Here is a 551,621-nt window from a genome sequence, read left to right as displayed (position 1 = left end):
TTTCTGCTTTATAACAGAGTGAATCAGTTATACATATACATATATCCCCATATCTCTTCCCTCCTGCGTCTCCCTCCCTCCCCCCCCATCCCACCCCTCTAGGTGGACACAAAGCCCCGAGCTGATCTCCTTGTGCTATGCAGCTGCTTCCCACTAAGCTATCTGTTTTACATTTGGTAGTGTATATATGTCCATGCCACTCTCTCACTTTGTCCCAGCTTACCCTTCCGCCTCCCCATATGCTCAAGTCCATGCTCTAGTAGGTCTGCATCTTTATTCCCATCTTGCCCCTAGGTTCCTCAGAACCTTTTTTTTTTTTTAGATTCCATATATATGTGTTAGCATACAGTATTTGTTTTTCTCTTTCTGACTTACTTCACTCTGTATGACACTCTCTAGGTCCATCCACCTCATTACAAATAACTCAATTTCGTTTATTTTTATGGGTGAGTAATATTCCATTGTATATATGTGCCAAATCTTCTTTATCCATTCATCTGTTGTTGGACAGTTAGGTTGCTTCCATGTCCTGGCTATTGTAAATAGAGCTGCAATGAACATTGTGGTACATGACTCTTTTTGAATTATGGTTTTCTCAGGGTATATGCCCAGTAGTGTTGCCCCCTGCTTTTGAAGTCCTGACAAGGTAGAAAACTGGATGAGTTTTTTTTTTTTTTTTTTTTTGCAGTATGCGGGCTCTCACTGTTGTGGCCTCTCCCGTTGCAGAGCACAGGCTCCAGACGCGCAGGCTCAGCGGCCATGGCTCACGGGCCCAGCCGCTCCGCGGCATGTGGGATCTTCCCGGACCGGGGCATGAACCCGTGTCCCCCGCATTGGCAGGCGGACTCTCAACCACTGCACCACCAGGGAAGCCCGTTGGATGAGTTTTTTAAAAGCTTTATTGAGGTGTAATTGACACCATAATGCATACATATAAAGTGTATAATTTACAGTATATAATTTAAGGTGTACAATTTGTGAAATTATCACCACAATCAAGTTGTCTTGTGCCATTTTGTACTCCCTCCACACTGTCCCCTGCCCCCTCCCCCAGGCTGCCACTGACCTGCTTCTGTCCATATAGATTAGTTTGAATTTTCTAGATTTAAAAAAAAAATGGTGTTTCTAAAAATTTATGGATTTGGGCTTATCTGGTGGTGCAGTGGTTAAGAATCCACCTGCCAATGCAAGGAACACGGGTTCGAGCCCTGGTCCGGGAAGATCCCACATGCCACGGAGTAACTAAGCCCGTGCGCCACAACTGCTGAGCCTGCACTCTAGAGTCCGTGCTCCGCAACAAGCCACCGCAATGAGAAGCCCGCACACCGCAACGAAGAGTGGCCCCCGCTCCCTGCAACTACAGAAAGCCCGCGCGCAGCAATGAAGACCCAACGCAGCCAAAAATAAATTAATTTAAAAATATATATTTTAAAAATTTATGGATTGGAAAATGAAGCCGTCTCTTTACTTTTTGCACAATTCCTCATCTACCTTTTCCCGCCAAGATCAATTTGTAGGATAATATGGAGTAGCCTTCAGGGAATTAATGAAATTGATGTATGGAAATATGTGAGTTATTAAAGTATTTTTCTCTGGACCCCGAACCCATTTTTCTGTGCTCTTGTATTGTAATGCTGAGCTGGGACTCAGCAAGTCACATTTCCGCTTTGTCACCTAGCTCCAGAGTAGGTTCCCTGTTCGTAAGAAGCTGGAGGGAGACAGCTAGGCTGGAGGAAAGAGAAAGCACTTGCTTCTTCCTGGCTGCTTCCTGAGGATTTCCTGTTGGTTCCCACAAAGCAGCATTTTTCTCTCTAGAGGTGTAGTGAGCCTTTTCAAAGCAACAGCTGAACCCAATCTGCTGTTTTTCCTAACATATAGCTTCATGTTGTCCCCCTGGAAACACCACATCAGCTCACCTTCTCCTCAAAGATCTGGGCCCGAGCCGCACAGCCCCTGTGAGCTCAGAGAAATAGCGGCAGCTCAGTGCTGCCCCTGCCTCTCCAGTCTGGGTTCAGCTCAGCAACACCTGTTCTTTACACTTCAAAGTTTAATAATCCAGTCTCTTGCTTCTGTTTCCCCAGCTGCCCTTGCAGTTGCTATCTCTGTGATATCTTAGATTTCTCTTTTTACTCTTTCAGTTACATAATTGATAGCTTTCTACCTAGTTTCCAATTCTATATTTTAATTTCTGCTCAAATAACTGGTGTGGCTTCTGTCACCTGCCTGGATTCTGAATATTATAGGAACAGACAGATGTGTTTATTTGATGTTCCTTTTAAAGAAAATACACAGAAGAAATTGTATACATAAAGATATGACATAGTGTTTGTAGGGGGTTGAATGGTCGCCTCCCAAAAGCTACGTCCTTGTCTTAATCCCCAGAACCTATGAAATTAACCTTATTTGGGAAAAGTCTTTGCAAATATAATTAAATTAAGGATCTTGAGATGAGGAGATTGTCCTGGACTCTCCAGGTGGGTCTCAAACCCGATGACTAGTGCCCTTTTAGGAGTGAGGCAGTGAGAGGTTTTGACACAGAGGTGGAAGCAATGGACCATGGTGGCAGAAATTGGAGTAGTGCAGCCACAAGTCAAGGGATGCTGACAGCCACCAGAAGCTGCAGGAGACAAAGAAAGATTTCTCCCCTAGAGCTTTCAGAGGGAGTAATTACTGCTGACACCTTGATTTCAGACTCTTAGCCTCCAGAACTAAGACAGAATAAATTTCTTTTGTTTTAAGTGACCCAGTTAGTGGTAATTTGTTACAGCAGGTGCAGGGAACTAATATAAGCTATAAACTGCCAGGGAGAATTTAAAGTGGTGGAAGCTCAACTTTATGGCTTAGTGGATCTAATAAACCTATGCATAGTCACTTGGTGCCCAGTATTGGATATATTGAGTCATAAGGCCTAAGTGGCAAGTTGGCTATTTCTGCTGCCTTGTCCTCCTTTGGCCATGATCCCTCTCTTCCTCTGGGCCCCATTCAGCACTCAGAGCCTTCTGAGTCACTGACTAAATGGGTTGGAGTACTATTGTCAAGAGTGTCCTATGCTGTCTTCAAAATTGAAAGAGGCCACAAGTGCTGTGCAGCAGAAAAAGCCAACATTTATTTATCTATAATGATTTTGAGCCTCTCTTCACACACTCTTTAGCCAATTTGTATTATATTATTATTTTTTTTAATATTTATTTATTTATTTTGGCTGCGCCAGGTCTCAGTTGCGGCACGCAGGATCTTCATTGCAGCATATGGACTTCTTAGTTGCAGCATGCGGGCTCTTAGTTGCAGGCGTGCATGCGGGATCTAGTTCCCTGACCAGGGATCGAACCTGGGCCCCCAGCACTGGGAGCGGAGCCTTACCTACTGGACCACCAGGGAAGTCCTTGTATTATACTATTCTTTTGTGAATTGCCTATTCATATCTTCTGAACATTTTCCTTTGGGTTTCCTGCCTTATCATTTAATTTACCGAGGTTATATGTATATAGATGTAATAACTTGTGAATTTTAGACTTTGAAAATTTCTTTTCCTAGTTGTCATCAATCAGTTTTACCCATGTGTCCTTCATGGTATAGAAATACTTCTTTCTATATACTATGTTTGTCATCCCATTTTGGAGAGTGTGCTGTGTCATTATTTCCAGGGCATACAACAATGACATACCTTTAGCAACTGTTGTCCCATTGTTTAATTTTTCTACATAATTCATAAAAGGAAGCTTATACTGAAGCATGATTCTTACCTAGAAGCTTCTCTAGTAATTTCTATATTTTCTTACCCTGGAGTTCTTCTATGCTCAAAGCAATCTGTAACTTTAAACTTGAAGGTAAGAATAAATTCCTGATTTTTTCCCTAAAAAATTGTGCTTTCTAGATTTATCTACTTGAAAGTACTAGGTGCAATTATCAACAAAATAGTATTGAGCACATCAATTTAAAAATTGTGGTTTTCACATACCAGTTACCAATGAAAGGAACCTAGTTTCCTTGGAGAAAAGACTGATTGCAGGGCTGGGGCAAGGAAAGTAAAAGCTGCACCTGGGACAATTCATTGCACCAGAAAACAAGGAAACTGTAAAAGACTATGAGATCATATGCCAGCAAAGAAAAAAGAGTGAGATTACAGGGCTGTCATTGACCAAAGATAACAACACTTGAATATCAAATAAAATAATGAGTAGAATTTATTTAAACACTCTCTCTGGTCAGGTTCTAGAGGATGCAGGGACGGAGTTAGGCATGCAAATGTTTATTGAAGAGTAATACCTATGAAAGGAAAAAAGAATGAAGGAAAGCTGTCAGACCGCTATGCAGATCAGACAGTTTCTGCCAGGCAAAGGGGTAGACTAATTCTGATATGAATGTGCTGGTCTTCTTATGCATCAGGATTCTGTCTGAACTTCAGAGCTTTAGATAAACCAAAGGGAGATGTTGCACACTCAACTATGGGGGCCCAAATACCTCTTTGTTCCTGCCCTGCTATTATAGTCATATATTGTGCAGCTTGTCGGTGACTGATGCCAAGCATCTGCAGACGGATCCCACTCTGGATCTCACCGAAGCGACTTCTTCCTTGTGGACCCACATCACTTGCTTGCGGTGCCTCCCCTCCTCCTTGAATTTCAGCTGTGACTGGGTTCAAACAATTCTGAGCTGGCCTCGACCTCCATCCTCTCAGGCAGAGCTCTTCTATTCTGGGTATCTTTGTGGGAATCTTCACCTCAGCTGTGAGTGTCCTAAATTGCCCCCGTAAACCTTGCAACTAGTTGAGCTTTCAATCACCTGCCATCTTTACTGTCCTGTTGTTTGATTTTTCTGTTTTGTTATTTATCATTTATTATTTTACCATGCTCTTCCCTCCTCCCTGCAGTTAAGCAAACAATAAAAATCTGGTTTTGAAGGGAGGCATCACATTTAGAACGTTTCTTTCTGGTCAGCAAATCAGCTACGGCAACGCTCATGGACTTGGCTGTATTCTGAATGGTCTCTTGACTGCTGCTTCGCTCTCTCACTAAGATGTAAGGACTGAAAGCTGTAGCCAGATTTTCATCTTTTTGTGTGTGGCTCCAATCACAGCACCTGGAACACGGAAGGACATCAGAATGTGCTTCCTAAGTGTTGGGAATGACTGTACTTTATCACAGTAAAATAAATGTCTAGTCAAGGACATCAATAATGTAGCCACTGATGCTCTTGTCAACAGGTTGACACAGATGAAGAAGGATATATTACAATGCAATACACCATGGATATGTTATGTTAAGGAAAAAAATCCATTTAGAGGGAAAAAACCTCCCCTCAAAAGGCAGTGTTTAACATTTGTTCTCATTAAATTATCATTCTATCCATGATGATATTGATAATAATACTTGAGCACGTTAATTTCTGCCAGGTAATCCTAAATATTCATTTTTATTATTGAATGCATTCATGAAAGCTGCCTTGTTTATTTGCTTTCCATTTCAGAGGTGACAAAAGGAGGCCTAGAGGGAGGAGATAATCTGCTGAGGGTCGCTCATCCAGAGACGGGTGGAACTGCCCCTGCACCCAAGCAGTTCAGTTTCTGGAGCTTCTTGTCGTGACTCTGGTCCAAACACAATTTGAAGTTCTTTGAATTGACCAGTTCACTAGGAGAGGACAAAACTGGGAAAGTCAGAAAGTCCAATTTGAGAATTAGGTCACCATCCTTGGCCTTCTTTTACATCACAAACCTTCCTTTGGCATCCCCCCACCCCTGCAAGAATTCCTTTGCTTGGAGATCTGGGTTTCCAAGTCTGTTCCAACACTAGCAGTATGATTTGGGGCCTTCTACACCCCATTGTCCCCCCAAACAGTTTTTTCCCCTTCGGGTGTACTAGTACTTTTCCTTTTCAACCCTAATCCCATCTATCATGAAGAGATTTGACCATGAATCATTTTATCCAAGATGATTGGTTTTTGTATTAATATTATCAGGTCTTCTGATGCAATTATCTTGTAGGATTAATGTTACCACCCAAACTCCCCCTGTCTGGCCAGGAGGCCAGAAGAGCATTAAAACTCGCGGGCTGGGGGCTTCCGAATCCCAGACACTCGGTATCGCCCGGTGCGAGACCCATGCGATGGCGCAGCCCTTTCCCGACTGTGAGCGCCGGGGCCCCAGACGCCGCCAGCCCCGAGCTCAGCCGACTCTGCGCCCTGGACGCTCCCTTTCTACCCCGCCCCGTGCGAGCTCTCCTGGGAAGGCCCAGACTTCGACTGGGAGATGCTTTCCAGTCCCTGCGGCGGACTTCTGCGCTGGGACCGTTCGCGAAACGGACAGTTTGCTGGAGGCCGAAGCCCTCGCGACGGGACGCAGAACCACCTGCCCCGGACCGGACGCGCGCGACGCACCCGGACCCAGAGGCGCCCCAGGAGAGGCGGCCGCCGCCCCCGCAGCCTCCCTCGGCAGGTGGCACCGCTTCCCGGACGGACGAGCGGAGCCCGAGAACGCTGACGGCGGGGACCCTATGGAGCGTCGCCCGGCTCCTGCCCCCGGGACCCGCCGCACGTCCCAAGGCTGGTGGTAGCGGATCCGACGCGCAGTGGCCCGGAAGACCCAGGGCTGCCAGGAGCCCCGAGATTTGCGCTGAGTCCCTCACTAAGTACAGTCCCATTGGCAGTTTATGAAATGCGTATTACCCTGCAATGTGAAGATCATTGATAAAATCAATGTACAATGTCTTCTGAATTTGTATAACAAGATGAAAGATACATGCTATTGTTTTAATTTCTGTATTTTTTCATTTGTAGGAATGTGAACCTCGTTAAATAAACTTTAAAGAAAAGAAATTTATGCAAGATGATTGGTGTTTTGCTTTCAACAAAACTGTACAACTGAATTTTACCTGTTTGGGATGAGATTCCTTGCTGACACAGCTTAGGAGCTGCCCATAGTTCCTTGTCAAGTGGGCCTCTACAGGGGGCAGGGAGCCACAAGTTATCCTGCTTCGGTAAAGCAAGCAGGAGAGAAGAGCCAGACAGGGAGTGCCAGCAGGGCACAGTCATAGCGTTTAAAATCTCCTCTTGAAAGTGACACTCCATGACATTTGCTATCCTAAGTGACATCTTCTTTTCCTCTGTGAGCTCTATCGCATATGCCCTGCTGTTTAATGGTTTGTTTCAAGTAACTGGGCTGGAGAATGGTAAGGAGAAACTCTCATCCTTAGTGACCCTTAGGTGAGACTAGCATGGACTTAGAGAAAAACTTTCCCTCCCTATGGCGGGCAGTGGGCAGGGTGAGGTGTTTCCAGAAGGCTAATGGCAAAGGAACTCTATTACTTGGTCTCAAGCAAAGTCAGCCTTTAAGTCTTGGGAGTGTGATTAGGGTGAGGAAGGAGCCAGATTAAGCATGAAGTCTTTCTCGCAGATAATTTTCCCTCTTGGTCTAGCTAAGGAGCTGCTCTTTGCTCTTTAGTTTCAGGGTTCTTTCAACCCTCCACACTCACTCTACCACTAGGCTCAGCCCCTCACCACGAGACTCCAGATGCCCCAGTCTCTGGGCTACTTCAGTCTCTGGGCTACTTCAATGCCCAGCAGGGATTAGAGAAGCTCCTTGCTCCTGTCCCAGGAGCCCTGTGTTAAAAAGGTTAACACATACAAAAGACATTCAAATGTCTTTCTTAGAATGGTTTATTTAATTCGTGATGGAAGGACGTGTAAGAAAGGAAAGATGTAAAACTTCAAGATAAAATATTGAGGGAGAATTTTCATCTTTTAACCGTATGGTCTCATCTAAAAACCATGATGAATATAAAACAACCATTCTCAAAACATCCTGAAGAGCAAAAGAAAAATGTGAACATTTACATATGTTATTGAGGACATCTAGATTCATTCTTCTAAGATTTCTAAAAGAAAAAGATTGTAATCAGTAAATATAATGTTGACTGTGATGTCCCTGTTGTATTTCTTTTTGTGGTTTTTAGGAACAGAAATGGAATAACTCAAACAGTTTAAGCATAAAATAATTTATTGGGGGATAAAAAAATAACTTGTGGGGCCTCCACCGGGCCCCGCACAGCGGCCGCAGTGGCCTTCGGCATGCGGGTGGCGCCTGTGATAGCGGCGCCGCTCTGCTCACGACCCCGGCCCCGCGCCGGTGCCGACCTCCTTGGCGCGGCGGCGTCGCCCGGTAGGATGGACGGCGAGGCGGGGTCCGCGGCGGGGGTGGGCTGCGAGGGCCGCTGTGCGAGGACAGGCGCAAGGGCTGCGACTCGAGCGGCGAGGCTGTGGTTGGGCACGTGCTGCTGGAGGCTGCCGAGCCGGTGACCCTGCGCGCGCAGCGCCTGGAGGCCCAGGGCCGCGCCACCGTCGCCTGGGGCCGGAGCGCCGGCGCCGCGGACCCCGCCGCCGCCTCGGGGATGGAGAACCTGACAGTGCGCCTGAGCCTGCGCGAGCCCCCGGCAGGCGACGGCATCGTCTTACTACAGCCTGGAAAACATGAATTCCCATTCAGCTTTCAACGTCCATCGGAACTTTTGGTAACCTCATTCACCTGGAGATATGGAAGTGTTCAGTACTGTGTGAGAACGGTTTGGGAACGACCTGATCAGAAGGTTAAGCGGGAACTCCAGGTCGCCGGTCACATCGATGTCAACCCACCAGCATTACTAATCCCTGTATTGAAAACTCAACAGAAGATGGTTGGCTGTTGATTTTTCACTTCTGGTCCAGTCTCGCTGAGTGCCAAAACTGAAAGAAAGGGATACTGTAATGGAGAAGCTACTCCAATCTATGCAGAAATAGGGAGTTGTTCCACTCGTCTGATTGTTCCCAAAGCTGCCATTTTCCAGACGCAGACGTATGTGGCCAACGTGCGCGGGAACCACATCGCCTCCGGGAGCACCGGCACCTGGAACGGGAAGACCCTCAAGATCTTCAGCACGGGACGCCGTGCTGCATCATCCGAGTGGATTACTCCTTAACTGTGTATATTCACATTCCTGCTGCTAAAAAATTGATGCTTGAGCTGCCCTTAGCTTTGTGTCCTGGCAAGAATCTATCATCTCAGAGTCTCAACTCTGAAACCAGGCAATCCTCTCTAATATGCTAAATTACTAGACATTTGTCAGCCTTGCCTGACGAGTAGAGAGTTTTTTTCCCAGTGAATGGAAAAGGCAAGGACTGGACCTCTCTCCCCAGGGACCTGCCTCTCCTCCCATCCCCCTCCCTAAACACCATCACCAAACCCCTCCCAGCAAGATGCAGTTTTCTCCTTAATCTGCGAGGCTCCGAGGCAATTTGCAAGGCAAATGAGTGTCTATCTCCACTTATCTGGGCTTGGGTTTCCGATCTCCCGTACTAGACAGACCCTATAAAAGGCACACTCAGCATGGGGCTGAATCATTCGCCCCTTTGCTTAGACCCGCTACGCGTCTGGCCTGGGAGGAGGCTGAAGCCATGGAACCGCACGCGTACTACACCTGGGAAGAGCTGTCCTGGAGGAGGGCGCATCCAGAGCCCCACATGCCACCGGGCCTCAACCGAGAACAGGCCTGGGCCTGGGCTCTGGATAACTTCCCTGCGCTGAGCCGCCCCTCCTGCCAAAGCCCCCAGTTCTGCGAGGACGCGCACTACTGTGCATGTGGGCTCCCGCGGCGCGCTTGCCCCGGACACGCAGACGGTCGCCAGGCGGAGAGCGGCCACAAACGCTGGCGAGACCCACAAGCCCAGGAGCCAACGGCTAACCCGGGGTGGAGCGACAGTCCCGTCAAGAAGAGGCCGAAGCCACACACCGCAGGGCACAATCGGGCCTGAAGAGCCAGGAGATGCCCGCAGCAGCGGAGGCCGACAGACACGCGGCCACATGGCCTCCAGGAGCCCAGGACGATCTCCATCCCCTACCCCGAAGCTGCGGAAGCCCTGTGGAGGCTTGAAACCCTGTGGAGCTCGGCAAGGAAAGCAGTCGCATTCTTCTGTCCGGCCCACGGCGCCCCTTCAACCCACGCCCTGGCCTGGACTTCTCCCCTGGGCCCCGCCTTGCTCTGGGATGAGCCTGGAGGACTCTGTGGGGCAGACCAGTCCTTATTTGTCCCTCCTTTCCTGGATTACTGACAGCTCTCTCAGTTAGAAATCTCTCTTCAGGGGATCCATACTGTCTTAAGGAGCTTTCTTGCAGTTGTACTCAGAATTGTCATGTTTCTTATGTTGATTCCAATTATGAGCAATGATTAAAACTTGCTTCCCTATTCTCTGCCTGTGGATTGATTTGGGTGGGTAGACTCAGGCCTGGAAGCGGTATAGGGGCTTCTGTGGCTGAAAGGGGAGCTGGGACCCGGGCCAGGGCTCCTTAAGATCAAAGAAATGTAAAGTGAAACCATGACATATAACTTTGACTACCACAGTGGTCTGTATTAATCTTTTCCATTTGTTCTAATATTGCTAAAGTAGTAACTCCCCAAAGCAGCTTTTGAGAAATGAATTTGAAAGGGTCTTTGGAAAGCCAACGTGACAATATGCATTAAGCATTTCAATATGAATACCCTTGGGGACTTCCCTGGTGGTCCAGTGGTTAAGACTCCAAGCTCCCAACTCAGGGGGCCCCCAGGTTTGATCTATGGTCAGGGAACTACATCCCGCATGCCATAACTAAGCCCACTCGCTGTGACTAGAGAAACCTGCACACACCAGTCAAGAGCCTGCACACCAAAATGAAGACCCAGCGCAGCCTAAATAAATAAATAAATAAATCTCAGATATATATAGATGAATACTCTTGACCCAGAATTCCAGTTCTACAAGCCAGAAATTGTGGTTTACAGGTGATTTTCCAATATAAGATTAAAAATAAATGATAGACATATTTGCACAGTTCCAAACTATGCTGCTCTTAGAGGTAGAATGGAACGCATGACTTTGAAAAGATACCCAGAGGCTGAATGTACCAGGCTGAGCCCTGGACAGGTTGTGACTGTAGCAACTAAGGGTGGTTCTAAGCAAGTTGGAAGGGAAAGCACTAAGGCACAGCCACCCATTAGGCTGAGAGAGGGCAGGGTTTCCAGAGCCTTGCCTTTGTAAACGCTCTGCTGCAGTTCCTTCCACAAGTGCCTACCTTGGGAATTTGCAACTGAGACTTAGAATTTGATCATAATATGTACGTCAAGCATCAAGATGCCTCCCAATTTCTTGTTACCTGTCTCAAGTCTATGTGTAAAGGGATTTTCTCATGTCTCTTCCTGGATTGACATACAGCCACACAGTCCCCACTGCAGTCCACCCGGATATTCCCAGCTCCTCTATAAGAAAACTTTGCATCACTGCTGGTCTCCCCCTGGATGCCAGGACATGGTCACCAATAGCACACTGTTGTCTGGGCGCTGGTTCCAGAAAAAGGGTGCTCTGTTTCAGGATGCATTTCTTCTAGTGCCCATTCTTTAATCCCACCAAGTATCATCACACAAAGTTGAACAGCTGTACCAGTTTTTATCGAAGGATTGGGATAACTGAAGGAAATTACACAGCAGAAGGGAAAAATTTAAACTAAATATTGAATTTTTTTAAAGTTATCATTACTGAGAATACCTTATGACCTACTATAGAAAATGAACGTCTTTAGAATTCGTTTCCTTACAGGGCACGATAATGGTTCCAAGGAGAATCAGAATGTTTACTGACCCTGTGCACTAAACAGTGCCAACCAGGTTTCTCAGACTCTCCAGACCACGGTTCTCCCTTAAAAATTGTGGACCCGTGGCTGTCACCTAATTGTGCTGCTAGGGCTGAGAGATAGCACTGTGGTTTTCCTCTTAGGAGCCTGCGTTTTGTTTCACTTCTTTCTCAAAAGCAAAAAGATTAGCAATAAGAAGACAATGCAGGGCTTCCCTGGTGGTGCAGTGGTTAAGAATCCTCCTGCCAATGCAGGGAACATGGGTTCGAGCCCTAGTCCGGGAAGATCCCACATGCCGCAGAGCACCTAAGCCCGTGCGCCACAACTACTGAGCCTGCGCTCTAGAGCCCAGAGCCACAACTACTGAGCCAGCGTGCTGCAACTATTGACGCCCACACGCCTAGAGCCCATGCTCCGCAACCAGAGAAGCCACCGCAATGAGAAGCCCGCACACCACAACAAAGAGCAGCCCCCACTCGCCACAACTAGAGAAAGCCCGCGCGCAGCAATGAAGACCCAACACAGCTAAAAATAAATAAAATAAAATAAATTTATTTAAAAAAAATAAGAAGACAATCCATAGGCAAGACCTCCTCACCCCAAAACTGGAATCACAACCTGCAGGAAAAGGAACCCATTTTTTGAACCATATAGTTAGGATCCCTGAGAATATTTTCCCCACACTAAGACTGTCCCTGACTCTCTCACCAGAAGGCAATCCCTGCCTATACATGTCCTTGTTAACTCTTCTCACAGATCTATCTATATTCTTTCATGACACCCTTTTCCCTAACAATAGACCAAAACTTATTTTTGGTATAGGTGGAAAAAGAAATGGACTTATTTTATTCTAAAATCCATCTACTTTATTTCACATCCATTTCAATGATTATTTGTGGAATCTATAAAATACTCTTTCTGCCTTCCCTTCTTGAAATCACCTCATTCCTGTCTTGAGAAAATAGCTACCTGGTAGATATCTTGCTATTTCACATGCCCAATATTGAAGGATGAGTTTACTCCGTGCTGGTCTATACGGTCAGTGGAACTTTCCTATTTTTGATGCTCAGAAAGGTTGTTTATGAGTGAAACTTTAAAAAAATAGGTGAGACATTGTACTTGACATACGCTTTTCTTCAAAAAAAGGAAAAAAAATAGAAGAGTTGGGGAAATCCTACAGATTAAAAGAAGTATTAAGACCTCCCAACTACATGTAATGGGTAGACTTTATCTGAAATCAGTTGCTCCCCCCTTTGTTGGTGACTGGTATTGGTCATCTGCAGTCTGACCGCATTGCTGGTTCTCACTGTAGTGGCTTCTTTCTGCTGCGTGTATAACACAGGCTAGCTGCTCCTAACCTCTGTGGGGAAAACCAAATGCCACTGGTGTTCAAACAACTTTCTGAGAAGGTTCTACACCACCAGGGCCTATTAGCACCATGTTGAGCCTTCAAAGGTAACAGTGTTGTTGTCCTTGCCTTAAACCCGGCCAAGCAGAGCTTTGTGTCTTGAATATCTTTATTAGATTCCCCCAAGTCAGTTACAGTCACTGCATGCTGGTCTAATGAACCCCTTCAACTCACCACTATTGGCTGCCTTGCCCAGAACTTCCAACTCTCTGCCTCTTGCATTGTCTATACTTTCATCTTCTTTAGTTCCTTATTTCTCATTTTTGGTTTTGATTCTCTTTTCTCTGTTTCCTTATTTCTCTTTTTTTTTTTTACAGTTACTGCTTTAAAAAATTAATTAATTAATTAATTTTGGCTGCATTTGGTCTTCGTTGCTGTGTACGGGCTTTCTCTAGTTACGGCAAGCAGGGCCTACTCTTCGTTGTGATGCGTGGACTTCTCATTGTAATGGCTTCTCTTGTTGCTGAGCACGGGCTCTAGGCGCACGGGCTTCAGTAGTTGTGGCACGTAGGCTCAGTAGCTGTGGCTCGTGGGCTCTAGAGTGTGGGCTCTGTAGTTGTGGTGCACCGGCTTAGTTGCTCCACGGCATGTGGGACCTTCCTGGACCAGGGCTCGAACACATGTCCCCTGCATCGGCAGGTGGATTCTTAACCACTGTATCACCATGGAAGTCCCCTTATTTCTCATTTTTATTGATACCATTTCTTTTTACCTCAGCTCATGGAAAACACAGGCTTTGCTGGGAGTCATCTTAAACGTTAGAGTTTTCCTTCCTGTCAGAGAATCAACTTCCATAAGGAAAAAGTTTTAGCTGTGTCCTCATGGTCTCTTAACTGTGACTTTGCTCTCCCCTTAAAATTCAGCTCTGCCAAAGCAGGACCCAGTTCTACAGCTCTGTGCAGCACCATCACAGCAGCTTGCCCATGGCAGGTTGTCAAAACATGCTTGTTAAAAACTCTGAATTTAACTGACTTTGTTACATTGAAGATGAAATACTGATCAAGGAAGTCTAGGCTTAGAGGCACTGACATGTTTGCAAACAGAACGTCTGAAACAGCTCAGGAAGGACGTAAGGGAATACGATTTCACTATAGATCTGACACAAGAAGGAAAAAACAATCCATTCAGATTAAACACACACAAAAAGACAACATTTTGAGTTTGTTATTCATTGATGTTATGTTTAATATCCATGATCATGTCACTAAGAATGACAATGAAAATAATAATAATTGTAATTCAACAACTTATTTTCTGCCTGGGAATATCTAATTACATGACCTTTGTTATTGAATTTAATCATAAAAGTTACCTTGTAAAATGTTAAATTTTAGCTACCATCCAGGCAAAAACATGAGGATAAGAGAGGTTAGGTAACTAGCTGAGTCATATAGAAATAATAGACAGAACTTGTACCCAAACAGTCTGCATCTAGATCTCTAGACTTTGAGCCCTCCCCTCCTACATGTTGGCTGGAAGTCTGAAGCAATTTTAACTTAGAATTGAAGATCAGAGTGTCAGTCTGACCAGCAGTGTGATTTCATGCAAAGATGGCCAACTTCTCATTCTGATCATCTGGGTAAAATCTGATGGTACTTTCCAAGCAGAAGGGCTCTGAGAATCAATGGACATACAGTTAACTAAAAGTGTCAGGCACATAGGATACTTTTCATAAAGGAGTAACCTTCCAAAGAGCTCGTCTTGGCAGAGTCGCTGTACCTGTAATTCTTTAAAAAAAAAAAAAAAAACCAAACAACAACAAAAATTTAATTCTATCAAATCAACAAAATCGATTCAACTTCGAATAACTCCATCCAAGATGATTGGATTTTCCCCTAATCTCAGGGCCCGCCTTCTAAAGCAATTTGAAACCTGAGAAAAACGACACCACCCATCCTAATATCCTCTGGTTGGACAGCTAAAAAGTTGGACGGGAAGGTATAAATTCGCAGGGAAGGGATCCCTGAAAACTTCTCCTCCTCTCAGGGGCTGAAGCGATGGAGCCCAACTTCCCCCGCTGCATGCGCGAGGCCTGGGATTCCGCAGAGGAGTCCCAGGAACCAGAGATGCTGCAAATCTTGAGCTTAGCGGACCCTGAGGAATGGCAGCTCCCTTTCTATCCTACGCTGGGCCAGCTCTCTGGGGACGACGAGGACTTCAATGGGGAACAACTTTCTACCGCCTGCGGGCGTCTGCACCCACACTGCCCGAAACACCGACCCCGAGCGCAGAGCACCTGCAGGCTGAGCGCTGGGCCGCCCGCCCCGGACAAGACGCCCACGACCCGCCAGGAGCCACAATCGTCCTCAGGAGGTGGGGCCGCCGCCCACCCGCAAAGCTTCCCTGGACGGGTCTTGCGGCATCGGGAACCCAACATCTGGAACCCGCGACCTCTGACCGCGGGGACCCTTCCGGAGCATCGCCCTCCTCCTGGCCTGGAGAGACACCACCGGACGTCCCAAGGCTGGTGGCCGCGGACCTACACGCAGTGGCCGGGAAGACCCTAGGCTGCCTCTCCCGCCGCCTTTGGACCCAGGAGCCCTCATCTCCGCTGAGACCCTTCATTGGATGATCCCTTGCGACAGATGTTATTACAATAACACCTCTCCGTTCAGCAATCATGGAAGAATTCGTCTTCAGAGACGTTTGTGAAGTTTTCTTTCGCTTACTTAATAAATTATACCAAATTCCAACGCCTTTCTCTCTCTTACTTTGGCTTTTGGGGAAGGACCCGACGCAGGGGCGGGGTGGCCGGTGCCACTTCTCACCAGGGACCCTCAGTCCCCTGATTTGCTGGGCGGGGGGAGGCCGGTGGGGTCTCTTGGGCACACCGGGCGGCCAGGGGTCCAGCATAGGCGTTGCCAAACTGGGTCACACGTGCTGGGCTCCGAGACATCCAGCAAAGAGCGGCCAGCAGCCCTGAGAACTCCACTTTGCCCGACGAACGCTCCTGCGCCCTCGCCCTGGCCCTGGCCCTTCCAGTCCATCTGTGGGGCCGTCCAGTCACCTTCACGCTGCTCCACGGCCCCCAGCGCCTGTCGCCGCTCCAAACGCATCTAGAAGCATTGGCCTCGGGTAGCGCAGAGCCTCCGTCTCCCTCAGGCACTCTCCTGGGCGTGTCCCTTCTTCCTGCTCGCCCCAAAGCCGACTTCCAGCCCCCTCCTCAGAGTTGACCTGCAGCCAGAGCGCTGGGGCCCCGGACAGGAGAAAACTAGGGGTTGTCTTTTGCGGCGGGGCGTTTCTGCGGCCAGATTCTCGAGCGGTTAGGCTCGTGTCACTTCCTAACTCCAACTTGGCGACTTCCCAAGGCGCCTGACTTCTCATTACCATTCGGAGTTGAACTAGAGTGTCCACCACCCAATCCGGGGTTTGAAACGGGGCCTGAGAGAGCAATGGCAGGCGAAGTGTAAGTGCTTAATAAATGTCAATACAATTATACTGAGAATTTCTCAACTGCTGTGATTTCTCTGGGGGCAAAATCCTTCACTGGGATTAATCTCACAGGAGTCTGAATGTGGGGACTCCCTGCCGCGGGAGCAGTTTCCTGGAAACCCTTCACCTCATCGCTCTGGTTTCTGGCATCCCACCCAATCTCACCCTTTCTCTCCTTTCCCTGCCAGGATTCCATGGGCCACCTGTGCAGCCTGGATGCTGTGGCTCAACCAGTATGTAACCCTGGCCGGTCCCCAGGGAATGCAAAAAATTATCCTTTTCACCCATCTGTTAGACCACAGGGTGATAGTTTACTTTTTTAGACTCAAACGGAACTTTTCCATTGAGGCCTGAGCATGGGAAATATACAGCTCATAACAAGAGGATGCGATGACATGGGTGTGTGTTGTAGACACTGCTATGTCTTTATTAATGTACTTTAATTTCCTACTTTGTCTTTTATTTCTTAAAGAGTGTATATGAGAAATGAAATCAGTGAGAACTGGAAATAAAGAAATCACTTTTAAGTTTCATCCTCCCTTCTTCAGTAGTCATTTCAAATACTTAATCTCTTAAGCAAATAAATGAAATAGCCCTTGAATTCATGGAAAGACACAATTGTCTATAAGCCCACTTGTCAGGAATCACTAGCAGTATTTGGAGTACAGTTCTACAGTTCCTTTAGCGATTCTGAAATCCAAAATTTTATGCAACCTACAATTTGGTGTGTAAATTTTGGTACAAAACTCATTTGACAGCAAAATATGGCATAGACTGATGTGAGGCCGTAGTGTACTCTATCCAAAGTAGCATGAGTATTCATAGGAATGATTGATTACTGGGACTGTCCTAGACCATGCAGACAGGTACACTCTATCACGCAAGCTCTTATTGTCACTTTATAATTCCTTACATTTTAAATTATAACACACATCTAGACCCCAGTATTTTAATAAATATATTAGAGTATCTTTAATATTAAATAATGTATTAGCAATATCTAAAAATACAATATAGGTTGTTTTTGGTTGTAAAGTTGACTAGTAATGCTGAATACTGTAGAAGTGCCCTTTGCTGGTAGAAAGCTGGAGTCATTGCAGTATTTGATCATCCGTAACATTGTCAAAGAAAATTCTGTTCTGGAATAGATTGCTTCTGCCATTGCCTGTAACTATTTCTAGTAATGGGGTTTGCATGCTCCATTTTTTTTTTCTTTTTACTTAAAAATTTTTTTTAAATTGACTTGTATTAGTCACCTCTACCCCTGCCCTTTGTACTTCCCAACAGCTAAAACAATGACTCACAGTATAAAGAGAATTTTTTTAAGCTGTTAGGTTTTATTATCAAAAAAAGATTGTTTTTTCTTAAAGAAATGTTTTTGTGTAATTTTTAAGTAAGGGAAAGGAATTTTCACAAATGTACACAATGTCAAAATTTCTTACATGATTGCTAATTCATGCAATTCAATATGGGGCATGTGGAGAGCAAGGTACCTATATGTAGCTATTTCCTCAAGTCTAGAAATGGATAATTTCAAGAAGGGAAGGCAGGCAGGGGACACAAAAGCATGAATAAACTAATGGGACTACATCAAACTAAAAGGTTTCTGCACAGCAAAAGAAACTATCATCAAATTGAGAAGGCAACCTACTGAATGAGGGAAGATATATCTAATCACATATTTGACAAGGGGTTAATACCCAAAATATACAGAGAACTCTTACATCCTCTTAAGGTTTTAACTCAAGTTATACAACTCAATTTATATGATTTAAACTCCAAAGAAAGCAAACAACCTCCTTGAATAATGGGCAGAGGACCTCAACAGACATTTTTCCAAAGAAGACACACAGATGGCCAACAGACCCATGAAAGATGCTCAGCATCACTAATTATCAGGGACATGCACATCAAAACCACAATGAGATATCATCTCCCACCTGTCAGAATGGCTATTCTCCAGAAGACAGTAAATGACAAGTGTTGGAGAGAATGTGGAGAAAAGGGAACACTCATATACTGTTGGTGGGAATCTAAGTTGGTGCAACTACTATGGAAAACAGTAAGGAGATTCCTCAAAATCTAAAAATAGAAATACCATAGGATCCAGCTTTCCACTCCTGGGTATACGTCCAGAAAAAACGAAAGCATGAGTTCAAAAAGATACATGCACCTATTTACAATATCCAAGACATGGAAGCAACCCAAGTGCCTAAAAAAGGATGACTGAATTAAGATGTGGTAAGTATATACAGTGGAATATTGCTCAACCATAAAAAGAATGAAATTTTGCCATTTGCAGCAACATGGATGGACCTAGAGAATATTATGCTTAGTGAAATAAGCCAGACAGAGAAAGACAAATAGTGCATGATATCACTTATATGTGGCATCTAAAAATAATACAAATGAATGTGTATGCAAAACAGAAACAGACTCACAGATATAGAAAACAAACTTGTGGTTACCAGAGGGGAGAGGGAAGAGTGAGGGACAAATTAGGGGTATGGGATTAACATATACAAACTACTATGTATAAAGTAGATAAGCAACAAGGATATACTGTATAGCACAACAAGAATTACAGCCATTATCTTATAATAACCTATAATGGAATATAATCTGCAAATATACTGAATCACTATGTTGTATACCTGAAACTAACATAATATTGTAAATCAACTGTACTTCAATTTAAAAGAAGATGTGGTATATATACACAATGGAATACTACTCAGTCATAAAAAGAATGAAATCCTGCCATCTGCAACAACATGTGGGGGTATTACCTTAAGTGAAATAAATCAAAAGATAAAAGACAAAAACTATATGATTTCACTTATATGTGGAATCTAAAGAAACCCCAAACCAACCCCCCCCAAAAAAAACCTGAACAAACAAAACAAGAGAACAGACTGGTATTTACCATAGGGATGGGGGTTGGGGGCTGGTTGGAATGGGTGATGGGGGTCAAGTGTATGGTAATGGACGGTAACTAGATTTTGAGGATGATCACTTTGTAATGAACACATGTGTTCATAATGCTGTACACCTGAAACTTCTATACCAATTTTACCTCAATAAAAAAGGAAAGGCAAAAAGAGTATTTTATAGATTTCATAAGTGATCACTGATATTGATGTGAAATAAATGCAGATGGATTTTAGAATAAAATAAGCTTCCTTTCTTTATCCACTATTCCTACCTACAGGATATATCCAAAGTCATATACCTAATGAATGCCTACACAATCTATTCAATTTACTTTTCTTCAGGAAGGAAAGATAAAAATAATATACATTTCCTGGAAGATTTGGGGGAAATAATGTGGCTTCAAAAGAGTCCCTGTCCAGCAACAAATCCAGAGAAATGAGCCTGCACCCTGCACTGCAATATCCAATCTAGAGAAAGAACAGATAAATACTATTTATTCTAGTAAATAGAGAGCCTTATTTAGAAGCTAGAATGGAAACTCCTGAAACCAGAAATTTCAAGCGTCTCTGTAAGTGGACTCTAGGTGTCTAGATGGTGGATCCTGAGAGCAGGAGCAGCTTCGAATGGCAAGTGATTATTGGGGGAACTTCAGAAGTGGTCCCAGGAAGCTGACTGCAGCTTTGCTGTGCTAAGTAGCAGAGATATGTCTGTTCAGGTGTGAACAGTGAATGGATGTTTGCATCGTAGAGGAAGGAAGGTGCCTGGATGGCTGTAACACACAGAGGAGTGAGGTTTCCCAATGGGGAGCCCGATTCCCTAGACAAACACCTACTGAGCAGCCCTCCAGCTGACATCTCTCTCCCTCCAAACTGTGCAAATCATGGCATTAGTTCCTTTCAACTTCCCTAGACAGAAGCTGCTCACTAAGAGGGGAGATGATGTATTAGGGGAACTTCAATTTACACACTGCAGATTACACTGTTATACTATTTAAATCAAATTTTACTGTTCTCTAGTGTCTTGGAAAAGCTTCTTGAATAATCACAATATTTTTCTCTTCCACTTTATTTATTTTGTATCTACCCTGGAAAATACAGTGTCATAACACAGAAACTAAATAAACTAAATATGGGGTCATATAATCTGACAGAGTGAAGAAGAAATTGTGAACACACCTTCAAATACCATCAGTTAGGTCTCCCCTATCAATTCCTTGGCTACATCTATGGTCAATCTGATAACTGATTAGGTCAATATCATATATTTGAGCAGTCAAAGTCAGCAATTAAACTATTCAATCAAATCTAACACAAAATTTAAATCTTTCATCATAATTACCTATTAAGTATGATTGGATGCTAGCAGAGACAGAAGACTCTGAGATTGCTATGGTACAGATATATCTCACTAGGGCCACAGAAAGCCAGTATCTGCCTTCCCTCCATCAATGACCTTATTAATCTTTTTCTAGGCTGAGCCTGTGAATTGGATGTTCTCTCTCGATGATGAGATTTTCCTTCCTCTAGATTTTCCATCACACTACTGAGATCTAAGTTGAAAGGACATGCTCACATCTCTAATAATGCTATTTTGACTCTTCAAGGTAAGTATACTTTCTTTCAATTAACTTAGAAAACATTCTTTATAGCACTTATACTAAAAGAGTTCTGTTTGCTTATTTATTGGCATGTTTACTGTCTGTCCCTCCCATGAAACTCAGACACTTTAGGACTTCCCTGGTGGCGCAGTGGTTAAGAATCCACCTGCCATTGCAGGGGACATGGGTTCGAGCCCTGGTCCGGGAAGATCCCACATGCCGCGGAGCAACCAAGCCTGTGTGCCACAACTACTGAGCCTGCGTGCCTAGAGCCCGTGCTCTGCAACAAGAGAAGCCACCGTGATGAGAAGCCCATGCAACGCAATGAAGAGTAGCCCCTGCTCACCGCAACTAGAGAAAGCCCACGCGCAGCAACGAAGACCCAATGCAGCCAGAAATAAATAAAAAATAAATTAAAAAAAAAAGAAAGTCAGACACTTTATGGCAGGTCCCATGTCTGCTAGTTGATGGCTTTAGCTCCAGGATCATGTATACATGTAGTATAATATCGGTGCTTAGTAAGGCTTTGGGAATGAAAAAGGAATGAATATAGAAAAAAATATTCTCCAGCCACAGGCTGAACAGAGGAAGATCAGATATCACTGAAAAGGAGAAAAATAACTCTTGGGAAGATTTATTTGTTTGTTTTTCCTTGCTGCTTCTCAGAAATGCTGGTAAACATGCTGTGAGCATCAAATGCTGGGATGACCCAACCAATCAGATCTGACCAAAGCCACATTCAGCTCGGTTTTATTGGATGTCATTCAGAAGAGTATATTAATTTGCTTCTTCTCGGGGGTCTGGTATCCTGAAGCAATGTGCACTGAAGGTTAACACCAACGTCTGTGTTTCAGCATCTTAATTCTGATGTCTTAGAGGTCCTAGGCTAGAGGACTTCTGCTTCCTGCTTCTCTCTCTTGGCCCAGTCATGCTGTTTCACGGTGTAAGAGAGTGAAAGTTTGGAACTTCATCTGTCTTGCTGTGAGGGTTCGGTTGTCTACAAGCAAGGGGCGGGAACCTGGCTACTGCCTTCCCTGCACTGGGTAGAAGCCTGGGTCTGGACAACCTCCAGGGACTGAGCAGAGGCTCAGGGGAATGCTCCACTTCTGGTAGGATAGGACCTACAGTGTGGGAGAGAAATAATGAGGACTCAGAGACTTTCTCTGTGCCATGAGTAGTTTGGAAGCTCCCAAAAAGGCCTGCCTGGGAGTTGACACTTGGGTTCCTGCCTGGTCCAACTTCAGCCCCAGAGAAGCCGAATATGGCAGATCAGGTTGCTGCCTGGATCCGGAAAAGCTACAAAACCCCGGTGCAGGTAGTCACAGGGTGCCCACAGGGCAAGGACCTGGAATTCTGCCCTCTCTAAGCCTACCTGGTTGGCTATCTCAGCGCTTTCCCCTCTAACTTGGTTAGAACCATCACCTTGAATTCAAGTCCCATTGCTACAGTCACCTCCTGCCCAGTGTTCTAGTTCCCCTACTGTACATTTGTTCTCTGGGATATCTTTTCAAAATCATGCCTTCCATTTTATTTCTAGGGCTGCATAGTTAGGGATTGTGCAAATATGCCTATTGTTTATATATTTTTTTATCCTGTATTGGAAAACACGTCCATTTTTTAACCACAATTTCAGGCTTATAGAACTGGAATTCTGGGTCAAGAGTATTCTTTTTTTTGAGAATAATTTATTTATTTAGGCTGCATTGGGTCTTCGTTTGGTGCACAGGTTCCTGATTGGTGTGTGCAGGTTTCTCTAGTTGCAGCGAACGGGCTTAGTTGTGGTATGTGGGATCTTAGTTCCCTGGCCAGGGATCGAACCTGGGGGCCCCCTGCATTGGGAGCTCGGAGTCTTAACCACTGGACCACCAGGGAAGTCCCCAAGGGTATTCATATTGAAATGCTTAATGCATATTGTCACGTTGGCTTTCCAAAGACTCTTTCAAATTCATTTCTCAAAAGCTGCTTTGGGGAGTTACTACTTTAGCAATATTAGAACAAATGGAAAAGATTAATACAGACCACTGTGGTAGTCAAAGTTATATGTCATGGTTTCACTTTACATTTCTTTGATCTTAAGGAGCCATGGCCCTGGTCCCAGCTCCCCTTTCAGCCACAGAAGCCCCTATACCGCTTCCAGGCCTGAGTCTACCCACCCAAATCAATCCACAGGCAGAGAATAGGGAAGCAAGTTTTAATCATTGCTCATAATTGGAATCAACATAAGAAACATGACAATTCTGAGTACAACTGCAAGAAAGCTCCTTAAGACAGTATGGATTCCCTGAAGAGAGATTTCTAATTGAGAGAGCTGTCAGTAATCCAGGAAAGGAGGGACAAATAAGAACTGGTCTGCCCTACAGAGTCCTCCAGGCTCATCCCAGAGCAAGGGAGGGCCCAGGGGAGAAGTCCAGCCAGGCAGAAGGAGGCCTCCACTGGGGTGACTCAGGCTCCAGGCCTTGGGTTGAAGGGGCGCCGTGGGCCGGACAGAAGGCTGCGACTCCTTTCCTTGCCGAGTTCCACAGGGTTTCAAGCCTCCACGGGGTTTCCGCAGCTTCGGGGTAGGGGATGGGGATCGTCCTGGGCTCCTGGAGGCCATGTGGCCGCGTGTCTGTCGGCCTCCGCTGCTGCGGGCATCTCCTGGCTCTTCAGGCCCGATTGTGCCCTGCGGTGTGTGGCTTCGGCCTCTTCTTGACGGGACTGTCGCTCCACCCCGGGTTAGCCGTTGGCTCCTGGGCTTGTGGGTCTCGCCAGCGTTTGTGGCCGCTCTCCGCCTGGCGACCGTCTGCGTGTCCGGGGCAAGCGCGCCGCGGGAGCCCACATGCACAGTAGTGCGCGTCCTCGCAGAACTGGGGGCTTTGGCAGGAGGGGCGGCTCAGCGCAGGGAAGTTATCCAGAGCCCAGGCCCAGGCCTGTTCTCGGTTGAGGCCCGGTGGCATGTGGGGCTCTGGATGCGCCCTCCTCCAGGACAGCTCTTCCCAGGTGTAGTACGCGTGCGGTTCCATGGCTTCAGCCTCCTCCCAGGCCAGACGCGTAGCAGGTCCAAGCAAAGGGGCGAATGATTCAGCCCCATGCTGAGTGTGCCTTTTATAGGGTCTGTCTAGTACGGGAGATCGGAAACCCAAGCCCAGATAAGTGGAGATAGACACTCATTTGCCTTGCAAATTGCCTCGGAGCCTCGCGAGATTAAGGAGAAAACTGCATCTTGCTGGGAGGGGTTTGGAAATTCCGAGTGGTTTTGGTGATGGAGTTAAAGGAGGGGGATGGGAGGGGACGAGGGTCCCTGGCAGCTGCCATTCACTGGAAGAAGCCTCACTACTTGGAAGGAACAGCTATGCATATCACACCTCAGTTTCTCTTCTTTTAGCACAACAGAGTGGATGGACCAGTGTTAAGAGGTGAAACAGCCAGGTTCCATCTTTGCCAGAACACAAAGGTAGTTCATGCTGCAGCTGGACTGAGATTCCAGGTTCTCCTACTCCCTCGTCAGGTGGGGAGATGAGGAACGGAGTGATTAGGTAGGGGCGGGAAAAGGAGAGTCCCATGCCTACTTAGAATTCTAATACTTCTATTTTGGTCTACACTAGCTCAGCCGAATCAAAGGGACACCTCAAGTTTGCCCTGATTTTCAAAGCTACAGGGCACATTGAATTGAGTGAACACCATGTTTTTAATCGTGTTTGTTGGTAGGGCCCCTATCCTGTTTTATGTAATTATGGACATTCTATCATTAGTGATTCTCATTTCTCTGCTCCCCTTAGGTGTAATTTTTCCTATTAATAGCTATTGTATTTTTAATGTGTATTTGGTATTTTTCAGTGTTGTACTATATATAATACTGTTTTGCGTGCCCACGTATTCAATTCATGTGGAGGAAATGTGTTCTATTCTGATTTTATTCATTACTTTCCATCCGTTTGCTAATTTACAAGATCTTTATATGCAAATTTCATCTGCTGCTTCCAACTCATGCCTGTTCCCCTCTGATGAGCTTCTGCCACACTTTACCCCTCCACTGTACCCCAGGGGACCTTCAGATTGCTACTGAGTTACCATTACCGTATGGAATCATCTCTTATGGATCAGTGAGACACTTTCTCTAGGATAGGTACCCATAAGCACAATTGTGGCACAGAAAATGTATAAGCCCAATTTAAGAGAGTACTACCAGATCATTCTTTGGGATGACTGTGTTACAGCAGGCAGGTAGATAGAGGAGCAGAGGAATGGGGGCAGGTGCCGGGTGGCAGGAAATTACGCAGCTTGTAAACAGCAGGGGTCCATGGGCAGACAAAGAAAAGCGGGAACCTCCAGACTGACAGGAAACCACAAGTTTGGCGTGATATGTGTCCTGGAAGCAAAGAAAGGTGAGGAAAGGTGGGAATGTCCTGCACCTGAATGTAACCTGTTGCTCATTATGCTCTCATTATAATAAAATTATCCTTGCAGATAAGAAGTACCCATCATCTTTTCAATTATGTTCGCAGCCACCTGTGCGATGCCGTTCGCTCTCCAACTCTAGCGCCTTCTCTAGCTCCCCAAGCTCCAGCTGAAGGTGAAGGGGGGTGAGTAAGAAGGTCTCTATACCATGGCTCTTACAAAGCAGACTGCCACAAATCGACCGGTGGAAAAGCACCAAGGAAGCAACTGGCTACCAAAGCCACTGGCAAGAGTGCGCTCTCTATTGGAGGGGTGTAGAAACCTCATCGTTATAGGCCTGGTACAGGGCATGCCCTGAAATTAGATGTTATCAGAAGTCCACTGAACTTCTGATTCGCAAACATCCCTTCCAGCATCTGGTGCAGGAAATTGCTCAGGACTTCAAACCAGATCTGCGCTTCCGGAGTGCAGCTATTGGTGCTTTGCAGGAGGCAAATGAGGCCTATCTGGTTGGCCTTTTTTTAAAACAATAAATTTTATTTATTTATTTATTTTGCTGTGTTCGGTCTTCGTTTCTGTGCGAGGGCTTTCTCTAGTTGCATCGAGCGGAGGCCACTCTTCATCGCGGTGCGTGGGCCTCTCACTGTCGCGGCCTATCTTGTGGCGGAGCACAGGCTCCAGATGCGCAGGCTCAGTAGTTGTGGCTCACGGGCTTAGTTGCTCAGTAGTTGTGGTTCACGGGCCCAGTTGCTCCGCGGCATGTGGGATCTTTCCAGACCAGGGCTCGAACCCGTGTCCCCTGCATTGGCAGGCAGATTCTCAACCACTGGGCCACCAGGGAGTCCTGGTTGGCCTTTTTGACGATACCAACCTGTGTGCTATCCATGCCAAACGTGTAACAGTCATGCCAAAAAGACATCTAGCTAGCGAGCCACGTATGTGGAGAACATGCTTAAGAATCCACTAAGATGGGAAACATTTCATTCTGAAAAAAAAAATTCTCTTCTTCCTGTTATTGGTAGTTCTGAACGTTAGATATTTTTTCCCCCACGGGGCCAACAGGTACCTAAGTATACGATTGCAAGTGGAAAGATAGGGGACAGAAATAAAATATTGGCAGTTTTTCCATTTTCATTTGTGTGTGAATTCTTAACATAAATGTGGGGTCGTAAAGCATTAATGCAAGTCAAAATGTTTCAGTGGGGCTTCCCTGGTGGCGCAGTTGTTGAGAGTCCGCCTGCCGATGCAGGGGACACGGGTTTGTGCCCCGGTCCGGGAAGATCCCACATGCCGCAGAACGGCTAGGCCAGTGAGCCATGGCCACTGAGCCTGCGCATCCGGAGCCTGTGCTCCGCAACGGGAGAGGCCACAACAGTGAGAGGCTCGCATACCATAAAAAAAAAAAAAAAAAAAGTTTCAGTGAAGAAGTTCCAGCAGTTCAACTTTATAACAATTATAAATAAACCTGTTAAATTTTTCTGGACAATGCCAGCATTTGGATTTTTTTAAAACAAGTAAATTTCTTACTGACTGAAACTAAACGGTGTTTGTAGCATTTTTATCATACAGTAGATTCCATCCATTCACTGTACTTTTCTGAGTTGTCCTACATGCAAGTACATGTTTTTATTGTTGTCTGTCTTCTGTGCTGCTCCTGTAAGTTTGCTATTAAAATACATTAAATATATTTTTAAAAAAATGTACCCATCATGCACCGACGCCATGACACTTCTGATCTAAGCTAAATAAAGACAAAAGGCCTCATCCCCTCGGGAAGATGGAGCTGGGATGAAAATCAGGGAATATGACCCCCAAACTCCTCCTTCCCTAGTGAATATTCCGCCCCTTCATTTGTATGCCCCTCATAACTGGCTTGCCAAAGAAGCCCAGGGCAGCAACTCCTCACCTGTCTGCCTGCTCTCCTTCTGAGAGTGTATTCTTGCTTAAATAAAATCTCACTTTACTTTCTTAACCTCCCTGCTTCATCTCCGAATTCTTTTGCGACGAGACAAGAACCTTAAATTCACCGGGACCAAATGCAGCCTTGACAGACAATAGTGCAGGAGGATGACAGATTATGCATACATTCCCCACAAATTTGGCATGACCCAGCTTTCTACCTCATGCCATGAGCTGCATGGTTCCAAAGAGAGCAGCTATGGTGGGTGTTCTGATTCAACATTTTTCTTTTTTGATTTCTGACAGTGTCTCTCTTGAGGGGCCATTTTACAGTTTGGTTCTCAGAGTCTTTTCCCAAGGAATGTTCAGTCTGATGTCTGCGTCTTCCTTTTCCATCAAATTTCAGTTATCTTCTTCCTCTAATAAATCGCATGTGTAAACAATTCCAGGGTTCTGTTTGTTTCCTAAAAAGCATAAAATAAATAAAACAGTGACAACACACTCATCTTCATCCTTACTAACTTATTACAATCTTCTTTCTTTAATTAACCTGTTAGAAACGAATCTATGGGCTTCCCTGGTGGCGCAGTGGTTGAAGGTCCGCCTGCCAATGCAGGGGACACTGGTTCGTGCCCCGGTCCGGGAGGATCCCACATGCCGCGGAGCGGCTGGGCCCGTGAGCCATGGCCGCTGAGCCAGCGCGTCCGGAGCCTGTGCTCCGCAGCGGGAGAGGCCACAGCAGTGAGAGGCCCGCGTACCGCAAAAAAAAAAAAAAAAAAAAATCTAGGTGCCCTAAATGAAATATATATTTTTGAAGTTTACTTTCTGCGTTCAGGGTATTTTTGAGGATGTTTGTTTTGTTATGATCATGATTTTTCAATGAGAAAAAAGGAAAAAGAAGAAAAATCCCTCACAATATTTCATCTTGAACTTCTACAGTTTTCCCTTTGTACGTGTATTTCCATCAAGAAATAAATAAAATATTTAAATAATGACGTTTTGTTTTTTTTCTATGTGTTACTTTAATTAATGTAGGATCCCAGGACAAAGCCAGGAGCTCTTCTGATCTTTGCTGGTCACTAAACTAGCCCAGGGATTGGGGCATCAGGAGTCTGAATATGGGGAGGGGCCAGGAGTGCTGGTAGATGAGGGGCGCAGGGAATGGAGAGGAATTGAAACTGAAGATGGAAGAGCAGCTCCTTAGCTAGACCCAGAAGGAAAATTATCCAATAGGAAGGCTTCTAGCTGAACCAGAATCCAGAGCCACATTCGTCTTGGTCCCAGATTTGAAGGCTGACTTTGAGACCAACAATTGGAACTCCTTTGCCACTGGCCACTCTGGACACCCATCTCATACACACACCAAGCCTAGGGCTAGGAAGGGCACCTGCCCACACACCAAGAGGAGGAAAGAGCTTCTGGAAGTCCATGCTAGCATGACGCTCGCAAAAGTCAGGATCAGAGATCTGTCCCCTACCCCTTTTCATTTGCAGACTACTAATTGGATGCAAATCATTAAGAAGCCAGAGGAATGAGGTAGAGATGCCAGAGCACCTGGAAGATCTCAGAAAGGCCCCTGAGGAGGGCTAGGACCCTAGGAGGTACAGGAAGACTTAGTTGGGGTAGATCCCAGCCCCAGTGACGTTCTCAGAGATCCTGTCTGCCGGATCTCCTAGACGACCAGTGCACGTCTGCAAATTTGACAAGCAGCCACCCGGCCACCTCCGTGTGCACAGGGGACTCCACCACCCTCCTCACGCCCAGGAAAGTGAGAGCACCAGCCATCTCCACCCCTGCACCTCTTCCATCGCCAACAGTCAAAGTAGGAATAGACCTGAGAAAGAAGAATTTCGCATTTATGGACAATTTTATTAAAAGAGCAGAAAAAAATGGGTACACATTGTTTGAAGACACAATGTCGCTCATCGTGTGAGCAAACGGAGGGATGTTGCTGCAACTTCCATAGCCGAGGACCACCCAATGAAGGGTTTCAGCGGAAATCTCACGTTCCTAAGCGCCGAAGGTGGAGGCAGCCCGTATTCTTACAGGTCTCAGCTCGTCGGATCCGCTGCTACCAGCACTGGGACGTGCGGTGGTGGCTCCCGGGGCAGGAGCCAGGCGATGCTCCGAGGGGTCCCCGCCGTCAGGGTGCTAGGGCTCCACTCGTTCATCCTAGGAAGCAGCGTCACCTGCTGAGGGAGGCTGCCTGGCTGTGGCTGCGGAGCTCCTCGTCATCGGCGGCCACCTCTCCCGGGGGCTCCTCTGGCTCCTGGTGGGTCGCGGGCATCCCGTCCTGGGCTGGCGGTTCTGCGCCCCGCCTGGAGATGGTCTGGTTTCTGAACCCTAACGCAGAGGCTCGCAGAGACTGGAAAGCAGTTTGCAGTTTAAATCCAGGTGATCCCAAGAGAGGTGGCTCGGGCGGGGTCCAGAATCTGTCGATCTTTAGGCTGGGGGCGTCTTTGGCGCTGGCGACTCTTTTGCGCAACCCCAGGCCCGCTACTCACCACCGGGAAGTTCTATTCCAGCACGTAGCTCTCAGACCAGCTGACACAGAGCACCATGCTAGCAGTGCTGGAGTAGAGACTGAAGCGCAGGTCCCTCTGCCCAGGGGAATGGCCGTGATGGGGACGCCTAAAGGATGGTCTGGGATGTGGGAACCAGGAGGATTGGGGTTTCGGCTTCTGATCCTATCCCACGGTGAGCCAGCTCTCTTGGGACCTCCAGTGAGAATTGCTTTCCAGTCTCTCGGCTTGTGCATTGCAACTGTCGGCGACACAGACCCAGATCGCAGCGCATCCAGTGGCGGGGCGCAGAGACGGCCTGGGGCCGACCCCTGCGACCCGTAAGGATCCATAAGAGGCGACCCCAGGAGAGGCGGACGCCGCGGAGACCCGTTGATGACGGATCTCAGAACCTTTCCAGGCGGGGTTGCCCGGCTCCGGGGGCTGAGCACTGGAGCCTGAGATCTCTCCTGGTGTGGACCCTTCCAAGCCTCATAGCTCAGCTCCTGCCCGCAAAGAGCCACCATCACCCGGCCCAGTGCTGCTGGAAGCGGAGCCTGTGCCTCCGCCGTCTGCGCTCCTAGGAGCCCTGAGACTTCCGCTGAGACCATTCATTGGACAATGCCTCTGGTTTTACTCACACGGGATGGGAGGGCTCAACAGAATAGGCTTGTGGAATAGATAGAAACAGCGGACAAAGAGAAACCAGAAGGCTGCTAAACTTTGGAATCCTAGGAACAAGAACAAGCTAGCACAAAGAAAAGAAAATTCCAGGAAAAAAATTTAAATTTAAGATCAGAGTATAGGTTTGAAAATATGAAAGAGAAGGGTTGAGAGTAAATAGTGTAGAACAGGGAGAGGGCAAGAAAAAAAATAGCATGTAAATGGAGCTTCTAGACCGAAAAAAATGCACAACATAAAAGTTGAGAATTATGTTTTATTCAGTGGACTTTCTGAGGACTTCAAGCTGGAGAGGCAGCCTCTCAAATAGCTCTGAGGGACCGCTCCAGAGAAGTAAGGAAAGAGCCGGGATATATGATTTTTGCAACGAAAACCAGGTAGTCGGAACATCACAAGATTACTGTTAATTTTTAGAAAACCGATTTCTCAAGTTAGTGAATTTAGCACTTTTCTATGTATGGAAGATGCAAGAGTCGGGGATCATTGGAAACATTTCTTTGATGTGCACCTTAGCTATCTAAGGCCAGTATCCTGTTCTTTCCCATCTTGAGTTCCCTCAGGACTCACCGTCTGGGGTGGCTGTAGTGCCTGATGGCTTGACGGCCCCAGCATCCTTTGTTTGCTCTTAGGGTAGGCAACATTTTTCATCCACAGGCTGTGATGAAAGAAATTGAACAATAGGAACCGAATATCATGTGTCTCTGATGTGGTAACTGTTGAAAATTAGACTGTGTCAATTCATAATTTTTTTTGAGTGGTAGATTTGTCAGCTTAATGCATTATTGTAAACAAGTAATAAATGTAAGTGTATGCACCATTTGGGAAAATGTGTCTTTAACAAAAGATTAGGATTACTCTGTTGCTCAATATCATGTTTCTAATGGGGGAAAAAAAGGAAAACCTCTAAGTATTCTGTAACATTTTTAAAATTTTATTTATTTTTGGCTGCTTTGGGTCTTCATTGCTGTGCGCGGGCTTTCTCTAGTTGCGGCAAGCGGGGGCTACTCTTTGTTGCGGTGCTCGGGCTTCTCATTGTGGTGGCTTCTCTTGTTGCGGAGCACGGGCTCTAGGCCTATGGGCTTCAGTAGTTGTGGCACATGGGCTCAGTAGTTGTGGCACAGGGGCTTAGTTGCTCCGTGGCATGTGGGATCTTCCCAGACCAGGGATCGAACCCGTGTCCCCTGCATTGGCAGGCATATTCGTAACCACTGCGCCACCAGGGAAGTCCCTTTTGTAATACTTTTACTCTGAAAACATTATGGGTCAAGGAAAAAAAATGTGAATGGAGGGGGAATTTGGCAACTGTGTGTTTGGCAGGTGACACTGTAGTCATTTAAGGATGTTTTATTCTATTTTCTCACATCTTACTTTCTTGCAACTTTGTAAAGATAGATGAGGCAACTCTCTGAGCCATAGTTTCCCACTGAGGATGTGAAGTACTTTGCACAGCTCCTACCTCAGGAGTTCAAAGTTAATGATATGGTTTTCTTATTCTTTAGCATTTTACCACTTGTTGTCCTTGCCCTGGGCTTCTGTTCCCAGTTGTCCAAACAAAACTGAATGTAAATTCAGAGCGTAAAGAGAAAAAGATGAACACAAATGTTAATCTTTGCTCTCTCTCCCCTTAAAAAAAAAAACCCTAATAAAAGTTAAAAGATCAAGAAGAAGTGGGGGAATAATTTAAATTTTTTACAAAAGGTTAAATTCCATAAATAGAAAAAGTTCTTTCAAACAAATAAGAGAGATGAGACTGGGCTCATTAAATTTTTAAAAAATGCAAATTAAAACAATGAGATATAATTTAGACTAATATATGCTAATATGTGAAACTTTTCATTATAACCAACGTTGGTGAACTAGTAACTCCCAACCACTACTGGTAGGAATGAATTTGATAGGATCTTTAGAATCGTAATATGGCAACATGCATTAAACATTTCAACATCAATACTCTTTTGACTGGAAATTTCGTTTCTTGTATAAGCAAGAAATTATATTTAAAAACAAACGTGTTTTTCAGTAAAGGACTGAGAAAAATAAATCATGATGCATCCGCACAGTCTAAACGTATGCAGTCCTTAGAAATAGAATGGATGCATTATTTTGAAAATACATCCCAGAGGTTATCATTATAGTATGGGGTCCTCAGCTCTGGACAGGCTGGTGGCCGTAGCACCAGGGTTTGGAAGGCATGGTCTGAGTGGGAGGGGAAAGCACTGGGGTTCCCATACCCAGCTACGAATAGAGAAGAACAGAATTCCAGGACCCCTGCCTCCGTGAGCACTGTCTCTCGGTTCTGAGTCCAAATGGGAAATTCTGGCATTTCTCCATCACATGCAGCTACTTTGTATGCAGCACTCTCCTGTGCTGGAGCTGAATTAGGCTCAGACGGGAGCGCCAAGACAAGACTCGGTCCCAGAGCCCCGAGCACCTTGGAACCAAGCCCAGCCCAGCTGACCCCCGCAGGAGAGAGGGAGCCGGCCGAGGAACTCGACGGCCCCGTGCTCCAGCAGCTTCCCTTGGCCAGGCCTGCCAGACCCGGCGGCGACAGACAGCAGGACATCGAGACTCCTGACAGCGGGCCCCCTTCTGAGAGCCGCCCTCCTCCGGTCCCCGCTTGGTGGAGCCACGAGCGTCTCCTCTCGGGCTGCTTGGAGCGGTTTGGTCGCACCCTGCGCACCTTGAGCTGCGGCTGCTGCAGGTCCATCTTCGGCGCCTAGAAACCCTGAGATTGCAGCCGGAGTTTTGGGCACTTGCCCCGTGAAAAGATTCTGGGTTACAAAACCTGCCCTCTTGCATGGAATAAAAATGCAGTAAGACCTAACTTCCGAGTTCGTTATCAATGTTTGCTTCTCTTTCCCCTTGAGTTTCTCGTTGCAGTTCTGGTCGCTCAGCACTTGCAACTTGCTTGTTGGAGAGCGAGCGTAGGGGAAAAAAATACTGATATATCCGCTATTTCGCCCAGCTGGTCGTTTGCCCGTGGCAGTACTGCCCGTGTTGCGGAGCCAGAGATTGCTCGCCGGCTGGCAACAGCGGTAGTCGCCTCCTGCGGGCGCTCGCTCCTTCCCGGTACTTTTAAGCGTCCGGGGACTGTTTTCTGGGTCGAGCCTCTGATTGGTGCACCGGGAGGGCGGTTTCCCCGTCCATCCGGAAGTGTTTCCGAAGGAGCGCGCCAAACCCGGTCGTGTTTCTGGGCCGCAGGCGGGTTGACTCTTTCTCGCCGGCAGCACAGCTACTTGAGCAGCCCCGGGTGTTTTCCTTGGCAAAAGCGGTAAGCTGCACCGAAACCGCTGGTTTCTCGCCCTCTAGTTCCATCGGAGTGCGGGGCGTGGCGAAGCTCTCCGCTGCAGAACCCCTAAATTCGGCCAGGAGCTAACTGGGTCCTAGCATCGCCGCAGCCCCGCCTACCCACGCCTATCTCATAGTCGTATCCCTTGGGGGTGGCACGGAGCCCCTGTTCCCGTTGGCACTTTCCGCGGTTGTTCTGAGCCCGAGGGTTTTCTCTCACAGAACGCGTTTGCCTAGATGTGATTACGGTGAAAATAAGGACCTTTTTTTAACCTTTGAAATTTTGGTAATTACTTTGGGGGTGTCCAGACTGCACGGTTTGATTATAAGTGATTACCTTGTTCCATTTCCAAAGAATGACATTCTTTAATTCCTATCAGAGGCATTTTCAAGAAATAACATAAATTTAAGTGTTGCTTATGTTTATGAGATAACGTAGATTTAATTTTGCTTAGGCGGCCTAAACGGTTTGGTTGGCTCTAGTTATTTTGAAGCATGGTGGATTGTACATTCATTTACCGTTCTTCATTAAAGGTACTGAAGTTTTAAAATTTTGTATTGTTTTATGTACACCTTTAAGTAATTAATTTTCAGTATATTAGCTTATTTGGAAATGATTTAGATATTCAAGGAACATCCATCATTTAACTTTGTATAAACATTTATGTTACTTATAGCTACTTACATTGCTGTGAATTATGTATATGTTTGGATTTGATATTAGACATTTAACTGTCATCTTAGGTTATTTTTCTTGCTGACAAATTTTGTTAGAGATAGCATGAGCTTATTTGACCAGTAAGCTCATGTAGATAAAGTTTTATGTTTGCTTTATAGTAATCTTTACAATTCTGAAGACATGGGCATTTTACTGAAACCTAAAAACTTAAAGTAGCCTATATTTACCAAAGATTATTCCAGGACATATGAGCTTGAAAAACCTTTTGGGTTAGTTTCTATAATTCTGAGAGTTCATGACATAATTTATATAATTACTTATTTTTCTTTTGCCAATTAGAGATCTTTAAACATATCACACATACATAACATACATACTTACATATACATAAACCTTTAGATACACAGTAACAGATTTACACAAATATACACAGATTGTAGATTTGTAGATATTGTAGATTTTATTTTAAATTTTTAACTATGTGTCAGGTGCAATAATACAAAACTCAAAAGATTAGCTGATTCAAAACTGTGATGCTGGGAGATGCATTAAGTTAATGTTACCCGTTTAGATGGCTAAAGCTTTCTACTAATTTTTTTTCCATTATAAAGATTCTTTTAGTGAAGCTATTTATGGAATCATTTTGTCTTTTAGTAGCTTCTGCATACAAATGAAAGAATGAATTCTATTGCCTCCAGAGTTTTTGGGATTCTCTCTTTTTCTGGGAACCCTGAAAGTGGTCTCATGTAAAAGTTCCCCGAAGTGGCCACAGTAATTACAATTGTTGATGAAAATTCAGTTAACAATTAAGTTAAGAAGAAAAAAGGCAATTTTATTTGAGTCAAACTGAGGATCATAACGTGGGAGAAAGGCTGTCTGAAGCTCTGACCTACTGTTAGCAAAGACACAGTCATTTACATTTTTGAAACCAAGGATCCTTCATCAAAATGACATACTGACGTTTTACATAAAGTCTACCAAAGATACACAGTCTAGGTAAACACAAACGAATTGAGCAGTAAGTCTCAATGACCACCTACAGAGTTGGAAAGAATGCTAATCTTTAAGAAGTCACATTGCTAGCATCGGAAGAAAGGAACAAATTGATCTTTGCTGTGGAGCAGCAGGCATTCCCATCTTTGAGGAGGTCTGGTTAATATGTGATGCAGATGCATTAGGGAGGGAGGAGGCTCAAGTGAAGAGAGAAGAGAGAATTTTATGCTTAACTTTTCTTTACCTATCTTAAAATATAATTTCCTTTTTCACTTTCCCCTTTTGATCATTAATCTTTAGATAGCATTAGGTGATCAAATATTTGTTCCCCCAATAACAGGGTCTTTGCTTATTTGCTCTGGATCCATCATGTCCCTCAGCCTTATTACCCCAGTTCTTTCTTTCCTTTTTAGGAGTTATGCTAGTAGAACGCCTGGCAAAGGCTGATAGACAATCGTGCTCCAACAGACGCTTACAGCTTTTTTTAAAAAAAAAATTAGGTCCAAACCATATTTGTGTGGTGGGGTCAAAATTCCCCGTTTTTGTTACCGTATCTGTCTGTCTTCTTTAGTAGCAATTTCTTGAGCTTATAGATGACATCTTTTACTGGATTAGCACGGTTTACAGAGAGCAGTGGACAGAAAATTTCAAGGCTTTATGGCGTGAGTATTTAAAGCTGCGTGTTTGGCTGCAGCATCAGCAAGCTGATTTCCTTTAGCTTCCATAGTGTCAGTTTGGAATGTCCTGGTGTCAGTAATTGCTAACTGGTTTTTTGGCAGTTGTATAGCAGTTAATAATTGCAATCTGTTTTTCATTTTTTAAGTTGTCCTGAAGAAGTTAAAAACCTCATTGTTCCCATAGCATTCCAAAGTTGTGTGCCACTTCAGAAGGCATTGCAACTGTCAGTATAAATATTTGCTAGCTGGTCTTTAGCAAGTTGAAAAGCTAAGGTTAGGGCAATTAATTCAGCTTGTTGTGCTGACTTTTTCTGGTAAATAAGAGCTTTCACTTATGTTCACTGTGAATGTTACTGCATATCCAACTCTATAATGCCCCTGCTTATCCTTTAAGTAGAACCCATCTGTAAATCAAATTAGGTTAGCCTTATCAATAGGAGCTTCTTGTCATTCCTGGGAACAAGAAGATAATCTGTTAATAAATGCAGTCGTGATTGTCTTCTTCCTGTAGTTCTGGAAGCAAAGTTGCAGGCTTAAGGTTATTACAGAAAGCAACAATACTTCATAAGAAACTAGTCGGTTTACAGAAGTGCTGAGTGTGGTGAGAGTTTAGAAGGACTCAACTGAGTGTGGAGCATAAATAAAGAATACCCCCATTGCTATTTCTTCAATAGTCTTATGTAGGAGTGAAATAGCCCCCATACAAGGTGGAAGTCCTTTTGCTACGGAATCAAATTTAGTTTCAGAGCATAAAAGCAAGTCATCTACAAACATTTTTGTAAAAGCATCAGAGTAAGACAACTCTATAAGTGACAAAACACTTAAAAAACATGGTTAAAGACCTGATTACAATGCAGTTGTTAAGGAAATTTGGCTATTTCTGTGACATACAACACTTTAAAATAATAACTAGAAATATGACTGAGAACATACCACAACATTTCAAATTTTAGGGAGTTCATATAATTTCTAGAACATTAGAACCTTCTAAGAAGGTTTATCATTACTTATTTGACAATATTTCCCATGTAATTTAACATACCAAAAAAGGCTAATTAGTTTAATATCTCTCTTTGAGGTGTTCAGGGACCCTCTGACACATTCCGAAGTTAACTAGAGGTCAAAAGAACATTTAGAATTTGATTTGAGGAGGTTTGTCAAAGACACCAAAAGGTTTTTGGTTTTTTTTTTTACATCTTTATTGGAGTATAATTGCTTTACAATGGTGTGTTAGTTTCTGCTGTATAGCAAAGTGAATCAGTTATACATATACATATGTTGCTATATATCTTTCCTCTTTCATCTCCCTCCCTCCCACCCTCCCTATCCCACCCCTCTGGGTGGTCACAGAGCACGGAGCTGATCTCCCTGTGCTATGCGGCTGCTTCCCACTAGCTATCTATTTTACGTTTGGTAGTGTATATATGTCCATGCCACTCTCTCACTTTGTCACAGCTTACCCTTCCCCCTCCTCATATCCTCAAGTCCATTCTCTAGTAGGTCTGTGTCTATTCCTGTCTTACCCCTAGGTTCTTCATGACATTTTTTTTTCTTAAATTCCATATATATGGTTTAGCATACGATATTTGTCTTTCTCTTTCTGACTTACTTCACTCTGTATGACAGACTCTAGGTCCATACACCTCATTACAATTAGCTCAATTTCGTTTCTTTTTATGGGTGAGTAATATTCCATTGTATATATGTGCCACATCTTCTTTATCCATTCATCCGATGATGGACACTTAGGTTGTTTCCATCTCCTGGCTATTGTAAATAGAGCTGCAATGAACATTGTGGTACATGACTCTTTTTGAATTATGGTTTTCTCAGGGTATACGCCCAGTAGTGGGATTGCTGGGTCATATGGTAGTTCTATTTGTAGTTTTCACAGCAAGATCCTTTTTGACCCACCTCCTAGAGAAATGGAAATAAAAACAAAAATGAACAAATGGGACCTAATGAAACTTCAAAGCTTTTGCACAGCAAAGGAAACCATAAACAAGACCAAAAGACAACCCTCAGAATGGGAGAAAATATTTGCAAAATGAAGCAACTGACAAAGGATTAATCTCCAAAATATACAAGCAGCTCATGGGACTCAGTATCAAAAATACAAACAACCGAATCCAAAAATGGGCAGAAGACCTAAACAGACATTTCTCCAAAGAAGATATACAGACTGCCAACAAACACATGAAAGAATGCTCAACATCATTAATCATTAGAGAAATGCAAATCAAAACTACAATGAGATATCATCTCACACCAGTCAGAATGGCCATCATCAAAAAATCTAGAAACAATAAATGCTGGAGAGGGTGTGGAGAAAAGGGAACACTCTTGCACTGCTGGTGGGAATGTGAATTGGTACAGCCACTATGGAGAACAGTATGGAGGTTCCTTAAAAAACCAAAAGGTAAAAAACAAACAAACAAACAAAAAAACCAAAAGGTTTTAAATGTTTGGCTAAGTAGGATCATAGTCGCTGTGAAACAATAGTCATTTAACCAAAGTGACAATAAAAAATTTCAAAGGCAAATACGGAAAGTTACAACAGATTGCTTAAGAGTTAGTAAAGAAACTTTACAAGCTATTTATCAAAAGAGATTGATATTTCAAGAAAACTTTTTTCTCTTAACAGAGTAAGGAAACAATTTCTAGTTTTGTACAACTTTACTATCAAAATTCATTCACTTGATTAAATTCAGTCTATTCTTAGTCTTTCCTGACCATGCATAAAACTCTTTTTACAGGGTTCCTTTTTAAAAATTTCTTTTATTAATTTTTTTTTTCTGATCCATGCATCCTTCATTCCATCACCAACGGCTGTGCTGCATCCAAGCAACAGTACACAAACTGGCAACCAACCGCAATTCACCTGTACAACGATCGGAGGCTTACAGTACATTTAATGCTTTTAAATTTGGAAACAAATTTTTTAAATAAAACCAAAGAACCCTCAAACCCAAACCCCCAACCAATCAAGTAGTGTAGCAGTTTTAAGCATCTTACACTTCTGATGCTTACTGGAGCAACTCCAGTGTGAAAACCCAAATAACTCCTAAACTAGAAAGATTAGTGAAATTTTAATTACATAAATTTTTCAAAGCATAAACTTGTAATTTTTGTCTTCCAAGTGTTATTAAATTTTTAATAGAAAACATAGGAATAAAAATGTATTAACAGGGACTTCCCTGGTGGCGCAGTGGTTAAGAATCTGCCTGCCAGTGCAGCAGACGCAGGTTCGAGCCCTGGTCCAGGAAGCCCCCACATGCCGTGGAGCAGCTAAGCCCGTGTGCCACAACTGCTGCGCCTGTGCTCTAGAGCCTGTGAGCCACCACTACTGAGCCCACATGCCACAACTACTGAAGCCTGTGCACTTAGAGCCCATGCTCTGCAACAAGAGAAGCCATCACTATGAGAAGCCCATGCACCGCAACAAAGAATAGCCCCCGATGTCTGCAACTAGAGAAAGCCCACACGCAGCAACGAAGACCCAATGCAGCCAAAAGATAAAAATATAAAAATGAAAACATATTAACAAAATGTAGGCAATCATTTACATTACAAACAAGGAATTTGCAGTTTGTTGTTGTAGACTGACAAAAGAAAACTACCCATTAAGAATCTGCACAATGTAATTGCAAATATGTACAGTACTTTAAAAAAGCCTACAAGGAGGACTTTACAGAAGGACAGTAGGCTAGGTTCTTTGTTAGACCAACCAGACGAACGAAATATTAAAACTCTGTGGACTAGTAATAAGTTTACTCTTAAAAAAAAAAAACCCAGGGCTTCCCTGGAAGCACAGTGGTTAAGAATCTTCCTGCCAATGCAGGGGACACGGGTTCGAGCCCTGGTCTGGGAAGATCCCACATGCTGCGGAGCAACTAAGCCTGTGTGCCACTATTGAGCTTGCGTTCTAACTAAGCCCGTGTGCTCCAACTACTGAGCTTGCGCTTTACAGCCCACGAGCCACAACTACTGAGCCTGTGTGCCGCAACTACTGAAGCCTGCACGCCTAGAGCCTGTGCTCCGCAACAAGAGAAGCCACCACAATGAGAAGCCCACGCACCGCAACAAAGAGTACCCCCGAGGGGCTTCCCTGGTGGCACAGTGGTTGGGAGTCCCCCTGCCGATGCAGGGGACACAGGTTTGTGCCCCGGTCCGGGAGGATCCCACATGCCGCGGAGCGGCTGGGCCCGTGAGCCATGGCCTCTGAGCCTGGGCGTCCGGAGCCTGTGCTCCGCAACGGGAGAGGCCACAACAGTGAGAGGCCCGTGTACCGCAAAAAAAAAAAAAAAAAAAAAGAAGAGTACCTCCGCTCGCCACAACTAGAGAAAGCCTGTGTGCAGCAACAAAGACCCAACGCAGCCAAGAATAAATAAATAATTTTAAAAAAACCTAACCAGTTTCCTTTTGTTAAAGAATATTCCAAAACAAAGAATATTCCAGAATATTCTTAAGAATATAATTTATAATAATTATAAATATTATGTTTATATGGTTCCAGTTGATGAAGCTGTTCACAACAGTTCCAGTAAATTACCCTTTAATTGATTGGGGGAAAGATCGGCATGTTAACAAAAATTAACGAAGGAATTTTCATCACAATGGTTTCCAGTTACACTATCACAGTTTCACAAGTGGATTGGGCCCCTGAATCCAGGGGCTGAAAGAGAGCTGCAGGTCAAATACTGAGAATGAGGATGGAGAGAGGTTGAGTCCTGCATAAATGGATCCTACTGTGATGGGTTAGGTAGAGAAAGGGATGTGAGCATCCTTTTTACAGCATGAGAAAACGGTCCCCCCACTCAGCTCTCATTCCCATTCTGCAAAGCAATGAAGCTGGAAATCACAATCAGTTTAACATGTGTGAGTTTGCAGAACCTCTAGATACAAAAGACCAAGATGTCCTCAGCTCTTTGACTGATTAGGACGCCTGAAAAGCTGGGCACTTCCTCGTGATTACCACGCCATGACAGCTATCCAGTTAAAGGATGTGCAAAACAGAGGACTCTTGTAGATGAGATAAAATCAAGTCATCCTGAGGAATTAGAAGTTCGTGAGATATGAACTGTTTTAGTCTTTCTAGGTATTGTGCATAAAGCTCTTTGTCATTATGTCTTTGACCCAGAGGGGCTCCACGGCCCGCGCACAGCGTTCATACATGGCCAGGCCATGGGAGAAATCGATGACCTCGTCCTTTGTACCGTGAATGACCAACACAGGAGAGGTGACTTTAGATATCTTGTCAATGCTGGGGAAAGGATCAAAGCACTATGTTTTCCTGGTATTGGGAAAAGCCACACGCAATCCAGGCATCAGAGGCGAACGGAGAATTACGGCTGCACACTCATACCCGGAGGCCAGGTGTACAGTGGGGATGGTCCCAATGCTCTGACCATACAGGATGATGTTCTCAGCACTTACGCCATACCAGGTGCGCAGCGCCTGCCACGTGGCGTCGATATCAGCGTAGAGGTTCTTTTCAGAGGGCTTGCCCGAGCTGACGCGCCGTAGCCGGAGTAGTCGTAGGAGAAGATGTTGCAGTTGATGCGCGAGCGGAGGCCGATGTATCACAAGGAGCTACACGTCTGGCCCAGGTCCACGGCACTGCCGTGGGAGAAGAGCTGCGTGTAGCCGCTGGAGGGCGCGCAGCGCACGAACATGCAGCCGAACCGGTTGTCCCGGGCCGTGCGTGAGAAGACCTCGACGGCGTCCAGCTTGCGCCGCGAGTACTGCCAGTCGGCGCGCTAGCTCAGGTGCAGGCTGCAAGCGCCGGGCCCCGTGCCCTCCTCGGGCCGCTGCTGCGCGGGCTAGGCTGCTGCGCCGGCTGGGGGCCGCGCTGCTCGGGCGCCAGCACCGTGTAGGTGGGCTCGGGCCGCAGGAAGGCCAGCTTGGCGGCGATGAGGCTCGGGCAGGGCGGGCAGCAGAAGAGCCAGCACAGCTCTCCCGGCGAGAAGCCGTTCATCCTGACGCCTGGTTCGGGCATCGGGGCGGCCTCGAGCGGCCAAGCAAGGCGGCTGCAGTCCGTCGGCCCTGCGGCAGGAGGAGGAGGAGGAGCGGAAGGAGAGGCGCAGGAAGGGCGAGGCGGGGCTGGCCTGGCCGGCGTGGCGCTTCGAGCCGCGGCGGGTCAGCTGCGGCCCGGGTGGCCGGACGAGGCGCAGGCGGCCGGGGCCCGCGCGCAGCACAGAAAGCCGCGGGCCACGGCTGCTGCTGACACGCCGGCTCCAGCGCGCCGCCCCCAACCCCCCTCACGCCCGCCGCCTCCACTTTTGGGTTATCCAGGGTTCCTGTTTTTAGATTTAAATTAATTTCTACAAACACACCACTTCATAACACAATCTTACAATAAAGCAGAAAAGATATTTATTAATAGTCTGGAACATATTCTGTGTCTCGGTAATAAGAGGTCAAAAGTAGGTAAACATAAATTCCTTTAGCAATTAATGTTCAGTATTTTATCTTATTAAAAAATGATCTAGAGGGAATTCCCTGGCGGTCCAGTGGTTAAGACTCCGGCTTTCACTGCCATGGACCCAGGTTGGCTCCCTGGTGGGGAAACCAAGATCCCACAAGCAGGGAAGCGAGGCCAAAAAAAAAAAGATCTAGACATTCAATGAATTTCCATCATTTAATTTAGCAGAACTCTAAAGCTTCAAGTTACCAAATACCTGGAGAAACTGTTTTTAGGCAGATATAAAACATAATTATTTCTAAAGAGCTCACCCAAAAACTTTTATCTTATTTATCTCTATTTCATTACTTATGAAAATATCATACCAAGTTAATTTTATTGTTGACCAATTTTATAACAGAGATAACATGAGCTTACTGATTTTCAGTAAACCTAGGTTTAGTATAGTATATTGTATAGTACATTAAAAGTACTATACTTAATGTTGATGACTCTAAGTACATGTCTATATCAATTAAACCATCAACTTAATCTTATTTTTATTCATTAAAAATCCTAGATCATGTGATTCTTTAAAAATTTTGGGCTAGTTTATGTTATATTTAGAAATATTTGATTTGTAAGTGCTTATTTTTAAGTCAGCTCTTTAACAAATTAATTTCGATAACACCATCCGAAGGTAGACACATATATATAACATACACACAGACATATGAATATCCAGAAAGACACAGAAATCTCATAGTTTTCCTGCTTGAGTTTAAAAAGGTTTCTTTTCCCTTTTATTCTCTCAGTTTTAAGTTCTAATTTAGCCAGAGCTGTAGTCTCAGGCGATGAGCACTGTGTTTAAATTTCAAGGGCATGATAAGTATTATAAATCCAAGCTTTCCCCTAGAAATACTTTTATTCTGTGAGTCAGAATTTTGGAAACATGTTTTATCAAGCTGGCTTTCTCTGCTTATGAAAAAAACAGTTTTGGAATGTCAGAAGAGCTCTATCCTGGCCATTTAAGAGTTAAGATAATGCTTACAAGTGTTGGCTTCGTTCCAATTGTACATGAAGCCAGCTGGAGTTCCAGTGCCTGGCTGTCCATCAGGGAGCTGTAGAGCCTTTGAAGCACGTTTTCCCATTACTAATTTGGTAGTCTAATTTAGATATGATCTGAACAAATTTCTCAGGGCAGTGTGATGAATGCCATGTGTGCTGCTTCTGAGCCTAGCTCCCCAAGGAGTTACCCTGGGGTCGGTTCCACTCTTCTGTGTGTCTTGGTTTCTCCCTCTGACAGTCTAAAACTGCCGTGAGTGCTTAGAGCACTGGGTGATCAGCCATGATTATTGGCTGAATTTACTTAATGGTTGTAGTGGGATCCCCATGTGGGGCCACTGCTAGTCATGAGGACTGACCCTCAGACACTTCTGCTGGGTTCCCAGTTGCCTGAGAATGCCTTGTGGCCGCAGGAGCAAGGGTCCCTTTTCTTTTGAGCTGCAGGCTAAGTCTCTCATTTCACTAGCAAACATATATACAACATATACACCATATACACATATACACCACATATACACAATATTTCCAACTTAAGCCAAAAACTTAAAAAGCCAGCCAAGCCAGTTCACTCTAAAATTCCCCCTAGGTCCTTGCCTAGGAAATGTCAGTACATCCCTGGGACTCCAAGTCCCAAGAAAAATAGCTTGAGTAAAATTTAGGATGTCATTTAAAGCAGTGATGTCCGGACATCAGGAGAACTCACCAAAGCACCTGAGGAATACCTACACGCCTGTGGGGCTCAAAGGGCCGGGGCTGGTACCAAGCACCGGTTCGGGGTAGACTCCAGGTTTCCACTGGTGGGTGTCTCTGATATCCTGCCAACTATGCCAAGCAAATGTTTACAGAAATTCAATTAACAATGAAGATAAGAAGCAAAAGAGAATTTTAATACAAGTCAAACTGGGGATTATAACGCAGGAGACAGACGCTGAGAAGCTCTGAGAACTGTTCCTCCTGTTAGTAGAAGGCACAGTCATATACATTTTTGAGACAAACGATCCTACAACCAAATGACACGCTGACATTTTACATAAAGTTCACCAAAAATACATTGCCCAGGTAAACACATACAAAGCAAGCAGTATGTCACTATGACCCCCTATAGAGTTGTGAAAGAATGATAATCTTTAAGAAGTTGCATTGCTAGTGTCAGGAAAAGAAAAAAAACTTTGCTGTGGAGCAGGCATTACTGTCTTTGAGGAGGTCTGGTTGATGTGTGATACAGATGCACATTAGCGAGGGAAGAAGGATGCCGAAAGGGGTGCAGGAAGGGAGAGAGCGAGAGAGTTTTATGTTTAAATTTAATCATCCGATAGTTCACCCATTTTCCCAAAAGGCACAAGATTGTATTTCCCGTTTTGGACCAAGTAGAACCCATCTTTGCCTTTAGATTCCCTAAGGCAACTTAACTCTGCCCGTTTTTCAACAGCGGTTCAAAAAACATGGAATCACGAGTTTTCCCCCTTTTGAACAGAGCAGGGTGACTTACCAAGAAGCTTCCACAAAGGTCCCTCAACAGAATTGGAGGACACAACACAAAGGGAGTAGAGCTGGGTTCCCAGATCAGTCACAAATCAGTGAGCACAATGGGTTCCAGCATCAGTTACTCACCAGCCTCCGGATTCTTCATGGGTCGTCTTTCCATCCTACTTTTAAGGACAATAATTTAAAAGAAAACTCAGAGTTTTACTGGATATTGAGGAAGAAACAAACTGTTCGCAAAAATGAAGATTTCAAACTGAAAACTCGTATGAAGCTCTAAGGCTTGACATCTCCGGGAAGCTTATAAAATAAACAAGAGGAAGTTGTTTGACCTTTACAATGATTGGCTATTAAATACAATGGAGGTTTCCAGAGGTCAGGGGATTGGTTAAAGTGATTATCTTATTCCGTTACAGGAAGACAAGGGTTTTTTGTTTTTGTTTTTAAATGATTTTCAAAGGTATTTACAAGAAATAGTTTGAGTTAAATTACCCATATGTTTTGAAATAAACTCGATTTAGTTTTGTTTACGTGGCTTATTCGGTTTTGTTTGCTGGGGGGAGGTTTCAAACCTGGTTTCTATTTTATTTCATTTCACCCCACTTCATTCACCTCATCTTATCACGTGCAACTCCCATCTTTCTCGGTGTGAGCACGGCTCAGTTCTCAGTGTCCGCAGTTTCTAGGTGGCAGCACCCTCGAAAGCGCCAAAACGGACATTTGACTTTGGCCACAACGCCGCTATCTGCACTGTGCCTCCCTTGCTGGGCCCCGGCACCCTTAGGTGCTCTGTGTCAGTGTTTGGTCGGTCGCGGTCCTGGCAAGTGCACTAGGCCGATGTTTTCTCAGAAGTAGTTTCCACTAGAGTGCAGCCGGAGCTTTCTCAGGGTCGCAGCCCCGCGGCTTTCCCCATCCCTCGCAGCGGGTGGCTGGCAGCAACGCAATTGCTTTGAGCCATTTTCAAATAGCGAGTTCCGCATTAGCTATGCTGCACATTTCACTCATGCTAGTCGGAGTGTGCCCGGGAATGCGCTTTGGAGCGTGGCAAACACCGATTTAGCGAGAGTGACAGCGATCATCTATCTAATCCTAGGACTGACCCTTTCAACGGTGTTTTGCTGTTTGTTTCTCGTAGGGCTAGTTTCTCTGAACGATTGGCTTCTAAAAATTCTTTTCCGGTGTGTTTTGCTCTGTTGTTTTGTTTTCACATGTATCTTCATTTTAGGATTTCTTATGCATTTGTAGTATTTTAATTTACATGTAGTTTTCTACCGAGTTCCTGAGTGTGTCTGCGCTCAGCGGCAGATCCCTGGGCCGCCTGCGCCCGGGAGCGGAGGAGCGCCGCTGGGTCTCGGCCGCGCTAGCGTCCAGTTCCGCTCGCCGCGGGTGCTGCGCGGCGCCCGGCTCCTGCCGCCCAGTCCGCGTTTTCTCAGCCGCACTTTCGCCAGCAGCGCCGAGCGGGCGCTTTCACTTTGGCCGCCACCCTCAAGGCACCAAAGGGAACTCTTCTCCCTCGCGTGGGCCTGGGTCCTATGTGCCGTCGCCTTCTCGGTCCTCGCACCGCTCCGTTCGTGGCCAGCCGGTTCAGCGTCGCGGCACCGTGATTCGCGCCCGTCTGGCGCTCCGTTGGCGTTTTCGCTAGGAGCGAAACGGGCCGCCGTTTTCCTGACACAACGCGAATTTGCACCCTGTGGGTGTCCAGTAGGCTGCAGCACCGTTCCTTCCTCCAACCCCGAAGTTTCTCGGCCGCTGACCGCTAGTTTCTCAGACTTTCTTGGGGACATTCCAAGGCGCCAGGCGCCTTACCTCGCTGAAGAAAAGGGGAATTCAACTAGAGTATACGCCGCGTGCGGGGCTGACATGGGGGCACTGTTGCGGTCCCGCACACACACACCTGCGAACTCCCCCGGAGAGGAACCGGCACCAAGGAAGAACACCAAGAGCCAGTGTAGATCAAAAGTATATTAGTAATAGGCGTTTATTAAGCACAGAAACACAAACCGATCGATCGGGGCCTCTCCCAAAAGAAGGGTGAGACCCCGAGCCTTCACACAGGTGCTGTTTTATACCCAGGGTAAACAGGATGTTCGTGCTAATCTTAACATCTCGGGTCGGCCACCTGGAACTCAGAACTTTCCTGTTCACAATATGCTTGGCAAGCACAGCTCAGTTTTCCCAGAGGCTAAGTCACGCGGTTAGCAATAAAAGCAGTTTCAGTACAAACAGTTTCAAACCAAAGCATTCCACCATTGATTCCAGGCATCACAATCTAAACTATAAGTTCTGGGACAATGTGTCTCGCCACATTCCCCCCTTTTCTTGTAAATCAGTCAAATCCTGGATTCTGTTTCATCGGTATCTAAATGAGCATATGTCCTTCTTAAAGCTAAGATTTTAATTTCACTAATTTTTTGCTTAACAAACTTAACTAAAGCATTAAGTATACAGGGCCCAACTAAGAGTCCCAGGAATAAAAGGATTACTGGTCCTGCTAAAGCTGAGAGAAGAGTAGTCATCCAGGGAGACCAGGTATACATTCTTTGGTACCAAGGCTCAGAGGCCTGTCGATTCTTTTCTCTTTCTTCGATATTCTTCCGCGCAAGAGCAAGGGAGTCTCGCACTACTCCCGACTTGTTAGCATAGAAGCAGCATGTTTCTCCTAGAGCTGCACATAACCCACGCTCTTTTAAAAACAGTAAATCTAGTCCCCTTCTATTTTGTAATACCATCTCGGCTAAGGAGTCCACCTGATCCTGTAGGGTTGTAATAGATGCAGTAAGATGTCGTAAGTCAGCATCTATCAAAACCTCTAAATTCCTCAAATTTTGGTGGCTAGTGATGAGTCCCGCGGTTCCTATAGCCGCGGATCCGGCAAAACCTAGTCCTACCAACAGGGGAATCAGAATAGGTACCGCACGATGAGATCTTCGGGTCCCTAGCAGGTGGGCTCTTCCTTCAGTCCCTTGGAATAGATAAATCTGGGGTAAAATATGAACTAAAATACAGATGCTGCTAAATTTAGTAGAGCTTACACAAGGGGTGATGTCTTTCATACAAGCAAACGAAGTTCCCCGGGGGGAGCGCAATATATATTCAAAACCCGGCGCACTGGGAATGCTTATAGTATGATTACAAATATCATGGTAGGGTGTTAGGGTCACGTTAAACCCTTCACGAATTACACATGTTCCATTTCCCTTTACATCTCCCAAAGTTACATGGGGGTCTTCCCAAGAGCACCCTCTTGCATCTGTTGTGTTGCGGATGTGAGTTTCATTTTGTCCTATTGAAGCCCGAATTGCTAGCCCCACATAATAGGGGGGCTGTGGTTTGTAACAAAGCCAGCAGTCCTCAGCCAGTAAAGGATAAGTTTTGTTTATGAGGACATGTACTTCTTCTACTTGTTTAAGGAGGGTGTCCTGAGGTGATTCCTGCAGAAGGGTACTTTGGGTAGGAGGAGGCAGTTTAGCCTCCTCGTTGGGGGAACTCAGGGCTGTGACTGGATTGAAAACGGGTGCCTGAGGTCGGTATTGATTTCTGTTTGGTCCTATGGGATTTAGTGTTCGAGGCTTTTGTACTCGTTGGAGTGTGAATAAAGCCCCAGGGTCTGGACCATATATATATAATCTTATTCCCCAAGTTTGCCCCGTTGTCCATACCTCAGAGCTTGCTTCCTTAATACACAACTCCAAAGGGTTACATTCCCTTGGGTTTTTGCAGGTGGTACTTTGAACCCGCCATAAGGTGATCAACGGGTCCTTATTAGTTACCCAGGGGGCCAAAGTTTCACAGCCCCATGCTCCACAATAGTATTCTTCCTCCAGGGCACATTCTGGGCTTCCCTCCCTGGGGCAAGCGTACCATTGGGTATTTCTAAGGGCTTTGGTTACCTCAGCACTGTCACAGCCATGGGGTTGACTCCCAAATCTTCCGTAGCCTTTGTGGCCATAACCTCTAAGACTGTTCCCGGCAATATCACAAAGATTGAACCTCAAACAGGGCCGAGTTGAAGAGGTTTCATTTTTAGTTATAGTGAGGCCCGTAATTCCATCTCTCAATTCCCAGACATAAGGGTACCCTTCTGCTAACAATATGATTCCTCCTCCATTTGGTCCTCCCCCCAAAATTTTCAATAGTTTCCATATTAACAAGACTTGCGAATAATGCGCAGCTTCAATGGATCCTGCGGATGAGCCTGGGCTTTCCATGTTGAAGGTTCTCCTTCTGGCTCTCCCGCTGTGTGGTCCTTCTTTATCCTGCTGTAATGGATCCAAGTCCGCACGCCGTCAACCTTGACTGCGGTCGGGGTGGTCAGCACAATGAGGTGAGGTCCTGTTCACTTGGTCTCCAATGTCTGGGGGTTATGTTTTTTTCACCCAGACCAAGCCTCCAGGCTGTAAGGCATGGGGTACAGCAGGGGGTGATGTAAAAGCGTCTTTTAACAAAGGTTTAATAAAGTCTTGAAACCGTTGCAAAGCTAGAAGTGATTAAATTTTCCCTCTCTGGGCTTCCCTGGTGGCGCAGTGGCTGAGAATCTGCCTGCCGATGCAGGGGACACGGGTTTGAGCCCTGGTCTGGGAAGATCCCACATGCAACGGAGCAACTAGGCCCGTGAGCCATGACTACTGAGCCTGCGCGTCTGGAGCCTATGCTCCGCAACAAGAGAGGCCGCGATAGTGAGAGGCCCGCGCACCGCGATGAAGAGTGGCCCCCACTTGCCGCAACTGGAGAAAGCCCTCGCACAGAAACGAAGACCCAGCACAGCCAGAAATAAATAAAAAAAAAAAAAAAAAAAAAATTTTCCCTCTCTGCCAGCAGATGGAGCTCTTCCCTAATCCTAGGCAGAAGAGGAGGAGGAACACCAAACAATTTCAAAAGGGGAGAATCCCTTCATATAAGGAGTGCATCGGACCCTCAGGAGGGCCAGTGGGAGGACATCTACCCAATTTTGGCCAGTCTCTGTAATTAATTTTGTCAATGTCTCCTTCAAAGTCCTATTCATTCTTTCTATCTGTCCTGAGCTCTGGGGCCTATAAGCGCAGTGTAATTTCCATCTTATCCCCAGGGCCTTACTAACTCCCTGTGTGACCTGCGCTGTAAACGCTGGTCCATTATCTGTCCCTACCTGAAGCGGCAGTCCAAACCTTGGTAAAATTTCCTGCAACAATTTCCTTACTACTATTGAGGCTGTCTCTTGTTTTACCGGCCAGGCTTCCACCCATCCAGAAAAAGTGTCTATGGCAGTAAGTAAATATTTATATCCATATTTTCCCGGCTTAATTTCTGTAAAGTCCATCTCCCAAAATCGGGCAACCTCATTTCCCCGGTACCTCTTCAAATCCTGGTGTGAGATGTTGGCTCCTTGGTTCACTTGAGCACAAGTCACGCATCATCTTGTAATCTGTTGTATCTTCTCCTTTAGTCCTGCTATTCGAAAATGTTGTTTTATTAATTCATATAATTTGGTGGAACCCCGGTGGGTCCCTTCATGTAGACGATGAATCAATGTTTTTCCCAAAGTTTCCGGTATGAATACTCGCTGCTATTCATCTTGGATCCAATTCTTCCCCTCTGCCTCCGTTAATCCCCCCCCTTTTTTTGTAATCCAGTCCAAATCTTTGGGGGAATATTTAGGAAACCGAGGCAGCGATGGATCTGGAAGTAAATTGGTAAGCTTGGGCTTTTGAGTTAAGACCTTAGTAGGAGTTCCCATGGCTGCCTGTCGGGCTGCCTGGTCAGCGAGTCTATTTCCTTTGGCTATTGGGGTTTCATCTCTTTGATGTCCGGGACAATGTACTATAGCAAGTCTTTTTGTTTCCCATATTGCTGCCAAAAGATTCAGTATTTCTTGTTTATTTTTAATGGTCTTACCTTCTGCAGTCAGGAGGCCCCTCTCTGGTATATCTGTCCATGTACATGGGTTGTGGCAAAAGCATATCGGCTGTCTGTGTATATGTTAGCGGTTTTGTCTTTTGCCAGTTGTAAGACTTTTGTAAGTGCAATCAGTTCCGCCCGTTGGGCTGCAGTTCCGACGGGAAGGGACTGTTGCCAAAGAATTTCTGAAATTGTGGTGACAGCTGCTCCAGCTTTGCGCGTCCCTGCATCTATTAAGCTGCTACCGGCAGTGAAAAGAGTCAATTGAGGATTTTGGAGTGGAATGTCAGTCAGATCAGATCGCAGGGTAGTGTAGGTCTGGAGGGCTGATAAGCATTCGTGGGGCTGGAAATCTTTTTCTTCTGATGATTGAACCGTGGTCGGCAAGAGAGTTGCTGGATTCAATGTTGATGTAATTTCCAGAGTTATCCTGGGTTGGTCCAGGAGTAATGCCTGATATTGTACTATTCGAGCATTAGAGAGCCAGCGCTCAGGTGGGATACGCAGCAAAGTTTCAACTGCGTGAGGAGTAAAGACGTTTAAGTTCTGTCCCATAGTCAGTTTATTAGTATCTCGCACCAGCAAGGCAGTGGCGGCTATCTGCCTTACACAGGGTGGCCAGCCGGAGGCCACAGGATCCAGCTGTTTAGAGAGATATGCTATGGGTCTGCGCCAGGGGCCTAGTCTTTGGGTTAGCACCCCTCTAGCTACTCCCGACCGCTCGTCGATGAAAAGTTCAAATGGTTTATTTGGATTTAGGAGTGCTAGGGCTGGGGGTGAGGTCAAAGCCTCCTTGATGTTCCTAAAGGCAGCGGCCCGCTTTTCTGTCCAATCTCCATAGTGGTTCCTTTTAATGCTTCATATAAGGGCTTGGCCAATTCGGCAAAGCGTAGTATCCATAGACGGCAGCATCCGGCTGTGCCCAGGAATTCCCCGAGTTCTCTCCTGGTCTTAGGCTCAGGGGGTGCCAATATGGCCTGTGTCCGTGATTTCCCCAGCCATCTCTGTCCGTCCTTCAAAATATACCCCAAATAAGTCACCCGATTTCGGCACATCTGAGCTTTTCTCGTAGAGATTTTATAACCAAGTTCCTGTAGCAATTTTATTAGTCCTTTTGTCCCCTTTCAGCATTTCTTAAATGTCTCCCCTGCTAAGAGTAAATCATCCACGTATTGCCAAAGAGTCACCTCAGGGAATTGGTTGTGGAAAGGCTGTAAGTCACATTGTAAAGCCGTACTAAAAGGGGTAGGGGAGTTTTTAAATCCTTGGGGTAGTCGAGTCCAAGTCAGTTGGGTTGGTTGTCCCTTTTCCTTTGTCCATTCAAATGCAAATAGCGGTTGGCTTACAGGTGCCAAAGGAGTGGAAAAGAAGGCATCTTTCAAATCAAGCACAGAGTACACTTTGCGTTGTGGAAGAAGTAGGCTTAAAAGCGTATATGGATTTGGAACCGTAGGGTGTATGTCAGCCACCCCGTCATTTACTGCCTGCAAATCTTGAACAGGTCTATAGTCATTACTATTAGGTTTCTTCACAGGGAGAAGGGGGGTATTCCATGGGGAATGGCAGGGGTCTAGGATTCCTTCCTTCAAGAGCCGTTCGATGTGAGGCGTAATTCCCCTCCTGGCTCGGTCGTTCATAGGATACTGCCGTAACTGAATGGGGCAGGCTCCCGCCTTCAGTTCGATGACCACAGGCACTCTATGTGCCGTTCCCCCAAAGGGATGGTTTTCAGCCCATACTGTGGGGAATTCCTGTTTTAATTCAGCAATAAGGGGGTCAGTTTCAGGGCAGTCTGGCCCCAATAGCCGTCCTTCTTCTTGCAAAGGGACCATAATTAAAATTGTGGGTATCCTGTCTGGTCCGAAAGCAAATTTGAAGCCGCCTTTGTCAAACTTGATACTGGCTTTTAACAGCTGCAATAAGTCTCGTCCCAAGAGGCCTTCATATGGGCAGTCAGGCATGACCAGGAAGGAGTGGGTGACTGTTTGTCTGCCTAAGTCCACCTTGCGGTTAGTAGTCCAGGAGCATTGCTAGGTTCCAGTAGCCCCCTGTACAAGGGTGGTACCGGGCAATTTTGGTCCAGAGTCAGTTTGTAAAACCGAAAAGGTGGCTCCTGTGTCTATGAGGAAGGTCTTGGATTTTCCCCCCACTTTAAGGTTTATCAAGGGCTCGGGGTTGGGGGCGGTTAGAGCCCTGACCCCTTCAGTCTGAATCTATTTCCAAAATCTTAGGGGCAGCTGGTGACTGTTCTTTCTTGGTCACCAAGTCTGGGCATTTATTTTTCCGGTGGCCTTCTTTCTTGCAATAAGCACATTGATCTTTCTTTAAAGGCACACGAGGGCCGGGGGTCCTTTTCTCTCTTTTGGGTTGGAAGCCTGACCGTTTCCTATCGTTAGTTCTATCATTTAGGACTGCCGCCATTACCTTAGATACCTGCCTCAATTGTCTTACTTCGGTGTTATCTCGATTGTTATAAATTTTTAAAGCTATTTCCACCAATTCTGACAAATTTTTCCCTTCAAATCCATCTAGTTTTTGTAATTTCTTCCTAATATCTGGGGCGGATTGGGCCACGAAGGCCAAGTTAACAGCCCGTCTATTCTCAGGGGCCTCGGGATCGATAGGAGTCCATAATCGGTAGGTTTCCATGAGCCTCTCTAAAAAGGCTGATGGGGACTCCATTTGTCCCTGAGTAACTTCAGTGACCTTAGACATGTTAGTTGGCCTCTGTGCCGCCGCCCGAAGTCCTGTCAACAGAGCCTGGCAAAAACGGGCAAGGGCCTGTCCCCCACCCCCGCTCTGTATTGGGGTGCCAGTCTGGCCTGGTTGTCGGGAGGACAGTCTCAATGAGGTTTAGATTCTCAGTTGGTCGCCCATCTGGTCCCAAAACCTGTTTTCGGGCTTCCCTCCGAATCTTTTCCCTCTCCTCGGTAGTACCTAAAACTTGTAACAGCTGTTGACAATCATCCCAAGTGGGTTGTAACAAAAACTGTCTCCAGGAGAGAAATCAAGCCCTGTGGTTTCTCTGAAAAGGGAGGATTTTGCAATTTCCAATGATAAAGATCAGTAGTAGAAAATGGCCTGTATGTAAGAAAGGGTCGAGCTTCCCCCGGTCGGGAAGGCTGCTGACGCAAGGGGAGGATGGTTTGGGCTGATTCCTTGATTTGTCTCCTAGAGCGAGTATGATGTCTCTTTGTTTGGTTCCGCGGAGTGGACTCCGTGGAACTAGAATCTGCATTTGGGAAAACATAAGGAGGGGGAGGTGCGGAAACTTCAGGAGGAAAGGTTTCCTCTTCTTCGGCCTCCATGAGTGGGGCTGAAAGTCCTTTTGGATCGTTTGAATCACCCTTTTTATCTCTAGTAAGTTTTGCAGAACAAATCTTATTTTTGTTTTTGGTGCAGTTTTGGGGGGCGGGAGCCAGGGTTTTAGCCATGTTGGTGGCTCCTCCACCAAAACTCGCCAACTTTCGATATAAGGAATCTGATCATCATGAACCTTAAACCCAATTGCCTCAGTGGCTACAACAGTAGGAAGGGAAAAACGTACCTTCGGATGGCCATCCCACACCAAATGTAGGCCATTCGAGTTCACAGAAAGTACGTAATTTCCCCGGACTTACTTGACTTCCATAGCCCTTGGCGACCTGCCGAAAGTCTCCGAAGTGACTAAGGACGAGTCCCAAGGGTGCTGGGGTCTTACTCTTACCTTGACCCATGCTTACTGTTGGATGAAAAGTTAGAACAGAGAACCACAAAATCCAAACAAAGATAAAAGCGAACACAGTAGTAGCGGAAAGCAAATAGAAAGACCAGTGACCTGACAAAAGAAGGTCCCAGTTCAAGGTCGGGAAGTTAGAATAACGAACCCGACGTTGAAACCCCAGCGGGGGATCACGGCATCCCGTGATCTCCCCTGACTCCGGACTTATAGCCGCGTCCGGCAAGTCCCTATGAGTCTTAGAAATGTTGCCGTCAGCCCAAGTCTGATAACTCACCCGTTGGAGATGCAGGCGTGGTCGTCGAAGGGAGGGACCCTGTTTCAGATCTTTAACCTGCGCTTCGGAGCTTCCAAAGACAGGGAGGGACCCTGTTTCAGATCTTTAACCTCCACTGTCCGATCCCGGACGAGCCCCCAAATGTTGCGGTCCCACACACACCTGCAAACTCCCCCGGAGAGGAACCAGCACCAAGGAAGAACACCAAGAACCAGTGTAGATCAAAAGTATATTAGTAATAGGCGTTTATTAAGCACAGAAACACAAACCGATCGATCGGGGCCTCTCCCAAAAGAAGGGTGAGACCCCGAGCCTTCACACAGGTGCTGTTTTATACCCCAGGGTAAACAGGATGTTCGTGCTAATCTTAACATCTCGGGTCGGCCACCTGGAACTCAGAACTTCCCTGTTCACAATATGCTTGGCAAGCAAAGCTCAGTTTTCCCAGAGGCCAAGTCACGTGGTTAGCAATAAAAGCAGTTTCAGTACAAACAGTTTCAAACCAAAGCATTCCACCATTGATTCCAGGCATCACAATCTAAACTATAAGTTATGGGACAATGTGTCTCGCCACAGCACTGAATTAGAACCATGTCCAGCACGGTATAAACGCTCGGTTAAGGTTAACTACAGTTCTACTTATAATCGTTCTCCTACTGCGATTTCTCAGGGGCAGCAAAGTTCAAGAGGATTGAACTCGGCGGTGTCTGAAAATATGTACTATCTTCCCTGGGAGCTATCCCCTATAATCTTCTCACCTCGCTTTTCTAGTTTCCGGCACCGCAACCCAACCGCAGCCTCCCCCTCGTTTCCCTGCCAGGATTCCATGTGCCGCCGCTGTAGACGTGGGTGCTGTGACTCAGCTGTTACAGAAACCCTGGCCTGTTAACTGGGAATTGCAAACATATTATTTTTATAATCTGTTGGACCACGGGGTGATAGTTTACTTTTTCAGACTCTTAAAAGAATTTTTCCAGTAAGGGCTAGCTTGTGGAACATACGGCTTTAACAGGAGGGCTGCTGATGTGTGTTGTAGACACTGATAGGCCTTTATTAGAATACTTCGGGTTTCTACCTGTCCTTTGTATACATGAGGAAGGAAATCAGAAAGCACAGGAATAAATGACATTCTTGAATTTAATAAAGTTTTCATTTAATCCTCAACATTTCCAGTTAGTATTTCAAAATACTTAATTTGGGGAGAATAAATGAACTATCCCTTGAATCATGGTGAGAGTGATTTGTCTGTATTAACTTGTTTGCCATTATTACTGGTAGTATTTGCAGTACAATTCTACAGTTATTTTGAGCAATTCTAAAATCCAAAATTTTCTGCAGACATACCCCTTTGAGTTTAATCTAAGAGGTTAAAGTGTACTCTATATCCAGTTAACATGAATATTAATAGGAATGGGTGATTACTGGGTAATGTCCTGACCCCGCAGGCAGGGTTACTGTCTTGCAGGGCAAGCACATATCATCACTTCATGATTTACACATTCTGAATTCCAACCAAAATAATTTCTGAGATGATTTTGTGGACCTGTAATTTTTCTAGTTATATAGAAATGAAAAACAGAAATGGAATCATGATATACATACCATTATGTAACTGGCTCTTTTTTACTTAATATCTTGTATCTACATAATAACATTGCATTTTTCAAGTGCATATATTCCATTTTGGATTCAATTTTTAAAATTTCTAATATCTTATTGTTACAGATTTCCCAACATCCATGTTTTGGATTTGATCATCCTCAACTTGTGGGAATTTTGTTTGTGTGTGTACTACAGTGACCAAAAGTTAACATTATGTGTCAAGAATATGTTCGTTGTGAATTTAATTCATATCTTTATATTCCCCTTTAAATTACTGTACCAAATGTACTTTCACTGCATTACAGAAAATGTATATTGTCCTACAATGTCATGATCATTGGTGTAATAAAGTATGTTTTGAATTTATATGTTTGTTTAATATTTTGTTTTTAAATTTTGGTGAGTTTGAACATCATTTTACTCTATTTTTAAAGAAGTTCGTGCTATTTTATTGCATTATGCTTTCAACAGATATTTTATAGCTATTCTTTTGGATTATGTTTAAATAGACTTCATTTTACCCTATTCCCAAAAAACTGTAGGTGAAAGTGAGAAGAATGGCCAATTTAGTTATAAATAAAATGAACAAAATTTTTAACTACATTCAACTTCTAATTGATATAAATGTTGGGACAAAATCCACTAGTTACATTATGCAATTACTGTTTTATGAACCCTCCTCTCAAATATTCTTACATTCTCATCCACCACTATGTCTTTGCTTATGTATCTGGGTTTTATTCAAAGCCCTTCGTACTTGCTAGCTATGTGATCTTGAGTTTCAAATGAAAAATGCAATATTAATACGTGACATCTATGGAGTAAATATTTAAATCTTAATACTTTATGTCATAGAAGATGATTGGAATAAGTGAGGATACCTTTGTTCCTCTGGATAGAACCATGTAATTTAATTCTTTTGGAAGAATACTATAATTATGGACTTGATGACATATTTATGATCGTTTAGAAAATAAAAATGAAGTAACTATGGTTCAGGCCTCCAAAATGGAGCCAAGTGGGCATTGTGGATATGGTTTCAGGCACCTTACTGCATCACTGAGAACCTGAACTTTCTGAACTGTATCAAATTCAAGGACACCACCAGTCCTTTTCAAAACAATACCTGCTAGCAGCTGCTAGCCCAACCTTGTAGTTTCAAAGTTCCTCCCCTTCACAACTATGTAATGATTTCCAACACCAACCAAACCCTGCTTAGCAAGCATTCTTACTTCTTGCCAAGGCCAATCCTAATTATCGAAAAATAATTCATGTAACCTTGCTCTATTTTTAAGCTTCCCCCATTTTGTAGTTCATCAGAACACAATTCAAGTGCTTTCTTGAATCTATGCATCCCCTACTGCAGTCCTAACAAACCCCAAATACAAGTTTTTTTTAACATCTTTATTGGAGTATAATTGCTTTACAATGTTGTGTTAGTTTCTGCTTTATAACAAAGTGAATCAGCTATACGTATACATATATCCCCTGTGTTCTTGGAATTTTTGGTTAACAGACTTGTGCACTTGCACAAGCTCAAGCATATAAAAGTCTAGCACAAAGGGCTCACTGCTAGAGGTTGAATTGTAGGTGATGGCAACCTTGATCTATTCCAGAAAAGAATCTCCTGTAACAGTCAAATGGATGATCAAATATTGCAATGACTCCAGGATTACACTGAGCAAAGTGCACTTCTACAGTATCCAGCATTACTATTCAGCTTCATAATTGAAAGAGCCTATGATGGTGATTATGTATGCTCTAACACACTATCTAAATATTAAAGACACTCTAAAATATTTACTAGAATCCCAATTATATATCAAACAACGAATAGATTCAGCAGAAAGAAATTTACCTAAGTCCTCATCCTTAAATGTTTAAGAAGATTCCAGCACCTTGATTCTTACAGAAGTTAAGTCAAATGCACCCAGCATGGTTCATCATTGTGTCTTACATGATTTAAGGCTTTGGCTAGTTCTGTAGATGGTTTTTTCATCTGGTCCTTCAGTGGTTACCGGCTGCAATAGTCATGGTTTCCAGCAAAACAGAATCAATATAAAGGAGATTCTCAAGGTATCCTTGAGCTTGTGCAAGTGCACAATCCTTAAATATGGTTTTCTTCCAAAAGAAACAAAGGCCAAAGTAGAAAATGAAAGTATTTTAGAATAAAGGCATATCAGTGTCCACAACACACATCAGCAGCCCTCCTGTTAAAGCTTTCTTTCTGTTGGCAGTCTTAGAGTCTTCTGTTGTCTCATCATTGGGTCTTTCCCCCCTTTCAGAGAAGCTCTCCAGCAACGTTTGTTTTTTACTCATCTTGGCTAGGGCTAGCTTGTGGGCTTACCAAAACTGTGACTGCGAAAAGTGTGCAGTGTGGGAAAGAGGCATGGATGGAAGTGGCAAATAAAATAATGGGTGGGCCGTGTGCAGACTAAAATAAGTGTCGGATTCTGACTTAAAGCCTGCCACCAGATGCAGCTGTACAACTGAAGTACATCAACTCACTTGCCACTATAAAGCCTGCCACCAGATGCACCTTAATTGTCACTTGCCACTCACTGATAGGGTTTTGATGAGTCTGCAAGCGATTGATTTATTTATTATCTCTCTGCTAATGATGATTTGCTCCCCAGCACTAGCATCACTGCCTCAGCTCCACCTCAGATCATCAGGCATTAGATTCTCATAAGGGGTGCACAGCCTAGATCCCTTGCATGTGCAGTTCACAGTAGGGTTTCCGCTTCTATGAGAATCTAATGCCTCCGCTGATCTGACAGGAGGAGGAGCTCAGGCAGTAACGCGAGTGATGGGGAGTGGCTATAAATACAGATGAAGCTTCGCTTGCTCGCCTGCTGCTCACCTCCTGCTGTGCGGCCTAGTTCCTAATAGGCCACAGACCGGTTATCCGTGGCCCAGGGGCTGGAGACCCTTGTCCTAGAGTAATGAAAATAAAGGCAATAATAAACTAATGGGATCTAATTAAACTTAAAAGCTTTTGCACAGCAAAGGAAACCATAAACAAAACGAAAAGACAACTCACAGAATGGGAGAAAATATTTGCAAATGAAGCAACCAACAGGGGATTAATCTCCAAAACATACAAATAGCTCATGCAGTTCAATAAGAAAAAAACAAATAACCCAATCAAAAAATGGGCAGAAGATCTAAATAGACATTTCTCCAAAGAAGACATACAGATGGTCTGTTTTGTTATGTTTGTTCCTTTGTTTTTTTAGATTCCACATATAAGTGAAATCATACAATATTTGTCTTTCTCTGTCTCACTTATTTCACTTAGCACAATATCCTCTAGGTCCATTCATGTTGCCCCAAAGGGCAAGATTTCATTTTTTGTTTCTGAGTAATATTCCATTGCATAGTTATACCAAATCTTCTTTATCCATTCAACTATTGATAGGCACTCAGGTTGCTTCCATATCTTGGCTGTTGTGAATAATGCTGCAGTGAACATAGGAGTGCATATATCTTTTCTATTCAGTGTTTTTGTTTTCTTCAAATAAACCAAGAAAAAATGTAAAGATTTTAAATATTTAAAAAATAAAATAACACTATAAAATAAAAAATAAATTTAAATGAAATAAAATAGTAAAAATTAAAATTCCTAAAGTTGCATATAAAATTTAAAAAAATTTAAATAAAATATGATAAATTAAAATAAAATAGACCATGCTTGAAAATCCCCCAAGCGAAAGTATTTAAGCCCCCTAAGCAAAACTAAATCTATCCTATTTCAGGAACATAAGCGAGACTTAATTTAGCGCATTTCTTGTAAATGCCTCTGAAATCCATAAAACAAATGTCATCCTACAAAAATGGTACAAGGTAATCCCTTTTAATCAAACCCTGCAGTCTGGACACCCCCACCGTAGCTACCAACCTTTGCTAGGGTTAAGAAAAGTCCTCATTTTCAATTTAAAGCCATCGTGTAACATCATGCCTTTGAGCTTCCTACTAGACTTGGGGCAAATGTGTTGGGATTCTTAGTAGCATTAGAAAAAGCGCCATTTAAGCTCTGTTTACAATAGCCAGGACATGGAAGCAACCTAAGTGTCCATCGACATATGAATGGATAAAGAAGATGTGGCACATATATACAATGGAATATTACTCAGCCATAAAAAGAAATGAAACTGAGTTATTTGCAGTAATGTGGATGGACCTAGAGGCTGTCATACCGAGTGAAGTAAGTCAGAAAGAGATACGCAGACGTATGTCTACTACTTGGCAAAGCAATGCTGCAGTCAGCTTGTGGGGATCACTGCTGATGTTACCCAATAATAACCTGTCAGTTACCTGTTCCTGCTCTCAGCATGCATCATCTAGACACCAAGAGTCCACTTATGGAGGTGCTTTACATTTCTGGTCTCAAGAGTGTTCCCATTCTGGTTTCTAATGTAAATTTATTTACCTCTTGCTTCTGTTGATGAAAATTCAATTAATAATCAAGCTAAGAAGAAAAAAGAGAATTTTATTTGAGTCAAACTGAGGATTACAACCCAGGAGACAGACTGTCAAAAGTTCTGAGGACTGTTCCACCTGTCAGGAACTAGATGTGCAGTTTTATACATTTTTGAGACAAATAATTATGTCTCATATTGAGAGGTTAACATTATACATAAAGTTCATCAGGGATGTTTTGGTCAGTTGTGCACGTATACAGTGAGTTGTTAGGTCAATGTGTGTTTTGAGTACCACAAAAACAAAAAACAAAAACAAAAAAATTACAGTGCTGGTGTCAGAAAAAGGGACCATTTTTCTCAAAGGTTGATTGCATCCTCCTGCCTTGAGGAGGTCTGGTTAATGTATTATGCAGAGGCACATTGCAAACTGGGAAAACCCCATCCCAAATGGGGACATGTTATGTGGGTTTCAATTCTGACTTAGTTTGTCCTGCCATAGAGAAATTTATTTTTTTCCTCATCAGTTCTCTAGATTAGATACTGCAGTGCAGTGTGGAGGCTTATTTTTCTGCATTTGTCACTAGATGGGGACTCTTTTGAAGTCACATTATTTTCTCCATATCTTACAGGAAATGTACATCATTTTTATCTTTCTTTACTGAAAAAAACAAATGGAATAGATTATGTGGGCACTCATTAGCTATATAAATTTGGATATGTCTCTCTAGGTGGGAAGAGTGGATAAAGAAATGGAGCTTATTTTATTCAAAAATCCATCTACATTTATTTCACATCAATTTCAATGATCATTTGGGAAATCTACAAAATATCCTTTCTGCCTTTCCTTCTTTTTTTATGGAGGTAAAATTGGTATATAAGTTTCAGGTGTACAACATTATCATTCAACATCTATGTTCATTACAAAGTGATCATCCCCAAAAGTTTAGTTACAATCCATCACCATACACTTGACCCTCTTCATCCATTTCAACCACCCACAGCTCCCATCCCCTCTGGTAACCACCAATCTGTTCTCTGTGTCTATGAGTTCATTTCCATATCTCAACTGTTGTAAATAACACTGCTGAGAACATTGAGGTGCATCTATCCTTTCAAATTAGTGTTCTTGTATTCTTCAGATGAATACCCAGAAGTGGAATAGCTGAACTGTGTGGTAGTTCTATTCTTAACTTCTTGAGGAATCTCCATACTGTTTTCCAAAGTGACGGCACCAATTTACATTCCCACCAACAGTGTATGAGGGTACAATTTTCTTCATATCTTCACCAACACCTGTTATTTCTTGTCTTTTTGAGAATAGCCATTCTGATAGGTATGAAGTGATATCTCATTGTGGTTTTGCTTTGCATTTCCCTAATAGTTAATGATGTTGATCATCTTTCATGTGTCTATTGGGTCCTCTGCATATTTGAAAAATCACGTTGTTTGGGGGTTTTGTTGTTGTCAAGTTGTATGCGTTCTTTATATATTTTGAATATTAACCCCTTGATGGATATGTGATTTGCAAATACCTTCTCTCATTCAGTAGGTTGCCTTCTCATGTTTTTTAAAAATTATTTATTTATTTGGCTGCATCGGGTCTTAATTGTGGCACATGGGCTCTTCATTGTGGTGTGCGGCCTTCTCTCTAGTTGTGGCAGGCGGGCTCCAGAGCACGCGGGCTCAGTAGTTGCAGGGCAGGGGGCTTAGTTGCGCTGCAGCGTGTGGGATCTTAGTTCCCCGACCAGGGATCAAACTCGAGTCCCCTGCATTGGAAGCCAGATTCTTTTTTTTTCCGGGCCTCTCACTGTTGTGGCCTCTCCCGTTGCGGAGCACAGGCTCCAGATGCGCAGGCTCAGCAGCCATGGCTCACGGGCCCAGCCGCTCCATGGCATGTGGGATCTTCCCGGACTGGGGCACGAACCCGTGTCCCCTGCATCGGCAGGCGGACTCTCAACCACTGCACCACGAGGGAAGCCCAAAGGCAGATTCTTAACCACTGGACCACCAGGAAAATCCCAGTTGCCTTCTCATTTTGATGATAGTTTCTATGGCAGTGCAGAAGTTTTTAGTTTGATGTAGTCCCACTAGTTTATTTTTGCTTTTGTTTTCCCTGCCTACCTTCCCCTCTTGAAATCATTCCATTTCTAGACTTGAAAAAATAGCTACCTGGTAGATACCTTGCTGTTTCACATTCCCAATATTGAATTACATGAATTAGCAATCATGCAAGAAATATTGCCATCATAGACATTTGTGAAAATTCCTTTTGCTTGCTTAATAAATTCTACAAAAATTCCAACATCCTTCTTTATCCCATGGGTTCCTGCTTTGGCTGTTGTGGAAGGACAAGGAGCCCAGGCAGGGGTGGCTGGTGCCATTCAGGTTCAAGACAGTTAAAAATAAAAGAAAAGAAAAAGGAAAAAAAGAAAAGAAAAATAAAATGGAAAAAGAAAGGAACACATAAACCCCATTACTAGAAATATTTACAGGTAAAGGCAGCAGCCATCTATGCCAGAAAAGAATTTTCTCTAACAATGAAATAGATGATCATATACTGCAATAACTCCAGCTTTCCACCAGCAAAGGGCACTTCTATAGCATTCAGCATTGCTTGTCATTTTCATAACCAAAAACAACCTAAATTTATAATTTTACATATTGCAAATACACTAATATTAAAGATATTCTAATATATTTAATAAAATACTAGGGTCTAGATGTATGCTATAATTTAAAATGCAAGAAGTTATAAAGTGATAATAAGAGCTTGCCTGGTAGAGTGTACCTGTCCGCTTAGTCTAGGACAGTCCCAGTAATCAGTCATTCCTATGAATACTTGTGTTACTTTGGAGAGAGAACACTATGGCCTCACATCAATCTATGCCATAGTTTGCTGTCAAATGAGTTTTGCACAGAAATTTACACACAAAAGGGTAGATTCCATAAAATTTTGGATTTTAGAATCGCTAAAGGAACTGTAGAACTGTACTCCAAATACTGCTAGTGACTCCTGACAAGTGAATTTATAGAGAACTCTGTCTTTCCATGAATTCAAAGCCTATTTCATTTATTTGTCTAAGAGTTGAAGATTTGAAATGACTACTGAAAAAGTGAGGATGAAATTTTAAAATAATTTATTTCTTTATTTCCAGTTCTCACTGATTTCATTTCTCACATACACTCTTTAAGAATTAAAGGACAAAAAAAAAGAATTAAAGGACAAAGTAGGAAATTAAAGTACATTAATAAAGACATAGCAGTGTCTATAACACACACCCATGTCATCGCATCCTCTTGTTATGAGCTGTATGTTTCCCATGTTCAGGCTTCACTAGAAAAATTCCGTTTGAGTCTAAAAAAGTAAACTATCACCCTGTGGTCTAACAGATGGGTGAAAAGGATAATTTTTGCATTCCCTGGGGACCGGCCAGGGTTACATACTGGTTGAGCCACAGCATCCAGGCTGCACAGGTGGCCCATGGAATCCTGGCAGGGAAAGGAGAGAAAGGGTGAGGTTGGGTGGGATGCCAGAAACCAGAGCGATGAGGTGAAGGGTTTCCAGGAAACTGCTCCCGCGGCAGGGAGTCCCCACATTCAGACTCCTGTGAGATTAATCCCAGTGAAGGATTTTGCCCCCAGAGAAATCACAGCAGTTGAGAAATTCTCAGTACAATTGTATTAACATTTATTAAGCACTTACACTTCGCCTGCCATTGCTCTCTCAGGCCCCGTTTCAAACCCGGACTGGGTGGACACTCTAGTTCAACTCCGAATGGTAATGAGAAGTCAGGCGCCTTGGGAAGTCGCCAAGTTGGAGTTAGGAAGTGACGCGAGCCTAACCGCTCGAGAATCTGGCCGCAGAAACGCCCCGCCGCAAAAGACAACCCCTAGTTTTCTCCTGTCCGGGGCCCCAGCGCTCTGGCTGCAGGTCAGCTCTGAGGAGGGGGCTGGAAGTCGGCTTTGGGGCGAGCAGGAAGAAGGGACACACCCAGGAGAGTGCCTGAGGGAGACGGAGGCTCTGCGCTACCCGAGGCCAATGCTTCTAGATGCGTTTGGAGCGGCGACAGGCGCTGGGGGCCGTGGAGCAACGTGAAGGTGACTGGACGGCCCCACAGATGGACTGGAAGGGCCAGGGCCAGGGCGAGGGCGCAGGAGCGTTCGTCGGGCGAAGTGGAGTTCTCAGGGCTGCTGGCCGCTCTTTGCTGGATGTCTCGGAGCCCAGCACGTGTGACCCAGTTTGGCAACGCCTATGCTGGACCCCTGGCCGCCCGGTGTGCCCAAGAGACCCCACCGGCCTCCCCCCGCCCAGCAAATCAGGGGACTGAGGGTCCCTGGTGAGAAGTGGCACCGGCCACCCCGCCCCTGCGTCGGGTCCTTCCCCAAAAGCCAAAGTAAGAGAGAGAAAGGCGTTGGAATTTGGTATAATTTATTAAGTAAGCGAAAGAAAACTTCACAAACGTCTCTGAAGACGAATTCTTCCATGATTGCTGAACGGAGAGGTGTTATTGTAATAACATCTGTCGCAAGGGATCATCCAATGAAGGGTCTCAGCGGAGATGAGGGCTCCTGGGTCCAAAGGCGGCGGGAGAGGCAGCCTAGGGTCTTCCCGGCCACTGCGTGTAGGTCCGCGGCCACCAGCCTTGGGACGTCCGGTGGTGTCTCTCCAGGCCAGGAGGAGGGCGATGCTCCGGAAGGGTCCCCGCGGTCAGAGGTCGCGGGTTCCAGATGTTGGGTTCCCGATGCCGCAAGACCCGCCCAGGGAAGCTTTGCGGGTGGGCGGCGGCCCCACCTCCTGAGGACGATTGTGGCTCCTGGCGGGTCGTGGGCGTCTTGTCCGGGGCGGGCGGCCCAGCGCTCAGCCTGCAGGTGCTCTGCGCTCGGGGTCGGTGTTTCGGGCAGTGTGGGTGCAGACGCCCGCAGGCGGTAGAAAGTTGTTCCCCATTGAAGTCCTCGTCGTCCCCAGAGAGCTGGCCCAGCGTAGGATAGAAAGGGAGCTGCCATTCCTCAGGGTCCGCTAAGCTCAAGATTTGCAGCATCTCTGGTTCCTGGGACTCCTCTGCGGAATCCCAGGCCTCGCGCATGCAGCGGGGGAAGTTGGGCTCCATCGCTTCAGCCCCTGAGAGGAGGAGAAGTTTTCAGGGATCCCTTCCCTGCGAATTTATACCTTCCCGTCCAACTTTTTAGCTGTCCAACCAGAGGATATTAGGATGGGTGGTGTCGTTTTTCTCAGGTTTCAAATTGGTTCCGAAGGCAGGACCTGAGGAGATTAAGGGAAAATCCAATCATCTTTGATAAAGTTATTTAAGTTGATTTTGTAGATTGAGAGAATTAAAGTTTTTGTGTTGTTTGTTTTTAAAGGAACAACAGGTACAGGGCTCTGTCAAGACAAGCTATTTTGGAAGGTTACTCCTTTATGAAAAGTATCTTGTGTGGCTGACACTTTTAGGTAACTGTAAGTTCATTGATTCTCAGGGCCCCTCTGCTTGAAAAGTACCATCAGATTTTACCCAGATGATCAGAATGAAAAGTTGGTCATCTTTGCATGAAATCACGCTGCTGGTCAGTGACAGAAGTCAGACTCCCATCCTGGTCTTCTGTTTGTCAATTTATAAGTTAAAATAGTTTCAGAATTTCAGCCAACATGTAGGAGGGGAGGGGTCAGGTCTAGGGACCTAGATGCAGACTGTTTGGGTAGAAGTTCTATTATTTCTATATGACTCAGCTAGTTACCTAACCTTTCTTGTCCTCATATTTTTGCCTGGATGATAGCTAAACTTTAACATTTTACAAAGTATCTTTTATGATTAAATTGAATAACAAAGTCAAGTAATTAGATATCTCTGGCAGAAAACATGTTATTCATTTACAATTATTATTATTTTCATTCTTAGTGATATGATCATGAATATTAAACATAACATCAATGAATAGCAAACTAAAAATGTTGTCCTTTTGTGTGTGTTTAATCTGAGTGGATTGCTTTTTCCTTCTGTGTCAGATCTATAGTGAAATTTCATCCCTTTACATCCTTCCTCAGATGTTTCAGACTTTCTGTTGGCAAACATGTCAGTGCATCCAAGCACAGATTTCCTCTATCAGTCATTTATCTTCAATGTAACAAAGTTAGTTTAATTCAAAGTTTTTAACAAGCATGTTTTGACAACCTGCCGTTAGCAAGGTGCTGTGATGGTTTCTGCACATACAGAGCTGTAGAACTGGCTCCTGCTTTGGCAGAGCTGAATTTTAAGGGGAGAGCAAAGTCGCAGTCAAGAGACCATGAAGACACAGCCAAATCTTGTTCCCTATGGTAGCTGATTCTCTGCCTGGAAAGAAAACGCTAATGTTTGAGATTACTCCCACCAAAGCCAGTCTTTTTGCATGAGTTGAGGAAAAAAGAAAATGGTAGGATAAATATGAGGAAAGGAAACAGAGAAAAGCAGGAAGACAATCAAAGTGAAATAAAAATGAGAAGTAAGGAAATAAAGTGGATGAAAGTATGGACAACAGAAGAAGTAGAGGGTTGGAAGCTCTAGTCAGGCAGTGGTAAATCGAAGGGGTTTATTGGAGCAACATGGAATTTTTGCCGCTGACTTGGGAGAATCTAATAAAGACAGAAAGCTCTGCTGGCCAGGTTTAAGGAAGGGACAACAACACTATTCCTTTGAAGACATGGAGCTATTTAGCTCTGGTGGTGTAGAACCTCCCCAGAGAGTTGTTTGAACCCCGGTGTAATTTCCCCCAGAGAGGTTAGGGACAGCTAGCCTGTGTCATAGATGCATAGCAAGAAGCCACTACAGTGAGAACAAGCAATGTGGTCAGACTGTGGATGGTCTATATCAGTCACCAATGAAGTGGGGATCACCTGATTTCAGACAGTGTCTACCCATTGTTACGTGTAGTTGGGATGTCTTAATATCTCTTTTAATCTATAAGAGTTCCCATTCTCTTATTTTTTCCCTTTCAATTTTTGCAGAAAATGGTATGTCAAGTACTATGTCCTACCTGTTTTTTAAAGTTTCATTCATAGATGACTTTTCTGAGCATCAAGAATGGGAAAGTTCCACTGACCCTGTAAGCCAGCGTGAAGCAAACTAACCCTTCAATACTGGGCACGTGAAATAGCAAGATATCTACCAGGTAGCTATTTTCTCAAGACAGGAACGAGGTGATTTCAAGAAGGGAAGGCAGAAAGAGTATTTTATAGATTCCACAAATAATCATTGAAGTGGATGTGAAATAATGTATAGATGGACATTAGAATAATATAAGTCCATTTCTTTTCCCACCTATACCAAAAATAAGTTTTGGTCTATTGTTAGGGAAAAGGGTGTCATGAAAGAATATAGATAGATCTGTGAGAAGAGTTAACAAGGACATTCATAGGCAGGGATTGCCTTCTGGTGAGAGAGTCAGGGACAGTCTTAGTGTGAGGCAAATATTCCCAGGGATCCTAAGTATATGGTTCAAAAAGTGGGTTCCTTTTCTTGGGGGTTAGGATTCCCGTTTGGGGGTGAGGATGCCTTGCCTATTGACTACCTGTATATTGATTATCTTTATGCTTTTGAGAAAGAAGTAGAACAAAATGTAGGCTCCTGAAGGAGGAACCAGTTATGTCTTTCAGCCCTAGTAACACAAGTAGGTGATAGCTGTGGGCCCACGTGATGTAAGGGAGCAGTATGAGCTGGAGAGTCTGGGAAACCTGGTTGGCACTTTTTGGTGTGCGAGGTCAGTAAATATTCTGATTCTATTTTGAACCGTAATTGTGCCCTGTAAGTGGAATTCTAAAGAGGTTCATTTTCTATAGTGAGTCATAGGGTACTTTCAGTAATGATAACTTTAAAAAGGAAATCAATATTTAGTTTAATTTTCTCTCTCTTGATGTGTAATTTCTTTCAGTTACCTCCATCCTTCTGTAAAAATCGATACAGCTGTTCAACCTTGTGTGATGATACTTGGGCAGTGTGATGTGTGATGATTAAAGAATGGGCAGTAGAGGAAATACATCCTGAAACAGAGTAACCCTTTTTTGGTACCAGTGCACAGACAGCAAGCAGTGTGCTATTAGGGTGACCATGTCCTGGCATCCAGGGGGAGAGAAGCAGTGATGCAAAGTTTTCTTATACAGGAGCTGGGAATAGTGGAGTGGACCGCAGTGAGGACTGTGATGTAATGGCTGTGTGAATGATCCAGGAAGAGACATGAGAAAATCCCTTTACCCGTAGACTTGAGAAAGATAACAAGAAATTGGGAGGGAAATTGGCACCTGGAGTATGTGTTCAGATAAAATTCTAAGTCCCAGTTGCACATTCCTTGGTAGGGACTTCTGACTTGGCTTGGGTAAGATGCCAAGACCTAGACCATCAACCAATAGCCAGTTAGCAGAAAGGTTAAGCCTTAACTTGCCTACTCCTGCAGACATGGATGGGGAAGTGGGGAGTAGTTGTTAAAATGGGAGAGGGTTTCCTGCAGATATATAATAATTTATTTTTTTCCAATCCCTTACCGAAAAGCACATTTGTTTTTTAAAGTATAATTCCTTGCTTGTAAGAAGTGGAATTCTGGGCCAAAGAATACACAGTGAGATGCTTGATGTGTATCTGCATACAGTATTGCCTTTCCAAAGACCCTTTCAGATTCATTCCCGAAAGCTGGGTTGTGGAGTTACTACTTTACCAACATTGGATCAAATGAAAAAGTTTAATATAGGTCACTAAGGTAGTCAGAGTTATGTCATGGTTTCACTTTGCATTTCGTTGATGTTAATGAGCCCTGACCTGGGTCCCGGCTCTCCTTTCAGGCACAGGCCCACCTGTACCGCTTCCAGTCCTGACTCCACACACCCAAATCAATTCCACAGGCAGAAAGTAAGGAAGCAGGCTTTAATCACTGTGCACAATTGGAATACATAAGAAGCATGAGTACAAGACTCTGAGTACGAGAAAGCTCCTTAAGACAGTATGGATCCCCTGAAGAGAGATTTCTAATTGAGAGAGCTGTCAGTAATCCAGGAAAGGAGGGACAAATAAGGACTGGTCTGCCCCACAGAGTCCTCCAGGCTCATCCCAGAGCAAGGTGGGGCCCAGGGGAGACGTCCAGGCCAGGGCATGGGTTGAAGGGGCGCCGTGGGCCGGACAGAAGAATGCGACTCCTTTCCTTGCCGAGTTCCACAGGGTTTCAAGCCTCCACAGGGTTTCCGCAGCTTCGGGGTAGGGGATGGGGGTCGTCCTGGGCTCCTGGAGGCCATCTGGCCGCGTGTCTGTCGGCCTCCGCTGCTGCGGGCATCTCCTGGCTCTTCAGGCCCGATTGTGCCCTGCGGTGTGTGGCTTCGGCCTCTTCTTGACGGGACTGTCTATCCACCCCGGGTTAGCCGTTGGCTCCTGCGCTTGTGGGTCTCGCCAGCGTTTGTGGCCGCTCTCCGCCTGGCGACCGTCTGCGTGTCCGGGGCAAGCGCGCCGCGGGAGCCCACATGCACAGTAGTGCGCGTCCTCGCAGAACTGGGGGCTTTGGCAGGAGGGGCGGCTCAGCGCAGGGAAGTTATCCAGAGCCCAGGCCCAGGCCTGTTCTCGGTTGAGGCCCGGTGGCATGTGGGGCTCTGGATGCGCCCTCCTCCAGGACAGCTCTTCCCAGGTGTAGTACGCGTGCGGTTCCATGGCTTCAGCCTCCTCCCAGGCCAGACGCGTAGCGGGTCTAAGCAAAGGGGCGAATGATTCAGCCCCATGCTGAGTGTGCCTTTTATAGGGTCTGTCTAGTACAGAAGATCGGAAACCCAAGCCCAGATAAGTGAGGATAGACACTCATTTGCCTTGCAAATTGCCTCGGAGCCTCGCAGATTAAGGAGAAAACTGCATCTTGCTGGGAGGGGTTTGGAAATTCCGAGTGGTTTTGCTGATTGAGTTAAAGGAGAGAGATGGGAGGAGAGGAAGGTCCCTGTGGAGAGAGGCCCATTCCTGGTGGTTTCCATTCACTCTCTGCTTGGGAGGCACACCTAAGCAAAGTCACTGGGTTGGAGTGGGGAGTGCAGCGATCACGCCCCTCCCGAATCCGAGAGCGCTCAGTCCATCCTATCAGGGCAGGGTGGCTGGTCTCCCCGGCCGCTAGTCCACGGCCGTTATCCCCTTGGCTTCCACGCCAGCAATCTCACAGCAGGTCAGCTCGGCCAGTCGCTGGCAGGCACTGGGCAAGGGGGTTGCAGAGGGTCGGAGGGGTAAGGGACACTTGCTGGGATTTGGTTAGCGCCTGAGGAAGCCTGAACTTCTGGGCAAGTTCGGGGAGGGTGTGGGGGGAATGCGGTGGAGGCGGCGCCAGAGCCGCCTGCAGATGCCTGGAGGGCCCTGAGATGGACTCCGGGCCAAAAAGGGCCAGGGCCACGGAGGAGGGACGCTTCCCGGGCGAGTGAAGTCCTCGGGGCTGCGGGCAGCCCCTCTGCTGTTCTTGGAGGCCCACCCTGTATCCGGGAGTCACACGAGAGGCCACGCTCCACCATCCCAGGCTCCGTGTGCACAGGCGACTCCAGCATCCGCCGGCGCCCAGCAAAGCCGGTGACCCAGTATCCCGCCCGGGAACCGGCAGCGGCCACCGCTGACCGTGAGCCTTGTCTTCCCAAATAGACAAACCAGGGACTCACGGGACAAATAACAGACTGTGACATCGTTTTTCGTCATCTTTACTGACTAGCTAAAGGAAAATTAAAGGAAAGGGCTCTGAAGACAAAGAGCTTCCATCCTTGTGGAGCAAAGGCAGAGACGATGCTGTAACATATTTTGTCCGCGGAGATGAGGGACTCAGCGCAAATCTCGGGGCTCCTGGCAGCCCTGGGTCTTCCGCGCCACTGCGCGTCGGATCCGCTACCACCAGCCTTGGGACGTGCGGCGGGTCCCAGGGGCAGGAGCCGGGCGACGCTCCATAGGGTCCCCGCCGTCAGCGTTCTCGGGCTCCGCTCGTCCGTCCGGGAAGCGGTGCCACCCGCCGAGGGAGGCTGCGGGGGCGGCGGCCGCCTCTCCTGGGGCGCCTCTGGGTCCGGGTGCGTCGCGGGCGTCTGGTCCGGGGCAGGTGGCTCTGCGTCCCGTCGCGAGGGCTTCGGCCTCCAGCAAAGTGTCTGTTTCGCTAACGGTCCCAGCGCAGAAGCCCGCCGCAGGGACTGGAAAGCATCTCCCAGTCGAAGTCTGGGCCTTCCCAGGAGAGCTCGCACGGGGCGTGGTAGAAAGGGAGCGTCCAGGGTTCAGAGTCGGCTGAGCTCGGGGCTGGCGACGTCTGGGGCCCCGGCGCCCACAGCCGGGAAAGGGCTGCACCATCGCGTGGGTCTCACACCGGGCGATACCGAGTGTCTGGGATTCGGAAGCCCCCAGCCCGCGAGTTTTTAATGTTCTTTTGGCCTCCTGGCCAGATAGGGGGAGTTTGGGTGGTGACATTAATCCTACAAGATAATTGCATCAGAAGACCTGATAATATTAATACAAAAACCAATCATCTTGGATAAAATTATTCATGGTCAAATCTCTTCAAGATACAGATTCCGGTTGAAAAGGAAAAGTATTAGCACACTGGAGGAGGAAAATGTTTGGGCGGACACTGGGGTGTAGAAAGCTCCAAATTGCTTTCTTGGAACAGAAACCGAAACCCAGATCTCCAAGCAGAAGAATGCTTTCGGGGAGAGGGAGGTGTGTGGCGGTGAAGGGGGCAGAATGCCAAAGGCGGATTTTCCAAGTGAAAGAAGGGCAAGGGTGGTGACCCAATTCTAAACTTGAACTTTCACTCTCCTAATGCTGTCTTCTCCAGGTAAATTGCTCAATTCAAAGGAATTAAGACTGTGTTCAGACCAGTGTCATGACAAGAAGCCCCAGAAATGGACTGCTTGGGTGGAGGGGCAGTTCCACCCCTCTCTGAATGAGTGACTCTCAGCAGATTATCTCCTCTCTCTAGGCCTCTTTTTTCATCTCTGAAATGGAAGGCATTACAAAGCAGCTTTCATGAATGTATCCAATCAGAAAAGTAAATAGGATTACCTGGCAGAAATTTATTTGCCCAATTATTACCATTATCATATTAACGATATCATCATGGATACAATTCCAATCTTAATGAGAATAAATGTTAAACACTGCCTTTTGAGGGGAATTTTTTCCTTGTAAATGGATTTTTTCCTAGGCATATCATATCTATGGTGTATTGCACTGTAATGCATCCTTTTCAACCTGTTGAGAGAAGTATAAGTGGATACATTGTAGATTTCCTTGACTAGGAATTTATTTTACTGTGATAAATTATAGTCATTCCTAAGACTTAGGAAGCACATTTTGGTGTTCTTCCCTGTACCGGGTGCTGTGATTGGAGCCACACACAAAAAGATGAAAATCTGGGGGCTTCCCTGGTGGCGCAGTGGGTAAGAGTCCGCCTGCCAATGCGGGAGACACGGGTTCGAGCCCTGGTCCGGGAAGATCCCACATGCCATGGAGCAACTAAGCCCTTGTGCCACAACTACTGAGCCTGCGCTCTAGAGTCCGTGAGGCACAACTACTGAGCCCACGTGCCACAACTACTGAAGCCCGCATGCCTAGAGCCCGTGCTCCGCAACAAGAGAAGCCACTGCAATGAGAAGCCCACGCACTGCAATGAAGAGTAGCCCCTGCTCGCCGCAACCAGGGAAAGCCCGCGCAGCAATGAGGAACCAATGCAGCCAAAAATAAATAAATAAAATAAATAAATTTTAAAAAAATGATGAAAATCTGGCTACACTTTTCAGTCCTTACATCTTAATGAGAGAGCAAAATGGCAGTCAAGAGACCATTCAAGAATACAGCAAAGGGACTTCCCTGGCGGTGAAGTGGTTAAGAATCCACCTGCCGATGCAGGGGACACAGGTTTGAGTCCTGGTCCTGGAAGATCCTACATGCTGTGGAGCAACTAAGCCCTGTGACACTACTGAGCCTGCACTCTAGAGCCCGTGAGCCACAACTACTGAAGACTGCACACCTAGAGCCTGTGCTCTGCAATAAGAGAAGCCACTGCAATGAGAAGTCCAAGCACCACATGGGAGAGTAGCCCCCGCTCGCCACAACTAGAGAAAGCCCGCGCTAAGCAACGAATACCCAATGCAGCCAAAAATAAATAAATAAATAAATTAAAAAAAAAAAGAATACAGCCAAGTCCATGAGCATTGCCATAGCTGATTTGATGACCAGAGAGAAACATTCTAAATGTGATGCCTCCCTTCAAAGCCAGATTTTTTTGTTCCCTGTCCTATACAGTAGGTCCTTGTTGAATATCAATTTTATGTATAGTAGTGTGCATACGGTAATCCCAAACTCCTAATTTATCCCTCCCCTCCAGGCTTTCCCCTTTAGTAACCATAAGTTTGTTTTTGAAGTCTGTGACTCTGTTTCTGTTTTGTAAAGAAGTTCATTGGTATCATTTTTTTAGATTTCACATATAAGTGATATCATATGATATTTGTCTTTCTCTGACTTCACTTAGTATGATAATCTCTAGGTCCATCCATGTTGTTTCAAATAGCATTATTTCATTCGTCTTTATGGTTGAGTAGTATTCCATTGTGTATATATATATATATATACATATATACATATATATATGTATATATATATACATACATCTTCTTTATCCATTCGTCTGTTGATGGACATTTAGTTTGCTTCCGTGTCTTGGCTAGTGTAAACAGTGTTGCAGTGAACATAGGGGTGCATGTATATTTTCAAAGTATGGTTTTCTCTGTACCTATGCCCAGGAGTGGGATTGCTGGGTCATATGGTAGTTCTATTTTTAGTTTTTTAAGGAACCTCCATACTGTTCTCCATAGTGGCTGTACCAATTTACATTCCCACCAACAGTGTAGGAAGGTTCCCTTTTCTCCACACCCTCTCCAGCATTTATTGTTTGTAGACTTTTTTGATTATGGCCATTCTGACCAATGTGAGGTGATACCTCAATGCAGTTCGGATTTGCATTTCTCTAATAATTAGTGATATTGAGCATCTTTTCATGTGTTTTTTGGCCATCTGTATGTCTTCTTTGGAGAAATGTCTATTTAGATCTGTCCAGTTTTTGATTGGGTTGCTTGTTTGTTTTGTTTTGTTTTTGATATTGAACTGCATGAGCTGTTTGTATGTTTTGGAGATTAATCCCTTGTCTGCCGCTTCATTTGCAAATATATTCTCCCATTCTGTGGGTTGTCTTTTCGTTTTGTTTATGGTTCCCTTTGCTGTGCAAAAGGTTTTAAGTTTAATTAGGTCCCATTTATTTACTTTTGTTTTTATTTTCATTACTCTAAGAGGTGGATCCAAAAAGATATTGCTGCAATTTATGTCAAAGAGTGTTCTGCCTATATCTTCCTTTAAGAGTTTTATAGTATCTGGTCTTACACTTAGGTCTTTAGTCCATTTTGAGTTTATTTTTGTGTATGGTGTTAGAGAATGTTCTAATTTCATTCTTTTACATGTCGCTGTCCAGTTTTCCCAGCACAATTTATTGAAGAGACTGTCTTTTCTCCATTGTATATTTTTGCCTCCTTTGTCATAGATTGATTGACCATAGGTGCGTGGGTTTATCTCTGGGATTTCTATCTTGTTCCATTGATCTATATTTCTGTTTCTGAAAGCCAGATTTTTATTGTTAACTTCAGGAGGAAAAAGACCATAGTAGAAATAATAAATGCTAAGTAACAAAACAGAAAAATCAAACAACAGAACAGACAGTAAAGATGGCAGATGACTGAAAGCTCAACTAGTTGAAAGTTTTATGAGGGCAGTTTAGGACACTCGCAGCTGAGGTGAAGATTCAGACAAAGATACTCAGAATAGAAGAGCTCTGCCTTGGTGGATGGAGGATGAGGCCAACTCAGAATTGTTTGAACCTAGTCAAAGCTGAAATCCAAGGCAGAGGGGAGGCACAGCTAGTTTGTGGTGTGGGTACACCCAGAAGAAGTCAATGCAGTTGAGATCCAGCAATGGCGTTCGTCTGCAGATGCTCAGTATCAACAACCAACAAGGTGCAAAGTATACGACAATAATAGCAGGGCAGGAATGAAAAGGTATCTGGACACTCTAATATGTGATTGTTATATGTCCTGAAAATATTCACATAGTACGCTACCAAAAATGGTTGTTAGGAAGGATAGTACACGGAAACAAGAAAAATTTCTATTCATTAGATTACAGACTGGGAGACCGTAATATCAAAGTCTAAAATTCAGAAGTACTGAATATCTATGTACAAGCAATGTCAGCTCTGCAAATCAAAATGATAAAGCAGGCAACGCAGAGGAAAAGTGTGAAAGAAGGTAGCAACAGTCAATCCATATTTGATCAACACAGAATGTCTAAAACTTAAATGGAGTCTGAAAATCATTATATGTAACGTAAATATTAACTAAAACTGTGAAAGCATCGAAAGGGAAAAAATTAGAAATGTAGATTATGCAAAGAGCTGGTGAGGATTTACTGTGAACTGACCTCTCAAGAGGCCTGGTGTTACTATTAATTCTGAAAAGCAATATGGCAGTATTTGTGGAAGTTATGTAGGCTTTTGTTCATTGTCCCTCTAAACCCCCTCCAGCATCTATATCCCAGAAAACATCTCATACAGGTCCCTAAAGTACACACATAATGGTGTTTATCTCATTTTTGTTTGTGATAAAGGGGAGTTGGAGGCATCCATGATGTGTATGTAAAATGCTGTGTATTCATTTTATAAAATATTCTGCAGCAGTTAGATGAAATAAACAAGTTTTATATATATAGCTACATTGATTAATCTTAAAATTATAATCATTAGTGAAAAATTAAACAGAAAGAGACATGTGTCAGCGTACCATTAAATACATTAAAATGCATTCATACACTCAATATAAATTATATATGGAGATACATAATTACATTTAAAATCCACTAATTCAATTAGTTATCTCTTGCTCTGTAACAAACGACTCCAAAATTTAGCAGCTTACCAAAAATATTTATTATCTCACGGTTTCTGAGAATCAGGAGTCTGGAATAGCTTAGCTGGGTGGTCTTGCTCAGAGTTCCTCAGGAAGGTGCAGTCGGAAGCTTTGCCTTGGGCTGGAGGATCACCTTCTAAGCTCCTTGACAAGAGGTCTCAATTGCTTAACACAAGGGCCTCCCCACAGAGCTATTCATGATGTGGCAGCTGGCTGCCTCCAAAGGGGATGATCTAAGAGGGAGGAGATAGCACGGTAGAGTGATCAAAATGGAACCAGTAGCATCTTTTGTAACCCAATCTCAGGAGAGACATTATCATTTCTACCATATTCTATGGATCACACAGACCAACCCTGGAACAATGTGGGAGGGGACTGCCCAAGGCTGTGAATACTAGGAGGCAGGGATCATTGTTGGTCATCTTAGAGGCTGGCTATGAAGTCACTTTAAAGTTTAGTCCAAAGGAAGAAAATGTAGTTGCAACATAATTCTCAAGGGTGATAGATAATACCATTAACGCTGCAAAAGCACCTATGAAGAAATTAAAAAACTATGCTCACATTCCCCAAAATCAAAGAAGTGGAAAAAACTGGGATATACAGAGTTTGCCTACCATAGGTATTTTAAGTTGGTTATAACCACTGCTATCGAGAGTAGGGCAGTAGACATATAATTCAAGTAGAAAATTATGGCTGCTATATTTTGAAGAACATTAAATTATATAAGTTAAGTTTATTATGCACAGAACGTTACACAACATAAAAATTTCACTTCTAGCAATGTATTCCACCAAAAAAACCCTCCATAAAATGGAGATTATTTGAGCCAAAAAGTAAAAACAAGGAAATGTCTAATATAGGAAATTTGAAATAGAATATTTTTACACCCACCAAAAAGGGTACGTGTAGTTGTTGAAAGAGAGAATTTCATTACATAGTCATTTAAAAAATTGGCCAGGATATTAAGAGGGGAGAGTTAGTTACATAATAATGTGTATATCATGATTTCATATTAACATGTAACTAGGAAAAATACAAGTCCTCGATATCTTTTACGAAATACTAGGGTAGATGTACTTTAGGATTCAGAATGTAGAAGATTTTAGACAGATTAGAAGGTGCATATCTTGAGATAATATAACTGTGACCATCCCGGTTTGGGGTAGCATTCTGTAGCATGTCATTGATACTCATGGTGTGGAAAGAATGAGTATTCATGCTAACTGGAGTAAAGAAAGAGCATAATATACATTCACCTAAGATCAGATCTGTTTTGATATCACATAGTTTGGGGGCCAAACTGTGATCTACAAAGAGTAGATTATAAGATTATATTGTAGATTATATTGGACTTTAGAACTATTGCTAAGAAATTGTACTGCAATCTCTGTGTTATTGGCCGGGAGGATTGTAGAATACTGTCCTCTCTAAGTACATTGAGGGACTATGTATTCACTTTTCATCTCCTCTCTCCCAGTGATCAGCTATTAGCTTGGAAAAAAGAAACAAATGGTAGAGTTAAAAGTAAAGATAGAATGTCTGGCAATCTTTTATCTTCAACAATTTCTCTTTTTTATGTGCACTTCTTAGAAGTAAAGATCAAACAAAAAAAATTGAAGTATTTAAGTAAAGGCACAGCAGTGTCTGCAACATACCCCAATTTCTCAGGTGGTATAATTTATGTTTCACAGGCTAACCCCAACTGAAGGACTCAGAATTGATTGAAATAATAAGAATATCAGCCTGTGGTCCAACAAATGGACACAGACAATACTTTTTCAATGTTCCTTGGAAAGGCCTGAGTAAGTTACAGCCTCAGCTCCAGTGAAGGTGGCCCAGAAAATCTCTCAACAGGAAATGATGGAAAGGGTGGTGTGGTATCTTAGAAGGTGAAGAGGGGAGAGGCAAAGGGTTTAGGAAATAACTCACAGGGGAGAAAGTGTAAACTTTGAAGAGCCACAGAACTAATGCTGGTGAAAATCTTACTCCCCAAAATTTCTAGAAGGGAGCAGTTAGAATAAAATTCTAGTTAACATTTTTGAGTTTACATTGTGTTAGGTGTATGCCTAAGGGAGTGTGGCCATTAAACATTGATATGGTGGGTTCCATAATTATTCTCCATTTTCTTAGTGAGGAAAATAAAGCAGAAGGGATCGGCTCACTTCTGGAAGTCACTACTGAAATTCTGTGGGTTTTGGCAGGCAGAGGTAGAGCAGTGAGGTGAGAAGTGTCCAGTTATTGACAATTTCCATAGACTATAGAAAGCCGCTCCACGTTTCAGACAAGCCTAGACAAATTCCTCTCACTAATTTTCTTCCCATATCAGAAAGGCATTGCCTGATTGTAGAGAATAGATTCCATGAGGTTAGATCATAATTCAAGGTTACAAAGCTGCTAGTTCGTGCTGTCACTGGACTGAGAACCTAGGTCTTCAAGCATATGTATCAGGCAGGGGAATTAGCAAAGGAATCATTATGTTAGGTTGGGAAAAGGAAAGTCTCATGACTACTTAGAATTGTAATTTTTCTATTTTTCTCTACACTAGATTACCTCAATCAAAGGAATATTCAAAATTGTTATGAATTTCAGGGGCTTCCCTGGTGGCGCAGTGGTTGAGAGTCCGCCTGCCGATGCAGGGGACACGGGTTCGTGCCCCGGTCCGGGAAGATCCCACATGCCACGGAGTGGCTAGGCCCGTGAGCCATGGCCGCTGAGCCTGCGCGTCCGGAGCCTGCGCTCCGCAACGGGAGAGGCCACAGCGGTGGGAGGCCTGCGTACCGCAAAAAAAAAAGAAAAAAAAATTGTTATGAATTTCAAATCTAAGGGGCCACTGGGTTGGGATGTCACATTTTCAAGAATGTTTTTTGCTGATCCCTATCCTCTTTTATGTAATTGTGTGTATTCTATTCTTATTTATTCCCCTTATATGCTTTCCCTTCTTCTACTGAAATTCTTGCCATGAATATTTTATTTAAAAAGTCTCTTCTTGTGTCAGTCTTGTAATATGTTGTTTATTCTTTTGTGTGCTTATATTTTCAATCCATGTAAAAAGTATTAGGTTATACATGTGATTTTACTTAATATTTCCCACTCAGTTGCAATTTCCCAAGATCTTTACATGGACAGTTGATCTGCTGCTTCCAAGTCTGGCACGTTAGCCTCTGATGTGTCTCTGCCACTTTACCTATCTGCCGTCCCCAGTGGGTGCTCAGATAGCCACTTAGTCACCATCACCATGTGTAATAGTCCCTTATAGGACCTGTGAGAAAATTTCTCTAGGATATGTACCCATGAGCAGAATTGTGCCATGGAAAATGCATAGACCTAATTTTACTGACTTTTGCCAGGTTGTTCTTTAGAATGAATGAAGCATTTACCCTCTAACAATAGTGCATGAGGATTACTTGATGCGCACATTCCACACAAACACTTGGAATGACCCCAAATTCAAATTCTAACATTTGCCAGGGGCTGCATAGTTCCTGAGAGAGCAGCTGTGGGTTGGTGGCCACAGATGCAGTATTTTCTGATTTTTGGCAGAATCTCTCTTTGTGCATCAGCCTGCAGTGTGCTTCTGAGAGTTATTCTCCGATTTTCAGTCTAAAATCTCTGTTCACCTTTCTTCTAGATTTTAAGTTATCGTTATCTCCTAATAAATCCTTTTCTGCTTAAACTATTAAGTGCATTCTTTTTTTTTTGTTGCTAAACACCAGAAAAAGAAACAACAATGACAAAACATTCCACTTTACACTTTTTAAAGCTTGTTGCAGTCTCTTTACCTTTTAACGACCTTGATAGAATGAATCTAGATTTTCCTCAGAAAATATTCAAGTATTCAAGTTTTTTTCCCCGTTTTCAGGATATTTTGAGAATATTGGTTTGACATTGTTCATTTTTATTTATTTATTGATTGATTGATTGATTGATTTTTGAAGGCGAGTGGCCCCAAAATATGGAGTGGTTAGTTTTTTTTAATTTTATTTTAATTAATTTTATTTTTGGCTGTGCTGGGTCTTAGTTGCTGTTCGTGTGCTTTTCTCTAGTTGCCGTGAGCGGGGGGCTACCCCTGGTAGCAGTGCGCAAGCTTCTCATTGTGGTGGCTTCTCTTGTTGTGGAGCACTGCTCTAGGCACGCGCTCTGCAGTAGTTGTGGTGCGCAGGCTCAGTAGTTGTGGCTTGCAGGCTCTAGAGCGCAGGCTCAGTAGTTGTGGCGCATGCGCTTAGTTGCTCTGCTGCATGTAGGATCTTCCTGGACCAGGGCTCGAACCCGTGTCCCCTGTATTGGCAGGTGGATTCTTAACCACTCTGCCACCAGGGAAACCCCTGTTCATGATTTTTAGATGAGAAAAAGGGAAATGTAAAACAAAACCCCCAAATTCTTCTCAATATTTCATCTTAAAAATTTAGTTTTCCTTTCTTATAAGCCCTTCCATTAAGAATTAAATAAGTTATTTAGGGCTTCCCTGGTAGTGCAGTGGTTAAGACTCCACGCTTCCCACGCAGAGGGCGTGGGTTTCGGGAACTAAGATCCCACATGCTGCGCGGTTTGGCCAAACAATTTTAAAAAATACATAAAAAATAGCTTTGATGATTTCATAAAATTATATAGGTAAGGTGATAGCTTCTGACACAATATAATTAATAACCTTAGTAAAGGTATAATCATTATTATTTGATCAATACTATTATGATAGAAGGATAATCCCAATGAGGAACAAATGGCTTTAAAAAATATCCCTAGATAGATTTTTACATTCTTATATGGACCCACAGTAAAATTGTAACAAGTATAGCCACCTTCCACTTAGCACCTTCCATGACCAAAGTTTACTCTCCAGTGTTATAAACTTAGCATAATCATTAATTTAACAAGCCTTAATTGAGAGCCTGCCTTTTGCCAGGTTTTATGAAGAGAGCTACACATACAAAGACAACTAAGGCCCGTTTCCCCTCTCCTGCCTGAAGCAGGTGCAGAATTCTGCAGCCTCAGGGCTGCAGCCTGAACCGCATCAGGCGCTGCGGGATTTCTCCTCGGGGGAACGCTCGGAGCAGGCTGGAAGGCGGGTGCAGAGCTGAGCGAGGTCGTGAGCCTGGGATACACAGCGATCCGAGGGCTTAAGGGCCGGGGCCGTTTCCTTTCGGGGCCCTTCATTTTCTACGTATTTTTAAAGTTTTCCGAATTTAAATCACCCGCATTTGGTCAATAATAACGAACAAGATTTGTCCGTACAGCTTTTATAGACTGTGAGGGAATGTTTTTCAATGATAATTTACCCCCCAGCCCTAAAGCAAGTAATTTCGTTGATTTATTCGTTTAGATGTTAAGGAGGAGAACAAAAAACTCAGTTAGATGGGAAAGTGCAAATCCTTAGCGCTCATCTGTTTGCCTTTCATGTTAAGCCCTGACATGTATTTGCAACTATTAGCTTGCATTTCAAATTTAAGTTTGCTTAAAATAAGACTAGTGACCCAACTGTGCAACATTATTAGGTAATGATAAGAAACAAAAGACATTCACATTAAAAATGAGCAAGTGACTAGTAGCTATTAAAGGAAAAAAGCTTAAACCTAGCGGAAGAATGGGGAACATAAAGAGAGTAGATCTTAACTATTTTCAACACACACACACACACACACACACACACACACACACGACTTTGTGAGGTGAAGGATGTGTTAACTTGATTATGGTAATCATTTCACAAACATATACAGTATGTTAAGTCATTGTGTTGTACATCTTAAAAAATAAATTAAAAAAAAAGAATGGGAGCACAGAAAGAAGTTTGAACCAGAGAGAGACACTTCCTCCAGATGAAACAAATTTCCTCCCTGTTCTCTCCCCTCCTATCACCCAATCACTTCTGACCACACAAACACAATGCACACACAGCCTTGTCAATTATTCTAACAATTCCAACACCAATAATGTGATAACCCAAATCATTATAATTTGGGGGCAGTGTTTCAATTCTTAGGTCTATCCCACTAGAGAGAAATTGTAACATCACTGCCTTTTAAAGTCACTTGAAACAGTTCTGCTTTGTGTGGTTGTGATGCCAACTTGTTACACATTTAGGATCTTTTTTATCCACTTTGGTTTCAATTTTAAGAATTATTTTACATAATTATAAGCAATTTTTAAAGTATTCAAACTTTTCCCAAACCAAAATCTACAAATTATAGTCAGAGGTGTTTAGCTTCTATCTACATGATATATATAAGGAGAGAGAGAGCCTGGCTTCTTCTCCTTTGGCTACAATCCTTCCCCCATCTTTCGGGATTCCATAAGGGAGCTCTCACTACATCTTATTGGTAAAGGACATAATTTGTGATGGAAAACTGAAATTTCCTCCTCTTCCTTCCCACATTTCTTATTGATTTAGAGTGAGAAAACGAGGGGGGGGAAATAAAGGTAGAGGGTGGAACAGGAGAAAAGGCATTCCCTCTCAGGATTAAAGCTACTTAATTTTGATTCATAATTGACAGCATTTGAATAAATGGATTCTACTCTTCTGGTTTCCTACCAATGGATGTGAAAAGATAAAGACTCTTCTCATCTCCCATTGTTTATAGTTATTTTGAGGTTTGTGAAAAAATGTTTTAGAAAATAGAGAAAATACTTAAAACATGGCTGGGGTAGGAGATAGTGGTAATTCATAAAATCTATTATTAATCACTCTAGAGATCATTGAACCTAAAATGTAAAGGCATGAGATCTAAAAACGGTTTTCACTGCCTAAAATAAAACTCTTTGTTTTCCAGCATCATCAAAACCACAGAGTCATTCAGAAATTTGAAACTGCAGTCTGACTGCTGTCTCTGGACCACAGTCTGGGAGATGAGTGTTTGTGACCGATTCATAGCAGACACAGTGCAGAACTTTGTTAATACCTAGATATTATCCACCTCCCCATGCCCAACTGCCACACTCAAAACACGTCCATTCATACCTCCCGAAGCGGAGCTTTCCTTCTCTCCTTTGCACAGGTAAGTCAGTGCTGCTGCAACAGCCAGCAGGAGGGCCTGATTGGTTAATGGAAAACAGAAGAGGCTTTCCCTCCCCCCGACCCCCCGCCCCCGCTTCCCGCCTTGTCCTCCTATTGGGCCGGATGTAAGCTGGGATTTGTAGTCGGCCTTGCTTCTCAAAGTGCGGTCCGCAGAAGGAGCGTGGGCCTCCCCTGGGAGCTGTACTGAATCCGCAGCTCGTTTTAAAGTCCCTGGCAGGTGATTCGTGTTCACGTTACAGCTGAGAAGCACTCTACAAGACTGGGTGCTGAGAGTTTGGGAACCAGCTCCTTGTAAGAGGCCCCGGGGACGCAGAGGAGGATGCGGTCGTCCGATCCTCGGGCGCCGGCTGGAACGCGAATGGCGCCTCGTTGCTCAGCCCACAACCATGGCTCCTGAGAGCTGTCGTTTGCCTCCTGCTGAGCAGCGGCCGAACTGCCTGCGTGATTCCGAGCCAGCTGAAGCCAGAGTCGGCTCCTAGAGAAGGGGACACCTCAGGCAACAAGTACCACGGTATCTCTCTCCTCTTTCCCCTCCTCTTCCCCTGGCTCTAAACGTGAGGACAGTTACCTTTGTGTTTTTGAGAATTACTGTGGGACTGCTGGTCTGCGATAGTTTACATACAAATTAAAATCGTTTGATTTTTGTTGGACAGATTGACTTAGAGGTTGAATCCAGAGGCAGATGGAAAGATCCTTATGAGTGGATAAAAATAAATGAGCATGAATGGATATTGAATTTTTGTCAAATGAGTTTTCCATATCTGTTGAGATTTTTTCTTTTATTCTTTTAATACATGTTATATGGTCAACTTGAGTTATATTGGTCAATCTGTCCCTAAGATACACCCAATTTGGTCTTGATATTACATATATATATGTACGTATATATATGTCTGTGTGTATATATATACACACACGTATATATGGCTGGTTTTAATTTCCTGATATTTTGTTTAAAATATTTGCATTATTTTTCATAAATGAAATTGGCTAGTGGTTTTCCTTTTTTGCAATATTCTTTTCAGTTTTTTAATCAAAGTTATTCTGGCCTTACAAAACGAGTTGGGGGGCTTCCCTGGTGGTGCAGTGGTTGAGAGTCCGCCTGCCGATTCAGGGGACACAGGTTCATGCCCCGGTCCAGGAAGATCCCACATGCCGTGGAGTGGCTGGGCCCGTGAGCCATGGCCGCTGAGCCTGCGCGTCCGGAGCCTGTGCTCCGCAACGGGAGAGGCCACAACAGTGAGAGGCCCGCGTACCAAAAAGAACAACAACAAAAAAAACGAGTTGGGAAATGTTCCCTTTCTCCAGTCTTTGGAAGCTTGTGCAAGTGTAGACTTATTTGTTCTTTTAAAAAGTTAGCTTCCTGGAGGGATGATGTTGAGGGCAATCAATCATGGTAAATAACAAGGCTTGGTTGGACCCCAGCCCCCAGATCTTGCCGGGGTAGGGATGGATACATTCTGAACCATGAATGTCACCATGGCTAATTCTGTAATGTTATGAAACATCAAAACCATGGTCTTGTAATACACTTTGTGGCTTAAATAGAATTCTTGCACAGTGAATTCAGTTTTTTTTCAATGAAAAGTTTTTTTTCCTCTACCAACAAGAATGAGTTATAATATAACTTTACTGATACTAGATAACTGTCAAATCTGTCAAAACTTAGAAAGTGTCGTACTTGGAAATTTTATGCAAATTCAGTATTTACTCTTTTCCTGAATACATTGTGTTTTTATCATAATAATCATAACACCAAAAAGCAACGATGTTTAAAACCAAGCCCTATAAACCAGAGCTCGAACCCGTGTACCCTGCACTGGCAGGTGGATTCTGAAACACTGCACCACGAGGGAAGTCCGGTTCCGGCCTTTGGTAGCTTACTCTTTTGTCAACCACCATCCCTTGTAATTCATCTGGATTTACCGGAAAGGGACCCCGATGCTTTCTCAATGCTTTTTTCTGGTGGCTTCTTTGGGAGCAGAAGATGAAGTTCCCTAGATCCTTGGTATATACTACACCACTTTGTTGCTCATTCATTATCTCACTCTTTGAGCACCAAATCAAATCCTGGAAGGAACTTAGGAATTAGGTGAAGAACTGGAATAAGATCAGGTTATTAGGACTGGGGCTCAAGTGATTGGGAACTTACCTGTGGCACTTATTATCCTCCATCAAGGAGCAGATGGCAGAGGGACCTGAGATGCAAGAGCAAATTGGGAGCTGAGGTCGACGCTGGGCACCCATCCCTGGTAATCCTGACAGGTGGTGGGAGCTTAATTAAAACCATTGAGGGCTTCCCTGGTGGCGCAGTGGTTGAGAGTCTGCCTGCCAATGCAGGGGACACGGGTTCGTGCCCCGGTCCGGGAAGATCCCACATGCCGCGGAGCGGCTGGGCCCGTGAGCCATGGCCGCTGAGCCTGTGCGTCTGGAGCCTGTGCTCCTCAGCGGGAGAGGCCACAACGGTGAGAGGCCCGAGTACCGAGAAAAAACAAACAAACAAACACCACTGAAGTTGGGGAGGCCTGGGGTGGAGGAGGCAGTAAGGCACTGCAGCTGTCTTGGCTCCCAGCCCGTTTCCAACCTTGATGGCTTGAGGACAGAGGGAGAGAGATTAATCTTGGGGGGAGATGGAGGGGCTTCTGGGAGAACTAGCATAGATACAAATGGTAAAGGAAGAGAAAGGAGGTTGGTGAGCATTTCTACTGGAAGTACTGAGACTCAGGAATCACTCTATTTCCTTAGAGTGGTGTTTCTCAGCTCTAGCTGGGGCTAGAATCATCTGGGGAGCTTTTAAAACATTGATGCCCGGGCACCACACTCCAAGATTCAATCATTGTTAGTGTGAGGACTGAGCACTGGTGTTGTCTTTAAAACTGCACAGGTGGTTCTAATGTGCAACCAAAGTTGAGTACAAACAGCATTACCATCACCTGGAGGTCATTAGAAATGCAGACTCTTTGGTCCCAGATCTACTGGATCACAGTCTGCATTTAAACAAGATCCTAAATTGATTTGTATGGCCACTAAGTTTGAAAATCATTGCCTCAAAGGAAAATGGTCTTTAGGCAAATGGAAACTGGCTAGAGATGGGGCTAGGCATGGTTTCCCTTCCAGGCCTAGCCTGTCTTCCCTTCTTTATAAATGATCCCTTTTAGCTTCTTTCTTCATCATCTTCTCCTTCTCTTAATGCTCCTCTTCTGTAATCCTTGAACCATTTGATAGATGTGCCACCTTGTTCTGTTTATAGCCATCCCTTTCTGACCGCCCCCACCCCCCGCCGGTTCTTCCTGGCCTTGAATTCAGATGAGTGATATACCAGCATTCAGATACACCCAGTCCTTTGGTATCCACACCTACTCGGCAGAGAGGATCTCTATGGCTGGGTCATCAAGACTACATTTTGCTGTACATGGGTCTCTATGATCCCCTCCTGCCCCAGCAGAACTGTTTTATCACAAATATCTCATCCCCAGCCTCAGCTCAGCTGTGTGAATAGCCTGTTGTTCCCATTTCCTTTGTATCTACCATCTGCTGCTATTGCCTAAGCTTCTTTTTTTAATCCCCAATTCATTCTCTGTCTCTCTCTCTCTCTAAATATATATGTGTATATATATATTTTCTCTCTCTATATATAATATGTATTATATGTATATATTTAATTCAGGATCCAATCCGGGGTTACACATTGTATTTGGTTGTTTCAAATATTTTAATGGCTGCATAATATATTATTTTATGGATTATAAAATTATTTAATCACTTTCCGTAATGCTGGACTTATAGGTTGTTTCTTTTTTTAATTTAAAAGAATTTTTATTTTATATTGAAGTATAGTTAACAGTGTTGTGTTAGTTTCAGGTGTACAGAAAAGTGATTCAGTTATACATATACGTGTATCTATTCTTTTTCAAATTCTTTTCCCATTTAGGTTATTACCGAATATTGAGCGAGTTCCTTGTGCTATACAGTAGGTCCTTGTTGGTTATGTAATCTTTTTTTTTTTATTGGCCACACTGTGTGGCCTGTGGAACTTCCCCTCCCGGGGAATGAACCCGCATCCTCTGTAGTTGAAGCGAGGAGTCTTAACCACTGGACTACCAGGGAAGTCCTGGTTATCTATTTTAAGTATAGCAGTGTGTACATGTCAATCCCAAACTCCCAATCTATCCCTCCCTGCCACCCTTTCCACCTGGTAACTATAAATTTGTTCTCTAAGTCTGTGAGTCTGTTTCTGTTTTGTAAATAAGTTCATTTGTATCTTTTTTTTTAGATTCTGCATATAAGCAATATCATATGATATTTGTCTTTCTCTGTCTGACTTACTTCACTTAGTATAATCTCCAGGTCATTGTTTCTTAATCACAGCAAACTTTGAGAAATGTTTGTACAATGATTTTTCCACATTTCAAATTATTTCTTACAATTGATTGAAATTACTGGGTGTGAACATTTTTTAGAGCTCTTGATACCTATTTCTAAATTGTTCTCCAGAAAGGTTCTATTAAGTTATAACCTCAATAGTATGTAATAATGCTTACCTCAGCTCAGGTTTGGGCAGCACTGCATAGTAGTGTTTACAATTTTTTGCTAATTTAATTGGCAACAAATGGTTTCTCTGATTTCTTACATGTTTAAAGATACTTGTATTTTATTTTTATTGATATATAGTTGATGTATAATATTATGTTAGTTTCAGGTGTACTACATAGTGATTTGACATTTGCATATATTTTGAAATGATCATCACAATAAGTCTAGTAACCATCTGACCCCATACAAAGTTATTGCAACATTACTTACCATATTCCTTATGCTTATATCACATACCCATGGTTTATTTATTTTATAACTGGAGGTTTGTACCTCTTAATCTCCTTCACCTATTTTGCTCCCCCATCTCCCCTCTGGCAAATACCTGTTTGTTCTCTGTATCTATGCGGCTGAGTCTGGTTTTGTTTTGTTTATATGTTTTGTTTTTTAAAATTCCACATATAAGTGAGATCATGCAGTATTTGTTTCTCTCTCTCTCTGACTTAGCATAACCCTCTGGATCCATCCATGTTGTTGAAAATGGCAAGATTTCATTTTTTAATCACCGAGTAATAATCCATATGTATATATATATCACATCATGTTTATCTGTTTATCAGTGAACACTTAGGTTGCTTCCATATCTTGGCTATTTTAAATAATACTGCAATGAACATTGGTTTGCTTATATCTTTTGGGTTTTTTTGCTTATATCTTTTGTTTTCTTCAGGTAAATGCCCAGAAGTGAAATTGCTGGATCAGATGGTAACTATTTTTAATTTTTTTGAGGAACCTCCATACTGTTCTCTGCAGTGGTTGCACTAATATACAGTCTCACCAACAGTGCACAAGGGTTCCCGTTTTTCACATCCTTGTCAACACTTATTTCTTGTCTTTTTGATGATTGCCATTCTGACAGGTGTGAGTGGAATCTCACTGTGGTTTTGATTTGCATTTCCTTGGTGATTAGTGATGTTGAGCATTTTTTCCTGTGTCTGTTGGCCATTTATATATCTTTGGATAAAAGTCTATTCAGGCCCTCTGCCCATTTTTAAATTGGATTGTTGTTTGGATGTTGAGTGGTATTAGTTCTTTGTATATTTTTGGATATTAACCCCTTGTCAGATATATCATTTGCAAATAACTTCTCCCATTCATAGGTGGCCTTTTCATTTTGTTGACAGTTTCCTTCACTTTGCAGAAGCTTTTTGGTTTAATATAGTTCCATTTGTTTAATCTTGCTTTTATTTCCCTTGCCTGAGTAAATCCAAAAACATATTGCTAAGACTGATGTCAAAGAATATATTGCTAATAGGCTAGAGGGAGCATTCCAAATGGTGCTTGCTAGCACTGGTGGAGCTCCCCAAAATGGTTGCCACCAGCATCTCCAACCACAGGGGTAGTCCCTGTTGCCTCCTGGCTCTCCGGGGGGCTCTTCAAGATCAGCAAATGGGTCTGACCCAGGCACCTTTCAAATTACTGCCTCCGCATGGGGACTTGGAACATGTGAGATTTTGTGTGTGCCCTTTAAGAGCAGAGTCTGCTTCCTTAGCCATCTGGTTCTCCTGAATGTAAGCCCCACTGGTTTTCAAAGCTAGACCTTCTGGGGGACTTGTTAGTGCAGAACCCCTGGGCTGGGGAGCCTGATGTGGGGCTTGGTCCCCTCACTCCTTGGGGAAGAACTTTATGATTGTAATTATCCTCCCATTTGTGGGTTGCTGACCCAGGGGTGTGGGTCCTGACTATACCTTGTCTCTGTGCCTCCTATCCATCTCATTGTGGTTCCTTCTTTATATCTTTAGTTGGAAAAGTTTTTTCTATTAGCCTTCAGGTTGTTCTCATAGATAGCAGCTCTGTAAGTAGATATGTCGGTGTGTCCATGGGAGGAGGTGAGTTCAGGGTCTTCCTACTGCACCATCTTGGGCCACCTCCCTCTCCTGTTGCCTAAGCTTCTCATTGCTGCCACTTTGTGGGGGTCTAAACTGCCTTCTTGGATTCCTTCTTCTAAATTCTTAGGTTAAAAAACATCTTTTATTATTTCATCCTCAATACACATCATAAAATATGAGCCATTATAGAAGATTTCATGAGCATTCAGTATGGTCTTTTTGGTCTTTAAGTCAACCCTATGGGGTCCTGGTGTTTCTTGTCTGGCTCTCCAACTAGACTGGGAGTGTAAGGAGGATGGGAACCAGGCTGCACTCATTTTTTGGGTGCCCAGGATAAAGTAGATACTGTATGTCTGTTAATCTCTATGTCTGTTACTTGAATTTGACTATGTTTAATGGACAGAATTAGTCAATTAGAAAAAAGGCATGATCAATCTATACGCAAAATGGAGGAAAACTATTATTTTTTTCCATCAATGTTCCTGAAAGCAGAGGATTAGAAATTATCAACATAAGAATTATAAAGTAATTTCACAGTATATTTGATTTAAAAAGTCAAAGTTATCCTTTCACAGCAGGAAGACACTAAAACTCTTTAACAGCTACTCTTTTTGGGGGGGCATTTATTCTTCATTGATGCTAAGTTTCTACCTTAAAAAATAACAAGAGGGCTTCCCTGGTGGCGCAGTGGTTGAGAGTCCGCCTGCTGATGCAGGGGGACACGGGTTCATGCCCCGATCCGGGAAGATCCCACATGCCGCGGAGCGGCTGGGCCCGTGAGCCATGGCCGCTGAGCCTGCGCGCCCGTAGCCTGTGCTCCACAACGGGAGAGGCCACAACAGTGAGAGGCCGGTGTACAGCAAAAACAAACAAACAAACAAACAAACAAACAAAAAATAACAAGAGATACTTTATTGAGCACTTTCTTTGTAGCTGGCATTTTGGAAAGCAATTTACCTGTTAACTCTCTGAGGCAGGTTCAGACTTACGATGGTATGACACAATTTTTTGACTTTATAAAGGTGCAAAAGCGATACACATGCTTTAGAAACCACAATTCAGATTTCAAATTTTGATCTTTTCCTGGGACAGCAATAAGCCACACGATACCCTTATGATGCTGGGCAGTGGCAGCACAGCTCCGAGTCATGTGATCATGCGGGTGAACAACCAATGCACTTACAACCATCCTGTACCCTTACAACCATTCTGTTTTTCACTTTCAGTACAGCATTCAATAGATTGCACCAGCTGTTCAACACTTTATTATAAAATAGGCTTTGTGTTATATGATTTTGCTCAACTGTAGGTCAATGTAAGTGTTTTGAGCACATTTAAAGTAGGCTGGGCTAGGCTATGATGTTTGGTAGGTGACATGTATTAAGTGTATTTTTGACTCACAGTATTTTCAACTTGCAATGGGTTTCTCAGAATGGAATCCCATCATAAGTTGAGGAAGATCTGGGATCCATACTTGCACTCAGATAGTTTGAATCCCAGAGCTCAGGATCTTGTAATTTTGCTCACTTGCACTTAAAAAAAAAAACAAAACTGTGCCCTTTTATTGGGATGTTCAGAAGTAGAAAATGAAAATAGGTAGATGTAAGTCCATCTTAGAGAGAGAGGGGTTAGTGTTTTTCCACCTGCCTTTCTCTTACCTCTCCCCACTGCCCAACCTAAATACCAGGTTGCTCCCTCTTCCTAGAATAAGGCTGCTTGGAGACTTGAATTCCACTCTTGCCCCAGCATTAACTAGTACTGTGAATTGAACTTCGTGCAAAAAATCAGACAAGTGCTACCTGGAAGAGACGCCATGAGAAGTAGACACCATGAATAGTCTGGAGCAGACTTATAGCATGATTAGAAGCTGTGAATAACTGCGCCCAAATGACCTTTCTTTTTACCAGGCCCTGTCCAACTCTGCTTCTGTTCCAGCCCATACTACAGTCAATTCAACTTTGAAAAATATCATCTAGGATGGTCCAATTTCCCACCATTCTGCCCTTTTTTGATTTCTGACACTTTAAGAGGCCTGGAACAAACTTCATTTTATCTCTTAGCCCAGACACACTACTTCTTCAGGCCTGGAGACAAAGCTATGGTACAGCTGTGCTTTTCCTGTAGACACCAGGCTTGGAATTCTGCAGTTGAGGAGGCAGAGCCTCAGGCGTCATTAGCCCTATCCCAGGAATCTTCTGGGCCAGTGGGCACTGCATTATTACCCCAAGCTGGGTGACCTCCTTCAGCCACAGCCCTGAATTCTTCTTGGACTTACTCCACTGTTTTTGTGGGCTGTCATGGTGGGTGTTGACATTGCTCTCTGGTGACATTGATTTAAAAATGGCAGAATTGATGGAATTGAGGGGGTAATTGGGCCATTCCATTATGGAATCATTCTTACTAGTTGCAATTCCTGGAGTTGCTTTCATAGGGAAAACCAAAAGTAGAAAATTAAAAATCAAAATGTGGGTTACACTGTCCAAGATTTGTCTCCAGTACCCCTTTATATAGCTGAAAAACACTCATTTAAAAGTATGCATCTTCTACTTATTCTTTTCCTCTAGCTCAATTTGCATAATGAAAGGCAAATCATTAAATAATGAATCTGCTAAATAGCTTGCTGGAAGCCAATTTGCCATATTTACTTGCTTCTTTTAATCCTTTAGCTTACTGAGCAGTTTTCATTGACTATTCTTATCAACATTTTAAAGAATACCGAATTTGTGTCTGTCTCAACTGTTTTTGTTTTTTGTTTTTTTTTTGCGGTACGCGGGTCTCTCACTGCTGTGGTCTCTCCCGCTGCGGAGCACAGGCTCCGGACGCGCAGGCTCAGCGGCCATGGCTCACGGGCCCAGCCGCTCCGCGGCATGTGGGATCCTCCCGGACCGGGGCACGAACCCGCGCCCCCAGCATCAGCAGGAGGCCTCCCAACCACTGCGCCACCAGGGAAGCCCTCAACTGTTTTTAACTTTGAAATAAATTTAGTCAGTAGATTTGAAATAAAAGATTCCTAGAAGGGTGAGCTGTGACAGGGCGAGAGAGAGTCATGGGCATATACACACTAACAAACGCAGTAAGGTAGGTAGCTAGTGGGAAGCAGCCGCATGGCACAGGGATATTGACTCGGTGCTTTGTGACAGCCTGGAGGGGTGGGATGGGGAGGGTGGGAGGGAGGGAGATGCAACAGGGAAGACATATGGGAACATATGTTTATGTATGACTGATTCATTTTGTTATAAAGCAGAAACTAACACACCATTGTAAAGCAATTATACCCCAATAAAGATGTTAAAAAAAAAAGATTCCTAGAAAAATATCAAAACTGACCCTTTAATGTTAAGTGCTAATGGTACAAAATATAGAGAATGAGCTTAATTTTAAAATATGTATGTATTACATGCATTTCCACAAATATTCATATATATGAGACAAATATATGAAAATGTCAACCAACAGTGGTGTTAGTACCTGTTGAAATTATAGGTCATTTACTTTTTTCGTTAGTATGTTTTCATTTTCCATGTTTTTCACAATGAGTACATATTATTTTTGTAATACTAAAAAGGGTTACCACAGGGATTAATATGCATTAAATATAACAACTTCTGGAAATAGTCCTGCAAATTCCAACTCTGCCTCTCACCAGCTGTAGGACTTTGGGTAAATTAAAATAATCTAACCTCTCCTAGCAGGTTTTCTTACTTGATACACATGGATCATAAATTTCTTCCTAATGAGGATTAAATGATACCACCTGTAGGGACTCAGGCACATTCAATAATGATTCTTTCGTTAGCGAACCGACCTAGGAGTCCAACCCTTAATCTAAGGCTGTGTTGCTGTAACCGCGCCTTCCGCGCTGGAGAGGGGGCGGGCGTGGGGCCCAGGGGGCTGCTCCTGCGCCGGCCTGTGCCGCTGCCTCCTTTCGCTTCTGCACCTTGGTTGTTGCGGTGATGCTTTCTCCCCGCCGGCCTTGGAAGGATGAGGTGCAGTCTCTTACCCAGGCTCCGCGAGTTCTCGGTGGGTACAGGGGGGAGACCGGGATCCGCAGCGGGTAACTGGGAGGCGGATGGCGCCCTCCACGCTCCCGGGGTGGCGGGGAAGGCATGCAGGGCGGGGGCTGGGGCGCGGGGTGGGCTGCCCGGAACTGTAGCAGGAAGCCTCGGGGTCGGTGGCGGGGGGGGGGGGCGACGCTAAGAGGCCTATAAGGGCTGGAAAAGTTCCTCCTCTCAGAGGGCTTTAGCCACGAGCAGCTGGAACCGGGAGGTGGCCGGGCCGCGCTCGGGATTGGGCACGCCCAGGGCGCGCGGGTCGCGAAGCGGGCTGGGTCTCAGCCGCTCCGGCCCCTGCGCCCTCGACGCCCCAGCGCAGCGTGTCTCCTGGTTTCTCCCGCTCTTCGTCCGTCCCCGGTCCCTCGGCTTCCGTTTACCACCCACCCAGATGGCTGGAGCCGCTGGCCTCTCCTCCAGGGGCCCACTGAAGCATTAGCAGCGCCGCAGGAAGAGAGCGAGGGTTCTTGTCTATTTGGGGCCGCCCGGGGGCTGCGCTGGCTCAGGGTGCGGGGGGCGAGGGTGGGGACGGGGTGGGCTCCGCGCTATTCCCGAAAGTCGCCGGGGATTGGCGGCTACGAGGGGCCACCTAGTGGACAGCGAGCGTCGGAGCACCGGCGGGCCTGAGCTAGGGTGAGCGGGTGAAGCCGGAGGGCAGAAGCTTATCTAGAAAGGGGCAGCTCCTCGTAGGGGTGGCTTTCGGAAGAAATTGAGCTCTGCGAGAGGTTGGAATATTCACCTTCTTCCTTCCCCACCGTCTCCTTTATTCTTTTCCAGTGCATGTTCCTTTCTCGGGTCGCCCTCCTTGGCGTTTTCCATCCTCCCCCGAAAAGGATGCCGCGGGAAAGGAACATTCAGATCCTTTAACATTCATAGGTTGGAGTGTGAGGAAGGTTCGCCTTGAAGCTAATGAGACTATAGCTTTCAGGGAGTGTAAAATTTGCAAAATTGAGATTATTTCCCCCTGTCTTTCTTAAAGAACCTCCCCCCGCTCCCCCCCCCGCCACCGTTATATAAGCTTTCTGCTCCACAAAATCTTGATGCGCCTTTGGCTGGAGTCTTTGGAGCTAAGATTGTATGTGAAGGAGGATTTCAAAAGATGCGGCTGTAAAAGAGGTGCTGGGGAGAGAGAAAGAGAGAAGGAACTAGAATGCCCCGATGGGGAAGGGAGTGGTTTTAGAGTAAAACGCAAAGCTCAGGGTGACCCTGAGAAGCCCCCGTGTCTTCTGCTTTCCTTTCTCTCTCATCCCTGCTTCCGGTCCTCCCTGGTGCTTGTAGTTAGCAATACTGGTTTATACTTAAAATTTTGCTAAGCAAGATCTTACTTTGTGTCCTTGTCACATGCAAAAAATAAGGGAGTGAGAGGAAACTTTTGGAGGTGATATATTTGTGGCATAGATTGTGGTTTTAGCACTGTATACTTATCTCCAAACTGATCAAGTTGCATGTATTAAATATGTGTTGGTTTTTGTATGTCAATCATACCTCAATTAAATGGTTTTTTAAAAAGTTACATTCACTAGTCTAAAAACTTTCCATATCAAGAGTTTAAAATGTATATGATTGTACTGACAGAAATGAAATTTCAGAGACCATATTAATAAAACTTATTTCATTTAGAATTCTAGATCCAGGCAGCATCTTTTGGGAAGAGGGCAGGAGAGAGAATTATCTCCACAAGTACTGGTGTAGCAGTCTTACCTGTATTAATGTGTCATGAGCTGTGACACCCTGTGTGGTAGACAGAATAATGGCCTCCAAAGATGTCCATGTACTGATCCTCAGGGCCTGTGAATGTTACATGGCAAAAAGGGACTTTGTACATATGATTATATTAAGGAACTTGAGAACAGAACATCCTGGATTATCTGATAGGCTCAACGTAATCACAAGAGTCCTTATAAGAGGAAGTTGAAAGGATCAGAGAGATCTGAAGATGCTTGCTGTTGGCCTTGACAATGGGGGAAGTGGTCATGAGCTAAGGAATGCAGGTGACCTCTAGAAACTGGAAAAAACAAATAAACGGATTCTCCCCTAGAGCCTCCAGGAGAAATGCAGCTCTATTGACACCTGGATTTAAGACTTCTGATCTCTAGAACCGTAAGGTGATAAATTCGTGTTGTTTTAAGCCACGAAGTTTGTGGTATTTTTTTGTCACAGCAGCAACTGGAAACTAATCTACCTGGTCTGTTCCTTGACATCCTCTTCTCTCGTAATTGTGTATCAGTCATACCTTTGGCTGTTTCTAAGACTCTCGATAACTTCGCTTCCATACTCTTACTTTTAAACATCTCACCCTCTGGCCATCTCCTGTTTTTCCAGCTCGTTTGTCTCAAGTACCTGAACTCCTACAGTTTCGACCCCACCAGGGCCTTTAATTTCTTAATTCTACACCTTTTTAATTTCTCCCCTCATGTCTTCTCTTTACCCAACTTAAATTCCATGTTTATTATATCTGCACTCTTGCGTAAACCCTCAACATCTTTGCCCCTTTACCATCTTGTACTTGGTGAAACCACGACCCTGGTTAAGTTCATCTCTCTAATCATGCCTGTATCTTCACAGCCAAAAATGCCTGAAGAAAAACACACCACCATGCTCACTGACCTAACTTTAAATTCATGATTACCAGCTTCAAGTTCTCATCTTACTTGGCCTCTCTGTAGCATTTGACCCAGCTGTTTACTTTTTCCTCCTTGAAATGTTTTCAATTGGCTGAGCATTTGTATACCAGCTTTCCCTGACCTTTCTGATGGCTCTTCAATTCAATATCCCCCGCTGATTCCTCTTTATCTACCTGCCAATGGGTTGAAACATATCGAATATGTGAAAATTCATAATGATATTACAAAATAACTCATTGCACAAAATTGGAAGTTTTTAAACACACCAACTAATTATTAGGAAACTGGTAAATAAATGTTTGTCCTGATTTTTCTTCACAAGCCAAATTTCAGGGTAAACATACAGTGATAAGGAAGTGTTCCTTCTTTTATAAGAAGTCCAACTAGTAAAGGTGGAATGTTAAAATTACAATATTGCCATTTTGTAATTTTTCAGTAACGGATCGAGATAATATCAATCAACAGCTCCTAAAGCCATTAGGTGAAAGTCTAATGGGGAACTTTGGAATAAATGGGTTGGCCTGAAACCGCTAATCAATTTTAACTTTACCCAAAGGGGACAACCGGACAACACGTACCTCTTGAAGTAATACAATAGGTGTATGCAGCACGATTTATTAGGCAGTCTTGCCAAAAAACTCAAACTCAAACCTGAGTCGAATCCAACTTCAGATCTAACTACTGATTTAGAAAGTGGCACCCTGGGAATGCAATTAGCCAAATGAAGAATGTGGAGTATTTCACAGGAAATTATAATGGAATTTCTTTAGTAAATATCAACGTAAAAGAGAAAAAAGCTGTTACAGATTTAAAGAGAGGGATACAGAGTTAAGAAAACACTGACTGTCGTAACCTGGGTTCCCTAGAAAGTAGAGGCTGAAGCAAGAATTAAGATGCCAACAGTTCGTTTGGGTTGTGCAAGCTCTGGTGATTATGAGGGAAGAAAGAAAGAGAGGAAAGGGAAGACGGTAAGCAAGGTGATGGGATGTTATCATTGCTGCCTCTGCTTTCACCAGGAGTGGGGAAGACACACAGCAGATGACCCAGCAGGTTGGGGGACTTGGCTTAGGACTTCTCCGGCTGGACTGTGGGGAGAAACAACACCTTGGATGGTCTGCCGAAGAAAGAATGATGTCTCCATTTCTCATTGGTCAAATTTTCCCTTTCAGGAAGCTAACTCTCTTGCACTGGGGTTGTTTCGTCCCAGTCTTCCAGGCTTTTCAGGATGTTAGATTCCATACTTGGTGGGCTTGTGTTTCACCCAAGACCCAAAGTGGCATGCCAACTAAGGAGGAGAAAGGAGGGTAGTTGAGGGCATCTAAGAAAATGCTTAAGTTTGTGTCTTAAAATTTTTCCCACTTAAGATCCACTCACACCTTCCCAATATATCCAGCTCCCAAACCACAATATGGGGATTCCCTTTTCTTCCTTGGGAACAAAAATGTCCTCACTCTTTGCCTGTAAGGAGAGGTTCAGATCCAACTTGCCACAGATTCTTCTTCGAGGCAGCTGATCATGGTTTCCTAGAAGAGGAAGGCAGGGGTTAAATCAAGTAACATTCCCCAGTTCTGTGGCTGCTTTCAAGGCAGTCGAACAGTTCCTCGATGTTGCCACCAGGTGGAGCCATTGGACCAGGCCGGATTCCTAATGCCCTGAGTGAGGATGGTGGATACGTAGCAAGTGTACGTTATGAGATAACTGGTATAAGAAAACTTTGGAAAATGTTTCCAATTAAAAGTACACTAATTAGGGCTTCCCTGGTGGCGCAGTGGTTGAGAGTCCGCCTGCCGATGCAGGGGACAAAGTATACTAATTATAAAGTTATTAAGACAGTATCTACTTTCAAAATCTTTAGGTTTTGTGGTGGGGTGAGACGGGGACAAAACATTTTGAGTACAAATGATTTCTTTTCATGTCATGTCAACAACACTTATTAGAAGATTAAGTGTCCTTCCCTGTGCTGGGCCTTGGAGCTACAAAGACAAGACAGATATCAAGGCACTCATAAACCAGCAGGGAAGAAAACACAAAGGCGATTACAGTATATTCTGCTAAATATAAAGACAAAGATGTTAAATAGATGTTGGGGAAGATGGAGAAGGACCCAGCTTCAGGGAGAACACTCAAGGAAGATTCTCGGAGCAGATGACATCTGAACTGATTATCATTTAATTAAGGAGAACAGCGTGGGAAAGGCACAAAGTAACAGAGCAACGTGGATGGGTAGGTGACCTCCTATGATAAGCTCATCATTTTAGGGAGCATAAGGACCCAGGCTGGGAGTGGCAGAGGACAAAGATGGGGACTGAGGTGGAAGTCCAGTTGCTAAGAGCCTTGTGTGCTCTATTAAGGAGCCGTGCCCATAGGGGCAGGCAGACAATGTTTCCAAGGAGGAAAGCAGGCTGACAGTTTACACGTTACACCTGCAGGAAGGGGTCTTTTGAAGGAATAGGTTCACTTCCCTTTGTTCTCAAAACACACTGCCCTGTCTCTCTTTTTATCACTTTTATTAGGAACAGAAATCCAGAGCAATATTTCTCCCCTCATTCATAGGCCCTAAAAAACTGTATGAGGGTGATGCTAAAAAGCAACTGATACTTGGCTCTGGAGCTAGGCAGGAAATGGGGACTAACGGGGAAGAGCAAACTGGAAACCCCCTGCTCTAAAAGCACAATTCTTTGGGAAATTGTTGTCACAGAATAATTCAACACAAGTATTTTTGGACCCTTTTATTTTTTCCAGAAAGGCAGAATATTCAGGGAGTCTTCAATTTGTGATGTCTTCCTTTAGTTGATGGGAACCACGGAAACATTTTAAGCAGAAGGGGGACATGGTCACATTCACATCAGAAAAGTTATGGTGGTGTTTCTAAGGAGGATGTATTGGAAGAGGCCATAGGAGAAGCATGGACAGTTGTTAGGGGCTTATCGAAATCGTCTAGGTGACTGGTTATGCAGATTTGAACTTGGGCATTAGTGGTGGGAGTAGAGAAGAAGCCACAGGCGTATATAGCACATAAAATATTCAGGCCTTGGTGATGAACTGACATAATTTGATATAATTGGGTTTATATCTACCAGCTTACTGTTTGTTTTCTATTTGGCCCATAGGTTTTATGTTCCATTTCTCTTCATTTCTTATCTTCCTTTGGAATATCCAAATATTTTTCCATTATTTTCTTTATTGACTTATTGGCTATATATTATATTTTGGTTATTACAGATTATTGGTTATATATTATATTGTATATTGGTTATTACATATGGTATTTATATATTTTTAGTGATTACACTAGGGATGAAAACAAACTGGACTTATTTATTTAATATGATATATATTGATTTTACTGTTTTCCTTTTTTCTATTAACATCAGTATCTAGGTCATCTGTGGGTTTAGTTCTATTATCTGTTTTTTTCCACTTAATTATAGATATTTTCTTGCCTTGTTACATATCAGTTGATTGTGTACCAAATAGCACAGAAAAAAAAAAGGTAAGTAGAGCCTCCACCAGAGAGGGTTCCCCTTCTCCTCTCTTAGGCAGAGGGAATGAGGGCTTATCAGGGTTTGAGGAAAATTGAAGTTGGGTTGCAGTCTGTCTGTGCCCCATTTTCTCAGAGGAGGCCATTCTGTCCTTTACATTAAGAGCCATGCTCGTCTCCATTTGCAGCCCTAAAGACTGAGGGAGACCCAGGTCTGTTCTTCAGAAGTTCCCACCCCTGCTTCAGCGCCCCCTGCTCTGTGCAGCTCCTGTCAGATGTCCTGAGGGGGAGAGTAGCCATGGGCTTGAGAATGGGCTTCCCTGCTTATGAGTCTCGTTGCCTAAATGGCATAAGTCATTCTACTCTTTAGAAGCTTTCTGGCCAACTCCCCAACCTCTCGTTCAGCCCCAGAACTTGGCAACTGTCACCTTGAAAGAAAACCCTATGTATTTGAGGCACATCAAATTTTCCATTTGTCATTTTAGTCCCCCTATTTTCCCTGCAGAGGCCCTTGGACTGAGCCAAGATTGAGTCTGTTTGCTCCACCTGGAATTGATAAATTTCCCTGTGGGGTGTGAGTGTGTGTGTGTTTTGAGGGTTGTGGCTGACACTTGTAAGCGCATCTCAGAACACTTCTTTTTTCCCTGGAATTTTAGCTCATGTAGTTTTTTTCGATTCTACAGTTCTGTGAATCCCCTGCAAGTATTTTTATATTTCCAGCTTTTTCCAATTCTTACGGTGGAAACATTGGCCTGCAAGATTTACCATGCTCTGCTTAGAAGCAGAGTTCTCCCATTAACTTGTAACATACTTACATTCTTTCCCTAAAAAATTGCCCTGGACTGCATATCACCCTCTAACTTTCCCATTTCTCTTGTAATTCATAACCAGTTTTTAAAAATAGTTGTCTATATTTGCCCTCATCTTTTTTCTCCCTTTCCTAGTCACATTTCTGCCCATTGCAGTCTGGCTTACACCCACCCCCCCAAACTTCTCAGAAAGTTCTATTTCCAATGCCACCAAAATCCTTTCCTAGTCACTGTGTCCAGCGTCTACTTTTCAATCATTACCTTGCTTGACTTCTCAACAGCATGGGAACTATTGAGCACTCTCTCTCTTTCTGGAAATGTCTTCTTTCCCTAGTGTCTGTGATATCACATTGTCATGCATTTCTTTCTGCCCCACTAGCTATCCTTTGTCATTCACTAATGTCGGGTTTCTGGTCTACTCCTTAAATTCTGGCATTCTTCAGGATAATGCCTTCAGTTCTTTTTAATCCCTCACTGTAGCAGAATAACATTTTTTAAATAACATTTTTTTTGTCCTTTTTACTCCATACATTTACTGCCATTTAATCCAGACCAGGGCTGTCTAATGGAATTTTCTGAGATGGTGGAGATATTCTGTGTCTGTGCAGGACAGTAGCCACCAGCCATACATGGAGAGTGAGGACTTGAAATGTGGGTAGTGTGACAGAGGAACTGTATATTTAAAAATTTTTTTAATATTATTTTTTGGCCGTGCCGCGCAGCTAGCGAGATCTTAGTTCCCCGACAAGGGATTGAACCTGGGCCACCTCAGTGAAAGCGCTGAGTCCTAACCCCTGGACTGCCAGGGAACTCCCCGACAGGAACTACGCTTTAAATTCTATTTAAGTCAGATTTAAATAGCCACGTGTGGCTAGTGGTTACTATATTGGGCAGCCCAGATCTAGACCAGGAGGTATTCATTACTTTATGGAAGAGACATCTTATTAGAAAAATCAGCAGACTTTTGTGCCTTTGTGTGGGGAATCATGGCATTGAAAAAGTCAGGGGAATTGGAAGGAAGATACGGGCTAGATATTACATCAGAAGGCAGAGGTTCCTGGCAGGGAGAGGCAGGGGACGTGGTGAGGAGGGGTCCCTGGAGCTGGAGGTGGGGCGTCCGATCCAGCATCGGCAGTCACGTCAGTGCCTCCTAACGGTCTGGTCTCCATTCGGGTTAGTTCACACCTTGGCTGTGCAGAGACACGCTGATGGCAGGCCTGTCTCTTGCATCCTCATTGACAGCAGCCAGCATGTCACCTGTGACTGTTCAGCAGCGGAGACGCCATTCGGTGCCCTCATATTTTGCTCAGTAACAATCTGACTTACCCCCCACGTGGATAACATACAACGGCATGTAACGGGGATGCCCAAAGTCGTCAGCCTTACTGCTTAAAATATTAATGTAAGTTTAAAAATTTAAAAAAGTTAGACTTGGGTTTGTTTTTATTTATTGCTCTCTGGGACAGTCCCTCCGTGTGAAGTGGGCTTTTGTTTTCCCTTTGTGATCTGTTGCTAGTTTCCGGTGCAGATTGCTTTGTTTTGTTAAGTCTGTGGATGAACTCAAATTGAAACATACCAGGTCCCCTTTCCTGCATGCCCTTTGCTACTGAGCTGGTCGCCTGACTGCTGCTTCTACTTCCTGTTTTTCTCTGAAAACGGTATGTGAAATCTTGGCTTTCGGCCGTTTTTCAGAGACTGGTTTAATGCACGTGTCCCTGGAAATCCCAAGTGAAATTTCAGTCAAAGGACTTAATATGTCTGAAAATCAGAGGAGGAGGTCAGTTCCTGAGATGCAGACTTGTCGCCTGGGAGTTCATTTCTCGTGGGACCTACCTTCCAAGTCCCCACCTTCACCTGCTGACTGTCTTCCAGTCAGTCACCTACCCTCCATACATTCATTCACCTCACACTTACTGAGCACATACTAGGTGCCAGGCCCAGTTCTAGGTGCTGGGCATATAGAATTTCATAATTCAATATCTCTGTGCCCTCATGGAGCTTGCATTCTAGTAATGGAGAAAGAGCAATAAATAAATACTTTTCCTGACATATTATATATGTAAGAAGGAATATAAAAACATTAAGTGGGATGGAGAGTAAGGAGACAAGAGTGGGTGGTGATTTAAGAGAGGAGTTAGGGACAGTCTCTTTGGGAAGGTGACATTTGAGCAGATTGGGACCGTGGGAGACTATGAAACCTGTGAATGTCTAGGGAGAAGGATGTTCCAGACAGAAAGGCCAACCAACACAAGAATCAGCTTGGCTCGTTCTTTTTTTGGCCATTTTTTTTTTTGTTTTTAATTTATTTATTTATTTTTGTGTGCTTTGGGTCTTCATTGCTGCGCACGGGCTTTTTCTAGTTGCAGTGAATGGGGGCTACTCTTTGTTGTGGTGCACAGGCTTCTCATTGCAGTGGCTTCTCTTGTTGCAGAGCATGGGCTGTAGGCACGTGGTCTTCAGTAGTTGTGGCATGTGGGCTTCAGTAGTTGTGGTTCGCAGGCTCTAGAGCGCAGGCTCAGTAGTTGTGGCACATGGGCTTAGTTGCTCCGCGGCATGTGGGATCTTCCTGGACCAGGGCTCGAACCTGTGTCCCCTGCATCGGCAGGTGGATTCTTAACCACTGCGCCACCAGGGAAGTCCCTTGGCTCGTTCTAGGAAAAGCAAGCAGGATAGTTTGGCCAAACTGAAGGGAATGAGGCGGAGAATGAAAGGAGTTGCAGCTGGAGAAATAGGCAAGAGCCAGATGTTTTAGACCTTATCGGATGTGATAAGGTGTTTGGGGTTTATTTAAAGTATTATGAGAGGCCATCGAAGCAGGGGTGAGACAGATCTGATTTATGTTTTAGGAAGAGCATTCTGGCTGCTCTCTGGAGACCTGACCATTGAAGAGTGAAAAAGGAATCAGGGAGTTCAGGTGTAGGACTATTGCAGTGATGTAGGTGGACAGTGGTGGTTGCTTTGGTCTAGATGGTGGCAGTGGAAGTGGTGAAAGGTGGTGGGTTTGGAAGTTTGAATCCAATTTGATGAATTGGATGTGGGCGGAAAGGGAAAAAGAGTCTCCTATATTTTGAGTCTGACAAAGCAGGGGAATGTTTATTGAAATGAGGAAGGCTGGAGGGAGGGCTGATGAGGGTGAGGCGCTCACCAAACATAGACAGCTAGAGATACGGCCTGGGAATTTAGGGGAGAGACCAGGGATAAAGGTGTGGATTTGAGATTCTTGAGTGTCTAGATGCATTTAAAGTCCTGGATGTGAGTGAGACCATCCAAGGGGAGAAAAGCATATACATAAGAGAGCTGAAGGCTGAGCCCTGAGATGTTGGAAGAAGGAGGAGGGGTCATATCTGAAGAGTTTTCAAGAGAAGGGGGGTGATTATCTGCTTCAGCATTGCTTCAATAGGTCAATTAAGACCGAGACCACTGGTTTGTGGACAAGATCAAGTTCAGGGAAGTGGTAGGGGTGAACACTTAATCAGTGTGGGTTGAAACCACAATGAGAAGTAAAGAAATGAAGATACAAGTATAGACAACTCTGTTGAGCTGAGAAATGAAGTAGCACTTGGAGGGGGATGAAGGGTCTAAAGAGGCATCTTCGCTTGCTAACGTTGAGAGATATTGCAGAATGGTTCTGCTTTCAGAATTCATTTTTAAGAGCAAAGATACAGGGCTTGGAGGACAGAGCTTGCTCCCTGCTCCCAGCAGGGGCACTCAGAAGGGACTGACTTTTGCCTGAGAACTTAGCTTGGATAGAAGCAATGGAGCCCATTGACTGGGTCCAGCATAACAACTCTGCTGGGCAGATTGGGCTGGTCTTCAGATCCCCATTTTGTCCTGAAGTTTCACTGGGAACTTCTAATTGGTTGGCCTGGTCATGCAGCCTTCAGGAGCTCCACATGTGTACCCCCCCTACCCTGCCCCAGTTATTGGTGTAACAATCTAAGCAGCTGATGTGTCGTTTTTGAGATCTATGGACTATTACAGGTAGTGGGGCCGTGTTCTGGGTGAGAGTTCAAGGGCAAAGGACACATCCACGTGCTTCCTTCTCAAGATGGGGTTAACAAGGGAGGATCTACTGGAGTTATGCTCTCTCTCTCTCTCTCTTTACCTTCTCTGCCCTGTTTGTGAAGGAGGAGAGTCTCAAGCACACCCTCTACATCTCCATTCCACAAGAAAAGTAAATTAACATGGACTGACCTCAGCTGAGGTACTAGCCATAAGAATCCCATTAGAGAGTGTGATTAAAGCATACAGATGAGAATAGAATATCCCAGTTATCTTATGTTTCAGTGGACATTGTACTAAACTAAAACCACGGTATGACCTTGATCAAGTGTGTTATCATCTTTGGGCTAAGTTTCTTCACCTACCAAATGAAATTTTGGGGAGGACAAGACAGTATCTAGAGTCTCGCTGGCTCATCAGGCTGGAGCTCTGTGATGTATACGTTTTGCGGTTGCGGTGTGAGTAGAGCTGTGGTTCTCAACCTTGGCTGCACGTTAGAATCATCCAGGGGAGCTTTAAAAATTCCTAAGCCTCCCCGGTGATCCCAGGATGCAGCAGGCGAGGGAGCAGGACCACGTTAGAGCCATGATCACCAACACAGGCATCGCCTGGCAGCTGGTTAGACACTTGGACCTACCGAATTAGAATTTGCATTTTATCAGGATTCCCACGTGATTTGCACGCACTGGAGGGTTGGAGAGGCTGCTTTAGGGCTTTGCTGACATCCACTGGAGACAGCAAATTTTAAGATTTCCCTGGAATGAATTGTTAAATCAAAACGCCAGATGTCACTTTAGTAAGTCAAATTTGTGAAGAACCAGCTTTGTGAACCCGGAGAACAATACCCAAGAAATGCATCATCATTCCCTTATGAGTAAATCGTGACTACAAGAAACATACTAAACTCATTCCTTTTACTAGAAAAGAATGAAAATTGCTGGTGAAAGAACCTGACTTCTGTAAATATATTCTAAGATTTAGCTTTCTGCATGCAGATTTGCTTTCCAGTTTAATTTCTGGTATTGAAAAATACCAAAATTAAAAATAACTCGAGTGTTCCCAATGGGGGAATGGTTAAATAAATTATTACTACATTCACTCAGTTGATTTTCAAGCAGGTACGATGAAGTTTTGGAAACATGAAACAAGACCCATGTCAATGTTTAGTTAAGAAAAATGAAGAGCAAGGTATATACTTGTATACACAGTCTGATGACAACTATACAACAAAAACAAAACGAAAACAAGCTCAAGACTATGCAAGGAGAAAAGATATGCATCTAAATGTTAACAACAGTTTTCCATGAGTAGTAGACACTTTTCTATTTTCAAAATGTTTCTAAAATAAATGTTCTTTTATAATTTAACCCATCCCCTTGAACAACCCAGAATTTGTAACTTAAAAGAAAAAACCTCCTGCCCTCTGGTCTTCATGAATTGTCCACAGCCCACTTACCTGAAACATTTTACTCTCCTGCCCCTTATCCCTAAATTTCACAGAAATCTGATAGAGGAAAACACAATCATATAACATGATGGCTACATGATAACAGTTACAGCTTGTTTATGTGGCTCTGTGAGACTCATGCCACCATTTGAATTCTCTCCAGATCTGCCTCAGCAGTTCATAGTAATGGCTATCTTGTGTTTTGTGATTTTCTGAGGGAGGCTAAGTAATTACTGCTCACGTGTACAGCCATAATTGCTGTTGAGGAAATGTAATTAAAAACAAAATCTTCTCTCAAGCTAGAAAACCTCTCCACAAAGGTAGAAGAGAAAGAAAACAGTTTTATTATTGAATAAGCATTAAACCAGAATTCAGTGAGCATCCCAGGCAATCCACTAAGAGATTGCCAAGACAGAAGGAAATCTTACCCTCTTATATAGTCAAGTGGATACAACCTGTTACATAAATGTTTTCTAGGTAAACAGTAACTAGTCCTGATTCATTTTGTTATACAGCAGAAACTAACCCAACATTGTAAAGCAATTATACTCCAATAAAGATGTTAAATTTAAAAAAAATAACACTAGTCCTCAGAAAGAGGAATTAACACCATTTGCCACACACAGTTCATCCTAAATTTACCTGGTAATTGGGATGACCATCTGTGTTAGCTAACTGGCTTTACCTAAAGGAAAAACAAATTTTATGACATGAAGTTTTACAATTTAAAGCAAGGCACCAGCTCAAGTTGGGCTCCTAGCCTCTCACAGGGACGGGGGCCCTATCTTTCTTGATGTTTCCATTTCCAAGAGGTCCTTGAGAAAGACATTCCTGGGTCGGAAAACTGACAAGAGGCTTATTTAGCTTTTAAAAATTTGTACACATTACAAAGAGACAGAGAAAGAACTTACAATGATAAGTTTTCTAAAGTTCATGTTCTAAGAGAAGGGAAGGAGAAGATGTCTCTTCCCTTCTTTTCAACTGGGAGAATTAAGCTTCTTGTTATTTTTTTAATTGAAGTATAGTTAATTTACAATGTCATGTTGGTTTCAAGTGTACAGCAAAGTGATTCAGTTTATATATATATATACATATATGTGTGTATATATATATATATACACACACATATATATTCTTTTCCATTATAGGTTATTACAAGATATTGAGTGTAGTTCCCTGTGCTATACAGTAGGTCCTTGTCATTTACCTATTTTTATATAGTAGTGTGTATATGTTAATCCCAATCTCCTAATTTATCTCCTCTCCACCCCCTTTGGTAACTGTAGGTTTGTTTTCTATATCTGTGAGTCTATTTCTGTTTTGTAAATAAGTCAATTTGTATCACTTTTTAAGATTTCAACTGTAAGTGATATCATATATTTGTCTTTGTCTGACTGACTTCACTTAGGTCCATCCATATTGCTGCAAATGGCATTTTCATTCTTTTTTATGGCTGAGTAATATTCCATTGTATATATATGTGCCACATCTTCTTTATCCATTCATCTGTTGATGGACACTTAGGTTGCTTCCATGTCCTGGCTATTGTAAATAGAGCTGCAATGAACATTGTGGTACATGACTCTTTTTGAATTATGGTTTTCTCAGGGTATATGCCCAGTAGTGGGATTGCTGGGTCATATGGTAGTTCTATTTTTAATTTTTTAAGGAACCTCCATACTGTTCTCCACAGTGGCTGTATCAATTTACATTCCCACCAACACTGTAAGAGGGTTCCCTTTTCTCCACACCCTCTCCAGCATTTACTGTTTGTAGATTTTTTGATGATGGCCATTCTGACCGGTGTGAGGAGATACCTCATTGTAAGCCTCTTATTTTTAATTTGCTTTTGTCTTTACACTGCCCACAGCCTTAACTGGCCTTTGTGAGAACAGTCTCTTGAAGGCTCTTACTGTATATTAATCGGAAGCCTGTGCTTCACCCCTCCACCTGACTGACCCCTCCAAGAAATGGATTAAACCAGTGAAAGCCCTTCTGATACTTGATTGTGGTTTCCCATCCCATTGGCTTTGAGTTTGATGAGTTTTACTTGCAAAGGTGAGTAGACCAGGGAAAAGTGAGGGGTAAATGGGTTTTACCTCTAAAACTAGGGGTGCTGCCTCTCTGCTCAGCCTCTCCCTAGGTTTCTTACCTCCATCTGAACCCAGTGATGCTTGGTACACTGCAGTCATTTACAAAAATTTTCCTTCCATAGAAGCCCAGTCACTGTGCAGTTAACAATAATGTTCTCCATTTGTGTCGCACTTTACGACTGAAGAAGCATGTTTACGTCTATAATTATTCTAAAGGTTACAACAACCCTACTATGTAAATGTTATAATCCGCATTTTCTATAAAATCTGCAGCATCCATTTATAGTTCAGATGTCGTATTTTAGAATTTTTTGTTTTATTTTCCATATATACCTTTAAACTTTACTTTCAAATTAAAATATTAAAGAAAATTTTAGAAAAAGGGAATGTTCTTCTAATACTTCACTAATCTGCCTAACAATGGAGCCATGAAGTAGCTTCCTCTGATTTGTGAATATAAGATACATATGCATAAAATCAGCAGTTATCACTCGGTATATGTGATCTAAAAATACTGAATGAGTAAACAGTGTTTAATGTTCACCACTCAGTATTACAGCCAAAGAAGATTAAACTTAGGCATCAAAATGAGAGGGAAATTCAACTCTAAGATGTGATAATCTCATCAGGACAAATTACACTTAAATGCTTCCTATCTAGAGTTCTAGAATTATTCCCAGATCAGTTCGTGGGGTTATAGTTTTCTTTCTAAAACAAAGTCAGTAGGACTTCATTTGGTTTTATCCAGAATGATTTAACTGAATAGAATGCCGAGTTAAGAATTATTAAAATCTGGACATGCTCATAGAAGCAGGGAGCAGTGGGTGGACTTTTGAAGACAGAGGTCTCTTTAAAACTTCATTTAGGAATGTAACCCCCTGCACCCTCCTTCCTCAGGGCTAGAGTCATCCCTTTTGTTTTAGACGATCCAGTGACCATAACAGATGAATCCGCAAAAACCTCTTGTTTATTACCTATTTATGTATTAACATTTTTTATTCAGGTATGATTAACATGTAAAACTCCAAACATATTTAATATATACAACTTGATGTGTTTGGGGATAAGGGTACATTTGTGGAACCATCACCATCAAGTCTATAAGCGTATGTATCACTTCCCAAAGTTTTCTCTCGCCCTCTTTATTATTATTATTATTATCATCATCATTATTTTGGGGGGTGAGAATAGTTTAAGATTTACCTTCTTAGCAAATTTTAAGCATACCATATAGTATTGTTAGCTGTAGGTACTATGCTGTTTAGTAGGTCTCAAGAACTTATTTATCTCATATAACTGGAACTCTGTACCCTTTGACCATCACCTCCTCATTTCCCCCCGCCCCCCACCCCCCCGCAACCACCATTTTACTCTCTGCTTCTGTGAATTTGACTATTTTGCATTCCACAAGTAAGTGAGATCATAGAGCATTTGTCTTTCTGTGTCTGGCTTGTTTCACTTAACATAATGTCCTCCACGTCCATCCATGTTGTCACAGATGGCAGGATTTCATTTTTCTTTTTTTTTTTAAGGCTGAGTAATGTTCCACATATGTAGAATATATACCACATTTTCTTTATTCATCTGTTGATGGACATTTAGGTTATATCCATATCTTGGTTATTTGGAATAATGCTGCAATGAACATGGGAGTGTATGTGTCTCTTCAATATCCTGATCTGAATTTCTTTACATAAATACCTAGAAGTGGGATTGCTGGATCATATAATAGTTCTATTTTTAATTTTTTGAGGAACATTCATTATGTTTTCCAATGCTATGAACGTGTCTTTTAGAAAACTGCTTTTGCTGCATTCCATGAGTTTTCATGTGTTGTGCTTCCATTTTTGTTTGTCTCGATATTTTTTTGCTTTTCTTTTGATGTCTTCTTTGATCCATATGTTGTGCAGGAGTATGTTGTTTAATTTTCACAAATTTGTGAATTTTCCAATTTTCCTCCTGTGATTGATTTCTAGTTTCTCAGCATGGTGGTGAGAGAAGATACTTGATAGGATTTCAATCTTAAGTTTGTTAAGACTTGTTTTGTGGCCTAACACATATGATCTAGCTTAGAGAATGTACTGTGTTGCACTTGACAAGAATGTGTATTCTGCTGCTGTTGGGTAAAATGTTCTTTATGTGTTTGTCAGGTCCATTTGGTCTGTAGTGTTGTTCAAGTCCACTGTTGCCTTATTGATTCTCTGTCCGGATGATCTATCCATTGTTGAAAGTGGGGTATTGAAGTTCCTTACTATTGTTGTATTGCTGTGTATTTCTCTCTTCATTTCTGTTAATATTTGCTTCATATGTTTAGGTGCTCCTATGTTGGGTACATATACAGTTACGATTGTTATGCCCTCTTGATGAATTGACCCCTTTATCATTATATAATGACCTTCTTTGTCTCCTGTGACAGTTTTTGACTTAAAGTCTATTTTGTCTGCTATAAGTATAGCCACCCCTCCTCTCTTCTGGTTACCATTTGTGTAGAATATCTTTATCCATTTCTTTGCTTTCAGCCTATGTGTGTCCTTAAAGCTAAAGTCAGTCCCTTATAGGCACATATAGTTGGGCCTTGTTTTTAAAATCCATTCAGCCATTCTATTCTTTTGGCTGGAGAATTTAATCCATTTGCATTTAGAGTAATTGTTGATAGGTTAAGACTTACTATTGTCATTTTATTAATTATTTTCTGACTATTTGATAGTTCTTTTCTTTCTTCCTCTCTTGCTGTCTTCCTTTGTGATTTGATTTGTTTTTCTGGTGGTATGCTTTTATTCCTTTCTCTATCTTTTGTTCAAATACTACAGGTTTTCCCTTTGTGATTTCCATGAAGCTTATCTAAAACATCTTATAGTTGTAACTGTCTTTTTAAAGCTGATAACGTTTATCTTTTAATAGAAGTAATTTATAAACTGTAGAGAAAATCCCAAATATCTTAAACTCCCCTCTTCCTTATTAAAGGAGTCAAAGAGGTCTGTGTGATGGCTGGTTGGTCATCCAAGCTGGAATTGGGAGGCCCCAGGCTCTCAGATAGACCAGGATAGCTGGAACTGTCTAATACCTCTTGAGTAGATATGTATGAGCCCAGATATTAGCTAATCGCTGGTCTTCATCTCCATCTTCATCTTAAAAAGGATGTCTCATCTTTGCTCCAAATCATGTGAGTTTTGCCCTTGATTAAAAGATGTGTCACTAGAGTCTACACAGTAGTTGCTCCATTTCTTGCCAACCTTAAAAGCTCTTCCTAAAGAAGGCAGATTCTTATTCAAGATGGCAAACTGAGGATATATGTTTGTCTCTTTTCATTGCTTCATTAAACTGGTAGCCGACAAATAATTTAAAAAATCAAATAAATAAAAGTAAAGGGGCTTCCCTGGTGGTGCAGTGGTTAAGAATCCACCTGCCAATGCAGGGGACACGGGTTCAAGCCCTGGTCCGGGAAGATCCCACATGCTGTGGAGCAACTAAGCCCGTGCACCACAACTACTGAGTCTGCACTCTAGAGCCTGTGAGTCACAACTACTGAGCCCACGTGCCACAACTAGTGAAGCCCACATGTCTAGAGCCCGTGCTCCGCAACAAGAGAAGCCACCGCAATGAGAAACCCGTGCACCACGACGAAGAGTAGCCCCCGCTCGCCGGGACTAGAGAAAGCCCGTGCCCAGCAATGAAGACCCAATGCAGCCATAAATAAATAAATAAGTAAATAAATTTTAAAAAATAGATAAGCAACAAGCATATGTAAAAAAAAAAGTAAAGATAATGGAATGGAGGTATCAATAGATGAGATATTTCAATTACTATTGCAAGTTGGGAAAGATTAGAGAGGAGGAATTTGCAACCCAAGGTGGGAAAATGCAGTGAAAGAGGGAGTTTTCTGCCATGGCAAACCCCCAAAAGTTGTGACCTTGTTAGCAGGTAGAGAAGGGGGTGCTGAAGCACAGTGTTTACTTAAAAGTCTGCCTATAAAAGCCTGTGCCCACTGGCTTCCCATTCCCTCTCTTATGTCTCCATTTGAGAGCAGGTAGCTGTAATTTACGTCCTGAATAAAAACTGAGAGTTTTTTTCCCTAAAGAATTTGAGCATGCAAGGAAAACTGGGGGCTACTAACATGTGTGTCAATGCTTTTCAGTTATGTTTTTCTTCTTTTGCTTTTTTTAAAATTTTTATTGGAGTATAGTTGCTTTACAATATTGTGTTAGTTTCTACTGTACAGCAAAGTGAATCAGCTATATGTATACATATATCCCCTCGTTTTTGGATTTCATTCTCATTTAGGTCACCACAGAGCATTGAGTAGATCCTTGTGCTATACCGTTAGGTTCTCATGAGTTATCTATTTTATACGTAGTATCAGTAGTGTATATATGTCTATCCCATCTTCCAATTCATCCCCCTGCCCCGCTTTCCCCCCTTGGTGTCCATACATTTGTTCTCTACCTCTGTGTCTTTATTTCTGCCTTGCAAACCGGTTCATCTGTACCATTTTTCTAGATTCCACATATATGCGTTAATATATGATATTTGTCTTTCTCTGACTTAACTTCACATTGCATGACAGTCTCTAGGTCCATCCACATCTCTACAAATGACCCAATTTCGTTCCTTTTTATGGCTGAGTAATCAGTTATGTTTTTCATCCTTCCTTCTAAAATCTTGTTAATGGATAAACTCTGCTATATATACACAGAGCTTTTACTCAGTCCTCCTATTCAAGAGAAAACTAGTGGTAAAATTATTTTGAAGTTATACTTTTATAGCCAGACAAAATATGAATCATTGTCAACAAAAACGAAGACTTTTCAGACATTCAGTGGCTCAGACATTTTTCTTATGCACTATTTCTGGAGAAGTTACTTGAGGATGTCCTAGAAGGAAATGGATACGAGAAGCATGTAGGCAGCATATGTGGGATATAAGGGAGACTGGAACTCTAGATCAATGAAGAGCATATTTAGAAACTCTGTGGGGGGAAAAAAATCTACATCCTAAAGCCAAGGTCCAAATTTGAAGCAAACAAACAGACAAAAATGCTGACGATTTTTGAGGAATGAATAGCCTGTAAGAAGGGAGAAGCCATTAGATCTAAACTTCAGGGTCATTTGGACGTGAGAGAAGGAATTGCAATCCCAGGACATGGCTTGGCCTTGTAGTGATCAATATTACATAGGCATAACAATATAAGTGTTCCTTATTTGTTTTCAATTTTTAAAATCAACATGTAGACAAAACACAGATTTAAACATCGTGGAGATGGGCGTTGGTTAGGTCTGCTGCCTTGGTCAGCCCTTAGCAAGAAGTCCCTTGGGCAGCAGCAGAACTCTTGTGGGTTCTTAAAAAGAAGAAATCTGACCAGGACGGATAGTAAGTCTGTGTGACAGTCATGGGGAAGTTTCTTTGTCTTGTAGGGAAGGGGCTGAAGTTAGGATATTAATGATGTGCTTCTGGCATTAGCAGGAAATAGAAGCCTGAGTGGGAGGAGATTCAAGACTCCCCTGATCTGGTGTGACCCTCATCCACGTTTTGAGAGATAAGAAAGGCCCTGGGGAGCTGGGTTCTCTCTCCCTTCTGCTGTATACTTTGCCCCAATAGCTGGACCGTACTCTTTATCAGAGACAAGAAAATGTTTACTATCACAATGAATACATGTCTGAGTATTTTATGTCTGCTGATCTACTAACCAATGGGGTATGTGATTCCTCACAATAAAAGTTTCAGGTCAAAAATTAAACATTATTAAGTTATAGTTGTCTTTTTAAGAAATGTACTCGTTACACAAATAATACTTGTTTGTTATAAAATTGGAAAATACGTGTAGAGGAAAAGAAATATTCACTATAATCTAGTCTTGTAGGCTCAGTTGTTTCCACTGCTGTTTGTTGATCATTATTATACGGAGAGCTTGTTAAGAATCCACACTTCTTGTCTCTAATCCAGAACTACTGAGTCGAAGTTCCCAAGTGTGAAGCCTGAGAATCTGTGTTTTAGAAATTCTGGTGCAGCAAGTTCATTGATTTTGTAGATTCTACCACTTTCTCTGTTTGCAAGTAATTTTATTTATTTTTATAACAATTTGGGCTAATATTGTATATTACAACAGAACCCCAATCCCAGTTAAGCAAAAAGAGTTTACTGGCTCCTGAAAGTTCTAAGGTTGGTTCTGACTTGGAGAACCACTCAATCCAGGGCATCTGCTACCTTTGCCATCTTTAATTTTTTTTGGACGTTAAGGCCCTTCTCTCCCTTAACGACTCTAGGAAGAAAAAGTCCAGGTGTCAAGGGAATGAGGAACTTAAATTTGGTCTGATTCACTTGTTAGGCCTATGCGGTTTGGAGTCAGCACCGCTTGAAACACGTGGAGTTGTTTTCCTATGAGAAAGGGAAATTCTGTTAGTGGAAGAAAGAGGAGATGGACATGGGCTAATCAGACAAAAACCACATTTATGCAGCACACCGCACACTACACTACACAGGTTCTGCTTCCTGCTGCTTCCGCCTAATATATACTCATCACTTTTTCATGTCATCAAGTATTCTTTGAAAATCGGATATCTGATTACCACTTAATATTCTACTTAATACTAACACTGTATTAGTTATCTTTTGCTGCAATACAAATTACCTCAGAATTTAGCAGCTTAAAACAACAAATTTATTATCTCACGCAGTGTCTGAATCTCAGGAACCTTTGAGTGGCTTAGCTGGGTAGTTCTGGCCCAGGGTCTGTCAAGAGGTTGCAGTCAGGCTGTCAGCTGGAGCTGCAGCTCTCGAAAACTTGCCTGGGATTGGAGACTGCTCTTCCAAGCTCACTCACATGGCCATCGGTTGTAGAGTGATCTAAAAGAGGAGGGAGAAAAGAGGGGAGGGGAGAGAGACAGAGAGACAGAGACAGGGAGACAGATAATGCACCCTCACCTGAACTCTCCCTCCTTCTCTGTCTCACTCTCCCAGATCACTGGTTCCTGCTTTCTGGCATCACCTCTCAGATAATAAACTCCTTGCACCAAGTGCTTAACTCAAGGTCTGATTTCAAGAGAATACTAAATAAATCAGCAGGGTTTTATAATTATATAGCAATCATCCTGTTGAATTAACTGTGAAGTCCCAGAAAAGACCAAGGATTCTTTGCTATTCTATGAAATATGTGGGACATTGTATACATTCTTTGTCTTATTATGCTTTTGGATTAAGAACCATCATTTCCTCATTTCCTTTACTTAACACATTACAACAGGCTACGTAATAGATGCTAATAGAAAACATTACTTCCCAGATAGGAGTTTTCTGAGCTATGTGTTTCAAAATTCACAAGGGTTTTCCTCCAAGAAAAAGAAAGCTTAGATCTGCCATATGTAGCATCTTCTCTCTTGAGAAATCAAGGCCTCTAGCTCCTTTGGCAGGCAAGGTCATTAGGGAATGAGATACTGCCATTTAAACAAGAAGGGTTTACCCTGGCTGCGGTCCTCATTGGCCCAGACCTAGAACATGCCAAAGCTACTACTCAGGACAATTTCCAGCTTGCTGATGTGTCAACAAAGTACAAAGAACAATCTGACGTCTCCTGGGCTGACCATGTATCAACCCTTACAAGTTTACGTAGAATCCAATTGCTTGAGGAGTGACTTTAGAACAAATCTCAATTACCCTGGGCATATGGGAGAAGGGGAGGGACGACATCTGTTCCATCAATGCCCTTCGTCCTCTTTGTACATGTCTTTAGAAATTATGGCTATACCTTACTTTATGCAATAGAAATCTACATGAAAAAATTCTGAGTTCGTCAACATGTTATCGCTGTTTAAAGTCACTATGCTTATCTCTAAACGCAAATGGTACACATTAATTATGCACAGATTTTTGTATGTAAAAACTTTTTTAAAATCACTGTAAAAATGGAGGAGAAGGAAGAGGATGTCCATTTACTCGTGCAGAGACGGGATAGTTTCAGATTTAGATTTTATCCTCATTAAAATTCTCAACATTCAGAAAGGATGCTAGCCAGTCACCCAGAACAGCTGTCAGTTAAAATATTTGTGTCAAAACTAAACTGAAAATACAGTTCCCAAGGGACTTGGTAGAACTGTAATTATAAATTTACTGTGACTCAATGTATATTGAAAGGTTAAGGTGAAATGCATATACAAACTCTAATTTTTAAGCGCTGAATATTTTGGTGAAGTGAAAAATCTATCATGTAAGGAACCCCTCTAATTTCTGCTTGGATTTTTAAAATATTGGATTACATGGTGAGTCACTGTTAGTACCTCTATTACTGAAATGAATTCACATAATTTTAGCTAAAAGCAAAAAAACCTTGGGAGTCTAGTAAGTGTAGCATTAGAGTAGACAAGGGAAGATACAGTTTTTAAAATATATATATATATTTATTTATTTGACTGTGCCGGGTCTTAGTTGCTGCATGAGGGATCTTCGTTGCCACATGCGGGATCTTTGTTGTGGTGTGCAGTATCTTTTAGTTGCAGCATGCGGGATCTAGATCCTTGACTAGGGGTCGAACCTGGGTCCCCTGCATTGGGAGTGTGGAGTCGTACCGCTGGACCACCAGGGAAGTCCCAAAGATACGTTTTTTTTTTTTTTTTTGCATGGCTGATCAAAATTTATTTGTGTGCGTGTGTGTTTTTTGTTTTTTTTTTCCGGTACGCGGGCCTCTCACTGTTGTGGCCTCTCCCGTTGCGGAGCACAGGCTCCGGATGCGCAGGCTCAGCGGCCATGGCTCACGGGCCCAGCTGCTCCGTGGCATGTGGGATCTTCCCGGACCAGGGCACGAACCCGTGTCCCCTGCATCGGCAGGCGGACTCTCAAACCACTGCGCCACCAGGGAAGCCCCTGTTTTTCTTCTTTAATCTTTATTGGAGTATAATTGCTTTATAATGTTGTGTCAGTTCCTGCTGTATAACAGAGTGAATCAGCTATACATATACACATATCCCCATATCCCCTCCCTCTTGCGTCTCCCTCCCACCCTCCCCATCCCACCCCTCTAGGTGGTCACAAAGCACTGAGCTTATCTCCCTGTGCTATGCGGCTGCTTCCCACTAGCTATAGGTTTTACATTTGGTAGTATATATATGTCCACGCCACTCTCTCACTTTGTCCCAGCTTCCCCTTTCCCCCTCCCCGTATCCTCAAGTCCATTCTCTATGTCTGCGTCTTTATTCCTGCCCTGCCCCTAGAGTCTGTCATACAGAGTAAAGTAAGTCTGAAAGAGAAAAGCAAATACTGTATGCTAACACATATATATGGAATCCAAAGATACATTTTTTTTGAACTACAGTCTTAAAGAAATTTCTCAGACTTTCTTTACTACTTTCAAGGAGTATCTGAAGACCCCAGATTAAAGCTAACTTGTTTAGATCACTTTTCTATTTCTTGGAAGTCTCTCTGGGTCATTTGGTGCCAAAAAAGGCTAGGGCCCTGGTAATTCAAAATTATCACCCTTTCAATGCCTATCTTGTAACCTAAGATCATAAAATAGTCTCAGAGAGAGGGCCCTGACCATTGGGAGATGAGTTCATAGTTGAGTCCATGCTGGAGGTAACTCTTTACCAGCAGATTCTGCAGAGAAAATGTTTGATTAGCATTTTTAGACTGAAGTTCCCGTTTGTGAGGTCAGAGTTGGCCTGTCTGCTGCTCCTGCCTATGCTGGGGCCTGATCATAAGCCGGCAGTAGGTCATAAGGAAGCTTTACTTCAAGCCTGAGACAGGTAAGTTTTAGTCTTTCTGCTTTTACACTCTCCCTTCCCCCATCTTCCCATGCTCCCACCCGCACCTCCAGCCCCACCATGTACACACCACACACATATTCGGGCCTCTCTCCAGTAGAGGGAAGTAAGACATCAGAAGAGCCCTGAATGCAGCCCTCAGCTTCTTTCTCTCTCAACACACACACACTCACACTGTTTGTCCTTAGGAGCAGGAATGGACCGAGGACATGGTTTGCTAAGCCCATGTCTACAAAGCGCTTTCTCATTTTTGACATCTAATGAGTCCACATGTGGGTTATACCTTGAGAAGAGCTAAATATTAGAACAGACGTGCTCCCTTCCTTTTCTGATCTTTTCTTTCTCATTGAAAGGGCTAAATGTTGAATTCACAATTTTAATTTTTTTTATTTTTTATTTTTTTAAAAATAGATCTTTATTGGAGTATAATTGCGTCACAATACTCTGTTAGTTTCTGTTGCACAACAAAGCGATTCAGCCATATGCATACACAAGTCCTCATATCCCCTCCCTCTTGAGCCTCCCTCCCAGCCTCCCTATCCCACCCCTCTAGGTCATCACAAAGCACAAACTCTGCAGGCCAGAAGGGAGTGGCAGGATATACTTAAAGTGATGAAAGAGAAAAACCTACAACCAAGTTTATTCTACCCAGCAAGGATCTCACTCAGATTCGATGGAGAAGTCAAAAGCTTTTCAGACAAGCAGAAGCTAAGAGAATTCAGCACCACCAAACCAGCTTTACTACAAACACTAAAGAAACTTCTCTAAGTGCGAAACACAGTTTTTAGAGTGAAGCCAAGGTTATCTTTCTCTAGAACAAACACTCAGATTTTTAAGTAGTTGGCCTTGGTCCTTAAAATTTGAGTTTTCTTTCCTTCCAATCCTCCCTTTAAAAAATATCCATAAGAAAGATTATTTTTGCATTTTGGGTAGTTAAATTTAGGACAATAATAATTCAAAAAACGTGTGACTGTATCTTGGTCAATAGGGCAGCAGCTGGAATTCCAGCATAAAACTCGTCAGTGGGGCAGACGCCATCTTGTTTCAGCAGCTTTTGTTTTGTTTTGTTAGCTCTATGGTTGTTGACAAAGAATCAGTTGCTGTAATTTGATACTGAATAACTTTCAGGGTTAATTTTCTTCATCTTGTCTCTCATTTTTTTTTTTTTTAAAGTTTGAAGTCATTGTAGGAGGATTATTAGATACGTCATCCCAGTGAGGACGCCGCCGTCCCAGGGATTCTGCTTCCATCCCAAGGACAGCTCTGCTGCACTGTGCCTGTCACTTTCAGTGCTCTTCCTACTGACCCTGAGTCCCCTATGTTCCAAGGTTAAATGCTTGAGAAAGAACGTGATAAAACAGCCTAGAGAAACTTAAAGTTTTGAGCTCTCTGTTCTCTGGCCTTGGACCCAGTTCCCCTGTAGGATCTTGAGTTTAGCGGGCCTCAGAATTGCCAGAGACGTGAAGCTAACCGGCCTTTGCTTTCTCCTTCTCAGAAGAGTCTTCTTTCCCCAGGTTCCTGACCCTCTAGCTTTCTCCAGGAATCTGAAGTTCAGTGACCGATCGCAGCTTAATTAATGATAGTAGTAAGCAGCGCTGAGTATCTCTGGTGTTGAGCGCACGCACTCACTATGTTAGATACTGTCTCATTTAATCCTCAAGGAAACCAGTGCAGATTATTACGTTAATTTGTGGATGATGAGGCTGAGGTTCAGTGGCTTGTCTAAGATCATTCAGCCATCAGAGCCTGGATTTGACTCCAGACTTTGAAGTGTGTTCCCTGCAGGACACCGTGAGAATGATCACATTTCTCGGGGGCTGCAAGACAAGTACCCGCATGCAGCATAATTAAGAGGTGACTGAGATACCGCCTTCGATCCAGGCTGTACCATCACTTAGGTGTGTGACTGGGCAAGTCTCCTAACTCTTAGAACACCAGCGTCCTCCTCTACAAGGTGAGGAGTTCAGCCACATCTCAGGCCCCTGCTGTGCCAAGGCTCTGGTGTCCCCCAAGTCTAGACACAGGAAGGAAGGAGGCATTGCATCAGTAAGCTCCTGGGCCAGGCGAGGATTAAGTAGTGGAGGGAAGGCTGACCAGGTTTTCCTGAATTCTTGAAGGCTTAGATGCAGGCTGGACTCGGATAACCTGCTCGTGTAGATGAATGATGTGTGCCTGACACAGGCTGAGACAAGTCTGAGCGAATCTCCAGGGATCGTTGTCCTTTGGGCTCTAGTTGGTGGAGTGAGAGCTGGAGGCCCTGTTCTGAGCCCTCAGGGCACTCCCTCCCTATGTCCTTCTCCTCCCCTTTAGTGCACCTGGCCTTGACCTGAGGTCCCCAGAGGCCTCTGTACCCCTCATGTGGGAGTCGACAATGTCAGGGGCAGGGTGTAGGTGGGGAAGGAAGGAACTGATTGGGATCTGGGCTCCACCCAAATGGAGTCCCCTACTTGCCATTGGGAACCAGAGCCTTCTGCTACCTGGAACCTCATGTTCCTGTGCTAATAAAGTCCTCTTCCCACTCTTCCCAGCGCTCCTGGCAGTGCAAGGGACTTACCTGTACCTAAGCTTTCTTTTTTTAAAATTAATTTATTTTTATTTTTGGCTGCGCTGGGTCTTTGTTGCTGGGCGTGGGCTTTCTCTAGTTGCAACGAGCGGGGGCTACTCTTTGTTGCAGTGCATGGGCTTCTCATTACGGTGGCTTCTCTTGTTGCGGAGCATGGGCTCTAGGTGCATGGGCTTCAGTAGTTGTGGCCCACGGGCTCAGTAGCTGTGGCTCATGGGATCTAGAGCGCAGGCTCAGTAGTTGTGGCGCACAGGCTTAGTTGCTCCGCGGCATGTGGGATCTTCCCGGCCCAGGGCTCGAACCCGTGTCCCCTGCATTGGCAGGGAGATTCTTAACCACTGCGCCACCAGGAAGTTCTGTACCTAAACTTTCTACATCCATCCATATAACTCACCAAGAAGAACTTTTTCCCAAAGCCTGTGTCCCATGCCTACAGGTTGCTCTCTGAACACCCAAGTAACAATAAAACTGTTACCAAACTAGTTTCATTTGCCCGATGTGCAACAAGCCAGACATTGAGATGCTGAGGTTTGCAGCAGAGAAAGGGTTTATTCATGAGACAGCCAAGTGGGAAAACGGGAAAACAAATCTCAAATCGGCCTCCCTGAAGGCAAGGAGCTTGGGATATTCATGGGATAAAGCTGAGGTGTGGGGAGTGTGAGGGAAGGTGATTGGAAATAAGAAAAGGTGAGGTAATCATTGTCCTGTGCAGGTGCAACTAAGCTACAGGCTTTTCTCATGGGCTACATGTTCAGAAAACGGTGGTGTTAGCACCTTCTGAGGGTGAGTTTGGGGCCCTCTGATGTCAAAAGGTCATGGAACGGAGGCTCGTGAATGCCCAGTTGGAGGGTTGGTGGTCTTAACCAGTCCTAACTGGCTCGAGCTCAAATTGGACACCGTTGATTCCAAGTTCCTGAAGAACAGCTTGGGCAAACAAACATCTTATTGTTTAGGCTATGTGACACTTGGAGTGTTCTGCAAGTTTTTTGTAGCGACAACTAAAGCGAGCTTGGTCAGTGAAGGCAGGTTACAGGTTTAATGGATTCTAACTGATAATTACCCTCCATTTCAAAGCTACCATTTGTTGAAGGTCTAAGTCCCAGGCATTTTAATAGCAGCCTTAGGTACGTTATCTAACTTGATTTATTCCTCACCACCCTGTGAGTCAACTAGCATTACCCCATTTGCTTATGAGAAAACTGTTGCTCAGTTACCCAGCTAGTAAAAGGCAAACCGGTTTTCCTGATTGAAAGAAAAACATTGCCTTCCCAAGGCTATTTATCATGACCTTGCTTTCTTAGCTAAAAGTTAAAACACACATTCTGATCAGATACAGTGTACACTGGGACCCTCTCATAGAATATCTGAGGTCATTATTGTCCCAAATGAACTGGGAGACGTGTTCATACTCATAATTCACACTGACCTCTTGTCCCATCTCCCACACGCCCCAGTTCGGTGGGTGGGTATCAACCAGTTATTAGGAAGGAAACAACATGATGAAATAAGTCATCCCAGTCAGGCTGCTGTGTTGGTTGTGTTTTGTTTTCCTCTGTGGGGTGAACAGGGGAGGGCCTCAAATCGTGGAGTAGCTCGAGAATTGTTTTGGTTTTCCTGTTACTGTTTTTAGGTGGAATGTCAGCATATGTGATTGCTAATTTGACAGACACTTTTTTCCTCTTTCTTCCTGAGCAAGGACCCAAAGACCCAATTTTCCAGCAGATTCAAAGCCTACCTCTGTCTGCACTCTTATTAGTACAGCACCATGTGGTTGCCTGTCCACTTCTTTCTCCTCTTTAATAATAGACTTTGTAAAGGAAGGTGATTAACCCGAAAGAAACCTCGAGTTGGTGGGGTTTCTGGCTGAGAGGGTTTTCTGATTCCTCTGAAATCACACACCAGGTGGGCATCCACCTGCTCCAGGAGTGAGTAAAGTGAGTCCTGGGCTTAAGGAGAGCTGGTGAGCTTCCCAGCTGGGGAGGAGATGATAGACCCAGGGATGCTGGGACCTCTCCACCCCCACTCAGTTATCTTTTGGTTTATACCTGAGGCAGGTGGCCCAGGCCCTGAGGCGCCTTAAAGTAATAGCTTGATGGTCTGCTCACCAAGACTGCCATCCCTGGACTGACTCCTGGTCTCTTACCGCTGCAGACTGAGACCTGTGCCCCTCTACTTCCTGTGTTCAGCTCTGACCCCTGGGCTCCTGCTTCTGCTCTGCGGCCTGAGGAAGAGGAAGCATGGGAAAAGGAAGGGTGATGCCCTGGAGGAAACAGAAGCTCTGCAGCGTCTAGGGGCTTAGGTGACTGGCTCAGCAGTTCTCACTGAGGTAGGGAGTGGCCATTCTGAGGGTAGATCCTGGATCTTAAATATTTAGGAATCTGAGGGTAGAAGAAAGGGTACAGGAGAAAAGAAATCCATCAGACTAAAAGGATCTGGTAAAAGAGATCCCAGCACTGCAATTAGGGGACCAGTGTCCCAGACCTAGTGAAGGGGGTGAGGAGGGTGACCATGAGGGTGCCCTCACATCAGATGAAAGACTTTTTATTTTATACCAAGTTATTAACTTTAGATTTGTTAATCTTCCACTGCACAAAATACTCGAATTTTCTGTCATCTTTGCTGTTTGTTCATTTCTGGGCACCTTTTAACATGGGTGGGAGAAAGGGTGTGAACACATCACAGCCCCCATGCACAGGCATATTTATTCTTAATAAACCACCGAGACCAAACTCATGGTGGGCACAGGAGACTTTGCCTTTGGTCAAGTCTCTGAAGCTGAGTTTCCTCCTAGGAAAGTGTGGGAGAAAATACCCGCCTCATCTTTCACACACAGCTGTTGTGAGGATTCAGTGGGTTAACAGATTGTTCATTTATGGTTTTTTCAACAGATATTTATCAAAAGCCTACTCTGTGTCCACCCTCCTCCAGAGTTTGGGGGTTCTCAGTGAACAAGATAGACGAGGACTCTGATGTCAAACCACTTACATTCCATAATGCATCTGTGGTTTTCAATATTTTTTTAAAAAAATTTAAAAGTTAGGTGCAATTATAACCATACCTGGAAGTCCACTATGTAAAATAAATAAAAAGGAATTAAGAGCAGGGACTTCTTGCAGCCCCAGTTTCCAGTGAACTTTGGGAGTACTGTTTGAGAACTACTTCTAGAAATCTCTTCACATGCACTTAGCGTGTGAGAACGCAGTGACTCCCGATTTGGCAAATACTGTGTGGGTAGGTCCACCCAGACCCCCTATGCTGGCTAAGACGAGAGCAGAGGGAGCCTTTACCCTGGGCCTGCAGGGCAAAGGGAGGGAGTCATCATCAGTGAGAGCTAGTGAGAGCCGCAGCCAAAGGAAAGGCTGCCCGTGGCCCCTGTGGCTTCGGCAGAGGGATGTACCTGCTGCCAGACTGAAGCCTGGTCGGAAGGGGCTCTATCGCTGCATCCTCCCTCCGTCCAGTCTCCTGCCAATGCGCTCCACGGGTGGAATCCATCCAGAAGCTGGAGGCAAGGAACCCCTCCTGATGCAGGCACAGAGCAGGGTGGGGCTAACGGAGGACACCTGTGACAGTGCCCTGTGGTGTGCCCTGCGTGTGCAAGGTGCTGCAGATACGAAACAGGCGAGCCGCAGCCCCGTTCTAGAATGCAAGTCAGTAACTCCAGGGGAGCGTGATGAAGACTAGTGCCGGCTTAGAATCACGGCCTAGATGAAGATCAAATGACAGCTCAAAAAGAGTCTGGAAGTGGGAATCCTTACACATAATAGGACTTCTACGCAACAGTAGCCTCTGAACCAAAAACCTGATATTGATATGCGATACCGTTCTTGTCTTTTTTTTTTTTTCTGACAGGGTCCTCTCAGGGAGATGCAGACAGTGATCCTTAGATACTCAGCAACCCGGTCTCCTGGTCAGTAAAAACTGTTGTACTAATAGCATTAAAAGGTGTCCTCAATAACGTAGTAGTAAGGAGGAGGGGCATCCCCCCACTGCACCCCCACCCACGTGCCACAGCAGCTCATGACGTCCTGTCGGCTCAGAGCAGCTGCAACTGTGCAACACGTGATAAACCACGAAGCAAGGTAGTACATGACATCTGCTACTTAAACTGTGGAACCTAAGCTGCAGCTCAGTGGGTTTGGCACACATGGGGTGGCCGTGTGTGTGGTGTGGTGTGGTATGAGATTTTGAACACTGAAAACGAAGATAAACTATGTGGTTGTATGGATTCCCTCCTGCATTAGATGATTCCCTTCTCATCTCAGTGCGTCTCCATCATGATGGGAGTAGATGTGGAGGTGGGTGAGGTAGGGCTCCTGTCACCCCACCCAAGCACTGGTTGCCCCTGTCCTGCAGTGACTGTCAGAAGGCAGATGCCAAGAAGCCAGGGGATCTGCCAGTTCCCTGACCCCCTGTGGGAGCACCTGCCCGGCAAGAGTGGACAAGAAGTTTCATCCTAAATATTGTTGCTCATTCTCAAATTGAAACTCCACTGGTTTCAATTGCTATATTTAAAAAGGATAACCAACAAGGACCTACTGTACAGCACAAGGAACTCTGCTCAATGTTATGTGGCAGCCTGGATGGGAGGGGAGTCTGGGGGAGAATGGATACATGGATATGCATGGCTGAGTCACTTTGCTGTGCACCTGAAACTATCACAACATTGTTAATCGGATATACTCCAATGGAAGATAAAAAGTTAAAAAAAAAAACTCCACTGGGATTGTTAGGAAAAATTGAAATAAATTCTCAAATAGAGGGATGAAAAGAATTGTTCTTCGTCAGAAAAGATGTGTTGATTTTTTTTAAATGCCAGCAAACTTGTGGCCAAAGCATCCAAAAAAGACTCCGAGAGTCCATGATTCTGATGTGATTTTTGTAAGAATTTGAAACTAAGTCATTTCGTTGCGATAGGAAGGTGGTTAACTGACCTTCTCTAAGAGTCAGCTCTTTAAGGAAAAGGGAGCTCACACCTATTTTGGCAACGTCCCTCCGTGCCTGAGACCCTGGGAAGGTGGGGAGGTTTCAATGAACTTTGTTGGCTCCCTTTGCAAAGCAAAACCGGACAGGGAAGGCGTTTGCAAGTTCCTTTCTGAACAGCAAGTAAGACAAAAAGATCAGAAAGTTCAGTTTGGAACATAGACTGTTCTAGTCTGACTTTGTTCTCAGAAGCTGCTGTGTTTCTGTTCACCTGACTGTGCTTTTTAAATGTGCACAAGAGAAAAGTGATCCGGCTGGGAGCGGGGAGGGGAAAGGAGCCCCAGGAGGTGGCAACAGTGTACACGCGGTTCAGCAGCTGAGCCAGCACGGCCAGGAGCATGAAGGGTGACAGCGTGGGTTCTCGGGGCAGATGAAGCCTCTGCTCAGCTTCCGTCCCGGCTGCTCCGTGTGAGGAGAGCTGTGGTTCCTCCTTGTCACCAGGGACGTGACAGGAACGAGGTGCTTTGTGTTTCCGAGGAAAGAGTTCAGTGAACCCATCTGCAGTTTGTCTTCTGCGGTTCCTTATCAAGTAGTCAGGGGCGGCGTGCTGAGAGTATGAGGCTTCCTGATTGTCTTTCCGTGACTGTGTAAATGGTACAAGTTTTCTGAAAACTGGAGGTTTAAAGGGCCGCTTTTATTAATGGAAAAACTGGCTGGAAGAATGCTTTTGGGGTTAAATGCCAAAACACAGCTTCCTTCTCTTTTCCCCTTTGAATGGAGTTGACCCATTTAGGTACTGAGAGTTGAAAAATGAGCCATTTGAAACTGCAGCTGGACCTGCCAGAGAGGGAGGATGGCTGGGAGCCCCTGGCTCTGGGTGCAGCAGCTGGGGGAGGGGGAGGGGGAGAAGCAGGGCACTAGCATCCTCCTGCCCAGATTTTCTTCACATGGTAGTCCCACCGTTAGTACAGAGGAGGGAATACCCTCCCCGCCTTCCTGTTTCTCTCCACACACATCCACACCATGATGCTCTTTCATGATCCACGATGCCTAGATGCTGCTCCGCCATTAGTGTGAGCCTTGGGCAAGTTACGGAACTTCCTGTGAAAGGGAAGTCATAATAGTCTTCAGGCATTCTGAGGATTCCTTGAGACAATGCACTGAAAGCTCTTAGAACTGTGTAGAAAACAGTAGGTTCTCAGCAAATGCCGATAGAAATCAGGGCTCCTTCTGCTGCTAAGCCCTTTTGATTTCCCTGAGGCCCTTTGATCACTGGCTTGAGGGTGAGGCGATCCTGGGTACAAACAGCTAACTGGGAAGTGGAGAAGAATTTGTCAACAGAATCCTCTCCTTTCTGGAAGCTGGTGAGAAGGTCAGTGACAACAGCTGATTAGGAGACCATAGTAAGCATTGAGGATGTAGTGATAAGGGACCCTTGTTTCAATGTATGCTGTTGATCGTGCCACACAGAGGTGGTACTTAGGCCCACAGATCTGTAGAGGATGATAGGTAAGAAAGAAGTTACCTAGATGCAGAGAGAAGTACATATAATGAATAGCAGTAGACAGTGAGGGAATAGCTATAGAAGGTTAGGATTAGCACCAAAAATCGTGACTTGAGAAGACTTCATTTTGGCTTGACCTGAGGCTGTAGAAATGACTTTACTTCCCCCAGGAGAACTGGGAACTGAACAGACTGAAACTGGGAAGAGTTGCAGGACTTTGTAGGGAGAGTTTTGAGATGGAAAGGGTTAAGGCCAGAGATCAGGCAGAGAAAATCATTGCTGTCACTTTCACCATCAATAGCAAATATTTGCTGACCCTCTAGACAATTTTTGTCTCATAAGCAACACACTCATGGACTTTGAAACCAAACTGTTTACATGGAACAACCCTACTTGTATAATGTGTTTAATTTTTCAGATCATAGTGAAAGCTTTTATATTCTAAGTGACTGACTGAGGGGATATGCATGATGAATCTGCACCGAAGAGAAAGGCATAGGAGAAATAGGGTAAAGGTTACAATGTTAGTGAGGTCCTGGCCCCCCAACATGAAATTCTCCTTTAGCCCCTATGGCAAAGATAGTGCAATGTGTTCACCAAACTGTATACATTCAATTCCTGAGCAAACAAGAAAATCACATTTCCCACCAGATGCTCTTGCATCTAGCTGGGACCACAAGACTAGTTCTGGACAATAGAATATTAGTAGAAGTGATACAGCCACTCACGTTTCCTAGATCTTCTACTCTTCTTTTTCCTTTCCAGGAGGCAGAGCCACAGATGGAAGGAGCCTGGATCCCTGAGTTAAAGCTTAGAAGAAATCCACCTGGGAGAGCCACCCAATGAACATCAGAATGTGAGTGGACTAGAAATAAAACAGCTGTGGCTTGATGAAGTTTTAGGGTTGGTTGTTGTAGAAGCTAGTGTGAATGATCCTCAGACAGCAAAAATAGCCAATATTGGAATCCTATTATTAGAGTAACCATGGTGTTTCGGAGCAATAATAATTTCTTCTGCCTTAAGATTTTGGGAGGTTCCTGTTAAAGTGCGAATATAGAAGTATAATATATTAAGTGATTGAAATTCATGATATTTGCTGCAGTCAGAGACACATGGAAAGGCACAGATTTGTTCATTTATTTATTCAGTATTGAACAGGTGCCTACTACGTCCTAGGCAATGGCTAGATGCTAGAGGTACTAACAGCTTTTCTGATTGGTCGTTTGTGAAGGGCTTGTTTATTGGGATAGAGATTTTTTAGATCTAAGTGAGAAACATCCACTCTCTGGGATGTCTCCTTCCTAGTTTTTGTTCCTCAGTCACACCCAGGAAGGGCAAGGGAAGAGTTCCAAACTATAAGCATCTGAGCTTACCCTTTGTGGCACAAGTGGAGACAACTCCCTGGTAGAGAGGCCCTGGCCTGGGAGCAGGGAGGACAGGAAATTCTTGTGCACCCAAGTCGGTAGGAAAGGACTCATTTATATTAAGACAGGCAAGATAGGAGCCGGGAGGACTTATAGGGAGCTTGGGATTCCTTGGAATTAGAATCTGTTAGAAGGTCTTGATGTCTAAAAACGATCATTGGTATTAAAATAAGCAAACAAAAGCAGTGTGATTCTTTTCCACCTATAGATATATGTCCTTTGGAATTCTTTCTGCTTTCTTTTTTTTTTATTTTTTAATTTTTTATTTTTTTAATTTTTTATTTATTTTTTTTGCTTTCTTAGTATGGTGGAGATTCTGAATAATGGGGTGAGGGGCTGAAGCAGAATTCTAAAATATCGTGTGAGCAAATTCCATATTTATAGAAAGAGATAAAAAAATCACCTAAGCATTGACATTTGTTTCACTTTTATGCATGAAGTCCTCCTTAAGAGAAGGATGAGTAGCCTTCTCTTAGTTATCAAAGATGAGACTCGAATGAGCTGATATCCTGAGAAAGGGGACAGAACGTTTTGTATCTGATGATACAAGCCCTTATCCAAGCCCTTCGCTTGGTAGGCAGAGTTCCGGAGAAGGGGAGATCAATTACATAAAGAGATCAGGCCTTCCAATGAGGAAGAAATGGGAATGCCCTGGACCTGCTAAAGGTAGATTAGAGAAACCTTTAGGCTGAACTGGAGTCTGCTGACGGGGAAGGACAGCATGGACCCTAAAGCAGACCTTACCAGGAGGACAAGGGATTCAAGACTCAGTGCAGGGGTCTAAGGATTTTGGGTAAAGGCTGGTTTCAGGGCAGAGTGTGTTGAAGGCAGGAACCCCTCCTAGATGACACATTCACTCTGGCATGATTTCAAGCCTTTGCAGAAAAAGTGGCTAAGCATCAAAGGGTGGAAGAGCTGAAACCTTGGAACTATAACCCAGAGCAGGGACAAGCAATCATTAGCTAGAGCAGGGCCAGGAGTGACAGTGGTGCTAGGCGGCTGATGACAGCGTCCAGTTCCCTCTCCCCCTCTTTCATCATTGGATTCTTGGACACTCCTTGTGCTCTTGGACAGTAAGTGGTGTGTATTGTGAAACTGTGAGAGGGGGAGCAAGCAGTGCTTGAGAGGACATTGCAGACATGAAGGGTATGTGAAACTTGGAACAATTTAGTAAGAAAAAATCATCATCATATTTTCACTCACAATAGTTTGCAGGAGGTCATATAGACCATGTCGGCCTTCAGTATATCTAAATGAAGAATGGGATGGAAATCGAGCCCCTAAGTACACACATGGAAGGAGTATAGGATTCGTAGCTGTGGTGAAACAGATAATTTCATGGGCGCAGAATTTGTGCCTGCCTTTTGAGTCTGGTCTGGCCTGAACATGTGACCAAGATGCATAATACATTAGCAGAACAATGAGATCTGTTCACATATCCAAGCTAGTTTTGAGTTCTGCAGAAACAGAAATCAAAGTATCATCATTGCAGTACTGACTTAAAGGAGAACAGCAATTCATTTAAAACAGGTTCTTCAAAACTGGTTAACATACAGACTTCTTTTTAAGGGAAAATATTTTACAGATTTCCACCACTGACAAATTATCTTTAGTATAATGATCTGGTCTTTCTCCCTTTCTTTCTTTCCTTTCTTTTCTTCTTTTATCTTGTGCTTGGGGCTCATTGAGATTCTTAAATCTTGAGTTTCTTTTTTTTTAAATCAAATTTGGAAAAATTTCAACCGTTATCTATTCCAATATTTTCTTCTATCACCACTCCACCCCAGTTAATCCAATAACATAAAATTATGTTGCTTGAAGTTGTTGCACAGGTCACTGACACTCTGTTTTATTTTTTTCAGTTTTTCCCCTTTCCCAGGGATTACTGTCCTGCACAACCTGGTGTCCAATGTCCGAAAATCATTGTTTTATATATTTTTACCCTGTGTTTTAGTAGTTTCCGGCAGGAGGGTACTGGTGCTGGCTACTCCATCTTGGCTGGAAGGTGAATGAACCATCAAGAGCCACTTTCAAAACCTCTCTCAAAAAAAGGAAACCTTTCTCTCCCAGAAGCCTTCAGAAACCTTTCTCTCCCAGAAACCTTTCTCTCCCAGAAGGCTTCTCCTTCAGGTTCATTAATCATTCACGGTCATGTGTTCACCCCCGTAACTCTGGCGGCACGTGACTAGTTCTGTGCATACTGCTCACACAGTCCACCTGCTTCCAACCCTCCCTGGCCGCCAAAGTCCTGCCTTAGAGAAGCACAGTCTCATCACAGACCCTGTGAGAATTTTGTGCACCGGGAAAAGCCTGGCTACTTGAAGGGTACCCGTGGGACCAGCAGTATGGGTACCACCTGGAAGTCTGCTAGAAATGTAGAATATCAGGCCCTACCCTAGCCCACTCAGTCAGAATCTGTATTTTCATAAGATACCTGCATGATTCATGTGCACATGAAAGTTTGAAAAGTGCTGTGGTTAGATCTCGGTGTCCTTTGTGACTTCTCAGAGTCCTCTCCAGGGTAGTGGTTCTTTAACCCAACAGCAGGTGACCTGGGCAGTTTTGATCATTCCAGTGAGGTGTGTCTAACCATGTTAGCAACATTATGGCTGTTGTTAAGGTTGTGTTGTCAGCAAATGTGTCTTCCTCAAACTCTTCACAACTTGGATTCGCAACTTGGGGTCATGCAGGAGGACGTACCTCTGAAGATCCCAGGAGCCTGGCTGCATTGGATAGGCACAGGCTAGACATGAATAGCCCGGGGGTGTGGCCTCGAATGCCAGAGGCACTGCACTTTGGTGTTCCACTGGGGTTAAATCAGGTGGCTATAAATCATGATGTCTTTGTGATCGATACTTTCAGGATCTTCACAGATAACATACTTCTTCCTGTAACAGCTTAGGAATGTAGGCATTATCTTAGAGAATGATGATAGTGATGGGTCCAAAATTTGATTTTCAGCTTTCTCATTTATTAGTTGTAAGATATTAGGCAAGAAGACTGATTTCTCTAGCCCTCACTTTCTTGTAAATTGAAGGGATTAGACTGCTATTAAAGGACTCATATCCCATTAAAACAAACCAACCAAGCAACTCTAGCCAGGCAGAGTTAGAGTGATACTCTCTTTACAACAGCTGTAAAGCTTGACTGTGCTCATGCAGAAGACACTTTGTATCAGTTTATGAAAACTGCCCAATTAGACCATGAAAATGATAAACACAGACTGACAGAGACTTGGAAAGGACTTTGAAAGACTACTAAGATTATCCTTCCAGAAGCATCTAAGTGATAATCACAAAGGTCACTGTGACCTGGTGAGACAGGCTGTAACTATGAGCCTGACTCACGTGCTCAAAGTCCAGATGCCTCACAGGGACACATTGCTTACAGAAACAGAAAGGAACATATCATGTACTTCTGCTTCTGCAGGTGGTGAGGCCCTAGCTAGACAAATATGAGCTTCGCTGGTTCAGCTTCTTCTTCGTTTAGTGAAGGTTCAGCGATTGTGGCTTGATATGTGATCAAGCAAAACCTGTCAATTAAAAGCACCAGAAGCTACTTCTTTTTTTGTAAAAAAAATTAATTGCAAAATATTTCAAAAATACAGAAAATGATAGATACTAACAAATACTAACATTTTGTCCTATTTCCTTTAGATCCTTTTCTCTATAGAAATTAATTACACCTACAGTTAGTCACACCCATTCCTATGTTCACTCTAAAACCATGATTTTGAAGTTCTCTCCCTTTAAAAGTAGAGATTGTAATTTGATAACGGTTACTGTTACAAAAAGAAACATACTCTAAAAAGTCAAAAATTGATATGTCTACACTATTTCTGAACAAAATAATGACTTTAGAATTCTTTAATTTAAATCACCTTCCCCTTCTTCTATTTTTTAAGTATCTTAGTTTTACTTCATTTAAATTCCTCTCTTCAGTAGTCATTATTATTGTTGTTATTTTAAATAGTGAATGAATATTTACCAAAGTATCAATATTTACCAAGTCCTTTGATACATACTGGTTTTTGCTCTCCACTCATTCCTTTTCTGTTCAATTTCCTCTTTCTAAAGTACATTCTTTAGTAGTTCTTTCAGGGACTGTTTGAAAACATACACGCTCAAACTTTATCTCTCTTCTTGAATGATACTAGCAGATATTTTTCCTCAGCAGTTTCTATTATTTTGTGGTCTTTGTTTTTTCCTGTTGAGAAGTCTGCTTTAGTCTAATTGTTACTTTGCAGGTAATCTGGTTTTTTTTGTTCTGAATACTAAAATTTTCTTATTTTCAATGGTGTTCTGCAGTCTTACCCGGGTGAATCTAAGTGTGGCTTAATTTTTACTTGTTTAGCTTAGTATTCATTGTGATTCTTAAACCTGAACATTTAAGTCTTTCATTGATTCTGGAAAATTCTTATTGACTATTGCCTCTCCCCAGTAATTCTTTTCCTTCTCTTGTGACTTCTAGACATTGTCTGAACTCCTCTATCTCAGTAGTTAATTTTGTATACTTCCTGGAGAATACGGATTCTATCCAGTACAGACTCCCACTAATTGCTATCCCCAAGCTACAGATGTTTTAGTATATGTAATATATGCACCTCTTCTCATTTCGTTACCTCAATTTAACTTAGGTATCAAGACACAGGTTTTGGTGTGAAAGTCAAGTTCATATCTGTGTTCCATTTTTACTAGGTGTTTTTTTTTTAAATTTTTTAAAATTTGTTCATTATTTATTTTTTTTTTTGCTGTATGCGGGCCTCTCACTGCTGTGGCCTCCCCTGATGCAGAGCACAGGCTCCGGACACACAGGCTCAGCGGCCATGGCTCACGGGCCCAGCCGCTCCGCGGCATGTGGGATCTTCCCCGACCGGGGCACGAACCCGCGTCCCCTGCATCGGCAGGTGGACTCTCAACCACTGCGCCACCAGGGAAGCCCTAGGTGTTATTTAACAATTTCCAAACCTCAGTTTTAGATTTGAACAGAGGTGCTCAATGGAGATAAAAAGTATGTACTTCTTAACGTTGTTGTGAGGCTAACATAAGATAACATGCGTAGTACTTAGGCTGGTGCCTGGCATAGTAAGCGTTTAATAAAATGGAATAATTTAAAAATTGTCATCATATCACCTGCTCAAGGCAAATCCCTACACCTGTGTTTGGTGTCCATCTCCTCTGCAATTTGCAGTATTCTCTTTTTCTCTAGTATTTTCAGCTTCTTCACCTCTACTAGATCCCACCTTGCAGACTCTAAAAATACCCAGGTTTCTTTACTTCCAAAATAACGAGTTCTATCTCCATCCTGAGATCTCCCTCCAGTTACCACCCTTTTATCTTCCTTTCTCCGAAAGGGCTTCTGCTACATTCTGCAAATTATCCTTCCCAAATCACTTTTTTTTTTTTTTTTTTTTTGGTGGTACGCGGGCCTCTCACTGTTGTGGCCTCTCCCGTTGCAGAGCACAGGCTCCGGACGCACAGCCTCAGCGGCCGTGGCTCACGTGCTCAGCCGCTCCGCGGCATGTGGGATCTTCCCAGACCGGGGCACGAACCCGCTTCCCCTGCATTGGCAGGCGGACTCTCAACCACTGCGTCACCAGGGAAGCCCCCAAATCACTTTTCAACCAACTTCTGGTCTTTTTTCACAAGCTTAGCTGTGGGTTGTAAAATTCTGTATTTTTTTTTTTAAGTCTCACTTTTGCACATAGTCAGCCACTTTAATTATGATGATAGAGATAATAACTGTTTTGAGACTTTGCTTTTTTCTAGGCATCAGGCTAAGTGCTTCATTACCATTGTCCCATTTAATCCTCATAGCAACGCTTTGAGGCAGGAACAATTATTATTCCTGTTCTACGGATGTTGAATTTGAGATTTAGAGAAACTGAACAAGTCGCCGGAGTCATGTTGCTAGTAAGTGACGAGCTGGGACTTGAAGCCAAGGTTCCTTGAAACCAACTAATCACTAGATGAAGCCAACTGTGATGCCTGCCCTACTTTTAGGATTCCAGCTACATCATCCAATCACAGTCCTTAGTGTTTAAGCCTGTCAGGTTTTCTGATATTTGTAGCCTGTAGTGTCCTGTAGTTGACCTAGGCTACCATGCTCTAAGTCCCTGAAGGGCTGGGTCTCTGGTTTGCTTCTTTAGTTTTAATTTGTAATACCTAGCACAATGACGGGAACACAGCAGGTATTTGAATTTATCTTGAATGAAAGAAGAAAGTTTTTATTCTTTACCATTTCAGCACATTTCATCAGAACTATTCCATTCGTTTGAACATTTAATCCAATGATTCTTACTTGAGCAAAGAGGTGGCAGAGCCCCTCTGAGAAGAGGGGCTCATGTCTGGATCACCTGGGAGAACTTTTCAAACCTATTTAGTTTTCCACTGCCATTTTGATTCTCCCCTCTGTGGGGCATGTTCTCCAAGTGTACTGACTGAGCCACTGAAAGAAATGTGTTATAAATCTCCTGTGTGTTAGGAGGGCAAAAAACTTTAGAACCCCTGAAAATCAGGTATTGTGTATGCCTGTTTCCACGCACACAAATTTTGTTGTTTCAAACAGATTGTAAGAGCTTCTCAGGAATTCCTTCTTCATCTTGGAGAGGTTAGACTCATAGAAAGTAAGAACTGGAAGGGACCTAATATTATAAGAGCTTATCAGGAATTCCTTCTTCATCTTGGAGATGTTAGACTCATAGAAAGTAAGAATTAGAAGGGACCTAATATTATCTGATACACTTTTCATATTTCAGAGGTAAGGAATCTGAGGCCTTGAGAATTTAAGCAATGCTCCCATAGTTGGATCCTTTGCAATGGCCAGCAAAGTGTTAAGCACATAAAAATGTGCTCAATAAATACTCATTATGTGGATGAAAAAATTAGAAATAAAAATCAGATTGACATCAAAGTTGTCCTGCTTTTCTACTCTGCCTCGGAGCAAAAATGCTCTATTTTAACCACGTCCAATCACAAATGCCCAGTCAGAAAACTATTAATTGGACCCATCCTGTCTCTGCTATTCTCTTGTCCTTGAGTTCTTGGGGTATTATTGTAAGATATACTGTATGATCTAGTGCTTATTGTTTTTAATATTTTTCTGCACATTTTTAATATCTTTCTGCATTTTGTCTTCTGCACATTAAATGCTCTGAGAGTATCTTACTTTGTGTTGCTTTGTCTCCCTTCACCACACCCAACCCTGGAACAGCTGGGATTCTAATAATGGTTAACTAAGTTATTTTTCATTGATCACTGATCGATTAACTGATGCCTAACGTCTGAGTAAAGTTGTTATACAGGTAACATTTACCTTTTTTGAATTGAATACTGTCATGTGACGTAGTTTTAAAAGTAAATGAGTGAGTGAAGGTTAAATTCTCTTTTAAGTGTAACTGTAGCAAAAAACACATCATGCTGACTTGTTCTTTGAGACTCAAAAGTACATATTTTGAGTGTAGCTTCCTGGTATTTACAAACACGTGATCTTGGTTTGCAAAGATTAGCACATTTGAGAACGATGTATTATTTACTTATTGCACAATCACAAATCCACAGCCTTGTGAATGTTAATATTTTCTGGGAATGATAATAGACTTTGGAAAGATAGCAGCTGCAAAAATAGTCAGAAGTTATCCACAGTTTTGGAGCCTGAATTCTCTCACACAGGAAAAGACCAACACGAAGAGCCCAGAGTGGCAATAAATTAGCCTGGGAGTCAGGAGATTAAGAGTTCTAGTTCTGCTCTGGTTCAAGCCAGCTGTGAGACCTTGGATAAGCTTATAAATCTTGCTGGGCCTATAGCTTCTCATCTCTGAAACCAGAGGCTTGAATTTCAGGTGATTGGTAATGTCTCTTCCAGTTCTAACATTCTCTGATTTATTTGAATCAACAAGCATTGTGATAGGAAGAACATGTAATGGTGATAGTGTTAGCACTGGAAAGATGGGTTGTAGAATGGAGAGGAATAAACTCGTGCTCTTTTGATAGAGGAGGGTCTTAATCCTTCAACCTAAAAGTTTGAATTTCACAGCATCTGAACGGAATATTTATGTGGTTATTTCACTGTTTAAAATGATTTTGAAGTCCATAGATACGTCCAGCTAAACATTAAATGAGTGAGACCAAGTTATAACTGGATGAGTTTCATAGAGCTGGGAACTTTTCCACAATTCTCCATTAGTTGTTTTGTATTCCGGGACCACAAAGACCACATCTTCATGGTCTCCATCACCGAAACTTTGTAATCATTTCTGCAAAGGTATCACCCAATTCAGCCAAAAGTCCACTTGATGTGGAGGGCAGTGTGTGGCTAAGAATAACTGTGGCTTTGTGAAGCCTAGTCTGGCTGACGACTCACACGCCTTTTTTCCTTTTTTTGAGGTTGTGGTTGGTTGCTCTTTCTCTGCCTACCTCTGAGGGTCCTGGGTCAGGATCGTGTGATGAGCGAGCTTGTGAGCTCTTTTAGTTAAAAGATATTGAGACGTACTCTGGCTGAGCGATGGAGGTTTGGAGCGAGGATAAGCTACATCTAGGGAGGACAGACTTCTAAAGTGGCTCCACAGAATATTCATGGAAACCCAGGAACGGCTGGGGTGACAGGTTTCAGGGAAAGAAGGACAACAGGATTTGGGAGGCAGAAGAGCCGACAGAGATCTGATAGCTGAGCTGCCTTGCTGGATCCTCAGCACTGGAGTTTGTGCCCTTTACTGGAGCATCGCCATCGTGTGACTGGGTCATGTTCTTATCTTTGCTTCTCTTTGTGTGTGGTCGCTTCTCCTCTCAAAACAACTTCCTCAGGCTGTTCTTATTTCCCAAGGCAAATTCCTGAGACAGAATCTACCCATCTAACTGATAATCAGCATCTCTGTTTTGGGCCGTGTGCAGAAAAGAGTTAACACAGCAGGCCTGAGACTGCTCTCTTTGGAAAGGCCTGCTTGCAAGATTGGCCTTTGGCTGGTATGTGGGTGTTTCTGCCGTTCTCAAAACTGAGAAGGGTGGTTCTCTGTGCCTAGACTGTGTGCAAACGAGGATATTTATGCTGAGCACCTGCTTTCCTTCTGGGAGTCTGGAATTTTGATGCATGCTAGGCAGAGAGTGCAGATGTGACCAGTCCCCAGTAAACATGTTGCATGCTCTGTCTCTACTGGGCTTTCCTGGAAGAAACATTGCACACATATTACTACATTTCTTCATTGCTGGAGAAAGTAATGTGTTCAAGTGTGTCCCTTCATAGAAAGAGAGCATAGGAAGCCTGTGCATGGATTTCTCTAGATTCTGCCTGTCTTTTTCCATTAGGATCTGGCTGTGTATCCTTACTCCATCACTGTAATAAATCTTAACCATGAGTCCAACTATGTGATGAGTCCCTGTAGCAGATCTCTGAATATGGGGATTGCCTTGGAGATCCCAACACAGGCCACCTCAGAGGACCCAGGCCAACTTAGGTCTTGGCTGTCCTTGGGTTAAGAGTTCGACATTGGTCCCATTAATTGCATATGGGGGAGGGGGGGTGGAGTCGTGCTTGATCTCTCCAGCTTATGGAATGGTCTGAAGCAGTGGTTCTCAACCCAGGCTGCAAAACAGAATCTTCTGTGATGACTTAGAAATTAGACCCCATCCAGGATTAATCGGAACCCTGAAATTAGAATCTGTGGGGTGAGCCTGGATAGTGGCATGTTTTAAAAGCTCTCCAGTGATTCTACTGTGCAGCCAGAGCTGGGACTGCTGGCCTGGAGCAGTTTTCCTCCACAGGGCTCCAAGTGGCGGTTTCCTTTGGAAGGTGACTGTAGGCCTGGGAGGCACTGGGATTCATCTGGCCAGCACAGTGCTCATTTTTCACATGAAGAAATGAAGACCCCATGTCTTCAGGCATCCCCCCAAAATGGGTGGAATTGCTTAGCTGTAATTGGGAATTGTGTCATTTTAGCGGTTCTACTGAGGCATCTTTATAGCATAAAGTTTATGTTGGTGACCTTCTGTGCTTCCAAACTCTGGTAGAAAAACCAGCAGAAAAAAAGACATTAAAATATACATAGCCAGCTGCAGCAATGTATTGCCATTGACACACAGTCCTGAATATGGACTTCCACAAAATCGCTCTCTTATGAAATAAACAGTCACATGTGTTTCTCAGCGTGATTCCAAGATCCGTGTTAAATTGTTTTTCTTGATTAGAGAGATTCTCACTTTGTCTTTAGAAAAGCTGGTTGTCAGGAAAGCCCCAGTGGGTGGTATTATAGTGACCCTTCCGTTCCAGTGCAGGGAGCCCAGCAGCTGACCTTGGAGCACGGCGGGGTGGGTTCCTCACAGCCTCCAGCGCCAAAGCTGCTGCACGAACAAGCTCCAGCTCCCTGGAGCAGCCTTCATTCGGTACATCCGCCTTAATGCAATGTCCTGCTCACGCTGGACGCCTGGCAAATATTTGTTGAGTTGACCTGAGGTGATAATGGAACTACGGGAAGAAAGAACTGCTGCTAACAGGTGGGAGCTCACCGCCCTCCCTCCCTGTTTTCCGTAGAGCCCAAGGCTCTTCCATAAAGTGCCACTTTATGGATAAAAGCAGTTCTTTTCTATATGGAAGCAGCCTTGGACTGCGTGTCCTTAGGAAACATCCTGATGCCAGGTTAGGTTGGAGTCTTTTCTTCGTGATAGCTGTAGAGTATTTGTAAGAGACCTTGAGTACCTATGGCGCCGTCCCATCCCCCTGCACGGCTTCCGATGACCCTTGCACAGTTGGAGATAAACAGGACTTAACTTCAGCCTCCAGCCTCCGCTTTGGAATTGATATCTTTCTTACCCACACATGCTGTGTATTCTCTCAAGTTGTTTACCTTTTCCCTGCTTTAGGAAGGGGCTTGAAACTCATTCATTCTAAGAACTTTGGGTTTAAATACTGTCCTGAGTTTTTGCACTTTAAGAACCTCAGTGAGCAAAGCTTCAGGTGGAGGAGGTCGCTTTTGGGGGTAGTGGTGGTACAGGGGCACTGAGGCAGTGACTTCCGGTACCCTTGGCAGTCTGGCTGGAGTCCCCTCCTGTAGGCTATAGGCTGACCGCATCATGGGGTGGCCTGGCTCTGACTCAAGACATGTGGGCCTGGGGCATCCTGACCCTTAGAACCACTGCTAAGAGCACCAGCAGAGGAAACCCCTGTTCTGCCACCACCATGTCAGTCTCCAAAGCATTTCGTTTCGCCATTCCATTTTGTTTCCCTTTCTGCAAGCTAACCAAGGCATCTGGCAGCTGCAGTGCAGAGTCAGCAGGAACAGTTCTGTTTTCTCTTTGCCACTGGCACCGTCTCAAACTTGAACGAGTTCTCAATCCCCAACTGTGCTTTTGGAAGTGTTCCTAAACGCAAGGAGGCTGCTAAAAGACCAAGAGTCTTAAAGCGGCATGAAATTCTACACCAAGAGGCCCGAAGAAAGGTATTCAAATGAAAACACCATGAAACCAGAAAACAATATTCTTTTTTTTTTTTTTTTGCGGTACGCGGGCCTCTCACTGCTGTGGCCTCTCCCATTGCGGAGCACAGGCTCTGGACGCGCAGGCTCAGCGGCCATGGCTCACGGGCCCAGCCGCTCCGTGGCATGTGGGATCTTCCCAGACCGGGGCACGAACCCGTGTCCCCTGCATCGGCAGGCGGACTCGCAATCACTGCGCCACCAGGGAAGCCCGAAAACAATATTCTTATATGTGGGGTGCTTAAATACCCAGAAACAGAACTTCATAAACAGCTAGTAATGAAACTATACCAAGCATGAAAAAAAAAGCAGACTGTAAAAATAGCATGTGCAGAATGACTTGTTATAGTAAAATACAAGCTATATAAAATATACAAATAAAATATATAAAATATACAAATATAAAAATATACAAATATATATATAAAATATACAGACCATTTATTGTTTGTTTACTATGTGCCAGGCACTTTGTTAAGTGCTTATATACTGTACTTTATTATATATTGTACAACTGACAAAAACCCAGGAAGGCAGTTCTTATTATCCCCGTTTTATAGATGAGAAAATGGAAGCTCATGAAGGTTCCAGCTTGCCCAAACTTGACCAAAGTCCTGTGGGAAAAGTCCATGCTCCATCAGAATATTTTGAACCATTACTATATATATCTGCAAGGATAAATCATTGGTGATAAATCATAATATTGGTTGATAAAGGATGAATGATTTTTATTTTCTTCATTTTGCTTATGTATATTTTCTAATTTATCTCCAATGAACATCTTTTCTTAACAGAAAGTTTTTTTTTTAAATGAATAACTTATATCAAATACCGAATAGTTTATAGATGAGTTAAATATATTTACTGTGAAAGCATGATTAAAAATTTTTGGGAGAATTCTCTTTATTCCTTTCATGAAACTATAAAGACTTCTAGTTATTAGTTTGCTAGGGCTTCCATAACAACGTACCACACAGGCTGGGTGCCTTAAACAATAGAAATTTATTTTCCCACAGTTCTGGAAGCTAGAAGTCTGAGATCAGCGTATTGGCAGGGTTGGTTTCTTCTGAGGGTCATTGTCTTTGGCTAACAGATGGCAGTCTTCTTCCTGTGTCTTCACGTGCTCTTTCCCCTGTGTGCGTGTGTCATAATCTCCTCTTCTTATAAGGACACCAGTCATACTGAATTAGTACCCGTCACCCACATCACCTCATTTTACTTTAACTATCCCTTTAAAGGCCCTGTCTTCCAACACAGCCACATTCTGTGGGACTGGAGGTTAGGACCTCAACATATGAATTTTGGGGTTACACAGTTCCGCTTGTAACAACTTCCATGATAGAAATGTTTGACCTAAATAACTCAAGAAATTAAATTAACACCAGTGATGAAAACAACATTAGCCGAAGTTTGAGGGTATCCTGTGTCTTTTACTCAAATACTTCATTTGTGAAATAATATTTTTAGAGTAAACCTTATAAGACTTTCCCAAAGACTCCAAAATGAGCCAAAGAAAGGTCTAATGATGATAATACAGATGTGCAATTGTCATACAATAGGAATTCAAACTCCTACAACAATCATCATTAAATCATCTTTATTAGTGGTCTGAACTTGTGACTCTGAAATTTCTCTCTTCCACATTTCATGAGACATATGCATCATTTTAGCTACATTTCTAACCTCCAAGTGATGAGACATAAATTCTCAGGCTGCTGTATCTGAAAATGCCTTTTGTGCATTTTGTTTTCCCCTAGTCGTTTGCAGTGATGAATGGTTCATTCAAGCTTAGGAACAATGGAACAGTATAGCAATGACCTCAGAGATGGTACAAACTGAAGGGAAGAAATTCCACTCCCTGCCCCCATCTTTGACAAGATCAACAAATTGTGTATACAGTATTAGGACCAGGCAGAGGATGGGCTCTTTCTCCAGAGTCCCTGATGCTGGTGGTGACTGGCCAGAAAGGAAACTCTGAATGAACCTTGTTCTTTTTCCCCTGTGGCTTTTCCTCATGCCTTTTCCACTAGCTTGTACACTCTCAGAGGTCTAGACCTGCTTCCTACCTGCCACCATCCACTTCACTCTCTGGCTTTTCCTATCGCCATCTCTGCCTGCCAGTTGAGTACTGTCTATCCAGCAAGGTCTGGTCAAGAACCTCTTTGGGAATTCATTTCTTTGGGAATGCCTTCCTGGACTGGACCTTCAATATTACTGCCTTTCTTAGATATTTGTAGACTTGTCTAGAACGTAGCTCCTTGAAGACAAGGAACTCTTCTTGTCCCTAATATGACTTTATCTTAGTAATGCTTAATAAATAAGTACTAAGAGAATGAATAAATGAGTGAGCCTCAGATAATGGGGCCTTTGCTTTTGGCAAAGTTTCTGTATTAGAAATATATTGCTATATAACAAATGACCCCAAAACTTGGTCACTTAACATAACAAACATTTATTTTTTCTCAGTTTCTGGCGTTAGGAATCTGGGAACAGTTTATGTGAATACCTCTCCCTCAAGGTCTCTCTCAAGGTTGCAGTCAAAGTGACAGCTGGGGCTGCAGCCTCATCTGAAAGTTCAACAGGGGGAGGATCTGGTCCCAAGCTGGCTCATGCACTTGTTGGCAGGATTCATTTCTTTGCTGGCCATTGCACTGAGGGTCTCCCCCAGTTTCTTGCTACATGGACTTTTCCATAGGAAAGCTCGCAGCATATCAGCTGGCTTCCCTCAGAGCTAGCGAGCCAGTGAGAGAGGGAAGAAAGATGGAAACCAGAGTCTTTTTGTAACCTAACATTGGAAGTAACATCCCATCACTTTTGCCATATTTTATCCCTGTCCCACCAGCACTGAAGGGAAGGTAAATTACACAAGGCCATGAGATCCAGGAGGAAGGGATCATTGGGGCCTGCTTAGCAGCTGCCTGTCCCAGTTCCACTCTCAACAGGCATTTTTATTTGCTGCACTTGGTACTTTTCCCTCTAGGCAGTGAGTTTTAACCCCATAAAACAGGCTTCTGGGGGACCCAGCTCCGGGCTAGGTTTATAAATGCGAAGTCTGAATGAATGACTGTTCCTTTAATTTAAAAAGGCCTCAGAAAGATCCAGACATTTGCTCCTGCTCCTCTTTCATTTTCGTGGCATTGACTGGGCTTTATCTTGAGTGATTGGCCTGGATTTTTCGCTTTCTTTACTCTTTACAGAATTATAGGCCAAAGTATAATTCTGGGTTTCTTGTTGATCCATTACCCTTGTAGGATTTCTCCCACCATGTCACTATGAAGGCCATTATGGTTTCAAACTGACCAAACTTTTAAAGTCCATCCAGAAACCAAAAGGAGAAAACTTTGATTTTGTAGAATGCCATTGCATGATCTTGATTTAGGTTGAGAGGATTTTTAGAGTCGGGGTAAGAAATACTTATGCTCCAAATATCAAATTCCGACCACCAGTTGTTAATTCAAAACTGAACAGGGTCTGCCATATTAAACATGTAATATTCCATTAATGTAGACAGTTAGCAGCTCTTACAAAAGGACCAAAAGTACTAGAACTGGACGTTGAAGACTTGGCTCTTAAACTTGCTGTGTGATGTTAGGAGAATCATTGAAACTTCTGCCTTGGAGTCCCTATATAAAGTGAAGCTAATAATAGTGAGCTTACAGTATTTTTTTTAAGATCAACTAAAATAATTTATATCCACCAACAGTTTAAAAAAACTGCTTTCCGTCATCACAATTGGATAATCTATTTTTAAAAGATGACAATCATGTTGACTTTTTTGATATATGAAACTAGTGGCATGAACTAATGTTTTTTATTTTTAAATTTTATTTTATTAAACTATAATTGATTTACGTGTTAATTTCTTCTGTACAGCAAAGTGATTCAGTTATACACACACACACACACACACACACACACACACACATATAGTTCTCTGTGCTATAGAGTAGGACCTTGCTGTTTATAATGTTAAGTTTTTGAAAAAGTTAATCAAAATATGGAGAGGCCCATGCTACTAATGGTTAAGAACAGAGTCTACAGAGCACAACTTTCAAGTTTGAGCCAACTTTCTAGTTGTATAACTTTGGGCAAATTACTCAAACCCTCTAGGCTTCAATTTTTCTCACCTGTAAAATGGGATAGTAATAATAACTTTCTCATATGATCAATAGAGGTTAAATAAGTCAGATATAAAGTGCTTAAAATGGTAACTGGTACATAGTAAGTTCTCAATAAAAATTAGTTTTCTTATGTGCATATGAATTACAACAATATGTGAGTGCAAGCCTTTAGGCAAACAATAGAAGTAAATTTGGAGGGGCTATAGTTAGGCTATATGTCATTTGTGCTTTTTAATTTTCTGTAATATTAATAGCTAACACATATTATACACATGTAAAGGTAAGACATTATCTAATTCTCATGTCAATCTTGTGAAGTAGTTACTATTCCCATTTTCAGGGTGTAGAAACAGACAGAGGTTAAATTGTCATTTTGCCAATAGCAATGTGGAAGGGATGGAACCCAAACATTGGTTTGGACTCAGAATATGTGTTTTTAATGTATTTGCTATGTTGCCTTGTATAATGATGCAATTTAGTAATATTAATGAACAAATTGTTATTGAGTGTTTGCTATGTGCCAGCCACTTTCCTAGGTACTGAGGCTGCAGAAGTAAATAAGACGGCCATGATCCCTGATTTTAGTGGGGAGACAGATAATAAACAAACACATAAATAAATACCTAGAAAAATCCAGAGTATGAGCTGTCCCATGGATTAAAATAAGATGGCGTGATGGGTAACTGGACAGTTATTTATTTATTTTTTGTATATATTTAAGTTTATTTTTTAAATTTATTGAAGTATAGTTGATTTACAATGTTGTGTTAATTTTCTGCTGTACAGCAAAGTGATTCACATATATATATATATATATACACACACACATATTCAGATATATATATGTGTGTATATATATCCACACACATATATTCAGATATATAGGTGTGTGTGTATATATATATCCTTTTTATATTTTTTCCATTATGGTTTATCACAGAATATTGAATATAGTTCCCTATGTGCTATACAGTAGGACCTTGTTGTTTATCCATTCTGTATATAAAATCTTACATCTGCTAACCCTAAACTCCCACTCCAACCCCCCTGCCTTTGGCAACCACAAGTCTGTTCTCTACGTCTGAGTGTGTTTCTGTTTCATAGATAAGTTCATTTGTGTCATATTTTAGGTTCCACATTTAAGTGATATCATAGGATATTTGTCCTTCTCTGTCTGACTTCCTTCACTTAGTATGATCATCTTTAGGTTCATCCATGTTGCTGCAGATGGCATTATTGTTCTTTTTTGTGGCTGAGTAATATTCCATTGTATATATGCACCACTTCTTTATCCACTCATCTGTCAGTGGATATTTAGGTTGTTCCCATGTCTTGGCTATTGTAAATAATGCTGCTGTGAATATAGGGGCGCATGTATCTTTTTGAGTTATAGTTTTGTCTGGATATAATATAAAATTTACCATTTTAACCACGTTTAAATGTACAGTTCAGTATTGTTAAGTATATTCACATTGTTGTGACCCACAACACATATTTTGCAGGAGTTTGCAGGATGGGAATTCTAACCTGATTGCTCACAACAAGGCCTTCACTCGTGGGGACTCAGATCTCAGAACTCATGAGACATTTGCCCTGGTGGCACCCTAGTGAAATCAGAGATGCTGGACATACCACTGCAAACCCCAATATGTAGCAGTGTGTGGCTACTTAATTGATGCTCAGCTATTTAGAAACATATAAGTAAATGAAGGCATACAGCCAGTTTTTTTGCTAAGCAACGTTTACCATTGTATATAGACTCAGCTCTTGTGGTATCAGTATTGGACTAAATGATATTTTGTGTGTAGGTACAAAATGGCCAATGTGCATCCTCCAAGGGCTTAGGAATGCCAGAGAAATTGATTGCAAGGCTGTTTGCTGGACTTTTCTTCAGAAAAAAAGGAATGTATTGTTTTCTTTCCCTATAGGCCTCTAACTGCTAGGCATAAATTTCTTCTCAGACTTTCTGGAAAACCTCGCCCTTGGACTAAGATGAAAAAAAAGAAAACTCCAGGCTTTTCTTGGAGTAAATGCAAGTAAGATTTTGACTGAACTCTTCAGCTCCAAGGAATACTCTGTTCACTTTTATCAAAACACATGATTACCTGGCCTCGGGCCTGAGGGGCTGTGTCTGGGCCTCTGCCAGTGGAAACCCAGAAAGATAGGAGCCTGCTGAGAACCTGCCAGAAAGTCAGTTATGTATCTGTTTTCCCCCAGGCTGTCACGCCAACTCACAAATTCCTTAATTTAAATATCTTTCCCTGACACAAACACAGAATCTTGCTAAGACTCTTGACTCCTTTTATCAGTCACTACTTTTCATAGTGACCCTAAATTGCATTACTTTAGGAAAAACAACTCTCCCTTTTCTCAAGACAACAAACTACACATAGTAAGTAATTATGGTCACCAAGACGGCAAGGCGTGAGTTTTTAAGTCTCCCTTGAAAGCTAGGAGGGTAGCTGTGAGTCTGGCAACAACCTTACAACATTTTCAGTTGAGTTTGACCCATCTTCCACTTCCAAACTTTTCTGGCCAAGTGGATCAGTGGCCTGTCCCAGGTCCTTGTTGAGCCCTTGGGCTCCTGCAAGAAGAGGGCTGATGGTTGAAAAGGCAGAGATTGGCCTTTGGAGAAGCTTTTCTGCACTGTCTAGGCTGCACACTGCCCCTCTTGCTGCCTTCCAATCACTGTGCACTAAAGTGATTTTTGAAAATCCAAATCCGATCATGTTACACACAAACTCCCACAGGTCTACACAGCCTGGCATGGCCTGGCCCCCGTGCACGTCTCCTGTTTCATCACTTACCCTCCGCTCCGGCTATCCAGACTCAGTTCCTTCCGTCAGCCGTGCTCCCTCCCATTGACGGTCTTTGCACTGCTCTTCTGTCTTCCTCCAGCTGTCTCTGCCCCACTCCTGTGCCTCATTTGGACTGCAGCTCAGTTGCTACCTCCTCAGGGAAGCCTTCGCCAACCCTACGGACCAGCTCCTTTCCCTGTTTTCTACTGTCTGCTACTGAGCACTTGACATTTGTTCTGCCATCCGACTATAAGCTCTATAAGGGTAGGAAGGGGTTTTCTTCTGCTTTTATCTTTTTTGCTTGCTTGTATATCCAGTACATAGGAACAATGTCAGCACTTGGATGCTCAATAACTGTTTGTTGAATGAACAAAAAACACATTGTAAGGACAGTGACCAAGATACTACAAACATGGTGTCTTCCCTTCTTGGGATTCCCTGGAATTTTTGACATACTTTACAAAAAAAAATGCCATTTCTGGATAGTAGAGGGAAACAAATCTTATTTGTTTTGTGAGCAGAGCTATAAAGAAAGCAAATTGCACCCAATCAACAAGTGACAGGAAACCAGGTGTCTGACTAATTATTTCTGGTCCTTTTTACTGGTCAGTTTCAAAGCAATTTAGCTTAATGAAACATAGTAGATACTTACTGAGGAACTTTTATGTGCCAGGTATTGGGATGGTGGCTGCAGAGGATACAAACTGAGTAAGACACACTTTTGGCCCTTAGGAGTTCATAATCTGGAAGGGTGACAAAAAAATAAACAAATAGCTGGAGTAGAGGCAGAATATGGTTTTAACACCAAGAGCGGAAGGTGTCAAAATAGTGCTGTGAAGGATCTAAGGAGGGAAGGATTTCCTGGTCTGCCAATTCCTGCATCAATCCCAGGATGGAGGGGGTCATGCGGGCCAGCCTAGGCACGTGAAGAAGAGGCAAGACATGAAGGTCACTGTGGACAGTGCATTTTCTCTCCCAGCCTTAGGGCATCCATAGTCCAGTTCCTGAGGTGAGGGTAGCTTGTTAAGATATTGTGTCATTTGATAAGACAGACAGAAGGCTATGTGTCATGAGTTCTTTTTACAAAGTTGTTAGGCAACAGAAAACTGGCCATAGTGGCATAATCAGGTGGAGACTTATTTTTCCTCACATATAAGAAGTCCAGGAGTAGGCAGTCTGGGCTGATGTGGGTGCTTGAGAAATCATCAGGTTTCCAGCTCCTTCTAGCTTCTTGCTCCAGGCTCTGGGTGTCGTTATCCCCAGGGTACAAAAGGGCCAATCCACTGCAGGCTGTTCATTGGCATCCCAGCAGAAAGATAAAGAAAACAATGAATGCTAATAAATGGAAAGAAAAACTTCCCTAGGGATCCCCAGCCGACTTCAGACTTCCCCTCCATCTCATTGGTTAGAACTGTGTCATACAGACACCCCAGTGGCAGGATTGGCTGAGAAATGGAGGCTTTCTTTGGTTTCTGTCTGTCAGTCTGAGCACAGAGCAGCCTAAGGACAGACCTGAAGGAGGAGGAAGGACCTGGATGTCGGATCAGCAGGTAGTGGTACCCCCATAGCTGGTGCTGCTACAATTCTCATTTTACACATGGAAAAACCCTAAGTATTGAGAGTTAAGTCACAGTTGCCCAAGGCCCCCTAGTTAATAAGTAGAGAAACTGGACCCAAACCCAGGCAGTCTGATTCCAGAGCCTGAATTTTTTTTTTTTTTTTTGGTACGTGGGCCTCACTGTTGTGGCCTCTCCCGTTGCGGAGCGCAGGCTTCGGATGCGCAGGCTCAGTGGCCATGGCTCACGGGCCCAGCCGCTCCGCGGCATGTGGGATCTTCCCGGACCGGGGCAGGAACCCGTGTCCCCTGCATCAGCAGGCAGACTCCCAACCACTTGCGCCACCAGGGAAGCCCCAGAGCCTGAATTTTTAACCCCGTGCTAGGATTTGAACTGGGGAGTAGAGGGAAAGGGCCTGTGGGGCAGGGGGACGGTGTTGACAAAGTGGGGAGGACCAGGTGAAGCTGTAGAGCTGGATAGGGGAGCCGCACCCAGGAGTGGTGGCAAATAAGGTGAGAGAAGTGGTTTGGCTTCATTCCGTCCGCCTGGTTAAGCCTTCAGGGTCATGAGCCTCGTCAGTCCTGAGATTGAAATAATGATGACATAAATAGGCAAGTGTTGGCAAGAAGTGAAAACCTTGTCCAGAAGGCAAAATCCAGGTCAGTGAATATGACCAGGGTCAGTACATTGGGAGATGCCAAATGTGAGCAGAGCCAGAACCCACGGTTTGTGGCAAATCCAAGGTTGAAGCTGGAACACGCTGAGAAGCGGCAGCCAAGGTTAGGTCCAGCCATGTTCTGAAGGTTCAGATGCCTCATGGTCTTAAAGATACAGGAGCTGGAGGCCAGGGTCTGGGTCTGATGGTTTGGGGTCAGAGGGTTGAAGAACTGGAACCCTGGTATATTACATACCTAAGGCCTGATTCATTTTATGGCAGTATTTGTCCATTCCTGCACCTTTGCAACATTGTTGGCACGTTACTCAGCACTAACTTTCAGCCCCTCTAGTTAAACACAACATTCAAGAGGCTGTGATGACCCCAGACTATTACAGCACCAGAGCACGGCAGAGGGAAGTGTTTTCCATTGAAACGTATTACTTTCAGATATTAGCTTCACCTGTGTTATCTCCCAGGGTAACTGGAGTGGGAACCCAAAGAGAAAGGTGGAATTCAGAAGGAGGGAGCTGGGCAAAATGGTAACCTCATCAGCTTTAGACTATGTACTTGTCTGTGCAGTTCCTGAGTGCAGAGCTTGTACCGCGAGAGTTCAGGTTCATGTGGGGAGACTTCACTTACAATGTGGGAGGCTCCATGAGAGAACATGGAGGGGCGAGCTCTCGGAGGGGTGAGCTCTTCATTCTAGAAATGTTTGCGAAGAGGCTAGAAGACTGCTGAGGAGAGAGGTTTCAGAAGTGTTCCTTGTATGGAGTGTGAGGATGGAGTTTGAGGGTTTCAAATCTGCATTTCTATCACTGTACAGCATATGCTCCTCTGAAACTAATCTGATTTTTAGACTCCATGTGGTAATCTGAGAGCGCTTCTGTCCTGAGTCAGGTGGCAACCAAATGGTAGGAGGGATTGCAGAGCCGCCTTCTGCCTGGTACCAGATTCTTCTTCCTCCAATTGAAAAACCTAGCAGTTAAAGTATTTTGGAAAATAGTTATGATGACTATTCTCCAGCAAACAAGAGCATGGAATTCAGCTACAGGTGCTATGCATTTGTTTAAATGTACCAAGCCTCAGCATGTATGTGCCTAGTAAAAACACGTATATGTATACACATATATACATCCATACACATCTATGAAGAAAAGTGAATTCATGTTTATTGTAGCAGTTAAGCTCTTGAACACTGGAACTGTTGAGTTTGAATCCCAGCTCCTCTGCTTTTCCAGATCTGAATCTGGGGAGAGTTACTTAACCTCCATTTGCTTCAGTTTTCTCAAATATAAAGCAAGGGTAATAGGCTGTTGAGAGGATTACATGAGCTATTACCTTGAAAAGACTTAGGACAGTGACAGGCACACAATAAATGATAGCCATTCTATTATTGTAGACTTCTTAACCATCATTACAGTAGACTTTTTAGCCACCACTACTATAGACTTCTTAGCCATCATTACTATAGACTTCTTAGAAAAAAGCACATAAGCACAAAGAAGAACTAAAACACCCTTATACTAAAGGAGAACCACTGTTAATTCTATGTTCCCAGTCTTCTTTCACGTGCTCGCCTTCTGTTTACTGTCACTCGAGTCACACTCCAGTGTCCAGGGTTCCAGGGCATGTGGGCCTGCACACACAGACGTGTGCACACACAGGCATATGCGCACACTCACACCTTTTTATGCTTCTTGCAAAGATTAGACTATGTGCTTTCATGGTTAAATAACCCTGCACAAGTATGCATTCAGGATTAAGCTATGCACTAAAAGATCAAAACTTACTTTAAAAGTTATTATGGAGTCATGTTTCAAAAAGAACAAATATTTTGCCATTTTTCCATTAATCCTCAAATCAAGGAAAGCGTGTGTCCTACTATTGGCTGCTTTGTTGAGTATATATTTGAGTTACATAAACATGAAAGACCTTAGAACTGAAACATGCCTCATTTAAACAACCCGTGTTTCACTTCAAAAGGGAAAGTGAGTGTATCACCAGCTGTAATTATGAATTCTCGGTGAATTGCCAATAGTTTTTCAAGGAGCTAACACGTCCCTTTTCCCACCTTGTTCTGCTTCTGTCTTCCTCACTTTCCTTCTCCGTGTAGAGAAGTCAGGTGGGCCTCTGCTTACTTGTTTATCTTTGAGAGGGGTGATCTCTCCCTTCTCTGACAGTTTGTGATTCTAGGCTCCTAGAATGCGGTAAAGAACCATAGATACTGTTATACAGATCAGAAAGCTGGAACAGAGGGTGATAAAGTCCCAGTTTCCAGGGAGAACTAGGAGTGGGTATGTCTCCTGTTTGCTCTCTGTCCTCCAGAAGGAACATTCTCTACCCAGTTTCTTCACTTCATCACATGATGATTCCCACAGGCCCAGAGACCATATGTCTCATCAGTGAAAAACGTCACCCCATAAGTACATGGTAGATGATGTGTGATGATGACAGCATGGCTATTTATATTCTCCACAGTTCTCAGTCCTGAGTTTCATCATCTGACCCTCCGGGCCTCATTTCCTTCGGCGCCGACCTCGCTGCAGCACTGAGTAACTGGGAATGGCCCCCTTCCCTCTCTGATAACCATTTGCTTTATCCCAGGTCTTTCTGGAGACAAGGAAGATTTTATTGGGAGGACTTAAGGCACAGAGGAAGTGATTTTTGTGCCCTTCAAACTAAACCATATAGAGGATTATTTACCTGTCTACAAAGACAGCTGGTTCCGAAAACAACTGCTTTATAAAATAATTTTTTTAGAATGACATGACTGCTTGTACCAGTACTAGAGGGTTAATAATGGGGCAGTAAAGGAGAATTTAGCGCTAAATATGAGTGTTGGCCTTTAACAGCTAGGATGGTCCCATGCTATCAGCATTACATTGAAAATAAGTTTTAGCGAAACCTAGTCTGAAAATGTCAAGGGAAACTGAGGTGTCATGCTTCTAGGTGGTGATTTAAGGATGTGAGAAAAGTAAAATCCCTTCTGCACTTAGGCTTATATTGCTAATAAACCAGAATTTAAAAGATGCATTCATGTATGTTGATACATAAAACAGCAAAGAAAAACATAGAGCAGGAATACGTTCCTTAATATACAAATAATGTTTGTAATAAATTTAAAAAGATTAATAGTAAAATAGACAAATGGCATGAACTGGCATTTCACAGATAAGAGAGTACAAATGGTGAACGCTAGGGGCTGAATTGTCTTCTCCCAAATTTGTATATTGACGTCCTAACCCCAGTACCTCAGAATGTGACTGTATTTGGACATGGGGCCTTGAAAGAGGTAGTTAAGGTCAAATGAGGTCATATGGATGGTTCTAGTGCGATATGACTGGTGTCCTCATGAGAAGTGGAGATTAGGAAAGAGGCACACATAGAGAAAGACCATATGAAGACACAGAGAGAAAATGGCCATCTACAAGCCAAGGAGAGAGGCTTCAAATGAAACCAGCCCTGCTGACACCTTGATCTTGGACTTCTAGCCTCCAGAACTGTGAGGAAATAAATTTCTGTTATTTAAGCTGCCCAATGTGTGGTACTTTGTGATGGCAGCCCTAGTGAAGTAACACAATCAATAAACTTACAAATAATGAAATAAACTCATTAAACAATAATTTGACAGTGGAAATAAGTACTGCCATGTACTTTTGGGTGGGAGTATGATTTGGTATACTTGGAAGGGCAATTTGGTAATAGCATTCAAAATTTGAAATATGCATTCCCTTTCACCAGCAATTTTACTTCAAGCAGAAATTATGTGTCATTCACAAAGATACATATAAAAATATGGTCAATTAAATTTTTTTTTTTTTTTTTTTTTGCGGTACGCGGGCCTCTCACTGTTGTGGCCTCTCCCATTGCGGAGCACAGGCTCCGGATTTGCAGGCTCAGCGGCCATGGCTCACGGGCCTAGCCGCTCCGCGGCATGTGGGATCTTCCCAGACCGGGGCAGGAACCCGTGTCCCCTGCATCGGCAGGTGGACTCTCAACCACTGCACCACCAGGGAAGCCCCAGTTGAATTATTTTTAATGAGCATTATACAAAACTACCTGGTCTGAAATTATTACACTTACTTGACTATTCTTTCAGAAAATTCAAAATGTTTGCTTTAAGATTCTCTGATAAAACTCTTAATATTTGAGAAATCATCAACACAAGTCCTGGAAGACTTTTTGGTATTACGTAAAGTGAAGTGGCAAATTAAGACCACCAGAAAATTAACGTAGATTGTCTTGAAATATCCATCTAACTGAGATATTTCAGTTTTTGTAGAGTTGAAATGTTTTATTTATTATCTTTTTGTATAGTTGAAATGTTTCAACTATACAAAACTGGCCTCTTTGCAAAATGGATAGCATGGTACACGCACAACAGAAAGCTCTCTAAGTTTTAAGGAAAATGGGCGTAAAAGGTTTTTAGCAGCTAGTCTAAGGCATTATTAGTGTTGAGAAGGAATTCATCAGACTGACCTATGTTTTCCATGTCTAGGATATGTGAAGAAATGAATAATCACTTGAGCTGCATTGGCAATAAGAATTACTTTGGGCTGTATTTTGGAGAAACTGTAGACACAGGAGAAGCTCTGAAAACTGAGAAGTTATTCTTTTGTAAGGGATATTTACATTTATAAGGGAAAACTTCTGTAAGGGTATCTCCCTCTCTGTAACAGGAGGGGGAGGATAACCGAATCTAGAAACTTATCAATGGAGAAGACAATGACCTAAATCTGTGTAATAACCTTACCCTCGTTTACTGTGCTTTCCCCAGTAGCCTCCCATAACTAGCTCCCAACACCTTCTTTTGCCTTTAGCTGGAGGTGGTATTTAAGGTGGTGACTTGAGCCGTTTCTGGGAGTTACTCAGTTTTTCTGAGTATCTCCCATGTATACAGGAGGTACATGTGTTATTAACCCTCTGTTTGTTTTTCTCTTGTTGCTCTGTCTTGTACTACAGGGGGTGTCCCAGCCAAGAACCTAGAAGGGCAGAGGAAAATTATTTTTACTCCCTTACATGTTGTCTGGAGGCTATGTGATGCCCCCTTGCTTCTTGTATGTTGGTGCCAATTCTCTGTCCTGTGAGGAGCTGCAGGTGCTGGCTCTGGTTTAGACAAGTTTTTTTAAAATTAAAAAAAAATTAATAACATCCTAATTCAAAGAAAAATTCTCCTGATGTCTGTTACTCTCTGAATGTGCTCAGTCTCGCATGAAATTTGGCACTCTATGTAGTTACTCCCTTAATTGCATTCATGTTTGATATATCAAACAGTTCTCCGATCTGTCAACTTGAGAGCTTGAAGAAGAGCTCCCCGCAAAGCATATTTCATATGAATCTCAAAGGCTCACATTACTCCTTACCTAATCCAAACTGCTGGTCCATGCCTTCCTCTGGCCATTGTTCTTAGTTTGCCTGCTTACTTTGAAAGCATCTCATTTTTTTCCTGGGTACCCCTTGCATAGTCAACGGCTTACCTTTAAACATGGATGCTCAAACAATCTTATACTGGGTACGATGTATAAGGTGAGGTCTAGGGCACCTTCTTGTACATGAAAGTGGAGGAAGAATAATTTAGATCAAAGGGTCCATTTCCCAAAATATTGGAAAAGTCTTCATTTCCCTTTGTATGTAAAACACCACCTAACAACCAAGTTAAGGGGGTTAATATTTTATATAGGCCCTTCATATGGTAATGACGCTTTTTAATAATTTGAGACATCAATGTTTTACAAATGTTAATGGATCAATGTCATATCATCACCTGCTGTAGCTAATAAACTGATTTCTAAAATCACAGTTCATAGTCTTTTTCTCTTTTAAGTATATAATGAACTCACAGGTTCTTAGGGCCCTATTCTCCATGGAAGTCACCAAGACCCCTAAGAACCTGAGAATGCTTATTAAAAACAGAGATTAAATAGATGCATAAACCTTCTGGGGAAAAATGATAAGGATGTGGAAGAATGAGACAGTACGAAGAAAGATTCTTTACTCCAGGGCTGGAAGCTGTGGGAGATGAGATCATTAGGATAAAGTTCAATTTGATAGGATACAGTCAGTAATCTTCTTTTTTTTTTTTTTTTTCTTTTTTTGCGGTATGCGGGCCTCTTACTTTGCGGCCTCTCCCGTTGCGGGGTACAGGCTCCGACGCGCAGGCCCAGCGGCCATGGCTCACGAGCCCAGCTGCTCCGGGGCATGTGGGATCTTCCCGGACCGGGGCACGAACCCGTGTCCCCTGCATCGGCAGGCGGACTCTCAACCACTGTGCCACCAGGGAAGGCCCCTACAGTCAGTAATCTTAAGGTTCATTGTATGGTGGTGCCTGGAACAACCTATCAGGAGATTTTAATCATTCATAAAAATTGAAACAAAATATTTTTCTAGACAGCGCTATGATCAGCTTTGCTGGGGGCTTTGGAGGTAAGAGTGTGAAACCTAAGGTAAAGTGCCTGTTGAACTTGTGCTAACCTATCCTGCTGGCCCTATCTCCAGGCTGGGTTAAAACGCTCCTCTTTTCATATCCAGGGTTCCTACAGAACCTTGTGCTTACAGCCATCCTAGACATTGTCTCACTTTGCAATGTGTTTTCACTGCTTACATGTCTGTCTCTTCTATTTGATTTTGAGGTCCTTAAGAACAGGGAACTCAGCATTGTGCCTAGCATAAGCACCTAATAAACGTTTGATCTTGTTCAATTTAATGTAATTTGATTTACTAGTCAATAAAGGTTTGTTTGAAAACTCCGCTTTCTTAAGTATGCTGACTAGACCCAGATGGCCCAGCACAGAAGAGGCTGTTAAGAATGGATTCCCTTCAAACCCTCCTCCACTGTTGGTGGGAATGTAGATTGGTGCAGCCACTATGGAAAACAGTATGGAGGTTTCTTAAAAAACTAAAAATAGAGTTACCATATGATCCAGCAATCCCACTCCTGGGCATATATCCAGAAAAGGCAAATTTGAAAATATTGAAAATACAACTAATTGGAAAATATACACGCACCCCAATGTTCATAGCAGCACTATTTATAATAGCCAAGACATGGAAGCAACCTAAGTGCCCATCAACAGATGATTGGTTTAAGAAGATGTGGTATATATTTACAATGGAATATTACTTGGCTATAAAAAAGAATGAAATACTGCCATTTGTCATACTAAGTGAAGTAAGTCAGACAGAGAAAGACAAATATTATAGGATATCACTTACATGTGGAATATAAAGAATAATACAAATGAATCTACATACAAAACAGAAACAGACTCACAGACATAGAAAACAAACATGTTTACCAAAGGGTAAAGAAGGGGAGGGATAAATTAGGAGTATGGGATTAACAGATACAAACAACTGTACATAAGTAGATAAACAACAAGGATTTACTGTGTAACACTGGGAACTGTAGGACTCCCTGGTGGCGCAGTGAAGAATCTACCTGCCAGTGCAGGAGACACCGGTTTGATCCCTTGTCCGGGAAGATCCCACATGCCGGGGAGCAACTAAGCCAATGCGCCACAACTACTGAGCCCACTCGCTGCAACTATTGAGCCCGCATGCTGCAACTACTGAAGGCCGTGCGCCTAGAGCCCGTGTACCGCAATGAAGAGTAGCCCCCGCTCGCCGCAGCTAGAGAAAGCTCGCGTGCAGCAACGAAGACCCAATGCAGACAAAAAATAAATAGGTAAATTTTTTTTAAAAATTGGGAACTGTATTCAATACCTTGTAATAACCTATAATGGAAAATAATCTAAAAAATATATATCTGAATCATTTTGCTGTATATCTGAAACTAACACAATGTTGTAAAATCCACTATACTTCAATTAAAAGAAACCCGTGGATTCCCTTCAAACATTGCAAGCTCCCCATCATCTCTTTTTGCCATCTGGGGGTTTTAGCCATAAACTGGCCTAGACACAAACACTCCCAGGCGCTTTGCTTTGGAGCTAGCTGCACATTTGCAGGGAATTCTCTGGCACAGGAGGCAGCTGCTAAGCCACATGTGAAGGAAGGTGGTGATGGTGAAATACTCAGTTTCCTGCTGCAGACAGACCCAACATGACTATTTACATTTGTGAAGACAATGAACTATAGGGGGATTATCTGCTTCATACAAAATATTTTCACACGGTTCTTTTAAAAAACAAGTATGTATATATGCATTTTTCTTTTCCTGCAGAAAAACTAAGCATTTCACTAGATTCTCAAAGAGATCTGGGACCCCAAAAGGTTAATACCTACTGCTTGGTGTGAGTAAATAGAATTTGGCTTTCAAATGTCAAGCTTTTCCTTTTTTTTTTTTTTTTAAAAGAAAGTTGCTGCTTTATTCAATAGTGCTTTAAGTGGCAGAGGAATTTAGAACCAACCCACTTTATGGAGCCAAGTGTGGAAGGATTCTTTTTTTTTTTTTGTCAGCGCCACGCGGCATGTAGAATCTTAGTTCCCCAACCAGGGATGAACCCGTGTCCCCTGCATTGGGAGCGTGGAATCTTAACCACTGGACCACCAGGGAAGTCCAAGTTTCTACTTGGATAATTTCTTTACAGGAAAGATAACATCAGAGCCTCTTTGTACTTTCTGCACCTTGTACAGCAGTACTCAGCCCACAGCAATCAATAGGGGTTTGTTTGGACAAAATGCATCGGTAGTGAAAGCGAGGCTTACTTGAAAACCATCACTATCCAGGGCTGCTGTCATTTGAAATTGCTGCTTGCCTTAGCTATCATGCGTGTGCTCATTTGTAGCAGTTAGTGGAGAGAATGTATCCCTTTCTGAAAGGGTAGGAATTTTCCATTTTATTTGTACCTTTTGAAATTTCCATATCCTTTTCCATGTTCAGCTACTATCACAGCTAACTTATTTGTATGGTACTTAAATTTGTAAAGAATTTACAATAGATCGTTAAAAGCTTCTGTGGGATACCTAGGTCTTCCTGGGAGTGGGACTTCTGTGATGAGAAAAATGAGGCCTGGCATCTCTCAGATAAGAGGTCTCTTTCCTTATTCCTTTCCTTAAATGAAAAAGAAAAGAGCAGAAGTCCTGTGAGATCCCACAGAGATTCAGGTTTTAACCACTGCAAAATAATCTAAGTAGGTCTGTAACAGCAGGAAAGATTTGAAACACCAGGTGACTTTTCTAACCAAGTTCACACAGTTTGGGTTAGGCTAGCACCTGACCGCTACAAAGTAAAAGAAAAAAAATTTTTTTTCTTTTTTTAAAAAGACAGCTTACCTCGCTGGCGCAGCAAATGTTTTTCCCTATTATAGTTTGGAAAAGAGCATAACTTGCAGGCCTTCTTACCCTTAGCCCTTCCTCCCGCCCCCGACTGTACCATTAAATCCTAGCTACTGGGGTGTCTAAAAAGGATAGGGCATAAATCAGTAATTGCAAAAACTCCCCCCCCCGCCCCCATTTTGTGCATGCCAGCACTTGCTACTTTTTAAAAGTCGGTTGTAATAATCAGTCAGAGGTTGTCTCTGCTAGCCAGGTCACAGCCTGAGTGGGCATTGAACTTTGGACTATAGCTGAGGGGCGAGGTAGACAACAGGGACTATAAATATGCGAGTTTCTGGCTGTGGCTTTGTGGAGCTGCCCCAGCTGAGCAAGAGAAAGGAAGCAGCAAGCTAGTCGGAAGGGGTTGTGTAAGTAGAAACTTCGTGTTTTTCCAAACTTGATTCCTTGACAGTTTGGTAAATGATTTGATTTTTGAGTCTTGATAAAATGTTTCTGTCCTTAGAATAGATTTGAAGAAAAGAGATGGGTAAAGAAAAGTAATACAAAAGAAAGAACAAAAGAGTCTAAACGCCGAGTGCAGTGGGGACACTAACAGTTCTTGCTGATTTTTGCCCTGCTTTCTGCACAGCTGAGGATGAAGATGCGGGCAGAGGAGGCTGGAGAAATTGAATTCTTTTCCTCTGCAAAAAGTTGTGATGTTACATAGGCAACATTATATGTTCAAGCTTAAATATTTCCTACCGAAATGCAGAGTGAGAGCTCTAGGGGCAAAACAGCCTGTGGGTTTGAAGAGCAGACTGAGATATGGCCTTTCTACAGTGCTGTAGAAATGGCCAGGGATATTGTGAGCAGTTTCAAGGTTAAAAAAAAAAAAAAAAAAAGAAGGGAGAGCAGGTTTGGTCCACTGTGCGGAAATGATCATCCTTGAAAGAGTTAAAACCCATGTCAGAATCGGGTGGTCTGCGATTAAACGCAATGCTTCGCAGTTGACGTGGTGATTTCAGGAGAATGAGGGGGGACCCTCAGATGCGGGTCTGAAGGTTAGGGGAAGAGGGTGGAAGGAGTTTCTGCGTGTTGTGCCTTTTGATGGGAAATTTTAAACAAATGTAGCTCTGTATGTGGCCAGTGAATCTAGGTTTTGTGATTGAAAGTGGTGAGATTAGTGAAATTCATAACTACATTTTAACGGTTATTGCATCAGCTTCCAGTAAATCTAGTTTTGTTATTTATCTACATTATTTTATATAGTTGTCTGACAGCTGTAATTAATCAAAAGTTTATTATGTAAAAAGTGATTTTAAGGAAACAAAGTTGAACAGCCTATTGATTATAGTAACAGAGGAAAATCTGAAAGTGTGAACTCTGTAATCCACTCTGCCAATGGCTTCTGTTGTTTTTTCATCAAAAAAGTAAATGAGAGCAATGGGTGAGATAACCTTTTCATTTGTATTCACTCTCCAGCCAATTGGAATGGTATGCAAAGTAAGGGCACCAGGCGCTGAGATTATGCTGGGGTCTATAACTACTGAATTTATATTCTAGAAAGTAGGGAAGATCTAGCCATTCTAGTAAGAAACAAAATAGCTTGAATAATTTTGATGTTTTCTTTGTCATCTTAGGACATTAAAAAAACCCAGATCCTGGCTACTATAGTTACTAAAGGTGACCCAGCTAAAAATGGTCAATATATTGCAGTAGCTAAGAGGTCATGTGTTGGAATTAGTAGAACCAGTTTGAACCCAGTTTCCCTGTGACTTAGTACCTGTGTGGACTTGGGCAAGATGCGTAAGCTGTCACTTAGCCATAGTTTTCTCAACTGCAGAAGGAGATAATGGTCACATAGTTGTAAGGATTAACTGACATGATATTAAAAAAGTGCTTTGTGCTACCTGCAAATAGTTGTATAAATGCTCGATAAATGGTAGCTATAAGAAGGATAATTGTATCATCAGTATAAGTACTATCCTAAAGAAATTCCCTAGATTTAGTCCAGATATATCCTCTCCTTTTTTTAAGTATTGGAATTTTAAAGATATTAGAATAGTTGGGATGGCCTTAATAAATTATTTAATTTATCCTCTCTTAACACCCCCCCCCTTTATTTCTCTTCCTTTAGTTAGGCTCTTATCAAGATATTCTATATAGCTAGGAATTTTGTGGTGTCAAATAATGTGAAAGATAAGCAGGTTTTTAAAAGTTCTCTCTATAGCTACCAGTGCATTAGAGCCCAAATCAATCTGATTTTAGCCTTTCTACTCCCCTCTTAACCCTGGGCTCACTCTAGGTAACTTATCGTTAGCTGCCCACCCTCCCCCCTGCCCAAGTACTTTTACTTTTTTAATCCCAGATCAGTGCCTGAAAATGTGCCAACTTCCTAGTTCTGGAATTTTGTCCTGATCTCTCTCCCTCAGACTTTTTTTTTTTTTTTTTTTGCGGTACGCGGGCCTTTCACTGTTGTGGCGTCTCCCGTTGCGGGGCACTGGCTCCGGACGCGCAGGGTCAGCGGCCATGGCTCACGGGCCCAGCCGCTCCGCGGCATGTGGGATCTTCCCGGACCGGGGCACGAACCCGCGTCCCATGCTTCGGCAGGCGGACTCTCAACCACTGCGCCACCAGGGAAGCCCCTCTGACTTTTATATCAAAATGAGCCTGATTACTTTATCTGATTCACTTAGTGTGTCTTAAATAAAAATTAAATCATGTTTGCATAAATGTATGGATTTTTCTTTCTCTGCTTATCTCTGCTGACTATGCTCTTTTTTCCACCACCTGTCTACAGATCACGTGTTTTATTTGTACCTCTCTGCAGAGAGCGCTAGCCCTTGTTTTGGGAATATTTCTTGTCATGTATTTAATACTTGTACATTTCTTGTCTGAGTATTTCCTACTCAGAGGGGTCATCTTTTTTACCCAAGAATGTGCTATCTAGTCACAGGAACTTCCTGAATGTAGTGGTAGCCAAGAAGTAGACTAATCGAGTGTAGATTCCAGTGAATCTTAAATGGTACAGGGGCCAGTGATTTGCAGTACTTCTTCCTGGTCAGGTGTTTTTTCATTGGTTGGTGTTTGTCTTGGACGTGATAGCAACATTTTGGTAGGCAGTAACATCTGAATCTCTTCACGTTGGTAGACTGCCCTCACTGCCACCTTCTTTCTTCCTGGGTTCTCTTTCCGTGTTGTCTTTTCATTTCTGTGGAGAATCCCCTACTTACCCTTTCTTTTCTTAGATTGGTGGAGGATAGAGAGAAGCAGGCAGAACTTGGTGTGTCTCAAATAGAAATCAAATCATGTTTGCAGAATGTTACTTGGTTGTAGAGGCCACATTCTCAAAATTTCCTTAGACATGTATTTTCTCCTAGACATATATCTTCTACTAGAGAAGTACTTGGCTGCCTGTTCAGGCAGATCTCCATTGCATGCTTACTAAAGTATCTTGCTAAGCCAGATAGTTAAGAGGTACTTTGACAGCTTCCCTGACTCTGGCTGATCTTTTCCCCTTTACAGGGAGATTTGGGGCTGAGAGGCCCAACGTAGTGAGTCCAACAACATGGAGACAGAATCCACTGGCTAGATATTTGTACAAAGTAGAATTGTACCTGCTGAGTTTATAGAAATTCCTTGTTATGACTGTGAAGATGACAGAAAGGTTTTCTCTTTTACAGGACAGCCCCAGCAATGTGGAGAGGCCTGGGGCTGGCCCTGGCTCTTTGTCTCCTCCCCACGGGAGGAACAGAGAGCCAGGGGCAGAGCTCCTTTTGTAAGCAACCTCCGGCCTGGAGCATAAAGGATCAAGACCCCATGCTGAACTCCTATGGTTCAGTGACGGTGGTTGCTCTTCTTCAAGCCAGCTGATACCTGTGCATACTGCAGGCATCTAGGTAAGGTAGTCTTTCTGTGGTCTAGCATTTCTTAAGGGGATAGCTATTAAATACATACATACATAAAATAAAATAAAAATAGAAAAGATATTTTTATTAAATTGCACTTTTGAAAAACTATACAAGTTTTCCTAGAACATGTTAGAGGAAAGAAGACTAGGAGGGTGTTTACAGTTGTTTTCCTGGGGCTATGGAAGCTTCTTCTTCTTTTTGTGTACCTGTATTTTATAGTACCCTACTAAATATGTACTACTTGTGTAATGAAAATGTTCTAAATTGTACTGTTGGAAATGGATTAGTTGTTTCAATATAGGAAGCAGAGACGAGAGCTTTGCTAGAGTAGAATGAACACTAGACTTGCCACCAAAGGTCTTGAGTCATTTAACAAATTTATAAATATATATTTGTTGGGTTATTTGCCAAATATTTATTGGGTACAATTCTCTGTAACTGCGAGATGGCTTAAAAATATACCCTTCACAGGATTAATTTGCGGACTAAATGAGCTGATGTTTGTGCAAGCGCTTAGCATATTGTTTTTTTTTTTTTTTTTTAGCATATTGTTTTAACTGAGCATAAGTGCTCAATAAATAATTAGAAAAACAAAAGTTTTAGTCTTTTAAAACAATGCAAAAAAGAGGTATGAGTTAAGTAAAAAATAACAAGAGTTTCATTTAGGAAAATAGAGTGAGGAAAAAGGGAGAAGTCACTAAAATAAAATTAAATGAAATTATTCCTTTTTTTGTATTTTTTCCAAATATTTTAGATTGGAAGACCTGCGAGTAAAACTGGAGAAAGAAGGATATTCGAACATCTCTTACGTTGTTGTTAATCATCAAGGAATCTCTTCTCGATTAAGCTATGTGCATCTTAAAAATAAGGTTTCAGAACATATTCCTGTTTACCAACAAGAAGAAAACCAAACAGATGTCTGGACTCTCTTAAATGGAAATAAAGATGACTTCCTCATATATGACAGGTGTGTACACACATGTATACATATATGCATACATACCCACCCCCCCAAATTAAAAGATACCTGCTTTGTATTTAATTTAATAAGTAATTTAAAATAACACATCTGCTTTTATTACCAAATACTCAGTTTCAAAGTGAGCCCGTTCAAATGTTTGGTTTTAGTATTTTTGAAATGACTTCTTTTCACACAAGGGAATTCACCACTCCAGTAGGGAAATAAAGAAAATTGACTATACTTTTTTCCCCTGTAAATTAGCATTCTGATTAAATTAAAAAAAGAATCAATTTGTACCTCACATACAATTCTAACTTAAAAATTTTGCAGATGAATAACCATACTTTGCAGGCCACTTGCTTATCTCTAATCTAATTACTAAATTTTAAGTTTACATGCCTGCATTTCTGAACTATAAAATATGTTAATTATTTAGGTATAATCGGCATGAATCTGCTTTTGATTCCATGAATGAGTGAAACGTTTGTATTTTCAAGGAACCTCAACGCATACATTATTTGATATCACTGGGACTTCCTTGGTGGTGCAGTGGTTAAGAATCTGCCTGCCAGTGCAGGGGACATGAGTTCGAGCCCTGGTCCGGGAAGATCCCACGTGCCGCGGAGCAACTAAGCCCGTGTGCCACAACTACTGAGCCTGCGCTCTAGAGCCCACGACCCACAACTACTGAGCCTGCGTGCCTAGAGCCCGTGCTCTGCAACAAGAGAAGCCACCGCAACGAGAAGCCTGAGCACCACAAGGAAGAGTAGCCCCCACTGGTCGCAACTAGAGAAAGCCCGCGCTCAGCAACAAAGACCCAATGCAGCCAAAAAATACATAAATAAATAAATAGATTTGACATCACCAACATTTCTAGTTGGTGCTGGTTTGTTTTTTTTTTTTGGCTCTTCAGGAATGGTAAGCCAGACTCTGCCAAGGCCTAAGACCTACTTGGTCTTACTCTAAATATTTTTAATATTACATGTCATTCTTTTAGGATTGCAAACTTCTTATTCTGTTGCAAAGTGTAACCCTTTGATAGTCATATAAAATTGTATATACAGGGTAAAATAGGGGTAAGAAGGACATTTCAACTCCACTATTTCTGAAAATGCCAGGCGTTGTATTTCCATTTCTTTCACTGTACTGAAATTTTTGTTGCATCAGATATTTTTTTAAATCAGTGGGCTACTGGCCAAGACTTGAGGGTTTTTTTTTTTTTTGTTATGCTGTGGTTTCTTATTGTGTGGAATTTGTGCTGCTTTAGCAGTTATGAAACGATCGTGTGATTTGCAGAGCCCAATTTATGATGTCAGTGGTTTGAGCATTGACAGAATTTACAAGTCAATTACAAAATTGTATTTGACCAAGTCACAATAACTAGATTGCATAGTTTTGACATTATTTGTTGTGACATATCTATTTCACATTTCAAAATCAGACTCACTATAGTCTTGTCATGACCTGACCTGGTATACAGTGCCAGGGAGGTTGTTTGAGACCCCATTCAAGGAAATTTACTGAAGTTATGAAAGAGTCTTAGTTATAAGACCATTGAACCTACAGTACCTATCCCCAGATGGTGCATGAGTAGGATCATGATACAGAAAATATTGTAATGACTTTGTTATTTTTTTCAGATGTGGCCGCCTTGTATATCATCTTGGTTTGCCTTATTCCTTCCTAACTTTCTCATATGTAGAAGACTCCATTAAGTCTGTTTACTGTGAAAGTAAATGTGGAAACTGCTCTCTCAAGGTATTTTTCTCAATTATTTTTACGTGGAGAAAAGAGGAAATCTTTTAAGAACTATTTAAGTAAGTTAGTGTTTCATGACTAATTAGCTAGTCAATGTTTCTGTTGGTGTACTAAAAATAAACTACAACAGTAATTTTTATTAATATAACTACATATGCTTCCTTTTATGTAACATATACTTTAAAACGTCTTTTCAAGATCCATATTGCTGCTTTTATCTAGAAGAAGTTTAGAAAACAAAAAAATCAACGTAGATTACGTATTTCAATTACCACCGAATGCTATTGCATGAATATAAGTACTTAAAGAATTCAGCCAACATAAAATACATTATTGCAATATTCTGAATGTGCTCATATAAGAGCATAGTGATAGCAAAGATTATGCATGGCATTACCTGAAGTGGAATTGGGGCCCAGATAACTACTTAATTTACCAAGAATGTAAAACTGTCAGCTTTAAAAAAAAAAAAAAAAAAAAAAAACTGTCAGCTTTTCTGTGAAGCCCTTACACAGTGCACTTGGAATTACTGCATTTATTTCACAATGGAATAACTTTTTTACTCATTACTGATATTTCTCTCTTAACAACCATGAGAATATTTATTCCTTGTCATGAGAGACACTATATTTACAAGTGGTTTATAAAAAAGATACTCAAGGAATTGATTTTAACTTGTATTAACTAAACTTCTTTTCCTCTCAAACTGAGAAGGAAAATAATTCCAAACAGTGTTTCCTTGACAGAGCAAGTGGGCAAAATTCGAACTCAGGTTTAAAAATAATCTTGAATTTTTATTTCTAAAATAAAGGAAGCTCTGCTTCCTTTATATTTTTCCCAACTCTAAAGAAAGCCATTCAGATTTTAATGAATCACTTAAGTTGTTAAGAAGCTCAACAGTTTAATTACTCTAGTTATGTCATTTTTCACATTTTAATCTTCATAATAATACCGTGAGGGTTATTTTACTGCTTTTACAGATGAGGAGACTGAAGTAATGCAAATAAAGTATTAACTCAATGTCTAACTTATACTAAGTGCTTAATGAATGTTAGCAATATTGATTCCTCATTTTTTGGGACTTTTTTTTCAGCATTCTGCATTTTCACAAATGCCTAATAGTTGTAAATATACCTAGGTATATTGAAACAAAGGTAGAAACAATTCTCATAACATGTGTAAAGTTTACAAACATCTGTAAATAGAAATAATATATCGTATTATCTGATATGTCAAATCAAATTGGAGTTTTTCTATTTCATTGCATCCTAGATGCCACCAATTATATGACACATTATTTATGTGTTATTAAAAACTGCTGTCAGTTAGAGTAGGATACAATACTATAAAACTATCACTAGTAGGATGCATTCTAATTTTAAAGATATTAAAATGTGAAAAAAATACATTGTAGAATCAATGAAATATAATAATTGGTTTTTTGGAACCAATACGTATATCAAATTGTTTGTTTTTAATAAAACACTATTAAGTTCTGAAAAGTAATTCAGAAACAACCAAAAAATGTACCATTTATTAGTTGTATGCTAAAATCCAGTGGAATTTATAACTTTTCAAAACCTTCAAAATACCAAATCATATCACTTAGTGAGTGTTTGAATTTCTTATATGTTACCTTTAAAAATCATTTTTTCACGCATTCCTGCTAAATCTATAAATTTGCTGGTAAGTGATTTATAAATTTATTCCAGACACTGGAATATGAAGACTTCTGTAAAAATGTATCTTTGGCTACTGTGGAAAAAACAACCGAGGCTCCACAGCCCCATCACCATCACCATCACCATCACCATCACCATCACCATCTTGAGAACGGTCATCTTTCAGAGTATCCAAAACCAGAAGCACCAGATAACCCTGAGCATCCCCCTCCTTCAGGTCTTCATCGCCACCATAGGCACAGGGGTCACCAAAGACAGGGTCACTCAGAGAACTGAGATGCATTACAACTTTCTTTTCCACAAAAGAAGCTCTGACGAAGTGGATGCATAAATCAGTTACTCTGAAAATTTCCCAAAGATTCAGAATCAGCTCTGAGTAGCTGATGATGACACTGCCGACATCTGATATTTGAAAAAACAGGGTCTGCAGTCACCTGACAGTGTAAAGACAACCTCCCCTCTTTATGTAGCTGACAGGGCCTTCTGGCGGAGGAGCACGTCACTGAATCTTGACAGTGACGTTTGCCTCCAGCTGCCTGCCACGCAAGTCAGCAGCTCAAGCCTACAGAAGCCAGCACCAAATGAAGCTGAGAGAAGAAGGCAGAAATGTGAAAATGACCTTCAGATTAAACATTTACAATCGGATGTACTGCCTAAGTCAGCCTAGACAATTATATCTCCAGCATTTTTATAAGCTACCTAATTAATAGTGATCCAAAAATAGGAATTGGATTTGTGTACACATGGAGAAATTGGCTTCCACATTTTAAAATTTAAGTCAAAAAATGTTTACCCCCAACCATATTTTTATTACAGGGCAGCTGAAAGGTGGTTGCAGCATTTGGTTCATATGTTTTTCTTTTTCTTTCTCCAGCATTCTACTTGCATTCATGAGAACAGAAACATAAACTATGACCTAGGGGTTTCTGTTGGATAGTTGGCAACTTAGAATGGAGGAAGAACAACAAAGACATGTTTTCCATTTTTTTCTTTACTTATTTCTCAAACAATATTATCTTTGTCTTTTTAATCTTACGTTTTTAACAAATTAAACCTTTAAAGAAAGAAGTGATTTCTGTCTTTTCAGATCCAGAAATACTCATACATGAATATTTTGCTATGATTACATTTTAGATATCCATTTATACTTTTTTTACATCCAAGACTCATATCTTGATTTTTACTATCACATATGAATGAAGTCTTTATATCTTGCTTTCTTTGTCTAGCATTGTATCGTACTCTTTAAAATTTAAGATTGCCAGTCTTGAAAGATAGATGGGAAATGATAAAAGAATGTTGTCCATCTCTTGATTGCTTAGAAAGTATTTCCATAGTCAATGATGGTTCAATAGGTAAACTAAGTCCTATAAACCTGAACTTTTTTATGGCTGATACTATTAAGCAAGAATGCAGAACACGATTGGCAAAAGTGTGCATTTGTTTAAATAAACTCAATGAAGTTTAAAGCTGTCTTTTTGTTTTCATTGTAATTACTTAGTATGTTATATTGACAATAGAAGTGAATTTTCAATTGCTTTTAAAGAAATTAAATAGCAACTAATGAATTTACTTCCATACTCAAAACCGTCTACGCTTAAAGTAAGAATCTTTGCCAGCAAGTTTAAATTGAGAATCTTTGCTAACAGAGAGGCGTTGCTCTAAATCGTGAATGGTATTACGAAGAACTGCAATCTCCTTGTTTTTTTCTTCTTGAAGATGCTGAAGCTTCTAAAGAGAGCAGAAAAATTCTGTTATTGCAGTTCATAAATAATAAGATTAAGGAACAACAGAACAACAGCAAAAACTATGCTTCTGGTTTAAGTAGAAGTAGGTATTAAAAAAGATACCATATTTTGAAAGGTCTATAATTTTGCTTTTGTGGGATTTAATGGGGTAAAACTGGTACAAGGATACAAAAACACACATTAGCACCATTTGTTTTAGTTTGTTCCATTCTCCCTATATAGCTTGAAATTATAAACCATAAATAAAGGAGTTGAACAAGAAGTAATCTGCTATCTGAGTACCTAAATAACTTCAGAATAGTAAATCAGCCTTAGTTCAAAGTACATTATGGAATTCCTTAGATGGTCCAAAGAGTCAGAGGACTTCTCTAATGTTTTAATTTACTACTAAGATTTACTAGTTTAAATTGAAAGAGACTTATAAAGATTATTAAAAATCTAATATCTTTATTGTGTGATATATTTTAAGGAAAACTGTTAAGTATGTTGTTAGTAAATATAACCTTTATGAAAACACACTGAGAGAATTAATTTTTTTAAGCAACAGCTGTGCAAGAAAAACTCACATACCCTTCTGTAGATACTGTGTGGCAAGACAGTAGAATCTGGATATGATTTTGATTTAGTTTGAACTCTTGCTAGTTTGGCATCAAACTGAATCAAGTTTAAAAAGAAAGTTGAGAACATTTTAAACAATTAGAAACAAATGTTTCTATAAATATAAGTATAATCCATTGTATCCTTAGACATATAATCTGTAATTCAAGTGTATTCACTGTATAACAGAAGATAGAAAAGTCTTTAAGAAAGAACAAGGAATACCCAAACAAGATTAACCCTGGCTGCATTTTAAAATTACCTGGGGAGATTTTTTAAAGAACCAAATACCTGGACACTACCTTAGAAATTCTGGGGTGGGGTCAGCATCATTTTTTTCTCAAGACATCAGTTGATTCTATCATGGAGGATTAAGAATCTAGTTAATTAGGGTTGAGAATCTAGTTAACTTAAAGATACATAAAAATATTTTCATGTTACTGTGAGTGTACTTTGTAAAGAATATGTAGTATAATCAACAGTCATGGGAGAAAAACATATACCCTTCTGCAGAAACTTTGAGGCTAAATAGTAGAATTTGGATATGATTTTATTGATTTAGTTTGAACTCTTGCTGGTTTGGCATTAAAGTGAATTGGGTTAAAAAAAATTCTCATGGGCCATTGTTACAGTCATATTTTTTGCAAAATCTTCCATTATAATTTTTCCTTCAGGTTGAATTTAATGTAGCCTCACTGTGAACTAAGAATAAACTCTGTGAGGTTGTGTTCTGGTTTGGGGAGAGAAATGGATTATAGTTATAATGAAGATAAATAGCAAAGAGTTCTGTATATCAAACAACAAACTTGGGCTAGACCAGTGACAGGGCCAGGATGGCAAACAAAATGCACATTCCCAATCAGTGGATTAGAAGTTGATGGCCAATCTTGAAACACAGTCTATTTTATATCAGATGGCCATCCATCCCTCACTGTGGTTTGTGGGTACACTTGACCAGAAGGCAGGAACAGCATCAAAGAGCCTCGAAAGTCAACATCAGTCCCCTTTTGCTCTATAATTATAGAATCTTCAACACTGTATCTCACCAAGCACCTCAGGATACCAAACTTTAAAGAACATGAAAACTAGGTTATCTTAACTAAGTAGGTGAATTCTAACAACGTAAGGTAAAGTGGGAGTCAAGCTGAGGGAAGAATGATGGAAAGGGAGATTAGAAGGATCTAGACAAAAATGTAAAGGGCAAATATATTGTCAAAATATCAATGTCTTTGAGATTCTGACATCTGATTAAACAACCAACTGAGAAGGCTTTTGACCCAAGAACCGGAACCTCAGCCTTTGAGATGCCCTATTTAAAGTCCCTTTAAAAAAATCTGGTTTGTCTGCCTCTATATTTCTACATATTTATTGGGAACAAATTAGTCTCTTTTTATTTTAAATAAAGAAAAAGAAATTTCCAGTTAGTTCACCAGGGTTCCACAATTTCTGCTGAGGAGAGAGTAATGTTAAGGATTAGAAACACTCTCCCCACAGCTGGAATGGTAGTCCTAGAAAGGCTGCATAGACTCAGCTGTAAAATGCAGGTAATATGAGTTATCTGTCTCTGCTGTCAGAGGAAAATACCCTCTCTGGAAACCAGGACCTTTTGAATGACTGAAGAGTCCCACCTTGAGGCCAAGTGCTGAAAGGCAGTGTAGCTAACAGTTGTACTGTACCAGGTTTAAGCATTGCATGTGATGGATGAAGAATGAGCATGTGTGAAGCCCTCTCACAGGGTTGTTTCTAATCCTGAAATTTATCTCACTCTGATGACAAATAACCAAAGTATGGCCTAGACTAAGGGATGCATCCTCAAATCTAGCAGAGCCTTAAACACTTACCTCTAGCTGTAGTTTGATTATTTCACTTTGTTTTTCCTTTTCTTGATTTCTTAACTTTGCATTTAACTCTGAGATTTCTACCTCCTTTTTCTCTATCAGTTCTTTATTCTTTTCTTCACTTAATTCAACTGCATAAAAACATAAATTCATCTTAACATTTCAAAAATCTTAAAAGATTTTTTTTGAATTTTAAACAATCTACAAGAAAGTGGAATTTATTAATAAAAACATGTATTTTAGAAACTGTTTACATGCAGGGTAGCTTTTATATATTTTTAACAAGCCCCTGAAAAATGCTTGCGATGCAAAGGTTGCCCATTGAATGCTTTTGAATGAATAATTTGTACTCTTAAATATCTAGAGAATAATATTCTCTAAATGCCTAGAGAATAAATAGGAGATTTAATGGTTAAAGAGGGACACATCCTGGGTTCCTAGTTATAGAAGGCCTCAAATTACAGGATGACTCTAGAACTACATCAGCTTTTTCTGGCTCCCTCACCATTTCCCTTCATAAGCATTTTGTCCAATAAATTTCTTTGACTGTTTACTCCCATCTTGTCGGCTCCTTGGAGGACCTGAGCTAGCACAAGAAAACAGGTATGATGGGGCACTTACTGCTTTGTAAGAAACGAGGAAGCCATCATTAGTGGTATATGGAGTACTGGTAGTTCCTAGTACACAACGGGGGTCTGATTGCTGAAGATTTTACCAGAAGTAATCTGGGGGAAATGTCCTGGTGGAGGTGAATGCCTTGCAGGTGTAATAGTTCAGGCATTTGAAAGATAGAGGGAAACGATGCCCACAAAGACAGTAGAGTTGGAGAGTTACTGCTAAATTAAATTGACATCCTACTGAGGGATAATGAGAAACAGTTGTTAACAAGAATTTAACGATTTAAAGAATAGGTGTGGCTAATTATTAGAGAAATGCAAATCATAACTACAATGAGCTATCACCTCACACTGGTTAGAATGAGCATCATCAGAAAATCTACAAACAATAAATGCTGGAGAGGGTGTGGAGAAAAGTGAACCCTCTTGCACTGTTGGTGGGAATGTAAATTGATACAGCCACTATGGAGAACAGTATAGAGGGTCCTAAAACACTAAAATAGAACTACCATATGACCCAGCAATCCCACTACTGGGCATATACCCAGAGAAAACCATAATTCAAAAAGACACATGCACCCCAGTGTTCATTGCAGCACTATTTACAATAGCCAGGTCATGGAAGCAACCTAAATGCCCACTGACAGACAAATGGATAGAGAAGATGTGGTACATATATACAATGGTATATTAGTCATAAAAAGGAATGAAATTGGGGCATTTGCAGAGATGTGGATGGACCTAGAGACTGTCTAGAGTAAAGAGTAAAGTAAGTCAGAAAGAGAAAAACAGGGCTTCTCTGGTGGCACAGTGGTTGAGAGTCCGCCTGCCGATGCAGGGGACACGGGTTCGTGCCCCGGTCCGGGAAGATCCCACATGCCGCAGAGCGGCTGGGCCCGTGAGCCATGGCCGGTGAGCCTGCACGTCCAGAGCCTGTGCTCCGCAACGGGAGAGGCCACAACAGTGAGAGGCCCGTGTAAAAAAAAAAAGAAAGAAAGAGAAAAACAAATATCGTATATTAATGCATATATGTGGAATCTAGAAAAATGGTACAGATGAATGGGTTTGCAAGGCAGAAATAGAGACACATGTAAAGAACAAACGTATGGACACCAAGGCGGGGGGATGGTGGTGGTGGGATGAATTGGGAGATTGGGATTGACATATATACACTAATATGTATAAAATAGGTAACTAATAAGAACCTGCTGTATAAAAAAAATAAAACTCAAAAAAAAAAAAAAAAGAATAGGTGTGAGAGCCAGAGGGACTCTTTGGTAGCTTACAGACAGACTCTCACCAACTCTAGTGGAAGAGCAGGTAGAGCTGAGCAACAGAAAATCTAATCATTAAAGTTGCAGAACTCCAGAGATGCTGAAATGTTCAGCCAAAACAGGTCTGCTATGCTAAATCAGGGTCCTAGTTGGGAACACCTAAGATCCTGAAAAATAGGACAGGAACATCTGGATAAACACCTGTGAGGATGCTGGCTGTGACAACTCCCCTAAATGCTCGGAAATTGCAGACCTACTTTTTCCTGTTAAGAACTAGCACTAACCTAGCTGATGAAAGATGCTGCAGAGGCTCCTCTCAGAAGATGCCCTTCCCTCCTCTTTTGGCTGCTAGGCCAATAACTAGGGTTAAAGCGCAGTATAACCTGGTTGGGGGAGTGCTGGGGCTGATAAGGGGGGAAAGTGATTATACCCCAGAGAGCCGCAAGAATTAGCTAGGTTGTATTGGAAAGAGCCATGTGAATACCCTTGAGAACAGACTTTGAGGGTGCTGGATAGAAGAAGACTGAAAGTAAGACTAGGTAAGCAAGAATTCATTGACTTGAAGATACATACTCTTTAGGGACAGGGGACATAATACCCTAGCAAGGACCTAGGATATGGGACAAACTCTGTTAGAGTAGCCTTAGACCTCTAGGGAAAGCCCTGGCCAAAGCTGAGTGAAGTGGGAATACCTGAGATGCCCTGGCAGATAGTAGAGAAAGGCATAAGGAGGCTCTCGAAAGTTGGCATGCTTGAGTGGATATGTTATGTGAGGCAAGATAACTCAGCAAAAGATCATGTTCCTTAGGAGGGCCCAGAAGACACACTATTAACCAAGACCACAAGGAATGTGCTGGTGAGAGAAAAACCAGCACCACCAAGAAGTTCAATGGTTGCTCTCATCTGCAAGCTTGGGCTGACAGAAGAGGTGGGTATAAAGTTGGGCTCATTAATATCTATGCGGATGGTGTCCCCCCTCCCCCACCAAGCTGTAGAAGCCAGATGATGGTGCTTAACTGCCAAAACCCAGGAGGCCACAATTATCATAATGAGCAGGAAGGTCAGAGAGCGGCCAAAGGGGCGTGATTTTCGACAGTTGTAGAGTTAGTTAATAGATGAGCAGCCAAGCTGCTTAACACCTAGTACAAAAGAATCCAAGTGGAGGAACAGGAGGCTGAGGGTACATGCCCCAGTTAAAAATTATTATCCTTTGCTCGGTTCCCCAGTCTGAACCACGTTTTTGGTCTAGAACCCGCTGGCTGAAAAGACAGGGTTAGGTCCCTAGGAGGAAGAACATTTCAACAATCCCTCTTGTAGGTTTCTCCTGAGGAAGAAACATCCACAAGAACCATGGAGAACCTGCTACCTGAACTCCTATGGAGAAGTAGGTATGTGTAGTATAAGGAGGGGACAGTTGTGGCCATGAAAATGCATCTTTCAGATCTCCAGCTTCAGGGAACATAATTGGCTCATTGTCTTCATGACCATGTTTATGCTGAGCTCATGATTCCCAAGAGCTGCTCCTAGCCAGTGACTGAACTTGGCAGGGACACTAAGGCAGACTTGTTCCTGAGAGTTGCTGAACTTGGTTGATGGGCAAATTTGGCCCAACTTTGCTGAAACTTTCTTATAAGTGTGTCACAGTCTAAGACTTCTGCCCAACACACCTTCCTTTCTTCTCTTCTTCACAGAGGTTAGACCTGTATCATAAACCCACGGCTAACCCCGTCTCCCCCAGTTCCCTCCCTATCTACCCTCACAAATGTTTGCCTTAACAAACCTCTTGAATGTCTAATTCTGTCTAGGCATCTGCTTCTCAGAGAACCCAAAGAAACTGCAAAACTCTTTTCTAAAATGACTATAATTTTGTAGTCCCACTAGTAATGTATGAGGGCTCCAATAGCTCCACATCCTCACCAACACTTGGTATTGATAGTTTTATAGAAGATTTTAGCAGTTCTAAAAGGTGCAATGTGGTATCTCATTGTGGTTTTAATTTGCATTTCCCTACTAACCAATTATGTTGAGTGTGTTTTCATGTGCTTACTTTTCATCCGTATTTCTCTGTTGAAGTGTCCAAATATTTTGCCCATTTCCTTACTGGGTTGTTTGACTTCTTATTGAATTATAAGAGTTCTTCATAGATTTTGGACATAAGTCCTTTATCAGCTATGCATTTGTAAGTATTATCTCCCTGTCTGTGGCCTGTCTTTTCATTTTCTTAACAGTGTTGAAGGACAGAAGTTAATAGTTTTGAAGAAGTTCAATTTAGAACTTTTTTCCTTTATTTTTTGTACTTTTTGTTTCTTTCTGAGAAATTGTGGCTAACTCAGGGTCACAAAGATTATCTTCTATGCTTTCTTCTACTTGTCTTATAGATGTAGGTTTACATTCAGACTTATCATACATTCCAAGTTAATTTTTGCATATGGTGTGCATCTAGGCTCATTAAGAAAGTTTTTAATACCTTTATGAAACCAGTTAACTCTCAACATAATTTCATGAGACTTTGCTGAAGGAAGAATATTTCATTAGTGAAATTATATTCAATATGCTGAGTATATAAATATCAAAGTTAACTGTACATTTTATATTAATTTTACAATGATATTAACTATTTCACATTAAATAATGTTAAGTGCAAACTCCATGAGTCCAATTTCTAAGTGTTATAATTTATATCACATAAATATATATAAAGGAACAAAAACTAAATTCAAATGTGTCAAGGCAATGTTTATTCAGAATACTGGCAATTACTGAAAAAAGTTTATCTGTGTAAATTGTTTAATGGTATCTTAGAATTCAGTAAATTTTAAAACTTACCTTTTTTCTGCATATCTTGATAAAGTTTTGTTATTTCTGTCTTATGTCCCTCCTCTTTGATTTTCATTTCACTCATAAGTTTGGCAATACTATTCTTATATTCCTAAAGATTAAAATATACATTCATCCTTCAATTTGAGTATGTGTAGACAACTTTTGATTAATTAGAAAGATGAAATTTTCAGTTTATATTAATTTTTGGTATATAATCATATCTAGAGGGGAAAGATATTGTTCATTGTTTGAATGCTCAGCTTTGAGAAGGACCAATTTCTGGTCCAAGTAGATAGAGACCATCTAGAGACAATGATTTTTTTTTTAATTTATTTATTTATGGCTGTGTTGGGTCTTCGTTTCTGTGCGAGGGCTTTCTCTAGTTGTGGCAAGCGGGGGCCACTCTTCATCGCGGTGCATGGGCCTCTCACTATCGCGGCCTCTCTTGTTGCGGTGCACAGGCTCCAGACATGCAGGCTCAGTAGTTGTGGCGCACGGACTTAGTTGCTCCGCGGCATGTGGGATCTTCCCAGATCAGGGCTCGAACCCGTGTGCCCTGCATCGGCAGGCAGACTCTCAACCACAGCGCCACCAGGGAAGACCCCCCCCCACCCGCCCCCTTTTTTTTTTTTTTTTTTTTTTTCCCCGGTACGCGGGCCTCTCACTGTTGTGGCCTCTCCCGTTGCGGAGCACAGGCTCCGGACGCACAGGCTCCGGACGCGCAGGCTCAGCGGCCATGGCTCACGGGCCCAGCCGCTCCGCGGCATGTGGGATCTTCCCAGATTGGGGCACGAACCCGTGTCCCCTGCATCGGCAGGCGGACTCTCAACCACTGCGCCACCAGGGAAGCCCTAGAGACAATGATTTTTTATCTTTGCCTCTGAATTCTCATCACTATATTCAGAGCATATCATAGATGCTCAAAATATTTTGTTTAATTGTATGAATAAATGCCATGACAGCATTAAAATATGTCAAAAAAGCGTCAAAGCTATATTTTAAAGCCAACTTTAAGCACTGTTTGATGGTCTGTGCGCTTACCCTAATGTAGGATGAATCCCTTTGAATGTGGGCTGAATTTCTGTTTCTGAAAATTATATAAACATTCCTAATTCCCAGAAGGAGGTTAAGCATTACCTATGGTAAGGGTTACTTTTATGGGGAGGCTAAAGAAGGATGAATTTGGGGTTTGAGAAGTGCTCAACAGCCTCCTGAGGTTAGTTTCTTAGGTTGTTGAAGCATAGAAGTGATTTATTATGCTAATACGGAGAGTGGCATTGAGAGAGGTGTTGAGAGAGAAATCCTCCAAAGATAAAATTTACAATTTTTCCAGAGGTATGTTTCTACATAGAGAAACCACTTACAGGCAGGAGAAAAGGAAAGCAGGAAGAATAAAAGTGAGGTGGGATAGTAAGAAAGAGACAACGATCAAGGCAAGAGGCCCAGAAAAATCTCTAAACACCATTAAAGCAGGGACTTTGTTTTTACTCACTGTTGTATTCCTAACTCCTAGTGTATATCCCTTGATATATATTTTTTGAATGAATGAGAGTGCAAATAAGAATTAAGTCAGAGGTTCTTAGCCTAGACCCAGTGAATAGCTCCTCTAGATTATCAAAAATTCAAGGGGATATAGTCAGGAGTCCTACTTGGGCTATGTTTTTTTGCCAGGCAACTTGGAGGAATGGCTGAACATATCCAACCATTGCCTTTGATTAAAGCTGGGCAGGTGACTAAAGGGGTGAATCTCATAAACTGCTATTTTTCCTATGTTTGTATCTAGATTTCTAGATGGGCAACTATAGAGTGCCTTTCATAAACTTCTCCTGACTCAGATGGTTGTATTAAGCAGTTGCTGCCCTGGGAAACCACAAGAGACAAATCTATGTATCTTTTCCCCATTGACTTTGCCACCTGAAATGTTTCCATTAATTTGGTAAGACCCAGGATTTTCACTGCAGCCTTGAGGCATAAGCCTATCCTAAATGTCTGGGCTGGGGCCAGGCTGTATCTAATTAGGTTCTTCTCCCCTAGTTTAGCCTGTGCCAGCCCCAAGGAGTCCAATCCTTTTTTCTTTTTAAGAGGACAAAGTTCCAACAAGTTATTCTTGGTTGCCTTCTTTTCATTTGCTTTCTGGGAAATTTAAATTCCAAGGGACAGCTTCTGGTTATATTTTTGTTCTTATAAAACTTAATAATTCTTAACATATTCCATAAATATGGCCGTTAAGTAACTCCTAAGTTTGTTTCTAGGGAGTGGTTCTCCGTATGTTTTGGATGTGCCTGGAGGTTTTGTACTAGAGAATTTTCATTGGATTGAGGTGATCTTTAGTTTGCTTTGGACAGCGATTAATAAGTTCAGAATCTTGGATCATGGCATTTTCTCTGTAATTCCCATCCCTCTGAAAATTCATAGTATTCTAGATAAAGCAGTATTCTATGACTTGACATTTTAGAAGAGAAAAGAGGCAAAAATTTTCCTCCTTTCACTCTGTCCCAGTTACACCCTGACTTCACATTTATTGTTGAACTCTAGAGGCAAGATATGAAAATGATGGAAAAATAAAGGAAACAGAGGAAAGGAAAAATAAAGGATGGGATATAATCCAGAGATATTTAAATTATTTCAAAATTGGTGATGAGAAGCTAAATTTTCCAAGAGCACAGTTGGATGCCATTCATTACTCCTGAGTATTACCCAGAAGCCCTGGAAGGGTTACAGAATTAGCCTGTATTTCTTCAAAGGCTCCTCAAGTGAAGAACCAGATTGAAATAGAGATGATCCTTCAAGCTGAAGTTCTAAGCTGGATACAGATCCAAGCTGAGTTCTGGAAATCTTAGGTCTGCCAGAGTTTGACATGTTGGCTCTTAGGAGATGAGAAAAAATTAGCATAATAAACTTCCCACAGGGCAGAGGGGTGGGAGCTTACATTTACTGAGGACTTTTTATGTTCTAGGTACTGTGTTTTATGTTCTATAATTGCCATCATGGCACTGCTCTTATAGGAGAGAAGAAAACATAGCAGAGGGTATGTTGGCCCTTGGGAGAAAATTAATTGGTGATCCACATAAAATGCTGTCTTCATTTAGATGGTACAACAAAATTGCAATAAATTACTCAAATCATAAATATTGAACACATTCACTTTATTATAAAAAAGTTTTGAAGTGCTAATTGAGTATATTCTATAGTAAAAAGTCTGGCACTCCCCTATATATTTACTCTAAAAATTTTGGCTGTCTTTTTTTTTTTTTTTTTGCGGTACGCGGGTCTCTCACTGTTGTGGCCTCTCCCGTTGCGAAGCACAGGCTCTGGACGCGCAGGCTCAGCGGCCACAGCCCACGGGCCCAGCTGCTCCGCGGCATGTGGGATCTTCCCAGACTGGGGCAAGAACCCAAGTCCCCTGCATCGGCAGGCAGACTCTCAACCACTGCGCCACCAGGGAAGCCCTTGGCTGTCTTTATTAATGAAAAAAACTACTTTATTTTTTCTAAGTTGGGAAGACAATGCTCCACAGGGATCTGATTGAATATGAAGACACACAAACTCACCTGTTCATGAGTTTTTAACTTTTCTTTCATAAGATCAGCATTTCTTTTTAGTTGTTCATTTTCACCTGTGTAAAAAACATCAGTGAATATCCTAATATATAGAACTTTTAAATTAATATGGGAATATGTTTAACATTTCAAGTTTCCATTCATGTATGTATTCAACACATGCATACAGCATCAACTACACACCAGGCTCTGTGCATGACATTGGGAATGTTGAAACAAAAAAATTATTTCTCTTCAAAGAACTTACAGCCTAGTGGTGAGACAGATGTGTAAACAGTTATGATATGCTATGATAATTGCTCTGTAATGGCAGTGTGTCTGAAATATGGCGGGGAGCTGTGGAAGAAAAGCTTAGGTCAGCTTGAAGTCAGGAAAGGATTTGTAGAAGAGGAACCACTTGAGCTGAGACTTAAATGATAAGTTGGAGGAATGTGTTCCAGATACAGAAAACTGCACAGAAGACTTTGGGCTTGAGTGAATATAGCACATTTGGGAAAATTACAATTCAAATACAGTATTGTTGGAATGTAAATTTTAAGGAGAATGTGTTAAATAGGTTGGAGATGTAGCCTAATAGGTAGACATATTCTATATGAATAACTTTGAATTTTATTTTATAGGTTACAGAATCATCAAAGAATTTTGAACAGTGAAGTGAAATGATTAGTTACATGTTAAAAAGATTATCCGGCAGTGCAGAGGATGAATGGGGGTGGGGGTTGACCCCAGAGGAATGGATATCAGTAACAAGTGATCAAGTAAGAAATAACAGGAGCCTAAATTAGGTCACTGGCAGTAGGAGACAAAAGGAAAATAAAGATAACTATTTAGATGATAGAATTAACAGGAGACTTAGTGACCGATTGGATAGCAGAGGCAAAAGAGAAAAGGGAATGTTTGCCTTCTAGTTTTCTGATTTGAGTGGTTGAAAACTGTTCATTGGTTTGGGAAAAATTAAAAGGGGAAGATTTTTAGGAGTGAAGTGATGAATCTAGATCTTTACCACACCAAATTTGAAATGCTTGAGGTATCCAGAAGAATATTTCTTGTAGGCTGAGAAACATTTAGAGGTGGCCAAAGGAAGACTATCCTATAAAGAAGACTAAGAAGAAGTGTCCAGAGACACAGGTGAGGGTGTTACTAAGAAAAGAGAGTTTAAGGGGGTTATAATCAATGGCAATAAATGCAGTAAAAAGATAAAAGGAAAGAACTTTGAATCTGAAAACTTTGGGAGATGTTCAATTGTTCTAAGTTGAAGACTAGGTGAAGGTAAGGAAATGGAGAGAGTGAGTGCAGACTATTCCCTTGAGATTCGATTGTAAAAGGAAAGAGTGAGGGTAATTGGAGGGAATAAACCCAAAGTCAAGAAAACTTTGTCTTGTTTGTTGAAAAGGTGGGAGAGATCTGAGTTGTTTAAGTGCTGAGAAGAATGGCTGAGAAGAGGGAAATGAAAGAGAGAAAAGAAGAGACAACTGAAGATGCAATATCCCAGAAGAGAGAGGTGAAGAGAGATGAAAGTTAAACCCATGCAGAGAAATAAACTTTGGATAAGAAGAAGGATTTTCTTTTTTCTAAGCTAATGAGGAAGGAAGGATATGCCTGTGTATGAATACATTGGAGGAAGTGCAGTGGGAAGCAGGGGTGGTAGATGACAGGAAATGAGGTAGTTTATACCTGACAGCTTTCATTTTTTTCTGTGATATAGAAAGTAAAGTAGGTTGAAAGAGAAAGAAACATTTAAAGTTAGGGGCTTAAAGGATGAAAATTTAAAAAGCCAAGATAAATTAAGGGTATAAGTGATACTGGGACTCAAAAATTAAAAGGAGTCTGCAGTGTATGATTTTTCACCAATAAATAGCCTTCAGTAGCTGTAGCAATGTAAGTAAAACAGTGTATGGTTGGATTGATCTGTATTTGAGGATTAGTATAGTTTGTGTTGCAGAATAGGTGAGGGAAACAAAACTACTGTCAAAAGAGAAGATGAGTGATATCCTAAGCTAGAAAGAAAGGGAGGTTTTAGCTTTCAGCAACATTATTAAGAACCACAGTTGTATTTATATAATGCCTTTCCGTGTAAAACTTAAATAAGAAAAAATGAAATTAATTAAAGTGTAGTTTTGCATCTTTAATTTGTCCTACTGTTTCACACCTATCATAATTGACATTTTCTGTATATAACCAAAATGTTTCTCTTGATGAAGGATGATGGAGAAGGAGTGGTGCTTCGCAGTTTTCTGTATTCACTCTTGTTAACCTCTAGGTGTTTTTAGGAAAATCAGATATACTTAGATCAGGAAAGAGCCAATCCTGGTATAGTGCGTGGTGAGAGTTCAAAATAGAGTCAGGATCTCTACCTGAGCCAGACATTAAAGGTGTTCAGAGCTAAAATTAGGCCAGAAGTAGGATTGGAGCCAGGACTGGAGCTGGGAATCAGTATGAGATAGAGGTCAGGACTTGAGTTCAGTGCCCAACTGGGATCAGTGACAGGACTGAATGAGACATTAGACCTGGATGACAATAATTCCAAGTTCTGTATTATCCATACTCTGTCATATTCACAAAGTAACTTGCTGGGATATTGATTGGGATCACTTTGAATCTATAGAACAAGTTGGAAAGAACTGACATCTCGACAATATTGAATCTTCCTTTCCATGAACATGGACTTTCTCTTTATTTATTTAGTTCTTCCTTGACTTACTGTATCAAAGTTTTGTAGTTTTTCTTATATATATCTTATACATATTTTGTTAGATTTATACCTAAGTATTTCATTTTGGGAGGTGCTAATGTAAATAGTATCGTGTTTTATTTTTAATTTAAAACAATTTATTTATTTATTTTTGGCTGTGTTGGGTCTTCGTTGCTGTGTGTGGGCTTTCTCTAGTTGCGGCGAGCGGGGGCTGCTCTTCGTTGTGGTGTGCGGGCTTCTCATTGCGGTGGCTTCTCTTGTTGCAGAGCATGGACTCTAGGTGCGCAGGTTTCAGTAGTTGTGGCTCAGAGCCTCTAGAGCACAGGCTCAGTAGTTGCAGTGCATGGGCTTAGTTGCTCCGTGGTATGTGGGATCTTTCCAGACCAGGGCTTGAACCCACGTCCCCTGCACTGGCAGGCGGATTCTTAACCACTGCACCACCAGGGAAGCCCCAAATACGGTGTTTTAAATTTCAAATTCCACTTGTTCATTGCTAGTATATAGGAAAACAATTGACCTTTGTATATTAATCTTGTATAGCTCAACCTTGCTGTAATCACTTAGTTCTAGAAGGTTTTTTTTGGTTGAATATTTTAGATTTTCCATGTAGATAATGATGTTATTTTTATTTTTTTGTGGTACGTGGGCCTCTCACTACTGTGGCCTCTCCCGTTGCGGAGCACAGGCTCCGGATGCGCAGGCTCAGCGGCCATGGCTCACGGGCCCAGCCGCTCTGTGGCATGTGGGATCTTCCTGGACTGGGGCACGAACCCATGTCCCCTGCATCGGCAGGCGGACTCCCAACCACTGCGCCATCAGGGAAGCCCCCCCATGACTCTTTTTGATTTATGGTTTTCTCAGGGTATATGCCCAGTGGTGGGATTGCTGGGTCGTATGGTAGTTCTGTTTTTAGTTTTTTAAGGAACCTCCATACTGTTCTCCATAGTGGCTGTATCAATTTACATTCCCACCAACAGTGCAAGAGTGTTCCCTTTTCTCCACACCCTCTCCAGCATTTATTGTTTGTAGATTTTTTTGATGATGGCCACTCTGATTATGTGTGAGGTGATACCTCGTAGTTTTGATTTGCATTTCTCTAATGATTAGTGATGTTGAGCATTCTTTCATGTGTTTGTTGGCAATCTGTATATCTTCTTTGGAGAAATGTCTTTTTAGGTCTTCTGCCCATTTTTGGATTGGGTTGTTTATTTTTTTGATATTGAGCTGCACGAGCTGCTTGTAAATTTTGGAGATTAATCCTTTGTCAGTTGCTTCATTTGCAAATATTTCCTCCCATTCTGAGGGTTGTCTTTTCGTTTTGTTTATGAAAACTCTCTATTCTTAAAGGTGCTTAAATATATCTTATTTTTTTCGATTTTACTTTTTTTTCTAACTTACCTTTCAAATTATGTTGATATTCAATGGTCTGTTGTAGCCCTTTTATTATATTATGAAGAGTAGCACATTCTAAAACATAAAAGATAAATTTATTTGAATATTATTTGCTTTCATTTTGGAATTATTATCTCAAAGTTGAGACACTTAAAATAATATTTAATTGACAATTATGAGACCTAATAAAGCAACCAGATATCTCAAAATAAATTATATAACAAATACCTTTTAATCACTCTTTAAGCACTCTTTAAGTCAAATGCACTCCAGGATTTAGTAATGAGTTTTCTAAGGCACGATAAACCCAGTATGTAGGGATTCCCCACCATGTGACTTAGCAACATCTGCCCTAGAAGTAAGGCACATTTGGACATGTCTGGAGAACTATGAGGTGTGCATCCAAGTGAATTTTCCATAAAAGAACATTCTAAGGAAAGAGAGTCAAGGAACATTAAGTTCTGTTCGAAAAATAGAGGTGATGAGAAGGTGTCATTTGGGAGAAAATAATGCTTTTCTTCCTCACTGTTCTCTAACCTGTCCTCTTTGCCTGAGTCCTAGAGCAAGGGAGTAGCAATAAAAGTAAAAACTCAATGTGCTGAGTTACAAGGCATCAGCAACTTTGGTGCCAATGTCTTCTTGCATAATGGGAGATGGAACCTCCTTTGCAAGCATTAGTGCCCTGACATGTGCATATAAGCTTTCAGTATACCCTTGGTTATCACCAGCAACAGCTGATGGTAGCAACAGTGGTGGAAACTTCTGTAACTTTAATCAGTCCACTTGGCTGTAAGCTCCAGGATAGCGGGGACTATTTTCTTTTTTACTATTTCTCCTTAGTACTTAGAACAGTTGTGGTCCATAATAGTCTTTCCATAAATATTTGTTAAGTGATTGACTGATTGACAGGCAATATCATAGTAAGAAAGGAATAAGTGGGGAAACTATGGTGTGAAAATAATATTGTATTGATATTCAAAGTGCTTTGCAAATATTAAATCATTTAACCCTCTTAACCCTATGACATTGGTCCTAGTATTTGCCTCATTTTACATATGAGGAAATTGATACGCAGAAGTTTAGCAAATTATCCGAAGTTATAAATAGTAGATGGTAGAGCTACAACATCAACTCCAGCAGTCCAGCACCAAAGTCAATGATTCTAACTACTTTACTACCACCAAGAAGACCAGCACAAGACCACTTCTTCAGAGTAATTTGAGTAGGTGGGAGGCCCTGGAAAGGGGGCAAGAACAGAGCCAGAGACAGACTCTGTGATAGTTATTGCTATCACGTTTTTACTATAAATTTGAGAAACCCAGGTTGTACTAGTTTAAGTTTATAATTATACTAGCTAAATATATAATGATGAAAACTTCATAAAGAATAACAATATTTTTAAAAAGAAAGATTAGGGCAATTTCATTCTTATGTGCTTGGCCTAACAGCTAATAAATATTGAACCTTATGCTCTTTCTTTTTGTTTTAGAGGCCCACGGCCGATATTCAGGCACTATGCATTAGTGTGACACACTGACTAGTTTCCATTTTAGTTGGGTATCTGTTTTGATGGTTAAATATTAAATACCACAGTTGTGTCTAACAATAAAAATTGTCTAGGTATAATAAAGTACTATTATTGAATGTTTACTCTGCCAGGCATTACACTAACTACATTATAAACATCATAATCAGTATTCCATCTGCTACTGAGAAGTTGGTATAATTATTGTGATTTTGCAAAGGGAGGAAGTCACCCATAGATGTCTGGTTACTTAACAAAGATTCCACAGTATATGGAAGGTCTAATTTTGAACATAGGTTTTTCGCATTTCAAATCCTGTGCTCTTAATTCAGTACTTCCTCAGGAATTGTAGGATATGCTGATGAAACTATGAAATTTGGAATCAGAGGAACCAGATTAGAGTTTTCTTTACTTTGTAGCTATGACACTCTGGGTAAGCTACTATTCTCATATATTAGACTGTTCTGACAAACAAATGAAAAAATATACTTTCTAAATTCACTCACAAATATCCAACATTGTTATTGTTGTTGTTACTATTTCTCTCCTCTGTGTCCCATAACAATTTGTATATATTGCTTTTCTCCATTGTTCACATTACATTTTAGTTATTTGTGGTTTCTCCCACTAGATAGTGAACTCTTTCAGGTAAAGATATTTATTTTGATATTCCTTGCTTCTAAAGTGGTAACTATTTCATAGGTGTTCAATAGTTTTTGTATTTATTAACTAACTGAAAGAACCAGTACTGTGAGGGGAGAATTCAAAACTTTACCTTTCAGTTAGAGGTCTTGCACTCAGTCTCCATGTACTTTTTTCAACTACACTAATAGAAATGAAAGTATTTTGTAGAAGTTAAAATCTTTATGAAAGTATAAGGTTCTACTCCTCCCCATTCCGCCTCTATCTTCCCCACCACCAGCTCAGACAAAGTTCCCACCATCACCCATTTTTTTTCCCTTGCTCTTTCTCAGTAATAGAATGATGGTTAAGTGACAACTGACATTACCTACTTCATGTATGGTACTGTATTAGCTGCTACAATTAAAAATGGAGGCATAGATCCTGCCATCACTTGTCTTTGTGCCTTTAAAAGCATGAATCCAGCATTTATGAAATATGGTACCTCAGTAATCAGCAAATTGAAAACAGAGCCCTGAAACTGAAAGTATACTGAATGTTCCCAAAGTGTGTATTTTCAAATTTAGAACACAAGGTGGCTCTCTCAACACACCTTTTTTTTTTAAAAAAAAAACAAAGGAAACTGGCTCAATAAGGAATTCTTCAAAAGGTATCAATAGAATACCATTCATTATTTTAGAATAATAGCTTTTAATTCTCTTTGCAAATCTTTACCTGCATTATCATTTCTGTTGGACTTTACAGTGTAATTTGAAGTATACTATCCTATCCAATTCTTAAAAACTAGAGCTCAGAATATTAAGCTACTGCTTATACTGTATAATTTAGTAAATCAGTGATTATTTTGAGGTCACATTTAGGCTCTATCATTAACAAGCAATTTGGGCATTAATATCTATTTCATAAAGCAGTTGTAAATATTAAATACAATTATGTATGAAAAGGTTTTTTTTTTAAATAGTATATGATCCTCAATATCAATATTACACCATCTTGAGCTGGCAAAGACATTGTTTATCTGGTATCAAGTGAAGAAAATAAAATATCAAGATATCATTCTTTATTGTTGAACAAGTCCAATCATTATATGTAGTTTGTTCTTCCTCTCTAAGTGAATTAGTACACATTTTGCTTTCTAAGATATCATTCTCACTTGTTCTTTCACTTCTACTGTGTATTATTCAGCAAAAAGGCCATTAAATTTAGAATAAGTGTAACTGGATTTTAAAGAAGTATTTGATTATGTTTTTCAAGTAATACATACACATGAAACACAAGTTTAGTGAAAAGTGACTATCTCGCCAATCTCTGCCCCAAAACTAACCAGTTTCCTTCCCATCAAAGAAAGCACTGTTACCGGGCCATTGTTTAGCTTTCCAGAGATATATAAACCTATAGGGTAGAGGGTATTTGTGTGTGCATTAAGATATATTTTTATAAAAATGATAATATACTGTTGTGTACATTGTTGTTTTCATTTACTATATGTGGGAGATTATGTTATATCATATAAAGGTAGTTCATTTTTTTATCAGTTACATAGTATTTCGTTAAATAAACATACCATAATTTATTTAACCAGATATCCACTGGTAGATGTCACTCTTGGAAAGGCTTTCTCAGTTCTTAAAAACATAAAAACAAAACCCCCTATATTCTCTTCTAGTTTTTTTTTTTTGTGGCTTCATTTTTTGACCTTTAATTAACTTTATTTTTTAGAACAGTTTTAGATGTACAGAAAAATTGGGAAGATATTACAGAGAGTTGCCAAATATTCTATACCTGGTTTCCCCTATTATTAACATCTTACTTTAGTACAGTATATTTGCTATAATTAATGAACCAATGTTGATACACTATTATTAACTAAAATCTATGCTTTATTCTGATTTTCTTAATTTTTACCTAATGTCCTTTTTCTGTTCTACGATTCCATCCACAATACCACATTACATTTATTTATTTATTTATTTATTTTGCCGTACACGGGCCGCTTACTGTTGTGGCCTCTCCCATTGCGGAGCACAGGCTCCGGACGCGCAGGCTCAGCAGCCATGGCTCATGGGCCCAGCCGCTCTGCGGCATGTGGGATCCTCCCGGACCAGGGCACGAACATGTGTTCCCCGGCATCGGCAGGCGGACTCTCAACCACTGCGCCACCAGGGAAGCCCCACATTACATTTAGATGTCATGTCTTCCTTGGGTCCTTTTTGCTGTGATAGATTCTCAGAGTTTTCTTGTTTTTGATGACCTTAACAGTTTTGCAGAGTACTGGCCAGGTATTTTGTAGCATGTCCCTCTATGTGAATCTGTCTGATGCTTATCTCATGATTCGATGAGGTTATGGGGGGGAAGAATATAGAGGTAGAGTGCCATCTTCATCACATCATAGCAAAGGTATATACTATCAACATTACACCACGTTGACCTTGATTACTTGCCTTAGGTCGGGTACGTCAGATTTTTCCACTATATAGTTACTCTCCACCACCTCCTTTTCCATTCTGTATGTTTCCCTATAGTGAAGAAAGTCACTATACACAGCCCACACCTGATGAGTGGGGTGTTATGATATACTTCCTTGAGGCCAGGTCACTTACATAAGTTATTTGGAATTCTGCAGAGATTTATCTCTTCATCCCCATTTATTTATTTATTTAATCATTTATTTTTATCAGTATGTACTCGTGGATATTTATTATATACTTTGAGTTATAATCCAATACTACTTTATCTAGTTTGTTGCTCAAATCATTCCAGCTTTGGTCATTGAGAACTTTTCACCTGGGTCCTTTATCCCTTTAACATACCCCTATCATTGTGGAGTTTTTATTTTCTTTTTGAGCACTTTCTTATTTTCTGGTACCACAAGATGCTTTAGACTAATCTTATATATTTCTTGCCCCAGTCTTAGAATCAACCATTTCTTCAAGGAGCCCTGGTTCCTTTTATTATAAGACGGTATTAGAAACCAAGATCTTGGTGCTAGGTTCGTTTGTTCCTACTGATTTTATGCCCTCTCAGTTGACGTAGTGAGGAATTATATGTATACAGCTTCTTCTTCTTTTTTCTTTTTCTGATGCCCAGCTCTTTATTAGTAAGGACCCTCGGTCTGGCAAAGGGAAGGCTGGGATGGACAGGACTAGCATCCGTCTAGGGGGATCTTCCTGGTTATCAGGTGGCTTCTGCACGCAGGTGTAGAGGAAATACCTTATGGACGAGACCCCCCCACAGGGCACCACTGTGACTGGCAAGCAGCAGAGGTAGGAGGGGAGCCCTAGGCACAGCTGGGCTCCTGGGACAGCAGGGCTTCCATGCTGGGCACAGACGCACCTTTGGGGAACTTCTCTAACTTCCAGGCAACAGCGTTGCAGCACACAGAGCCCAAGTGATGAACTTGGAATCTGTTGAAAACAGCGGTTGTCAGCGGGCTAGGGCAAGGCCTTCCACAGGAAGACGTAAAGCAGGTGCATCTGTGTGCCATTCATCACACACTTCTGGAAAAGCGTGACCATCTCTGATGAGTTTGAGGGAATTCAGGCTCTCTTGGTACTTGGTGTTCTCCTGATGCCTGGAACTGGCTGCATGGGAAGCCCAGCACTACCAGGCCTGAGGCAAAGTTGCCACTGCAGCTGGTTCATCTGAGTGCAGTCTCAGACCTTTGTGCCACAGAGAAATGCCGCTTTCTCAATGAGTAGCACCGTGCCAGGCTGGGTACCCAGGCTCCCAGGCTCCCTGAGGGCTGATGGGTGCACAGAGAAGGTGTAGAGCAAGGAGAGGCAGTGTGGATGGCGGCTGCTGGGAGCTCAGTTGAGCGCATGGCGTGGACGTCCAAGAAGTGAGGGGAGAGCTTCAGACTAGGACAGCCCATTTTTAACACTAAAATTTTTGACCCATCTCACATTTCTTCTGGTGTAATTGTGAGGCAGGAATTCAACTGTACTTTTTCCATGTGTTTGAAGACCTGGACTGAGCCTTGGATTTGCCATTTCTTTTTTCTTTTCTTTTTTTTTTTTAAGATTTTTTGATGTAGAGCATTTTTTAAAAAGTCTATTGAATTTGTTACAATATTGCTTCTGTTTTATGTTTTTGGTTTTTTGGCTGCGAGGCATGTGGGATCTTAGCTCCCCGACCAGGGATTGAACCTGCACCCCCTGCGTTGGAAGGCGAAGTCTTAACCACTGTACCGCCAAATCCAGGGAAGTCCCTGGATTAGCCATTTCTTAGCTGACTGGACTCAGACAGATTACCTTCTTTTTTTTTTTTTTTTTTTTTTTTGCGGTACGCGGGCCTCTCACTGTTGTGGCCTCTCCCATTGCGGAGCACAGGCTCTGGACGCGCAGGCTCAGCAGCCATGGCTCATGGGCCCAGCCACTCCGCAGCATATGGGATCCTCCCGGACTGGGGCACGAACCCGCATCCCCTGCATCGGCAGGCAGACTCTCAACCACTGCGCCACCAGGGAAGCCCCAGATTACCTTCTTTTGTTCATGTTTCTTCATAACCAAGGTGGAATAGTAATACCAGTCCTATCTGTCTTTCAGGTTTATATTAAGGATAAAATGAAATGATAGTCTGGAAAGTTCTATGTGAATTTAAAATATTTTACAAATGTAAAATCACTGTTACAGCAAAAAGCACACTCATTAGAATTACTATTTCTGTAGGCAGCAGAGAACTAACCTTCTTTAATTGCGACCTCCTTTGTTTGCATTACTTTCAATAAACAGTTAGCTTTTTCCAACTGCATATCCAGTATATTGTTCTTTCCACTGTTTTCTATCATCCTCTATAGAAGAAACAGAATACATATTACCACTAAATCAATGCTGCTCTTTTGATTTTTTACCTAAAGATATGAAGACTAATGAAAATACAAACCATTTAATACCTGAGAGTCTAATAATTAAGCCTGGCATATATTCTTAAATAAGCCAACTTTCTAATTTATCTTTAATTTAAAGAGTAAGATGATAAAAAGTTAAAACAGATGAACACTTATGAAAAGTTATAAAAAGTAAAAATATGATCTAATTTGAACCTCCTTCTTTCCAACTATTCAACCTCCAGTCCTTCGATTAACAATTCCTTATAAATATTTCCAAAATATTTTGTGACTATACAACTATAGGAAAGGGTCCTATTTACTCTGTTCTGTACCTTGGATGTTCCACTTAGTACTATTTTCTTGGAGATGATGTCACATAAGCACATAAAGTTCTGCCTCATTCTTTTTAACAGCTGCATTGTTTCATTCATGAATATAATTTATTTAAATAGTTCCCTACTGAGGAAGATTTGTGCTGTTCCCACTTTTTGCTATTATAGACAATGAATAAATATTCTTCAACATATCTCTTTGATATCTTTGTGAATAGTGAAATACCTGCCATGTATCCTTCAAGCACCTTCAAAAATCATCAATTCATGACCTGTCCTGTATCATCTATACCTTTACCCAATCCTAGTCTCACCACTTTTGAATTTATCTCAGAGCAACTCCTTGACATTACATTGTTCCATCCATAAATATTATCATTTATATGCATCTCTAAGAGATGACTCAAGAATAACAATCACAATACCATTATAACATCAAAAAATGAACAATATTTCTTATTTAAAATGTCTAAGAATATAAGAGCTAATTCCAAATTAATCTTCAAATACTTTGTACAAATTCTTCTCCCACCAAAGTGCTTATTTCCTTCTCTTTCTCTCTTACTTTGGTCAGAATCACTTGGTTAAGAAAACCCAGGTTCATCGTTGAAAAAAAAGCTCATGTTATCTCAAAATACCCACTGTCACGAAAATTCTTTCATTATGGCAATACTAAATTGTACAGAGGAAAAGAAGGAATAGAGAAGGATGATAAGAAAAGGAGAGAAAATAGAAGTAGGTATTATTCCCGCTCCTATTCCTGTTTCACAAATCCACCTCCCAAGTCTTTAATTTATCCATCTACATTTCTCAACAGCTATTCCTACTCCTCTCCCAGACACAAGAGGAGAGAAAAAGCCTAATATATACTTGTGGGTATGGTCTACCATGTAATTTGTCCAGAGTTGGGGAGGGGGACTTTAAACAAGTCTACTTTTAGGCAAAAGAGAAGAAAAAGGGAACAAATAAAATAGGAAAGACTAAAAAATTAAGAGTTAGTCATAATGGCAAGAGATTGAGGATTGAGTCTACTTCAATTCTTACTAAACCATTCTTGAATTTATGGACATCCTGGGTACTTACACATGTATTTCCCCTTTAACTTTAGCAAAAGTGTATCAATTATTAATTCCCTTGCCCCCCAAACATGTTGATGTATTAGTATAAACGAGCCAAAACCACGTTTTAAATACAGATTTTAAAAATGAGAGAGAGGGGCTTAGCAAAATGCATTTCCATTATTTTTACCTTGCTTATTTTTTTGTACATTTTTTTTCTTCCCAACTCCCTCCATTGGCAAAATCTGTTCCACTTTTCCTTATATTCTACAACTGTTTGATATCATTACATACCTTTTCTATCTGTGAGAAGTCATTTATAAGTTTGTCAATATTCACATTGCTAATCTTTTTCATACATCCTTCACTGCTTTGATTCATATCTAAACTAATGAAGAGTAGATAGTGTTAAAACAAACAAACAAACAATATACAAAGCATATAATAGTGGTAATAGCTCAAATACTAAAGTTTCTGTACTCCACTCATGGAGTACCTACTTGAGCTCCATTGCACTCGGAGAATTTTTATTATACCCCCAGTATTAATCATGGTCAAATGAATTAAGGCTTCTCCACTCCTTTCCACACCCACACCAGCCAAGTTTTCTCTAAACCAATCTAAAATTAGTGCAATGATATGTGCATATGTAGAAATTATTTGTCCCTATTACACAAAAAACAAATTATGCCACTGTTCAACACTCATCTCTTTGCCATCAGTATGGCTGTACTTAAAATCTGATGCATTACTAAATCTGATGCATGACTTTTAAATATAGGTGTTCTCAATTTAAGGTGTTTATAATATTTAATTATCATGCCACAAATATTTTTTGCTGCATTTCTTGGTAGTCTGCCTGTTGCTAGGAATTGAACTGTGTCACCTCCAAAATTCTTATGTTGACGCTCTAAACTCCAGTGTGACTGTATTTGGAGATAGAATCTTTAGGAGATAATTAAGGTTAATTAAGGATAATTAAGGAATGAAGTCATAAAGGTGGGGCCCTAATCTAATAGGACTGTGGCCTTATAAGAAGAGGAAGAGAGAGAGTGCTCTTGTTTTCTCTCCACATGTTCACACTGAGGATAGGCCTTGTGAGCACACAGTGAGATGGTGGTTGTCTGAAACCCAAGGAGAGAGCCCTCGTGAGGTATCAAGCCTGCTGGCACCTTAATTTTGGACTTCCCAGCTTCCAGAACTGTGAGAAAATAAATTTCTCTTGTTTAAGCCACTCAGCCTATAGTATTTTGTTATAGCAGCCTGAATAGACAATACAATTATTGAATATTTTTCATATTTTGTATGGTAACCTGTTTGGTAAATAAAGGACATAAGGAAATTAATATGCTCAAAGCAATTGCTAAGTATTTCTATTCTCTTATTTTGTATAAGAATACTTTGGGATATAGCCAACTAACTGTTGAAGTGAAGAATGAGTTTCAGTTTTAGTTCTATGGAACCAATCACAAGAAATTCTGCAGAATTCCAGAGGTAAACTCATTTAGTTAGGATGGAGAAATTGACTTTTGCAAAACAGTAAGCATTTACATTTGAGGGTGGGAGAGTGTCTAAAAGAATCAGGATTAATATAATCTAAAAGTACGAAATACTTGTCTTTAGACTTTTCTCTAGCAAAGAGGAAGGAGAAAATACAAATTTGAAATTTAGGTAATCTAGACTAAGGGGCATGTGCCAATGCCTGGTGTGTGAAAATGGCAGTAACAAGTAGTCCAAAGTAAAGGTAAGTAAAATTCCTAAAGTAATTACTCAAAGTAATTTTGGGGATATATTGTTTAAAATGAGGTACACCAAAACATAGATATTGCTTGACAATTTGTTACTTCATAAAGAAATCCAATTTCCTTCCTCTTTTTATATTGCATTAACAACTATTAGTGGTTTTCAATCTGAATTTTAGCCGTGTATTTTCAGTTTATTGAATTATTATCCTCTGTATCACATATACTACTAAAACTCTTCAATAGTTAAAACTTGATCCTTAAGACAGGAGACTAACTGTAATAGCAACCCATGATAAATGCAGTAAAATTCCTTTTGGGGTAAAGTTTAGAAATCATTATGATTTGATATACTGTTTTTGAACTGTATACTGTTTTGATCTATAGGATAATCTGAAGTAGTTAATGATGCAAAATCCTCCCTCTCAACTTTTTTTTTTAGTTCTTAACATTTTATTTATTTTACCCCCCCCCCACCGCCCTTGGCAACCACAAGTCTGTTCTCTATGTCTGTGAGTTTTTGTTTTCTAGATAGGTTCATTTATGCTATATTTTAGATTCCACATACAAGTGATATCATATGGTATTTATCTTTTTCTTTCTGACTTCCTTCACTTAGTATGATAATCTCTAGTTGCATCCATGTTGCTGCAAATGGCATTATTTGGTTCTTTTGTATGGCTGAGTAGTATTCCATTGCATATATGTTCCACATCTTCTTTATCCATTCATCTGTTGATGGACATTTAGGTTGTTTCCATGTTTTGGCTATTGTAAATAGTGCTGCAATGAACATAAGGGTGCACGTGTCTTTTTGAATTATAGTTTTGTCTGGGTATATGCCCAGGAGTGGGATTGCTAGATCATATGGTAATTCTGTTTTTAGTTTTCTGAGGAACCTCCACACTGTTTTCCATAGTGGCTGCACCAACTTACATTCCCTCCAACAATGTAGGAGGGTTCCCTTTTCTCCACACCCTCTTCAGCATTTGTTACTTGTAGACTTTTTTTTTTTTTTTTTTGCGGTATGCTGACCACTCACTGTTGTGGCCTCTCCCGTTGCGGAGCACAGGCTCCGGAGGCACAGGCTCAGTGGCCATGGCTCACGGGCCCAGCCGCTCCGCGGCATGTGGGATCTTCCTGGACCAGGGCACGAACCCGTGTCCCCTGCATCGGCAGGCGGACTCTCAACCATTGTGCCACCAGGGAAGCCCTACTTGTAGACGTTTTAAGGATGGCCGTTCTGACTGGTGTGAGGTGATACCTCATTTTGATTAGTGATGTTGAGCATCTTTTCATGTGCCTACTGGCCATGTGTATGTCTTCTTTGTAGTTCCTAACATTGTACTATTATTTTTTTTTAATTTATTTAAATTATTTATTTTTGGCTGTGTTGGGTCTTTGTTGCTGCACACTTGCGGCGAACGGGGGCTTCCCTTGCGCAGCTGGGGCTCTAGGAGCACAGGCTTCAGTAGTTGTGACACACAGGCTTAATTGCTCCGCTGCATGTGGGATCTTCCCGGACCAGGGCTTGAACCCGTGTCCCCTGCATTAGCAGGCGGATTCTTAACCACTGCACCACCAGGGAAGTCCTGTAGTTCCTAACATTTTAAATGAAAAAGGTTTCACTAGGGTTTTGTCTCACAACATGGCTCCTGAACTAAACTCATTTTAATTTGAGCTTGATTTTCTCCCAACTCCTCCCCGCTAATGAGACCCTTGAGGTGTTTTTAAACCATCACTAATATTATAGAACCATCCTTATAAAATCATCATTAACATTCCACTGGCTGTTATCACATGCTGTTCCTTTTGTCACACTGGCCAAGCCATCTGATTGTTTCTAAGTGTCTTCATTGCCCCTCCTCCGATGTACGAAGGACAAGGTCAAGATCTTTTCAGTCTGTATGGTCTTCTTGCCCAGTGAACTAGGTGACAAGCTGGTGATTCAGGGGTCGTCAAATTCTTGGTGAGAAGCAAGGGACTGACTTGTGACCTCCACAGCCCCAAATTCAACCATCCGCACAGTGGGTGGCAGCCCCATTTCCTTCCGTGCCCTTCTCCTGGGTCGCTGCCTTGCCCTCGCCCCTACCCTGCTCAGGCCGGCCGGCGGCAGCCCAACGACAGGCTTGTGTTATCTCCCCACCCTCCCTCCTTGCCACTCTGAATGAATTCACCCTCAGTCCTGAGGCCCGGGGATTCCAGTTTCCTTCACTCGCATCCTGCTGTCCTCAGGCGTGGGAGAAATGGCTGCTTCAGAACTCTGTTCTGACCCAGGAGGATGTGAGGAGGTGTTAAGTAAAGAATATTCACGGAAAAGAGAATTCCGAACCCGCCCACGAAAGGTCTGGAGCGTACCTGCTGTCTCCCACAGTCCCCTCAGGCTTCCCCCCGCAGCTTCCTCCTGGTGCTGGTGCGCCCCTGACTGCTGTCCCTTCCCCCGGAAGCGGCTCCCCCAACAATGGGCCCGCCCTTCTCCTGGTCCCACCTGTGCTCTGCCCTAGGGCCCCTCCTCCAGCCTTACCTCCTTCAGCCTTACCTCCTTCAGCCTTACCTCCTTGGGCTTCTTAGGTATTTTCATGTAGTTTCTGGAATATGATTCAACACTTAGTGACTGTCAGATCAATAATTATTTCCCGAGCAAAGAATAAATCACATTGGGTTAAGTTTTTTTTTTTTTTTTTATAAATTTATTTAATATTTGGCTGTGTTGTGTCTTCGTTGCTGCGCGCAGGCTTTCTCTAGTTGCTGCAGGCGGGGGCTGCCCTTCGTTGCGGTGCACTGGCTTCTCATTGCGGTGGCTTCTCTTGTTGCGGAGCACGGGCTCTAGGCTTGCGGGCTTAGTTGCTCCGCGGTATGTGGGATCTTCCCGGACCAGGGCTTAGAACCCGTGTCCCCTGCATTAGCAGGCGGATTCTTAACCACTGCGCCACCAGGGAAGCCCGGTTAAGTTTTGATTAATGAGTCAGCACTATTGAATAAATAATAATCCATATTTATTCTAGCAACATAAAGTAGGCTTATAAAGTACCAGACACTATGCTGGGTGATGGAGATGAAAACGTGGATACAATGCATTCTGTGCAGTCCAAAGTCAGTTAATGGATATGATCTCTCTTCTACAGAGTTTTGTCTTGGTAGCTTAGTGGTTAAGGGCATGGGTTCCGCATGGATCCAACCCGCAACTCTTTTATTTACCAACTGGGTGATCATGGGCAATTTGTAAATTATACCTGCTTCAGCTTCTTTGCCTGTAAAATAGACATTAATTTATTAATGTCTACTTCATAGGGCTGTTGCAATGTTTAAATGAAATGATGCATTTTAAAAGTGAATAATGTACCTCCTGGCATAAGGTAAGTGTTAAAAATATTAATTATTATAATTAAAATTTTTTTTCAAAGACTGTTTGAAAGAATATCCAGTGCCAACTTTGCCTTATCTACTTCTGTTTTTTTTTTTTGAGTAGGAGATGGGAGGTTTATTTTTCTTAATTTGATTTTTCTATGAAACCCGAAATTTGGCATGCAGAAAAATGTAAACTGTAATAGGATAATTCGTACTTTATTATTTGAAAGGTATTATAGCATGGTGGCAAGAGAACTAGATGAAAGTGGGAAATGTGGCAGCGGGGAGGGGGGAAATCCTCTATATGTTGCTAACCTGTTAGTAATTTGGGAAGGTTGGACTTCGCAAGTCTTTTTTTGTTTTTCATTTAAAAATAAGAGAGGTTGGGACTTCCCTCGTGGTCCAGTTGTTGAGACTTCGCCTTCCAATGCGGGGGGTGCGGGTTCGATCCCTGGTCGGGGAGCTAAGATCCCACATGCCTTGGGGCCAAAAAACCAAAACATAAAACAGAAGCAGTATTGTAACAAATTCAATAAAGCCTTTAAAAATTGTCACATCAAAAATAAATCTTTAAAAAAAAAATAAGAGAGGTAGACTAAATAACAGATAAAATTTTAAGATTTTTAAACTAGTCTTATGATAAGACATTGCTCATCAAAACATTTTGAAAATGTCATTTTCTCATATTTATTACCTCATTAATTTCACAAAATTCACACGTACACACACACATAATTTACTTTTTAAAGATCTTTCAAGAGATGAAACTTCTGGCTATCCAAGGAGGCTTTCCTTGACATTAGTAACAACACATAGGGATATTGAAAATGGCCTTTCAAATTGCTGGTTTTATCCAATTAGTGTATATATCTATATATCTATATCTATATATCATGTTCTATGTCACTTGTATCATAATAGGTTACTTAAACAAGCCCATTTTAAGATCCACCTAAAATGCTGCCTTCTCCATGATGCATTCACTGATCATATCAATCAACATGACCTACTTTTCCTTGTTCTATGCTTTTATTACACTTTGGACCATGCTGGACTTCTTTGGCATTTCTTAGGGCTGTTTGAATTGATATCTTATCTCTCCTCTCCTGTTGCATTATCTGCTCCTTGGAGAAAGAAATCTAGTGTGTGTGTGTGTGTGTGTGTGTGTGTGTGTGTGTGTGTGTATTTCTCCATAGTGCCAGCATAGTCAGAATAAATAAATGAATCAACATACCAGAAATAACTCATGAAAATTTAGCTTGATTTTTCTAGTTTGAAATGAGTCATAAGCGTCTCTTCCAATTTATAGGTGTTAGCATTTTTTGGAAAGAATCCTAGTGAATTCGAGATATATCTGTCAATGAGAAACTATATGAGCTTCCCATGATTTCATCTTTAAAAAGGGAATGTCTTCACAGTTGTATTCACAGTTTTATTCATCAAATACCATCTGAGAAACAGAATGGACTCATTGAACATTTGCTCAGAAACTGCCTGGAAAACCACAAGAGAGAAATAACTTACGTTACTATGCCGTACTAACAAAGGGAGTGTAAAGAAAGTAATGTTAGAATCCATTAAAAAGTACCTTGGGGGCTTCCCTGGTGGCGCAGAGGTTGAGAGTCCGCCTGCCGATGTAGGGGACACGGGTTCGTGCCCCGATCCAGGAAGATCCCACATGCCGCGGAGCGGCTGGGCCCGTGAGCCATGGCCGCTGGGCCTGCGTGTCCGGAGCCTGTGCTCCGCAACGGGAGAGGCCGCAGCGGTGAGAGGCCCGCGTACCGCAAAAAAAAAAAAAAAAAAAAAAGTACCTTGATTTGGAAAAATAGATGCATATGCACCCACATAATTGAAAAAAATTAGAAGCCAGTGATTTATGTATGTAAGTATCTTAAGATGAATGATACATTGATGTTTTTCCAGGTTACAAACAACAGCATTTTTTAATTCATTCCTAAATATTTAAGTACTTGCAAGGTACCAGCTACTGAGGGTCTAGGTGCTAAGGAGAGCAAGTCAAATAAGACATTCTCCTTCTGCTTTGGAGCTTATATTCTCACAGGACTGCTTTTTTAAGACCATCAGCACTTACCCATCTATTTATTCAAAAAATACATGTTGAGCACCAACCATGTTTGGGGATCTGTGAGAACACTAGAAATGAACAAAACAGACATGGTCCCTGACCCCAGAGGACCTACAGTGTAGAGATGGAGATAGATAATCAACAAATAAATAAAGGATAAATAAAAATTATAATAAGTGCAAGGAAAGAAACAAAAATCCATGATGTTGATTTAAAAAGTGAACAGGAGTTGCTTTAGGTATAGTGGTCAGGAAGTGTCTCAGAGCAGATAAGGTGAAAGCGAGACCTCAGTGGTACATCAAAATGTTAGCTGTGGGCAACAGATAAATACTAGGGTTGCTTTTTTTTTTTTTTGCTTTTTTTTTAAACCCCCTGCTTGCTCTCTTGGCACACTTCTCCCTGTTCTTATCTCTGTGTTTATCTGATTCCCTTATTTCAATATCTGCTATTGAACCACATTGTCCTGGCTTCAGTTGCAACTTCAGGTCCCAGTTCTGTGGCTCCCTGGTTCTCAGCATTGCCTGCAGTAATTGGGTAAAAGACACCCTGGGCACCAGGTCTATGACCCTATGAAACTATGTTGGTTGGACTCACCTCCATCCATCCTCATGTAGAGAGAGGAATTTGGACACAATCCCAGGATAAATCCTAAACCATGGACTACTTGGACTACTTTTCTTGAAACAATCAGCCTTATATATGTAAATATTCCATCTCTAAACAGGCTTCTGTTAAAAGTAGAATCATATAGCTAACTGAGCGGAATTTGTATTTTTGGTTGAGGACAGAAAGTACGAGTATGCTATTTAATTTATTAAGAAGAAATCAATATACTTTAGACAGTGAGCTTATGGTAAGGGTGACATATTTTTGTGAAAATTAAGGAATCTAGCCACCGCTTAGTGGCTTGGTCTTCCATAGTTACTTGGAGGTGACTATAGGGTACTCTCAGGAGAAGTCAGATTTTTTCTCAAAATACAGTTTTAAGTCTGTACAAGTACATAAACAAATGATCCATGATTACTTTGATGTCATAATGTAGCATGAGTTTAATGATTTGGGTCTAAAATATTCCTTTGCTCCCAGAGAAATCAACTTGTTCATAACATACCTTCTTAGCGATAACTCGGTTGGGGGTAGAGGGAATAAACAGACTTTTAGGCATACCTAGCTTCAATCCTGGCTCCACACCTATGAGCTGTGTGATTCTAAGCAACTCAGTTTATCTCTCTTCCTCTTAGTTTCATAATTTTCAAATGGGAACAAACTTCTGAAGATTGTGGAAGAGCTAAAATGAGATATTACGTCTTATCAGGGCAGGCTTAGAGTATGCCAGAAGTATTTGTTGAATGGATGAATGAACCAATGAACAGTGTTAGTTCCTGAATCAATAAGCTAGTGTACTGTAATAAACTACTCTAAAACTTAGTGGTTTGAAACAACCATTTATTTAGCTAATGCTATTTCTGGTCAGAAATTTAGACTGGGCTCAGTGAGTAATTTTTCTAGTCTTGCCTGGGTTCCCTTATGTACCTGTGTTCAACTGTGGATCAAGTAAGGGGTGTAAGTGGCTTTGCTCGTCTTGATTCAGCTCTCACATCTTGGGATGTGAGTTGGGATGGCTTTTCACTCTGTCACTTGTTCTCTCATCCTCAAGCAGGCTTGATCAGGCTTGTTCTCAGGGAGTGTCAGGATTTTAAGAGAGGAAGCAGAGGCATGCAAGGCTCTCTAGTGGGTGAGGCTCAACACTGCCCCCAACCACTTCCTCACCGTTTTGTTAGGAAAAGTGCATTACAAGACCACCCAGATTCAAGTGGTGAAGGGACAGACTCCACCTCTTGATGGCAGGAGTTGCAAACAGGGTGAATACAGGAAAGGCAATAATTGCAGCCATTTTGCAAAAAAAAATTAACCAATAACTATCTTTAGGTATACCTGTCAAAATAAAATAGTTGTAGAATGCATACTTAAGTAAAGGGGATACATGGCCTGATGCATATAATAGTTAAGTTTAAGTCCAAGTTTAAATCCAAACTTGGAAGACATCTGCCAAATGATTTTTGTGTAAGAAAAATTGAAATTTGGTCATTAGTTCTAATAGTGGTTAGATAGCAGAATGAAATGTCTTTTGAGGCAACTCCTAGTTTAAATCATCCATGTAAAGGGGCATAAGTATCCTCCTAGGCAGTTGTAAATAATTCAAGCGATATTAAAAAGAAATGGAGAAAATGAAGAGTCAGGTGATTCTTAAAACAGAGCTAGGGGGCTTCCCTGGTGGCACAGTGGTTGAGAGTCCACCTGCCAATGGAGGGGACACGGGTTCGTGCCCCGGTCCGGGAAGATCCCACATGCCGCGGAGCGGCTAAGCCCGTGAGCCATGGCCGCTGAGCCTGCGCGTCCGGAGCCTGTGCTCCACAACGGGAGAGGCCACAACAGTGAGAGGCCCGCATACCAGAAAATAAAACAAAAGAACAAAAAAAACAGAGCTAGGCTTCTGGTTCGAGGTGGCTGCTGTTGCACGGCAGACTATGGCAACTCAGGAAGCCAGTCAGAGGAGAGCAATGCTTTGGACTTGCCATCAGCTTATGATGTAAGGGATTAAGTGTTGCAGAGACCCAGCCAGGAGGCCAACAGTGAGGCTTTTAGCTCTGAGGAATCCCTTTCTATTCCTTGCTCTTCTGATGTGGATCCAGCCATGTGGCTGACAGGGTCATTGTGCTCCGACCTGGTGTCAGGCCTGAGCCTCAGGTGGGAGAGCCGAATTCAGGTCATTGGACCACCAGAGACCTCCCGGGCCCACATAATATCAATTGGTGAGAGCTTTCCCAGGAATCTCCCTCTCAGTGCTAAGACCCAGCTCCACCCAACAGCCAACAAATTCCAGTGCTGGATGCCCCATGCCAAACAACTAGCAAGACAGGAACACAACCACCCCCGTTAGCAGAGAGGCTGCCTAAAATCATACTAAGTCCACAGACACCCCAAAACACACCACCGGCTGCACCCCTACCCATCAGAAAGATAATTTCCAGCCCCACGCACCAGAACACAGGTACAAGTCCCCTCCACCAGGAAGCCTACACAGGCCACTGAACCAACCTCACCCACTAGGAGCAGACACCAAAAACAACGGGAACTATGAACCTGCTGGCTGTGAAGAGGAGACCCCAAACACAGTAAGTTAAACAAAATGAAAAGACAAAAATATGCAGCCGATAAAGGAGCAAGGTAAAAACCCATGAGACCAAACAAATGAGGAGGAAAAAGGGAGTATACCTGAAAAAGAATTCGGAGTAATGATAGTAAAGATGATCCAAAATCTTGGAAATAGAATGGAGAAAATACAAGAAACATTTAACAAGGACCTAGAAGAATTAAAGAGCAAAAAAAAATGATGAACAACACAATAAATGAAATTTAAAATTCTCTAGAAGGAATCAATAGCAGAATAACTGAGGCAGAATAAGGGATAAGTGACCTGGAAGATAAAATAGTGGAAATAACTACCACAGAGCAGAATAGAGAAAAAAGAATGAAAAGGATTGAGGACAGTCTCAGAGACATCTGGGACAACAATAAATGCACCAACATTCGAATTATACAGGTCCCAGAAGAGGAGAAAAAGAAAGGGTCCAAGAAAATATTCAAAGAAATTATAGTTGAAAACTTCCCTAACATGGGAAAGAAAATAGTCAATCAAGTCCAGGAAGGGCAGAGAGTCCCATACAGGATAAATCCAAGGAGAAACATGCCAAGACACATATTAATCAAGCTATCAAAAATTAAACACAAAGAAAAAATATTAAAAGCAGCAAGGGAAAAGCAACAAATAACATACAAGGGAATCCCCATAAAGTTAACAGCTGATTTTTCAGCAGAAACTCTTCAAGCCAGAAGGGAGTGGCAGGATATATTTAAAGTGATGAAAGGGAAAAGCTTACAACCAAGATTACTCTACCCAGCAAGGATCTCATTCAGATTTGATGGAGAAATTAAAACCTTTACAGATAAGCAAAAGTTAAGAGAATTCAGCACCACCAAACCAGTTTTACAATGAATGCTAAAGGAACTTCTTTAGGCAGGAAGTGCAAGAGAAGGAAAAGATCCACAAAAACAAACCCAAAACAATTAAGAAAATGGTAATAGGAACATACATATGGATAATTACCTTAAATGTAAATGGATTAAATGCTCCAACCAAAAGACGTAGACTGGCTGAGCGCATACAGAAACAAGACCCATATATATGCTGTCTACAAGAGACCCACTTCAGACCTAGGGACACATACAGACTGAAAGTGAGGGAATGGAAAAAGATACTCCATGCAAAGGAAATCCAAAGAAAGCTGGAGTAGCAATTCTCATATCAGACAAAATAGACTTTAAAATAAAGACTATTAGCAGAGACAAAGAAGGACATTACATAATGATCAAGGGATCAATCCAAGAAGAAGATATAACAACTGTAAATATTTATGCACCCAACCTAGGAGCACCTCAATACATAAGGCAAATGCTAACAGCCATAAAAGGGGAAATTGACAGTAACACAATCATAGTAGGGGACTTTAACACCCCACTTTCACCAATGGACAGATCATCCAAAATGAAAATAAATATGAAACACAAGTGTTAAATGACACATTAAACAAGGTAGACATAATTGATATTTATAGGACATTCCATCCAAAAACAACAGATATACTTTCATTTCAAGTGCTCATGGAACATAGAGCCATGCATAGATCATATCTTGGGTCATAAATCAAGCCTTGGTAAACTTAAGAAAATTGAAATTGTATCAAGTATCTTTTCCGACCACAACGCCATGAGACTAGATATAAATTACAGGAGAAAAACGGTTAAAAATACAAACACATGGAGGCTAAACAATATGCTACTAAATAACAAAGAGATCACTGAAGAAACCAAAGAGGAAATACCTAGAAACAAATGACAATGAAAACACGACCAAAAACCTATGGGATGCAGCAAAAGCAGTTCTAAGAGGGAAGTTTAGAGCAATACAATCCTACCACAAGAAACAAGAAAAATCTCAAGTAAACAACCCAAACTTACACCGAAAACAATTAGAGAAAGAAGAACAAAAACCCCCAAAAGTTAGCAGAAGGAAAGAAATCATAAAGATCAGAGCAGAAATAAATGAAAAATAAATGAAGGAAATAATAGCAAAGATCAATAAAACTAAAAGTTGGTTTTTGAGAAGATAAACAAAATTGATAAGCCATTAGCCAGACTCATCAAGAAAAAAGGCAGAAGACTCAAATCAACAGAATTAGAAATGAAAAAGGAGAAGTAACAACTGACACTGCAGAAATACAAAGGATCATGAGAGATTACTACAAGCAACTCTATGCCAATAAAATGGACAACCTGGAAGAAATGGACAAATTCTTAGAAAAGCACAACTTTCCAAGACTGAACCAGGAAGAAATAAAAAATAGAAACAGACCAATCACAAGCACTGAAATTGAAACTGTGATTAAAAATCTTCCAACAAACAAAAGCCGAGGACCAGATGGCTTCACAGATGAATTGTATCAAACATTTAGAGAAGAGCAAACATCGATCCTTCTCTAACTCTTCCAGTATGTAGCAGAGGGAGCAACACTCCCAAACTCATTCTACAAGGCCACCATCACCCTGATACCAAAGCCAGAAAAAGATGTTACAAAAAAAGAAAACTACAGGCCAATATCACTGATGAACATAGATGAAAAAATCCTCAAACAAAATCCAACAGCACATTAAAAGGATCATACACCATGATCAAGTGTGGTTTATCCCAGGAATGCAAGGATTCTTCAGTATATGCAAATCAATCAATGTGATACACCATATTAACAAACTGAAAGATTAAAAACCATATGATAATCTCGATAGATGCAGGAAAAGCTTTTGACAAAATTCAATACCCAGTTATGATAAAAACTCTCCACAAAGTAGGCATACAGGGAATCTACCTCAACATAATAAAGGCCATATACGACAAACCCACAGCCAACATCATTCTCAATGGTGAAAAACTGAAACCATTTCCTTTAAGATCAGGAACAAGACAAATGTGCCCACTCTCACTGCTATTATTCAACATAGTTTTGTAAGTTTTAGCCACAGCACAGAAGAAAAAGAAATGAAAGGAATCCAGATCATAAAAGAAGAAGTGATACTGTCACTGTTTGCAGATGACATGATACTATATATAGAGAATCCTAAATATGCTACCAGAAAACTACTAGTGCTAATCAGTGAATTTGGTAAAGTAGCAGGATAAAAATTAATACACAGAAATCTCTTTCATTCCTATACACTAATGATGAAAAATCTGAAAGCAAAATTAAGGAAACACTCCCATTTACCATTGCAGCAAAAAGAATAAAATACCTAGCAATAAATCTACCCAAGGAGACAAAGATCTGTATGCAGAAAACTATAAGACACTGATGAAAGAAATTAAAGATGAGACAAAGAGATGGAGAGATATACCATATTCTTGGATTGGAAGAATCAACATTGTGAAAATGACTCTACTACCCAAAGCAATCTACAGATTCAATGCAATCCCTATCAAACTACCACTGGCAGTTTTCACAGAACTAGAACAAAACATTTCACAATTTGTATGGAAACACAAACGACCCCAAATAGCCAAAACAATGTTGAAAAAGAAAAAATGAGCTGGAAGAATCAGGCTCCCTGACTTCAGAGTATACTACAAAGCTACAATAATCAAGACAGTATGGTACTGGCACAAAAACAGAAATATAGATCAATGGAACAGGATAGAAAGCCCAGAGATAAACCCATGCACATATGGTCACCTTATCTTTGATAAAGGAGGCAAGAATACACAATGGAGAAAAGACAGTCTCTTCAATAAGTGGTGCTGGGAAAACTGGACAGCTACATGTAAAAAAATGAAATGAGAACACTTTCTAACACCATACACAAAAATAAACTCAAAATGGATTAACCACCTAAATGTAAGGTCAGACACTATAAAACTCTTAGAGGAAAACTTAGGCAGAACATTCTATGACATAACTCACAGCAAGATCCTTTTTGACCCACCTCCTAGAGAAATGCAGATAAAACCAAAAATAAACAATTGGGACCTAATGAAACTTAAAAGCTTTTGCACAGCAAAGGAAACCATCATAAATAAGATCAAAAAACAACCCTAGAATGGGAGAAAATATTTGCAAATGAAGCAACTGACAAAGGATTAATCTCCAAAATACACAAGCAGCTCATGGGGCTCAGTATCAAAAAAACAAACAATCAAATCCAAAAATGGGCAGAAGACCTAAATAGACATTTCTCCAAAGAAGATATACAGATTGCCACCAAACACATGAAAAGATGCTCAATACCACTAATCATCAGAGAAATGCAAATCAAAATTACAATGAGATATTACCTCACACCACTCAGAATGGCCATCATCAAAAAAATCTACCAACAATAAATGCTGGAGAGGGTGTGGAGAAAAGGAAACTCTCTTGCACTGTTGGTGGGAATGTAAATTGATAGAGCCACTATGGAGAACAGTATGGAGGTTCCTTAAAAAACTAAAAATAGAACTACCATATGACCCAGCAATCCCACTACTGGGCATATACCCTGCGAAAACCATAATTCAAAGAGTCATGTACCACAATGTTAACTGAAGCACTATTTACAATAGCCAGGACATGGAAGCAACCTAAGTGTCCCTCAACAGATGAATGGATAAAGAAGACATGGCACATATATACAATGGAATATTACTCGACATAAAAAGAAACAAAGTTGAGTTATTTGTAGTGAGGTAGATGGACCCAGAGTCTGTCATACAGAGTGAAGTAAATCAGAAAGAGAAAATCAAATACCGTATGCTAACGCATATATATGGAATCCAAAAAAAAAAAAAACGGTTCTGAAGAACCTAGGGGCAGGAGAGGAATAAAGACACAGATGTAGATAATGGACTTGAGGACACTGGGAGGGGGAAGGGTAAGCTGGGACGAAATGAGAGAGTGGCATGGACATCTATATACTACCAAATGTAAAATAGATAGCTAGTGGGAAGCTGCCACATAGCACTGGGAGATCAGCTTGTTGCTTTGTGACCACCTAGAAGGGTGGGATAGGGAGGTTGGGAGGGAGATGCAAGAGCGAGGGGATATGCGGATATATGTATACGTATAGCTGATTTACTTTGTTATACAGCAGAATCTAACACACCGTTGTGAAGCAATTATACTCCAATAAAGATGTTAAAAAACAAAAACAGAGCTAATTTGGACTTCCTCCGTCCTCTGCCTTCTATAAAGGGAGTCATTAGCAGCCTTGCCATTAGGATCTTCAGAAAGGATTCGTGAGTAAAAAACAAAACAAAAAAGTGAAAAACTAACAAATTGAAACTAGATCTATAAATAGGCAATATAGGGCAAGCAGGGTAACTATAAACATTGGAGATATTACATTGTTCTGGAAAAAGAAGCCTAGTCAGATCAGAAAATAATCAAGATTTTACTCTATGTGTCTCAACCCTCAGTAAAAGTCCTCCTCTTTTCTTCACCATTTCATTTGTCATGGTTCAGTAAATCCTCAGATAATTGCCTTCTCACAGTCTCTTTAACAACTCCTTTCTACTATACTCAATTTGTGCCTAGTAACCTTAAGACATCTCTCTCTCTCTCTCTTTCTCTCTTAGGTTCATCGGATGTTACCAAAATGAACTTAGTCTTGGCTAATAAATGCAGTGTGACCCACATAAAAGAAAATATAAAGTTGAGAACAAGTACCACCAACTCTGAAGCCCTTGGAATTTTCTGGGAGTCCTCTTCATCCTTCTCACACAAGCCACCGTCTGCCTCCTCATCCTCTGCTAGGTAAATGTTCTTGTCAAACATGAGATGAAAGATACTTTTAAGATTGCTTCTTAACCAGGTAGTGCACAGAATCTACTACTTCACCTTGAATGTATAGCATTTCAGTTGCACTGAGGTTTAAACAGGCTTGTATAGGTATGCTATAGGTATGCTTATATAGCATAGGTATGCTTAATCATAGAATCTGACAGTGTTTCTACAGAAAAATGCATTCAGACTACTGAACGATTGAATTATAAATGAAATTCTGGAACACATTAATTGTACATATTATATAAAATAAGTAACCGGGTTAATTTTTTAAAGAGAAAACTTTCATATTGACTACATAAAGTTTAGAAACATTAAACAACATAGAATAACCTGAACAAAATAACAAAGATTAAAACGAAATTGCAAAATAAAATGCAAATGGTTGCAAAATGTCAACTCCTCTAAATTAATCTATAAATTTAGGCTAAACCATAAAAAGTTTAGCTCCAGTATTATGGTGGTTGTGCATATTGCTTTTAAAACCAATGAAACTTATTGAGGTAAATTAAATGACTTTTACGTATTTTAAATAACATCCTCATAACCTATAAAAATGGTCTTTTTTATTTAAAATGACTCCACCTGGTTACATAAAACTTCAATTTTGGATTATTCAATCAAAATGCCATAATTATAATTTTTTTAAAAAAATTATTTATTATTTATTTATTTTTGGCTGCATTGGGTCTTAGTTGTGGCATGCGGGATCTTCATTGAGGTATGCGGGATCTTTCGTTGTGGTGCGCGGGCTTCTCTCTAGTTGTGGTGTGGGGTTTTCTCTTCTCTAGTTGTGGCGCGCAGGCTCCAGGGCACGTGGGCTCTGTAGTTTGTGGCACGCGGGCTCTCGTTGAGGCGCCTGAGCTCAGTAGTTGTGGTGCGCAGGCTTAGTTGCCCCGCGGCATGTGGGGCATTCCCCGACCAGGGATCGAACCTGCGTCCCCTACATTGGAAGGCAGATTCTTTACCACTGGACCACCAGGGAAGTCCCTATACTTATAATTATATTTAACAAATTCTAGAGTGTTCAGGGTAGTTGAAATAAGATGTTCATAAGCATTAATTACTCACAAAACATTTTTTTGGGGAAAATAAAATTCTATCAAACCTCAATAAGAGCAAAACTAGCATCAGTTAAATAACCACAGTTAAACTAAAAAGAAATAAAATTATTTTTAAAAAGAGAAAACAGATGCCCTGTTGTGGCTGTGGATGTTCAGGGGTCCCTGCTGTGAAAGCTGAATCAAACCTGCATGTCTTATATACACTACCAAATGTCAAATAGATAGCTAGTGGGAAGCAGCCGCATAGCACAGGGAGATCAGCTCAGTGCTTTGTGTCCACCTCGAGGGGTGGGATAGGAAGGGTGGGAGGGAGGGAGACGCAAGAGGGAGGAGATATGGGGATATATGTATATGTATAGCTGATTCACTTTGTTATACAGAAGTAACTAACACACCATTGCAAAGCAGTTATACTCCAATAAAGATGATAAAAAGAAAAGAATAAAGACTAGGTGATAAACAAAACAAAACAAAACAAAAAGCCTGCATGTCTCCTGGCTCCTTGGGTCCTCACACTGTTACCCTTTTTCTCGAGGATTTGATCATCCAGCGGTTCCCCTGATCCTCTCGGGCCTCTGCCCAGGACTGTACGTGAACTGCAGGGGCAAAAGGGCCACTTGGAAAAAGCTGGAATTTAAACTCTGTTTCCACCAATTTTGTCTATTATGATCTCCCCCCACCCCACCCCTCCCCACCTTAGCTCTTTGAGCTTCCTCTCAGTTGACAGAGCTGCCAACCATCTTTCTTGAGGTTTTTCTCACTGGAGATAATCTGTCCTTGATAGAAGGAAGTCATTCTTTCTCATTCTTTTTCCAGGTCTTCAGCCATCCCCATGGATAAGTATTCAGCTGTTTTCATACAGTTTGGGAAGTTATTTTTTTCTTTATTTGCAAGTGGTAAATACCCTCCTCTACTAATTTTCTGCAAAGTTGCATTTCAGGTTCTTGGTGAAGTTCAGGAAGTATTTGCAATTTCAGCTGAAGCTTTTGAATCTCATTTTTAAGCTGAGAAAGTGAAAAGCCACTTCTTAGCTTAAAAGTTCACTGTCTTTCCTCCATGTCCTGAGCACTCCCAGCCTGGCCCCAAATATTCAGGCACTCTCTTAACCTGACCTCCTCTCCTTTGGGACCATCTTTTAGGAGTTCTCAATCCCCACCCCAAAAAAGCCTTAAAATAGTTAAACAAGGAAGCTCTTAGACTGATGTGGCGCTAATGTAGTGGGGGCTTATGTAAGCAAACCAAAATTTAAGCCTGTAAATGCCTCAAGGTTACAAAAGCAAAACGCTTAGGACAATCAATCACAAACAGCTGACTAGGCTTTAAGCTACAGGCAATCAAATAATTAATTTCTTTCTCCTGGCTCCTATCGGTGGAGCGCTCCTAATCACTGTGTTTTGGTGATGCTTGATTGGAATCTATTTCTGCGCAAATAAACCCTTAAACTTTTAAATATGCCTCAGTTTATCTTTTTTTTTTTTTCTTTCGGTACGCGGGCCTCTCACTGTTGTGGCCTCTCCCATTGCGGAGTACAGGCTCCGGACGCGCAGGCTCAGTGGCCATGGCTCACGGGCCCAGCCGCTCCGCGGCATGTGGGATCTTCCCGGACCGGGGCACGAACCCGTGTCCCCTGCATTGGCAGGTGGACTCTCAACCACTGCGCCACCAGGGAAGCCCTCAGTTTATCTTTTAACACAAGTTATCAAAACGTTTCTTCCAACCATACATGGTTGTCTGGAAGAGGAGTTCTGGGTGGTTTTCTTCATCTTGTTATATTTCCTGATAGATTGGCACTCAAACTCTGCCCCAGGTGGTGCCCCTTAACTTGGCTGTGCTGTGGTGGTCCAGGCAGACCCTGCCCTACCTTTGATGGGGCTCCTTGGAGATCTCACTCCCTTCCTTCCTTCTCTGCCCACTTTCTTCTTAATGCTCACTCTCCCTGATCCACTGTCGTGTTCTTACTTTTTTTTTTCACTAATCTCTCTTGGTGATCCCTGGATCTCCCATCAGAATGCCTCATGACACTCACCACTGAGAAGGGAGTTTGTTCTCATCTTCCTGGGTTTTAGGGCACTTTTCACTCTTTGAATTTCACGGCTAGGTTAAGAGAGAGGCTTTTGGCTCTATGGAGGTTGAAGAAATGTAATTTCTATTATATCTATTATTGTAAATTCAAATATAAATTTCATATTGTGCCTCAGATTAGTTCATTAATCTACCCTGCCTCTGAATTCTATTTGAAGACTGGGAATTGAGGTCTAGCCACCTTCCTGTATCTTGAATGTGAGAACAACTCAGATAAATCTGTTTGCAGCTGTTCCTGGAAAAATACTCTGCTATCTCCTCTGAGACTATGTTAAATCTTCACGAATGGAGTTTACCCCTTTAATAAGAGCTTCTTCTACTTCATGGTAGATATTTTTATGACATAGATTCTTTCTCAAACTTGGCCTGGAGCTCTGGGAACCTGTGTTCTACCAGAGAGTCAGTCCAGGTTTTCCCATTTCCTCCATCTACCCAGTAGCTTTACCTACTCCCCCACCCTTCCCTAGTCACAAGACAGTAACAATATTTAATTAGTCTATTTCTCTCCATAGTTAGAAGGTAGAAGCAGAAGTCTTAGGACTTTTCTGACTCAACAGTGATGCTTGCAGGAGGGGAGGGAGGGGAGAAGAGCCCTCACTAACCCTCCTCTGTTTCTTTTCTTGGTTGTCATCTTCTAAATGTATGACATAAGGTCATGGCTTTTCTCTTGTCTCGTTGTTGTTGTTGTGAACTTTTTGACTGCTTTCATCTATTCTTTTTTTGTTGTTGTTCATCTTACTAGCTTATAATATGGTGAACTTCTGTGATCTGTTCATTATCGCCCATCTTTACCAAGAAGCATCAATAACAATTTGATTGTAAAGCAATTGTGCATATAGTTTGAAATGATTTAAGGGGATATAGTATTTTAATATCATTATAACTCCTACAAAATAATTTATCCATTGGCTTCCTATGACACTGCATGATTCTCAGTTTGCTTCGTGTCACTGTCTCCTCAGCTACATGGCATGAATTAAGAACACTTCGTGTCCACTTCTTAATGACATTGCTGCAGAAGGGTGATTTCCAGTTCCATTTAAGCTGATATCGTAATCCCTACAGAGTTTATATTAGGATTTTAAAGAGAGAATCTAGGTCAAACAGGAAGAAGTGACAAGCTGTGCCTTGACCCCTTTATCGGCTGCTCTGGATCCCACGGTGTGATTTCACTTTGCAATCAGGTCTCCATCAGGAGCTGCGCTGTTTATTTGCCAAAATATGTTGAACTTTCTCAAAGCCTTGTGCTTTGAGAAAGTTGTCTTATTTGGGACAGATAAGATAACAGTGGGAAATAAAATACCACTGAGAACCAAAAAGACTCATTTCAGCTTTAGGAACCAGAAATACTCAGAAACCTAAGTTATAATGGGCTCATAGACTCAGCTGAAGGGTTAAGCACCTCTAAACTGCGGGGCTGAACCAACCTCTTCATCTGAATCTTTAGGCCAAAACACTCAAAACCAGCTCCCAACAATAAAGCCTATTCCATCATCACTGCTGAGAAATATTAAAAAATAATATTGCCAAAAAAAGAAAAGAATGGGAAAATAACCACATGGGAAACAAAAGGAGGTAAATTCCACCTGGATCCTTTTGTTCACTGAAGGAATCACAGAAAATCACAGAAAACCAGCTGCCCAGGGTTAGCAAGTGGTACAATAAAATGAACACTGGCAAAATAGCTGTATGGTCAGGCCATTCAAGATGACTCTTCTCTTACTCTCCGTGCATCCCCTGCTTGACCAGACCCTCCTTTACTCACAGGACTATCCAGTCTTCTTAATTATAGGGCTTAATTGGTAACTGCCTACGTGCTTGCCCCGGCTCCAGCTGCTGGTTTCCCTGGTAACTGATGAGCCAACCTGACGTCACTTGCCCTATAAATGGTAGCCTCCTCCTCCTCGCAGTAGTAGAGGTTCTTGCAGACGCCTGCCCTACACGGTGTAACTCCATGACCTTTTGCTTCAAACTGGTAAGATTCCCTGTCCAGTAAACTGTTGATGTTTCTGTTGCTATTTCCAGGCTCCTTCTGTCTCAACTCTGGCAACTACAAGGTTCTGTGAGGTGCAGCCCAACAATTGACGAGCCAGCCAGGAGGCCAAAGGGACCCCCACGAGCACCAAGACGTCAGGAAATAAGAGCGGGGAATGGAAAGTTGCAGGGGGAACCCCGGTTTGGCTGTCCACTAGTAAGTGGGGCCCTGTGGTGGCTGTCCTTGAGGAAGGGGTGTCGGCAAGGGAGTCCAGAGGGTCATGGCCCGTCCAAATTGGGCTCCCAAGGTGTGGGACCTACTGAGAGCACTGAAGAAGGGGAAGATTGGGATGAGGTCATAAAGGTCCTTATCCCACAGGATAGAGATGAAGAGCGGCTCCCTTCAGAGCAGAGGCAGCTGACTACCATGAGAGATGTCTTTCTCTTCCACCATATTGATGATATCCTGTTAACCTCAGAGTTTCTTTCTAGTATTAAAAGTAGCAGCCCTGCACTTGTGGCTTGTCTGATTGCACGGGGCTGGCTGGTGAATACAGACAAAATGCAAGGACCTACCTGGATTATCTATCAAATACTTGGGTGTTATCTGGTCGGGTAAGACAAGCATAACCTAAACCATTACAGACACAGGCATTAGGGATATTAACGCAGGGCCAGGCTTGTGAATTGGATGTGGTCAGTTAACCAGAAAGGTTTGGCTTGGGCCTGTGGCAATGGCAAAGTGATGAAAAAGTCCCCTTGGGCTTCTGCTCTGAGCTGTGGAAGGAGGAAGAGTAAGGATTGCGTGATCCAGCGGCAGCTGCATGTGGGCTACAGTGTTACAACAGGTGGAAGACATTACAAAAGGCCCACCCAAGTCATCCTGCAACTCAATAAAACCACTAGTTGGGGATCTATAACAGCTGTGCGTGATGTATGGGATCCCCATGTACTTCAATAGCTACCGAGGAACCCACTTTACCAGCCAGGAAGTTCAGGCATGGAATGATAAAAATGACACACTGACCTTTCCACCTGCCCTACAACCCCACTGCTGCCGGGCTAGCAGAAAGGGTGAGTGGGCTACTTAAACAACCATTGAGATGGAAACCTGCTCTCTCCACGTGTGGACGGGGAAGCTAATTCAAACCCTGTGAGCTATAACTGAAGAAGCCAGTGGCTACGCCATGTTAACCCAGAGGCAACTAGGCAATGGTCAACTGTCGGTCAGGACAATGATTCACTTTCACCCTTGCTGCAGGATATACACCACTCCCCATCCCTCCCACAGCCCCCCGCCGGGGGAACACACTATAAAATGGCCCTGGGATTGGCAGGTAAAGCCCCGGTGGTTTGGGTTTGCTGAATAGGGTTAGAAAGGGACTTACAGATCTCACCTGGCTTCTACCTGGCTACATCCAAAACTACTATAGTAATCTGGGCCCCTTACTGGAGAGAGGTACCGTCACATTAACACTGTGGTCTGTTTACATATGTGGTCTCCAGTCTTCGGCCCCGGCTGTGGAGACTGAGGGTGGACAGGCGGTGTGGCACTGCAGGCCAGGACAAAACCACAGGCAGGGGTGGTATTTTCTCAGAGTGCTGTTACTGCTTGTAATTGGCTTAATGGTCATGATCTCCCCTGTATTGTGCCTGTCCGGCAACTCACATTTCATCCCTAGTCTGTCTGAGGACAAGGTGACAACTGTGGTCTCACTGCAAAGTGAGTGATTGCTGGATGAGCAGTAAGATGCCATGAAAAATCGACCCAGCTAATGTGACTGCGTGGGGACGACTGAAGACCTCCTCTTTCCTGTCCCGCATGCCAGGCGCCTGGCTCCGGAATTTTCCCACCTCTTGGAGAATCACTTTTTAGCATACTAGGTATCTTACACTCGATACTCCGTAGCTGCTGTTGTTTGTATTGCATTTGTGGTATTTTGTTGCTGTGTACCTCTACATACCTGACCCCAGGGATATCGTGGAGGAGGGGCAGGCCAAATTGTAAGGGTTGTGCGGGGTGCGTAGGGGTGGAGTGTATCCTCAGGCCACTCAAGATGACTGTTCTCTTGCTCTCTATAAATCCCTCACAAGACTATCCAATCCTCTTAATGATAGGGCTTAATCAGTAACTGCCCAGGTGCTTGCCCACTGTCCCAGCCGCTGGTTTCCTTGGTAACTGATAAGCCAAACTGACTCCAATTTCACCTGTAAATGGTAGCCTCCTTCTCCCCGAGTAGCAAAGATTGCTTCTGTGTCCTTCCTGGTGTCTGCCATACACAGTGGGGTGTTACTCCAGGAGCTTCTGCTTCAGACTGGTAAGATTCTCTATCCAATCAACTGTTGATAGTCTCTGTTGCTGTTTCCAGGCTCTTTCCTTGGTCTCGAGGCTGGGCAACAAGGCTTGCAGGCCTGTGGGGTGCAGCCCAACAATACCGTATAACCAATTTTAGGGGGAAATGGGATTGAAAGATTTTTATGACTGGACCTGGGTTGTAAAAAGTTGAAGAAAATCCAACGTCATAATCCTTCCTTAGGGAAGGTTAGATATGGCTTGAAGCGCCAGCCTCCAAACCCTCAGACCAGAACTGCCTACATAAATTGTGGAGCCCTTGCACAAAAACTAAATTTCAAGGCAGAACAGAGCATATAACCAAGGACAGACCCTTCTGTATGTGGAGCCCTGTGCTTGTACACAGGTCACACACCCATGCAGCTGGCCTGCCTTCCACTCCTGCATTCCTGCCCCACGGATTTTTACCTTTTTCGAGCTCCTCTTTTTTTGTCTTGAAAGTTTAGAGTCTGTAGCTGTGTGCTGGGAATGCTTGAGATGCAGAGGTGGAGGAGGCGCAGCGCCTCCTGGTGACTTCTCCAAGCATTGCACAATCTCCTGAGAGGAACGCAAGCATCTTCCAGTTTCCATCTTGGGCTTTGTCACAATCAGTTTTATAGCCATAGACCAGTGTAAACAGTACTTTAAAACGAGCTCAGAAAATACTGTGTCTGTCAGCGAGCTATTCAGAAGGATACCAGTGAATTTAGTTATTCCAAATTTCTTTGTTTAGAGCCAAGCCTCCTCCCCTGATGCTTTCTGTTAGATTTGATGGAGTCAGGGAGAGTTGGCACACAAGGCAGGGTAAGACCACTAAGTCAATTCATTAAAAATAAAATCCACATGGGTTATCAATCTTCCAAAGTTAAAACTCAGCTTTGATTAAGGGTTGGCTCTAGATTGAGATAAGAATTAGAAATGCCTAACCTGAAACTCTGCAACAGTCAAGTTTGTGATGAGCTTTGAATATCGGGCTAAGGAACATAACGGTTATTTTGGTTAAGACATGTGGATGCCAAAGGATTGGCATGATCATACCTATGTTCTAGAAAGATAATTCTGGCAAGGCCAAAACTTATGGAAGAAGTTGAAGTTGGGAAATCAGACAATAAAAGTCTGAACTCTTCAAAAAATAAGGGATATGTAGAAGTTGAATTCTTTTTCATTTTTTACTTGAAGTATAGTTGATTTACAATATTATTATACAGTTATACAGCACAGTGACTCAAATTCTTAGGTTATATTCTACTTAAAGTTATTATAAAATGTTGGCTATATTCCCTGTGCTGCAGTGTATCTTTGTAGCCTATTTTATATATAGTAGTTTGTACCTCTTAATCCTCTACCCCTATCTTGCCTCTCCCTACTGGCAACCACTAGTTTGTTTGCTAGATTTGTGAGTCGGTTTGTTTCATTATATACACTCATTTTGAGTTCACATACAAGTGATAACATACAGTATTTTGTCTTTCTGACTTATTTCACTAAGCATAATATCCTCCATGACTAGCCATATTGTAAATGGTAAAACTTTATTCTTTATGGCTGAGTAATACTCCATTGTGTATATATATCACATCTTTATTCATCTGTTGATGGATACTTAGGTTGCTTCCATGTCTTGGCTATAGTAAATGCTGCTATTAACACTGGGGTGCGTGTATCTTTTTGAATTAGTGTTTTCATCTCCAGATATATACCCAGGAGTAGAATTGCTGGATCGTATGATATTCCTATTTTTAGATTTTTGAGGAATCTTCATACTGTTTTCAATAGTGGCTGTACCAATCTACATTTCCAACAACAGTGTAGGAGTGTTGCCTTTTGTAGAAGCTGAATTTTGGTGGTGGAATTTGGTGATGGAATGGGTATCTGGAAGTCATAGTGGACATTTGGGGCTTAGATATTTTGTAACTTAGATCATCATATTTGCTGATGCCATTATTTGATATAGGGAGCATCAGCAAATCAGCCATTAAAATTCCTGATGGGGGTGGATTCGGGGGTCCTCCATTCTGCATAGTAAGACAGTAATAAACCAAGATACTTACCTTTTTTTTTGCGGTATGCAGGCCTCTCACCGCTGTGGCCTCTCCCATCGCGGAGCACAGGCTCCGGACGCGCAGGCTCAGCGGCCATGGCTCACGGACCCAGCCGCTCCACGGCATGTGGGATCTTCCCGGACCGGGGCACGAACCCGTGTCCCCTGCATCAGCAGGCGGACTCCCAACCACTGTGCCACCAGGGAAGCCCAAGATACTTATCCTTTTGACTTCCACCATTTTCAGTCACATCTTTAGAGATCTAGTTCATTATAACTTTTGAAATTATCAAGCAAAATTAAAAGTTAATTAGGAAATATCTTTAAAGCTAAAATAACTAAAATATAGCTAGATATAGCTATATTTTATAGCTAGATAACTAGAATATAGCTGAGACAGATTATCTTCCAAAGAGTCCTGATAAAAGCTGTGATAATGTAAAGTATTATGCTATGCATAATACTATGTAGAGAACTCTATCAGAATGGGTGCCTTCCTCAATTTGGGGTAAAAAGTTTGAATTCTGTAATCCCATACTCATTGTGATGGCAATGAGATTTTCTTTACAGAACCTTCTGATGGCTCTGTAATCTCACAAGTTTAGAATACCAAGCTATGTAGTAACAATATTTTCCTAAGTTTGAGTTGAGAGGAAAATTACTAGCATTTGAGATCTCCAGAAACATAAAAAATCCTTAATGATGGTGGAGACTTTTTTTTTCCCCTCTCTCTTCATCTTCCAGAGGGAGCCCCCTGAGCCTGTAATTCTGAACCCATACACTGATTAAACCCAACTTCACTGGTACAAGTTTTAAATTCTAAGTTTTTAAAACAAAGTTTAAAAGTTTCAAAAACTAGAATAAAGCTTTTGATTGATGTGGCCTAAAAACTCTATCCTGTGATGCTCTTGTAATTTCTTTTTCAAATGTTTGTGGTTATAGAAGGAATGTACTTTAATTCGTGATGAGTCTGTGAGAAATCAGTCTTATATGTGCATTGTTCAAATGTGCAAGGATGTTTTTGGGTTTTCACAATGACTGAAGACCTTACTAGAATTAGTATCTGGAAACCAAAAGTACATCCTGTAATGCAGGGGACAGATGTATACCTGAAATCCTGGATAACTGTCGGATTCTTTGTTTTTAAAAATATTACCAGAATATATGCAGCTGTACTGTGTATGTATAACCCTGTTGTACTGTTCCCCTGGCGTATACATGCTATCTCAATATTCAGGGTTTCTTTATATCTCCTCCAGTTTCTAGATGGTCCAGTTGCTATTGCCGCAAAACAAACTACCCCCAAACTTAGTGATACACCAACCCGTTTAGTATAGTTCACATAATCAGTAGATCAGAAATTTGGACAGGGCTTGGCCGAGCAATTCTTTTGCTTCTTGTATCTTCGATTGAAGTCATTCCATGGTACCCAACTGTTGGATAGGCTGGTGTGCAGGGCAAAAGATGATGTCCCTGCTCTTCTGGCTTCCTGACAGTGGTGGCTGGGCTTAGCTGGTACTATTGTCTAGAGTGCCTACACGTGATGTCTCCTGCATGGTGGTCTTGGTGTTGTCAGAGTTCTTATGTGGTGGTGGGCTTTTCTGAAAGGAGTTGTTCCAGGAGAGCTGGGAGGAAGGTGTATCACCTTTTGTGACTTAGTGTTCAAAACCATACAGTGTCACTTCTAGCACATACTATTGGTTGAAGCAGTCACAAACCCACCAGATTCAAAGCATGGAAATAGATTTCTATCTTTTAAAGGGATAAGCATCAAAAAAATTTGTGGCCATTTTTATAAACTACAACTTGAATTTATTCATTTAATATTGAGTGTGTAATACATGCTAAATACCCTGCTGGGCTTAGGGACAGTGAACACAGGAAATAAAACACCCTCATATTAGGTGGGAGAAAGACATGAAAACAGAATGGCACAAATAACTACACAATAAAAGTAAGTGCTGTGAAGAGCTAACCTGGTCTGGGGCTCAAGGAAAGAACTTCCTGTAAAAAGCATGTTTCAGCTGAGATCTGAAGGATGAGCAGAATGTAGCCAAGCTGCAGAGGGGAGGAGCAGACATTCAGGGTGAAGGAAGGTGGCCCGGGAAGGCACAAGGTGTTCAAGCAACAGAGAAATGCTATATGGCTGGACATTGAGAGTAAGGTGGAAGTGACTCATGTCTTGTATCCTTTTTACAGGAGTATGTAAGTTATCACAGAAGAAATGACAAATGTTTTTATCAGGTAAGTCGAGAGCTGATCAGATCTGAAGTTTTACTGTAATGTTTTTGCTTGCTTTGGGCCCCAAGTGAAGGGAGTTGTCTTACTCATAATCAGTTTATAGTACAGCATCAGTGATGCGTGCCAGGCCCTTTTCCTCTTTTTATATCTTTTCCCCTTCATCTTCCTGCTTCTATTTCCCTTCTTCCATCAAAGGCTGCTACTCTAAAGTGATTAACATAAATCCTTGGCAAGGTATGTATCATTCAAAGATATGGTGTAATTTATATATTAGGTGTGCCTTACATTCACATAGAGTATTATGTGCTAGCTCTTGTTTTGTCTCTCTTTTTCACATTCAACATTTTATCCCCAAAGTGTATACTTGAGGTAGTGGTTAAAAGCATGACCTCTCAAAACTAGGATTTCTCCATTTAAATCCTGGTTCTGCCACTTTTTAGCTATGTGATCTTTTTTTTTTCTTTGCGGTACGCGGGCCTCTCACTGTTGCGGCCTCTCCCGTTGCGGAGCACAGGCTCTGGACGCGCAGGCTCAGCGGCCATGGCTCACGGGCCCAGCTGCTCCGCGGCATGTGGGATCTTCCCGGACCGGGGCACGAAACTGCGTCCCCTGCATCGGCAGGCGGACTCTCAACCACTGCGCCACTAGGAAAGCCCTCTCCATACCTCAGTGTCCACATTTAGGAATATGATAATGGAGCATTGGGTTGAATAAAGGTGGTGCAGATAAACAAAGGGCATGGCAAACAGTAAGTGATGTTAGCTAGTATTATCAGTCAATGTTAGCTAGTATTATCATTCCCTAGTAGTTAACTAAATATTTGCTATCATCATCTAGTTCATTGCTTCTGACCGCTGAATAGGATTGTCATATGCCTCCACCCCATTTGGTTTATGTAGTTCCTTGATGATGGACAACAGACTCCAATTCTGTTATACCATTTCTCCCTTATAAACCTATACAAGAGTTTCTCTGAAGAACACACAAGTAATACTGGCAAGTCGCAGGGTGTGTGCCTACCCAGTTCCACTAAATACTGCTGAATTGATCTCTAGGATGGCTATGGTAGTTTATACTCTCACCTAACTGATCAGGGGTACGAAAGCCTGGACATCTTAGGACAGTTCAGGACAATCTTGAATATTCTGTAACTCTCTGGGGGATGGGGGCAGGGGAGACGAGGCTTTCTCGGCCTGCATTGAATCTTCACTTCTTGTTCTGCCCACTCCTGCTTCCTCCTCTCTGCTACAGATGTTGGTCCCTAGGGCACTCCCTAAGAAATATTCTGCATGCTAAACTTTGCGTCTTGCAGAACCCAACCTGAGACTTCATGCTATTTTTCAACTGAATTTTAAAACCTGATTCTATGCAATTATGTTAAATTACTTGAATGCTCAATCTCAAAAAGCTACAACATGCCACTGAGAAGACCACCTAATTTTGTCACACCATTGAAACGATCGTTTTTAGGAAAATACATTCTATTCTTTTTGTTCCGCTTCCTCTATTTTTGAAAACCTAGTTTCTCCCTGCAGCTCTATTAAAGGAAGTAAAACATTGAAGGGTAGCAGAATATGCCACCCCAAATTATGCTTCTTTGGCATAAGATTATTTTGAGCTGATTATTTTGAGAAACTGCAGACACAGGAGAAGCTCTAAAACCAGTAGAAGTTACGCTTTTGTAAGAGTAATTTACATTAGAAAGGGGGCCTGTACTAGGAACAGAGTTATTACCAGAGATAAGTCACCTGAGGTGCTTACCTACAAGGCAAGGCAACGTTTGTTTTACATATATTTCATTTCCTCTTTTCACCTTCCCGTGAATTGCCTTCTCTCCCTTTTGAAACGCAGACCTCTATCACTTTCATTAGGTCAGGATGTTATTATAAGCCTCAATTGTCTGGCTGCCTTTTGAGTCTCACATCTTCGGAATGCTCCTGTGTGTTAAGTACATAATTAAAATAGTGTTTTTCTCCTGTTTATCTGTTATGCCAATTCAGTTCTTAAGTCAGACACAGAACCTAGAAGGGTAGAATGGAAAAGTTTTCCTTCCCAACAATATTAACAGGCTAAAAATGGATTTTCTGACTCTAGCAAGGGTACTATGTTTATCAAAACTGAAATTCCTTGTTTGTAAGGAGTTATCTACAAGTCAGTGAGTTATAGTTCTGATACTGATCTAAAAGAAAATACAGATCTTCCTTGACTTACGGTGGGGTTATATCCCAATGAACTCATTGTAAATCAAAAATTTCCCGAGTTGAAAATGCATCTCACACACCTACTAAACATCATAGCTTAGCCTAGTCTACCTTAAAGATGCTGACAGCTAAAAATTTTCACCTGCGCTCTGGTTCTATAAGAATCAAGTCACTAGCCACTGCAGTTGCTGACTTTCGGCACACCCTGAAAGGAGTTCAGGGAGAGGAGGAATGAGGTACTCTGTGCTCTGAGAAAAACTGGCAGAACAGGGCTTTTGACAGTTAAATACTTTGCGCAGGAGATTTTATGAGCCCAAATTCTTGCATCTTCTCATATCTAGAAGAACGCCAAAATCATTAACAGACATCTGCCCCTTGTGACTAGCAGCAAGCTTCTTGTGACTAGCAACATTCTACCAAAAACTGTGCTTGATCGCACGTATCCCCCTTCACTAAAATTATATACTGACCACGCTCCCACCTCTTCTGAGCAGTTCCTCAGAACTATCTGAGGGGCTGTCTCCTGGGCTTTAGTCCTCAGTTTGTCCAAATACAACTTAAACTCATGTTATGCTTTCTTTTTTATTTTTTCAGTCAACAGTTTGGCAACTAATGAAGGGACCCAGAGCAGTCTTCTCTCCTTTGCCTGAACTCTATGAGGAACCAGAGTTTGGTACCAGCAGAGGCCTCTTGTGCCCATTCACCTCCCTCAGAGAGTCTAGACGAATTTGGGTGAGTCTCTCTTCCCTGGCTCTCGGCTCTCCCATATTGGTTGATATCCTGAGTTTTATCTGGCAGTATGTAACAGTCCTTGGCCCCTCAGGTGAAAGACACTGTTGAGGGGTGTGCCCACCCAGCTGAAAGATACTAGGGAAGGCGTCCACCCGGTTGAAAGACACTGAGCTGTCTGGGCTGAGTGGTTAGGTAGAAGGCTGATCTGACACCTCTCCTGAATTTGGCTGCTTTACTGAGTTTGTTGGGATAAAAGTGAAAATATTACATGAGAGCTTTGCTCTGAAGAAGGAGGATAAGACTGCTTCCGGTTGGTTACGACTTTCTCAGGAAACTGAGAAATTTATGGGAGTGGTGGAGGCAGAATCCTCACACTGTGCAGTGGTCCCACAGGGCAACCTGTGTATTAATTAAAAGACGTGCTCATCCAGGGATCATGTATAAGAATTGGCCATTCAATGATCTGAGTACCAACGGTGGTCTTAGACGACCAAAGGGAGAAACTGAGACACGTAAGAGGGCTGCGATGACTCCAGAGTGGCGCCTAGAGGAGTTAAGCTCACAAGCAGCACACTGGCCCACATACAATCTCATTAGTAGATTTTATCCCCAACAAATTCAACTTTAAGATGGGAAATAGAGCTCTCAAACAGAAACAAGGGGTGTCAGAAAGCCAGCCTCTGACCAACACCCCAGCCAAGTTTATAAACAAAACTTACTCTTACAAGCACTTACCTAATTGGGCATTAAAGGAGAATCTTGCCCAGAAAATGGCCAAAGTGGACTCTATAGCAGACACAGTTGTTAGAGAAAGCTGGCATGATAAAACACCTTTCCAGAATTCTGACCCTGAGGGAACAAGTCTTTCTAGGAAAACTTGCTTTTCTCTCCCAGTGCCTTGAGATGTAAATGTTCTACCAGGGTTCTCAGGAATACTTACCTAGACTACTGTAATTCCTGAGACTGAGGGAAACAACGGGGTGGGGGAGACGAGGCCTTTTCAAATTTAACTTATTCCAAATGTTATTTATAAACGAATGAGTTTTATATTGTAATGCCTAATTCATGACTAAATTTTAAAGTGAAGTTGAGACCTCTGCTTGTGTCTTTCCATATGTCTATGTGTGCATTATAAATATGTCTTTACCTTTGGATGGTATTATCAAAATTAATTTGGAAATGAGTTTTACTTAATTGGCTTAAAGGAAATTAAGTGCTTATATGAATTCTCAGAAATATAAAAGGAAACTGCCAGAATGAATTTCAGGTTCACATGAACTGGGAAATATTCATTGTTAATACCTGGTATTAAAGTTTGTCAATTTAATTAGTATAGACATGTCTTTAGAATCATCAATATTAAGTATAATACTTTTACTGTATCTAGGTTTAATAGAAGTCAAATAAGATCTTATATGTGTTGCAGATTTGTCAGCAAGAAAAAACTTGGTATGATTTTTATTAAAAAAATGTAAATGAAGTAAGAGCTTTTGGGTAAATGTCCTAGGAGTAATTATGTTTTAGGAATGTCTACTTAAAAATAATCTCTCCAGATATTTGGTAACTTGAAATTTTAGAGTTGTGCTAATTTAAATGAGGAAAGTTTATTGACTAGCTAGGTCATTCCCAAATAAAATGAGGTACTGAAACACTAATTACTAAACATTGGCTTGTATTTACAGGGAAACTAAAGATATTTAAGACGATTGATAAATATATTTGGTGCCACATGAGATTTTCTATAAGAAAGCACATATTTTTAGAAATTATTATTGGTATTTATGTTTGCCAATCTATAGAATACTAACATAAAAGACAGTTCATATTTGCTTGATCCTTAGTTTTCACTAGAAATTAAGGTTTTGAAGAGTTGAGTATTCTAGTTTAAATATGTAATTAAAGCTACCAGAAATAATTAGAGAAATATTTCAGTATACAGTAGCAAAGTAGGATGTGGGTTTTCAGTAAAAGAAGGTATGAAGAATAGAATTGCATTTTGTTAAGGGAAAAGAAAGTAATTTTGTCCTAGAGATGGTTGTTTCTGCATGGGAAAAAATAAGAGACAAACTAATACTGATACAGAAAGTTATGGAAAGTTCGTGGAAAGGGACCCCGAGAAAAGAGTTTTGTGCAACGTCAGGATTGGCTAAGTTTAGAATAAATTTAATTAAGTAAATGAATTGTTATTAAAAGTAGGCTGATGCAAGACTGGAGTTCAGTTTTCTTTCTGTTAAGAAAACAAAGTTGTTTTTTGACCATTGAGCTGCTTTTATAACAGAACTTAAGTTTCTTTACCTTTTAGAGTTTATCTTTTAAGTGATCTGTTCTGTATTTTCCTTTGAAATCTTTTGTCACATTGCTTAAGTGAATATGTATTGTTTCACAGTGATCTATGGTCCTATTTGACCAAGTGTTTTAAAACTTTTCTGACATTTTTTGACAAACTTCCCAAATCAAATTCCAGTGAAGTTCCTTTGACCTCTAACTAACTTTTGGGATGCTCCAAAAGTCCCTGAAACCTCCCAAAGACAGATATTAAACTAATTAGGTTCATTTGGTACATTAATTACATGAGAAGCATTGTCAAATGAGTAATAAATCTTCTTAAGTTATATTGTATGGGTAAACGTTATTAATATAGATATTCTAGAAATTATATGGAATTCCTAAAAATCAGTAAGCTTTGGTAAAGTATTATCAGTCATAATTCTAGTTATCTTAAAATGTTTTATGTCATAGCAGTAACCAAGTTTCTTTGTCAATTGCATTGTAATTAGGTCTTTAACTGTGCCTTAAGTCTTGTCATTCACAGACAGTTACTGTTTTACTCTGATGTCCTTGCAAAAATGCTTCCTCTTCACGAATATTCATAGCAAGAATATGCACTTTTTGACAAGTGCAGGCTTCTGATAACTTTCAGATTATACTGCTGATGGGTAAGAAATTAAAGAATTCTAATGGAAAATCTCTTGGCTTCATAAACTTAACAAGGATTAGTTACATGAGATAGTGAACTGGTGAATATGGTTATAATTTTTTATGGCTTCTGTCTGAAATATTATTGGCTTTTAATCTTTATTTTTCCAGCTATAAGGAACCCTTCCCCTTAAGCTAATTATGACTTACATCAATTTAGTAAATTATACCTTTGTAAGCAGAATTGAAACATATATCCTTTCTCTCTACCTGATCCCTCCAGAGATTGGAAACTCGTGGATTACCAGCACGTTTATCAGGTAAATTAGGAACGCCACCTCCTAACAGGTGCAGGAATCTCAAGATATTTTAAGGACCTTGAAAAGGGAGAAATTCACTCAAAAATTTCCAAGGCAAAATCAGTGACAAGCCCTTGGCATAGCTTTCCTACCCTTGAAAGGCCTTTTAAAAATTTGAGATTGCTTAAAAAGTTCCAGCAAAGCCAACTTTAAAAGAACCTATATGATCAATTACACTTGTATAGATCATCAGGCCAAGTTTATTGAAACCAGACTTATTTTGCAAACAAATTAGTCTAATTTTGGCTATATTTTGTAGAAATGAGGGTAATTTTAGAAAAAGATCGTTTCAGTGGACATTAAATTATAGTTTTGTTAGTTGAGGTCTGTATTTACTAAGACTCACTTCCCTGTAGCTCCTTGCTGTTACATTATTGTAAAGTTTAATTGAATTATTTTAAGGACACTCTAAGTTTGCTTCTGAAGTTTACCTCAGTAATCTATCTTTGGATGAAGATAAGATGCCCCTGTCGCACACACGGCCCCGGCGGGGATGCGAAGCGGGTGGCGGCTGCGGAACTGGCAAAGGCTGCCTGTTTCATAACCATCACTCCTTGCTGACTCGCGGGCTGCGAGGCCTGTGTTGGGTCGGGCTGCGCCGCGGGGGCCGCTTGGAGTGGAGGCCGCTTGGGGGCTGGCGGGCTGGAGGACTGTTGAACACGGGTTGGAGGAACGTGCAGCAACCATGAGTTGAACAGAACAGAGGAGGGCAAAAAATAAAGTGCTTCGTTAGCATGCTTGGAGGGAACATAGTAAGGAAAATTGTCAGCAGAGGTGTCTAGATGGAGAGGATGGAAATGCATGTTTGAGGGGAAGGAGAATCTGTTCTTCCAACGCAGATGGGCAGTACCCTCGGGTTCAGGTACATGTGCTGATTTTTTGGCAGTTTAGTGTGGAAACCATTGATCACCTTGTCCTCATTTCTACTAGTTCTGTGTTGTCGAGGGAGCGTGCCCAAATGAGCAAGGTATCGCAGCAGAACAGTACCCCGGGCGTGAATGGAATAAGTGTCATTCATACTCAGGTTCATGCCAGCGGTTTACAGCAGGTTCCTCAGCTGGGGCCCGCTGGCCCTGGGGGCGGAGGCAGAGCTGTGCCTCCAAGCAAGCAGAGCAAAAAGAGTTTGCCCGTGGATCGCAACCGTGACGTCAGCGCGGAGAGAGGAACAGCATGGCGGTGAAAAAGAGCCTGGTGAAAAGCCAGCTGAAAGCGCAGGATACGCTGCAGAGAGTGAATCAGCTCAAGGAAGAGAATGAACGGTTGGAAGCAAAAAGTAAATTGCTAAGGAATTAAGTGTACTGAAAGATTTATTTCTTGAGCATGCACAAAACCTCGCAGATAACGTGCAACCCAGTAGCACTGAAAATATGACAAATTCTGATAATGCAGGACAGTAGACCTCACCCCTTCCAAACGTCACAGCTTGTGGCTTGAACGTTAAATGTGTGACCACCTAAACCACTCGTATCAGTGGCTGAATCTCCATTATTCAAAGATCCATTGAAGGCTGTTTTCTAGGATCAGTGCTGAAGAGTTGATTAGCTAAAAATGTTAGCCATGTAATTTGAATATCTGGTTTTAAATGATAAGGATTTTTGTGGGGATAAAAAAAACATTTTTAAAGGTATTTGGTAAAAAAAAAAAAAATGCCCTGGAGCTTGAAGCTTTTAATAAATCCTGACTTCCCAAGGGAAAAAAAAAAAAGATGCCCCCATGACTGCAATCAGGAGATTATGCATACTGGAAAAGACATCATTTAAAGGACTATCTCCAATCTAAATGGAAGGACCCTTATCAGGTACTTTTAACCAGCTCATGCACAGTAAAACTAAGGAAGTTGACCCCTTGCATTGGACTGGCCTATGGAGAGGACTGCTGACCTCAAAATCATCTTAAAAGCGATGCTTATACAGGGCAGAAACTACAAGACCAGGATGAGAAGAAGACTATATCTGAAGTAGACAGCTTACCTAAGATGATGGATCAGGCCTATATACCAATTACTTTGATAATTGCTCACAAACCAAATGTATTTCTTTCCTGGGACTCCCTCACTTGGCCAATCAATCAGATTTGCTCTAACTATCACCAAAAATATAAATTTTCTTTTAAAGGTACTCAAATTCAATCAGAGCAACGAGCAAATTTTCAGCCAAAGAATGTAACTTCCCTCAGTTGTGCACTGGATTTATATGGCTAACATCAGGCTATGATTTTTAAGACCCCCCCCCCCGCCTTATGTTGGGAACAATTAAACCATACTAAGGATTTCCAGCTTAATAACACTAGGAAATTGGGCTGGGTGCCTTATGAATAAGCCTATATATCACTTCCCTTAAAGATACGAACTGGTACAGAACAGACTAAGTCAAATGACCTGGGGATATACTGGGTCGCGCCTAATGCAAGTTCTTGGCTTAAATTCTTACTTATGACCTTACTAATACTACTAGCTAGATTATTTGTATTGCTTAGTTTACAAGATTGTTGTTTCTTACATTACCAAATGTGTGAATGAACCTCTGATAAAATGATGACTAAGTGACTTGAAGAAGTTGACCAGACATATAGTTCTGTATAAGATCAATGATTGTAATAGTAACTCTCAATATGGGAAGAAGCACCAAGAGGGAATCATTTCTAGGACCATAAGGGACTAGTAAGACAGGTGGTCCAGGGGCTTTTGGCTACAGTTAATAGGGCCTAGTCCAGTAATAGCACATTGAGTGGTATCAATGAAATCCTTGCCTAGGAATGAACATTCCATGCACTGTGGGACAAAATGGTCATGAAATGCCTCCCAAGCCATTGTCAAATGTATGACCATGAGGGGCACTGCCAACTGAAAATTGTTGCTCGCTATCTGGTTCTATAAGAATGAAGTCACTAGACACTGCAGTTGCTGACCTTCGGCACACCCTGAAAGGAGTTCAGGGTGGAGATCAGGAATGAGGCACTCTGCTCTGGGAAAAACTGGCAGAACAGGCCCTCAGATAGTTAGATATCTTCAGGAGAAGATTTTATGAGCCCAAGTTCTTGCATCTTCTCATATCTAGAAAAACACATTGTTAACAGACATCTGTTCCTCATGACTAGCAGCAAGCTTCTTGTGACTAGCAGCAAGATTCTGCCAAAACGTGTGCTAGATTGAACGTGTCTCTCTTCACTAAAATCACATGTATACTGACCTCCCCTGCTACCTCTCCTGAGCGGTCTGTCAGAGCTATCTGAGAGGCTATCTCCCAGGCTATAGTCCTCATTTTGTCCCATATAAAACTTAACTCACGACCCTCATGCTGTGCATTTCTTTTTCAGTTGACAGCACTCAGACACTTACATTAGCCTAAAGTTGGGCAAAATCATCTAACACAAAACCTATTTTATAATATGTTGACTATCTTGTGTAATTTACTGAGCACTGTATTGAAAGTGAAAAACTAAAATGTTGTAAGTCTGGAGTGGTTGTAAGAGTATTGGCTGTTGGTTCTTGTGATTGCATGGGTGACGGGGAGCTGTGGCTCCCTTCTTCTGCCCAGCATCATAAGAGGGTATCATACCACATATCACTAGCCAGGGAAAAGATCAAAATTTGAAAAATGGTTTTTACTGAATATGTATCAGTTTTACACCATCATAAAATCCAAAAATCTTAAGTTGAACCATCCTGAGTTGGGGGCTGTCTGTAGTCCATTATTTTAGACTCAGTAGGAATGCTAGTCAGAATAGTAGCATAATGAAACTAAAGACTAGTAAGTCATCTTTCAGTTGAGCCCATCTGAGAATCACTCAGAAATATCTTATTGGGATGTAAGCCTTTGTCCTTATATGTGACCTTAGGCAATCATTAACTTCTGAGGTTGCTTTGGTGTTGTTAAAAAGACAAACTGAGGCATATTAAAAATTTTAAGAGTTTGTGAGCAAAAATCAGTTCAAATTGGGCAGCTCCAAATGGTAGGTGGTTAGGAGTTCTCCATTAACAAGAGCTGGGGAGAGACTTTTACAGAGAAAAGGCAGAAGCAAAGCGAGGAAATTGACTAAAGCTTAAAGCCTACTTGGCTACTTGTGATTGGTTGTCCGTAGGTTACAATTTTATAACCCTGACACATTTACAGCCTTAGATTTTGAACTGCTTACATAGGCTGCTGTGGCATTAGAGCCACCTCATATAAAGACCTCCTTTTTTCTTTTTTCATTTTTATTACAGTGTTTCTCTTGCACGCCATGATTTTTTTTAACATCTTTATTGGAGGATAATTGTTTACAATGGTGTGTTAGTTTCTGCTTTATAACAAAGTTATACATATATCCCCATATCCTTCCCTCTTGCGTCTCCCTCCCTCCCACCCTCCCTATCCCACCCCTCTAGGTGGTCACAGTACAGAGCTGATCTCCCTGTGTTATGCGGCTGCTTCCCACTAGCCATCTATTTTACATTTGGTAGTGTATATATGTCCATGCCACTCTCTCACTTTGTCCCAGCTCACCCTTCCCCCTCCCCGTATCCTCAAGTCCATTCTCTAGTAGGTCTGTGTCTTTATTCCCGTCTTATCCCTAGGTTCTTCATGACATTTTTTTACCCCTTAGATTCCCTATATATGTGTTAGCATATGGTATTTGTTTTTCTCTTTCTGACTTACTTCACTCTGTATGACAGACTCTAGGTCCATCTACCTCATTACAAAGAGCTCAATTTCGTTTCTTTTTATGGCTGAGTAATATTCCATTGTATATATATGTGCCACATATTCTTTATCCATTCATCGGATGATGGACACTTAGATTGCTTCCATGTCCTGGCTATTGTAAATAAAGCTGCAATGAACATTGTGGTACATGACTCTTTTTGAATTATGGTTTTCTCAGGGTATATGCCCAGTAGTGAGATTGCTGGGTCGTATGGTAGTTCTATTTTTAATTTTTTAAGGAACCTCCATACTGTTTTCTATAGTGGCTGTATCAATTTACATTCCCACCAACAGTGTAAGAGTGTCCCCTTTTCTCCACACCCTCTCCAGCATTTATTGTTTCTAGATTTTTTGCTGATGGCCATTCTGACTGGTGTGAGATGATATCTCATTGTAGTTTTGATTTGCATTTCTCTAATGATTAATGATGTTGAACATTCTTTCATGTGTTTGTTGGCAATCTGTATATCTTCTTTGGAGAAATGTCTATTTAGGTCTTCTGCCCATTTTTGGATTGGGTTGTTTGTTTTTTTGATATTGAGCTGCATGAACTGCTTGTAAATTTTGGAGATTAATCCTTTGTCATTTGCTTCATTTGCAAGTATTTTCTCCCATTCTGAGGGCTGTCTTGTTTATGGTTTCCTTTGCTGTGCAAAAGCTTTGAAGTTTCATTAGGTCCCATTTTTTAATTTTTGTTTTTCTTTCCATTTCTCTAGGATGTGGGTCAAAAAGGATTTTGCTGTGATTTATGTCATAGAGTGTTCGCCTATGTCTTCCTCTAAGAGTTTCATAGTGTCTGGCCTTACATTTAGGTCTTTAATCCATCTCGAGTTTGTTTTTGTGTATGGTGATAGGGAGTGTTCTAATTTCATACTTTTACATGTACCTGTCCAGTTTTCTCAGCACCACTTACTGAAGAGGCTGTCTTTTCTCCACTGTATATTGTTGCCTCCTTTATCAAGGATAAGGTGACCATATGTGTGTTGGTTTACCTCTGGGCTTTCTATCCTGTTCCATTGATCTATATTTCTGTTTTTGTGCCAGTACCATACTGTCTTGTTTACTGTAGCTTTGTAGTATAGTGTGAAGTGAGGGAGCCTGATTCCTCCAGCTCTGTTTTTGTTTCTCAAGATTGCTTTGGCTATTCGGGGTCTTTTGTGTTGCAATACAAACTGTGAAATATTTTGTTCTAGTTCTGTGAAAAATGTCAGTGGTAGTTTGATAGGGATTGCATTGAATCCGTAGATTGTTTTGGGTGGTAGTCATTTTCACAGTGTTGATTCTTCCAATCCAGGTACATGGTATCTCTCTCCATCTATTTGTTTCATCCTTAATTTCTTTCATCAGTATCTTATGATTTTCTACATACAGGTCTTTTGTCTCCTTAGGTAGGTTTATTCCTAGATATTTTATTGTTTTTGTTGCAGTGGTAAATGGGAGTGTTTTCTTTATTTCACTTTCATGTTTTTTATCATTAGTGTATAGGAATGCTAGAGATTTCTGTGCATTAATTTTGTATCCTGCTACTTTACCAAATTGATTAATTAGCTCTAGTAGTTTTTTGGTAGCATCTTTAGTATTCTCTATGTAGAGTATCATGTCATTTGCAAACAGTGACAGCTTTACTTCTTCTTTTCTGATTGGGATTCTGATTCCTTTTATTTCTTTTTCTTCTCTGACTGCTGTGGCTAAAACTTCCAAAACTATGTTGAATAATAGTGGTGAGAGTGGGCAACCTTGTCTTGTTCCTGATCTTAGTGGAAATGCTTTCAGTTTTTCACCATTGAGGATGATGTTGGCTGTGAGTTTGTCATATATGGCCTTTATTATCTTGAGGAAAGTTCCCTCTGTGCCTACTTTCTGGAGAGTCTTTATCATAAATGGGTGTTGAATTTTGTTGAAAGCTTTCTCTGCATCTCTTGAGATGATCATATGGTTTTTCTCCTTCAGTTTGTTAATATGGTGTATTACGTTGATTGATTTGCATATATTGAAGAATCCTTGCATTCCTGGGATAAACCACACTTGATCATGGTGTATGATCCTTTTAATGTGCTGTTGGATTCTGTTTGCTAGTATTTTGTTGAGGATTTTTGCGTCTATGTTCATCAGTGATACTGGCCTGTAGTTTTCTTTCTTTCTGACATCTTTGTCTGGTTTTGGTATCAGGGTGATGGTAGCCACAGAATGAGTTTGGGAGTGTTTCTCTCTCTGTTATATTTTGGAATAGTTTGAGAAGGATGGGTGTTATCTCTCTAAATGTTTGATAGAATTCGCCTGTGAAGCTTTTTGGCTTTTGTTTGTTGGAAGATTTTGATCAGTTTCAATTTCAGTGTTTGTGATTGGTCTTCATATTTTCTATTTCTTCCTGGTTCAGTCTCAGCAGGTTGTGCATTTCTAAGAATTTCACCATTTCTTCCAGGTTGTCCATTTTATTGGCATAGGGTTGCTTGTAATCTCTCATGATCTTTTGTATTTCTGCAGTGTCAGTTGTTACTTCTTCTTTTTCATTTCTAATTCTCTTGATTTGAGTCTTCTCCCTTTTTTTGTTGATGAGTCTGGCTAATGGTTATCAATTTTGTTTATATTCTCAGAGAACCAGCTTTTAGTTTTATTGATCTTTGCTATTGTTTCCTTCATTTCTTTTTCATTTATTTCTGATCTAATCTTTATGGTTTCTTTCCTTCTGCTAACTTTGGGGTGTTTTTTTGTTCTTCTTTCTCTAATTGCTTTAGGTGTAAGGTTAGGTTGTTTATTTGAGATGTTTCCTGTTTCTTAAGGTAGGATTGTATTGCTATAAACTTCCCTGTTAGAACTGCTTTTGCTGCATCCCATAGGTTTTGGGTCATCGTGTCTTCACTGTCATTTGTTTCTAGGTATTTTTTGGTTTCCTCTTTGATTCCTTCAGAGATCTCTTGGTTATTAAATAGTGTATTATTTAGCCTCCATGTGTTTGTATTTTTTACAGATTTTTTCATGTATTTGATATCTAGTCTCATAGTGTCGTGGTTGGAAAAGATACTTGATACAATTTCAATTTTCTTAAATTTACCAAGACTTGATTTGTGACCCAAGATATGATCTATCCTAGAGAATGTTCCATGAGCACTTGAGAAGAAAGTGTATTCTGTTGTTTTTGGATGGAATGTCCTATAAATATCAATTAAGTCCATCTTGTTTAATGTATCGTTTAAAGCTTCTGTTTCTTTATTTATTTTCATTTTGGATGATCTGTCCATTGGTGAAAGTGGGGTGTTAAAGTCCCCTACTCTGATTGTGTTTCTGTCAGTTCCCCCTTTTATAGCTGTTAGTATTTTCCTAATGTACTGAGGTGCTCCTATGTTGGGTGCACAAATATTTACAATTGTTATATCTTCTTCTGGGATTGATCCCTTGATCATTATATAGTGTCCTTCTTTGTCTCTTGTAATAGTCTTTGTTTTAAAGTGTATTTTGTCTGATATGAGAATTGCTACTTCAGCTTTCTTTTGATTTCCATTTTCATGGAATATCTTTTTCCATTCCCTCACTTTCAGTCTGTGTGTGTCCCTAGGTCTGAAGTGGGTCTCTTGTAGACAGCATATATGGGGTTTTTTTTTTTTTGTATCCATTCAGCCAGTCTATGTCTTTTTGTTGGAGCATTTAATCCATTTACATTTAAGGTAATTATCAATATGTATGTTCGTATTACCATTTTCTTAATTGTTTTGGGTTTGTTATTGTAGGTCTTTTCTTTCTCTTGTGTTTCCTACCAAGAGAAGTTCCTTTAGCGTTTGTTGTAAAGGTGGTTTGGTGGTGCTGAATTCTCTTAGCTTTTGCTTGTCTGTATAGGTTTTAATTTCTCCATTAAATCTGAATGAGATCCTTGCTGGATAGAGTAATCTTGGTTGTAGTTTTTTCCCTTCATCACTTTAAATATGTCCTGCCTGTCCCTTCTGGCTTGCAGAGTTTCTGCTGAAAGACCAGCTGTAAACCTTATGGGGATTCCCTTGTGTGTTATTTGTTGTTTTTCCCTTGCTGCTTTTAATATTTTTTCTTTGTGTTTAATTTTTGATAGTTTGATTAATATGTGTCTTGGTTTGACTAATATGTGTTTCTCCTTGGATTTATCCTGTATGGGACTCTCTGTGCTTCCTGGAGTTGATTAAGTATTTCCTTTCCCATATTAGGGAAGTTTTCAACTATAATCTCTCCCAATATTTTCTCAGTCCCTTTCTTTTTGTCTTCTTCTTGTGGGACCCCTATTATTTGAATGTTGGTGTGTTTAATGTTGTCCCAGGTGTCTCTGAGACTGTCCTCAATTCTTTTCATTCTTTTTTCTTTATTCTGCTGTGCAGTTGTTTTTTCCACTATTTTATCTTCCAGGTCACTTATATGTTCTTCTGCCTCAGTTATCTTGCTATTGATCCCTTCTAGAGAATTTTTAATTTCATTTAATGTGTTGTTCATCACTGTTTGTTTTCTCTTTAGTTCTTCAAATGTTTCTTGTATTTTCTCCATTCTTTTTCCAAGATTTTGGATCATCTTTACTATCATTCTGAATTCTTTTTCAGGTACACTGCCTATTTCTTCTTCATTTGTTAGGTGTGGTGGGTTTTTACCTTGCTCCTTCATCTGCTGTGTGTTTCTCTGTCTTCTTATTTTGCTTAACGTACTGTGTTTGGGGTCTCCTTTTTGCAGTCTGCAGGTTCGTAGTTCCCGTTGTTTTTGGTGTCTGTCCCCAGTGGCTAAGGTTGGTTCAGTGGGTTGTGTAGGCTTCCTGGTGGAGGGGGCTAGTGCCTGTGTTCTGCTGGATGAGGCTGGATCTTGTCTTTCTGTTGGGCTGGTCCCAATCTGGTGGTGTGTTTTGGGGTGTTTGCGGCCTTATTATGATTTTAGGCAGCCTCTCTGCTAATGGATGGTGTTGTGTTCCTGTCTTGCTAGTTGTTTGACATAGGGTTTCCAGCACTGTAGCTTGCTGGTCATTGAGTGGAGCTGGGTCTTGGTGTTGAGACGGAGATCTCTGGGAGATTTTCTCCATTTGATATTATGTGGAGCTGGGAGGTCTGTTGTGGACCGATGTCCTGAACTTGGTTCTCCCACCTCTGAGGCACAGCCCTGGCACCTGGCTGGAGCACCAAGAGCCTGTGATCCACATGGCTCAGAATAAAAGGGAGAAAATGAAAGAAAGAAAGAAAGAAAGGAAGAAGATAAAATAAAGTTATTAAAAAATAATAATTATTAAAAATTTTATAAAGTAATAAAAAAGGAAAGAAGGAAGGAAACAAACCAAAGAACACATCTGCCAATTATAACAAGTGCTAAAAACTGTACTAAAACAAACAAACAAAAAACCGGACGGAACCCTAGGACAATGGTAAAAGCTAAGATATACAGACAAAATCACACAGAGAACGATACACATACACACTTACAAAAAGAGAAAAAGGGGAAAAAAAATATATCGTTGCTCCCCAAGTCCACCTCCTCAATTTGAGATGATTTGTTGTCTATTCAGGTATTCCACAGATGCAGGTTTCATCAAGTTGATTAATTAATTACAGTTTTGGCTCTCCAGAAATCGAATCTTAAACCAATCAGGAATTGCCTGATGAGCACTAGTTAGGTAATCTGCCTGATAAGACTCCTGTCATCCCCTAAAGGAAAGAAACCTTGTGACAACCCACCCTCTTTTATGTCTAGTATAACTTCCTTGTTCCTGCTGCTTTCTGCCTCTAAAAGTCTTTCATTTTGTACAGGTCCTCAGTGCTCCTTTCTCTATACTAGATTGGATACTGCCTATTTCATGAGTCATTGAATAAAGCCAATAAGCTCTTTAAAATTTACTCAGTTGAATTTTGTTTTTTTTTTGACAACACCATATGCCATGTGGGATCTTAGTTCCCTGACCAGCGATTGAACCCGCACCACCTGCAGTGGAAGTGTGAGGAGTTCTAACCCCTGGACTGCCAGGGAAATCCCCGAATTTTTTTTTTTAAATAGAGGTAAACACTGCATGAGGCAACCTTCCAGGAAACTTCAGTCTGAGCCCATTTTGCCTACTGGAAATGTTCCTATAACTGTGTCTATACTCCCCAGTGCTCTGTCCACTATTACTATAAAATGTAACTAGTCCAAAAATTGAGATAACGTAAGACCACAGAGGTGGGAGCCACCGATTCTGCCAGTGGATGCTGGGGAAGATTTTACAGTGGAGGTAATTCTTATAGGTTTGAGCCTATTGTAGAAGGATTGTAAGAGTTTTTCACACTGCATAATTAAAAAATGATGTCAACAGGTGATTCTGGCTTGCCCTTTTTGCAGGGAGTTCTTGCTGATTCTCTCCTCCTCTTTCCCTTAAGAATCAGAAAATTTTAAACAGGCCAGCACCTTCTGGAGGTGATCTAGCGTGAGAATGCTGCCAGATAGGGATGATCTACATGGATTGAGACTACCCAACCTAATCAGAACTTCTCTCTTGGGCTGTGCCAGGAAGTAAAAGGAGGAATATAGATAAGAGAGCCAGAGCTCCAGGAATAGGATGGGATTAGAGGGGAGGGATCACTAGATTAATGCCTCTGAGGAAAAAGAAGAGTTAATAAAAATTATTGGGTCATTGTTGGAGCCTGGCTTGGTAGCCAAGAATGTGACTTCTTTTGCTTCTTGCTTCCTTACTTTTTAATGTATGTACTAAGATCCATCACATAGTGTAGTAGATAAAAAATGGCCAAAAATCCACTGGAGCTCCTGCCTTTAAGAGGTAGGTCTGTTTCCCCATCCTTTTCATTTAGATTGGCCTTCATATACTGCGGATGAAGGAATGTGAGGTTTTCCAGACCTTAAGAAGTTTTGCACCTTTCACTCATCTTTTTCTACTTCCACCATGTGAACAAGCCTCAGCTACCCTGCTACAGAGGTCATGTGGAAGAGACTGAGGCTCTCCAGCCAATAGCCTACCAATTGCCCAACAGGTAAATGTGTCCATTTAGACCATCCAGCCCTAGCCAACCCATCAGCTGACAGTTGATGAGTAAGCCTAGCTGAGACAGGCAGAAAAACTGCCCAGCTAGGCCCAGCTAAAAAGCCCAACCTGCTGATTTGTGAACTAATAAATGATTATTATTTTAAGCTATTAAGTTTTGGAGGGATATTTTATGCAGCAAAGGCTGAGTATATTGCTATTATTTGAAAAATGAAAGAGCATAAAATATTTGCCATGGAAAGAAGTTTGACTTTTTTTCCATTTATTGCCATTTTTTCAGAAATGATCCTCTTTCAAATTAGGTAAAATGTAGCTTTCCTAATTGGATGTAAACAGTGGGACAGTTTAGGAGAGTGAAGTACTGAGATAACCAGATCCTGAACTAAGGTAGTGGAAGTGAGTATGCTAATAAAAGAATAGGTTAATGGGTATTTCAGACTTCTAGGTTTGATTCCTGAGCCAGGCTATTGATGACATTTTCATTTTACAAACATTTCCTGTATTGTGAATAATTAAAGATTTGTGTGCCAATGATTGTCCTGAGAATCCCAATAACTGAAGCTGCTGAAAAATCCCAAATTGTGCAATAATTTGGTTTTTACCCTTCAAAGCACTGGTCATATAAGTGAAGACAATAATTCAAATAATAATTCAAAGAAAGTTAAAAAAAATAATGGGAACAACAAAATATGAAACTGTTGATTGAGAAAAAGACCACAGGCTAGAACTCAAGTTCATTTCCCTGCATTTTGCCTTTCAGAGAAAGTTATGTGACAGACTAAATTTCAATAGAAAATTAAAAATGTTATGTATTATTTTATGATCCTAAAATAATAAAATTTGATTATAGACAATGTAGGAAATTACATCAAAGTAAAAATTAGGGAATTTGAACACCCATATTCCTACCTTCCAGAGATAACCATTATTAACATTTTGATGTATATACCATAAATCTTCTGTATCACACACATACCTACACAAAATTACATATGTACATATATGTGTATTTTATCTAATTTAGATCATAATGATTATATTGCTTTATATGTTCCCCTTTTCTCTTATTATGAGCATTTCCTATCCCTTAAAAATATGAATTTTAATATTTGCATGGCATTCTATTTTATGGGTATATCAAAATATATCTAATGTTGGAGGATAATGTTCTAATTTTCCAAAATATGTGTGACATTTAGGCACATAATTTTTTGATATATCTCTAATTAGTCCTATAATTAAATTCCTAGATGTGTGATTACTAGGTACAGTTTATGAATGTTGTCAAGGCTCGAGACACATATTGCCAAATATTCTTTTAAAAAGTGCCAGTTTTGGGGCTTCCCTAGTGGCGCAGTGGTTGAGAGTCCGCCTGCCGATGCAGGGGACGCGGGTTCGTGCTCCAGTCTGGGAGGATTCCACATGCCGCGAAGCAGCTGGGCCCGTGAGCCATGGCCGCTGAGTCTGCGTGTCTAGAGCCTGTGCTCCTCAATGGGAGAGGCCACAACAGTGAGAGGCCCGCGTACAGCAAAAAAAAAAGTGCCAATTTTGAACTTGCACTTTTAGTCACTAGGTATTGTCATAAATGACAATAATTTACAAGACTTCCAGGATACATATGATAAGTAGACCACTTGCATCTATGAGCATAGAGTCAAACCATTTAAGTTGAAAGCCAGAGTAATGACCTTGATGCTTTATGAGACTTCAGAGAAGTGGACTAAGATATTTAGTAATGTTCAACAAAAAGTATAATCAAGCATTGCATTCCTTGGGCATTCTAGTTAATCAAGAGTTTACCCTCTGTTACTTCTTTTACAGTAAAACTGAAATTATATAGAAACTAGTGTTCCAGTTACTACAAGAATTTTCAGTCACTCTAAATATAGACAGAAAAAACAAGTAAAACAAAATATCTGACGGTGAAGAAGAAACTTAGAGCAGTGAACAGTCGTGGAGACAGCCAAGAAGAGCCAGAGTTCTCTCTTGATAATTACATCCCCTACATTCTGAACAATTATTCCCTGGCAGAAGGAACTCTAGTGGTCTGGCTCTGTCTCTAAAGTCCAGATTTTCTGCATGAGATCCAAGTCTGCTGTAGAATCAACAAGATGTATAAGGAAAAAAAAATTCAGGAATAAATGTGAAAATAGAGGGAAGAAAAGTGGAAGACTCCATAGATGATGGTGGTTCAGGGATATAGTGGAGTAAAGAAGTAGCAATACAAATGTCACAGTAACAGTGGCAGCAAGCAGCCACTGATGGAGAGAAGGAGGGAAGAGAGAGAACATTAAATAGGCTTGTTCTTTATGGAGAAAGAGAAAAGTGGTGGGAATTTGGGTCAAAAAGGTCCTGGATGCAACTTTGGATTGAATAAAAGGATAGGAATTATTTGTAATTTTGAAGTAAAAATCACATTTTCAAAACCTTCAGTTCTTGTCACAAGTTCTTCTGTCTTTTCTCAAGAAATAGCTGATATTTGCATTCCTGGGGAACACATGTCTGACCAGGATTCCTTGAAATAATTTCCTTTAATTTTTTTTTAAACAACTTTGTTGAGATATCATTGACATATAAAATTGTATATATTTAAGATATACAGCTTGATGTCTTGATATACACACACATTATGAAATGATCACCACAATCAGGCTAATTATGGACAAAAAAATGTTGCCTCTCATTTCAGTAAACAACAAATGTTGCCTGCCTTCAGCCACTGCAGCTGCCTCTGACAGTGCACCCTGAGTGGAATTCACAATGGAGAAAAATAGGATACTGGTCCCAGATAAGATTCATATCTAAGGTATAATTTCCAAGAGCCCAGAATCTTGCATCTTTCCATACCAAAAAGAGTACTAAAATCCTTAACTTGAGATTTCTGTTTTTTTTTTTTTTGTAATTAGTAGTAATCTCTTGATGTTGGACTACATGTTTTTTTGTTTTTGTTTTTTTCCCCAATAAAAACTCCTATATATCCTGGCTCCTCCCTTACCTCTCCAGAACAGTTCCTTAGAGCTATCTGAGAGTCTGCCTCCCGAGCTATAGTCCTCAGTAAGGTCCCAGCATAAAACATAACTCACAACTTTTAGGTAGTGCATTTTCTTCAGTCGATACATATGTATTACATATACATATATATTACATATATATTACTTCTACATAGTTACCATTTTGTGTGTGTGTCTACATAGTTACCATTTTGTGTGTGGCAGTGGGAAGGGGATTTAATCCTCAATAAATTATAAGTATACAATATAGTATTAACTATTGTCACTATGCTGTACATCAGATCTCCAGAAATTATTCATCTTGCATAACTGGAACTTTGTACCCTTTCACCAACATAATCATATTTCTCCACCCCCAGCCCCTGGAAAACTACCACTGGACTCTCTGCTTCTGTGAGTTTGACTATTTTAGATTTTACATGTAAGTGAGTTCATGCAGTACTTCTCTTTATGTGTCTGCCTTTCTTTGCTTAGTGTAATGTCTTCCACCTCCATTCATGTTGGCAGTATTTTTTTTTTACTGAGGCTGTATTCCAATGTGTTATATATCAATATTTATCATGTATCTATCTACCTCATGGTTTTTTTTCTTTTAATTGGAGGTTAGCTGATTTTCAATATTGTGTTTCAGATGTATAGCAAAGTGAGTATAATGTGTATATTATATGTATTTTCAGACTATTTTCTATTACAGGTTATTGCAAGATATTGAATATAGTTCCCTGTGTTATACATTAAACCCTTGTTGATCATCTATTTTGTGTATAGTAGTTTGCATCTGTTTATCCCACACTCCTAATATGACCCTTCCCCTACTTTGGTAACCATAAGTTTGTTCGTTTGTTCTCTATGTTTCTGTTTTGTATATAGATTCATCTGTATTATTTAGATTCCATGTATAAGTGATATCATATAATATTTGTCTTCTTCTGTCTAACTTCACTAAGTATAATATTCTCTAGGTCCATCCATGTTGCTGCAAATGGCAGTATTTCTTTTTTTTATGGCTGAGTAATATGCCACTGTGTGGGGTGTGTGTGTGCGCGTGTGTGTCACATCTGAAGTCAGTTGTCAGTTGATGGGCAGTTGGGTTGTTTCCATGTCTTGGCGATTATAAATAGTGCTTCTGTGAACATTGGAGAACATGTATCTTTTCAAATTAGAGTTTTCATTTTTTCCAGACATATACCCAGGAGTGGGATTGCTGGATGATATGGTAGCTCTATTTTTAGTTTTTTAAGGAAACTCCATAGTGTTTTCCACAGTGGTCACACTAATTTACACTCCCACCAACAGTGTACCAGGGTTCCCATTTCTCCACATCCTCTCCAGCCTTGTTTTTATGGCTGAATAGTATTCCATTGTGTGTGTGTGTGTATATATATATATATATATATATATATGTATACACAGACATTTTTCTTATCCATTTATCAGTTGATGGACACATAGCTTGCTTCCATATCTTGGCAATTGTAAATAATGCTGCTGTGAACATTGGGGTGCATGTATCTTTTTGAATTAGTGTTATATATATATATATATTTTGGATATATACCCAGGAGTGGAATTATTGGCTCCTATGGTAGTTCTATTTTTAGTTTTTTGAGAAACTGTCATACTGTTTTCCACAGTGGCTGGACCAACCAACAGTGTACAAGGGTTCCCTTTTCTCTACCTTCTCACCAACATTTGTTATTTGTGTTCTTTTTGATGATAGCCATTCTACCAGGTGTGAGGTGATATCTTATTGTGGTTTTGACTTGCATTTCTTGTAATGATGTTGAGCATCTTTTCATTTTCATTTGGAAAAATGTCTATTCATGTCTTCTGCCCATTTTTTAATTGGGTTGGTTTTTTTTGATGTTGAGCTGTATGAGCTGTTTATATATTTTGGGTATAAAGCCCTTATCACTCATTTCATTAGCAAATATTTTCTCCCATTAAGTAGGTTACCTTTTTGTTTTGTCAATGGTTTCCTTTACTGTGCAAAAGCTTTTAAGTCTAATTAGGTAACATTTTTAAATTTTGCTTTTATTTCCTTTGCTTTAGGAGACAGATCCAAAAAAATATTGCTAAGATTTAGGTCAGAGTGTTCTGCCTATGGTTTCTTCTAGGATTTTTATGGTTTACAGTCTTAACATTTATGTGTTTAATCCATGTTGAGTTCATTTTTGTATATGGTGTTAAAGAATGTTTTAATTTAATTCTTTTACATACAGCTGGTCAGTTTTCCCAGCACCACTTGTTGAAGAGAATGTTTTTTCTCCATTGTATACTCTTGCCTCATTTATCATAGATTGACCATAAGTGTGTGGGTTTATTTCTGGGCTTTGTGTTGTGTTCCATTGATCTATGTGTCTGGTTTTTTTGCCAGTATCATACTAGTTTTTTTTGTGTGTGTGTGGTACGTGGGCCTCTCACGGCTCTGGCCTCTCCCGTTGCGGAGCACAGGCTCCAGACGCTCAGGCTCAGTGGCCATGGCTCACAGGCCCAGCCACTCTGCGGCATGTGGGATGCTCCGAGACTGGGGCACGAACCCGTGTCCCCTGCATCGGCAGGCGGACTCTCAACCACTGTGCCACCAGGGAAGCCCCATACTGTTTTTATTACTATAGCTTTGTAGTATAGTCTGAGGTCAGGGAGCATGATTCCTCCAGCTCTGTCCTTCTTTCTCGAGATTGGTTTGGCAATTCAGGGTCTTTTGTGTTCCATGCAAATTTTAAAATTGTTTGTTCTAGTTCTGTAGAAAATGCCATTGCTATTTTGATAGAGATTGCATTAAATCTGTAGATTGCCTTGGGTAGTATGGTCATTTTAAGAATATTAATTCTTCCAATCCCTGAACATGGTATATCTTTCTATCTGTGTCATTTTCAGTTTCTTTCATCAGTGTCTTATAGTTTGAGTACAGGTCTTTTACCTCCTTAGGTACGTTTATTCCTAGGTATTTTATGCTTTTTGATGCAATGGTAAATGGGATTATTTCCTTAATTTCTTTTTCTGATACTTTGTTGCTATTGTGTAGAAATGGAATGGATTTCTGTGTATCAATTTTGTATCCTGCAACATTACTGAATTCACTGATGAGCTCTAGTAGTTTTCTGGTGGCATCTTCAGGGTTTTCTATGTATAGTTTCATGTCATCTGCAAACAGTGACAGTTTTACTTCTTTCTTTCCAGTTTGAATTCCTTTTATTTTTTTCTTGTCTGATTGCTGTGGGTAGGACTTCAAATACTATGTTGAATAAAAGTGGTGAGAGTGGGCATCTTTGTCTTGTTCCTGATCTTAGAGGGAATGCTTTCAGCTTTTCATCACTGAGTATGATGTTAGCTGTGTGTTTGTCATATGTGGTCGTTATTATGTTGAGGTATGCTCCCTCTGTGCTCATTTTCTGGAGAGTTTTACCTTAAATGGATGTTGAATTTTGTCAAGAGCTTTTCTGCATCTATTGAGATGATTTATGGGTTTTATTCTTCAATTTGTTGATGTGGTATATCATATTGGTTTGCAGATATTGAAAAATCCTTGCTTCCTTTGGATGAATCCTGCTTATTCATGGTATATGATCCTTGTAATGTATTGTTGGATTTAGTTTGCTAGTATTTTGTTGAGGGTTTTTGCATCTACGTTCATGAGTGATATTGGCCTGTAATGTTCTTTATTTTGTGATATCTTTGTCTGGTTTTGTTATCAGGGTGATTGTGGCCTCATAGAGTGAGTTCAGAATTGTTCCTTCTGCATTTTTTTGGGAAGATTTTCAGAAGGATAGGTGTTAACTCTTCTCTAAATGTTTGGTAGAATTCAACTCTGAAGACATCTAGTCCTGGACTTTTGTTTGTTGGGAGTTTTTAAATTACTGATTCAATTTCAGGGCTGGTAATTGGTCTGTTCATATTTTTTATTTCTTCCTGGTTCAGTCTTGAGAGATAATCTGTTTCTAAAAATTTGTCCATTTCTTCTAGGTTGTCCATTTTATTGGTGTATTGTTGTTCTTAGTAGTCTCTTATGATCCTTTGTATTTCTGTGGTGTCCATTGTAACTTCTCCTTTTTCATTCTTGATTTTGATTTGGCCCCTCTCTTTTTTTCTTGATGAGTCTGGCTAAAGGTTTATCAACTTTGTTTATCGTTTCAAAGAACCAGCTTTTAGTTTCATTGACCTTTTCAGTTGTTTTTTTAGTCTCTATTTCATTAACTTCTGCTCTGAGCTTTATGATTTCTTTCCTTCTGCTAACTTTGGGTTTTGTTTGTTCTTCTTTCTTTAGTTCCTTTAGGAGTAAGGTTAGATTGTTTATTTGAGATTTTTCTTGTTTCCTGAAGTAAGCTTGTATCACTTATAATCTTTCCACTTAGAACCGCTTTTGCTGCATCTCATAGGTTTTGGATTGTGTTTTCATTTTCTTTTATCTCCAGGTATTTTTTGATTTCTTCTTTGATTTCTTCTGTGAGCCATTGGTTGTTTAGTAGCATATTGGTTAGCCTCCATGTGTTTGTGCTTTTTGCAGTTTTTTTCTTGTAGTTGATTTATAATCTCACAGAGTTATGGTCAGAAAAGATGCTTGATAAGATTTCAATTTTCATAAATTTACCAGTGCTTCTTTTGTGGCCTAACATGTGATCTGTTTTGGAGAATGTTCCAGGTACACTTGAAAGAAATGTGTATTCTGCTGCTTTCAGATGAAATTCTCTATATATGTCAGTTAAGTCCATTTGGTCTAAGGTGTCATTTAAAGCCAGTGTTTCTTTATTGATTTTTTTGTCTGAATGATTTGTCTATTGACGTAAGTGGGGTGTTAAAGTCCCCCACTATTATTGTATATTTCCCCTTTATGTCTGTTAATATTTGCTTTATGTTTTTAGGTGCTCCTATGTTGGGTGCATATATATTTACAATTATTATATCTTCTTCTTGGGTTGATCCCTTCATCATTATATAATATCCTCTTTTGTCTCTTGTAACAGTCTTTACTTTAAAGTCTATTTTGTCTGATATACGTATTGCTACCCCAGCTTTCTTTTGATTTCCATTTGCATGGAATACCTTTCCCCATCCTCTCGCTTTCAGTCTGTTTATCTTTAGATCTGAAGTAAGTCTCTTGTAGGCAGCATATATATGAGTCTTGTTTTTGTATCCATTCAGCCACTCTGTGCCTTTTGATTGGAGCATTAACTCCATTTATATTGAAGGTATTTATTGTATGTATGTTTTTATTGCCAGTTTATTAAGGGATTGTTTTTATAGGTCTTTTTCCCCTTTCTTCTTTTGTTCTCTTGTGATTTTGTTGGCTACCTTTAGTGTTATGTTTAGATTCCTTTTTCTTTTTGTGTCTATATATATTACAGATTTTTGGTTTGTGGTTACCATGGGGTTTTTATATAGCAATGTATATACGTGATTTTTTAAAGTTGCTGATCTCTTAATTTCCAATGCATTTTAAAAACCCTGCATTTGTATTGTCCTCCCCTCATGATTACTGTTTTTGATATCACATTTTACATCTAATTGTTTTGTGTATCCTTTAACTTCTTATTGTGGATATAGATGATTTTACTACTTTTGTCTTTTAACCTTCCACTAGTTTTGTGCATGGATAATTTCCTACCTGTTACTGTACGTTTACCTTTACCAGTGAGCCTTTTCATTTTGTAATTTTCTTGTTTTTGGTTGTGTCCTTTTCTTTTTTGCCTAGAGAAGTTCCTTTAACATTTGTTGTAAAGCTGGTTTGGTGGTGTGGAACTCTTTTAGCTTTTGCTTGTTTGTAAAACTTTTGATCTCATCATCAAATCTGGAGAGCCTAGCTGGGTAGAATATTCTTGGTAGTATGTTGTTCCCTTTCATCACTTTAAGTATATTGTGCCCCTCCCTTCTGTCTGCAGTGTTTCTGTTGAAAAGTAAGCTGATAGCCTTTTGGGAGTTCCCTTGTATGTTGTTTGTTGTTTTTCCTTTGCTGCTTTTAATATTCTCTGTGTGTAATTAAAATGACAAAATTAATTTGTCTTGGTCTGTTTCTCTCTGGGTTAATCCTGCATGGGGCTCTCTGCACTTCCTGGACTTGGGTGACTGTTTCCTTTCCCAGGTTAGGGAAGTTTTCAGCTATTATGTCTTCAAATAATTTATCAGCACCTTTTTCTCTTCTCCTCCTGGGACCCCTATAATGTGAATATTAGTGTGCTGGCTGTTGTCCCAGAGGTCTGTTAAACTGTCCTCATTTCTTTTCATTCATTTTTCTGTTCAGCATTAGTGATTTCCATTACTGTCCTCCAGCTGATCCACTCCTTTGTATCATTTAGTTTACTGTTCATTTCTTCTAGTGTATTTTTATTTCAATTATTGTATTCTTCATTTGGTTGTTCTTTATATTTTGTAACTCTTTGTTAAAAACTAACTTCTCACTCTGTGCATCCATTCTTCTCTGAGTCCTTTGATCATCTTTACGATCACTGTGCTGAACTCCTCCTAGGGTGGATTGCCTATCTCCACTTCACTTAGTTCTTCTGGGGTTTTATCTTGTTCCTTTGTTTGGAACATGTTCCTTTGTTTGGAACATGTTTCTTTGTTTGGAACATGTTTCTTTGTTTGGAACATGTTTCTCTGTCCTCTCATTTTGCCTAAGTTGCTGTTTTTATTTTTATATATCTGGTAGGTTGGTTATATTTCCCTACCTTGGAGAAGTGGTCTTTTGTAGGAGACATACTATGCATCCAGGTAGCATATTACCTGCTCATAACCCAAACTATAGGCTCTAGAGGCTTCATCTATGAGGGCTTCAGGGGTCTTTCTGTTGTGGTGGGCTGACTATATGGGATTCTGGTAGGGTTGGTTGGCCCCTGGTCAGGTTGATTGCCAGGCCCTACCTTGTCCAGAGGCTGCCAGCCACTGGTTGGTGGGACCAGGACATGAAGAAGCTGACTATGGAACCCCAGGGGGCTCCAGGTCTTATGCTGGCTCACTGCTGGGCTGAGTCAGAGTCTAGAAGACTCAGGGTGTTGCCTACCCACTGGTGTGTGAAGCCAAGTTCTGGGGTTAGAGCCAGGTCCTGGAGTCTGGTTGCAAAACCCAGGGACCCCAGAGTTGGTGTTGGATTGCTAGTGGGGCAGGGTAGTTTCTGACACAGTTGGGTCTGGGGTTCAGGGTTTCCTAAAGCTTGTTGGCCTGATAGTGGGCAGGGCCAGGGCCCAGCTAGTCTCAGGACAGAATCTGGCCTGCTGATGGGCAGGCTGGGTCCACAGGCTGTAGGATTCTGGGTTTCTTGAGTCTGGTGTCTGCCCCCTGGTGGGTGAGGTTGGTCCAGAGGCTAGAACAGGCTCCCTTAAGGGCAGGGCTTGGGCCCAGGGTATTCTTGGACTGGTGCCTGCTCACTGGTGGGTGGAGCTGTATCCTGGGCCCTCTGGGAGGTGGCAGGGTCATGTCTAGAGGTGGCAGGGTCATGTCTAGAGGTGGTTGCGGGCTCAGGGGATCTTAAGGCAGCCAGTCCCTGATGAGTGGGGCTGTGAACCCACTCATTAGTTGCTTGGCCTCAGACATCCCAGCACTGAACACCTACAGGCTGTTGGGTGGGACCATGTCTTTGTGCTAATGAGCTAGAGGAGTATTCCACAATGGTGCTTGCTAGTATCATTGTCCATGTGGTAGAAGGAGCTCCCAACAACTGCTGCCTACAGTGTCTATATTCTGAGGTTGAGCTGCAGTTGCCTCCTGCTTCTCCTGCAGACTCTCCAGATCATCAGGTAGGTCCAACCCAGTTCTAACCATTTTTTGACTTTTTTTTTTTTGATGTTTAGTTGTATGAGCTGTTTGTATAGTTTGGACATTAACCCTTGTTGGTTGCATCATTTGCAAATATTTTCTACCACTTTGTATGTTGTCTTTTCATTTTGTTGTTTGTTTCCTTCGCTGTGCAAATGCTCTTTCTTTTTTTTCTTTTTTTTTTTGTGGTACGTGGGCTCCCACTGCTGAGGCCTCTCCCATTGTGGAGCGCAGGCTCCTGATGTGCAGGCTCCGCGGCCATGGCCCACGGGGCCAGCTGCTCTGTGGCACGTGGGATCCTCCCGGACCGGGGCACGAACCTGTTTCCCCTGCACTGGCAGACAGACTCTCAACCACTGCGCCACCAGGGAAGCCCCCTGTGCAAATGCTTTTAAGTTTGATTAGTTCCCATTTGCTTATTTTTTCTTTTCTTTTGCTACATTTATGTCCAGGAATGTTTTACCTGTGTTCTCTTCTAGCAGTTTTACGGTGTTATGTCTTATATTTAGGACTTCAAACCATTTTGAATTTATTTTTGTATATGGTGTGAGGGAATGTTCAGATTTTGTTGATTTACATGTAGCTGTTCAGCTTTCCCAACACCACTTGTTGAAGAGACTGTCTTTTTTCCCTTGTATGTTTTTGTCTCCTTTGTCATAGATTAATTGACCGTAGGTGCATGAGTTTATTTCTGGGCTCTCTATTCTGTATCATTGATCTATATGTCTGTTTTTGTGTCAGTACCATGCTGTTTTGATTACTGTCACTTTGTAGTATAGTCTGAAGTCTGGAAGGGTTATGCCTCCAACTTTGTTCTTTTTTTTTTTTTTTTTTTTTTTGCGGTATGCGGGCCTTTCACTGTTGTGGCCTCTCCCATTGTGGAACACAGGCTCCGGATGCACAGGCTCAGCAGCCATGGCTCACGGGCCCAGCAGCTCCGCGACATGTGGGATCTTCCCGGACTGGGGCATGAACCCGTGTCCCCTGCATCGGCAGGCGGACTCTCAACCACTGCGCCACCAGGTAAGCCCGCCAACTTTGTTCTTTATCCTCAGGATTGCTTTGGCAATCCTGAGTCTTTTGTGGTTCCATATAAATTTTAGGATTGTTTGTTCTAATTTTTTTGGCAAATGTCATGGGTATTTTGATAGGGTTATCAAGTCTGTAGATTGCTTTGAGTAGTATGGCCATTTTAACAATATTCTTCCAATCCAAGAGCATGGGATATCTTTCATTTCTTTGAATCTTCTTCAATTTCCTTTATCAGTGTTTTATAGTTTTCAGTGTATAGATTTTTCACCTCCTTGGTTAAGTTTATTACCAGTTTTTTTTTTTTTGATGCAACTTTGGGATTTTTTTTTAACTTATATTTTGTTGGTGTAAAGAAGTGCAACAGGGGCTTCCCTGGTGGCGCAGTGGTTGAGAGTCCGCCTGCCGATGCAGGGGACACGGGTTCGTGCCTCAGTCCGGGAAGATCCCATATGCCGCGGAGTGGCTAGGCCTGTGAGCCATGGCTGCTGAGCCTGCACGTCTGGAGCCTGTGCTCCACAATGGGAGAGGCCACAACAGTGAGAGGCCCGCATACCGCAAAACAAAACAAAACAAAAACAAAAACGAAGTGCAACAGAGTTCTGTATATTAATCTTGTATCCTCCTATCTTGCTGAATTCATTTATTCTAACAGTTTTTGTGTGCAGACTTTACAGTTCTCTATATCAGGTATCATATTATCTGCAAATAGTGACAGTTTAACCTCTTCCAATTTGTATACCTTTTTTTTCTTGTCTGACTGCTGTGACTAGGAATTCCAATACTATGTTGAATAGAAGTGGTGAGAGTGAGTATCTTTGTCTCATTCTTGAATTTATCAGGGAGGCTTTCAACTTTTCATCACTGGGTATTATGTTGGCTGTGGGTTTGTTATAGATGGCTTTTGTTATGTTGAGATATGTTCCCTCTATGCCCACTTTTGTGAGCATTTTTATCATGAATGAATGTTGAATTTTATCAAATGCCTTTTCTATGTCTATTGAAATGATCATGTGGCTTTACTTTTTGTTAATGTTGTGCATCATATTGATTTGCATATATTGAACCTTCCTTGCAACCCTGTAATCAATCCAGCTTGATCGTGGTGTATGCTATTTTTTATGTATTGTCAGATTTGATTTGCTAAATTTTGTTAAGGATTTTTCTTCTATGTTCATCAAAGATAGTGGCCTGTAATTTTCTTTTATTGTAGTGTCTTTGTCTGGTTTTTGTATAAGTGTGATGGTGGCTTCATAGAATGCCTTTGGGAGTGTCCCCACCTCTTCAATTTTTTGGAACAGTTTGAGCAGGATTACCTATAAGTTCTTTACATGTTTGGTAGAGTTCAGCAGTGAAGCTGTCTGGTCCTGGACTTTTGTTTTGAGGAAGTTTTTTAAAATTACAGTTCTGTTTCACTTCTAGTGATCAGTCTGTTCAAATTATCTGTTTCTTCTTGACTCTGTTTTGGCAGGATCTGTTTCTAGAAACTTGTCCATTTCTTCTAAGTTGTCCAACTTGTTGGAACATAACTTCATAGTATTCTCTTATGATATTTTTGTATTTATGTAGAGTCAGTTATTGTTTCTCCTCTTTCATTTCTTATTTTGTTTGTTTGGGTCCTCTCGCTTTTCTTCTTGGTGAGCCTGGCTAGAGGTTTGTTAATTTTTGTTTCTTTTTCAAAAACCAGCTCTTAGTTTTATTGATCTCTTCTATTATTTTTTTTCATCTCTATCTCCTCTCTGATCTTTATTTCCTTTCTTCTGCTGACTTTGGGTTTTTTTTTTTTTTTCAAATTCTTTTTGGTGGTAGATTAGGTTGTTTGAGATCTTTCTTCTTTCTTGAGGAAGGCCCATATCATTGTGAACTTCCCTCTTAACAACTGCTTTTGCTGTATCCCATAGATTTGTAGGTTGTGATTTCATTTTTGTTTGCCTTGGTTTTTTCTGAATCCTTCTTTTGTTTCTTCATTGACCCATTGGGTTTTTTTTTTTTTTTTTGCAGTACGTGGGCCTCTCACTGTTGTGGCCTCTTCCGTTGTGGAGCACAGGCTCCAGACGCACAGGCTCAGTGGCCATGGCTCACGGGCCTAGCCGCTCTGTGGCATGTGGGATCCTCCCGGACCGGGGCACGAACCCGTGTCCCCTGCATCGGCAGGTGGACTCTCAGCCACTGTGCCACCAGGGAAGCCCGACCCATTGGTTTTTTAGTAGCATGTTGTTTCATCTCCATGTGTTCATTATTTTCCCATTTTCCTTTCTGTGATTGATTTCTAATTTCACACTGTTGTGGTGAGAAAAGTTGCTTTAAATAATTTCTGTCTTAAATTTGTTGTGGCTTGTTTTGTGACCTGGTATGTGGTCTCTTCTTGAGAAAGTTCCATGAATACTTGATAAGAATATGTATTCTGTTGTTTTGGTTGTACTGTAGTGTAGACATCAAGTCCAAATTGTCTGTTGTGTCATTTAGGATCTCTGTTGCTTTATTGATTTTCTGGATGATCTGTCCATTGATATCAGTGGGGTGTTAAAGTTTCCTACTATTATTATATTATTGTCCATTTTTCCCTTTATGTCTGTTAGCATTTGTTTTATGTATTTAGGTGCTCCTGTATTGGGTGCATATATGTTAGTGAGTGTAATATCTTCTTCTTGTATTGATCCCTTTATTATATAATGCACTTCTTTGTCCTTTTTTTTTTTTTTTTTTGCGGTACATGGGCCTCTCACTGTTGTGGCCTCTCCCTTTGTGGAGCACAGACTCCGGACGCACAGACTCAGTGGCCATGGCTCATGGGCCTAGCCACTGTGTGGCATGTGGGATCTTCCCGGACCGGGGCGCGAACCTGTGTCCCCTGCATCGGCAGGCAGACTCTCAACCACTGTGCCACCAGGGAAGCCCCTGTCCTTCTTTATAGTGTTTGTTTTAAAGTCTTTTTGTCTGATATGAGTATTGCTACCCCCACTTTCTTGTTGTTTCCATTTTCATGAAATATTTTCCATCTCCTCACTTTCAGTCTGTGTGTCTTTCACCCTGAAGTTGAGTCTCTTCTAGGCAGCATATTGTAGGTCCTTGTTTTTTTAATCCAATCTGCCACCCTATGTCTTTTGATTGGAGCATTTAGTCCATTGACATTTAAAATAATTATTGATAGGTATGTAGTTATTGCCATTTTAAACTTTGTTTTCCAGTTGTTTTTGTAGTTCTTCTTTGTTCATATCTTCTTTGTGTTTTTCCCTTTGTGGTTTGAAAATTTTCTTTTATAGTTTGATTTTCTTTTGTAGTATGCTTGAGTTCCTTTCTTTTTGGCTTTTCTGAATCTATTGTATGTTTTTGATTTGTGGGTACCACGGAGTTCAAGTGTGTTGACCCATAACTATGTCTACTTGCTTTAGACTGATAGTCATACAAGTTCAAATACAGTCTAAAAGATCTACATTTTTATAATCCTCTCTCCCACATCTTGTGATTTTGATGTCCTATTTTATATCTTCATGCTTATTTTACTGTTAATTGTAGTCATCATTTTTATAAAATGTTTTTGTTTTTTTATTCTATTGCTATATACTGGTTTATTTAAGTGATTTTCAATCCTTTTTTACATTCGTCTTTCCTATTGTGATTTTCCTTTTCCTATAGATTCTTCTTTTTTTATTTAGAGAAGATCCTTCAATATTTCTTTTAGGGTAGCTTTAATTTTGCTGAATTCTTTTGGTTTTTGCTTGTCTGAGAAATTCTTTATCTCTCCTTCTATTCTAAATGATAATCTTGCTGGGTAGACTCTCCTAGGCTGCAGATTTTTCCCTTTCAGGACTCCCTTCTCGCCTATAAAGGTTCTGCAGAGAAATCAGCTGATACCCTTATGGTAGTCCTCTTGTAACTGACTCTCTGTTTTTCTCTTGCTGCCTTTAGAATCCTCTTTAACTTTTGCCATTTTAACTATATGTCTTGATGTTGGTCTGTTTGGGTTCCTCTTGTTTGGGACCGTCTGTGCTTCAGGTACCTGGATATCTGTTTCTTTGTTTAGGTTTGGGAAGTTTTCATCCATAACTTCTTCGAATACATTTTAGATTCCCTTCTCTCTCTTCTCTCCTTTGGGAACCCCTATCATGCATAGGTTGGCATGCTTTATGTTACCCCATATATCTCATATGTTGCTTTCATTTTGTTTTTTCATTTGTATTTCTGTCTGCTGTTCTATTTAGGTGATTTCCATTATTCTGTCTTCCAGATCACTTGTTTATTCTTCTGTGTCATTTAGTCTGCTATTCATTGTTTCTAGATTGATTTTTATTTTGGCAATTGAATTATCTATATTTGATTGGTTCACCTTTATATTTTCTAGTACCTTGTTACAGTAATCTGCATTTCTGTTGATAATCTTTCTTAATTCCTTTAGCATTTCTATTACCTCCTTTTTTGAACTCAGGATGTAGTAGGGCGGTGAGGTCTGTTTCATTCTTTCAGGTGATTTCTCTTATTCTTTTAATTGGGAGTAGTTCCTCTGCCTTTTCAGGTTACTTAACTTTCTCTGATTCTATGGATTTAGGAGAAGCAGTTACCTCCTGTGGCCTTAAAGGGGTGTTTTTATGTGGTAGCATCCCTATGTAGATTGCATGCATTCAATGTTTTTGGTGTGAGGGCTGGTTTTGGTATGGATGCCAGCCACATCGTTCCTCAGAGTGTGCTGGCCGTTATCCCTTTGATTGGTGTTCGTGGATTTAAAGCCTGTGCAGGATGCGAGGCAAGGTTTTCTCTTTGCATTGTGTCTGTCCCTGCCCTGTCAGGGATGGGGTCTGCTCTCCAGCTGTTGGAACAGAAACCTTGAGGGTCAGGTTTGATCAGGCTCCACTGCCATTGAGTGCATGCCCAGCCCCAGTAGAGGTGGTTGCTGAAGGAAGTGTGGACTATGTGTTCACAGAGGACCTAGGCACTGCCTATGTAGGCATCCATGGTTCTGCTCAGCAACAGCCCAAGATGGTATTCCTTTCTCTGTTGTGTTTGTCCTAGATCTAGTGCAAGCCTGTGGTGTATCTCAGTTTCTTTATCCCACATTTTCTTTATCCATTCATCCATCAATGGGCACTTGGGTTGTTTTCATATCTTGGTTATAGTGAATACTGTTGCAAAGAACACGAGAGTGCACATATCTCTTTGTGATCCTGTTTTTAATTCCAGAAGTGGCACTACTGGATCCATGGCAGTTCTATTAATTTTTCTTGATCCTTTCTGGAGTTGGAGTTCTTGTGTTTGCATCCTGACTCTAATATTAATTTTGTGACTTTTGTCATGGTTAATAAACTATATTCCTCAGTTTCCACATCACTAAGCTGGGAATAATAGAATTTACATCATTGGATTGTGGTGAGGATAAAATAAGTTCATGTATGTAAAGTGTTTAGAAAAGTGTCCGGCATATAAGTGCTTAATAAATTCTAGAAATTCCTTTATGAAAAATGTCCATTAGATGGAATTATCAGGTTATGTAGACTCAGTGGTGTGCTGGAGCTGGTTTCAACTATCTCATGAGAGGTGATTATGCCATATTTCTGTGTTCAGTGATGAAGCATCACTGTGTTCAGTGATGAAGCACTGATGGCTTAAAATCAGTTACATTGGGAATCTTTACACCACAGAAATTTGCAAATACTACAAATCTGGATTCGCTCCTCCCCCCACCCCCGATCTCCCCGAACTGCTGGTTAAGCAGTGGTGTGCTAGTAAATGTTTATCAGAAAAAGAAACTTTTATTTCTAGCAGGTGATTCTTTGGATTCATGGACACTATAAAACATTTTTCCATTTCTTCACACTGAATAAGATCAGAAGCTTTTGCCCTATCAAGGAATGTTACATCCTACACTGTTTTTAGAATACTGAACTAGTCAGAAGGTCTATGCTTTTGTCCTGGCTCCAACACTTATTAATTAACTTTGGGAAAAACTCTTAGATTTTCTGAGTCGTGGTTTTCTTGCCTGTAAAATGTTAAAAATAATGTCTGAGTTGCTTACAGATTTAGGTTTAAATGAAATAATACATATGAAAGTACTTCATAAAATTAAAACACTATGCAAAGTATTTTTATCATATTGTATCATCTAAAGGAAAGCTAATAATAAAAATTTTCTACTTTGAACTTTTGCAAAATCTGTTGGGAAAGCCAAAGTGCATTACAATTTCCTGACAAAGTATTTCATCCTTACAGAAAATGCAGGTAACATCTCTTAATGTGAAAAATCTATTATTCTTGAAGTTCCGTCTGGGTGATTTTATTTTTATTTATTTTTATTTATTTATTTTATTTTTTTAACATCTTTATTGGGGTATAATTGCTTTACAATGGTGTGTTAGTTTCTGCTTTATAACAAAGTGAATACATTATACATATATATATATATGTTCCCATATCTCTTCCCTCTTGTGTCTCCCTCCCTCACATCCTCCCTATCCCAATCCTCCAGGTGGTCACAAAGCACAGAGCTGATCTCCCTGGGCTATGCGGCTGCTTCCCACTAGCTATCTACCTTACATTTGGTAGTGTATATATGTCCATTCCTCTCTCTCGCTTTGTCACAGCTCACCCTTCCCCCTCCCCATATCCTCAAGTCCATTCTCTAGTAGGTCTGTGCCTTTATTCCTGTCTTACACCTAGGTTCTTCATGACATTTTTTCCTTAAATTCCATATATATGTGTTAGCATACGGTATTTGTCTTTCTCTTTCTGACTTACTTCACTCTGTATGACAGACTCTAGGTCTATCCACCTCATTACAAACAGCTCAATGTCGTTTCTTTTTATGGCTGAGTAATATTCCATTGTATATATGTGCCACATCGTCTTTATCCATTCATCTGAAGATGGGCACTTAGGTTGTTTCCATCTCCAGGCTATTGTAAATAGAGCTGCAATGAACATTTTGGTACATGACTCTTTTTGAATTATGGTTTTCTCAGGGTATATGCCCAGTAGTGGGATTGCTGGGTCATATGGTAGTTCTATTTGTAGTTTTTTAAGGAACCTCCATACTGTTTTCCATAGTGGCTGTACCAATTCACATTCCCACTATCAGTGCAAGAGTGTTCCCTTTTCTCCACACCCTCTCCAGCATTTATTGTTTCTAGATTTTTTGCTGATGGCCATTCTGACTGGTGTGAGATGATATCTCATTGTAGTTTTGATTTGCATTTCTCTAATGATTAATGATGTTGAGCATTCTTTCATGTGTTTATTGGTAGTCTGTATATCTTCCTTGGAGAAATGTCTATTTAGGTCTTCTGCCCATTTTGGATTGGGTTGTTTGTTTTTTTGATATTGAGCTGCATGAACTGCTTGTAAATTTTGGAAATTAATCCTGTGTCAATTGCTTCATTTGCAAATATTTTCTCCCATTCTGAGGATTGTCTTTTGGTCTTGTTTATGGTTTCCTTTGCTGTGCAAAAGCTTTGAAGTTTCATTAGGTCCCATTTGTTTCTTTTTGTTTTTATTTCCATTTATCTTGGAGGTGGGTCAAAAAGGATCTTGCTGTGATTTATGTCCTAGAGTGTTCTGCCTATGTCTTTCTCTAAGAGTTTGATAGTGTCTGGCCTTACATTTAGGTCTTTAATCCATTTTGAGCTTATTTTTGTGTATGGTGTTAGGGAGTGATCTAATCTCATACTTTTACATGTAGCTGTCCAGTTTTCCCAGCACCACTTATTGAAGAGGCTGTCCTTTCTCCACTGTACATTCCTGCCTCCTTTATCAAAGATAAGGTGACAATATGTGTGTGGGTTTATCTCTGGGCTTTCTATCCTGTTCCATTGATCAATCTTTCTGTTTTTGTGCCAGTACCATACTGTCTTGATTACTGTAGCTTTGTAGTATAGTCTGAAGTCAGGGTGCCTGATTCCTCCAGCTCCGTTTTTCATTCTCAAGACTGCTTTGGCTATTCGGGGTCTTTTGTGTTTCCATACAAATTGTGAAATTTTTTGTTCTAGTTCTGTGAAAAATGCCAGTGGTAGTTTGATAGGGATTGCATTGAATCTATAGATTGCTTTGGGTAGTAGAGTCATTTTCACAATATTGATTCTTCCAATCCAAGAACATGGTATATCTCTCCATCTATTTGTATCATCTTTAATTTCTTTCATCAGTGTCTTATAATTTTCTGCATACAGGTCTTTTGTCTCCTTAGGTAGGTTTTTTTTCTAGATATTTTATTCTTTTTGTTGCAATGGTAAATGGGAGTGTTTTCTTGATTTCACTTTCAGATTTTTCATCATTAGTGTATAGGAATGCCAGAGATTTCTGTGCATTAATTTTGTATCCTGCTACTTTACCAAATTCATTGACTAGCTCTAGTAGTTTTCTGGTAGCATCTTTAGGATTCTCTATGTATAGTATCATGCCATCTGCAAACAGTGACAGCTTTATTTCTTCTTTTCCAATTTGGATTCTTTTTATTTCCTTTTCTCCTCTGATTGCTGTGGCTAAAACTTCCAAAACTATGCTGAAGAAGAGCAGTGAGAGTGGGCAACCTTGTCTTCTTCCTTATCTTAGTGGAAATGCTTTCAGTTTTTCACCATTGAGAACGATGTTGGCTGTGGGTTTGTCATATATGGCCTTTATTATGTTGAGGAAAGTTCCCTCTATGCCTACTTTCTGCAGGGTTTTTATCATAAATGGGTGTTGAATTTTGTCAAAAACTTTCTCTGCATCTCTTGAGATGATCATATGGTTTTTCTCCTTCAATTTGTTAATATGGTTTATCATGTTGGTTGATTTGCGTATATTGAATCCTTGCATTCCGGGAATAAACCTCACTTGATCATGGTGTACAATCCTTTTAATGTGCTGTTGGATTCTGTTTGCTAGTATTTTGTTGAGGATTTTTGCGTCTATGTTTATCAGTGATATTGGCCTGTAGTTTTCTTTCTTTGTGACATCTTTGTCTCGTTTTGGTATCGAGGTGATTGTGGCCTCGTAGAATGAATTTGGGAGTGTTCCTCCCTCTGCTATATTTTGGAAGAGTTTGAGAAGGACAGCTGTTAGCTCTTGTCTAAATGTTTGAAAGATTTCGCCTCTGAAGCCATCAGGTCCTGGGCTTTTATTTGTTGGAAGATTTTTAATCACAGTTTCAATGTCAGTGTTTGTGATTGGTCTGTTCATATTTTCTATTTCTTCCTGATTCAGTCTTGGCAGGTTGTGCATTTCTAAGAATTTGTCCATTTCTTCCAGGTTGTCCATTTTATTGGCATAGAGTTGCTTGTAGTAATCTCTCATGATCCTTTGTATTTCTGTAGTGTCAGTTGTTACTTCTCCTGTTTCATTTCTAATTCTATTGATTTGCGTCTTCTCCCTTTTCTTTTTTTTTTTTTGATGAGTCTGGCTAATGGTTTATCAATTTTATCTTCTCAAAGAACCAGCTTTTAGTTTTATTGATCTTTGCTATCGTTTGCTTCATTTCTTTTTCATTTATTTCTGATCTGATTTTTATGATTTCTTTCCTTCTGCTAACTTTGGGGTTTTTTTGTTTTTCTTTCTCTAATTGCTTTAGGTGCAAGGTTAGGTTGTTTATTTGAGATGTTTCCTGTTTCTTAAGGTGGGCTTGTATTGCTATAAACTTCCCTCTTAGAACTGCTTTTGCTGCATCCCATAGGTTTTGGGTCATTGTGTCTCCACTGTCATTTGTTTCTAGGTATGTTTTGATTTCCTCTTTGATTTCTTCAGTGATCACTTCGTTATTAAGTAGTGTATTGTTTAGCCTCCATGAGTTTGTATTTTTTACAGATCTTTTCCTGTAATTGATATCTAGTCTCATAGCATTGTGGTTGGAAAAGATACTTGATACAATTTCAGTTTTCTTAAATTTACCAACACTTGATTTGTGACCCAAGATATGATCTATCCTGGAGAATGTTCCATGAGCACTTGAGAAAAATGTGTATTCTGTTGTTTTTGGATGGAGTGTCCTATAAATATCAGTTAAGTCCATCTTGTTCAATATATCATTTAAAGCTTGTGTTTCCTTATTCATTTTGGATGATCTGTCCATTGGTGAAAGTGGAGTGTTAAAGTCCCCTACTATGAATATGTTACTATCGATTTCCCTTTTAATGGCTGTTAGTATTTGCCTTATGTATTGAGGTGCTCCTATGTTGGGTGCATAAATATTTACAATTGTTATATCTTCTTGGATCGATCCTTTGATCATTATGTAGTGTCCTTCTTTGTCTCTTGTAATAGTCTTTATTTTAAAGTCTATTTTGTCTGATATGAGAATTGCTACTCCAGCTTTCTTTTGGTTTCCATTTGCATGGAATATCTTTTTCCATCCCCTTACTTTCAGTCTGTATGTGTCTCTAGGTCTGAAGTGGGTCTCTTGTAGACAGCATATATATGGGTCTTGTTTTTGTATCCATTCAGCCAATCTGTGTCTTTTGGTGGGAGCAGTTAGTCCATTTACATTTAAGGTAATTATCGATATGTATGTTCCTATTCCCATTTTCTTAATTGTTTTGGGTTCGTTATTGTAGGTCTTTTCTTTCTCTTGTGTTTCTTGCCTAGAGAAGTTCCTTTAGCATTTGTTGTAAAGCTGGTTTGGTGGTGCTGAAGTCTCTCAACTTTTGCTTGTCTGTAAAGGTTTTAATTTCTCCATCAAATCTGAATGAAATCCTTGCTGGGTAGAGTAATCTTCCTTGCAGGTTTTTCTCCTTCATCACTTTCAATATGTCCTGCCACTCTCTTCTGGCTTGCAGAGTTTCTGCTCAAAGATCAGTTGTTAACGTTATGGGGATTCCCTTGTGTGTTATTTGTTGTTTTTCCCTTGCTGCTTTTAATATGCTTTCTTTGTATTTAATTTTTGACAGTTTGATTAATATGTGTCTTGGTGTATTTCTCCTTGGATTTATCCTGTATGGGACTCTCTGTGCTTCCTGGACTTGATTAACTATTTCCTTTCCCATATTAGGAAAGTTTTCAACTATAATCTCTTCAAATATTTTCTCAGTAGTCCCTTTCTTTTTCTCTTCTTCTTGTGGTACCCTTATAATTCTAATGTTGCTGCGTTTAATGTTGTCCCAGAGGTCTCTGAGACTGTCCTCAGTTCTTTTCATTCTTTTTTCTTTATTGTGCTCTGCAGTAGTTATTTGCATTATTTTATCTTCCAGGTCACTTATCCGTTCTTCTGCCTCAGTTATTCTGCTATTGATCCCATCTAGAGTATTTTTAATTTCATTTATTGTGTTGTTCATCATTGTTTGTTTCATCTTTAGTTCTTCTAGGTTCTTGTTAAATGTTTCTTGCATTTTGTCTATTCTATTTCCAAGATTTTGGATCATCTTTACTATCATTATTCTGAATTCTTTTTCAGGTAGACTGCATATTTCCTCTTCATTTGTTAGGTCTGGTGGGTTTTTATCTTGCTCCTTCATCTGCTGTGTGTTTTTCTGTCTTCTCATTTTGCTTATCTTACTGTGTTTGGGGTTTCCTTTTTGCAGGCTGCAGGTTCCTAGTTCCCGTTGTTTTTGGTGTCTGTCCCCAGTGGCTAAGGTTGGTTCAGTGGGTTGTGTAGGCTTCTTGGTGGAAGGGACTAGTGCCTGTGTTCTGGTGGATGAGGCTGGATCTTGTCTCTCTGGTTGGCAGGTCCATGTCTGGTGGTGTGTTTTGGGGCGTCTGTGGACTTATTATGATTTTAGACAGCCTCTCTTCTAACAGGTGGGGTTGTGTTCCTGTTTTGCTAGTTGTTTGGCGTAGGGTGTCCAGCACTGTAGCTTGCTTGTCATTGAGTGAAGCTGGGTGCTGGTGTTGAGATGGAGATCTCTGGGAGATTTTGATATTATGTGGAGCTAGGAGGTCTCTTGTGGGCCAGTGTCCTGAAGTTGGCTCTCCCACCTCAGAGGCACAGCACTGACTCCTGGCTTCAGCATCAAGAGGCTTTCCTCTACACGGCTCAGAATAAAAGGGAGAAAATGAAAGAAGGAAAGAAAGAAAGAAGGAAAGAAAGAAAGAAAGAAAGAAAGAAAGAAAGAAAGGGAGGGAGGGATGGTGGGCGGAAGGAAGGAAGGAGGGAAGGATGGAAAAAAGAAAGAAAGAAGGAAGATAAAGTAAAATAAAATACAGTAAAATATAATAAAGTTATTAAATTAAAAAATAATTATTAAGAAAAAAGTTTAAAAAAAACAAACAAAAAAACGGATGGCTAGAACCTTAGGACAAATGGTGGAAGTAAAGCTATACAGACAAAATCTCACACAGACGCATACACATACACACTCACAAAAAGAGGAAAAGGGGAAAAAATCATAAATCTTGCTCTCAAAGTCCACCTCCTCAATTTGGGATGATTCGTTGTCTAAAGGAGGGAAGGAAGGAAGGAAGGAAAGAAAGAAAGAAAGAAAGAAGGTAAAGTAAAATAAAAGTGTTATTAAAATTAATTATTAAGAAAGAAAAAAACTTAAAACAAACAACCAAACAAAACAGACGGATAGAACCCTAGGACAAATGGTGGAAGCAAAGCTATACAGACAAAATCTCACATAGAAGCATACACGTACACACTCACAAAAAGAGGAAAAGAGGAAAAAATCATAAATCTTGCTCTCAAAGTCCACCTCCTCAATTTGGGATGATTCGTTGTCTATTCAGGTATTCCACAGATGCAGGTACGTCAAGTTGATTGTGGAGCTTTAATCCGCTGCTTCTGAGGCTGCTGGGAGAGATTTCCCTTTCTATTCTTTGCTCTCCAAGCTCCCAGGGGCTCAGCTTTGGATTTGGCCCCGCCTCTGCGTGTAGGTTGCCAGAGGGCGTCTGTTCTTCGCTCAGACAGGACGGGGTTAAAGGAGCCGCTGATTCGGGGACTCTGGCTCACTCAGGCCGTGGGGGAGGGAGGGGCGCGGAGTGCGGGGCAGGCCTGCGGCGGCAGAGGCCAGCGTGACGTTGCATCAGCCTCAGGCGCGCCGTGCGTTCTCCTGGGGAAGTTGTCCTTGGATCCCAGGACCCTGGCAGTGGCGGGCTGCACAGGCTCCCCGGAAGCGGGGTGTGGATAGTTACCTGTGCTCGCACACAGGCTTCTTGGTGACGGTAGCAGCAGCCTTAGCGTCTTATGCCCGTGTCTGGGGTCCGCGCTGATAGCCGCGGCTCGCGCCCGTCTCTGGAGCTCCTTTAAGCAGCGCTCTTAATCCCCTCTCCTCGAGCACCAGGAAACAAAGAGGGAAGAAAAAGTCTCTTGCCTCTTCGCAAGCTCCAGACCTTTTCCCGGACTCCCTCCAGGCTATCCATGGTGCACCAACCCCCTGCAGGCTGTGTTCACGCTGCCAACCCCAGTCCTCTCCCTGCGCTCTGACCGAAGCCCGAGCCTCAGCTCGCAGCCCCGCCTGCCCCAGCAGGTGTGCAGACAAGCCTCTCGGGTTGGGCTGGTGAGTGCCGGTCGGCACCGATCCTTTGTGCGGGAATCTCCCCGCTTTGCTTTCTGCACCCCTGTTGCTGCGCTCTCCTCTGCGGCCCTGAAGCTCCCCCCTCCGCCACCCACAGTCTCCGCCCGCGAAGGGGCTTCTAGTGTGTGGAAACTTCTCCTCCTTCACAGCTCCCTCCCATTGGTGCAGGTCCCGTCCCTATCCTTTTGTCTCTGTTTATTCTTTTTTCTTTTGCCCTACCCAGGTACGTGGGGAGTTTCTTGCCTTTTGGGAGGTCTGAGGTCTTCTGCCAGCCTTCAGTAGGTGTTCTGTAGGAGTTGTTCCACGTGTAGATGTATTTCAGGTGTATCTGTGGGGAGGAAGGTGATCTCTGCGTCTTACTCTTCCGCCATCTTCCTTCTCTTCACCCGTCTGGGTGATTTTTAATTTATTTTTTAACTCAGAAGATAAAAGTAAGGAGTGAATTATTTTTGTTCAAGTAATAATATACACATTATTCTTTAGCTTCCCAGTAAAATATGCTCTTCATGAAGAGTGGTATAAGCATTACTCAGTGTTGTAACACACAGATTTCACAGTAAACTAAATGTACTGAGTGAGACTGAGAATTTGTTACTGTTGGTAAGTTCCATGTGTTAATCCTCCTCAGCTAGTCTTCCAGCTGAAGGGGGGAAATTCAGTCTTCTTTTTCAGCAAGGAGATAGAAAGTCAGTGCCACAGAGAAGACAATAAATGCTCTAAGACCCCCAAGACCTTAGAAAAATGTCATTTCATATGGGAAAAAAGGTAACGTACCTGAGTTGAGAAGGATCTGTGGTTATTTTAATCATGCAGCTGCAGCCTTTTATTTCTTAATAAGTTTTATGGCCTCAAAGATGTGTCGTTCAGATTCACATTTACCTGAAATTTATTATAACTTTATTTTGTGCTAGGCTTTCTAGTTACTCTTCTTAGAGCAGCTTTCCCCAAGTGTTAATAGACCCAATGATGGGTACTCCTTTACCATTATATTTTCCATTGTTGAATAAATTGGAAAATGTGTTAAATTTAAATAGATTTAACAGTAGAAGCTTTAAAATGTCAATTTGTACTCTGGCTTTCCCAGAGGGAAATGTAGTATGAAGTGTTTTCCAAATTGACTACAGAATCATTCATTTAAGAACATTTCAGGAAACAGGTATGCCCCAGAATACCTGTTGGCAAACCCATCCTAGGCAGGTTGTTAGGTGAGTTAAAAACTAGAGTGTGATAAACACCATTAGAAGTGGTTCAGAGGAGGGAATGATCACTCAGGCTTGGAGGAGATCAAGGGGGCTGCATGAAGGAAGTGTTTGAGCTGGGCCACGAAGGATGAGGGAAAGTTCGACAGGCAGAGTTGGTAGGTCGGAGCTTTCAGGTGGAGGAAGAGGCAGGAACAAAAACATAGAGATGGGAAAGCACAAACTCTATTCAAAGAGTGGCAAATGTCTCTTGATACCTCCACAAGGGGATCTTAAGTTCAAGTAAACATTCCCCAGATGACTACGGACCACACTTGGCCCCAGTCTACTGATGAGACTGTAAGACAGGGCAGTATCAGGCTTTCTGTTTTACAGTCATAGTTGTAGTAACAGTCCATGTAGCAGAATACACAACCATTGACATAGCTGTCCAGTGTTTTCTTTCCTCTCCTCTGCCAAGTGACAGCTCAAGTACAAGGGCAGGGGACTCATATTGGGCAGGTAAAGGAGTTTTCCCAGGCTCGGAAGCTCTTTGTTCCACTGGAGCCAATAGCTCTTATTACAACTCCACAGGCATAGCTTTTAGTGTCCCCATATGGGATGTACTCAGAGTCACCATGCTCAAGTCCAAAGCATGGTTTATCTTGGCATCTAGAGTTTCTCCTTACCCAGATGCAATTTACCAGTCAGGTCATTTTAACCATGAGCAATTTTACTTGTGTAACATAGTTGACATAATATTCTTTGACTTCCAAGGGAACAGAGCTTAACCAAAGGTCAAATTCTTATTCAGAAGCTGTGCCCTTTACACACAGCCCTTAAATATTAAGCTAGCAAGGAGATTGGGCAAATGATGTATTATATTGGATTCCAACTAGAGTTTGGATTCAAGTAACTTCTACCTTTTCCCATTTCTTACCCTAAACAGGGAACATGCAAAGACATTTAGTATTTTGTTATAAAACTCTGTAAATATGAAAATATTATAACACTAGATTTCAGCATTAGTATGTTTTGATAGAACCATTAAGAATTTAAAATACAGGAACACATGTGTAGCCATCTTGATTAATCTTTCAGAAGATTAACATGACATTAACCTTCTGAAATAGAAAGGAACATGCTCTTCCGATCCATGGAAATAAGAGTCCTGCCTTTCCCTTCACTCCTGATCCTTGAAGCATCTAAAAAATATCTGGTGCTTCAAATGTGACCTTTAGTTTTGTAAATGTTAAGGTAGTATATGTTCCAGTATCTTAGGGTCAAATGAGACATGATTTTCCAAACTATATTTCTAAACAAGGAAGTAGGAAAACCTCAGGCTTCACCCATGGTTCTTTTAGATAATGGCTGCTCAAAGAGCAGAAGGCAGCAGGTGGAGAAATTTTGTTTTTTAATTTTTATTTTATATTGGACTATAGTTGATTTACAATGTTGTGTTAGTTTCAGGTGTACAGCAAAGTGATTCAGTTGTACATATACATATATATTATTCTTCAAATTCTTTTCCCATTTAGGATATTACAGAATATTGAGCAGAGTTCCCTGTGCTATACAGTATGTTCTTGTTGGTTATCATTTTTAAATATAATAGTGTGTATATATCAATCCCAAACTCCCAATTTATCCCTCCCTCCCCACCTTTCCCCTTTGGTAACCATAAGTTTGTTTTCTATGTCTGTGAATCTGTTTCTGTTTTGTAAATAAGTTCATTTGTATCATTTTTTTAAGATTCTGCATATAAGTGATAGCATATGATATTTGTCTTTGTCTGACTTACTTCACTGAGTATGATAATCTCTAGGCCCATCCATGTTGCTGCAAATGGCATTATTTCATTCCTTTTTATGGCCAAGTAATATTCCATTGTATATATGTACCACATCTTCTTTACTCATCTGTCGATGGACATTTAGGTTGCTTCCATGTCTTGGCTATTGTAAATAGTGCTGCAATGGACACTGAGGTGCATGCATCCCTTTGAACCATGGTTTTCTCCAGATATATGCTCAGTAATGGGATTTCTGGATCATATGGTAGCTCTATTTTTAAATTTTTAAGGAACCTCCATACTGTTATCCATAGTGGCTGTACCAATTTACATTCCCACCAACAGTGTGGGAGGGTTCCCTTTTCTCCACACCCTCTCCAGCATTTATTGTTTGTAGATTTTTTGATGATGGCCATTCTCTCTGGTGTGAGGTGATACCTCATTGTAGTTTTGATTTGCATTTCTCTAATAATTAGTGATGTTGAGAATCTTTTCATATGCCTCTTGGCCATCTGTATGTCTTCTTTGGAGAAATGTCTATTTAGGTCTTCCGCCCATTTTTTGATTGGGCTATTTGTTTTTTGTTTTGATATTGAGCCACATGAGCTGTTTGTACATTTTGGAGAATAATCCCTTGTCAGTTGCATCATTTGCAAATAGTTTCTCCCATTCCATGGGTTGTCCTTTCATTTTGTTTATAGTTTCCTTTGCTGTGCAAAAGATTTTGAGTTTAATTAGGTCCCATTTGTTTATTTTTGTTTTTATTTACATAACTGTAGGAGACAAATCGAAAAAGATATTGTTGCGATTTATGTCAAAGAGTGTTCTGCCTGTGTTTTCCTCTAAGGGTTTTGTAGTATCCAGGCTTACATTTAGGTCTTTAATCAATTTTGAGTTTATTTTATGTGTACTGTGTTAGAGAATGTTCTAATTTCATTCTTTTACATGTAGCTGTCCGGTTTTCCCCACACCATTTATTGAAGAGACTGTCTTTTTTCCATTGTATAGTCTTGCCTCTTTGTTGTAGATTAATAGGCCATAGGTGTGTGGGTTTATTTCTGGTCTTTCTATCCTGTCCTATTGATCTATATTTCTGTTTTTGTGCCAGTACCATACTGTTTTGATGACTGTAGCTTTGTAATATAGCATGAACTCAGGAAGGTTGTTTCCTCCAGCTGCATTTTTCTTTCTCAAGATTGCTTTTGCTATTCAGGGTCTTTTGTGTCTCCATACAAATTTTATGATTTTTTTGTTCTAGTTCTGTGAAAATGCCATTGGTAATTTGCTAGGGATTGCATTGAATCTGTAGATTGCTTTGGGTAATGTAGTCATTTTCACAGTATTGATTCTTCCAATCCAAGAACATGGTATATCTTTCCATCTGTTCAGTTTCTTTCATCAGCATCTAATAGTTTTTGAAGTACAGGTCTTTTGCCTCCTTAGGTAGTTTTATTCATAGGTATTTTATTCTTTTTGATGCAGTGGTAAATGGGATTGTTTCTTTAATTTCTCTTTCTGATCTTTCATTGTTAGTGTATAGAAATGCAACAGATTTTTGTGTATTAATTTCATACCCTACAACTTCACTGAATTCACTGATGAGTTCTAGTAGTTTTCTGGTAGCATCTTTAGGATTTTCTATGTACAGTATCATGTCATCTACAAACAGTGACAGTTTTACTTCTTTTCCGATTTGGATTCGTTTTATTTCTTTTTCTTCTCTGACTGCTGTGTCTAGAACATCCAAAATTATGTTGAATAACAGTGATGAGGGTGGACATCCTTGGCTTGTTCCTGATCTTAGAGAAAATGCTTTTAGCTTTTTACAGTTGAGTATGATCTTAGCTGTAATTCTGTCATACATGGCCTTTATTATGTTGAGGTATGCCCACTTAATGGAGAGTTTTTATCATAAATGGGTGTTGAATCTTGTCAAAATCTTTCTCTGCATCTACTGAAATGATCATATGGTCATATTTGTCCACTTGTTAATGTGGTGTGTCACACTGATTTATTTGGGGATATTGAAAAATCCTTGCCTCCCTGGGATAAATTCCACTTGATCATGGTGTATGATCATTTTAATGTATTGTTAGATTTAGTTTGCTAGTATTTTGTGGAGGATTTTTGTGTCTATGTTCACCAGTGATATTGGCCTGTAATTCTCTTTTTCTGTGGTATCTTTGTCTGGTTTTGGTATCAGGGTGATGGTTGCCTCATAGAATGAGTTTGGGAGGGTTCTTTCCTCTGAAAATTTTTGGAAAGGTTTCAGAAGGATAGGTGTTTACTCTTCTCTAAATGTTCGGTAGAGTTCAACTGTGAAGCCATCTGGTCCTTAACTTTTGTTTGCTGGGAGTTTTGAAATCACTGATTCAATTTCAGTACTGGTAATTGTTCATATTTTCTATTTCTTCCTGGTTCACTATTGAAAGATTATAAGAATTTGTCCATTTCTTCTACATTGTACATTTTATTGGCATATATTTGCTTGTAGTAGTCTCTTATGATCCTTTGTATTTCAGTAGTGTCCATTGTAACTTCTCCTTTTTCATTTCTAATTTTATTGATTTGAGCCCTCTCCCTTTTTTTCCTTGATGAGTCTGGCTAAAGGTTCATCAATTTTGTTTACTTTTTCAAAGAACCTGCTTTTAGTCTCATTGATCTTTGCTGTTGTTTTCTTTGTCTCTATTTCATTTCATTTTTTTTTTTGATTAGGGGTATAGTTGTTTTACAATATTGTGTTAGTTTCTACTGTACAGAGAAGTGGAGTTCCCTGTGCTATACAGCAGGTTCTCATTAGTTAACTATTTTGTACATATTAGTGTATATATGTTAGTCCCAATCTCCCAATTTATCACCCCCACTTTCCTCCCTTAGTGTCCATACATTTTTTCTCTACATTTGTGTCTCTATTTCTGCCTTGCAAACCAGTTCATCTGTACAATTTTTCTAGATTCCACAAGTATGCGGTAATATACGATATTTGTTTTTCTCTTTCTGACTTACTTCACTCTGTATGACAGTCTCTAGGTCCATCCACATCTCTACAAATGACCCAATTTCGTTCCTTTTTATGGCTGAGTAATATTCCATTGTATATATGTATCACATCTTCTTTATGCATTCATTCCATGACCTGGCTATTGTAAATAGTGTTGCTATGACATTGGGGTGCATGTGTCACTTTTTTTTTTAGTATCTTTATTGGAGTATAATTGCTTTCCAATGTTGTGTTAGTTTCTGCTGTATAACAAAGTGAATCACCTATATGCATATGTATATCCCCATATCCCCTCCCTCTTGCGTCTCCCTCCTACCCTCCTTTTCCCACCCCTCTAGGTGGTCGCAAAGCACCGAGCTGATCTCCCTGTGCTATGCAGCTGCTTCCCACTGGCTATCTATTTTACATTTGGTAGTGTATATATGTCAGTGTTACTGTCTCACTTCGCCCCAGCTTACCCTTCTCCCTCCCCGTGTCCTCAAGTCCATTCTCTATGTCTTTATTCCTGTCCTGCCCATAGGTTCTTCAGAACCTTTTTTTTTTTTTAGATTCCATATATATGTGTTAGCATAAAGTATTTGTTTTTCTCTTTCTGACTTACTTCACCCTGTATGACACAATCTAGGTCCATCCACTTCACTACAAATAACTCATTTTCATTTCTCTTTATGGCTGAGTAATATTCCATTGTATATATGTGCCACATCTTCTTTATCCATTCATCTGTCGATGACACTTAGGCTGCTTCCATGTCCTGGCTATTGTAAATTGTGCTGCAATAAACATTGTGGAACATGACTCTTTTTGAATTATGGTTTTCTCAGGGTATATGCCCAGTAATGGGATTGCTGGGTCATATGGTAGTTTTATTTTTAGTTTTTTTAAGAACCTCCATACTGTTCTCCATAGTGGCTGTATCAATTTACATTCCCACCAGCAGTGTATGAGGGTTCCCTTTTCTCCACACCCTCTCCAGCATTTACTATTTGTAAATTTTTTGATGATGGCCGTTCTGACTGATGTGAGGTGATACCTCATTGTGGTTTTGATTTGCATTTCTCTAATGATTAGTGTTGTTGAGCATCTTTTCCTGTATTTGTTGGCAATCTGTATATCTTCTTTGGATTAATGTCTATTTAGGTCTTCCACCCATGTTTTGATTGGGTTTTTGTTTTTTAATATTGAGCTGCATGAGCTGTTTGTATATTTTGCAGATTAATCCTTTGTCCATTGCTTTGTTTGCAAATAGTTTCTCCCATTCTGAGGCCTGGCTTTTTGTCTTCTTTATGGTTTCCTTTGCTGTGCAAAAGCTATTAACTTTCATTAGGTCTTGTTTATTTTTTTTGTGGTACATGGGCCTCTCACTGTTGTGGCCTCTCCCTTTGTGGAGCACAGGCTCCAGATGCACAGGCTCAGTGGCCATGGCTCACGGGCCCAGCTGCTCCGTGGCACGTGGGACCTTCCCAGACTGGGGCATGAACCCACATCCCCTGCATCAGCAGGCGCACTCTCAACCACTGCGCCACCAGGGAAGCCCCTTGTTTATTTTTGTTTTGATTTCCATTACTCTAGGAGGTGGGTCAAATAAGATCTTGCTGTGATTTATGTCCAAGAGTGTTCTTCCTACGTTTTCCTCTAAGAGTTTTACAGTGTCTGGTGTTACATTTAGGTCATTAATCCATTTTGAGTTTATTTTTGTGTATGGGGTTAGGGAGTGTTCTAATTTCATTCTTTTACATGTAGCTGTCCAGTTTTCTGAGCACCACTTATTAAAGAGACTGTCTTTTCTCTGTTCTATGTTCTTGCCTCCTTTGACATAAATTAGGTGACCATATCTGCATGGGTTTATCTCTGAGCTTTCTATCCGGTTCCATTGATCTATATTTCTGTTTTTGTTCCCATTCTGTACTGTCTTGATTACTGTAGCTTTGCAGTATAATCTTAAGTCAGGGAGTCTGATTCCTCCAGCTCTGTTTTTTTACCCCCCTCAAGATTGCTTTGGCTATTTGGCGTCTTTTGTGTCTCCATATAGATTTTAAGATTTTTTTGTTCTAGTTCTGTGGAAAACACCATTGGAAATTTGATAGGGATTGCATTGAATCTGTAGGTTGCTTTGGGTAGTATAGTCATTTTCACAGTATTGATTCTTCCAATCCAAGAACATGGTATATCTTTCCATCTGTTTGTATCATCTTCAGTTTCTTTCATCAGCATCTTATAGTTTTCTGCATACAGGTCTTTTGCCTCCTTAGGTAGTTTAACCCTAGGTATTTTATTCTTTTTGTTGCAATGGTAAATGGGAGTGTTTCCTTAATTTCTCTTTCAGATTTTTCATCATTAGTGTATAGGAATGCAAGAGATTTCTGTGCCTTAATTTTGTATCCTGCAACTTTATCAAATTGATTGATTAGGTCTAGTAGTTTTCTGGTGGCATCTTTAGGATTTTCTATGTATAGTATCGTGTCATCTGCAAACAGTGATAGCTTTACTTCTTCTTTTCCAATTTGTATTCCTTTTATTTCTTCTCTGACTGCTGTGTCTATGACTTCCAAGACTATTTTGAATAATAGTGGTGAGCATGGACATCCTTGTCTTGTTCCTGATCTTAGCAGAAATGCTTTCAGGTTTTCATTATTGAGAATGATGTTTGCTATGTGTTTGTCATATATGGCCTTTATTATGTTGAGGTAGGTTCCCACTGTGCCCATTTCTGGAGAGTTTTTATCATAAATAGGTGTTGAATTTTGTCAAAAGCTTTTCCTGCATCTATTGAGATTATCATATGGTTTTTATTCAATTTGTTAATATGGAGTGTCACATTGATTGATTTGCATATATTGAAGAATCCTTGCATCTTGGGATAAATCCCACTTGATCATATTGTATGATCCTTTTTATGTGTTGTTGGATTCTGTTTGCTCGTATTTTGTTGAGGATTTTTGAATCTATATTCATCAGTGATATTGGTCTGTAATTCTATTTTTTGTGACATCTTTGTCTGGCTTTGGTATCAGGGTGATGGTGGCCTTGTAGAATGAGTTTGGGTGTGTTCCTCCCTCTGAAATTTTTTGGAGGAGTTTGAGGAGGATGGCTTTTAGCTCTTCTCTACATGTTTGATAGAATTCACCTGTGAAGCCATCTGGTCCTAGACTTTTGTTTGTTGGAAGATTTTTAATCACAGTTTCAATTTCATTACTTGCAATTGGTCTGTTCATATTTTCTATTTCTTCCTGGTTCAGTCTTGGAAGGTTACACCTTTCTAAGAGTTTGTCAGTTTCTTCCAGGTTGTCCAATTTATTGGCACAGAGTTGCTTGTAGTATTCTCTTATGATGCTTTGTATTACTGCAGTGTCTGTTGTAACTTCTCCTTTTTCATTTCTAATTTTATTGATTTTAGTCCTCTCCCTCTGAGTCTGGCTAATGGTTTATCAATTTTGTTTATCTTCTCAAAGAACCAGATTTTAGTTTTACTGATCTTTGCTATTGTATTCTTTGTCTGTTTTTCATGTATTTCTTCTGTGGTCTTTATGATTTCTTTCCTTCTACTAACTTTGGGTTTTGTTTGTTTTTCTTTCTCTAGTTCCTTTAGGTGTTAAATTAGATTGTTTATTTGGGATTTTTCTTGCTTCCTGAGGTAAGATTTTATTGCTGTAAATTCTCTTAGAACTGCTTTTTCTGTGTCCCATAGGTTTTAAATAATTGTGTTTTCATTTTCATTTGTCTCTAGGTATTTTTTGATTCCTCTTTGATTTCTTTAGTGAGCCATTGGTTGTTTAGTAGCATATTGTTTAACCTCCACATGTTTGTGTTTTTTTTAACATTTTTTTCTTGTAGTTCATTTCTAATCTCATAGTGTTGTTGTCAGAAAGATGGTTGATATGATTTCAATTTATTTAAATTTACAAAGCTTGTTTTGTGTCCTAGAATGTGATCAATCCTGGAGAATGTTCCATGTGTACTTGAAAAGAATGTGTATTCTGCTCCTTTTAGAGGGAATGCTCTATAAATATTGATTAAGTCCATCTGGTCTAATGTGTCCTTTAAGGCCTGTGTTTCCCTATTGATTTTCTGTCTGGATGATCTATTGATGAAAGTGGGGTTTCAAAGTCCCCCACTAGTATTGTGTTACTGTTGATTTCTCCTTTTATGGTTGTTAGTATTTGCCTTATATATTGAGGTGCTGCTCTGTTGGGTGCATGTATACTTACAATTTTTATATCTTCTTGTTGGATTGATCCCTTGATCATTATGTAGTGTCCTTTGTCTCTTGCAAGAGTTTTTAAAGTCTATTTTGTCTGAGATGAGTATAGCTACACCAGCTTTCTTTTGATTTCCATTTGCAATGAATACCTTTTTCCATCCCCTCTCATTGTCTGTATGTGTTCTTAGATCTGAAGTGTGTCTCTTGTAGACAGCATATATATGGGTCTTGTTTTTGTATCCATTCAGCTAGTCTGTGACTTTTGGTTGGAGCATTTAATCCATTTACATTTAACATAATTATTGATATGTACGTTCTTATTGCCATTTTGTTAATTATTTTGTATTTGTCGGTCTTTTCCCTTCCTTTCCTCTTCTCTTTTGTGATTTGATGGCTAAATTTACTGTTGTGTTTTTATTCCTTATTCTTTTTTTGTTTGTGTATCTATTGTAGATTTTTGGTTTGTGGTTACCATGAGGTTTTGATATAGCAGTCTCTATATAAAGAAGATTGTTTTATGTTGCCAGTCTTTTAATTTGAAATGCATTTCCAATGTCCTGCATTTGTACTCTCCTCTTCTCATGATTGCTGGTTTTGATATCATATTTTGTGTGGATAATTTCCTACCTTTATATTTGCCTTTTCCTTTTGTAATATTCTTGTTTTTAGTTGTGGCCTTTTCTTTTTCTTTTTCACCTAGAGAAATTCCTTTAGCGTTTGTTGCAAAGCTAGACTGGTCTGGTGGTGCTGAATTCTCTTAGCTTCTCATTTTTGTAAAGCTCTTGATTTCTCCATCAAATCTGAACAAGAGCCTTGCTGGCTAGTGTATTCTTGGTTGTAGGTTCTTCCCTTTCATCAGTTTAAATATATGGTGCCACTCCTTTCTGGCCTGTAATATTTCTGCTGAAAAATCAGCTGATAACCTTATGGAAGTTCCCTTGTATGTTATTTGTTTCTTTTCCCTTGTTTCTTTTAGTATTTTCACTTTGTCTTTAATTTTTGTCAGTTTGATTACTCTGTGTCCCAGTATGTTCCTCCTTGGGTTTATCCTGCCTGGGACTCTCTGGGCTTCCTGGACTTGGGTTACACTTTCCTTTCCCATGTTAGGGTATTTTTCAGCTATTGTCTATTCAAATATTTACTCAGGTCCTTTCTATCTTCTCCTTCTGAGACTCCTATAATGTGAATGTTGGTGCATTTAATGTTGTCTCAGAGGTCTCTTAGATTGTCCTCATTTCTTTTCATTCTTTCTTCTTTATTCTGTTCCACAGCAGTGATTTCTACCATTTTGTCTTCCAGTTCACTTATACATTCTTCTGCTTTATTTATTCTGCTATTGATTCCTTTTAGTGTATTTTTCATTTCAGTTGTTGTATTGTTCATCTATGTTTGTTCTTTAGTTCTTTTATGTCTTTATTAAATATTTCTTGTATCTTCCTGGTCTGTGCCTTTATCTTTTTCTGAGATCTTAGATCATCCTTACTATCATTACTCTGAATTCTTTTTTGGGTAGATTGCCTGTCTCCACTGAGTTGTTCTTCTGGGATTTTAACTTGTCCCTTTCTCTGGGATATAGTCCTCTGCTGTCTCATTTTGTCTTTCTGTGATTGTGGTTTCCATTCCACAGGTTGCAGGGTTGTAGTTCTTCTTGCTTCTGCTGTCTGCCCCCTTGTGGATGAGGCTGGTCTAAGGGGCTTGTGCTGGTTTCTTGGTGAGAGGGACTGGTTCCAGCCCACTGGTGGGCAGAGCTGGGTCTTGTCCCTCCTGTGGGCAGGGCTGTGTTAATGGGTGTGTTTAGTGGCCAGCTGTGGGCTTAGGAAGACTTTAGGCAGCCTGTTTGCTGATGGGTGGGGCTGTGTTCCCACCCTGTTGGTTGTTTGGTCTGAGGCATCCCAGCACTAGAACCTATTGGCGGTTGGGTGAGGCCAGGTCTTGGTGAGAAAATGGTGGCCTCCAGGAGGGCTTACGCCAATGAGTACTACCCAGAACTACCGCCACCAGTGTCTCTGTCCACACAGTGAGTCACAGCCACCCCCTCACACACCCCCAACCCCCTCCACAGGAGACCCTCCAATACCAGCAGGTAGGTCTGGCCTAGGGTCTTATGAGGTCACTCTTTTTCCCCTGTGTCCTGGTGCTCATGAGACCTTGTGTGTGCCCTCCAGGAGTGGAATTTCTGCCTCCCCCAGTTCTGTGGAAGTCTTGCAGTCAAACCCTGCTGGCCTTCAAAGCCAGGTGCTCTTGGGGCTCCTTTTCTCAATGCCAGACCCCCAGCCTGGGTAGACTGATGTGAGACTCACAACTTTCACTCCTGTGGGAGAACCTCTGTGATACAATTATTTTCCAGTTTGTGAACTGCCCACCTGGTGGGTATGGGATTTGACTTTATTGTGATTGCACCCTTCTTGGAGCTGGAGCCTCCAATGGGGGAATCTCTGCTTTGTGGCTTTACTGCTCTTAGGCTCCTACACAACCTACCTAAACAGCTTCCCTCCCAGACTTGACTTCTTATTGGCTTCCCATTATGACAAGGAGCTAGTCTGACAAACTGACTTGTTCTAATGTGTGAATGGTAGAGGGAGAACTGTTTACCCCTCCCCTCTTTCTAGGCAACATGCTCAAGCTCTCCCCATGTCACAAACACCCCCATGTACATCATGCATGCTTTGATGCATCCAAAATAAGGCTCTAAGAGTCCAGGCAAGCCAGCAGGATATTTTTGAGCTGGGCTTGTGTTTATTCAAAATAAAAAAAGGGTCGGAGCTGTCTTCTCTGCTCTATATTTCAGCACAGAAAAAAATCTTCACACACATTGCTACTGTGTTTAAACGAACTGTGCTATGCTCCCCTTACAAGGAGAAGAACTGAGTATGCAGTCTGATTTAGGGTGCTTTTCCTGTGGGTGTTTGACAATAGAAGCATACCATCACAAATCCAAGAAAATAAATTTATTAAACTTTGAAGGAAAAAAATCCACAGACATAAAGAAAGTTAAATATAAACTGCAGGACACAACTAGTCATACTAGTGAATAATGGCTTGTGTGGCCAGCAAAGTACCAAAATGACATTCGGAGACCGATTGAGGTATTTAGCTATTTTTGGCTATAGAAATGTTGTCAGCCTATTGTAAAATAGTAAGATAGTTTTCCCAAACACACAGTTTTAAGTTGAATTAGGTTCTACATTGATGAAACTGTCTATGAAACTAAATTATGTAGCTCTTAGAGAAAACCGTAGCAGCAAGGTAGCAGAAAATCTATTAAACATCTATTACAAAGTAACATGTTGAACTTTAAACACCCAATTCTAGCTTTTCACTGTCCTTCCTGCAAGAAAGAGGGAATTTAAAATCGCCAACCATTAAGCTTGTTTCCTAAAAAGGTATGGCAAATACTATTTAAGTTAAAGCTAACTTTAAAGTTTTATTAACCTTTAAAAAATACTTAAGTGAGAAGCATTCTTGAGTGAGATGAGTCTTCTTTTTTTGACAAACCTTTTGAGGAGCAATCCCAGTGCTCCTATGAATGATGTTTAGGTTATTAAGATATTGAACAATAACTTATAATTTACTCAGGCTGCTTCTTTTTCTTCTGACTACCCGCTTTAAGGCCAATCCACTCAGAGGGGAAGTAAAAAATGACGAAACTTCTTTTATTTAAGTAAATCCTATAAAAGATTTGGTAAGGAAGAAAGTTTCTGCTATGGGTTTAAATAAATTTTTTAGTTATCTTGCGGATTTAAAATCTTGTTTTTTCTCTTTTTTTTGCTACCATGAATAATGAGTATGTGTCTGGCTATAGGCTGTGAAAGAAAAAGCTTTTTCTTGAACTTTTATTCCATGATCTGGTTAACTTCACTTCGACCAGCTTCAACTTACAAAATGCTTCTTGGACCTATTCCTTCCTTAGGTAAATATGAACTAAGAGACACTGTGGCCGAGGTTCTAAGGCTTGACTCTCATGATCTGAGTGCACTAAGAAACTCCTTCCCCGTGCACTGCAGTGATTAAGCATTCTGGGTCAATAGGAACCAGCTATGATTTCTATTCTCTTAGTATGCAGTGCTCTGACATGAACCAAAACTTGGGTAAGAAAAGCCTTTTTGTTCATTTGTGTTGTGGGTTTTTTTTTTGTTTTTTTGGGTTTTTTTGGTTCATGATAAGTTGATCTGCGCAAACATTTTAAAGTTTTCTAAATTAACAAATATCTGTTTACAAATTCAGATAAGATGAACACATTCCAATAATGCAGCTAACTACAATCATTTTAGAATCATTTAAAGAGTTTTAGGAGGTATAAAAAGGGCCTTGTAAAAAACTAGTTTTTCTTCAGGTGCGTTGACCAAAGCATTAAACCAGCTTTAGACTGCAGTTACTACATTCTTTAGATGGGTCGGCATGAGCTACAGTACACCGTGTATAGTGTAATAGAAAATAGCCATGCTTAAAGTGTAAATTATTAAAAATACCTTTATCCATTTTATGTCAAAATAAATGTTTTACATATCCAAACTATTTCTTGTCTTCTTACCTAAAATTTTAGTTCCCAATTATTAAAAAAAACTTAGCCTGTGCTATGATTTGCATTCAATCGTCCTGAACTGCAAAAGCCACCTGATTTTTCGCTTTTTCAAAAAGCATGATTAACTATAGATTAAAAAACATAGCCATTCAATGCTTAGTAGCACAAAATTAACACCCACAATAACAAGACAATCACTGCCACTAAACAGTCTTTGAGACAATTCTTTAAAATATTTACAATTCACAAGAATATCTATCTGATGAAGGGTTCTTCTTCTTTTTCTTTAATATCATGTTTCAACACTTCAGGAAAAGCCATTTAGAATCCGTATCCCCCACCCTCAACTCCCACCCCCCTCCAAAAAATGTTTAAACATTGTTTTGGTTTCAGCATTCATTCCCTAGCCAACTCTTTGCTAGAGTAAATAGGTAACTCATTAAATATGTAGCTCATGGGAAATCGAAGAAAAGCTACGGCATGATTTTGTTCAGTTGGTCTGTGCTCACGTAGCCACATGATGAGAGAAACTCTTTGTCAGGCAAGGGCAGGGCAGTTGCATTGAGTACGAGGCCCTGTGGAGATTGTACTATATGAATGGAGGTATAGTCTGGGACAGGCAACTCAGAACTTGGAACACGTTCTGCTGTCCCAGACCTCCCAGCAGTAGTGGTAAGGCTTTCCGTGGTGATGTAAATGTCTTCCTGGTTAAAGCTTGGCTCTACATGTGATTCAACCTCGACATGAGGGGCCAGGGCGATGCACTTTTTAGCATCTGCCTCACAGAAGTAGGCGTTGTCCATGATGAAGTTTGCTTGGCAGGGTGAGACGACTTCTGGATGCATGTCACACTGGGAGATCCCAGCCTTATTCTTTTGGCCCGGGGAAAGGACCACACTCCCTGCTGGTGTAATGTCACTTACCTGGGCATAAAAGTCGATGTTTGCCAATGAACTTGGATTGCTGAGCTGTTGCTGTGTATGGCCAGCTTGATGAGTTGACTCAGTTTTGCCAATAAGAAGTGATCTTGGTTTGTTTTCCTCTCCTAGGATAACACTGGGCTGCTGGCTAGCAGGGGTAGCATCATTCGAAGGTGAGTTATTTAGATTCTTCTGGTCAAGGCACAAGCGATCTGCTTCCCCTTTCAACCTTTGTGGCTGAGCAACCTCTGAGGTACCATCACACATGTCATTGGCATTGAAATCAGTCTCCAGAATGTCAGGTTCGTAACAGCTGGTACGTCCAGAGTCGTCATCCTTTGCCCCAAGGATATTAAGTGATTTTTCATGGTCATTGCTTAGAAGTCTGTCTGTGTCTGATCCTTCAGTCTTTTCATCAGGGTCATCAATATCTAGCTCAATAAATTCAACCCAAGAGTCATCATTGTAGAATTCGTGTTTATAGTTGTCATGAATGGCTAAGATTGTGTTCACCTCTTCTAATTTTCCTTCCTAGGAAATAGAAAATGAAGATCTATGAAAAACTCACAACAATTAAGTGATATAATAAATAACATTCAGAGACTAATTAGTAACAAAACCACATTAGTGAAGAACTTTTCTTTCTTTCTTTTTAAAAATTCTTTTCTATTATGGTTCATCACAGAATACCAAACATAGTTCTCCATGCTATACAGCAGGATGTTGTTTATCCATTCCATATACAATAGCTTGTATCTGCTAACCTCAACCTCCCATTCCATCCCTCCCCCAACCCCCTCCCCCTCGGCAACTACAAGTCTGTTCTCTATGCCTGTGAGTCTGTTTTTGTTTCATACGTAGATAGGTTCATTTGTGTCATATTTTAGATTCCACATATAAGTGATATCGTATGGTATTTGTCTTTCTCTTTGACTTACTTCACTTAGTATGACAATCTCTAGTTGCATCCATGTTGCTGCAAGTGGCATTATTTCATTCTTTTTTATGGCTGAGTAGCATTCCATTGTATATATGTACCACATCTTCTTTATCCATTCATCTTTCGATGGGCATTTAGGTTGTTTCTATGTCTTGGCTATTGTGAATAGTGCTGCTGTGAACATAGGGGTGCATGTATCTTTTTGGATTAGAGTTTTGTCTGGATATATGCCTAGGAGTGGGATTGCTGGATCATATGGTAATTCTATTTTTAGTTTTCTGAGGAACCTCGATATTGTTTTCCATAGAGGCTGTACCAACTTACATTCCAACAGTGTAGGAGTGTTCCCTTTTCTCCACACCCTCTCCATCATCTGTTATTTGTAGAGTTTTTAATGATGGCCATTCTGACTGGTGTGACGTGGTACCTCATTGTAGTTTTGATTTGCATTTCTCTAGTAATTAGCAATGTTGAGCATCTTTTCATGTGCCTATTGGACATTTGTATTTCTTCTTTGGAGAAATGCCTATTTAGGTCTTCTGCCCATTTTTCAATTGGGTTGTTTATTTGTATATTTTGGAAATAAAGCCCTTATTGGTCTCATTGTTTGAAAATACTTTCTCCCATTCTGTAGGTTGTCTCTTTGTTTATGGTTTCTTTTGCTGTGCAAAAGCTGGTAAGTTTGATTAGGTCCCATTTGTTTCTTTTTGTTTTTATTTCTATTGCTTTGGGAGACTGACTTAAGAAAACATTGGTATGGTTTATGTCAGAGAATGTTTTGCCTATGATCTGTCCTAGGAGTTTTGTGGTGTCATGTCTTAAGTCTTTAAGCCACTGTGAGTTTATTTTTATGTATGGTGAGAGGGTATGTTCTAACTTCATTGATTTCCATATGGCTGTCCAAGTTTCCCAGCACCACTTGTTGAAGAGACTGTCTTTTTCCTATTGTACATTCTTTCCTCCTTTGTTGAAGATTGACTATAGGTGTGTGGGTTTATTTCTGGGCTCTCTGTTCTGTTTCATTGACCTATATGTCTGTTTTTTGTGCCAATGCCCCTGTAGCTTTGTAGTATTGTCTGAAGTCTGGGAGGGTTATGCCTCCTGCTTTGTTCTTTTTCTTCAGGATTGCTTTAGCAATTCTGGGTCTTTAATAGTTCCATATAAATTTTAGGATTATTCTAGTTCTGTGAAAAATGTCATGGGTAATTTGATAGGGACTGCATTAAATCTGTAGTTTGCTTTGGGCTGTATGACCATTTTAACAATGTTAATTCTTCCAATCCATGAGCATGGGATATCTTTCCATTTCTTTGACTCACCTTCAGTTTCCTTTATTAATGTTTTATAGTTCTCAGCATATAAGTCTTTTACCTCCACAGTCAGGTTTATTCTCAAGCATATTTTATATTTTTGGGTGAGATTTTAAATAATATTGTTTGTTTACATTCCCTTTCTGATATTCTGTTGTTAGTGTAAAGAAATGCAACCGGTTTCTATATGTTAATCTTGTATCCTGCTACTTTGCTGAATTTGCTTATTATTTCTAGTAGTTTTTTTGTGGATTCTTTAGGGTTTTCTATATAGTATGTCATCTGCATAAAACGACAATTTTGCCTCTTCCCTTCCAATTTGGATACTTTTTATTTCTTTTTCTTGTCTGATTGCTATGGCTAGGACTTCCAATACTATGTTAAATAGAAGAGGTAAGAGTGGGCATCCTTGTCTTGTTCCAGATTTTAGTGGGAAGTCTTTCAGTTTTTCACCATTGAGTATTATATTGGCTGTGGGTTTGTCATAGCTTTTACTATGTTGAGATATGTTCCCTGTGTACCCACTTTGGTAAGAGTTTTTATCACGAATGGATGTGGAATTTTGTCAAATGTTCTTTCTGCATCTTTTGAGATGATCATGTGGTTTTTGTCTTTTCTTTTGTTTACGTGATGTATCACATTGATTTGTGTATGCTGAACCATGCTTGTGAACTTGGGATGACTCTTGGTCATGGTGTATGATCTTTTTTTATGTGTTGTTGGATTTTGTTGAGAATTTTTGCGTCTATATTCATCAAAGATATTGGCCTGTAATTTTCTTTTTTGGTGGTGTCTTTGTCTGGTTTGGGTATCAGGGTGATGGTGGCTTCACAGAATGTCTTTGGGAGTGTTCCCTCCTCTTCAATTCTTTGGAAGAGTTTGAGAAGGACTGGTGTGAGTTCTTCTTTGTATGTTTGGTAGAATTTGCCTTTGAAGCCATCTGGTCCTGGATTTTTGTTTGTAGGGAGTTAATTACATATTCTATTTCACCTCTAATGATCAGTCTGTTCAAATTATCTACTTATTGTTGATTCAATTTTGGTGGGCTGTATGTTTCTAGAAACTTGTCCTTTTCTTCTAGGTTGCTGAATTTGTTGAGATATAATTGGTCATAGCATTCCCTTATGGTTTCTGTATTACTGTGGTATCAGTTGTTATGTCTCCTTTTTCATTTCTTATTTTGTTTATTTGGGTTCTCTCTCTTTTCTTCTTGGTGAGCCTGGCCAGAGGTTTGTCAGTCTTGTTTACCCTTTCAAAGAACAAGCTCTGGGTTTTATTGATTTTTTTCTATTTTTTAATCACTATTTTATTTATTTCCTCTCTGATCTTGATTATTTCCATCCTTCTGCTGATTTTAGGTTCTGTTTGTTCTTTTTCTACTTCTTTTAAGTGGTAGATTAGGTTGTTTATCTGAGACTTTTCTTGTTTTTTTGAGGAAGGCCTGTATCACTATGAACTTCCCTCTAGGAATTGCTTTTGCTGCATCCCATAGATTTTGTACAGTGGTGTTTTCATGGTAATTTTTCTCAAGGTATTTTTAAATTTACTCTTTGATTTCATTGTTGACTGATCGGTTTTTTAGTAGCATATTGTTTGGTAATCGTTTTTTTAGTAGCATATTGTTTAGTCGTCATTTTCTTTTTCTGTGGTTGATTCCTAGTTTCATGCTGCTGTGGTCAGAAAAGATGCTTGAGATAATTTCTATACTCAAGTTTGTTGAGGTCTGTTTTGTACCCTAGTATGTGGTCAATCCTAGAGAATGTTCCATGTGCACTCGAAAAGAATGTATATTCTGTTTTTTTGGATGTAATGTCCTAAAAATATCAATTAGGTCTATCTGTTCTATTGTATCATTTAGGATCTCTGTTGCCTTATTTTCTTTCTAGAAGATCTGTGCACTGATGTGAGTGGGGTGTTAAAGTCTCCTACTATTATTGTATTCCTGTCAATTTCTCCCTTTATGTCTGTTAGTATTTGTTTTATGTATTTGGGTGCTCCTATATTAGGTGCATATATGTTGATGAGTGTAAAAGTGTCCTTCTTTATTTTTCTTTATGGCCTTTGTTTTAAAGTCTATTCTGTCTGATACGTGTATTGTGATCCCCACCTTGTCATTTCCATTTGCATGAAATATCTTTTTCCATCTCCTCACTTTCAATCTGTGTCCTTTGCTCTAAAGTGGGTCTCTTGTAGGCAGCATATTGTAGGCTCTTGTTTTTTTTATCCAATCTTCCTCTCTGTGTCTTTTGATTGGAGCATTTAGTCCATTGACATTAAGGTAATTATTGATAGATATGTATTTATTGCCATTTTAAGCCTTGCTTTCCTGTTGATTTTTTATTTCTTCTTTGTCCCTTTTTTCTTTTTGTTTTTCCCTTTTGTGGTTTGATGATTTTCTTTTGTATTGTACTTCTTTTTGGTTTTTGTGAGTCTATTGTATGTTTTTGATTTGTGGTTACCTTGTTTCTCAAGTATGTAAACCCCATCCTATAGCTATTGATACTTGCCTTAGACTGGTAATCATATAGGCTCAAACACATTCTAGGAAATGATAAAAAAAAATTTACACTTTCTTACTCTTCTCCCCCACATTATATGATTTTGATGTCCTCTTTTACATCTTCATGTTCATCCTTTTGCTGTTCACTGTGGTTATCATAAATTTCACAGAAATTTATTTTGATTTTTTTAAAATCCGTGTACTGGCTTATTTAGGTGATTTTCTTTCCAATTGTGATTTTCTCTTTCCTATATATTCTTCTTTTCTATTTACAGAAGACCTTTCAATATTTCCTTTAGGATAGGTTTAGTATTGCTGTATTCTTTTTGTTTTTGCTTGTCTAAGAAATTCTTTCTCGCTCCTTCTATTGTAAATAATAATCTTGCTGGGTAGAGTATCCTAGGTTGCAGTTTTTTCCGCTTCAGGACTTTGAATGTATCTTGCCACTTCCTTCTGGCCTGCAAAGTTTCTGTGCAGAAATCAGCTGATAGCCTTATGGGGGTTCCCTTGTAATTAACTTTTCTCTTGCTGCCTTTAGAATCCTCTCTTTAACTTTTGCCATTTTAATTATAATTTTGGTGTAGGTCTGTTTGGTTTTACCTTGTTTGTTTGGGACCCTCTGCTTCCTGTACCTGGATATGTTTCTTTCTTTACGTTTGGGAAGTTTTCAGCTTCCCAAATACATTTTCAATACCCTTTTCTCTTTCTTCCCATTCTGGGGTCTCTATTATGCATAGATTGGCATGCTTTATATTATCCCATAGGTCTCTTATATTGCTTTCATTTTTTTTTCATTTGGCTTTCTGTCTGCTGTCTTGATTGGGTGATTTCCATTATTCTATCTTCCAGGTCATTTACTCAGTTTTATGTATTATTCATTCTGCTATTCATTGCCTTTAGTTCAGTTTTCATCTTGGCAAATGAGTTTTAAAATTTTCTGGTTCCTTTTTATAGTTTCTAGTTCCTTTTTATAGTACTCTGCATTTCTGTCAATAGCATTTCTTAATTCCTTCAGTATTTTCATTATCTCCTTTTTGAATTCGGTGTCTATTAGACTGAAGAGGTCTGTTTCATTGTTCTTTCAGGGGAATTCTCTTGGTCTTTTAACTGGGAGTGGTTCCTCTGCTTCTTCATTTTACCTTATATTTCTCTTATTCTGTGAGTTTAGGAGAAACAATAATCTACTGTGGTCTTGGAGGGCTATTTATATGTGAGAGTGTCCCGGTGTAGTTTGTGTGGATTTAATATTTTGGTGCAAGGGCTGTTTTTAGTATTGATGCCTGTCACCTCTTTCCTCAGCATGTGCTGGCCATTATTCTCTTGATAGGGCGTGTGCAGATGCGGTGGCTGGTGCCTGGTCCTGGCATTCTCTGTGGTGGTAGCAGCTCATGCGCAGCCCTGGAGCACACAATGGGAGGTGGCTCACAACTACTCCTGGAATCTGCGAGGGTGGTGGTGGTAGCTCATGACAGCTCTTAAAGCATGGGGGTTGGGGGTGGTGGTGGCTTGTGATCGCTCCTGTAGCTTGTGTAGGCAGTGTCCTGCAACCTGAGAGCACATGCAGGGAGAAAGGCTGCAATGGCAGGTCTTGCCTCTCCTCTCGCACACCACCCAAACAATGGTACCTGGCCTCTAAGGTAGCCCAGGCTTCCTCTGCGTACATCCTCTGGTGCAGTTGCACCAAACTCCAGCCCCTTCAGGCTCTTTCTGCACAGCCCAGCACCTGAGTCCTCTCCCTGGATCTAATCTCTGAAGCCTGAGCTTCAGCACCCGGTCCCTGCCTGCACTGATGGATGTGTGTCTCCGGCCGGGGAGTGCTGAGCGGTGGCACTGACTGTCTGCCAGTCTCTCTCCATTCTAGCTGCTGCAAAACCGGTTCCTGCATTCTCCTCCAAGGCTCTAAAACTCCCACTCTGTCCCGGCTGATCTCCATGATGGTGAGGGGACTTCCCAGGGTGCAGGCATCTTTCCTCTTTCACAGCTCTCTCTCAAGGGGTGGGGTGCAGGTCCCTTCCCAATTCCTTTCTTTTCTTTTGTCCTACCTGGTTACACAGAAATTTTCTTGCCCTTTTAGAGGTCTGACGTCTTCTGCCAGCGTTCAGTAGATATTCCGTGAGAACTGTTCCACATGTGGATGTGTTTTTGATGTATTTGTGTGAGGCAGTGAGCTTCACATTCTACTACTCTGCCATCTTGATCCAGTAGTCAAGAACTTTTAAATACGCAAGACATTTTCATAATTTTGAGATGTATTATTTAAAAACTTTTTTTCCAGAAGGAATACAAAAAATAAAATGTAATACATATAGCTTGCAAAAGGTCTCAACATAAGACATTATTGTTCAGGTATCATTTAATTAGTGTTATGTATAACTTAGATAATTTATTAATTACCTTGAGGAGATCTGGATCAATTCCTTTAATCTTTGGAACTGGAACTGGGGGTAGAATCAACATCTTAATCCTTGAAAACAAAATTTTGTTTTGATGTCAGTTATACATTCTCATTTCAAAAGATAGAAATAAAATGTTGACAGTATTATTAAAGTAACAGAAAATTTGGAATAAGTATAATCTGAGAAAGAGGAAAGCATTAAGCAGTAAATGACAAGGCAAAACTATAGAAGAAAAAAGAACAAAAAACAAAAACCCCTCATCTGAAACCAATTTAAGTAAAATGCAGTTTTCTTATAACTTTTCTTTTATAATGTCTTTTATTGATAAGACAGTCTTAGTACTGGAAGTTAGAAATTTAATTCCAGCTGAAGCCAATTTCCATGTCAATTATAAGGGAGGTAATTTTAATATACATCTCATCTGTAATTTGTAGAGGAAGGGAAGGGGAGGAGAAAGAGCCAATCTACGTGGAGCCAACATTATCTGTACCCTTAAAAAAGAGTGGGTTGGTATAAGTTCATACCACAAATCTACATGAATTATAAGATTATCCAAGGCAATCTCATTAACCAGGGTGTTATTGCACAGTTCATTTCAGTTAGGACAGACTAAATTTGAACTATCTCTAATCAGTATGGATTTATATACACAAGTCTATGATGCACTTAAAATTTCTGTTCCAAATATTTAAGTTACTTTTTGACCATAATTCATTTCAATATCTATCCTGCTTGTCTTGTGCCTGATTGTATCCCCAGCACTTAGAACAATTCCTGGCACAGAGAAGGTGCTCAATAAACCATTTCTTGAATAAGTTTAAGTCATTTATTTATTTCATTAATAGTGTAACTAGAGTTTTTGTTTTAAAGTCAACATTGTGGCTGTGGAATAAGGCTCAGATACTACTATAAACCACTGATGAAAGAAATCAAAGATGACACAAACAGATGGAGAGATATACCATGCTCCTGGATTGGAAGAATCAATACTATGAAAATGACTATGCTACCCAAAGCAATCTATAGGCTCAGTGCAATCTCTGTCAAATTATCAATGGCATTTTTCACAGATTTAGAACAAAAAATTATACAATGTGTGTGGAAGCACAAAAGACCCCGACTAGCCAAAGCAATATTGAGAATGAAAAATAGAGCTGGAGGAATCAGGCGCCCCGACTTCAGACTATACTACAAAGCTACAGTAATCAAGACAGTATGGTACTGGCACAAAAACAGAAATACAGATCAATGGTACAGGATAGAAAGCCCAGAGATAAACGCATGCACCTATGGTCACCTAATCTATGACAAAGGAGGCAAGGATATACAATGGACACAAGACAGCCTCTTCAATAAATGGTGCTGGGAAAACTGGACAGCTACTTGTAAAAGAAAATGTGAAATAAGAACACTCCCTAACACCATACACAAAACTAAACTCAAAGTGGATTAAAGACCTAAATGTAAGACCTGACACTATAAAACCCTTAGAGGAAAACAAACACAGGCAGAACACTCTTTCTTTGATATAAATCACAGCAAGATCTTTTATGACCCACCTTCTAGAGTAATGAAAATAAAAACAAACAAATGGGACCTAATGAAACTTAAAAGCTTTTGCACAGCAAAGGAAACCATAAACAAGACAAAAAGACAACACACAGAATGGGAGAAAATATTTGCAAGTGAAGCAATGGACAAAGGATTAATCTCCAAAATATACAAACAAACAGCTCATGCAGCTCAATATCAAAAAGACAACCCAATCAAAAAATGGGCAGAAGACCTGAACAGACATTTCAGCAAAGACGACATACAGATGGCCAAGAGGCACATCATAAGCTGCTCAGCATCACTAATTATTAGAGAAATGCAAATCAAAACTACAATGAGGTATCACCTCACACCAGTCAGAATGGCCATCATCACATATCTACAAACAATAAATGCTGGAGAGGGTGTGGAGAAAAGGGAACCCTCTTGCACTGTTGGTGGGAATGTAAATTGGTACAGCCACTATGGAGAACAGCATGGAGGTTCCTTAGAAAACTATAAATAGAACAACCATATGCCCCAGCAATCCCACTACTGGGCATATACCCTGAGAAACCATAATTCAAAAAGATTCATGTACCACAGTATTCATTGCAGCACTGTTTACAATAGCCAGGACATAGAAACAACCTAAATGTCCAGTGACAGACAAATGGATAAAGAAGATGTGGTACATATATACAATATTACTCGGCCATAAAAGTGAACAAAATTGGGTCATTTGTAGAGATGTGGATGGACCTAGAGTCTGTCATACAGAGTGAAGTAAGTCAGAAAGAGAAAAACAAATATTGTATATTAATGCATATATGTGGAATCTAGAAAAATGGTACAGATGAACCTATCTGAAGGGCAGGAATAGAAAGGCAGACGTGGAGAATGGACGTGTGGACACAGTGGGGAAGGGGAGGGTGGGATGAATTGGGAGATTAGGTTTGACATCAATACACTACCATGTGTAAAATAGATAGCTAGTGGGAACCTGCTGTATAGCACAGGGAGCTCAGCTCGGTGCTCTGTGATAACCTAGATGGGTGGGATGGGGGGAGGGAGGTCCAAGAGGGAGGGGATATATATATATATATATATATATATATATATATATACACACACACACACACATATAGCTGATTCAGTTCACTGTACACGAGAAACTAACACAACATTGTAAAGCAATTATACTTCAATTAAAAGAAAAAAAATTAACATTGTGGCTCTGGAATAAAGCTCAGAGATTATCCATTCCAATCTGAGTTTTGGGTATCAGCTGATAGTCTACTTAGTGTGAATGAACGTTTTTTGCATGTTTCCACCACCTTTTTACATAATCCAAGGAATAAGCCAAATTCCGTAAGTTGTGTTTGAGTAGACTACACTAGGTTTACTCTGTGGGATGGTGTTAAATTGTTACTGATGAACAGAAGTTGTAGAAAAAATTCATGTTATTAATAACTGCTACCATTTTTGAATGCTTCTGATAAACCACTATGAGATGTATCTTGCACTAGACTCTGGGTCGGCAAATTACGGTCTATGGGCCAAATGTGGTCTGCCCTCTGTTTTTGTAAATAAAGTTTTATTGGAACGTGGTCATGGTCATTTTACATATTATCTATGTAAAATAGTTTGCATATCATCTATGGCTGCTTTCATGCCACAGTGGCAGAGCTGAGTAGTGGTGACAGAGATTGCATAGCCTAGAAAGCCTAAAAATTGACTGTTTGGTCATTTTTAAAACAACTTTGTCAACCCTTGCACTAAACATTTCATTTAATCCTTACCACTACCAGGGAGGCAGAAGACATTATCTGTGGAAAGATTTAGATATTTAAGGAACATGTTCAAATCACACATTAATACTTGGCTCAGCTGGCGCTCAAATCCAAAGCAGCTGACTCCAAAACCTGGGCCCTTCGCCTTCTGTTGCGCTGATGGGTTAAACTTGGTTCTGCATCTCTAAATGAATAGTTCACAGGTTCGAACACATAGAAAAATGCAACAAAACCCCAGTTACAGGAGGCAAAGTTTCCTAAATGTCTAACGCTTTACTTTGTATGGGTGCTTTTTTTTTTTTTTTTTTTTTTTGAAGAGGATGACGCATTTAGGTACTTGTTGATAGCTTTCTAGGAGTTGTGGTTGACTTTAGGCCAGGGTGGCAGACCCTGCAGCTTGGAGGACCCAAGCCAGTCATGCAACTGAATATAGCGGGCCTGGTACAAAGTCATAGGGAGGGATGGGAATGGTGACAGAGAACATATGCCCTTTGCAAATGGGATGGTTGTTGGTCCTCTGCTTCAGCACATGTTGCCACGCAGGAATATCAGCCCAGTTTCACTAGATCTGTTTTTAAAGGTAATCTGGTAATCTGGATTTTTGTGTGAAAATTCCCTGTTTTATAAACACTTTGCAGGAAAACCTTTACTCCAAAATCAAAAGAACATAAAACAACAAAACATGGATCTGTGGGCTGAATTTGGCTTTCAGGTTGCCAGTTTGTCACTTCTGTTTTATGTTGATTCAGTTATTTCTTCCTGGATTAGTCATAGCTTGAAGGCTGGAGTAGGTCATATGGTGGGAGCCACAGAGTGTAGAATAACGATAAACTGGCATGAAACTACGTTTCTGATTTTTCTATCATTTTATTCAAATCCAAATTACACTATAAATTTTGCTAGAGTTGACTCAATGATCTGGACTAAGAAAGGGAGCAGTGGCTTGGTTTGTGAACTAACAAAACCTCAAGCAAAGAGCACCTGAAGTCCTTTACAGTCCTGAAGTTCTGGGGTAAACTGGCATAGCCCCTCATTCTTTGAGTTTCATTTTAATTGTTCTTTCCACACTTGCTGTCAGCTATTTTCTACCATTTCCTACTTTCATTAGAACATGGAAATTTAGACAATGATAAGGGTTTTTATGGGTACATGAAAAAAGAAAGGTTAATTGTTTTCCACGGAAAACTTAATTTAGAACAGGAAATTTGGCAGTACAAATAGATTTCCAAAATTTTTCCCAATTTGGTGATTTTGACCAAGCGTCATAGTTAAGAACTTCATTATTCATAGAAAACACTCTTTTAGACAAAGGTTAATATATTTCCTTTGAAATTCTATTTGGAGGATTATTTTTTCTTTCAAATATTGTTAACTAATATAATTTTAAGCAACATAACAAATTTGCTTGGTCTTCATGATGACTCGAAATTGACAACTAATGTTAAAAGTAAATTCCGTTATGTACATAGTGGGTTTATCTACTGCAGGTACACATAAATTAGCCCATCGCCTAACTGTACAGATCGGTGAATTCAAATTAATCAACAGAATAATTTGACTCCTTTGCTGTTGGCATTGCTTAAATATATAAATTACTTAAAATCCTAAATAATTATTTACTTATTTACTAACTCCCCCCCCCCACAACTGAAAAGTGTGTTATCCTGCTTTATAATACTTGTGTTTCTAAGATAGTAATGTTGCTAGAAAGTTAGATAGAAAATAAAATTCTACAGAGGGAATTTTGTTTTCTCCTGAGCTTACATTATAAAATTGGAGATTAACCCTTCCTACATTCACTTGGAGACTTTTAGCATGCTTGACACTCTGGAACTCTAGAATTCTGAGAATTCTTCTCTCTACTGAAACTCTATTTTGATGTTTACAAATACTATACAGCTTCAAAATACAAATTAAAAAGCGTTTACAATATATTCACATAGATCCTATTCTGATTTGTAGATGCGTCTTGGCTTCACCTGGAGACTTGTCTTTAGTCCTAGCTAGAGTAACCAACTGTCTTGGTTTGCCTGGACACAGGACTTTCAGTGCTAAAACCAGGGAAGTCTCAGGCAAACAGAGTGTTAGCTACCCTAATTCTAGGAGAAGGGGCAAGATTAACCCATGGGACTTAAAGAATATTCTAAACTACCATATGACCCAGTAATCCCACTACTGGGCATATACCCTGAGAAAACCATAATTCAAAAAGAGTCTGTACCACAATGTTCATTGCAGCTCTATTTACAATAGCCAGGAGATGGAAACAACCTAACTGTCCATCATCGGATGAATGGATAAAGAAGATGTGGCACATATATACAATGGCATACTACTCAGCCATAAAAAGACATGAAACTGAGTTATTTGTAGGGAGGTGGACGGACCTAGAGTCTGTCCTACAGAGTGAAGTAAGTCAGAAAGAGGAAAACAAATACCGTATGCTAACACACATATATGGAATCTAAAAAAAAAAAGGTTCTGAAGAACCTAGGGGCAGGACAGGAATAAAGATGCAGACATAGAGAATGGACTTGAGGACACGGGGAGGGGTAAAGGTAAGCTGGGACGAAGCGAGAGAGTGGCATGGACTTATATACACTACCAAATGTAAAATAGATAGCTAGTGGGAAGCAGCCGCATAGCACAGGGAGATCAGCTCGGTGCTTTGTGACCTAGCGGGGTGGGATATAGGGAGGGTGGGAGGGAGGGAGACGCAAGAGGGAGGAGATATGGGGATATACATATGCATATAGCTGATTCACTTTGTTATACAGCAGAAACTAACACACCATTGTAAAGCAATTATACTCTGATAAAGACGTTTAAAAAAAAATATTCTAAATGTAAGAAAACTGGCGACCAGTACTAGTAACTTTTCCTATGTTTTGTATTAAAAGTTCCTGTAGTCTGTACTGAGTTTCTTTCAAGAATGAAAATAGAATAATTAGCCTTTACAGCTTAAGGGAAATTTAAAGGTCATATAATCCAACACCCTCAAATTACCCACGAGAACATGGAGGCCTAGAGAGATTAAGGGACTCAAATGAGATTAAACAGCAGTGGCAGAATAATAACTGGAACCTGCCTTTTGACTGCAAGAGAATGCAGAATGGAATCTCTTCAAGCTTAGAATTTTATCTGTGTTGACAAAAGCAGATGAAATACCAAATCATAACTATCCAAGCAATTTCAATAAAACCCAAATTTACTTAAAATCATCATCATATGAAGTCAAAAAAGGTTTTATTAGATTGAATTATCTAGGTGCTTTAGTTTACCACTTAAATTTCCTCTTACATTAGGACTGTGTCAGACTCAGCCAAAGCCTCACTGCTGCCTTATGGTCCTGGAATAAATGAGCCAATTTTTTCAGAACTTTGAGGAGGTACATATCACAAGGTGTATAGTCACTAGCCTCAGCCTCTTAATGTCCTATGCAACTTTCCAGATAGAACTGAGACCTGTGATGTCTCTATGATGAACACAACAAAGTGGTAAATGTATAACTGGACATAACGTTTCACTGGGTTGAAATATTTCACTCATGTTTCACAAAAGAAAACATCAAACAATAAATGGAAACATGTATGTTTGCTAAATAACTGGCAAAAACATATCAAAGTATGTTATATCACACTTACCTTTGTTGTTTAGAAAATATGCATAAAAATAATGTCACCATTAGTCCAAATGTTCCAAAGATAATAAATAAGAACCATGGAAACCGGAAATCTGAAAAACATAAGAACAACATCTCACTCACAGAACTATGAATAGTTGAAGTTTACATTTCACTCTCCTGTTCCACATAAAAAAACTTCCTAATTTGTATTCATCTAGTAGAGTCAGTGATTTCATTTGATAACCACTGAAATAGACTGCAATGACTTAGGAGTATTTTCTGTTCCAAGAACACCTCTATCCACTTCCTCAGATCCTTTCATGTACCAAAAAAAGAAAATCAAAGTAAAGAAACAGCATACAGTTTAAGCACAATCCATGTTTATACAAACAAACTGCTTTAAGCATCTTATGTATTCAGGGTATGTCATTAAAATGCTTCAGCTCTAGGAAAAACTGATGCCTGTTAATATACTACTTTTCCTAAGTAATGTCCACTTGGTTCTTTTTTTTTTTTTTAAAGGTGTGGTGATATTTTTTATCCTCCAGATTGAGGATCCATCAAAGTTTTACTTTTGAATCATTACTGAAACTTTTTAGACATGCAGGGCATACATTTTCTGCTTAAATATTGCTTAAAATATGCTTAAAAAATATTGTTTGACAGAAGAAGATCAGTACTAGGACTCCCATCTTTAGATTTTAGTATAATTTGTAGCAAATTTGTGGGAGTCTGTAAAACTTCTATTTCATTTCTCAAGAACAAGTGCCGCAGTGGCAGAGGCTGACTGCTTTTAAGGTGGAATTGACCTTAACGTTGCTTTATGAAAGTAGGCTTTTATGCTGTAATATTTTATTTTCTTATTCAGTTATTAAAAGCCCCAAGGGAGATGTTATGCATATTATAAAGAATTAGTGGGGGAGAGAATATCGTTTTTTTGTATGTTGTGGTACCTATAATTTTATATCAAAGATATACTCAGGAACATAATATAAAGCGAGAGTTTAATATTTTTCTTTTTTAACAGAGAAGAAAAGCTTGTTTAAAAAATGTTTTTGTTAAGGAATTAAATGCCATCACAATAAGGTTAAAGGGCATGTGGCAAATGTGCTTTTAACCTGAATTTCATTGTATCAAGTATCATTTGAAACAACAAGTCTGTTGAATAGAGTGTAGAAAAGATGGTGCTATAGACATTTTCATTTGTGTTATATAGTATCACGGATTCTACCTGTACTATAGACATTTTCATTTGTGTTATATAGTATCACAGATTCTACCTGTACTGTAAGTGCAGAAATATAAATTTAATTTCTCTGTAGCTTGTGACTGTTTCGTTAACAAACCTCAGACCCTCATGTGGCACTGTAAACCTTCTGTTTTTAATGGGGATGAGCTATAGCCAATTCCCATTTGGGAGTGATAATACTTTATACACTTACTATTCATTGTTAAGCAGCCTTCTTTATTTCTATATCCAAAAATTTAAATTCTTTTATTCTGAATTCATAGGTCTCATTTCTTTAAACTATATGTTTATATTTCTTTTATATAGGATCTTCAAATATTCCTTGTCACTCTTGAGCGTATCTAGCACACGATTTATTAAGCCTTCCTCCGGGTAAAAGCTGCACCCAAACTTTCTAAAACCAATAAACACCTGCCATTGACGACTTATGCTGACTCAATATTAGGAATTCTCTAAGATGCCACATAGATAGCCATCCATCCAGATTCAGAATTTCTTCACTGTGTGTGTATATGAGAAACATTTTTTTTCTGATTATAAGTGCAAAACAAACTCATAGAAAATACTAGAAATACAGAAACAAGGAAATAAAGAAATGAAGAAAAGAATCACCTGAAATTCTGTTATCCAGAGATACCCCACCCCCTCCATCAATAGCTTAGTGTATCTTCTGCTCTTTAACTTGCACCTACCCCATGACTTTTCCTGAATAATTCAAAAATGAAATCCTCCTTCCTCTTTTGTAATGGAGAGTACCTGTTACAGGCAGTGAACTCAAGGTCCCTCATCCTGACAATTGATGCTAATGTATCTTGATCTGGACAACACCCTAACAATCCCTGTATATTGACAAAAACCATGTTGGCTTCCATCTTAATCTCTTAGGTTTACCTTCTTCACATGCAAACGGTCTCATCTGAGGAAGTGTTACGAAGAGCACCTCACTGAACTCGCCATATTTTTCAGAGTTTCGTTGTCTGGATCTCACACGCACTTCATACTCTTTATCCAGTCTCAATGAGTACACTGGAACTGATGTTGACAATACAGGGTCCATCTTTCAAGACAAAATATAAAACTTACTGGTTAGAGAGTCAACAACTCAATGCAATAAGCTCTATGAGGTGTTTCTACGTTCGTATTCAAAATGAATTTCTGTGAAGTAGGCAATGTTTTAAAATGCGCTGGTGGAGTTTGCTATTTAGAGAAAGATCAAGGCAAATAACTTAGTAACACAACATTGTAAATTAGCTATACTTCAATTAAAAAATGGTAAAAAAAAGAATTTTGTTAAATGGGGAGTAGTCTTCAAATTTATTTTGGTATAAACACAAAGATATGATAGACTTGTTTAAAGAAATGCAGCTATATCTTTGCATTAGGCTGTCAGATATTCTACTCAGATCAAAGCATAATAGAATTATAGTGAATGGCAGAATTATAAAGATTACAGATACATTGCCTACCCTTTGGGATATTGCATTCTTATATAAAGACATCAGAACAGAAAGAAACACACATATTTCCTATATCTGTATCTGTTCTTTGGAAATCCTGGGTAGTCATTCATATGATCACAGAATTGGAGAGTGTCCTAGAAAAATCATAGTTGTCTTAATTAAACTTTCAAACAATTCTATCAGCTTGCTCTAGAAGGCTTAAAGCCACCTCAAAATAGTTTGCTATTCAAAATTTGTGAAGAAAAGTCACTGGAGGCCTTTGGTAACAACCAACAGGATTCCACAACCCTGAAGGCCAGGATGTTCCTTTACCTTCCCAGGGAAGGGTAGGTGAGGCTATTAGCCCTTTAAGACATGTTGCTATCAAAGAGGTTAGACACAACTAATGATGGTGTTTTCCTCCAAGTCACATATTCAAAGCAGGTACACAATATGTGGTTTTCTTGTGTTTTTGGGTAGAACATCTTGTTCCTCTTTATAGAAAATTAGGAACATTCTCTTCTTCAACAGCATGGGTTTTATCACATAAATAAGATTCTCATAATTTATTTTATTAAGTCAGAGCCTGGGCCTTCAGCTTCTAAAACAAATTTCCCTTCACCTCAGTTAGTTTCTACTCACAAAGTACCTCTTTTTTTCTGCTATGTACACAGAATGGTTAGTTTGCATCTTTTATAGATGCTTAATATATGGAATATTTGTATAGCTAAAATGCTTCTGAATATTAAATTCATTTTATTATTTTTCTTAAACTATTTTAAAAAGCCTATGTTTCCATTCTTGAAGCCCTCATTTCTCTGTCACTGTCACCAGTACTATTTCTTTACAGATTTCATTAATAACAAAACCAAAAAGGGACCCTCGGCCATTCGACCCATAGCCCCCTCTCCATCTTCCCTCACCCTTCCACACCAGCCACACCAAACTCAAATTTGCTCACAGGTCTCCTAATACCCGCCCTGCTCCCTGCCACCTTCCTGTGAGGGAAAGCCTATTCTTGGCTAATTCTCAGTGCAAGTACTGCTGATATTCTAAGAAGCCTCTTCTGGCAATTATCCCTACTCCATCCTGCCAGGTAGTACACATATTACTTCTTTTAATTCATTGCTCTAATTTCTATATTATACTGCAAATTCCCTGGGGGCAAATGATGCCTTCATTTTCTTTACATTTCCAAAGCCCAGCACAATACCAGGTATATAGTCGGTACTCAAGAGATGGCCAACACATTGTGGATAATTCTACGCCACCCATTAAGTCTTAAAAAAAAAATAAAAACCAACAAATTCTTAACTTGGTTTAGCGGGTATATAGTTGTAAGCAACTACATGGTCATTAGAATTACTTTTATATTCAAAATGTGTTTAATAAATTAAAAATGGGCATAGCAATACCAAATTCAATATTGTCAAATGCAACGTGAATTCCTGATACAAGCAACAAACATTAGCCTTTTCCCCCTTGACTTACAACCCTCTCTTCTTTTTATGCTTATGCCTCTTGTTCTCATAACCAAGTAGAATGTAAGTTCTTCAAGAGAGGTCAATTCTATAGATGGGCCCTTGATACTCATGACAATTCTGAGATACCTTGCAAATTACCAAACTTATAAATATCATGAATTTGTAACTTCATTTATAAAAGGTAAGTAAAGTAAAAGTTAATTGACCCCTTTGGACTTATCTGATGAGATTTAGCAGGGGTGCAATGAAAAGTGCCGCAAAGCCAAGTTGGGATGCAGGCCTGAATGGTCGACGGAGTCCCATGCTCCCACGCATCTGGCTCAGAGTGTGTGATTCCTATCAGTGCCTCGCCTGGGACAGAACTACAGGCCATGGACTTTCTGTGTTCAAACTATCAGCACTCAGTTTGTGTGCTAATGTTCTGATTTACATCTTTGCTTTTTCTAGGTTGTCAAACTTTTTTTGTTTCAGGTCTCCTCCACACTCTTAAAAATGATTGAGAATCCTAAAGATTTTGGTTTTTTTGGGTTATAACTTTCACTATTTACCATACTAGACACTGAAAATGAGAATTTTAAAAATACTAATTTCAAAATTAAAATAATAGATTTTACGTTAACGTTTTTATAAAAATTATTGTACTTTCTGAAAGAATAAAATTATAGTGAGAAAAATGACATTGTTTTACATTTTTGCTAATCTCTTTAATATCTGGCTTAATGGCTGTATTTTTACAACTGTCTCTGAATTAAAACTGCTAGGATGTGTTGTTTTGGTTGAGGTGCATAAATAAAACTTGGTCTCACAGATCTATAGTTAGAAAATGGAAGAGATATTTTAATACTCTTTTCAGATGATTGTATATATTCTTCTTTAACACCAACAAAAAAACTCAGTAAGTGGTATTTTCTTAAAGGTTAGTTGCAATGTGGAATCTGAAACTCTATCAATGAATCTTTCATACGTCATTATATTAAAATCCACCATTCCATCTAGTACTTTGAATGGATCATTTCCCCATGTGTGGTTTTGGTTACAGTACGTACTGGTCATTTGGAAAATATTGTTCACTGAGTTATGCAGATTTTCTAAATGTTCACACATTTCACTATACAATATTTTAAAAAAAACCTCGCTTTTGCTTATATCACCGTTGATCTCATTAGGAGATCTTCAAAGGTTGGGGAAGCTATCAAGCTCACAGCTGCAGATGGCAAGTTTTCCAAAATTCGAATTTAACCTTGAAAGCTCAAATTTTCTCCTTGGCAACAAATACTGTCAATTGTTTTTCTTAAGTGTTAAGTTCACTTTTTCAAGAAATGTTGCCAAGTATTTGCCAACTCAAATATGAAAAGCCATCCAGCTGTTTATCAGTTATTCTTTCAAAGTAAAAATGGTATTCCAAGCAAAAAGCAGCTAGTTCTAGCAGGCAACTCAGGTGTCTAAATGCCTTTTCTCAAGATAACCAACCACACCTCAGTATGTAGCTGCAGTGCTTTATGTGTACTTCCCATGTGTCACACAGAAGATTAAAAAGCTACATACTCAGAAGTCGTGATTTAATAAAATTAATAATATATGCAGCTTCATCGAGGACATTCTTATGTGAAACCACCTCCCCGCAGCCCTGCTCACCGCTTCTTAACTGTGAGTGCATGGTGGTGAAGAATACAGTGACTGTCGGTACGATTTGGAATTACTGCCTTGATTCGTGCTAAGGCAGCAGCAGTGTTTCCACCATTGCGTTTGTACCATCTGTGTAAATCTCGACACAGTGAAAAAAGGAAAGAACATTCTAGTATTATTATGAAAATAGTCTTGAGCTTGTGGACTCCCTGAAAGGGTCCCAGGGACCCTCAGGGGTCCAAAGTTTACACTTTGGGAACTGCTGCCCTGGGGTGCCTAGCACCGTGCCTCATGCACGGTAGTTATTTCAATACCTGGTTGCTGAACAAATGTTTGACTGAAGCTTGAATTTAGAAAGTCTTGTTTGACTCAGCATCCAGCCAAGCTTTTCTGCACCAAGTTATGGAACAGATATCTAAATTAAAATGATTTAATTTTAATTTTGAGAACCTTGAAGCCCAATACTTAACTCTGCACAGCTGCTCTAAACTTAACTTTCCTCTAATGACAAAACTGGCTTCTTCCTCAGCAGTTCACTGAATGGACAGGGCCCGGTGTCTCAAAATGCTGGGAGTGAGGCTGTGCCGGGCTGCTGGGCATGACCTGGTGACCAGCCAGAAACCACTTGGCTTGGCCAGGCCTGTGGCTGTGGCTAGACTGATTTAGAATTGGTTACATTGGGAGCAGCATGATAATCCTGGTTTCTTCTTGTTGTGCGCCATGTGGACTTTATCGAAGTGCCCAGTTCCCATACACTTGGCAAGGAAGTGTGGGGTTCAGAGGTCAACCAGTACCATGCCACTTGCTTACATGAAAACCTCTTAGCTTGATTCTCCCTTGAGGTATGTAACAAAACATCCTTCTGACACCTCTAGGGGATCGATTCCCTCCCCCTCTGTTTCCCTCCTGGAGTCACTCAAGAACTTATTTTAATGGGGGTCTGGTGAAGAGTAGCAACTAAAATCATGGGACAATATTTAGCCACGGCTCACTGTTGACCTTGATCGTAACCCTTCCCATGTTTAGCCACACCCTCAAAGGCAGCTAAGTGGCTAGAGTGCACGATATTGTTCTGAAGTTCAACTGGATACCAATGATGACTGGGGAAATATAGTTTTCCTTTCCTTCCATAGGTTTCTGTATAAAACTCCATGTAAGCATTTGCTGTATTAAAGAATTCCAAGATGATATTTTACTGATTATATCCATTTTTCTCAAATAAGAAATTAGAGAGCATATAGCACGGGCATGTGGTATTAAGTCAAAAGGAAGTCTATAAATGAGAGGGGGTTGTTAAACTAAAAAGAAGAAAAGTCAAAGGATTTTTAAATGTGAGATGTAATGATATCTTACCATTTTCCACTGGGTCTCATTTACTTCTTTGTATTGCAGTTCATATTCCAGGACTATCCACCCCTTCTGAACATCTGCATTCGGTGGTGGTTCCCATCTCACTTGGATATCTGCATGAATCCCTGTTAAACTGATGTTCAGTAAAGTCCAGTTGAGGCCAATGGGTGGATCTGGTTGCACTGGGCATTTCAACAGAGAATTAGTACACAGACACAGCTCGATATTAGTGGAATGCTTTCTTCCGAAGAGACTGTTACTTTATACATTTTTATTATTCAAACTCTTAATTCTTCCAATATTCCCACTTTATGGGACAGTATCATTTTTTTTAACATCTTTATTGGAGTATAATTGGTTTACGATGGTGTGTTAGTTTCTGCTTTACAACAAAGTGAATCATTTTTTAACTTAAGGATGATCTGTTTTTAACTTAAGGATGATCTGTTTTTAACTTAAAAAAAAAAGCCCCTATAAAAAACTTCTTTTTGAGTTTAAAATCTGATCTATAGCTATTCTTAAAGATTTGCCATGTTTTACACTTCTTTTGGCTCTGGTAGGATTAATACTTTGGGATTTTGGCAAAGGAATTCACTTTAACTCAGAACTGAAGGAAGAGGGAGTCAGAAAGATCTATGGTATTTAAACATGTCGCTGTTTTGGAACTAGGGGTGGAGAAATCTTTTTTCTTCCAAGCTGTATGTGACCTGGGGCAAGATCTTTCTTATTTTCTTTCTCATTTCTTGTCTTTGCCACTTCTGTACGGCTACAGAAGCACACTCCTTCCAAACACTCAGTAAATACTCCTTAGCTTGTCTTCCTAGCCACATGTGATCATTTCTTCAGATATAAAATGAAGGCATTACACCGCTCTCTCAAATGGTAATGAATCAGTGTTTTCTGTGTTTTACTTAACTGCATGCTACTGACCACTGTGGAGTGGATACTACTTTATAAAAAATGAGAAAGTCCCAATTTGACTAATCATGACCACATTTTGGAAATTAAATTGAAGGGATTTGCAAAATAGCTAAGCTACCCACATCATGATAGTTATACCTCATCTTTCTGGATTTGTTGGGGACTGATGAATTCTGAAAACCAAAGCTTAACCCTTTATATGACTGAACTATAAAAATGTTTTTAATGCAAAGTTTTCTCCAACCTATTACTCATGTTGCATCTTACAAATCTTCCTGTCTACTTTAAATAGAGGATATAGAACTGGGCCCTTTTTGAGAAGGCTCAGTACCACCGTTACGAGCATAATAATAACCTCTTCCTTACTTTTATGCTTATTTCTAGGTGCCTTAGTTGACACATTACAGTGTGAGAAACACTCTGAGATATTTAAAAAGCATCTGAAACTGAATGCATTCAAAGGCAAGTCTTCTGCCTGAAGCTTGCTCCTCTTCTACCTTCCCTGGTTCTGTTAATGGCGACCCCATTCCTCCAGTTGCTCAGGATAAAAATTCAACTCTTCCCGGACTCATCTTTTTTTTTTTTTTTTTTTTTTTTGTGGTACGCGGGCCTCTCACTGTTGTGGCCTCTCCCGCTGCGGAGCACAGGCTCCGGACGCGCAGGCTCAGCGGCCATGGCTCACGGGCCCAGCCGCTCCGCGGCATGTGGGATCTTCCCGGACCGGGGCACGAACCCGTGTCCCCTGCATCGGCAGGCGGACTCTCAACCACTGCGCCACCAGGGAAGCCCCTGGACTCATCTTTTTTTTCACCATCCCACATTCTGTCAGCTGTACTTTCAAGATATTCCCCAAATCCACCCACTTCTCATCAGCTGCATGGCTCTAACCTGGTCCTAGCCATTATCATTTTTGTTGTTGTTGTTGTTGCTGCTGCACTAGCCTCCCAACTAGTCTCTTCCTGTGGTCCTTGTCCCCCTTCAGTCTATTCTCAACACAGCCCTCAATACTGTGGACATGGTGGTCATCTTAAGTTAGGTCATATCACTCATCATTTAAAGCCTTCCAAAGGCTTCCTATCTCACTCCAGATGAAAGCCAAAGTCACACATGGCTTAAAGGGTACCTTAGCCTTGACCCTCCGACCTCTGGGATCTGGTCTATGACCAAGCGCCTCCTCGCTCTCTGTGTATCCCCTCGCTACCCCATGCTGTTCCTAGAGAGAGCAAAGGCATGCTCCCGCTCCAGGATCTTTACCCTTCCTGTGCCCTCTTCCCTCAGGTGGACACGTGACTGTTCTCTCATTTCCTTCTTCACTCAAGCGTCGCTGTCTCGGTGAAGCCGTGTCTGATAACGCTACCACTGCAACCTCTCCAGCATGCTTTTCTCCCTCCCGATGTTACCTCTCTTCCCAGCATGGTCTCTTTCCACCCTCACCTGGAAAATGTCCCACTAGGGCAGACGTTTTCTGTCCCCAGCACCTAGAACACTGCCTGGTCTAAGGAAGAGACTCAACGATTGGCTGAATAAACTGAATGAATGACAAATGCCTAAGTAATATATGACTTTAGATCCAAAGACGAGCCCTGTGAGGTCTAGCAGAATACATTCATAATACATGAGGAAGCTGAGGCTTGTGGCTGTCATCTTCAGATCTAGGTTCACCTCGGTTCTTTGTTGTCTCTCACTCTCCGCTCCCTCCCTACCTGCTTTCATGGTAACTCTGCCCGTCATCATCTTTTGCCTTGATTATCACAAAGTCTTCTAATCCCCATACCTCTAGTCTGTGCTATTCCAATCTACCCTCTACACTGCAGCAAGACGAATTCCCCTGAGACAATAGTACCATGCTGTATGGCTTTGAGGTTAAGAGCATGGGCTCTGGAGCTATGCTGCTTAGGTTTGAATCTCAGCTCTGCCTACCAGCTGTCTGACCTTGAGCTAGTCATTGATCCCCTGCTTTGGGGATCAGTTTCATCATCTGTAAAATGGGGATTATAATAGAACCTATCTCACACAGTGATCATACCTGATCTATGGTAAATGCTTTGTAAGGGTTAGCAATAAATATCCTGAGGTCATTTCCCTGCTTAAGCATCCTCAAATGTACCCCTGGGCAGTAAGGTAAAGTCCAAGTTCCTCTGTGGGGTACACAAGATGAACTGATGATTTCTCTGGCCAGCGAGTCAGGCCTGCCAAACTGCTCCCGAGTCTGTGAACAGTCTGTGCTGTTTGTCACTTTTGGAACTTAGTCGCTGTTGGAAGACACAGTCCATCTTGTATAACTGGCAACTCCTGCTGATGCTGAACTAGTCACCATCTCTGTGCAGCCCTTTCTCTACCCTCGGGCCCAGTCAATCATTCCCACCTCTGGCCACAACCTTGGCTTGCTGTGCATTCCACACACCTTGAGTCCGGCACCTATCGTGCTGTATCACAATTACTTGTTAACCTGCCTGATTTCCCTACTTGACTGCGTCTTACTCGTTCTGTAGCCAACACACCCAGCACAGTGCCCGGCTCACGGCACTTGGCAGGGACAGGGTTAGAACACGGGTCTTGACACAGTAGTCTTTCTACTACCCATTTAGCCACTAGACAGCTACATCTATTGACGTTAGGGCATTATGTACGAATAGTTCCTCTAAACCGTATAATTGGGTTCTCTTTTCTGCTTGGTACAGTTTTCTCAATCTTCCCCCTCAAAGTCAGGCTATCAGATTTACTTGTTTCCATCTGCAACTTCTACCCACACTCTCTCTGTCTCTTCCAGTCTGCTGATGCCTGGGAAACCACACACAAGAACAACACATCTGAGAGAGGCTCCAGGGAATTCCTATAAGCAACAAATGAGCTTTGTGGATAGATCTGAGGCACCAACGTCAGCTACTCATGGTCCTTCTTTGATTCTTTCTATTCAGCTGTTTATCCTATTATAGTATAAACATGAATATTCCAATTATGGTTGTTTGTTTTGTTTCATTTCCCCTGTGTCCACATGATGCGCAAGGGATACGCTGCTTGGAACTTTCACTTCGTTCACTGAGCTGATTACCTCCAGTGTTTGTTTTGAGATCTTATAAACATGTCTTTAAACTGATTTTGGCTGTTCTGTCCATGTAAAATTCCAGAATGATTATGCCTTGTGGTAAAGAAAATCTAGGCCTTTATTATAGCAGTGACAGAGATCAAGGCCAATGTATTTCAGTAGATCAGAATATAATAATCATACCAAATCATTAGGAGAGAAGGAATCTTAAGAGTGCGTTGAGTTTGTCCCTTGCAGCGGCACACAAGAATACAATCCAGCTTTAGCGACCTTCTCAAGGAAAAGACTCCATAAGACTCCTATTCTTTTCTTTACAACATTTACTGCCAGATTTCTTTCATGTTAGAGCCAACCCAAGCTCCCTCTGCCCTTTCTCTCTTGTTCACCAGCTGATCTCATGCACTGTAAAGGAGACCGCCATCCCTCTACAGAGTGCAATGACACAGTCTTCCTATTTGCATACACTTGGACTTTGCAGCCTTCCCCACTTATTTAATCTAAAGCCATGTCAAATAAAACACAAACCTGTGATTTACCTATTTCCTCAACAGAGAAACACTTTTGATCCACAGTATCACCATTGCTAGTTAGCTTGATACAGTAGGGGATCCAAATGGAGGTATAAGATGAATTAAAGTAACAGCTGTTTTCTCCAGCAGAGACATAATCGGGGCATTCTTTCCATTCTTGAGTCCATTCTTGAGTGCTCCTGAAATGGAGGGTAAAAAAGGATGAATTGTTCCCCCAAATCATGCCATAGCTTAAGCCAAAGCAAGGTGCTTGGCAGTCAGAGTCAATAAATTGGGACACGACTATGTTATGAGCAAGTATCTTAGTGGCACCATTTCCAAGAAGTAGCACATCTGTGGACTGATGATCAGTGTCTGTAGACCGATAGAAGGCCATTTGGTACTTCTGCCTATACCAAAAGCATCCCTTCATTGACTGTGTATCATGAACCAGCTCCTAAATTAAGTGATTTATTGGTAGGTACTTCATTACCCCCATTCTGCAGAGGAGGGTTCTCAGGCTTAGAAAGGTTTAAAAATGTTCCTTTATTAAAATACTGCAGAGAGTCAACCCCCAAACTATAGAGATTCCCAGAGAATAGCTGAGTCTTTAAACCTGGGTATTCCCCCAACTCATGGTGGAAGAAACTGAGGCAGCACACTGATGGTGTTCTGCAGGCTGAGTGACATGGAGATTTGGGTGGCCCTGAAGTGGACAATTGGCTACCGCCCTACTCTGAACTGCTGCATCCTGTGTCCATCTCCCCAAAGCTGTCCATTGTTTGGGGGGGATGGTTTCCTGTTGCCTCGAACTCCTTCCCATTCTCCTGATTTTTTTTTCCTTAATTACATGAAGAGCCACGGGAACATTTCAAACATGCTGGACATCCAGGTAACCTTTAAGAAACATGGGAGTCCTAGGATTTTCCCCTCTACTCATAAAAGAGACAAAGGCCATGGACCCAGAAATTAAAAAAAATTCTCCAAACTGAGAAAGCATTTTTCTTCTCCATTTTGTAAATAGAAACGGACATTTAATTATAATATCAAAAAAAAGGAAAACAAAAATGGGCTGAACTGAATCAATGTGTTTGCCAGCAGTTCCTTTTTTGGTTTCTCTACAAAGAACAAGTTCATCTTTTCCTATATCTTCGATCAGATAAGAACAAACAAAACAAGTCATGAGGGATAGATGGACACATGGAGAACACTGAAGAAATCAGAAAAGCTACATCTCCATATTTAAATTCTACCATAGAGTTATTCACCTCTATCCCAGTCTACAGAAAGCATCATTTACCCAGATGACTTAGAACAACAGCAGGATGTGTGTCGAAGAAAAAAGAGATGCCAGGAAGTTCACTGTGGGAGGACGTCAGTTTGGGGAAAGGATATTCCCTGATCAGCTGCTAAAGGGGACCTGAACAAAAATGCAGAGCAATCCAAAGATCGCTCAGACTCAAGTCCATCCCAGCAGGAACTGAGCAAACATGTGAGACAATGTGACACAGCTCTCCTCCCATTTCCCATCTGCTTGCCTGACTGAATGACTGAATTCAGCAAGCCATCACTGGGTGTCTCCAATGCAAGCAGTATGTAAGCATGATAGCTGGCACTAGCACTGTGTGGCTATAATGATTAATAAGACTTGATCACTACCTTCAGGCTAGAAGACGACTCAGAAATTACCATCCGAGTACTTTCTTTTTTTGTCTCCTTTATTCAGTATACTGATATTTCATAAGCATTGATTATATATAAAACACCATGCCAGATATTATGCGGGATTCATGTGAATTACTCCTGCCTCAGGAGAATGACCAAGAAACTGTATTTATTACAAAGCAGTGTGGCTAAGTGTTTACACATCGTACTCACTGGAGTTAGAAGAGGGAATGATTGCTCTGGCTGTTCATGGAAGGCTTCAAGGTGGAGGTGGTGTTTTTAGCAATCTTGAAGATGGGTAAAAGTTTAACAGATGGCAACAGGGAAAGGAAGAGAGGGAACAGAAGGCAATGGAATCATTGGGAAAAACTTTCTTAAATTAGAATTGCTACTTAGGTGGGGTAATTGATTATTTACTTACTCTTCACTAGGCTATCGGCCGAGAAGGGGGTTTACAAGTCCAGGAGACATAAAGCCAGGTAATCTGTGGCTGAGGGAGAAGGGGGTAGGAATGACCTTGTGTCGGCTGAGGTGCTTGGGGCTGGCAGGCCAGACTGTGGAGGTCTGTGAGCATCACCCCAGGGGGATGGGTGCTGGGCAGCAGTGGACAGCAAGGACCCTGCAGGCTGTGGGAAGGCAGGATGAAGAGCTGGGAGAAGACACATGTTTCCTTCTTTACAGCTGTTTCCCAAGTTTGGCACTAGGAGGAAAGTTGTGTAACATCAGGGGGTCCTTGAGACAGCTGCTTGTCAGCTGTTGGAAAGAACTTGGGATTAACATGGACAGTGAACTGTTGCTTAATTTCTGGTTGAGATTCTCAGAAGCTGCATACTCTTGGATGAGAGGGAGATTCAGCTCTGATGGGAAAATTAAGCGGGTAGAGGGTAGAAGGAAGAATCGTGTGTATTGTGTGTATGTGTTTAGAATAGGAAAAAGATAAAAAAGAACTATTGATAGGTGGGTCATTGAACTATGGTATGGTTTGTTTTATCTTGGCTTTCAAACAAAATTAGAGTACAGTAAAGAGAATGGTTTAAGAGATTGCCCAGGAAATGAGGTTTCCATATGATAGTAAAGGACATATCAAATGTATTTAGCATAACTGACAGTATTAAAGTGACTATTAAAACATTCTAGTGCTTAGCAGGTCTGGAGTTGTAGTAGGGAGGTTAGCTCTGTGTATTTCACAGTTTCTCAACTTTGGCTTGTCAGCACCCTGGTCCCCATGGGGACTGTAGGAAAAACACTGTTTAGATTGTCCCCAACCCATTAGCTCCACGGAACAAACAACTTAAAGCACTTATCTTAAGCACAATAGATCCGGAAGAGCTAGTTCAAAACACAACTCCCAACCCCCTCCCTCACTAACTGAAGTTGAATTTTATTTTAAATACATATTTAACACTTCTTTTTAAACTATTAAATTTAGAGAAGAAAAAAATGGGGGCTTCCCTGGTGGCGCAGTGGTTGAGAGTCCGCCTGCCAATGCAGGGGATGCGGGTTCGTGCCCCGGTCCGGGAAGATCCCACATGCCATGGAGCGGCTGGGCCCGTGAGCCATGGCCGCTGAGCCTGTGCTCCGCAACGGGAGAGGCCACAACAGTGAGAGGCCCGCGTACCGCAAAAAAACAAATGGACTCACAAAACCGATGCTCTGTTGCCTGCCTTCACTGGGTTGAATTTCTCTACAGATGACCAAAGCCCGTTTATGGAAGCTACTCCCTACACTTAAGTGCTCTAGGTTTGCTCCCAGACTGGCTTGTCACATACCGGTGAGAACTATAGCAACAGCCTATCAATAAAAATCAGAATAAAGAGCAGAAGAAATGCTTTCCACTTAAAGGTAACCAACTGGAAGAGAAAACAAAACAAAACAAAACAACATCATTTATGTTCTAAGGGCAACTGTTTTCATTATCTCCAGATCATGCGTTTTAGGCTTAAAATTTAACACATTCCTTAAAAAAAGAAAAGAAAGTAAAACTGCTCTTTCTCCTTTCTAATTTCCCCCACCACCTTGCATGGAAAAGAAACTTTCTTTTCAAAAGCCGGGGTAATTTGGGGAGGGGGTTTGGTGGGGTTGGGGGAGAGAGAATCTTTGAGACTGAGTCTTCACATGCCCACTTCTTTTGAAAACAAGGCATCTGCAGGCAAAAGGCTGAGAGCAGAGCATGCTGACAGGCTCCTCTTTTTGCCAGGCCTGTGATGTGCATTCTTGCTGAGTCCCCTCCAAGCTCAGAGGCTGAATCGGGCACGGTCTCCATCACAGGGTGGCACAGACTGTTCTGAATTGGCTGCCTCTTCCCCCAGCTCACCTGGCCAGGAGCAGAGCCAGCCAAGCCTGCAGCTGCCTCTGGGCCCGCGCTCTGGGCCTGACGTGTTTAGATTCCCTTGTGCTTTAGCTACCAAGGCCAGGCCGGGAGTGCATCAGCCCCCTCCCTCTCCTCCCCGCCTCCAGTGCTCTGGCTCTGGATGACATCATGTCACAGTCTCATCTCTGTATCAGGGATGGGGAGTCATGATTCTATAGTCCCAGGAGTTGCCTGGGAACTGAATTCTAAGAAACAATGACAAGAGTCAGAAAATGCATTTGTATTTTCTGCTTTGTGTAAGTGGGTAACATGAAGGCAACACATCTGTACTCTAATCGGTGCAGTCCTGGTAATGTATATTCCTGATACTCCTAATTCCCTTAATTCTCCCCTTTCCAGAGACACCGGGCTGGGCGCTCATGTTATTTTGGCTAAGATATTCAAAATAGTTAAACGCTTATAGAGAAAACACAAAACACTGATTTTGCCAGTTTGGTAGGCCCTAATTATGAGGTTGTACTTAGGGGGTTTGAGGATGTGACAATTTCTTCCCCTGGGATCCCAAACTCTACCAGGACAATAATTGACGACGTCTTTCTGAATAGATCCAAGACTTTCCCCCACCTCGTCACACTTTTAGTAGCATCTCTACCGGCACAGGGCTGGGTTTGGACCAGGGATGCTGAAAAGCCTGGGCTGTGCTGAGAAGGCCTGGAGGCAAAGGTATGTGGCCCTGATGGATGGGGTAAGGGACAAATACATATTTGTGAAGGCTGCATCCTGCTGGAGCTTTTTACCCAGGTTCCGATTTGGTGAATATTAGGGCGGGGAAACTCTGTTTTCATGAAGTGGGCCCAACTGCCATTTCCCTCTTTATTTCAGTTAGCTGTGCCAGTATGAATAACCTATTTGTGTTGATTGAGCTCTAAGCTGCTGAAGCAAAAGTATGAACATTGAACTTACTCAAGCTCTCTTCATTTAACAATAATTTCAGAGGATATTCAAAAGCGCTACCAGACATTTTTGCTTCCTTTCAAAAGTGTTACCAGACATTTTAGCTTCCTGTCCAAATGTATGTATACAAATCAGCTTTGTCAGCCGGCCCCTACCTCTCTGCAGTATCAGCCTCGCTGGGAAAAGAAGTGCATTTGGTGCCCAACCGTCTCATCTCTGTGTGCCCTTTGGGGTACATCTGAGAGACCTCTCACACACCTGGAAGGTGACTAAGGCCAGTCCTAGTTGCTAATTCAAGGTATTTATTTGCAAATTAAGCATCCAGCTCTGCATTAAAAATGGTCTTACAGCACATCAATAATCATAAGCAGTAAAGAATCAAAAATCACTTTTGTAGCCCAGCAATTAGAATTCTATATTATTTTCAATTATTATCCCGCTACCAATAATAGGAATAGCAGCTACCATTTATTCAGTCCTTACTAGGCTTGTCACCAAGCACAGTGATAAGTGTTTTTCATGGATTAGTTAATAGAACCCTCACAAGAAGCCATGTGGCAAGGTCTATTATCTCCATTCTGCAAATGAGGCGGCTGAATTGTTGACAGAATGACTAATCTGCCCAGCATCACTCTGTGAGCGAGGGCCGGAGCCAGGCTGAAACGCGAGATGGTTGGCCCTGAGCTCATGCCCTTAACTGCCTGCTGCCTCTACCTTTCCTTTCCCCGCTCCTCTGGGGGATTGAAAGCACCATCCTTGGACAGATGACCACCACCAGATCAGGGGTCTCCACTAATCTTGCATCTTGGCAAGAAAAGAGGAGATGATAGAGTGTTTGAGCCTAAAATTTTAAAAGCAAAAAGGTACAACATGAGAGTAAACAGAAATGGAAATCGTGCCAGGTGAGGAGGGGTAAGAAATGAACGACTCGGGTGGTGATCACGTTGGAAGATTTTTGTTTCACTCTTCCCGTTATTTTACAGGACCATCAGTAAAAATGGAAGAGAGAAGTATCACAGTCCCTCACTGAATGAAACTAATTTAACAGGGACACAGTCTATTTTCTACATAGGAACCAGTCTTTTAAAACACACATCTTTAAAAAAACCCCTATGGCTTCCCACCACAGAGAAAGTAGGCTGTGCCGTGGCCTGCCAGGCTCGTCTCAGTCTGGCCCTGCTAACCCTCTGACTTCTCCCCCATTACTCTCCCTGTCTTCCACCTTGTACCATCCGGCCTCCTGCTTTCTTCCTACCTGCCACATCGGCCTCAGGGCCTTTGCACTTGCAATTTCCTCTGTCTGGACAGTCTTTCCCCCAGATACTCACATGGCCTCTCTCACCTCATTTACGTCTCCGCTATAATGCACCACAGAGGGGCCTCCGATGACCTCCTCATTTAAGATGTCACCCGAGCTCCTGACATACACACACACACACACTCACTTTGTTCACTCCCCCATATGCTCACGCACATTTACACATACAGACACTCATGCACAACCACACACCCCCACACTCACACATATTCACACGTGCATACTCACCCACCTTCCCACATTCATGCAGTCACACTTGTGCCCACTTTTACACACTCACACATTCTTGCACTCACAAACATGCTCACTCATACCTTCACACACTCATCCTCAGACACTCTCAAGCACATGCATATATTTACACAGTGCTAACACTCTTTCTGGCTTTGCTTTTCTTAACCATGTTGCCAGCTGACATTTAATTTTTTAATTAAAAAATTTTTTTGTCTGTCTTCCCCCACTGGAAACAAATCTCCATGAGACCAGGGACTTTATCTTTTTGTAATCACTACTGTATCTCCAGGGCCTAAAACAGTACCCAACATAGAGTAAGGGCTTAATTAATATCTTTGAATAAATGAATGGGTGAATGCATTTCGGTCATCAAAATAGGTTATTTCCGTTCCTACCACTGCATGTCACTCAATACGTTTTAATGAGAAAGTCCGTAGAAGAGAAAAGTCAGAAAGGCATGAAGCCTGCACCTTCTGATATAGAACAGCTGTATGGATCCTGGGCTCTGTAAACCGTGATGAACCCCATCTGTCCAGTGGCATGAAAAAGTCTCTAGTTCAGGTGAACGGCACTTGGTGAATTTAGGCTTCCCGGAAGAATCTGCAGAATAAAAAGAAAAGGCAAGGCATGATATCGGGAGGGTATCAGATGGTCCTAATGAAACACATACTTAAAGCGGTCAAGAACAAGCACTTCTTCTAGAAATGCTGTTTCCTTGGGTCACAGCTACAGAACTGCTGGCTGCCAGTTATTTCTCTGTCAGTCCCGATTCCAGGGACAAACCATTTTGTCTTTATTTCCGACATTATTTCTTGGGGCCTGTTTAAGAAACCAGAGCTAGAGATGAGGATTTGGGCACAGGTAGTTTATTTGGAGGGTGACCCCAGGAAAGGGAGAGAGGGACGTAGGGAAGGGAAAACAGCTAACGAAGTGTCTGCTCTTCGGCTCGTGCCCATAGTGGCTGACAGGGGTCCAACCCCACAGAGGTCCCTCTGAGAAGCTGTGAAAAGTGTGCCTTCCCTGCGTCCTCGACAATGATGGGAGCCCAGGGCGTTTATCCACCAACTCCCATCGGTTGAGGGCTGCCCTGGCGGTGTTAATGCCACTGAACTTCTAGGCTGCACCTGCCCATGGGCTGAGGGTCCGCACCTGACTTCTGAGAAACCTAGGCAGGCACCCGAAGTGCGCCCAGCAATGTGCATGGTAGCAGCTGCCCACCATGGATGGCTGCGTTGGGCCCCAGAGAGCCACAGAGGCTTTGCTCTTTTTACAGATGTTTGATAAAGTCACTAATGTTTGCATTCGTTTAAAAGATTCAGCCAGTAAACTCATTAAATAGGTATCATTAAACAGATACCTACTTTCAACAACTTGTGCATATATATACGTGTCAATTCTAATTTGGGAAGCGGAGAAAGACTCCTGTGTGTTAGGATATTAGCCAAGTGCCTCTGCATCTATGAAAACTGCAGCTATGAATGTGCAGCAGGTCTGAGGTAAAACTAATTTCTGTTTATCAATTTTCATTATTCTTCTGACTTCCATGGCCATTTTGGAGACTGTGGTCAATGTTTATGAACCCACTCAGAGCACTGAAGCACTGGAGCCTGTGTCATCGATTACAAATGAAAAAGGTGTATGTTCCTTTAGGCAAGCAACTATTATACAGTAGAGTTCCTGGAAAAGTTCCTTTTTCTATTAGCTGAAGCACTGGAAGTATTATCTTTTAGATCCTTCCAGAAAATCAGTGCTAAATAAACCACATCTAAACCACAACTAACATGTTTTAACGCCTGCAGGGTTGAGGGGAGGATTGCACATTCTCACTGTTTTTTTGAACAGGATGTGAGAAGAGGAAATACACCAGATTTCCAACTGAGAGATTTGTGAGGTAGTCTCAGCTCTGATACTATGTAGCCTTGAACGTCTCAAGTCATCTGGACCTCAGTTTTCTCAATAGAGAGGCTGGAATAGATGAGATCCAAGGTACTTTACAACTTCACTTTTACAATTAAGTGACATATACAACCACTAATAAAAATCTACAGAATCAAAGCATAATTTTGGCATTGGCGCCCAAACCACCAGAGAACGCCAGGTGCAAACACCATCCAGGTTCCTGTATTCCCTGTGCAATGAGCCTGCCACACAATGGCAAGAATAATAAACCTAATATGAAAACTTGAAACATGAAGGGAAAAAAAAAAACTTTGCTAGCTGGGGGAAAAACAACTTAAAAAGAATTAATTTGAAACACATTTGGCTTGCTTAAACTTACTATCCTTGTTTATTCTGTTTCCTTTTAACTCCAGATATATAGAAAGCCCCATATTGTCCTGCATTCTAAATAAGAAATAGGAAATTCATGGTTGTGGTGCTAATGTGATGAAATACGTGCCCACAGAGGAATCCCGATGTAGGCGCAGTGCAGCAAAGCTACTTTTTTAATGTCTGTCTTTCATTGCCTGCCTTCCTTTCCCTATCTTCCTCCTTTCTTTCTCCTTCCTTGCACCCTCCTTCTCTCCTTCCTTCCTTCCTTCTTTTATGGCTGGGTATGTGCTGCTAGGTGCTGTAGCAGACAGCCTCTCAGATGGCCCCAAGGATCCCTGCCTCCTTCAATCCTCCTTGAAGGATCCCTATCCACAACCTTGAATATTTCCTCCCCTTGAGTAACTTGCCTCGAACCTATGGAATACGATAGCATTGAGGGGATGTCACACCTGTGATTAGGTTACAAAGGATTGTGACTTCTGTCTTGCCAGCTGACTTAGTCTGTTGCTGGTTTTGCTGAAGCAAGCTGCCATGTTAGTGAGGACCACAGGGCAAAGAATGGAGAGTGGCCTCTGGTCCACAACCAGCAAGACGTTGAGGCCCTCAGTCTAACAACCCTCCAAGAACTGAGTCCTGGGAAACAACCATGAAAGTGAGCATGGAAGCCGATCCTTCCCCATTTCAGACTTCGGATGAGACCATGGCCCTTGCTGGTACTTTGAGTGCAGCCTTGTGAGAGAATCTGAGGCAGAGGACCCAGCTGATGGATTAATTTGGAGGATGGATAGGGAAAAATATTACCCATAGTAAATATCTGAAGGCTGTTGATATATTGATATAATAAACAAATTCAGTATATATCAGAACTTCAGAGCAGTGTTTAAGAATGACATAAACCACTTTTCTTAGCAAATGAATATGTCACAGTGAGTGTGGGAAAGTGGGTAACTTCTCTTCTGGAGGCAAGAAGAACTGTAATACAACTGCTGCTTCTCTCTTGCTCAGACACCTCCTGCTTCAGCTGTTATCACTGTGGCTGAAGACATTCAACCTTCCTCAAGTCCAGTTCCTTTGAGTCATGCTCAGGTTTCCCCAGTCTGAGAGGTGCTGGCCTAACCTTAAAATGAGCACCTGTCTATTTGATCTGAAAATCCCAGTAGAAACTTGTTTTGTGTTTCACTATGAAGGCAATAAATGGTTATCATACACTCTGAGGTCCTCTCTGATGAGCCACACACAGTCATTTCTAGACTAGAAATACTTCCTACTCTGTGATTTTTTTTTAGCCTAAACCTACAGACAGAGTAGTACACTCTTAAAAACATCTCTTAAAAGAATGTTTCAATGGACAAGAGAAGCCACCTTTGGCCCTAAAGTAATTCTTAGAGAAATGAGTATTCCATTCAAGTGGTCCCACATCCTGAAGAAATGTTAATGTGTTAACACTGATCAGCATTCAAAAATCTTGACCATAACCTTGGGATTCACTTTTATTCTCTCTTTGGAGCTTTCATTTTGAAAATAAGGATTGTAGTGACATATTTACTTTGTTATCATTACTGTGTTTCATACATCATGCTACATATTGTTACATCATGTTGAATATTTACGTAATCTCCTTTAGTACTGCTAACAGTTCTAGAAGGTGGGTACTATTTCCACTTAGACATGGGTGAAACTGGAATTCCGAGAAGTTAAGTGAGTTGCCTGTGTTTATATTGCTGTTGTTTGCAGAGGTGGGATTAGAGCACAAATCCTTGTGATTTCATCTAAACTCTCAGCACTAGTAAAAAATAGCTTTTTTGTTAGACAATTCTCTACTGCTTCTCAAGACATTCCCAGAAAGGAAAGATGACCAGCTCAGATGTGCTCTTAACTAAACTCTCAGAAATCTGTAACCTGGCAAGCCCTAAGAGCAGCATTTCCTAACTGTGACTGCACATTGGAATCAACTGAGGAGTTTTAAGAAAATACTGATGCCTTGGTCTACTCCCAGAGGCTTGACCCAATCTGTCAGGGGTGCAGCCTGGGTATTGAGATTTTTTAAACAATAGGTAGCCCAGGTTGAGAGCCACTGATGTAGAGAAATAAAGTTATACGTAAGCACTGAAAAGGCAGCTTTCCACATTATTAGGTTCTCTGATCAGTTCTAGCAGAGCTGCAGATCAAGAGTGACCTCCTTTGAGCCAAAGGTGTAACCTCCTTTGAGCCAAATTCTGGAGGGTGTGGGAAGGATGTGAATTAATTACGACCTTAAAAGAGTATAATAACTGTTCACAATGAACGCTTGGAGAACTAAGAGATATTTTAAATACATGTGTGAAATGATACATCTAAATGCTAAACCTGCCCAAATTTCTGATGGGCTATAAACTGGTAATAAGAACTAACTAAGAATAAGTTAAACTGATATTCCTACTGAAATTATTCTCTAGAAATCTTGAAGAGAGTTTTACTAAATTCAAGTTTTGAAAAGTCAATGGAATGATGTTATGTTCAAACCTACGATGACAGAGGGACGGCATCAGATGGGCTGGGAGGCGCCGCTGGTTGCAGCACGTCACCTTTGACAGTGACCGTGCCTGATTTTGTCAGCCAGGTTGGCTGGGCCTCCTTTCCTGCCCAGTGGCTCTCCCCTTGGAGGAACATGATCTTCCTGGGCCATACAGAGACGTCGAACAGCTGTTACATACTGAGATAGTCATCTGCCTTCTTACCTTCCGTTCTCTCACCAGTCATGCTTTTCTATCCTCAACTCATGACAAAGCAGAAACAAAAGCCAAATGAAATCACATACAAGTTCCCAATGTGTGCTTGGGGGTTTGGGGTTAGAAGAGAAGGAAGAAGAGAAGCAATTGAAGTGGGAGGGGAAGGCTGGAAGGAAAGGAGCCTTTGGGAGGAAAGGACAACCTTCTTCCGAGAGCTCCAGGTCGTGGAGGGGAAGGCACTCAGCAGCCATTTGCCCTTAAATGTACAACCTCCACTGCAGCCCGTCGTGTGATTCAACTGCTGTCAACAGTCCTGGCCAGTTGTTACACCCCTGAACAGAGAGGCTGGGGACTTAATACCTTGTGAAGAGACAACCTTGCCCTCTGACCAAAGTCTAACTGAACACAACCAGTTGAGAATTTCCTTTTGAGTTGGGCAGCATAGACAAACAGTAAGGAAAGGAAAGAAAACAAAACAATAGTCCTTAATATAATTAAGAATTAAAACTTGCAAAGACATACTAAAGAAAACAATTTTATAGAAGAGATAAATGAACTTCATAAATAAATAAATGGAATGGGCCAAGTGGTTGAACTGTATTTCTAAAATGCTACCTTTTATTTTTTTGTAAAGCCTAAATATTTCCTGGGGCTTCCTAGGGACCAGGTTCTAGACTGAGGGGCACTGCGTTTTGCACAGTGCTTGTAAACACTTAGGTGGAGGGGAAAGGACCCCTTGCCCAGCTTCCTTATGAAGAGTCCTCCCTTATGAAGCTCTGCTTTGAGGCCCCACATCCTTCTCCTAAGTACACCTGTCATTTCCAAAGCACTTTTCTATTGGAAGAGCTTCAGGAATTCAGTGATTCCTTTACCTTAGAGCATCTTACACCCCCTTTCACCAAAGGTCTTGTCCTTGATGGATGCTGGCCTGTCAAAATATGGTAAAAGAAATCTGTAAACTTCCTAGTTGAGCAACTCTTGTCAAAAGTAACTGCCTTATAGATAATATAGTGTCAAAGAACACATCTTTTAAGTCTGGTAGGCTATTTTTTTTAACCTATGGAATTGCCAAGTGGTTATGAAACTGCAACTACTTAGTGCATAAAACTATTGGCAAAAAAAGCTTTAATGTTGGAAACTGGCAAAGAATTTAATAAGTATTTTGTATTGGACAATACTGGATATAAGGAATTCACCCTCACAGTTGATTTCCTTTATGGTTCTCTGTGGAATTGAAGAAGGCACAGCTGTAAAATCTTCTGCTTAGGCACTTAGTGGCTTAGAGTTGGGAACAAGAATTCACAAGATCTCCCCTGAACTACTCATTTCTTTCTTTTTTATTTTTTTAAATTAAACTCTAGTATGCTTTAAAAATGGATTCTTGGTGCATTTAAAACATTGTAAGGTTGACTAAAATAAAGGCTTAGTAAACATGTCCAGTTAATTTAAGATGAATGTCAAATCAAGTGAACTTTGCAGTGTCTTGGAAAAGTATTTGCAGCACATGTGGTCTGGCAGGGACCTTAACTGGATGCAGCCTCTACGGATAGCTCATCTGTATGGCAACGTCAGGAAATGTTGTGCGTAGAGCTGTACATGCAGTTCTATTAGCATTTAAGCATTTATCTTTTCACCAAAACTTGTTTTGTTGTTTTAGTTAAGTTTTCACGGAACATTTTCATTATAAAATATATTTACTTCTCTTCTTAAATAGCTGCAGCTGAACATAATTAATCCTAGTTTTGAACATTCAGGGGCATTAATCAATCATCTTTCCTTTCTTCTCCACAGCATTTATCTGGTGCATTTAGCTTACTTAGTGCTTTCACATTATTTCACTGAATTCTCTTGGACAGAATGATCATATATTTTCCTATCTGATCTAAGATTTTTCTCTCTTCTCCCATCAATTCTCTTAAAACTGTTGTGACTACTAACGGGTCTTCTTGGGTGGAAGGGTGTGGGCACTATTTTCCTTGGCGTTCTTTTCTCTGGCTAGAGGGGGGATGTGCCAAGGCAGCTCCAGCAGCCCCGAGTTCCAACAGGGTAGCCTGCTGGAAGACGGAAACAGGAGCATCACCTCAAAGACACGTACTTACTGCCCTGCAGGATAACTGACTCAGGAAACAGAACTGCCATAGTTTCATTATTCAAGAAAAAAGTATTCTGTATATCACGGTTTTGAGATGTCAAAGAAACAATTAGCATTAAATTTAGTAAGATTTATTTTCTGTTTGGTTAAGGTAAGGGACATCCTAGATAATAGTCAAATAATTAAAATATAAAGCAAGAAGATGTGGAATAATTGGAGCCTCCAGTAGGAATGTAAACTGATACAGCCACTGTAGAAAAACAGTTTAATCATTCCTCAAAAGTTAAACACAGAGTTACCATGTGACCCAGCAATTCTGGTCCTAGGTAGGTACCCAAGAGAATTGAAAACACAGGCTCACATAAAAACTTGTACAATTATATTCATAGCTTCATTATTCATAATAATAAAAAAGTGGAAACAACCCAAGTGTTCATCACCAGATGAGAGGATAATACACAAAATGTAGTATAATCATGTAATAGAATATTCGTCAGCCATAAAAAGAAATAAAATATTGATACATACTACAACCTTGAAAATCTTTTATTAAGTGAAAAAAGCCAGACAAAAAAGGCCACATATTATATTATTCCATTTGAATAGAACTTCCAGAATTGACAAATCCATTAAGATAGAAAGTAGATTAGTAGTTGCTAGGGAATGAGGGGGAGGGAAATTGGGAGTCACTAGTAATGGTAGGGTTTTATGTAGAAGTGATGGAAATGTTCTTGAATTAGGTAGTGGCGATGGTTGCACAACATTGTGAATACACTAAAAGTTACTTTAAAATGGTTAAAATGGCAAACTTTATATTATGTGAATTTTATCTCAGTAATAACATGATCTAAAATGTATAAAGCAAGAAATTATACTTAACACTAAAATTTATACGTATAATTTAATTTTTATTTCTTCTTATCCTCTATTGGACAGTCATTTTTTCAATTTAAGAATCCCTATCATTAATTTAGGCACACCACTGTCATAAAATAGGGAATCGTAACTCACTGCACAAAAGACACTACTGCTTCCCTCGATCATATGAAAATGTCCTAAATGAAACTTAACCGAAGCACTTGTGAATGTCAGGTTCTTTTCAATGAGATGATCCAAATTCCTGAAAATCAGTAGCTGGCAGAGGAGCTGTAGACAAAATTAACACGTCATATGCTAGAATCTCCTGGGAAATTAGAAAAAAATACCAATGCCTGAGCTCTAGACTTTGAGATTCTACTTTCATTGGTAATTTATGGAATCACCAATTTAGTTACCTGGGCATAGGATTTTTCAAAGTTCCCCAGTGATTTTGACGTATAGCAGAATTCAAGAACCACTGACTTATATCATCTTTTCCCCTCTGAGCCCAGAAGGCATCCTGCTTGTTCCCACCACTGGAGCCTCTTGTTTGGGTCTCCCATGCAAGTTCTTCGCCAGGAATGGGAGGAAAAAGTACATGTGGGGATATTCTCATCCAAGCCTAAAAGTATAGCCATGCTTTGCCAAAGTCAAATCTCTGTCATGAAAAACATGAACCTCCTAAAGTCTCAGGGGAGTCTTCTATCGCCAGAAGAAACCAACTGATGAATGAGCCTTTATTTTCCTTGTCTTGTAATTTTGTTGAGGCCATTTAATTCTCACTGATGATGATATAGCCTTCTATGTAATTTCATTTCTAAGGTTTGGAGTTTCAAATGCCATAAAACAGGGTCTTTTGTAGTGAGCACACCAAAGCTTCTTAGTTTTAGATTCACAGGCACATTCAACATGCATTCATTCATTTGTTCATTTATTTAACAATCATATTTGTTCATTTATTTATTTATTTTTGGCTGCTTTGGGTCTTCATTGCTGCACGCAGGCTTTCTTTTTAGTTGCAGCGAGCGGAGGGATAACTCTTCGTTGCAGTGCGCAGGCCTCTCATTAAGGTGGCTTCTCTTGTTGCGGACCATGGGTTCTAGGTGCGTGGGCTTCAGTAGTTGTGGCACGCCAGCTCAGTAGTTGTGGCTCGCAGGCTCTTGAGCGCAAGCTCAGTAGTTGTGGCGTACTGGCTCAGTTGCTCCGTGGCATGTGGGATCTTCCCGGACCAGGGTTCGAACCCGTGTGCCCTGAATTGGCAGGCGGACTCTCAACCACTGTACCACCAGGGAGGCCCAACAAACAATCATTGAACACCTGTTTGTGTGCCAGGCTTCAGCTTAACATCATCACTTGCTGAAACAGTATATTCGGTCCAAGGATGATGGCACAGCAGACAGACTATTTTATATAAAGAGGCTGGGCCAGCTCCCTGAGAGAGAATCAGCCTGGTCATTCTTTCCTAATAACTTTTGCTCTGTGTACATTTTCTTGCTTGGTGAAATTACTCCCACCACATGTTTGAATTCTTAAGTGTATATTCAGATTTTTAAAATGTTTCATGTATATATTTCTATTTCCATTAAAGAATGACCAATATGACACATGCAAAGATAAATATGGTATACACAGCCATGGCTTCCAAAACGCAATGAGAGAACATTTTTCTATAAGTACTTATACATGTTTCTCAGGAACACAGCTTGTCATGCTTGTGTGTGTGTGTGTGTGTGTGTGTGTGTGTGTGTTAATTTTTTAAGGTATTTACTGCTGCAGTAAGGCAGCTGTGTCATACTTCATTCTTCTAAACCAAGGATTCTTAACCAGGGATGAGTTTCCTTCCCAGCAGCTGTTTGCTGGAGACATATTTGACTGTCATGGCTTGGGGAGGGATGACACGGGCATTTAGCAGGTAGAGGCCAGAGATGCTGTGAAACATTCTACAATGCACAGGACAGTCCCCACAGCAAAGAATTATCTGGTCTAAGATGTGAATAATGTCCTCTTCCAAAGAAATAATTAAAACCATTAAATTACAAAGTAGTTCTCCAAAATTCAAACATGTAGCTAGAATGAAAAAAGCTAACACAACAACTGAAATCTCTAATCTCCTCTACCACCTTGCCCATCTGAACTTTTTTTTTCTGCTCAACAAAGAAAAACATCTTGCATTTTTAAGTCCTTTGGGATTTTAAAGAGACTTTCACATAGATATCTCATTAATCAAGAAGCATTTATGCAGCACCTATTATGTGCAAGGCACTCTTTCAGGTGTTGTGGGAATTATAAAAATAACGACACATGGATTCTGCCTTTGAAGAACTGTAAGTAGTACAGGAAATGATACATGCGCATATGAGAAGTAGCTAACAATAAAAGGGAGCTCAAATAAAGATAATAATTGCTTTAGGAAATCAAAGAGAGTTGTGATTCCTAAGAGCTGAGGGTGGAGAGAGAGGAAGGCTTCAAAGAGGAGTAAGGAGAGAGTGATTAACTTATCCTAGTTTGCTGCAATGGAAAAAGGCTGATGATAAGTCACCAACCAAATGCCACTAGGGACACATCTGTACACAAAGTTAGGTTTATTTACCTTCCTACGTGCTGAATCCGAATCTACATTCTAACAAGTTCCCAGGTTATCCATAGGCACATTAAAGACTGAGAAGCATTGACTTAAGGCACCTGACTGCCAGCTAAGGGTTCTTTCAAACTGGACCAGTGGTTCTCATCTCCGGCTGCACATTAGAATCACTCGGGGATCTTTAACAAACTACATTCCAGAGATCTAATTTAATTAGATTAGGTGATGCCTATACAGTGTTATGTCAATTATACCTTAAAAAAAATAAACACTACTCTCAATGTATGGAGTGAAAAAAACAAAAAGGACTGGGATGATGCCTGGGCATTGGTATTTTTTTTAAATGCCCCAGGTGCTAATGGCAACCAGGGTTGATAACTACTGAATCAGAACAATGAGCTTCTGTGTTAGATTAGTATAATAAATTCCTTAAGCAAATGTATTGAAAGGCCCCTCAAATGCCGAGTCCTGTGAAAAACAAACCAAATAAGGGTTAGCAAGGCAAAGCAGCATGCATTGAATCTCCGAGGGGAACCAGGTCAACCCCCAAATAATGAGGATGTTGACTGTGTCTACGTTGGCTCTCAGCGGTGGCAGTGTGGTAGACAGCACAAGTCCCTCTAGGGGTGGTCTTCCTGGGGTCTCCCAAGAAGGTCCAGCCGTAAATTCCACTGTGTAGAGCAGAAACATATGCTTGCAGCTGTGTTTCAGGGGTTCTAAAGTTGCAGTTTTAAGCATATATGGTATTGAGAGTACAGCTGCCTTAATTGTGGGAGTCATGGAAGTTAGTGTTAGATTCTGTGCCATAGATCCTGGGAGCAGAGCCAGTTCCAGGCTCCAGGATGGCCTGTGTCAGTCCACACAGTAGAACAGCCATGGCTGCCTTTGTGGGAAACTACAACTTCTCAGCAGAACACATCATATGAAGCCCTGGCATTGCTCCTGTAGCGAATTTCCTAAGCTCTCATAGTTCTTCATTTATTCACTCTTTCTGGACTCTTCGTTGGAGAGATCTGCGGTATTTTTAGAGAGATGCTTTTCAAACTTTAATACGTATAGATATCACCTGGCAATCTTGTTAAAATGCAGATTCAGTTGGTAGGGCCTGAGATTTTTGACAAGTTCCAACATGCTACTAATGCTGCTTCTGGTGGCCACATTCTGAGGGGCAAGAATTTAGATGTGTTGTCCAACACGGTAGCCGCTAGCGTCACATGGATATCGAGTGCTTGAAATGGGGTACTGCAACCAAGAAATCTAGTTTTAAATTTTATTCAATTTTAATTAATTTAAATTTAAAAGTAAAAGCAAAAAATTTTTTCCTTAAATATAACTTTGTTTCAGTAGGACTACATTTCATTTCTCTGAAAATTTAGCATCCCAAGTGTGCCGTAAATGTAAAATACACACTGGATTTTGAAGATTATGAAAAAATAATGTAAAATATCACAATACCATTTTCATTAGATGGATTACATGTTGAAATTATAATATTCTGAATATATTGGGCTAAATAAGATATATTATAAAAAATTTTTTACCTATTTCTTTACTCTTTTAATATGGTTAATAGAAAATTTAAAATTTTCTATGTAGCTGTCATATTTCTATTTGACTGTACTTGTTTAGATGGAAGAACTGATTTCAAAGGAAGAACATTTAGTTAAAAAGGAAGAATTTGGAAAATGTATTGTATCAGGCTTAAACATGGAAGACCTAAAAAAAAGTTGCTAAATTGGCAAACTGAATAAATCGAGGTATAGAGGTAACCCCCATTTCAACGAATCCATTCTCTCTGGTGCACTGGTCCTGAGAAAGCTAGAAGTTTTCACCTAGTTCATGGACACTCAAGGGCCCCTCAGCAGGAGACCCAATCTAACCTTCCTGAGCAGAGCCCCTTAATCTTTATAAAAGTTTCTCTCCTACCTTATTTCCTCTAAAACACACCCATCTCTGTTTCCAATCTTAGACCCTTGGTGGATAGGGGCAGTAGGGAGCAGTAGAAAGAGCAAGCCTTGAAGGCCAGCTGGATTTAGGTTTGAATCTCAGATGTACAACTTGCTAGAAATATTACATAAAGTTTCTAAGCCCCAGTTTTCCCATGTGTAAAATGAAAGCAAAGTACCTGCACAGTTGCTGAAAATTAAATCAGAATATTTACGTAAAGTACCTGGCACAGGATTGATTTTCAACAAAGAACCAGCACCATTATTACAGAGAACGAACTCACCAAATTTAAAATTGCATACGAAGCTCTCATTGTTTTTATTCATGTGGATTAGTAGATCCTTACTCCTTCATCTGTTGAGTTCCAAGGATATTTTTGAAATATAACAGGGCTTTATACGTTGTAATGATTCAGCCTAAAATTATGGTGCACAATGAGAATCTGAAACACTGAAATGGTTCACATAGAAAGATATTTAGGACTAAGCAAATTTATGCAGAATCCACCAAAGTGGAAGCTACCTTCTTATTCATGCATCCAGGCAGTCTCAAATGCAAACCAAATTTACATCAGAAGTAATGGGTTCTCTAGGTTCTATGGCGGGGTTTCTCAGCCTCAGCACTGTTGATATTCTGGACCAGCTACTTCTTTGTTGAGGGCGTTATCCTGTGCAGGATGTTTAGAGCCCCGGGTGGGATGCGTAGCATCACTGCTAGTCTCCACCCACTAGATGCCAGCAGCACTCCCCTCTCCCCTCTCCCTCCTACCAAAATGTCTCTAGCTATTGCCAAATGTCCCCTGGGAGAGAGAATCATCCCTGGTAAGAACCGCTGCTCTGTGGGAATGTACCACTCATTTTAGTACCTCAGTTACAAATGCCCTGATTATATTGAAATTGCATACTTACATTTAAATTGAATAATTTTTATTGTATATAAGTAAAAGCATTTTACTTAATGCATAAAAGTTCTTTCTGACTACCATTAATTGAGCTCCTACTATGTGCTAAGTTCTTGCCCTCTGTTTCTCGTCTCATCTTGACAACTCTTCTGTGAGGAATGTGGTATGAGAGTATGATAACTTTCATATTATAGATGAGGAAGCTTAACTTCAGAAAAGGTAAATCATTTTCAGCCAAAAAAACAAACCAGTGAGTAGCAAAGCTGGGATCTGAATCCAGATTTTTCTCATTGCAAAACGGTTTTCCTCATATGCTGCACTCTTTCAGTTTTATTTGGGTTTTCTCTTTATGGTGAGGTTGCTTTTTGGCATTAGGCTTAGAGATTTATCAGCTTCCATGAGCTGTTAGATAGCTTGTAGAGACTACAGCTTAGAGAGTAATTGTCCTGTACTTGGTTTGAGAAGGCCTTGTACTTCACCCTTTACCCTCATTTATATAAAGCAAATAGGAAAAGCATCCTTATAATCAGAACCATACGTATCCCTGAACAGCAGTGCCAGATCCCCTCATGGAAATGAGAAACTAATGATAGTCCCTGCCTCTGTGAAGTTTTCAGGCTGGTTGGGGAAATAAGATTTACACATATGAAATGGTCAGAAAATAAACCATTTTAGGATATACTGTAGTAGCTATAATGAACAGCATAACGAAAAGTAAGACCGGTATGAGTTACAATAGACCTAGAAACCTTCATAGAAAAGTTCTGATGGGAAAGGAGAGAGAAAAAATGGGGGTGCATTTTAGGATGTTGGTCATTTATAACAAGTATCATACTTCTAAAGTTGTCATTGTGAGATAAGAGAGGAGGTTAGATGCATCTTGGGAAGTAGCTGCTTATCCACTGGTGGACAACATTCCATTGGGCAACTCTCGAGAATAAAGGGCATACAATCATGGTCCACATTTGCTTCCTTCTCTCTTCCAAGTCAAGATTTCCACTCACTTCTAACCATAACCCAAAAGACAGATAAACATATAGAAGAATTAGAGAAGCAGCACTTATTTCAGATATCAAAGAATTCTGGGAACATGACTTTGGCAATTCCAAATAGAAGAGAGTCTACATGCGGTCACATACTCTTAGAGCTGGGAGAGACCTTGACAGTCAGCTAGGCCCACCGTTTCACTTTACAGACGAAGGAAATGATGTTCAAAAAAAGAGAAATGAATCGGCCAAGGTCACACAGCTGGTAAGACGCCAGGCTATGTGTTCCACTGCCTCCATGAAGTAAAAATCATGGTCACTAAACATGATGGCCTCCTGATTATTATTATTATGTATTTACTTCACACCTACCAACCTCTGAGGCCCCACCACATTTCAAAGTGTCACATTTATAGAGTGAACCAAGCTTGATCCTGACCCCTAGACTCTATGACAATATTAAGACCAAGTCCAGGGTCCCAGTGACAAGAAACATCGGTCATTGATTAGGCACTTTGAAAGCTTTTAAGAAACCAAAATGAAGAAGTATTTTAAGTACTAACATTCAACCATGTAATGAGTTCAGAATTCCATGCATAATTAACCTACTTTATTACACTAGATGGCAGCAAATAGGTACCTAGGTTTATAGTCAGTTAACTAGGAAATTGAAAACAAAATGAAACTACACACAGATTGGGTCTAAATTTGCCTGAATAAAGTGAAAGTCCATAAGCATTAAGCCCTTGCATGCTTTCAAACATCCCTGAAGTTGTGGTTCTTGTATGTTTTTTACCGAGGTTCCTTCTTACACATAGTAGGGTGCTAAACATTGTGGTGAATCACTGCAATGTTGAACTGTACAACCACTGACTTTTGGCAGGTAGGACAATATTTTGTATATTTCTAGAATCTTTTCTCTGGCCATCAGAGGCAGAGCAATAATCAGAGGCTAGGGGATGTACAGTAGTGAAAAGACATGTCTGGGAAGAGATATTGCAGGATATAACCGTTAGGATGCACAGGACAGAAATGTCTACTAACAAAAGCAGGCTATAAATACTGGCAGCAGAGGTATTTGAAATTAAGAAAATTTAGAGGCTACATAACACCAAGAGGACTGCAAGATTCTCTAAGTTATCGTCTTCAAAATGGACCGTGTGAAATAATCCATTGGGAATGAAAAGAACACACTAAAGCTTTTATTAATATGTATTGTTTATCTAACATGGAAATTAAGGTTTATTAATAATGAACATGGAGAGTCACATGGAGCCTTCATTCAGCTTGTGTCAGAGTCACATGTCACATTTGTTATGAGAGGAATTCTGCAGGAAGAGTGGGTAGGAACAATTCAGAGTTGGTGAGTAGTTCCTTTACTTGTCTCTTAACATGTTAGAGCAGTTTTTTTCTTTTTTACAGGTTCTACATGGCTGATTTAGTGGATAAACAGATTAAACTAATATTATGGTGGCTTAATCATCACGTAGTATACAAACGACTTAAAAATATTCATGTAATGATATCACTTACATGTGGAATCTAAAATATGGCACAAATGAACCTATCTACAAAACAGAAACAGACTCATAGGACATAGAGAACAGATTTGTGTTTGCCCAGGGGGTGGGGGGCAGGGAGAGGGATGGACTGGGAGTTTGGGGTTGGTAGATGCAAACTATTACATTTAGAATGGAAAAACAATAAGGTCCCAATGTATAGCACAGGGAACTATACTCAATATCCTGTGATAAACCATAATGGAAAAGAATATAAAAAGAAGAATGTCTATCTGTGTATAGCTGAGTCACCTTGCTGTACAGCAGAGATTGGCACAACATTGTAAATCAACTCTACTTCAATTAAAAAAAACTGAAGAAAAAAATATTCACGTAAAGAAATCTCTTATTGAAGGTAATTCTAATAATGCCAGCCCAAGTCAACAAAAAGGCAATGGCTGAGCTGATGCTTTTCTTACCCACAGAATAGCTCTAATCAAATTTGATAGGAAGCTGATTTCCAAACTGGGAAATTATCCTAAACATTATTTGAAATATAGATTTACACCTTCTACAACTACTCTTCATTTTTTTAAACATCTAACTTGGTGTACATCTCGCACTTTTCAGATACGAGACTGATATTGTCATTAAAACAAAATATTGAAATAAATGTAGCATAGACCCAACCTTCAAACTGTGTTTCACAAACTGTTAAATGAAGACTTCCTCCTCCAGAAGAAGTAAACGTCTTCAAACACATGGCAGGAAGTATTTTATTCTATCAAACGTTAAAATATTGTATAATATTTCTTGGTTTAACTTAAGACTTTAACATTTATATTTTTATGTATGTTTTAGAACAAAATATATTAGAACACTGTACATACATAATTTACAAATATGTAAACATGTACGTTGTGAGCCTGTTCAAAAATTATTTTACTAATGGGATACAGAATCCGAACTTCAGTGACCTATAAGTTGAGCACAATCGCTTTACAGATGAATGAACAAAATGAAGCCAGAGGCTTAGGGACTACTAAGGTTAACACAGAGCATTAATTTTTTAAATTCTTGATATCCAAACTCTTTCCATTTCTTTCTATTCTGCTTTCATCCCTTCTTCGGGTTTAACTTATCAGGTACACATTTAGGTACACAGGTCCAAGGCAGACAACTGGACCTTACCCTCTTACAGCTCTCCAAGTGCCTTTATCCTTAAAGAATTCTCTGTTGGAAGCACAAAGGTACACGGAATATTAAAGAGAAGGCATCTGCCCATCAGATAAAATGCAACTATATGCGAAGGAAGGACCCAGATATTAAAGCAGAAAGATACTACAGGATAAACTGTTTATTCCTATAATTAATCTTGTCAAATGAACTCTCATAAGTAAGAGAATTACTAAAAATGTATTCAGTATTTTGAACTGCACAGGAGAATGAGCAATGGCTTAGAAATAAGAGGTTGATGTGGTCACGGAGAAAATTGTCTGGCATTCTGGGGCAGGCACAAGGGAAGTTTCCCTTCCAGATGAGGCATTTCCATGGCCCCAGTGGTCTTCTCCATGTTGGCTCCCTTTTCTTTGTGGAGCTGCGATCAACGGTCTGCATAAATCCTGCTGCAGAGATATAAAGTGGCTCTGGGGGACCAGTGTGCTCTCCACCTGGGGACCTTGAGAAACATCTAAGTTTCAGAGCCCCACCCCTGACCAATTCTCTGAGAGGGGCTCAGGAATCACTATTTTTGATTCCCCTAGTTGATTTGTATACTTTTGGGTCTCAACTCTCAGGCACAATGTGTTGTCTGGTAACCACAAAGGGAGAAAAGACAAGATCAGAGGTTTTCCTGCTGGCCTGAGGTCATTAGGGTCTTCCTTTCAAAGACAGTATTATATTCATGTTATGAACTTCAGTAAGATATAAGACCACTTCTGGCTCACAAAGAAAATGAAACACAAGAATGGCTACATTTAAGGAGAGACTGTAAATCTTCACTTTGAAAAGGGCACTCTCTTTTGGGTCTTTTGAGATGTGTCTTTGCCCACATGGGGGGCAAGGGCACCGGGACAGATTCAGCTAACACTTATTGCATGCAACTGTGTTCCAGAAACACATACATTTAATGCTCAAGCCAACCATAGAAGGCAGTCAGTATTATCCGCAGTTTATAAATGGGAATGTAAGACTTGGAGAGGTTAAAAGTCTTATCTAAATTCATTCAGCTAATATAACGCAGAGGTGGGATTTGCATCAGATCTCTGAAATTCACAACCAGTACATTTTCCACTGCCTTTGTGCCACTACCCTTCTGGTTCTAAAATTCAGGGTACCATTAGTAAACAGATGAGAGAAAAAGTAAAAGTATAGAGGAGATAGGAATAAAGAGGGAAAGGCTACTGTATCTGGCGAAAAGGAAATATGCAGGCATTCCCTATGACCATTTAATAGAACTATAATAACCCTTACGGCAAAGGGGAGTAAAGGAATCTCTCTAAACTGATGACTTAGCACCCTTGAAGTTGTAGGTCAACAAACAGGAAATATTCACTTGGTTTGAACTGGAACATAGAGTTCCCGTCTTACGAGAAATTTATAGGATTGTCAACATTGACAAGTGGTCGGGTCAGCTGTTGAGTTTCACATCTTCCATGGACAGAGCAGACTTACTATCCCCCTGGAGCAATGGTTCAGCACTGATTCATGAAGCAATAGCTCTCAATTAGGAGCCACAGCTGCCACTTCCTATATCAACCAAGATTTCCTGGGTGGTCTCTCACCATACCGTAATTATTAATGTAACTTTATTTATGGACTCAGACAGGTCTTAGCACAGAGCAGCACGGTTGTTATCCAGTGAGCCAATACAGCTGTGCTACATTTGTTACCATGTCCCTGATGGAATTTCACAAGCGTAATATTAATCTTTCTCTCTTTTCCCTGTTTTCCTATTGCCTCTGTTTTGCATTGGTGTTTTTGATCAATGTAAGGATTGGCTGAAGAAACCTGGGGTTTAGAACAAGACAAGGGTGGTAGAAGGAGCTGAGGCTTTGGGGCCTGTGTTCTCTGAGTTTGAATCCTTGCTTATTTGATTTTAGAAAATAATATATTTTCCTGTGGTCTGAGTGTTCTCAAATTCAGTGAAATGGGAATGTAAGAGTTATCTTACTGAATTTTTGTGAGATAAACTCTAAAAAGTGCCTGTTTAATAAATGTTAATCATCTCTCACCCAGGAAATTTGGCTACCATAATTCACATACTAAGGTTGATGTTAATACATTTATTATGATAACAAGAGCTAATACTCATTGTTAGCTCTTGAACAGGCCATCTGTCAGGTCCTGTACTCAGAGCTTTTGGTGTATTATCTCATTTAATCCTTCTAACGAGTACTATGAGATAGGGACTGATGGTATCCCATGGTAAAGATAGGAAAACTTTGACCCAGAGATGGGAAGCACCATGCCCAGGAAGTCCTATTTCAAAGCCCATACTCTCAATCTCTTTATATCACTACTTCCCATTATTCTAGAAGAAGAGTTCTACAACAAGACGATATACAGAGGCAGCACAGAACGGTGGTAATGAGCAACGGTACCTGAGTCAGGATGGCTGGGTTTGAATCGCAGCTCTGTACTTCTTAGCTATGCGTGCTCTGAGCAAGTCACTTATTCTCCTGTACACAGTCCTCATCCATTACATAAGGATAGTAGCAGGACTGTTATGAGAATTACTAATGATTTTAAATATGTAAAGTGTCTGTTAATAAAGTATTTCCAGGTAGTAAGTCTGATGATGAATGTCTTCAACACTGCAACTGTAAACAATCTGTGTTTTTCTTTTTTTTTTCTCCTCTCAATGATTACAAACCTTCCTTACAATTCCGCATCAAATAATAACTTTGCTAGTGTTTTATGAACTAAAATAATATCTCAATTTCTTCTTAATGCAATAACCCATTTTAATAACCCATTTTGGCCTCTGTGACATGAACAGTAGTAAAACCCATTTAGGTCAGTGAAATCATAGGGTAAGAAAAAGAAGAAATAAGAACACGGTCTTTAAAAGCAGGCACTCATTAGACTAGAGACCCCATCTGACACGGTAGCCATACCCACCATACACAGACTGTAATTTTGAAAATTCATGCTGTAGCAGTGTCATCATTTTTAAAGACCTACTTTTAAAGACCATATTTTATTTTTTAAGGTAAAAAAACTTGAGTTCAGAATTTGAAGTTTGAAAGTTCAGAATTCCCTATAGTTGTCACAACTACCTGTGCTACAAAATCTAGTACTTTCATCTTGTCTGTTTGGTATAAGGAGCGGGATGCGTGCAACATTTTACTTAATTCTTGCGGCAGAGAATTTACCAGATTCTAATTTTGAACTTTCCTCTGGCCAGCAATTCCTGGTTTATGACTTGTAATTTGAAAGCTGTGCATCAGCACACTATACAATAAAGTAGCACTTAACACATTTCCCTTTTTGAATGATCCTAAACGAAAACAAACACAACTGAATGATGCCCCCAAATAGTTAAATATATTGGTCATTTATAGAACTTAAAACAGTGCCTTTTTCTTTTGTAGTTTTTTGGGTTAATCTTTTAAAATCAAGAGTTTAATTCATGGCTGAGGCAAATATACTATCAGGTTGAAAGGCACACTTTAAAAATACTTGTACTGGGACATAATGCTTAAGTTGAGAACATAGCAGAAGTCCCACCAAATGAAATCAGCTAATACAACTTTCCCTTTTAATACAAAACTACCATCCATCTCTGGCTTGGTAATATCAGTCTAGAAAAAGGTTTTGAGTAAACACATTTGCTGGACAGTTGAGAGAGAGAGAGAATAAATGAAAACGGAGAAGAGAAAGGAGAGACAGAACAGTTCAGCATGTCACTCAAAGGAGTATGTCTCTCCCACTTCTCATAGCTCCAGGATACACTATGGCCCAGCTGAGAGAGAGGTGTGTCTCTTGGTCCATGTGTGTCTACTAATTTGGGGCCCCTGGCCAGCTCGTCTCAATTCCCTACTGATAAAAGGCTACCATGCACCAAGTTTTCTGTTTCATTCTCAACACTGTACAGGGTATCCACTCAAAATCTGGTCCAGCCTTGAGAATCTGGAGGTTCACTAACCCCTCTTACAGTGTGCAAGATGATGGAAGGCCATGGAAAGATTAGAGATGTGGCTGGGTGGAGTCTGAAGGTTACTTGGGACAAAACCGTCATAAAATAGAGACTTTGCCTCTCAGATGTGAACCAGACACACTTTAGGGGAACACGTGAGCAGTGTGGTTTCTTTGGAATTCAATCATAGGAAGCCCTAGCCTTGGCAACATTCATGAAAGTCTCCCAGAATCGCTCTGGGGATCCTTACTACCCATGCAGGACCCTTTTACTAGGATGGAGAAATCAGGAAAACCCTATTTCTTGATCTCTTTCCCGTATTTGACAACTCCACTTTGTTCCAGCCAAGTCCCTATGGAACAGGTTGGATACTAAGTCCATTTCATTCTAAAGAAGACTTCTAACCATTTAAAATCACCTTGGAGTTGATAGCTCTAGGCTGACAGTGGCTACCTGCACTCATGAATTTACAATGCTTGGATAGGTGCTCAAGATAAAGGCTATGTTACCCACTTACTTGGGGCATCTGGTTCAGGGTTCCAAAAGGACAACTACAATTACAGCAATCGTGCGCTTCATAAAAAAGACTTCTATATTCTATATATTATCATCACATTCAGTAATCTCACATATTTTATTTCAACTATTAGCGCTTGATGTGATTACAAAGTAATAAAACTTACCATTTTAATCATTATGCTGGCATTCATATATTTAAATAACATTATCTTTAAAAGTGAGTACCTTGGGAAGTTTTAAATAAATCCCAATGAGTTTGTTACTACTCAAAGGACTTTTAAAACTCTTCCTTGGGAATTATCTTTAGAGTTAAATTAATTCATGAGTCACATAAGAAAACCAGTCCTATTACTTTTTAGTCCGAACCAATCTAATTTAGTAATACAGTGAAAGTTTTTGGAGCAAATAATTTCATTATCTGGAACTGGCTGGTACTGGCATTTTCCTGTCCTTGCTTGCAATTTCCCCAGGCAACTACAGATAACTGGGGTAGTGAATATAATGGAAGCATTTAAGTGTCACTGCTGCTCTCTGTAATATTATCCCCAGTAAATTTATGTGGCCTCTTGTATGACTTTGAATAACATCATGGTGTAAGGAAAATGGGGACAAAAAGCCCTCAAATAAATTGTAAGGCTTCAGGTCCAAGGGCCATGTCTTCTCTCTTTCTAACCCCTGGCCCCCTAAACATTCACTCCCTAGGTCATTTAAGATAGTTTTATGCTCATAATAGGTGCTCAGTAAATATTCCCAATGCACTAGGTTGAAACCTACCTTTCTATTTTTTTTCTTCCAACTGAAACCTACATTTCTTAAAGAAAAGGACTCTGGTTTCTCCCCTGAATGGCTGGCTCACCACCAAAGTAAACAGGATTTCCAGAACATTCTCCATTTTTTCAACCTGTCACACTGCTTTATAGCAGTCAAACCAAATCCTTGTACTGAGCTACTTTATTTTCAAAATCTCTGCAGAAATCACCTCCACTCCATGCTCAGGACCATGCTTTTTGGATTTAATTATGTTCACAGGTTCCGGTAAATCATTTCATCTCCTGGCTGTTCTTTTTGTGCAAGAGGAGGTTGCTTTTCCAGAGTGGGAAATAAGCCCCAGGGAGTAGACCATAATTTTCCAGGTGTCAGTTTTCAAAAGCCCTTTAAAGAGAACCAGCCTTTTTGGCTTTGTCTTCTCTTTAATGGGGTTTTAAGGCTTCTATTACTTTGCAAATATCAGGTGCCCTGTATCTTACTGCTTTGATAATTTCCTCTTTCTCTGAATATTTATCTTCAGTTTATTTTTCCCAGATTCATTCAAGTATTTTGTTTATTTGTTTTTAATTAATTACTGTTATTATTTTACAAATATTCCTTATTTCATTGATAACATTCCAAATTAGCACCCCTTTAAAAAATGTTCTCAAGGATCTCAGATCTTGGGTTTGGTATATTTATATACTTTCCTTTGTGCTAATGAAATGTTCATGACTTCCTAAACCACAGATTTCCATAGCTGGTTAGAAGAAGGAAGGAAACTAACATCATGTTCAGGGGAAATTTTTATGCATACTTATAAAGCAGGTAGCATTTATCTTTGTTTACAGATCAGCAGCTTAAGGCTCAGAGGTTAAGTGATTTGTCCAAAATCCCACAGCTAGGAAGTAGCAGTGTCAGAATTCCAGCCACGACTGCCTGACTCAGAGTCCAAGCGCTTGGGCAGGCTTCTCAGAGGACTGCTCCTTTCAGTTTCATTTTTCAAATACTCCTCTCATTTGATGGAAGTTTTAGGAAAATCACTTGTGCTTTTTGAACCTCTTAGAAAAGATTATCATTACTGATTCCAAGAACAAGATATATTGGTCAGATTTAAGAGACAGGATCTTAAGGGCTAAAGGCACTCCAAGTTGTCATAAGTTTGTTGAGGATGCTACAAAAACAAGCAAAGTCTGAAACAACCCAAATCTGCAGGCAGTTGCCGTACAAGCTGCCCGTCAGGTACAGGAAGTATTTCTATTCATTTCTATTACCATTTTTATTTCTCTCAGTAATAATAACAACAGTAATAATAATAGTTACTATTATATATTATAGTATATAGTATATAATATAATATACACTATATACTATATATACACTATCATATACATAGTATATAATGTATAGTATATACTGTATCATATAATATTACTATTATTATTAATTTAGAACAGTCATACTAAGGAAGTAGGGTAAGACAAAGCTAAGCAAAATGTCAGCTTTCTGTTGTTTATTAACAAAGGAGAGTGAAAAGTCCCCGTTCTGAGGCTTTGGGTAAAGAGAGGAATAAGGCTCTAGGAAAAGCCAGGAATAGAGATGAAGCCAGGAAGACAAATTATTTCCCTTTTCCTCTTCCAACACATATACACACAAACTCCTTGCACTGCTGCCTATGTCCTCCTTCACCGGAGACATTAACCAGAGAGTCTGGTTCCATGACAGAGTCTCTGCCACCCTGCTTCACTGTTTGGAACAGCCCACAATTTCTTCCCCTTTGAGAACCCCTTATGGCTTACAGAGTCCCAGAACACTTGCAAGCAATGTGCACATCTTGGTCACACCCAACCCCTGTAAAGGCGAGAGTCTAAATATACATATTCCTATTTTTGAAAATAAAGGGAAGAGCCTCAAGAGGTCCATGACTTTCACATGGTGGGGCAGCTACTCTAGGCCCAGTTTTCTGACTATGTTCTTTCTACTTGTTTATACTTCTTGTTGCTGGAAATCTCTGGTCTTAAAATTTTTTTTTAAATTAAAAAAATTGAGATAAACTTTATACACAGTGAAAACGCAAATTTAAATTTATACTTCAACGATTTGACAAATGCACACAGTGTCATCAAGCCCTCAATTAGGATACAGAACACCTGATCTTCTTTAATTTATGGTAGCATAAACTCTAGGACCACTGAACAAGTCTATTAAAGGGAAAGAAAGCCATACTCAGGGAAATAAAACATATTTCAAAAATTTAAAGTAAAAACTCTAAAAGCTATATTCAAGGAAATACAACTTTGGGTACTTGATATGCCTAACGTAAGGCCCTTTTGCCAGGAGGGAAGAGGGAAAAACAAGCTCGAGTGCTGGTTTTTCTAAGCTAGCTTTCTGTGATTTTCTCTCTGCTTCCTTCCAGTTGATGAGCTTCTCTGCTCTGCGTTACACTTGCATGGAAGACTCCTAGGAACATATGAGAATTAGATTTTCCCTTCATTTTTACTTTGGCTCTTGATTTGACTACACCATTAATATCACACTACAAAGCTCTCAGTGGCAGTTGGCTAATGAGTCTTATTCATATTGAAAAAGGACCATAATCCCATCTTAAACTTTGCACAGTGCAGCTCAGTGTTTTCTTCTCAGATGATTCTCAACCATAATGTTATAATTACGCCATTTTCTCAGCAGCATCACCCAACTACTATAATTACAAAGCTAAGGCTATGTTTAGAGTGTACTGAAGAGAATGGAATTGTTTCATTTTAAGCGATTCATTTACCTCCTCTGTTGGTAACAGAAATGCATGATAATGGAAGAGTCATGGTTTAATATGCTTCTCTGAACAACAGCTTCAGATACTGAGAAGCCAAAAAAGAAAATAAAGCCCCAAAACCCCAATATGAGAAAGTATGGGAGACATGATTCCCAGTCTGGTTACCACAGTGACTCCTCGTTTGAAAATCTAGGATGGGCAAGGGAATGGAGGTTAGCATGCTGGCGGCCACTGTGGGGTCTCAGGATGCCCTCAGTTGATCCGCCTTGTGGCAGGACATCCCCATGCACCTCAAGTCAGTTTGCAGGACTGACATCGTGGCTCTGAGCCTGTAAGATAATGACTCACCTAAGCACAGGGAACTTCTGTCCTGCAGGACCATCCATTCCTTTATGGATGAAAGAGTGGATGGATATTTCATTCATATCCACTACGGGCTAGTTCCAGGTGCTAAGTACACAGCAAGGAACAGAAATCTCTGTTCTCTTGGAACTCTAATGTATTTTAGATCTGTCTTTTGCTTATTTACCCAGATGAATAAAAAGAAAGCTTTTACTTTTTTTATTTCATTGACCTATAGTTGATTTAAAAAATTGTATTAGTTTCAGGTGTACAGCAAAGTGATTCAGTTATACATATATATATATATGTATATATATACACATGTATACACACATATGTATATTCTTTTTTCAGATTACAAGATATTGATTATAGCTCCCTATGCTATACAGTAAATCCTTGTTGTTTATTTTACACGTAGTGGTGTGTATCTCTTAATCCCATACTCCTAATTTATCCCTCCACCCCCCCTTCCCCTTTGGTAACCATAAGTTTGTTTTCTATGTTTGTGAGTCTGTTTTTGTTTTGTAAGTAGATTCGTTTGTATTATTTTTTAGATTACACATATAAGTGATATCACATAATATTTGTCTTTCTCTGTCTGAGACTTCATTTAGTATGATAATCTCTTCGTTCACCCATGTTGTTGCAAACTGCAATATTTCATTCTTTTTTATGGCTGAGGAATATATTGTGTGCGCGCGCACACGCACATGCACGCACACACGCGCGCACACACACACACACACACACATCTTCTTTATCCATTCATCTGTTGATGGACACTTAGATGGCTTCCATGTCTTGGCTATTGTAAACAGTGCTGCTATGATCACTGGCGTGCATGTATCAGAAAGCTTTTACTTTTACTGTGGGTGATGCAGACTCACCCATATTAGCTTGCATGACAAAATGCCAGTCCACTATAGACTGAAAGCCACCATTTTCTTGACATATGGGCATGTATTCGGTCTGGCAAAGAGAGAAATGATAAATGAGTGGAACAGCCTAGGGTTAGATGTGCTGGGTTCATTTGTAATCAGCTAAGAGAGAACACCCTCCAGCTCTCTGACATTGATGGGGTAGAGATTGATACTTCATCTCCAGTACACCTCTCACTGGCTTGCCTAAAGCCTCTGGTTGAAAATGTTTCATAGAACCTTGACATTCTTTGACTTTTCCTGCTCCATGGAACCTTAGGTGCAGGAGGAGTAGACGATAACATTGTGGGAAACCATAAAGGATGGCTTGGTGGGAAGACATGTCTAGGTACGTGTCTCATGTTTATATTTTAGGAATTACTTCTCAGGTGTACGGGGTTTCCTTTTCTTTTTAGAGCAAGCTAAATTATGAACCAATTTTGATAGCTTTTAGGCCAACAAGCAGATGCCTATGGTGCAAATGATTCCTCTCCTGGGTTCTGAGACATCCAACGGCTGAGCCCAAGCCTCTTAGAAATAGTCAGCAACACTAAGGGAACTGAACAGTCTTTGAAATGAAATTCCATTATTTCTGGTTATCACTTAGATTTCCTTCTATTTATATGGGCTTGAATGACTATGCTACCTGCAGTGCTCTCAGCCTCTAAGCCCCTGACCTAGGACAGCAGGGCAGGAGTGGAGAGGAAGTAGGCCGAGTGGCATGGACAAGGACAGGGGTGGCCATATTGCCAACATTTCCTGTAGGCTTGAAAACGGCAAGCCTTAAAGTTGGACCTTCAAGAACAGATAGCTGGAAAGTAGAAATAAGAAAAAGCCTGCATTTAGAAAATTGCAGCTAACTGGTTCCCTCTTCTGTCCTCTCTTTTTGGTTTGTGATTTAATCAAAAGCCTATTGATTATCTTTCTTTCTTTCTTGTTTTAGGAGCGGTAAGAGGCTAATTCAAGGCGGCAGAATGTAAATACTCCATTGTCACATCATCTTGGAATCTCTACAGGGACACAGCACTGTTCACTATAATGTGACTTCAGTTCTAGGAAATTGCTTGCACCAACATTAGACCTATAGCAGAGCTTGTGTGCAAGCAAATTCATCATGGTAGGTAACAGCAGCAATGAAATCTTCAGCCCAAATTGAGTTCAAATATGACCTAGAGCCATAGTCTTAAATTCTAGACAAGGTGTTTTCCTTGCCACTTGAAAACAGGGTATCATCTTTCAACATGAACCGTTCAGGACCACACACTTCAACACAACGCATGTCTGGTTAGCTAGAACTCCACATTTTCTGGTTTTCCCATAGCAATTTTCTAAACTAATGTGTTCACATAAAGACTTTTCCACTTTTCATAGATGGAATTCTGGTCACCGGTAAAGCTAATTCATGGTTTCCATTGGGGATGTGAATTGTGTTTTCTTGGGGGTGGGGATTGAGATCATCTGTTGATGATGGATCACTCTACATTTATTATGGAATTTGCAAATACACACAAAAACAGACAGCACAGTTTAATGAACCACTATACTTTCCCCACCCAGCTTCAACAATTATCAGCATTTGACCTATCCTGTTTTGTATTTTCTTAACCTATTTTTTTTTAATCATCTGCTTTTACCCGTAACTACCTACATATGTATATTTAAAAGCTAAGGACTCTCTCATTTAAAACAAGAATCCAATATCACACCTAATAAATTAATAATGATCCCTAAATATCATCTAATATCCAGTCTATGCTCAAATTTCCCAAAATGTCTCAAAAATTTTCTTTTGGCTATTTGTTTGAATCAGGATACAAACTAGGTCCATGCAATGTCTCAAGTCTGTCCAAATCCATGATACTTCCTTTCTCTTTTTTTAAATTACATCATTGTTTTGGTTGAAGATAGTTTCCTTTAGCTTACTGAATTCTTAAAGAGTGATTTAAAATATCCCTCTTGACCTGTTATTTCCTATAAACTGGCATTAGATCCAGAGGCTTAATTTGATTCTGTTCTCCTCTCATGGAAAGAATCTGTCACGGGTAGCTGTGAACTCCTGTATTAGGGACATATTATGTCATATGATGACAAGACTGATCTGTGTTCAAAATGCTGTCAGCCTGATTCACCTAGAATACAGCATACCTACATACTTTTATCATTCACTGATGATCTTGTCTAAATCACTATGTCATTAGGGCTTCTAAACTGGGGATTTCTCTAATCCTGCCATTTCATCTGCATTTATTAGCTAAGTATGTCTGTATAAAGAACAATAACAAGCAAACAACTTTCCTTCACCCTGAAATGCAATTCATACAAAAATTCAAGGTAATTGCTTGATTATTTCCCTGATGTATCAGTTTTTATAATAATGAGTAGAGGTCCTAGTAACCTCCAAAGGTGACCATTTTTTAAAAAGTATCATTATGAACTTACTGATGCCATTCATGTTTTGATGTCATTTTTAAGGGACTGTAATGATAAGATAGAAATGATGAAGTAATTTCGTCTTTTTTCAGCTATTCTGAGCTTTTTTCAGAAAAAAAAAAGCATACTGTGTAATCTTGGCTACCTTTCCCCTTTCCATTCCCCTCTTCTCCACTCTATCACCCTACTATTTTGCCAGGCTCCTTCCATAAAAATGGCTGAAAGCAAGATTCAAGACTAGATGACTTCTAAAAATCCATGCACATATACCAATTGTCTAGGGAAACCCCTTTGTATATTTAACGAAGGATTCACACATACTCGGGGAAGGGTCAATACAGACATCAATAATCTAAATGTTTGAACGCTGTGGTAGACTCACGTGCTAGACCCAGGCCATGCCCTCAGCATTGAGCACAGCTGCAGAAGTGCCACAATCACTAGCCACCTGTGCTCCTTTGAACACTAGTGGCCACTGGGGTAGCAATAGGTAATCCCTTGAAAAGAAGTTCCTGGTCAACTATTTTCAGAAAGTGCTGTGGTTCTTTTATTTCTCTTGGATATTCACAATGCACCCAAACAGATTAGAGACTCTGAGTGGTTCTGTGATAAAGAAGCCTGTTTAACTTTGCATGTTCCCGCATTTCCCAAGCACTGGAGACATGGTAGGCTAAAAAGTTAAGGTCAGCGTTCTTTGCAGGGGTGTGTGAAGAATATTTGTGGAGGAAATTAAAAAAAAAAACTTATGTACAACTATTTCATATAAAATAAACAATAAGGTCCTACTGTATAGCACAGGGAACTATATTCAATATCTTGTAATAACCTATAGTGGAAAAGAATCTGAAAAAGAATAACTCTCTATTTCTCTATCTATCTATCTATCATCTATCTCTGAATCACTTTGCTACACCAGAAACTAACACAATATTATAAATCAACCATACTTCAATTTAAAAAATACATCTCTGTAGTGGGTTAACTTATATTCTCCAAATATATGCCCAAGTCCTAACCTCTGGTACCTCTGAATGTGCCCTTAGTTGAAAAAAGGTCTTTGCAGATGTAATTAAGGTAAGGATCTCAAGATGAGGTTATCCTGGATTAGGGCTCTAAAGTCAATGATGGGTGTCCTTATAAGAGAAAGAAAAAAGAAAGGAAGAACAGACATAGAGACACAGGGAGAAGGCAATGTGAAAATGGAGATAGGGACTGAAGTGTTAAATCTACAAACCAAGGAACACCAACGATTGCTAGCAGTTTCCAGAAGCTAGGAGAGAAACAGGAACAAGTTCTCTCTCAGAGCATCCAGAAGGAATCAACACTAACGTCACCTTGATTTTTGACTTCTGGCTTCCATAACTGTGATAGATTAAATTTCTGTTGTTTTAAGCCTCTAGGATTATGGTAAATTGCTACATAGCAGTCCTAGGAAATGAATACAATATGCCTGAATCAATGAAGACTGATTCAGTAGATCTGAGGTAGATGGCATTTATATTTATTGAAAATGTCCACAGATGATTCTGATGGGCATATACACCAAGAGCCACCACTTTAGGATCCTTGGGGTTGACCTGGTTATATTGACATCCTATAGGATTTAGCCTCTTGCTGTGACTCTGGATGGACCAATAAAGCCTCCTGCCCTTTACCTCCAAGTCTGTTTTTCAGAGAAAGTAGTCCTAAAGAAAATGTTTTTGCGTTATCCCTTAAGTAGTAATTGGAAATAGTTTTTTATAGGTGGTGACGATGGTCAAGGCTATGTGAGTAGAAGGAAGTAATTATGGGTTCAAAGGGAAGAGGGGAAAATCAGCACTTGTCAAATTAGCCATATGGATCTCACTTGAAGGGAGCTTTCATTTTGCAGCCTGAACAAGACTGAGCTTCCTTTCTTTTGGTACCTTGAGAAATCTTGGTCTCCTACGACTTCAAATCATTCTAATTCACTTCTAATCTTCTGGACTCAGTTTCCTTCTTTTCCTCAGCTGCCTGAGAAGGCTGCTTCTTTCATCCCCAGCTTCTATTCATCTGAAAACATCTTCTTTCTTTTCCCAATTGTTCTTCTCATTTTAGAGCCTAGACTCCCTGGATGTTTTTGATGTACTTCTTCCCTCTTAGTCTCTGGTTTCTCCAAAAGGAGTGGGGGGGGGGGTCCTATGCTAATGAACTCAGTCTTTGCCTGACACTTTGCCTCACCCTGAATTCCTTCTGTGCTGAGACAAAAGAACCTGAGCTTCAGTAAGTCCTGAAACCAGGCTATCCACATCCTGGTGAAATTCGTTGGGAAGCAAGTTAATATGGACTCTGATTATGCTCCAATGGCTTAAAAAAAAATACAGCCTTCTCTAGAAAACGTAAAGGCACAGTGCTAAGAGTCTGTGCTGATCTGAAGCCCTTTTTTGAAGCAGATGCTACCTTACTAGAACCAATTGAGCAGGATGTAAATTAAGGTCAAAGCTGTCCACATTACACCAGAGACCTCCTGGACCCACAGAATATCAATTGGCAAGAGCTCTCCCAGAGATCTCCGTCTCAACGCTAAGACCCAGCTTGACTCAATGACCAGCAAGCTCCAGGGCTGGACACCCCATGCCAAACAACTAGCAAGACAGGAACACAACCCCACCCATTAGCAGAGAGGATGCCTAAAATCAAATCTAATGACTAATAAATAAGGCACCTGCTCTTAAAAATACCTCCGCAAGGAGAGGTTTGCAAGACAGGCACGAGTTGGTGTATGCTCCTCTGCTCTTCTGGTTTGACAACTTCTCACACTGAGGCTGACTAGACCCTAGGAGGTTACTTACTCATGGTTTAACCAAGATTATCCAGTCGAAAGCTAAATTTGGCAGAAGGTACCAAAGAAAAATTTCAGAACTTTTGCCCTAGCTGGTTCTTCACCCAGGAAGTGGTGAAGTGTGGTGAAGGGGAAGACAGAGGGTAGGGGTGGTGAGGGCAGGATGAGATGGTGAAGGAGGCATTCCTTCACCGTATAAACCTCAAAGCTCCTGACCCAGCTCTAGGAGCCAGTCACAGTTCACCTACAACCCAAGTCAAACAGGCTGTCACAGCCTAGATGTGTACTTAACCACTAGTTAATATATTATTTGTTGCAGCTGTTACACTTGATTTGGAGAGCCTCCTTATAGCCGAACTTCTGAAGCAAAAACAAATTTCAAGTTAGGGACTCCAGGGCCTTATAAATGTATACATATAAAAGAATCCTAGCAATAAAACAGTACTCGATTATTGCCAAATGACTCCCCAGGCACTAAATGTTCTAAAAGCTCAGAGAAGGAAGCTTGGGTCTGAGTTTAGTTCAGTAGGGGGTAAAGTTGCCCTTTGGAAAAGTAGAAAAAGTTTGTTTTAATGGCACACCTTTTAGCTGTCTATACAGCTTCATTGCTTCTATAGCTAAGGACAGTCTTTTTCAGGGGAAAGAGGAAGGAAAGGGAACAACATTCTACTAGGTGCCAAGTACTGTGGTAAACATTTGATCTAATGCTGCCTCAGGACAGCCCTGAGGCAAGACAGTGAAGCAATGAAGTCAGCTTCCAGGCTGCTCCTTCCCCCTCTTGCCCACCACCTCCTCCTTGTGACGTCCATCTTTCTTGCCTGGTACCCATGTCTCATCCTCTGGACATCTGGAGTCTGGCAAGCCTCTCAGTCCCTCCCTTTCAGTAAGTGCTCTCTGCTTCCTCAGCTCTAAAGGGCCAGCCTGACCTATAGTCCAGGTTGATGTGCTTATAGCAGAACATGAAAGCAGGGCTTCTCAAACAGGTATCTTTTGGGATACGAAATTAAGTTGTGTTCTTTTTGCAGAGATAAGTGACAATGAAAAGAAATATCTCCAACATTAAAATTTATTTTTTAAATCAATTTTTCTCAAACTGGCCTGTACAGGCATTCTCTGGAGTCTGTGAGAATTTTACTTCCTTAAAAAATAAATTACTTAAAATAGAGCTACCCTATGATCCAGCAATCCCGCTCCTGGGAATATATCCAGAGAAAACCATAATTCGAGAAGATACATGTACCCCAATCTTCACTGCAGCACTATTTACAATAGCCAGGACATGGAAGCAACCTAAATGTCCATCGACGGAGGAATGGATAAAGAAGATGTGGTACAAATATGCAATGGAATAGTACTCAGCTATAAAAAAGCACAAAATAATGTCATTTGCAATGACATGGATGGACTTAGAGATTGTCATACTGAGTGAAGTAAGTCAGCCAGAGAAAGACAAATATCGTATGATATTGGTTATATGTGGAATCTAAAAAAAATGGTACAAATGAACCTATTTACAAAACAGAAATAGAATCACAGATGTAGAAAACGAACTTATGGTTACCAAGGGGGAAAGGGGGAGGGGAGGGATAAATTGGGAGATTGGGATTGACATAATACATTACTATATATAAAACAGGTAACTAACAAGGACCTACTGTATAGCACAGGGAATTCTACTCAATACTCTGTAATGACCTATATGGAGATAGAATCTAAAAAAGAGTGGATATATGTATATGTATAACTGACTCACTTTGCTGTACAGCAGAAACTAACACAACATTGTAAATCAACTATACTCCAATAAAAATTAATTAAAAAATATACTACTCCAATATGAGATATATTCTACTAGATCCAGAATCCTTCTTGTCCTCCCAGAAAATATACACAGGAGATTAGCTCTGGTGAGTGGGGTGAGGATGTGGGTAGGATGCTTCCAGCAACCCAGGCTACTACTACTTTTTCAGGAGGAGTAATAGCAGTAGCAGCAGCAGCAATAGTAAAAATAATAAAGTATCTAATATTTATTCCTTACCTACTTTGTGCCAGGAATTTCCCTATGTACCTATCTGCTCCTCACAATGACCATTTGAGATAGATGTTAATATCTCCATTGACAAATGGATAAATCAGAGTTCACAGCATGTCAGCCGTATGCCAGGTGCACACACACAGGACCAACTCAGGGTCTCCAGCTCCCCAGACTCCAAAGTGCTCATCCCACAGCCTGGGACACCAACTGAAACCAATAACAGAATTTGCCACAATCACTAGTGGCTGATAAGAACAAACACCTCCAATACTTTTGTAGGAACTTTTTGTCTGCTTTTCCCCACGAGAAAGAAAAATGGCAGAAGAGGAAATGCATCTGCTGCTCTCAGATTCAGGAAACAATTCTCCTCCGTATTGGTCTTAGTGTTGTGGAGAGGATGTCAAACTCAAACACCATGAAATCTAAGCTAACGCCTCCCCCTCCACTTCCCTTCTGCATTTGCTCTCAAGTCATTCCTGGAACTCATGTGGCATTCATTTAACCAATAGTAAGCCCCCATTTTGTATCAGGCCATGTTTCTGTTGTGGAGGAAAGGAGCAGAGCATATAAAGATGAGGGAAGACCTTCCCTCTGAGAACTTATAACTGAAGGGAAGCTACCATATGTACACAAGCCACTTGACTTCAGTGCAAAAGATGCACAACTTCAAACGCTTTTGGAATTCAGAAAAAGAAGAGCTTCTGTCGCAGTAAGGATGCTATCCAGGTGTTTCTCCATTTCTCCGGGGTTTGCTTGGCAGGAGCTTCGCAGTGACAGGTGCACAGACCCACTCCTGCAAATATTTGCTCTCCAATGAATCCAAATTTGTAGTGTTAAAATTCTATTTACTAAGGAATATTAAGTGAGAAAAAAGAAGAGCTAAAGGCTGCTTTTCCATAACATATGAAAATGAAAATATAACCTGTAGCAGTAAAGACATGAATGTTACTTGAGAACATGTTGAGGACACACAAAGGCCATTCATCTGAACGGTAACATCTACTACAATGTTGTGAGGTTTCTGGTTTACGAGTCTTTCACGGTGCACAATTTCCTAAAAGGAGAGTCTTCCGTCTGTATTCTTCAGCATGAATTCAGTGGCAGCAGTCGGTTTATGGACGATCCACAAACCTGTAAAGTCAAGTCTGCCCTCAAACTGGAGCTGTGTGTTACACCGAATGTAACTCTTCAGATAAATATTATGTGATAATGATGACATATCTCAGACAGTTCATTTGCAAATTATTGCCCATTCAATCCATCACCAAGCAATTACAGATGCTCAGCTTTCATTTGGTGGAATACCAATAATAATAAAAATGTACAAGTCCACACCGATCAGCAGATACTGTTAATCTTACTTTGCAATAGAGTGTATTTCAGAAGAGTTGACTGTGAAGGAAATTCATAAAGTGAATCCTGAATTCTCATTTATGTCAGTTACCAACTGAAAATAATTTTCTATAGGAGATTAAAAGACAACAACCAATACAAACATGATGACTAGTTCCATAAAATACCTTTTTATAGAAACAATCTTTTTCTGTTTATAACAGGGGTTGACATACTTTTTCTTCAAGGGCCAGACAGTAAATATTTCAGGCTTGTGGACCTATGTTTTAGCTACCCAACTCTGACATTGTATCCCCAAAAGAGCCATAAACAATCTGAAACAAATAGATCTGGCTGTGTTGCAATAAAACTTTACTTACAAAACGACTGAGGACAATAGTTTGCCAACCCCTGGTTCAAATAATTGTTGACCTTAAAAAAAAGTAGCTGATTTTGTATCATATATTGTGAATTACATGCAAATCAATTTCCTATAAACTATATATATTTAAAAGCCCTTTGAAAGTTGTATAACCTATTTTCTAAATGATAAGTTCTTTATTTAGTAATTCGTCATCTCTTATTTTTGGTTTAAATATATATTGCATATATTTGCCATAAGGTACTCTATTATTTGAACTTCTACTCAATGGTACCTATGTTTGAATTCCATAAATCTTTTTATAAATATAGTGTGTAGTCTGCTTTCTCAGTGCATAGATTAATCTGTATTAAAATCAGGGCCCACCTGTATGATGAATTCAAGGTTTTTTCCTTAGTGCAAAAGTGCCCATTATCTGAAAAATTGTGCATCACACGTTGGAGCTGGTATGAACAAAGGCCTTTCTGGAATGACAGAGCCTAGGCCTTTCTGGAATGACAGAGCCCAGCCTCTGTCTCTCCCTAGAGAGGCTTCTGTGCACAGAAGCCAGAGGTCTCTTGAGAGCAGTGATTACAGAGTTGGTTTGGAAGCTGTAGAACTAAGCAAGTCGTCAGGGCTGCAGTCTGGAACTCAAAGGTCACAGTCAACTTTGGGATGCTTTAACTTTCCAGTCACTAAAAAGAGTTCACTACCCACTGGGGTCACCTAGGGTGAAAGAATGTTTGTCTTGGATTTCACCCCTGAAAAATGTGTGTTATGCTTTGGAAGAGAAACCATACTAGGAATGGGTATGTAGAGTACACACAGGCCCACTGGAATTTTAGAGAGATGCTTAATCATCCTCAGACTTCAAAAAAAAAATGTGACTTCTACAGTCGAGGCTTTCCGAGGCATATGCCCACAGATTTCTAACTCTTTTCCTACTGTTTGGGTTCCAGAATAAACAGACAACCTTGATATATGTTGACAATCAGAAAGGACCTGCAGGGGCTTGAGGAGGCTGACCTGGAGCTGTGGTTTCACTCCTCCTCTAGACGTTCACTAACGCTGGTCTGAGCGCATGCACAGAGAACAGGTCTCTCGTAAACTCAGTGGGAAATATCTACTCACCACTGATTATGGCTCAGCAAATTGCTGGCAGTTGAGGAGGATAAAAAAGTCAAGACCTAATATTTATCTTACAAAGAATCCTTACCTCCCAACAATTATATGTGAAAGCAGGGAGTGTATAATGAAGCACTACCACTGGGAAACTAATAGCAGGCATTATCTGAGTATTTCAGCCTGGAAAAAGTCACTGTCAAGTCCCTATTTTGAGATAACTGAACACTGTTATTTGAATTCTCAATAACATGCATTATCTACGCTTTATTTTGCTCGTCTAGGAGCAGATACAAAGCATCGCATGGACGGTACCTTCTCTACTCTCTTGTTGGTCTGTCAAAGAGACTTGGGAAAGCTGTTTTGTCTCTACCTCCGTTTCTTCTTCTATAAAGTGCATAAGTCTACCGGCCTCCCTCCAACCTCAGAGAAGCAAGGAAGGGGGATAAAGAGCCTTTGCAGGATGCTTGGCATTATCAGGATATCAGTGCTGTCTGTGAGTCAGGATGGGCTACCACTAGTTTGGGTGCAAGAGGGAGCCAACATAAACACCGTTTCCTTAAAAGGGATCATAATAATCTGTGTTTACTTACTGAATCATTTGCTGAGTTGTTTATAAACAGCAGACTGTAAAGAATTCAATGTCAGCTTCGATGTCAGAGTCCAATGCTGCTCTCTAATGCGTGTCCAAAGCTCAAGTTCTTTGTAACCAAGAAAGGCTGCACATTCTCTCTGAGATACAGTTCCTGCACGGACACACTTCCCTTATGTTGTGTTTCTTTTAAGTGTACTGTCAGCTTGTGCTTATTGCAGCTGTATTGTCAGTTAATAAGCCCTTAAGGTTGAAACTATCTGATGAAAAAGAATGATTAAAGCTGAGAGGGTCATTCGGCTCTTACAGGGGCAGGGATGGGTCACAGGCAGGAGAGGGGCTGCTATTCCCTCGGTAGCTGAAGTGCCCACAGGATAGCACAGCGATGACACAGAAACATCCTGGGACACACCCCAAGACTAGACCATGACACTGGTCCCATGACCTGAAGCTAAGGTTCTGTGGAAGGCTTTTGGGGAAGACTGTAAGTCTATTAGTAATGGACGAGAGAAATGTCTCCTCCTGCATATTTTAATTTCTCTCCTTTCATAAATGATTGCCGGAGGACGTAAGGGTACTCTATGGTAGCCAAAGAATACTTAAGATACCGGGGGGAAAACTTGGCTTCTATTTTTTGAATTTTTTTCGTGTGCATGCAAAATCCACTGACTGTTTGTTAAACACTCGGCATTTGCCAGGCCCTTACCAGGTACTGTAAGATACAAGGATGTAAAAGACGTAGCCCTTACCCTTAGGAATAGTACAGTCTATTAGAGGGAATAGAAAGCACATGAGTCTCCATTAGGTTGAAACAAATGACATAATGATATGATGGTCCAAAATAGAGCTGAATATGGGAAATTTCATACAGTTCAATTCTAATTCTTGTTGGAATATAAATAAGAGCCCCAAGAGAATACAATAAACACCATGGGACCAGGTACTATCCTAACTACTTTAAATGTATCAACACTTGTAATTCTCACCACAATTTTATGAGGTAGGTACTATTAGCATCTTTATTTTAGAAGTAAAACAAAACAAAACAGAACTAGGTACAGAGAGGTCATGAAACTTAGGTAAGATCAGGCAGGAAGTAAGTAATAGAACTGGGACTTGAACCAAAGCTGTCTTGCTGCAGAGGCTGAGTTCTTCAAGTACTGTGCTATATACTACCTCTCCTAGAGAGGGAGAAAGAAAGGGTTTCAGAGATTCTAAGATGGAAGTGTGCATTCTCTTGGGGGAACTGGGAAAACCTTTGTGGATAAGGCGATATTTGAAGTATGCCTTAAAGACAAAATCCTTGAAGGACTGTTCCCACCTGGGAGGTAAGAAGAGGGAATTTCTGACAAAGGGGTCATTATGAATGGCTATGATGAAGCAAGAATTCAGGGGACACAAACATGGGTGTACATAGTTCATAAGCGAGATGAGGCTATGTTGTGGGCCTTCTTAAATGCCAGAGAGATGAGTTTATTCATAATTTAGGAAACAGTGGGGCGCTACTGAAGACGATGGGGCAGAAGAATCACTGGATCAAAGGTAGACAAGAATGAATGTGGAAGCAGAGGGTAGGATGGCTGGGGACAGGGAAAAAATAGGAGGTAGGAAAGAAAAATTAGGAGGCTAGGACAGGAGTCCAGCTAAGAATGTACAGTAAGGACCCCAACAAGCAAAATGACAGTTACTGTATTAAATTTTTGTCTCCTATAAGTGTCTTTATTGAAAAGTAACTCACCATTGTAAAGGAAGTTGTTGAACTTATAAAAATTGAAGCAATCCATTTCTGTGCCCATCTAATATGATAATCTTTTGGGATTCTTTCAAAACTGCATTCTGACCTCAGTCATGGATGTTTATGTTCAGGACGCCTGTTTTCATAAAATCTTGGACAAATTTATGCTCCAGATGCCAGTCAATGAAACTTCAGTAGTTTTCTCCAGTTGGATATTCATTTTATTTTGAGGTGGAAATGCCACTGATCACACAATTGACACTTTCATAGTAATACGTGACAAATTCAGTGAAAAGGTGTGGCTTTAATAAAGACAGGAAAAATCCCCCTCAGAACGATGTGCAATCTTTTAATAATTTCTCTGTGTGTTTAATAAGTCTTAAGTATTTGGCCCATACGATCATCAAATCCTCTGCCAAAAACCAACTGTGAGAGAGAAATGAAATTACTGGAAAAACACAAAGCACATGGGACCACAGCAGCCTAACTCGGGAGTCTGCCTTCTTCAGGAGCACTAACAACGTTTTGCTTTTCTCTAGAAGATTCTAACCATCCTCATCACTCTCTCCCACAACTAAAAGCAGCTTTCTTTGTAGGCAGTTTGCACCGTGACTTCTTTAAAGTATACAAAGATGCCTACCACTTTAAAACCGTAAACTCCGTCAATATCCTTCTCATCCTCTATGTGGGTTTTTGCTCACATTTATGCCTCTGCATAGGTGAAGTATGCTGCTACCCACGTGCATGGGCTAAAAAGTCCTCATGGGACTTTTAAAAATAGCTCTTTGTTTCCAGAAAATATTTCTCAAGCCTGTACTCTGCAGAAGGTATGTTAGTATGTGCCCATTACCACACAAACACCTATTCACATGGATTAGGTCCACGCAGAAAGCAAAGCCTTGAGGGCTTAGAAGCTGAGACAGATACTTTTTGGTGAGCAAGAGAAGGAAGAGATGAACGCAATGGGCAATTCTTTAAGTGGCGCATGGCATGGGTTAATCTTAGCTGGTCCGGTTTGACCGCGTGCTTTTTTTCCAGAGTTACTGATGCTTGGCAATGCTATGTATAGACTGTGTTAGCTAAAGATAAGTGATGTGCTGTAGTCATGGGTCCCTGAGTTGTTTCAGGGCAGAATATGTCAGCTTGTCAATGCTGCTTAGCAATATAATTAAATTTATGATTTGCACCTAAATTCAGTGGAACTGGGGGCTGATGGTAAGGCTGTCCACATAGCTAGGGTGCGCCTACATGATGAGCTCACTCTAGGAAACTCCATCACGAGCAGACTTTGGGCTTCCTGGTACCAAGGTGCTTGGCAGGCACACAGGTAGTGGTTCCAGACCTGGAGACACAGGGTGTCTGGTGTGACTGTGCAGTGAGAGGACGAAGGGGCCTCCAGACCCCGGTCAGTGCACTCCCCTCATCTGCTGTTGCCCTAGTGTATCCTTTGCCTGTAAGGAAGCTATCCTCTGAGTATAAACCATTTGATTCCTGTGAGTCCTTTTAGCAACACTGAAGGTGATTAATGGGCAATTAACACAGGTGGCGAGATCTCTTCCTCCATGAATGCCCCCCCCTCCACCCCCCGCCCCTGAGATCCAAGAGGCTCCACGATAACAAGGGGGGCTGGTGGGAATTGTCAAGAGTGCTGAAGGGTGGGTAGCCAGGGAGCTATTAAGGATACTTCCATTTAGTTAATTTATTTGCAATATCATTTATTACTTACAATGTTCAAGGTACCATTTGAGGTACTGTGAGTTATACAACTCTGAATAAGACACAGCTGTTCATAATCCAGATGGGGAGATAAGAGAAATACGCAAATAACTACACTCCAAAGCAGCGTGTAATATATCCCCTCAGAGTGATACGAAACCGTGTGACCTCTCAAAGACACACACAGAGGAGGGAGGAACTGCTTCAGGCCAAGGGTCAACGTGTTCTGGCTGAACCTTCAAGTATGGGCAGGATTTATATTTCCAGAATGCTGGGTGAGGCGGAAGGATGATAGTTCTGGAAGATGGGTCGGCACGAGCAGAGTCCCAGAGGAGGGAAAACATAGTGGTCCTGGGGAGTAGTGGGTAGTCTAGACTTACAAGCTGGGGTCAGGTGACAGATGGTGGATTTGAGTGTCTTGGGATAGGATTGCAGTTTAAAATTTAGGCAGTGGGGAAGGTACTAAAGATAGTTAGGGTTATTTAGAACAGAGGGATATGTTGGATTCTGAAAATCGTTATTGGCAGAGGAAGATGGATACAAGGAAGGAGAGACGGGGTAGCGTGTGGAAGGAGAGAGGAGCGAGACAGCTACTGAAGGGTTATTGTGATAGCCCAAGCGTAGAGTAAAGGTGGCCTGCAGAAGGGTGGTGGCCTTTATTTACGTTTGGACAGTTCTGTCTAGGATTCACTCTGGGAGGGTTTATTTATTTTTCTTCCACAAGGTTTTGCTTTGAATCTGAGAATTCAGAAAAGTGCACATAGGAAATGTATACATTACAATTGTGAACTGACAGTTCTTGAACACTAGCTTTTTGTGTAAAACTATCCCCTTAGGGGGAATATGACCTCCCTGAGGTCAGGACAATATCTTACACATTTCTTTCTTCCTCAAGGTGTAGAGCTAGCTAGTGCTGGGTGCATGGCAGGGAGTTAAACATTTGTGATACAGTGACTGTGTCCACAGTGACACAGTGAGGATACGGGAGCCCTAGGGTCTGTTGCATCTCAGTGAGATGCTTGGATGATAAAGGTGGCCATGTGTCCTAGTGAGTGCACTGTGGAAGGTGCCTAGTGATACAGACATATCCGTTGACGTGGGGTACTTTATCCAATCAGTCCTGAGACAGAGGGCATGTAACTTCAGATAAGGAGAAGCTGGAAGGATAGGATTCTTCCTTGCGTGGGGAGCTCAGTGTCTGTGTGACGTGCCACAGATGAAGGGTAATAGCTATTATTCTTGTTTATCACAAGGACAGAAGATCAACATATGCCAAGTGACTGGCAGCAATTTCAACACATCTGCCATACTCAGAGGTTGTATTCCAACAAGGCCCACAGCTTACGGTCCTCAGACCCCATGACTTGACAAAGACAATGGCTTGGGGAAATCTTACCACCACTTTGGGGGCAAGAGAAGGGCAGTGTATTGTGGTTGTGTGTTGGGGAGGGTTCCAGTGTGGGATGGAGCACGCACCATTAGTAAACCATTCTTAACTGATTCCTTCTTATTTCCTTACAGAAAGCAGCAATAAGTCACATCATCTGCTGAGTGAAGGCTTTGGAATATACTGGCTGGGATAACCCAAACATAAGCAACAGCTAGTCTTTCTACAACCCCTCACATTAATTAGGGAGCAGATTAACAGGTCAGATGATTCTAAAACAGGAGGGTCGTAGAGTCTGCGGTCTGCCACAACTGATGAATTGATGACGTTTGTTAAAAACAGCACCAACCCTCCTTTTCAGTCACCTCCAAGAAAAATGATATTTACATCGCCTATTAGAAAAGGACCCTGCAATTTAGTCACAAAACCCCAATTATAGTTTCATGATGCCGTTATGATCCCTGAAACAGCAATGGCTTAAACACAGTCAGGTACACTAACCTCCCTTCCTTTATTTTGTAATGTGGACTCGAGCACATACTTCAACTGAGGAAAAGAAAATCCATCCTTAGAATTTAATTGAAGGTGCCTACTATGTGATCACGTTTTTTTTTTTAGGTCACACGAGGGATTTAGAAGAAGCAGAAAACATAGGCTTTGCCTTAATTAATTGTGACATAATTAATTTGTGCAGCGCACACAACTCATTGAGTCCTGCACATGGTATGAACACATGTATGAAGATGTTGTGAGGTAATGCTATCACGGAGCAGTGGACAGAATTTCAGAGCCCAAGGCGATTTGGTTGAAGGGACAAATTTGACTGTCTGGTAATGTGATCACTAGGTAAAGAAATATCTCAAAATAATAATGACAATACAATACAGGACTTATAAGACAAAAATGCAGATTCCTAAACTCAGTAAACTAACTGTTGGCCCACAATAAGTTATTTTATGTCTTTTTTTCTTTGCATTAATTTGGGCTTACTTAACCTCTAAGGATAAGCTTATTAGAAAAATAAAGAAGCATTCTTTTTTTCCAAAGAGGAAATGCAGGTGGCTAACAGGCCCATGAAACATTGCTCAACACTGAAAATCATCAGGCAAATACAAATCAAAACCACAATGAGATCTCACCTCACACCTGGCAGAATAGCTAACATCAAAAAGAACACAAATAACAAATGTTGGCGAGGATGTTGATCAAAGGGGATCCTCATACACTTTGGGTGAGAAGGTAAATTGGTGCAACCACTGTGGAAAACAGTATGGAGATTTCTCAAAAAACTAGAAATAGGACTACCATATGACCCAGCAATTCCACTCCTGGGTACAAACAAAAACACTAATTTGAAACTATATACTCACCCCAATGTTCACAGCAGCATTATTTACAATGGCCAAGGTATGGAAGCGACCTACGTGTCCATCAACAGATGAATGGATAGAGAAGATGTGTTATATGTGCAATGGGATACTACTCAGCCATAAAAAGAATGAAATTTTGCCATTTGCAGCAACATGGATGGACTTGGAGGATATTATGCTAAGTGAAATAAGTCAGACAGAGAAAGACAAATACTGTATGATATCACTTACATGTGGAATCTAAAACAATCAACAAACTAATGAATAAAACAGAAAAGAAGCAGACTCACAGATAATAGAGAATAAACTAGTGGTTACCAGTGGGGAGAGGGAAGGCGGGAGGGGCAAGACAGGGGTAGAGGAAAGAAAGGGTTATTATGGGATTATATGAAATCATTTGCATGAAACTTTTGAAAATTGTAAAGAACTTTGGAATTTAAAGGATCTTTCGTTCAATTAAAAAAAAAGGGAAAAAAAAGAAGCAGCCTTGCAGAAAAGTTGAAAAAGAAATTCTGAAAAAAAAATTTGTTAGTTTGCCTGTGTAATTTCAGTCAGTCATTCATCCAGTTACCATATCCCAAATAAAATAGGGAAAGGACAGTAGCTTGAATTACAGTAAAACCTGGACACTATCGTTGAAGGCAGAAAAGGGAGTGAAATTCTTACTTGTCTCTAGGCCTGGATGAACTCTCTGCAGACTCTGAGACGCTCTGACAAGGATAGCTGGTGTGGCTGGAACAGAAAGAGACGAAAACCATTACCCCTATAAAAAGTGGTCTGATGTGACTTTCTTACAATCTCATTTTCAAATGTCAAAATGTGACCAGGCCCAACCTCACAACAATTCTCTCCTTTTTCTTTCTTTCTTTTTCAAACTAAAATTGCACCTACCCTCTAAAAAGAACTCCTAAATATTCAGAGCAAATGGAAACCTTCTGGGCTTAGCTGCCTCTGGTCTCATGCCTGGACACAGTCAGGAGGATGAAAAATTGCCTTCCTACAACATTTGAGTCCAAACTTAAGTCTTGCTTGTGGAAACAAGGAGGAACATAAATTCTTTTTTAAAAAAAGTATTAAAAACAGTTCAGTCAAAAGCGTTTATTCTTAGAAATAAACATGTGAGCAACCCTGGGAATAGGGAAGGAATGAGGGGAAGTGAGAAGTTGGACAAGAGGGGGACAGAAATTTAGGATGCGAGATGGCAATGAGTCATCTATTATAAAAGCACTTTTAATTTTATTGATACTAGTATTAGGTTGCATTAAAAACAGGAAAAATGGGCTTCCCTGGTGGCGCAGTGGTTGAGAGTCCGCCTGCCGATGCAGGGGACACGGCTTCGTGCCCCGGTCTGGGAGGATCCCACATGCCGCGGAGCGGCTGGGCCCGTGAGCCACGGCTGCTGAGCCTGCGCGTCTGGAGCCTGTGCTCCGCAACGGGAGAGGCCGCAACGGTGAGAGGCCCACGTACCGCAAAAAAATAAACAAGAACAAAAACAGGAAAAATGGAAAATGATCAATGTAGTTATCATTGAACTGTTGAAATGCGTTGAACTGCAAACACCTCAGCTACAAAAGTATTGTAACTGTTATCTGGGCTTGGTGGAGAAGGGGGTGTCTCCAAGATTCCTCCCATCCCATCAGGCTATCCGTGGGTTATTAGAGAGGCAGTTTGGTCCAGGCCCACGACAAACAGAGAGCATTACCTCAAAGCAGCGAAGCTGCTGATGCTTTTGGTCCTCAATAGAAACCCACAGTAACAGCGCTAAGAAATCTTTCTTTGATATGAAAAAAGGAAGAGGAAGAAAATGAAGATGCATGGGCAGTGGAGCTGGCCCACACCCATCTCCCTGAATTTCAGGGAGGGTGAATCCTGTCCATCTGTCCTGATCCACTTCTCAATGTGCTTTTTTACTAACTCCTCCCACCTGGCTAACCACTAGGAAGCAGCTGTCGGGTCTGAAGTTCGGAATATAGAACCTAACAGAGGAAGTTAAGATCCTTTCACTAAATACTGCAGAATTCTAACGCGTGAAAGTTTTTGCAGCCTGGGCATATCAGTGAGAGCATTTTTCCAAGCGAAGTTAGGTTTGGGGGCCTTTGGTGAATTAATATTTTAAATTCTGTGTGACTATTAGCTCTGGAAGGGTTTCTTTTCAGTCTCTCTCTAAATTTTAATATTAACTTCATCTGTAGAAGCTCATTTACTCCCAAATACAATAAAGAATTACGACAGAAAGCAAATGGAATACACGTTTCCCTAGAGGAGATAATGTACTACACATTGATTTTAACATGACCAGAAAGGAAAACTGCATTTTATGAAAATCCCCTCAAGTCTACTCACTGTCTTGATAGCCTTAGTCTTTATTATTACCATTGTCTAGACCCCAACCCCTGCCTTTAATTCCTTGCTACAAATCAGAGAACACTTTATTACCCCTTGCACTAAATTGGGCACCAGAATGTTATTTTTGGTCAAGGTTTGGCAAGTTTGTATAACTTCCAACTGTGAATGACCTATTTCACTGAAAACTATATATGACTTGAGAAAGTCCTGATAGCTCAAAAAAAGAGGAAAATTAAGTTAATCATGGGATGACACGCAATCATGTGTGTTATTTTTGTCAAAATTATCCAGCAAGTTTGTCTCAATTTTCAGCTTGAAAGTGAGTAAACAGACACCAGTTTCCAGGCTCAGATCAGCAGGAAAGTTGACGAATTTCTCCAGAATGACGACTGATATGGAATGTGGGCATCAGTTATGAGGCCCCAAGGAGCCCACAGAGCCAAACCTCAGGCCCAGAAATGCTTGGGGAGCACTGGCCACCCTTGACTCTTCCCAAACCAGGATTTTGCTTTCTTTGCAGACAGACGTCTGGTGCTTTCCTCCTTATGGTGTATTTGGTAACACTTGCATGAAGCAGAAAGTCTTACTCAGCTAACACCCTCCACAGTATGTGATGAATCGAGGCATGAAAGGAACAAACGGCATTCTTGGGGAAGACCCACAGGTTTATGCCAGTGCCCAGAGGGTGCTGATTACAAATCGAGCACAATGAGGAAAACTGTGCCATCTTAGCAAATGGAGACGTCACCCTCAGTTGTCAATTTTAGTGTCCCAGCTGTCCTCACTGTCTAGAAGTGCCGAGCGATGGAGGAAAACAAATGAAGGGTGATAATAAGCAGAGCATCACGGCTCCAGTATATCCTATAGGAGCTTTTAAATGCTGGGCATTATACAATGAATTAGCTACAGCCCCTGGCCTTGGTGAGCCCACTATTTCCGGGCAGGGATCTATAAATGAAGGAGTGGTCAGCATCGGAGGGGCAATGTGGTAGCCCTTAACGAGTCTGGACAAGCTCCCTGGGGAAGGTGACCCCTTGGACAGGCGCTGAATTTGGGATAAATAAGAAATGAAAAGGAAAGGAAAGGGCAGTTGGAGCCAAGGCAAGCACTGCATAAAGACAGAGATAAGACACAACCTAGGCATGTGAAGAGCCATGATCTGTAGGGAGCGGGCGGAGCAGAGCTGACCTAGGATGTGTGGAGAGGTCAAGGGCACATTGGGAATGGTCTTTCCAAAGAACTTAATTGTGGGACTTCCCTGGTGGTCCAGAGGTTAAGAATCCACGCTTCCACTGCAGGGGGCACGGGTTTGATCCCTGGTTCTGGAACTAAGATCTTGCATGCTGCAGCCAAACATAAATAAATAAAGCAATAAAGAACTGAACTGTGATCCTGCAAACACTGGAGAACTAGTACGTTGCAGTGCCTTGAGGCGGAGCTTCTCACGGCGGACCTGCCTAAGAATGAACTGCAATCTATCCTCTCCTACTTATGTCCAGCCTTGTGCTCAGCTTCCCAACTATGGTACACAATTGGACCTCAGTTTCTGTCTGTAAAATGGGGACAGTTGCAGTATCTACACATGTGAGGTTTAAGTCAGTTAATACATGCAATATATTAAATATGCAATATAATAAGTGCTTGGTAAATGTTAGATATTCTTCTTGTTATTATTATTGTCACTTATTATTGCTACCACTACCCTGAAAGTAAGAGCCCATCTTTTCCAACAAAGAATTTGACAATGTTTTTACACTAGACTTTGTGAGCTTAGGGCTTTGCACATGAGGACAGGATGCTGCCCTAAGCCCAGCATCTACTCCGGTCCTCCTGCACAGGCTGGATGCAGGCAGTGGGACTTTGGGGAAGTAGGGTCAGTGGCATCGGGGATGGTAATCTGCCTGGGACTAAATGCCATCAATTCCAGTTCTTGTAAATTGGTGAATTCCCTATTATATCAGTAAGAAAGCTAGTATGGGAGAATCAATGTTCTGGTGAGTACTGTAACTTACCAGTTGTGCAGCAATGGCATTAGAACCAGCCACGAATAGACAGTGCAAACACAAGTAGGTAAACCAAGATACTGCATATGGCAACAATTTTACATGACAGGAGATAACGTAAAGGGCCTCACAGGGCATCTGCCATAAAATAAGCATTGGTTAATGTCAGCTATTGTTATCATTATTAGCTTATGGTTACTCTAATGATAATGATGATGTAACTATCATGAAATCTCTATTTCAAGACTTCCTCTGATTGCCGTAATCATTTTACAGTATATACATGTATCAAATCATTGTGTTGTACACAAACTTGCACAGTATTTTATGTTAATTTTATCTCAATAAAGCTGGAAAAAAAAGACTTCCACTGAGAGGTTTTGCTTTCTCCCTCAAGCAGGTAAGCTGTCCTCCACCCAACAGCCCTAGAAACCATTCTTACACCCTTTGCTGTAACTGCTTATTCTCCTGTGCCCTATGACACACAGCAAGTTTCTTGAGATGGGCATTCCTTTTCTCTTTGTAACCTCTGTTAGGAGCACAGGGCATGGCACCTAGCAGAAAAATAAGGCTTGCTAAAGAAATGAGGTAGATGAATTACAAATGCTTTAAACTTTGGCTTTCCAACTAAAAGGGGATCAAAGAAAAATTGTTTATTCTCAGCAAATTGTCTTTCCTTGTAAATCTCAAGTTTGCTTGACTACTTTTCCTGCCTTTCTGAAGTGTATTTATCCTTTTGCATATTCCAAAAATTTTCCCAGCTCGGATTTCAACCTCAAAGCTCTTTCCAGACCCACTTTTTTCTTTCTGTCCTTTTTTCTCTATCAAACTATGATCACCATCACGGAAGAGTATTCAATTTAAAGTCCACATCTCCTCCAGATACGCAGCCTCCTTGCAATAAGGCTGAAGTTCAAGCTCACTGTCTGGTCATATTGATGCCATGCCCCAGACCGTCCTGCTGCCTCTGAAGGGGCTGGCTGATGGCAAAGTCAAAAAATGTGTGTGAGGTGTTTACATCTCACATTTATTGTGCCCTTAAAATGTACCAGGCACACACTTCAGGACATTTTATGATTTTTTCCATTTTATCCTCACAACAACCCTCTGAAGTGGATATTATTAGTTACATTGTATGAACGAGGGATCTGAGGCTCAAAGAAATAACTTGCCTAAGGCCACCCAGCAATTATATGGCAGAGGCCAAAGTGGAACTGGAGTCAGATTCTGACTCCACCCCACTCTACAGTTTCCCAAACTTGTCTGACCATTAAGATCTACTGTGGCGGGACTTCCCAGGTGGCGCAGTGGATAAGACTCCACGCCCCCAATGCAGAGGGCCTGGGTTCAATCCCTGGCCAGGGAACTAGATCCCACATGCGTGCTGCAACTAAGAGTTCGCATGCCACAACAAAGGAGCCCATGAGACGCAACTAAGGAGCCCACCTGCCGCAACTAAGACCCAGTGCAACCAAATAAATGAATATTTAAAAAAAAAAAGAAAAAAAAAAAGATCTACTGGGCATTCATTCATTCATTCATTTACTGAAGTACAGTTGATTTAACTGTGGCATTTGTTAAACATACAGATTCCAAGGCCCTGTGACAGCTCTACAGAATCTGAATCTCTAGGGCCCTGGTCAATCCATATGTTGGCAAGGTCCTGAGCTTACCCTGCACGCTCCATCCCCCAGCCAGGTGATCCTCATGATATGACACGTTTGGAAACCTGTTCACTGCCCACTACTTTCTTGCTCTGATCAGTCACTGTGTCCTCTGTGGGGCTCCCCTTCTAGGGGTCCCCCACTAAGTGTCCACAGCTGGTGTTTATGACTTGCGCAGCCCGATTTATTTGAATGCTGCAAACATTCTGGAAAGTTATACTGATGGGGCCAGGTTGTTGAGGCTCTGGGCGGAAATACCCTTCAGGGGTCAGTTCACGAGGAACCAGGTAGGACTTGCAACACCCTGGCAGCCAGGCCTCTTCCTTTTGCTCTGTCATCGAGTGATATCTACACAGCAGGTCCTGGGGCTGCAGAGGTCATGTTGGTCATGGCTACCCCTTGGCACACCAAGTCCTGGGCCCGAGTGCAGTGACAATTCTAAACCGGAATTTCATTTCTTTTGCGGCTCACTGGCTAAATTGAATTTCCATCCATAGTTTCTCCTGAAATAAAATGTATTATCTCCTACACATTATGGCTCTTGGCAGCTCTAAAGAAGCCTGTGTAATCTGAACAGGAAATCTCTGAATCTTTCGGACAGCATTACCTCCCCAGATCTCCACTAGGGAATGTGTTTCTTCTATACTTGAATAGTAAATCATAGAGCACATTACATAAGATAATTTAAACAAACAAAAAACGGAGCTGTGAAATGATGCTGGTGGTTTCAAACACCTTTTAATGCTAAAAAAGCTGCTTCACAAACAATCTACAACAACGTTGGAGGAGAAACTGGTGTCATGAAATGAAGCACATGCCGAACTACATCTGCAGCAGCCGTATTTCGCTGTAAATGCTCTTAGAGAGCAGCTGGGCCTCGAGGTAAGAAGAATCAATGTGCAATGAGAAATCATAAAGACCTTCTTTTCCCGCAGGTCTACCTCTGGCTTAGTGGACAAATGTGGAAGTTTCCTAACAACTTGAAGCTTCACATATTCCTTTTCTGTCTGGCAGTGCTCTCCTTGGTGAGTTAAAAAAAAAAAAATCCTCCTGACACAAGTTTATGCACATACCGAGGACATCTGCTTGCAATTAAAGACAGAAACTAGGGCCTGACTTTTCAAACGTAGCTCTTTGAGTGATAAGGCCAGTTAGGGGTGCAGTGACTTAAGGAGAACACATTGGGGGGTGCTTTAAAAAAAAAAAAAGGTATGAAAGGGAGCAGTTAATATGCATGCTGGGTCTCAGCTGGCTTGCATCTTCCTTCAGCAAAGCTTCCCAGCAATTCCTCTGGCTTTCCCTTCCAACTGCTACAAGAACAGTGAAACACCCTGCCCAGCTAGCAGCCCTTAAAGCTGCTTCTCATTATGGAGAACAGCAAGGGTGTCAACACCAGGCAACGGGCGGAAAGCCATCCCTCTGTGCCATGTGATAGCAGGAGCCCAGGGGAATCACAGCCCCGCTAAGAGAAGCAAACAGCATCCAGGTTGGCACTGGACCGTTATCAGTCCTAGGTGGCTAGGCAGAGGCATAGGACTGGGACCGGAAGGACAGACAGAGTATTAAAAGGTCAGGCTGAGGTGTAGGGAGAAGGGCAGAGGTGTCTCTTCCTCTATAATGTTGTCTTAGATGTTTTTAATACCTGTGAATCCACTCATTAAAGCAATAGACTCAGACGTTTGAATAAAGCCCAAAGCTCAGATGGTGACTCACAGATGATGTGCCAGAGCTGACACCTCTTCCCAGCTCTGTGTTCAGTGACGTCATGTCATTAACTTGAAATCAGCCATAGTGGGAATACTTACATCATAAAATTTGGTGAACGCTCCACATCAAGGCTTTCTGCCATCTAAGTCTGTGAAAATTCCATTCATCTTTCAAGATGAGTGTGTCTTCTCCTCCATGATGCATTTTTAAATTTTCTCCCAGATGGGATCCATCTCTCCATCCTTTGTGCTTTCACACAATAGCTGGACCACGGCATTTCTTATTCCCTGCCTGGCATCTCAGTTATCTGACCTGCCCAGTGAATGATAAACTGGACGTTTGAAGGCAAGGACCCTGTCTCTTCCTCCTGACCAACCACATCATTAGCACAGCTCCTTCAATATAGTGAGTGCCCAGTACACATGTGTGAAATTACTGAGCATCTCACTGGGAAGTCTTTCGAGAAACGCTGTGAGGCACCATGACTTTACTTATATCACTTTGAATTTAGCAGACGTTTTGTGGTCTCTGGAGTCTCAACTGGAACAAAAGAAGGCTCTAAAGCACATCATTAGATGACAAGTGCCCTCCTGGGACCGTGAATGTTCAAACTTGAGGCAAAGTCAGTGCATTTCAACTCATTTTCATGGTATTGAGCCGCTTAATAGTGCTCAGTGAGGGGAAGAACTAATGAACATAGGATCGTTCAACTTCCTCACCTGCCTTCCTGTCACCTGGATAGATGCATTTGCTTGGTTTTGGCTACAGCAGAGAGCCAGTGTTTTGACACCGAGGTGTGTAGTCCGTGCCCATTTACTAAGCTGAGGCTGGCAGTAGGGACTTTTAAGTCCTGGGGATCAGTTGATGTGGCAAATTCATGGATCTCCTTGTTGAGACCAGGCAGCGTTTCAGAAGCACAGCACAGTAAAGGTGTCCTAGGCAGGCATATACTTTGTCAGAGGTTTAAAGTTGTGTTTTCCCCTCTCTGGGCAAAGGCACCTTTTATAAACAGGTTGGTCTGAGCTGCCACTCTGCCTCTCGTTCCCAAGTTCCACTTACCAATTTCCATGGAACATTTCTTGAACAAAATCCTACTCCCTTGGGAAGTAGGTATTTGAGAGGTATCGAGAGGTCAGAACTGCAGTGTGTGAGATGCCAGGTGCTGTCCTCGACGCCGGGGATACAACGGTGAGGAGTGTGGTGGGAGGTGTGCCTTTCCGGGTGTACAGTCTGCTGTGTGCAGAGGGAGACAGATAAGCCAATGGATGATGCCAGGTAGCAGGGGAGGGCACTGAGATGCGGGGAGACGAGCTATCAGAGACTTGGAAGCAGCATGAAAGAGTGTAGGCCCTAAGGTGGCACTGGGGGCTAGAAAGGAGGTCAGTGTGGGAGGCGCAAGGGGAGAGAAGAAGGAACGGAGGGAGGGAGGGGCGAGAAGCAGCATTTGAGGTCACGGTGTGCCAGGGGCCAGATCTTGCGCTGTCTTGCAGGCCAGGGTAAGGACGTGTGGACTGCTCACTATGTCACCATGGCACGTTCCATGAAAGGGACCCCAGTGAGCTGGAGCTACTATCGCTGTCACACCTGTCTCATTATGTGTGTCCTTCCCACTTGAATCCTTCACTGTAATAGTTGGGAATTGGGAGGTGTTGGCATTGGGTCCCGAGGCTCTTTGGTGTATGGCTTTAATTCACTAATTACACTTATCCCACTGTACTTGGTCTGGGTTACAGACACAAGCCAGAGGGCCATTTGTTTGTACAAGACATATTTATCAAGCATCTATTGTGCATAAGGCACTATACTAGGCATTGGGATATGGTGGTGAACAGACTACCATAGGGCCCAAGGTTCATTTCTCTCTATTCCCTTAAATGGATCCTTAGCCCCTGACCAATGCGTCTCTTTGCCATCTGGTACATTCCTGATTCTAGGTCTTTGCTCACCTTATATCATTCTCCTTGTTTTCTCCAGAATGGGGAGAAGATCAGAGGTAATTCCCATCTATGGAGTGGGGATAATCATTCAGAAAATGAAACTGATATCCATAAAGTACTTCACAGAATGTCTGGTACAATAAGAAAAAGAATTAAAGAACGCCATTTGCAGCTACACGGATGCACCTAGAGGTTATCCTACTAAGTGAAGTAAGTCAGAAAGAGTAAGACGAACACCATATGATATCACTTGTATGTGGAATCTAAAATATGACACAAATGAACATGTCTACGAAACAGAAATAGACTCACAGACATAGAGAACAGACTTGTGGTTGCCAAGGGGATGGGGTGCGGTGGGGAGGGAAGGATTGGGAGTTTGGGATTGGCAGATGTAAACTAGTATATATAGCAGGGGTCCCCCAACCCGTGGGCCATGGACCGCTACCAGTCTGTGGCCTGTTAGGAACTGGGCCACGCAGCAGGAGGTGAGCGGCGGGCCAGAGAGTGAAGCTTCATCTGCCGCTGCCCATCGCTCACATTACCGCCTGAACCATTCCCCCCAACACCCCCGCCCTGGCCTGCGGGAAAAGTGTCTTCCACGAAACCGGTCCCTGGTACCAAAAAGGTTGAGAACCGCTGATATGTAGCATGGATAAACAACAAGGTCCTACTGTATAGCACAGGTAACTATATTAAATATTCTCTGGTAAACCATAATGGAAAAGAATATATATATGTATAACTAAGCCACTTTGCTGTACAGCAGAAATTAACCTAACATTGTAAATCAACTACACTTTAATAAAATTTAAAAAAATTTCTTTTAAGTAAAAAAAAAAATCTCTGGCACATAGTGTTTATGAGTACAGTACAGTTCACTGAGAGCAGTTAACGGCATTTATATATGCCACTCGTCGGACAGTTATGTCCTATGCTGATTCTTGCACTATTTAGTTTGTGTTTATATATTTGCCCCCTCAATTAGATTACAAGTCCCTTCAAAGTAGGAACCACATTTTATCCTTTCCAACCCTGCACATATTAGGCCCTCCATTAATATCTGCAGTATGATGGCTAGCTGGCCTTTTGATTGGTATCTATGAGATTACAGGTTTTATTGGTCAACAAAGATTCTTAGTGGAAGGTCATGTACACTTTACAGATATATTTGTCACAATTTTATATGGTAAAAGAAACATAAAAGTTTGACACAGCTTCTCTCAGATACTTGACTCAAAATTTTTAGATTCATTTTCTGAAGCCCAGTTTTGGAAAGAAATGATTGAAACTCTGTAGCCGACATGCAACCAGCTCCAAAAATTATTTTGCAGCAGAAAATAGAAGCTCTACCAAAAAGTGAATGGAGATGGATAAGGTGACAATCCACTGTAGACACGTACCTTGGCAGAAAGGTACCTGAAGCTTACTTTTTTGAACTTTGTCCTTTTTGTTGTGCCTTCTGTAGTTCTGGCTCCAGTGAGAAGCAACCCTTATGGGCACTGAAGCTTAACCCTAAATCTAACTTCAGAATTTCCAAAATGGACAGTTAAAATTAGAGTCAAAAGAGTCCATCAAATCACATAACAACAATTTAAAGCAGAAAATTATACTGGGGGTGAAAAAAAACTTATGACATTTTTCTGGAAGGAATATGTTTCAACTGAAAAGGAGATCCATTTCTTTGTATCTACAGGGCAGGCAAAGCCTTATAGTCTAAAATATAAGCTTTGATTCCTTGCTGGAATTATGTGTAGTGTGGTGACAATATGACATAGAGAAAAAAAATCAAAAGCCTTATTGATCAGCCATATGTGGCCACTGCTCTGGCCATATATGGAAAGGGCTGGAAAGGATAAAATGTGGTTCCTTTGAAGGGACTTGTAATCTAATTGAGGGGGCAAATATATAAACACAAACTAAACAGTGCAAGAATCAGCATAGGACATAACTGTCCGACGAGTGGCATATATAAATGCCGTTAACTGCTCTCAGTGAACTGTACTGTACTCATAAACACTATGTGCCAGAGATTTTTTTTTTACTTAAAAAATTTTTTAAAAAATTTTATTAAAGTATAGTTGATTTACAATGTTGTGTTAATTTCTGCCTTGCACAGTATGCCTCTGTGTCAGCCTGAAGGGGTGCCCTGCCCATAGGCTTTCTGGCGGGACAGGGACACTGTATGGCTTTAAGTGTTCCCTGATTGAAGGTGGGAAAAGCAGCAGTGAGCCAAGTTCTGAACAGAGTTTTTACTGTGCTGAGGCCAGGAGGTGAGGGGGAGGGAGAGGGACAGGACTCCCACACAGCTTCTGCCCTGCTCTACTTTCTGGTAGATATAAGTTAAAAAGGCTGAGAAAGACACCTTTGGGTAGATGGGACAAAGGAGGATCTGGGACTCTATACAGTTCAAGTTTAGGAAATCAGCAAATGCAAATATACATATAACATGTATTATATGCATGTAATATTTATAATTTATATTTAATTTACATTATATATATATATATATATTTAATGAACTTCTAAGCAGCAGCTAGTGAAACTGAAGGGCACCCAAAATAATATGTATGACTATACAGATCCTACCTCAGTCTTGTCTGCTATTAGCCCCCTCCTCTAAATTGGAAAAATCTGAATGGCCTAGTTTCTTTTCAGTGGAAGGAGCATGTAGGGAAAAGGGATCTAGAGAAGCCAGAAACGGCTGGGCCACCAATGTCGTTTCAAATGAAAACTACAACAGGACATTTCTCTTTCTAAAGAATAACATCAAAAAACAATTTAAAAAACGTATCTGGAAAGTACACTCATTTTTGAGTCATTAGGAGCTGTGCTGCCAAGAAGCATCTTTCCTGTTCCCAGATCTTTGAAGCCCTGCCTGAACGACGGACACCACTTCCTATTTTCTTCTCTTTTGAATCCTCTTCAGCTGTGTTTCTGACCCTTCCCCTCCACTAAACCTGTTCTTGTCAGATTCAATGGTCTCTTCTCTTTCCTTATATGACTCAACTCTTCAGGTGCGTCTGACTCAGCAGACCATTGCCTTTTAAAGATATGCTCTTTGCCTAGCTTCCACGATGCCAAATTTGCCTGGTCTCCCTTTTACCTCACGGGCTGTTCTTTCTTGCTCACCTCTGCTGGCTTCTCTTCCTCTGCTTTACCCCCTAAATATTGTAGTGTCACAGACCCTTCACTTCCCTAGCTTTTCTGCCCCCATCCCCGCCGAAAGGGGAATCTCATCAAGCCTCATGGCTTTAAACATCACTGTACGCTGATGGTTCCGAATCTCCATCTTTATTTAGCCTGAACCTCTCCATTGAACTCCAGGCTCGACTCAGCCTCTTTGGCCTCTTCACTAGATATCCAACAGGTATCTCAATCTTAACACACAACTCTCAAGTAATCCCTGATGAACCCCCTCCTTGTCAACTCTTCACTATCTCTGTAAATTAGTTCACCATCCACGCTGGTACTTAATCCAAAACCCTATAGGCCATCTTCATTTCTTCAGTCTCCCTAACTCGTATTCCCTTATTTAACCCACCGACAAATTACGTCAGTCCCATCTCAATTCACTTCTCTCCTTCTCCTTTGCTATTATTATAGCCCAAGTTCCCAACACCTCTTGCCTAGACTTTCAAATAGCTTCCTAATTGGTCTTCTCACTTCCACTTTTGGCCCCCTTCAATTAACTATTGAAACATTAAACAGGATGACCTTTTAAAAGCATAAATCAGATCATGATACTTCACTAAAATTCTCCATGGTTTCCCATGTAATCAAACTAAAGCCCAAACTCCTTGTAATGGCCACCAAGACCTCTTGTGTAGTACACACGGCTGGTTGTCTACCCAGACTGCCTTCCTCTTTCCTTCTCAACAGAAACGCGATTTTGTTTAGGTAACCACTCCTGCCCAAGCAGCTCATGTGCCTCAAGGGAAGCCAACCCAACCCCAGCTCCGAGAGTAGGTATAATTGGACGGAGGGTTAGTCCCATCCTCTTCTGAAGTTCAAGAAAGAGGATGTGACCCAAAGGGAATCTTACTGGGGGGGATTCTAGAAAATTTAAGGGAAAAAATTTACAGAATGCCCCAGTCTCCTTGCTTTGCCTATTTCACCCCAAACCTGAACATGCAGCTGATACAACTGAGAGGGCAAAGACATCTTTTTTGGAATTTTACCAACTTGGTCAATTTTATTTATTTTTTTATACAGCAGGTTCTTATTAGTCATCCATTTTATACACATTAGTGTATACATGTCAATCTCAATCTCCCAATTCATCACACCACCACCCCAGGCAAAGACGTCTTTTGGAAAATGAATTTGAAGCCACTGGATTTAGCCGATCCGCAGCCTGCACCGACTCTGTTTTTCTAATTATATGAATTACTTTCCTTAGTACTTAAGTCAATTTGCACTATGCTTCCTGTCTCTTGCTCCTGATCCTGGCTAGTACATTCCAAGAGTGGCCCCTGCTTCCCTTTCTTTCTCCTTGTGCCAATGTCTTCTTACCGTTACGCCCCAGCCCTGAAACTTACTGATCTTATTCAGACCCAACCCCTGCTGTTCTTAGTACCCACATGATTCTGTGTGATTGGCTCAGGCTTCAGCTCAAATGGTATCTTCTCAAGGATGCTTTCTCTGACCAAATAATCTAAAGGAGTCATTCCCAAGTCACTTGTAGGACATCGCTATGTTTTATTTTCTTCATAGCCTTTATTTATCTTCGTGTCGAGTTCAATTATTTGTATTCTTCTCTATTTTCCTATCTTCACTCCACTAGAATATAAGTCCTGAGAAAAGCAAGGATCTACTTTCCCAGCACAAAGTAGGCATTTTATAAATATTTGTCGAATGGAGAAATGCATGAACGAACCCCTTGGCCCAGTAATAATGGGGACTTTATCTACTTTTTGCTTGTTACCTTATCTGCAACAGATTTAAAAGCTGTAGATGTATCTGCAAATATTTTCCTGGAAACCCTATGAAAATTCCTGACAATTAGCAACAAATAAATGGTTGCTAATTTGCTTAGGGGGGCATAAAGGCTGTTAAAGCAGGCAGAATCTTTGAATGCCAATAGTTGGTAACCTGAAGATTGGCTAATATCTTCTCCCAGTCTCCAGAAATGGCATCATTGCTGTTTTCTTGGACTTGGACTTACAATTTTGGATTTGTCTATGACTTCTCATTTTTTCTACCAGTTGTCAGAACATACCATTGGTTCTTTCCTTCCATGATGTGTTTCCCAGGCTACTCCCTTTCTTTCCAACTTCCACTTCCCTAACGAGGCCTCATTTCTTCACCCACGCCTTATTCCAAAGCTTCCTGCTATCTCTGCCCTGAGCAGGGATTCCAGTCTATTCTTTGGGCAATGTTGGATTAATCTTCCTAAAATACCATTTTCATCCTGCCACGCCCCTGCTGATGGACTCAAATGTCACCCTCTTGCTTACTGGATTAAGTCCAAATTCTGCAGCTCAACATTCAAAGCATTTCTTCAGAAGGCACTGCTTTTCTCTAACTTCTTTCCCACAACTTGTTAACGCAAACACGCTTCAGTCAAGACGGCGTGCCTACGATCGTCAGCCTGTGTTCTCTTTTCTTTCTCCTTTACCTTTTTCTCTTTATCCTCTTCTGCTGAAAGTTTCCATCCTTCCCTCCTTAAGCAAAAATCTCCAACTCCCCGGAGAACACCCCTCCTTCACAAAACCTTCCTTGATAATTGGCTCCCTTCTGACAATTTTTGACATTTCACCTCTCCCCTTGAACTGGCCACTGACGTTCTCCATCAGTGATTTTTCTTGAAAAGACTGCTAAGGAGGAACATGGAATGTCAACTATTTGTATACAGTTACTATCATTAGGATATTCTCTCCACACAGGAAAATGTGACCCAAGTGTATGTGATAAACGAGTAGCATAACAGCGTTAGAGAACATGGAGGCTCCAAACATGTTCTGCAAGTCACACTGGAATGTGAACTATTTGTAACACTTATTCCCAATAATTAGAATCTACCCAAAGCTCTCAGAAATAATTTACATTGTTCTCCCTCCTTGGACACCTTCTTACAGTAGATTGACACAAACTGGTATATTTCAGACATATTAAAATTGATAATCACATAATTTTCTTTAATTAAAACCCACTAAGTATATGTTTATTTTTTCAAATTTCTACTTTTAGAGTGTAGTGTGAACAGGTAACCTCCTCTGTTTCTTAAGCTTAACCACAATGTTAATTATTCATAACCGGCAGCATGTTATAAAGGTAACGGATGACATGTCCGCATTGTCTGAAAATGTCTTCCCTAAACCCATTCTTTGAAAATGAAAAATATTGAGATGGCAAACTGATTATGCATCATCATTTCAGTCAACACATTTATAGGGAGCATTGCCTAAATGCCTAGCTCTTTGCTAGGTTCTGTGGGCTAAGGAAAAGTAGTTGAAATAGTTGAAGTTCCTGGGCTTAGAAATTTTCATCTGGTCCGGGAGCAAAACTAACAGACCAGATGCTACCTGAGGCTCCTAAGGGCTAAAACGGTTACAACTTGCTGATGTACAAGGACTCTGGGAAGTGAGAGAGTGGCACAGTCAGGAGTAGCTTGATAATTTATATGACAGTGATGGGACCGGAATCCATTTTGAAGGCCTGTAGAATGGAGGATGCAGATAGATGGGCAGGTAAGGGAAATAACATGCCCAGGGCAATGATAAAAGGGCAAGACTGGCTCAGAGGAGCATTGCGAAGGACAGATACAGCCATGACGGGGAGTGTGTCTGGGAGGAGATGGGGGAAAAGTTGGACATTTAGTGGAGAGTCAGATGGCCTCAAAACACAGACTTGAAGCATTTGGCAATGTGAACCACTAAGATTCTTGAACTAGAGCGTGATAGGACAAAAGTGCTGTTTTAGGAAACTGAGCTCTTCAGCTGCATGCCTGAGGGATTGGGGAATCCAAGGGGCTCTTACAATGGCCCAAGAATGACCTCTGAGGGGACTGAGAACATATCCATTATTCTCTATTGTTCTTACTTGTTCAGAAGACCTTGACAAAATAAGGCTTTCTCTACATGGCTTGATTTCTATGTGAAAGTTTCCTTTTCCACATCTCCTGCCAAGTCCCCTAAGGACCATCCCCCTTGCTTCCCTCCTTTAGTTCACAGTGACCTCTTCTTCAGGACTACCCTCACCCTCATGACCATTAAGTACTAAAACACATGAATAATCATAAATTTGTATCAGCTGAGACTTTAAACCCAGAAGGGTCCAAAAATTAACATGAATGTTTGTTTTGAAAAGTTTTAACTTCTTGAGAAATAAAAATATGGTAATAAATTTCTATTAAATGTTCCCTTCCTCCCTGCAAAGTTGGCCGTGTCAAATCCCCCTTTCCTCTTGAGGCAAGGCTCCTTTAATGCCATGTTGGAAAGGTTCTAGAAGATTTCAGACACTTTCACTTAACAGAATAACCTCGTTCTGACAGTAAAGACTCAGTCTGTTCATTTTAAAGTAGGGCTGCTTTGACCAAAGAGGGAGCAGAAGGCCCAAGTCTGCCCACTAGGCAGCATTTACTAGCTTGTTTGTGGAAACCACTGATCAAAAAGCCTCTGGCAAAACGTTTAGAAATTAAAAAACAAAATATTTGATTGAAATTATATTTCAGAGGCTATCTGTACAGTTACCTGAAAATTTATGAGGTGGTTCCGGCAGTGGGCTAAAGAACTGTTTCTACTTATTCATTAAATCGACAAATAACAACTGATAACTTCATATCTACTATACGGCTGGCATGACTCAAAGCTCTAAGGACACAACATTGAAATATCTATCCCTGCCCTCATGAAGGTTATAGTCTATGGCTATCCTATCTCAACAGCATCAATCTGCTTAAAAATGCCCAAGACAATAACTGTTTTATGACTTTTTAAAAGTAGTCCAATTTCTTTAATGAGCAGAAGAAATTAGACTATGATATGAAAAATCTAGGGAATGAATTTGGAAAATAAACAAAATCTTAGACAGTTAAATCTCCTTTTCCTGTAGAACTCAACCAACAAAGCCATAAGCTGGATGGAAAAACAGTTTCTGGGGAGTATGCAATGTGTTAACCTAAGTAAATGTCAAAAGTGACAGCATTATTTACTGAATGCATACTACAAGCAAAGGTTCAAGTTTACATGGTGGGTCATTTCTGTCTCCTCTATTCATTTCTGTTAACAGCTTTGGATCAGTGCATGTGCACAAAAATATCCTTATTTTCTCGTTAGCATATTTTGCTGTGGAGTTTAAAAAACCTTAAGGGCATATTCTTGTAAACTGCCTAGGTATAGATTTCATGTGAAGCAGGTATAAATTTTTGGCAAAGTCATCGGGGTGCAAAGAATGCCGCATTACTGTACTTTTCTAAGATTGATTTGAGTCTGACTCGGAGCCTCCTCAGTTTTTACCAAGTGCGTGGGATATTCAATTGCAGTTATTTCTATAGGAAATAGCTCTTTCCTACTCCTGGGTCAAGGGAGGGTCTTTGGAGGTCTTACACAGAGATAAACATTTACAAAAAAAGTATCCATTGTCTTTCTCTTTCTTCTCTTTGGGTCCCAACTCTCCTTAACTCCAGAGATGCTCACTTCTCTCTCCAACATTTGTAAAAAAAAACCTAGGAAGAGAAGGCCTGTTCTAGACCTGCAAAATCCCCTGCGGCCAAGAGAAAAAGAAATCTTGGCTGCCTTTGGAATGGGAGCTGGAACAAAACACAGATTAAAGCACCAATAATGCTCCTATCCCATTTGAAATGGTAAATGGCTTGTGTTCACCTTCCATTCTTGTTGTGTCACAGGAGTGTGGAAAGGCAGCATTTTTTAGTCATCAATTCCTTGGAATTGTAACCTAGAACTGTAATTTGTGCTCCCTGTAAAAAACATTCTCCTTGTCCTGTAGAGCTTGCTACTCAAAGCAGTGTGCAGTCTGTGGGCTGGCAGCATCAGTGGCCCCTGGGGGCTTGTTAGAAATGCAGATTCTCAGGCCCCACCCTAGACCTTCAGAATAAGAATCTGCATCTGAACAAGTTCCGCAGGTGACTCATATGCTCCTTAAAGTTTGAGAAGCACTTGTCTAAATGATTTTTCCTTCCTTTTTTCTTTTCCATTTCTCAAACACAAGGCATAATCCTTGCACGTCTTATAGGCCCTGAAAAATCCCTTCCAAACGAGTAACGAAAATTAAGCTTTTAGAAGGGGCTTCTGTCTGTTCTTCAACACTTGGATGAAAACTGTGTCACAACATCTGGGATTAGGTAATCAATAGACTTCCTATGAGAAGAGAGCTCACGTTTTCCTTCTGGAGGGAACAAGACGTATTTGTGCTCTGGTTCCATATTTATGCTGCTGATTTTACTAAATTGTGTATGGAGGGACTTCTGAGCTCAGATCAGTAAGCTTTAATTTGAGACATGAAAGGCCAGCATTTTGGTCCAGGTCCCAAACACAGCTTACTGACTGCTTACTACAGGCAGCAAGAAAAACGTCTTTTGAGCCAGGGTACAAGTAGTTTTCAAAAGTCATTAGACTTGTGAAAATTCTACCTGGCCTATAAAATTTACACTTGGCCCAAGCATTCACACTTTGCAGCGCCAGTTAATTTTCCAAGCAGGTATTCCCTTCTCCTACTGTCCCTAATGTTAAGAGCCAAGGATCAGGAATATTTGCCTGTTAAAAATTCTTCCCCACTCTTCACCCACAGTCGAGATTAGAGAAGAAAAACAGATCAGGTTAACTTAAAAAAAAAATCATTTCCACATTTCATGGCCTTTAGGTATGTCATTCACTCATTCATTCATTCATTTCTACTTTTGTCCACTTTCAAGTAGCTGTTTTTAAGGCAATTTTATGTCTTCAAGATAATGTCAAAATCAAATACCTGAAATAATTTACGAGTGATAAACTTCCTGCTTTTGAAATGATGCTCTCCAAATTACATAGCTTTCCATATTGGTGCCTGGTATAGAGTACTACCAAGAAATACTGGGTTTGCTCATTTCTTAAAAACATTTATCAAGTGGCTGTTATGTGTCCAATTAGTTATCATAGATTTAGCAATATAAGATGCAAGCGTTGTGAGAAGTAAAAGTATTAGACAAATCCCCATGCTCAAATAGATTACAGCTTGTTGGAGGAGCCAGACACGAACATACCCACGGCTGAACAACAGCAAGGATGAGTCAGTATCAGCAAAGCATTGCTAGAGGGCCTTTCCCCAAACGTTGTCTGATGAGTAACTAACCAGAGCAGTGATGTGGTCGAGATCTCTGAAAGCTGGAACAAACTGGGAAACCTACATGCAGGAAGTAAGACTTGAAGTGGACCCTGGAGGATGGCTGGGTAGAAGTTAGAGAAAGAGAAATGCCAAGAGGCACAATCATAGACAATATTATGTACTGAAAGAAACTAATTTCTCCTCTGGAAGAACAATTGGGAAATGAATCCCTGCATTTTGTGACTAAGTGGGGCTTAATTTGCAGAAGGTCTAGATCCCAATCTTATACCAATAGTAGGGGAGACTTCAGGGGCTGCACTGCATGCTGGATAGGCTAAGAATTTCTGACTAGGGGCCACTGCAGACAACATGTTTGTGAGGCTCTGGACTCTAGAGTCAGATGGAAATCTCCCCTGGAAGGTGCAGTGCTTACTCTGAGAGCAAGTGCAGTTCTAAGGATAAACAGCTTCCTAAATCGTCATTCAGTCAAATGTCTTGAGCTGAAATTACTTTAAACGGCCACAAGTTTTATAGTACTATTAAAAATCTAAAACAAATAGCAAAAATAACACCACCTAGTAAGTTAACATCAGGAAAATATTTGAGCAATAATTACATGACCTCAGAGATTCCCTGGTCCAAAAACCAGAACCCAGTCATTAGCCAATATAATCCTCAGTATGGTCTTTCCATTCTTCCCATCATTCCTTTTCAGTTAATACTGCCTGATGGAATCACCATCTGACACTGCACAATTAAGTCAAAGTCATTATAAATTCTTGGCCTCTATCCAACGAATGCTTTTTAAATTTTAAAAAATCAATGCCAGAAAAGAGCTTTATCTTTTTCTTTTGGGGCTACATCTTGTGAAGGAATCAGAAACAGTTGCGAAGAGTTTCTAATACTTATGCTCCCTGTGTGGCAGATCACCAATCATTGTGAAAACTATTAATGTTATGACAAAATTAAATGGCTTTCCTAGCAGGCCATTTCTGAGAAATATTATGCCTGTGGCTTTAGGTCAATTCAATGACATAGCTCATCTTCCCAGAGACTCAAGTGGAATGCTTATTTATTTTTTTCGCATTTCCTTAAATCACAACACTATGGAAGCCCATACTGATGTTCTGCTCCAAAACTGTTTTTGTAGTGAGACTTAGAGGTATTCATTCATTGTTGAGGCAGAATAACTAATTCTGTGCGTACATATTCCAGACTTTTAAAAAAATTAAATACCTAAATTTGATGAATTTTCAGTCAGCCTGTCCAACAGCAAGCAAATAAGCTACTGTTTCTTTGGTACCTCACAAATAGCCATATTAAAACCAACACACTGGGGCTTCCCAGGTAGCACAGTGGTTGAGAATTCACCTGCCAATGCAGGGGACACGGGTTCGAGCCCTGGTACGGGAAGATCCCACATGCCGCGGAGCAACTAAGCCCGTGCACCACAACTACTGAGCCTGCGCGCCACAACTACTGAAGCCTGCGTGCCTAGAGCCCGTGCTCCACAACAAGAGAAGCCACCACAGTGAGAAGCCCACGCACCACAATGAAGAGTAGCCCCGCTCGCCGCAACTAGAGAAAGCCTGTGTGCAGCAACGAAGACCTAATGCAGCCCAAAAAACCAAACACACTAAGAATCTAGAGACTATTATCAACATTTGTGACTCTTAGTAAAGGCATTCATATCTTCCCATTCCTGTCGCCTCCTTTACTATTCTTATCTCTACCTCTTGGCTCTTGTTCTCCAGCCTTCATTCAGGATAATAATTTCTCATGACAGCTGAGTACAATATTTCCTTCTTCAGCCAAATAACAAAATAATAAAAATAAATGATTTCTTTACTGCATTTCCACATATCACCTCCTTGGATGAGAACTTTGGCATTTTGGAAATTTTAAATTCACAATAGGCAGAAATGGGGATATACTGTGGCTTCACTCTGCACAGTACCATGGGCACATAGATATTTAACATGGAACAATAATACTAGCTGATAGCTAATAACCACTTTCCATGAGCCATGCACCATGTTATGCACTTTACAAAAATGATCTCTTTTAATTCCTGAAACAATCTCACGAAGCTATGGTGCAAGTGCTCTTGTTACCATCATTTTAAAGATATGAATAGTGAAGCACAGAGTGGGTGAGTAACTCACCCCAAATCACAAGGTAGTAACTACTGGACCTAAGCCAGGCAGAGGCTCTAGAGCTCATACGCTTAAACCCCACAGTCTAGTTGGTATTTCTTTGAATGTTTGTCTGTGAATTCTTTCAGTTGGATCATCACCAGAATCTGACAGCAGTAAATGAAAGTAACAAATAAAACAAAATAAAAGGATTGAAGGCTGAAGTTGGAATGGACCTAACTGTTAAATGGGCCATAATTTTAGAGATGAAATAACTGGGTCCTAGAGTGGTTAAGGGACTGCTCAAAACCACATAACTAGTTAGTTGGACTGAAAATATAATCTAGGTCTCCAGCCTTGTCTGTTAAGGGATCTTTCCACTGTGCCATGCTCCCTGACTCCTGATCTGTCATTCCTTTGCCATGTTATTCCTCTGTTCCATGCAAGGTTCAGGGCATGGGGATATTCAAAATCACAAGCAGAAGTATGAGTTATAAATTAACACAACAGATTTAAACTGGTGCACATTTTATATATTCATTTTAATGGCTTTCTTTCTACTTAAAAGCTATCATTTACAGGTTCTCTCTTGATAGATAACATTTTAATGACAAGTAAAAATGAAGGAACAGATACAGATATACATATGTATTGGACTAACTGGTTAAATGAAACTTTTTTTCACTGTTCTGAAAACTATAACCTTAACCTAGGCAATATGAATTGCATGTGTGTGAGGACTGAAGCTGAGAGAATGGGAGATAGTGATGTCATAGGGACAGGAATGAATTTCAAAGTGGTTCAAAAGTAGTGGCAACAAGTACCTCTTGCCAGGAGATGAACAAAGTTGCATACTGGGTAGAATTTCTAGTATTTACTACAGAATGGAGATTTGGAAATATAGGGTCAACCCTCTTGCACTGTTGGTGGGAATGTAAATTGATACAGCCGCTATGGAGAGCAGTACTGAGGTTCCTTAAAAAACTAAAAATAGAACTACCATATGACCCAGCAATTCCACTACTGGGCATATACCCAGCAAAAACCATAATTCAAAAAGACACATGTACCCCAATGTTCATTGCAGCACTATTTACAATAGCCAGGATATGGAAGCAACCTAAATGTCCAAAAATAGAGGAATGGATAAAGAAGATGTGGTACATATATACAATGGAATATTACTCAGCCATAAAAAGGAATGAAATTGGGTCATTTGTAGAGACATGGATGGACCTAGAGACTGTCATACAAAGTGAAGTAAGTCAGAGAAAGACAAATATCGTATATTAATGCATATATGTGGAATCTGAAAAAATTGGTATAGACAATCTTATTTACAAAGCAGAAATAGAAACACAGACATAGAGAACAAACATATAGACACCAAGGGGCAAGAGGGGTGGAATGAATTGGGAGATTGGGATTGACATATATACACTATTGATACTATGTATAAAATAGATAATTAATGAGAACTTACTGTATAGCACAAGAAACTCTACTCAGTGCTCTGTGGTGACTGAAATGGGAATGAAATCCAAAAAAGAGGGGATATATATATACATATAGCTGATTCACTTTGCTGTACAGTAGAAACTAATACAACATTGTAAAGCAAATATACTCCAATAAAAATTTTTTAAAAATCTGGCAGATATTAAAATGCATTCAGTGTTTAGAGGCAGAAAGAAAAGTTAATTTGATGTTGATTCATTTCTGGTCCCAAAAGATGTCCTAAATCCTTGTTTCTGGAAACTATTTAGGTGACAAAAACCGGTACAGAAGCTGAGTGAGTGACACTCATTTTGTCCTTTTAAAATAATATGTATGGTCTCTTTAGGTCTGGGTTAATGTGGGACACATCTTTTCAAGTTTTCTACTATAAGCAACTCTTGAGGGAGTAAAATTGGATATAATGACATTGAATTTAGGATGAGGAACATTTCTATACTGGAGTTTCAAGGCACAATGTGAAAATTGAAGTTCTTGCCTTAATGAAAGTTTGCCTATAGTTGGAGTTTCCTGTAGGAAAAGAATATGACATCATTAAAATACTCCTCATACAGGGGAAAGGTCCATAACAAAGAAAAGTGTTTCTCCAGGTAAACTTTGAAATGAAGATCTGAGATGGTAGCCTGTCAAAAATACATCATGTTCCTTCTCTTTGTTTATATCCTTTGTTTCTATGAAGACAGGGAAAAAATTATAACAACCGTAAAAATCTATATCTAGGGGCTTCCCTGGTGGCGCAGTGGTTGAGAGTCCGCCTGCCGATGCAGGGGACACGGGTTCGTGCCCCGGTCTGGGAGGATCCCACATGCCATGGAGCGGCTGGGCCCGTGAGCCATGGCCACTGAGCCTGCGCATCCGGGCCCGCGTACCAGAAAAAAATTAAAAAAAAAAAATCTATATCTACATGAACTGATCTGTAAGTCAGAGGCTACTCATTTGTAAGGTGAGATTGTATCTGAACACACATGGTAGTTTGATATATTCAAACAACCTGTTAAATTCTAGCAGCCAGTGGTAACTACCTACTGAAGAGCTGTCTCAAAATAGTAACTGATTTACCATTTAGCCAGACTTTCTTCCTAAAACTCGGTGTATATAATAATGGATTTTCAAATAAACGATAAACCTACAAAATCCTATCCTGAAAGAATCTATAGTGCATTTGCCTCAACAGAAAGGGTCTTAACTGCTACAGATTTGCTTCTGGTTGAAGTTCAGAACTCTCTGACTAGGTGAAGGGCGTTTTTCAACTACTGTATGAAGTCTCCATGTCCTTTTAGAATTCATATAAATGTCAGAAAGGGGAAACTTGCAAAGGGGGGGGACACTATTCGTTCATACACGAAGTGTTTGTTAGTTGCGATAAGAGTGTTATCCTAAATACCATGCTAGATACACAGACAGAAAGAAATCAGATGAGTTATCAAAACTTCAAAAAGATTATAGTCTGATAGGAAAGATGAGACAAACATAAAAATATAGTATAACCTACATTTTATATATATATATATATATATATATATATATATATATATATAAAATGTATGCAAGATGTACATAACAAAGGGCTAACATGGTTGAAAAATCTGATGAAGGGGTCAGGAAAGACTTCATGAAGACCATGAAGTCTTGAAGATGATGGGATTTGTACCTAAAAGACTAAGTTCTTTATGTAACTACATGTTTATCGTCATTCAAATTTCAGCTTAAATGCCATCTCGTCTCTGACCACTCTATCAAAGTAGAACCCTTCCCTAATTCCGTCAGAGTATCCCGTTCTTTTACTTCTGACACTCTTACATGATTTGCAAGCATGTATTTGTCTATTGACCTGATTATTATCTGTTGCTCCTCCACTAGATTCAAAGTTCCAAGAGGGTATAAACCACATCTGTTTTGTTCCCTAACGTATATCTAGTTCTAAATCTAGGGCTCAACCCACGGGAGGGGCACACTAAACATATGCTATGAATAAATTCTAGTTGAGAAAACAATTTGAGCAAAGCGATAATAGTGGATAAACAAGAATCATTTAGGACACAGCAAATGTTTCAAAAGAGTTGAAATACAAGGTAAAGTGAAATGGTATATAATTAAGGTTGGAAGGTGGGTTGGGACTAGATTGTGGGAGACTGAACTCCAAGCTAAGGAAACTTGGACTTTATTATTTAGCTGCTGGGCCAGCGGGACAATCTGTAAATGGACTGTTTCAGAAAACCTGGGGTATAAGATCACATATGTAAAGATAAGGAAAAAGCATTGAAAATTCTTTAAGAAATGAGATGACTGTTGAATATGGATATTGAAAATGAATCTAATAGTTAATAAAAGGCCTTCATCAATGTATTTCTTCATCTGAAAGATAACACATCTCCAAATTTTGCTTGTACGACCTGTTGCTCCTGAAAGGTTTTGGTGGCCATAAAAATCCATCTCCCAGATCTCCTACTGCAGAAAGCATAACTGGCCTATGCCCTCAGTTGCTGTGCTCTGAAACCCATCCAGCCAATGACTTAGCATAACAAAGATGCAATGGCAGGCCCATTCCTGGGACGGGGGTGGGGGGGGCGGATTCCTCTGTCAGGTGGCTTTGGCTTGAAGACTCCCTGTGTTGGCTTTGCCAAAACTTTCCTAGCCTTGTACTACTGTCTAAGGCCTTTCCTCCCTCCCTCCCTCCCTTCCTCCCTCTTTTCTTCCTTTCCTCCCTTCCTTCCTCCCTCCCTCTCTTCTCTCCCTCCTTCCCTTTCTTTCATTCCTTCCTTCATGTATTTCTTCTTCACAGGGGTCAGAACTGCACTGTAGTCTGCAGCTCTCCCAGTCCCCTCTAGTTCCTTCCCCCTTTTTCCTCACAAGCATTTCCTCTCATAAATCTCTTGCATAGCTAATCTCCCAGTAAATCCCTTGCACAAGGTCTGCATCTCAGAAAACTCAGGCTAACCGAGCAGCCAAACCTTACATTCCCAGAATCACAACAGCTTGAGAAAAATAAATTTCAACTGGTCAGCCACTAGCAAGCTGCTGCAGAGGTCCCAAAACATTGTGTCATGAGCTGATGAGCCACTTAGCTTTGTTTCTTCTCCTAAGAGTGAAGTGTGTGCTCTGGGTAAACAGGTTGTCAAGCTTTGAAATGAAAAGAGAGGCTCAAGGACTAGAGGGGTTCAGGCTCAGGTTGGCCTCATTGCCAGTGGGGTGCTTGCCAAGGAGGACCCAGTGGCTGGGAGAACATAGCTAATCTTGGCATTCAGGACTTGCTCTTTTTTTTTTTTTTTGCGGTATGTGGGCCTCTCACTGTTGTGGCCTCTCCCGTTGCGGAGCACAGGCTCCGGACGCGCAGGCTCAGTGGCCATGGCTCACGGGCCCAGCCGCTTCGCGGCATGTGGGATCCTCCCTGACCGGGGCACGAACCCGTGACCCCTGCATCGGCAGGCGGACTCTCAACCACTGCGCCACCAGGGAAGCCCAGAATTTACTCTTTTACTTTTCATTTTCCCCTTGAACATGCTGTTCTCACATTTCCTCTACACTCTTATGATTTATGTCTGGTCTTCTTGCTTTAGAATTTTCTTTCCCCTCCACTGCCACATGAATAAAATAAGAAGAGTAACTCTGATCACACACTTATAATATTCCACTTCCTGCCATTCAAGGGCCCTCCTGAGAGCCCTGGAAGAGCTTTCATGCCTCCTGCTTTACTATTTCAAGCTACGTTTGCATTTTAGTGACAATCACTAAGGCCACTTCGTCTTCCAAGGTTTTTCTTAGTCACTGGCCTATTATTTACCCTTCTTGAGCACTGTACCAAATGACAGAGAACACAGATGTTAAAGGTGATTCTGAATTACAGAAAAGGAGATTGAAATTTCAAATGCTATCTGAAAAGCATTAATCTCGAGAAAGCAAAAACTGTTTTCACAACAATAGAACAGAAATGAATCTGGCCGATTGTGTGTCCTTCTAACCTACTAATTTATTTCCTTCTTTGAACCTGTGATCTAGAAGCTGTTGTGCCTATGAACTCAATCAGGGCATTTTATTCTTTACCTTAGGTTCTTTTAAGAAGTTCCTGTGGAGCCGAGCTGCAGTGCTGCATTGGGCTTCTCAACCTCCAAGATCTCCTCCCACTTCCAGAATCCAGACATAACTTTGAATGTTCCCTTCCCGGGAGAAAACCAACTGTCAGAGCGGAGACACACTGCCCCCTCCCCCTTCTTCACCTGAGCTGGATCCTGGCTTTTCCTCATCCCCCTCTACAGTGCCCGGTAGACAAGTGCTACGTTGAATACAGACCTTGTTAAGACTTGTCCTGTAGCTTGGCATTACAGATGTGCTGTTAGTGCAATAAGGTGAAGGCTGTCTGCCCAGAGAAATACATAATTTATGTAAGAAAATAAATTTCATAAATTAAAAAAAACCACAATACTATTTGTAACTGCATGAAAAATCTTAAATACCTAGGAATAAATCTGTTGAAAGGTGTGCAAAACCTTGACACTGAAAACTATAAAACTTATCTGGAGAAAAATTAAAGATGACCTCAGTAAATGGACAGATATTCCATGTTCATAAATTGGAAGACTCAATATTGTTATCGATTTTTTCTAAATTGATCTATAGGTTCAATGCAATCCAATTACAATTCCAGCAAGCCACATGTGAAAAAAAAGAAGTTCCTGTGGGCAGACACCATTGGTTGGTTACCCAACAGTTAGGAACCAAATTACCCCAACTCATGGCTACATTGGGATTAGTCTAAACCAGTGAAGATATCCCATTCACCTTTGCCAGATGGTCACACTTATGACATCCTTTGCAACTGGAGGTGGCAGGTGAAAGAGTTCTGACTAAAGAGACTTATGTGGACGTTGGCTGAAGACTTCTGGAAAACCTTTAGATGCCTTAAAAAATGGACAAGGTGCAAAAGAAACGCTTGCTGACACCATTACCTGTTCTGTCTTCAAGCCTTGAGTATGTATGTGATGTCTGGAGTTTTAGCTATCGTCTGGCCATTAGGCGGTGACAATCATGAAGCCAGAAAGCCATCACACTAGGGGTGGAGCAGAAACCCAAGAAAAGCCTGATGACATCCTTAACCTGCCTAACCAAACCCGAGACCACTTCTAAATTTAAGTAAACAGTAAATGTCCATATGGCTGGAGCCACTATTAACGGGATATTCTGTTATTTGCATCAAAAATAGTTTTAAAGTCCCCCTCTCTGCTTCTCTCTGTTGCTGGTAGAGACTGTGTTCCACCATGACAGCTCTGGTCACATGGCTCCTCTCCTACTACTCTGTGTCCCACCTGGGATCTAGAATGCTGTTTTCTCCCTTTGCTCAGGTAGATACGGGGCAGTAAAGGCTCTCAGCTATTGCTAGCTCCGGGTCCTTCACCATGAATTGGTTTCTTTAACTCTGTGGAATCTTTTGTAAAGACACACATCATTACACTCTCTCTAGTTAGACTCTTTGCATATGCCATCTCTTTCCTCCCTGGACCTAGACTGATAAAATGGATTTCTATACATACTGAGTTTTATTGTTTGATTCCACAATTCTGATTGAGAGTTTTCAAAAATAAGCAACTTAAAAACTTCCAAAAAATGGAAAAACCACTTTTGGGAGGGCAGAGTCAAGATGGTGGTGGGGGAGGATGCAGAGTTCGTGTCTCCCCACAACTAGGGAGCCTGCTGGACACTGGTGGGGGACCTTGATGCCCAAGGAGATAGGAACCCTTGAGAGACCATGTAGGACGTGGTGGGGAGTGAGGGGGGAGGAGAAGCGGAGGTTAGATAGGACTGGAGCCCCTGAGGGGTGTCTGGGAGAGGGGAGGAGTTCCCATACCTGGAGGGACCCTTGGGGGCTCGGAGGATTAGGGGGAGTGCGCCTACCATTTGCCCTGACCAATCCTCCCCAGGAACCCTGCTGGGCTCCCAGGCTGGGTCCTCCGCCCTCCGAGGCCTCCTCCCAGCCAAGTTGGTCCTAGGGGCATAGGAGGGAGGCAGGGGGAGAAGAGGAGAGGCAGGTGGGAGGGGTCATCTGGGACCAGAGGATCAGGGGAGGCACGGTGGGTGTTTCTGCCGCCAACTCGGGCCCCAGGAAGCCTGCTGGGCTCCCGGGCCTGGTCCTCCATCCTCTGGGGCCCCTTCCAGCCTCATGGGTCCTAGGGACATGGGAAGGAGGGAGGGAAGAGGGGGGAAGAGGAGGAGAGGCCATGGTGGGGGCGCACCCTCCAGGACCTGAGAATCAGGAGAGATGCAGTAGGTATTTCCCCGACCCACTCAGCCCTGGAAAGCCTGCTGGGCTCCCAGGCCAGGTCCCCTGCCCTCCAAGGCCCCCTCTGGGCTGCGTTGGTCCTACAGGCGTAGGAGGGGTGGAGAGGAAGAACAGAGGCCAATGGGGAGGGGGGCCCTCTGGGATCAGAGGCTGGGGAGGGACACGCCAAGCATATCCCCTGCCCACTTGGGCCCAGTGAGCCTGCTGGGGTCCTGGACCTGGTCCTCCATGTTCCAAGGCCAGAGGCACTCCTGGGCCCGTCCTGCTACCATGAGCCTAAGCCCCACCCCCCACCACCCCCAGGGCCTTCTCCAGCCCTGTGGGTCCTAAGTATAGGCCCCGCCAACTGCCAAAACCCCGCCCCTGCCTAAGCCCTGCCCCACAGCCAAGGCCTTTTTGGGGTTTTTTTTTTCTCCTCTTTTTTACTATTGTGGTTCCGGTTTACCTTCCAGTTGTTGTTTCATCTATATTTTTATTTTTTTATTCTTTCTAACACATCAGTTAGTTTTCTAACCTTATTGTTTTACTCTTTGTTATTGTCCTGCTCCTTTTCTTCTTTTTTTGAACCCTGCATGGCTTGCAGGATCTTGGTTCACCAGCCAGGGGTCGGGCCTGAGCTCCTACAGTGGGAGCTCCGAGTCCGAACCACTGGACTAACTGAGAACCTCAGACTCCAGGGACTATTCATTGGAGTGAGGTCTCTCAGAGGTCCTCATCTCAGCACCAAGACCCAGCTCTACCCAAGAGCCTACAAACTCCAGTGCTGGAAGCCTCAGGCCAAAACCCAGTAAGAGAGAAACATAATCCACCCACCAAAAACAAAACAAAACAGAGATGACAAAAAAATATGTCACAGATAAAGGAGCAAGGTAAAAACCTACAGGACAAAATAAATGAAGAGGAAATAGCAACCTACCTGAAAAAGAATTCAGAGTAACTACAGTAAAGATGATCCAGAATCTTGGAAACAGAATGGAGGTACAGATTGAGAAAATACAAGAAATGTTTAACAAAGATCTAGAAGAACCAAAGAACAAACACAGAACCAAAGAACAAACATAGAGATGAACAACAAAATAACTGAAATGAAAAATACACTAGAAGGAATCAATAACAAAATAACTGAGGCAGAAGCACGAGTAAGTGAGCTGGAAGACAGAATGGTGGAAATAACTGCCGAGGAGCAGAATAAAGAAAAAAGAATGAAAAGAATTGAAGACAGTCTCAGGGACCTCTGGGACAACACTAAAAGCACCAACATTCGAATTACAGGGGTCCCAGAAGAAGAAGAGAAAAAGAAAAAGTCTGAGAAAATATTCAGAGAGATTATAGTGGAAAACTTTCCTAACGTGGGGAAGGAAATAGTCAGCCAAGTCCAGGAAGTGCAGAGAGTCCCATACAGGAAAAACACTAGGAGAAATACACCAAGACACATAATTAATCAAACTAACAAAAATCAAATTCAAGGAAAAAATATTAAAAGCAGCAAGGGAAAAGCAAAAAATAACATACAAAGGAATCCCCATAAGGTTATCAGCTGATATGCAGCAGAAATTCTGCAGGCCAGAAGGGAGTGGCAGGATATACTTAAAGTAATGAAAGAGAAACACCTACAACCAAGATTACTCTACCCAGCAAGGATCTCATTCAGATTCAACAGAGAAATCAAAAGCTTTACAGACAAGCAAAAGCTAAGAGAATTTGGCACCACCAAACCAGCTTTACAACAAATGCTAAAGGAACTTCTCTAGGCGGGAAACACAAGAGAAGAAAAAGACCCACAAAAACAAACCCAAAACAATTAAGAAAATGGTAATAGGAACATACATATCGATAATAACCTTGAATATAAATGGATTAAATGCTCCAACCAAAAGACACAGACTGGCTGAATGGATACAAACACAAGACCCATATATATGCTGTCTACAAGAGACCCACTTCAGACCTAGGGACACATACAGACGGAAAGTGAAGGGATAGAAAAAGATATTCCATGCAAATGGAAATCAAAAGAAAGCTGGAGCAGCAATACTCATATCAGATAAAGTAGACTTTAAAATAAAGAATGTTATAAGAGACAAGGAAGGACACTACACAATGATCAAGGGATCAATCCAAGAAGAAGATACAACAATTGTAAATATTTATGCACCCAACATAGGAGCACCTCAATACGTAAGGCAAATGCTAACAACCATAAAAGGGGAAATTGACAGTAACACAATAATAGTAGGGGACTTTAACACCCCACTTTCACCAAGGGACAGAGCAACCAAAATGAAAATAAAAAAGGAAACACAAGCTTTAAATGATACATTAAACAAGATGGACTTAATTGATATTTATAGGACATTCCACCCAGAACAAAAGAATACACTTTCTTCTCGAGTGCTCATGGAACATTCTCCAGGATAGATCATATCTTGGGTCAAAAATGAAGTCTTGGTAAATTTATGAAAATTGAAATTGTATCAAGTATCATTTCCGACCACAATGCTATGAGACTAGATATGAATTACAGGAAAAAAATCTGTTAAAAATACAAACACATGGAGGCTAAACAATACACTACTTAATAACCAAGAGACCACTGAAGAAATCAAAAAAGACATAAAAAAATACATAGAAACAAATGACAATGAAAACACAACAACCCAAAACCTATGGGATGCAGCAAAAGCAGTTCTAAGAGGGAAGTAATAGTAATTCAATCTCTCCTCAAGAAACAAGAAAAATCTCAAATAAACAATCTAACCTTATGCTTAAAGCAACTAGAGAAGGAAGAACAAAGAAAACCCAAAGTCAGTAGAAGGAAAGAAATCATAAAGATCAGAGCAGAAATAAATGAAATAGAAATGAAGAAAGCAATAGCAAACATCAATAAAACTAAAAGTTGGTTCTTTGAGAAGAAAAACAAAATTGATAAACTATTAGCCAGACTCATCAAGAAAAAAAGGGAGAGGACACAAATCAATAAAATTAGAAATGAAAAAGGAGAAATCACAACTGACACCACAGAAATACAAAGGATTATAAGAGACTACTACAAACAACTATACGCCAATAAAATGGACAACCACGAAGAAATGGACAAATTCTTGGAAAGGTACAATTTTCAAGACTGAACCAGGAAGGATTAGAAAATATAAACAGACCTGTCACAAGTAACAAGTATTAATTGAAACTGTAATTAAAAATCTTTCAACAAACAAAAGTCCAGGACCAGATGACTTCACAGGTGAATTCTGTCAAACGTTTAGAGAAGAGCTAACACCCATCCTCCTCAAACTCTTCCAAAAAATTGCAGAGGAACATTCCTAAATTTGTTCTATGAGGCCACCATCACTCTGATACCAAAACCAGACAAAGATATTGCAAAAAAAGAAACTTACAGACCAATATCACTGATGAATATAGATGCAAAAATCCTCAACAAGATACTAGCTAACAGGATCCAAAAGCACATTAAAAGGATCATATACCATGATCAACTGGGATTTATCCCAGGAATGCAAGGATTCTTTAATATATGCAAATCAATCAATGTGATACACCATATTAACAAATTAAGGAATAAAAACCATATGATCAACTCAATAGATGCAGAAAAAGCTTTTTTTTTTTTTATTTTTGCGGCATGCGGGCCTCTCACTGTTGTGGCCTCTCCCGTTGCGGAGCACAGGCTCTGGATGCGCAGGCTCAGCAGCCATGGCTCACGGGCCCAGCCGCTCCGTGGCATGTGGGATCTTCCCGGACCGGGGCACGAACCCGTGTCCCCTGCATCGGCAGGCGGACTCTCAACAACTGCGCCACCAGGGAAGCCCCAAGAAAATGCTTTTGACAAAATTCAATGCCCATTTATGGTAAAAACTCTCTAGAAAATGGGCATAGAGGGAAACTACCTCAACATAAAAAAGGCCATATATGACAAACCCATAGCAAACATCATTCTCAATGGTGAAAAACTGAAAGCATTTCCACTAAGATAAGGAACAAGACAAGGATATCCATTCTCGCCACTATAATTCAACATAGTTTTGGAAGTCCTAGCCATGGCAATCAGAGAAGGAAAAGAAATAAAAGGAATACAAATTGGAAAAGAAGTAAAACTGTCACTGTTTGCAGATGACATGATACTATACCTAGAAGATCCTAAAGATGTCACCAGAAAACTACTAGAACTAATCAATGAATTTGGTAAGGATACAATAACAACAAAATATCAGAAAGGGAAATTAAGGAAACAATCCCATTTACCATCTCATCAAAAAGAATAAAATACCTAGGGATAAAACTACCTAAGGTGGCAAAAGACTTGTACTCAGAAAACTATAAAACGCTGATGAAAGAAATCAAATATGACATAAACAGATGGAGAAATATACCATGTTCTTGGATTGGAAGAATCAATATTGTGAAAATGACTGTACTACCCAAAGCAATCTATGGATTCATGCAATACCTATCAAACTACCAAAGGAATTCTTCACAGAATTAGAACAAAAAATTTTACAATTTGTATGGAAACACAAAAGACCCTGAATAGCCAAAGAAATTTTTCTTTCTCAAGAGAAAGAAAAATGGAGCTGGAGGAATCAGGCTCCCTGACTTCACACTATATTACAAAGCTACAGTAATCAAGACAGTATGGTACTGGCACAAAAACAGAAATATAGATCAACGGTACAGGATAGAAAGCCCAGAGATAAACCCACACACATATGGTCACCTAATTTATGACAAAGGAGGCAAGAACATACAATGGAGAAAAGACAGCCTCTTCAGTAAGTGGTGCTGGGAAAACTGGACAGCTACTGTAAAAGAATGAAATTAGAACACTCCTTAACACCATACACAAAAATTAACTCAAAATGGATTAAAGACCTAAATATAAGACCAGACACTATAAAACTCTTAGAGGAAAACATAGGAAAAACATTCTTTGATATAAACCACAGCAAGATCTTTTTTGACCCACCTCCCAGAGTAATGAAAATAAAAACAAAAATAAACAAATGGGACCTAATTAAGCTTAAAAGCTTTTACACAGCAAAGGAAACCATAAACAAGATGAAAAGACAACCCTCAGAATGGGAGAAAATATTAGCAAATGAAGCAATGGACAAAGGATTAATCTCCAAAATACATAAACAGCTCATGGACCTCAATATCAAAAACCAAACAACCCAATCAAAAAATGGGCAGAAGACCTAAATAGCCATTTCACCAAAGAAGGCATACAGATGGCTAAGACGCACATGAAAAAGATGCTGAACATCACTAATTATTAGAGGAATGCAAATCAAAACTACAATGAGGTATTACCTCACACCTGTCGGAATGGCCATCATCAAAAAATCTATAAACGATAAATGCTGGAGACGGCGTGGAGAAAAGGGAACCCTTTTGCACTGTTGGTGGGAATGTAAATTGATACTGCCACTATGGAGAACAGTATGGAGGTTCCTTAAGAAACTAAAAATAGACCTCACTACTGGGCATATACCCAGAGAAAACCGTAATTCAAAAGGACACATGTACCCCAATGTTCACTGCAGCACTATTTACAATAGCCAGGACACGGAAACAACCTAAATGTCCAACAAGAGATGAATGGATAAAGAATATGTGGTACATATACACAACGGAATATGACTCAGCCATAAAAAGGAATGAAATTGGGTCATTTTTTGAGATGTGGATGGACCTAGAGTCTGTCTTACAGAGGAAGTAAGTCAGAAAGAGAAAAACAAATATCGTATATTAATGCATTTATGTGGAATCGAGAAAAATGATACAGATAACCTGTTTGTAGGGCAGGAATACAGATGCAGTCGTAGAGAATGGACATGTGGACATGGGGAGGGGGTAAGTGGAGGATGCGACAAATTGGGAGATTAGGTTTGACATAAATACACTACCATGTTTAAAATAGTTAGCTAGTGGGAACCTGCTGTGTAGCACAGGGAGCTCAGCTCAGTGCTCTGTGATAACCTAGATGGTTATGGAGAGGGGAGGGAGGTCCAAGAGGGAGGGGATATATGTATACTTATAGCTGATTCACTTCACTGTACAGCAGAAACTAACACAATATTGTTAAGCAATTTTACTCCAATAAAAAAAAAGAAAGAAAAAGAATAGGAAAAAAAATAGCTTCCAGAAAATATAGTGCAGGATGGGTTCTAGGCATGTAGATTTTAATGGAAACAAATGAAGCAACCCTTTACTTTCTATACTGGATAGAAGAAGTGAAGGTAGAATTTGAGTTTCAGCAACAGGCATAAGAAAAAATGCAGAATATGTAGTACAATGCTCTATTTTATCATAATCTCATGTTCGTTACATAGTGTAACTTATCTCTGAAATCTAATGTTTTTTTGGTTTAACTTGAGGATTCAAAAAATGAGGACTGAATGTTTTGTACTTTCAATACTGTAGTATAACTAGGGCTTTCAATTTTTGACAATAATCCACAAATATACATTTGACCCATATATACATCACTTATGTCTCTGTGTATCACTAAATGATACCTACCATTACTATAAATGATATAATCTTCCATACTAAAGAGTGCAATATATATCTTACTCTCCTGTTCTATGCTTTTTCATTAAAAAATACTAGTTAGGGAGTTTGGGATTGACATGTACACACTGCTATATTTAAAATGGATAACCAACAAGGACGTACTGTATAGCCCAGGGAAATCTGCTCAATATTATGTAACAACCTAAATGGGAAAAGAATTTGAAAAAGAATAGATACATGGATGTATATAACTGAATCACCTTGCTGTACACCTGAAACTAACACAACATTGTTAATCAACTATACTCCAAAAATAAAAAAAACACTAGTTGAGCCTTACTAAATAAATTTCATGGCAGCCTGATGGTTGCTACTGGTAGTGTAAAAAATTTGTATGGAAACACAAAAGACCCCAAATAGCCAAAATAATCTTGAGAAAGAAGAACAGAGTTGGAGGAATCATACTCTCTGACTTCAGAGTATACTACAAAGCTACAGTAATCTGTTTTTGTGCTACAGTATTGGCACAAAAACAGACACACAGATCAATGGAACAGGATAGAGAGCCCAGAAATAAACCCATGCACTTATGGTCAGTTAATCTGTGACACAGGAGGCAAGAATATACAATGGAGAAAAGACAGCCTCTTCAATAAGTGGTGCTGGGAAAACTGGACAGCTACAAGTAAAAGTCTGTAATAAGAACATTCTCTAACAGCATATACAAAAATAAACTCAAAATGGATTAAAGACCGAAATGTATGACCAGATACTATTGTCCTAGAGGAAAATATAGGCACAACTCTCTCTGACATAAACTACAGCAATGTTTTTTTGGATCCATCTCCTAAAGTAAATAAAAGCAAAAATAAACAAATCTTACCAATTAGACTTAAAAGCTTTTGCACAGCAAAGGAAACCATCAACAAAAAGACAACCTAGTAAGTGGGGGAAAATATCTGCAAATGATATGACTGATAAGGGATCAATATCCAATATATATCAACAGCTCATACCACTCAACATCAAAAAAACAGTCCAGTTAAAAGGCAGAAGACCTGAATAGACATTTTTCCCAAAGAGAAAATGCAGATGATGGCCAACAGGCACATGAAAATATACTCAACATCACTAATCATCAGGGAAGTGCAAATCAAAACCACAATGAGATATCACATCACACCTGTCAGAATGGCTATCAGCAAAAGAACACAAATAACAAATGTTAGTGAAGATGTGGAGAAAAGAGAACCCTCATATACTGTTGGTGGGAATGTAAATTGTTGCAGCCACTGTGGAAAACAGTATGGAGGCTTCTCAAAAAACTAAAAATAGAACTACCATTTGACCCAGCAATTCCATTCCTGGTATATATCCAAAAAACCAAAACCACTAATTTGAAAAGGTACACGCACCCCAATGCTCACAGTAACATTATTTACAATTGCCAAGATATGAAAGCAACCTAAGTGTCCATCAACAGATGAATGGATAAAGAAGATGTGGTACGTATACACAATGGAATACTACTCAGCCATAAAGAAGAATGAAATTTTGCCATTTGCAGCAACACGGATGGACTTGGAGGGCATTATGCTAAGTGAAATAAGTTAGAGAATGACGGATACTGCATGATATCACTTATATGTGGAATCTAAAAAATACAACAAACTAGTGAATATAACAAAAAAGAAGCAGACTCACAGATGTAGAGAACAAACTAGTGGTGGCCAGTGGGGGTGGGGGGAGGGGCAATATAGGAGTTGGGAAGTACCAACTATTGGGTGTAAGATAGGATGTATTGTAAAACATGGGGAATATAGCCAATATTTTGAATAACTGTAAATGGATTATAACCTTCAAAAATTGTATTAAAAAATTAAAAAAAACCCATATTCATCTTTAAAACAAAAAACAAAAATCATTGCACTTAACTTTTTAATGAAAAGAATCTAAATCCATGACATAAAAGTGTGGTCTAGTGGAGAGAGTAACCAAAACACTAGCATTTGTATTGTTTAATAGTTTAAAAAGAATTTCCACTCTTTCTGATATAATTTAATAGCCACAATAACCCAGTAATATAAATAAGGCTCTCATTTCCATTCCTAGGTGAGAAAACCAGGGCTCACCAGATTAAACAATTTGCTCATGTTCACACTGCCAGATAATATAGGTTTTCATCTTCTGATGCTGAACGCCTAACTCCTTGACTCTTCTAGGTTAGCAGCAGGTAATTAGGATCAGCCCAAACTGTAATTGAGAAAGTCAATAACCTCAGCTGTAAAACAATAAAAAATATTTGCCTCTTTCACTTTGCCAGAAAATCTTGAAAGTAGACTAAGGTGTTGGATGGTTTCAACACTCGAAATTCTTAGGAGAAAGTTAACAGTAAGTTCTTATCCATATCAAGCCTCTGCTATTTTCACCTTTCTGTGCCTCTAATAGTGTTACTATACTGGAATGAGTCTCTTCCATTTCTCTCTCCACATCCCACCCCTTCGTTAATGCTCAAAGTGAGTTCCTTCTCTTCCATGCAGTCTTCTTGACCAGCTCTTATCTACCCTATCCCCTTTCAGTTTTCTGAATTCTACCATCACTTACATACTACAACAGCATTCAGCAACTTATTATGGTGCCTTGTTATTTTGCTTTTATATGAGTCAGTTTTTTCCTCCTGATTAGACTGTACACTCTCTCAGAGTAAGGATTTTTATGGCTGTATCCTTCCTAGCTCTTAGCAGAATATGGAACACCTAGTTGGAGTTTAAGGACATAGTTAACTATAGATAAATCCCAGACTTATTTTTATACTTTGCTTGTTTCTTTCCCTCTTTCAAAATTTAAGACAAGAAACAGAACATTTTTGGGCTACAAATCCTATTAAAAACCACCTTTAACACATAAGTTTTCATTAAATGTTCATGAGAGGAATAAAAAGCTGAATGAAAGATAGAAAGGATAAGAACCAGCACAACTAAAATAGTAAGAAGTTCCTTAGTATTTGACACCTAAGGGCAATTACCTTATGTATCTTTAATACGAAATTGTAATAAATCAGATTAGACTTTAGCAATTAATGACATTAATCCTGTCAGGCGTCAGAGAAGGTAGGGGAGTAGTAGGAAAATTCCACTTGCATTAACTCTTTAATGAGATTTTGGAAAATAACAAACCTATGATGTGTTTGGGACTATAATTTCTTCTTTGGGACAACTGCTTCAGAGCCACTTAGAAAAATATATCTATTATTGGGTCAAGGTCCCTAACATCCCTTTTGCAATGAAGTGAGTTTTTTCAAATGCCTGGATCAACAATCCTCATGAATAGATCAAAATGAAATCAGTAAAAGTAAAAAGCTGCACCAGCAATCGTACAAACCAGAGCTGAAGACATCTGATTATTCCTTGTATGGTTAACACAGTAGAGTTAGAGGTCTGGGGGAGAGAAAAGGGAAGACATCAAAAGAAGGAAGATTCTGGTCCTTCTCAAAAAGCATTCTTTTTTGAGATTACAATAAGATATAATAAGAGTTGATTCAGATTTCTGGACACAGACTGGTAACAGTTTGATGATCTAATACTATGTGAAGATGAAAAAATTTCTGTAGTGACTAAATGATAAGTTAGTAAAGTGGGTAAAGAGTATGGCATCCAACTGCTCTCTTAGGCCAGAACTTGCTTGATTCTGAATCAGTCCAAAGAACTCAGGCACAGCCTTGGGTACCATGTAGGACAGGGTCACAACCTGTGCCTAGAGGCAGGGTTGATATTCATCTGTGGTCACTGGTACAGCTGCTGGTCATGGGGGCCACTGCAGAGTGCTGTCCAGACTCCTTCAATGAAGGACCAGGTGCTGGAGGTGCTCTAGGCCAACAGCCTTCAGTTCTCAGCCCTTTTAGGGATTGCCTCGGCGGTAGAGGGCAGCCTCCACCAAGGGCAAGACCCTTCCCACATTCACTGAGTGATCTGTGTTGGGGCAGAAAGGCCAGGTTATCTTGCCCTCATGGGAAACAATTATGAAGGGCCATCCAGCTCCTGAGCTCCCCATGGGGTCAGCTGAGGCTGTCCCTGGGCCTGTTCCGCAGCTCAACTTCCTGCTCTGCCCACTCTTTTTTTGCCCCCTTTTGTTTGTTTGATTTGTTTAATTTTAACTTTTGAAATAATTATGGATTCACAAGGAGTTGCAAAGATAATACAGAAAGATCCTCTGTATCCCTCACCTATGTCCCCAAGGTAGTTACATCTTACATAATTATGGGAGAGTATCAAACGCAGGAAACTGACATTGGTGCAGGGTATATGTAGAGTTCTGTGTCATTCTGTCACATATGAAGATTCGGGTAACCATCACTGCAGTCAAGATAGAGATTCCATCAGCACAAAGACCTTCGTGCTGCCCTTTTCCTGCTCTGCTGTTCTTGTTTCCTTTCTCTCTCTTCCACAGGTATTGATTAAGGAGTACTCTTAATAAACATCCTGTACTTCCATGCTAGTTGGTAAAAAGCTACGAACACAAGCTCCTGAGGGCCCCACTCCCCAAAGTGCCTCCCCAGTTCCTTCCCTGGGATCTCCTGAACCTTTTTATGATCCAGTAACTAAACGGGTAATGTCCAGCCTAGCACAGTCATGTTCTAGGATTCTGTCCTGGTGCTCAAGCCTGGTTCTTTCTGACTGCCCATGTAATACCTGTTATTCAATCTTTTAAATATGACCTTGGCCTATTGAAGCTATGAGGGTAGCAAAAATGTCTAAAGCAGCCTGGAGGAAGCTGCGGGGGTAGGATGGACAAGTAGAGAATGTTCGCCCCATCTGAGAGGGTCAAGGGCTACTTAGTTCCAGACAACTGTTCTAACAACGCAGGCCCAGCCTTGTCCAATTAGTCAAAGAAAAGTCAGAAATAAGAATTGTTTTTTGGGGCTTCCCTGGTGGTGTAGTGGTTGGGAGTCCGTCTGTCGATGCAGGGGACACGGGTTCGTGCCCCAGTCTGGGAAGATCCCACGTGCCGCGGAGTGGCTGGGCCCGTGCGCCATGGCCGCTGAGCCTGCACGTCTGGAGCCTGTGCTCCGCAATGGGAGAGGCCACAACAGTGAGAGGCCCATGTACCGCAAAAAAAAAAAAAAAAAAAAAAAAAAAAGAATTGCTTTTTTGTTGTTAAATCTTTCAGATTTTAAATGATACTAACCAATTTGACTTTACAGAAATGCTGCCTGGGTGACATAAAACATCTGGCCTAGGGACATCAGTTGTGGGCTTTGTGATTCAAGCTCTGGTCCACATCACCCTCGGAGGCCAACTCCAGTAGGATGTTTGGTGGCTGGCTGGCTTTTCTAATTCCTGCCTGATCTGACATCTGGGGAAATGTGGAAACACTTCAGTTTATGCCCCAAGGCAGAAGACCAGGCTGGGGTCAAGGAGCTTAACCTAAAACCCATCTCAGATAGTCACTATGTCCAGTGAGGAATGTGACACTGACCCAGTCTGCACGAAAGCTATTGATCTCTTACAGAATAGCTTCATTCACTGCCCCTGGCAGTGGTCACATAGACAGCTCCATAACTCAACTTTACATTGTTTTTCGAACTGCAAAACTGAGTAACCCAGAGCTTTGAAATTGAGCCAGATAATCTGATTTTAAATGAAGAAGAGCTCTCCAGATGCTCCTGCCTACACATACTTTTCATATTGCACATTCATATCTGCACACTCCATTGACATACCTATTTTCTTAAGTTTTTCCTTTTAAGATGTACTCAAGTAATTTTTCTTTAAAAAAGAAATAAAGGTTTTAAGAGGCTTCAGCTATGTGTATTTTTCCAAGTTCTCAATCCAGATTTACAGAAATATATTTCTTGAAGACAACAGGACAAAGAAAACTCTAGAATTACTGGAAGAGGATGGGTCCGATAAATTCAAGATGCAAGCATAAAGAGAGTTCCGGGGGCTTATAGTCATTTATGTGCATCAAATTGTCTTTAAAACTTAAGTGGCTGCTGTGAAAAGCTACTTAAATGATGAAAGATTAATTCTCTTCACTAAAGGTATATTGCTTTTCTAATTTACCTTTTGGAGAGGAGGAGAATAATTTTAGATATGAAGACTACTGTTTTGGCAGTGAGCAAACATTCCCTTTAAGAACAGGTTAGGGCCAAGCCCTGACAGAAAGCCTCCAGCAGTACCCAGCGGCCTGTCCACTGACTGGGGAAATTTTACCCACGATCCCCAGGCAATAGAGTGGTGCCCAAGGGTGTCTCAAGAATTCTTTCAAAACCACATACCTAATTCTTCCAGCCCTCTGCTTATTCTAAGGTCTTTCTATTACTAAAGGAAAAAACTTGAAACTCTTTAGCATGACATAAAAATGCCCTTGACCACCTGGCCCTGAACCCCTCGACCACTCTCATCTCTACTCGGATGAGGGAGCACTCTGGGACCTCTCATAAGGGCACTAATCCCAATCGTGAGGGCTCTGCCTCATGACCTAGTCACCCCTAAAGGCCCACGTCCTAATACCATTGTCTTGGGGATTTGAAAGGTCAATATCTGAATTTCGGGGGCACATAAGTATTCAGACCACAACAGCCCCCTTCCCAGGTACCCAAGTAGGCTCCTGGGCAATACAGAAACACTCTCTGTGCCTTCACATTCCTACGCTTTGTCTGCCTTGCTTCCTCTGCCAAAGAACACCCACTCTGTAATCTTTCCTTCCCACTTCAGTGATCAGTCTTCTCTAGTCATCATTAAAGACCCTATTCAAACTTTCCTTCTTTACTTTCCTTTGACCTATTTCAGAGCTATAATGATTTCTTCTTCATTTCTGCACACTGACTATCTTACACTTAAATCCCTAAAAACAAAAAAAAAAAGCCCCATAAAACAGGGACTTCCCTGGTGGTGCAGTGGTTAAGAATCCCCCTGCCAATGCAGGGGACACGGGTTCGAGCCCTGGTCCGGGAAGATCCCACATGCCGCGGAGCAACTAAGCTGGTGCACCACAACTACGAAGCCTGCGCTCTAGACCCCGTAAGCCACAACTACTGAGCCCGCGAGCCAAAACTACTGCAGCCCGTGTGCCTAGAGCCTGTGCTCTGCAACAAGAGAAGCCACCGCAACGAGAAGCCCGCGCACTGCAATGAAGACCCAACGCAGCCAAAAATAAATAAATTAATTAATAAAACAAACAAAAAACACTTTTACCCAGGTTGTGTCGAATTTTTTTGTGGCGTCCTTGTGAATTGTCATCAGGCTTCCCACTTTAGTACTGGACATGGTGCGGGTAGGTATGGCAATCATTCCAATATCTCCTAACATCATCCCTCTGCTCTCAGGGCCTCCCAGCCTCCTGGCAAACCTGTGACATTGCACCATCCAGTAAATGCAACTGACTATCAACCACGGATACCAGGACCCGAAGCTAAGCAAGCCATTGAGGACAACTCACTCTTCTTACAGAATGACGGTTTCCCTGGCCATTGGGAGAGACCTGGGAGCAGTGCTGCAGGACCGAGTTATTCCTCTCTCCCCGCCCCTGCACAGGAACCATGGATGCCAGTGTCAGCACCTTTCTTGGCAGGGCAAAGTACTTCTTCCAGATTGTTCTTACCTAGGGGTGTGCTGGAGTCAGCTCTTATCAGTTCATGGGAGTGAGCTGGTAGTCACATTTTCAGGAATTGTGTGAGCTAGTTATTAAACACAGGCACTATTAAAAGTTAAATTATATCAACTTAAAATTAAACAAATTATATTAAAAACAAATGTAATCAAGACTTAAAACCCATCACTTCGTAATTATTTCACTACATTTAATTACTCTCTATGATCTTGAGGTTATTTATGTCTGTTGCATTTGTCTGGTGGAAATACTATATAATGGGGACTGCTGTGCCTCTCTTCCCAATGCTACTTTTGGTCACCCTGGTAGCTTGAAATTGGCCATGGGGAGGAGTATTTACACCACAGAAGTCAGCAAATACTACAGTTCACTGCGTCCTCTCTCTCTCTTTCCCCACCACCAAGAGCAGTTCAACATTTACCAGCATTCCACTGCAAATAGCCCTTGCCAATCTACCTTGACTGAACTCAGTTAACAGCCTGGAGTGGTCACCCTTTTCTAAACATCCTCCACAGTGTCCTATGGTGACGTCGCTGACCAGCCGCACAAGTCTTACAGGTTGGAGTGGAACAGGTTACTGGCAGCGTGGGCGGCAATGCTTAAAGGCCACCCTTTCAATCAGGCTGGTGAGTTGAGAGTGAAGGACTCATTTGCTCAAGACTGATCTCCCTACAAGCTGGCCTCCAAGAAAAGGAGCTGGCTTCCTGCAAAGCTCTGCAGGAGTTCTTACCTGATGCTTAAGGCAATCAATTGTATTCAACATGAAGGCCTAGAGCTCAGACACTTGATCATGCCAGGAGAGAAGCTGGGGCTCCCTGCAACCACAAACACCAAGCCGGCAGGACTAGGCTGGAGCCAAGGTTCCCACAGATAGTTCTACTGTACTCTGGCTCCTGATCACACCAGGGGAGGAGCCAGTGCCTCGCTCATCAGGTGACTTAAAACTCCCACGGCCCAAGGGCTCTGCAAGACTGTTTATGTGCTGCCCCGGAATGTGAAAAGGCAATGCAGGAGTTGCACATCTGCTTCTACTGCCCTCTCCCCATGGACTTCTGCTCCAGCCTTTGTGCTGAGATTGCTGCTTTTCCTTGTTTTAGAAGACCTTCTCAGAGCAATTTAGACATATTTGACTTTATTTATTTACCTGTTTCCTTTCATTTTCCTTGGAGGCAGGGACCTACTTCATTCATCTAAGAACATTTATGAGGCGCCTACTATGTGCTATATACTGTGGTAGGCTCTGTACACAGTGATGGATAAAGCAGACCTGGTGAGAAGTCAATAAGTCGTGAATTAATGTTAACTCTACCAGGTGACGAAAGCTGGCTACAATGCACTGATTCTTTTTTGTACTCTCATCTGCTTTTTCCATACTTGGGTTTAGCTAGCCCTTTTTAATTTTATATATATACCATCAGAACTTTCTCTTAATTGGCCTCTCCACCTTTAATTCTCTACCTTCTTATTTATTTTAGAAACTGAAGTGAGAATCCTTCCCTAACAGGAAACTGTTACTTGACTTTTCCACAGTTCCTATCCTCAGCTGTCTCTTAAATCAAATGAAAACATAATAAGGCAATCAGCTCTGGTACCACAGGCAGACAGATCCCCTTACTGCCCTCAGGATATCACGCACTCATTCTACAGCTGCATCTTCCTTACTGACAATTTCGCACGTAAAACACCTGCGTCTCCAGCAACCCACTTCCTTTTCCTCCTAAGCTCCACTTAAGATCCATTTCATTAAGGGAACTTTAAACCGCTCACCCTACTTAGTCTGCATTCCCTCTAGGCACACCAACAATCCCTCTACACTGGATCCATAGCTTTCTTTCTCATTTTTTCACTCATTCCCATTGGAAATTAAACAAATACACAATGAAACATATTAAGAAAAATAAATCAGAGCAAAGGAAACACAAGATCTAAGGAATAAGATAATTTCAGGGAAAATTCCATATAGTAATAATGCCATAGGGCCCTGAATAACAAGTTGGATTTTCAGCTCTTGTCTTCCTGGTGGCCAAAGCAGAGCAGAAAGCACCGTTGTGAGATTTACAGGGGCCATAAGATAAACACGCACCAGATTCTGAGTACAAGCAGTTTTTACTATAGCATTCAGCATTTCTCCAAGGGGTAATAATAAAAGGGAACAGTGTGTTCTACCTCATTGCTAAGATTACAGTAAATCATTTCATAGGCCTGCTTCTTACAAAATGAAGATCAGCTAAAGCAATTCCCCAGCACAGGTAGTAAGATAAGGGAGTAGGCACTACCAAGTGGCTAATGGATCATCTTGGCTTCTATGTAATCTTTTTTTTTTTTTAATTTTACTGCAGGAAGCTTCATTAAACCAGAATTTAGCATCATTTCTTTTAGTATTTATTTTGGGCCTTAGATTGTAATTTTCTAGGGAAAGGTGTCATGAAAATATTCTATGTTGGTGGGTTCACAAAGTCAAAATTTTCATTATAATAATACTAAACTACTGTTTGTCTCTTTCATGAGTGCACTGTGGAGTCTTCCAGAGGCTACCTGATATGTGATGATATCATCGCTCTAATGGCTATGTGTTGGTTTAAATATTTCTCGGATTTTATTTCTTACACAGTAAATATCAATAAAACCCCATAAACGAAAGCTCTTAGGCGTCCAATAATCTGGAGGAATATATAATAGGGTCGGGAGACACAAAGCTCTGGGAACTGCCGTTCTACTACGTAGGTTACCAAGTAAGAAAAGAAAGGTGTTTATAAAGTTACAGTGTGTCTGCTCTAGGACCTACTGTTACTAAAGTGATCATTCTAAAGCAGGGGTCCCCAACCCCCGGGCCACGGACCGGTAGCAGTCTGCAGCCTCTTAGGAACCGGGCCACACAGCAGGAGGTGAGCTGTGAGTGAGCCAGCGAAGCTTCATCTGCCGCTCGCCATCGCTCACGTTACCGCCCGAGCCATCCTTCCCTCAGCCCCCCACTACCCCCCACCCCCTGTCCGTGGAAAAATTGTCTTCCACGAAACCAGTTCCTGGCGCCAAAAAGGTTGGGGACCGCTGCTCCAAAGGGAATCCATCACTGGCATTGTTACCTCAGTGGCTTGGGGGAAAACTTCAGCTTTATCTGATAGCACTGGTCATGACATTATTTTAATAATATATGCAATGTTAGTCGTTACATTTTAGAAAAGATGAAAGGAAAGCATGTGAGAGATGAGCTACAAGAAATGATGACAAGGTTTAGGGTTATTTAACCCCAAACTGTGATTCCCAAACTAAGAATGGCATTAACCTGTATGGGAATGAGAGTGAGCGTGGGGACTGGAGTTACCTGGATCCAGGAATCCATGTCAACTCCAAGGACTGCCTCATATTCCAATAAATAACGTGGAGATGTGAGGGCTGCAGAAATGGACACTAAATGGGGATCACATTGGAAAAGTCTGGGAAGTTATGATCTAGAAGGAAAGAAAGCTGAAGTGATAGAATATAAATAGATGTAAGATATTTTCATGGCAAGATGCTGACGAAATGTTGACAAAATTCTGACAATGGAAAAATGTTTATCATTCATGAAGAGAAATTTAGGCTAGAGACATAGGAAAATTCCCCAACAGCAAGGGTTTTAAATAGAAACATGTAGTTTGGGGACTGCAAGGTTTTTTTTTGTTTGTTTGTTTTTCTAAGGATGAGTCAGGTACAATCTGGGTGGTGGCTGGGAGAAGGAAAGCTGGCCTAGAGAAATGACCCCTTGGTCTAGGCTTCTCTATTGCCTGGTGCCCTTCTCAACCCTGAATTTCAAAACTCTCCTTCAGAAACCAGCAGGTGAATTCCCAATTAAGAGAATCTGTCACTATTTCAGAGCCTCAAGAATGGTTACGAGCCTACTCGATTCAGAAGAGGAAGGAAGGTTTGGATCAAGCCTCTGAAATCACCTTCTCTTTCCAGCAAAGGGAATTCCCCCACAAGTGGAAAACGTGTATGACTTTCCTCAGGGCCTCACTTTAAATTCTAGGCCCAGGCATGACATTCCAGCACGTCACCTTCAGAAATACCCTTGGCAGGGATGCCCCTTTTGGGGCCCTTTAAGCACAGGTGACCTCCTTAGGAGGTAGCTCTACCAAGGTAAAGTCCAGGATCCAATCAGGGAAGAAAGATTGAAGTAAGAGTGCCTCAGACTTCTTCAGCTGCCCAGTCCTCGGCACCTTGAATATAGGCAGGGCCACATACATAACTCAATATATATCCATAGAGATACAGAATGTTCACCAAATCAGCTGAATGGGTTTGTTTATGCAAAAATAGTTATTACGACATCAATATTGATATATAAGAGCTTCTAAGAGACAGCTTCCCTTGCTTAACCCTGTTTCCTGGGGAAAATAAAGATTGTCATACTGAGTTCAGTCAGACAGAGAAAGACAAACATCATATGATATCACTTACATGTAGCATCTAAAAATGGTACAGGGCTTCCCTGGTGGCGCAGTGGTTGAGAGTCCGCCTGCCGATGCAGGGGACATGGGTTCGTGACCCGGTCTGAGAAGATCCCACATGCCGCAGAGCGGCTGGGCCCGTGAGCCATGGCCGCTGAGCCTGCGCGTCCGGAGCCTGTGCTCCGCAACGGGAGAGGCCACAACAGTGAGAGGCCCGTGTACCGCAAAAAAAAAATTAAAATAAAATAAAATAAAAGATTAAAAAATGGTACAAATGAACTTATTTACAAAACAGAAGTAGAGTCACAGATGTAGAAAACGAACGTATGGTTACCAAGGGGGAAAGGGGAGGGGAAGAGGGTTGGGATTGACATATACATACTACTATATATAAAATAGGTAACTAATAAGAACCTACTATATAGCACAGGGAACTCCACTCAATACTCTGTAATGAGCTATATGGGAAAAGAGTCTAAAAAAGAGTAGATGTATGTATAACTGATTCACGTTGCTGTACAGCAGAAACTAACACAACGTTGTAAATCAACTATACTCCAATGAAAAATAATAAAAAAGAAAAATAAAACAAAACCCAAAACGGTATCAACGCATTAAATATTTACTAAAGCTTACTTTAAAAGCACATTGCTAGACGCTATGTAGACTGATATGTACCTGACACTACGCATTTGCAACCTAGGAAATAACATGGAATCACACAGCTGAAAATGTAGGTCCAGTATTCATTTCTATAAATTTCTATAAATACAGTATCTACTGTTTTGTAACAATAATGTTTGCAAAATTAACTAGCATTTTCATAATAATGATGTCCTCATTATTCTTTGCTTCTAAACTATGAGCTTAGAGTAGAAATTTAAGGGTAGAAGCCAGATTTTCCACTTGGAAACTGCTTGGCCTTCATGGAGAATCTTGGAAATCATTTCTTTTGGATTGTTGGCTTCCAGAGGGCAACTACTGCTCTTTTCTAACTAACCAGACTAAGCAATCTCTCTACCAATTCATCCACCTTGCATTGCTTCAAATTATTTGGTTAACAGAAGTTTTCTGAAGTTTTACAAATCTACAGGTAAGGATGTCAAGGGATATTTTCAGTTCAATTGGAGACTTGGTTTAACAACCTGAAATAAACTGCAGTAAAATACCTCTTTTTAATTTTCACTGATTTCAATGAATTTTGGCAAAGGAGTGAAGATAAATGTTTTCAAAGACATAACAACTAAACGCTATATATTTAAAAAGAAAACATGGGGAGCTGGATAACGTATTCACTTGCTGAGTATGACCTGAGGGACTGAGGGAAGAATCCCCTGGGTCACCAAGATGTCCATACCAGCTGGTGCTGGAGAACAGAAATTGTACCGTTAGAGATTTATTCATCTGGATGAATCATGGCCCCCTACTAAAACGCATATACCCCTGAGGAAGCTGTCACATTCAGAATACTCAGCTGGTCAAACACCTCAGCATAAATTATTTTATGATTTTCCCATGGGCCATCAGTTTGGGACACATGTAAATAGGTTTTGAGATGGAAGAGAAAAAGGCCAAAGTCTGGAGCTCTTTTGGGAGGGCAGGCCTGTTAGGGATGGGAGAGGGATGTCCTGGTGGCAGGGACAGTGGGAGGGTGTAGGATGGGCATGGGGTGGATAGGAGACAAGAAAGAGGGAGTCTCAAAGAGAACTGTGGAGGATTCCGATGCTGAAAACAACCTTGCCAACTGCACGTTCTCCCTCGAGAGCACATCTGAGATTTAGTGCAGCAGTCTTGACAAGATTTTCCCACCTGGGGGAAGATGGCGGACACTGGGGGATAGTGGGAAATCACAGTTCTCAAGTCCCATCATCCCTCCCTTCAGCTGCAGCTATAAGAACCTCTAACTTGTGATGAAAGTGAAACAATTCAGAAGCCAAAGATCCTACCCACTGGTTCTGAAGGAGAAAACTAGTCTGGGAAATGACAGAACAAGGTCCACGAGAGCCATTTGCCTCCAATGGGGTCAAAAGTTCACTCCTGACTGGAGGTGCTGCCGCTCCTTTGACCTAACGCAGAAGGTCTGCCCCATTTCTGGGCACCCTAAGTGCTGTCAATAGCCTGCACAGCTCCCACCGAAAACCTCTGACAATATTACAGCTGTTTCCTCGCCTGCCAATTCCCTTAAACTTGCAGGGTTCCCTGCATTCTTTTAAATAAGGGTTGGAAGCCATAGCTAACGTAGATGATTCAGCTCAAGTGTTTTTCATTTTGATTGCAGAACTGTACATTTGCCTAATGTGGAATGCTTCCACACAGAGTTCCCTTTTAGAGACTGTGAGGTGGGTGGCCAACAGGGAGTTCTCTTCTGCTCAGATTTTACTGTGCTGAACTGAAAAACACGTTGCTAGGCTTACAGCAGAGAAATCAACCGTAGTCCCGGCAAAACACACACAGCTGTATAAAGAAATCCAATAGGGAAGGCAAGGACTCATTTCACTCCCATTCTCCCTGTGAACAGCCTGGTCAGTTCTAGGCATACATACTGGGTTTCTGATCCTAGAAACCCATGAGATGTCCACTGGTTAGAATGTCAATGCATGTACTTATTGTTATGAGTAACAGTGCTTCTTAATATCAAGATTACCTATTTTTAATGCTGGTTTATAGTTACATTGCCCACAACAGAATTTAAGTAACAAAAACCCAGGGGTAATTGGTTCTAGGAGAAAACTTTTTGGCATTCTGCGGTTGGTTTGCAATCTGAATATGTGGCAGAATCTGATGCTGTGTGGTTGCTTTCAGGGGGACAGTAGCTCTCAAATACTGAATCTGTGTTTCCACTTCCCTGATCACATCTCTATCATGCTGCCAACACAGCAGTCCTCCCCACACTAAAAGTCAATACGCAAAGGAAGGAAGAAAACAAAAAAGCATCGTGTTTAGTAGCTGAGTAGAAAACTCTAGTCTTAAAAACTTTCCTCACAGAAACACCTCTCTTTCCTTTCTGATTTTAATCTTTAGCCTCTTTAAATGGTTACAGATAGACTCTTCAGGGATCCTTTTTATTATCTTGAAGCATTATGTGTTAAAGTAGAAGTTGTCTGTAGCTTATTACTTTAAGTGCTTGGCTGTGTGTTCAGAACAGAAAAGCATCTATGGACTGGCCAGCTGTATTTGAAGGCGGAGGGCGACTGTTCCTCATTATACTCACTTTCTCATTTTGTGTCTCCCTCACCCTTTTCAGGGAAACTAGGATGATGCCAGGCATGCAGCACGCTCCCAATAAACATTGACAAATGAATGAATGAAATAACTGGTTAATGTTGCCATTCCCTTCCCCAACTTCCCACTGACCTCATGCTGACCCCTAGGGGCCCAGAGCCATTCGTGTGTTTTCCCCTCCAGCTGGCCTTCTCCAGCTCTGAATTTCTCACCACCATCCCTCTCCACCTGAACTTAATGGTCTTGGGTTTCACTGCATCTTGCCAAGTATTGGTACCAAACCTGATGATTTGCTATGTTTAGATTACAATTTTGAGACTTGTTACTTATTCTAGGAATAATCACTCAAAGGAATCATCTCCACCTTAAATTACACCTCATGCATGGGTAGACTCTCAGTCCTCTCACATGTAGCACAAATGATCTTTAAATATTCAGGATGCACTGAAAGAGCCAAGTTAATACAAAAAAAGCCCCCATAAGTACATATATATATATATATATATACATATACACATATATATGTACGTATATGTGTACACAGATAAAGAGAGAGGCGGGGAGACTACGGACCATTTTTTTAAAAAGCTGATGCAATAATTGATAGTTCAGAATTTTTACACTTAAAAGGTAAAGCTCTAAACTGAGATACATTTTTCTCTCTTCTCACAAAACTAAAATATTGCGTTGGCCAAAAAGTGTGTTCGGGTTTTTCCGTAAGATGTAACAGAAAAACCCGAACACGCTTTTTGGCCAACCCAATACTATGAAAACAACAAGAACAGATGATTCAACTCAGAGAAGGAAGGGAAAGCAAAGGGAAACACTTATAGAATTTTCTTCGTCTCAGTCAAGGGACTGCAGAATACAGAATAAATGTAGTTAATTGAAGTCTAAAGCCAATGGAACAATAATCCCAAAGCTAACAGTGAATTCATTTCTGAGGGTTTTCAGAGGACAAAAATAGGAGATATCCCAATATTCAAATAAGTTAAAAGGGTAGATTCTTAACCTATACCTTTAACTTCAATCCCCAGCAACATTCTAGAATGAATTGTTAGTTTCTAAGTATCCAGAAAGGAAACCACGGGTCACTTGGAACCAGCATGGATTCACTAAGAACAAATCACTATAGGAAATGTACTTCATTTCCTTTCAGAAGGATTATCTGACTGTTGTTTAGGAGAGTGTTGTTCATCAACTGTTTCAGTGAGACAAGGGACACAGTCTCTCATGATATGTTGTGAGTAAAATCTATTACTGTGGCCTGAAAATTATAAAGATAAGTGAATTCATTGATGGTTAAACAAATAACCCAAGAAGTGAATTGCAGAATTCTGAACAGCTTGGGTCATGACCTTCATGGGTAGGTGGCAAGGTTTTGCATTTGGTTTTGCTATAAAGGCTTCGGTGGAAGAACCCCCAAAAGTGGGGAGCATGCATATGGATTTATCAAGTCCTGAAAGAAAATTGGTAATTCTGTTCTGGAGGAAAAAAGAAGGACAGGGTTTCCAACCTACCAGATCTCTATTAGATTCAACTAATGGACTAAAATGAACTAAAATTCTCCAAAATTCATTTGGAGAAAAGGTAAAGTACCAAGTTTGAATTTGAAATTCTCTTGCAAAAGTACAGGGCACTCCTTATCAGCCTGCATCATTGCCTGACCTCCAGCTGGCAAAGCCTGTGCTCTTACAGAAGTTTCTCTCACTCCCCAGAAGCTGCATCAGTAGGATCAGACTCAAGGTATCATTTTGATTTTGGAAACTAGATTCAAAGCAGACAGCAAATTAACACAATTTTAAACAATACACACTTTAACACTGAAAATCTTAGTCTCTCTGATTCAGTCCTCTCTGGCAAAGGCAGATATCCAGGCAAGGAGAAAAAGACAAGTTCATTCACTTCTCAGAAAACTGGCCCTGAACTAATGGGTTACCCTTCTGGGAGATTGTAACTCACAGTAAGGGGTAGACGCATAACCACAAGGTATGGTGGAGATGGAGATGGGGTAGGGTGGGGAGAAGAGGTGATGGTGGACAGGGAACATGGTCCAGCCCCAGGGGGAGGCATGTGGCCCCATTTGTCTAAGCATCTCATCTTGTTCTTTAGTTAGTTGTGGTCTTCCTGTGCCGGGGAAAGGGTTTGTGAGAAGAACAAGTCTCTATTTCTTAAAAAAAAAAAACAAACCTAACAGCAGCAAAGGATAACCCCCAAAGTTCACATTCCCAAATAAAAGGAGAAGGGAGCAAAACCTTTGCCACTAAACAGGAAGACCAGGCAGTTGTGTTTGCACAAGGTTCCCAGGGAGGAAGGAGGAGGGGTTTAGACTAGTGATAAGATCATAGCTTCCAGCAGCTGAGTGGCTTTCCCTGACCCTCTGGTCTTGGGAGTTCTGGACCAGAATTCGGATCCCTTCTGGCTTTGACAAGAGAAAAACAAAATAAAACCAAAAACAGAAAGGGGGAAAGAAAATGAAAACTTTCCCAAGTTACTGATCTCCTTTTTCCCTCATTCCTTCTGTCTTTAGTCGATCCATCCTCCTGTGATGGTGCTTTATTTGGAGGAGAAGGAAACCATTTTAATAAGATCCCAAATGTTCCAGTTTCTACAGCCTCCCAGCCTTAGACCATGCTCAGAAAAGCATGACGCCTTCATGGGGTTTGTTTCTTGTGTTGTCTTGTTCTCATTCAATTGTTTTGAAATTATACACGTTTTCCAGTGTATTCCGAATAAAAGCAATCCTGTTTTAAAATGCTTACTGCCAAAGTTACAAACATCTTGATAAGAAAAAAGAAGCCCATGTGGAGTTAATTTATCCAGGGAGCCCATTTTTTTAGTGTGTTATCACTTTTGGGTTCAGTATTAGAAATGTTGTCCCTCAAGTATCAGACAGCAACTCAATATTTTGACCCTCTTCCCTTTCCCCTTTCCATGTTATTTATAAACTATTTCTCCAACAAACTTATCTGAGATACCCAGTGCCACATGTCTGGGCTCTATTTAGTCATACATTTTGCACCTTCATTCAGCTTTGGCTGGAATCCCAGCCCTCTGGCTCAGATGTACTTCATGGCCTGGTAAGAAGGGCCCTTTGAGGTCAGCAGAGCCCTGGTGAGGAGGGGTGAAGACCTGTGACTCAGGAGAGACACACCACAGGCACGGATGGCCTGAGGGATAACTCTGCTCTTTGATTTTGATTTCCATAATGCGTGAGTATCACCTGTACACAATACAGCAACTAAACCCAAACATTGGTGAAGTAAGAGAAGTAGGCTTTGCAGAGTAAACGTCTCTCCTAAAAGCATAGTGACGCGTCCTTAATGTTCATCCTTTAGAGCCCTGAGTCCAGCTGTCCTAGTTTGGTCATCGAGCCAATCAAAAAGTTAAACCCATTTCTTAGGAAATAAGCTTTCTGTTGCCATAAAGCCCAATACTGCTGGATGCGGCCACTTTAGCTGAAAGGTACACCTGATTATCAAAAAGCTTCCTCCCCTCCAAAGCACGCACATCTTCTTTTCTTCTAAACATTTTTGCTGAAAAATTCTAAAGTTGGGAGGAAGAGAAATAGGAGGCAGGGTGGATTGGGAGGTGAGGCAATTGGGGTCAGAGGAAGAGGAAGAAAGGAAAACATTACCAATATCCCACCAAACCATATGACTTCTGGGTTCTCTTTCTCTAGTTTTATAAGACCTTATGTCTATTGAGCGCTTATGTGCTAGATAGGTTTTCAGTTCTTAACATGTATTAACTTATTTAATGCTCACGAGAACCCTGTATTCTAGGCAGTATTATTATCCTCTCTTACATGAGGGAACTGAGGCACAGAGAGGCGAAGTAACTTCCCTGAGGTCACACAACGTGTGGTAGAGGGAGGATTCAAATCCACTCTGTTCTCTGCACCACTCTCTGCTTCATGGGTTCTTTGTTACGCAGCCTCTGTGGCACTGGGCAGGTCAGCACGGCGAGCACAGAGAGAGAGAGCATCCTCTCTCCTTCAACCTCATTAACCACCTTCCACCTTTCTTTCAAGTTTGTTATAGGGATGACATTTGTACATTTATTTATTATTTTATTCATCAAAAAATAAAGACATGGTTTTCCCCTGAAATCCTGAAACTTCAAAGGGTCAAAATTTGGGGAATAAAGTTTTTTATTTTTAAATTTTGATTTCAAATAAGCAAGCTATGAGAACAGTAACAAACTAAAAAAGGTGCAGCATGAGTCCAGGAGGGCGCGTTGGCATCAGTGCTCAGCTGTAGGAGGGAAGCATAGAAAGTCATATGGAACGTTCCAGGGGTGGGGTTTGGACGATGACCCACTGCCTGGAGCTCAGCCTCCAGCTGTCTAGCCAGATGTGCCCTCCACGAGAAAACCTGAACTCACAATAAAATACAATTCAATTACAAATGAGATGTCGTTATTTACAGAGACCTATTTGTTTTATGAAAGACTTAACCTACAATCCCTTTAACTATGCCAGTTTAGTGTGTGTCTGTAGGCTACATATGAACTAGAAAAACCACAAAGGAGAAAAGCAGATCCGAGGAAGCCTCTAGTTGAGCAGGGACGGCAAGGCATCGTTCTTGCAAGCTGGTGGAAAAACAGATTCAACCAATGGCTACTTAATTTTAATCAACACGATTTCCGTTTAACTATTCAGGTGCTTCAACTACAGCATAAATGAAGGTACAGCTCATACAGTTGGAAAGACCCTGAGGAATCGTGCAGACGAGCCCGCTCAACCGATTATATGGAATATAATCCTGGTTTTACAAGGCTCATTTTACTCACCTGGCCAAAGTAACGAAGTTTTAAAATGGCAGGAGGGTAGGGAACTGGAATCAGATCCTAAGTACTGTTCTTTCCATACTATGCTGTTCACACACAGAGTAAAGGGTGGGTTTGTGACTCATACCAATTCTCGTATCTACACAGAGCTGTATTTTATATCATTACAGGGGAAAAGGCAGTTCAGGCGTGTGTGTGTGTGTGTGTGTGTGTGTGTGTGTACACATATTCCAGTTAAGACGTTAAATAGATTGCATGACAGTATTCCAGTCACAAGGATATACAATGGTAAGAAAAATAAGCCAAGTGAAACCTATTGTTTATGTTCCTTAAGAAAAAAATTAATAAAAAAGCACTCACCAATATATTGACAATCAAGGATGAAAGAAGAGTGAAAAACCACCACAAAAAGGGTACATTCATGCTGATATAGCCATCATGCAGGATCCTGTGGGAGATGGATGGAGACGCACACATACACATGCACAGAGTTTATATCAGTGTCTGGCCTCTGAGTTCTGCTCTGCTGGTTAATACAGGGAACTATTTAGTTTCACCAAAGCTTGCAGGGGTATTTGGCATCTGCCCTGTGATATCCAGTCTCAAATTTCCAACAGTTTTGTGGCTTTTGCTGTCCTCATCTCCTACCCAAACTCACCCACCTGCCAAATTCCTTTCCTAAATAATTCTAGATGCAAGAGTATTAACATGAGGAACTGAGGATTGTGCAGAGATACACTGATTATTAAACATGCATTAAAGAAAAGAATGATTTTACTATGAACATAGTACCATGAGATTTAATATCATTTACCGTGAAAGTTATTATTTCTGTATTACTAAGTAGAGGACCAAGCAATCACTGCGTAGCGGTAGCGAGCACATTAAAGGAACACATGGGCGCTCACCAGCAGCCTGACCGGGGCTCTAGTTCGAGCTTTTCCCCTTGCTGCGTGACATACCACAACCCCCTCAAACTCTCTTAACCTCAGTGCCTCCGGGGTAAATAGGACGACTGCATATACCTCACAGGGTCTTGGAGGGATGCAAGGTGAGCACAACTGCCTAAGTGTCCCTTACACTTAATGCTGAGTTCACGTCTGCCCCTTTAATCTGGTGACTAGAAGTTTCTAAAGTGTAAGGATTTAAAAAAAAATACCCTTTCATTTTTTGCAAAATTAAAAAAATCCAAAGGTTTGGGGAGGTAGGGAGGAACCAACTTTGTCTGCAAGACGTGGAATTTGGGTAAATGATAGAAGAAAAGGGGGACAAGGAAGCAAAAATATCCCAAGGATAATCTGTTGCAGGTAGATTTCTGAAACCTGGGCGGGGGGGGGGGGCGGCGGGGAACCCATAAAGAGATGCCAGGATCTTTATAAAGCTCTGCTCTAAATGTAAGTCATGTGCAAACAGTGTCCCATGAGCTTGAGGCTATCCTAATGATTCCTCTCATAGCTGTGGTCTGTGTGTATCTCCTTGGGGACTTGCCAGCTCAGACTGGCCAACTCCTGGCGGCTCCCATTTAAACATTTGCTGCTTGTCGGCACCTCCACTAGAGGGCAGCAGGTGGAAGGGAGAGGACGTCCAAATGGATCAGTGTCAGCACTTGGCAAGAGCAGCTGTCAAGGTGGGGTGCCGAGTAATGGGGGCTGCAAGGGGGCAAGTCAACTGAGTGGAAAAGATGAGAGCCTGAGTGATCAGTGGTTTTCCATCGCTAAGTGAAGCCAGGGACGGAAGGAGAAAGAGCTCAGCGTTAGAGGAAGCTGGGGCAAGGTTTTCCAAACCAGCTAATCTTCAGATTCATGTTTGGAGTTTTCCTAAAACAAACACACACACACACACACACACACACACACACACACACACACACACACACACACACACACACACACCCCCACACACACACACACACACACACACACCCACACACACACACACCCATAACATGAAAACAGACAAACTCCAGGACATCACTCTCAGCCTTCTGCATCAGAATCTCTGGGTATGGAGCTTACGAATCTGTATTTTTCAAAAAACTCCTAGCTTATTCTGAGTAACAGCCAAGGTTGGCCTCACAAGGGTGTCTGAGGTCCCTTCCAACTCTCAGAAGACTAATTTCACTAACATAAAATATGCCCAAAGCAACCTTCAAAATAATGGTAAAACTGTCTATCCCTCTAGCAACTTGTCTTCAGAGAAAGACAGGAAGATTTTTAAAGCCCATGCAGAGTTAGGGAAACCAAGGTCTAGCAAGGCCACCTAGAATGGTAGGTCTAGGAGCCATGACTACTGACTGCAGTTTATTCCAGTACATGCCTACTTCCAGTGCCTTTTCAATTCTGTTCTTAACCTGGATTTATAAACAATCTTTTCAACAAATGATCTAGTGGAGCTCTAAGAATGACGGCCAAGTCCAAGGTATATGCAGAACAGGAATGGAGACAGGAATAAGAGAAAGCTGTGGTGGCAAGGCCATAGACCCATCTCTAGGCATGTCTTCTGGCGCTCCAGCAAGCAGGAGAATGGGCAGTGGTGGTCTGTGAGTGAGAAAGGTGAATGAGGGTGCAAGGATCAGGGGTTATGCTTCCGCAGCTGGCCTGCCATGGCGAAGAGCAGAGTGATTTCATAAGGGTCTTGTCTCAACCCAATTCATTCACCTGAAAATCTCCTTTCTGCTATTGACCACTCTGCCGTGAGGCTGCCACTCGGCATGTATCTTAAGACATTTTAAATTTTGCGATGTTTCAAAGACAGTAGATTCCACCTGAAACTAACACAACATTGTTAATCAACTGTACTGTCATATAAAATAAAAAGTTAAAAAAAACTATATTACCATAAAAAATAAACACCAAATTATGACCAGTGAAGAAATAAAATATGATGAAAATTCAATAGGCAAGGGGATTTTTATATTTAACTCGATGGTACTACCTGTCGTATTAAAGAAAATCACTGATTCAGAAACAAAAACAAAAAAGAAACAAATAGATTCTGCCAACTAGGTTGCTTGCTGTCAAAGGCTAACCTGTGGAGGAATGCACACCAGGCCCGGAGTCTGCATCTCGGCCCTGCCCCTGCTGATGACTACTGGACTTGGGGTAAGTCATTTAACCTCTCTGGGCCCGGGCTTTCTCATCAATAAACAGAGAGGGTGCGCGGTGCAGCTTCCAGACAGACCATGAGGACATGTTTAGTGTCAAATTATTTTGAACTGGTCCCTAACACTGAAAACTTAGGAGATTCAGATAAAAATATTTCAAGATCAACTTTTGGTTACACTCCGATGAGGAACAAATGGAGTGGTTATAATTATTCAAATAATTTAATTATTATTTTTATAGGCTATCGTCTGCCTCACCTACCCCCACACCCTCTTCAAAACACATACACATCCTGCTAAGGAAAGCTCCACGGCAGCAGGATTTTTTTACATTTCTTGTTCACGAAAGCATTGCAGGCACCTAGAATAGTACTTGGCACATAGTAGGTCCACAAAAATATTTGTTTTTTTTAAAACCATTTTTCATTGACGTATAGTTAATTTACAATAAAAAATATTTGTTGAATCAATTCCTGGTAATTTAATGAAAAGCAAGTTTTTTTCAAGTGAGGGAAGCTAGAGACAGTACAATCCAGAGATAAGACATGAATATATCCAATGAATTCCTGATTTAAAAATCATAATACAGGCTTGGTTTTCAAAATGAGTCATCCAATAAGGGCTATCGATACATGCTTATGCTGTATACAGTATGTGTCTTTCTCATAAGTATAATCAAGTTGAGATTTAAAGATATAGGGCTGGGGGAGTTTTCACAGGGATTCTGAATGTACCACAGGATCCACCCGTCCACCTGTTTGTTTCGCTTGGAATGCTTAAAAAACAGCACGGCATGGATATTCTAAAGGCACGTGACGGACAGCTCAGTATGCAGAATGTTCCATATTGATGTGACCTTAAACGTGGAGACTGATTTCTCTGGTGGTAAAAGGCAGGTCTTAAGGCTGATGAAATGTAATCTCACACCAATTACATTGATTTCAACAGCTGGCTTTGCAGTTCCCACACCCCACCAGTCTTCTACTCAATGCTCAGGGATGTCTCCCAGTTTACTTCACTAGGCTTTCATTCTCGAAGCTGTCGAGGGAGAACTGACAGGAAGCATTTGTCGGAAGCACTCAGATGTGGCTGTGCATTCATGGGATTTGTTAGCTGATATCAAAGTTGTTGCACTCCCCATAAACAAGCACGAGGGACAGGCTTTAAGTGTGACCTTCCCAAACAAATGTGACTCAAAGCCATTAGGGCAGCTCATGCTAAAGCTAGCAACGCTTGCTCTAGTCAACCTGTGTGTACCTCTGCAACGCAGAATAGGTAAAATTGCAGGGGAGGTTTAAAGGCAGGACAGGCTTTAATGTAAATGTGGCTCCACAGGGCACACCAGCTTTTACATGGAGTTTCCTTGTTAATGAATATTTAATGCAGAACATTCTGGAATAAAGTTTGGAAATTCTGATACTTCCATAGTGGTCAAACCTATCTCCATGGTACTAGCAGGTAATTACTCAGGCAGACATATTTCTATCTAAATATGCAATGTCAGATTTAGAGCTTTAAACAGGGGTTCATGATTCTGGGAATGGTTCTTCTTGAATCAACAGACCTCAAATGAGCCGATCGAGGTCCACTTGAAGAATATACTCAGGACTGAGCTTCCTGTGTTATTCTCTAGTGTCTGATATTTGTGGCTCTACTTCAGGAAATCTGGGCTAGAATTCTTGTCTATTTTTTTGTCTGATTGTTTGCTATCACTGGAGCGGGTATGAAAAAAGGCGAAAATAACAGGTGTCTGTAACAACTTCAATTAAGTTGCTCATTCAGATTTCACACCCAAGTCTAGACCTAAAAAATGATTAATACCTTAATCAGTGCTGAACACTGTCAGCACACACCTTAAACACTCCTGGCAAAGCTGCATGAATATATGTCATTGTGTGAAGGAGAATTAGTCACAATTAGTCAAACGGGAATTGTTATTACAGAGCTTCAGCTGTGTAGCCCAACTGGTTTTCTATGGTTTGGGTCAAAGGCAGCCCTTCCTTCCTTGGGGCTCCCATAACATTTTGTGCATGTTATATGCATACATTCGTTATGGGATGTCTTACATGATTGCTCTTTTTCTTCTAAGTTCTCTGTTTACTCGGCACACCTTTCAGCCTCTCAAGGTTTATTTATTTAAAGGTGTCCACCACCTGCTTCAAAAAAATCTTAGGTTGAATGAATGAACAGATGAACCAGTGAAAAGATAAGGGCTGCATTGTAACTATATGTATACTTTTTTTCTTTACTTTTAAAAGTCTATAAGCACGCTTTGTCTAATTTGATCCCTGCAACAACCCTGGGCACGGTCAGGTCAACATGCAATCACCAGATCTAGGGCAGTGGTTCTCAACTGGGGGTCATTTCCCACCCCCGGTGCCCCCTCACCCAGGGAACACTTAGCAATGTCTGGAGATGTTCTGGTTCTTACAACTGAGGGTGGAGGGTACCACCTAGTACCTAAAGGTCACGGATGCTGCTAACATGTTACAATGCACAGGACAGCTTCCACCACAAAAATTTATCTGACCTGAAATGTCAATATTGTCAAGATTGAGAAACCCTCATCCAGGCCTTCGATCTCTAAAACTATTGTAACCCTATGTTCTGTGAGCTCCTGTCTGACATATTTTTCTGACTAAGTATGTCCTAGAAGAAATCACTCAGTGTACCGTATTAAACTACTCCTTGCATTCAGTCACCTTACTCAAACACATACAAACTAACCAGAAAGTATGGGAATAGCAAGTTCGTGGTTTGATTCCCAACTGCTGATCCAGGATGAATGTTTGGTTTGCCCACCATGTTCTTTTAGAAAAGGCACTTGGGCATAGCTTGGAAGTACCTGGGTACTTTCACGCATTTCAAGAAGAATAATTTTGCTGTCTAAGCTCTCTTAGAACATTTATAAGTTCGCCTGCTTCTTGTGATTAAAGCTCCTAGAAGGACAGCTAGAGAGGTCTAGATGGATTTAATTATCAGCTGTTTAAAAGAAAACCCAGTGTCGAAATACTGGCAAGTTAATTCCACCTTTTGCCTTTGAGAAAATCATACATGACTTGCTGGGGGGGAGGGGGGCAGTGGAGCAGGAAATCACGGTACCGCAGTGATAAGAGAACTATAAAGAGGGGGCTAGCAATCCCTTTTGTTTGCCACAACTGAATTATCTTTCTATAACTTACAAGAATGATTCCCTAACTTCATAAGTGTAGTGGAGTAACACATTTGGGTCTTTTCTAACTCCATCTCCAGCAGGATTGTGCATGTTCTAGTATCAATCCCAACAACACAGACGTGCAGAGAACAGGGAGAACAAAGCCTTCTTAGGGATCATCTTATCCACTGATTTTCTGCCTTTTAAAAAATTTCCTGAACGATTCATTCATACCTGGAAACTTATTGTGTAAAATCAAAATGATTACATGAAGCTGTGTTTGGACAAGAGTGGAGGACAAGAGCGGGGCACCAGAGTGCCCTGGCAGGTCAGTGCTGCTCTCCCAGACTTTTAACCCCAGCCCTGCCTGACCTAGCAACTCATCCTACTTTGGGGTAGTTGCAGTAGGCATAAAATACTTTCTAGAAAAGCAACCTAACTGTCCTCCTTCTTCCCCTCTCGAAGGGAAGGTAAACAAAGAAGAGATTAGCCTTTACAAAAAACCTATCTCTTACCAATAACTATGCCAGGTACTTAACATGCCGGCTCATCTAACCTTCATGGATGGCTTTCTGAGCAAGATATTATTACCCCTATTTCAAGACGGGAAACGGATATGCTGAGAAATGACTCAGTCACAGAGTTGAAACTTACAGAGCTGAAATTCATACATGCACATGTCTGGTTCCCAAAGTCTACATTTTTGGTATATTATTTCTCCATGCTTTCTAAACACAGTTGATTAAAGCCCTCCTCAACAGGATACATTTTGAAAACAAATACCTTGCCATTGCCCCTTCATCACCCTCAGACTAAACATCTCCAGTTCCTTTTGTGTGATTTCAAGAGTTTTCACCATTAAGATTATTTTGTTCTGGTTGATCAATATCTTTCTTAAATCTCGATATCTGGAACTCACCGGATTATTCTAGATATGCTGTGGCCAGTGCAGAGTCCAGAGGACTGGTGATTTACTTGTTCTAGACCCTCTGCTTCTATTAAGGCAGGCTGAGCTATCTTATCTTACTTTGGTAGCTACACTGTAACAGGTAGAGTTAAATTATATATTTGCAGTGAGCTAAATAATTTCAAGTCTTTTACAGAGGACTTGCTGTGAGCCGGGACTGTCACTTCATTTACGATTTTATAAAACCTAAACAGAGGCCTTTACATTTATCCCTATCAAATTTTATCTTGCAGTTTTTGGCCCACTACCGAGGCTGTCAAGATATCTTGAATCCTATGTCTGTGATTCAGCACATTAGCTATTCTTGGCTTTGCACCATCCGTAGATTTGGTGAGTCTGCCTTCCTTGTCCGCACTCTAGTCACTAATTTAAAAAAAAAAAAAAGCTCAGGAGCAGAAAGTCTATCACAAAGACCTTCAGACAGGGCTTGGCATGAAGGAATCCCTAGCTGGGTATTACATCCGTATCTGAGAAATAATAGAAAAAATAATTTTGGAGTTGAGAGGGACAGATTTGATTTTTTTCTCTCTGAAAAGTTTTATTCATATATCAGCAACTGAGTTTATAGAAATTAACAGCTTTTGCCCATAACCACAGAACTGATTACTGATGCAATTGGACTCATAACCCAGAGGTGGTGATTGGTTGATGTTTTTTTCCCATCACACCATTAGGTGAGATCACTGATGGCAAGAAAGACACTCCAAATTTGTTTTTAAATAATTTCTTGGTACAGTTTTCTTTTCTGACAATGTGCCCCTTTACCTTAAAAGGGCAACACAAAAATAAATTCCAATGAATGGAAGACTCTTGTTCATATAAGCTTGGTTTCAGGTCCACTGATTTGTATGGACAAATCTTACCAGAAAATGGTGTAGGAACAATGTTATACCAACACAAGTCCTGTGTACAAAATAGGGAATGTTAATACAGTGACGATGAGAAAAGCTGTGGGTAAGGAGGTACAGTCTTAGAAACAGGCAAAAGTACATGCTATAATAGTGAGCGTGTGTAGTAGAATAATTCTCTAGGTATGTTAGTAGATGGCTTTCCTTTACTTTGACAGCTTCTGCATTCGTGGAGAATCCAGGAGTGATCAGAAGAGAAAACCCAGAGTTGATTTCATAAGACAGTTCTTGAACCTCCTTAGAACAATGCAGGGAGAGCCTTGTACACATAACAGGGCTGCACAGTACCAGACGGGGCTGCCCAGTGGCCCAGGAGGTACCTTTCAAGGATTTTTTTCAAAGGAGAAGAGGTGACACCTGTCCCCACAAACTTTGGCTACTGATATAACCTCGGGGAGAGATGCCCATTTGCTTTGAGGAAACTACCCATGCCTCATCATAAGTTTTACATTTGTATGTAAGTATATATAAGTATCAATACTTATATATGAAACAATGAGGTCAACATTAAAAGTCAAAGTACTACATTAAACTTAATGAATCTGAATCTTAGAGGATTTACAGAAGGAGTTCATGGAATCACCTCCTGTTGCTTTGACATAGTTATGATTCTTGACCTTGGCTGAGTAAGTGAAACACATGCAACTTCCAGAGTTCAGCTGAAATTCCTGCAGAGGTGAGTACTACAGATAGTTAGGTGCCACGGAAACCCTAGGACACGTGAGGCAGTGTAGTGTGCACTCTGGGGTCAGACTGCCTGGATTGGACTCTCACGTTGGCCTGTGCTAGTTATGTAAACTAGTTACATAACTATTCTTGGTGTCCCTACCTAAAGCAGGGTAATAATGGAACTTTCCTCTTACCATTGCTGTGGGAATTAACCAAGGTTACAAGTATAAAGTACTTAAAATTGGATCCATGAAATGCTTCTATTTTTATTGCAATGAACTGGTTTTAATTCTCTCTCCCTACATCCTCAGTTCACCTGGTGACTAACCTGGGAAACTGTGTCTCATTCCTCTTGGTCTCGTGTCTGCCATATGGCAAATGCTCAAAGAACGCTCGTTGAACTCAACGGACTTGCCCGGTGTCACCCCCAGCATCAGCGTCAACTCACTCCAGACCCACTTGCTGGATTGATCAGATTCGATTTTATTAAAAGTATAAGAACTAGAGCACTAAGGTTTTTATCACACTTATCCTCTGAGCATTCACTGTTAAAACTATAAATATAGAACAGTGTCCTGCTTCCTAAAAGTTTATGTCATCATGCCTTAGTTCTATTGTTGAAAGCACCTTAAACATTAGAATCCTCTTCTAGACAGTTTTCTGGAGTCATTATTAAAATTATCTTTAGCTTCCAAAACTTCCTTGTGCAACTGAACTGCTCCTTTTAGGCATACATTGTTATAATTCAAATTCTACAGGTCTGTTTAGTTTGCATGTTTATTTAAGGCCTCAGGGTTTGGAGTAACTCAACCTGAGGCCAATAAGAGTTACCAGTTGTTGACTACTTATGTGCTTTTCCTGTGTCATCTCAGCAGGTGCTTTACTATTGTTACCTCCTTGATGGTTTTAAACAAGTTCTTTTCCTCCCATTTAACAGAAGAGAAAACTGAGGCTCAGAAAGTATAAGAAACTACGAAAGCCTTTGTAGTACATGCTGTCAGTGCTCTGCTGATATAGATCCCATAACCATTTACGTGCACATGGACTCCCTGTGTGCTTTCACTCCCAACACCCAGCACCTGTGTCTCTGTCGGCGCCTGGAGCCATCTTGACCTGCACTTGGACAGCTGATAGTGTCTAGGAATTTATGACCTCTAAGGGTCGCCCTTAACCATCAGCTGAGGGCTGTTCTGGACAACTTGAAGCACTACTTCTAGAGGGGACCGAGTCAGATACCATCCCCACCATCCACCCCACCGTGGGATAGCACTTGACATTGCATTCTTGCTTGTTTTTTTTTTTTTTCTTTTTTAGCCTTTTCACTGTCTCATTTCCCTACTCCCTGTCAGTTTCCCCCTGGAATATTTTTCTAATAATTCACTGTCATTTGAACCCTTGTCTCAGCATCTGGCTTCTGGGGAACTCGGCCTAAAAAAATAATCACACAACTCATTAATGATAGAGCTGGGATCCAAACCCAATTCTGACAAAGTTCAAGATCAATGCTCTAAAATCCCCAATCTAGACTGCCTCTCCTGACGATGGCAGAGAAGATGGAAGCAGGAATCAGATATGACTGGTGCAGAGACTTGCTTACTGGTCCTACCCCCTAAGCATCTCTGTATGTTCTCTGAGTACCAGCCAAGGCCATCTGACCAGCCTCTCTCCTCACCCTCCAGAGAGTTCCTCCACAGGCCCCCTTTACCATCTGATGGTCTAAGCCTCTGGCTGATTGCTGCTGCCCCAGGGAAGTGATAGCCAAGGGCAGGGTCACAGAACCAGAGGGACACTGTGTATAACCCAATCAAGTGCAGATCAAACTGGGCTCCTAGCAACTAACTGCAGAAATCAATCAGTAATCTACATGGTATTTATTGAACACCAACTGTGGGCTCAGTGACGGCCACGGTCCCCTCATTTCAGCCTGGAATTTCAGCCTGGAATTTCAGCCTCTTCCTTCTACCTTCTGCTTTAAGGCATCCATTGACTCTCTGCCACGTCAAAGGCTTCTGACTTTGGGTTTATAGCAACCCACTCTCAACCAACATGTTAGAGAAATCACCCTCTGCCCAAATTTGACGGTTAGGGAATAGTTTCATTTTAGAAACATCTCATGTTAATGCAAGTGCTACATATCCTTTGTCTTTAATGTTTTTCCCTTCAGGTAAGATTTTAAGACATAAAAATACAGGCTTTTAGTACCCATCCATAGAAATAAGACAAGACAGGTCATACTGGGGAGTAGCTACACTTTTGCCTTTCACACCTATAATGGCTATATAAACACGAGTTTGACACGCATATATGGCCATGGTATGCACAGAAGTTAATCTAGGTCTTTCTATTCCTCGATAAGAGCTTTCCAGGAAGTCAGGCTTAGTGATAGCTACAAAGGGAGAGAGAGCTAGTCAGCCATGCTTATGAAGTTCAGAGCAAACACCCAGAGACTATGGTGCTGGCATGGCTCACAAGGGAAGTTGGGCACAATCACAAACCAGTTTGCAAACTTGGCCTGGGCTGTGTGAGCACAGCACCTCGGTACTTCACTGCATTCTCCACCTCACAAGCTAATCTGGCCCGACTGTGCCCTGACATGGGGCAGGGCTCTTTGACTGGTTCCCCCACTTCCCCGACTGCCCTGCTCTCTTTAAAAAAAAAAAAAAAAAAAAGCATGGTGCTTCCTGCTTCAGCCTAGGAAGCAGCTGGCCTACTGGTTGGGTAGTGGAGGGAGGAGATTGGTCCTGAATGTTACACAGCCACAAAATGATCCCTTCCTAAAAAACTCAGCTCTCAGTTTGGGGGAAGCCAAGGCGTGGTAAACATCACCAATTCAATCTCCACTAATGTAAGTCTATTAATATTTAATAACACACAGCTATCCACAAGTCAAATATTCTGAACGTTATTTCTCCTTCTACAAATTTGCAAGATTTTACTCAAAGATTAGATTACACAAAATACAACTTTTTTCCATATTCATGGATGAAGAAATTAAGGATTTTATCATATCCCTGATTTAATTTTGAGAGTTTCATACTTCAAGATGGGCTCTCATGGGAAACTGGGAAAACCTGATATTTAAGGGATGTGGCTGGGAAAACTGATTAGCTCTCCCTAAGATCCCTAGTCATGGTCTTTCGTAATCTGAAGTTCAATGTCTGAAGGGGCAGAGAAAACTTGAATTTGGAATCTACAGGCCTCATTATACCTCTCTGTCAATATTTGAGGAGATTTAATCAGGTAGGTGGGGCAGAGATAAGGGTGGTGTCGGGGGTAGGTGCTGGCTGACTGGTTTATTCAATGCAGGATGTTGGCCAGTAGCTGGTGCATGGGGTACAGAGTCCAGTCACCTGGGAAAAGGTTGGCAAGATTTATAAAGGGCATCAGGCTCCCAGGTATTGGTGTGTTGGGCAAAGTTCTGACCCTGGGTGCATCTGAAGTATATAGCAGGAAAATGAGAGCATTCCATCCACAGGGAAAGGCCACAAATCAGGGCTTCGGGTAGGGCACAGGGATACTTGGGGCTTCTTGGAGAATAGCTTTTACAGTTGCACAGCTATTTCCAGACACTTTTCTACTGGAAGGGCGTCCAAATCCAGCCTCTGCCCTGCTTAGGGCTGGACATAACAGAGCATTAGTGACAACTGTGGACAATTACTGGGAAAGTTCCAGGTCAGGATTTAGAGGTTGATTCCCTTAAATAAAATGAAGATCTACTCCATGTGTCAGAATGCTAGAGGAGGGGATACAGGGGTGATCAAAACATCCTCCGTGAATTTTCAGGTCTAGTGAGTTTTAATCCATAACTATTTATCACACAGAGTATGCAATGGTCATTTTGTCAATCATTCGAAAACAAATTGTGTATATTTCAAGCTCAATCCAGAATTTGTCACACAACTTAAAACACAGATGTCACGACAACTTCATTTAGAAGAGAGACACAAAACAACTGTCGCCTCCCCAAACCCCTGATTCCCCACCACTGGCTGCCCTTCTGCCCATCCCTGTGTGCTGCATCTTGGGGAAAGCTTCTAAAACAACAAACAACATCCTGAAACATTCCCTCCGTGGTTGGGACATGAGCCGCCACGCTCTAATACCTGCAACCCTGCCGTGGAGCTGTAACACAGACACTGTAATTAGTTAAGGTTAAGGCTTAAGGCTGGTAAGTTGTGACAGAAACAGAAACAGAGATTCCTGATAGATGTATCTGATGAAATATTGCGGATTCATTTTGGACGAATTTGGGAAATACAGACCAGAGAAGACTGATTTGCAGCTGAGGTTGAAGAAGTGCTCCAGGCCCCTGGGCCTCCCGGTCTGTGCAGTGCCGGCCAGACGGGGCACCACGGAATCCTCTCTGTACGATCAGTTGCATCCGATTTCAAAGTGTGTTTATGTCACACATCATCACCACCCTTACGCTGCTAACTACAGACGAGGAGGAAGCTTCGCTCTGAGTCTGAGGGATGACACTGATGACAGCCTGTGAGTGTTTCTGGAAGAGCCCAAATGGGACCCCGATGCCTGCTGCTTGTGAAAACTGATGGTGGTCCTCGGGCTGTGGCTTCTGGTGACTCTGCCTGATGACAAGTTAGACATCCATAACTATGTCTAGCAGGCAGTTACAAGGAGCAGGGGATAGGCCCCGAAGATGCCTTTGCGGGTGGCTCTGAACCGCCTAGAATTCTATATCATCGAGTTTAAGATTAAGGGTTTAAACTAAACCAAAGTAACACATTGACTTAAAATCAGGGGGAGAAGAAAACCACCACCCACAGCTTCTTCCTGAGAGGGTTTTCCTAGGGAAAAGATGCTGGGTGATTGAGGGACCCTGGGGCCCTAGTTGTGGAGCATATCAGGCAGGGAGAGGCTGGCCGGGCCAGTCCAAGCCAGTGTGGACTTCTGCACAGTTAAACTTGCGTTAGCTTCCACCAGAGGCAGAAACCCAGGTGTGTCAATGAACAAGAGCTGGTGGCCAGCACCACACATCACACACATTCCATTCAACCCCGTTCCTGTCCTCCCATAACAGAAGCCCTCGTTTAGGCTACTGAACCAAAGTGGCGTGGAGACATTTTGCACACCAGAACCGGCTCTTGTCCTGTAATGGTTGGCAGACGATTGTCCTACAATCTAAGGCAGAAGGATGGAAGTATGGTTCATCATTGGCACGTATGGCCTGAACGTTTAAGGTTCAGGCTACCCTTGGGTGGTCCCAGTCCTTTTAACACTAATTAGCTGAGGCACAAACCTCATCACTCACACTGCCAGCTGCTTCACAGAGGTGAGTCACATAGCTACTGTGTAGGCTTCGCCGACCTCCCAGATTCTGCTCAGTGCATGACTCTGCTGCCCTTGACTCATCCTGCGTATAAGTACATATTCTAGGGATGATCAAATATCTGGGGGTATGTCAAGGTCTCGGGATTGAGTCATGAATGTGCAGAGACTACATAGGTATGGAGCTCAGGCCTTTGATCCCACTGTGGACCCTCAGGGCACAGTGACCAAGCCATAGCACAGACACACTGCAGAGGGGAGCAGACAGCTGTGGGACCTGGGCTGGGCACAGGCAGGAGGAGCTCTGGGAAATGGCACAAAAGAAAGTTTGCTTAGATACTCTGCTGTCATCAGTCTCAGTGTTTCCCCCTCCACAGAGCTGTTCTGCACAAGTACCACTTCACTGCTAATAGGCTGAGCTGTGTTCCAGGGCTTCACTCTATTAAAAGTGAGTCACTGCTGATGTTGATAACACGTAATTGGAAGAAATCCACATGTAATTGGACTCCGAGTACGCCTCAACGTCTGCCCATAATCCATCTATTTTGTTTTAGCCACCACTGGCACACTTGCATCGTCTCTCCTAACCTATTACAACCATCTTCCTCCGCATTCATTGCTCTCCAATTCACTTTGACTCGATTACCGGCTGTATTTCCAAAAGGACAATCTAACGGTATTATTACCCTGCTTAAAACTCTTTAATAACCTCAGGGAGCCATGATTAAATTAGGTTTACTTATCTGTCTTCCCTTCTATAGACCACGAGCTCCTTAAAGGTAGAAACATAAATTCAAAATTCATCCTTGAATCCATACACGTGCTCGATAAAAACTTGCTAAAAGTCCTCATCACACACAAAGGTCTATGCCTATCTTCCACTGGCATCATCCAGGTAGACGAGACCAGAAGCTCCGTCGCCTGGCCTGCTATGACCTGAACTCTGGAGTCATAGCATCTGTGACACCAGGAAGACCAGGTGATGTAGGTCTGCTAATGTCCACGGCACTAGAAGAGACTAAGATTTCTTCCTGCCTCTTGAAGTAAAGACAGCAGTAATCTTAAGCTCTACGGCTTTCTCCCTCACTTCCAGTGTGCATTCACGGAAAGTGCGCATTGTTCCTTCTTGAAAACATTTTTAACAGGTTCACGCTTCACTGTTTACCAACTACAGCCATGACTGTAATACTTGCTTGAAATATATCCTGTATGTCCTGAAGCTCTTAGGGCTCTGTGGAGCTTCACCAGCAAAGGGGCATGAAAGTGTAAGGTTTATTTAGAAGAAATAAAATGTTCCTGCCACTGTGTCATTATTTCCTATCTGTTAGCAATGAGAATAGAGGTGTCTTTCCTTTCACACAAGTGCTGTGTGTGTTTGCATAAGTTTATGAAAAATGTTCAAAGGTATACAAAGAACATTATCTGGGGGATCCTGGTTCCTTTGGGACGTGGCATCTCACTCCTAGTGTAAGGTTTTTATCTTGACTGGTATGGAATGATATTTAGAGTGATGAGATACTAATTATGTGCTTTGCCTGCAAACCATGCCATGTATGTACACACACATATATTACACGTAAATAGTTTTGTTTTGGGCTGTGCCACGTGGCTTGCGGGATCTTGGTTCCCCGACCAGGGATCAGACCCGGGCCCTGGCAGTGAAGGCGTGGAATCCTAACCATTAGACCGCCAGGGAATTCCCTGTATATGCTTTATATAAATATCACACACACACACACACACACACACACACACACACACACACACACAGAGTACCATCATGAACATCTTTTCTGGCCTACAACTTTAAGAGCTATGACTTGCTTCCTCTCCAAAATACGACCCATCCTTCAAGATTTGTCTTTTCCATGAAGCTTTTGCCATCTTTAGACCTTCTGTAATTTAACTCGAGTTCACTGACCTACGTTTACATCCAAAGGGAATAATTACAAACGCAGTGCTCACGTGCCATGCACTCTGGACAAATTAATCGTACGCCTTCCACAAAGTAAGTGCTCAGAAAACCTCTGTTGGATGCTGTGTGTGTGAAACAGAGCCACTCATTCCTAGCACAGTGCCCTGTACATAGTGTAAACCCGGTGACTGGTTGACCTGTTCTCCGCGTACACCTCGTATCTACACTTGTGCACGTCTTTTATGCTGTTCCTTTATCACACACGCTATTCCTGCAGCCACTCCCTGCTCTTCTAGGCCTTTCAAAGTCTTAACCCGGTATTCTAATATCTGCTGAAATAACACCAACATCCCCTGTGAAGTTCTCTGTGCTTCACCACATCCTGAGGTGACTCTCCTCTCTACACTCCTCTTAAAGAGTGTAGTTCAGGCCACTATTTCTATAGTGAATACATTCTGCCTCATACAGTAATTCGTTATACATATTCCTGATCTCTTAAGTCATGATAAATTCCTTGAGGGAAGAATCACTGTTTTACTCATAGCCGTAATTTCAACCTTTAAAAATGGAAAGCTCTAAAGAAATATCTGTACATTGAATTTGTTGAATTAACTATTCCAGTCCACCTTCATTTAGCCTTTTTTTAGAGCATCTTGGCCATCCATATTCATCATACAATCTAGACCTTAAAACTATACAGTCTCTCATTAATTTCTAGAAGTTCCTCATATCCTAACTAGACTGAACTTCTTCAGGTCGGGGCTAGCCTGTTCCCACCTTACACTGCTGAGGTCAAAGAGGATGCTCACTTGTGGACCAACAGAAATAGGAGAGGTATAACAACGTATAATAGGTGCTCCTCAGAAGAATATTTGTATCCATTAAGTCTTTGCGCACATTTCTCATTAAAATCATCTTTGCAGAAGCAGCAGTTTCTTTTTTAATTAATTTATTTTTATTTTTATTTATTCTTGGCTGTACTGGGTCTTCATTGCTGCACACAGGCTTTCTCTAGTTGTGGCGAGCGGGGGCTACTCTTCGTTGTGGTGCGCAGGCTTCTCATGGTGGTGGCTTCTCTTGTTGTGGAGCACGGGCTCCAGGCACACGGGCTCAGTAGTTGTGACTCGTGGGCTCTAGAGTGCAGGCTCAGTAGCTGTGGCGCACAGGCTTAGTTGCTCCGCGGCATGTGGGATCTTCCCAGACCAGGGCTTGAACCCGTGTCCCCTGCATTGGCAGGCAGATTCCCAACCACTAGCCATCAGGGAAGCCCAGGAGCAGCGGTTTTGATGCAACCAGTTGACAGTTCAACCCTGTGAAGCCCTCTGAAGATGAAACGTTGTTGCTCATTCCTGATTTTGGAATAAGAAATTCTTCCTGAGAACACTTCTACACTGTTGGTGGGAATGTAAATTGGGGCAGCCACTATGGAAAACAGTATGGCAGTTCTTCAAAAAACTAAAAATAGAACTACTGTATGATCCATCAACTCCACTCCTGGATATATATCCAGAAAAAATGAAAACACTAATTTGAAAAGACGCATGCACCCCAATGTTCATAGTAGCACTATTTACAATAGCCAAGACATGGAAGCAACCCAAGTGTCAACAGACAAACTGATAAAAAGGATATGGTATATATCTATACAATGGAATATTACTCAGCCATAAAAAAGAATGAAATTCTGCCATTTGCAGCAACATGGATGGACCTGGAGGGTATTATGCTTAGTGAAAAAAGTCAGACAGAGAAAGATAAATACTGTATGATATCACTTATTTGTGAAATCTAAAAAATAAAACAAACAAATGTATATAGCAAAAGAGAACAGACTCACAGATACAGAGAACAAACTAGTAGTTACCAGCAGGGAGAGGGGCAGGGAGAGGGGCAAGATAGGGGTATGGGATTAAGAGGTACTAACTACTATATATAAAATAGATAAGCCAAATGGATGTATTGTACAGCACAAGGAATTATAGCCATCATTTTGTAATAACTTGGAATGGAATATAATCTATAAAAGTACCGAGTCACTAGGCTGTACACCTGAAACTAATATAATATTGTAAATCAAGTATATTTTAATTTAAAAGATTAAATAAACTGTGGTACATCCAGAAAAAAAAGAAAAAGAAAGAAATTCTCTCTGAGAGTATGTAACCTGCCTTGAGGATCAGATGTAAAGACTAATTAATATTAAGGATGAAAGACAAACAGAGAGCATCAATTACAACACTTTAGCTAATACAATGGTGGCACTGTTCGATGCTTAGTTCTCATTAAATTTCCAAGAGGGCAATTAGACTTAATAAAAAAATCCTCTTAGGGCCAGCATATTTTAAATTGCTCATCTGCCTAAGCAAGAAGAGCCCTGCTCAAGGCTGTAAGTGCCAACGTTCCTCAGGCATGCAGATCTGTCATCTCCTCCCAGCTCCTGGGCAGCTTTTCTCCCCGTGATGCTTCCCAGTTCCTTTCCTCAGCTGTGCCACCTCTTCCACTGACTAAACTTAATTCAATGAATGGCTGGTGAAACTACAGTAGCATCTTTTTTTTTTTTTAAGTCCTCTCTTACATTTTTAGTCTGCCTCATACAATGGGAGAGAAAATAAAAATAAAGTGATTTGGGTACAATCCAGACCTGGCAGAAAAAGAAACACATGGCCCATGAATGTCATCTGAGATTCGATCCATGTCATATCAGGAGATCGCTCTGGCTGAACTCATCAGATAAGTGGCCAGCGCCAGCAACACACACACACACACACACACACACACACACACACACACACACACACACACACACACACACACACACACACACACACACACACACACACACGGCTCATGTTCAAACACACTCATCTGCACCTTCTTATATAAACATCATACCGCGTCCTTAACAATCCCCAGGCCATTTTAAGGTAAGAATTTTGGAGTAGCCACATATTCCAAAGGAATCTGGTTAGCCTACTAAGAAAAAGAAAAGAAGAAATTCTTTTCCTTTGCTAAATTACTTAGTATGTGTAAGTAATGTTAAACTATGTGATTTGTATTTACTATAAACCACTGCATTTTCTTATGCTCTGCTCCCCCCAAATAAACAAAGCAAACACAAAACTATCAAAAAGCAAAAAAAAAAAGCAAACATAAAACCAGCTAATGGTTTTGTTTCCTCTATGAAGTTAAAGGCTTGCTAAAATGTCAAAGCAGTTGAAATAGGTGCCGTTTGCCGACTCTCTAGGTCAAAAATGTAACTTGAGCTCTAGTCTTTTAGCTGGGGATACATTTTAAATTTTCTTTAAAGATTTCCTTTGCCATACTTTTCATTTCACAAGTCTTTTAAATTCCTCAAGCCTTGCCCAGTGGAGTGAAAGTCACCTTAATGAAGAAAGTAGAGACCTAACCACCATGACTTTGGAATAGCAGAGGATCTCAGCTGTAATTCTTTGGCTCAGAACCAGGGTCTAAAACCAGCCATGGGAAAAGCTGCTGACATGGAGCCTGCAATTCCCTCCATGTTTGACTTGCAAAATGTTGACATTATAACACCAGAGAGACCCCAAAATATTTCAAACAATTATGACTTCTTTTCTATAAATATTTTTAAATTGTTTTAGGAGATAAAATAACATATTTTACACTTCTTGTTTTCTTAGTTACTCTGGTTGCCCTCAGCAGCTCACTACTAGGGATTTATTTTTGGCTCGAAGGTCAGGGAGGACATTTTAAGGCACTACCTCTGCTGCTAAACTGTGTTTTCCAAGATGAGCTGCCTGGTAAGTAGGGGAGTTGACCGCTCTTAAAGCAACAAGTGACTGTGGTATCACAGAATAGGAGAAATGATGATTTCTTTCTTTTGTTGAAGCACAAGCAAGAAAAAAAATCAAGTACTCAAGATGATATTTTAAAACGTCTCCCACCCTCGTTATGAGCACAGTTTTCTTTCTGGGCAGAAAAATACTTTTCATTCCCTTTCATTTCTCTCCTGTTCCAGTTATTGCTGTGTGAGACCTACGTTTGAATACATGGCAACTCTTCCAATAGGAAGAGGGTATAAAGAGGGAGGGAGAATTACAGAGATGGCCAAGGAAACTCGTGACTTTGACTATATTATCCAACTATTTCGGGTGTTTCCTCCTTCAGATTTAGCCAAATGGTAATCACCCAGAGAGTAAAAGGTAAAATTTATTTGAAATCTGCAATTTCCACTCTCAGAGAATATGATTAAGAGGACTTAATTCTGAGCTCTGGAAATAAGCTATGATATCCTTAGTCACAGATGAGCTGAGTGATCAGTACGTTAATAATCCTTCAGTGCAATTTCAATCTCTCTCCCAGAGCCTGAGGACCAAGAGACCTGGCTTGCCTTCACCAGAAATGCCCTCAGCATGATTTGCAGCATTTATTTTTGACGTGGAAACATCAGATGCCAAAGCTGACTACTGTTTTCCTCCTAAAAACATCCCCAGAAACGTCCTCCCGGTTCGTGATTTTAAAGCTACAACAGGTTTTCTATTTACTGCTACTTAAAACTTACCTCTTCTAATTACATCATCCAGAGAACTCAGATTTAACAAATAAAGTTCAGTGTGGTTTCAAAACACTGCGGGTGGGAAGGGAAAAGCAGAACTCACCTGGACTCCCAGAAAAAGCATCACTTGAGCCTGCCACTGCCAAGGTCAACAGGAGCTGCCAGAGATCCATACCTGTAGGACCTGCGATCATACAAAGAGGAAGAAGATAAAGCTAAGCAATTAGAAGCAGACTACTTTCATTAAAAATTGTTCAAAGACTGGCTAAATTATGAAGGAGGTGACATGCACAGCAGCTCTAGAAGGAATCTTTGTAAGTCTTTCACTGCCCTAGAGTCTCACGTTGTCATACTTTTCATGAGCGCAAACAGCAGGTTGTAATAAATTCTACTTCCGGGGGGTGCCTGTCTCAGGAAATAACATGGACACTAGGGATTTTCACATCCTGGCCGGCAGCCATAGGACCACCACACAACAAATGACCCCCACGCATTGCTTCCATAACAGGGCCAGTGTGGTTCACTTTAATCTGATCTGGAAATAGAAACTCTTCAGCAGTATCACCAAGCAAGGGGCCTTGAGCTGGACGGCCCATAAAAGGGAAAACAAAACAACCCACTTCGGTAGTAGTAAAACTTCTCCAGTGTGTGTCCCAGTGAACAAAAGAGCTCAATTAACACTCAAAACACTGCGCTAATGAGCCATCCTAAGGGGGTTTAACCAGAAGGCAGCAGTAAGGAGGTGAGAAGCAAAAGAAAACAAAACACTGGTGCTTCCTAGGTGGCCTCCCCCAGGACACCTGGTGTCCTTGCGGGCTTCAGGAGGAATGTGCTCTCTGAAAGGCCCAGGAATGTGAACACCTCAGACTCTAAGAAGGGTCAGTTTGTGGCTGGGCTAGCCGTTTGGAATCCCAAGCGTGGCCACACCTTGAAGCCTTTGGTTTGATGAATGGGGGAGCAGATCGGCATGCCTCAGCCAGCACACACCTTTACCTGGAGGAAAAGAAGCTTCTTGGGAATAAATAAACCAGGTGTCCACCTCCTGGATCTCTAAAGAGACAATTTTGGCTGGCTTAAAACGAACTCAGCAGACTGCTCTTTGGAGAGCTGTTGCTACGTCTGACGACTAACGCCAACTACTTTAAAGCTTAGCTGCAGTATTTCCATGAAATTACAGTACGTTACAAGTCACTCAGGCAGATCTGATCACCATACTGGGAGCTCCACCAGTGCCTCTATTGGACTTATTTTTTGACTGCACATTCTTGACAATAATAAAATAGCCCTCTGCTACCCCTAATCAAACTGAAACGATGCACACAAATGTTTGTTTTCACAGACAGTGGAATGCTGTGTTCCGGGTAATGGCTGTGTAATTCTGAATAGGTAGTAAATGTCTCACACTCTACACTTTCTTTCTAGACAGTGGATGATGCATCATTTTTTAAAATTCTATATGATGTTAACGTTGTTAAAAAATTCTAAGAAGACATCTCTAGGTGAATGGAATCTCCCCCTGCGTCTGAATATCCAGGTGTAGCCCACATGCATGAGGATGCCCCACATACACTGCCCCACGGGGTCGTTCATAGGACTGAGTGTGACGGCGTAGATGAACACACTTTGCCGACTGTGAGAGTTCACGCTAATGCGAGTTGTGGTTATTGTAACACCCATGTTTTAAATTCTTAACCTGGAAGGCTCTGGGCTCATGGCCTTGCATCGTCCCCAGCTACTTTCACTGAGCATCTCTCCCAACGTCCTTTACTCCTAGGTGAACAGGCCACTGTAATCGTAGTTTGAAGTCTCCAGCAGAAATACATAAAAACAAATACGTTATAGGTTGAAAATGCTATCCTCTGGGTAACTGGATATTTCCTTTTAAATTGTTTTACAAGTATTTTTTTGAGGAGGAAAAGCATTGAGGAACTGGATTCTGTACATAGTGCTACTTTTACTCGCCATCCCTCAACACACCATGTGTCGGGTGAAGAAGCCTCCCTCCTCTGCCACAGGCCCTCTTGATGTTGGGTTGTAACGGTGAGTCCCATTCCCAGGCAACACTGTATGCTCCCCAGCTGAGTAAGGATATGAACAGGTTTGCATTTCTCAGAAGGCTGCTTCCTCTGGTTTCGAAGTTGGCAGATGCCAGAGACAAGTGAATTTTGCTTCAGATGAATCGTAGTTGGCGCCCTCCCATCCCCAATCTTTTGAAAGCTGTCGCCTACAAATGAACTTCGCCTCTTCCAAATAAGGAACTGATTATTGCAACAGTTTCTTTATGAGCCAAACACATCTCCACAGAATACATTCTATCTCACAAAACAAATTAGAATCCCCAAAGCAAAATTAACCAGAAACCTGTTTGCACACTCTGACAGCAGCAAAGGAGGTATTTAAATCGGCCATCCTCCCACATAGAAGAGAACAGTTCACTGCCAATGAGAGCAGGGCATAGGGACTCCCAACTCTAAGGCTCTAACTAGGGGACAGAGAAGAGGATAAAGCAATGTGGCTGGATTCAGTAAGGGTTAAGGGTTTCCTTAGACACTAACACTCCCAGTCCACTGTTGCTGGGTCAGTGGGGATAACTCCGAAAGCGGCCCCCTTTGCACTCCCCCCTCTCCTTGCACCCCCATAGTGAACTCTCTTTAGCGCCATCACATGAACAGAACGTTCATTGGCCTGGGCCGATTTGACTGTAAGCTTTCCCCTTCAATGATGCAGGGCGCTGCATGGCAGCTTCTAGATGAGAGGGTTCTCTTTTATTAGGTTCTGGAGGAGATAAAATGTCCCTGGGAAAGGACAGAGTGCCAACACACAAAGTTTGGAACTTTAATCTATCAGTGACATGCCAGATGTGAGCAGGAGAAAACCCCTTTATTTCCTTTTCCTGATATAATAATCTAACTAGAGGAAGGCATTGTTCAGAAGAATCTATTAAATTGTACCTTAGTCTACTGGGTTTATAAAGTTCGCAGTATTTTCCTAGGGAAAATCCCTCTCTAAATTTCTAATGATATTTATGCATTCTTTGGCCATAGCCACATGGCACGATGTTCACTGGGGTGGGGGAAGGAGGCTTCTATTTTTGCAGAAGGGAACTCACACCATTCGGATCTCAGTGCGCCTGAGGCATTTTGCCGGCTCCCCCTTCCTCAAGGGAGAGCCATTGGAAAAGCCCTGTGACCCAGCTGGCGTGAGTTTTAATTCTGTAAACTGCGTAGCACAGGAGGCCTCCACATCACAGTGAGGCCAATGATATACTTTTGTTCCTTGGCTATAAAATAGTCCATAAACACATGAGAAGAAATGGAGATTAAATACACTGTTTTTTCCCAACATGTTAAAACCAACTCCAGGCAAAGAAAGCCATTGGTTCCATTCTCTTTAATTTAAAATTAGCAAGTATTTGTTTAACTACCAGTGGCTGCTAGCATTGTACAAGGCACACTGGAGAATATAAAAGCAATCAAAACCATTGAGAGAGAAATCACTACTGGATTTCAGAGATATCTACACAGAAACGATGAGTAGCAGACAAATTTAATGTGAAGACAAGACTATTTTGTGAAGAATCCCCACATCATCTTTATTAAAAGTAACATTGAAAAGTATATGAAGCCATACAGGAAAAAATGTGATCATATCTGGTTAGTAATTTGTCAGAGACAAAACGAACCACCACCCAAAACCACCTACACCCTCTGATTCTCTGATCTATATCAAGTACTTAAAAGGAAAATGGTCAAAAGCATCCTTAGAAGTATGATGTTAGCATTTTAATAAGTGGGAGGAGTAAAATAACAGATTTAGGAGCTTGTAGCTCTGTTATGGCCAAGTAACGAAGAATATCAAAATGGCAGCTGAATTGATCAGAAATAAGAAGTTTTCTCAAATGTCTGTTTTACTGGTCTAGTGATTCTGCTATGGAAAGAGCGAGAGCTGATTTAAAAAACCCCAACAGAAGCAGAATAGTTTATATTGCAAAACCAAGACTCCAGGTAGATAACCTAACTAATGTGTACTTTCTAATGCTAGCTTGATTACTAATGAAATATTGCAAAACTGAATCTCATTGATTTCCTGGTGAAGCTTTTCTAAGAACTCAGCACTGAAGAAGGGGGAGGCTCACCCCAAAGGGTATTTGAAATGATCCATTCTAGTTAGCTTCAGGCACTTATTTGAACAGTTTGTATCTGGAGTTCATGTTATTATCCACTTTTTGGTGGTGGTCATTTGAAAACTGGTCAGACACAAAATGCCTTAGGTCAATTTATCTCCTTCCCATCAGTGAGGGAGAAGAAATTCACAGACATTATTGATATCATTACTCTCGCTGAGATTTCTCTCCTTGCAGGGATCCAGTGGGGAATATAGGACGGGAAAGTAGTTTAAATGTGTACAGTATGAGGGGAAAAATAAACTTTGGGAGTGGTGTATATAATACGTCTCCATTTTTATAAAAAAACAAAAAATAGAGCATATATGGTCACCTGTGCTGACCAGTTCACCTATAACTATTGAGTACTTGAAGTGTGGCTAGTGCAACTGAGGAATTAAATAAGCTAAATTTTAATTAAATATTTCAATTAAATAATTAAGTATATTAAGAACAGATTGGGTATGTAAACCTTTCTCAACTGTACATTTTATAAAACCTAAGTACAGATCAAGTGTTTCTGATGAAAAGTTAGGATCTAAATTGAGATGTGCTGTAAGTATAAAATATACATGGATTTTGAAGGCTTGGTACAAAAAAGGATGCCAAATATTTCAATAACGTTTATGTTGACTATACGTTAAAATCGTAATTTGGATTGTTGAATAGAATATTAAAAACTAATATCCATTTCTTTTTTTTTAAACGTGACTAGTAGAGAATTTTAAATTACATACGTGGCATTATATTTTATATTTCTAATTGACAACATTTATATATATACTTTATGGCTTATATGTTTGTATCTGCATTCAGAAACATTAGACTGTTACAGGAGCATATCTGTTTTCATAAAAACAATACACAAAATAAAATTGTATATTTGTAGTGACATATAAAATCATTATGGTTATGTTTTCAGAGGTCTTCTCAAATGCAGAATGATGGGGATAAAAGATTCACGGAAGACTTAGGTAAGATTATATTTATAGAAGTTTTTTTTAGGGTACCCAGTGTGCCTTTGTTCACCTTTAGAATGTGACAATTCATATTGTATCTCTCTTTGAGTCACAGCCGGTGGTGTACTAGTATTTAACAACTGTCTCTCTGGAATAATAATTTTAAAAGGGCCATGATTTGTAGCTTTTGCCAATCTCTGTGGTATAAAGACCTCCACCAAGGCTGATTTTAAGCTACCAAGTCACTTAACACGGATTCACTGCATCACTGACATCACTGAATGTGGATTCAGCTGGACCCATCTCACCACCAGCTGGGGAAGTAAATGATATTCTCTAGGCTCCAGGTGAGGTAACAGGTACAAAGATTAAACAATCTGCTGACATTGACACAAGAGGTAGCAGACAGTGCTGAGTGAACCCTGGACACTTGATTTCATTTGATGCCATCTGTTCCACTGTCAGATGGTCACATTTAGTTAATAATCATTGATAGATACTTTCCCAGGTCTACAGAAATTACCATCAGACTCTACCTCAGATGTTATCCTTGCTCTTCACCTATAGAGAGGGTGAGCTTAGGGGTTCAGGGCACAAGTTGTGGATCAGGTTCAAATCCTGGCTTTACCAAACCTCAGGTTACTCATCTCTAATATGGAGACGATAATATTATTCCTCTTTTCATGAGAAAAATCAGGAGTCAACTGAATGAGATGTTGATTCCAAGCACTTGGCCTGCCCTCTGCATATATCAATACTAGCTATTTATTACACTTTCTGATACTAGTGATTAAATAGCCCGTTTTAGGTTCCCATGGGATTGGGAATGGGGCCCTCATTGTATGTCCTGGAAAGGAAGTCTAGGGACATGGTAAAGCAATCAGCCACAATACGTGAGACTTCACTCTTCAATCAAGCACTTACATCACATGAGAGTCCAGGGGAGGGGAAGGATAATCATAACGTAATGTGTACATCTCCCAGGATAAGGCAGGAATGCTGATCACTTCTGCTTAGGTGTACAGGCAAATTGCACACCTTCTACATGGAGGCCCAAGTGTGGGGGAATAATCCAGAGACTGATTTTTCCCCTAATCACTATCTCATCTACTGTAAGAGAATTACACGCTGCTGTTACTGGGTCCAGATCATTTGTTTCGCGAGTCATGGGTTTCTAGAGCTGACAATTGGGTAGATGAATTCCATCAATAAGAGGCTTGGTTTGAAGCCAGGACTCTTCCTGTGAGAACACAGAGAAGGCAGCTGGCTTATAGGAGCCTGGGTCTCCACCTCTTCCTTTCCAGGGAGTGAGAGAATAAGGGCCATTTCAACACCACACACTTGGTGCTTCTCCTATCTTGGTATGTGCACGGGCATTCTGTTGAGACTGGGCCTTTCTTGGGGCATGGGGCATTCTGTTTGAAATCAGTAGGACCCAGTGGCACTTTGAAACACCTCGCCACAAAGCTAGACCAAACTCACCCAGCCTGATTTACCTGGTGCATTCACTGATGCATGATGCAGGTGTAACTCTTACATGGAAGAGAAAATCAATTGCATAGGTGGGTGCTTATTTGAACAATATGTTCTGTTCCTTTTTATATCTTACAGCATTGCACCTTCCAAGTCATTGTTTTCCAAAATAGAATTTGAAAAAGCAAACCTCTTACTGGATTTCTGCTATCTCACTTTCCACAAGTGGCTCTTTTTTTTTTTTAAATGATCTAATATTTTATTACTGTGATAGATCACATAGAACACGGAGAATGTACCTTAAACAAAGTTGAAGATGTTGGAGTATCTTCCAAGACTCTCGGATGGAAGTATAGGCTTTGTTTTACCTGATTTAACAGGAAATAGATGAGCTGTTGAAGATCTCACAGAAGGAAGTTTTCAGGTAACAAAAACATTCAGTATCTTGATGAGATTATAATCTGACAATGATTACTACACTAACTCCCAAGTACTGAAGGAGTCACTCACATGCCCAGATTATATATAGAGCAAAAGTTGGAAGAAACTCTTTTTTTTCCTTTTATCAAGTCCAAAGTGGTGAAGTTGTTCTTTTAGGGTAAACAAGTTGGGAAACCAAGAGTGAGGCAATGTGCTCTCCTGGGAAAAGCATTGCTAGAGAAGGAGTCAGAAATCCCGTGCCCTGGACACAGCCCAGCATCACCTGATGTGGCGACTCGGGCAGTCACTTCATGACTATGGGTCTGTCCCCTCACCTACACACCATACCAGACTTTTGTGATATGCCAAACCCCACGCAGTGCAACGTAATGAACAGCTGCCAGGGACAGAGGACTTCTCCTGTCCTGATGCTGCTGGGCTCCTTGTCTTTCTCCTCCTCTAGCTGTGAGCAAACCGGGGGCAGTAGCTGTGTGTCACTCACTCTTTTATCCCCAGCAGCTAGCCCTAGGCCGCACAGAGTAGATGTCCCCTCCAAAGTCTGCCAAGGAATCAGTGTGCTGAGTGTCTTATTACTTCATTCGTTCCCTGCAAGAGACCCTCATTTTAAAACTGAGGAAATGAAAGTTCAGAGGAGCTTTGAGAAGTTAAGGGGATCCCACAAGCTGAGACGGAATACTTCTGGGTTGGGATCGGAACCGTCTCCAAGGCCTGGGTGTCTTGGCCTTTGCCTTCCCATGCTTCTTTGAAAATGCTAAACTGGGTCAACTAAACACACAAGTAGAGTACCAGTGAGGCAGGCCAAACTACAGCGAACAAGAAAAAGAGAGAGAGGAAAATCTGGATTTGCATTATGGACAAGGGTAGGCACCACAGTACTTTCCAGTACTTTGGGCCTGTCGAGGACGGTGATAATTCATAAATGCTGACATTGCAGTTTCTTTCAGAGCAGAATTGTTTAAGGGATATTCATCTCTCTGTCTTACAGCCTCCAAGAGCACTCGGTCTACTTTTGGGTACATTACTTAAGAGGTATGAAGTGTGCCCTTTTCATGACACGGGGGCATCCCCCCGCCTCCTTTGATTCTATATTATAAATAGAAAGAAGTCTATTTGGCCAGACTGACTGGCTGCCAGATAGATGGCAAACACGGGGCAGATCAATGTCACGTCTCATCGCCAGGAAGTTTACAATACACCACTTCACTCTTCAAGATCACAGAAGGTGTAATAGCTTGGCGTGGACCATTCATTGTTAACTGCTTTAATAGAGCACGTTCTCAGGAAGAGAAATGTCTCACCGAAATATAATGCCGGCCACAGATGCCAGTCGTATGTGTAATTTTAAATTTCCCAGTAACCATATTAATAAATAAATTTTAATTATATATCCTATTTAACCCAATATGTACAAAATATTATCACTTTATCATGCAGTAAATATGAAAAGTATTGAAGTATTTCATACACTTTTTTTTCATAATGAGTCTTTGAATCTGGCCTGTATTTCACACTGACAGCACATCACAACTGGCACCAGCCACATTTAAAGTGCTCAGGAACCATGGGCAGTGAGTGGCCACCCCATTGGATGGTGCAGCTCTGAGACACTGAGACTGGGGATGTCCATGCATCCAGCTCCTGACTAGTGCAGAACGTATCTGTGTTTATTATTGCTCATGAGCAGACCAAACCGCTGAGAAGAGACCTTTAAACTTCTTTTGCAAGGTCTAATAGTTTCTTAAAGTCCTAGAAAGAATTTTGCTACCGAAGCGAGAAGCAGGGAGTTCCAGACCTTAACACTCATTTTGCATATAATTACTGAGCACTGAACTCTACAAATAATTAAACCATAAACCTAGCACCAGATCTGTCACTAGGTATGAGACTTGAAGTGAATCATTTCTCACCCTCAGCCTCCTTATTTCCAAAATAGCATGTTGGGAGCATATCAATAGTTCTCAGCCTTGGTTGTGTATTAGACCTTACAAACAAATGCCCTGGCTTTACCAAAGGTAAACTGAGAATCACTGACCTAATGCAAATCAAATTTGCTATGATTTTGAACTCTTTGAAAATAGAGCCCATCTGCCCCAAGCAGCCTCAGCTGGGTGAGGGGGAGAGAAAAACATCATTCTCCCCCATTTAGCCAACCAATAAATGTATTTTTTGTAACACAGAACCTTCTAAGCCAAGGGGTTGAAATGCTGAAATATGAAGGTAGGATCAGAAAATATTATCCTACGAAATTGCGAATAAAAAGAATATGTGTAAATAGACGAAACCAGTCATCCACAGATATGATCACTCCAATAAAGACAAGACATCATTTCAAAATGTTGTGATGAGACTGGAGAGGCAGAATGCTAAAGAGGTCCCCCCACCCAGATTATCTTCTCTGGTTATTCAAACATTAACCTAGGTATTCCTCTGGCGGGACTTCACAGATGTAATTAAGGTTACTAATCAACTGACTTTAAAATAGGGAGATTATTCTGGATTGTCTGGGTGATTAAATGTAATCACATTAGTCTGTAAAAGCAGGAGGGGAAGTTAGTCAGTGAGATGTGCAGAAGGGGAAGTCAGAGAGGTTAGAAACTCGAGAGGGACTTATCCTGCTGTTGCTGGAGGGGCCATATAGGAAGCATGAGATGCAGTGCAGGCAGACTCCAGGGGCAAAAATAGGCTCCCAGCTGACAATTAGCAAGGAAATGGGGATGACAGTCCTACAACAGCAAGGAACTGAATTTGGTCAACAACCTGAATGAACTTGGAAGCAAATTCATTCCCAGGACCTCCTGAGGGTAATGCAGCCCTAATGACAGTTTGATTTCAGCCTTGTGAACTCTGAGCAGAGAATCCAGTTACACCAGCCTGTGTCCAGACTTCTCACTTACAGAACTGTGAGCTAATAAACGGGTTTTTATAAGCCTCTAAATTTAAGGTAATTTGTTTTAGAAGCAATAGAAAATGAATACAGTCTTTAAAAGCCTGTTATAGAGCCTGAGGTTGACTTCTTAAACATCAATCAGGAAGACAGCTATCCAGCCATGATTGAAACATAGCCACAAGGAGAGGGGACTTTTAGCAGAGCACAGAAATTTGGAGGCAGAAGGGACTTTAGAGATAATCTAGTCTAATCAATTAATGTTTGAGGAAGAATGCTGAAAAAAATAATTTATGGCTTTGTCTCATCCAATTACTTGGGACCAACGAGAAGGTCCCAATACAGAGACAGGTACAATAATTTCCAGAGCCTGCTGATGCTCTCCCTTGAGGGCCACACAGTTCCCTCCATCGCGACTCTACAATTGCCACATGACCTTCTGATTCTTATCTTGTTTTCTGGGCTCTCTCTCTTTCTGGAAAACTAATACAATAACCAGCTGAAATGAAACTGCTTCACAGCTCAAACGGAGAATAAACAAATGTATTGGCATTCTGGTATATTGGCCCATCTCACGAGGTTAGCTCGTGTAAATTGAGCCCCTAGAGTCTAATCACCTCTGGGTCAGTTGATGCAATTTATTTTCGAACACATAAATCTGGACACAAGTTGATCCCAGGGAAAGTGAGAAAGCCTGAGAGATCCTGTCTAAATCAGTTTGCTGGCCTTGCTTCTCATCTCAACCTCAGGTCAGACAGGAAATTAAAAACAGACAATGTGTCAATGTGAAGGTAAATCAAAATCAAGGTCAAAATCTATGAAAGACTAGGGTCAGGAGAAGATAAGGGCAAGGAGTATGTGTTTATGGAGGAAAAGGCCGTGTGGAGGGGAGGACAGGCTATCTTTACATGTCCCTGTAAATCTAACATCTTGGCTCAGGAGAGCTTGTTTTCGGTCCTCCTGAATTAAATGTTCAAGTCCCAGGAGCCTCATGTTTACCACCCTAAGGGACCACCACAGCATAACTCTGGAACCTGGAACTCAATGACCTGGCCGTGTTTCTCCTAAATCAGTTGACCGGTGGAAGAGGGTTGGAAAAAGGCTGAGCCAAACCCTGAACTACTATTGATTCAAGAAGATGGTCCACCTATCCAGAAGTCAAAGGAACAGACACTAAAATGCTTTTCATTGCATTCTGTTTGAGAGAAATCAGTTATTTCACATCTTGGAGAACAGTAATAAAACATTCATCTTCCCATCAAACTGGAAAGTGATTCAAAGGAATTTTTCCACTTTCAATCACTTGTGATCATGTTACCAGTCAAAACTTTACTTCCAAATGGAGAAGAAAAGCTACAGGGAATCCCCAAGGTGGCAGTTTACTCAGAGCATCCTGTAAATGTTAAAGAACCAGAGGACAGGTGCCTCGGACATGGGGAGACAGTCACCTGGATGCCCATAAGCATCTAAAATCATTCCTGTCTAAACTGAATGAACTCACATCTCCTGCCTGCCTCCAGTCCCCACCTCATGAACAAACAGCATCATCTCATACATTTTCTAACATGTTTAATGAGATTAGGGCTCCCCAGTTACCTGTAACTCCAACCTCGTCATGTGTCACTTGTCACCATGAGGGGGTGATTCAACCTCAGAATTCTCTCTGGAATGTACCTCCTCCTCTCCCAATGCTCACCACACTTCTCTAGACTTAAAACATCCTCCTTCACGGCCTCTACTCCTTTACCCTCAAGGCTGCTGCCGGACAAATCCTCAGTTTATCTGCTCTTCAAAAGCATGCTCCAGTATCACTACCTCCATGAAGCCTTCTACACTCCCCTGAGACTGACCTGTTCATCCTCTACTATAAAATGTGCCCCGACATGGAAGTCACAAGGTAACGAATCCCTGTATGTGGAAGAAATGAGTCCTCAGTGCCTGTGCTGCTGTAGGTTTCCTCAGGGCAAGACACAGACTTTCCTCAACTGTTTATCTCTCTGCGCCTACTCCCACCAAAATGCCGTGTGTGTGTGTGTGTGTGTGTGTGTGTGTGTGTGTGTGTGTGTGTGTGTGTGTGTGTGTGTGTGTGTGTGTGTGTGTGTGTGTGTGTGTGTGTGTGTGTGTGTGTGTGTGTGTGTGTGTGTGTGTGTGTGTTTGGTGGGGGGTGGGAGGGAATATTGGTGGCTATAAGGTAGGTCAGAGGCATTAGAAGTTCTTTCCCCACCTCAAGAGTATCCACATCATCATTCAGGTTTGGGAGAAGTTAGTTTGGGTAAAAGAGAGCAGAGGGTAATTGAGAGGTTAGGGGATGGGCCTATATAACCTGAGAGCACTGGACACAGGTGCAAGAGATTTCCACAAAGGCAAAGAAGGTCACAGTTACCCAAAATTCTGCCGAGAATCTACCTGAATGGCTGCTCAGGCCAAATAAAGGATGCACTGCTCTTCTGGAAGGCGGGAGAACTCAGGTACCCATAGGTCAGCATCTTACCCTCAGTGCCCTCAGGATCCCCAGCCAATCTCCTCTCTCCTTTTGCAGGAGGGACAAGCAGAAAAAGTCAAGAGAAAAAGAAGGAAGTTGTGTGCAGGTGGCTTTCTGCTTCCCTTTTACCATCTGCATAGGACAAACACGAATCACAATTTTTTTCCTTCGAAAATTATTTCCCATGCTCACTAGATTATGTTCTTCAAACTGAAACTTTAAATAAGTGGCTTTCCCAGTTTCTCTATTAATCAGAATGTCTGGAAGCCTGAGTTTGGGGGTCGGGGGGACCACTGGGGAGATAGAATCACAGTCAGAGAGCCTGGCGGCTGGATGGGGCCCTAATGACCATGTTACCATAACGGTCTCACTTTACAGATGAGGTAAGCAAAGCCTAGAGGGATGAAGTGACATGTACAAGATCCCACTGCTGGTTACAGCCGAGCTGGGGGCAGCATCCAGGCCTCCCGTCCCCAGTCCAGTGGGTTTTTCAGTACTCCCCATCGTCTTCAACCTGTCACTCTATTTTCAAGGAGCAAAAAGCCAACTTACCCTCAGGCTCACACGTGCTGTCACATCTAATGTCATTTATCGTTAGACATTCAGTACAAACAAATCCTAACAAGTGCGGACATGAGGTGAGCCAGGCTCTCCTGGCCTTCCCCAGCTCCACAGGACCTGGGCTCCCCTGGCCACCTTCTTTGAAGTAGGTCAAGAAGCACTGGATTAACCCAGAAACGAAATTTACTCACAACCAGCCCTCAAGTCTGGACCAAGCTGAGCCTAAATTTCCGAGAATAATCCTGGTTAGAACCTTGCAAAAATCTATTCTCCACACTGACACCACAGTGATCTCCTTCAACTGTAGCTCGGCAGCCTCTGTTTCAGACTGTCCAGTATAAGTGACAAACCCTTAACAAGGTGCCTCCGGCCCTGTGTGATCTGATCTGGCCTCCTTCGCCTTTCCATGCCCATCTTCCACCATCTCCCCAAACCTCCCCCTTTCCTCTGTCCATGGAGGAATCTTCTCAGAAGGTTCCAGGCTGTTCACACCTTCAGGCCCTCTGCCTCCTGTCCTCTTCCCACTTCATCCATCTCTGCCACTCATTCCCGAAGACTCAGCTCAAGGTCACTTCAACTTAAATGTATTTCGAGCAACGACCTCCACTCCCTACCGGGGGAAGTTTGGTGCCCCTCCTCTCTCCTTGCCAAACCTCTATCACAGCATCGTGAGATGCCCACTACTTTCTCATCTCTCCCCTGAGGGTCATCTCTGTATCCCCTACTACCTCAAAGTACCTAACACGCTCAGCTTGAAATGAATTGTTGCAGAAACGAACAGAGACCCCTTGACCTTAAAATCGATGTTTTAAGGGGGTAGAACACGTCCTTCTGGTGAAAGTTCAGCTGAATGCTTTTTAACGAGATAGAATAAGTGACGTTTCCCATCACATCAGGCACCATGGGACAGCTTTCATCAGGTATGCAAGAAGGAACCCGAAACATCGGAGTAAACCAGCCAAGATATACGGCTAAAAATACAAAAAAACAAAGACTTATTTTCCTTTTCTTCAATGTGCTGACAATCCCCAAGACTTTAGAAAACCTGGAATAAAATGCAAAACAAACATGCAATTGTGGTGTCACTTCCTCTTTACGATACTCTTCTAAAATATAAACTGACTGTTGAAATGTAAAACATAGGCCAGAATTAAAACCCTGAAATGTCTCCTGAGTGCAAATTATTATCTCTGTCGACTTTCTCAAAATGTACCAGATTCTTATATGTGCAGAAAATGGACTTCAAAGACCCAAATTATATCTTAATGGTGATCAGACAGGGAGGAAGGCAGTCTGAGGCTTTGCCTAATCAGAGTATTTTATAAGCTGCAGGACAAGAGAAAGAAGTTTCGCTCAGAGTAGAGGGAGAAGAGCGGAGGACAGCAAGGAGGGAGCAGGGAGAAATGAAGCCAGAAGAGGGAAGAACGAGGTGGGAGGAGAAGGAAAGCAACCAGCTAAGCCAAGTTGGACAAGTTGGAGCTTTACATCTAAAAAGCTCACAAGCAAGGTTAAAAAAAAAAAAGAGAGAGAGAGCTGACTCTCAGCATTTTAATCAAAGTGAACAAGAAGGGAAATACTAACCACCAGTCCGGCAGATATTCCTGAAATAGAGGCTGGATTTTTGTATGGTCTCCTCCAGGCTTTATGGCAAGAACTTTTAATTTCCTTTTTCATTCAGTCATGTATGCAAGCAGACCACACTCTGCTAATTTGGTTAAAACTGGCGGAGAGGGTGGGGGGGTGAAGGAGGAATACAGTAAATGCTTCTTGGTTACCGCTTGGCACGTTAGATTCTTGGTCTTGCTGCTTTCCTATAAAAACCTTCGCAAAATCCTCCCCAAATCAATTACATTTTCTCCCTCTTCCTCCCTCCCTCCCTCCCAATCTCTCTCTCTCTCTCTCTCTCTCACACACACACACACACACACACACACCCTGGTACCAGAAGTGCAGATTAAAGCACACAGCCCATTGCCTCACATAACGAATCCCCTGACCTTTGCCCAGTGCTTTTCTGGGCTCTGCCAACTGAAGTGAAGGCCAGGCCTGGCCTGGAGTCTCATGAGACCCATCACGATGGAGCCAGCCAGGCCAGCTGAGAAGGCCACGCGTCAGAAACTGACAAAGGCTATGAACTGGAAGGGCTGAAAAAAGTGACAGGCTTATCTGAATCTAATCCCACGACTAAGGAGTTCAAGAAGGGAAGCTCCAGGAGGGCAGAGGTGCCCATCATCGTGTTTACTGGTCTCTTACTGAAGTATCCCAAGTGCCCAGAGTGTAGGATGTTGAATATTTGTTAAATGAAGGATAAGTGATTGAATTTGAAAACATTAGTGCCCATTGGAAATCCTGACAAACTTAACTTTAAATGTTTAATCATAGTATCAGTGGCACAAAATAGTTGACTAGAAAACTGTTAGCACCATCTACACATTCATTGTAGGATATTTTGGTAGATCAGGCAGGAGGACACAGCACTTAGATTATGTGGGGTTTGTTTCTTTCTAGTCACCTTGTAGTAGAGAGAAGTAAGAAAAAATACCCCAAACCAAATAAAAAGCTCAAAACACTAACCATTTAGTAAATTGCATACACGAGCAACCCGAGAAACAGAAACACTGCTCTCTAGCTCTGCAGCTTCACCAGATTTCTTGTAGCTTCTCGCGGGTTAGAACAATCGCAATGATTCCCATCACTGAGTGTGGGTTGAGCCGTGGTACACACACAAGGCTACATGACTATTATTCCTGTGTGACCAACAGTCCTGTCCATGCTTCCCACAAAAGAAGACTGTTCATGATTGATGACCACAGTAGGAATGAGCAAGGCCTAAAAGACTCCCTCTGCCTGGCTGGCTTTCCTATGCTTGTGTGCAATGAACCGTTCTGTGACATGCGATACATACAAAGCCCTTTAACATAAAGAACCCTCACAGGGGAACGTTCATTCGAATAGAGGAGTTCACGATGACTAGATTTGAGACTCTCACTGACTGTGAGTTGGTGGTTTATTTTGGATGTGTAGAAACAGCCTCTCTGACAGATGTTTCCAAAGCTAAACTCAGGGGTCCATAGATACCTCATCCCCAAACCTTGTTTTCCTCTAGAGTCTGCAACACAAACCAGAAATCTAGGAGTTACCTGGATAGCTTCTCTACCTCTTCTGCCCCCATTTCATCCATCAGCCTTACCTCTTCAGTATCTTTTGACTTCATTCCACTCCCTTTATCTTCTCTACTGCTACTGCCAAGTCCTAGCCATGATCTCTCACTTAGACCTTAGGAATGGCCTCTTAACACTCACTTGGGCTTCCTCCAATCTATCTTTCACACAAAAATTACATTTTGAAACAAATATGATCATGGCATCCCTCTGAATACAACATTCAAATGACTTGCCTTGTTCATAGGATCAAGACCACAACCCATAATACGAACTAATAGTTACTAGTTGTCCCCCAGTATTCACTCTCCCCACTTTCAGTTAGTAATAGCATCCAGTGAAAGATGACATTCCACAGCACACCATGTAGCCACCAGGACGCGAGCAGAAGTGGCGTAAGCATCTTTCAGGAAAGTGTGTATTCCTTTCGCCTCCCCTTCTCCACGCCCACTGGCTTGACGGTCTGGATCACCAAACACATGGATGAGGGCATCTAAATCTGTGGAACATTTCTGGAACTCACTATGAAGTTGGATCTCAGATAATGAGCTTGTTTAAACACTGGTAAAGGACCAACTAGTCAGTGGTTTTTTGACCAGGCAGCCCAGATCTTTCTAGCTTATTCTTGAAAGAAAAATTTTGTTTCACCTAATTTTTCAGGCTCAACTGAAAAGAAGTGGGAAAGAGTAATCACACAAGACATGTAAAAGCATAGGCTTAAATTTTATCCTCAGTACCTAAAAAGAAAGAAAATTTACCCGAACACATGACATTTTGATCTGGAATTTTTTTATGGACCTTAGGAGATACTCCTTCCTTTTCTAAGAGAGTTATGAATCCTAGTGTGTTAAAACCAAAAGTATTTAGAACTTTAGAATTTGTGAGTAGTGTTATTTAGGGAATTATTAGGGCCCACAGAAATGATCATCCTCAACAGACAAGTGATATTTTGGTCTATTAAAGAAAACAGGTGATACTCTGTCCAATCCTATCCCAAACCAAATTTCCAAACCTCAAGTTATTAGGGTATTTATTGAATAAATAAAAACAGGCAATAAATAATGGTTACACAAAGAGTAGGGAAGTGTAGGGCCTTAGGGAAAGGATCTTTCTGGTCTTTGTACCCAGCCCTCCCAAACCAAGCTGTATACTGAGCAGTGTATTCTGAAATGGTGTTAGTAGGACAAACAGGGGGCTTTCTGCTTCAAACAGAATTTTATTCATAGAGACTTCATATTTAGATATTTATACCAAGAGCACGAGCTACATCAAGAGTAGTACATGATGCTGGTTTGCAAAATGATCATTTTCCCCAGAGCCAATTTTGATTATTTTTTCTGATTATAAATCTACAATACTTGTTTTGTAGAAATGTGATAAGGATTAACATAATGTAAAACAAATTTTAGGTTCCTTTTCTGTCATTCTCCTTCTAAGAGAGTTTCTTAAAAAAAAGTTGAAAACAGGCCCAATGCAAAAAAGTTGTCTTTATTTTTCTTTTTGCATTTAACATTAGTGTCTCAAATATCTGCCAATTAGATTCCCACTTTTTCTAGGAAATGCAGCTGTTAGCAATTCTTTGTTGATTCAAATGAAATCAACCTGGGTCAGCTAGTATTAACTGATTAGATTGAGAATGAAGTCCCGATACTAATGGCAGACCAATAATAAATGCTTGAAATTAAATGTTGGGTGACTGACCCAGGCAGATTCCATTTGCTTGGAAAGGTTACAAGTAAGAGGAGCGGGGAGCTTGGGGACATCATGAACAATCCATGAAGGATACATGAAGTATTGAGAGTGAGAGACAGGAGGATGACTGGGCACAGCAACAGAGATCTGGTGTCACTATAGTAAGTCCCCATTAGATGGAGTTACGTGGAAACATCCTCCCCGTTGCTGGCTGAAAAAGCGTAATCCTCACCCAACCCCAAAGCAAAACCAAAATAAAAAACTGATCATAAGATGTAATGGATGCATTAATTAATATTCCATCATATGCCTATTTAGATGCCAGTGCTTTTCAAACTGAGTGTTAACCTATAATTAGGCTGTGGGATCAATTTAGCAGGTCAAATACAGCTTTGTCAATTTGTTTAAATGAATGTAATGGAATGGTGCTATGGACCAAACATTTGTCCCCCTCCACTCAAATTCCTATGTTGAAATCTAATCCCCAGTGTGATAGTATATGGAGATGGGGGCCTTGAGGTGATTAGCTCAGAGCCCTCATGGTTCCAGAGAGCTTTCTCCACCTTCCTGCCATGTGAGGACACAGCAAAAAGACAGCTGTCTGTGAACCAGGAAGTGGGCTCTCACCAGACGCTGAATCTGCCGGTGCCTTGATCTTGGACTTCCCAGCCTCCAGAACTGTGAGAAATAAACTTTTGTTGTTTATAAGCCATTGAGTTTATGATATTTCTGTTATAGCAGCCCAAAGAGACTAAGATAAATGGAATGGAATGGGTGGTTTTGTCACCTGAAATTTTTTTAATGTACGTGTATGACTATTGGCTCACAGTGAAGACCCTATTATTTCGTACTGTGGATAGTAGTCAAAAAGTTTGTAGCCCATTGATATAGACTGCTTCTAATTTTTAAATATCATAAATAATGGTACAATAAACATCCCTTGGCGGGGAGGGGATTTGGCCTGTATTTCCATTTATTGCCTAATGGTTGATTCCCCGAAACAATGTTGCTGCATGAAAGGGGTAAAACATTTATGAGGTTTTTGATAGATATCACTCAATGCTTTCAAACTGTCCTAATTTAGACTCAGACCAGAACAGCAGTGAACTTTTATATCAGCGTACAATTGTCAGCAAAAATTTTCTTTTCCTCCCATCATTGTTAATTTGATGGGTAAAAATGATCTTCCACTGTTTAATTGACAGTTATTTGAAAATGAGTGAGGTTAATTCTTTGAAACATTTAATGAGAATTATCTATATATACCCTCCCTCCTTTTTTTGAGTTCCTTTCTTTGTTGGAGCTCCTACCTTTTTTATTTCTGCTCTTTTACACATTTTTTTTTTATTTTTAAGGGAAAGCTTCCTAGTTATTCTCTAGCGATGAAGGTGTAGCAAGAAGAGAAAATGGGAGAGAATATTTCAATCAGCCTTATTTTGCCAGGCTGATATCAGACTATGCTTAGGCTTTTAATCCTTGATTTTGAACCAGCTGCATGATACAGTATATTAACCTTAAAAATAACTTTAAAAAATAACCAGGGCCAGAAGTGTAGCCAATGTGCAAGTTTACACTTTGTACTTCCTCCTCTGTGTCAAATACTTCAATGGTAGGTTTATTATTTTTTTAAATTAAGACAGTAGTACTGGAAAATGTGAAAGAGCAATTATAAGCCAAGGAGGGCAGATTGAGAAGCTCCAATATACATATGATGGGAGTTCCAGAAGAAGAGAATTTAACTCAATTGCAAAAAATAAGTTTTGGAAAAGGTTATTATGGATAATTTTATAAAATTAAAGAATGAAGTGAGTTTTCAGATTAAAATCAAATGTAATCATTGAGTAGTATAAATGAAAAGTAAATCCACTCTAGGGCATCAGGACAAAGAAAAAATCTTTAAAAGTTACTTTAAATAAGAATCAGACTACCTAGTAAGAAACTCAAATGGACAGGTAGAAGATTTTCTTTCAGCAACAACAGATGCCAGGACACAAATTAAAACCTTTTAAGTGGTAGTGAAATAACCATCTATTCAGAATTTGATACCCAGCTAAGCTCTCCCTAAGTCTTCTGTGTGGGCGGGGACAGGGCAGGAGGTGTATGAAAACTGAGAGTTTACTATCTAAAGATTCTAATTTAAATAATTACTGAAGGAGTATTTTGCAAGAAGACAAAAATCTTAAATAAATGCTGAAGTTTTTGTCTCTTTAAAAAAAAAGATCCTCGGGGCTTCCCTGGTGGCGCAGTGGTTGGGAGTCCACCTGCTGATGCAGGGGACACGGGTTCGTGCCCCGGTCTGGGAAGATCCCACATGCCGCGGAGAGGCTGCGCCCGTGGGCCATGGCCGCTGAGCCTGCGTGTCCGGAGCCTGTGCTCCGCAACGGGAGAGGCCACAACAGTGAGAGGCCCAAGTATTGCAAAAAAAAAAAAACACAACCAATTACTCCAGTTATACTGTAGCTATTGACTCATTTCTCTGCTTCACTTTAAAGTAAAACTTTTTGAAGGAATTGCATTATATTTTTATTTCCAATTCATTTTTGTCTATTTTCTTAAACCCACTGAAATCAGACTCCACTCCCCACCACTCCTATTAAATACCTTTTGTCCTGGTCTCGAATGACTTCTATTATATATTGCTAAATCTAGTAGCTATTTCTTAATCATCTCATTTGGCTTGTTAACAACATATGACACAGTGACCTACTCTTTGAAATACTATCTTAGTTTGATATTTGGACACCATTCTCCATTGATTCTCCCACTCTACTGGGCTCTTTATCTTGGTTTATTTTGCTGTGTCCTCTTCATTTTCTCAACCATATAACACTGGAATACCCCTACTTGGAACTGGAATATTCCCTACTTCTCCTCTCCTCTTTTGCCTATCTACATTTACTCCCTAGATGACCTCATTCAAGGTTATGACATTAATATCATCTATGATTATGTTCTCCAAATATATAACTTCAATTCAAATCTCTTCTTGAACTACAGGCTCATATATACAATGACTAATAATACCCTTGGATGTTTGATAGGAATCTCAAACTTATAAATCTATAAACAAACTTCTGGTTTTTACCCTCCTAACCTGCTCATCCTGCAGTCTTGGTCATTTCAGCAGTATCACCCTCATCCTTCCAGATTCTCAGGCCTTTTACTCATACCCCTGATCAATCCGTCAACTAATCCTCTAAGATATACCTTCAAATTATATCCAGAATGGGATCACTTCTTACCATCCCCATCTTTATGAAGTCCCTCATCCAAGCCACCAACATTTCTCATCTGGATTATGATATTAATTTCTTAATTGGTCTACATGCTTCTGGTCTTGAATCTCCTTATCTCCAAATACGTAAGCCACCAACACAAGATCTTGATCTCACTAAAACAAGAACATATCAATTCTTTGTTCAGGACCCTCTGATGGTATCCCATCTCACTTAGAGTAAATGCCAAAGTGCTTACAATGGTCTGAAAGTCTTGTTGGATTTCCCTCAACCCTCACCCCCACTCTTACCCACTATCTCTGCCACCATTGACCACCATACTTTTTTTGCTCATTCTACTCCAACAACACTGGACTCTTTGATGTTTCTTGATGCCCCCATACAGCATATGCCGTTTTTCCCATATAGGGTACTTTCGTCTGAGACTTCCTTCAAGTATCCATTCAAATATCACTTTATCTGTGAGCTCTTTCCTGATAACCTACATCAGTAATAACCCTTATGCTCTTATTTTTCTCCAGAGCACTTGTCTTTATTATATAGCTGGTTGTTAACGTTTTTTTCTCTCTCCTCTTACTAGAATATCAACTATATGAGTTCAGGGACTTTGACTATCTGTTCACTGCTTTATCTCCAAGTACCTATAACCACGGCAGGCCAATAGAGGGCATGCATTAAGGATTTATTAGATAAATAAATAAATGGTGAGGAAAAAAAGATAAAACCTGATGGCTAATTCAACTAAATATTGCTTGTAAAAACAATATTGACCACATTTCCTATTGATCAAAAAAGATGAAAATAAATTTAGGCAATAAAGATATGGGAGATAGTAGACATCTCAGAGGACAACTAAAATATACTAGATTTTCTACTTTGTTAGAAGGATAGATGATGCATGTGAAATGGGAACACTAATGGTGCTTGATGAGGGAGTGAGCAGCCTGACTGAGGGGTATGTGAATACATGGGCATGTGGTGAGCACTGACGATGTGGTCATTGCAGCTTCTGCTGCCTTAAGAATCAGTGGGTGGTGTTGGGACCCACACCAGGGAGGACTGAGGGGTGTCACGCCCCACCAGAGAGCCTAGGAAGGGAGAGGGAAGCTGAGCCTGATCACAACTCTTAGAAAAGCGACAGTCTTCACAGAGTTTAAAAAATAGGAAAAGGAGATGTTTTAGGCTTATGTTCTGGGGATGTTTTCATTCTCAATAGGCAGAAAATGGAGAATCCCTTTACCTAGGTAATGACTATACTTGAAATAAAATGAAAGGCAAACCTTTGCATGTTTAGCTTTTCAAAGAAACATTTCTGAAAAGTAATTATTTAAATCAATACCCATAAAAAGCAAGTCTACCAAAATATGTTTTAAGACTTTAAAAAACAAAACAAAACAAAACAGACATAGTAATACATACAATTCAAGGAAGATTTAGACCAGAAATGCTAGGGGAGTTCATTATCAGAAAGGTCAATATATTACCAGAAAGGTCAATATGATCTTCAGCATTAATAATCTAAAGGAGGCCATCAAATGGTTACTCTAACATGCAGAAGACCACTATTACTAATTTATACTTATTTATAATAAAGTCTCTTAATAAACTAGACTTAGAGAACAGTTCTCTTAATCTGACAAAAAATAGGTCATCCCCAAAACTATACCTAGTAGCATACTTCAAGTGAAATTTTTGAAGTACTCTCACTATAATGAAGTACGACATAAAAATGCTTATTATAAAGGCATAGTATTTACATGGCATGGTATCCTGTAAGGATAGGGAAGTTGAGAGCAACAGAATAAAAAGCGTATATGAGAAAAGCATATATAGAAAAGTCCAAAGCATATATGGGATCTTAGTATACAACAGAGAAGACAGTAAAACCAATGGAGAAAGAATGGGGCTTTTCAGTAAATGCTGTTGGGACTAGTTTTTCATATGGGAAAAAAAGATTCATGCTTTACACCATACACTAATTCATTAACTCCACATAAATTGAAAGTCTACATTTTTAAAACAAAACTTTCAGAAGTAAATTAAAACACTTTAGGGTATAGGAGGAGTTAATATAAAATATAAACATGGAGGAGAAAATGATTTCTTAAGCAAGGCACAAAAAGCCGAATAAAAGAAATTTAACTACATCAAAAATTTCAAGTTGTTTGTGCTAAAAGATGTCAAGTTTGGGATTGACATGTACACGCTGGTATACTTAAAAAGGATAACCAACAAGGACCTACTGCATAGCACAGGGAACTCTGCTCAGTATTATGTAACAATCTAAATGGGAAAAAAATTTGAAAAAGAATACATACATGTATATGTATAACTGAATCACTTTGCTGTACACCTGCAACTAACACAACATTGTTAATCAACTATACTCCAATATAAAATAAAAAGTTAAAAAATTACAATGCAGGGCTTCCCTGGTGGCGCAGTGGTTGAGAGTCCGCCTGCCGATGCAGGGGACACGGGTTCGTGCCCCGGTCCAGGAAGATCCCACATGCCGCAGAGCGGCTGGGCCCGTGAGCCAGGGCCGCTGAGCCTGCGCGTCCGGAGCCTGTGCTCCGCAACGGGAGAGGCCCCAACAGTGAGAGGCCCGCGTACCGCAAAAAAAAAAAAATTACAATGCAATCAACAGATGAGAGGCAAAATTTTCCACATGTATAACAAAGGATTAGTTACATATATATGAATGTATATTATAAAATATAAACATATACTACGATACATATACATTAGGATCACACATACACACACGTTTCTATAAATCAATAATGAGAACAGACAAATGAATGGACCAAGAGGAGAAATAGATAAGTTAGAGAAGAGGAAATCCAAATGGCCCTGTAAGAAATGAGGTTCAATTTCATAAATAATGAGTCATGAAAATTAAAACAATGAGATTCATATCCCTCATCCATCAACTAGCAAATAATTAAATCTGATAATAATCAAGTGCTGGCAGGGACCTGGGCAAGTGAGGGTTCTCACATATTGCTGGTACTAGTATAAATTGGTTGTGCAATTTGGAGAGCAATTTGGCAATATCTCAGACACAAAAATGCACATACCCTATGACATGACAAACCCACTGATATGTACTCCAGAAAAGCTCTATCACATATGTCCTAGGGGATGTTTATTTCAGTATTACTTATTTAGGTAAAACAATTGAATCAATTCAAATTCCAATCAGTGTGGGAATGGATCAATAGTGATAGTTTCATAGATGAAGTAATATACGCAATTTAAACAAATGAACTAGGGTACCATAACAAGTTCTGAAAACAAAATGTTTGGTAGTAAAAGTAGCAATTACCAGAGTACCACATCCCACCCCTAAAGTAAAAAAAAAATATGTACTTGAAAAATATGCAAATAATTTGGCTCGTGTATGTAATAAGCATGTTTCATACGTGTAGTAAAATTTAAAAGTATAAAAAACAGGATTGTGCAACTGCCAGTACATGACAGTTGTATCCTGTGGAGTGGCAGAGAGCAGGGTGAGACTGGGGAAGGTAAAACTGGGGACTTCACATTTACTTGGATAGTTTGTTTCTTTACAAACAACAGCTATGAAGCAGGTATGGGAAAAATGTTTACATTTGATGGGTGGCAGATACATGGGCATGTATTGTAGCATCCCTAGTACATTAAGAAAATAACAATATAAAACAAAGTAAGTCAGAGAGCCCCAAATCTACATCCCTGCCCAGAGTCAAAAGTGACAAGCTCATTAAACACTACACAGATGGAAAGCTAGAGAGAGGTTCTGATGACTTTCCACACAGAGGGTATCCATCCCTGTGACAACACTGAGAGGGGAGGGCTGGAATAGTTACTCAGGTCGGTTCAAGTCACTGAATCCATGACTGTCACCCTCACATCCATCCCACTTACCCCTTAGCCGACTTGTATGAGGAGGAAGGGGAGCTTTCTCAATCCCAGTCTCCAGGCTGAGAAACATTTCCTTCCCAGATTCCAGAGAAAAGCCACAGAGTGGACCTTCCAAGAAGAAAAGCAAATCACATGTGATGCTGCCCAGGCCAGGTCCTGTCACAAGGCTTCTGAGAGGTCTGGCGCCAGCAGAGGCTGACGAAAGCACAGAAAGCTGTATTCCTCACTAGCCTTCAAGAAGGATGCTAATTTGAGTGCTTCAGTACTCCAGTGAGAAACTATCTGATTCAGGGGCGTAATGATTAATAAGTGGCTCTCAATCTCTCTCCCTGGAAGTCACACATACAGGATAAGATCTCAGTAAGCTGGACAGGGGGTCTTGTTTTGTCTCCCTGAATTGCAACTAATGGCTATGAAAGGGCTGGTTCATTTCACTCAAGTGGACCATTGGGAAACCTGCTAGCGAATACCCATTAAAACAACAAAAAAAATATTTCACATACTACTATGTGATTCAGCTGGTTGAGAAACATCATCATAATAATATAGTAACCATAAAAGGACAGCACAGGCAGAAGCCCTGTACAGGAGGTAGTGATCCAGGATGAACTTCATACATCCGTGGTCATCTCTGCTCCTAAGTGCAGATGCACCAGAATACCACGCTTGATGCCTCAAATGACTGCAGAGAATATCCTGAGAAAGTCGTTAATTAGTTTCCTTGATTTTCCTTTTAAGAAATAATATAGGGCTTCCCTGGTGGCACAGTGGTTGAGAGTCCGCCTGCCGATGCAGGGGACACGAGTTCGTGCCCCGGTCTGGGAGGACCCCACATGCCACGGAGCGGCTGGGCCCGTGAGCCATGGCCGCTGAGCCTGCGCGTCTGGAGCCTGTGCTCCGCAACGGGAGAGGCCACAACAGTGAGAGGCCCGCATCACGCAAAAAAAGAAAAGAAATAATATAATTATCCCAAATAGGCTTCTATGTATATTTTGATGGATGCAGAAGTGTTTCCCTTATATTTTATCTGCATGTCCTAGGGTAACACCCTTCACAAGCGTGTTTCCAAAAAGTTGGTCAGAGGAGCTTCAGCTGCAGCTCTAGAAACTCTATATAGCTGTTCTTATTGAAAGAGGCAAAAAAAAACCCAGGAGAATAGGTAACTTAGTTTGTGCCAACAATCTACTGCTGAATATGACACAACTTATGCAAAACTGGCATGTCTTGCACATTAAAAGATTTGGTGCTAGTAACCATTTCCGAGCCCCGACTGAGTTGTACCAGTATCTAGAAAATTTTAAAGTCCTATGAGTTTACTTCCAATTACTTTTTTCCACTTAAAAAATGTAAAAACATTTTTATCCTTTGAGTTCTTATGTGATTCCCACTTTAAAGCAAAAAGGCAGAGTAGGCAATGAATGAGAACACCCTAGTTGCCACTGAGTTCCACCCATGGCTCATCTTGCCCTTTTAACTAAATTGGCAATGTGAATGATTTTGTAAGACAGCACGGACTTTTTCTTTCATGACAATAATTTCAGAGTTAAGTGCTCCCATTCATTCCTGAATGTTTGACTGTCTGAGTCTTCCTCATAAGCCTCACAGTTGGTCAGATATTTCTAAAACTGAAAAACTACATGACAATTTTTCTTCTTCCATTAGAATTTTAATTTGTGTTGTAGGTTGCAGCTAGTGTTCAAAAGAGAACAAGTTCACACACTCTCTTTAGTGCTAATTCTACATTTAACTTGTTTCAGGCGAAGAAGCTGGGGCCAGCATAATTCAGTTAAGAAAGATGAAGGGTCCCTTCATTTGTTCATTTTTCTTCTGGTCCTGGGAATGGATTCTGTCTCCATTTTTAGTTAATAATGGAATATTTAAAAATCGTAGATGCAAAAGAAATCAGAGATCCAAAAGAAGTCATAGATCTTATATCCTAGGGATGGAAGGAATGACAAGAGTAAGTATACTTCAAAAGCCCACCTTAGGCAAGTAGGATATTTCTAGATCTGCAACCTGCTGAAGCCTCAACCAAGCAGGAACTAAGTGACCCACCGAAGGGTTAAGCTGTGTCTGAGACAGCACGCTGCAGGCGTGCATGGTGTGGAACGCCCACTTTCATGCAGGCTGTCAAACTCAAAACTGGCCAGACAGATTTACCTTCCAGACTCAGACTTCTGTGTAGTTGTAGAACAATGGGAAATGGACCAAAGCCGCCTTTATTGCTGGTTGAGGAACATAGCACTGAAATCTTTAACGCTGCAGAGAATAACGAGATGGCCAGGACTGTAACAAGTAGAGGGAGATTTGTACTGATGGATATGTTTGGATTTACATCTTACGGTTATTTATCTGCTGACCGATCTGTAACGTCATCAGATATTGCTCCTAATTCCACACTGAGACCACCCTGACTAAATCCCATTACAATGAATCTCCATTGGATATTCCACTTAATTTTTGTCCTAGACAGATCCTACCCCTTTGGAAGACACTACTCTGTGAAGGGGTTGGGTTGTGATCATAACCTAGAGTGGATCTGCCTCTGCTCATTTTTCAAGACCATTAACCACCACCTACTCCTCATTGGTCCCCCTGTTTTCTGACTCTTGTCTCCAATCCATCATGCACGTTGCTACCAGGAATCAAAAGTCCATCTCTGAACATAACATTTTCTTGTTTAGTATTCTTTAATGACTTCCCATGCTTGGGCTCTGAGTCCTTAGCTGGCAATCAGGGCCCCATCCAAACTGGTCCTGGTCTGTCTTTCAAGTTACACTCTACACTCAACTTCATTCAATTTGCTACGTGGATGTGCCCTAACTTTTTTATTTATTTATTTATTTATTTTGCGGTACTTGGGCCTCTCACTGTTGTGGCCTCTCCCACCGCGGAGCACAGGCTCCGGACGCGCAGGCTCAGCGGCCATGGCTCACGGGCCCAGTCGCTCCGCGTCATGTGGGATCTTCCCAGGCCGGGGCACAAACCCGTGTCCCCTGCATCGGCAGGCGGACTCTCAACCACTGCGCCACCAGGGAAGCCCTGCCCTAACTTTTAATCGATACGTTCTGTACTACCTGGAGTGCCCTCTATTTTCCCTTCTCTCCGTATTTCAGCTCTTTTCACTTTGTAATGCGACTTACCAAGCTTTCCTGTCTCTTCCTTCAGAAAGTTTTCCTCAGTCACTGAATCAGGTGGGATCTTTGTGTGCTCTGAAGCTCCACTGTACTTTCTTTGTCACTCTCTTACTCAGTTTATCACAGCCTGTCTGACAGTGAGCTGTAAGCGGTCTTTTCTTTATCAAACTAGAAGTTTCCTTAGGGCGGTAGAGACTTATTAAATATATTTGGTGTTAAACTGACACAGTTTAATATTGGAAAGGGTGCCTGACAAATGTGATCATATGCTTTACAGAACCAAATAAATTTTAAAATCATCCAGAGCTTTTCAGCTCTGCCTTCTCATTCCCCAGTGCCCAAAGGGAAAGAGATCTAAGACTTTAAAAGCAAGACCTCATCTGTGCCTCCTCTATTATCTTGCATAATGCCTGGAAAGTTAGAGGCCCTAATAAAATGTTCCTTTTCTCCTCCAGTTAACGAGCCTTGGCTGAACAGAAGCAGAGCTAACCACTTCACCACAAGGTGCACGCACCTCTGGGCTTTGATACTCTTTCTTATAACAGGAGGAAGAACCTTACGACGGAGAAAAGTTGTTCAACCAGCAACCACAATGGCGACCCACCCTGGCCGCAGAGAACAGTGATGATTAGGCACTATGTGCTCTTCTTAAAGATGAGCTGGGAGTAGTTGCAGCGGTCCGGGGGGTGCAGGGATGGTTGCTCTTTGACTTGTCATTTCAAGATCAGAGAAAAAGGTTTTCACCTTCAGCAGTTTTCTGCTGATCTCCATAGCTAATAGCATTGGCAGAGTAAAAAAGACAAAGTGGTAAGATGATGCAAAGACCCATCTGTTAAAACTGAATTTATCTGTATTTACATTGTCACTTTCAAGCTTCAAGCTGAAAATGCCTTTGATCAAGATATTTCAACAAACTGCTGAAAGCAGAAAGTATCTGTGCCATTTCTTCTGGTAAGTGCTAACATGCATAAATTTCTTACATAATGGATGAGAAAAGAAATTATTTTTTGATATATGAATGTTATTTTTCTTGTGTCGAAAGAAATTTGGCAGTCAGCACGCACCACCCTTTACACACAAAGTGGCTCAACCGACCACTGGCCTCTTCTGACAAATCTGGTAATCTGGGTCACCTTGATGGCATAATGCTCGGGATGCTTTCCCATGTGCAACACAAAACTATGGAACAATGGAGTGTTTCTTTTGGCCCACTGACTTTGTACAAAGGTCCCATCTATGTTCCCCCTTCAGAAACTCCTGCTTATAAATGCGTAACACCCTAAAAGGTCAAGATGAAAAAAATCATGACGTTAGTCTTTCCTTTGGGCTAAAATCCTTAATTTGTAGAATGCAAATAAATCTTTCAAAATCATTTTTAAATAGCTGAGAGAACCCATGAATATGTCAAAGCCTGTGCATCCCAAACTATTTCCCCAAATTGTCTGCTTCATTCTTGATTAAGAACTAGAGAAATACATTTTATATAACTAGAACTCTCAACCCAAATAACATCTTCTCTTTTGAAAAAGAGAAGTCAGTTTGTTTTCCTCATGCTTTAGGCTTTTGCAGCAAAGCAAAAACAATTTAAAACAAAATCAGCCTAAGTATTACGAAAAACGTGTGCCCAAGGTGTCTTCAGTGATCTGATTTTTAACCAGACAGGTTCTCTGGTGGATAAAAATCATTAGCAAGAGAAACTGTAAAGTTATTAAGATGTGTTGGAAAAGTTTCAGAGAAGATCTATAGCATAAATAGTTTTACAACCCTCAAGCAACATTCTAAATTATACATGGAAGCCAGCCCATCAGATGACCAGAAAGGCTAGAATAAGAAATACGGACTAAATTCTGAAAGATACTGGTCTCACAGCAACTGCAGCTTCACAGTAGAGACCAAAGGGAGCCTATATCAGAGATGCCATCCTTTAATCTGAAAAGGATGGAAATATATGTTCCTAGTGTCTATTGATGGGCAAGCAGAGAGAAGGTTTGGGTTGGCGCCAAGGCAAAGGCACCTGAAGATCAGCTGACATTCTTGCAAGAGGTTTTCTTCAGGCAAAGGGCATGATAGGACTCTTGACCATTTCCCTCAACCTCTGACCATTCATGCATTCAATTAGTCATTCAATAAGCTGTGTCTGAGCACCTATCACACACCACACACTTTCCAGGACACATTAAAGCAACAGTAAAAGTCTCCTATTTCATGGAACTGAGAATTCTAATGGGGGAAATTTAAAATAAAAAGTAAACAAGTGAAAAAACATCAGATGGGGTAATTGCTATAAAGCAAGCATAGTAGGATGATGTGATAGAGAGTAAATGGAAACAGGGGTAGGAGAGGTTACTCATGTAACTGGGATCACAGAAGACCTTTCGGTTGAGCTGAGACCAGAACGACAAGAGGAGCCAGCAGTGCCAAAAATCCGAGGACAAAGTGTTCCAGACAAGGGGATAGTTAGCTTAGTGGGTTAGGGAACGTAAGGAAAGTCAGCGTGGCTGGAGCTCAGTGAGATGCTTGTCCTCAAGTCAATCACCTATAATTGCAGACACTCAGGTCTCTGCCATGTGTTCTTCAAACTTGGGGTGAAACAAGGAAAGCTAGACACAAAAACGTACCCAGGTTTGTATAAAGCATAAAGAGGTCTTGGGGCAAGAGCCTGAGCTTCATTCCAGTTAGTTTTCCAGTATTGATAGATTGGACCTGTTTCTCATGGTTGAAGGCACAGAGAGTGCAAAGCTGGTAGGGTTAAGGAGCGCTGCATGTGGCCGTGAGAGGAAGTGCAACTAACTTGCCTGTCCTCACCGGACCTCTGGCCATATCGGAACACCAAAAAGCTTTTCCTGATTCTTCAGGAGACATGCACGAGATCACAAGGTATCTTGTGGCACAGTGATCTCTCTCAGGCTTTTAAGTCCCACCTGACTCTATTATATTCCATCTTGAGTAATAGTTATTTCAGGATTTGTCATCTTGCTACTGTTAACCTACAAGTGACTTCCTGGCAGAGACTGTGTCTTATCAATCATTCTCTTTTCAGTACCTAATACCGTGCCTGGCACACAACAGATGCTCAGTAAATGATAAATTCCCTGGGTTGGCTTTGACTTTTTTAGCCCAATATTCCAATTATAGGTATAGTAATGGTACCCAAATAATCTAATTGTTTTGGTGTATAAGTAATAAATCCTTAAGAACTCCTGTGCTATCTACCAAAAGACAAGTAGATTCCCAGCAATGCTTGGCATAAAGTAGATAACGATGCTTGCCAAACGCACGCATGCATGTCTGGACAAATCTGTGAACAAGTTCCAGTAAGAACAGTTGTATCCAGAGTCATTTGATTCATCCAGCACTGAGTGTCTACCATATGCTCGGCACTAAGCTAAGTGTTCCCGAGACAATGAGTAAGAGAGACGTGGGCTCTGCCATAATGGCGCTATGGGTCTAGTGGGGAAGCACAACCGAAGTCATTACACATGTCTGTAATTATGTTGCAAGTGCTATGAAGAAATGCATGACCTAGTTTGATGATCAGAGAAGGTGTCTTTGAAGTCTACCTGAAAGACACGGTCAACTTTATTCAAAATGTAGACAAGGGGGTCAGTGCTGGTACAGAATCATGAAGTCTTTAGGAACCATGCAAAAATGGAGCAAGTGGTCAAGAAGGATGACAACTGATGGTAGCTGCAGCTGCCTCTTGGTAATTAACTGGGGATGGGTTACTGAGAGAATATGTGTAAGCTTCCTCTTTGGCCATCTTTAAAACTAAACTAGAGCTTTTCACGTGTGTCCCGATTATGTGTGGTCTTGTTAAAACACAAAAGGATACATCCAGCAACCTAAAATTATCTTCTGCAGGCATTCTTTACCATCCCATGATGCTTTTCTAAACACTTTAAATGGAGCAGCTCTGCTATTTTTCTGACATATACCAGGCAAAAATTGAAATTTATTTCATGAGCTGAAAAAAAACAATGCATTGCCCTCATTCTCCCATCATTCAGGAAAAACAGCTAAGTGAAATTTTGGTCAAACTTTCCGAAAAGCTTTGGGCTGAGGACAAGCATGGAAAAAGTCAAGCCCAAAGAAGAAATTTCCAGAATCTTAGAAGCAAGTGAAAACAGGGGGTTACAACAGTTCAGCACTTGCTGCCAGGAACAAAGTATATATGATATTATTTATTGCTGAAAGCCTTTCAGAGAGGCAGCATCTGGTTTCAGTGAGGTCTTGCTTTCATCCCCTCCAGCAGCTGGACCGAACACTACAGCACAAGGAGATCAACCAATTTGCCAAGGTGACACAGCGAGTTAGTGACTCTCTCCAGATTAGACCACAAGAGCCTCTGGATCCTTGAAAGCCAAGAATAAGTCACATGACCAACAGAGACTTTAGCCCTTTTTATCGACTCCAAGTGGATTCTCCACTGTTAATTTTCTATTTGTGTTTATATTTTCAGAGTCCCAAAGAAATTATTCTTTCTCACTTTTCTCCAGTGGGGAGATCAGATATCATTTTGGTTCCCTGTGAATGCCAAGACTCCCTGCCCCCCTCAACTGGGATTTATTCATCTAGGCTGAGCGTGTGAATGGCAGGAAGAGTCAGAGATGGTCCTGCAATGTCCTGCTCACACTGGGAAGGGGAAGATGGCAATCCAAAGGCTAGCTAACTCTGAGCAGAAAAGCCAGGCACTCTACTTTGGTCATTCCAAATGTGCCTCTGAGGCAGGGGAAGAGCTTATGAGGAGGAGGCTATTCTGCCAGGAGAAAGTAAGCTTCTACTTCCCTTTGAGCCTTTTTCTCTACCAGTGTTATTTCTCACAGAGCCCTGGCTACAGAAAACACATCCCTTCACTCCTTTCGCATATGTCTTCCCTACCAACCGGGGGAAAAGGAGGCTCTGTTTCCTGAGCATCCCAAGAACACTAGGTTATTTGAGTTGCAAAGGGAACAAACAACAACAAACACACCCACAAAACTTGTTTAACACGAAATTTTAGCATTTAATACAATAGCCCAAGTATCTACCAATCACTCTCTCTCCTCTGTATATGTGTGTGTGTACGTACATACGCTATTAATGATCATAAGGCTGTTTATAAAAATAATTACCAACATATTAATATAATACTATTACTACTACTAATTATTAGTATAATGGAATCAAGAGGTCAATTTTAGGGAAAGAAAGAGAAGGGAAGGCAATGAAGGGAAAGGATCACAGCCGTTGTTTTTAATGTCTAAACTTCCAGCTGGTGGAGAATCTAATCTGAGAAGACCAGAAAACAGAGCACTGAGCCACTTAGTTGTGTGAATGGACTTGGCATATTCTAAAAGTGGTCAAAAGAATACCAGGAAAAGAACAGACCTCATTTGGTCCTTAGACTCTGCAATGGCGGTAGGGCACAACACCAAGAGAAATTACGCAAGTGTTTGGAATACACGACAAATGCTCAGAAGACATGCCATTTTAATAACGTAAAACATATATCGATTCGGAATGGCAGCAATAATTGCACTGTAAGTTGGAATGAACAATACGCCACTAAGAAACGTGACAATCTCGATACAACAGGATTTGGGAAATTAACCTAAAACTTATTGCAGATGTCAAACGCAATAGAAATATAGAGCATTTCACTTTGTTTCCTTTATATCACATTTTCTCCCTTTTAACTGGAACAGACAAAATAGGCCCTGACCATAAAGAATAATGACATATTCCCCTTCGACTTAATTCCCTTATTCCAATGGACAGCCATGCTAATTTAGATACTGTACTTATTCATTCAGCTTTTATTGAGTGCCTACTATGACCTGGGTAACGATACAGGCCCGAAGATGTAGTCATAAACGACACAGACACATCCCTGCCCTCCTGGAGATTCTAATTGGGTAGTCTGACCTTATTTCAAAGTTCAAATGTTGTTTTGATAAAGCTCAGTTCAGGTTTTTAAAAGGAAACCTCCATCTGAGGAAAATTCTTAAGTTACTACTGTCTTTCCAGAACTTATTTTCTCAACCCCCCAATTAGTCCATTGATACTAAACTCACAGTTACTGTCTTCTTAGAAGAAACATGATAAAGGGTTGCTTTTTTGCTTTGAGAAGATAAATTTCTAAATAATAAATGTCTAATGTCTAATGAGTTAACCAGTAGGTTCGGTTGCTACATGCCAAACTAAGGGCAGTAACAAAAGCCAGGCCAACTGAAGAAGATGCTTCCAAATATTAAACTTAATCCTGTCTCCGCCAAAAAAGCTAAACTGACATCTTTAGCAAGCACCAGTAAATAATTACACATTCTGGCAAACAAGTGCAAACAACCAGGTTTCAAAGTTTGCCCCAACTACCTGTCCATAAAATCCTTTGTGCCAATAGGGATCAATCTGACCACAGGGGACACCAGGCAATTGGCCAGGACATAAGTCACACAGGTCTACACCTCTGCTTCAATATAAGCTCCAGTCTCTTGCTGATGTGCACCAAGGTTTTTCAAAGTCATATGAACATACCTATATATCTCTTCTTGCAAAAAATCAAAAAATAGCCATTTCACATTTGAGATTCTTCCACTTTTTCTTTAGCTTTCTCTTCCCCACTCCCCCATCCCTCACTGCCTTGGCTCCTTTCCTCTCACTGTTTCTCCCCTATTTTCCCTACAGGGTGAGACACTGTTCTAAGCTCTTTACATATATCACCTCATTTCACAGCTCTGTGAAGAAACTCTGCAACCACTGTACTTAGCAGAAGGGTCCCTGAAGCCCAAGGGTACATAGCCTGGAAGTAGCTAAACCAAGATCCAAGTTAGCCCACCTGAGCCCTCCACCACTGTGCAATACTGCCTTCTTAAGTGATTTTTGGCTTAAGTGTTGATGACAAAGATGAACTGTTTTTAGGCTCTAAGTAGCAATGATCCAGAAGAAATTAATCTCTGCTGCTCTAACAAACTCTCACTTTAAAGGCAGTAATGAAGGTGGTAATTAATGGGGCAGTTTATTAAGGTTTTATGTCTTGAGTGAGCTAACTTCAGGTCTTTTGCATCTCCCATGTGGGGAGCACAATGACAAAAGTCAGCAACAAATAACAGTTAGAGGTTATAATGACTCAACTGAATAATCAAAAAGTAAATAACAAAAATCTACTCTATAATGTCCCAGTTATTCTCAGTATCCCCTCCAAAAATAAGCCAAATAAAGCCTTTGTTTCTATTAACATTCATTATTGTTATTCATTTCATGGATCGGGAAAAGCTTTCGATGGGCATAGCTCTTAGACTTAAACTAAACAATTCGATGGAGACAAAGCTAAAATATGAATTCCTACCAGATCAACCTACTTAATGAACTAATTTCTAGGCTGTGATAAAATGAAAGCAATGGAAGGACTGCTACTGCCCTCCTTCACCAAAGCTTGTCCAACTCAACTCTGTTCTTACTGGTTGTGAAAGCTGGACCACCCACTAAATTTCCTCCAGCTAAACAAGCAGCTACAGTCCAGTGAAGCGCAAATTTCTTAGCTTACTGTTTTTATATCCACCCAGTGTTAATTCAAGACTGTGTTCCAGCAGGTCACAGACTGAATCCAATAGAATGAAACTGGGATCTTAATTAAGCCTTCTGCCAAATGAAGGAAATCATTAAGTTAGTCCTCAGCCTGTGTCCCCCTTCACTCTTCTTTCCTCTGAACAACTAACCCTCTGGTTAGTTGGAAGCCAATGCTACATATACGACACAGAGCATAATAACATCGATCCCATGGACAAAGAAAAATGCAGCAGCTTTATAAAGTGGGTTCCATTAGTAAACTGACAGTATTAACAGCAGGAATAGAGTATACTGGAAGACGAGAAAGGAAAAACATGATAACAACAGTTGTAAACAGTAGCCATCTGCCATGAAGGAGACACTAGCCTATGCCAAAATAAACTGCAAAGAAAAGAAAACTTTTTACCAGAAGGCAAAACTGCTTTCTGGATTTGCAATCATTTCCCTGTAGTGTCATTGTTTGGTTTTCTGGAAGGAACCAGGTTCAATGTCTCTATGGAACTCTGAGGAGATCTGGGAAAAGCAGCAGCTAGTGTGTATTTAGCAAACATATATTAAGTGCCTACTAATGTGTAAGATATTGCATCTTGGGTAAACCTGCCTCGTGCTTTATGACTTTGTGGCAGAAGTAGTACTCTTTGCAACCTCAGCTGTGCTCTTCATAAAAGGTGACTGCCCTCTCCTGGCCACCTTTTATGAGACTGTTGGCTTTAAGACCTAGCTGGCCCATCACCTGCCCCCATCACTCTCCCTCCTTTGAGCTGTCACAAACTCCCAGTGAAATGGAGTGTCTTATTGGTCCGTAAAGGCCTAATCTTCTTTCAGATATTGGAAACACAGGAAACCTTACAAAGCTCCTTCAAATGGAACTGGGATCATGCTACTCCTGGGGACCCTCCACTGACCCTCCCACAATCTTTTCCTTCCGTCCCTCCTTCTCATTCTGTAATGACCACAGATCTTTACCAATGTCCCCACCATGGCACAGTTCCAGGGGCAGGCCTGGCCATTACCTCACCAGAGATCCCAGGCTTGTCACTGCCCTAGCCCTCCCTCTTACTTAGGTCGTGCCCTAATCTCTGACCTCTATTTCTTTTTTTTTTTTTTTTTTTGCGGTACGCGGACCTCTCACTGCTGTGTCCTCTCCCGTTGCGGAGCACAGGCTCCGGACGCGCAGGCTCAGCGGCCATGGCTCACGGGCCCAGCCGCTCCGCGGCATGTGGGATCTTCCCGGACCGGGGCACAAACCCGTGTCCCCTGCATCGGCAGGCGGACTCCCAACCACTGCACCACCAGGGAAGCCCCTGACCTCTATTTCTTAAATCCAGAAATTGGTTCTATGGCTTCTTCACTAAGAAGAGTATCTATTTCTTAATCATTTCTTTCTTCTTGCATATAGAGCCATTTATGTCCATAATCATGGATAGCTGGGAGTTTGCATAAACCCAGAGAAAACTTTTTTGAGGATCATAAATTCTAACAGAAGGGAAGAGAGGCCTGGTTGTCAGACAGGCAAGGCTAGAGATTCCTCCAAGAAATATAGCGTGAATTTATCTTCTGAGTATGAAATCTCTGGGTCTGCGTATCCAAAGAGGTGACCTCGCTCATGGGAAATTTGCAGAACAAATCTTGTTTGGGGACCTGCACCCAGAAGCCATTTGTAAGCAGCCAATTTCTGCATGCAGGCTGCAAAACACAGGTGTAAGGTGCATCTTTTGACTTAAGCAAATCTTTTACTATATTTAGTCACAGTTCTGGTTCAAGAACTTGCCTGATTTTGACTAGGAAAAATGACATTCTGAGCAAAGTAAGTTTTATTTTGATTTTCCTGTAAGTAAAAGTATTTTTTTTCAAGAGCCTACAGTAAAGAATTTTTATATTGGCCTCATTAATGCTTGCAGCCAACTCATGCTTAATTACTGGAAGGGAAAAAGGGAAGAGGGGAAAGGAGGAAGGTAACATACATAAGCCAATGTCACAGATAATCCCCAAACCTCTTTAATCAAGTTTTAACCTCATCCTGCTAAGCCCTTTATCAGAGCTGCTAAGAAAGAACCAATGTGACATACTTAAGCTTCATCTCATCCATTTCCTCTCCCTGGCCTCTAGTTGGGCCGCTAATAAGCTGTGAAGTGGCCAAAGATAGCTGGCCTCCATGTGGGAGGGAGAGGACTAGAGGCTGGATAATCCACAAAGTCATTTGGAGACTGCACAGGGAGCTACGTACTTCTCATCCCAGCCTTAAGAAAAATGATTTAAGAGGCTGAGCGGGGCATTTTCCCCCCAAAATAACTACCCATCCACAGTTGAAACCTCACCAAAGGGGTACGTTTGGGGGGTGGGGGTGGGGTTAAATCATCAGGTCTCTAGTAATCATTTCATTACGGAAATTTGGCCACGTAAGTCTACTGAGATGCAGAAATGTGGAGGGACTTTTCAGTGATACCCAACCTGTCAATGGCAGACCTGAGCCGCGGCTTACAGCAGGGTATTGTTTTCATCATGAACCTCACAAAGGATCTAATTCAACCTTATTTCCTTGATCATTAAAATTTTTTTTTTCTCCCAGAGCCATGAGTTCAGGACACCAAAGTAAGAACTTCAGCGTGTTCAAAAATGTTTGGGTGGGGGGGTGACACCACCACAAGTTGAGAAGTGGATCAAAGCTGGTAGAAGAAACCTAAGACAGATCTGAGAAAGACGATGTGTCAAAGCTTTTAATCCAAGTCAAAAAAATGTTACAGGGTGTCTACGTGTGCCATTACTTCTATTAATTCATGGTCTATAATCTAATTTTCATTGGGCAACCTGCTAGTCAAGTGCAGGGTCCTAAAGGATTTGAAGGTAGTTAAGTTTTGCTATAAAAAATGCAAAATATTGATAGATCACAGCAACGTAAGCTTAAAGCTGACAGTTTTGAGAAGCCAGGGATTGGTTGGGAAAGGTGAGGAATTGGAAGATGTATCACCTAAAACTTTGATAGCTCCCTAGTTGGGTCAAGTTCAAACTCTTTATGGCACATGGGGCTACCTCTCTCATCAGCATTTCCTATACTCCCCCCGCCCCCATGCCTAATGATTCACCATACTAGTCCCTGAACACACTGGAACCCGTCCATTTTCAGTGCCTTTTAACATGTTGATCCCTGGATCCACCTCCACCGCTCTCTGCCTTGAGAACTCCCGCACTTATTATCCTCCCCCCAACTGACCTCAACCACCACCTGCTCTCATCACCACCCTCGTGAAGCCCTGCCCAGCACCAGAGGGAGTTAGTCACCATCTCCCTGCCCTTTCGTGACATTAACACAAACCTGTGCCGTGGCCAATCACTGTGGAGTATGAGAATGACCTATTTTTTTAACTGTACACCAAGACTGGTAGTGGGTATAGAGGTAATATATTCAAATTCCCATCAAAAATTAATTTTACAGCAATGCACTAGCAGCTAGAGCACAGGCCAGCTAATATCTGAAAAACCTATGAACTTAATTTTTAATTGTTATCATGAGAGCTTGGACTCCTGAAGGGGGATAAGGAGTGCTTACATTGGTAGAGGGGTACAAAAAGATACACACAACCTGCACCACGACTTTTTCCAGCACACCCCTTATAATAAATTCCTGAAATATCGAAGTTTTAAATGTTAGAACATCCCTAGGGGCAGTGTGGTGGGTATGAAACACCATGCAAGTCTGATGCATACCAAAGAACACATGAAACCAGGTTTGAGAAAAGCCACTCTCCCTGTCACATACAAACACATAAACAACATCAGAAAAGAAATAAAGTCAGATGGACTACTGTCTAGGCTAGAAGGAAATTCAGATGAATTCTTTTAAAGGAGTTCGAATTTCATTCATTCAGTCAACATTTTTGAAACGCCTTGCTTTCGCATGCCGGCCCATGTTCCAGGCACTGAAGATGTAGCAGAGGAAAACAAAGGAAGCAAATAAAATAAACACCCCACAATCCTTGCCCTCCCAGAGCTTAACTACTCATGGATGTGGATCAGGCAATAAGTGAGTCATGTATATCAGATGATAAGCATCAAGGAGAAAAATAAACAATGACTTGCAGGAGAGAATGTCGGGGGCGGGGGGATGCGGCGGGGAGTGAGGGTGTTGCACTCTTAAACGGGCTGTCAGGGAAGTTGCCGCTATGAAGGAAACATTAAAGGTGTGAAAGAGATGAAGAAATCCAGGAGGATTCTGGAGGGAGGCCATGCCAGGTGGCAAGAAGAACAAGCGCGAAAGCCTCTAGGTGGGTGCTTTCCTGACCCACTGGAGGAAGAGCTAAGATGACAGAAAATAAGTCAGGACAAGCTGTTCTGTTACAACGTGTGTTTCTGTAACAGCAATTAGTTCATAGGCTATTGGCAAACAATAGGATAAATGTTGGTATAACACAGAAACATTTTTTTTTTCCCCTAGGCAAAAGGAGCCAGAATAGCAGGAGTAGAATTCTAACCTTAGCAGGAAAGGAGAAAGGCCTCAGGCTGGCTGCTGCACAGGCTGGAGTGATTTCAGCTCCATTTGAGAGAATAAGCACATGCACCAGTGCCGTCTCCCCAGAAATGTGCCCCCTCCCAACCGCGCAGCTCTCCCAAGCTATCTCTGGTTAGTGCAGAGGTTTTTAAGTTGTAGAAGATAGGAGAGGTCCACTCTAATCCTACTTTTCCATAAGCCCTGGGGTTTTTTGTTTGTTTGTTTTCTGTTTTAGTACATTTTGGAGAACACGAAGTTTTACAGGACGCAAAATACTGTTATAGTGGAAACATCTGTCCAGGTGAAGGATTATAGGGACCCAGACCACAAAGGGCCTTGTAGGACACATGAAATGGGAAGGCACTGGAGGACCTTAAGCAGAGGCATGAGATGACCTGATGCACTGAAAATAGACCATGGGGCGATGGCAAGAGAGAGGGTGAGCAAGTGGGAAGCTGACAGACCAGTGAGGGCCCTTTGCAACAGTCAGGGGAGAGAGGGTGGGGCCTTGGACCAGGAAGGTAGCAGTGACGATGGAGTGAGATGCTTAGGATTTGCTGATGAGTTGGCTCTGGGAAAGAAAGGAGCCAAGAGGATTCCAATATTTTTCAGCCTAAGCAACTAAAGGATGGAGGGGTCACCAAACAGTGGTCAGTTCTGTTTTGGTGAGGTCAGTTTTGAGTGCCTATAAAGCATTCAAGTGGAGATTTCAACTAGGTAGTGAAATAGACAAGTCCAAAGCTCAGGGGAGATTAGTTTGGAATTTTTCAGTGTATGGATATTATATAAAACCATCAGAGTAAATGTATTCAAATTTTCATCAAATATTGATTTTTCCAGCAACCCACTAGTAGCTGGAGCACAGGACAATATCTACAAAGGCTTGGACTTAGTTTTTAATTCCTAGCACAAGAGCTTGGACTCTTGGAATGGAAGCAGGGGAGTACTTATTGTGGCAGAGGGGTGCAAGAAAAGACCTGAAGCCTGGTTCTGGGTCATTCTAACAGTCAGAGGTTGGGGTGATGAGCAAAAATAGCAGAGTTTACAAGGAAGATCTGTGAGGTGTGAGGAAAACTAGAAAAATGCAGTGTCCTAGACATCAAGTAGAGAAGTGTGGGTGATCCAACAGGTCAAAGGAGATGAGGATTGAGCACACGCTACTGAATTTAGCAACCAGGAAGGGCAAGCAACTGTCCCAGCAGCTAAACACTGTTTCCATCTTCTGTCCCACCACAGTCAATGGAGTATGGAAAACTCTCCCAGGGAGTTTTGTTGAAAAGGATAGAAAAATGAGGGGGGTGGTGCTCAAGAAAGACACAGGATCAACAATTGCATGTTTATCTTTTATAATAATATTAGGACGTTACAGCATGCTTTTATGGTGATTGAATGATCCAGTGGAGAGAGAAAATAAATACAAGAGAGAAGACGGAGAATTGCAGGGGTAATGTCCGTAAGTAGAAGACAGGAGAAAAAGCAGGTGTCAGGTGAAGTGGTTTGTCTCAGAAGCTCTGGTAACACAGGAGGAAGGCACAGCCTATGGACACTGATTCTGGGTGGTAAGTAGATGTGGTGGGAGCCTCTGGGGTCTGTTTGCAGTAAAACAGGAAGAAAGGTTATCTGCACAGAGGTAGGATGTGAGAATTAAGTGTGAGGGGCTCGAGGAGAGAGGAGAAGGTATGAAATAGTTGTTTAGACGGGTAGGAAAGTGAATGCACCAGGGAAAACGGGGGCATTGCCAGTTGTACGAAGGGCTCAGTGAGGTTAGTGGCTTGCATTTAATATGAACCAGTCCTCATGGTGTACATTTTCTCCAGTCATATTTGGCTCTCAGGCACAGGCCTGGTGTAGGTGGAGAGTTGGATTTAGTCAGACAAAAGTATGATGAAGCAAAAGAAGTACAAAAGATTATAAGAAACTGCTATGGTCTGAAAGTTTGTGTCCCGTGCTTCCCACACCAAATTCATATGCTGAAATCTTAACACCCAAAGGTGATGGTATTAATAGTGGGGCCTATGGGAGGTGATTAGATCATGAGGGTGCAGCCCTCATTAATAGGATTAGTGCCCTTACAGAGTCCCCAGAGAGCTCCGTAGCCCCTTCCACCATGTGAGGATACAATGAGAAGTCTGCAACCTGGAAGACGGCCCTCACCCGACCATGCTGGCACCCTGGTCTCAGACTTCCAGCCTGAGAGCTGTGAGCAGTACATATTTGTCATTTGTAAGCCACCTAGTCTGTGGCATGTTGCTTTAGCGACCCAGAAAGGACTAAGGCATGAGCCGTGGAATAGGCGTGGGGTAAGGATGTTTATTTCTTGTCATCTGCTAGTGGAAAGTTAACCAGTATAAGCTTTAAGCAATATTGTCATATAGCAAATGACAATCCACAGATATACATTTCATCACACTGTGATAGCTTTTGCCCCTTCTTTTTAAAATATTATTTTTCCCTTTCAAGCTGGTGAAGCAACAGTAACTCCACACACAAACTTTCTGTTGGGAGATGTGTTAAGATAGGTAATAGACTATTCATACTGAGAACAGTCATCTCTTGGGGTTCACTATTTATAATAAAGAGTCCACCAACCCTGCCCTGCGATGAGGGCTCCGGAAGACAGTGGAGACTGGCAAGAATGGGGACAGAACATGGCCAAAGGGCTGTGGAATAATTTGCAGGTCGTTTTCACGCACATGCCTCCTCCGGCTTCCTTGCCACTCCTATTCTATCCTTTAGTTATTATATTTCCTGCAGAAATTCTCAATGACTTTCCCATTTTTCTCTTTTCTCCTATTTTCCATCAGCAAGCTATGGGACCAGCCCTCTAGACCCTATAACCACATGTAGACCTGAGTGATGAGACTGGGACAGGCCAAAATGACTAGCAATTCTGGCTGCTGTCAGGTGATTCCAAGTGTATTTGAAAGAAAGTTTCAGAAAGCGGATGCTAACCCAAGATCAAATGAGGTCAGGGCCCTGAATTCCTTGAATATGCCATTCTTTTCTTTTTTTCTTAATTAATTAATTTATTTTTGGCTGTGTTGGGTCTTCATTGCTGCGCGCAGGCTTTCTCTAGTTGTGGTGAGCGGAGGCTACTCTTCGTTGTGGTGTGTGGGCTTCTCATTGTGGCGGCTTCTCTTGTTGTGGAGCATGGGCTCCAGGAGCGTGGGCTTCAGTAGTTGTGGCACATGGCTCAGTAGTTGTGGTTCATGGGCTCTGGAGCACAGGCTCAGTAGTTGTGGCACATGGGCTTCAGTAGTTGTGGCACAAGGGCTCACTAGTTGTGGCTCGGGGGCTCTACAGCACAGGCTCAGTAGTTGTGGTGCACGGGCTTAGTTGCTCCGTGGCATGTGGGATCTTCCCGGACCAGAGCTCGAACCTGTGTACCCTGCCTTGGCAGGCAGATTCTTAACCACTGTACCACCAGGGAAGCCCCGAATATACCATTCTTTTTTGGCATTTTGTGGGCTCTAAACTAGCACTTCCCATCTGGGCTGGTTATTTTCTATTTGGTTCCTCTCACCTAGCGGATCTGTTCTAGGTTTTCTCTTTCCCGCACCTCAGGAGGCTGGTCTGCTGTGGGCTGAATCTCCAGGCTCCCTTCCTGGCTGACTCCCCACTGCATTTGAACAACAGAGATTAGAAGGTTGAAAGAGAGGTCGGGGATGACTCCCTCACAATCCCGGTTCGCTGGCAGAGCCTGTCCCTACAGGACCCTTGCTTCTATCATGTGGCCCCTCCTCCCAGAATGACAGTAATACAGTTTCTTCCCACTGCTGCTCCAGGTCTAGGGGTGGTAACAGCCTCCCTGTGGCTTGGGTCTGAGTGCCCCAGCGTGGCTCGTTGGTGATGTTAACCCCACCCACGCTTCCTGCATCTCCCATTATCCAAGTCTCTTGAACCTTCTGAGTTAGATTCTGTTTCTTGCTGGGACGCTGACTGACACATATATCATTTCAGATTCCACCATGTGTAATTTTACAACTATACTTTGGTGCTGAAGCTGCTAGACCAGAGGAAGGAAAGGCAAATCCCAAACATATAATATATTCATTCATTCAGTCTAGGTGAATATGCTAACACCTATCTCCTGTTAAAGGTAGAGACAGCACTCCACTGTAAGAACCTCAGAATAACATAACAGGTAACAGGGAAACAGGTCTGCAAATTGCTTTTTTCAATAAAAGTTTCACTTCTCAAATCAAAGGATACTTACAAAGGCTAGTGGTCACTTTTGTTGAAGTCTTTTTCTATTGACTGTGACTCTGAAACTGTAACCATTTTGATGCCAGAGCTGATTTGATATAATTAATCAGCTTAATAAGATTGTTTGGGAGGTTCTCCTGGCCTAATAAAAGGCCCTAAGATTGTGTTCCAGAGAAAGAAACACCAGAAATAAGAATTTTAATATACTCCAAAAAAAAAAAAAAGGTTAACAGTAACAACTAGCCCATTTGATAGCTAATTTGTGCTAAAAGTCAATAGATTAGTAATACAATCTTATATTTACTGAAGATTAGCAGTGTGGCTATAAAGGCTGAGGTCAAAGAATACTGCTGTTAATTTTCAATGAATTTGCTTAATAATCAACTACTAATGACTACATCCCCATTTCCTTGTAAGGACCCAGGATCCTGAAAGTCTAGGGAAAAATCTGCTGGTATCACCCAGGTGAACTCAGGTCAGGGTGAGATTTCTTAAAAAGATCTGAGTCCAATAGGTTCTTATCTAAAGGAAAATAACTTTCAGACTGACCAATGTCACCAATGATGTCAACAGCCAACAGACGTCAACATTACATTGCACAAGACAGTCTATGAAGTCTGGTAGAATAAATAGGCAATCTATGGCTCAATCTAGGGATGATCAAACATTATTTTTCTATGAAAAATGAGGTGAACAAAGGATTATATATTGGCAACTTGTTTAACCTTTTGCTCCCAAGAAGTATGGTAGAGCGAGCAAAACCAGGAAAGCTTACTCAAATGCTAGCTTCGCCTTTCTTACTTTCATTAATGTAAGTTAACTTTGCTAAGCCCCATTTTTATCATCCAAAATATAGGAAAAAACATTCATTTCCCTTGTTTAAAGGATTTCATCAATTATGAGATGCCACATCTCACTTAGAAATGACCTTTGGGAAAGAAAAAAGAGAAAAACATTACCACGGTATCAATTATGTGTATCAATTACACAGTGCATCCTGACTTCAAAAATATTAAACTGGATAAAATATGGCTTAGAATCTAGGAAACAGGATAAGGTTATCCATCTCACTGAGTGTGTCACATGGAGTGAATAACAAAGAACATGAAGAGCCCGTCATGGCTTCTGCTCCAGAGCAAGTTCTCAGTCAATGTGGATGTTATATTGTTAGCACTAGTATAAGTATGAAGAAGGAGAAGCATGCATTGAGGCTTCTGCTCACTACATTTCAGTTCAAAATACCATGAATTCTGGAGGTAAATATATTGTATAGAGACTGTTCCCTTAGCTTTAGAGATGATCTATACAGATGCTGTGACAAAGTGAAGTGACTTATCAAAGCTCTCTAAATAACCACAGAACCAAAACTATAACACAGACCTAATTATTTGTCCGATTAATAATAAAATAATTATAATAGTAATAATAATAATATAGCAAGTGCTTACTATGTTCCAGGCACTAATTGCTTTATATACAGTATTACTGAGTCACTGTAGCAATCCAACACAACGGTGTAATAGGTACTATTGTCCCATTTTACAGAAGAGGAAGCCGAGGACCACACAGGATAAGAGAGTCTCACAGAGGCACACTTTTGGTCAGAGTCAGAGCTCTGAGTCAAACACAGCGCTGCCTGATTCCAAAGTCTGGATTCTTCTCATTGACCTAATGCCTACTACTTGGCTTTTCACTTGCTCCTTCTTGGATTGTTTTCGCTGGAAGTCTTACCTTTTTAACAAAACTATTAATTCCACAAGAGCAAGGACAATGTTACCTATTTCTTTTGAATATGCATGGTACAGGACTGAGCTCTGGGTAGATGCTCAAAAGATGTTTGCTAAGTATATGACAGCACTTTAAAAGAATTACGACTTGAAAAGCAAAAAACCATAAGCACTGAAGTACTTGAAATGAGCAAACTGTGGACAATATTGCTCAAGTAATGACTTGTACTGGGATGCCATCCCTTTTAGAAAAAGCTTCCTTGCTTTTTTAATTACTCTTGATTCATCAGTCCAAGGATTGGGCTTGAACAGAAATTCTCATCAGCTCTAAAAAGCAGAATTCTAGCATCTTCTCCCGCTCGTCCTATGCTGGTCTCCTTCTCCTTCTAGTCAACAGCTGTTGACTGTTAAAGACAGTCCTCCTTTCTTTAACAGCCAACGACTCCCAACACACATGCTCAAAATGCCTCAAGGCAGAGAAAGCCTGAGAGGCATATAGGGGAAATCTGACTGTCCTTGAAAACAGCGAAACCACTTCCAACTGGTACAGGTGACCCCATTTCATGTTAACATTCAAAAACCTGAGCAATTCTTAGCTGAAAGGGGCAGGGCTAACAAATGCCTCTTTTCTTTTCATGTTTAAAGACGATGAATCCATTTTGAGTTTATTTTTGTGTATGGTATTAAAGAATGTTCTAATTTCATTTTTTTTTTACATGTAGCTGTCCAGTTTTCCCAGCACTATTTATTGAAGAGACTGTCTTTCCTCTATTAAATAGTCTTGCCTCCTTTGTCATGGATTAATTGACCATAGGTGCATGGGTTTATTTCTGGGCTTTCTATCCTGTTCCATTGATCTATATTTCTATTTTTGTGCCAGCACCATACTGTTTTGATGACTATAGCTTTGTAGTATAGTCTGCAGTCAGGAAGCCTGATTCCTCCAGCTCCGTTTTTCTTTCTCAAGATTGTTTTGGTTATTCGGGGTCCTTTGTGTCTCCATACAAATTTTAAGATTTTTTGTTCTAGTTCTGTGAAAAGTGCCATTGGTAATTTGATAGGGATTGCATTGAATCTGTAGATTGCCTCTGGTATTTTAATCATTTTGACAATATTGATTTTTCCAATCCAAGAACATGGTATATCTTTCCATTTGTTTGTGTCATATTCAATTTCTTTCATTAGCATCTTATAGTTTTCGGAGTACAGGTCTTTGGTCTCCTTAGGTAGGTTTATTCCTAGGTATTTCATTCTTTTTGATGCGATGGTAAATGGGATTGTTTCTTGAATTTCTCTTTCTGATCTTTCATTGTTAGTGTGTAGAAGTGCACCAGATTTCTGTGTATTAATTTTGTAACCTGTAACTTTACCAAATTCATTGATGAGCTCTAGTAGTTTTCTAATAACACCTTTAGGATCTTCTGTGTATAGTATCATGTCATCTGCAAACAGGACAGTTTTACTTCTTCTTTTCTAATTTGGATTCCTTTTACTTCTTTTTCTTCTCTGATTGCCATAGCAAAGACTTCCAAAACTATATTGAATAAAAGTGGTAACAGTAGACATCCTTATCTTATTCCTGATCTTAGAGGAAATGCTTTTAGCTTTTCACTGTTGAGTATGATGTTTGCTGTAGGTTTGTTGTACACGGCCTTTATTATGTTGAGGTATGTTCCCTCTATGCCCACTTTCTGGGGAGTTTTTTTTATCATACATCGGTGTTGAGCTCTGTCAAAAGCTTTTTCTGCATCTCTTCAGATAATATGAGACTGTACACTATAAAACTCTTAGAAAAAACATAGGCAGAACACTCTCTGACAAAAATTGCAGCAATATCTTTTTCGATCTGTCTCCCAGAGTAATGGAAATAAAAACAAAAATAAGCAAATGGGACCTAATTAAACTCAAAACCTTCTGCACAGCAAAGGAAACCATAAACAAGATGAAAAGACAACCCACAGAATGGGAGAAAATATTTGCAAATGATGTGACCAACAAGGGATTAGTCTCCAAAATTTACAAAGAGCTCATGCAGCTTAATATCATCAAAACAAACAACCCAATCAAAAATTGGGCAGAAGACCTAAACAGACATTTCTCCAAAGAAGACATACAGATGGCCAAGAGGCACATGAAAAGATGCTCAACATCACTAATTATTAGAGAAATGAAAAACAAAACTACAACAAGATATTACTTCATACCAGTCAGAATGGCTATCATCAAAAAATCCACAAACAATAAATGCTGGGGAGGGTGTGGAGAGAAGGGAACACTCCTACACTGTTGGTGGGAATGTAAATTGGGGCAGCCACTATGGAGAGCAGTATGGAGGTTCCTTAAGAAACTAAAAACAGAGCTAACATATGATCCTGCAATCCCAATCCTGGGCATATACCCAGAGAAAAACATGGTCCAGAAGGACACATACACACCAATGTTCATTGCAGTGCTGTTTACAATAGACAAGACATGGAAGCAACCTAAATGTCCATCAACAGAAGAATGGATAAAGAAGATGTGGTACATATATACAATGGAATATTACTCAGCCATAAAAAGAATGAAATAGTGTCATTTGCAGCAACATGGATGGACCTAGAGACTGTCATACTGAGTGAAGTAAGTCAGACAAAGAAAGAGAAATATCATATATCACTTATGTGCGGAACCTAAAAACAATGCTACAAATGAGCTTATTTACAGAACAGAAACAGACTCCCAGGCTTAGAAAATGAACTTATGGTTATGGAGGGCGGGGAGGGATAGTTAGGGAGTTTGGGATTGACAGGAGCACACTGCTATATTTAAAAAGGATAACCAACAAGGACCTACTGTACATCACAGGGAACTCTGTTCAATGTTATGTGGCAGCCTGTATGGGAGGGGAGTCTGAGGGAGAATAGATACATGTATATGTATGGCTCAGTCGCTTTGCTGTGCACTTGAAACTATCACAACATTGTTAATTGGCTATACTCCAATATAAAATAAAAAGTTAAAAAAAATAAAATAAAATGGATTACCAACAGGGACCTATTGTATAGCACAGGGAACTCTGCTCAATATTCTGTAACAATCTAACTGGGAAAAGAGTTTGAAAAAGAATAGATACATGTATACGTATAACTGAATCACTCTGTTGTACACCTGAAACTAACATAACATTGTTAATCAACTATACTCCAATATAAAATAAAAAGTAAAAAAAAAATACAGAGGATGAAGGCCCTTTTGAGATACAGACCCAGAATATAAGATAAGAATTTCCAAAAGACTCTCTTGGGAAGGTGCTGTGATTGAAGTCCTCAGCATCCTTGCCCTGGCCTGGAGAAGATTTCACATTCTTTAGAAGAACGTATTGCTCATACTTAAGACTGGGGTAGGAGGCTCAGGTAACATGGGCTCTTTACCTATATTCAACTCTTCTGCATTTCCTCCTTGAAACTGCGACCCTTCTTCCCTCCTGCCTGGCAAGGCAAGCCCACTTCCCACTAAAGAAAGGGCACAAAATCTGGTGAATTGGACCAGGGCCCACAGTCAGTCACAACCAGGCTGTGTTACTTCCCGGCCCAGACTAATAATATCATCCAGCCTGGGCAATGTATCCGAACTATTGCTTTCTGAGTTAGTCTAAGCTTTGCACGGTGACTCCAAAAGACAATCCCATGTTCATTACAACTCAGCTAAAACAAATGACCATGATGTTTAACAGAGCTCTGGGTCTTATTTAAAAACATGTAAGAGATTTGCAAACACATAATCCAATTTTATGGTTTTTCCAATCACTGCTGTGTATACATTCAGTGTATATGTTTAATGTAGCCATAATGCTTTCCCAAAGCTCCCCCTTTTCTTTTATCGCATTCCCTTTCATTCTAATCACAGACAGACCTGCCCTTTCTCAGTCCTAATAAATTTCCTGTTGGAACATTTATAACAGTTTCTGATATCTTCCCCCAGATAGCCACAAGCCTCTGTTCTGTTTCCTTCAGTTCACTGAGCAAATGTCACCTTATTAGGGAGGCATTCCCCTGACTATCCCATATAAAATCCTAACCCCTTGGCCCTATCCTGCTCCACCAATCCCATTACCATGTTTTGTTTTTCCCGTTGGCACTCATCTCTACCTGACATATCATATATTTGTTTACTGACTGTCTCCCTTCACTAAATGTAAGAAAGCACTTTGTTCTTTGTGGAATCTCTACTACCTATAACAGTGACTAACTCACTGTTAGTAACAGGCTTTCCATAAATATTTGTTAAATGCATTAACCGTCTTCATTGCCAAGATGTGACAGTGTAGTCTGCCATGTTTTAGGTAAAAATACATCTCTTTTAGCCACTTCACTCCTTAAAAATCTAGAATGGATTGTATCTCTGCCTCCCAAACAAGTATTTTTTAAAGCAAATCATATACTTATTTTACCAGTACATTTCACATTTTGACACCATACCCATTTCTGAATGAGATCATCCTCTTGAGTCAAAAAAGGTCAAAGGCATTTCCTCAAGTCTTTCGATAACGTTTATACTCATGTCACGGTAGGAAGATTTCCTTTTATTGCTTGGGCACAAGGAGATACTTGGAACATGGCATGAGAAATATTAGATCCATACCTGACCTGGGGAGTTCTGTTATAGAGATCTTGGTAATCACAAACTAAAGTTAGGCAGAGCCCGAGGTACCACACCAAGCAGCAAGGGTACACCTTGTAATCAAAACTCCCAGGTACCAGAACACACTGTACGTTTCTTGTCATGTTCTCCTCTTCCAGTTAAACACCCCCTGAATCTGATCATTTTCCTGCCTTACTGTTTCTTCCTTAGATCAGGAACTGACCACATGTGGAAAACATGAATGCTAGATGTTTTGAAAAACACTGAGTTTAAAATACACAATTAGCAGTTTCCTCCAATTAGTAAAAGAAATTTGGATACAGGGATGGGTATCCTGTACCAGTGGGATGAATTCATTCGTATCACCTTATGTTAACATTATGATCTGGGTGAAGATAATGCTGCATGGAGACGGGAAGAGAGGTAGTGAGAATATTTGGTCTGACTTAAGTACAAGTCAATTATGAACCATTATTCAAGTTCCAAATAATTTATTTAGTAGGCATAGTGTTTAAGTATGAGAAGGCAAATTAAGGGAGATCTACCATTTCCAATTGATCGACATTATGCAATCATGTGGTATAAAAAGAAACAGAAGCTTCTGAATCCTGAAACAATACGTACATTGATGGCATCCTTAATTTTCTGAGCCTTCAACTGGAAAACATTTAAAATTTTATCTCTGGTTTCTCTTACTTATTCCTAAAATCTTGAAAGTTGCCAAAAGAGTATAATTTTGACATTTTACTCAGTAATAATTTTGTGCCTATATTGTTCTGTGCCTACATTGTTGAAAATTTCAGGCTTAGTGTCTGAATCACTGAGATTTATCATAAATTTTGCTACAAACGCTATTCCCTGCACCTCAGTGTCTTGTCCTATAAAACATGAGAAGCAGACTTGAAGATCTGAGATCCTGCTTTTATGAATCTTACTCCCACCTGCTGAGTTTTTATACACATGTACCGATGGACAAGCAACACTACTGTTTGTAAGAAGTCTGGACAAATACTTCACGGGTGATTTCCACGATGACACATCCTTCTAGACTGGTCAGTTTGCTAGCATTAACAGGACATATGGAAAAGCTGCTGTGAGGCTTAGCAAAATCACCCATTTGCCAAACACGGTGATTACAGGATCCCCTTGAAGCATTCTGTTAGTATAGCCTGCCCGTGAGCTCATTTTGAAAACTTTGTCTTCAGGGCCTTTTTTTTTTTTTTTTTGTCACTTAAAAACCACACACAGTTCCTTAAAAAACTACAAATAGAACTACCATATGACCCAGCAATCCCACTACTGGGCATATACCCTGAGAAAACCATAATTCAAAAAGAGTCATGTAGCACAATGTTCATTGCAGCTCTATTTACAATAGCCCGGAGATGGAAACAACCTAGGTGTCCATCATCGGATGAATGGATAAAGAAGATGTGGCACATATATACAATGGAATATTACTCAGCCATAAAAAGAAACTAAATTGAGCTATTTGTAATGAGGTGGATAGACCTAGAGTCACACAGAGTGAAGTAAGTCAGAAAAAGAAAGACAAATACCATATGCTAACACATATATACGGACTTTAAGAAAAAAAAATGTCATGAAGAACCTAGGGATAAGACAGGAATAAAGACACAGACCTACTAGAGAATGGACTTGAGGATATGGGGAGCGGGAAGGGTGAGCTGTGACAAAGCGCGAGAGAGGCATGGACATATATACACTACCAAACGTAAGGTAGATAGCTAGTGGGAAGCAGCTGCATAGCACAGGGAGATCAGCTCGGTGCTTTGTGATCGCCTGGAGGGGTGGGATAGGGAGGGTGGGAGGGAGGGAGACGCAAGAGGGAAGAGTATGGGAATATATGTATAACTGATTCACTTTGTTATAAAGCAGAAACTAACACACCTTTGTAAAGCAATTATACCCCAATAAAGATGTTAAAAAAACAAAACACACACACACACACACACAAAGCTGTTGAGTTTACAAATTCTGGCCACTTTTCTTAGTCTAGAGCAGTGATTCTCAACCAGGAAGATTTTCTCCCTTGGGTGGCATTTGACAAGGTCAGGGACATTTTGGGTTGTCTCATGTTGGGGGGAGTTGTGTTGCTGGCATCTAGTGTGAAAAGACCAGGGACGCTGCTAAATGCCCTATCATGGAGGCAAAGCAGCCTCCACACTAAGGACGTATCTGACCTAAAACATCAATAATGCCAAGATGGAGAAACCCAAGTCTAGAGAGAGAAGCTTTAGATGGATGGTAGCCCAGCCAAGTTAGGCAAAGTAAGAATTAAATTCTTGGGGCAACCCTTGTTTTTCTCAAGTCTCATGGACATTCTTCATACTCGTTTAGGGCTTAAATGAGTGTTTAGGGGAAGCTCAGATATTAATGCAGTGAGAGAAAAGTTAATGTAGAAGCAGTTTGCACTAAATTGTTTCTTGGATGCCCTTTCCTGAGTATGTTTCAAAGTAAGTTGGTAGGTTGTCACTTCTTTTTAAAAAAATTTTATTTATTTATTATACAGCAAGTTCTTATTAGTTATCTATTTTATACATATTAGTGTATATATGTCAATCCCAATCTCCCAATTCATCCCACCACCACCATCCCACCCCCTGCTTTCCCTCTTGGTGTCTGTACATTTGTTCTCTACATCTGTGTCTCTATTCCTGCCTTGCAGACCAGTTCATCTGTACCATTTTTCTAGATTCTACATATATGCATTAATATACGATATTTGTTTTTCTCTTTCTGACTTACTTCACTCCGTATACAGTCTCTAGGTCCATCCACATCTCTACAAATGACCCAGTTTCATTCCTTTTTATGGCTGAGTAATATTCCATTGTATCTACGTACCACATCTTCTTTATCCATTCATCTGTCGATGGCATGTAGGTTGCTTCCATGATCTAGCTATTATAAACAGTGCTGCAGTGAACACTGGGGTGCGTGTGTCTTTGGAATTATGGTTTTCTCTGGGAATCAGACTCCCTGACTTCAGGTTGCCACTTCTTTATAAAAGATTTAACTCTTTGATATGATTGGAACTCCCAGAGCAACACTGTTTGGGTGTAGTCTCACTTCATCCCAAATCCTTGCAGCCAACCACAGATTCGATACGATCAGTGCTGAGTTAACCCTCCCCCCAGTACAGTCTCAGGGATGAGAATCATTCTTTTATGCAGAGCCTGAGGCATGTTGGATGCAAACCCACCCGGACAGCTTTTAATGATGGAGTCTTGGCTTTGCGGTCCCGCCCCCTAGAGCATGAGCCAGTTTAGAAGATGAACTCAATAACTGAGCGTTTGCCATTTTAAGCACCACCACTTTTAAACTGCTTTCAGTGTAAATTATTCTAAAATGATCCCACATACCTTTGCCTTTTGCAACAGATGATACCACAATTAATTTAATCTTCTCTTAATGGTTTTAAGATATCATTGTTATGGATGTCTTTTATTAATCCCTGTAATTGCTTTATGCACTGAGACAGAAACAGTGGTTCAAGCAAAGTGTTTACTTCACTGAAGTTCTTGTGGCCTTAGTAGTGAAGTGAAGCTTGCTATTTTGAGCTCCCTGCCTTCAAAGTCACCAGACATAGAGGGTGAGCATTTCCTGAAGAAGTAGAAAGAAATCAAGTAGGTCTGACATGCACTCTCTCACCCATTTCACAGGCTGTGAACTCGCCAACGAATCTGGACTTGCAGAGATAAGCCAGTAAATGTGCAAACTCAGTTTTTTACATGATTTTTTTTGATATTAACTAACCCAGTGCTGACTATTAACCATGCTCTGAGTAGCCAAGTGCTTTTCATGCATTATTTAATTCCATCCTCATAACAACCCTACAAGATAGGTCCAAGTATTTATCCCCATTTCACAGACACAGGAGGCTGAGGCAGAGAGACACTGAATACTTTGCCTAAATGACAGAACCCAGATTTGAAGCCAGACAGTCTGACCCCAGAGCTTTGTTTTAACCACAACTCCAGAGGCTGCAAAATGATAGCCTGTGGGCTAAGCATGGCCCAGAGATATGTTTTGCTTGACTCACATAACATACGTAACTTTGGAGTCACTGAAGTTAGGCAGCTTATGCCTGGCGCAAAGCCCCAGCCACGGGGCGAGCAAAATCCAGGCCCCACTTGCCTTGCATGGCCATGGGCACCGGCATGAAGGAAGGGATGCCATTTTCTAATTTGGAAAGAGGAGCCAGATGAGCTAGGGGCAACTCTGGTTGTCAACAATCTGGGTTCTTCGCATGAAATTCCAAATTTATGTCTTCTCAGGGAAGGGAAGGGAATAAAAAAGAGGAAAGAGGGAAGGAGAAAGGAAGAAAGGAAGGAAGGAGGAGAGAGACACAGGGAGGGAGGGGGGAGTTAGAATCAGTATTCCTCTGTGGTGACAATCTTTCTAGAAGGGACATGTGCTTGCCTGTGAGCAACTGGCTCACTTCACACATTTCAGTTACCTGCCAAGATGCCACAGGCTTTCCAAGTTTGTGACCTCTGTATCCCATTACACTTCCGGCATTTTGTTTTAAAAATCCCCTCTTGAAAATGGGTCCACTCACAGCTCTTCAGCTAAGTTTTAGCCCCCTCTGCAGAGGAGAAAAAAGCAAGCCCAGCTCCTGAGCTGACAGGCAGGGTGGATTCTGTTTTCCTTTGCAGGCTGAAATTCTTGTTTCTTAGGACACACTGTTCTCTTGAGGCTCTATGCCTGGCAGCCAAAAAAAAAAACAAAACCCCAACCTTGTGTGTGGGCAGCCAGGTGTGGGGCAAGGCCTTAGGCATCTCATAACCGCTTCCTTATCAAGGTGCAAACTGCCACACGAGTGTCTACATTTTGGATGCATCACCATCCCTTCTCCTTACACCTCGGTAGGCCTCACCCAGGCCTGGAGCTTGAGGACAACCAACAAAGAGCCACGGGAATGGTGACTGGAAGATAAAGGTTACTGCTGACTGAACAACAGGCATCTGGGGGGGTGCCAGACATTCCCCGCCTCACCTAGCACTCCGGCCTATGCCACAGCTGTCTCTGCCAAGCTGACGTGCTCCAGTGGTTCCTAGTGGTCTCCCCAGGCTCTTACCAATGGACCTGCTAGCTGGTCTACAGAGACACCTGTTGCCAATATAGTAAGTGGCTAGGAGACCTGGAGCGTCACCACCCCGCCCTACAGTTGTCTGAAGACATCAAGCAGTCACCACTCCTCACTGGCGTGTGCCAGGTTTTACCGTGGAAGCCAGAAGGAAATCATTCTGTCCATTGGGTCTATCTCGTACCAGGAGATTGGAGAGGGATAATAACGTTTATCAAATTCACTGGAAACCAGGGAAAGCAAGATCAGTAAGAGTTTGGACCAGAGATTTTCAACCTTTCCATGCATCAGAATGACCTCTTGAAAAAGAAACTGTAAATTGCCTATTTAATAACAATTCTCCCCTACTTCTGTACCTATAGAACACATTTTTATGGGGTTGTCAATGTGCTCAGCTTAAAACAAACCAAAAACCTCCACAGTTTCCAGGTTCTTCCCTTGCAGAAAGGAAGGGCCCTATGATGCTGACTAACGAGATATAAGTTGAAGTCACCAAGTAGAACATCTACGAAGAAAACAACCTTGGCTGGATTCTCCATTTACCTTTTATCCTTCACCCTTCAAATTCTTGCCTTGAAACATGGTGCCTGGACCTCCTGCAGCTATTTTGTGAGCATGAGGAAGAAGGCAACATGGTAAGGATTATGGATTAGAAAGTTAGAAGAAGCTGATGACATCTGCTAATAGAGACTATAATACTTTTGGCATGGGAACTTTGCAATTTAATTTTTCTGAGTCTCAGTTTTCTGAAGGATTATATTACTTCCCTTGCAGTGTCTTTAGGGAGATTTAAATGAGATAATGTGTGTGAAATTGCCTCGCAGTGACTAATATAAATTGGTTAATCCAGTCAACAAATAAATCATTCCTTTCTCCCCTCTAATCAGATCTCCAGACTCAAGGAGAAAGTAAGCCATTCTTGCTTGCTGCTGGCTAACACTTTCAAAGCGGGCCTCTGTATAAAGTGTTTGTATAAAGTGTTTTTTGACTTGGTGTCAACTGGCACAGATACTACTGAGTAAACAAGACTCGAGGCAAATGAAAGAGATTCCCTTCAAGGTGACTAGCAGGAAACCAAGGTAAGTAGCAGATGGGGCCTTGCCAGGCTGAAGTAGAGGGAAGGTGTGGCCTGGCTCAGTAGGGAACCTAAGAGTATCTGAGATACAGCAACCCTCAGGAAGTTTCCTAAATCCCCTTATAGCCCAAGACATTTGTCCCCCAGAAAATCATGGAAAAATGGAAAAGAAAAACCATCCATTTATGACTTCAGGGCCTGAATACCTAACACCAAGAGGGGGCCTGCCATTCCTCCCCACAACTACAAGCACACACGTTATTTTGACACCGATGTGCATGCGAGCCACCAGTGAATAGTGACTTTTCCAGTGTTTTCCACTTTACAAAAAATTATAGAGGAGCTTCAAAATGGCGGAAGAAGTGGAGATCACCTTCCTCCCCACAAATACATAAGAAATACATCTACATGTGGAACAACTCCTACAGAACACCTCCTGAACTCAGGCAGAAGACCTCAGACCTCCCAAAAGGCAAGAAACTCCCCACGTACCTGGGTAGGGCAAAAGAAAACAGAATAAACAGAGACAAAAGAATAGGGACGGGACCTGCACCAGTGGGAGGGAGCTGTGAAGGAGGAAAGGTTTCCACACACTAGGAAGCCCCTTTGAGGGCGGAGACTGCGGGTGGCGGAGGGGGAAAGCTTCGGAGCCACGGAGGAGAGCGCAGCAACAGGGGTGCGGAGGGCAAAGCGGAGAGATTCCCGCACAGAGAATCAGGGCCGACCGGCACTCACCAGCCTGAGAGGCTTGTCTGCTCACCTGCGGGGGTGGGCAGGGCTGGGAGCTGAGGCTCGGGCTTTGATTGGATCCCAGGGAGAGGACTGGGGTTGGCAGCATGAACAAAGCCTGCAGGGGCTAGTGTGCCACGGCTAGCCGGGAGGGAGTCCAGGAAAAAATCTGGACCTGCCTAAGAAGCAAGAGACCACTGTTTCAGGGTGCCCGAGGAGCCTGTGCAGCCCGCCACTGCCACGGCCCCGTGATCCAGGGACAACTTCCCCGGGAGAACGCACGGCGTGCCTCAGGCTGGTGCAACGTCCCGCCAGCCTCTGCCGCCGCAGGCTCGCCCCGCATCGGTACCCATCCCTGCCCCCGGCCTGAGTGAGCCAGAGCCCCTGAATCAACTGCTACTTTAACCGCATCCTGTCTGAGTGAAGAACAGACACCCTCGGGGGACCGACACGCAGAGGCGGGGCCAAACCCAAAGCTGAACCCCGGGAGCTGTGCGAACAAAGAAGAGAAAGGGAAATCTCTCCCAGCAGCCTCAGGAACAGCGGATTAAATCTCCACAATCAACTTGATGTACCCTGCATCTGTGGAATACATGAATAGACAACGAATCATCCCAAATTGAGGAGGTGGACTTTGGGAGCAACGATATATATATATTTTTCCTTTTTCTCTTTTTGTGAGTGTGTATGTGTATGCTTCTGGGTGTGATTTTGTCTGTATAGCTTTGCTTTTACCATTTGTCCTAGGGTTTTGTCTGTCCGTTTTTTTTTTTGTTTTTGTTTTTTTTTTAGTATAGATTTTAGCAGTTGTTATCATTGGTGGATTTCTTTTTTGGTTTGGTTGCTCCTTCTTTCTTTCTTTTTTTTATTGCTTAAATTTTTTTTTATTTTTAATAATTATTTTTTATTTTAATAACTTTATTTTATTCTACTTTATTTTTCCTTCTTTCTTTCTTTTTTTCTCCCTTTTATTCTGAGCCATGCTCATGACAGGGTCTTGGTGCTCTGGTCAGGCATCAGGCCTGTGCCTCTGAGGTGGGAGAGCAGAGGATCAGGACACTGGTCCACCAGAGACCTCCCAGCTCCACATAATGCCAAATGGTGAAAATCTTCCAGAGAGCTCCATCTCAACACCAACACCCAGCTTCACTCAACGACCAGCAAGCTACAGTGCTGCACACCCTATGCCAAACAACTAGCAAGACAGGAACACAGCCCCACCCATTGGCAGATGGGCTGCCTAAAATCATAATAAGGTCACAGACACCCCAAAACATGCCACCGGACGTGGATGTGCCCACCAGAAAGACAAGATCCAGCCTCATCCACCAGAACACAGGCACTAGTCCCCTCCAATAGGAAGCCTACACAACACACTGAAAAAACCTTAGCCACTCGGGGCAGACACCAAAAACAACAGGAACTACAAACCTGCACCCTGTAAAAAGGAGACCCCAAACACAGTAAATTAAGCAAAATGAGAAGACAGAGAAACACACAGCATATGAAAGAGCAAGGTAAAAACCCACCAGACCAAACACATGAAGAGGAAATAGGCAGTCTACCTGAAAAAGAATTCAGAATAATGATAGCAAAGATGATCCAAAATCTTGGAAATAGAATGGAGAAAATACAAGAAACGTTTAATAAGGACCTAGAAGAACTAAAGAGCAAACAATGATCAACAACACAATAAATGAAATTAAAAATTCTCTACAAGGAATCAATAGCAGAAAAACTGAGGCAGAAGAACATATAAGTGACTTGGAAGATAAAATAGTGGAAATAACTACTGCAGAGCAGAATAAAGAAAAAAGAATGAAAAGAATTGAGGATAGTCTCAGAGACCTCTGGGACAATATTAAACACACCAACATTCAAATTATAGGGGTCCCAGAAGTAAAAGAGAAAAAGAAAGGGACTGAGAAAATATTTGAAGAGATTATAGTTGAAACCTTCCCTAATATGGGAAAGAAAATAGTTAATCAACTCCAGGAAGTGCAGAGCCCCTTACAGGATTAATCCAACGAGAAACATGCCAAGACACATATTAGTCAAACTATCAAAGATTAAATACAAAGAAAAAATATTAAAAGCAGCAAGGGAAAAATAACACATAAGGGAATCCCCATAAGGTTAACAGCTGATCTTTCAGCAGAAACTCTGCAAGCCAGAAGGGAGTGGCAGGACATATTTAGAGTTATGAAAGGGAAAAAGCTACAACCAAGATTACTCTTCCGAGCAAGGATCTCATTCAGATTCGATGGAGAAATTAAAACCTTTACAGACAAGCAAAAGCGAAGAGAATTCAGCACCATTAAACCAGCTTTACAACAAATGCTAAAGGAACTTCTCTAGGCAGGAAACACAAGAGAAGGAAAAGACCTAAAATAACAAACCCAAAACAATTGAGAAAATGGTAATAGGAACATACATATCAATAATTACCTTACATGTAAATGGATTAAATGTTCCCACCAAAAGACATAGACTGGCTGAATGGATACAGAAACAAGACCTGTATATATGCTGTTTACAAGAGACCCACGTCAGACCTAGGGACACATACAGACTAAAAGTGAGTGGATGGAAAAAGCTATTCCATGCAAATGGAAATCAAAAGAAAGCTGGAGTAGCAATTCTCATATCAGACAAAATAGACTTTAAAACAAAGACTATTACAAGAGACAAAGAAGGACACTACATAATGATCAAGGGATCAATCCAAGAAGAAGATAGCACAATTGTAAATATTTATGCACCCAACATAGGAGCACCTTAATACATAAGGCAAATGCTAACAGCGATAAAAGGCAGAATTGACAGTAACACAATCATAGTAGAGGACTTTAACACCCCACTTTCACCAATGGACAGAGCATCCAAAATGAAAATAAATAAGGAAACACAAGATTTAAATGATACATTTAACAGGATGGACTTAATTGATATTTATAAGAGATTCCATCCAAAAACAACAGAATACACTTTCTTCTCAAGTACTCATGGAGCATTCTCCAGGATAGACCAATGTTGGGTCACAAATCAAATCTTGGTAAATTTAAGAAAATTGAAATCGTATCAAGTATCTTTTCTGACCACAATGCTATGAGACTAGATATCAATTACAGGAAAAAATCCATACAAAACACAAACATGTGGAGGCTAAACAATACGCTACTTAATAACCAAGATATCACTGAAGAAATCAAAGAGGAAATCAAAAATACCTAGAAACAAATGACAATGAAAACACAATGGCCCAAAACCTATGGGATGCAGCAAGAGCAGTTCTAACAGAGAAATTTTTAGCAATAAAATCCTACCTTAAGAAACAAGGATCATCTCAAATAAACAATCTAACCTTACACCTAAAGCAATAAGAAAAAGAAGAACAAAAAACCCCCAAAGTTAGCAGAAGGAAAAAAAATCATAAAAATCAGATCAGAAATAAATGAAAACGAAATGAAGGAAATGATTGCAAAGATCAATAAAATTAAAAGCTGGTTCTTTGAGAAGATAAACAAAATGTAAAAACCATTAGCCAGACTCATCAAGAAAAAAAGGGAAAAGACTCCAATCAACAGAATTAGAAATGAAAAAGGAGAAGTAACAAGTGACACTGCAGAAATACAAAGGATCACGAGTGATTACTACAAGCAACTATATGCCAATAAAATAGACAACCTGGAAGAAATGGACAAATTCGTAGAAATGCACAATGTTCCAAGAAGAAACAGAAAATATAAATGGACCAATCACAAGCACTGAAATTTAAACTGTGATTAAAAATCTTCCAACAAACAAAAGCCCAGGACCAGATGGCTTCACAGGTGAACTCCATCAAACATTTAGAGAAGAGCTAACACCTATCCTTCCCAAACTCTTCCAAAATATAGTAGAGGGAGGAAAAATCCCAAACTCATTCTACGAGGCCACCATCACCCTGATACCAAAATCAGACAAGGATGTCACAAAGAAAGAAAACTATAGGCCAATATCACTGATGAACATAGATTCAAAAGTCCTCAACAAAATACTAGCAAACAGAATCCAACAGCACTTTAAAAGGATCATACACCATGATCAAGTGGGGTTTATCCCAGAAATGCAAGGATTCTTCAATATATGCAAATTAATCAATGTGATACACCAGATTAACAAATTGAAGGAGAAAAACCATATGATCTCAACAGATACAGAAAAAGCTTTCGACAAAATTCAACACCCATTTATGATAAAAACCCTCCAGAAAGTAGGCATAGAGGGAACTTACCTCAACATAATAAAGGCCATATATGACAAACTGACAGCCAACATCATCCTCAATGGTGAAAAACTGAAACCATTTCCACAAAGATCAGGAACAAGGCAAGGTTGCCCACTCTCACCAGTATTATTCAGCATTGTTTTGGAAGTTTTAGCCACAGTAATCAGAGAAGAAAAAGAAATAAAAGGAATCCAAATCAGAAAAGAAGAAGTAAAGCTGTCACTGTTTGCAGATGACATGATACTATGCATAGAGAATCCTAAAGATGCTACCAGAAAACTACTAAAGCTAATCAATGAATGTGGTAAAGTAGCAGGATACAAAATCAATGCACAGAAATCTCTTGCATTCCTATACACTAATGATGAAAAATGTGAAAGTGAAATTAAGGAAACAATCCCATTTACCACTGCAACAAAAAGAATGAAATACCTAGGAATAAAACCTACCTAAGGAGTCAAAAGACCTGTATGAAGAATACTATAAGACACTGATGAAAGAAATTAAAGCTGATATAAACAGATGGAGAGATATACCATGTTCTTGGACTGGAAGAATCAACATTGTGAAAATGACTCTACTACCCAAAGCAATCTACAGATTCAATGCAATCCCTATCAAACTACCAGTGGCATTTTTCACAGAACTAGAACAAAAAACTTCACAATTTGTATGGAAACACAAAAGACCCCGAATAGCCAAAGCAGTCTTGAGAAAGAGAAACAGAGCTGGAGAAATAAGGCTCCTGTACTTCAGACTATACTACAAAGCTACAGAAATCAAGACAGTATGGTACTGGCACAAAAACAGAAATATAGATCAATGGAACAGGATAGGAAGCCCAGAGATAAACCCACGCACATATGGTCATGTTATCTTTGATAAAGGAGGCAAGACTATACAATGGAGAAAAGACAGCCTCTTCAATAAGTGGTGCTGGGAAAACTGGATAGCTAAATGTAGAAGAATGAAATTAGAACACTCCCTAACACCCTACACAAAAATTAACTCAAAATGGATTAAAGACCTAAATGTAAGGCCAGACACTATAAAACTTTTAGAGGAAAACATAGGCAGAACACTCTATGACATAAATCACAGCAAGACCCTTTATGACTCACCTCCTAGAGAAATGGAAAGAATAATAAAAATAAACAAATGGGACCTAATGAAACTTCAAAGCTTTTGCAGAGGAAAGGAAACCATAAACAAGATGAAAAGACAATCCTCAGAATGGGTGAAAATATTTGCAAATGAAGCAATGGACAGAGGATTAATCTCCAAAATTTACAAGCAGCTCATGCAGCTCAATATCAAAAAAACAAACAACCCAATACAAAAATGGGCAGAAGACCTAAACAGACATTTCTCCAAAGAAGATATGCAGATTGCCAACAAACACATGAAAGGATGCTCAACATCACTAATCATTAGAGAAATGCAAATCAAAACTACAATGAGGTATCACCTCACACCGGTCAGGATGGCCATCATCAAAAAATCTAGAAACAATAAATGCTGGAGAGGGTGTGGAGAAAGGGGAACCCTCTTGCACTGTTGGTGGGAATATAAATTGATACTGCCACTATGGAGAACAGTATGGAGGTTCCTTAAAAACTAAAAATAGAATTACCATATGACCCAGCAATCCCACTACTGGGTATATACCCAGAGAAAACCATATTTCAAAAAGATACATGCACCCCAATGTTCATTGCAGCACTATTTACAAGAGCCAGGTCATGGAAGCAACCTAAATGCCCACCGACAGACGAATGGATAAAGAAGATGTGGTACATATATATATACAATGGAATATTACTCAGCCATAAAAAGGAACGAAATTGTGTCATTTGTAGAGACGTGGATGAATCTAGAGACTGTCATACAGAGTGAAGTAAGTCAGAAAGAGAAAAACAAATACCGTATATTAAAGCATGTATGTGGAACCTATAAAATGGTACAGATGAACTGGTTTGCAGGGCAGAAACTGAGACATAGAAGTAGAGAAAAAACGTTGGACACCAAGGGGGGAAAGCGGTGGGGGGGTGTTGTGAAGAATTGGGAGATTGGAATTGACATGTATACACTGATATGTATAAAATGGATGACTAATAAGAACCTGCTGTATAAAAAAATAAAATTTTAAAAAAAGATCCCCATAAAAACAACCAAAACCAAAAAAACAAAACAGAAATGGGCAGAAGACCTAAATAGACATTTCTCCAAAGAAGATATGCAGATTGCCAAGAAACACATGAAAGGATGCTCAACATCACTAATCATTAGAGAAATGCAAATCAAAACTACAATGAGATATCATCTCACACCAGCCAGAATGGCCATCATCCAAAAACCTACAAACAATAAATGCTGGAGAGGATGTGGAGAAAAGGGAACACTCTTGCACTGCTGGTGGGAATGTAAATTGATACAGCCACTATGGAGAACAGTATGGAGGTTCCTTAAAAAACTAAAAATAGAACTACCATATGACCCAGCAATCCCACTACTGGGCACATACCCTGAGAAAACCATAATTCAAAAAGAGTCATGTAGCACAATGTTCATTGCAGCTGTATTTACAATAGCCAGGACGTGGAAGCAACCTAAGTGTCCATCGACAGATGAATGGATAAAGAAGATGTGGCACATATATACAATGGAATATTACTCAGGCATAGAAAGAAACAAAATTGAGTTATTTGTAGTGAGGTGGAGGGACCTAGAGACTGTCATACAGAGTGAAGTAAGTCATAAAGAGAAAAACACACACCGTATGCTAACACATATATATGGAATCTAAAAGTAAAACAAAATGGTCATGAAGAACCTAGGGGCAGGACCGTAATAAAGATGCAGACCTACTAGAGAATGGACTTGAGGACACGGGGAGGGGGAAGGGTAAGCTGTGACAAAGCGAGAGAGTGGCATGGATATATACACACTACAAAATGTCAAACAGATAGCTAGTGGGAAGCAGCCGCATAGCACAGGGAGATCTGCTTGTTGCTTTGTGACCACCTAGAGGGGTGGGATATGGAGGGTGGGAGGGAGACACAAGAGGGAGGGGATATGGGGATATACGTATATGTGTAGCTGATTCACTTTGTTATAAAGCAGAAACTAACACACCATTGTAAAGCAGTTATACTCCAATAAAGATGTTTTAAAAAAAGAAAAAAAAATTATAGAATTCCACAGTTTCTCCTTTCTCACCAGCAGTTTCTTGGCACCCAGACCTGAGTCTGGTAACTTCCTTTTCTTTAAAGCAGACATCAGCACACTTTCATTGGCAAGGGCCAGGGAGTAAATATTTTTGGCTTTGTGGTCCATACGGTTTCCGTTGCAACTACTCAGCTCTGCTTCTGTAATGAGAACCCAGCCACTGATAACATGGAAAGGAATGGACGTGGCCGTGTTCCAATTAAATCACATTCAAAAAGCAGGTGGCCTCTTTTTGCCAAAAGTTTGGCAGTCTCTGCCTCAAAGGACACTGGACCCACGCAAAACCAGAGAAGAAACATTTGGGGAGACCTAAGACTCTCTCACCAATAATCATTACCTTGAAACAAGCCAGAGGGCTTGAAGTAAAACCAGCAGAGGAAAGGGAAGGAGAGGGCAGAGGCAGACATTCCCACAACATGAGACACTGCCTATCATGCAAAGCCACAGACTCAAATGTTCCAAGATTAATGCAAATTGTGATAAGGAGAGGCAGAGAACGCCATCTGATTGCACAGAAGGGTTAAGATAAATAAATTCAAGTGAATAAAATAATCTGTAGACTACAGCATGGGGGTTCCATACAAAGGTCAGGGAACCATTAGGAGTCGATGGGAAATACCAGCAAGAATTTCAGCCTTTGGCTCTTCAAGGACAAAAGTAGGGCAAGAGGCAGATAGGAGGTAAGAGGTTGGGGCAGGAACAGAACACAAGGCCCAAACAGATGCCCTCCAAACCTCAGAGGCCCCCTCACTCCTGGTCCCAGCACCGCTTGGCGCTGGTGTCATTGCTCTGCTTTCTCCCTTACTCATATGCAAAGTGTTCAAATGATGAAAATAACCTATGTGGGATGAAACGTGGAGAAAGTGAGGAAAATAGGGAATGCACTGGAGAAAAATTAGTCAGAGGAGGGTCATCATGCCTGGCGCAGCTTTCAGGAAGGCTGGTCTTTTGGCTTTTCCGTGGCTGTTACTGTCTCCTAGCAATGTACTTTTGTTTCACTACTCTCCTTGCCCTGAACTCCACTCGAACTTCTTTCATAAATAACAGCCAACATTTACGAAATATTTACGTCATGGCAAAGTTCTAAGCATGTTATGTACACATGTGTTGATCTTCTCTATCCTCAACTCCGTGAGGTAGGTCCTATTATTGTTCTCATTGAAAAGATGAGGCAACTGAGTCACAAAGAAGTAATTTTTCCAGAGCTACACAGCTAAGGCGCAACAAAGCTGAAACTGGAGCCCAGACAGTCTGGCTCCAGCGTCTATGCTCTCGGCCATCAAGTTTCCCCGAGTTCACCCAGCCTTCCTACTCCACATACCGAAAGCTAGCACCTCACACCAACAACTCCACTCCACCTTCCAGTGCATGTCACTATGTGTTTTTTCCATTTTCTTGAGAAAATGTAATACAACTTTCAGATACAATTACCAATTTATAGAAAATAAAGAGGACAGAAAAACATCTCAAAAGATACCATGGGGAAGCAATCAGCAAAATTCAGGCTGTAGTGAACTCTCTGGAATAAACAATTCAGTTTCTTCAACCAATAAATTGCAGATAGAGACAGAGGGAGAGAGAAGGAGAGAGATTTTGAACCTACAGATTAAAAGGGATTTGAAAGACTTGTAACCAATTGCAGTATGTGGAAATTTGAAGCCTGACTCAAACTATCAAAAATTATGACATGTATGAGATAATTGTAATTTGAACAGTATATGAATATTCAATCAGTTAAAGAATTACTGTTAATTTTAAATATAACAATGGTATTATGAATATACCTTAAAATGTGATCTTTTAAATAAATGAGGTGATAGATATATTAACTAGATGGAGGAATCCTTTTACAAGGTACATATATCAAATTATCATAATGCACACTTTATCTCACAATTTTATCAATTACACCTCAATAAATCTGGGGAAAAAACTCTTATCTTTTAGAGACGTATACTGAAATATACTAATGAATGAAATGAAATGATGTCTGGATTTGCTTCCAAATAATATGGGAGGGGGAAATTAGGTGGGGAGAGATGAAATAAGATTGCCATGAGTTGATACTATTGAAGCTGGGTAATAGCTATTTGAAGTTCACTAAACTATTCTGCCTAATTTTATAAATGTTGAAAACTTTATATAACAAGAACTTTATAAAAGTTTGAAGGAAAGACATTCTAGGTCTTAAAAATAAGATGTCAGGCAAGGAGGAATTTCTACATTTATTGGTATTTCACCTGTATGTACATGCGTAGTGTCTTCCTCCTTCCGCAGCTGTTTTAAAGCTTAAGGGAAGAGTTTAGAGGAACTTCAAGTAGGGGAGTAACTGTTCTTGTTCCTGAAAGATAAGCCTGGGAAATGCTGGAATAACCTGCAACTTAGTTTCTTAATGAATGAATTTCTTGAATGTCACTCACATACTCTCAGCAATGAAGTATAACCCTCTATAACCCCCTCCAGTGCTTCCCCATGCTGCTGACAAGCTCAGGGTAGGAAGCATAAGAGGGAAAAAAAAATCACACCCACAGGTCTCGGGATTGGAGGGTGAAAAGGAAATACTCAGAGGAGGGAAGTATGGAACATCTATACACACAGAGTGAAAGGCCATATGGTGTCATGTTCAAGTGACTGTCCCAAGAGAGCTAGGTTTCAATCTCAGGCCCACAACTAGTCAGCTGAGCAAGCCTAGAGGGTCAGTTAACCACTGTGGACCGCAACAGTTTTATCTGAAAATTGAAGGATTTGGATTAAAATTCCCAGGACAATCCATCATCTAAGAGGTAAAACTAAAGATTTATGCTCTTAAAAGCTGGCTTGAACACTAGACCCAGTTAGATTACCCAGTTCCAGTCTAACGAAAGTTGCTTTGAAAGGTTACCACTGAGCCACAGAGCCCTGGGTTTTTGGCAAGGCAAAGAAACCAGGTGAAATTAGTGAAGTCAGGAAGAAACTATGTTGAATAAGATGAAATGTAAAAAGTAATATGCCCTGCACTGGGATCAATGACTCAACTAAGGGGGTAGATTATGGATGAAAATGACAGATGAGAATATATGCGTTTTTTTGTCAGGACACTGGTAACCCTGGGTATTCAGCCATCCACAGGTGCCAGTTGTCCTGAAGGCAATCTGTCCTTCAACAGCTGTAGTCAGTATTCTGTTGGACAGGGCATACCCCACACAAACCCACAGGCCAAATACCGCCTCAACTTCCAGGAACTAGGCTCCTACCTACAATGCAACGCATGGATTTCCATTTGGCATCCCCCAATCAGGCCCAGCTCCAGACCTGCACCTCAGTACAGATGTATCCAACATATCTGGCCTTAAGCTTTCTGCACGTCATCAGGTCTGCAGCAAGACTTTAAGAAAAAAAAAAAAAATTGGTCTCCTTTGCTATGTGACCTTCAAAGAGAACAAGTCATAGGAAATGAAGAAGCCCGGTATATTCAGTTAGTTGACAATACTTTTGACCTGAAATGGCAGAAATCATTCACTAGTCACAAAGAACTAATTCCCTCTGCTCAGAAAGCCTAATTATGTTTGTGCTTATGCTTCCCCTTCCGACACAAAGTACCTCTTCACAAAGCAGGGAGGCTTCCAGCTGTGTTGCCTCAGCTGGTCTTGACAAGAGAAGAAGTGAGACACAGGAGCAGCCTGGCAGCCTCTCAATCTGCAATCTCTTTACCAAGGGCTAAGTCACAGCCAGCTGGATACCGGCAGCTTTTTCTTCCTTTCTTTTTTTTCCTTAATAAAAAGAAGGGCGTTCCCAAAGGATCAGGGCTACTGGACATAATTCGTAGAATTACTGGTGACTCAGCAGGCAGAGCTGCTGTCAAGGGTGGATCTGGGTATGTGGTGAAGGGGAGCACAGATAGGATTGACGTCATCTTCAGGAAAGCTCCTGCCCCCAAACTAACCTGCAGCAAGAGATGAAATATTCACCATCATCTCCAGCAGAATGAAAACATACAGAGCTAACTACCTCCGAGATTCCTGAGCTCCACCTCCATCGTCACTGCAAGCTAAGGCTTTCATGCTTCCTCTACTGCGAGGGTTTCTTCCTGAAATTTGAAGATACGTACACAAGCTTCAGTTACCTACACGAATAGCTCTCTACTCCAATCCAAATGAACATACTACCTCATATGTCAGGGTTGGGCTAATTTTGAGGCCAGTACGTTTTATTTCTGATCTCGCAGTAACAGGGCAGTGACAAAAGGCTGTCCAGAGGAAAAACAAGAGATGGTGACAGGGCGGGCAGGGGTGGTGGTGGTGGTGGTGGTTATGTTTAATACAGGATGAATAATGTAAAGAAGACATGTTAATAAACAGAGTAACCGATATTAATAACCCACTAGGCTGGCAAGCAACAGGTGAGATGACTCTAATATTGGTGGAAAAAATTAGCTAATACATAAGTCTCTCAGGGGGGTAGGGAAGACAACTTTTACTCTTCAGCCAATCCGTGTCACTCTCAAAGGAGTCTATTGCTGTATTCTTTTTCTGTGTGCACATCTCTCATTACATACAAGGTGCCTAGAACATTCTATAAATACTTATGAGATAGATGGAGTGAACTGAATGTGTCACGGGCACACCTTCCTTCTAGCTATTATTTTCCCTTCTCTTTCTTGCTTGTCTATAAAAGCAACACGTACCTTATAAACGTCTCTGTCCTCCTCAAACAAAGCAGGGGGAGGGGGGCAGCATTGGAAGGCATGTGACTTAGTTAAATGTGTCACTTAGTTCCATACATGTGAAAACAATAAAATGTAGACGCTAGCATATTGTCTCAGTGAGACGGCACATATTCAGAAACAGAAACACGAAGGAATGGGAGCTTCCATCACCTGTCTAAGGGGGATGTGAAATTGGAAACTTAATTCCAACCACTTACGTGTCTGGCTCTGATGGCCAAGCATCGCTCCAGAAAGAACACATTTTTACAGTGTAGTTCACTCATCTATAAAGGACAGTGAGCAGAAATAAATATCCAGCATTAAGAAGATTCTCCTTTAGATTTTTAAATTCTGGGAGAGGACGTCATCCACCCAAGGATCACCTTGCTCTACATAGTTATATTCAAGTCAGTTAGCTTTCTTACTTATCCCCCCATTCAGGCTAAGCTGTGCTTGAAGGTACAGAGATGTCCGTGACTGCCTCACAGCAAATTTCCAGAAGCCAGAGTGCCAAGCGAAGGCTTCAGATTCTAGGTTAGTTACGTGGATGGTATATCTCCTGGATTCTGCCACTTTCATATATATCCATCCACGCTCGATGGTATTGGAGGAGTTTTAGACAAGAGAGGACACAGGAGACATTTTTTTCCCCTGACAAGTCTTGAATAATGAGGGTCCGTTTCTAGATATTAGGAGTTTGAATAGGGCTCCATTCCTTCTTGAGCTACATGACTAGTACCCAGCAAGACAGAGAACAGGGAGGCAAGAGCTTATGTATGATCTCTTCCTTCTCCCTGAAAATGACCATCCTGCCACTTCCAATCAGCCAGCGCATGGTTGCCAATAGTTCCAACAGGAAGAGAAGTGTAATGTCAGCCAGAGAGCCTTAAGGTTCAGTCTTGGTTTTGATGTTCCATTTAGTCCCTGTTGTTCCTTTTGACTTCCTAAAATACTTCAGTCACGGGGTTTATGGCAAGTTTGGCCGTGACAAGTAGAATTAAGGATATGCCGTCCTATGGGACTTAGATTCTCTCAAGCATCCATTAGAGCTCCTATTCCCTGCTGAAGTGAGGAATATTCCCAAGAGACTTGAAGGTTCACTTTCTGCCCTCTGAGAGATCAGTGTCAGTCTCTTAAATGACTTCCCCATGTTGGTTACATAAAGCCGTGTTCCTTGACCTCTAGACAGCGAGGCCTACCTCAGCTGAAAAACCATGATGGAACAGTTCCAGAATGACTGTGGAATAGGCAAGATCATGAAAATTTGTCCACCCTGGTTGTATTTTACTGCTATTATCATAGTCTCTTGGCAAATGAAAGCTGGAAGAAATAGTTAAGCCTAATACACGTATAAAGCGTGTGTAAAACTGTTACTTGGGCATATGTAGTACACAAAAGCAATGCTTTTAAAAATATCTCTTTTGCACTAAATTTATGAGCATTAGTAGACCCTAAAATGTTACTTTCTTTTCTGCTATCACTGTACATGCATCTCAGTAATAACAGATAATGCATGATGCTTCTAATTATGAGTTAGATCCCACCACAAAATCATTTATTATCAGATCCCACAGTCCTCTTAGAAAGTCATAGAGAAAGGTCTGCAACGATGTAGCTTATCAATCCATGTAAATACAAAAAGTGATTTTTAGGCACATAACCCTCTAAAGAAACAGGTTTCTAGTCTTTTTTTTTTTTAAATCAGAGCTTGAGAATGTTTAAATATTTTGGCAGTCATTTAAAAAAATACTTGAAAACCTGAAATGAACACAACATTGTTAATCAACTATACTCCAATAAAATTTAAAAACGTACTTGATAACCAAAGTTTTAAGAGTCTACTTTTAAAAGAACACTTTTCCCAATAATATGATATACCAAATTCCTTCTCTGTTGTAAAGAAAGGCCAGCTTTATTCTAAGCAATGGCTTTCATTTAACACAGTAAGTCTTCTATCCCCCCACCTCCACTGACACACTTGGCAGCAAAAACCCGTTTTCTGCCTTACAGAATCACTCAAACTAGTAAACCCCCAAGCACTCATGGGGGGCAGGGGGGTGAGCACTAACCTTTTGAAAACACCATTTCCCTTTTATCTTAAATGTACCAAATAATGGCGTTTTTACACAATAACATGACTTTCCTGACAGCAGGCATCTGATCTCCCATTACACATTCCATCCCTTTATTTGTGGTGATCTAAACTATGTCTTACATTCTTTGATGCCTCCGCCCTTTAAATACTTGTGTAGGCTTATCTGTGCTTTAAGTTAATTTTTGCCCCTTGTGTGCCAAATCCCCATTTAATGCTCAAAACCTTTACCCAGGCAACAGAATTTTTGGTTCCCTTATCTTGAATTTGAATGCACATAAAATACGCCTTTTCATATCGCCCCATGTGTAAAGCCGTACCTTTAAGCTGTGACACCAACATGTGTTCCCTAATATTTAACCATTCCAAATATATTCCTCCAAAGACTTTTTTTCCCAAATGAGCAGCAAAAAGAAAATCTGGATTATAATTAACATCTGCAAATGTTAGTTCATAATTTACCATTAGTTAATTGTTTAAAATCACTCTTCTACATATAAACATAACCTTACATCAAGTTGAGCCACAGCCCTCTCCACAGCCCCTTCCTTGGGTTCACCTCTATTTCTGCCTATAGCACAAAAAGCCCATCTGCATCTCCCTGAACATGCACTCCTGGTCTCAGGAGGGACCAACAACAGAAAGAGACCACAGTCAGTTTTTAGCTACACACATCAGATATATTGATTAATAGAGCAAGGTAATTTCTATATGGCTTAAACCTGAATCATAAGCAGTCCCTTGCCCATATTTCCCTTTACTTTTTATTTCATGTTTCTCTACCCTAATCCTCCCTACCTCAGTATTAGCCACTTTTTTTTTTTGCCCACCAATATCCACTACAGGGATTTGCTGGTCTTTTAAACTCAATCCGCCTTTCGCCTGATCATTACAGAGCCACCATCCAGTAGTCTGAAGGGCAAAGCTACAGGCTTCACAGTGGCCATACAACTGCAGACATAAAAGTGATCCTTTTTACGGCTCCGCCTTCTTCAAAATTGCTTACAGAAACAGCGCAAGGAAAAGCCAGAATTGCCCGAACATGATGTAGGGCAAGAGCAGAGGCAGGGGAGAAAAGAGGCCGTGTGGTTTTTCTTTTCCTGCAGCTAGCGGTCACTCTTCCGTGAAGCCCTAGTTCGCTTGCTGTTCAAGGTCTCAAGTCTTACCTAAACTTCCTAATCTTTTGCCTTGAAAATACCACACGCATTCCTGTCTTCATGCCTTAGTGTGACCCACACCTGCTGCCAGGAATGTCCTCTCCCTCCACCTGGGGAGTGAAGTCCCACCCACAGGCCCAGCCCCAGCATGAGCCCATGCCTTGGAGGGCAGACCTCCCATCCATGCCTCCTGCCGGGCCTGGGGAAACCTGACTCTCCTCACTTAGCACTTTCCATATTCTCCCCTGTAGAATATATACAAAAAAGTATGTCTGTTCTGGAAAAACAGCCACTATGTAGTGATCTAGGGATTGTATAGACATTTCTAATTCTCAAAAGAACTCTGCAGCATGGAATTAGGTCCATATTTTATAGAAAAGGAAACAGCTTCAGGAAATTGAAGTCATGGGCCCAAGGTCATACTTTGATAGAACTAGGGTATGAATCCAGGCCTACCTGCCTCTGAAACCTGTGGCTGTTTCATTCTGCTCATTGCCTCTATTTCTGAAGTGAAAGTAAATGCTTTAAAACCAGGCCTGTATCTTACACCTCTCAGTGTCCTCAGTTTGTACTCTGAGTACTTAATGCATATTTATGGAAGGGTTACATTCAAATGAGACTGCATTTCCTGAGTATAACACTATAGAGGTAGAGGGCCAAGAGGCAGAAGAAAGCAATTTGGGATTCAAATTTCCGCAGCTAATCCATAAAGGCAATGACCCATAGGCATGATAATCCACTGTTGGCCAGATATCCAATTCCACAGAGGTCTCCTGCCTAATTTCACGATGTCAGAGTGTAAGTACCAGTGTTTACTTCCATGGCTGTTTCTGCTCATCCAATGAGCTTGCTGGGCCTGGAAGTAATCCTTCTGGCTGTTAGAAATATTAGGACAACAGCTGGTAATGTCATTTGCAGTGTCCGAAATGGAACTTCCATTTTTCCCCCACAAGAAAAACTTATGTGTTTCTTCTCAAGCGCCAGGCTTACTTCAAAATGAAAACCTTCACGTCTCTTCGATGGTTAGATTTTTCTGATGACTAAAAAACGCAGTCAAACGAGCCCCCCCCCCCCGCCCCCATTACAGGTTGTGGTATCATCACGTTTTATAGTCTGGAGTCATTTCAGGAAACATGTTTGTGAGTTTTGAATCTGTGCAATTACAAGATGAGATACAAATAGATACTACCATATTGCTTTTGGTAGGGGATGGAGGGCACTATATTTTTTTAAAAAGGAAAAGCATGTAAGATTACTTTTTTTTAAAAAAAAAGAAATCTGTCACAGCCACGATATACCATGGCCAGGCAAGATACTGGGCACCGGATTAAGGCTGTTTGCTAGGGCAGCCATATCTGTGGAGCACAGCTCACCTGACCAAACTTTGCTGACCTTTCATGTTGCATTCAGAGTCCTGGGCATGGCAAAGTGACATACGCCAATCAAGGCCACCCCAGCTATCACAAATGCAAATATAGTCAGGTGGATTCAAAGGCAAAACATAGCTTTGCCAAGCTAGCTCAGATTTCTAGGCCAGGGTTATAGTTATAGTTTGTGCAATTTTGAGAAATTAGTAAGCTCCTTCTATGCATTGGTACACGGCACTCATAATTCATGTGGTGATCCCATTACTGAGAGTAAATGTCGTCTTAGGAAGCACACCACCTAATCCTTCTGGAAAAAATAAAGTAGAAGCCACAGGGACCACGTGAGCCATTCCACTATCTGAGTAAATACTGGATCTCTGACCATCTCAGTAGTCTAAACTTCTCCAAACCATTCCACAGACTATGAAGTTCATTTCATGTTTACTCTTCCAAGTTCTACTGGTCAGTTGCAAGTACTTGCCCATTTTTTGTACTTTTCCATGTGGGACTATCTCTTACCAAAAATGTTCCTGCTATATTTTTCTTTAGAATCTATTGTATGCTTAGTTTTTGTCTTGTCTTCTTTAGAGAGAGGAAAAAAAAGGGAAGGTATCTCAGTGAGGTTTAGAGTTCAAAGCTAAATAGAGGGGCAGTTTATTCAGCTGGGCACATCCAACACTGCTCTCAAATGTTTATTTTACGGCTTTGTCCTATTTTTCAAGTCTTACTTATGAAGACGAATGGCCATAACTTTTGAAATTGGAGAGAATAGCAAAATGCTTAAGCTCAGACATCCAAATGAAACTCCAATGATAATTTATATCAATGCACGATGATTTCCAAAGCAACTCTCTACACAATAGAGGCAAGTCTATCTGCGCCTCTCTGTGATAACTCAAAAGTTCTTTCGTTGCTGCATTGCCAAAAATATGCTTCTCAGCAAAATGACAGTCAATGCATAAAACAACTGCGTGTGTGGTACCCTGTATTTAGCTACTTAGAAATTATGGAGATCAGGCATTATAGTCACTCCTTTAGGTTTCTAACAGAAAAGGTAAGGAGCTCTTTCTTTCTATCAATCCCATATTGTTCTGTTTTCACCTAGCTAATTATCTTATGTGGTTAGAATCAGACAAGGCTAAGAGAAGTAGAGGGTCCATTATCAGGCTTGAAGTCGTTATTTTTTGTTTGTTTGCTTGTTTTAAAGATAGCTGGTTAAAAAAATGAAAAGAAGGCCAGGGAAATGAGCTAGGAGGGCACTGGGTAGGTGGGATGGGACCAAGGAAGAACAAATTTGAGAAAGGAAGGGGAAGGCAGAGAAGACTGAGCAGACAGGAGGTGAGAAGAGAGGACAGGACAAGGAGGCAAAGAGACCAGATGGTGATGGAAGGAACCGAAGTAGGTAGAACCCCAAACTCCATTGAAAGAAACAGGGAAACGGGGTAGTTAAGCATGTGGAATTTGGTGTTAGACTCAAGCTCTACCATGTAGTAACTGAATGAACTTGGGCAAGTTTTCTTAACTTTGGGGCTAATTACGTACATTACAGGGTTATCCTGAGGATTAACTGAGATAATCCAGGCAAATGTTTTGTACCTGGTGAGCACTTCCCAAATATTAGCTGTAGTGATGAAGAAGATGAGGACTAATTTGGGTCAGGTATGCATGTGCTTGGCTCAATGGAGAGTCCCCAAATGAGCAACTTGTAGTTTCTCTCCTCCACAAACTTACATTAGGAAGATAAAATATGTACACAAAAGAATTTATTACATAAAATATGAAATAGGTGGTGGGTCTTCAATATTAATTGCACTAAAGAACTCAGAACACCAATACACCCAAACTTTGCCAAGTTAAAAAAAAAAAAAGAAAGCAGATGAAATGTGAATAAGGTGTTACATTATAGTTAGAGAGCAAATAGGAATATATAGTAATTGTGTGCATAGTAGTTAAAAGGGTAGGTTTTAAAATAGCTGTGAATTTGAACCCAGGTCCATGCAAAGCCATTTGTTAATTAGTAACTTTGAACATGTTACTTGTTTCCTGGACCTCTGTTTTCCCCCCTATAAAAGGGGTGTCCAAATCCCTACTTTATAGATTGTTATGTGGATTAAATGAACATATAAATTTAGCATGGTATTTTGATAAATGTGATGTCATTATTACTTTGAGTTTAGTACTTTAGAGTTCATAGTAGATTTAGAGAAACCAAATAAAACTAGGCTAACAAAGCTTGAAGAAAAGAAGGCAGGAGCCAGAGCACAGGCAGACTCATAGACCGGTGAGTAGACTGGCTGTGCGCATTGTGGTGGGCAGTAAGAGGCAGAAATCAAAGCACATTAAGAGTTTTTATAGACCTGTACACAGAAAACTATAAGGCACTGATGAAAGACACTGAAGACACAATAGAAAGATAGTCCACGCTCACGGATTGGAAGAATATTGTTAAAATGTCCCTACTCCCCAAAACAATCTACAGCTACAATGCAATCTCTATCAAAATTCCATGGCATTTTTCACAGAAATAGAACAAATGATCCTAAAATTTGTATGGAACCATAAAAGATCCCTAACAGCCAAAGCATTCTTGAGAAGGATGAACAAGGCTGGAGGCACCATGCTCTGATTTCCAACTGTATTACAAGGCTGCAGTAATCAAAACAGTATGGTATGGGCATAAAACAGACACACTGATCAACAGAGCAGAATAGAAAGCCCAGAAATAAACCCACATATATATGGTTAATTAGTTTACAACAAAGGAGCCAAGAATGCACCCTGGGGAAATGACAGTTTCTCAAATAAATGGTGCTGGGAAAACTCGACAGCTACATGTAGAAGAATGAAATTAGAACACTCCCTACCACCAAACACAAAGAATGGAACTGGACCACTATCTTACACCATACACAAAAATTAACCCAAAATGGATTAAAGACATGAGTGTAAGACCTGAAACCATAAAACTTCAAGAAAATATAGGTGATAAGCTCCTTGACACAGGTCTTGGTGAAGATTTTTTGGATTTGACACCAAAGCAAAGGAAACAAAAGCAAAAAACAAATAAGTAGGACCACATCATATTAAGAAGCTTCTGCACAGCAAAAGAAACCATCAACAAAATGAAAAGACAACCTACTGAATGGGAGAAAATATTTGCAAATAATATCTGATAAGGGGTCAATACCCCAAATATATAAAGATCTCATACAACTCAACAGCAAAAAACCAAAAACACAAACCAATTCGATTTAAAAATGGGCAGAGGATCTGAATAGACATTTTTCCAAATAAGACATACAGATGACCAACAGGTACATCAAAAAGTACTCAACATCACTAATCAGCTGGGACACACAAATCAAAACCACAATGAGATCACCTCACAGCTGTTAGAATGGTTATTATCAAAATGACAAGAAATAACAAGTGTTGGCAAGGATGTGAAGAAAAGGGAACCCTCGTGTACTGTTGGTGGGAATGTAAATTGGTGCAGCCACTACTGAAACCAGTACGGAGGTTCCTCAAAAAATTAAAAACAGAACTACCATACGATCCAGCAGTTCCACTTCTGGATATCTATATCCAAAGAAAATTAAAACACTAACTCAGAAAGATATATGCATCCCCATGTTCACTGCAGCATTATTTACAATAGCTAAGATATGGAAGCAACCTAAGCATCCATTAATAGATGAACGGATAAAGAAAATGTGGTACATATATACACACTGGAATATTATTCAGCCATAAAAAATGAAATCTTGCCACTTGCAACAACACAGGTGGATCCTGAGAGCATTACGCTAAGTGAAATGAGTCAGAGCAAGATTAACACCATATGATCTCACTTATATGTGGAATCTAAACAAAACAAAACTAAGTAACTAAAAACCCTGAGCTCATGGATACAGAGAATAGACTGGCAGTTGTCAGAAGCAGGTGGGGGCCAGGGCAGGGTGGGAGACACAAAATGGTGAAGGGGGTTACAAAGCACAAACTTCTAGGTGTAAGTCATAGGGATGTATTGTACAGCATAGTGAATATAGCTAATACTGCACTGTATATTTGAAAGTTGCTAAGAGAGCAGATCTTAAAAGTTTTCACCACAAGAAAAAATGTTTTGTAACTATATATGGTGATGGATGTTAACTAGAGTTATTGTGGTGATCATTTCACAACATATACAAATATCAAGTCATTATGTTATACACCTGAAACTAATATGTTATATGTCAGTTATATCTAAAAAATTTTGTATCAAAAAAGATGAGCATTTGTTCTCGATTTCTACTGTGGACAAGATAAATCAGAAAGTTTTAAGTTAAATTTTGACAGAAAAGTTTCATGATATGCAAGTGTTCAGAACCATTGACAAATATCATCAACAGTCTAGGATTCATTTGCAGGGGATTTAAATTATATAGGCAGTAAATCTTTACTAGTGTATTAAATACAATTCTTCCTACAGGTTAATGGATAGAATAAGTAACTGAGTCTTCCTACACCAGAGGACAAATGGCATTTGCCTCTTATTTGACAAGTATTTTGGGTGAGTGTCATGGAAGAGTGAGGGACAAATCTGGCCACTGTCTCAAGAAACCACATCTAGGAATCTGGCCTTATGGTGGGTCATCTGTGTTGATTTGCAGCAATTTTGTAATCTGACTGATAATGGTCTTTTTTTATTGGTGCTGTATTTCATGATCTCTATTCATTTTAATCCTACTGATGAACTGCACAGTGATAGGTAGGCATATTCTTTATTGAGCCAATTTGGAAACTGAGGTCCAAGGAAATTAAACTAGATGTCCAAAATAACCACAGAAGATAGAGCTTTTCTCAGCCTAAATCCCTCCGCCAAGGCTTAAGTTAAAAATAACATAGTCGGGTTTCCCTGGTGGCGCACTGGTTGAGAGTCCGCCTGCCGATGCAGGGGACACGGGTTCGTGTCCCGGTCCGGGAGGATCCCACATGCCGCGGAGCGGCTGGGCCCGTGAGCCATGGCCGCTGAGCCTGCACGTCCGGAGCCTGTGCTCCGCAACGGGAGAGGCCACAGTAGTGGAAGGCCCACGTACCGCAAAAAAAAAAAAAAAAAAACATAGTCAATTGCCAATGAACTAGACATAGAAAATGTTTCCCATACAATAAACCAATACACTAAAAAACTCCTGATGATATTCTACTTGATAAAACTGCTCCACTGGGAAGAGAAACTTTCCACAGGTCTTAGAATCCAGAATCACTTTGGCCCTTTAGGGAGCAATGGGAAGAGAGTTCAGTTTTTGGATTTTGATTACTGAGATTCACCATGAAAAATGATAGTCTAACTGTATGAAATTTTCTGAAGAAAATCGATGTCATAATAGTAATAGCATATTTAAAAGGAGAAGAATATTGATTCTGAATTGTTAAGCCTGTTAAGGATATCATTAAGCAGAAGACTGCTTTCTACAGATTTGTTAAGTGATGCTTTAGAACCAATCTTTTGGAGTAAAAATATACACCAAACTATTAAATAATAAAAGCAAAGTACTTTTATAAACCATGCAGAGAAAAGAGGGAACATTTGGGCAATATTGTGCCATCAAACATTTTTTTAAGAGCATCCTTTGAATTAAAACAAGTGAGACATTTGAAGGATAAAGTTGGAGGCTTGCATTATTTCACTCATGACTACCATTCATTCATTCAACTGCCACTGATTAAGTTTAGAGCCCTGTAGTAAAATATTATTAAGGATCCAAAAGGAATAAAATATATGGTCCGCCAAGGAATATACACCTTAGATAGGAGACAGTGTTTCCCTAGGTTTCTGTCAGATAATTTAAAATAGTGTAGGGCTTCCCTGGTGGCGCAGTGGTTGGGAGTCCGCCTGCCGATGCGGGGGACGCGGGTTCGTGCCCCGGTCCGGGAAGATCCCACATGCCGCGGAGCGGCTGGGCCCGTGAGCCATGGCCGCTGAGCCTGCGCGTCCGGAGCCTGTGCTCCACAATGGGAGAGGCCACAACAGTGAGAGGCCTGCGTACCGCAACAAAAAAAGGAACAACAAAAAAAAATAGTGTAGAGTTACATATGAACAAATAAAGTTGCATGTGTTACAGGAATATAAGGAACTTTAGAAAATAAAGTAGAAAAGTTTCCATTTCTTTTACTTGTCTTACATACATGTTTTATCTGATTCCTCAGTATTCCAAAGAACGACAATATTGAATAAGTAAATGAGTTAAGATTAAGAACACAGCTAGAAATGAGTCACATAAGTATGACTGGGTATGCTTATAATTCATAATCAAGGTTAATAAAGTGATAACACAAATGAAAAGTGTAAGTGATGATTGGAAGAATGGACAAAGCATCCTTATGCAAAGTTCTGAAGTAAGGAGAACAATCAGAATGCAAAGTAGTTCATTGTGAAATTTCCAAAGTACACTTAGTCCTCACTGATCCCTCCTCTAACTGCTTACAGGAGGCAGGAGTGCCTCTGCCTGGCACACCTGTACCGCAATGCCTCAGAGGGGAGCAAATTCGGGTCGCTGAACCAAGTGTGCAGTTTGAATACCTAGAGGGACCATCCTTCATTAGGATACCGGGAGGTTCAAGTTCAATCTCTTTTGTGATGTGTCATTAGTCTCTTCCATCCACCTCCATTAAAAAAAATAAACTTGGCTTAATTCTGCTGTCTGCAAGCCAAATTACAGTTCCTAGACAACTAAAATGGTCATGTATCCTTACAGAAATATTAATTTGTCTGTAATCATTAGACACAGCTATGCACAGCTGATCCTTGAACAAGGTGGGAGTTAAGGGTGCCGACTCTGCACACAGTTGAAAACCTGAGTATAACTTATAGTTGGCACTCTGTACCTGAGGTTTCTTCATATCCATGGATTCAACCAATCACGAATCGTGTAGTACTGCAGTGCCTATCAATACTATTGAAAAACATCTGAGTATGAGAGAACCTGCACAGTTCAAACCCATTTTGTTAAAGGGTCAAGTGTACCTTAAACAGTACACCTGAGAGAGGAAATTTAAGCAGTTTTGTTAGTAAAGTAGTAGAGGAATAAAGGCAACAGAGTGGATGATGTAAAAGAGGCACAAAGACGGGTTAAATGCTGGAGTAAGGTCCTGAAATAGACAAAAGGAGGTGGAACAAAAACTGGTGGTGAAAAGGTGTGCAGCTTGAGAAGAGAATAAACCTTCTGTGGGTCAGAATTCAGAGAACAGAGGAAGGATAAAAATTGAGAGAGGTTTTGTATTGGAGAAGATACCCTATCATATAAGATGGAGTTTATTAGAAAAGCAAATTCAGGAGCTCCACCCTGACCAACCAAATCAGAATCTCTGGGGCTAAGGCCCAGGAAGCTATGTTATAGCAAAGCCTGCCATGTGATTTTTAAACATATTAAAGTTTGAGAACCCCTGACCTATATCATCTCAGTTAAAGCAGTAAACCACATCATCTGCTGAGAACAAGAGTGTGGGTCCAGGACTTCAGGGCTGGAGAGTTAGAACAGCTGCAGGGAGGACTGTAGGATGGAGGTGAGGAATTAGTGAAAAGCTAGCTGAGTTGTACCAGGCCCACATGAAGCTAGTTAGCATACCTTTCCGAATTAGCAGTCTTCTCGTGAGAGGGCTTCTGCGTGTAATTTCCCTACACGGTAATAATGAGTCTGTGTAAAAGTCCATTCTGATCTTCATATAACCAACTAGGGCCCTGGAAAGACAGCTTTACTATAATAAAGGGACTGTTTATATGTTTTATATATTGTGTATGATGTATATTTATATATGCATGTATGTATGTATAGAATGAATCAAATTAAGCAAAAGAGAAAAGGTTTATCTGCATTAAAATTGGGGAGAAAATATACTGGAACAAAACTCAGACTCAGTGAAACCCATAACTCTGTGTGGCCCTGGGCAAGTTATGAAACATCTTCAGAGTTCATTTTTCTCTTCTGTAAAGTTGGACCTAGCATTCGTTTATTCAAACAACAAGGCAGGGGGAAAAAGATATGTATACAAGTACACAGCATATTATGGTAAAGGCTATGATAAGGGTATTGATAATATACAGAATGCTTAGAGAACAATGAAGAATTAACAACTAATTCTAAACAAGGAAAACAAGGAAGGCTTCATGTTGAAGGTGCAGTTGAGCTAGACCCCAAGGAGTGAGAAAATTCAACAGATGGAGACCATACAGGTAGAGAGCGAGAAAGCATGGGAATGCAACAGCCCAGCGTGGATTTGCAGATGCTACATTGATGACAGAGGGATAGGTCTTTTTCTAGCTCTAAGACTGATTTTTTTCAAACAATTTTCAGCAGCCTGAAAATAATGGGCAAATTTGATGGTGTAATTTTATCAACTGTTCATAAATACTGAACTTTGGGTAAAGGCTTATCTCAGAATTCTCCCTGGCTGTCTTTAAGGTAAAAGAACGAGGGATGTCAATTGTCCTCGGAGTGTCCAACCTTTCCATTTTCCACATTCCTGCCATGAGATTACAGGCATTTCTGGGGCCACTTGGCAGAAGGTTGCTTGCCTCTTTGAAAAATAAATCTTGCTGCTCAGAGGCCAGAATTTAAATTGATTCCATCAGAGGAAAGGAAGAACACCCTACAGTGAACTTTCGATTAACCTTCAATAAGTGGGCCAACTTTTCATTCTCATAGTAAAATTCGTATATTGAATCTCTGGTAAAGAGCGCCTGCCAAGCACCCTTTTCCTGTCTTGGATCAGGCCTCAGAGGACCTGAGTGAGCAGAAAGCTGTTGTCCCCTTGAATCTAAAAGCAGTCCTGAGCTCTCCTCAGGGCAGCATGGTTTACATTTAAGACAGAAGAGCAGCAGGCCCTGTATTTCTGGAAGAGAATGCAAAGAAGGCATCTTTTCATCTTGATCACATTTCATGATTCCAGGACTAAGGCAACAGGCTGATCAATCATAAAAATCAAACCTCCCTCTTCTGCCAAGTGTTTATCTCTGATCACTTTCTTACAACTTCTGAAAACCATCCAGGCTACCAGACTAAAAGGGCATCCTAACAGCAGACACCTGTGGCCCTACTTAAGGGAAAGTATGAATCATATTTTCAGTTAATGAATTGTATGCCATGGACCTGAGTTTTGAAAGTTTAGTCCAAAGAACAGCATTTCACTGAGCTCTGAGTTCACATGGAATGAGTCACATACCTGTCTATAAAGATGCATTTTCTGGGCTTTTTAAGGATGTCCACAGCATGAAAACTCCAAAGGGCCACAAACTCCCCAGAGCAGGGTGTTTAGGATATGCCTTTACCACCATTAATCAGTCCACATGCTGCCAGCAGGTATTAAGCACCTACGTTGTGCTGAGCACAGAGACAGCCATTGCCGGTTCTAAACACAAGATAAAAATCAGAGTCGGATCCTTCCCCTGGAATATAGCTCAGGATTACAATATAGCCAACAATTCCAATTGGTTTTTAATCATTTCTCTGACAGCACTCTGACAGCATGACAGTGTTTGAATTTTGAGAGCTCAGATCTGGGCGAATCGATCAAACAGCTGCTCGACCTGTCTTTATGTTAATGATACTGTTTTAGACACCAGCTAAGACTTCCCTGGGTAAGTTTTTCCCAGTTCTTGCTACATCACTTGGCCTCATTAAATGGGCATCACTTTTAGATTTGGTTCCCTTCCCTAACATGTTAACTAGGTATCATTTGGGAAACAGTTGATGTCATGAATGATTATCCCTTTCCTCAATCATCTTTATCACTGTCAATAAGATATTTATTTTGAATGTTATGAAGAAACTTATTACATGTCCAAATAAAATACACCTTTAAGATCTCACAAAGTTGTAAACTCACAGACGGGGCTGAAAGGAACCTTTATTCACCAAGCTCAGGCTCCTTGCACAGACTTCTCATTTGCAAACTGCGTACTCGGACAATTAAAAAGAGAGTAAGTATGAATGCTAACAAGAACCACAAGTGTATGAGGAGAGATGGGAAGAACGCAGAAAAGAGACCCTCGCCTCACAGGATTCCACTGATAGCCTATCAGAGACACTACCACCCTGAAGCACTGTAAATTGCTTCCAATTTCGGCTGAATTTCTGTTGGCCGTATTTCTCCCTCAGAAGGGAACTTTAGGAAAAGGTTTTATAATTATGTAAAGTAGCAGGGGAAAAAGGAGAATACAGTTAAACAACTTCTCTCTTCTATCAGCAGTTTCTCATTATTTTCATATTTAACTCATTGTTGATTTGCACTGCTTTTAAGAATTCATGATTTTTAATATTTAATCTGATGTATTTCTCTTAACCAAAATACATAAAATTATACCATGCAGGGCTTCCCTGGTGGCGCAGTGGTTGGGAGTCTGCCTGCCAATGCAGGGGACACGGGTTCGTGCCCCAGTCCGGGAAGATCCCACATGCCGCGGAGCGGCTAGGCCTGTGAGCCATGGTCGCTGAGCCTGCGCGTCCGGAGCATGTGCTCTGCAACCGGAGAGGCCACAACAGTGAGAGGCCCGCGTACCGCAAAAAAAAAAAAAAAAAAATTATACCATGCAAAGGACATTCCCATTCAAAACAGAGACCTTAAAGATGAGAAAAAAAGCTCTGTTTCCCACTGTCAGAGACTGGTAGGAGTACAGATCCCAGTTCACTTTCACACACATCTCTGACGTTTTGGCTGACTCTGCTACAGAGGTAATTTCTGATTCGTTACTCACTGCATTCCTAACCCAGGGGAAGATCGATGCTTGTAATGCCTGAAACTTACACAACTTGGAGGACCCGTTTTAAGAAAAATATACCCGATTACATATACAAAAATGCCCATGATCAAACCATTTCAACGCCACCCACCCGAAGGCAAGCACAAAGGAGGGAAAGTTGAATTGGAAGGAGGCAGTGATTGTTTTAATCAATTATGGTTGAAATACATTATATTTTGCAGTGTTTACCAAAAAAACGACCATGACACACATTGCTAGGATCCCTCCCAGGACTTTGGAAGGGGCTTGTGCTAGTGAGGGGTGCTGAGCCTTCAGTTTCTACAGCATCACACCACACCTGCCTCTGCTCGTACCCTAAATCTCCGCTGCCTGCATTACAGCCCACCGAGGGGCAAATTCCAGCCCAAGAATAAGCCTAACTCTCTTTACTGGTTCCCCTGAACCCTGAGAAAGACTTAACTTCTCAAAAGAGAAATAATAATTCAAAGTCAAAAAGTGAAAAAAATTGTAGAAAATTAAAATATTGTTCCTAAATATACAGGATCTCAGCCCTCAAAATACTACTCACACCTCCTTCATGGTCTTGTCTGAGCATCCAATAGGGTTCATACTACCATAATGTTCTCCTTCATAGAAGGTTACCTTTAGTGATCAAAATTCACTTCACTCTTTAAAAAAAAAGGAACTTAAGTTCAAAGAGGATCTTTTATTGCAGTTCTCAGCTCAGGTCAGAGAAATAATGCTTCCTTCAGAAATAACTTGCCAAAGACCTCTGCCTGCTTCCGGGGCTATCTGCAACACCTCTCACAGAAGCTGTCTTACAAAGGTCCAGTCCTGGCTACACCCAGCAAGTGACTGGCTCTTCCTGACAGCGGCTGGAGCACATCGCCCCCTAGACCAGGCACTTCCACAGTCAGAAGAGAGGCCCTCTCAGAAGCACGCTGGTGGGCAGATAGGTTTCAGTAGACCATTCCAGTCCATTTACCAGCTTTCTGAGCTCTGCCCAAGAATAAGCCCTCATCTCCAGAATGCACGTTGTGCAATACACCTAATTAGGTTCTGGTTATGACCTACGATGTACCCAATAAGACCCAGAAAGCAAATTCTTTCCAGCCACAGAGAAATCTGATCTTTACACCATTCGTACCTCTCCCGCTTAGAAAGGAACTGTTTCACTCTTAGCCTCAACTGCTTATATGGCAAAAATCATGCTGATGGTCACAGCAATTCATCCAGGCTTTAGTCATACACTGACTTTTAACATTACTCAGAGTAACCAGCGTAAGGGTAGCACTGGAGGTGACATCCACGTCATGAAATCACTTATATTTCAGATACTTAGAATGTACGGAACCTCCGAGGTGATCTGGTTGAACCTCCTGTACAGGAGTAGGACTCTAGTCCCCAGGGCTCAGAAGCTTGTTCGTCTGGCTGTAAATGAATAGATCTACTCTCAGAGATCCCCTGCTTATATGGCAGGCCATTTCCTTGGAGTTTGATTTTAATGTTCAGAAAGTCTTCCTTATATTTTTCCACTTCTAGGCCTTAGCCTCTCATCTATCACTCCTACTCTGGAAGAGCTGAGAATAACCCTCTTCTGCGGAATATATATATATGAATATTACTCAGCCATAAAGAGAATGAAGTAATGCCATTTGCAGCAACATGGATAGACCTAGAAATTATCATAGTAAGTGAAGTACGACAGAAAGAGAAAGACAAATACCATATGATATCACTTACGTGTGGAATCTAAAATATGACACAAATGAACATATCTATGAAACAGTAATAGGCTCAGAGACACAGAGAACAGACTTGTGGTTGCCAAAGGGGATGGGGAAGGGGGATGGAGGAGGGATGGATTGGGAGTTTGGGATTAGCAGAGGCAAACTATTATACATAGAATGGATAAACCACAAGGTCCTACTGTATAGCACAGGGAACTATATGAAATATCCTGTGGCAAACCATAATGGGAAAAGAATATATATATATATGTATAACTGGATCACTTTGCTGTACAGCAGAAATTAACATTGTAGATCAACTATACTTCAGTAGAATTAAGCAAAAATAACCCTCCTCTTCTTACTCCACAATGGCAGTCCTTTTAACCCTTATGAACAACATATCAAGTTCCACTGAGGCAGCTAATTCTCTTTATACTGTTAACCATTTGGCATGGTTTCTTGCCCTTTCACTATTCTGACGCTGCCTTCTCAATGTCCTCCAATTTGTCAATATCCTTCTTAAGGCATTTCACCTATATCTGAAACCATTAACCTAGATGTGGTCTGACTATGCATATTTGTACCAAATACTTCTATTTTTGTGCAACACCATTTGTACAATCCACAATTGAGCTAATGGGGGTGTGCGTGGAATAGGCCAAACTCTTGGTTCAAATTAAGCTCATGGCCAATTACATTTAAAACAGGAACATTCTCTAAACTAGGTTCTCTAAGAAGAGAATATCATGTCCCCAAATGTAGTTAAAGCATCTTACAATGATCATCTTCCAGTAGATTTTTAAAGGATGGAATCCCACCATAATCCCTCCATTGACCTTTTGCAGTTTTCCAACCTGAGGTCAGCAAATTCATCTTCAAATTCTGCTAAACGCTATACCATTAGAATAGCTAAATGCTATTCCGTACCATGCTATAGAAGTTGTCCTGTAATTTAAGACAAGAGAGTCCTCAGTGGAATGGTCACCCTAAAAACAAAAAAGACATCTTGCCCAGGTTAAGTAAATGTTCTATAAATCTCTTTTACATTTTTATCATTATCTCCACAATGTTAACATAGCGCCAAAGGCCCACAGTAAGCATTAAATAGTTACTTATTGACTAAGCCACTGGATAAATAAATCATTAGTTCCCATGCTCCCACCCTCCCTTTAATAATGTTGATTGGTTTTCATCGGGGTATTTCATTCCCCACATCACTCTTAAGAGCTATAGTTCTCCACTAGGGCACTGGGCAGTGAAAGTATTCTTGTCTCCACCACTGACTGACTCTGTTACGTTAGAAACACGTGGGAGCCTCTCAAGACCCTTGTCTCCTCCATCTGAACAACAATCCCAACATCAAGTATTTAAACAAAGACATGGAGTACATACAATGGACCAGGCATAGTTCCAGGCACTTAACAAATATTAATTCATTTATTCCTCAGGAAAACTAGACTGAGGGACAGAAAGGTTAACTAATACAGCCAGGGTCTGTATAGAAAGCAAGTGGTGGAGCTGGGCTTTGAACCTAGGCAGTCTGCTTCTTCCATGGGTGGCCTTAACTGCAATTCCGTACTCTCTACACATGATCCAACGGCACAACGTGGGTAGTAAGGAAGGTCACCGACCACACCCCTTACATAATAAGTGAATTCTGCTCGATTTTCCATTAGTTCTTCAGATAGTAGCTTCTCCTTTCAGTCATATTTCTTAAGTCACTAACCAACGGAAAAACTATCACTAAGATCCAGCTCCTTAAACACAGAGTGGATGCAAATGCCTTGAATTGACTTGGATTCCTTCCAGTCACCACTGTTGGAAGTATTTACCCGAAATGTTAAGGACCATGAGAGCCAGTTGACCTATCGCCAGAACAAGAGCAAATCAAAAAAGGGCTACACCGGGCACCAGGAATCCGAGGGAAAAGGGAAAACACATTTCCTAGGAAAAACATCAAGATGCAGACTATTCCAGAGCTAAGCACTGGCCCAGTGGAAGGTAGGGACAGAAAGGTCCTCAAATATTTGCAGGCAGCTTACAAAAGTATAAACAGAAACTCCTAACCTCACAAATAAGCAATCTCAGGACGTGCTACCTTGCTCCAGGCTTCTCCCCACATGCATTCCCAGTCAGTGAGTCTGCTGGAGCTCAACAGATATTCTCAGTGCACTATCCTAATGGGTTCGGTGCAATGAATTTTTGAAAAATAATTAAAGCCAGTCCACAAAAGCTATAAACAAACTCCTCAAGAATGTGGGGTGATAGGGAAAGAAGGAAATGCAAGTTGGAAGGCAAAGTGGTCACAGAAGCAGCTCTACTGAGTGGTATTTTTTACTCCAAATTTAGATTCAAACTGAATTCAGTATTCCTTCAGCTGAATAAGAAATACGCAGAACTACATGGAGCCAGAGCCCTAAGGGGCGGGGGCGTTTCTGTTTCACAATGAACCTCACAGAAGCGAGATCTTTCAGTCTAGGACTAGGGTCTGTGGCAAACTAGTCTCAAAGTTAAGGGTTCCTCTCTAGAAAGTTTAGCTCTGAAAGGAGTGTATGGTGATTAGCTCTAATCATCAGAAAGGCACTGATGGGCTTTGCAATGACCAAAACTCACATTCCATTCGAATGAGGCAGCAATGGGACATAAATAGACCATCTGCATCCTACTACTGTTATAGGTGGAGCCATCCACCAGATTCTGAAGGAAATCTGTTGGGAATACAAATATGAATTTGGATTCTCATATTTTGCTAATTGAAATATTCTTCTGATATATTAGATGAAAAGAAAGAGCAGTTAATTGTAAGACATGGTTTTGAGCAAATAAGCAATATACACGCATATATGTTTATGCATGTATGCATTTACACACACACATATTCCTCCCCACCCCTATTTAGGAGGTGAGACTATGAGGTTGTTGAGTCAGGCTAACTCTCGACATGCTTTTCTGAAAGACAAAAGGAATATTCGCCCCCGCTGAGTACTTTCCCAGTTACTTTCTGGGAACTTTCCAGAAAGTAACTCACACTGAAAAAAAAAAATCAGTAAACAGCTAGAAGATGAAGCAACAGCCCAGGTAAAGTCAAAACTTGGAACTCAAACACAGCTTATGCTTATGTTCTGGTACCAACAGGTCTATTTCTCAGGTCTGCGGGTGACGCAGAGATCAGAGGAATCGCGTCTAAGGATGTCCTGGGTCTCTGGGTCCAGGGAGGCTCCTCTCCTCTTGGTGCTGCCCTGGGCCTGCGAGTCTGGCTTTTCCTATTGTCAGGGGAATGAGGGTTCTAGGAAGATGCCTGAATACTGGCCAGAGGGGAAGGTCTCGTGAGGCTCTAAGACAAGGTGCTTGGACCTGGCTGGCAGAGGCAAGGGTGGCGGAAGCACTGGCAAGGAGAAAGTGGGCCCTTTCCTGCCACCGTGAGACATTTTTCTCTCTCTCTCTGGCATCTCCTTCAGTATAGGCTGAGACGGATAATGGATTGGTCTGTCAAAGTAGACCATACTAGACGTGAACAGGTCTAAGCCTCAATCTCCTTATCTGTAAAGTGGAGATAATTTTACCGTCTCTCCCATTTCAAAAGCTTGCCGTGAAAATCCCAACATGTGCGATTCACCTGCTATAGACTGAATGTGCTCCCCCCAAATTCAAATACTGAAACCGAATGCCCAGTATGATTGTATTAGGGGGCGAGGCCTTTGAGAGGTGATTAGGTCAGGAGCATGGAACCCTCACGAGTAGGATGAATGCCCTCACGAAGGAGACCCCAAAGAGCTCCCTGGCCCCTTCTGCTACCTGAGGACAAAGAAAAGAGATGGCTGCCTAGGAACCAGGAACAGAACCTGCCGGCTCCTTGATCTTGGACTTCCCAGGCTACAGAACTGTGAGAAGTTTATTATTTATAAGCCACTGGGCCTGTGGTTCTGTGACAGCAGCCCAAATGGATTAAGACAACACCCTCCCACCACCTTACCTCCTTCATCAACCGTTCACAGATCATACACATACGGAATAACCTTCCTTTTCCCACGTCCCATCAGGCTATCATAAGTTCCCTGGACCAACCTTTCCCAATGAAAAGTGGGAGAGTAGTTTGTTAGAAGACAACAGACAATATTTGTCTTGTCTCAAACTTCCAAAACTGCCCCTTTCCCAGGATAAGAGAAACCTCTTTCTAGAACAAAGTTATTTGGAACTACCGTTTAATTGTCATAAAGTCAGAATTAAATGATTACATTTTATAGACTTTAAAAATTCATACTGAAATTTACCTTACCCAACATATTTTCAAAGAACTCTGTTCCTAAAAATCATTACATTCAGTATAAGAAAAACACTGTCCAAAGTTACTCTTCTGGCTTTGCTAACCTGACAGCTGCCTCTGGACCCAGCTGCTCTGCTTTTAATTCAGGTGCTCATTATTAACCAACATAATTCCATTCCTTTTCACCATATCTAACTTAGGCTCTGTGTCACACAGTACCTACCATCCCAGCACTATTTACAGAATTCTCTATTTTCAAGAAGGTCACAGAGTTGCTCAATTGGCAACAGGGAACAATTATTCCTGGAAAGAGAATCATTTCCTACTTCATTTTTTCATCATTTTCCCCCAAATCAGTACATCCCAGTGTACCTTTTCAGTCTGTTTAATTTACTCACTTGGGTCACTATGACCTAGTTACTTCTAGTCTGGAAGGAAAAAATCAGATTCTTTTACTTGTAGTGGAGAAGATAGAAGATGCTCATGATGACAGACATTAGCAAGTGCATTGTGTGTGTGTGTGTACAGACACTCATAACTGAGAATATTACCTCTGCCAAGGACTCTAGGAATCGCCTAGTTCAACCCTCTTTGACCCCATCATACACTTGGAAAAACTGAGGCAACTTGGCTGAGACATCCCTGGTCTGCTCCTCCTTCAGTCTGTCAGCACACAACCACAGAATGTGGTCATGACCCTCCTGCTTTCCCTCTGCTTCACACTTGCTTCATTCCTTTCTCTTGACTAGGTCCATATTTTATGGGTTGCGTTCTTACCTGCATCATCTATCACCTTCCAGAGACCTCATGCACACCAGGCAGCTGAGCTTTTCACACAGGTGTTTCTGATGAGAGCCCCACTCTCGTTCTCTAAAACTTCCAAAGTAAAAAGAAACTTGCAACTCAATGCTGCAGATGAAGCAAAAGGGCAGTCTCCATTGGAACAAGGAGAGAAAGCTAATTTGAGTCAGAATGTGAACTCTATTCATAATTATATCCTGGACACCCACAGCAGTGCTGACACACCATTAATTCTCAATAAACACCAGTGCAGATTCCTGAGGAACTCTGAGGACAAGTAGCCAGCAGGTAGAAGAGGACAAAGGCAAACTGCATCAGAAGTCAAAGACCTGGAATCTAGTATTAGCTCTGAATGTGCTCAATTACGTGGCTATGAGCAATTTTTTTCCTTGTTTAAAAAAATAAATCAATGGGATAGAAATACTAAATTATTTTAAAAATATTCTTTAAAAATTCTATGGTAAATAGGATAAAATACATAAATTACAGCTACAGGTTGAAAGGTCTCTGAAGAGGTTTGTGTTCCAGCCACCCACCTTTCTCCTCCCTTATTTCGTATTTCCAGAAAGATGACTATCCCATTTGGAAAACTTCCAGGAAAATATTTTAGTTTAAGATTTTAGTTTAAGAAAAAGCTCAGATTTAACCTAAAAATGTATGTTTATACTGCTGTTAATTTAGGATTTAAAAAACCAATTATAAAATTCCACAATCCTCATTATCTTGGAATGTAATTTTATTTTCAATGCAAGTATTAAAAGATATGGCCAATATGGCATAAGAACATTTTCCCTGAAGTCATATCATTGACTAAGTCATTAAGCTTGTCTACTGTGCTTCTCTCTAAATATACATTTATAGCAGGACTTGATTAGTTTTCTACCAAGAAATACGTTTATTAAATTATCTCTCATTCACCAGGACTCCTTATTTATTTTAGTAATTTTTAATGGAAAAGTAGATGAAACATTATTATATAAATGTTTACAGAGATGACAGTAATTTTATTATAAATTAAATAAGGAAAAGGTTAAATAAATACTAAAATCTTTCAGGAACTGCAGTATAAGCCTTAAAATCATGACTTTCCCCTTTACTTTTTTATAAGGTAGTCTTTAAATATTTATCAGTGTAATATTGAAACTAACTAATCATGAGTTATTTTCTGGAACTTTTTGTTTTTCAAAAGCTTAAGCTAGATGCTATGTTTGGCACATTCTAGTTTTCCATTTCAGAAACGTGTTTTGATGAATAGCTATACCTCCCTAACAAAAAACTATACAATAGGAAGTGTTGGCATTTCAACCTTCTATCCTTTTCGGATTTGAGGGCCTCCCTATATATACACATGTGTTCTTAAACACACAGTTTGTCGTCAAATATCTAAAACAAAGTACTCAGTCTCATAACCACAATAAGCCAGACACAAAGGAAGAAACCTGCTCTCAATAATAAGAAATTGACTGTAACCTTACACAAAGCAAATATTTGGGAATCTCATTATCTATTAGAAAATAGGTCTACTATGGGGGAAAATAGTTTACATATTATGACAAAATAGCTTAAATTTATATCTGAATTAATAAACTTATTAAAAATCTAAAGTCTCCCCCCTTACATCTTTATTGGGTACAAAAGTAAAAAAAAAAAAATCCCAAACAAGTATTATTTTAATTTAGCTTCATTTTAGTAAGCAACTTCATAATTCCCATGGTCATGCTAAAAACTTATGACTCAGAGAGTCCAGGCTGAAACACTGAAATCATTCTAATGACAGAAACAGAGCTATGACCTGTAACAGACTGACAAGAGAAAACCAACAATTCAAATAAGCCCTATACAGTAATTCCCAGTTTCTTTGTTCAAGTCAGTGTGTTTGGATTGGAAAGGTGAGCATTAGACTGACCACTCTTTTTTTTTTTTTTGGCTGTGTTGGTCTTTGTTGCTGTGTGTGGGCTTTCTCTAGTTGTGGTGAGTGGGGGCTACTCTTCGTTGTGGTGCGCAGGCTTCTCATGGTGGTGGCTTCTCTTGTTGTGGACCACTGACTCTAAGCACATGGGCTTCAACAGTTGTGGCTCACGGGCTCAGGAGTTGTGGCACATGGGCTTAGCTGCTCCGCGGCATGTGGGATCTTCCCGGACCAGGGCTCAAACCCGTGTCTCTTGCATTGGGAGGTGGGTTCTTAACCACTGTGCCGCCAGGGAAGCTCAACCACTCATTTTTAAGAGCTGATTTCCAAAATGTGGCCCTGAACAGTTTCATCAGAATTTACTTACTAGGTAAGAATGTAAGTAAGAATGAATTTAGTAAGAATTAATTTACTTACTAGGCAGCTCTTGGTCCCTGGGTCCCATGCCTCTGACAAAAAGAGAAAGCCTGCATACCAGAAGGATTATTTCTATAACCGCTTAGGTGTCTGAGTTGCGGGTGGTATGCCAGAGGCAAAGTCTTGAAGAAGCTAAGACTCATTGCCTGTGCTTTTCCACTCTTCACCTGGTTCCCACCAGTCTCTTCTGCTAGCACCCCACTTCCCTAAGGTTTCATGCTTGCACCTCACTTTCCCTGGATGAGATCTTCATGCATTTCTTTTCCTTTCTTCATGTTCCCTTCCATAAATACTCAGACAGCTCTGATAATGACGCCAACACTGAGCTAGGTGCTGAAGGCAGAGTTGGAACCAAACACACACAGTCCCACCCTCATGCTGCTGGGGGAAGACAAACATGAATGAAATAATCATAGAGATAAACATATAGCCAGTCAAGGACATGGAGGAAAGGCCTCCCTAAAGAAATGACAATTGAACTGACAGTCATTACATAAGGGGGACACAGTGGGGAGCACAGTGAGGGGCAGAGTCTAAGGACCCAAAAGAAGATAGATGTGGCCACTGCCAAAAAGGAGGGTTGCAATATGAAGCTGGAGAGGTAAACAGGTGCCAGACCACATGGCTTTGAGGAAAATGGTAAAGATTTATTCTAAGAACACTGAGGAACAACCAAAGAATTTTATGCAGATAATGAAATAATGAGGTCTAAATTTAGAAAAAGGTTGCTATGACCAAATGTGGTGAACAGAGAGAATGAGGGAGAGGGCAAAATTCATCCAGCCAGCCTGCCTGTCAGCCAAACAAAGCTTAAACCTCACAACAAAACCACTTTGCAGGGTTGAAGAAAAAAGTAATGTGCTCATATGCCTAGTAAATGGTAGAGCCAGGATCTGAAATTTTAAGTAACCTACTTACCTATCTACTAAAGTTAAGTATCTGCTTACATGGTGGTATTTTAGTCTGCTTGGCCGCCACACAAAATACCACAGACTAGGTGGCTTAAACAACAGAAAGTTATTTCTCACAGTTCTGGAGGCTGGAAGTCCAAGGCCAAGGTGCTAGCCAATTCTGTTCCTGGTGAGAACTCTGTCTTGCAGATGCCTGCCTTCCCACTGTGTCCTCAGGTGTCAGAGAGAGAGCTCTGGTGTCTCTTCCTCTTCTTATAAGGTCACTAGCCCTATTGGGTTAGGGCCCCACCCTTATGACCTCATTTGACCTTTATCACCTCCACACAGGCCCTATTTCCAAATACAGTCACATTGGGGATTAGGACTTCAACATGTGGATTTCGGGTGGACACATATAGTCCATACATATCATGTGGGTAGGAAGTGAGAAGAGTAGGATTTGAATGGTCTCAAATGCCCATGACTGGTCCGCTTATCAAGCTGTCCTCACAAAGTGGGAGATGTAGTAGTTTGAACTCCAAAAAGCTAGATCATCATTAGTGTGTTAAGACAATGGGACTTACTCATTAATCTCTAGCCCAGCTAGCAAACACAAAGAAGTAGCCCATCCATCTCACTGTGCTAGTGCCATACTCATTAGTCTTTCAATTTCTTCTTTACCTTGGCTACAGGCTCATAATATATGAAACTGATTGGAATTTTTAATGAATATACTGTAAATTCCCCTGTCCACATTCACACCAGGGAGCAAAAGTTTAGTAAAAACCTTTAAAACACACAGTAATGACAACTGGCATTTAGTTTTTGAAACAGAAGTATTAACAAGTAGATAATTTATTATGTTCGATGTAGTCAAAAGCCTAATTTATTAATGTCAAAAAACAGGTATTTGGTAGTGTGGTTTATATAGCTTCTAGTTTGGCTTTTTTTTTTTTTTAAGTTAGACATTACTGAAGAGGTTGGAAGTAAAACCCCTCTCCTTTAAGCAGAAATTTGTATTAACTGAGTTTAAACAAATAAGTTAAAACTTGTATTAATAAGTAACCTTTAAGAGACTTAAAATTATCTTGAAACCAACATAAAACTTCAAAATACACACTAATTTCAAAAAATAAAATAAATTTAGGAGTTTTTATAAGTCTTCAAATAGAGGAGAGATTATAGAACTCAGCATTTATCCTTCACTATTTTCATAAGATTACTCAGAGTTAATATTGGTTTTGTATGTGCCAAACAGAGAATGTTATGAGAAAATTGTTTTAAAATAAATGTTTATTTTATCCCACAATATGAAACACAAAAAAGTTTCTTGGGCAGCTAAAGCATTTACTGGGGAAAATTATATTTCCCGTTGTCATTGTTGAATTCACTACAGTAATTATATATAGCACTAGTTATAGTAAGTATGCACACACACACCACATACATATTCATGTTTATATGCATGTATGCATATACATACATATGTGCACATGCTCTCACAGGGACGGAGACCTAAGAGTATGGACCCGTTTTCAGCTTTTTACTTTTAAAGGCTGCTATTTTTGCAACAAGATAATTAGTTATGACAAGCACACAACCACACATAAACAATGAAAGGCTCAACTTATTATTTAAATTACTTAATAGACAAGCGACATTGTGCCCCCATTATCCTCCCACTCCCAACTAACCTTTTCCTGACATGTTAGTATGAGCTGTATAGGGGCAGATTCACATCATGTGTCAACTTACTGCAGAGGTCGAGTACATATAAGTAACCTTTCAGCACCGAAGAATAGACGTGGCTTCAACAAGAGAAATTAACCCATCACATTACCCATTCACACTGAAGAGAGCTTAGCTTGGCGGCAGTTCCCTCTAGACAGCATGGAAGGGGAACCCGCGGGAAACCAGTAGGAAAACGAAATCAACTTTCAGCCTGGGTTTCAGAGAGAAACTGTCATTGTCTAGTCAATCTAAAAACCTTTAATGGGATTAAATCCCTCAAATGGAAAAATCTCCATAGATTGCTGTTTTTAACTATCAACAATTCTTTAACAAAAGAATATTCATCTCATATTCTGCATCACAGTGAATACATCCTACTTAAAATACACATGGGCAATTTCTAGAGTTGATGAAATACATTTCATTCATTATCACATTTGATCCTGGAAATATCCCTATGGACTGAGGTCAGGTATATATTACCATCTTTTTCTAGCAAGGAGACTGGGGCAGAGACTCCCAGGGTCATGTGGATAATAAATAATTTGCTTGGGTTACCACTGCAATTTTTTTAAGGCAAGAAATATAGGCAACAACCTTAGCTAAATTAAAGATTTTTGCAGTTGCATGGAATTTCACAGTCCACCATGTGTAAACAACATCAATAGACAATAACAACATATCCAGTGAAATAACTGATGGAACTAGGGGAAAAATATATTTAATATACAACAGTGTGCCTTGTCTTTGTCAAAACCAATACACATCTGAATTTACCAAAAACTGCTAAAAGACGTCTGGTTATACAGGTTAATGGATCTCACTTAACATAGCTCTGATATATGGGAAATCAAATAACTGGCTTTGAGCCTCATTGTTCCTCATCTATAAAACAGGAATAATAACAACACCTAGTTCATAGGAGAGTTGTGAGGAATAAATTGGATATTTATGAAAAGTACCTGGAACACTTCTGGCAGATAATTAAATGCTACTTTTTATTACTGTCACCATATATAACATATATCATAGGTGTACAGCAGATTACTTTGATACACTTATATATTTGTATATGATTGCCAATAGTGATATTCATCACATTACACAATTATAGTACAATTGTCTATATTCACTGTGATGTGCATTAGATCTCTATGTCTTATTTACTTCTCTTTTCAAGTTTGTACTCTTAAGCACCATCACTCCTAGTGAAAAAAAATTTTTTTAAATAGAGCAAGGCACAAAGGATTATTCACTTTGGGCAAGAGGTTCTTCACAAACCAAGTACATATTTTCAATCTGTAAAAAGTAAAATCCTATTAATTCAAATACACCCACTTAAATCTCATGATAGGCAGCTACCAATAAGCCATACAAATCAGTCCTTCCGCCCAGGTATTTGCTCTCAGGCAGACACAGCAAGGAGCCACAAGGAAGCCAAAAGAGAGCGAGATCCTCAAGAGGCTTCCCAGCAAAAGGCTCACAGGAAAGTGAGTAAAATCTCTGATAATTGCCTCTCTGCTCCCTTGGGAGGGCCAGTCACATCCCAACTAATGAACCAGCTCTCAAACAGGAAAGAATGAAAAAGAAGGGAACAGCTTCATTAAAAATCCCAGGAAGATGAATTAATCCCCTTCCTCCCCCTCCCTCTTGCCCCCAGCAGGTGTCCTGTACATAGTAGCACGTGGAGTTCTGCTGTTAATGCCATTCTCTCTCCTTCCACTGGACCCTGGGGTTTTTCCATCCTCAAAGATTAAGTTCCCTTTGATTTAATATAACAACCAGCTTATGGATAAAGGTGCCATTTATTTGCACTAGTTTTCCTGCTTTGGAAACACGCAATTTAAATGATTTGAGACTTTAGAGTCCATATAGAGACCATCTAATTCAAATGAAAATGGCTTCAAGGGCCAGGAAGGTAACACAAATAAATGAAGTGGGCCAGGTAGAAACTGGGGTTTACTTTAATTTTTACCACTCAGAATTTTAAGCCCAACTGTTACCCAATCTTTCCATTTTTCCAAGAGAAACTGGAAATTTTTTATGTTGACAACTAATTTAAAAGATTATTAAGCTCCATACCCACGTGCATAGAAAACTCACCTATAGAATTCCAGTTGGGACCTCCAACCTAATCTGGTGAATTTCAGCCCTGGTTTAAAAAAAAAAAACAAAAAAAGAATCACCTGGGAGCTTTAAAAATACACATCTGCCTCCTCTTCCAACTGGCAATTCTGATTCAATTGGGCAAGGGTAAGCTTTCAGGTGATTCTAATCAGCAGCTAGAGTTGAAAACTAACAATCTGGTCTAACCTATGAATTCTACAGATGAGGAAAGAGTGGCCCAAAGACTAAAGCAACCTGCAGCTAGCAGGAGAGAAAGAACACGGCTTCTTACAGACATGCTGTTAGCAAAACTCTAATATAAATGCTACTTTTTTTTGCCAATGAACTGGAGTTTGGGCTCCAATATATATCATCTGTAAAGTTTCAATTGCTTCCTCAGGAGAAGTGTTAGGAAAAAGAGGACTGCAGCATCAAAAACTAAGCCTAGTGACTATCATGCAACATTTGCACTGGATTGTAAACTCCACGAAGGCAAAGGATTGGTCAGTCCCTCCTTCACCACTGAGGTAGGTCCGCGCCTCCATAAACACTTGATCAATAAATGACTTCATGATTTTCAAAGTTCTATTCCCAAATAAATTGGGAATAAAGTTCCCTAAAAGCTCAAAAATCAATTTTCTACAGAGCACTGTCAGTGACTAGAAACATTTCAGAGGAAACAAGTTATGAGGTCTCAACTATCTAAGGGGAAGATCCTTAAATCACTGTTGACAAAGAGCTGTAAATAGTAAAGAGCTGTAAATAGAATAAGCTGTTCAGGGGCTTCCCTGGTGGCGCAGTGGTTGAGAGTCCGCCTGCCGATGCAGGGAACACGGGTTCGTGCCCCGGCCCGGGAACATTCCACATGCCGCGCAGCGGCTGGGCCCGTGAGCCATGGCCGCTGAGCCTGGGCGTCCGGAGCCTGTGCTCCGCAACGGGAGAGGCCACAACAGTAAGAGGAGGCCCGCGTACCGCAAAAAAAAAAGAATAAGCTGTTCACAAGATCCCATCTCGTTAGGTTTAAAGCTTCCTTTCCCTACAACAGCACAAAAAGGAACAAACCACTCTATTTACGTCACTTTCATCACCACCACTAACTCACAATATTTATTTTTTCTGGAGCTGAACCCTTGCCAACTCCAATAGCCATAGCTTAAATATCCTGTCTGGCTTCTTGACTCCCTGTTACAGAACCACTGCAATCCCTTGTCTGTCTGCACTTTTATTCATTTTCACACACTATAGTGGATAACTGGCCTCAAAAAATGGAATATAGCATTGTGTTATATTTACCTCAAAAGATTTGGTGATAAATACCAGGCTTCCTTTCACCCTATGAAGATGCTGGCAAAATCCTACTCATTGTGCAAGAGTAAGACAAGTTACTGGCTTATTATTAAAAAAAAATACACCTCTGCCCTGTCAGTCAGTGCAATCCAACCATCCTTCTTCTTCATAGTGAGCTGTCACTGAACCAGGTTCGTCTTGCCCCGACGCACAGCAAACCAAAACGCTGAGACAACCGAGGTTTGCAGCAGACAGGGTTGATTAACAAAGCAGCCAAGCGAGGAGATGGGAGAACAAATCTCAAATCCGCCTCCCTGAAGGCAAGGGGGCTTGGGGTATTTATGGGACACGAACGAAGAAGCCGAGTGGTCTGAGGCGTGGGAGGCGTGGGGGAAGGTGATTGGAAAAAGGTGCGGGAATCATCCATCTGCACGGGCGTAACTAGGCAACAGGTCTCTTGCACCTTTGAAGGGTAGCGTTTTCGGTCCTCCGATGTCAAAAGGTCACCGAGCAGACAATTAAGCATGCCCAGGGTCGGTGGTCCGATCCAGTCCTAATCAGCTCAGCTCAAAATAGATGTTGCTGACTCCAAGTTCCTGGAAAATAACTCTGGCAAACATCTAACTGTTTTGGCTAGGTGCCGCTTAGAGGACAGGCAAGTCTTCAAACAACCTTGATTAGTGAAGGCAGGTGGAATGGATCTGACTGCTTACCCATGGGTTTATTTCTAAAAAAACAAATCTGATGTCACTTACCTACAAAAGAAATTCTGGGGAAGCTACCTACCGGGACCCAGAAAAAGTCCAAGATCCCTGACGCTATGTATGAATCCTACGGACTTTTCCAGCCTCATTTCCCTTCAACTACCCTCAAATATCCTCTGGTCCAGCCACCTCAAACCACTTATCAAATTTACCTAACACACCATCTTCTTTTATAGTTCCATGAGTATGAGCTGTCCCTTTAAGAACTCCCCTTCCCCTTTTCTCTATGGGGTGCTTTTCAAGAATGGGCTCAAAAGGTGTATCTTCTGAGAAGCCTTCCCTGAATCTCCAGGACCATAGGTCTCTGTTTCCTCCATCTCTCCTGCCTCCCATGGGGTTAGTTGTGAATGTAATTAAATGCCTCTAGGCTGTGCTGCCAAAGCCCGTGTCTGCTCTTCACACAGTATGGAACCCAGGTTTGCTGAGTTCAACTAATCACTGCTGCCCCACCTGTGCGGATAAGCAGACAAAAGTGGGTGTCCGGGCAGTTCCACCTCCTGTGACAACTAGGGCTCCACTCACAGTGAGCCTACTGGTATTTGTGACTGTTCTGCTTATCAGTGCTTTGGTTTCAACTGCTCCATTATGAGTCTCTCCTGTGAACAAAAAATACTGGACAATCTCACTTACCTGTAGAATCTAAAAAAGGCAAACTCATAAAAATAAAGTAGGATGGTGGCTAGAGGGGTTGGGAGTTGAGTGAAACTTGGAGATATTTGTCAAAGGGTGTAAACTTTCAGTTATAAGATGAATACGTCCTAGAGACCTAAGGTACAGCATGGTGACTATAGTTAACAATACTGTATTGTAAACTTGAAATTTGCTAAGAGAATAGATCTTAAGTGTTCTCACCACACACAGAAAAGTAACTACGTGAAGTGATGGATGTGTTAACTAACATTCATGTGGTAACCATTTCACAATGTGTATACATGGATCATCGCAGTGTATACTGTAAACTTGCACAATGTTATTAGTCAATTATATCTCAATAAGGACTTTAAAATACATGAAAACAAACCAACAAACACAAATATGCTCTCTTCTCTAAAGCACACTGAGCTTAAGTCAGACCCTCCTTATTCAACATAATGTATGACATAAAAGTCAATGTTGATTGAAGTACACTTTTCAAATCGGATGTCATAGGCAGTCTCTCTTGATATTTACCTAAGTCTCTTTTGCTGTGATTTAAATCAGGAGAAATCAAGAATATCTTCAGAAAACTCACCACCAGAGATGGAGGAAACAGAAAATCAGTCATATTAAGTTTAGAAATGAAAAAAATTTAAAAAACCACGATGACTGGACCACCAAGTCTTTTCCCCAGCAAAAGAACACACTCACACTGTTAGTTCAGTACAGAAAGCTAGCTATGGGTGCTCTCAGAGTGGGGTATTTTCTATCGACATCAGCGCCAATCCTTTAGAGCTTGATGGTGGCATAATTCCATCAATGATTCTGACTCATGATTGACTCATTTTTCTATTTGCTGGACTTTAAAAGATACCATAGTGCCCCCATAATGTGCATCAGCAATGTTACCTTTTGAAACCTGTATCATAAATTCTACTTTAGTCTGAATGCACCCAAAATAACTTTATCACGTAGAGAATAAATCCATCAATTACTAATTACTGAATGCCTACTATGGCCCAACACATTGCTGTGGAGGATATTCAAAAAAAAATCACCGAAATTATTTCCTTGATGAATTTAATATAAATCGTAATGACATTTTACATATTAGGTCCCTTATTTTGATTTTTCTCGACAAGATCTCACAGAGCAGAACACTCGTCATCTGCAAGGCGCTGTAGTGAGGCTACCGGGGAAGCTGCAGACTTCGACCCTGAATTCATGCCATATGTAAGAAGGCAATGCCCATGGGAAACTCAAGTGAGAGAAAGTGTGAGAGTCTTAATAAACACGCCAATAAAGTGCCAGGGAAAAGGAACAAGGGAGCTTGTAGCTGGAAATGGAGCAGATGCAGGAGAAGGATTGGAGCAGACACTGTGGAGTTTGACATTGTGGCCTTTGAGCTGCGCCTCAAAGGATGAGTAGAATGAGAGGATGCAAAAAAATAGAGAGAAAGGCCACTGTGGAGGGAACAACATGAACAAAATTGTTGGGCAGAAACAAATGAGATATTCTGAGGGCAAAGGAGCAGTTCAGCTTGAAGCTCGGCAGAAAATCCAGATGGGTAAGTAGGTTGGGGTAACATCACAGGGCTACGAATACCAGGCTAAAGAATCTGAAAATCAATCCTTAGGCTAATAAGATGATTTTTGAGAGCACGAGCGGTCAGAACAACAATTATGTAAGATGATTTGGCAATGGTGAGATGGAGCTAAAGGAGGATAAATAAGGGCTTCTATGGCTGTGGCTTCTGCTCCAACCAGTGTATGAGCTGAACACTGCAGTGATTCTTCTGATTAACGTTTATAGCTACTGTCAAATGGAAATCTATTAACTGCTTGTGGTGTCTTGCTTCACAAAGCTTTGGCTTCAAACACATCATTATAAAGTCTCTTGTCACTGGCACTGAGCAGTCTGTGTGCTTTCTATCTGCCCAGAACTAAGTGTTATAAGACCCAAGTGCCAAACAATACATGCAGCAAAATGCTCATGATTCCCAGCAAAGACCAAACCAAACTTGTAGCGTAATGTTTCTGTTCTACATAGCACCTGCCGTATACGAAGCACTTGACAAACGATTAATTAGACTGAGTATTTTTTGTTATTGTTGAATCCAGAGAAGACAGTGCTATAATCCGCCTTGGTGTCAGGTTCATTTTATGCATCCACCTGACTGGGCCACGGTGCCCAGATACATGGTCAAACACTATTCTGAGGGTTTTTGGATGAGATTACCATTTAAATCAGTAGACTTTAAGCAGATTGCCTTCCAGAAGGTGGGTGGACTCATCGAACCAGCTGATGCCCTAAATGAAACAAAAGACTGACTTCCCAGAGTTAAGAGGGAATTCTGCAACAGACAGCTTTTGAATCTGAAGTGCAACTTCAGCTCTGCTCCTGGCCTCCAGCCTGCCCTGCACATTTTGTACTTGCTAGCTTCCATAACTGTGTGAGCTAATTCCTTGAAATAAATCTCCTATATACACGCACATCCTATTGGTTCTGTTTCTCCAGAGAACCCTAATCCCATGGTAAAACATGCCAGAGTTTTCACAACCTACTTCAGGTCTACCTGAATCTTCTTATGATCGTCTTGTCTAGAAAATGCCCTTGACATGAAATTTATGGAATGACAGATAAGGGCTACGGGCTGGGGGCAGGAGTATCTGGCTAGATTTGCTGGGGCTTTCTTAGGCGGTCGTTATGCCTATGAGCCCTGTACATTTCATAAGCACTCCACTTAGCCAGATGTTAACTATACAATGACCTTCTATTTAATATGTAGAGAACAGAAATGAGTTGTGTGAACTGAAAAAACGTGGCAGTGACGATCCTTATTACTGAATTCCAGGAAAAAAATTAATGTATTATACTTTCATATGTGATTTCAATTAATAACATTCTGACACCATTGGCAAGGTGAGTGGCCCATGATAGAGCCACTGAGTCCAAGGATCTAGGCTAACTGAGGGCCAAGCAGGCCCCTTATGGGAACCCAGGCCTCACATTCAGACCTCTGCAGCCAGGCTGACACCATCCCATGCCAGGTGAGCCAAAGTGCTGTTCCTCCAAAGAGACAGTAGTGAACAAATAATTACCATGTTTCTAGTTCCTGTTTTCATCAGTCAAATCCCAAAACACCAGATAATTTGTCCTGAATTGTACTAGCTTCCCTATAATAATTTTTACTTCTTTGCTGTGGACTTCTAACATCAAAGAGAATGAGCAAGAGGGCAAGACCTATGACTTCAATCTGTGAAGGAGGAAATGCATGGTTTTAGAGTTTTTGTTTTATTTTAAAGGCACACTTTTTTTGGCTGCTTTCTCTAATTGTGTCTTCATCTTGATTTCACACTGCTAGTATCTTTGATCATTATGGGCTTAATAACAATCACTTCATCACATTCCTGTTTTTTTTTTTTACACTACATCCTTATATTCCTTTAAAAAAAAGGCACCGGAATCACCAGTGAGCTTTAAATCATCTATGGGCCCCACCCTTAAAGATTCAAATTTCTTTGTTCTGGGGCGCAGCATCCTGTTCTGATCGCTGACCTCTATTCTTCTATCACTTTTAATCAACTACTCTGACTTCTACTCTCTCTCTCTCCTGTCTTAACCTGTTTTTCTTAACCAGCTTAGATTCCTGGTTGATCATTTCAGAGGCTCCCTTGCTGCTGCCATCTTTTCATCACAGCTCTTTGACAAAACATTAGGCCTAGGTGATCCCACTTTCCCTGTGCTGGCAATGGCTGAATGCCTCCAGAAAGCATCAAATACTTTATAATTCTTTTAACAGTGTATCACCATGAATTTGTGAACATCAGCCTCAACTGGGCCTTCAAGAAGTGACTAGGGATCCTACTAAGCTTTACAAATTTACTCCCTTTCATATATTCGAGCTTTCTCTGTCCTCCTCAAAAATCTGAAACTACTTCCTTTCTTTGCCAGGATGCCATCCCTTTCTCTCTCCCGTTCAGCTACTTTTCAAAGAAGCCGTTTCATAGAAACGCCTTTAACTTGCAGCTACCATACCTCGGCATCTGCACCCTTCCCTTCTTCCCTCCTAGTGCAGAAGGGAAGGAATCCTCTCTCCTCTCTGATTCCTCCAGCTGTCCTCAGGGTGGAACCCCTTCTATCTTCTTGGGAATCCTGCACGAGTGATTACCCACCCTTTCTCTCTCTCCAACCCTCATCCTCCCCATTGCTCTTTCCCATCAACCCTTGGACAAGCTTGGGTCTCCTAACTTTAGAAACCTCTCCCTTAATGCTATTTCCTCCTCTACTTAAAGCTCCATCCTTTTGTTCCCCTCCAGAGCCAAATGTCTTGAGCCATCTCTATCCACTGTGCCCCTTTGTTCACACCCCCGCTCCCCATGACGCTTCACTCTAGCCTCTGCTCCATCATTACACCAGCCCAGCTCTCCCTGAAGTCCTTCCAGATGTCATTTTACTAACCCAAAGGACACTTACAGGGCCCTTTTTACTTTACCCCTCAGCAGCATCTGAAATGATTCTTTCCCTGGCCTCTGAGATGACACCCTAGCATCTTCTCTGTCACACTTTTCATTCTTATTTGTCAGCTTTTCCTCCACGTGGCTTTTAAATGTTGGAATTCCTCATGGCTCAAAGCTATGCTTTCTTCTCTCACTCCATTTTCACCCTGTGAGCTAAGAGTGATACCTTTGTGGCTTCAATACTGTGTCTAAACCCCTGACTTCCAAATTCATATCTCCAGACACCTCTGATCCAGGATCGAGACCACATGGAATCTCCTCACGGATGTCTTAAAAAGGCCCCAAACTGAACTACTTTCTCCTAACCTATGCCTGGTCTCCCTCCAGTGTTCCCCGTTCCCCTGAAGAAGACAAACACCGGGCAGTTTTCCATGGCGTCCCTCACACAATCATATCCAAGTCAGCACGAAGTCCAGTCTACTTTCCCTCATAAATAAGTAGTATATCTATTAACCATAAGTAACAGTAAATCTCTCCACTTCTCCCCATCTTTATCACCACCACTCTGGCTCATGCTACCAACACCTCTGGCCTCCAACAGATTCAGAACACATCTCCCTGAACACCTCTGTCCATACCTCCTCCATCCATTCTTCATTATGGAGCGAAGTGACCTCCTTCAAATGCAAACCTGATTGTGTCACTATTTTGCTTCAAAACCTTCAATGGTTTTCTATTTCCCTTTCTACTGATAAAGACTACAGTGCGGCCTGCAAGACCATGTGAGATACAGTCCCTGCTTACTTCTCTGGCCTCTTCTTAGGCCATGCTCCTTGCTCTCTGGGCTCTAGCCACACTGACTGTTTTCAGTTCTCAACAGTACTGGGTACCTTTCTGTCTCCTGTTCCCTCTGCCCAGATTGCTCTTCCTTCTTCCTCTTACTTCTACTCCTTTAGATCTCAAATAACTTCCTTTGAAAGCCTTCCCTAACCACCAAGCCCCAACCTGAATCATGTCTCCTTATACTTTGATTCCACAGTACTTAAAACTGTTTTTCCTTATACTTGGTTAATGTCCTCCTCCATTCTAGACCATGAACTCCTGTGAGGCAGAGGCTATGTCTGAGCTGCTTACCATATGATAGTATTCTAGTACCTAGTCTCCTGCTCTGCTGGGCAAAGTACAGACTGAATTAAGGAGTGGTTTGTGAGTGACTGAATGAATGAATGATAGTAATGATGGATCCTTATACTCAGCTATCAATATTCATCTTTATCCTCCCCTGCAGCACAAACCCAGAATCAATGTCAAGCATAAACTTTCAAGTTCAGTTCAATATAAAAAGTATTTTTTAAATACTTTAAAATAGGCTGCATGGAGGAAAAAACATTGAAAGGGAAGGACTAGCAGGGTCTGATCTGTGTTCTCCAACGTAGGGAAGGAAAACCAGTATCTCTGTATTCATTCTTAAAACCAAACAAGAACTAGCCATATCCACTTCATGAATGAATTCCTTAACTTACTTAAATCACTTACTTTGTAGATATATAAGAAAAAAATCACTTTCACATATTTTTTAAAAAGGCAAATAATTTAGGATCTTCCATAAGGATCTTAAAATGCTCCAAATTCAGAACCTATACATGTACTAAAACCAACACTAACCTATCCCTTCCAGCTCTCAGAGTCCATCTTTAAATAAGTTTACAGCACTATGTCCCAAAGTCTTATACAAATTCTTGGGCTTAAGCTCAAAAGATATTAATCAAAGTCCAAGTAATTTATTAAACTGCAAGTGGCCATAAAGCAGAGTTAATTCAATTTGGCAGGCAGAGCAAACCAAGACACGGCTTGACCTATGAGCTTTTAGGACCCCCTTTGAAAAGCTGAGTGAAATCACTAGGGAAGAGGTTAAAATTCAACTTTGTTTTATATCTCTCTTTAAATAATGTACAGTGCAAGCGTGCTCCTGACAATTTAAGATTTTGAGTGATAACTTACGAAACAAAATACTTCCTGAGTTTTCCCACAAGAATTTTTTAAAAGTTCAAAATGCTCTCTTCAACAATGTGGTTATTATTAATACCCTTCCTTTTAAATCATGGACTTTTAAGGCAGCTGTCCTTTGAATTACAAAATCCCAAATCCCAGGGAAGTCATTATAACTATTATGTTGACGGGGCATTAATATTTCACTACTCACATTTGGCAACTGTTCTTTTTCTGGAAAATTTCTCCTTGCTGGATCAATATTTCAAAATTTAAGATTTAATAAAATGAAGACAATTTATTTTTTTAATGATCAAGGCAGTGTTAGGCTGCCTTAGCTATCTATTACTGCATGACAAGTTAACTCAAAATTTAGCAGTTTCAAACAACAAGCATTTATTATCTTACAGCCTAGGGGCAGGGACCTAGAAGAGGCTTAGCTGGCTCAGGGTCTTTCACAAGGTCGCAGTCAAGTTGTTGGCGGGGAGGGGACTGCAGTCATTCTGAGGCTGGACTGGTGCTGAAGGCTCCACCTCCAAGGTCACTCCTATGGTGGCTGCTGTCAAGAGGCTTTGGTTTCGCATTGGCTATTGGGTTGGGGGCCTGAGCTCTTCATTCCACACTGGCCATGGGAATCCCTCACTTTCTTTCCGGGTGGGCCTCTCCATAGGGCAGCTCAAAACATGGCTGTTGGTTTCCCCCAGCATGAACGGTCCAAAAGACAGAGCAACCAAGACAGAAGCCACAGTGTCTCTGAATGATTTAGTCTCTGAAGTTGCACATCTTCACTTCTACATTATTCTGTTCGTTAGTCACGAAGTCCAGCCCCCACTCCGAGGGAGGGAAACCTGGACTCCACCTCTTGATGGGAAGAGTATCAGAGAATTTGTGGGCATATTTTTAAAACCACCACATAGGCAGTGGCTAGAAGCATGGGAGTTGGCCACATTCGGAATTAGGAAGAGCTGTGTTTGAATCTTGACCGTGCTACTTACAGCTGTGGGTCCTTGCATAAATTTAACTTCCCTATGTCATAGTTTCACCAAATGCAGAATCAGGTGGCTCATGGGGGTTTTGTGTGGGATTAAATAACATAACATGAAAAAAGGCCTTGGAATAGCCCCTGGTAATAGTAAGCACTTCCTTAACGTTGCCCATACAACAGTTATTGGTGAAGCAAACTATTGAGTGCCCACCGAGTAAAGAATACACAGTCCTTTGCCCTGTAGGAGCTTACAATCTCACTGTTACGGAAGTAAATCTGAAGTTAGACATAGAAAAGCTAATGTGACATAGAACAGCTAGTTTTTCCTCTAGAAATCCAAGGGCTTCCTAAAGAAGAGAAGTGGTCAGAAAAGCAGTCTAAACAAAATAAGGAAATATATAACGGTTTAAATATTTTTGTTTGCCTGCTTTTTTAAAGAACAGAGGCTGTCCCTTCAACTTAAACGTTCTCAGAAGTGTTGTACATACAACAGATGAAAGCACGGCACTCTGCGGGTGGGAAGCATGCAGTGCAGCCAGCTTGGCCCTCTGCTCTGGACACCCCAAGGGCCCTGAGGGGGCTTGCTGGAGCACAGTTTGTAAATCTGCATTAACAGATTGTGCCTGTATCACAAACACAAAGGTCAAAGGTCAAATGGTCCTTTGACCATTTGATTAAAGGTCATGATTTAAAACCATGCCAACCTAAGGTAGCCATTTAAGTAAACAGTTTCATACATGTGATCTGAAAGGTAATGCTTTTTCTCCTTCAAAAATGTGCAATGCTTTAAACATTAGAATCTGAAGGGATTACCTTTCAGTCAATCCCTGTTTATTCCTTCCAAGAAAACAAAGACCATTTTTACATGATTGTCCCTTTGTATCTTCTTAGAAGTTAGATCTCATTCTGAGCCAATAATTTGTGTTTTACATAGATTGTGTTATTAGATACTAACTCTAAGCTTCCAACAACTTGTAATCAAAGCAAAAATTAACAAAAACCTTAAAGCCTATTCTTTTCTGAATTTAGAATTAGAGGTTAGAGGAATTTAAGCATTGGTTAGCCTACATATCCATGTTGTTTATCTTCCCAGAGTCAAAGCTTGAATAATTTAAAAAAATTTCTTCTGAATTTTATGCCCCAAGTTCCAAGGCAACCAAGGGTAATTTTCATTTGGGCTATTGAAAGTATAAAGATCAGTCAAAGATTTCACTGAATATTCCATATCCCTCATGGAATATGTAAAAAAAAAAAAAAAAAAGGATAGTAACTATGGAAAGACTGAGAAATGGATGTTAACTATCCAGACTTAAGCACATTATAAAATAATAAAATATTTGAATGATTACACAGCATCAATGCCTGCTCTATAGAGGTGCTTTGCTTCCAAGCCTATAATTGGGCCCTGGATCAAAACTTTATTATTAGAGCATGGGGTAACTTTCTGATGAGCTTTACGGTCAATGTATGTGTATATCAAGATAACAGGTTTTACAATTATTAGTTAGGCTCTGAAAATGTTCCACAGATCCAAGGCTGACAGTCAATCCAGCTTACTAAGAAATATACCATGCATGTTTCATAATACAGTTTTGTCAAAGACTGCATGCCCATCAAAAGGCACCAAGGATAGGGGATGGGCAAGTGGAGAAATAAAAATGTATTTAAAAAAATCATATTGTGTTATCCAGTGCAAGATGCCTGTCCCTTCCCCAACCATGCCCTCTCACCCCTAATAGGGCACACTGCCTAATTTCTAACGGCCAGCACCTGTATTTCCCTGCCTGAAGGTTCTCCCTTGCATCTCCAGATTGCTTTGCCCTCCTGAATGTTAGTGACCAGGAATTAGTGACTGATGGAAGTTGGTGGGTAAATTATTCCAACTCTTTCAACCTTGGGTGAGAGGGCTCAGGTGTGTGTTTTGCCTGGGCTCCCAAAATCTCTCCAGGAAGATGACAAACTCCAGTAGCCAATGACGGTAACTTGCTTCATAACACACCCTTTATTGGCTCCTTTCGCTTCCTTTTTTCACTTTCTCAAATAAACTTTTACCTGAATCCTTGTGTTATGGCTTTCTTCTGGGAGAAATCCAAACCGAGATGCTACTCATAACTATATTTGCTGATCAAGTGAAGTGGCTCTTGAATATATCAGTCTAAGGTCATTTATGGAGAGAGATTACAACTATCCTGGATTATCTTTGGTCCCTCACTCCATACCATGAGGAAATCTCACCAAATTATAAATACACTAGGAATTGGCCAATGAAAGTCATGCATTTTTGGACGTGTGGAAGGAAAATAAATTTTTGGAAGAATGCTAACAAAACTTCCATTAACTACTTAAAATGCATTCATTCAACCAAAACTTACGAAGGATTTTCTATGGGATATAAAGTGAACAGAAAAGGTCACTACTATTAGGGAGCTTACATTTTTGTTGGTGGAGATGGACAAAAAAAGGAAAAATAAATTAATAAATAAGATAATATTAGATAGTGGTAAGTGCTGCGAAGAAACTAAAACAGGGTTATACAATAGCATGACCTAGTTGGGGAAAGGTTACTCTAGCTAGGGGTCAGAGAAGTCCTTTTGAGAAGGTGACATTTGAGCTAGGGCCTGAATTACAAAAGAGGACCAGTCCTACATGGATGCGTATGTGTATAAATGTGTGTACACACACACACACACACACACACACACACACAATCACACCTCCATCATATCACAGAGTCAGGCCTGAAGAGGATAATGTCCTTTCATAAAGTATTCTCTCTCTATCCTCCATAAAATACAGACCATGCAGTTATTAAAAATAGGAGGCTTACTTGTTAGATATGCATCCTAAAGTATAATATTTACATCTACAAAAGGAAAGGACAAGATGTCTGAGACTGCTTTAAAATACTCAGGGGCACGGTGGAAAGATGAAAGAAGATTAGCAAAATATTGATGACTCTGGAAGCTGAGTAATGGGTACCTGAGGCTCAAAATACTATTTTCTTTACTTTGTTTATGTAAAATTTCCCACAGTCAAAATTATTTTTTTTAAATAAAATGTATATCAAAGATTGAGAATTCCCAAAGTTATAGAAATCCCACCTCACCAAATTTTCATCCACAAATTAGGAGTTCAAGCAGGAAAGGGTCCAGTGGAATCATGAAGGTGTAAAGAAAAACTCTGGACTATGCAATAAGAAAGGAGGTTACAGGATACCCCTTCAATGGAATGCTGAGCTGGCAAATTGGATGTGTCTCCCCAGCCGTACTGAGTCCTACAGAAAAATTCAAAATGTCTCCGTCTTGCTTCAGATATTAAAAATTTCTAGATGTTTCCAAGGCCCTGAACAAGATCCACTTTGGGAAGCTGGCCATCAGGTTTGGGTGCCATCATTAATCTAAGGAGAAATATACCAAATTTGCATTACGAGCTGAGATCCCAGTTATCACCTGATTCTATCCACGTCCCTTTGTCCCCAACAATCCACATACTTCTTGTCGACAATTCAATTTCTCTCTGTGTTTTACTACATACTAATGTCATTAATAAAATATTTATTGAATGTTTATTCTATGACAAGCAGAGTACTGTTTTGCCAATGTCCCTACTGGAAATAAGATGCTACACTGACTGCTGATAGGAAAGAAATCCTTCCTCTTCATTTTGCTGCTCTTTCTTTAATATTTCAGACTTGCTAGGTATAAAAATGGTGTCTTTTCTTCAGTCATCATCATCTTGTCCAGGGATTCTAGTATTTTCTTCTACTCCTTTGGGAAGAAGCTACTGTAGAGATTTTGTCTTTAGGAATCTTTTTATTTCTCCTTCACATATGCTTTTCAAGGCTCTTCTTTACTTTGCTTTATCAAATTGAGGTTTTCTGGGATAACAATAACATAGCTTGAAGATGTCCAAAGAAGCAGCTGATAGGGTGAAGCAGGATCATATGCCATCATCCTGACCACGGACAAAGGCTGATTTCCTGACCGATAGCAATCAAAATTGGCAGTCTGACTGAAGACTCATCAGCCGTCATCAAACTTGAGATAAGCTGTTTTCTGCATCATGGTAGCACCTTCTATTTTAATGAGCATGGGGAGAGAACTATGTAAGACTCTGCTTTGTAATGGTCTCACTCTACTTTTTTTTTTTATATGGCCACTCAAAGATAAAAAAAGATGGATGTGATGCTTACTATGATAAAGTACATTTTTTAAACAAGAAAAAAAAAGAGAGCTTTTCTTTGTACCAGTGACTATCATATTTCTAATAAACTAAAGGAACAAAGAGGGATGCCTCTTTTAAGGTTTTTAATTATATACTACTTTAAATGTTTCATTCGATAAACAACTGAGGATACAATCAAGGAGTTATTATAGCAAATGTCTAGCATAGCAGGCTGTCCACCATAGATAAATACATCAAAGCACCTGTTCAATTTGCAAGCCCTTTTGGTTCTACTGCTGACTGAGGGATTTATCAGGGTGCTTTCTACCACCGGCGCCAAATCTCCATGAAGTGAGTGTTTTCCCTAGGATACACTTTCCACTTAGAAGCCCAGCCAGCTGGGGGATAGACTTGTTTATGTTTAAACGAATTCACAATATAAGAAGAATAATTCACTGGGATTATAATGATATTCTTCTAAAGAAAACTGACTGAAGTCTAGTCAATAACAGAAGACGCAAGCCCTAATCAGAGCAGTAAACACGTCTGGAAGTTTTAAGGACTCTGTAGAAGAAATTATCTACTGATTTTGGAATGGAATATTTGAAGGTAAGTTGAGATGCTAATCACACAGCCCAACAATTTCTGACAAAAATCACTGCCTTCCTATGAATCAGTAGTAAGTGAAATTTGTGCCTGACCTAAGGCTTCATTTACCTATATTAAAAGGTAGTGAGAAACACTCAACAAAGAAGTTGAGACTAAACAATGACCCTCTCTGTCATCCTTCTTTTAAGGGTCTGGTACTCATCATGGAATTTTCTTTAGCTCAAAGCAAAAACAACAACAAAAGAAAAGCAACTACTTCAGAAAGACCTCCTGCTTCAGACCATGATGAGCTGTTATTGTTTAGCATGGGAGCTGGAAGCACAGATGTGATTACATTTTTATCTGTTTTACTTCATTGATTAAAAAAAAATTAATGGTAAGGGAAAAGAATCAGCAAACACTATTTCCTGATGCTTATATTCAAAATTGTTGTGTATTGTTAAATAAGTGATATAAATTATAGCTTGACTGTCCAAAGCAGCCCACATTAATTCAACTAACACTCTTCCCACATGCTGTAATGTTATGTTTACAGCATTCAGTAGAGTGGAAAAATATAAAAATGAATAAAATTTATTTTCTGCTCTTGAAAAACCCACAGCCTAGCAAGGAAGACAGATATGTAAAAAGACGATGAAACTGGAAATGAATGAAATAGGTGTTCCCGCAGACATTCAAGCAAAGCCCCAAAAGAGCTGAGAGAAGAGAGAAATTCAATAATTTGATGGATTCAAACATAGCCCTGAAAAGAATCCTAAGAGGTCATCTTGTTTACTTCTCTTTTTTTGTTGTTGTTTATTTGTTATTAATGTGTAAGAAATATGAAACCCAAGAAATTCGGTAGTTTGCAACAATTACAAAGCCTGTTAGAGGCAGAGCTTAGAGGGGACCCAGGTTCCCTGACACCCTAGTTTACTATTATTTCACATGATGCCATCCTAACTTGCAGGTTTCTTATATCAAAGTTGAACTTTGGTTTAGAACTTATATGTCCAAATACTTATCAGTGGGTCTAGCAAACACACACACAAACACACACCCACACACACACGCGCGCACGCGCGCGAGGGGGACAGCACGGACAATTTCATCTAAGAGCACAAGACTCTCATTGGCCCCTTGTCCTGACTGAAGGTCTGTGCACACGGTAGGGCCTTCTGATAGGCCCAGATGTCAGTCTATATCACAGGTTGGTTTTCTCTCTTTGCCAAGAAAAAAGAGTCATTTCTTTCACATCCAGACTTGCTGAAATAAACAACACTGTCATCATCGTCAACCATAACCATTTCCTGCAGGAAGACAGAAGATTCTCATCTGTGTCAGATTCTCAGCTGGGAAACTCATAATTTAGTCAAGAAGCCTCAGATGGATACACAAAAGAGAAATCAATCATAACAGATAGGTGTCTAATGCGAAGTACAGGCCATAAATGCTACAGACTTTGTGTGGAAATGCCTCAGCCCCAGGCGGTAGGCATTAGAATTCTCACAGAGGAGAAAAGTGAGTCTCAGAGGAGTTAATTTGCATGTTGGTGGTAAAGCTCAGACTCAAACTGAGCTCTGATGGGTCCCAAAGTGGTTGCCTTTGAAGCACACCCTCTCCCCTGTGTGTCCTGTATATACCAGCTTTGCTTCCTTACTCCAAGGAGAGGACTTGGTAAGTGAGGAGCATCAGGGAACTCCCTTAGGGCTGATGGCCAGATACACCTGCTCTAGACTTCCCTGTGGCACTGGCAAGCATTTACCTCCAGAGGAAGATGCGGTTGTTGACTCAGTTCATGTCCTGTATGGACACCTTAAATCCCAGTTTCCTGAAGAAGCGTTTCTGTCTGATGTACTTTCACCTCATTTATGGCCAGATGGCATAGTGTCTAAGACTTGGATAGAACAAGCCTTCAATAAATGCTGATTGCTAGTACTGACTCATGCTCATGGAAGCAGACACAATGAGGTCCATGAAAAGAATACCTCGCAATGTAGTCTCTACCTGTCTGTAACATGCAGTTGCAATTTGCTTGTCTTCAGAACATTCTACTTCTGCTGTTCTGGGGCTTGGTATTCCTTGCTAGTAAGAAATTAGGTAGCTGTCTTCACTGCATGTAGAATTCTATTTACCTGCACAGTATTATACTTTCCACAGATTTATTGGGAGTTCAGGCATGAACAAATGTTTTGAAACTATCATCATAATGTTTTGACTGTGGATGATTAATAATCTGAAAAGAATGAGTTGTTTACAGGTTTGAAATTAGTGAACAGTGTAATGAGATGGCTAAAACAGCTCATGAATATTAAGCTGACTTAACGGATATAGAAAGTCCAGGACTAAGGATTTCACATCTCTGTTTTCAATGACGTACATTAGGAGGGATGGAGAGAATGTGGACTCGAGGCATCCTGGTCAGGGCAGAAAAGGGTGGCACCCCACAGTGGGTGAGGAACAGCTCCAAGAACAGGCAAAAAAGAATTCAGGAAGAAGGAGCATACTGTTTGTTTTCCAATACAGCACTTAAAGGGAAGAGAGATTAGATTCATTGTGTGTGGTTCCAGCAACTTAATACTAGGCCAGTGAGCAGAAGAAAGTGTTGATTCAGTACAGGCAGAACTCTCTAAACATAAATCTCCCCTAGAATGGACTGGCTAGTGAGGAAGCAGGATTTCCATCTGATTATTTCCAGGGAGAGGTAAGCTGGCCCACTAACATGGAGGGCTACTGAAGTGGAAGTTCTTGCCCCAGTAGGGAGTTACCTATAAAGTCGGTGATCATACTAATCAACCATGTTATTGAGTATATTGTTTCCATTCTATTGCCCCGGGATGAAAAAAAATCACTTGCCAAAAAGACGTCCTGTGTTGCCTTGTTTACCCAATTAGCAAAGGTCTGACTCCAGCCTTACCGAACTTCAGTTCTTATCAATTCAAGATTCAGAAAGTGATTACGTGATTTGAGTACTCATATTATTTGTCACTACCACAGATATTATAGGGTTTTCTTTTTATTTATTTATTTATTTATTTTTTGTGTGGTATGTGGGCCTCTCACCATTGTGGCCTCTCCCATTACGGAGCACAGGCTCCGGACGCGCAGGCTCAGCGGCCATGGCTCACGGGCCCAGTCGCTCCGCGGCATGTGGGATCCTCCCGGACCGGGGCACGAACCCGTGTCCCCTGCATCGGCAGGCGGACTCCCAACCACTGCGCCACCAAGGAAGCCCAGGGTTTTCTTTTTTAAGAAGAAAAAGTGACGGTTTGTATGGACGCATGGGAACACACTAAAAAATAGAAGTTATTTTCATTATTGACATACTTTTAAAAAATGTCTTCCCTGAAAGTAAACCAAATCTCCAGAATTGTGCAATTTACCAGTGGAATGACCAGAGAAGCTTAACAGATTTAAAAAATATAACCCATGCCTTTTTTCTGAGCTAAACAATTTGCTGTGCCACATTCTCAGTGTATCACTCAGATTTATCTTTACATTAACAACGCTTACCAGCAGATAGCCAAAAAGGCTCGCCAAGTTGGACCAACTTCAAGATTTGTTTCCATGCTGGGGTGCTTCACGCGATTAGCAGAAGCAGAGTGCAGCTAGGGCTCATTTATTACATTATGCTATAAACATTTTGTCTTGAGCTAACAAGATACTCAACACAATTCCATAGGTTACCAAGCACCGTATACATCTGTTAACACAGGCACCAGAGATAGCACGGAAAAGGCATCTAAAATCCATTTTTAAGAGGTTTATGATGCGAAGTCTGCTGTCTAAAAACTAACAATCAAAAACACAGCCCCAAACTCTGCCTAGAACAAATATTTGCAAGACAAAGTTATGCTCAGTTTGGAAAAAAATGCACTCGTGTCGTCGCTTTGTCAATGCATTTATAGATTTTCATTTCACACCTCTGCCCATTAAGTGTTGGTTTTCCATGCCATTCAGGAGACCCAAGCTATAATTTCACTGTGATATATTTACTCCAAAAGAAAAGCTGAATGTTGACTCACCAACTTTCCTTAGACTCATGTGAAGCAAAAAGTTTACGAGGGTGGAAGAAGATGAGAGATGGGACACGCTTAAGCTACGAATGAAGTTTTCCAGTGGTCTCTGGACTTAAAACACATCCTTCCAGCTCCATCTAAAGTCCATCTGAAGGGAAACCACGAATGGCCAGACCCCTTGAAATCTAATCTGGGAACACTGAGCTTTGTTTTTCTCAAAAGGAAGAAGAATCCTCAATCACAGAAAAGATGGAACCAACAATTCTGTCTACTAAATCATTTTTTTTATTTCGCTCCTATCGAGCATTTTAATTTCTGGAAATGTTTCAATACTATAGACCTCCAAGGTCTATACCCTGGCACCCCAGAGAGGAGGACTTCCAGGATGACACCACCTGCTCAGGTGAGGAAAGATGAGTGCCTTCCCAGGCACACACACCAGGGAGTCTAAACACCCCAGAGGCTGTGCACAACAGTACCCTGGGAATCTCAGATCCACGGATCCAACCTGGGTCCGCGTCGCCGGGCTTCTGAACCCACACATTAACACGTCTCCTAGACCCTCCGTCCTCCTATGCAGGTCTCCTGAGAGCTCCAGAAACCTCCACCTCCAGACTTTCGAAGGCAAAGGGATTAGTATTTTAAAGTCCGTGGTACTTAAATCCTGTACTGAGACTTCCCAACCCTCTGGCCTCCTGTTACCTTTCCCCGTCCCTTCCAAGGTCTCCTGGCGGCACAAACAGGCGGGCGGCACCTCTCTGGCCTCCTCCCCCCAACCCCCCTGCACACCCTACTGGCTCAGACTCCGACACGCCCCCCCAGGCGCACACACGCGCGCACACACACCGCGCGCACACACACAGCGCGCACGTACACCCATTCAGCCCACTGACCCTGCACCGGGCCACCCACTCCCACAGCATGACCCCAGCAGGCATACCCCCCGCTCAGGCTCATATATAAAGCACTTACCCCCAAACAGACTTCCCTGTGCACCCGCAAGTGGGTGACCCTGCCCAGCACCCTCTGCGCGCCGCCGGAGTCTTCTCCCCAGACCCGTCGCTACCCCACTCACCCGCGCGGCTCTCTTGCCTCGGGCAATTCTTGTCAAAACTTTAAGCCTGGTTGATTTCATAACCACGAGTGTGTTCAGGGCTGGAGGAGTTCGGCTCGCCACGATCTCCACCCACCCCAGCTCATGGGGACTGGTGGCCGTGACTCTAACTGACCCCAGCTCCGCTGGTGCCAATGCGCGGCTGCAGTCCGCAGAAACGCGCAAGGGTGGTGCGCTTTGGGAAGGAGCGCGCGGTGTAGAGGCGCACAGCCGAACAACCTCCCCTCTCCTCCCGCGGCGCAGCCAGGGACCTCTCCCCGCTTAGCAGCGAAGCCTCAGCAGTTCCTGCCCCAGCCTGGCTGGCTGATGATGTCAAACAGAAACAGTCGCAAAACTTCTAAGACTTTAACAAAACTGGCTTCGGAGGAAGCCCCTCCAGGCACCGCAAACGCGGGTGGGAGCAGGCGCCAGCGTGGGATGGTTCGCCTGTCACCCCCAACTCCCTGACGCCCCCACCCACTTACACATACACACACGCACACGTTCAGAGCGTGGATCGGGTTACAACTACCCACCAGCAGAAAACAACTTCTTGGTGAAGAGGAGGGGAGCAGTGCCAACCCCCAAGTCACCAGGACAAAAATTATCCGTGTAAATACATAAGACAGATCCCCACTTTCATAAACAACTGGCGTCCCAGGCTCCACTCCCAGGCCCCCCGACACAACATGGGGAAAATCAGAGCCCGATTCCGGAGCTCCCTTCCAGTACCTCCGAGCCTCGCCTCCGGAGAGAGAGAGCGGTTCGCGGCCGCGCTGGGGCCGAGGGCGCGGGGCCCTCCGGCCTGCGCGGCCCCAGCCCGGGTCCTCGCCGCTGCCTCGGCTCAGCAGCAGCAGCCGCCGCCGCCGCCGCTGCAGCAGCCGCCGCTGCTGCCGCCGCCGCCGCTCCCTAGACCGCCTCCTCTTCCCATGGCTGCGCCCTGCTTGGCAGCTCCCGGGCTGTCAGGCTTGGGGAGGGGGAGGGGAGGGGTGAAACGGGAAGGGAGGATGGGAGGGGAGGGGAGGGGAGGGGTGAGAACCGGCAGGCGCCGTTCACTAGGGGTCACGCCGCGCCCGGCCCGCCGCCCTCGGGACCCAGGCTGCCGCAGCGAGGGGAAGCGGGAGCTCAGGGCGGCTGGTTCGAGACCCGCTGAGGAGGCGCCGAGCGCAGTTCGGACCGAGCACTCCGCGGAACTGGGATGAAGCGTTCCCCGGCGAGGAGTTGGAGTTGGTGCGTGTCACTCTCATCTGGGCTGCGCGGCTCCTCCTAGAGGAAAATATTGGTAGTTGCAGGACACTTCCTTCCTCTCCGCCCACCCCTGTTCCCAAAAAGAAGGCAGGACCTAAAAGAACCTAAATGCAGTCAACAAATTCAAGGGAACGCTTACAGCAAGGTTAGCTTTCTGCTGGAATGGGGGCGGGGCGGGGGGTAGGGAGGGGGGAAACGGACAAGACAGCTTGGAAAGCGTAACTGGCAAACCAAACATTGCCTCTTTACACCTGCAACCAATTTCCAAACTCCTGCTCCCAGGGGCATGGTGAAAGATAGTTAAAGGACCTTACTTCAGAGGTTAGAAAACGGAGGCAAGAGAGATGAAGTAATTTATCAAGGACACGAGGCATGTTAGAATAGGGGTATGTCCAGAAACTGAAGCACAGGGAAGCAGGGTGTCCAGACACAGACCTCGGCCTGAGAACTGTACTTGTGTGTGACCTAGGGAACGTGGTTTTTAAATGTCTTGCGCTGGACATCTGTCAAATACGGGCCTGCCCACCTCATTCCACTGCAGTGA

General features: G+C 41.2%; 5 protein-coding genes, 2 long non-coding RNA genes and 4 pseudogenes across 10 annotated transcripts; 6 read left to right on the top strand and 5 right to left on the bottom strand.

Moving 5' to 3' along the window:
* The first annotated feature begins 8,157 nt into the window (after positions 1 to 8,157).
* Positions 8,158 to 9,777, top strand: LOC132518296 (arrestin domain-containing protein 4-like; annotated as a pseudogene).
* Positions 9,778 to 15,031: 5,254 nt separating this feature from the next.
* On the top strand, positions 15,032 to 15,541 carry LOC132518295 (annexin-2 receptor-like). The gene has a single exon (XM_060146297.1). The coding sequence runs from the start codon at positions 15,032 to 15,034 to the stop codon at positions 15,539 to 15,541; it is 510 nt and encodes a 169-aa protein (XP_060002280.1).
* Positions 15,542 to 25,582: 10,041 nt separating this feature from the next.
* Positions 25,583 to 26,330, top strand: LOC132518036 (histone H3.3C-like; annotated as a pseudogene).
* Positions 26,331 to 35,233: 8,903 nt separating this feature from the next.
* Positions 35,234 to 45,333, bottom strand: LOC132518035 (uncharacterized). Its single transcript, XR_009539857.1, has 2 exons — positions 45,172 to 45,333; positions 35,234 to 38,009 (listed from the first exon to the last, which is right to left on the bottom strand). It is a non-coding gene; the product is annotated as an uncharacterized LOC132518035 (long non-coding RNA).
* On the bottom strand, positions 40,641 to 42,112 carry LOC132518034 (alpha/beta hydrolase domain-containing protein 17C-like; annotated as a pseudogene).
* Positions 45,334 to 65,535: 20,202 nt separating the features above from the next.
* On the bottom strand, positions 65,536 to 66,045 carry LOC132518294 (annexin-2 receptor-like). Its single transcript, XM_060146296.1, has one exon. The coding sequence runs from the start codon at positions 66,043 to 66,045 to the stop codon at positions 65,536 to 65,538; it is 510 nt and encodes a 169-aa protein (XP_060002279.1).
* A 93,019-nt stretch (positions 66,046 to 159,064) lies between these two features.
* Positions 159,065 to 168,573, top strand: SELENOP (selenoprotein P). The gene is given in 5 exon segments (XM_060142908.1): positions 159,065 to 159,220; positions 162,476 to 162,691; positions 163,458 to 163,670; positions 165,305 to 165,422; positions 167,135 to 168,573. Coding segments are annotated over 4 exon segments (1,134 nt in total). The 5' UTR covers positions 159,065 to 159,220; positions 162,476 to 162,488; the 3' UTR covers positions 167,735 to 168,573.
* A 112-nt stretch (positions 168,574 to 168,685) lies between these two features.
* On the bottom strand, positions 168,686 to 192,408 carry CCDC152 (coiled-coil domain containing 152). The gene is made up of 7 exons (XM_060142909.1): positions 192,322 to 192,408; positions 190,493 to 190,598; positions 179,550 to 179,614; positions 176,005 to 176,107; positions 171,291 to 171,418; positions 169,423 to 169,506; positions 168,686 to 168,835 (listed from the first exon to the last, which is right to left on the bottom strand). Exons 1-7 carry the CDS (start codon positions 192,406 to 192,408, stop codon positions 168,686 to 168,688), a joined length of 723 nt encoding a protein of 240 aa, XP_059998892.1.
* Positions 192,409 to 226,975: 34,567 nt separating this feature from the next.
* Positions 226,976 to 227,669, top strand: LOC132518033 (CCAAT/enhancer-binding protein gamma-like; annotated as a pseudogene).
* Positions 227,670 to 247,383: 19,714 nt separating this feature from the next.
* Positions 247,384 to 303,489, top strand: LOC132516797 (uncharacterized). Its single transcript, XR_009539465.1, has 3 exons — positions 247,384 to 248,459; positions 249,368 to 249,501; positions 303,467 to 303,489. It is a non-coding gene; the product is annotated as an uncharacterized LOC132516797 (long non-coding RNA).
* GHR (growth hormone receptor) lies at positions 276,022 to 550,669 on the bottom strand. 4 transcript variants are annotated; one of them, XM_060142904.1, is made up of 10 exons: positions 550,562 to 550,669; positions 430,963 to 431,043; positions 354,564 to 354,629; positions 311,204 to 311,333; positions 304,279 to 304,451; positions 299,779 to 299,957; positions 294,768 to 294,933; positions 292,647 to 292,737; positions 285,675 to 285,744; positions 276,022 to 279,061 (listed from the first exon to the last, which is right to left on the bottom strand). In XM_060142904.1, the coding sequence occupies exons 2-10, from the start codon at positions 431,030 to 431,032 to the stop codon at positions 278,084 to 278,086; spliced, it is 1,923 nt and encodes a 640-aa protein (XP_059998887.1). In that variant the 5' UTR covers positions 431,033 to 431,043; positions 550,562 to 550,669; the 3' UTR covers positions 276,022 to 278,083. The 4 variants fall into 4 exon arrangements, with proteins under 4 accessions (XP_059998887.1, XP_059998889.1, XP_059998888.1 ...); XM_060142906.1 differs by lacking the exon at positions 550,562 to 550,669 and adding an exon at positions 549,812 to 549,828; XM_060142905.1 differs by lacking the exon at positions 550,562 to 550,669 and adding an exon at positions 529,842 to 529,849.
* Between the last annotated feature and the right edge of the window lie 952 nt (positions 550,670 to 551,621).

This window comes from Lagenorhynchus albirostris, chromosome 3 (assembly GCF_949774975.1).
Source record: "Lagenorhynchus albirostris chromosome 3, mLagAlb1.1, whole genome shotgun sequence".
Lineage (NCBI taxonomy): Eukaryota > Metazoa > Chordata > Mammalia > Artiodactyla > Delphinidae > Lagenorhynchus > Lagenorhynchus albirostris.
Note: the sequence above shows the minus strand (reverse complement) of the source record. Positions and strands in the feature narration are given on the sequence as shown.

Bases quoted from the DNA above. Each gene is read 5' to 3' on its own strand.
- GHR (XM_060142903.1), bottom strand. From the start codon at position 431,053: ATGATCGCAGGTCCTACAGGTATGGATCTCTGGCAGCTCCTGTTGACC. The intron at 304,452-311,203 runs GTGCAGGCTTCA...CCTCCATTTCAG, and splicing joins CAGCTGTTCTATATCAGAAG to GAGCACTCAAGAATGGACTC. The intron at 299,958-304,278 runs GTAAATCACAGG...TGAAATGCCCAG, and splicing joins TTTCTCTGTTGAGGAAATAG to TGCAACCAGATCCACCCATT.
- CCDC152 (XM_060142909.1), bottom strand. From the start codon at position 192,408: ATGAATCAAAGCAGTGAAGGATGTATGAAAAAGATTAGCAATGTGAAT. The intron at 176,108-179,549 runs GTGAGTTTGTGT...TTTAATCTTTAG, and splicing joins AGTTAAAAACTCATGAACAG to GAATATAAGAATAGTATTGC. The intron at 169,507-171,290 runs GTAAGTGTTTAA...AACTTGATTCAG, and splicing joins TAATCAAACTACAGCTAGAG to TTTGATGCCAAACTAGCAAG.
- LOC132518295 (XM_060146297.1), top strand. From the start codon at position 15,032: ATGGAGCCCAACTTCCCCCGCTGCATGCGCGAGGCCTGGGATTCCGCA.
- LOC132518294 (XM_060146296.1), bottom strand. From the start codon at position 66,045: ATGGAGCCCAACTTCCCCCGCTGCATGCGCGAGGCCTGGGATTCCGCA.